The following is a 476,198-nucleotide window of genomic DNA, read 5'->3' on the forward strand; positions in this document are numbered from 1 at the left end:
TGGGGTCGGGGGGCGTCGTATTGGGGCCGCCTCAGCCGCGCTCCCGCTCCCCTCAGCCCTGGCACCTGCCAGGGCCCAGCCCCGCTCCTGATTGGCCGAGCACCCTCCTCAGGCCGGCCGCCATTTTGGCCTCCTGCCGCCTGAGGGCAGGGGGCGGCCATTTTCTCCTCGCACCCCGTCGACTCTCCCCGCTGCGGCGGACGAGGCGGCGAGGGACGGCGGCCGGGAAGGGCAGCTGTAAGCCGGGCCGGGGAGGCGTTTGTGCTGACGGGGCTGGGGGGGAAGGATTGGGGACGGGGACAGGTCTGGCCCTGAGGTGTAAAACCGCCGAGGGGGCGGCTGTGGTGGGGCTGTAGGTCAGAGGCTTGCTTTCTTCGCGTTAGGAGAACAGTGGGACTTCAGAAATGAAACTTCACGTGTCGAGTGCCGTCTGTGAGACTTTCAGACTCAGAAAACCAAGCACACGTGGGTAATAAACTGGCGTGACAAAAATACTCCTACCATATAATTTTGCTTGCTCTCTTGCCACATGTGTGTCTTGGCATGCTGGGACTTTGTACCAAGTAAGCTGATGACAAGACAGTGGCTTTAGTATTGCACGCTTATGCCTCTGGTGTTTCAAAACAGCAGTAGCAATTAGGGTCTCTTTATCTCCTTAGTTGATGTCCAAGAGTTCTCCATGATACTTCTTGTCGCTCGTTTCCTGTGAGTGAAGCCTCTGTACTATGGCCTTTTAGTGGAAGGCTTTTGAAGAGGAAAAAATACTTTGAACTCTCCTTCTGTAGAGATACAAAGCAAAAGGTTTAATTTCTTTAGCACTAGACTTAGTTGCTTTTAGGTCCAGTTTGCTGAGAAACTTTCATTTTTCTTTACGAATAATAAAATATCTCTAAATAGCAATTTTTCAAGCCACGCTGACTGACAAAAAAGCAGAAGGCAGTAGTTTGTCTTGTTTTGTTTTGTGTTTCTGCCCCCCTTTAAGGACCCTTTCTGTGTTACGGCTTGTATTTACATCGTACCTTTCCTTATTATAGGTGAAAGAGGCGGGCGGGTGAGAAGCATCAAAGGAAAACATTGGTCACAGAGTTCAGTTTTGGATTAACTTTAGTCTTAATTTTGTTGTAGTTTATACAAGCAAGGCTGAACGCTCAGGGGAGGGTTCATTACATTAAAAGCTAGTCATCCCTGGTTCTTTTAAAACAGAAAATTGCTTGCCATTTAAAAAAAAATGCATCTTTATCATAGCACCTGTGTTAAGTGAGGGAGCTGAGATACACATTAACCTCAGCTGCCTACCTGTCTCTGTGATTAGGCATCTCAGGTAGTGTGCTCCCATCCTAGTGATCAGAATGGCCTTTGGACTCTCAGTCTGTCAATTTCATTCAGTTCACAGAGTTCATGTGATGGCTCACTTGTCATTGAGCCTTGGCCTTGCCAAAACCAATGGCAAAACTCTCTCTCTCATTCTTCCTGCGTCCCTTGTGCCTTGAGGACCAGTCTGTCCATCCTGAGAGTGATGCAGAGGTTTCAAGAGGCTAACAAAAAAGCAAGCCAAAAGTCTCCCAGAATTAGGGGGACTTCTCTTAAGCAAAAGGTGTTTCTCCCTACAAAAAGGTCTCATCTAAAGTTTATACTTCTGGAGCTGTGCCAGGCTAGGAAAAAGAACCAAAAAACTTTATCTGAAGGTACTGACAAGGCATGTGGAAAATGTGGTAAGATGACAACAAAGTGTATCTTGTTCAGCCTCTGTGGTGTTAGGGAGCACTGTTCCTGAGACTCTAGACATAGTGTGCAGAAGGATGAAGGTCGTGTGGAGGCATGTTAATGTTTTATGGTCTTGTGCTGAAAACTGTGCTAATGTATTAAGTTAGGGTGTGTATTTGCAGCCATTTTCTCAAGAGGACATCAGAAGCTCATATTTTTTTAGGTTTGACTGCATGTGTCCTGGTTTTCATATTTTTAAGTTATTTTCTGTTAAAAGTTTCTCCATTCTGTTAGTTTATTTAATTGACTCAATTTTATCTTCACAGGACCCAGGAGATATGTAGAGAAAGGTCCTTGGAAAGCACAGTGACACCTCTTTGTTTCCATAGTATATCAAGGGTGATTCTAACTGTACTTCTGTTTACAGATCAGCGCTTCTTACATGTTCTGCTTTGCACGAAACTTGGCAGGGAAATTGTATCTCTTCTATTACCTATCCTCCCTTCTCTTTTTGCATAATACATGACTAGTGTTCAGCAAAAAGTAGCAGTTCCCTTTATGTTACAAAGCAGACTAAAAGAATAGTAAAGTCTTACGAGGAGCGGCTGAGGGAGCTGGGCTTGTTCAGCCTGGAGAAGAGGAGGCTCAGGGGCGACCTTATCGCTCTCTACAGTTACCTTAAAGGAGGCTGTAGAGAGGTGGGGGTTGGTCTGTTCTCCTACGTGCCTGGTGACAGGACGAGGGGGAATGGGCGAAAGTTGCGACAGGGGAGTTTTAGGTTGGTTGTTAGGAAGTACTTCTTTACCGAAAGGGTTATTAAGCATTGGAACGGGCTGCCCAGGGAGGTGGTGGAGTCACCATCCCTGGAGGTCTTTAAAAGACGTTTAGATGTAGAGCTTAGCGATATGGTTTAGTGGAGTACTTAGTGTTAGGTCGAAGGTTGGACTCGATGATCTTGAGGTCTCTTCCAACCTAGAAATCTGTGATACTGTGATACTGTCAACTTCCATTAAATGTTTTTTCACCCTCACTTGCATTACCTTGACACACACCCTGCAAGATGCATCGAATAAGTCTTCAAAAAGGGAAGAAGGCAGGAAAAGATCTAGGAAAGAATGTGTCTTCGTATTTCAGTACAAAACAGTCTCTTTGTCTAGTTTACTAGGGCACTCTACTCCACAGGTTTCATGGGTATATTGTATTGACAATACATTCAATTTCTCTGTGTTTTCTTTTGTGCTTGTCACAGGGAGGGCTCTCTTCAAGGTCAATTTCCTGTTGTGTTCGTATGCACTGCCTGTGCTGTCTGGCTATGGTTTTCTTTGAGGTTTAAAGATCATGTGAGTGAAACAGCAGCGTGGGGCTATAAGTAGCATTTTCCTTCCAAAAGGGCACCAGCACCTTGCATGATCCAAGCAGTTCTTCCCACAATAGGTTAATGTCAGGGTTGTGCTATGGAGAGTGAACTCCTCTAATTATCCCTTGTAGCTATGCTAATGTACAGATGTGGTTGGCAGCAGGCTCCTTGTTCCACAGTGGAAGTCATCAGGTTATCAACAGGAGTTTTGTGATAAGGAAATGATGCGGTGCTTCTAAGTGCTGTTCGGCCCTTTTTTTCTCTCTTTTTTTTTTTTCCCTCCTTTGAAGCCTCACTCAATGGGAAGACATGTCCCATTTAGAATGCTGCCATTTTTGTGTTTGTCATGGTGCCAGTCAGCTAAGTCATGTAGTCTGCCTGAATAAATAAAGGTATTTTCTCACAGGAGATCATCTGTTCAGATCGATGCAATGCCTTATATCCACTGCCAGCTTCCTGCTGCTTTCTTGGATGCTGCTGCCTATATCCCTTTGCTGAAGGGAAGAATATTCTGCTTGTGTCTCAGCCTCTAGCTGAGAACTAAGATACACTGCCCCATTCTTTACCTTCCCTTGAAAGCTGAGAGCTATGAGTCTCTTTTTGACACAGTCTGTATTTGCATTCCCTAGGTTGGCTGGGCAACAGCTAATCATAGAATTATATTTCAAATAAGGTTTAATATAAAAGCTTACATAAAACTAAAGGCAAGCTTGGTGTAACCTTGCTTCTCAGAAATAAAACTATCCAGAACTGTATATTCTGTGGAGTGTCATCAAAATAACTAAGGGCCATTTAGTATTTTTTCATGTTCTTAACATTTTTTTCCTTTTGCGATGCTCCTGTGTCTCTGTAGTACACCTGCCAAGCCAGTGTCCCCCTCTCCCACCCCTTTGCCCTTTGCCTCCCCCATGCTGGAGGGGAGCTGGAAGTACGATCTTCTTGCCCAGTGCCTTGACAAGGAGTTATTCATAGCTGAAGAGTTTCTAGTAGCAAAAGGCGGTTCTGCCGATGTTTAAAACATGATTTTTTTTTAATTTTTTTTATTTTTTTGGGAACAAGCAAGGTCCCAAATAGATAATTATGCATGCACTTGTAAACAATGACTACCCAGAAGCAAAAGAAGTTCTGAAATTTTCTCCTGTTCTCAAACCAAACACAGGACTGAGTGGGACCTTCTGGTTTGCTCTGTCTGGTCCCTGCCTGGGGTAAGCCTCATGCGTATAATTTTCTCTTTACAGATACACCACCCTCTTGTTTTAAAAGCAAGCAGTTACTTTTTTTTTTTTTTTACTTTTTTTTTTTTTTTTACATTCCACTGTGGTCATTTGGAAGCTGCTTTTGAACTTCACTGGTCTTGTGGTCAGAAACCTTCTAATTGTCAGCCTCTGGGAGTCCAGTCATGGACAAGGGCTTTTTATACTGGATAGGGGGCAATTGCCCAGCATTTCACCAGACTCAGCATTTGTTTCTGTCGGTGTATGATAAATGCTATGTTTACAGCTTCTAATTTGCTCTAACCCTGGAGCAAACAGCTGCAGAATGGTAACCCGAGGGTTCTGCCTTGAGGTGGAAGCACACGCAAGGTCAGCTGTGGGTAAGAGGGATCTCACCAGTGTAAGCACCAATAGTTTGTGTGTGCCACAGAGTTCCAAGAACACCAGTCTCATAATTAATGAAGTAGCTACAGCATGAAGTCCTTCTTATGTGCTTATTTTGAGATAAAAGACACAGTTTGTTAAAAGTCTGAGTTTGCGGCAGCTATAAATAGCTTTCTCAGCAAATGTGGAAAAGGGAAATTATATGTAACTAAGGAGAAACAGAAAATAGAGTTTAAATACCTGTTTCATAACAGCCCCTTAATTTGGGGCTGAGATAATGGACTAGGCTGCATACTGAGAATCAGTTTGTCTTGTGTGATACACCTTTCATTAGAAATATATTTAGCATAGTGCTTGGCACCGTACTAGGCCTAGGAACTCTTTCATTTCCCATCTTGCGGGACTTGCAACTGCCTGTTGTTCCTTGATAGCCTGCAGGTCCTTATTGAGCCAAACGTAACAGTAAATGTTGGCTTTGCAGTAGCTGACAACATTGCTATTGACTTCAGGATAAATTTTTAATTGTAGAGGAAGATCTAGCTGGATTTTGCTGGGTATTCAAAACTTGGGATTGGCATTTGAAAGGTATTGAAGAACCTGTTGCATGCAAAGACAAAGAATGTTATGGATTATACCTAGTTAGATTAGAAGGAGTGAGGATCCTACCCAAACTGCAGCAGGGCCAGAGTGTTCAAGCTAAGTCTTCTGCTAATTTAGAACCTCTTTGGTGAGAATAAGGGGACCTAATTACATTTGATGTTGAAAGACACCACCTTCCCCCTCTGCATGGCCATCTCTTCGCCCCCTCAGTGCAGTGGGACCCATTCAGAATATCCTGCCTTTGGGTGACTTCAGGCCACAAGCTCCCACATCTCTGCACTGGAAAGAAGCAGGGTTCTTTGGAGGCTGCCCACGCAGGTGCCGGAGCTGTCTCTTCTAGTGTGCAGTGCTGAAAATCCCTGCATTTTTTTTTACTGCATTTGCCCAAATCTTAAAATTGCAGCAGTATTATTGTGGAATAGGGCAGCTCTTAGCTTTATCCTGACCTCCACTGTGTGAGTTGTTCTGCCAGGCCTCTGTGAGAATCACAGCTCACAGGTAAATGGGCAGGGCCCCCTTCCCCTGCCCTTCAGTTTAAGATGTTACTGTCTGTTCTCCAAACAGCTCTGTTTCTCTGGCGTAACACCTCTGTGCCTTAGTAATCGTCCTGCGTTTTATATCATTAAGGCAGAAGACTTTATATCAATTACTGGCTAATACAGCGTTTCATGTGTGTATCTGTGAGGCAGATTCCATTTTAGCTGGGTGAAAAGTGGTCAGAGATCAATTTTCAGTCCACTCACAGCAGTGTTGCTGTGATTTGGAACATTGCAAACATTTGCAAATAGGAGTGGGGCTTAAAAGGCTTCTGGCTGCTTTTGATACACATTTCCATGGCTTGAGGAGCTTCGTCAGAGCTTTGCAAAAAATCTGGTGTACTCTAAGTGATGGTCACGCGGAGCTTTTATCAGATAATTGTGAAGTGCAGTAATGAAATCACTGCGATAGAATTCGGAGGGTTTTATGTTTGAATTCTTCTGGGTTTGGTCTGAGCTAGCTGGGTTTCTGTTGGCATTTCTGTTTGGGTTTTGTGGGTGATTCCTTCGGTTTAATATATATATATATATATATATAAAATCTGTCTGGGATAGGGGATGGATAGTAATGATTTTATTTTAAAGACTGGCCTAACTATGTACTTTCACATCTTTATGTTGGGTGGGGAACTTTACTATTGGAGGTGTGAACAGATTACTTTAAAAACACATTTTAAAAAATAAGAATTTGAGCAGTAGGGATCAGAGCTTCATAAATGATGACTTTTTTGTGTTATTTTTGCTCTTGAGATCCAATAATAGCACAGCCATGTATAATTGTATGTAAAGTATTAGAATCAGGAACTGCAGCAGGTGTCTTGTCTCCTAAATAAAGACAGTAAAAGAAATCATGTTTTAGTTTTGTGTAAGGTGACATTATGCCCAATGTGAGACTGAGATCTGTTCAAAGCTACCAAAGCCTCTGCCAGTGTTACTCTACCAATATATCTGTAACAATAAAGCAAGTGAAGTTAACTTTAACCTTTTTGATTTGTATGAAGTTGGAGAGGCTCAAAGTATTTTTAAAAATTTGACAAAGATGGAGATGCTCTTAAAAATATAGTGTAACAGTGGCAACTACTTGATCTGTGAAGCTGTAGGCTTTTATTGCAGTGTTTGTAAGGATAAAGGGTATTCTGACACACATGGCCTACTAAGTATGCCTCAGCACTTCAAGTGGTTGGAGTTGTTCTGCCAGGTTGGGCTTTGCAGACATCAAAGGTTTGCTTACAGAAGGGAGAGGGAGACCTTGGCAGTGGAGGAAAAACTGCAGATGTGTGTTGGTGACTGACGTTCTCGTGTGGGAATTGAGGGAAGGTGATGTGCCAGCTTGTTTATGAACATTGCCAGAGAAACAGACTAAGCAGGTGTTGTTCTCTAAGAATTATGCAATGTACAGTTGAGTATTTACAACCAGGAAGCTAAAAGCTAGTATGTTAATAGGAAGGTAGAGAGAAATGTCTGTGTATGGAATCATTTTCAACTAATACCATCATTTAAAGCACACAGGAAGGCTGAAACACTTCTACTACAGTTAATTCCATCTTTTGATTATTCTTTAATGTTTTGATGTTTCTTGGTGCACAGGAACCATTTTGCTTGACGAGATAATGCTGGGTGCTGTGTAAACGGACAGTGACGTGGTCTTCTGACCCAAAGGGTCTGTGAACGAGACAGAAAGAGGGGGCAGGACGTAACGAAAAGGGGAAGGCAGTTGAGTCCAAAGATGGGAAAAGTGTCATTGCGAGAGGTAATAGTATTGGCATAGGCACTGAGACGTGTAGGGCTGAGCACAACCTCAGGAGCTCAAACTATTTGCAATAGTATGACACGTTCCTCAGACATGTAAAGGGTTGGGGAGGGAAAGAAGGGGAATGAACTTTAGGCTCAGATTAAATGTTGACGGTGATTCCATGATGCAAAGTCTAACTGCCCTCACATACTTTTTTCTCTGCCCTCCTCCATCTAATCTTAGCTGCAGTTAAGGCGTATTTCTCCTTGTCCACATCTCATGGTTGTAAGGAACAGTTATTAAATCTGACATTATGTAGAAGATGAGAATCAGAATTGCTGTTTTCCTGCCAGTCATCCCCGCAAGCCCAGTTCACTGATTTCTCTAATGGCTGCCTGGAACCTTCCCTAAATGTCAGGGAAAGTATGGAAGGAAATTTGGAGGGCTTAGAAACATAGGAGGAGGTAGATCTGGGTTAGTCATAAACAACAGGAGAGGGTAAGAGCGTGTGTTTTGAAAGGCCATGAAAATGTAGATGAGCAACTTGAATTATTTGCAACGGGGAAGGAGGATTAGTACATCAAAGTATTAAATCATCAAAGAAAAGGGCTAGGAAAATAATGGTTTCAGCAGCACTCTGAGCAGAAATTTCAGTGGGATGGGGAGGTTTGTATTTTAATGGGTGCTCTGTCAAGATAATCTGTATGACAGCCAAAGAGGCAGATGGCATTGCAGTTACAGGGCTGACCAACAGGCAGCTGCAGGCAGCAGTCCATAATAAATTACACTAAAACTCACGGGGCAGGAGGAGCAGGGAGAAGGACCTCTGCCTTTCTGTACTTCTTGATCTTATTGAAACGTCTGGAAGGTGCAAACTCCCAGAAATGATTGTGTTCTGTAAGCCTCGTGGTTCTGTAGCACTTGGCACAGGGGAGCCAACTTGGAAGGCACTGACGTAATAATGCAAACTCATATGATGGAAAAATGGATTCGGTGTTGCAGGAGAGCCACACACTAGGAGTCTGCTGCTGCAAAATTGTAATGCAGTGGTGGCATTGGGTGCAGACACTCAACTGCACAGCAATAGAGAAAGCTGCAGAGATCCCTCTGTTACATCCTGTCTTGCAAGATGGAGTGGTTCCTTTTTGAGCTAGTGACAAGATGGGTGTGCACTGTCTCCTTCCTTAATCACTTGCATTCCGCTTATTTCCTCCTTTCTGCTTGTGGAGAGAATGATTTCTTTCGGGTGGGATTCTCTGCCAGCTTTATAAAAGACTTTGGGGACTGTTCAAAGACGGAATCACTAAAAAGGATTCTTTTCCCTTGACATTGTTCTGTGAAATCACTAGATTTCTTAAGAACATGTACGCATCTTGTTTTTGTTTTTTAATTAACTTTGTACAGTGTATAGATTTCAATATATGCTTCAGTTAGTTCAGGGACTAGATAACTGTTGAGATGCCGAGATGTACAACTGCATAATAAGCTGTTCTCATGAAGTGTTCCATGAAACGTGAGAGGAATGCAACATAGAATGGATGTCCTTGTACTTAAAGCTTGAACTTGTGAGGTGCAGGGTTCAGTTTTGCAGCCCGTGGCAGGTGCTGTGCATGCATGTTGAGCTGCACACGTTGAGCTGAGTGTCAAGGCTGCACGGCTTGAAAACAGAGTGGGGTATGTGCTGGGGATAGCTGAGCAGTAGAAGCCAGGGTGGCTGCTGAGTTAAAAGCACTTGGGTCTTTCACCTGTTATTTTCTGCAGCTTCTCTAGAACAGGCATACCACAGTGAGACCATACTCGATCCCCCCATGAGAAAGCAGGCAAATGTGTAATAATGCCACTGCATCTTAGAGTCACATTTCTGTTAGTGATATCAGACTCTACACCACAAAACCAGAAGAAGGGGACTGCAAAGAAACATTTGAGCCTTGAAATTTTATTATCTTGTTTGCATCAACCAGTTACTCCTTTCAGCACCAATAAAGAACAAAAAAACCTCTCCCTGTTGTTCAAAATACCTTGTTTTTATCAGGTCCAAGGTTGTGGTTTTCTTACAGGCAAAGAAACCAATGAAAATATTTAATTTTTTATTTTTTTAATACATTTATAACAAAATGTCAGAAGGTGTGTGCTTACCATATAAAAACATTAGGTCCCAGAAGGATACAATACCGAAAAATTATTGAAATAAAAAAGGTTATTCTTGTTAAAGGATTTCTAAACCTCAGCAATAATACAAGTTTTTAAAAGCATCAAGGTTATATTTAAAACAAGATGGCATGGAAAAATGAGACCTTCAGTAACAATTTGACCCTCATCATAATGAATGGTAAAATTGGGAGTTTTTCAAAGTGCTTGGATTGTAGTTATTTCTGTTCTCATCCTGTAGTGCCAGGAGGAGGTAAAAACACTTTGTTTTGGAGCTGATGATATGTGCTGACACTGATGTGCTGCTGTGATCTGAGGGTGGCTCAGAGACCAAACTGGAGACAGTCAGATCTGCTTAATCTGGACCACCAAACAAAGGCCATTTAAAAAAAAAAATCTGGAATTTTAAGTTTCTTACTGTCTTATCCAACAGATTAGGACTGAGGGTCTAGCCAGACTAGTTGAGAATGCCTCTGGGACAAAACCTTGTAATAATTCTAGCACAAGACAGGTAAACTCAATATACAAGACAGCTTCCTCAAGGGTTTCTTAAAGCAGGCCACACCTCCGAGGGCTGCAGGCTTCTCGGAGCCATTTTGTGGTACAGTTTATGTTTAGTTGCTTTAGATTGCTTCTATTAAGCATCCGGTTTGTGATGATGACAAAACTAGCTGGCCACCAGCTGAATTATTTGTAGTAAACACTTTTTCACGTAGCATGAAGCTGTACATAAACATTACTATCCTAGTCCTGAGTGGCTGAGCTGTGGTGCAAAGCAGGTGGATTGTGTATCCCTTTCAGGCCCTCAGACAAACAGTGCACAGTTAGCTGGATCTGAAAGCCTGAAAGGCTATGTACGGACTGTTTTCTGTTCTTTGGATTTTTGAAGTAATCTAAAGGTACCAACTTTGTAACGACCTGACATCCTTGAATCTTCTGAAAGTTCTTAGTTTTCAGCTGTCCTCGTTCATGTCTTTTGTTCACTTGTTCTAGAACTGCTGTTGTAAAATGCAAATTGAACATAAGATGTTATCTGGCTTTTATAAAAACAGATGACACATCATCTACAGTATCCATGTTGAGTGGCAGTTATTAAACCAATTATAGCATTATCACCCACTTCTTGAAGATACCTAAAACTCCTGTACAAAGTAGGGTAAGCAGCAGTAGAGTAAGCTTAACTCAAATTTCTTATAAATAACATCCTACTAATAAATTGGGTCATGCTGTCCTTCAGCAAGGTAGGATTGACATCTAAAAAAGCTATCCAGGCTTTAATTTCCTGGGCATGTTCTGCCTTTTTTTGTCTTTTTTCTTTTTTTGTATGCAAATACGCTGTTACATAATATCTGTCTAAGGCTTGTAATGATTGATATCCTGCCAGCACAGTCATTGTCTGAATGATTCTTTGTGAGATAGGATATGGAACTGTAGTAGTTGTGTAGACAAACTCATTTTTCTCCAGGATGTTACTCTTCTGGAAAAAAAGTCTGTTCTTTACAGTTTACTGGTACATATGCTCTCTAACTCCTGCAAGCGTATCAAGGCATCAGAAGGCACAGGATCAATGCAAAAAAGCAAGGAGCATCTGTACAGTGGTGCCACGAAGCTGTACCTCCCGCCATCAGTCTCTTGCAAAGTTAGATCTGTAAGACAGTAAATCGGTAAGAACTACCTAGACTGGCTAAATGTGTGTGCACAGTTTAAAGAGAACATTTTACAACTGTCCATTTCTTGATCGCTGAAAAACTTCAGAACATCAAAATCTAAAACAGTTTACCTCAAACTTGAAAAAATATTCCTCAACATATCTCAAAAAGTTGACAAAAGTGCCTTGTTTTTAGCCAGCACAAAGCCATAGAACTAATTTAGAAGTAATTTAGACAATGTTAGTGTTACTGTAAATAAGGTAACATTGTTTGGCAGTAGTTTTATGATTATACCCCACACAGTGTCAAATTCAGCTCCTGCAACTGATGCTTAGTGAAACTGATATCAAATTGTAATTTACATTGTTAGGAAAGCTATTAAAAATACTGTACCTTATATTTAATCTTCCTACTGAGAAATAGCTGCTGGACAGCACACAAATTGCTATTGATACTGTTTGCTTTTTCTTTTTTAAAAAGGTTAATAAAATACAAGCAAGGTAGAAAATAAGATTAAAAGCATTGTTTCAGGTACAAGTCTTTCTGAATTGGATGGAAAGATAAGAAACGAGAAAAACACATTGCACTTAACGTGCACCCTCTGTATAAAGAGAAACATACAAAGTGGGAAACTGATGGTGCACTGGGGTAGTACACTGAAGTCTCTGATGCTGTAAACTTGAATTCCTAATTTTATCAAAAAGGGGATTTGAGTCTGGTTCCATTTTTGAGTCCCCATGGGTTACGCTTTGCAGATTACTGCATGGTTTGGCACAGTACACTTGCAAGAGGCAGTCTCTGCTGAAGGAATGCCAGGACTGGGAGTGAGGCATAAAACGTGTCAACATCGGGTGCACTGGGAGCGTGAGCAGTGGCCTAATGCCTACTGGGAATTAGCCAATACTGTCAGTCCATTACTTTCATTGACTATGAAGTTTCTCCACTTGCAAAATCAGGCTGATCTAAGTATAAATTCTGTTGTTTGCTGTAGTAAAGCCAGTACAAGAGGCTGCGCAGACTAGGATTTCTAATGTAAGTCTAGTTTATTCTGATTTAGCTCAAGCTGATTCCTAGTAGGTAGAAACTAAACTATAACAAGATCTTCAGGAGTTTGTGGCCAGCAGAACTAAAAAAGCTTACTTAATGGAGTAAGTATAACTATTAGATTAATTCTTCTGAACACGGGGAATTTGCAATGTAGAGGAAACACCTCTAATACTGAAGAGGAATTAGGCAGAAGAAACTAAGTATTGGTTAAAATGCAAGGGGTCTCATTGTTCTTACAGCAATATAAACCCTTCTGAATTTAAAGCCCTAGAAAAGCCAAGAAACTGAGTTATAGACCTGATTCTCAGCTTTTCTTTCGTCCTTTTTTTTTTTTTCCCCATTAAGGTTGTAGGGGCTAAGTAAGTCAGGTCGTGGGGATAAGATGGCAAAGTGGGGGTAACCGCACATTTACAGAGTTGCAGTGGAAAGAACATACTAATTAGATGGCAAGACCACTATTAAAGTCTGTGAGCATGTAACAAATGAAGAGTTGTGTCTCACAGACGTACATCTACAGTCTGCTCAAATGAAGTAGTTACTGAACACTGAGAGTCATAGTTCTGTAGTTACTCTAGCTGCCTGTGCTGTGCTTTCCCTTTAAGTGTACTGATTCCTTTGGAAAATGAAGTGAATCCTGCCTTACCAGTCATAAGCTGTTCTACACTTTCTCCCCCAAATGTCACTTATGTTTATGTTAACCCTATATCTAGCATGCATTTTACAATCTATTTCCCATTTTACTCTTTCTAGCTAAGGCAGAACATTGGCTCTGGTGTTACCTCTGGTACTACAGAAATCTATTCACTCTACTGTAACACATACACCATCCCATACCATAATTCAGAACTGCCCCACGTGTGGGAGTTAAAGAAAAGACATTACAGGGGAACTATATTTCTTCTTAAGGGAATAGCTTGCAGTTAAAAAACTAAAGACCCAATTCTGGAGTTGTTATTTGGACAAAACACAATTTCAGTGGCATCACAGCTGGAAGAAGGGTGGTACAACTGTGTTCTTAATGCCTTAATTCAGATTTTTTTTTTAAATACCCTTAAATTGGAGAGGAGACTACTGTTCTGCAAATCAAACAGTTTTTGTTTGCTTTAAGATCTTTGTGTTATGACAGAAGGGTTTACCAGTCCCAGAATGCCTTGCTTTGGCTGGTATCTGATTTTTGAATTAACTTCTATTCTGATATTCCCCATGGTATCTTACTGATTAGTTTATCTCAGAGTGGCATGCAGTGCGGGCGCATGCTACTGATGCAAGCACGCTACTACAACTTCAACAGGCTAAAGAAAAGAAAAAAAGCTTTAGCTTCGTAGTTATACAAAGAAATTATGCAAAAAACCATTGAGCAGCACTAACTCACAGACTAATTACAAACTAAATTGTGCTATATATTAGTATAAAAACATGTTTTAGTAAGAATGGCACTGGTTCAGAAGGAATTAGGACTTCCATCTTGGTTCCGTTCAGTCCACAGTGAAAGCATTGTATTACAGGCCTGCCCTGTTGCCTGAGCAACCTGTGACAGTGGCTTTTGGCCACAACCCCTTCAATTTCTTCCCTTTTTGTATCCTCCATTGTTGGTACGTTCTGGGGAGTAGCCTGGGTCAGGTCTGGTCATCTTTCCTAACGTGGCACCAGAATAGTTCATTCTCAACTTGCGATATTTTCTTAATATCATTAACGTTTCCCTCTTCTAAGCTCTCAAAGCTGGTCAGTTTTAAGGGTCATCTTCTCCTGTAGACACCATGAGACGCATTGCTACTGGTAGGTGGTCTGTCAAGCCTGCTAGCTGGGTAATAAAGCTGAACTCTTCCACTTCCTGCAGAAGGAAACAAAAGTAAAAAGACATTTGGGGGACTGTACTGTACAAGGCATGGCATACAGCTAAAAAGGAAGTCTGCTTTCATTAGACTGAGATGCTAAAAAGTAATCAGGAGCCCTGCTCCTTGTGTCACAATTCCAGCCTTTGTCCTGGCAAGATTGTGTAGGACCAAATTAAACTTCCATACGAAATACTGCTTGCTTCCCAGCTTCCAAAAGCTGGATGTAGCGACCTTAACGTTCTCTTCACACAATTCGGTTGCCCCCTCCTGTGGGCCAGTTACTTACTTTGTCAGTACTTTGGGAATTGCTTGGAGGAAGCGTGGATGCTGTAGTTTGTAGGAGCTTTGTGGTGAGCATTAACTAGCATGGCCTGAGGGGAAAGAGTCTCTTCCTAGCCACTAATTTCTCTTTTTGCTGTCAGCATGAGACTTATCAAAGACCTAATCTCCGTCAAAACTATTCAGATACTGGTTTGACTTGCTGCTTGTGTTAATATAAGATGGGTTTACTATATGGATGCACCACAGGCATTTTTGCATCTGAAACAAGAAGCCTCAAAAGAACTTAGCTGCTCAGCAGCCATGTCCAGAGAGTGCACAGGGAGATCGAAGTATGATCTGCTAAGCTGCGCTGAATTGCTTGATTGCCTGCTCTTCTTTGGTAATTGCAATGGGTTATGGTGGACTACTTTCTCTTTTTCATCATGGAATTCCAGTTAAGGCAAGGTCCTGTGTGAAGCAGCAGACAGTGCAGGGCAGGTTCTCATTCTGGTTAGCCCGTGTCAAGTTCTGCCTTTGTACTGCAGACTTGCAACTTAGGTTGATTTTCATAGGCATAACAAAAGCACATCCAGACAGTTGAAAAGATTAAAAAGTATTCAGTCTGCTGGTATGGAAAATATCAGTGGAAACACTTACTCTGGCAAAAGATTAACAAAACAAAAAAAAAATTGTTCCTTATAGAGGGCAGCACATCTATAAGGATTGATACAACTCTATCTAAAATTTATCTAATAGGCTTTCACATTCAGTACTTGCATACAAACAGTAGAAGATAGCAAAGCACCAGGTTCTTCTTGGAATATAAACTGGAACCCACACAGAAGGGGCTGCAGAACTATCCAGACAAGTCTGTTCTGTGAGTTATGGTTCTTTTTGTTATCTGTAAAACTCACCACTTTCCATTCCAGGTAGAGACCTTCTTCTGTATAAAGCATATAATCAATCCTCCTCCCGTTTCCTTTCAATGAAGCCTTCCTCCCCTTTTGACTGGAATTGTGGTTCTTGCTGGTGGGATAGACTAAGTATCCTTTCCTTCCTTCTTCACTTTCCAGCACCCTATTACATAAAAAAAGGCATTAGATCTTGGCTTGTTCTGTCCCTTAGTGCATTATGCTAGCTCGCTGAATCCCCAGTAAGGGCAAGAACACCTGTCCAGAACTGCTGAATACACAATGTGAAGCACACCTTCTCCCAGGTGTCTCTGTCAATATGAGGTTGTACCTTTGCTAACAGTGCTCTTACAGCCTTGTGGTGGGTTTGGCATCACTGATGCCGTACAGTGGTCCTGCAGACCTACCCTTGTAGCCAGGAGAATAAAAATGTGAGAGCAGGCACCTGTCCTCCTGCTGTGTGTAGTATCCTGTAGTAGAGACTAGATAACCCCTGAAGGTCCCCATTTGTCTTGTACAATAATTCTGTGTTGCTATGCTGTATGTTTTCAGTATTGTTTTGCTGTTTTATTGGATGTAAAAGGAAACTTGTGTTACTGTCTCGTGTTCTATTTAAAAGATCTACCGAAGTAGCACTACAGACAACAGACACAGTTGTGCACGTGAAAGCGGAGCTGCATGCAGTAACTGCATGCACAGGGTAGCATGCCAACAGTTTATATCAAGTACAATCACATCTGTTTTGCATGATAACTGTGCCAGAAGAGAGGGCCAGATGAGGTCATGTTTCTTCTGTCTGGCTCAAAATACAGAAGCAAATGTTTTTCAAAGTCACTTCCCTGAAAATCATTTTCCTTTACTTACCTGCCAAACCCTGAGCTCAAGGTTCTGCGATTTCCTGTGTAAGAGTTGATGACACCATTAGGCTACATCAACTGTTGCAGGAGAACCACTGAGCCATGAACTTGGGTCCCAGCAGGTGTAAAGCCTTTAATTTCACCTTGGGGAAAAAAAATATTTTTGGTCACCCAGTTTCTGACTTTGGATGACTTTTTGATGATTGTTTTTGTGTGTTTGTTTTTTATGCATGTGAGTGTACAGAATGAAGGAAAAACAAGAGACAAATGTTAGACTGTCATGATGTGTCTTAAATGTTTTAGATTCACGTGGTTTCTTTGTCAAGTTTTGTCTCTTTGGAAAGCTTCGGATGGTGACAGGGGACACAGCACTTGCTACAGTTGATTAGGTCTCATTAACGTTATAATCAGTAAGATTGGGTCAATTGATGCCTGCTAGTACTTCATGTGCCTTCAGAAAATAAGTGACAAAATTATGGTTGTATAGCTAGTTATTTAATCACAGTGTTTCTAAGTCCCTTTGGACTTAGTGAAGTATTGAAGGTTCTTAGAGTTTATTGTAACCAATTTATAAAAGTAAGCTTCCTTTTATGTATTATTCAATTTTAGACTGTCATCTAATAACTCACGTTAAATTAGCTTACTCCCTGCACCCCATTTGCAAGCTGATTTTACAAAGAGCTACTGCAAATGATTGACTTCCTGAAATCCTTTTTCTAGATCCAAGAAAGCAAGCTCTTTGATGGAACTGACCTCTTTCAAAAATTGTATTTATATTTGGCAAAGCCAATTAAGAAACAAAGTAGAAGAAACTGATTACTGCTGCAGTACTGTGCACAAAAACTTGCACGCATTAATTTGAAAGATGAATTTGTTTTAGCTTCAGCTCCTTCCTTTTGAATGTCTGTGAACACTGGGTATTCACTTAACTTGCACAACTGCTCATGGAAGAGAAATGTTAATTTCAAATACCTGGGGAGAATTTATTATACTTGGGCATGCATGTGCTTCTGACTAAAACTGCTATCACTTACACATAATGGTTTACTCTTTCTCTCTGCCAAACATCCGGCTATGCCATACTAATTGTTAAATGCTAACAACTTAAGTGAACATTACTAATTATGACTGTCACACAACTAAATCTGATTTTTTTTTTTTTTTTTCAGAACAATTGTCTTAACTCCTAGGACACAAAGGCAAGCTAGAAAGGTAGTTGGAACTTCAGTTTTTCCTTTTTGGAGTTACTTGAGACTGAAGCTCTTCAGTTTAAATGTGAAAGTTGCATTTCTCTGGACACTGGTTTTGTACTACCGACTGCAGCTGCCATGAACAGAGGAACATGAAGAGCGGTGTATGTAAGGGAGCCATAAACTTACTCCGTAAGGGAGCGTCTCTCATCCAGGTGGGCAGCACCTGAGTTAAGGATGGCTAGTAGTGGTGGTTCTGCCTGTAGCCCAGAATTGAGAGCCACTACCTGACAGTGGAGACAGGCAATTTTGTGGAGTCTAGAAAAATCTGCTTTTAAATCATGTTTCTTAGCTGTCTTGTAAGGTGCTCCTCTGTGCCAGACTGTTCAGGGTTTAGAGACTACAAGTGGCTTATTCCAGTCCTTGCTTGACGGTGAGCGTTACCTTTGTGACACAAGATCAGTTGCGTGCATTTCACGAAGGCTCTCTGAATAGAAGCTTGTGCAGCTCCTAGCATTGCTAGAGGGCCCCAGATGGTTACGTCTAGCTTATTAATTGTTCTATAATTATAAATGACTTGCTCATTATTTGTACCAAGTAGGTTTGTCTATTCCAATGTTTTACGTATGCTGTACTTAACATTAAAGAGATACTTAAGAACTAGTTGTTCTACTGCTTTCATGGCCTAATTAGTTTGATAACGTGAACTACTTAATTTTATTTATAAACTACAGAAGAGTGCTGATGGAGAAATAATTCTCTGAAGAGCTTACGTTGCCAATTTCAATGTCTGTTTTAAGTATCTGTAAAGCTTGATCAAAGTTTTACTGAAAAATTTAAGAACGGTTCAATTTTAGGCTGTACTCTGTTCTGCTGCATATATGAACAACCCTTGTGAGCTGGAAAGTGCTCAATAGCCCTCCATAGTCCCTCAGTACTTCACTTACATATGTTAGGAGAAATGCTTTTTAAAAATGCTTCAAAAAATCTTTGAAGCCCAGATTCCATTAACGACTTTGAATTTTACTGAATTGATTGGTAATTTCTACAATTACGTTTACCAGTCCCTTGCAGAGGTGGCAGGACTGGCTCTCTTGGCCTTCTGTGGAAGTGATGGTTTCTCTAATATAAAAGCACCTTTACATAATTTATACGTTCAGCTCCTAGCTTCCCTGCAGATGTGTATAAAAAGCTAGTCGAAATTCCTGTTAAGTAATTTTTTTCATTGGTTTAAAAGAAATATATATTGGAGAAAATGTAAGCCACTTTTAGTAGGCAAAAATTCTTGTGTATATTCTGTTACCAAAATTTAAGAATATTTTTGAGCTACCTCATACTGAGGTGCTGTGCATATACATAGGTAGCATGAGTAATATTCTAAACCTGTATTGATCATTTAATGGCTATGTATCATTCATGTATTTGTCAGTGGAATTTAATTGCTAAATACAAGCAACTCTTCAGGGAATAAAACAAGATAGCCCCCAAATTAATTTGGTGACAGATTGTCTCAAAAGGCTGCTTGAAAACACAGATTCTATTTTTTAAAGAGCTCCAAGCCTGCTCTTGGAACCATAAAATAGAATGTTACACCCACATACAGATTTGCATTTGCAAACTTGATTGTAGAGGCCAAATTACCTTACTTTTGCTTCCCAAAAATCCTCTTCACATGTACTAAATTCATGTTTTTCAACACGTGAATAGAAATGCCTAGAAATGTTGCAGGCTTTTGAATGTGCAAAGCGTGACTTGCTGTAACAAATCCTTATCTTTTGAATATAAACTAAACCTAGACCTTAGAAATTAAGTAAGATCCTGGACATGTTCAAAACATACCAAGACCACCAGGGGTAGCCTCACCTAATGCATTCGTCTGAGTGTCCATGCATACCGTACTGTACTGCACTTTGTGAGTAAAAATGCTCTTGCAAATTAATAACAAATACAAAAATTATAAGTCCACTAGCTCAAAACAAAAATACTGTTTCTCAGTATCAAATCCTCTTTAAATCATTGCCATACTAGTATCACTGAACGATGACCAGCCATTCCTAGTTATGTGTGATGTGCTATTTTAATTAATTCCTCTATTTGTGAGTTTGCTTTTTTATATTCATCAAGTTTTGCAAGCTTTCTAGCATGGGTTGTTTGGTTGGGGGTGTGTTTTAAACCTCATTATTTTTTTCATTTGAAGAAAAGTATGTTTCCTTTTGTTTCTGTCCTTTGCAGAGCCATCACCGTGGAACTGGCTGCCTGGCGAGGGGTTTTCAGACTGCGTACCCTTTTCAGTCATGCTCAGAGTTCTTGTCCTGGGAGCCTGTCCAGGTAGGACCAACTCTAGAGACAAAAACACTGACTGCAGTTGCTCTCAACTTTTTACCCACCGAAGCCAACTCCAACCGACTTTTGAGAAGCAGACACTTTTCCTTCCCTTTTTTACCTCTGCCCCAAGACACCCTGAGTAAAAAATAATTTATTTTTTACAGTCCTTGAAACACCTCTCAATTTGTGAAATGTTAAATAGCAAGCAATTAACTGGCTTTTTAAGGAATCACTTAGAGCATGTGGGAGGATTAGGAGTTGCATACTTCTGTAGGTTATCTGGAGTGCACACTTCATCATCATATAATCCTTCAGGATCCAGCAAGGTACCTGTGAACAGAAAGGGAAATGTGACCGTCCCAGCATGCAGCCTGTTACTGGCCTCTCAGAGAACTTCTTGGGGCACAGGTATGTGAAGACAGCGTACGTGGCAGGGGTGGGACACAACGCTGTTCTGATTTGAAAGCACTTTATATTCACTTCTGTGAATTCACAGAAGTAATAACTATAGCAGTTCTTCTTACAGTGCCTGCATCTCACACCTGACTAAGTGAGGCTTTTAGTCTGAGGGATTCTTTATTTTCAGAACAAATGTAGTAACATAATAGTATAATGGTAACAGTGCGGATGAGGATACGTGGCCTTAGTACTTCAGCTTTTCCTTTGCTGTCTCCCTCCATATGACTTCTGTACCATTTTACCTAAGCACAGTCCCTACCCTAAGCCTCTTAGGTTTTCCCAGCAGATGTTCCAATCTAAACTTGAACTTCGTGTTTTCTGTTGCTTCTCCTTTCTATACTCTGAATGCTGTCTCTTGTTCCTTAATAATTCTTGACTTAACTGTTTCTTTCATTTTCAACCTATATGCACAAGAGATTAGCAAAAGGTAGTAGGTTCTAGTGGCAGGGAACTAGCCTGTTTGTTCCCTGCCAGTCTAGATGAGCAGCCTTGCTTTAGTCTTCACAAGCAACTCCTCTATCCCAGCCTCCCTAAAGCCACCTTTCAAAATGTTGTCTCTGCCCTTTGATTTTTCTCAGGAGCAGAGAAACTTTTTTGTTTTTGTTTTTTTTTCCCTGCTACGACAGAGTAAAGCCACATTCTTAAGTAGTACCGAATTCTTAAATTTAGCATCTTCACAGTTGTAACTGCTCCTCTGAAGAAAAACTAGTTCCTGATCTAAAACTTTACTGAGCTCAAATGAGTTTTACCAGGTCTGAGTTCTGTGAAATCTGATATAAGATGAACTCTGCAAGTTCATAATAATGTTAAAATACTGGTAAGTCCTCACTTACAGTATTTCTGTAATGCCAAATGGAACATTCTGATCAAAAGCTGTATGTTTTTGTTGCATGAAGAAAGTACAGAAACAATAACTTGGTTCTCTTTTTTGCAAAGTAATCTAGAGGTTATTTAAGAAGTACAGTAAGTGTGGGAAGGCATTCAATAGTTTAATGCATAAACTCTAGAATATGGACCTGGGTTTGAGATGTCTGTTTGCTTCTTGATTAAAATTCAACAAAACATTGTTAAGATTCACAAACAATATCGTTACTACCTTAGAGAAATACCCCTTGCAAATATTTGGTTTCCACAGATTGTCACTGCCAATTAACTGTGTGGCCTGCTGCTTTTGGGTGTTCTGTGAGTGACAGACAAGAACATATTCGTACAATGATGGCTAGAGAAGGTCTTACCGATTGCCCATGGTTTATCCTCTCCAGGACCAATTCGACATGGGTCTTTGTAGTGTGTAAACAGAGAATGCTGTTGCTCCAGCTTGTCGTCTGCAGGGAAAGAACAAGGCCAAGAAAAAGCACATCAGCCATACGTTGTTAAACCTGTGGATAACTGTTCGTTCTGCCACAAAAGAAAAGGCAAGTCTTCCTTCCTACTCAGTATTCGTGTATTTTTTAGAGGACTGATGCGAACTGGTTCAGTGGTTTTACTGCACAGCAGTACCTTGTCTTAACCAGAAATTCCAACTAATGCTTGCTAATAACAGTACTTTTTCCTACAAAGTCTTTCTATGAAAGACAGTTGGGGTAGTTTCTAGCTGTAAACTGAAGGTTTTCTAACATACTGACTTACCCTGCCATTCACGTTTGCATTGCTTATACTTATACAAAACTTTTGTTGAGATCACATGATGGAGATTTGGACTGACTTCAAAATGGCAACAGAAATGGCTGTTTGGGGGTGTATATACACATCTCAGTGAATTTGAAGATAAGAGCTAGTACTTCACTTGTTTCAGAAGAATTCACTGAATGCTTTTCAAGCTGTAATAGGTAAGACAAAGGACAGGCAATTGATAATTTGCTTGAGATATCTACAGCATTAGAGACCTTCTAAATATAATTGTCATGATCTCTCAGCGTTCAAATTAATTTCTTCCTAATTGCTACTGTGCTCCTTGCATTTAAAGCCTAACTCAAGCTCATCAAGCTCCTAGGATTACTTATTATAACAGATATCCTACAAAAACGTATACATCACAGTTTCAGATGCTGAACATACAAATAAGCAAGTTCTAGTTCTGTGCACGCTGTTTAACATAGTGATCATTTTACGTAGGAGCAAGTACAATTAGAACTTGAAAATACCAGCTGCTACAGTTCCATTTTTGTTAAATGGCAAAGAAACTGGCAATAGTTCCTGATAACTTTCTTTCTTGCAGCACTTGTACCTTTTACAAGGTTAAAATTTCTTAGCAACACTTGAAGTTTTCTCTTGGGATCAATGGAATATTCACCTGCATTTGGAGCTGCTGCTGTTATTTATCACTGTCTATTGTCAAGGCAACAGAATATGTAAGTATGCATGAAAATGGACTTCTCTAAAGTCAGAAGCCAAACTTCAAACTGTAAGCTGTATGCATGACAATGCAGCTCATGCACTGTAGTGATTGAACTGATTCTTCTTGCGCAAAATAGTATTCTTGCCAAGTAAAGTTGTTGTTAACTTCTCCCTGTTACAGAGGAAGCACAACACAAACGGTAATGTGGAGTACAGTAGTTATAAGAGACCATGGCACCTGGCCATTTTGTCACTAATAATGATTAATAAAGCCAATTTTCTTTCAGGTACTGCATCTGCACCAGCTGATCTGCCTCACTATGTGATTTCAGCTTTTTCCCCACTCTCTAACCAGCTCTTTACCTTGAGAATATCTTCATAAGAGCAAGGAGACTGAAGAATGAATTTGCCAGGGTATCCTGGAGCTGTGGCAGAGGACTGGAGGACTGAGCTCCCTAAAATTTGCCAGGTATGCAATGCAGAGAATTGCTCTTTCTGTCTGAACATCCAGCTGGATTCTTTAATGTCTATGGTAGAGTCTAAGATGTAATCTGTGCAGTTCTCCATTTCTTCAAGCTTTCCCTTGTTACGTCATACGGCTACAAAACTTACCTCAAAACCAAGACAGATTAAAATTTGTCATGATTAATTTGCCACTGTGGTGCTGGTAGTTTACAAGTCAGAGCTGATGAGGCAAACTTCAACCCATCTGATGGGAATGCTTTTTACGTTCTACTAAAAGGTTTAAAAATATAATCAAGTTTTACACAACTGAGTCCAAACCAACCTGACAGTAAGACAACTTTCTAATAATGTTGCCCATGGTGAGAATTTACTGTATTAATGTTGGGTTAATGTTCTCTAAAGCTGGGAGGGAGGGAGCTGAGTTTCAGAAAATCTGTCATAAGCGTAAGGTTACTCATGGACCAGGAGGTCTTTGAAAACTGTACTGTAAATACATCTAAGAATAGAAGCTTGGTATTTACTGCCACAATATTAATTATTTGCTGTATCAGTCTGTGGAATAGGAAAGAACACAAATGTACAAAGAATTACAGAAAGCTGATTATTGGGGGGGGGGGGGGGGGAACCAAACCAGTTAAATTGTTGCAATCCTAACAAACGTCCCTAAAACAGTGTGTAATGTAAAATGGACAAGACAACTTGACAACTTTAAAACAGTGCATTAATCTTGCTTAGTGCATAAGCAAACAAAGCAATCTACAAATAAAAAATGAAATAGCCAGCTTAATTGCAGTTCCTAGGCTGAGTGAATTTTAAAAGGGAGTGGAGTGTAAATAAGTTACAGAGATAGCAAGAATAAAATGGATTTTTATAACCTACTTTTTAATCATCTTTAGTATTAGTTGCAGCATTTACATCTATTACTCGCAAAAGCAAATAGTTGTGCTTGCTTTAAAAAGACAGGTCACAACAGCATTAATTATATTCTGTACTTTTTGTTCAAGATACTGGTTAGAGTGCCAGAACCTCCCAGATAGAGAATGCTGACCGGATGTGCTACCTCACAGCTTCACTCATGTCTGTTCATGCTGCGTAAACCCATTCAGTTGCACATTCTGTAGATTGCCACACCCTGATGGGGCAGTCTCCCCTTTGGTGTGTAGTGAATTACTTATTTCCTTGAAGGGCATACTTGCCTTCAGGCCACTCCATCCATCCAACAGTGCTGCACCCAGAACAGTCACATAGCAATGGATGTGTCCGTCTGGATCCCCCAGCTCCTGTCTCCTCCCTTCACTGGAACTGCTGGAATTGCCTCCTCTGCCTGTTTGCGTAGCAGCTCAAGACCTGTTATTAACTACACGTCCTTCTTTCCTTCCCTAAAAACTCACTACCACTACTACCCTTGTATTTTATCCTAAAACTCTTTTTTTTTCGCTACAGTATTCTGTAGTCATTACTGCTTACTGTTCATCTCCACAGTGCATAAGGGATTCTTCTACCAGTCAGAGCACTTGCCAACACCTTTTCTGGCCCTTCTGAGTTTACTTCAGATCGCATAGTTGTGATAGATTTTACTTTTTGTACAAATGAGCTAGAAATGAAGAGAAGGGCTGTTTTGGGTTGCTGGTCTTTTCTACTCAATTAAATGTTTCTCCAACTTTGCTATAATATTGCACTACAAGCATCTGATACAAACCGTGAGACTAGAGAATGCTAGTTGTTTTTGAGATCAGACAATGCTTGTTTTGCTTTGCTTTATTATTGGTGCAGTTTTTGCTGTCAGTCTCAATTATCTAGGCTTCTTATGAAGACTACAGCATTCACGTGATATTCTTCACACATTCACCTGTTAAATCCACAAACTCAGTGGTCTGAATTGCTGAATCCCAGTTTGAATGCTGCAGCTTGAGCTCACCTGCACTTCACACATTCTCTCTGGTAACACAGCAGAGGTGAAATCCCTGTAATTAAACTCGCCCCTCACTGTACCTGGCTTGCGCGCTTTATCCCAGTACTTCAGTTTTGGCCCAGTCACACAAAAGGCCTCTCAGCCATCAGCTTTGCGGGAGGTTGGCCGCTAGACCCTGCTGATCCATTTGCCAGCTCCAAACCAGCAGAGCTGATTGACATCATATAAAGCCAGCAAGGATCTCTGCTGGATGCGTGAACTGTACCAAGTGGGAAGGCAGAGATGATACAGAACACAGCCCTGCACTCCCGAGTTCGCAGTGTAACTCTTAACAGAGCAAAATGTCTATATTTGGAAAAGGCTACCATTTGCAAATATATCACTCAATAATTATGGTTCTGTGGAGTTCTTTCTTCTAGTGTCCACAGCATCCAAATACAGAAAAATAAATTTATTAACATTAAAAAAAACAAAAGTACACAGCATCAGTTATTTTTTTCCAAGATTGATTTAGCAATGTTGAGTTCTCTCTGTAGCATTAATCTCCCATACTTATGTATATGCACTATCAAATTACTTTTATAACTGCATGAATTTAGTACTTTTTCTCCACTATAATCCCATAGTATACACCTCTTAAATTAGTAAATAAAATTCTATGACAATAGGTATAGCACACTATAGTAAAATTAAGTAAATTCACTCAAGTAAAATTAAACCACTGGATTCATCGTCCTTGTTACTACTGCACATCACAAATTACTGCTCTTTGTGCCTTACAAAACCAGCATATTTACTTATGAGGCAGAGGTTGCGTATCCTTGGCTCATCACAAGGCTGGTACCTAGTTCAGAAGTTTCTTTATCAAGTCCTTCCTTGCACAAGTCAGTCACAACTTAGTATACTACGATAAACCCGCAAGATGAACAGATCAAGAACTTTCTTATTTCTTGTTCAAGTCGGTACACACTAGGAAAAGGCAAAGCTTGTCTTACCAGAGGAGCAGTTATCAAAATTGAGATCTCCACAGATAACATCAAAAGCCACCAGCTCCTCTGGATTGGCTGTGCTGGAGGAGGAGGTAGATTTTCTGAATTCAGACAGCCAATCTTGAAGCATATCCAGTTGCTCACACCGAACAGTAGTGTCTCCTGTAGCAAAGGAAAAAAGAAATACCAAGAAATAAGATCTTGGATGATGTTCAGATCACTGCATGCCTGCATGAGTCCAGCAAAATCACTAGTGCCAGTGCTGTTCCATTGGTGCGAGGTCTCTGTAGAGCTGGGTCTGCACCTCACTTGTTTCAGTCAGAGGATGTAGAGATTAAAGCAAACTAGAAATAAATAAGATCTATAAAAATAAAATAAAAATAACAGAGCTATTCCAATCTCATTTTCTTTCCCCTTACCCATCAAACATAATCCCTTCAATGGAGCACATGCAGGCAACAAAATTAAAGGCATACCTTTTCTTTAAAATAACAAGGAAAAAAACCCTTAGCACACGCAGTGCTAAGTCTGCACAAGGCCAAATTAAGCCTTGAAGCCAGATTTACAAGAGCTGTAAGTGGTACCTTAGCCTTATGCGGCCTTGACTGCACATGGAGAAATTTCATCTATATAATTAGCTATATTAAAAATTCATACATAGAATGACACTAGGTGAAAGTCCAGCTTTTCAGTTAAGAAGTACTGCATCTCAAGTTGTATATACAGAAGAAGGTGTCTTTAGTTGCATGGTTTTGATCATTTTTTTCTATGGCACACCTGATACAGAATGAGCAGATAAAAGTCATTAAAAGGCTTTGTAAATGCTCTGGCAAAAATGTCAAAATTCTGAAATTAATACTTAAGGGTGAACTTCTGTAGTTGTTTAAGTGTGGAATAATTACTGTCATAAATAAAATGTCATATTATTAGCTATGCTATTACTAGACAACTTGAAAAAAAGGGTGCAAAATTAAGAAATGGCACGGATAATAGTATGCTCAGTACATAATGATTAGCCCAAGAAAGCTCCAGCTAAATACAAACTGAATCAGAAACGTTCAACCAAGTGTGATTTGCTACAATCCTAAACAATTAAATGAAATATTGAAAAGAACATGACCAGGAAAAGAGACCTTTAAGTAGGTCCTGACACTGACTCATCTGTTCAGACTGTTAATTCAAATCGCAAGTAAACTGATTTTTTTTCTTCTACTCATCAGTTATTCCCCTGTAACAATCAGTAAACATCAGTTATTTCCCCTGTAAATCTGTAACAGTTGGGCTGTAATATACAAGCTTGTACAAGTGCTCTTTGGATCTCTTCCCTGATCTACAGTTTCTAGTGCTTGTACGTCACGTTTAGATAATACCCTAATCACACAGCTTGACACAAATCCAGTCCTGTATTCTTGGAAAAAACCCTCGCTACCACAGTGCACGTGAAGTGCAGAAGTGCACTTCACATATTTACTGATTATGTGTACTGATACACTACACAGCACAAGAAAGCCTTACAGTTAAGACGCAGTTAGAGAAAAGCACAAGAAATAGGTCACATGGAATAAATACAGCCTGGAGCAGGTGATACTGACTAACTACAAACGGTGTGTGACTAACATATACATTCTGCTTAACTAAAGACACAGATGAAATTACAGCGTCAGGGAAAGCACGTTCAAAGCATGTTCAAGGGGGCCTCTGGCAATCATCTGGTCTGTCTCCTTTGCTCAAGCAAGGTCACCTTAAGCAGGTGCTCTTGACCATGTCCAGTTGGGCTTTGATTGTCTCCATGGATGGAGATTCCACAGCCTCTGGGCAACCTGCTCCAGTGCTCGGTCACCTTTTCTATTAAAAACAAAACAAAACAAAAAAAACCCTCCTTTGTTAAAATACTATTTTTTGCATTTCAGTTCGTGCCCATTGCCTCTTGTTCTGTTACTGGGCACCACCAAGGAGAGTTTGCCTCTAACCTCCATACAGCCTCCCATCAGGTATTTATACACTTTGGTCAAAGATCCTTTCAGAGCCTCCTCCTTTTGCATTATCTGTATCTTTCTATCCTGGTTTATCACCTTAGGCCACCACATTCTTCTGGCCTGCCTTTGTTTCCTTGTAACTTTTAGCATGGTGCCTGTTGACAAGACTACAGTAATTCATCTTGCTTCCCACAAAGTCCTGATTATTGCTTAACTGTCTAAGACAGACTTATTTATCTTTGAAGTGTCGAGATACTGCATGCATTTTCTGGGAAGTATATATCTGGCGTGGTTTCAGTTAGGATGAGTGATAATATAATACAGCCATTACCTATGAGAACATAAAACTCTGACAGCAACCTGAAACAACACAGCAAACCCACTAACTAAACACACAGGTAAAATTCTCCAAAACAGAAAACTACTTATAAAAACATAAAAAAAGACAGGCAAAAGCTTTTAGGAGGATGTTTTGAAAAGTGATGGGTAACATGCATTGCCGTTATTAAAAAAACATTAACTACATAGTGATACATATCTCCCTCAGTGAGAATTGTGAGCCTTTGTAGCAGCACTGCACAGCAGAAAACCTCAGAAAAATAGGAGCCTTGGAGTTTGAGAAGCAGGCACCTGTCACTTCCTTTTAGAAAAGGTGCAGAACCTGTGGTAGTCTGGCATCTCTGGTTCTCCCCACTAGAGGTCATGGAAGCAATTGCACACTTAAGTAGAGTGTGTGCAATCAAGTCAGCTACATTTCCATGACAAAGAAATCCTCTAACGCAACCTAGATGTAACTGTTTTCTGAGGTTAATATTATTGTTATGCAGCTTCCTGTAGCTACACAGCAGGTACTGTATGTATCTGGATGCAAAAGTTCTTAGCAGTGCATAGTTTTAGCACCTCCCAGTGATCCATAGCATTGGAGGTGAAGGTAACTGAATTAATTAGACATCTGAGTAGAGGGGAACCCAAACCTGAATCCAGAACAACCAGTGAAGCAGACATTTCAGAAACTGCTGCTGAAACGAAATAACATCTGTTGATATTAACAGAAGGGAGCTAGGTAGTAACTCCCAACTATAACATTCAACTTCTCCTTCTTCCAGCCTGCAGCTCTAATTAAACGTTCAGATAGAATCACTGATCTGATTGACTGCCACCAGTGATGAACCAGAGAATACAGATTTGTGCTAATAGCTCTGCACTCTTTTCCTCAGTAACTGGGCTGGAAAACTGCAAGTAATCATGTTGTGACTGGTTCCTGCAGTCAACATTTCCAAGTTCTCTGCGGTTCCCTTCAGCTTCAAATTTCATACAAGGATGAAAAGGTATTATGGGAAGCCTCCGCCAGCATAAACAAATACTTCACCTTTGTTCATTCTAGGGTAGTCAGAGCCACCCTTTTCATTCACTTTTGAAACGCTTAAGTGAAATCCTGGCTTTAGTTAGAACTGCAGGTAGGTACGATAGGAGGACTGCTTTGTTCTCCCCGGAAAGCTGTTAAGAGAAGGAACGCTAGGTATCAAACACAGCAGCTCATAGGCCTAGTCAGGGGCTGGAAAGGAACAGTTGCAGTGGAAGTTCTTAAAGTCAGAGTTCTCAGCACTGATCTGTGCTAGGGGATATATTGGAAGGAACCTGGGGAAGATGAGCAAAAACTAAAGTGTAAGGGATAAAGCCTAGTCAAAAGGGAACATTGCTTCCAAGTCACAACCAAAGGATCCTGTTCAGCCATGAGTGTCATGCCTAAGAAAGGTGATGGATTAAGCAGACCTGTGTAATATATCTAAGCAAGGATAGGCTGGAGCAAAACAAAGAAAAAAAACTACCACACCAAACACCACCAACAAAAAAAACCTTTTGCTGGGTTCTGTGAGTTACCTTTCAGCTAGGTAAGGTCCCCAGTCAAGCGCAACACAGCTTACAACAACTGTGTTAGCGTAGCTGAGAGGAGGGGCCAAGGGCAGACTGCCACAGTGTGGATAAGCTAGCTTTGCTACTTTAGCAATTTTTGTAGAATTACTGCCTGGGGATGTTGAACGCCAAAGATACTCCTGATTTTACAGCTGAGATTTCAGACACTGAGGGATCTCTCTCAGTCCCAAGCTAAATTCTACTTAAGCTGTGTGGGGGTTGGTAGAGCTTGAAACTAGTGCTGGAGAAGTCAGAGTTGCTGGTACCTTGATTGTTGATGACCAGATTCACAATAAATGCAAAAAAAGGGGCATGACCGGGTTATGAGATAGCATCCAGCATGCTACATCATCTGGACCTGGGCTGGAATAGCTTGAGGCTTACTCTGTTTTGATGGCTTAGGGGGGTGTCTTAAGGTGGGTGGGGGGGGGCAGAACTTGGGAAGTAGGTGGATTCTACGAAGCAAAGCCTTCCCAGAACATCAATCACTGACTAACTGAAAGACATAAAAGACACACGTAAACTTAACAGCCCCCTGGAAAACAATTACATTCAGGTCTCATTAGAGGACCCCCTCATTTGTCGCAGAAAATGCAGCTATTTCCGGAATGGAAACGAAGAGCTCCTTCATAGCAGCGTTCCTTAACAGGTATTGAGATTCAGGAATACCTATTGAGAGAATAATCCGCATCTATTTCTAAAGTTATACTGAAAAAAGTGAAAGTTAGCCCTGGAAAAAAAAAAAAAAAAAAACCCAACCTCAGAACGGAGTTCAGCTAGCACATCTCCTGAAAAAAGTATTAGGAGTTCATTGACTGTAAACAGTTGGATCCCTTCATGTTATACTCATGTAAGTACTAGAACTATCAAGTGCAAGTTTGTGTATCCTAGAAGAGAAGCCAAATTGCACTTAGCCATGTATGACAAGATGATTTAAATGGTTAACCTTTTAAACAGTGCTTGTTTTTATAGATAACATCTTTACACAAACTGTTTTGGTTTTTTTGTCAGTTTTTTAGATGTGTGAAATGGTTTGAATCAGATGATGAAAATCAGAAAGCACAGCTCTGCCATACTGTTACGAAGTTTAGTTTTCTATTTCATTACGTAAACTAATATGATTTATCAAAGGACATTTAGACTCTTAGATCCTTGTCTGCTCTATTTGAATGTTGCTTGAACCAGATAAGCCTAAAAATATGAAGCAAGAACATAAATAGGAAAATGGAAGGTTGTGTTTTTACCCTTGGAGAATACATGACTAGGTGATTAAAAAGGAAAAGGACTAAAACCAGAGGTTTATAACCTGAACTGGAACAGCAAGAAATGTCAGCTCCACAGCAGCAATCACACAGTACATTACTATATAATTCCAGAGTTAGAAATAGAAAACTAAAGAATGTTACACTGTTAAAATGTATTTGAAAAATTCATGAAACTTCTTTAGAACTATCCAGTCTCTCTAATGTACTTTAGGGACTGGCAGTTTTGTTCCCAATTCTGTCTCTGCCAGTGTTTCAATTGTAAAGTAAAAGGAATGCTAGCTGTCTGACTGGGTTAACCTAGACATGCTGTACAGCATAGGTTCAGAGTTCTGCTGTTTACATTGCATTTCTGTCTTGCCTCAGCCTGCAGCACATGTGCTGTCTTCAACGAGTCTAGGGCAGCTGTGTGGTGCTCTCCAGCTCTCAGGAGCCCAGGAGTCACAGTCACATCAAGTAAAACAAACTAAGGATGTGTATCCCTCTGGCTAAACTAAATTTTGATCTTACACAAAGTAAATGTTTGTAGATTTGACTTTCACTTTATTACTATACCTATTTTAAGTCTAGAACTGGTAGTTTTGATGCAAAAGATAGGAGACAGACATTTCCATAGATATCTCCAAGTATTTCTAGCATTTGTCAGTTTTAATTGATGAGTGTTCAGGCTAGCAGCTAAAATGGAGAAGCTTCGTGATTACAAAACATATACATAAGAACACTAAAACAGAATGACTTGAAGTTACTAGCTTTTCCTCCCCTCCATTTCTGGAGTTGATTTGTAAAATGGAGATAAGGCCACCCAGTCTGGTTCTGAATACTGATATTAAAAGGAGAGCTGAATGTTGAGTTACTATCATAAAATAAAAAAAATAAAAAAAAAAAGTAGTAAAAGTTGTTATGATTGTTGAGGAGGAAGAAGCCCGGACACAACATGACAGACCTACCTGGAATTCCAGTCTAGTTACGGTGGACAGTGGAGTCCATGCATCTCACAGACACAGCATACACTGTTAGAGAACATCTCCTCATTCTTTTTTCGATAATTCAGAGAAAATTTAAAACAAATCCTTCTACACCCTGTTAAGAGTTTTTGTATTTCATTTATCTCTAACGGTCTTAGAAGGTACTGTTTCACGAGAAAAAGGACACATAGCATGCTGTTTCATGCTGTTGTAAACGTAGCAGTGGGACTTTTTAAAACGTGACCTAGGAAATGTTTAAACAGTAGTATTAATTTGCCAACTGTTTATGCATGAAGTTGGCAGGTAAAAGCAGAGAATTTAGGCTTGCTCCAGCCATTGACTTCCGATGGGAAAAACTGTCCTAATCTGTAAAATTTTAGTTTATAAGCTGATACAGTATGGGTCCACAAATGCAAATAATGATGATAGTAATGTATTTGCTATAATAACAGTATTTACTTAAGAGGGAGCAAAGGGAAGAAGAGTTCTCAAGGGATTTTTAATACTGCGTATCTTATAATGCTTAATTATTCTAAGACTGAAAATGGAAACATTTTGTGATGTATTTGTCTACCCTTTCTTCACTATTTCACTGCTATTTTCAATGCACACTGCAGTTTGTGAGAAACACTGGAGGAGCAATGCTGGCCAACTTTTGCACAAGAATTCCAACAAACACTTAGAAACAGTGAGAAATTAAGAGAAGCAAATATGGACAGTACCTGCAATAGCTTGCAAGTGAGTGCAGGAAATGTATCCCACAATTCTTTGGTCCTGAGGTGTACTTCCCACTTGCACCTGGAAAGGAAGGAAGAAATACTTTATTTCATTAATTGTCATTAGTAGAGGAGCTCACACAGCCCCGCTTCCAACCCCAGCTGTGCAGTCTTGGTGCGCCCCGTTAGCCTTTTTTTTTTTTTTTTTTACCATTCTTTCTATCTAGCTCCATTTTGAATACACACACACACCCATTGGAGACACCTGATCATCACATTCTGCCTTCGCAGGGTCCCACTTTGCTGCTAGCACACTCGCTTCTTCCTGCTCACCACTACATCAAAGATTCTGATGATTCTGACTTTCTTCAGCTCTTCACAGTCTCACTGATTCTCAGTGCCAGTTATTTTGCCACCATTTTGTATCCCAGCTCTTGTTCATATACAAATTAAATCCCACCACTCATGTGCCATCTGACACTAATATCATCAGCAGTCTGAATTCTACATCTCTATGTAAGGTTAGAATGGAGAAGGAAAAATGGCAAGAGACCCTGGGAAAAAGGATGAAACATGAAATAAATATTAGTTTTGACCACATTTCCTCCAGTCCCTAGCACATTTTGGATTTTGATTGGTTATTTTTTACATTCTTCTGCAAAGGTTTGGGGGATTTTTGCTGTGTCTCAGCAAAGGATTTACATTCTTCCATTGCATAATGTCACAGTGGCAGCCCCCATGTTTGTCAACCAGATTAAAATAATGACATGCACCCCTGCTTTTATGCACAGAAGAGGCAGGGCTTCCAGGGAAACTGGAATGTAATGTAAGTGCTCCTGTGTATCATATACTACAGTATTTAAAAAAAAATGTATTTGCTGGTGGACACACAAGCAAATTAAAATCAAGTTCTGGTTCGGGTTTTCAATTTTATTGAAGATTCTGGCAGTTCAGGCCTTCTGCAGTTGCTTAGCAATGGTGACAAAATTTAAAATAAAAAGTAAAAAATCAGGGAAGCAGAGCCTGTTTTTCGTTTGCTCTTGAGGAAGGATTCTCTCTTAGTACAGAATGAGGCCATTACTGCACACCGTATCCCATCATCAGCACCCCTCTTGCCAAAGTATCTGGAAATTTTCAGGCAGTGTGATGCTGTTTGCATACTACTGCAAGATCATTCTGCCCAAGCTCATTTAGGGAAGAATTAATTCAGGTTTCTGTCATAAGACACATGACTTGCATCAGTCATACCATCATTGAATGGAAAGGACATCTGGGGGTCCTTTAGCGTACCCCCTGCTCAAACAGGCCCAACTAGATGAGGTTGCATAGAGCTTTGTTAAGTTTTGCATTAGCTCCAAGGATGAAGATTTTACCACCTTTCCAAGCCCCTGTTCCAATAATTGACCATCTTGTATTTGCAGTATATGAATTTATGTCACTTGCACTCAACAATGCCTTGTTAACTTTCAGTTTTGTTCCAGCTAGAAGAGCATACAATAACCATCTTGCATTATTCTGCCCTCAGTCTCTTCAGTCCTCTTTTAGACAGATTTCAAGTGAATATTGATGGGGTTCTTACTGCTGTTCCCAAACAGTTACCTCCTTCAGGGAGCCTGAAGGCAGAGGAAGATGAGGAAAATATGCACATCACTGTTGATTTTACCCCTACACCAGAGGATTCTCCTAAACACAGGAGACTGTAGCAGGGTCTCAAAGGATATGGCAGTCTGGTGGATGGCTGCCGACTACTGCAGGAGCTTGAGTATGCAGACCTCTTTCTTCCTCCCTCAGGCTGCCTTGGTCTGAATGTATCCCAGGGTCACAGGTAAACTAAAAGGGGGTGTTCTCTCCAATTTCTTACATAACATAAGCAGTTCCTAAAGAAAATTGGGAAACCATTAGTTTAAATCCTGTACTATCTAGGGCAGGCGGGTGGATGAATAATATTTTCTGAACTTAGTAATTCAGAATCAGATTTTGACTTAAACACCAAAAACTATATATTGTAAAGTTTACAATATATATATTTTATATATTACAAATTTTCGGTGACTCCTGCTGCAGTGAAAAAGCATGCATGTGATCCATCTTCCAATGTAACCTACCATAATCATGCTGAAAATACTGCACATAAAGTTTTCTTTCTTACAGGAAGAATGTGCTTCTTACAATCCTCTTATTGCCTAAAACAGATGGAATCATTTTCTAAAAAAGCACAAAAGATTAAATCTAAAAGCTAAACATCCAAATATAAGTTATAGTCAGTTGAGAAAAAAAAAGTCAGCTCAAATTGGCTTTAGAATTTCCTGTGCAGCTTTAATGGAGTGCCTGACAAGACCTCATACTCATAAAGCAGTTTATACATAGGATCACACTCACACCCATTAATCAGAAATAAATATTTACCATACTGTCTCTGCATGCACGTATCCGTACTGTAATGGACTTGGGATCTCTAGCTCTCAAAGAATGACAAGAAACGGCCTAGAGGAAACACTGACTGCTGCTATGTGCAGCACAACAAATGCCACCCCAGGTTGCCACTACAGGGGGATAGTGCCCCCATAGCTCTGCACTTGATAGGGAAAAAAAAAGAAGCAGCAGCCCAAAGCAAGAGCTGAAGACATTAACATAATTGGAATTTCTTTGGAAAGTGCCAGCATGGTAGTACATCCAAAGCAGATCATCTCCCAGATGTCACATTTCCTCCAACTTTTTTGACTTCTGTCATATATGTGACAACTACTAGGAGAGAAAATAAGTACCAACTGTGACAACTACTAGGAGAGAAAATAAATATCCTTGCAGCCTCTTGGTGTATTTTCCAGCTACAGAAAAGCACTAGTATATTAAAAAAAATCTGATTATTCAGTCTAATTTGGTATTTCACAGATGGAAAAGAACTATGGGATGTACAGAGAGGAAAATACTTGACCTCCCAAATATTACAAGCCCTGTAATTCTGCACAGAAACGTTCCTTTGTGTGGTCAAATACTGTAGCTACTTTTAGACTGTTCCATTTTCAAGGCTATATTATATTGTGGTGACTGAGCCTGACCAGCTTCGTGGCACTCCTGCAAGAAGAGAACTCGGAGTGTTCATTTCAGCCTGCAACGTGGATCTTGGCAGAATGGTTCCACTTCCACCAAACCAAGTGAGCACTTCACAAGTAAAACGTACTTCTTGCTGCTTAGAACAGAAGAAACATTTAAATTCACATTTATACAGAAAATGTATGTAGGTAAATAAGCCAGGCTTCATCACAAGCCTGACTTATGTTCATTTCAGATGGTCTAGTAGCTCTGTGAATCAGTAACATTCATTGAATTACTTTTATAGGGAAGTCCTTCAGATACTGCATTCTAAAGCCTTCAACGTATCATGGACCACTTTACTAAAAATTTCTGTAGACGTAGAAAAGCAATATCTAAATATAAGTTCCCAATCTTGCAAAACAGGATAATCATGGCATGAGGAAGAAGTCATATGATGTTATCTAGAGGTAAAATTACAATTGAGAGAACGTACTTGTTGTTTCATAGTGTCCCTATTACATAATTCTAAGTTGATAGAAACAAAGTTACTTTTTTTCATTATTATGCTGAAATATGCAAAATGTATTCCAACTCTTAGTACATTTGCAAAGGTTAAGTAATCAAACTAGTCAAACATCTGGAAAAGTAAAAGCTAGGAGAGCAGTCTGATCCCTGCTACAACACTGAACATTACATTTTGTTAGCTGTTGGGGGAGAAGGGAAGCTCGTTGCAGATAAGAAAGGCTTTTTTATAAAGAGGAAAGTCTGCTCAGGTGATTTTTGCTTGGAAATCAAAATGGCAGTTGCTACCACTACGTATTTACATTCATCGCCTACCTGTGAATTTAGTAAGTGCAAAACTCACAGCTCCAAATTTTTATTTTCAGGCACAGGAGACTGACATCAGGTACTTTCTTCTAAAAGATTCCTTCTCACCTTATGTCACAGAACATTAGTAGAATATATTGGAGATACCATGCTGATACTAGGCTATACAGTGCAAAATTGTGTATCAAAAGCTTGTCCAATACAGACTAAGTACTACAGTTAGATGCATATCAGATAATAAACAATGCTCATGAAAGAAGTCAAGCCAACAAGGCTACAGCGGAAAGATTCCTGTTGACAAGTAAAAAAAATTCACAAGTAGCAACAGTTGAAATTCTACAGCTAGAGTGAAAGAAATAACTTTAAATTCAATCACATTACTTGCTATCGTGGGAATTTTCAGAGCTAACTGGAATATCTTGCACATCTCATGTTTATCATACTCCAGTACAGTAAGTATACAAAGCTGTAAACATGACAAATATATTATCTTTAACAGTTTATATTTACACACATTTGTCCCAGTAGTGCAAAACAGTTCTATTTTATCTGGATCTCAAGAAAAGCATCAATAGATACATAAATAAAAAAACAGAAATGCTGCCTAAATACCAGGGGTATTTCAATACCACCTCAACAAACATCTTCAAATCTGTCCTTGTTGTGTTAGAAAATCAACTACTTGGAAAGAAACGTTCTTTTATGTTTAAAAATTTGGGCCGTGCCATTCGTAACAAATGACACTCAGTTAAAGAATCAAACCAATTGAGCAATAATGTGTAGACAGAAACAAAAAGGTTGTTAAGAGGAAAATTTAACCTTTAGTGGTATTTTGTAGAAGCTGCCTATTGCCTGGAGGTAGCCGTTCTAAGAAAATCCTAAGCAAGGTAGACAATTTCTCAACTGGAATGTGCGCCCTCTAGTACGAAGTGTTTAAATACACACAAATTCAAAGGATATGCCATTGCCTTCTCTTTCGTGGGAAGGAAATCCAGGTGTGCAAACCAGAGAAAAGAGAAAAATTTGTCATACTCCTGAAGAAAGTGCTCCACAGAATTCGTCACCCCACAGTCTACGTGCAGGCAATAAACCCAAAGCTGGGGAAGGTAAATAATCTCAATGTAACATTAAGAATCCTTCAGGGAGATGGGATATTACACAGAACAGTTGTAACTTCCACCATTATGGCTTAATTACATCTTGGACTGTAAATGAGTCAAACCATTCATTTCATCAGATTAATTATCATTAAGGTGTCAATTTTGTCACTGGAATAAATATGAGTTGTAGTAGTGATGCCTGCGGCACTCTTTGAAGAAGGTATGTTTCCAAAGTACAACATAGCTCTATGGAAAACAAATTTATATTCATGACAAGAACCAAGCTAATGATCACACTATGAAGGAAAACTAGCCAAGCTGAAAAGCACACCTGCATGCTCTGTGGGGAAGAAAAACAACAACAAAAAAGCCCTCTCCTTAAAAGCATGAGGATTGCATTTGCAAAGAACATCGTCTCAGCAAAGGGCTGGAGTTACTGTTTGTCTTTGAAATAAAACATTCCAGACAGAAAATAGGAGCAGGGTACATAGACAGGGTGACAGTAGAAGTGGTAGCGTCTTGCTCCCACAGAAATACTCATCCTGCTTATATGTAGCCAATGAAGTTCAAGGGAAATGCCCTTAAAAATACGTGACCACAAGACAAAGAGCTGCATGACACCCCAGTAGCGGTATCTCCACATGCTCGGGGTTCACACCGTTTGATGCTCTCAGATCCTGGTAACAGCACACAGTTTGTACCTCCTCCCTATTTCAACCACTAGGAGAGTATTGTGTAGACATCCTATCTACCTTAGTACAATGAGCAGACTTAATAAGAGTGAAGGCAGAGAAAAGAAACAAACTTATGATACAGATTCTCTCTTTCAACTTTTCTGTAGTCTGAAATTTTATCAATTCCTCATGGACTTTTTTCCCCCTCCATTTCAGCTATTTTCCAAGGCTAGCGGGAGAGTCAGCACCAAGAAACTAATGGAAGAACCAATCAAACTGTGTGCCCAAGTGCTAATTACTGTTGCTGTTAAGAGATGATGCCAAAGAAAACTTGCTGTGACTCATACAGTTCAAACATTCCTGTCTCACACAGATGATTTAGAGTAGAGGTAACTTCCAAGAACGATTTATTTTATTCCTGTACTTTGTTTTCTTTGTAGTAGTTTTTTGGTTAGACCCATTGTAAAAACAGGCATTGTATACTAGTACTTCCACAACTCTGCCTTTTGCCTTCAGGGATATGTAGCAGCTGCTAAAGAAGAGGCATTAGTTAAATTACTAATTTATTATTATAAATATATTTATCTAAGCATATTAAATAAAATTTAAAAGTATTAAATGTTAGAGATCAGCACAAAATCCTTTTTGGTGCTTTGCAATTCCTTCTAGCCCCAGTAGCATTTGATTTTTTCAGAATTCTATTTCTTTGCACCTACCGTGTGACAACGGCTGCTGCTTCATGAGCTCAGAGAATTAGTTATTTGGCAAAGCTTCATTAAGTTTATATGCGAGGGAAAGCGTTTGGCTGTAAATTGGTGCTATGAATGAAGGGCTCTCTGTTTTCTGAAAAAGGATAAAGCCCACAATTTGATCTTAATCCTGTATTTCATCCTCCACAACAGTTGTAATGTGTCCCACTAATGAAGGAGAAAAAGGTTGGGATTAATAACTTCAGTTATATCAAGGTGAAGTAAACACGGTAAAGTTTCATGGGTAGGATTGTCCTTTTAAAAAAAAAAGCCTCAGCCAGTTTACTGGACTCTGTCCAATTCTTACATTAACATTTTAAAGGAGAAACTGAACATGTGGAAAATGTTTAGGTTACCCTCCTGAGTTAAACAGGACAGCTTTAGAGTTACCTAAACAAAATCATGAGCAGCACTAGACATTTCTTTTAACATCTTGGGATAACTTAGGTATGGGACAACTGATCAAGGAAAAGAGTCTGAAATCTCTTACTGGCCTCAGAAAGGAGCCATCCTGCTTTTCTCTGTAATCCTTAGGTAAAAAAGGTTCCCAATATGTTGTCCAACTGCATAGCGTAAGTTACCCCTTCATTCTCAGCCATAAAGACAGCTTAAATTACCCAAGCAAAATTTAACTGCATCTGTAATACAAAAAAGAATGAGAGATGGTAATTCAGGGAACCCTCATTTTATCATAAAAAGCAGACACTCAGAGAGTAGCAAATAAGTAGAAACTGCTTGGAAGCAGTTTTGCAATTGGAGCTAGTGCTCCTTCTACCATCTGTTACAACCACTCCAGCTCTTCTGAGAACAAGGCTAGGTTTGCACATAAAGCAAAGGTTGCTAGGTTTCCTTTAAAACAATGAATAATAACGTTCTCTGCACAATTACTGTACTTCCTGAGAACAGCATTAATTTTCAGAGAATTTGAAAAGTAAATCTGTTAATAAGCTTAGGAATTAATATTAATTAAACACAAGTTCTTTCAGAAATTTAGCAAAACCCACAAGACTTATAATTTTTCCTTTTTAATTCCTACAGTCTTTGTGTTAGAGTACTATTATCTGTTCAAACTACCCACGTCAGACTGTGGTTTTGTTTTTGCTTTATATTCATATACTGTGTTTTAAACAAGAATTCTTATTTTTGCTAAAAGTATCTCTCTTAGAAGATGCCAAAGAGTAGAAGCCTCCTACCAAGAACACTAGGAAGAATAACATCGATTTAATGTAATTCCACTTCTCCCAGTCTCAGTGGGAAGAAAACCACTCCAAAACCTCTGCTCAGTAAATAACTAGTTTGAGAGTACCCCTTTCATTGACCTCCCTACCCCAACTACGCATTTACATATCTTGTTGGCTTAGGTTCACATTACAGTTATAGCCATTACATTTTAAGGCTAGAAGGGCATAATTTGCCAGCAGAGCTGGACAAACTCTCCAACTCAGAAACTCATCAGGTCAAGTTAAGGGTGAGTTTTCTGATTTTAGTACACTAGAGTCCAAAACTTGAACAGAAAAATAAAAAAAGCAGTACAGCTAAGCATATTGATATATACTAATACTCCTATCTAAAGATGAATGATTTTTGAAGCCTTTTAGTAATTTACAAACTGGTGCCCTCACTGGTAACTTTTAAAATTGATTTGCCTGCAGTATCATAATCCAGTTTCTGCAAGGGACATGCATTTTTTAACTCCCTTTAAATTCATTAAAAATACTATGAATTAAAATTATGTATGTGTCAAACCAACAGCTGCAGAATACCTGAGAAAAGTGCAGTCTGCATCATGTTATATACAGGTTCATGCAAGCTAGCTTATTAGCTAGAATCACCAGCATAGGATAGCACCTGTGTCAGTCACACTTCCCTCCTCTATCTGGAGCAGAGCAGCAATAAGAGATAACAGAGATATAAAACCTACAAAGCAGACTCAAGGGTTCTTTTCTTAGGCATTTTGAATTAATGTGAAATGCAACACCAGAACACGGAGTCACGGCAGAGTCTCCCAAGGGCTCTGACTGTCAAAGTATGAAAATGGATTGGCTGATTTATGTGTTTGCTAACTTCTCCTCCGGGTCCTTACCAGCAGCTAAGAACAGTGGTTTAACACTTCAGACAAGAAATTGTCACTTAGATGCAGGTGACATTTCTCCCCTCCCTATGCACTGTGTTTTTCTGTGAGTGTATCTCACGTCGCAATGAGGGCCTCTTATACTGGACACAAGAACACTGCTAGAGTTTGAAGAGATCGAAGTGCTGAATGTAAATTAGTTCTCCACTAATGCAGAAAACGGACTTTACACAATAGCTTCTCACAACTCTGTCATCCTCATGCCTTCATCCTGAGCTGGAAAGCACCAGCCTATCCAGATGAGAACAACAGCCTGTGATCTTTGTCAGGAAAGTGCCAGCAGCAGCACCTTTTGTGACAGACAACTTCAGGAAGAGAACAGACCAAGACTAGCCAAATTCCTTTGCACAGGTCTCCGGATAGCTTAAGTAGCATGAGGCTGTGTTAAAAGTCCCTATAATTTACTTACATCTTCTTTCTTTGGCTGTGACACTCCAGGTGTTAAAACCACAATCAAATCCCATTACCTTCTTGTGCTCTAGTTTCTCCTTCTATTAAGCAGATGTTGACCTTTCTTTATTATGCACTTTGAGACATACAAATGAAAAGGTGTACGTAAGAGCTGATTATTGTTACAGCTACTAATAATAACCCTTGAGCTGTCTAAGTCTCTCAGGTAAAATAATTCTGTATAACTAAGCAAATCTTTCAAATCCTTCCAAATCTCCACCTGAACTTTACAATCTAGATGGTGAAGGCAGTGGAGGAAAGAGGCAATAGAAATCTTATTCACTTTAAACAAAAATGAAAAAATGCATGAAATGCTTCACCCTGGCAGCAGGGATCTGTCATGTGACACAACTCCCCCAGAACAGTTTTGCCTTTTCATTCCAAATAATTCAACTTGCATTGAAGGTTTAGTTCTGAGACCTTCAGTTTATCTCAATAGTTAAGTTTGTAGCAAGGAGACAAATAGTGCTCTTTAAATGAGAACCGATTTCCTTCTCTGAACATTCCTCTGCATTTGGATATTGGGTCTTTCCCGTGGATCTGAAAGATTTCAATAAAGGCTTCATCCTCCCAGTGAGTGAAACCACAGTGATTTTATCTGTATTGTCAGAATTTGCAAGTCTTCTCCCCTCGCTTTCTTTTCACGCTTTTTTTTTTAACGGCATGGAAAGCAATTGGCCCTTTACGCAGAGATGGAATCTATGCAAGGGGAACAAGCTTCTAAAGCATACCTCTAAAACAAAACTCAAGCGACATGTTTCCAACTCCAGAAGTAGGAGCACTGTGCTTTTCACAGGAGTCATAAACTTAAAAAAGAATTTGCACAGGACAGAGACACTTTCTAAGTCCACGGCAGCACTGAATGCGAGGCCGTTAGGAGGACATTTCTGCAAGGCTGTATTATTGCTGTCTTTGAAGTCATGCAGAGATAAACTCTAACGTAGGATCGGATTATGTCGTATGCACGGAAAGTAAAGCAAGAGCTGCCCTCAGCCAGTAAAAGGAATGACATAAAACCAGAGATATAAGTACTAAGTAACATGTAAGTAGTACTATGCCATTAAAATTGACTAGAATGACCCCTTCTAACCAGTTACTGTACGCTTTGTTAGCTTGCTGCTACCCCAGCATAAGACCTGAAGAATTCTGAAGTGAACGAATTGATTGTCAATGACTTCAAAACCACACCAGGCTTTTTACTTACTATAGCTTTTGTCACAGGACTCCACACACATGCAGTTACTAATTAAGCATTACATCAAGAAAATCAACCTTCATACCTATTTTGTTTCAATGCTCAAATTAAATAGATCATTCCCACACTTTTTTGGTCTAAGAAAGAAACGAGCATTGACCACCTAATGCACAAGCAAGACAAAGTCATTTCATTATCAAGGTAGACTTGGAATTAAAAATACTTTAGGTATAACATGCAGTATGTCAGAATGACACAGACATGAGGTAAAAGGGTCTTTTAGCTGGGCCAGAGTTCTGTAATATTTAAAAGAATGTAGTCATCTTTGAATCTTCATATTAACTGGTCCCTATTCCCTGTTCAACTGTAACATTATTTAACAACTTGAATCCATAATTAAGTTCATCATCCCAGGGGAATTTTGAAAGGAGGCTTAATTTTCTGCAAGAGAAATGGAGACATTGCTGTGTGCCTAGCAGGGTAACAAATCAATGACTCAGCAATAGGCAGTTGAAAGCAGATTGTTTTTAATCGCTTGGTCCCTGATATATACATATCCTGAAGGGCAGTCTTTGTGACCCTGGTAATTTTTATGTTGAACAACATGTATGTTCATTTTTTTTTTTTGCAAACAGCACTTTATGATGAAAGAATAAACTCCAGCTGTTTATAAACAGATAAGAGTATAGTATAGACAGATGTAATTTTTTGAAAAACCTGTATTCAAATACGGAATTTTTGTTTTTGCCAAATATATGTGAAATACTGGAGCATTATCAGACTGCAAGATCTAATATTTGCTTTTTATGCAATGCAGTACCAATTTTTTCTTTGTTTACAAACAACAGGTACAAAACACCACTGATCCTTATTAAGGGTTCATATTTTTAATGGCTAGTAATAGATTTTGCTGAGGACTAGTGAGCATATGCACTAGAAAATACCTAAAATTTCAGTTGATATATTTTGCTAGCATTAGGAAAAAAAATCCATTTGTAATGCATTTCAGTAACTAAAAGCTGTGACAGAATCCCAGAACCTGAAATCCAGTATCCTAGGAGATTTTCAGATCCATGTAGGTTTGGGTCCACAGATCTGGACCTCTGCACAAAGTTTTTGTTTGTAGTTAATTCCAAATTAAAAGGGCCCACATTCCAGTTTGTGAAGAGCACTGCCAGATTCTCCTGAGAATTCAGCATGAACAGCTATTAGTCTTGGAAAAGCAAATCATTGCATGTAGACTTGTATTTCTGCCATTTGTGATGTACAGAAGTGTAACCCCAGGCTTCCTGTTCCCACTACCATTAGTTAATTTTAGTAAACTGTGTTAATAAAGGGAAAAAACTCTGTGCTCCCCAGTGTCCCATGCATTTTTGTTTGCTCTTCTTCATATCTCTTCATAGCGATTATTTTGCAAATAAGAGAGAGGAATAGCCACACAGTTCATTGCAATACTTTCAGTTTTATTTTACTGTCATTTAGGCTTGATTGTCTTTCGATTCCATTATAAACATGTAGCATGAATAAGCTGGTGTCCAACTGTAATGCCCATAGTACTATACTTGTGTGAAGAAGTTTAGAATGTATGCCTTTTATTAATGAGATTTCTGTAAAAAGAAACTAAAATTCCATGTAAACTACTTCACATTTCAGCACTTAAAATTATACTTGTCTTACCTCCAAAAATTCCGTATTATTTCATGCACATCAAACACTTCAACACATTATCTAGGCCACAAAACCAATATATATATATAAGTTAGATCAGGTAATCTAGACTCAAAAATTGCTTCTCTGAATTCTTAACAGAAATGACTGAGAGAGAATAGCTTAATTTTATAACTTGTCAATATTTACAGCTTCAAAAAGAAAGGCTCTTACCTTGAGAAACAAGGCTCCCTTGGAAGCCAAGGAGTCCGTTCCTTTTCCATTGGGGTAACAGTGATAGGCAGCATCCATAACAGGATAGCGGCTGGCAAAAAGGAGACCACTGTTCACAAACTTAAAGCTACAGCAGGCATGGCAACTGTAGACCCCAACATCATAGACAATGTATTCAAAATAGTGATGAAGCTGCTCTTTCAATTTCTCTGCAGCTCTTTTGTCAAACACTTCCTGCAAACACAGAAAGTCCAAGTTGGCAGGGAAGAAAGCAGAGATCTCATGATCAAAGGTCTCATCCGTATGTTTCTTTTTCCGCACTGAAGTCTTCTTCATGACCGAAGCCTTGTAGAGGAGCTTGTTGTTAACAGTGCTTTGGTCCACTGTGCCGTCTCCAACACGAACCTTAACTAGTGACTCTCTTGAGGCCGAGTAGCTGTCTAAGCTCCCAGAATCTCCTTCCTTCTGTTTGTGGTTAGGTGTTTTTGAGATCTCTGCGTCACCTTCCAGCGAGTGCTCTGCAGGGCCACTAGCGTTAGCCTGCCCATTGACGGTATCTGTTTCTATGTCTGACATGTGGCCATTATCCTCTCCGTTTATGCGGACGATGCAGGTGTTTTCCTCTCCTTCATTTGGCTCTCCATTTCCACCCTTATCTTCTCTGCTATCCTCACTGTTGTTCGAGCCAGAGTTGTCTCCTTTATACTCCATTGATGTTGTCCTTTTGATGCCAACATTAACAGTACGATTAGTGCTATCTCCACCCTGGGGGGAAACCAAGCTGCTAAAACTTGCTGCACTGATGGACGTGTTGGTAGGAGAATCTATATATATTTTGATCTGTGGTCTGCTTGCCCCATTTCGGATCCTCCGGCCAATCTCCTTAGCCCTAGCCTGTGTATTGAAAACATTATTAAATCTTGCCAGAGAATCTGGCAGCAGGCAAACATTGGCACTGCCAAAGCAGAAGCTTTTCCCATTCCCTGCAGCCTTCCATTCAGTGAGCAGTGTGGCTCCATTGGCATGGCTCTTGTCTTCTAGTCTGGAGTAGATGTATGGCCTCCTGGCTGACTGGAGCGGGGACCACAACAAGAAGCCTATCAGAGCAAAAGGAAGAGAGGCTACCAACAGCGCCAAATAGATGGGAGTGGTAATAATGATGCAAAGTGCATGAAAATAGCACGGATCGTCTGCTCTTTGACGTTTTTCATAGGTGGTTGGAACAAAAGAGGCCACAAGCCTATCTGCAAACCAATAACATGGGAAAATTAGGCCCCAGGAAAAGGAATGCAGAACTGACAGAAAGCTGTTGGGAAATGGGGAAGTGTATAAAACCATTGCAACTTAATTATGACAACACTTCAGGGCCTACTACATGATGTCACTGTGTCAAGCATCCATAATAACACTGGTAGAGGGTTGGGGAAACAAGGTCCAGTCAGGAGTTTGTTTCTTCCAGTAAGAGTCAATAAGAAAACTGTAAGAGCACCATTTCACTGTGTTGTAGTAAAAAGAAAAGAAGGCCACTGTTTTTGTTTGGCTTTTTGGCATTTGTATTTGTCAAAGGATGTCATTGTTCACTGGAGGCTGCCATAACGAAACACTCCAGAGGCAAAGAGAAAATCTGTAAAAACAAAAGACACAAAACACATATAACAGTTACTAAAAGTTTGAAGCAGGTTTGCTCATGCTGATTTTGCCTTCATAATATTTCCCTGTTTTGTTTAATATTTTTGACAGTCTTTTACAGATCATGCATCTAGATCAACTCTAACTACAAGAGACTGGTATTTTGGCACATTAAATCAGAACATCAACCACTTAATGCACATGACAAATGTTGTCATGGAAGACATTTCTACTGCAAAGTTCAAGCCTTACATTCAGAAATATATGTTGGACAGTTTAATATTCATTTATTTATATTAGCTGCTTTCAAATCTTCACAAATGGCGTGAAGCAGCTATCTCTAGGCATCTAGCATTTTATCACTGAAGTTAAACTTACTTGAATTGCCAAGGCCATTAACAGAAGAAAAAAAAAACGATGCAATGAAGGTATAATGGCAAAGGCACCTCGTATTCAAGAGCAAAACCCATGCTTACTAAAAAATGGTTTGCTTTGCTGCACTTCAAAACAAAATGGGTTGACTTACATTAATAACAACACCCTTCTTATAGTTAAAAATGGCTTCAAATTTTTAATTTTCACTTTATTAAAAACAGTAAATCAAACTGCTTTGCTTTAATATTTAGGTATTTAATACTCATAATTTAATTCAAGTTGTAGATCAATTTCATTGCAACAGCCCACAAAAAAATCTTAAGAAGATTTCCTATAAAAGACTTCTTACATATTCTATAATTCTATATGGTGCATGCTTAAGCAAAATATGAAGTCATCATAGTTAATATTATTATTTATAAATTTCAATTTTCAGCTTTGAATAAAACAACACTAATTGAATATATAAAATAAATTTCCTCTGAAGACAGAGCATGTCTTTGAAAGGTTGTCTTACCAGTTGCGAAATTCACATCTGAAGAATTTATCAAATGCCATCATTAAAAAAGACACAAAATGGTAGAGACATGGTATGTACAGCTTACATATCTTTTTTAAGTCATTTAATCCTAACAGCTTATAGTAAGTTGAGGTTTTATCACAGGTTTTGATAATAGGAAATGTAAATGATTTTTTAATAAACACTCCTGTAAATCAGACTTTATCAGTCTTGACAGTGGTATCACCAATGAATGTGATATCACTCTCTTCGAACTGAAATTGTGATACTACCCAATAAGAAGAACAAGAAATGAAAAGAATGGAAATAAGTAAAGCAAAGCAATCAGGTCACTTATCAAGCACTCTGAAGAAGTATAAAAGAAAGTGAGAAGGTTAGAAAAGGAGTTTTACAATGAATTAATCTCTTCATCAGCAAAGCTATATAACTGATGAAGGCAGAATTCCCATTTATAATATTTCAAGTTTAAACCTAGAATGTAAATAATATTGAGCAATACTGAATAAAAAAATTCAAGAAGTTAGAGAGAGGATGTATATTGGACCATGCTTCAAAACTCTTCTTTAATTTTGACATCTTAGATAAAAATTACAGAAGAATATTTATTGGCATAAATTCAATTAGAATTTGGGACTCCTGGAAAGCCAAACTTAGGGAAATAGTAGGTTGATGCATATTTTAAATATTCTGCAGGGCACACACAGACAGGTGGACATTTCTATTTCTATTTAACAGCAAGTAAAACAATGATATGGAACACAGAAGAGAGTTCTACAAAGCAACAGTGCCTCAATATCAAAATAAAATGCAATTCTTCAGTTTTCTATCACCATTTAGATTTTTGCTTCTCCAAACCAAGCCCTTGCAACTGATTTACATTCCTCCTGGCAGCATGTTTTTAACTGTGGCACACATGCAATACCACACTGCCTACTCAGAGTATACTATACTGGTCAGAAGTGATAAATAAGGCATTAGAATACATAGCTTAGCTAGCTCTCTTTTTACCACACACATTCTTGTTTATTAATGATAAGAAAATTCTTTCTTCAACCTAAATTCCTGATCAGCAGGACTAAGTGTAGTCATAGCACATCAGATCTGCAGACATACATTTTTAGTAGGCACCTTGGATAAAAAGAGAATTTTATTAAAGAAACAGATGAGATAGCTCATAACAAAAATTAACTGGAGACAGGAATCAATCCTAAAATACAACGAGAAAAATCAGGTTGGGTGAGAACAAGATTATGAAAGCCTTTGAAAGTGAAACCAAGTAACTGGTACCCAAATACTACAGAGAAGCAAAATAACAGCTCACAGCCAATTGCAACTGCTAGCACTAGGGCAGTCAGCTATGTTTACTGCAATACATGGTCCTGTTTCTTTTTTTTTTTTTTTCCCCTGATGGTGCAATTTCCATGAAAATTGCAAAAGTTGAATTAAGGAAGATATTTTTTTCTTTTTAATTGTTAGCTTAGCAAAACTTTCACAATCTTATACATTATGTTTGAGTTTAAATAAATGAGTGACTAGTCAAGTGCCAAATAACAAACACTTGGCATTTACTACTTGCCAAAGGCATTTTGGGATGTTGATAATGGGGGGAAGCCTAGCAGATTTGTTTTCCTGAAGGATTTTTAGGACTCTTCAGTATGACTCGCTTAAAAGACACTCTGGCATCTATAAATCATATGTTAAAAGATAACTTTAACCCTGTCCAATTACGTTATTACTGTTAGACAAGAAAAACTGTGAAGAAGTTATTCTCTTCTTCTTGATGCTTAAAATGCTTTATAAAATCCACATTGATTTACATAATCACTCCACAGACTAGAAAGATTCTTCTTTACAGCAGTCCCAAGGATAAAGGGAACACTGTGGTTTAGGGTATGTGAAGTAAGGATGGACTGCAAACCTGGTACGTGATATTTCAACTTTCAGGCTAATGAACTTTATGGTAAAAAGTGACATTACACTCTGCAACCCCACTGCAATTTGACCTTTACTATTCTAAAATCACGTGCCAGAAGGAAATGCAGAAGTACAACAGATTCATAACAATTTGTCTAATTAGGTCTTCTACAGATAAATATTTTCTTAAGTGTATGATGACAGGGTGTTAAAGCTCCTACGAAGACATGATGCCAAGTGACAGTTTTGTAAATAGAGCAGTCAACACCTGTGCAGCGGTGTGGTGAAGTAGAGATCAAGCCCAGATAACTCATGCAGGTTCTGTTACGGACTGCAGTCTCAGTAAGTTACAAGATAAACAGCTGTCCAGCAACCCATAAAATGTTCAACTAAAATGGATTCACAAAAGCAATTATCCACATTATGGGAACATAGTAAATCTAAGGGACTCATGTTTCCTGCAGATAAAACATACTATCATATCTATTAGTTAAAAAGGAAGAAAAATGAATGTAATCAGAAATCCTTTCACTGGATAGAATCATGCAGCAAGTACCATAAAGCAAACTGGTTAAGAGTGAAGTTTCAAAAACATTTAGCAAGAATGTAATTACTTGTAAACAGTAAGGACTGAATGATGGCTCAAGACAGCATGGTGACTGCTACCCTTTCCGTGCCTTAAACAAGGACGGTACCTTTGAAAATCGTGGAAGAGTGGCTGTATGGTTTTGACCAGGTGCCAGCTCCATTCACTGCTGGCCCAGTTGAAGTGGGGAGGCAATAGGGAGCTGAGTGCACAGATGCATTCCATCGATTTTCTTCTCTGAATTCTAGTAGTATTCTCACAACTAATGGTACAGAACTATAAAAACTCTGGCACCACAGCAAATTTTAAAACATGATAGTTGGAGAAAAGGAAGGAGGGAATCGTGATCGGATGTCTTTTCATTTTTACATATTGCAGACAGAAGACATCGGCACATCAGGGCCCTAATTAAAAAACACTCTGCTTGGAAGTAAAATAGTATTCTAATTTGTTAATTTTATAGATGAAGGAAATCGCACAATTTGCCAAAGCTGTGTTACAGACTTACTGGCACACACGAACAGGAACTTAGTTTCCTACTCGTCTCTTAGCTGCAAAACCATATGTGTGCTAGTGCCCCAAAGCAACCCAAAAAGAGACAAGAAAGAGGCATAAGAGACACATTTTTCATTTCTGCAAGATCTTAAAGGCTGGGGGGAAGGCATCACGCGAGTCAGCTGCAACTTGGAAAACATGACGTCAGTAACATCTCTCCTAATGCAATGGTTTAGATGGAGCCCAGAGCTAAAGTGCCTAATTCCTTGTGATGATGGGTATTACTTGGTAATCCAATGCTTTATTCATAGGGGCTTGAGAGATTAAGGGAGAATTTAAGATACTGCAATGAAACAGATATTTTTATATGCTACAAAGAGGTAAAAAGCAGTCTTGCTTCGTTGTTTTTATTATTTTCTAAGTGTTTGAAGGCTAAAAAAAGACTTCATTTAATTATTTTTTTTTATGATGCCAATATAGAACATTTCAACTTTATTGATAAAGACAACAGGTGGAAAGGTTTCAAAGATTTTTATGATTATAATTATGCCCAGAAGTGCACTAGAGACATCGTAGATCAAGAGATGTTCCTAGCTCCAACGTAGCTTACAAACTAGATAAAGGACAATACAAGTCGTCAAATGATAGAGAACGAGAAGAAAAACAAAGGCTGCAATAATGAGGTTATGCGGACAGTCTAGAAATGGGCAGAAAGTTTTTAACTTCCTTTTTCTTAGAAAATTAACACTTTCAAATTCAGACAATTCAAATTTCTTCAAATTTGCTATTAATATCTCAAATAGTTTTAAAATACATGTGAATCACTGCAAGAACATAGGTTTAAAAAGATTAAATGGCTGAACTGTAACTGATTTAGAAAGTTGCTCTGTGGGTGCTGTTTTTATTCATGAAAAGTTTACATAAATTCATTAAAACTTGTTTTTCTGGAATCCTGACAATTGCTTGATCTTCAGTGAAAGCTGTACCAATACATTTCTAAAATTGGATTCTAGAAAAAGAGATTGTTTAGAACGTGTTAACTTTTTTTTTTTTTTTAGTTTTACTTCATTATTGTCAATTGGTTGTTATTTGAAGTAGAGAAATATAGCTTACAACAATGCTACCGCTACACCACGCAAAATTGCAAAATTCAGTGTTTGACAGTGAGAATAGGCAAGATAAAGACCTGTGCCTGTTTGCTTTTCCACGTCTCTTCAGCATCACAGCAAACACAGGTCATAGGGAAGTCAAAATCAAAACTCCCACACAGCTTGGAGGAAACAGACCAAAATAGAGAACTGAGTGATCCCCACTCAGGCTCTTGTCGTTCCTTACTAGACCCACCACAGCCTCATCTCTGCTTTCCTCCATGGTCTTGTCTGCTTTTGCTCTCCCCAGACTTCATAAATTCTCTCTCTCTTCATTTACATTCTCTTTCTAATTATTATGCATGCTTTTACATGGGGTCTAGTTTAACGACTAACTTCCTTTCTGGGAAAAAAAAAAAAAAAGGGCAAAATACACGTGAATTGTTGTCCGTGCTTGATTGCATAACTGTAATTAGAGATGCAGCTATCTCAAGGTGCTAATGGCTCTAATGGAGATGCTTTCTTTTTCCCTTGTGGTCACTTCACAGCCTGATGTTTTAACTAAAATCCTGTTGATTTAACAGGATTTTAACTGATTTTAACTAAAGTCCTCGCTTTCTGATGCAGTTCGAGATGTACATTAAAGGGAATTTTAGCAGCACTTACTGGCTCACCTTAACTTCCACTTAAATCAATGTAATGTTACAGCTTATGAAACTCTTAGTAAAAACTTAGAGAAAATGTGCATTTGCTTTGACATGAGAATCTGAACTCGGTCCACTGCTGATGCTGATGAATAAAGCAGTATCCATTCAACCCAAGGATTTGTCAGAAGGAGAAGGGAAGAAGGTATTTTAGCAGGCTTGCCATTGCAACGTTGATTTACTAGTTTTTGCCTAAACTGTCTTCCTTCTTTCTAAAGAAGGTAATCAAACATTTCCTGGCTACTCTGCACCTTGTCTCTTTTGTGTCTAAAAGCTGCCATCAGGCAAAAAGCCACTACAAACAAAGTGTCTAGCTTAATTGAAATAACCTGTAAAAAATGAAGTATTAAAAAGTGTGAATTTACATGTCTCATTGAATGCCAGCAGTGTCCGCAGTTAAGTATGTGTTTGCAAGAAAAAGAAACCAACAATCCCCAGCAGTTCACAGAACCTGCTAAAGCCTCTGGCATACTTAGTAACGAGCAGGGTACGATGCAAACTCTGTTCAAAAAAAAAAAAAAAAAAAAAAGTACCAAATACTGGGTCTGTGTTTTCAAATGGAACTTTTGGAACATTTACTGAAATTCAGTGAAAGACGTCGAAGCTGTGTATTTGAGCATCTAAGGAGCTGTTAATCACAGCCTTAGTAGTTTAAGGGACCCGAAAAAGGCTTGGGAAGCCAACTGACTTCTCAGAGCAAATCAGCTCTTGTGTAGCAGCCTACCTGATGGGCTGAACCAGCAGCAACAGAAGTAGCTCTTGTCAACTGTTACCTGCATACAACCAGTGGGAGAAAATAATCCTGCTCATTTGACAGAAGACTGACTGTGGCTGGCCACCTGCTCAGAGACCTCAGCAGAGAAACCAAGTTTCATACTGGGATGGTGTCCTGTGTACTGTCAGCCCAAACGGGAGTTTCTCTACCGCCGAGCTGAAAATCTGCTTGCGATCAGACTGTAAAACTTGCTCTGTAGTGCAGCATGGCAACACATTCTCATCTCCAAAAGCAAGTCATCTCAGTGTGGTAGTCCCAGATCACATTGCCAGGCCAAAAAGCATACCCACACACCTTCTGCTACCTAAATTAAATGGGATTAGGTTTTATACTTAAAATAGAAAGTCAACTACATCAGTGTATGGGAACACATTACATATCTAAACAAATATAGCTGATTAAGAAACATTACATTTTTGTCCCTTTTTTAATTCAAAATGGGTAGAAAACTGGAGCTGAATTGGATATTGTAGAAGACAACCAGGATTTATATTCCTGAGAGCATCCTGGATTCCCACCTACCCCATTAGATGTTACTTGCTTAAAACTTACTTTTGGAGTCATAAATGCAGACAGGACACATCGTATCTTATGAGCATATAAGAAGTGTTTGTTTTTTTGTTTTTTTTTTTTTTTTCTTTATGTGGATAAACTGCAATCCCAACAATGAACAGACAATCAGGGTATCTACACAAAGCTATACACCAGCTTTACTAACGAATCCCAGCAGGCCTGACCCAAAGCCAGAAAACCTCAGCAATCCAATTCCAAATTCTAAGTCACACCTCCAAACCTTTGTGCATTCTGTTACTTGAAGGTGGGTGCACCAATACCAGACTGAGCACAGGCTGACTCGTGAGGTGCTATGTGGGAACTTTGTCATAGGGCACTCAGTTCTGCTTCACCGAAGGCGTAAAGATTCTTCTTAAAATCTGGACTGCAGAAAATTTTGACAGTTATTTTGGTTTCAGTGGAAGTGGAAGCAGACACACCTTTTATGCAGCATTTTAGAAGGGCCAATGCCACCAACAGACCCAGTTGCCTAAGGCAGTAATTAGTGCCAGCTGCAACCAGCAAGGACATTACTTTGAAATGCAAATTTAAGTGTGTCATTTGAGTAACTCGGGACTTCACACACACACAAAATCATAACCAGCAAAACCGCCTCTTTTCATATAGGAGACAAACACCTGTTTCCAAATTACCAATTCGTATTTATGGCTTTAGGAGCCAGTAAGAAGTAGAATCAACACCATATCCACTGATGGTTGAAAAATAACAGTGAACACTTCCTACGGCTTGAAGTTTTCCGGAAAGCCTTGTTATCAGGCAAGAATTAGACAAATAAATTCATCTGACCACTTGGTGATCTCACTCAGTACCTGGAAAGCTAAACACTCTCTATTTTGAGCCCTTATTTGGTGTACTTTGGTAGTGAGACAACTGCAGCATACAAATGCATGAATCTGTGACACTAAGCTCTGTTTATACAATAGAAATGGAATGGGCTCTATTTACAAAATCACCTTTTGGTGTGCTTTAGCCTCGTATTTTATAGGAGCTGGCATAATTCAATAATGGCTAAATAAATCTGATCTTTGTAGATGGTTTGTTTAACAAATCTTAGTGAGATGAAACAATATTAGCTTTGGCTGCCCAAAAAAAAATTGGAGATAAAATTTTTCCTACTCATCTTTCACCATCTAAAACCTACAGAGGCCTAACTACAGCGGTGTCTAGTGTGCATAAATTGTCAGGGGTTATGTGCTGCCTCTAAAATGAAAAGCTGTTCTTTCTCAAGCAGCACTTTAAGCCTTCAGGCTTCTGGTTAGTCCAGTATGGCTCATCAGATAGAATTATAAAGTAATCAATTTTCCCCCGAGTGCATATTTTTATACTGTCGAAGTTGTTCTTACCAGCTGGCAAAGAAAAGTTACTTTAGCCTACAGTAAGTCCAACACAAATCCATGCTAATAAGTATCTGTTCTAAAAAAAGCTCACTTAGAATTCTCTGAATAGTTTATAAAGGAAATTAAAATACAATACAACTAAATTAAAACACAGACATCCCTATGAAGAAAAATTAAAGTCTCTTTGTTCATGTTCTACATATGGAAAATTGAAAAAACAGAGTATTTGTATCTTAAGCAAATTTTCACAGAAAGCCTGAGATTAGACTCCTTAACTAATGCTTTCCTGCTTTACTGACAAAGTCGCATTTCCTCAGGATTCACAGAGATCTAATTGTATGGTGGATAGTCATAAAAGAATCAGCATCAGTCAAAACTCAACAAATACTGAGTTGTCCTCCAAAAACCTGTTACTGTATCAGCCTTTCTGACAAAATGGAAGAATACTGCACAAGAATTCCAACTCAAGGGTTTTCTAAGCTTAAATAGTTTTGAGATACATAACAAAAAGCACCAACCATTCTCAAGCAATTAAATATAAATGTTAAATATAAATCTATTAAAATTCTGTTTCCAAACAAATTTAAAAGATAAAATGGACTCTACACCTGACTTTTTGAATATGGTCCAAATTCCAGCAAAAATATTTTTACTTATCTGTAAATCTACTTCACTGTAATATACTGTTAGACTGAGGTGCGCCAATCCTCTCATACTTTCATTTCATGTTACAGAGTAAGAAATCAAGATTGTTAGCAATTCATGATTGCTTTAAAATATCCCATCCAATAAGCTTGTACTTTGTCTAAGAGAACACATTCATTTCTTGTTGCCTTTACATGAAACACGGATAAATTTTGCTCAGATATTCCAAAGCTATTCATCTCTCAAGTTCTTATGAATAAAATATTTAAATCCACAAGATCTATTTGGTGATTTGTGTTAAAGCCATTCCTAAGCAGAGAGAGGATTTTTCACAAGTTTATTGGAGGAAGCTTCACTCCCTGTTATAGCTACAAAACACATCACGGAATAGTAGCACAGAGCTGGTTCAACTGTTCCCTGCCTACAGCAGAGTAATATGCCACTGTGCGTCACACTGGGTACTTCGGGAAGAGCAGGAAGTTGTACCTAGGTAGGACGCATGCCAAGAATCCACTTAGTGTCCACCTAGATAACTCTGCTTCTACACATTTGTAGAGACACTCCGCAGCAATTTTTAAATGTTATTTGTCATCACAATAGTATTTTTTGAGAAAAAAAAAATAATAATATTCTAGGCTCACAAGAAGGCAAAACAGAAGGACTCCGGTATGTTTCCCACTCAGCCTAAAACTTATTTGCTTTTTATTAAGCATTGGGTTATACAGGAGAGGCTGATCCTTCCTCTTTGCCTTCTGAGACATCCTGACAAATTGGGAAACACGCTCAGCACGTCCTGGACACCTTACTGGTACAGCACAGGAAGCCGTGTTCAGTCACAAAGCAGCCTTTAAAGTCTCCTAATGCTGACTGACAAGAAGTGGGCTCCTGGCACTCTCCACTGAATTGTCTAAAACTCTCCCGTATTTTCTGCTGGCAGAACACATACCAGCTCATGCCAGCATGCTTCCAACCTTCCAGGGTCCATGTTTCTGAGATCCCTACTCGCATGCTTCAATGTGCTTTTGTGCACTGGTTGGTGAGGATTTGGTAGAACAAATTGCAAGTAACATTTAAGGGGGTGGGGATCTTATTTTGGAGCAAAAATATTTTAAGAATAAAGGGAAAATAATTTTTGGAGCATAGGCAAAATGATGCTTAATCCATACCACACCCTAAAACATCAAAATTGTGTTGTTGTTACTCAAACAGGTCCATGTTTACACGTTTAGAATAGAAACAAGAATCTGTACTACGTATGAAATGTCCTATCACTTCTACCTCTAACTGGAGATTAGCATAAAAGAGTTAAAAACACAAACAAAACAAACAAACCATAAGATTTTACAAGCAAAGAGTAATGATCTAGTGAGACTGAACAGGTACTCTATTTGTTTATACATATCTGCATACAAAGCTTACATTACTTTCTATGGACTTTTACATTTTCTTGAAAAATAGGCTGTTTATGTTTTTTTCTGTTATTAAATGCAGTTGTAAAGACCAGGACAACCTACAGATATTTCATTTTACACCTCCCACTGCCATTTTTTTAAATTACTCTTGCAACGATGAAATCAACAATTTTTCTCCACCCAGAACAAGCAGGAGGGACAGGGTGCTTTATTTACATATTTGAGAGGAATCCCTGCAGTGTTCTTATATGATCACCAGCAGACGATGTGCACTAGATGCCTCTCTCAGCCATCAGCAGAAGAAAAAAAATTTAAATATTTAATAGGCTTTCTGAAATTTCTACTGAGTCAAACTATCACAAGGACTTTCATTGTTCCTGAAAATAAAATGTTTAATTGAAATAGCTGTTACTTAATAAATCGCCAGAGGCTGTGTGCACAAATGCACAATATTTCCAGTTTGTACATGTAATAAAACTTTTGAGAATCAGAAGTCTTGACTGCTAAGTAGGCCTGGGCCTATCGTCCTATAAACAACTTGAGCTCAGTAGTCCATTTCAGATGCAAAGCAAGCATCCTAGATCCTCCCTCCTGCCTTCACTCAGACAGGTGGGCGTTACTGTTCTCACTGCTTAGCAAGAGGGCAAGACACCACAAATAAATGCTGCTGTTCGGGGCCGGGGCGAGGGGCAGGGGGGATGGTTAACAAACAAACAACCTGAGTGTGTTAAAATTTGGTCAAAATATTTTTGTCCTCACCAGGTCTCTGAGGCATATTCAGAATGCAAGCAACTCATTTTAGCTTCCGAAAATTTGCTGTTAGCAGCCTCTATACAGCCAGCTCTACCACTGCAAGTTAAATGGAGTTTTGGTTTTATAAGACTTGCATCAATATATTTGTCAAGTTTGTTCCACTTCCCGGACCAACTGCGCAGTGTGTTATTTTTGAAGAGCACCCTCAGACATGTGCAATTCCTATATAAATTATTATGGTTATAATAGTGCAAAGTACATCATTTGAGGTCCTGCACCTGGGGAGGAATAACCCCAAGCACCAGTACAGGCAGGGGGCTGGAAAGCAGCTGTGTGGGGAAGGACCTGGGGGCCCTGATGCACAAGTTGACCGTGAGGCAGCATAGTGCCCTTGTGGCTGAGAAGGCCAATGGGATCCTGGGGTACATCATCAAGAGCACTGCCAGCAGGCTGAGGGAGGCGTCTGAACATGAGGAAAAACTTCTCTACCATGAGGGTGACAGAGCACTGGAACAGGTTGGCCAGAGAGGTTGTGGAGTCTCCTTCGCTAGAGGCATTCAAAATCTGTCTGGACACAATCCTGGGTAATGTGCTCTAGGGGATCCTGCTTGAGCAGGGACACTGGACTAGATGATCTCCAGAGGTCCCTTACAACCTCAACCGTTCTGTCATTTGCACAGCACAATCTCTGTAAAAATGGATGCCTACAGCTGAAAAGAATTTTGCTACATCTTCCAAACTGATGTGGAGTTTGAAAGTCTTGTCCTGCCATTAAATAAACTCAATTTTGAGCTGTGATTCACTTCAGGATCCAGTATTTTAAGATGCATTTTGTAGAAATACATTCCTAAAAATTTCAGTTGTCTTCCCTAGAAAAGCAGGCTTTTGTATGTTGAATGCTGTTATCTTGGAAGTGAAGCTCTTCAGCACTGAAATGAGATTCATAATCTAGCCTTAGTTTGTATTATCTCCTGCATGCAACAGGATGCTGCCAAAGAAAAAAAGTGGAAGTCCCGGGGTGCTACATTTATGATACTTTGCACCTCCTTGGCTCTGAGCTACCTCATCACCACTACGGACCTGAATTGTCCCATACTGATTGATATCTGACTGTTAGGAATGGTACAGCTTCAATGACCAAACAGCAATTGTCATAACTTGAAAGACAAAGTGATCTTTATTAGCTATGAGTTGCATTTCCACCTCTGCAAACTGCCCCTTGCCTATGCTACCTTCTGCAGGACATACGCTTACTCGAGTACCGCTGGTAGAGATGCCATGTATTTGTTGGCCATGCGTTGTAAGCCTATGTTGCCTTTAATATGGCTACCCCCCGAGATAAATTTGCATTAGTGGAGGGAAGAAAAACAAAAAGCATACTGGGGAAGTATCAGAACCCTGTTAGAAAGAATAATATTATTTATAAAATTCTGATTATTATGCATCCTGAATTTTATAAGATTTGAAGTGATGTAGAGGGAACATACTGTTAGTGTCTTACATAATTCATCCTGATAACTTAAATAGTTTCTTTAAACAGCATCCCCTGGATACCAGCTTTTGAAGTTTTATGAGGTATACATAAAGAGGGTAATAATTATAATGGGGGTGTAATGAGCTTCACTATCAACAGGAGTCAAAGTACAGTAGATTTTTATCTCAGGTAATTATTGCTATGTGCAGTAAATGCACCAGCAAAACCGGTGAAAGTCAGGATTACTCTAGAAAAGGAAATTCACAAAAGAGAACTTTCATTTTTATTCTCAATTTATTATATGAATCAGACAGGTGTTAGACTGATAAATCAGGAGTTGAGAGACTAAAGCCTCATATATTGACACAGAGCTATACAGCAGAGCACAGGAAGCAGAACTTCAAATTCCAGTGTGCCTTGGTTACAGATAACAAGGAACCACTTGTGTCTATGGAATTGTGTGTCAAACTCTCCACACTAAAAGGAGAACTTATTGTAATGTGATTAGAGAAATAACTACCTTAGCTATGAATAGCAGACTGCTGTCACAGAGATACCAATGGACCAGCATAATCCATGAGCTACACAGTTACCCTGACGTGGATGACCTTTTCCTAGGGAAGAGAAGGCATTTACCTACAAGCCGTGTTCATTCACTCTTAAGCCCTACGGCCAAAACCACCAGGAAATTCCTGATGCCTTACGGACAAATCAACCAGGAAGTACGCTGATGCATTCTGTACTAAGTGTTGTCAGATGGGTCAGGGCCGAGACCACTGAACTCGCACAGGGTACCTGTTGAAAGCAGGTACCAGCTGGTTACACTCTTCATCCTCATTAAAAGGATTATTAATGTGCTTCAATGGGAAGAACTACAGGGGAAAAGCCATAAGGCTGGTATACGGAAGATTAACACATTGCATCCTCCCAAAGACAAGAAACACTTGTACTGAAAAAAAAAGTCTTTGTGCTGTTTTTGTTATTGTTTTATATTGTTTTTCTTAATGACAATGTTTTTCTTTGTATCTTAGACTGTCTTATGCATTCAAACAAGTCATTTTGTGGCTGAGATAATACCAAAATTGCTATGATGTTATCCTGAATTAACTGATGATTGTGACTGATTCCAGCAAGACAGAGAGGCCCAAGTGGCAAGCAGCAAAGCACACAAGCCTGGGGTGCTCCACCCTTCTGGAATTACAACCCAACTTCCTGCATTAAGAGAAATGTGAACATTCACATTCCTACGGACCTCAGCATTAAGACCTACGTGAACAACTCACATAGGTCAGTTTTGACCTCCTGCCAAACCTAGTAAAGCTATCGTTGGTAAACCACAAACCTGTCAAGGTTCTTCAACAGACTTCTTGGCATATTAATTATGCCATCATTATACCACATTTTTAAATGTATAACTGATGCATATATCAATGAATTACAAAGAATTGTTAGAAGGAAGGTATGAATACAAGCTAGGTTAATTCAAAGCAAATTTGTCTAAATTCCAAAGCCACCTCTCCAGTACAAAAGATCATCTTTGAAGTCAAGTTAGATATTTAAATGCAGGTCTACTGATTTTTTTTTCCTACAACACAGGATTTTCTGTGCTGCAGCATTATCTAAAAACAAACAGAACAACAACAAACAAAAGCACTATTCCTATGTTTGTGAGTATTTCTCAGATGCCAAACAGGTAATTTTCTTTATCACATTCTTCCCTCTTCAGTTGCAAGAACTCTGACAAACAAGTTTTGGGGAAATAACTGCTTTTATTATCAACATTGATTTCTAAAGGCAAATGTGTATCGGCTGTTCACTATGTCTTAAGCCTCTGGTAAGCTATTTAGGTTCACCAGCTACATTTAGGCTACCTGCTGTAGTTTTGTAACACACACATTTTCAATGTTACACTTATACAACAAGTGCACACTGGAAACTATTAAATATTTGTTTTAACCTGGGATCCCAGTCTTTAAGTCCTTCAGTCAGCCCACCTACACTAGCGCACAGTTACGAATGCACACAATTACTTGAAGCAAATAATTCAGCCAGGTCTAAACCTTCTTCAAACTGTAGCTGTGTCTTTTTAAGCATGCCATTCCAAGCACTTACTTTCCAGTCAGTGTCTCGGACGTAATTCACACACTTGTGGCAAGAGCCGTGTGACAAAGTAAAACTGAAGTAAAACTTGACTTGGTAGAGGAAAAAAGATGAGGAACCTGAAACAGCACAGCCTCTGATTGTCTTATAGGACAGAGTTCAGCCCAAAATGTTTCTCTAATGTGTTGCTGCCAGTGGAATATTTGGAAAGCTGAAATATAACAGGTGGCTTGCTGGGCTTTCTAGGGGAAAGCTAAACAAAACAAAAACAAATTTCTGACCTTCTACCCATGTGAGAATCTAAGCAACTCTCCACTAGGGCTCAGAATGATACCTTCTTTTGTAATCTTGGGATAGATTATCATCTAGAAACATACTTCATCAGTACCAGTGCTATATTTTAAAATACATGTCAGAGTCAAGGACTTGAATAATGCTGAAAGCAAAACGCTCACTTTCCCTTTCATTACCAAACACAAAAGGTGTCACTACCTGCACACTATGTTAATACCACAGCAGCTGAATGCCAGCTTCTGTCACCGGGACACAAGGGACCTGGACACAGGTGTCAGATGCCACGAACTCCTCCAAGGGAGATCTCCTATTACTGACCTTTTTTTCCTTAATTTGATCACTTTTCAAAACAAACAAACAAAACCAAACAACAACAGAAACAAACGTAAAAAGCAACATTGAAAAGGCTAACAGAGTAGCATGCAGAGAACTTAAATAAGATTCAATTATGACAGCCTGCACATAGCACCTGCAGGCCCAAACCCAAGAAGCATTGGGGTGAATGATTCAATCCTTACTTCACTGGATTTTTGAAGTATAGGGACAACTGGGATGAATCTGAAGTATTCTCCTACAAAAAGCTAGGTTTTAACATGAAGTACTGCAAACAGAAAGAAATAAAGGTTGTCCTCATCAAGGCACTTGAAAGGCATTAAAGATAACTTTAGTGACTATATTCCATTGCATTGAATGACCCTTTCTTAGATCCCATCGCTGCGGCAATCATCTACATGGACATCCACTTGCTGACACTAACAAATCTCAGAGTTAGATTTCAAAAGAGACCAATCCAAAGACTGGTCATCTATTTTATACACTGTGTTTATCATTCTGGGCATACTCCTCAGTGGAAACAGGACATTTGAAAACAAATGACATCCGTATGCATACATTTGGCTCAAAGAACCACTTGTTACTACAAACATACAAAACCTCCGGTGTTATTTGGAGGGCTGAGTGATTGTACAGTTAAAATTGTGCAAGCTTAGAATGCCACTGACCATGCTCTGTGAGCTTGCTGTGTAAGCCGAAGATTTCAGTGACCAAAATTCTTTAAATAGTTACCAGAAAAAAATACATTTTTTCCAAAGAGAATAATCTCTAGAGCAAACAGAATAATCAATAAACCACGCATACTTTGGATACCAACTGTACTGACAGTTTGGTTGTTTGGCACTTTACTGGACTTTTTTTTTTTTTTCTTTTCTTTTTTTTTTTTTTTTAAATTCAGTCATCTGTTCACACTACAATGTAAAGAGAAGAGAGCTTCAGTGAGTTCTCTAACTACATCTTTGCTTTCTTTTACAAAACACACAACACCTCATGTTAAAATACCATCACAGCAGAAGGATCAAAAAGAACTCTATGACCGTTAAATAATTTTTACAATAAAGAAAAATCATATTCCCCTACAAGCTGATGCAAATTACAGACTATAGCAAATTTCCCAGACAGGCACTCAGCAGTCAAGCCTTCCCATATCAAAATACCACTGCCATCAGCATACACACTCATTGTCAAAAATGAAACATTTATTTGTATTCTGAATACCCTCGGTCTGAACTCTCCAGTTACCTATAAAAGAGCTGGTCTCTGTCTGAAGCAACACACTTGAGACTTCGCAGGAAGCACAACATACAAGAACAGTCATCAGCTGTAACTCTAGCAACCACAGGGAAAACAGCTGAGGATTATTTGATATTGTGCCTCATATAAGGAGGCTTGCAAGCTGATGAGGTTTAACTATTGTAATTTCAGTTGCACATGGTGAGGCTAGGACAGACTTAATTCAATAAAAAAAAAGTTATTTATGAACAGATAATCCAGGCAAAGTTCCTACTGAATATTCAAAATAAACATAATAGAAGATGTGTGACTTAACTTTCTGTTTTGCTTTACGATAAGAACCCGTTAGCCCTCATTTACTGATCTACTAGCTGCTATTGGACATATTTGTTCCCCTATCTTTTTCCCTGGGGTCTCTAACCGTATCTTTCTTCCCTTCAGAAAAATTAATAATCACTTCTATTTCTTCTTATTTTGGGAGTATAACTGTTATTATTATTACATCATGGAAATTCCCAAAATAGATTAGGTGCACCTACCCAGGAAGATAATCATCAACAAAAGATTTTGCCATTTACGCAGTAGGAAACATGAATTTTACAGTGTGCCTTGTTTTTTATTCCTCTCCCTAACTTTTTTTTTCAGTTTTCCTTTAATGCAGACAGACACGTAAGTACTGCTAATCCATCTTTTTGCCATCCGTTTGTAGTTATACAGCATACTAGAGCTTTCAAGGTAGTACTTTACCTACTTCTAGATTTTAAGCCCTACCTTCAAGACTTGCTAAAATAAAGAGAAAAATTACAGCAGTGAACCAGAGGGGTGTGTTGTCACCAGCTTTCATCTCAAAGAGATAGTGATAATGGCAGAATTAAAAATTAACTGAACTGTCAGGCGAGGACTGAAGGATGACCTCCACAACATCCTAATACTGAAATTCGAAATAACTTTCATTATATTTCTTTAGTGCATCAGTAGGAAAAAGTTGATGACCAGGGTAAGGACCAGGTTATGACCGATATAGGACAAAGCACTGACTCACAAACCTCTAGACATGCTTCACTGTTTCTGACTTCTCTGTAACATCCATGGTCCCAACGCAAATGCAGCCCTGCCTCTGCCTCCTTCCCAGTGCACAACATAAGCAGCTGAGCCAGGATGATCCAGAACCTGCTGAGCTGGGGCAGAAACACAAAACAAAGAGCACTCCTGCTCATATATGTCACCTGTCCCTAAGTGAGCTTTTAGGACCTCTGTGTGAACTTCCTCGTCTGCTGCCCAGCTTCCCAGTCCAAGCTGATTTACTTGCTTCAGTTCTGTGCTGTATTAATCCTTGAATTTAGGCTTGTTAGAGAGGCACCTCACTGATCAGAAGCTCCATTAGCTTGTAAACCCACAGCCAGTCAGCGTATCAGAAGACAAGTTGCCCTCTGAAAACAGACAAGAATGTTATTCTTTAAGGTAATAATCAATTGTGAAATACTATTCAGCAACTTTCTCCACTGAGATCACTTAATCTCTTGCCCTCTGTCTCACCCACTAGCACCATAAGCTTTTAGGAGGGCAGTAACCATCCATCTGGGTGTCTTTGATGAACAAACTATTATTCCTTATATAAGATTTGCCATCATATACATACAAAGTTATATTTCATACTGATCACATTAAAAACTGTCATATTTTCATCAACATAATTAATGTTTGTTGTATTATCACTCAAATAAGTATATACAGTTGTGATTTGAGAAAATACTCAGCTCTAAAATAGCCCTCTTCATCTGCAGATCAATGCAAATGCAGCTGGTAATTCAGCTTTTGTGAACAGGTCATCAGCCTGACTAGCATATTAACATCTCAGCCAAGGAGCAACACTTAAAGGCATTCTTTTAAAGGTTAATGAAATGGCTCAATATGTACTTCAGCAGTGATTATTTCCAAGAAACTGGTTAAAGGCAAATGGGCCTCACTTGAATTTTAATTCAAGTTACAATTTTAATCTGAACAGTTAATATAGGTGTTGCCTGATTGTTATGAATATATGCTTGCTCCTGGTCCTGTTGTATCCTGTTTAGATTTGCTCAAATTAATTGCATATGGTGTTACTGATTAAATTCACTGGGAAAGGACACAATACTCATACATAATGACTAATACACTCTCAGCTTATTGATTCCATGTTCAGAATCACTATGTCAGTACAAATGCAGAATACATGAAATATATATGCGCTATACTTGGCTCACAGAGAAAGCTCATACCAAAGGTAGCCCCAACTATTTAGCATTCAAGTCGTATGCTGATATCTACTTAATTTTACATTAAATTTTGCCACCCACCAAAACATTTTTCTGACAATACACCCACACACAGAGCCTCTACAAAGAAAATTAACTCTGTCCCAGCCAAAACTATGACATTCCCCAAATTCCCAAAAAAATTAATAAAGCTTTACCTGAGCTATATCTAAATAAGAGCTAGAGAAGACAGTAAGTTACCAGCCAGACATCCTTAACAATAAATAATAACTAAAAATAAATAAATACCATGTTCTTCTAATGCATATACATTTTTTTTCCCCCCAGGATCAACTAACTTCTCCTCTAGGCATCACTGAAAACCATTTGAAGGTAACACTTAGAATCATTTGAAGATGTACCAGTACTAGCTTAATAATCTATAGAGTAAGCAAGAACATAGCAAGAAATTTAAGCACTTAACACTCTTAAGCATATTCATTTTAAGATTATATTTATGATAAACAACCTAACTTGATTTCTAAATTTTCTATTACTCGAGCACAATCTGCTCACACCTCAGTAGATCTGGCATCCTCACTGGCAATTACAAAGTTCTAGCCAACTGCAGACCAACAACCACATTTTGAGTCTTTCCTTGTGCCGTTTAACTCTTGTAGACCAGCTTTTATCCAGACGTTTCCGTGAGCAGCTCACATTTGAGCAAGCAGCAGCTGTATAAATCCAAAGACAGAATCTGTCCACCAGTCCTAACCACATTTTCCACAGGGGCAGATCATGACACTTAGACCATATGCTAATGAAACCAAGAGGATCGAGGGCAGGAGCTGGGACACTTGTCACAGAACAGGCAGGAGCACAAGTTTTTGTCTTCAAGATAGAACTTATTCCGTTCCATGCTAACCATGCTCGTGACTTTCCTCACCTAAGACTTCATCTATATGAAGCAATAAGTGTGTAGGCGTGCATGAATTTTCGTTTATGTACTTGCATATATTAACGTTGACTAGAAAAAACTATTACAGTGTTTTATAATCGTGCAGATAATAGCTGTAGGAAAGAACTGGTGGCTTTATTTTTGCATAGTTGTGCATGTTAATACTGCGAGTCCATCCTTTTCCATGATATTAAATGTTCCAGTGAGTGACTTCTTCATTCAGACGCTAGCAAAGTATTTTTACTTAATGATATAAAATAATCCTGAAAACAACAGAAAGGTATTAAAAATAATCACAGATAATACACACACACAAAATCAGCAGGAATCTATCTACTGTGCGTAGAGATGCCAAGGGAGAAAGGGCCAGGGGAAGAGGAAATTCCCTCATGAGTAAATCTCTTCTGGTGCTGAATTCAATATAGTGTGCACCCCTGTGGATTAAGAAACTCCAAATACATTTAAGTATATGTTTGCCTGTTCATTTTCTCCCACATATGAAAAAAGACACACATACACTAAGACAGAAACAAAAATCTCACTCTTTTCAACACATGAAGGAAATAAACAACTGACTGCCCCCTTTAAGGCTCTGAAAAACCTTCTCCTACTAAAAATCAGCTTAAATGTAATGGGTGCTGATCTACATAATGTTATGGTAACACATGCAGTTTCTTTCTCTGAACAAAAGATGCTGTTTTTCCCAAATTAACTGAAATTTGCCCAGTGAATGTTGCTCACAATGTATATAGTTGCATTACTAGGCTATCTTTTCATAATTGTCAGTTTTTATCCATGTTAAAGATAATTTATAATGTGCAAAGAGACATTCCTTGTAGCTCACAACGATAAGGTGTGCTTTGGATAGCTGTTCTTCAACAGTATCAATCCCTTCCAAAAATTGGTAGGAGGTTTTTACGCAGTCTACGTGCTAACTCATGGCTCATTTTGCCTTCAGAAATGTAGTTGGTGATGAGTCTCAGTCTGCTGAATCCTGTTCTCAGTTAATTGCGAGCACTTTCTTTTTCTCAACATTTGTATAGAATTTATTACACTTCAGCTTTTCTTCTTGGCCATGAGAAAACCTCAAACAGTCACTTACTTCATTTTCTTCTCAATTAAAAGTATTTTTGACTTCGTTTTAAGGCTTTGGGAAGTGCTTTATCTTTATTGCCTTTGGTGAGCAAGGGTACTCTGGGGAACTTTTTGCACTGTTTCTCTATCTGTTGCTTGTAACCGCGAAGGCTTTGTATTTGATAACCCAGATGGTCCCTTCTAGTCTTACATTCCTTAAAAAGGACTCCAAGTACTGTAAACTGATGCCAAATGGCACAGAGAAATCACAATTTTCTTTAAAATGTCATGCAGTTATTGTGCAAGTTTTAGACCCATTAATGCAACACTAGATGAAAAACATTTCCGTATGAAGTTTGCATTAAGAAAGTAAGCTCTGAAATCAGAAAAAAAAAAAAAAAAATCAGAAAAGCTACCTCTAACTATTAAGCAACAAAGGTATGAATATAGCCTCTCTATTCCCCCAGATCTGCAACAGAAGTAATATGATTATTGAAAATAATGCAACCCTGACAATACAAGAAAACAAGGGTTTTTTTTTGACATGACAATACTAAAATACTCACTGAGATGTATTTTTCTATGGAGTATTTGACAAATACAGGAAACGCAACCTTCCATCACTGTTATTATGGCGTTATTATGACATTCTGACATCATAGGAACCCCTTGCAAAGTACGCAATATAAATGAACAACAGAACAGATTTTAAAAATTAGGAAGGAAAGGCGGTAGGCCCAAGAGTAGCATTTGTTCCTCTGCATGCTTTAATTGTTCATGGCTAGCTCAAGACTGCTAAGAACTTTCAGACAGATAACCCTGACCACTATGAACACCGTTCACATGAATGGTATCGACAAAACATAACTAACTTCCGTAGGACCCAAGCCAACAGGGTTGAGAAGCTAGGAATAAACTAGTAAGGAAGCATCATCAAATCCAGTTTGCAATAAAAACGGAGATGCAGATTGAAAAATGTAATACTCATTTACATAGTAGTCAACAAGGAACTAAAGCTCCACTGTCTGTTACACATCTCTTTCAGAATACACTGCTCACAACTCATCCTGTTCAGGTATCCAAATGTTCATTATGGCTTCTTTATTACTAAAAATGTGTTTCGTAGAGCATGATTTTGTTTGTAAGCAAGTAGATATTAGATTAAGAATGTTTGTCCTGAACATGTGAAACCAGTATGAAGTCTTATCAAAGACTTTCCTATTGAAAAGCCTTTCTAAACCACCTTTGTTTTTGCTTAAGGGATTTTTGAAAGCCACAAAGAACACTTGGGTGCTCAAATACCTTTACAAATGTCTTTGATGGAATGCCACCAGGGAAGTCATTCAGTGTTACAGCTCATTTTCCATCACTACAAATCAGTGCTTTGTTTCTCCTCTACAAAAACAGCAACACAGATTTACGCAGTTTCTCAGAATTAAGAATGAAACATAACCTTCCTCACACACAAAGCATCAAAGGGGGGATTTTCTGGCCTCCTTAGAATTCAGCATCTCAAATCACTAAGTCTCTATCTTACTTTGTAGTGTTCAGAGAACTCTACTCAATGACAGTTTGCAGCAAAAGTAACAACCTATCCCTCCTGTCCAGATGCAGACTGCTAGTTCAGCAAGACCAAGAGAAATAATCAAAAGGAAAATGAAAAAATCTTGAAAAGTATATGTAATAATTGGTAGTGGAAGGTGAAAACACGGGAATCAGCAAAAGAAAACTTTGCACCAGTAAGGGAATTCTTCGCAAGCTTATATAGCAAAGAAATTAACAGGCTGTCACACCCACTGGGAGCAGCTGCTGAAGAATAATAATTACGTATTGGCTGGGTCACTTTTTTTTCCCCAGATTTGCTCACTAGAATGCTGCCTGTTGTGAAATTCAGTGACTGGTCCAGGATGGCATTTACAAGAGAATAATTAGGTTGTCTGCTTATAAGTCAGTAAGTAACTTATGGTAAAATGATCAATATCATTTCAGACATCAAAATCCTATTGCTACACAAGCCACTGAAAATGATGACCAAAAAAAAGCATTTCAACTGCTTCTGCTAACTAAAGAAAGATCAAGATGAAGTATGCATCTTATACATGCCAAAATGCATTGAACAGTCTAGTGAATTACTTTCCTGGATGCAGTGAAATTCTTTTCCTGTCATCACCAGAACAAAAGCACAAATGCTGGAGAATTATGATTAAAAGCCACATAATTTTAAAAAGATATAGTGAAACAACTATTTATGAACATGACTCCTTTTTAATGGTCTTGAATCCACTGGCTGTGCACACTTAAGCGAGTAAACAGCAAGACAATGAGGAATTAAACTACCAACGTTTTATACAAACATGCTGGTTTGATTTTTGCAAGTTAGTACTATTGTCCATTTAGCTAAAAATCCGGAAATGAAAGTTCTCATGAAAAAACAAGTATTTCTGAAAAAAACCTGACGAAATATAAGCTTAAGAAATTCCCAAGCATTTCACTACCTTCAAGAAGTTTTCAGTAGAATCATTATTTTGCAAGAGAATATTCAATTTTAAAATAAGTGTTTCCAACTAGGGGGACAATAATATGCAAGCCTTAAGGATCTGAAGTATGGATCTTTCCACTAGAGGGGTGTGCGTATGTATGTAAGCATACATCAGAATTCATGTTTCTGCATGTCAGTTCTATCTTTGGGGAAATAGATTTTATATAAAATGGTAATGCAAGTTTTATATAATCTATATTAGTACTCAGGACTTTATTTTCAAGGTTTAATATCCCCTTTGTATTGAGACCAAATATAATTTGCAAGAGATATGGACAGTATCCCAAAATCCATTTTCAGTATCAGCCTTTGAAAACTGATCCACTTTATTCTTTGAGGTAACTACAGAGCTAGAAACATTTTACAGCAATCACCTCTGTCAAAAATCTGTTCCATTCTTACCAGTCATCACTTGCCAGCAGAGCTTTGTTAAGTAAAACCATTTTCACAATTATTTGCTGAAATCAGTTTCTGGAGGCCGACGTGGATCCTCACAGGGTGCTAGGAATATAGTTTCCACTAAATACCATGTGATACAAATATAAAGAAAAAGCATGACCAACACGTTTTTTTTGAATCTCAGGAGGCTTCAATAAAGAGACAGGAGAAGCACTTGCAGTTCAGTTTTCATGTGCGCAAATAAAAGTTATACATGTAGGTTTTCACCTTTTAAATGGATTTTATATAAACTTATATATAACATATATAATACAAACACACACATGTATATACATATACACATAGGAAGATACTTTTCCATTTTTGATTTTCTTCTGATTTAAGCCTGCTAATGCAACCCTTTTATATACACTGAGGTTATTCTATAGACTGACTCTATAGCAATAAGCAGTAGATTAATTTTCAAGTAGGATCCTGAAACAAAACAAAAGAAAAATTTTGCTTTACTGTTAAGGTAAAGTCTACCGGATCCTGTAGAGAACCATATCTACTGAAGGAGTATTTAATTTGCAACAATCAAAGACTACACATTCTGAATATATGAATGTTTTTTAAATGCGCATTCCAGCTGCATTAAAGATCAGCTTTCATTCAAATGAAAGTGTGAACTATTCCTCAACTTTATGCTTCATTAAAATGAAGTTTGCACAGAATAACAATTACACAAAAAGTACACAAGCTTGGGTGAAATCAGTTTTTTAAAAAGGTATGAAAAAAAAGAGGTAATGTGTTTGACACTACCTTTTTGTGACATTAATCTCCTTTACAATGGCAGTTCTTGCAGCATATCTGAGTACAAGATCATTATCATATTGTTGCCACATCTTCCCTTAAAAAAAAGAAAGAAAAAGGGGGGGAGGGGGGAGAAATCATCACGTTCACCAATCTTTCCGTGTTCTGAGACACACTGTGCTCTCTTATGCCTAATTATAGGAATGCAATGAGTTGTGATTCATTTTCATATCTTAGTCTCTTACATGTACTCTCAGAAGGGTATCTAATCTGAAAAGCTTTAAAGCTGTATTATTCTACCACCTAAAGCAATGCATGGGAAGGGACTATGGGGACAGGAAGAGAGATGAAAGGCTACTTTCTGAGGATGTCCTAGGACAAGTAAAGAAACTGACTGTGATCTAAGGGAAATATTTCATTCTGATAGACACCTAAAAGCCATCTCATTGAAGTCCAGCTGCCTGAATGTGAAGCAGAAAGGAAAGCTCTGAACTAGACACTTAGGTTTCCCAGGCAGTTCATACTGAGAGCTACCTTTAGAATTTAGAACTCAAAGTAACTGAGCAGGAAATGTGAGCAAGAAACTAGCTGGAAAGAGGCTTAAAGATATTCCATTACTTGGTTAAAACTCTGACAATCGCCTCACAAGTCTGCACAAACCTGGTCAGCCTGTTGGCCTCCACAGGCTTCTTTTTCCAATGCAAGCAGGCATTGATACTCCTACTTTCAATGGAACTGAGCAGAGCTCAGCCAAAGGCTTTTCAGAAACACTCACCTAGTGGGCTATTCTCAACTGTACAGTTTCTAGACTAAGTAATAAATAAAAAATAGTGCTGGAAGTAGAAACTGAAAGACAGACTAGAGTCCTGTTCTCTGTCTTCAAGACATTGCGTTGTTCCCACCTTAGGTCTTAAACAGTCTCTGAAGAATCAGTGGGAGAAAACAGAGCAGAAACACTACCCAAAAAGTAGTATTGGTCAGGACTATAATGCCAGTAAGATGTTCACGTACAGCATTTACTTTCTTCAAGCAACTTCATCTAGTTTCTACCACTGTATTTTCAAACAATCTTTTATGCATTTCGTGTTTTAATTTTCTAGTATCAGCCCATGACTGTCTAACTAACGGTTTATCCACTTTCCCCATTTCTTCTATAGATTTATCAGCACAGTCAGTGCTTGATAGAATCAATGGCTAACATGCCATTTAGACATGAACATAGGTGTTCATGCCACAGTCTGGGAAATACTAGGTCAAACTGCTCCAATATACAGCACAGTGTGTAGGCAATACTAGCACAAACTCCTCCAAGCTACAGCAGAAGACACTAAAATCCCTCTGAGAAATATGCAAAGGGAAAGCAAAATCCCTGGTTTTGGAAACAGTAGAGATTTTCCTAAAGCTGCTAGCAAGCTTTTGCTGTCATTTACCCAACCACACTTGCTCCAATAGCCTAGGATAAAGGTCAGAGGACCAACAAGTCACACAGTTCGCTTTCGAAGGATTACAAAATCATGACTTCAACTGCAAAGGGCCTTTCCTAATGCATATATAAACTAAGTAATATTTGAATTATTGGAATGTGTGTTACTGAAGTAAAAACTTTGCTCTGTCAGCCATACAGATAAGCACCAGCTGCTAAGTTTGCAACTGTCACATTCAACTATAGATACAAAGTTGGGTCTAACTGTCTTTACTATGAACCTATCACATGTTTAGTTCCAACTTTCTAATATTCACTATAATTTCCTGTCATATTTGTTCTCCTTTTTAATATTTTCTGCTAAGTTGATACTATAAATACAAAAGTGCAAATGGTTATATAGAAAGAAAGTGGTTATATAGAAAGTATGTTTGTGTTTTTACAGACACCTGTAAGATATAACCTATTAAAACGTAAAAACATGAAATAAAAGGTGATTCATGTAGTACAAGTCTGCTATTTACATGCATACTTGGAAAGAAAACACGTTTGTGAAGGGGTGAAGGAGCGTTGCAAAAAATACTAACTTCTAGAATTTTTCTCTGAGCAGTGTTGTTAAAAGGAGGGAAGACTTACAAGAGAAACGATGTAAAAGAATTCACAAAGAGCAGTCCCAAGAAGTCAAGGGCTTGTTCAGGTCCTACATGACATATGTTGGCATAGAACATACGCTGATGTGCGTAACAGCTAAAGACTCAAAACCTAGCTGGAAGTTACCAAGTTTCTCTCACCACAAAGCTTCTTATTTATTCTCTCAATGCTGTAGTTCATGACTTATCAAACATGCAGCAAAGCTTGAACTTCAGGTCATGTAATTATTCAAACACATTGACAAGTAAAGGAGAGATTAAAAAAAAAATAAAAGAAAACAATGAAGTCTGACATAGGTACTTATGGGACAATATACCACTGCAGAAACAATAATCTGGATTTGAATTTTTGAAAACAGCAGTAAAAAACAAATGTCTTTGTATGACACACTGTCCTGCTTACACACATCATTCTAGACAAGCCACAAACAGTCTAGTATCCTACAGTAATAATATTGCCCATCAGAATCCATTTAGACAGCTACAGTCATCACAGAATGGAGCAAAATGCTGTAAAATACACCAGGTAAAATGAAAAGTTAAAAAATTAGCTGGGTTAAGGGCATATGATAGAGGGAGTTTTCCAGAAAATAGAAAAAGATACCTTCATTCACTGACTGCAAGGAAAAACACGTAGTGTCCTATTGAGATTCTTGTATTTTTTACCTAGTTTTGAAAACAAATACTGCAGGAAGAGGAAATTTCTGTTTACATACAGGTTCTTGGTTCAACAAAAATTGTTAAACATTTATAGATTCCCCCATCTCTCTACTTCAGTGATTTACTGATAGAATAAAACTGTTAAAAATTTCCCCTGCTGATTGTGAGTCTGAAAGGCTTTAGGAAAAAGCTCAGCACGTTTCCAAGATCAATTGATCAAGTGCTTTCAGAATCCAGCAGCAAAAACCAGGAATCTTGACAAGAGCACTGCAATCAGAGCGCTAATGGAACACACGTTGCCATCAGCGTACAGACAAAGGAGGTGAACGCTATTATTATTTGTTATTACTAAACTCTGCATGCCTGGGTGCCTCTTTGTGCAAGCAAACACACGCACAGCGTAAGCTTTAAGAAAAATGTAACTACAAAAGTATAAGCATAAACTATAACATAAATGCATAAACAAACAAATGACAAAAAACTTCACAGCATCTGCTCTCCTTGGTAGCTTAGAATACAATAGACGAGGAAATAAGAATCTGGAATAGAGTTTCCAGTTCAAATTTTGTCTTTCATTTAAGAAGTCACCAGCATAGACTTCCTAGTTGCTATCTATTCATATTGAATTGTTTTGCAGTGGAGAATTCCTAAACAAAATGGCAAATGTTTAATAACATCTCACACATTTCTGTTAGTCTTTTTATGATAAAGACATTAAATGCACTTGAACTGCTCATCTCCTTATACTGACCACCTTCTACACTGTATCCTTTTATCTCATCAGCTCTCCCATTCAAATTTAATCTTAATTCTACTTCCACTAATCTTCATTATTTATATTGTTCCTTCTCTCTCTGTTATGACTCATATTTAATAATCCTGAATATTTTGATGGACTGTTACATAAGGCTCCAGTTTAATATGTCTATCATATAAACATTCAGTGAATAGCTAACATGCTAAAAATGAGATATATTAATAGCAACCCTGCCCAACGTGTCAATGGATTATGCTGATATTGATGTATATTCATTTTTCCCAAGATGAGCTGTATAAACATCCTGTATTCTAACTCCTGCGTGCTGTACACTCTTCATAGCTAAGTATGTTTAGCAGCATTACTGTAAAACAACACTGAAGAGTGACAAAAACATACAATTTTGAAGTATTCTGACAACTAATGTTGAAAAATGAAATTTTAAGTATTGGCATTAAGACAAAATCCCAAAAAGAAAAAATAGGTAATTCTTTTGAAGAATTTGGTGTGTTTGGTTGTTGTAGTTTGTTTGTTTTTAAGTAATCCTATCTTATTACCCTTATCAACATAAGATATTTAGGCAATTTAGTGTTTGTTTTTTTTTTTTTTTTAATCTTGTCAGTAGCTAGCAAGACCTGCTAGTAGGTGTGTAGTGGCCAGCTTTCCTAACAGCCAAAGAAAGGAATCAAACAGCACTGAGACCTGCCAGGCAGTGTCATAGAAAAACCTGGAACTACTTTCTTCTAATAACAGCAATTACAAGCACATTATAGAGGTCTTAATTATTTTCTCAGATATATAGTTCAACTCAAGCTATTTTGCTTGGGCAGTAATTAAGTGAGGTAAATTTTATTCTTAGATTTTAGAATTGCAGGGGGATACTCAACAGACTTTACTATCGTCCTGGGAAGTTCTAATCACAGAACTCTGCTGCACTGGCTTTAAACATTCAAAGAGATTCCTCTGAGAGCAACCCACTGCCAGTTTAATACGACTGCTAACATTTTTATTATAATTTCTATTGCCAGTACAGGATTAGAGTTAACTGTGTCGTGCTCCATTTTAGCCCATTTTTTGACTTTGGTTTTCTCCTTCACTCTTCCTTCACAAACCAAGGCTTATTTAGCAATGCACAATCTCCATTTTAAGTACATCTTTCAGGATTTAAGCTTGAAAGCAGCTCAGCACATAAAGATTAGCACATGAGCAAACCCTACGATCAAGCTGCTAGCTCCACAGCTCTGGTCTTTGACAAATGAATCCACTACAGGAAAAGTCAAGTGACAATCTTCTGAAAGCATTCCTGAAGAAAACAGGAGTGGATGAAGGGTAAGACACACTAAAAAGGAGTTTGTTTATTAACCAGATGTTGTAATACGCTTTCTACTTTTACAGTGCAGTTAGAGTTAATATTTATGAGACACACTTTCAATCAGGTGGTTAATTTCCGCATTCAGACAATCCGACGTGTTTTAATGCAGAGGCATGGCTTCGCTTATGCATCAGAATACCAAGTTCATTTCCTGCGTAGTGGAAGGTAGACAGATGCAGTGCATAGGGTTACCTCTTAAATCATGTTTTCAGGTGTTCTGGCTGATAATGCATGATGCAAAGATTAAAGCATTTTCTGTGAGCTGATTTCCCATGTTTGATAATTAGAGGTTTTGCACTAACCACTAGTTAGGGTGAAATATTTCTGATAAATTTCAGGAACACACAACTCATATAGCTGTCATGTCCTGCTATTACCTGGTTTTTCCCATTTAAGTAGCTGCAAGTGTAGATGCATTTCTTTTTGCAGTAAGTAAATTTACACAATCTGTTTTACAAAATTCTTACATTTGAGGCCTGCTCAGTTCATTAGCTAATATGACCAAGTGAATGTTTTCCAAAAAACAGTCTTCCTTTAAGCTGGATCACAAACATAATAGCAGAACCTTTTTTAATAGAGTAGCAGCAGGCATCCAAGAATAGTGTAATGTGGTCATTCCATTGGATAACAGAAGTTTAATTTGTGAATCAGCTGCAGAATTTGGCCTTAAAAGCAGCAGTTCAGCTCTTAAAAGGCCAACAGAAATCCAAAGTCGATGACATAATATTAGTGACAGTCTTCTTTACTTAAAAGAAAAACCCTGCAAAGTTGGGATGTGCTTATGGATGTTTTTAATCAAATGAAAAGTTCATTACATCCATACAGTTGGTCAGCACGCAAGCCCTACAGCCTACCACCTAAAAAATATAATCTGTCCAAGGGGATTCTATAAAAATATTAAAAAGGCAAGTTTTATTAAGTTATAGCTCCAGATCCTTCCCTTCAGCTTAATTAATTTATAGTTTTACAGGAAAGGACTGGGGCTATGAAAATCTTTGTTAAGCCAGAATTGCAACTTCTGTGTTTTCACAGTCAAGTTTTGTAGATTAATAAGGAGCCCGCCTCAACTGCTCAAGGATTCGTACATTGTACTGAGTCACAGGAATTTAGCTTACTGCACAAATGAGGCGATCCAAGACAGATGGTAGCTATCAGATATATATCCAAGACAGACAATTATGCATATCACATAAAATATATGTATATCATACAAAATTAGAGTCCATCATCTGTGTATCATCTCTGCGTGGACTATGTCTCAACGTAACTGCTGTTAGGCAGCAGCTCCTAATTAGATGTTCTGCACTCATCCCCCTTTCTATAGTTCAGGCCTCATTAACACGATGCTTATGGATGTCAAGAACAACCTTGTTGAGCCTGGTACAATATAAAGACTTAAATAATTGAAGTTCTGTCTGCATCCTCAGAAGAACACTCTCAGAAGAAATCACTGGTTGACAGGAAAGACTCAGATGTGTTAGCATCTTAGCTATCTTTAAACTTTAATTTGTAAGTCTCCAGTTTACACAGCTGCACCCAGTAGACCTAAACCATGTTCCACTTGCTTTGGTTTGGTAAGTTTCTGAATATCTACTAGCAGACCAACTTTTTGAACTCAGTTACATTATGCATTAATCCTTTTATAATTCCACATAACTAACAGTAATACATTTAGTTACCTCTTTGGTTGAGATTTTATGTTTTAGCTGCATTTTCAGTGTTTATTATTAAACACTAAGTACATTTGCTGCTGTGTTGAATATTCCTTAGTGCAACTGTGGTTCAGAAGGAAGGAAACCTCATTGGGACCGTATATAAGTGCAGTTAACATTAATTCCACTCTGTTGCTTTATTCCCTTACCAAAAGTAATATGTAGAAACATGGTAATTTAGATATTTAAATTAGCTGCAATTGAGCTGAAGACTGTTTTCTTTAACACGACCCATGAAAAACCTAAACAGACTACTGAATTTTGGAGCTGCACAAGCTTTATGATGCTTTCATTCCAAATCTCCCAGACTGGCATTTCTAGTGCACAAAGTTAACCTCTCAGGGAGTTGAAAAACTTAGTAAAATATCCCACAGAATTTCCACTTACATAACCAATCCATGGTTTCCAGGAAAGTTCAAGTAAGTAAACCTGGCAAGCTCACCATGTTATAAACAGCTCTGTCTGTACTTCACATGTATTTGTGAGTGGAGCATTTAGGGAAAAAATAAAGCAGAAGAAAATTGACGTGTTCAACTCATTAACAGGATTTGTTTCAAGAACTGAGTAAGCTGGTGAAGGTATTAACAGGTGCTTTCCAAAGCACAGTCACCATTTCAAAACATTCAAGGGGCCAACACTAAAATTTTAGCATATAATTCTAATCAAGCTCTGTGATGGCCTTAGAAATTTATGACCTGCTTAAAAATCTACTGAGAATGAGAAATCCTAATCTTGTCATCTCTCCCAACCCCAGGAAGCACGAACACAAGGTGGGGCAAAAGAATATGGAGCAGTGCCCCTTTTCCTGAACTTATGGAAGGTGTATTTGTGGTGTAAGGTGCTCTGACTCCAAAGGGGGATGAAGCATTAGGTAAGCACCTGTAGAATATTAAGAAAAAGGATGTCTGTCTTTGGTGTTTGTCAAATACCTAGGACCAGCTACTGGCAAATGTAGAAAAATCACATGCAACACAAAAATTTCTTAAAGAAAATTTTGTCTTGCACCAGTGTCTCATGCACGAGTTTTGCTAGTGGCCTCTTGTGAAACATTTTGCTTGTTCCTTGGTTGCTACCACAGACAGACTGCAAGTACAAAGTAAATGAAAGCACAGTACAACTCCAACAACTTTACAGGGGCAACTGGCAGGCAGAATTTGCGTTGGAACACCCTCGTTCTTCATAGTACTGCAACCATTTTGTAATCCCCTTTTCAGGGAAGGTACTATAGACATTTTGAAATGTCAGGTTCCTCCATGCTACATAAAAGAAAGAAACTGAAGTGTGCACAGAGGGAGAAGGGAACAACAGAAAGACCAGATTAACACAACATTGAACATACAAACCGTAGAAGATAACACATGCAAAAGCTTCAAATAGAGCACAGCCGCATGGAAAGGTACTTCCCTACCTATCACACAGAGCTTAATTTCACAGCGTTCATCTCTGTGTGGCTACACCCCAGGGAACAGTGTTGGCATGGTAACTGCAGGCTCTACGGCTGTCTTTCTTCTCCTATTAGCAGTCACACATGGATTTTGTTAGCTTCAAATTCACATAAATTCAGAATGATAGCACTGTTTATTTGGGGCAAAAAAGGAGAGGATAGGGTTTGTCTGGAAACAAAAGCAACTCTGCAGGAGGAAGATACATAACACAGCTTAGATTAAACTAAATAAATAAATAAATCATGAAAAGTTACATGTGGCCATACTCCTCAAAATAATGTCAAAAGAAAGTATCAAAAATTCTGTCAGTCTGACAACAGTCACATTAAGGACAGAATTTCAGTTTTACTTGGGTGACTTCACTATCCATTTTAGTAGAAAAGCAGAAGATCAGGCAAAATTACAAAAAGACTTTTAAAGATCTACAAGTACACTTAAAAAATTCTTTGTGTAAAATGAAGAGGCTTTTCAAATAAGTTTGACCCTTAAGTGACTTTAATAGCCATTGTATTTGTAGATGAAACATTATGTACAGGACAAAAATGTATGCCCATCAATTTTAATATTTTTAAAACAGAGTGCGTCAAACCATGCTCCCACTATTTTATCACAGAAGAGTTTGCAGACTAACGAAACATGACATATTAGAAGATTATCAGAAAGAAAGGCCTGGAAATCACAATGCATACAGCTTAACCTTATCCATAACAGTCTGAAGGGTTCCCCCAATGACTGACTGCCAGTGCTGTCCTTTTCTACTCTCCACTTGTACCACATGCACCAACTTGACCCAGTGGCCCATGCTGTGTAAGAAACAATGTAAGAATTCACGAGACAATGCCCGCAGAGAACACGCTGCAGGAATGGTAAGGGGCTGCAATACATCCTTGTGGCAAGCATCAAGTGAATCAGGTAATCTTGTCAATCCAAAGGTTTATATAACTGTAATTTATACATGCCAGGATTTATTCAGTAGTTCAAAAATATGCTGACTAAAATTACTCTCTAGGCGTTCCAGGCATCTATAAGACATGAAGCCTCTTTGCACCACCCTGTAGTAATACCCCCACCTCTTCTTGCAGAAGCAAATGGAGAACATGGCTCTGACACCTTCTGGAAATTTCTGTCACCGTGAGTTAGATGTGCTGTCACAGCAGTATCTCAACTACAGTTTGTTCTGCCAAAGTGTATCTCATTCTCCAAATGATGATGTAAGAAACAGAGCAATAACAGATTCTCTTTCTTTTTTAAAAGTCAAATCTATTTCAAAAGCATTTTATCCGTTTCTTTCATATTGCAGTCTAGGCGACCATTAATCACATCTCAGCTTCATTCTTTCCCAGCTCCTTACATCAAAAAAACAAAACAAAAAAACACGAACTATGGAAAGTAATATAATTAAAAGAAGTATCTTGGCCTTGGCTGCCTTTAAGATCTCTCCCAGTTCTCATTGCTTCCACTTTACCTCCCCCATTCTCTAAAATGTTATGCAGCAGTAAAATTGATCTCCCCCAGATCATTCTGGGTGCTTTGGCCAATACCACTGGGGACAAGTGGATGTGGATATACCTCCTTGTTTAGGTTCACCCAACATAACAATTGCTCTCTGACAAAGGAGAAGCCATAATGTCTGGTTATTCATACTGCTATGTGCCTAATATTTGCAGAAACAGTATTTATTGCAGGTGAGGGAGGGGGAGGGCTGGGTCTGGAGTTTTCATGCTATAATACTGTTACTTTACTGGTCAATTTTATAAAACTCAAAGAAAATGCAACCAATTGTAAACCAATGGTAAAGCAGTTGAAGTATTATACTTCCTGTCCACTAGAACAATGCATACTTTAAAACAAACAATTCTCCCCTGCCCAAAGAAAACCTGCTAAGACGGAGGGGGACACTATCTGCGTTTCAAAGCAGCATTTATGAGAGGAACAACTGAAGTGGCTCAGTGCAACAAATACACTTCTACTGGCAGGAAAAAAAAATGCAAACTTATTCTGATTAGTACCTACAATCCCCACTTTCCTCAAGAGCCCAATTCGCACTAGTGAAGGTTTTTGTCAACATACTGATTCAGCAGGTATGGCCAAAAGCCAGCTAGGAACCCAACCTACTATTTAAGAGCTTTTCTTCCTGATTGAACAATAAGGTCCTTCACCTCCACTTCAGCTCAGTTCAGCTTCACAAGCCTCGCTCTGCAGGACTCCACTGTTTCTCCTAGTGTAAAAGTCCAGGCTTGTTCAGTGTGGGTTAAGCAATACTTGTGACTCACTGGTACTGAGTTCTGCATGGCAGCTTTGGAACAAATTTAACTTCTAAAAAATGTAACCTCTTATACAGGCATTGGGAATGAAAAACAAATTAGAATTACTTTCCCACAAAGTTTAAGTGTTCACTCGCTTCCATAGCTACTGTAGTCACACATGAGGAGTAATAAGATAAATCTGAAAATCAGTGTTAATAAAAAATACACAATGGCAAGTGAGCATGAATCATAAATAAGATACAATTTCTTCAAATTCACTTTGGAACAGTCACTGAAACATCTGAACGACAGAATGTCAAGTAAGTACAGAATCCATGTTTCAATGCAATATGATCCATAAACTTCCAAAAACTACTATAAAAAAAAATCAAAACTTGTTCAGGCATATTCACCAGCTTTTTACCCATGCTAAGATTCTGACTAACAGCATACAACTGTCCTCTTGTTATATAGGAAGCCTGGGACCAGTCAAGTAATGAAGCTTGTACTACATAGCCACATACTTAAAGAATTCAAAACAAAGATCCTGTTCTGCATATCACTGGTTCTGTTACCTGCATTGCTTTTTTTTTTTTTTTTTTCATTCCTCTGAATCATTAGAAAATCCAGATATTTCTACCACATGTAGTGAACTGGACAGCATGTTCTCATCTTTCTCATATAAAACCATTTCTTTCTATAACTAATAAAAAAACTAATCTCTGAAACAGTAACTTTACCTCATTTTTAAGATGAAATACCCTTGTACCCTTCTCAAACTAAATCCTTACTGTTGATATTCAGGAAGTGCTCAAATTACATAAAAGTAGATATAGAGAAAATACCAAATAGAAGACCTAACTTCTCTGGAAGTTTCTTATCCAAATTACAGTTAGAGCAGTTTGATCATCACACTGAGATTTCACTGCAAATGACTGGATGTAATCATACAATGCCATGCGCTATTTATAAGCATTTCTGGTCTTTACATGAAAAGATTTTTTTTCATATAAATGCTTGTCTTTACTGTCTAAATTAATATGACCCAAATCATTCCATAGAGCCCTTTACAACATGTTATTTCATAGCATGACCTAATCATATGCTATATCAAAATAAGATTTAGTAAAGGCAGTACAGGAAATAAAGGAAATAGGATTACACTAATTCAAACACTGAATAAAGAATGGAATGACTGTCTTAATTCAGGCAATTTGAATTATTAATGAACTGTTTGCATCTGTAGAGATTTGCTCTATTAGAAAGATTTCCTCAACCATCTGGATCAGGAAATTGGAAACAACTTCAGAAAGGTCAAATGCAACAAGCTGGAAAGGGCTGCTCTTTTCCAGAACTTATTTCTGTGCCTCAAGCAAAGTTATCAGGAAGCCCATCCTCACAAGCGGGTAACAAAGGGCCAAAGCAAAAAGAGTGGGATACTGAGATAGGTAAACACACCGTTCCGAAATTATTCTCAAATACCTTGGTGATACGGCAATTCTGGCATTGAAACACCATTGCAGCAGAGTGACAGGCACAATGTCAGATGTGCAACTGGTTCAAAACTGTTCCTCTGTCTCTTCTTCCCCTCTTTACTAACAGTTACCTTCTGGTTTACCTTTTTACTTCTGTAGCAGAGACGGGAAGGAACTGGAAAGAGAGAACATTCCTATTCCCAGCCTCACGATTGGCAGTACTCTTCCTGTCCTCCCAGAAAATAACAGAACAGAGATGGCACGAATATGAAGTCACTGTGGGGAACCTTGCATTCAGCAAGGAAGTGGAAGAAGGAGGATACAGAATTGCAGAAAAAACTTGTTGAGAGGGGAGCTCTAGATTGGTTTAGTCTAACACCCACACACAACCACTGCTCAAAGCAAGGACAATTTTCAGCAGGTTGCTCAGGGCCTTCTTCAGTTGAAGCTTTGAATATCCCCCATGCATGGAGATGCCTGAACTTCTCTGGACTCCTGCTCCATGTATTTGATCACCCTCACGGTGGAAAGTAATTCCATTCTAATTTAATTCTCAGCAAACTACTTGGTTTTATTTTCAAATGTGAATGCACTGTATTTATCTATAGGAACTTCAAGTTTATCAAAATAAAATGTATTTTCCAACAAAGGAAATGGAGTATACTTATTTACTACATCAGCTCCATAAAGCATATCATGCAGTACCGTGTCTGTCTGTAATCACCCATAACTAAACTGTCAGAGCAAGAAAATAAGTCCTGTTTTCCCAGGCCGTCTTCCTTTCTACTTCAGAGGGGGGTGTTTGCTGTAAAAGTTGATAGGCCATAACAGTTTTAGTCAGCCTATTGACTGCTTCAAGAACAGAGAGAACGCTTTTCACTCATGAGCAAATGTTGAATTCACTTGTTTATTCTCAAACCAGAGAATTCTAAGATAGATCATCTTAGATGTGAAATCCCTCAGAATTAAAAATATCTCATTTACATATCTGTAGACCTTCAGGCTTACAATAATAATCTGATTTGTTCCTGTACCTAACAAATTCTACTTAAAGAACAGCAATGTCTATGTCTAAATTTGACTGAGACTTCCCATGAGAAATTTGTTGTTGTTATTACTGCTAACATGGCTAAAAGAAACCACCAGTCCCTCACATTAGGTATTTTATCCCTTTAATCTTGCTTAATTACATATTTTATTAAGTCTTTTAGTTATTTTTTGTCATCTCTGTACATGCCGCTCTTTGGTAATTTGCCAGTCTTTACAGATAGTTACTTTCACTTCGAGAAATGCTCTCCTGCCTTCTAATGTCGCACTTCCCTTTCAATTGGAACACAATATCCAAATTTTACTTTTTTTTTTTTTTTTTAATTACAATGGGGAACATAACCCCCTTCTACTAAGCCAATAACTGTTTCAGAGATTCAGGTAAAGAAATAGAGGAGATCTCTTCAGGATTCAAAATGCCGGTTTTGCAGCCTTAATATCAAGATGGCACTTAGGACCGGAGGTTATAACTCTTCCTGACAGTGTATCAGATGCTCTCAGAAAAAATATGGGTAACTGCCATAGACACAACAGAGTATACTGTAAATAAGAACAAACAGCGAATCTAGCACCATATTTAAAAGAAATCCAATAACAAGCTTCAGAATTTGACATAGAAAACTTATTAAATATCTTCTGCATACATGCTCCATCAGTAGTTCTAACATTTGATGCCTTTTCATCACACAGCCTCAGAAGGGATGCATATAATCAGAAAATGCTGCCACTGATACCAGTTGGTAAACATACATCAGATGCACTGTAAGAGACTTTTACTACCTTCTGTACTGGAAAAAAATAATCGTCAATTTTTATGATGTTTTAAAGTCAGCTGGCTAACTTTACACGGATAATTTTCCCATCCATACTGTAAAAGCCTATTATAGCTACAGAATCCTGCACATTGAAGCACTGCAGCTTCTAAAGCTACGTAAACAGAAATCTTGCAAATAAGACAATTCCAAGATAAAGAGGCAGATGGTATTAGCAGTCTAGCAGCACTGAGGCTCTCAGTAACCACTTCCCTAATAGAGTTCCCCCACTTCTCAACATAATCCAGTTCATCTTCTAAGTATCTATTAAATGGCATTGCAATGCTCAGCATGCTCTTAGCAAATCTTCTCTATCACATCAAGCACAGTATTCCCAGCAGTAATCAGAAGTTATGTTTCAGTTCTGGATTCGCCAGCACATTTGTCATACAAAATGCTGCCTTACATTTTGCTGATGAGTTACAACAGCTAAATAAATTGCATTACATTTCTTTTGTACTTTCATCACTGCCATTCATTGCTGTCATGACTGAGACATTTCACACTTCCCAGGTACAATATTCTTAAAACAAACAAACCTCACAAACTAAACCAACACCAAACAAAAACCACATTTTAACCAACAATACATTTCCCTTGCTATCATGACCTACTTACTACCCTTTCACAAATTCTAGCGATGCCTGCTGAAGAGGAAATATAAAAAAAACACAACAGATTTTTGCTGGTAAAGAACAATAAAACAAACATGGTATTTTCAGCATTGTTATTTATCTTTGCTAAACAAAACATCAGAGAGGTATGTGGTAAAGTAGAGTCATTAAATTAGTTTTCAGTAACCAGTTAATCATGGGTTTTACTTTATATTAATGCATCAGTCTTGATGTTTACCTCTATGGTTTTGTTCTTCCACCAAGTTCTACAAATCCTAGAAGGAATTACTAAGTACTGCATGCACATTCCTTAGTAATCATGGCTTTACAATGACTATTTCCAAAACAAAATTTGCTCTAATTACTTTAGTAACTCATTGTAAAAAAAGAAAAGGGGGGGGAGTGAGAGGGGGAAGGGATAAGCAAAATGGAATGAACAGCAAGTTAAACACTTAGCAGAAACTCCTGTCTAACACCCTCCACGTGGTTCCACAGCACCCTTTACTGAATACTGGATGCCTTACAGTCACCGCTTGAATTGTATAACTGAACATACAGTGAAGAAGTGATAAGACAAAACAATGACTGCTTTCTTGCGTCTCTGAACTACTTCATTCTGAAGCAGGCAGCCAGAAAGACAGACATACTGTTCTCTTATAATTTTTCAGAGACACTGATTCAACTTTTTGTATGAGCATATAGAAAAAAGTTAACTGCAGCTGCATCTGAAATCTGCAGGTATCAGTAGAACACACAAACTTCCCAGAGGCTTCCAAATATTAATTTATTTACAATATTAATACCCTTTGCTTCCAAAGTTTACATTATATGAATATCTGTAATAGATGTTTAATGTCCTACAACACATCAGAAGTTTCAGGCTTTTTTTTTTTTTTTTTTTAAATTAAAGAATATCCATTTTGTCCTCCTGCATTCAGTAGCCAGCTATGGCTATTTTCCAGCATTGGGCTCAGCACCCTCTTCTGTCAGCAGCTGTGTTCAGCACATGGTATAATCGTGACACTGGTGGAAAACCTGCAGATAATTACTGCAGTTTTGCAGAGAGATCTTGACTGTAACCAGTTCCTGCTGTACTGATGGAGTCAGAGTACATGCAACTCTCAATGAACACTGATTACATCAAAACCAGAATCTTCCTAGGGGTACCAAGGAACACCATATACCGGCTTCCCTGGACTGAAGAATGTGGCTCCTAATGAGCAACGTAAGAAGTTTCCTACATTATTCTATTAATGTCTATAGAAAACAAAGCTGAACTCTCACATCAAGTCCTGCATCCATACATTTATGATTGTAACATCTGATACCAACATGTCAAAGATAAGAACAGTTCTCTAGTCAAGGATCAGCGGGGAAGGAAAAATCATATATAATGATCTACTGCTAACACTGACTTTTATCTTACAAATACTCATCTCCACTTCAGTAGGTCATATGCACAAACCTTTGTAAACAGAGCTGTAAACAGCTTTCTTGAAAACAAAAACAAAACAGGAAAAAGTCTTCCTGGCAGCCTACTTTTATTTTGCAGCTACCATAAACATTCCAGAACACCTTCCGTTATCAAATGCTTGAGAAGATTTAAAAAACAAATCAAAATCAAATGACAATCTCAACCCTAATACTTCGGTATTTCCTGGAAAAAAAAAAACCAAGCAAACATAAATATGCTGTTGGTCCCCCAAAACAATAAATTTCAGACTCTAATTGGTACTGCATATTCAACCTAATGCTCTACAAACTATTTCAAATGAAAAACTTGTATAATTTAATACCAAACAACAAGAACTTTGTGTATTTTCCAATAAACATTGCTTTCCAATTTTAAAGATCTATCTGCAAATCATTATGCAGCAACTTTTTCTCCTCAGTGGGATTCAACAACAGATTAGCAGCAGTTGAAAACCTCAGATTTGTACCCTGTGGTTAGTAAAGGAAAAAGACCTGCTGGTTGCTAATATTTTGGTCAAACCTGACTTTAAAGAAAATAAGAAGCTTGGAACTACTAACTGTGATTTAAGTACCATTCTACATAAGACAAGTTCAATCTCTGTAATAGAAGGACAAATTTTTGATGACAGGTTCTAGAATCATTCTAAGGCTTTCTGCAGTGGAACAGTGGTACATACAGAAGTCATGCTGATAATCGCTGCGGCCGTTTGTGAACCTGGTTCACATACAAGCGAGTCTGATCTCCTGCTGCCTTCTCTAGCAATTACATTTGGCTTTGTATGAGCAATACCTGCAAGTACAATTTTACAGCATGACTGTGAGTATGGCTGAGCTGCTTATTTTTACTTGAACCCACAATGTCTGAGAGTTCTTGAGAGATTAAAACAAAAATCCCATACACTCAAATGTTATATTCCGCAAAACTATATTTTACAAACAAAAATTGTAAGCCTACTGTGAGGATCCCTGGAAAGCTCTCTGGAAAACTTCAACGCAAAGAAAAAGAAAGCAACCTAGTGGTAATCTACTCCAAGAATATAAAGGAAATTTACATGCTAAATTGATTACGTTGTTTACAGAAATGTCTAGAAATTGCTTTAATCTTTTTCCACATTTTCTGGAAACTAGCTTCAAACTTCTCTCCCTTTCATGCTAATAAAGGGAAAAATAGTAGCACTATGTTATTATAGTCCTAAAAGCATTATCACAGCCCTTCATTGAGAAGACTGGATTTCCTTTCCAGGTTTTATTTCAGAAGGGATCAGACTTGTCCAGAGACCGATCCCCATTACGTACCCTGTACTCTCTGGTGAAAGTGCCTCCAGGCCCCCCATAAGCACCCTATTCAGGACAAGGTGTGCCTCTAAGTCCAGTTTTTTCTTTTCTGTGTGCCTGGTTGTGTGCAGCTGCTGGGACTCAACACTGATGTAAGATCAGGTTTTGGCCTCCGAGTTTGCTGTTTGGACCATTTTGATCTCTGTCCCCTTGGAAAGCACCTCATCAAACTGTGAAGTCTTTGCGACATATCCTGTCTTTAGCACATCCATAAATGGCTTCATGAAAGTTATCAGGAATTATACTGGCCCAGCAGCAGCTAGAAAGTACCAGGTAAAGAACAGTATGAACTATAAGAGAAATGAAATGCAAAAAAAATCATTATAAAAAGACAGCATTTTCCAAAAGAAGTAGAACATGCATATCCCTTCCCCCCTCCAAAAAAAAAAAAAAAAACACACACCATACTGCACTACTAGATTCAAAAGACAGTCTGTACTAAATAAAGCACAAAAAAGTGATGCAAGAAAGATGAGAGAATTCTCCACATAAGTGACAGGAGAGCTAAAACATGCAGTGTAAAGCCTGTGGGTAAGAGATCTGCTTCCCCCTCCCCACTTTGTGTCTTGCTATTGCTCAGACAGAACTGCTTGCTGACATCCCTAGATTGATGTCTAGATTCTAGTTCTGTCTGTGCCTCTTGCTCACAGCCCTCTCTGAGATTTCGGCACGTCATTTTCCCCTCCCCTTCCCTCTGCTTTGCCATGTATTCTTACAAATCTGAACAGAAAAGAGAATTTTGGGGAGCAGGCACCACCTTCTTGTTTTTTTCTACAATACATGGCCAAAATTACTAGACTATAAAGATCTTAATGCTAACAGAATGTCCAGGATCAAGTATTTGGCACCGTTCAGTATTACTGTGGACACTGATCTCACTTTTGTCATGAATACAGTCATCTGGAAATACATCTGGGTTTACTTCTGCAAAAAGCTATGTATGAAATTGTTTTCCTAGGTCAATAATAAGCTCAAAATAGTGAAACATTTTCCTCAAAAGTGAAAAATCTTCAAGTGAACACCCTTCAAATCTTAATCTTGTTTCAAAATCATTTGCTTAGTTTTAAATAATTGTAGGTTGATTTTATGATACTTTCTCTTCTCCAGAAAATAATTTAAAAATTAATTTTCAATAAAAACATAAATGTTTCATTTTGAAAATACAAAAGTGCTAAGTTACATTCATTTTTGTTCAAAACTCTTTTTTCTTAAGTAGGTAGAGTAAGAGAAAACAATTCTATTCGGAAATATATTTTGTTTTCAATTACTCCATTTTTGACATACAAGAACTATGCAGAAAAATTCACCAGGAAGGCCTATTTTCTGTCTGCAGTATTGTTCAGTAGGAACTGATGATGATTCACCATTTGCATACTCAGATCTTTAATTTACAGAGATTTCAGACTCTTCAGGAAAAAAAATAAGAACTGGATTTAGGAAGAAATAGTAATTGTTACTTTTCTCAACTGACACTCAACTAAACAAAGGCTAGGAAGACAGCTATAAAGTACCTGGTCATTATCAGCAGGTGAACAGTCAAATATTTGGACCAATAGATCTAGTCGGGATTTATACTTCAAACATACAATTAGCCATACAATCACATTTTTATTCCACATGGATATTGACTACATTGTTTTAACTGTTATCACTGGTTTGTACAGCGTGGAAGTTCCTTGCATATTCAACTTACCTTAGTAAGCAATAATAAATTTAATTTCTTTAAAGATGTATAGGCTATGCAGTCCACTTATTACTTGGTATTATTACAGCTGCCAGCCCCTTGGATTAGTACTAAACAGTTATCGCATCATCATTTTTATGGATGGGAACTCCGGTTGTACTGTCCATGTGTCGAGCCACCTCCGTGAAACAGTGATTGTAGCATACTAATGAGCCACATTACTGCTGGCAGTTCTCAGAATTTGATTATTCAGAACCATTCACCTTCATTTAGGTTGAGCAAGAGGACTGTTCAGCACCAACTCTGTTCAGAAGATACTGCACCCCCCTGAATTGAGTAACCTAATTTACTTCACATATCCCACACTTGAATTATTCAGTTAAAAAAGCTTAACTCATTTTCAGATTAAGCAAAGAACTGACCCCCAAATAGGTTTCACCACACATTAACATGTCAAAGGCCTTATTCCCTTCTCTATACTCATAGGGTCACGGAGAATTCAGGTTGGAAGGGACCTCACATGCTCTGCAGTCCAATCTCCTGTACAATGTAGTGTCAGCCATGAGGTCAGACCAGGTTACCCAGGGCTTTATCTAGTCTCAAGTTCTTCTTTCATTAATGAAAACAAGGATAAACACAAGTGTATTTAGCCCATGTAGCCACTCTGAGCTAGCACAGTAGAAGCAAATCCCAGTACCAGGAGTGTTGTGCAGAGAAATCTGAGCTGGATCCACATGACCCAGGTTCATTCAGAAAGACTGCTGTGGGCTGAGCTGATTAGTTTCAATTCACAATGAAATGACTACATTCCTGCTGGAGCAGAAAACTAGGAAGCATGCACTGTCCTTTGGCATTTGCTCCCCGTCCTTTGAGCGAGGGCTGCCAAGAAAAGTACTTATCTTTTTTTTTTGTTGGTGGTGTTGCTGTTCTGTTTTTTGTTTTTTAATTACAAACAAGATGAAAGTACAATTTCTTTAAAAAAAAAAAAAAACAGTTAATCAAGCCTGCTTCCAAGGCCAGTTCTTAATGCACTGTTACATTGAAAAACCAGGAAAAGGAGCAAAAAAAAAAAAAAAAAAAAAAAGACCTAAATAAGATGTAGATTACTGACTGATGTTTCAAACTTTAACTTTCTTTCAGTCCTCCCTGTTTCTGCATAAATAAGATTACTATTTCCTAACCTGATTGATATCACTCAAAATGACTTAGGAATAAGTAATAACGTAGCAATTCCTTATTTTTTTTTGAATAAAAGTTATGAGTACTTGTGAGTTAAACTACTACACGGTGCGAATTTGCTAACTATAGTATACAGATTAACTTGGAATGAGCATCTTTTACAAGGACAATTACCAGGTAAATAAACTTGTTGTAACTGCTCATAATGGAGGCATCCAAATTGCCCATATCTATTTAAATATGCAACAATATTCAAATGTCTCACTCAATTTCATTTTTATACACTGTTCCAGCTACATAATTTTAAGTAACTCATCAAAAAGTTATCTTTATTAAATAAAAGGTGATAAAAGAATCATAAAAATTGAATCTGTTCTTTAAGCAGTCTATGTGTAAAACATCAAAGTATACAATCTTTTTCTCCCTATAGGTCAAAAGATATTAGATTTCCTTAAACAGATGTAGAAGCAAACTCTGATGTGTATAAGACAAATAATAGTGATGCTGATAGAGAACCAGCAAACATACAGGATTTTGCCAGTAGTGAATAAATTCAGTGGCTAAAGTTGCAGAAGATAGGGAAAGGTCTTTAAGCTTCTTGCTGCAGTTCACAAAATTAAAATCTAAGCAATCCAGAGAGAGAATAAGAGAAGTTTATATTCAAATCTTTCTGGCTGTTCAGATTTAGTCTCCTGTTAAAGCTCTATTCAGCACCTTTCAAAGGCAAACAATGGGCTTTATAAAATAAGACAGCAAGTCTCTGATAAAAATAGAGCTAACTTTGTGTTGAACCAATGAAGACTATTAAGTGTCTTTTTAATGAATGAAAGCATAAAAAAATTCTACTTAAAATGTAAGAATTCACAGTTATCAGTCAATAAATATTAATAGATATTTATAGAGAAAGCATTTCTTAGCTTTCTATTTTAAATTGGTTCATATGTCTGACTGAAATAATCCAACTGTATATTACATGTTAAAATAACAAAGTTCTCCTGTATATAATTTTTAGTTGACTGCCCATTTTACAGAGAAAAAATTATAAAAAGTTACATAATAAAGCACCCATGCTAAATAGTTCCCTCCTGTTTGTACCAAGTCTGAGCAACCAACTTCCACCTAACAGCAAAACAAGAGAATCCAACAACTCTGAACCATATAGTTCAGAAGCTACAGCTAAGGAATTGTTTCAGTGCAGCTACTACTTCAGCCTACTGTCTGAAGTAAAACTGGCCTCTGAACTTTCTCTGCAGCATTGTTTTAGCCAGAGGCAGAGGAAGGAAGAAACAGCAAAGAAGTAGTGCATCAGCTGCCTATCAAGGACTGAGCACTCACCTCTGTCTTTAATTTCAATTTCTGATTACTTTTTAAGACATCTACATGCATTCCATCACTTCAAATTAAAAAACTTATTACCATGTTATTAGTCAGTCTTTTTCCCATTTAAAGGAGCCTCACACGACTTCCATCAGTATTAATGAATGCAAGAACAATAGATGTTACTACTGTTATATCTCTTCAGTGGTCAGTTCTTGGTCCACTTCTGAGAAGAAACTCACGAAGAAAATTAGGCAGTTTCTGCTCAAGCTTACTATTACAGTGGCTTCCACCCAATTACCAACCACACAAACAGAAGTCAGACATTCAAGATTCTTGAACAGCTTCCTTATAGGATCACTGAACTTGATTAAAAACTCATATTCACACTGCAAAACACATATTCATAAATGTGATAAAGATGGGAGGGAAGAATTGAGATGTAACAAATGCTCAAACTTTAGTCCTATTTTTTCAGTAAAGGCAAACCTTTGTGATTACAATATGTGCACAATGAACATACATCCCATGTTCTTTCACTGAAGTAACACGACTCATGGGCTATATTTTACTTTTCTGTAACCAGTAAGATCACTTTAGAGAAAATGAAGAGACAATACACTAAAGAATGATGTCTGCAAGTATATAGCATGTACAAAAATGCGTATAGGTATATAACATGCTCATACAAACAAAGCAAGAAGCAGAAGAAACTTCAGCCTGAGAAACCAGACTTCTGACACTCCCCAGGTCCTTCAGCAGGATGCGTGCCAGACAATAACATTAAGCTTTGTATACTCTAAGAGAAATTGTTCCACCCCAACACAGAACTTCAAGTAAGATTGTATATTATACACATGAGGCTAAGTAGTGCAAGATGTACTATATTTTCCATGACCAAAACCTTAAATATTTTTACCTGCACCTTCAAGCATAGTTTTCTTTCTATATGAAATTCATTTGGGACTGTACATCTTTTTTCCTCCTCTTACAAGCAATGATACTAAAGTCACTTCCTTTAGCACACAGAAGTGCCCCAGATTTCACCATTCAGTGGCTTTGAATTCTAATATACACCATAAATTCATGCAAGGAAAACTATGACAAGAATCCAAAATTATGGAATTACGTAATTGTGAAAATAAATTTATTTGATTCCATTCTCCCAGACCTAAATCTACCAGCTGAAATCAGAATATAAGTAGAAAGGAACAGTCTGAGAACACAGTCTGGAATTACAGATTCCCTTCTTTCTCAGAAGCCTTTATTGATGCAACATGCATAAGGGTTGAGACTGCCTTGGAAGCACTGGGCAGAAGCAATACCATCTCTGTAAGGGAGGCACTCCTTTCCCTCTCATTACATTTTGTTATTCTAATTTTGTGAATCTTTTATGAGGCCATGCCACTCTCATAGTAAAACAGATGTAAGCACATTAGTCAAGGTATCAATTGAATATAAATTGAGAAACATGGGAAAGTGGTCCCCTTATTTTCCTTAAATTAGTTCCCCTTAGTTTAGAGACCAAGCTGCATAACTTATTATTCATATATTATTGCAATGACATGTATTAGTGCATAACATATAGATATGCTCTCCTTACATCGTTCAGGCACCAATTATACAATTTAATTCAGAGAGAGAGACTGTACAGAAGTCCAATCTAACATGCAGTTATTACTGTGCTATGCCTAAAAGATTTGAAATGCTTTATAGCTTTTGTAAAACGGTCAAAACCACTCAACTCACCAAACAACAACAAAAAGGCAATTTCTGCATTTTACTCGTAGAAACAGAAGGTAAAGAAGGAGCTCTCTAGCTCTCTCACAGTTTCTATGGATGCAATTAGTATCTCAAGGCAGCTACCAAATTTGCTCAGTCCCAAATAAGCCCGTTAAGTCTTAAAACCTAATACAATAATATTTAAATTCAGTATTTTATGCTCCTCAAAAGGCTAAATTAACATAAACTGGGACTGAAGTTTATTATTAACAGCCACAATAAACTTGAAAAGATAGATGCCTTGGCAATAAAAGAAGTATATTTTTGTTAAGTAACTCGCTAAGCTGTGGTAAAAAAATTTACAGCACTGAAAAGAGGAGTGCCTTTTGACTTCACAATAGACTTGGGAGGAGAGGCGGTACCCTCTTGCTGTATAGCACCCTAGGGTTTATACAAACCTAAAACAGAGTATAAAAATCCCTTCGAGGTCATGCATTTCAAACCCGTGATAATAAATAGATAAAGTTTAGCCAGATTGCTTATCATTTTAGTTCCAAACACCTCAAATTTTATAGATGAAAGCTTTAATTTAGACCTTAAGTAGTATTTAAAGGAAAACAGGTATACCTCCAATTCATGAGTGAATTGCTAATACTGAGAGGCAGTGATTCTTTCATTTTAAAATCAACTCCAGTCTTGATTATTCATACTCTAATAGTTGGATTACAGCAGTAGAATGAAAAACAGACACTACCAGACCAACACAACATGTAGACTAGATTTAAATAAAATCTGAAATGCCAGAAAAATCAAACTGAAGGGTTTAGAAGTCTCATGTACCACAAGCCAGTAACTGGAATGAAATGGTGATATTGCCTTCCAATTCAGAGAGAACTCAAAAAATCCTCTCTCTACAGCTTGGATGTCTGCAAATGACTCTTAAAACTTCAGCCAAAGAAAATATTCTGCCAAACACAGTCTCTCCTACAGACACACAAAAACCATCATAAAACCCAAATACTAACTTAAGGAGCTACTGCAGTAAAGCACATTTTTCTTAACATAGGATCATGCTGGAAATCAGAAGCTACAGAGTGTCTGATTACTAAGTGTCTAAGCAGCAGAATCATTCTTCTAGTGATGTAAAGGACTGAAAAAAAAAAAAATCTCCAGCTTTCTACTCCCCAGCTAATTCTACTAAAAAAATGCAAGACTGACTGATGTTACTTTGCAAACATTCTTTGTGCAGCATATTACTCAGCATTACTCCACATCAAACACCCTCAAGGTTTCCTGAAGACAACAATAACAAAAAAAAATCTACACACAAACACCACAAAAAAAAAAAAAAAAACACATTATGGCCAGCGTGAGCAATCACCTTCCTAATTGAAATGGCTCCAAGCTCAAACAGCATGTAGATACCTTTGAAATAAATTAACTCATGACCAAAAGTTTTCCCCTTAGAAGAAATGACCATGAAGAGAGCTTCACAAGAATGTAAGATACCAAATCTCAGAATGTCTTCAGCAATGCTTGTCGAAAAAAAAAAAAAAAATCTATTAAAGAAACTTTCTTTTCTATTCTGCTGCCTGGCATTGTGCCTAATTACTGTGGTAAAAAAGAAAACTGGATGAAAAATGATCATGCATGGCTTTAACTCTCTGTAAGCTCTTTCTGACTTGAGGATTATATTTACTCTCAACCAACGTCAATTTCTCTGCATAAAAATAGCTAGGATTGCTCAGATGTTACTGAGATATTTTAAGTAACATTTTAATATATTTTATGATGGTAAGACAATAATTAAATTTTATTAATAAAAAAGCAGCAAATCCACAGTTATGCTTTTTATGGAACTATTCCCCTAAGTATCTCCAGTTATTTTAAAATCATTACCTTAAAGTCTCTACCTAAGCAGAATTTCAAGTGGAAATTGAAATGCTTCATATCCAGCTCCCATAGAGTTTGATTCTGACTCAAGAAAACTGATTTAATGGTAAGACAATAACTAATGCTAGCTGGCTTAATTTTAAAATTACGTGTTTGAAATAAAAGACAGAAACTCAAGTCTCTAACCCATACATCCTTCAGTTCTTACTCCTTGGCCTGGAAATATTTTTTTGCCTCCATTCAAAAGACTATCTGCTAATTTGAACGTTTGTTCAGTCAGCTCTGTAACTTAACATTAAGCCCATTTAACAGATGGTTCAAGCTAGGCCCCTACGTACTTTACCTATCAGCATACAGCAAAACAGTGGAAGAAAATGGAAGAAAATAATGCTATAAATCCTACAAGTCCATCTCCAGAATTTAACACTTTAAAGCTTTGCAGATCTCAGTTAAGTCTAAGGGCAGGCAGGAAACCAAGTAACCAAATCTCTGAATTGAAACAGGTAACTTTGACACCACTCTGGCAATTCTTTTTCTTAAAGTGAGGTAACAGTTAACAAAAGATACTTATATTTTTGTTAGAACTTTTGATACAAACTTGAGATATAAGAACAAATTGACAGCTTTACTCAAAGGAATTCACCTTGAGGGTTGTTGCAGCATATCAGCTTGTACTTGTCTCTTGCGTTGCTGGTGAAGAACGATGCATAACAGCAGTTCTGAAATTATGATCGTTCTGTATCCTGTCAGCATTCTGTTTTATTAATTCTGCCAATGAGAAACATACACTAGGTTGTTTTTTTTCCTGACAAGCGGTTGAATGGAGGAAGACAACAAGCTTGAAGACAGCTAAAGAATGTTTTATTGCTTTACAAAACAGGACTCTTACCCTGAGTGCAAATTAGCAGATGGACAACATACCTATCAATTTCAGTAAGTTTAGGACTGTTCCCTAAATCATATTCCTATTACACTGCACAATACTTCACGAGAAGAGGTCAACACTTTTCCTGAACAAATTACACACAACAGACAGTAGCATTACTGCTGCTGTGCCCAGTTCCTAACAGTTAGATATAAAACCAGCAAGGTACCCATCCAGTTATCCAATAGATGTGGATTCTGTTTTCTAGCATGGAAAAGTCTACAGAAGGTACTGTTCTAGTAATGCTGCAAAGCAAGGCAGAAGGGAAGCATGTAAATAAAGACACTCAGAAAAACAAAACTTTGTTTTGCTGTCAGAAGGTAATCATTGTTTTCTCTTCGGCTTGGTAAATATTAGCTATGAGTATTAAAGGTCTTTCATGACAATATTTAACTCCTTATTTGTGGTCCAATCTGATGAGAACACATCATGCCTATTTTCTTTCCTTACTTATAATGACTTATGTATGGAGTATTTTTAGCAAGTATAGCATTTTTAGGATTTACTTTATTTTCTGTTTTGCCCCTCCCCCCCCCCATCCCCCCCCCATCCCAACCCTTAAAGGAAGTCAGCAGTAACTTAAGATTTGCCTTCAACCTGACTGAGGTGTGCACACATCCACAAGCACCATTCATAATGAATGCACTAGGTGGATTTCTCCTTACTCTCAGGTTTCAGGAGCATGACTTTTCCCCCCCGTTGCTAGTTGCTAGCTATAATAGGCTTACATGGATCAGCTGCATTAGTGTTGTGTCCTTGATAAGCTGGGATGCTAGGTAGCTCATCATCTTCTCCTTCCTATCACCCCTTTTCAATACAAGTTGTTCTTGTCTTTTTCAATTTCCTCACCCCTTGCCCTTACACACCTATTGATCTTTTAACATTTCAGGAGACAGCTATAGAATGGGTAGCAGGCTGTTAGTTTTCTTATTGCATCTCCAGAAATTGATGATTGCATTACTGTCTAAATCAAACATAATCAGATACATAATTCTATCTTGTAGCTTTACATAACCATTACCCCATTGTGAAGTATACACTGTTAAATCCATGGCTCCTTTTCTGAGCCATCACAACATGAGGAACTGATGCTGGATTAGAAGCACACAACAGAATAACCCCAGTCACTATGGGTACAGTTTCTTACCTTGCTCTTCTCCAATATTCAGACCAAAACTGTTTTTACTGTGACAAATTTGAGAGAATGAACAGGTAGATGACAATACATCTTTCCCACCAGTCTTAACTGCAAACTACAAAAGAAAACAGTAACACCCTTCGGAGTAATCATCTTCTATACCAGACCATGCTTGTGAAGCTGTACATTTCTCAAAGTAGATTTTGGAAAGGGCAAGAACAGGACAGAGAGTAAAGCCAAGGAGACCTAGTGCTATTCTTCACAACTTGCAAGTCATTTACCAAGAGTAGGTTGGCTCTTTGTATTTTAATATCTACTTAAAGCTGATGTCTCATTATTATAAGCCATAGTGTACACTACATACATTATATTTCACTGCAGAGATAAAATTGTCCCGTATGGTTGTTAGTATGGTTAAGTACCATCCAGGAGATAATGAGTACTCTCTGTTCTTGCTGAGTATCATTTTGTAGAAAATAGGAATGGGAAGGATTTTCCTCATTAACGAACCATGACAGGGGGAAGAATGAAACTTAAGACAGCTAATTTTTCCAGGATTATAATGTTCTTCATTTTTAGGTCATTTGAGTTCCATATTAATTACAGAAAGATGGAGGCTTTTCAATCAACCTGATCCCTCTCCCATTACATATGTAATTGTAAAAGCTACCTTGCTTTAATAATAAGTACAGATTAAATTTTTATTATGGGATGTGATCCCATAATAAAAGACAATAAAAGACAAGGCTCATAGTGATGGATGACCACATATCAGAGCACATTTCCATAGCACGCTGTAATTTCACTGAGTCATCATTTGGCATGTGACAGCAAAACTCTAGAGCTGTAGCTAGATCACACCTTTTTGTTTGTTTGTTTTAAACCAGCTTGCTGAAGTAGCTTTTAAGTCATGTCAGGTACAGAGGTACCTGACATTTTATATGGGCATAGTCAGACCTTACTGAATAATTCTGTACACATACACAGCACTGTAATCATCTTCAGCATCACATTAGTACCAGCAGGATGGTGTTGCTTTGGCAATCCAAGTGCTTCTCTGTAACTCAAATGCACATGTGCATGGCCCTTTACAGAATATTTTCCCTTCATTCTATCCAACACTAAATATTGAGTTTCACCTGTCCTTAGTGAGGACACATTTGTTTTTTAACTAATATTAATGTGGTACTACAACAGAAGTGCTTGAAGATCTAGCCATTTATCATTTTCAGTGTTTATGCAAACTGAGTTAAATATGAAGTTATTTTATTTCCCTAATACTTATCAGACAGAACACAGAGCAATTTCTATTTATTTTTATAAAAAGATCTTAACGTTATGCCAGCTGAAAAACAGAGGTAGGAAATTCATGTCTTTGAAGTTTCACCATCACTGGACATTACTCACATTAACGGGTTTAACAATGACTTGTGGAGGAGGAGAGACCAGAATAAAGGGCTCACACATTTATTTCCCTTCTGCAAAGTGAACATGCTTTGTTGTGGGACAAGAGCTATCTGAGGGTCCCACGTAGTGCTGCTTTTGGATTAGCAAAAAGCATTTAATGTTGATCATACAAACTGGACCCATGAATTGGAAATTATTCGTAACCACCATTCCAAATTTTCGGTATTCATAACCTGACAGGTACCTGTCTTTAAAGATTCAGAAACCATTTTCCATTGATAGGAAAGATATGAACTTTCCTATCAAAGTTCAACTCAGCAGAACAAGACAAGAGTAACCAACTGTTTGGAAACTGCAACTTTACTTATTTATATCAGAAATCATATGTCTGCTATAGCTTTTAAGTACTGCTATAAAGCCCTCTTTCCCTAGACATTTTGTTTCTTCATTTATTCTTAGTCCTGATTTACTTTAATTAATTGTTGCCTTTAGCACAAGCATTAGAATTAACAACACAACATATCAACATCCACCTGACAGCAAAGAAGAAAGGGTAAAAACAGCAAATCAGTAACCAAGTGCTTCACCTTTAATAATCAAAGAATTACGTTACATACTTGATAAAACAACCCTGTCCTGCCAGTACCACAAATCCTTGATTATGATAAATTGACAGCCATTTGTTTAGCTGTGCTATATGTTAGTTACTGCAGGCTGTTACAAACAACTCATTTTTGGACAGAACTTAGTCTAAGTGAACCTGTTCTATATTTAAGCATACTCAGGACACAAGTAGGTAGTTTCAACACTGACTGAAGTGATGTAAGCCACAGTCAAATGCATTGTGCTCTTTTTCCCCTACAAATATACCCAGGAAGTTTTATGAGCATAGTAGGGCAGACTGCTCTGATCTCATTAAAGTAGGATTTTTCACTCAGATTCACAAAGCTGAAATGAACTGCACACAGAAGTGCTTATGTCTTTCCATTCACCATAAAGATTGCTCAGATGATTAACTCAAGTGCTATGTAGACGATGTCTTTATACTGTAGTTGCATAAAGCTAGAGAAGTTGAATAATAACATCACTTCCACCCAAAATATAACCTCTGTGTTTTCCCTGGCCTTTGAAACTACTTTAAACTACTTTATTTTGAACCTTTTACCTTGCCAGAACACCTGTTTCTTTGTCCTTATCCTCTTGAAGATATTAGCAGAAAATGTCAGTTCTCCTAATTAATCCATGCTAGTTTTAACATTTTAACTGTAATTCAACTGTAGAAAAATACTATGATGGTATTTAAAGAACAACTTTATATTCACAGCAAGCAATAGTAGTTAAGAACACAAAGTTTTCATACAGAAGGACAGCACAAGGCCTCACACAACTCAGATATACTTGAAAATAAAGCTAAACAATAAATATGCTTTCTATTTATCCTCTATAAATTGGTACATTTTCCACAGATAATTCTTGAGCATTTCTAAAGGCAGCAGAGAACAAGCTTGCAAAATATCACACAAAGAAAACGTGTGGTAACATCAGGGAAAGAACCCAGATATCCCAACTCCTAAATCTTACATTCAGTCCATTAAGCCTCTTCTGTGTTTCCTGGAACCACATCTAAATATAAAGACAGTGTAAATTAGTTGAAATTCACATATCCCCATTAATTAAAATAAAATATCACCATTTTTTTACACCAAGGATTAAGTCTAAGAATTAAGACTCCAGACAGATATGAGAGGGAAAAAGCTGCAGAGATTAAAAATTTATTTTGCCTCAGTCTGAAAAACAACAGACTTTTTCAGAAGTCAGATTTATATAAAAGCAAAGCGAGGGACTGTGAAGTGAACAGTAGAGCAAAAATAATTTCTGAAACTAGCAAAATCTTTCAAATGGGATTTAATAAGGAAAAGAAAGCATAACACACAGAATGCTATCTGAAATAGGGATTAGAAATAGGAAGCTCTCATGTAAATTTCCCTTTTCTTCCCAGACAGAGGGAAGGAACAGTAACTAGAAGTCTGCTAGTTTCATGAGATGTCACCGTTGCAGTGAGAAAAGGTATACTATGTCTCACAGAAGAACACTCATCCGGTGATCTGACACTTGGAAATACCTGACTTCTCTAGTTGATAAACAGGACACTGAAGTCACTAAAACTGGTAAAGACAGTTTTAACTCTACCTCATTTGTTTCTCTTTTAATTTTCATCAGTGAAGAGTGAAGGATACAATGGCAAGTATCAGTGGCCAAAAACAAAATAATGTGAAATGGTGGTTATGCTTGAGACAAAGCCATAACTAAACTTCCTTATATGCCAAAAACAAACAAAAACCCACCCACAACACCAACAACTGTTTGTTTTACAAGCTTAACATGTATCTTGTTTCCCCATGTGTTCTCTCCACACCTCCGCATGAGTACTTTGTATCCTCCACCATTTTTTCTGACAAAAGCATGAAAGAGATTTATCATACAAAGGGGAGCTCCCAATTGTACAACAGCCATTTCAAAGAACACTTAAATCTTAGCAGCAACAAATAGAGCCTAATAGCAAACGTTTTTATGAGTATTTGTGACCTTTAACCTTTTGTAAATTCTTCTGGTTCTGAAAGCCAGAGTGCTATCCCAGCTTACACACAGGTTTTCTTTAGCTAACTATTTGCCATTGACAGTTTGAAAGAAAAAGGCAGATTTAGGTCAGATGTGACTATCATTTCCTTTATTTAGAACTTCATATAAAGGAGTCATCAAAACAGTCCAGGAGAAAAACCCAAAAGAAACTCTATTTTGGAATCCAGATCTCTGATAAACATGTTGCATATGGCAAAACAGATGACACCTGCACACTTCAGAAATTCAGGGCTACCTGCCCATCTTATCCATTTACCACTTCCTCCAGTTTCAGACTTGCATTAAACCTTGAAATCACAATCTTCTTAGTTTTAAAGCAACAATATCATCTCAAAGGATTCTACACTATTTTTAGCTAGTAACTAGGTACTATTTGCCACCAAATACTAGCAAAATAAGTGCTAACTAACGCAAGCTATGTCAGAATCTGTTCTGATTTCAGGCAAAAACATTTTCAGTCTCTGATGGAGCCCAGCTATCTGAGGAAAAAGGAAAAAAAAAGCCAACTACAGCATTTAGAAAATGCAGACATCACTACAGTACTCTCTAATAGCAAATGAAAATATGCTGCAGAAAGCAATTAGTGCTTTTCATTTGAGGTCCTCAGCCCTTTGCTGTTGCAACAAGTGCCATGGACTCCTGAGCGACTGACATTTCAACTGACAGTTGATTTCTAATGAAAAACTAACTGGAAAAAAATTGTTATGCAAAATGCATGATATACAGTTATGCCCAAGACGACGTGAAACTTTTTGTTGCCAATACTTTGCAGAGCCATAGAAAACAGCCTATAGACAATACATCCATTTATGAGAACGCAAATCCCACTGTATTTTGTCATAAGTTACTCAGGCAACATCACTGAAACATAAAGACAACATGCTGGGATGATGTTTCTATTTGCAAAATAGGTTGGATTGCTAATTCTACCAATGCTCTAATAGAAAACAACAGGCTCTTCCACAGTCAGTTCTTTTATTCTCAGTGGTCTTTCCCTGCAGCAGATAGCAATTCTTTTTTTGTATCACCAAGGCTGATTTTCCAGGCTGAGGGACAGGGTCACATGGACACAATGAACAAAACCGCCCAGGTACAAGTTATCATTTATTCCTGCTTTACTAAACCAAGTATTATAGTAGCTTTTTGTAATAGTAGAATTTGAAAAAAATATACATATATATAAACACTAAAAACATTTCCTTGATTTGAAAAATCTATGCACAAACTCAGCTCCTGAAATTTTCAATGAACATAAACGTTTTGTTTCGGTTTTATGTGGTCTTAGAATCTCAGCCCAGCTTTGACTTTGTAAGAGTAAACTTTGTGAGCGAAGTTTGGAGACTTACCATTAAAAACCCCTGAAACACTTTTATCTTCTAAAGCTCCAGCAATTATATGAATCGCAATTCTCTTCAAATAACAAATAGTTAACGAGTCTACTCCTGATGGCTGCAGAGATGACTTGGATTTATGTGTGGTATAGGACCAAACGATAGTGACAGATGATAAATTGGGAAAAAATAAGAGTAAATTAAAAACAAAACTGCCACACACGCACTTGGGGCTCTAAAGTATGATTTTGTTTTTGAAAATTTAATTAGTTTGACATTACTGCTAGAAGTATGTATTTCTTGCATTTTAATCTACTTAACATGTAGATGCTTCTGTGCAGGAAACCAGTAGGCATTGTTCTCCACTAATGACGGTTTCTGTGTCATCGATCAGCAACTTAAGCTTTTGAAGTTATAAAAACTATTTCTGTACAGCCTTAAAGACCTAACAGTACTTTTTGATGCCAAGGAATTATTTAATATTTTATAAGGAACATAATAAAAATTAAAATAAATAACACCTTTCACATCTTGAATCACTAAAAGCTACAGGGATTCACATGGTATTTTTCAAAGTAATACAGCAGAAGTCTGATGTTCATAGCTCCATTAGAAACATTTATATGCAAAACACTGCTTTTTCCAATCGTGAATTTCTTATGAGATTCATTATTGCCCTACAGTACTTCAGTCTGAAAAGAGACTCTAGGGAGATGACACTTTCCTTGGTTAGCATTGTTGTAGCTGACAGAATGCATAAAAGGCAAACCACTTTTTTCCTCTAGCTTTCAGCCTGAGCCAATCAAATGCAGAAATTCTTGGCCTCTTCTAATCTTGAATTCTGGATTTTGAATTTTACAGAATAATTGCAGCTTTTGAGCACAGAATCATTTTGTCACACAACCCATTCCACCTTAGGTAAATGCTACTGGTGCTCTAAATACCATTAACAACAACAAAAAAAACCCAACCACACTTGTACTTTGCAGTGTAGACACGTCAGCCTAATTAAAAATGATTGCATATTTTTAATGTTAATGCACATTTCATTATGAAGAAACGATCCCTGAAGGCACCTTACTCTTACCTTCCTATCAAAAATAATTTACAACTAATTTTCTTCTCTCTCACCCTCCTCTCCAACAGCTTTTCTTTTCAACAGTTCAATATCATTCCAATCAGGGTTGTACTTTCACATTCACTAAGCAGCATGTGATTTCCATACTACATACTTAGATGAGCTTATACTACATGCAAATTATTATTGGTTTTGCCTTGAACCTATTCGTACTTGACAGTCTATAAAAAGTCTACCTACTTTTTTTTTTTTTTTAAGTATGTTCCCTTTTTACAGTAAAATAACTGGAATATTGATGGGTGAAAAAATTCCAGATGCAGAAATACTGTTAGGACAATGAGCACAGGTCTCACACAGATACTTTTTGTGTAAGTGAATATGGACAAACAAATGCAGAAGACAATATGGAAATGAGATTGACATAAAAACGACTCTAAAATCTCATTCATTATTTAAAAGTGAGCTGATACTACAGGCCTCTGCCTTAATGCCTGGATGCTGCTTTTAGAAGGGAGCTTATAGAATCTATCATTTTATTTTTTAGAGAACAGCACAGACTGACTGGAAAGTACATGAAACAAGATAATTTTGAACATCATGACAAGCACTGTTTAATTGCTGTAAAAACTTTATAGATATCACAGCAAATAAAAGCTTCAAAAGATGGATTTGAAAGGAAGGAAGATGACTCAACGGATTTTTAGAGGCAGCTTCTCCTAACCACAAGGGAAAGTGAAACAGAAAAGGCTTGTTAGAAAGCTTGACAAATAAGCAATAAAGACACTTCGCTCATTTATTGTTCAGAATAAAAACTAACACCAAGTGAGGCAATAGATACGGCAGAGCAGACCACAACTAAGCAGCTTGGTTTTGGCAGGAAAGGTTCTGCCATAGCTGTACTTAAAGAGACATGTAGAGAAATCATGCAGGGTGGTTAACTCAATATCCAAGCTAATGACCTTCGTGACAGAGCTCTGCACTGATTTTATCTGCACAAAACAGGATTCAAGGTGTGTAGAGGAGGGGATTTCTCTCAGAGTGAAGGAGATTTTAAAGTCTGGGATTTGGAAAGCTTTTGGGGGTTCTGTTCCTGGTTTTGGTCCAGTTCAGTGTAAGATACCGTGGCAAGATATTAATGGCAACAATGTAGAATTTCCCATAGAATTCAATGCTTAAGATAAAACAGCCTTTCCCCCCCCCCCCCCCCCACCAAGAGTGGCACTTCAAGCCACCTCTATGTCTTCTCTTCACCCCCAGGCTCCTCAGGTGTCACAAAAGCCCCATGAGTTGAGGAGCCACCTAGAAAATAAAGATTTCTAAAGGTCAAGATAAGCAAAGCACCAGAAAGGTACTTCATCATATAGTAGGACAGAAGGAATGAGAGTTGAACAGGCAGTTTAATCTGGCCCAAGTCTGCAAATAATACAGACACCTGAGCTGGCACCAGTTCAAGCTAATGCAGCCATATGGTGCTGCTCAGCTCTCTGTGGACACAGCGCGACACCACGCAGCAGTTTCAGTGACACAGCACTGGGGTAAGCTAACAACCGCTGTCTCTCCACAAGCTCTACTACTTCCCAACAGTCTATCACATCCATCACTAGCTCAGCACTTCTGAACTGCAGTCCAATGCTCTACATTATGCACCAGCAGCCAACCACTGTAACTGCAGACATCTGTTTCCCTTTTCCAGGCCCCTTCTGCAAACATTTCTGACATCAGCACTGTCTCCATAGCACCTAGAACACTTAAGGGATTTTTTTTTCCGGTTTTAAAGCAAACCAGAGCAGAAAACTGGACAGATTGAAATGCAACATGACATTTAATAATTTAATAAACTACTCCAAACAGCAAGGAGTAACTACGTGCAAGTCCATTTTTCACATTTGCAGAAAGTTTAACTCAGCCAATGTGAATGTGCACAGCCACCAGAAATGATTGTCTTGCACTTCCTCCCTCATTTCATGCTTTTTCCCTGTATCCCTTGTACTGATACTTGTACCTCAAGCAGCCCTGCACTGGCAACTAAACCAAGGAATCAATCCTGCTAAAATCTGTGTAGCAGCACTGATTCACATCATCTTAAAACTGAGTATGATCTGCATCTCCCAAATACTATTTTGTGTCATGGCACATTACTACAGCTGACAACTTTAAAAGGTTTATGTGAATATTTGAAGATAAACTAGGAAAAAGCATAAAAACAGTATCTAAGATGAGACTGGCTATTACTTGCTATTCTGCAAGTCAACCGTTTTACTATTCACTTTGCACTGGATCCTTTCCTCTGTCAAAATAACTTACTCAGCATATCTCAAGTTTAATATGTGTTATCTGAAGAGAATGTGCAGTTTTTGCCTTGATTTCTGCCATTTTTCTTAGATTTCACTATTTACTCTACCAAAAGAGATACTTCCTTGCTTCTGAGGTTCGTTCCATTTTCTTGGGCCACCAGTCCACTGTGGGTCTGTTTTTTCCTTCAGATTAGAAATACTTGTACTTTTAAAGCAACTGATTAAAACATTTGATACTACACATGTAATTTATATGGACTCTGCCTCCTATTGACAGTTATTACCCCTCTGCTTCCTCTAATCCTTTTAGTTTACTGGGGCACATTCAGTAGTCTCACGGTGAAGTGATCCTAAAGCAGGCAGGAGCTTCTCTAAAAATGAATCCTATAAGGATCCTGTAACAATCAGTCTCACAAAATTCTACTCACACCAGAGAAAAATGTTTGGAAATGCACAAAGATAGTTTCTAATATCTTAAATCACAGAAGACAGTTACATTGATTTTATACTAATGCTAGTAAATATTTGAGATTTCTAGACCACAAATAAACCATTTAATAAGCAATATTTGATTTTCAAAACTGAAAGCACATCAAACACCAAAGCAGAAAATATGCTTCCATGGTGATTTTTTTGTAAAGTGTAACTTAGACATTATTCTGACAAATGAAATAAACATTGTAATATCAAACTGCTTTACATTACTTCAGTACAAATGTTATGTAGTACATCAAACTATATACATTGTACACACCTGCATTTGTGACAAGTTCCAGTCTGTAGCCTGGATGAACAGGTGATGGCACAGTATTTCTTGGGAACTTACTACTTCTTGGGAACGCTTTCAGAGTAGCCACTTACAAAAGCGGCCTTCTGATATCAGCATCATAAATATATATTTTTGTCCTTTTGCCTCATTTAAAATTCTTGTCACACTGCGCTGGGCATGTACCCTTCATTACTAGGTCACTTCTTACCTTCACGTCTATAACTGGAGACTAATAATGCCATAATAGGCTCACAATGTCAGTGAGGTGCAAGTTGAAGCAGATTCACTGTATTAGCCTCAGCAAATTAAATCTTCATCTGCAGAAAGACATTCAAGAAAATAAACTACAGATGTAGAATAAAGCTAAATTATCCCCCCTCCCAAAAGCGTGACAAAGGAAGCTGCGTCTCATCAGAAGTACATGAAGAATTCTTTGTCCAAAATGAGGCTTGTGACTGCTGTGAACTTATCTGTGCGAGAGTCTAGAGAGTTTAATGTTCAAGTTCTACATGAAAGAACAGTTTAATGTTCAAGTTTTACACAGAAAGAAAGGAAGAAAGAAAAAAAAAAAGAAAGAAAAGCATTAGCAGTAGCTACATGAAACTGATAATGAAAATTTGAGACTGTGCATTTCACTTTGACTCCATGGCACATTACTTTTGTTTATTAGGATGCAACACTAAAATTCCAGAACTTTGTGTCCATGCTAACAATGAACACGAGAATATTCCTCAAAGCCCTATCAAAAGCCGTTAATTAAACTTGTTTGTTCTTGACACTAACAAAACAGGATAACATTTTATCATCTCAGTTAAGAAGTTGCAAGTTGAATAGAGTCTCCATATGAGCAGTCTGGTCCAAAAGCAAAACAGAAGGACCTGCTCCTGGAGCTCACAGTGGTGACAGTTTTCATGGGCAGTTCTCTTCATGCTAGTTTTTTCAATCTGTACAGTCATCATACTATTCTAATTCACTAAGTTTTGTTAAAAGCCTACTATTTGTTCCAGCTAACATGGACAGGTTAGAAACAGAATGATATCCTAGGTTCCTAGTTCAATTTAATGAAAGGTTTGTAAAGCAGTTATCTCAACAATTCATTTCTTTACCCTTATCACCTTTATTTGTATGTTTCTGAATCTCTGACAGTTATTGACTAAAGTGTAGCCATTGTGTGTTCATTTTCATGTTTTTCTAAGGATTCTCCCAGCTACTCTATCAGCACAACAACAGCATACATGCAGGTATCCCATCCACAAGAATTATGGTATTATAGACTGCTTAATCTAGATTACTTAAGAGTCCATTTTTAAACTGTGCAAGCACAGCACAAAACAACTACAATATAGGTGAAAACCCAGTGGAACTTTGATTTGTTCTGTCTTTTATACTACCACACTATAACAAAGGAAAACATCTGAATTCATTGCAAGAAAATTTCTTTACCTCTCAAAAGTCCACAGAAAAAATGTTGGTTTGTTTCTAGCATTGCAACAAATAATAATTCATTTTCTCAGGGTTTATGCAAGCATCAAGTGATAGAGACTGTGTATAAAAAAAGTTCTGTCTAAAGGCACATTAAATTATTACAAAAAAGCCATGCTAAGTTCCTCTGCATTTAAAACACAGAGGATTTACTTTTTCCGTAACAAATCATTTTCTATCAAATAAAGTTGATCAGTATTTATTTTTATGCTTCTAAGCAAGCAGGACTAGAAAATTTTACAAGAAATTTCATATTACATTCCCACTTGGGAAATGAGCACATTGCACACAGCTTCTATTCACTAATTAGGCATTGCAAGGTGTGTGGGACCGCAAAGTGAAGAATAAAAATATACCTGAACTTAAAGGAACTATCTTTCTGTGGCTCAAATTGGCACAGAAATTACTTACAAAAAGCTTTGCAAATTCATAATTATCAGTCATGTCATAATATTAAGTAAAATATTAAATCCTTTCATGTAAATCACAATAACTGCAGACACTATTTCTCATAAATACAAACTAACCATCAAATGTAAAATTTATTTAACTATTCAATATATATATCAGACATAGTGATTTTTTAACAGACAAAGCCAAAAAAAATGTGTGAATGGACAACTAAATTAATTTTTAAATGAAAGGAATTATTCAAAAATGGAACTAGAAATCTTCTAAAGTGCCTGAATCTGCAATAAGTCAAACAAGTAGCCAGAAAGACCACACAATTCAATATTAAGACCCTGTAACTGCTCTGCCAGTAAAAATGTTGGACAACTGAAGCAAGTTTTTCCCAACATGAAACATGAATTTTACCAGTGATGCAACTATTTTTATACAGGGCTCAATACTGCTAAATCAAACAGTTGAAATCAAACTCAGAAGAAATTGCACTGTTGATTACAGAGAAAGAGAATCTAAGATAAAATATTTATAAAATATTTTTATAGGCCAGAAGGCAGTACGGCTCTAGAAACAGTGGTGGTATCTCAAAACTCTCAATATTAATGCTTACTTAAGTAAATTTTCATTAAAGCATTTCATTCCTGTACTATCCCAATAACATAAGACATTTTTGCACTCTTATAACCAGCAGCCTTCCTTTCACAAAAGCTTATACATCAGATAAACGCACAGCCAGAGTGGAGGTGGCAAAACAATAAAGATACATTCAGGATTAAATTTGGTCTCAACACAGAAAAATAATTGCCAGAGAGCAAAACCCTGTCCTATTCTGTGTAGGGTGGCAGCACTGAGCTACTGATATGGATGGCAGTTGTATATTTTTTTGTCTGTTTTTTTTTTGTTTGTTTGTTTTTTACCTGTTATTACTGCCCTCACAGCATTCTAAGAATGTCAGGCTTAGCTATAGGGAGCAGATTTTCAACAGATCAGCTCAGTTAGGCACAAAATCAAAATGGACAAATCTTCACTAGAGCTCAGCACAATTAGTGCTAGCCTCTTTTGAAAATCTGTCCCCAGTTATAGATGCAAAGTACTCAAAATCCTGGGTGCTTGCTTTTAAAAATCTGATGTCATACACTCAAAAACAACACTGCAGCCACTGAAGGTTTTGGGGACTTCTGGGAACACTGTTTCTACCAGGGATGGAGCAAAGCAAGAGGCAATCTTTAACAGAATAAGCCTATTTTAAATGACAAAGTTCACTACTGCTGCATTTACTGGCACTGTCCGTTGGACAGACTTGGTTTTAGACCATTTTATTTGCACGTTATTGTTTCTGAGCCAGAACTGAGCACCTTTTCTGTTTGCTAGTTCCTCACTGATGTCAGCCTAGCATGTTGCTAGACAGTGAGCTGAACAGTGAGAGAACAGTGAGCTGGCTTGAAAGAAAACGCAGCATTTCCTCACACCTTTCTCCTCTTGTAATCAAACCAGGTTGAATCAACGTAAAGGAGTTAAGTATACAAGAAAGACACTGGCAATAGGTACAACAATAGAATACTCATCCAACTGATAATTTATACAACGTCTTGCCAAAGAACACAGCCATTTGCAATTTAAGTGCACTAAGCTGGCATCACTTATCTTTAATGAACACTCCATGAGTCACTTCCTAAAATAAATTGTTATGCAAAATGAGATTGAATTGTACATGTTGAAGCTTTTACACTTTCGAAATTTCATATCAAATATGGAATACCAAGGCTCAAGTTCTGCCTTCAGCACAACTCTTGGTCCCAAAGACATCAATGAAAGTTGTTTCATTACTGGAGTTGCCTTCATTGTTACTTTGTTCCAGACGGAGGATACTTGAACGTATAGTGATGGCTTACCTTTGCGTTCAAGTGAAAAATTGAAATGACAGTTTTGTCTAACTCCTAGTGACTAAACTGGAAAGTTATATTTCCAGTAGTTCTCTGAACTACTCTACAGAAAAAGCAGAAACATCAGATGTCTTTGCATGTCATTATAAGAAGCCTACAAGCATTGGTTGAAGAAACTCTGGCCTTTAAAAGATATGTGTGAAAACCAACATACAGATGTTTGAATTTTTACTGCTACCCCTTGCCCCCCAAATTTAAACATGTTATTTTCTTAAGAAAACCTCTCTTTGCTCTGCTTAAAATATAGGCTTTTAAAGAAGAGATGTTAATTCTAGCTTATTTAAACAAAGGTGATTCTTATGAGACAACAAAAACATCAGGGACTTAATGTTAAATCTTTCTAACACCCTAGCGTATAATTAACTTATTCATTAGCAAGTAACTTCAAGTGGGTGTAATTTAACATTTCCTTCCTGCCCCTTGAGCAAACAAAACACAGAATAATTAATCAATTTGATCCCAAGCCCCTAAATTCAACTGTCTGGGCAAATCTCCAACAGAGACTCATGTGGGAGAGCTCCACCCCAGCCCTCCCTCAAGAATCAAGAGTACTTACTTGACTTACAGGTTGACCACTTACAGGGGGAGGACAGATAAGCTGTGCTTCTTTAATTTTTCAGTGAATTCTGCAGAAAGAAATCGCCCTGTAAGACTTACTCATGTTCTGTGAGATAGGCTGTTCATTCAAAAGGTGCACTGCAGGCAGGCACACCTGGCCTGCTTCTAGCCTCAGACCTCCCCTTGCAAGAATAGCAGTAACTGACCTCAGCTTTGTACAGCTGGGTGGGGAGCTGCTCGTGGATAAAAACAAAGCCTTCACATTTTACAGAACCTCTCACCTGAAACAAGACTTAGTTACTTAGTAAAGGAGCAAACATTTATATTTTTAATAATAATAATAAAGCACCTGCCACAGAAATACCTTTGCCACATACTGTCCAGCACAGTTAATTGCACAGATGACACTGGAGAAAAAGAACCAACAGAACTTTAGGAAGAGAAACCTGCCCCTCTGACAGGCAGGACACCCCATGAACCCCTGCAGCCGCAGCCCTCACCTTCCCAGCTCACCCAGCTTCTCACACCTCCCAGTCCTGTCAGCTGCCTCTCCCTCACCTGGGGCTGCTCCCACACTCGTTGAAGCTTTAGTTCTCCCTTCTTTTTTCCTCCTTCTACAAGACAAGCTTGAAAAAAGCCGGTAGAAATAAGAGAAGAAAGCTTTGGGTTGCTGCCTACGACCTCACACCTTCTGATGTGCTGACGACCACAACCCTCACACGAAGCTGTAATGGCGGCCGCCCTCCACCAGGTGAGGCGATGAGGGAGCAGTTTTCCCGCCACCCGCGCCCTGATTGGCTGCTCGGCAGCAGAGGCGCTTGCACGAGGGGAAAGCGCCCACAGCGGCGAGGGTAGCGCTGAAGGGGCTGCGAGGCTGAGGAGAGCACAAAACGGCGGTGGGGCGTCCTCTTCCTGGGAGGTAAGTGAGTTTGTGGCTGCTGGATTTCAGTTGTTATCCCCACATATTTTCTTCTCGGTAAAGTCACTTTAGTCTAGGTGGGTGTTGTAAAGTCAACCGGAGAATTGATGGGTATGTTCTGGTGGTAAAAGTGAGGTAGAGCAGGCCCTGGCCCCTTTCCTCAACAAGAAGGCACAGTTCTGGGGTTGGGGGTTAGACGAAGAGCTGTCTTGCATGTACGTTCCCACTTGTCTCACTTTAGTGAAGAGTTGTGTATCTGCTGTGCTCTCCAGATAAGGTATAAACCACATGTTGCTCTTCACTACGTTACATTTGTTTGCAGTTGTTTAATGTTAGTTTCTGAAGTAAAATATCAGTGCCCTCTGGAGGATTAGTCTTGTTTTACCTTATGTATCTCTCCAAAGTTATGTAGTGAGCCTGTTATTATCCTAGTCAGTTTTTAAATCAGGAAAAAAGCATATCAGCCTTGGTGTTTTAACTGATGATGATGATGAGTAAATCTTTCCATCTTTACTGCAGGCAAACTGCCTGACTGGCATGCTAACTGCTACCCTGCTTTTCCCATTTCTCAAAGCTGAAAGTGCCTGAGGTACAGAGTAAGAGAGTTGAGGGTAAGCCTGGCAGAACTTGATTGCATTAAGTGAGTAATCCTCTCTGGGATACAGAAGAGCTGCTCACGTTACCTGATTGAACTTCTGGCATTTTTATGTGGTGTCTCCTGGCATCTCCTTGCAACAGAGATGGTTTTCTTGCTGCTGATTCGTGTTAATGCTGCTTTCCTGCAGAAGTGGGATGCAACAAAAGTGTAGGGAAATGGAACTTAAGATGGACTGAAGAAGGGAGATTCAACAGAAGAGTGTTTTAACTTCTGATCAATCGTTAGATAGAAACTGTCTTTTTTGTTTGGATGTAGGTGTCTTTTGGGGAGGGGGTGTTGTGGTTGACCTCACTGTAGGCCTATTTCTACTCAGTGGAAGAGGCTTCCCTTGAATAGTCAAGTTCTCTATTTTTCAGAAAGAACAGTTTCATGTAAGGCTCATACTACCTGCCTCTTTAAAGATTTATGTAGTCTTACTGATGATGACTCTTGTACTGCAGTTTTTTTCTCTGAACTGTAAGCATATTAATTAGCTTTATCAGTTGCATTGACTTATTTTTGTCATTCAGATGTTGATTTTTATGCTCATAATTACATTAGTGGCTTGTTTAAATCTGTTTTATGTACCCAAAAGTCTGGGATGGGTAACTTGATAATTATGTTGGCTTTTTGCATTAACGTGTGATCTATAATGTTTTGGAGCCATCCCATACTGTTATTTAATTAGGTTGCCTGGCCTGTGTATTAAAAATCTTTCTGCATCTTGGAAAGTAATTTAATTTTCTGAATACCAGAAAGATAATCTTATTCTATAATAAATTTGACAGGATTTCTAATACTCTTTGTCCATGCCACAGCCATTCTGCAATTGTGGTTAAAATTTCAGCAAAACTTTAAGAATTTTGGAAGAGCTGTTTTTAACAGCAGACTTTCTTTAACTGTATGTCTTAAACAGTTGTAATGTTATGCAATACAAATGCATTTAATGAAAACAGCATGTACTGAAGTGTATATCTGTAGTAACACAATATGAAATTCATAAACACCTTCACGGAAATCAAAAGAAAGACACAGTTTTTCTTGTCATCAGTGATTGGCAGCTTGTAATGAGTTGGAAAAGTAATTAAAACGTAAATTGTCTAATCAGTAGAAATAATTGTTTTTATTAGATGCCCATTTGGTGTATTATTATACTTCTCCATTTTTCTCAGAACTCTCACTTCTGATTAGCAACAAGCATTCATGAAAATTGATATCAATTGATATCAATTGATATCAATTTTCATGAGATCTCAGGACACCTCCCTTTGTACTGCTAAACTGTAAAATTCTTGAGCTTCTTGTTCTTGCAACCCCCACCCCCTATACATCTTAGTTGCTCTATGGTCAAATATTCAGAAGTGTATTTTTCTGGTAATTATAAAGAAAAGAGAACTGTACTAAGTGTTTGAATGCCTGTGAGTAGCTGTGAGAAACTAAAGGTTTGTGGAAATTATTTTCTTCTTAGTAGCCAGGCTTTAAATCTGGTTTCTTCTTTCACACTTCTTAGCATCTGACATGGTTATTTCTATTGAATAATGAGCTGTCTCTTTGCAAATTAATTCTAGGTGATAGATTTATCTTTACAGTGTTTATGTTGACAGAGCATTTTCAGTACTTGCTTTTGAAATTGCTTATGCAATATGACTATTTGCAGCTGTTTTTCAAGTACTGCTTGACCTTTTAATCACTCCATTGTCTCTTTGCTTTCTGCATTGATGCTGGACTGCCCAGCTCTGGACCTTGTATGCTGCCTGCAATTCAGTGCATCGTCCACAGTTCTCCAGAACTGTTGAAATCGCATGATTCCTCTCACCTCAGTTACATGCTTGGCAGCAGTTCATTTATGGGTATAGCTGTTGTTTTTCCTCTCTACTGAATGTTCCAGCTCTTGCAATGTCAGTTCCTTCACCAGCCATCTGTCTTGCTGGCTCAGCTCCCTTTCTCAGGCTAGATTCAAGTCCTACTGAGTACAGCATCAGCTGTTAATTCTTTATTCAGAAGGTTTTAGAACTCCTGCTGCACATGCACATCCTATATTTCAATCTTCTATTTAATGTGTATCACTTACGGTTGCTTTCTTCAGCCTCCAGCCTTCATCCCGGTTCTTTTGCAACTTGCTTGTTGTCTACCGCTTCATTTATTTTCCTGAAGTTCTTATGTTAATTCTCTTCACTTTGACAGCCTAGCTTGTCTCTGAATTCAGTCTGGAAGGTGCATGTCAGAATGCAAGGACAGTCTAGTCTGCTTTGTTCATTGTTTTCCAGCAACTGCATTCTTTAAAAACCCAGAAAGAAGCATCTAAATAGTCTCAGATATTATAAAAGTCAAGTTATAGCTCCAGCAAACTTAAGATTGATGATGTCTTTATTGTCAAGAACTTAACAATTTCTCTGTAGTAGAATCTGTGTTATAGGTAGGATAGATTGTATTGTAGCTCGGGGACTGGCATATTGCTAAACAATCTAGCAGGTTTTTTATAATTTTTATTTGCTTGTAATCCAGTCAAGCCTGGATACAAAATTGCTTTATGAAACCCCAAGTGCATAGTACCCTTACTTATTATAGTAGCAGATCCTCTTTTTGTACACTACACTTGTTTCATAATCTGTCAATAGCTAAGGTTCATCTAGATGGTGTCTAGAGCATTATAAACCACTATTTGGTATCAATGCAATTTTCATAGGTAAAATGAACTGCACAGTAATTTCAATAAAGATGGAGGCTTTTCAGATTTTTAATGTATGTTGATAAGCCTTTCACAGATTCTCTGATCTTTTCCTGGACAAATTCAAATATTGTTTATTGCTAATGCCAATTAGTCAGCCAAGCATCCATAGCTGGCAGCTGTCTTCATGAAGAAGGCCCCAGAAGATTAAAACTCCTGGGATGCTGACTTGCATATTAGATGTTAGTTTGTCATCTTCTAAGGATTTTTCATACATGTTGTTTCTCTAATGGTAAGGAAAACTAAGTGTGCTTACAAGACTAATAATTAGTAAGCTTGGGTTTTATATCTCCACTGTACCTGTGATCTCCAGGATAAACTTAGGTCTGTCATGTACTACCTCTGCTGAGGGACTGGTTGTAATAAGAAGACTCGCTTCCAAACTAAACCATTGCAGCTACAACAGCTTACCTCTACCTGTATGACAACATGCAGGATATGTTTAATAGATTAGTCTTTTCTGGGCTGGGAAGTTAAAGCTGTAGCACTACATTGGTAAGGGAACTCAGTTTAATTCCGTAGGTATAGAAAAGCTCTTAGGCTATGTAAAAGATGCATAGTGTTGTATTTCTGGCACTGACCAGGTCTTTCCTGTGCAGTGTTATAGAAAGTAAAAAATAACCAAGTAAGACAGCAGCATGGCAGATAGTAAGGGTATATAATTAATTTCTTGTACGTCTTTCTCTCAGGCAATGTCCTGCCCCAGAGTCTGACTTTCAAATTGGAGGTGGCATTTGAGGCTGTAAAAGCTCTCTCCAGAACACCATTAAATAAGGTTCTCAAGACAAGCCTTATGTTTAAGTATGACCATGAGAGGCAGAGGAAAATTGAAGGTGCCCAGTGGTCTGCACCTGTGAGTTGGTAACTAATAAACTTTTCCTCTCCTTTAGTGAAGGTGCAGATATCTAATTCTAAAAAGAACAAGCAGTCAAACTAAAGAAAGCTGTAGACAGAAGCTAGTGAACTGTATTTCATCTTCCCTCCTTGTTACTGGGCAGGCTGTATTCTGTAGCCTGGGTTCAAACTGAACATAGTCTCATTGGTATTAAGAAACACTGTTAGGTAAACATCATGCCTATGTTTACTTATTGAACTGAAAATAACCAGTAAACTTGCTACAGAGAAATAAAACTGTTCAGTAGAATGTGGTTTTGAAGGGTATTTTTAGAGCAGACAAAATCCACTTACATGCTAGGCTATAAAGTGTTAGCTGTTACTTAGCACCCAATAAACTCAAAGGAATCTCCCGATACCCACTGGAAAAACAAAGTTAGACCTCAGAAGACTTACAAATTTAGGGCTTTAACCTCAGTTACCAAAGAAAATTCCTGTCAACAAACCAGTCAAAACTTGAATAATATAGTTAAAGAAATCGATAAAATGAAAGAAGTATGAACTAAACTTTTGCATTTGGTTGATAAAATCTTTCAATTGTGGAAGGTATAGAAGCTTTTGGTTCAGTTTTTAATCTAAATGTATTAGAATACAATGTTAAAAGTATCCAAATAAGTAATATTTCTATTTGCAAAAACAAAGTACTCATTTGCAACATCCTAAAGTAATAGGCTCTACGCAGTGATTTTTCTATTAATCTTTTTCACACTTACTAAAACAAGGCAGGCTGTTCTATTTACTTATAATGGGTTCAGTAAGAAGTTAGGTCAAGTAACTTTCCACATTCTGTTGAAATGAATTATATGATGGAACTTCTGTTGTGGCACAGGTGCAGAGACTGTATAGGTAAGGTCTGAATGGAGACACCTGGAGCTGGGCCCTATAGCATTGCCAGAAGTAGCTATTCAGAAGCAAATTATGGAATCTGAACTGTAATCTCTGCTTGACAGAGTTAATGTGTAGCCTTTCCAGGGATGAAGCTGTCTACTGGTTCTTCCATCTGTCAGGATTTTCTGGGCTCTGGGAAAGACGTGCATATGTTTGAAAACCTGACTGCACAGAGGAAACCTTTCTTTGTGGCTACATAATAGATCCCTTTTAGGAGTTGTAGGTACTCAGGAGCTGCTAGCAGACCACCAAATGAAGGAGTAAATGGATGTAATGGAAAGTTATTTACAGAAATTAAAAACTCCGTTTTGTTGTGATGCTTGAAACTTGCTTGTGTGAGAGAAAATAGTAGGGAAAATAACAGTGGAAAGCATTAAGACTTGAGGGAGGTGGTAGGGCTGAATGGAAGTCTAGATTTTTATTGCTGTTTTCTTTTAGGGCTGTTTTTTGCTTTTTCTTTGAGGGTGTTATTTGGTATGTAAAATCTGCATGGTCAATGTATAAACTGAACTTGAAGGACCACTGTGAAGTAATGAAATTGTGCATCATTACTGTGTGGGTGGTGACAAAAGCAAACAGGTGGTGTCTGTTGAAGTGATGGAGCACAGCTGGGAAGATTGCTTCCCAGCACTCCTCAGTGTGGGCTGGCTCTCCAGAAAGCACAGCATTTTGGGGACTTGTTGCCTTTAGCTGTTGGAGGAGGCAATAACGTGGAATGCTGACTTCAAGCTTTCATTAAGAACATAAATTCTACAGCAAGGAAGTAACAAATTAGGTGTGGGGACTGAAGCACATGAAGGGTTAATGATGGGACAAAAGCTGTGGGAAGAGTAAAGAGAAGTTATGTATGAGATAAGGAGGAGAAGGAGTAGTACTGGGAAACCTGCTGCAAGGACAAGCAGAAAATTACCGTCCTCTGTGCCTAGTGTACAGAAGAAGCATACTTGCCTAATAAACCTGGATTTTGATCCTGCACATCGGAGTCCGTGCCTCTCAATCTGCCACAAGTACAGCTGCCAGAAGAACTTTTAATAACTGTAGCACGCTACTTTTAGGAACTGTCTGGGAAAGCTAGTATGTATAAGCATAGGTTAATGTGGAGGAATACTTCATGCTGACTCAGTGATCTGGTAAGGTAGTGTCCTGTACCTATAGGACACATGAGTGCAGGAGCAAAATGCAGAGTAATGTATTAGGTGCTAGATTTGTGTGCGTTATCAGCTTGTGCGCTGTTGGAGGAACTTTCAGTAACAGTTTCAATGTACTTTTGTTCAATAAAGACTTAGCTATGCCTGTACCTTTTCACCTTATCTTGATTATGTTTCTGTTTTGTGGTGAACGGCTATAATAGGGCAGTAAAAGGCTGGAGGTTCTGAGGAGTGATGAGAAGACAGGCTTTTAAAAAAGTTCCAATTATTTCTGTTACTTGTGTTATCTGAAGATTGATAGTTTAACAAGAAGCTGAAATGACTAATTCAGTGCTCTTGTGGTGAATAAAAATCATTTCATACCTAAGATATTCCCTTCCATTTGCAGCAGTCTGGATTTGGAATTGTCTGCTGGTCTGTGGTAGCCAACTTCTCATGCTTCATTTCCATTGTACATCGTCCTTGCAAAGGAATGCTTATCATATAGCTGATACCCTGGCAGCAACTGAAGTAATCTGCATAATTGCACCTTATCAGGACAGGCCTCTTTTCAGTAATTTTTCCACCTTTGGTGCGGGCGTAAGAAAAGTTCCCCCAGATCTAGAAACAATGGAGTGCTATTTTTGGATTATATTGTCATCTTTAACTTCTGTGTTGAAAGGTTACAGGTAAAGCTCAGAGCTTTGTTTCACTACAAAAAAAGTGATGGGTGTGTGCATTCTTTGGCCAGTGAGAATGTTCATCTCCAGTGTGTATACAGCAAAACATATGTCTTTATGCTCAGGATTGAATTATGGGTGCTAATTGTCAGGGTTTCTCTCTTCTGTCTCAGGCCCTAAGGGAGGCACAGCATGACCTGTATCCTTCCTTCCTCTCACTCTCAGTGATAAGAGGGCGTAATACTCAACTATGGTGTTCCCATTAAATTTGTCTTTAACCTTAGACTAGGTTTGCTGACATATCCCAGCCCGCAGAGAAATTTTAAATGATCAAGATTCTTATCTTTCTTCACTGGTCTCTGCCAGTTCATTAACTTGGATAAGAGAATCCTACCTGTTGTTTAGAGTCTCCCTGCCTTGCCCTTCTGCTGATACAGTCATCTGTGGTAGAGTTCAGCTTTGTGTTGGATTAGACACTCCCGTAGTTGTTCAGAAGTTGTTCTGAAACTGTTCTCTCATCTGTGTGGCAAAGCAGTACAGATTTCACACAACTAACTGTGCAGAGGGGCTGGGAACTAAATTGTTTTTCTTCCAGCCTCTGAAATTTTGAAATGTTTTAGGGCACACTCATATTTTAATGTATCTTCTTTTCACTTATTTTTCATTGAGAATTTATTACCGCTTCCAATAGCAACAACAAACAGTTTTACTTAGCAATATGTGAACAGTGGAGTAGTCTGTATGGAAAACTATAACCACGCAACTGCTAGGTGCTAATTCTTTTGAACTAATAGATCTCTTCCCTGGTAGGGTTATACTGTCTCTTTTCCATCCAGAAAAGTAAAGAAAATACAAAGTTGTACTGTTTGCTGAGGAGTGGGATCAGGCATCTTTCTATTAGCTGCTTTTTGGTGACACTAAAGGATTTTATGGATTTTTTTAGCCCTCTTTCCAACACACCTTTCTGTATATTGGAATGAGTAATTGGAGTAAACTGACTGTTTTTGACAAAGATTAAAGCAAGTTACTCTGTTTAAAAGTGAATTCCTCTTACTGTACTGCAAGTGTAGTGTAGGTGGTAAAGAACAAAGTAACAGTTCTATTTCAACACAAGTTTTGGCTGTTTTACTACTTTGTTCTTTAATGAAAAGAGGAGTTGGTTTTCTAGGCAAACTCACTGAGCCGAGTTGGTTACAATGTTTGGAAGCAGACCTGTGACTGAAACTATTGCAAAGCTGTGGTCCATGTTTCCTTCAAAAGCATAAAGTAATTCAATAAAAGACTGGTTCAGATATGGAGTTCTTGAATAGTTTTAGAGCAAACAGTTTTATGTGACTTATTCTAATTCCATAGATCTGGAAAAAATGCTCTCAATCTAGGTGAACTTAATGCATGACCAAAACAAATCTTAACATCTTCGTGTATACAAGCCCTCCAAATTCAGACTTGAGCGTTTATAAACTGTGGCTTATTTTGATGTGAACCACAATTTCTTTAGTTAATAGTAATAATTAGTACATAACAACCAGAAAACTTTCATGTTGATTGGATAGTGATGATAAATGTGAACTGAATGCAGGCTTACTATCAAGCAGTTTTCTTGGAAAAGTCAAGAAAATGTTATCTGTAGAAACAATCAAAAATCTTACCCCCATAAATAATTGGAATTCTAGCCAATGTTGTGGGGAGGGAGGAAGAACCCTGTCTGCTTATCTTCAGCTTCAGTTTGCATGTAGATATGGAAAGGTACACATTAGGTTATTCAGATACACGATGTGATAGGAAGCTCTTCAAAATCTGTGATAAAGGACAACTGAGGTATGGAAGATGTGTAGATATAAACAGAGCAAGAGTGGTCTAGACACTGCAGACGTTCATGTCATCTCAAAAATTCTTTGCTATTTCATAAGGTGACTTTGTATGTGTCCAAATCTTCAGACTTTGGACATGGATGCAGTGCTCAGAGGTACATAAGACAGTGACTTGTGTAATAACCAAGTCTCCTACATTACATTACAGCATGTTATTATACTTAGGATACTTGTACTGCATAAATGTGGGAAAATGCAAATTGTAAAAGACAAGCAGTTAAAATTTGAAGGATAGCTTTTTGAGGGCAGTGTTCTCAAGTGCAAGAAACTGGAATCAGACTTCTGACTTTGGGTAGAGTACTCTACAAATACAAACGTGCAGATTCACTGTTTGCATATAGGCTGTACTAGTTAATTTAGGCACACTTGAAGCATACAGAAGTCTGTTTCATAGTGACACTGAATCTTATTCTCTGAGTAGTTGCTAAGTATTAAGCAATGAAGGTGAACAGTAGTGTCAAAAGCCATGACTCAGATATATATTGAGTCCTTGCATTTGCTCCCTTCTGCCATTGAAACTTTGTTAATTTCTAGCCAGGTGAAAGGCTGACTCTTACTAGCCTTTAGGGAAGAAAAGCAGAATAAGGGGAAGAAAATGGCTTCCTACGGTGAAACAGTATACTCCTTTCAAGAGGCATTTCAAAGAGGTAGAAGATCAGCAGGCACTAGTGATCATGCTGTTCAGACATCTTTCTGTTTTAGGAACAAGTGTTACAAGCTACCAGTACTTTTTCAGAAGGTGTATTCTAAAGATCAAATACTGAACACTCCATTAGTTTTTTTGTTTTAGTCTATAGAAATGGCTGAAGTGAGAATTTCAGACAATGAACAAAATGTAGATCCCAAACCCAGAGCAGGTGTGTCAATTAACTTAAGAACTTAGTATTCACTTGACTTCTGATGTATCGTGTCAAACATTTACCCTGCATTGGTGCAAACATGAAACTACATTGACACAACTGATGGCTAGCTGTTCTCCAGTGGTAGGCTACACTATGAATTTACTGTGACTTTAAAATGTGCACGTTGTGCTACTCTGGTAGTTGCATCTTGATAAGAAGCCTCTTCTACTGTCACCTCTGGGTTTCTGGTTCTGTGTGAAATTAGCTTCAAAGGAATAAGGAAACTTCTTTGTGAAATACAAGGTAATAGCAATAAAACTCTTAACCACTCTTGCTGGGAAGTTTCCTCAACAGATAAGTTCAATGAATCATACTTTGGCTTATTAGATAAGCTACTGAAGTCTACCCTAAAAACCTATATTTAAAAAACTTTTACATGTTGTAAAAGGTCACTTTATTAATGATCATCTGGGGTCAAAAAGTAGACAAAATATTGACCTAGTTAGAGCTGATGAAAGGAATTAATATGGTTAGTCTTGACAGTTTAATAAATAATGTACATTCCCTATAAAGGAGGTAACAGCAGGGAAGGAAATGGAGCAAGGGTCTAGCAATGCAGTGTGATTCATGACCCTCTCTCTGCCATTTCTTTATCTGAAGAGCAACATAAGGCTCTGTGGGGCTTAACTCGGCCAGCTGAGGACTTGTGCTGTTGACTGGAGTAGAATGACTTTGGCAATAGTGAGTAGTTAGAGCTTGAAGTATCTTTCCACAGGTGCATGGCAAGTTAGAAAAGGTACCTGGGCACTGAGTTGGGTGCCTGCTCGGTGAAACCACACTGTCTCTCTGGAATGATAGCATGGGCCGTTCTTATTTGTGATCAGATGGACAATTGAAGAGGTAAGGAAGGCTAGGGTAATTCATGGATTCAACTGTTATGTGAAAGTCTGATTTGAAAGGCTGAGGGTTAACTGTAATACTATTGTGATACATCTTGATTCTGGACCACGTAGGATCTTTAGTCCTTGCAAATTTAACTCCCTATTTACCCTGTGTTCTGTCTTGATTTGTCTCCTTTTGAGTCTTGCGTTCCCATTTTTCCTGTATTTTCTCCTTTATTTTGCTCTTAATTTCTAAGCTTTCCAAGTGTCATCCAGGCACCAAGCAGCTTTCCCCTTCATTCTTCTGTAGACTTCATTTGTTTTTTCTCCTCTACCACTGGATCTTACCACCTGTTCCACGATGTTTCCTTTTCTCTCAAGAAGCATTAAAGTAGGCCCTTTTCCCATTGACAGCTTAAAAACCAAAGAGACAAGTAGGACTTGGTTCTGAAACGTGAATTTTGGAAGCAAACTTCATCTTAAGGAATAGAAGAAATTGCACGTTTCTAATATTAGCAGCAAACTGTTCCTTTGTCAGCGTGTAGAAGGGGGAATCAAATGTTAACCTGTTTAGAAATAGTCAAGGGACAGATGGAATCCTGTGATGCTATCTCTTCACCCTGAGTCAGGTTTTAAATATATTAAAAGCTTGTATACTTTCAAGTGGCAGATATGGCTTGTCACTTTGGAGGTTATTTTTGCTATTGTTAATACCAAAATAGATTGTGCTTGAGTTACAGTAGTTGACAGAAGTCAAGTACCACAGAGAAAATACTTGTCTCGTACTTACTTGTCTTGCATTTATTATTTCAGATTTTCAGATTTAAGGAGCTGTGTATGTTTAAAATATGAAGTGATATAACAGTAATAGAATACTGTTCAAGCTGATGTCCTTTAGTAACAAAGGATTTGCGGAGTGGAGGGGAAGTGGTGTCACTGTATGCTAACCACCTGCTAAACCTTTTCCTAAGTGTGTTTTTCAAGACAGTGACTAGCTACCCAAAACAATGCCTAGGATGTACTCTGTGAAGCTTGTACTGAACTTGTTTGTAGTACTTCTTGTGGGTGGTATATTTCCTATGAGACAGTGGTATAAGTCTAAGCCTTGATGTTCTTCATATTTAAGTCAGAATCTCCTGGCTTATGTTGTCCAGCTATAACCTGTTCTCTGGCAATGTATCACTGGATTAAATATACTTTAAATTACTTGAAGTATATGCATTTTGGATGACCTCAAAACTGTATAGCCTTGTAAGACAAGTCTTGTTCTATGGTAGAGCTCTATCATAGGTCACATGCTAGTTTCTAAAGTGCAAGATAACATAGAAGTTGTGATGGTAGGGCACTTTTCAGTTTCCCCACGTTTTAAGAATGCCAGATAAATATTTGCCTGCTCTGTATCTGAGGTGCTGTAAATGAATGAAATGCTGTAAATAAAATGCACTTCCAAAGCAAAAATAACAAACCATGCCAACTGAGTTGCTGTCTTCCTGCAAATCTAAGTAAGAATAGTCCCTGTTTACAGGCAAAAAAATAAGCAGACAGGCTGAGGTTAAACTTCCAAGGGGTGGAAGATTCATGGATGGATCTTCTGGTTGTAATATGAGAGATCTCTTGGGTCCAAATCTGTAGAGGACTGTGTAACTATCCCAAACTGAAGCTAATGGGAACTCTGGCTGTTTCAAAAGCTTTAAAGATTTTGGTCCTGTATGTTTCATTGGGGTGCTTAAGATGGCTGTATTTGCAAACTTTGTCAAGTTGTATTGTTTAAGGAAAATTGGGGGGGGGGGAGGAAGGGGGGCAAATTTGCTTGAGGAGCAGGAGTTTAAAACAAAAATCTAACTCTTTGATATCAGTATCAGACAAGTCTCAAAGTGAAATAGCTTATTCTGTCATTCTTTGGGTTTCTATTTCATGCAGTTCTTATGAATTGACGCTCGTCCAGGCACATCTATGCTAGCTGTAGAATAGCAGGTGAGTGGAGAGCATAAACTATCAAGTGCCATTTGACCTGAAGCCCAGTAGGCCAGCAGCCAGAGGGAATAATCATACAGACAGGAGCAGCAGGCATGCTGCCCAGGCATCCATTCCCAGCGAGGAGACAGGGCTCAGTTCACACATGCGTGCTTCCTTTGAGTTCTTCAAATGTGCTACATGTCTGAGGTTTAGCAAGTATAGGAATCAAGACTGAAAAATTTCTCAGTCTCCTTCATCTTCACTGAGATTCTCTGTAATCACGAAGCTCTCTCTTCCTGCTTAAAGTGACCAGCAAACATTCTCTTATTAAGGTATGGCAGCATTCTGCCTGCTGCTGTGGTGACCATGACAGGACAGCCATCAAAGGGCAGCACTGTCATGACTAAGTCAGGAATTGCTGAAATCTGATGACTTGGATAAATACAACTGTAACATGCAGGGCTTGTCCTCTAACCCAGCTTCATTTCCTTACTCCCATCACAAGTACTAGAAAAAAAGTTCAGTAGAACTTAGTGAGTACAACATTTTCTTCTTGAATGCAATTCAGCATAGATACTTGTCCCCAGGCTAATGCTCTAACTTTTTGTCTAACTCAAAATAAAATGGAAATGAGCATTCGTGTGCAAAATCTTGCCAGCATTACGTAGTCAGCTTGGACTGTTCCTCTGCACAGTGTCACAGCTCAACTGTAGTCTGTTTTCACAGGTTTTTTACAGTGACTTTGAACTGCAGTACATAAAAGTACATGATTATAGCAGTCATGCTTGGAGAGCAGCTGTAATTTTCTTTACTGTTGAGTGTTGTGGAAAACTTACCTATGGATTCTAAATATTTGTAGTAAGTCTTCAAGTTAGGAGCTATACCTTCAAAAATTACTGAGACCATTACTTGCTATTTAAAAGGTGTAATCCCGGTGACTTGCTTAAAGCTTGCAGACCCTCTTTTAAGAGGAAGCAGTTCAGTGACTTTAATGCACTCTGTGTTTAAATAGCTTTCAAAGAGCAGAGTTGGGGGCAACATACTAACAATTTAATGTCATTCATGGGGATAAGTACTATTAGTTATAGGTAATGGCAAACATTGCTAGAATTCGAGCAGAAAACTGGCACTATATGGTACATTTTTTTTTCTTTAGGGTTCTATAAAGTACATAGACAATCTCGGCCACAATCCAGGGAACAAAACAGCATGTTAAAAGATTTTATCGTGATGCAGGGTACTTGGGCTCTCTTTCATAAAAGTATGTCTCTTTACTCCCACATATAGTTAGCAGGAAAAAATGTTACTGCTTTTCAATAACATGTTGATTTTTAACTTCAGCATTTTTATACCAATTATGCTTATAAGGATTTTGATCTTTAAAAAAGTCTAGCTTTATAGTCGGATCATAGCAGTGGCTCTCAAATACTTCCTTTTTTTTTTTTGCACAAGTCTTTCTGAAAAATAGACTTTTGCTTAAGTGTAATGGAAATATTTCCATGACTTCAGCAGTCTACTATAGAGGATAAACATTTCCATGAAGAGCTTGCAACTTGAGATTTATTGTACTGTGCTGAATGCATGATAACTGGACAGGGAAAGTTGCTGTGAATCTACATCAGAAAAATACTACTTTATTGTCCAAGCTGCCACGTAAGCAATTAAAAAATGTTCTAATTGCAATAGCCTTTAGTATAAGTAATGTTGGGGTAACAGAAGTGTCCTTTTAAAAATATCTTGAAGACTAAGATCATAAATCTTATTAAAGGCATGCTGTACAAGCTTCATCAGCACAAAAGAGCTTTGTCTTTGTCCTAACTGACCAGGTACAAATACCGATGTGGCAGCAAGCAGTCTCGGTTTATGAATTATGGCAATGTAGGGGTGTGGTCAGAGCATGCAGCTTAGCCCCTCTGAGATTTCAGTGGCTCCTCGAGGAGTATTGCAGGCAGCAACTGAAATGTCTACAGTGCCATTCTAGTATTAAGCCTCTTTCATTCCTACCCAAAAAGAGAACCTATTTTAAGGTTTGTGTCCTTTAATTTAAAAGCAAGCTGCTACAGTGAGGTGTGCAGAGTGGGTTAGGCTGTGTGCTATGGTTACCAGCACTGAACAGAGCTAGATCTGTTAACATCAAAATGGTTGACTTGTCACTCCATAGTAATCGTTCATTGTAAGAAAAAATCAATAGCATAGCTTAAGTCACATATAGCTGATCACATGCTCTGAGGCTTCTGTGGCACTGAGACTAAAAGCCAGAAGTAGGGAGGAGGCATGTCAGGAAACATTTTATTTCTGCTGGGGGGAAGCCTGCCTTGTATACAGTCATAAGCACAAATTGATTTTTAATTTTACAGTAATGTGCTGTTGTAATTGTTAACTTGAAAGGCTACCTTTAAGGGCCTGATGTTCTGCCCTGTGTATCCAGGGTTCTTACTGGGAGGAAAATTTTTCTGAATATGTGAGGACCGAGAGATAGTACCCACTCTGTTCAAATCTTCTTAGTAAGATAAAGCACAAAAATTGAAACTACAGCCTAGATAAGATGAATCAAATGCATTATCTCCTGAAAATTAATTGCACACCTGGACTTATTAAAATCATTAATTCAGGGAAAAGTAATGAAAAATGAGAAGTGTTAAGTTTCAATCCAGACTGAGAAAATATTTGATAACATGGGAATTGATGTCTCATCAACTTGCTTTTAAATGCCTGCCTTACTAAACCCAGCAATTCTTTTCTGGTTTAATACCTGATATGGTAACGTGGGGAGCGGGGGTTACCTTAAAGAAATTCTTGATACAGGACATAAGTAAAATGTGAAGAATATGCCAATTAGATTGCATTTGGTTCTCTAAAGGAAGTAGTTTTTTTTACCTTAGTTCGATTCCCTGGTTTCTTGCTGAAATCAGCACAACCTATGCAGGTTCCTGGTCTGGCTGCATGCGATCTCCTAGGTTAAACTTCTTTCTTACTATCTACACGCGAGAAGAGTGCCGAGTGTTCTTTTGCCAGCCTCTCCTTTCCCATGCCACTTAAAAATTTGAAGTTGGTCAGTTACCAGCACAAAAAATACAACAACAAATACAACTACAGCCTATTCTAGAGTAAAACACGCAGTCCTTGGGTAGTTAAGGAATACTCACCACTCCACTGACAAGGGAAGCTACTCCACATAGGCACAGCTGAGAACACTTGCTGCTTGATTGTGCATGTTTAATCTGCTTGCTCCAGTCCTTACTCATCACCCAGCACTAAGAGGAAGCCTGGAGCATCAGGCATAGTAGCACCATGCTTGGCTGTAACTGACTTCATTTAGGATGTAACTTGTCATTTGGCCTTAAATATAGAGGCATTTTTTCCTCCCACTTCTGCCACAGGACCCCTCTCCACGCTGCTCCGTCTCTAACCTTCAGCTGTGCGCCCCGGCTCTGCTGGGGCAGTAGTAATCCATACAGAAATGAGCAAGAAATTACTGCTGTGCAAAATCCATCTGAGCACCACAGCTAAGGAGGGTATTCAAGGAAACCATTTTGCAGTCTTGCCTATAGCACTACCTGTATGACAAACCCTGCACGTATTTCCCCACTGCTAAACCACGAGACCACGATTCCAGGGGCAGCATCACGCCACCCTTTTCTCCCCGAACAACGAGGCAGAGCTCTCTGCGATCAAACAGCCCTTTCCCTTCCCCACCTCCCGGCAATTAAAAACCCGAAACTCCTTCAGCAGCAGGCGCTCTGCCCCGCTTTGTTCCTCGTGCTTCCCCAGCTGGGGCTGGGCGGGGTGGAGGAGGACGGGAGCTTTACCTGCCGCGGAGCCGGGGCCGCCTGCAGCTGCAGCATCCACGGCGGGCGGGCGGGGAGCTCAAAGCCCCGGAGCCATGCGAGCGGCGGGCAGGGAGCGGCGCCGGAGGCTCCGGGAGCCGGCTCAGCACCGGGCGCTGAACAGCTCCGTCGGGCGCCGCGGGCGGGGCCGAGCCGCGCTCCCCGCCCCTGGGCGCGGGAGGGCCCCGCCGCCGCGCCCCGCCCCGCGGGGGACCGAGCGCCCTTCCCAGTCCTCCCCGCGGCAGGGGGAGGCGTGGCTCTGCTCCCGCTGCATGCCGGGAGTTGTAGGCGCGGGGTGCGGAGGGAGGCGGCTTGGCTGGGTGGTGCTGCCCCCTGGGGACCCGGCCCCGTTGTGGGGAGAGGCGCTGGCGGTCGCTGCCTCCTCCCGCCCCGCTGGGCGCCGTGCGCGGGTGACCCCCTCGCTGGGATGTTGTCAGGGGTTGGCTTGCGCCTTTTGCTTGGGATGGAGGGTTCAAAATTTTTTTTTTATTTTTTTTAACAAAAGACTAAGATCCTGCAGTTCTTCTGTAATTTTGCTGGCATAATTAGGGACAAAGAAGTGATATAGTTGTTAAAGTCTTGGAGAATGTCCTGAAAGATGTGTCCTGTCCCCATGCACCCTTCCTCCCTGTCACCGACATTTAGAAGCTAAAATATACATAAAAGCAACCAAATGAAGTCAGGATGCCACCTTCCTAATGAAAAGCAAAGCACTGCAAAAAAATGCTGTAGCCCGATTGCAGCTGCCTTTCAAAAAGGCATCGGACATAAATCAAAGACATACCAATGTCTCTGCGCTCTGCAGTGCTCTTCAGATAATTATGAAGCAGTGTCATTATTTACCTTACAAATGAACTGACACAGTATTTCCAAACGATTTCTATGTAGCTCCTTGTCAAAAGAAGTGATTTTTTTCAGTGTATAAGTAAACTTGGGTTTCTGGTAATGACCATTATAGGAAAGTTTCTCAAGAGTTGTTTAATACAAGGAGCTAAAGGCTTGCAACTTAATTCAGAAGTTTGAGCACTATGCCATCTCTCGCTGTGAGATATGTGGTATTCAGGATATTGAAAAGCTGTGTGTTTCAGCTCTCCAAGCTTTTTATTTTTCTTCTGGAATTTCGTATCGCTAGATGGTGAGCATTAAATGGTGTTTTAGCTTTCTCTTTGTAGAGAGGAACTTAGATTCTATGCTAGGATCCTATGCATGGCCCTGGTGTTGCTGCTTTTGAACCCCAATGCCCAGGAGATGTTTTCTAGCAATTGTACTGCAAGCTAGCAAGTAATATTACAGGGAAACTTGGACAACCAAATTAAACTAAGCAGAATATCTTATTTACACGAAGTTAGCAAATCTTTCATTTGGATTATCCTCATCCCTGCATGGCTTGTTCTATACTAACGATGCAGAAGAAATCAGGCTTACTGTTAGTTTTTCAACACGTTGATATTGCAATGGTTTCTCTTCCTCTTTCAGATGTTTTTTGGATAGTTCTTAAATGTCAGTGTAATAGGCTTCCTTGATAGCAGCTGGATCATGCAGCCACTCTCTACTGAGCAAGCTCACTTCTGCAGCTCTCCTGAAAAGGTGAGAAATTGACACAGATTCTGATATTACATGCTGCGTAGTGATTTTTGGATTTATCCACTATTGGATTTGTGTTGTTTCAATAGGTTCCTACTCTGATTCTTCATTATATGCCACCAGCACACTAACTTGATCACAGTGTAAGTGAAGTCTGTGGAATACATATAGCTGTCTTATCGTTATTCTAATCCTGGCTACATGACAACCATCAAATCACTTCCTAAAGTACCTTCCCCAGAGTATTTCACAGCTTACTTAAATCAGAATTCTGTATTCTTAGTGCCATACCTGAACTTTTCATCATTATACAGTTTGAGCAAAGTACAGTAGAGAAGCTTACAATAGTATTTACTACATTAGAATTTTTATTTGACAAATTGTAAGTGTAGGAAGTATTTGTGAGACTACAAGGCAAATGCTTTACTCTGAATAATGACTCAGAATTATTAAAAATGAGTTCTGGGTATAGTCAAAAACAAATCATGAAAAACAGAATTTCTTCCTTTTGTCATTTCCTACACATTCAAGTAACAATAGAATGTACGTCCTCAAAATTGGAGCTTTGGTGTGGTAGTTCGGGGCAGAGGGATGCTACATCTGAAATAGCAGGGAACTTGAAACGATAGAGAGACTAGCTGAGGTAAACGGTGTAGCTGAGGAAAACTTTCAGGATTATATATAGCTGTGGGGTATCCCAAATTACAAAACCAGAAATTAGCACAGGGTTTGCTTGTGTGGAAGAGAGTCACAACTCCCTTCTCTTTGCATTTTGTTTCCTCACCCCATAATCACGATGAGGCCAAGTTCTTTTTTTAGCTGAAAGCACACCAGTAGCTATTTTCTGCTTTGGAAAAAAAAAAAGATTGAGACACAACCAAAAGATAGTCAAAATACTTGTGAATAATCTAAATATGTTAATTCAAACACACAGGTTATTATTAACACACATTATCATTCAATTAAAGGACTTAGTGAGAACAACAATCCTTTATAAAATGCAGGTAACAATAATTCATGTCCCAAATCTCACATGTTTCTTACTCTCATTTTTTATTTCCTACACCTAGTCCTTATTCTAACTTTTTGGGCACTGAAATGGAAGAAGAATAAGCATCACTTTTCTCCCAAATTCACATAAAAATTCTTGAGCACTATTTTTGAAGCTGGAATTGGCTCTGCCTATATTAAGTAAGTTTATTAGATTTCCAAATAGTTTTGGACAGAAGTAAAAGTAGAATGACTTTATCAAATCAAGTATGAAAAGTTCTTTAAGGTCCTGCATAGGCAATCATCAGCCATTTGAGTACAGCTGAATAACTGGATTCATGGATCCTGCTTTCTGCTAACAGCAGCTGTAGTGTGCTGTTGTCAGCAGCAACCAGCCTGCTTACCCTGCAGACAGAGACTCCCATTTTCCTGCACAAGTAAAATGAATTCAGGGAAAGCCAGATAGGAGAACAAATTTCTTCCCAATTTCAGTGGCATCCCTGCATTTATTTCAGCAGAAGGAATACAAGAAGAAATCTTAGGAAAGAAAGGAAGAAAAAGATTACTAATTTTATTTTCTAAGGATACCTCAATGTGTTACTTGTTTTCAGTTTGTTGTACATCCAAATTCTTATTGATGGGCTTAGTAAACATTTAATCAGACATTACTGAAGGATCACTGATTGTTCTGTCTAAGGGTTTACCTAGCTATGCTTCCAAAGGTTTTCTCTTACTATGTTAAAGAACAGCAGATGTCATGATTCCTCCTCACTACCTCCATTTTCTCATCCTCATTAAATTAGAGCCATGTAGCATCAATGCTTCCTTTGCCTTGCAAAGAAATAGACTAAAAATTAAAATAGAGGAAGAAGTTCTGTTTCATTGATATTGGAATAGAAAAGCAGAGATTGTGCCAAATGGTGTAGCTAAAATACATGACACAGCCAGGTACAGTAAGTCTTGTATAATTGAAAGGATATATGAAATAAATATAAAGCATTTAAGTATTCGAAAATAAGTGCTTCTTAGAGACTGCCTTGATCTGCCCTTAAATAGTCACTATCTAAATACATTTTTGAAACTATTTTTAGACCTTCTAGTTCACATAGAGTACTGAAAATTGCTTTGAGGTGTCATGCATAACTTTTTCATGATTCTTCATTTGAAGGTAAATGATTTATCACTGAGCGATTCCATGGCATGGTACTCTGTATGTCATTGTAACGGTCTGTTTATCACTGTTCAAGGATAGATATTAAATGCACAGAAAAAGTAGGCTGAACTGAGAAAGCAGGTCATTTTAGAATATCTAGAGATGTTTTTTTATGAGAGACTGTTAACAAGTGAGCAAAAAAAAAAGTGCAAAATAGTTGTAGATGTGGGAGATTTCACAACTATAAAAGGGGTTATGTTAGACAATGCTTAGAGGTGTTAATTAGTTGGTCCACCCTTTTCTGGTAATCCTCAAAGCTGCAGGGAATCCAGGAAGATGATCGGGTTGGCGCTTCACAGAAAGGGACTTCAGCTGTTGTGTTACCAGAAATAAAATGGAGCGCAATGTGTTACCTCTAATTGTGCCATATTGTTGGAAAGCAGGCAGGTAAGGGAATTCAAGAAAACAGAAAATGAAAGAAGCGGGTAAAGCAGTGTATACTGAAGACTAAGGCCCTGGGGTAGGTATTGGAATTACTGCCTGCAGGTTCTGTCATCACTATAGAAATTTTTTTAGTAATAGTATGATTTAAATGTATCCTTTCATATATTAGTAACTAGTACCCACAGTGGGAAGCTAACATCCCTATTTAACTTTATGCCATGGCTTCTGACACCCTCATTGTGGAGCCTTGCATGAAGAATGCAAAACTCAAGTCAGAAATATTTTTGATAGTCAAGAAAAGCCTGTGCCTCGTTCATGATACAGGAGCTGTCCTGTGTGTAAAGAAAAGATAACTGATTACGCTAACTGTCCTGCTGGTAGTAAGGAAGGATAGGATGACTCATAATGACTAAACTATATTTGCAATTATTAGGAGGTAAAAGTTGATCAGGTGAATAAAGTTGTGTTACTTTTTCTATGCATAGTATTGCACTGATAAACGAATATTTTACTGTCAAGGTCCAAAAAAGTAAATTTACGTAGTCTTCTGTTTCATGTTTAGTTTAACTGTAGTGGAGCATCTCAGTCTGAAAGGCAAGCAAACATGGCCCTATAATTAAGTTTAGTAAAAAAAAAAAAAAAAAGTGCCAATTAAATGCCAAACTATTAAAAATAAAAATTTGATTTTAATATAGTTTAAGTATGCAGTCAAAATAATGCTAATAAACCTTGATTTTTCAATATAACTTAAATTTGAATGGCAACAGAATAGCAGTTGTCATCAAGAACTGAAGGCTTATAGTTTACGAAGGCACTATTGTAGCCTTATTACACTGATTCCAAATCACTTACTGGATCGTACAACCTGAAGGCAAATAACTGTAGATTAAGACATGAAGACTTGTAGAACTTAACAGTTAGTATTCTTATTTGGTGTTCCTTTTACATGAAGTTAGCTTGAGGCTACCTGTAATTTATGGGGAGATTTTTTTTTCTGTCTATGGATGAGTATTATTTTTCTTCGGCAGGAAAGAAAAAAGAAATAGTTATCTGAGATCGTTTTTGACATCCTGCTGCTCAGCAAACTGTCCGATGAACAGTTATGGTTGAATCTGTCTACAGTGTTTTTAAGCAGTGTAGTTATCCAGACTAGTAGATTATGCTTCAGATTTCTGAAAGAATGGATGTTCTTTTTCATGTCCAATTGGCCAGGATAATTGTAGCATCCAAGGGAGCAACAGAAGAGGTAGATAGCTTTTAGCTCTGTTCTGATAATCAGAAACAGCAGGCATCTCATGGCCTTTTCCCGTGAACAGTTTTAATGAATTGTAATAGGTACTACAAACCTGGTTTCACTGGCTAAATAAAAACGGCTTAAGTCAAAACCTTTTTACATACAAATTGTTTGACTAAATTCTATGCATAAGTGAATATTTCTTCTATGAATATTTTTTTAGGATGAGATGAATTAAGTTATTTGCATAAAGGTGGCAAGAATATTTCTTGGGGACAGCTAGAGAACAACTATAAGAATAAATGCTACCATGACCTTTTTATCATTTTCAGGTTTTTTGCCCTCCTATTCTGAACTGGATACACTCATCTGTATTCCTTCTTGTTCACTGTCCATTTTTGGGATACAGACAGGTTCTTCATTTTTGGATTTAAATAACAGTTCAGGCCTTCCTCTTTATTAAACAAATAAAAAGCAGAATCAGCACATGCCTGGTACCAGAAAGAGTTGCTTACAGCTCAGTTACAAAACCTAGGGATTTTTCTACTTCTAAATATTTATTAGTTTATGAAGATTCTTTTAAATTGCCTACCTGTTCTTGCATTTTGGGCTCAACATTTAATCAGGCTAATATTGGCCGGCTCCCTCAGCACCCGTGGGTGCATTCTTATCGGGGCCTGTGCATTTGTGGATGTCAAGTTTGCTTAGCTGATCTTTGACCCGATCTTCTTTGACCAAGGGAAAGCCGTCCTTTATCTGGACTTTCTCTCTTGTCTTCAGCATCCGAGATTCCCGAGGGCTGATCTTAGCAGTAAATACAGAAGCAAAAAAGGCATTCAGTAACTCTGCCTTCTCTATATCCTTTGCCACCAGGACAACCGCCCCATTCAGCAGTGGGTCAACATTTTCCCCAGTCTTCCTTTTTCTACTGATGTATTTGAAGAAACCCTTCTTGTTGTTCTTGGCATTCCTTCCCAGATCTAATTCCAGTTGGGCCTTGGCCTTCCTTGTTGCATCCCTGCATACTCTGTCAGTGTCTCTATATTTCTTCCACGTGGCCTGTCCCTTTTTCCACATGCTGTAAACTTCCTTCTTCTGTCTGAGCTTCTGCAGGAGCTCCCTGCTCATCCGTGCAGGTCTCCTGCCCACTTTGCTTGTGTTCTTGCTCCCAGGGATATGCTGATCTTGAGCTTGGAGGAAGTGATACTTGAATACTGACCAGCTGTCTTAGACCCCTCTTCCTTCTAGGGCCCTAACTCAGGGAATTCTTCTAAGTAAATTCCTGAAGAAGGCAAAGTCTGCTCTCCTGAAGTCCAGGGTTGCAATCCTACTTTCTGCCCTGCTTTCTCCTTGCAAGATCCTCCCCTCCACCATATCATGGTCACTGCAGCCCAGGCTGCCCCCTTCTCTCACATCTCCAACTAGTCCTCCCTCATTCATTGATACGAAGTCCAGTTAAGATATGTCAGTACTTGGTCCAGTTTAAAATACTTCTCTGGGTAGTCATGTAAATGATGGGTGTTCATTTTGAGATGATTTTTCTCAGGTGGTTCAGCCAAATCTCCATTAAAAACCTTCATGAAAGTTACTCACTTCCAAGAAGTTAGTGAGAAAGCATGATTGAATTAAAAATTTCCTTTTTTATTCAAGTCTGCCCAGATCTTTTATTTAAGATGACATCATAGAGAGGAAATATTTAAATTGTATCATAGTTCGATACAATTAATGTGCTGTAACATGAGTAACCGGATGGGAAGCTTTTCAAAGTTATACTGGGTGAATGACCAATTTCAGAAAGGTTTTTCCATGGTGTGGGTATCTGAACAGTATGAAAAACATGACCTCTAAAAGACTTCTGCTCAGAGAACTGAAAACTACAAAGATATAGTTTGTGACTTGTCATCAAAACCATATGAAAGAAGCGTCTCTTCCCTGTCATCTGATTGTGAAATAACTTTTACCTCCCTTCACATCTACCCAAAATTTCTATGGTGGTTTACCTTTTTCTTTGTGTTTGGAACTGTGTAGCAGATAGTGTTGAGCAGCAGGGCTGTTTCTGAGAGAAAGAGAAAAGGAGAGCAGACAGGCAGGCGGAGCACAGAAACGGTCCTACGTTTGTTGCACAGTGCTGTCCATGCTGGATAGACATAAGTTATGTTATGGAACACAGGAGGGAAAACCATTATTTAAACAGGTAAGAATAAATCGGGCAAAATGCCTGGAATGCAAAAACACTTTGAGAGGCAGAATAAAATCTAGGCAATGACTGTGTCCCAAGAGACTTGACGGTCAGAGAACAGAATGGGAGCATAGTAGGGAAATACTGTGTAAAAAAGAGATTCAAAGAGAATATCCGAAGATTTTCAGGCAACTTGTAAATGTACCAAGGAGATTTTTTAATCTGTTAGTAGCCTTAAGGGGGGCAAATATCTAATATGGACGAACTGAACTAATCCATAGAATAACAGGAAAATAATTATCACTAAAATGTAATTTATCCATCAGATACCAACGATGCTCTAACTGCATATGAAGGCCAAAATCATAGAATCACTTAAGTTGGAAAATGCCTCTGAGATCATCTAGTCCAAACTTTTTACCTCTGAAAACTGCTTTTATTTGGATGCCTAAACCAGTTGTGTTTGTGTACCTAAAATGGACTTAGAGCTAAACTTCCAGTTGTAATTTCAGGATTTTGGATGCTTTAATTGTTGGGGGTGCCTCATGTCTTAGAGCAAATTTTTTGGGGGGTAGGGCTGATTTTTTGCTAAAAGATCAGCCTTTTTTAAGGCTGGATCACTTCCAGAATAACTCTCTAAACTTGACTTGAACACAAACTGGAAAATACGGGCTGGACTCCGTAGTTAATATTTCACAGAGGTTAAGTTAAATTGATTGATTCATTGATGCTTGTCATGTCATCAAAGAACAGCACTAGTTAAAATGCGCAACATCTTGTATATATGAATCTTCATTTTTCAGGTTCTTGTTGTTCCTAGGAAGAATGTGTGTTCCTCCTATCAAGTGCCATCTTTTATTGGAATTCCACTTGCTAAAGCAACTAGATAATTTTTTTTACCACTTGGACAAAATGACTCATCCTTCTTTTGGGAGCAAAACATATTTAATAGTAATAAGAACTGATTATCCAAACTTGCCCTCTCTGTTGTGACAAGCACTTCATAAAACTTCATAAAAATAGTAAATTTTGTTGCTTCTTTTCCAAGTTGAAGTACTGCTAATAAGTTTCAGCCAGTCAAACTTGTCCGGTCAGACAAAGCTTCTGAAGATTAGAACATCATCCTTCAGCAGGAAGTCAGTAAGCTAAATAAGGGTTGCTGGGAATGTTTGTATTGCTTTCTCCATACCACCACCACCAAAAAAAAATGTATTTAATTTCTGGCTGACTACTTTTGCCAATGTCTGAGTCTTGAACTGAACTTCTAGGAAGATTATTGATTGTGTATGGTAGTAGCTTCCACATTAGCTCTAGGAGGAAATTAAATGACCAGTAAGTAAATATTGAAAGCATAAAAACTGTAGTCTTCCATTATTCATTTGAATTAGATATTTTGTTTTTTAGGAGAAAACTTCATTGTTATGGGTAGAGCAAAAGAGCTTCTGGTTTTTTTAATGTTTGTTTATTTTGGAGTACAAGGCCACTTACTGTATTACTACTTAACAGAAGAATATTAAAATACCGTTCTTCTTTTTGTGAACTGTTTGGGAAATGAAAACCTAGTATTTGCCACTCTTATAGCCTTCAAAAGTACTAAATATGTGCAGGCTGTAGTTAGTTAAGTCTTAGTAGGGAATAAAATAATTTTACTTAGCATATTTGAAAAACCAGACCATTAATTTAGGTACCCAAGTATAGATCACTCTGCCTACTTCTGGAAATCCAGGTTGGGAGGTTTCAGAATGCTTTGTAAGTCAAGCTGGTTTAAGACTGAATTATTGCCATAAACATTTTTCATACAAGTTCCTAGCCAAAATTTAACTTTAAAAATTTAACTTTAGATTCTGAAATTAATTTTGAATACTGGATTATTTCAAGAAAAAATGATGTGATCATAGATTAGTACAGAGTAGGAAAATGATCAAATTAATTTAAAAAGGATTCATTAAATATCACTCCATATTGAAGCCGTATGCTGCCTATGTGGTAAAAATAAATAAATATATTGCTGTAATAAAAAAAGTTAGGGAAAACTTTAAAAAGATTTGTGAAACGGACTTAATTATCTGCTCAAACATAAACCTTTAAAGTAGTACTAGAGACGTGAGATGTAACTAAAACTGTAATTAAGTGATAAAGACTAGACCAAAGTCTGTCATGTATAGTAAATAAGTAAAGGGGGGAGGAAGTAAAAAACAAAAAATGTCGGAGTGTGTTTACAGGCCGAGTGTCTCTGTAAGCATTCCAGTGTTACTGATTACTAGTATGTGGAAGATTGAGAGCATAAGGTTAATGAAAGACCCTTTGTCAGTAACTGTGACTTGTATTTTACAAGTAATGGATCTGCTATGTAGGGGGAAAAATATTTAGTGCCTAAAAAAAATGATCTCACCGTACCCTCCCCTAAAGAGTATGGCATGAAAAGCCGTGAATTTAGCTTCAGTACTTGATTGATTCATTCTAGCAGAAAACAAAGCAGGATGCTCAGAGTTAATTTATGCTGAAATCTGACTGCTTCCCAAGTAAAATTACTCAGAAGTGGAGATTTCAGTACTTTGCTGTTTTCTCCACAGACTGCTGCTGATTAACCACAGCTTTAAAATTTTCCTTCTGTGTCTGATGAAGCTATTTTTGCTTCTTCAAAGTAAAACCTGCTGTGATGGAGTGGCAAAGTCACTGATGATATAAATGGCACACTGGTCAGCTCTTACCTTGATCAGCTTTAAATAAACATTTGTTTCAAATGGTGAAACAATTAATGTAAACACAACAAATTCGGTTCTGGAAGGAGTCAGTGCCTATCTACTGACTCCAGGTGGTTTATATCAGCGTTGAAGATGAACAGGATTGTCTCCTGTAATCAGCAAGGTTTTCAAATGAACCTTCCTTCCACCAGACATTGATGGAAGATCCTCTAACAGTAAGAGAAGGGACAACATATCAGCCAGGGGAGCAAAACAAAAACCAAGAGCTCAGAGTTGGGCAGGAACCACTGCAAACAGGATTTTACTATGCTGTTTCTTAGGAAAAGTGATAAAGCTGGGGGAATGCTTCCGACATGCTGTTTTAGCCAATGTGCAGTCTTAAGACATTTTGAGTGAGGAATACTGCAAAGGCAGCTTAATATAAGAACTGGAGAATTATGCTCTGTGCTATATACTATAAAGCTATAAAGCACTGAAAGTTTCCATAAGTTTGAGAGTTAGTTTTTGTTTTGTTTTGTGTTGTTTGTTTGTTTGTTTGTTAGAAAAAGTATAACACATGATAATCACAGGCAGTTCGGGCCCTCTGTAATCAAATGGGCTTTGTATGCTTACTGTGCTCTTAACTCCTTAGATCCTCAGAAGTTACCCATCTCTCTTCTAAGCAGATCATTTAAAAGCTTACTTCAGTTCCTCTTTTGGTTGTGAACAGTTTCAAATTTTCAAGCAAGGGGAAAGAAAAAAAAGCAGTAGCCAGAATTAGAACCATGAGTTAAAAGTACTTTAAACACTGTGGTGCTAGTGACTTCAGCAGTAGATGTTAGTACTATTTAATGACTCTTACTTTACAATAATGAACATTGCACTTTAATAAGGAGTTTCAACCCGAACAGCCCTTTTTCATCAGCAAAAGGATGTTGAACTTGAATGGTTTTTTTTGCTTCTATGTAATATATAAACTGCATTATTTTTGGAGCAGAGCCCTTAAATTCTTTCAATTACCGCTAAATGGTGGCGTTGATTCTGTAGAAAATTCTAGCTAGAGCTTTGTCTGCTGGGAACTTTTCCAGTTTCCCAGTTGATCTGTGTTTCAGATGGCCATGCCATCTGAATAGCCATGCCATTTTGGGAAAAGAGCTATTTGTGTTTGTTTGTTTTTAAATCTCTTAAAAAAAAAAAAGTAGTTTTTTTATATATATATATATTTTTTTCCATATACAATACTTTTGTCATCCTTTTAGCTGTCTAGTTAGCACCTTGTCATTACTGATGTGTTGGATGTAAAAGCCATCGTTCTTTTTCTTTCTATAAGGGATGATTGATGTCTGTATTGCAGATGAATATGTGTAAAGGGTGCGGAGTCTCTATTTTCTTTTTTCTCTGCCCTTTGGTTTGAATTTGTGTCATTAATATATTCCAAAAAGTGATTTGGATTTATAAATGAAAGGAAGGTTCCAGATTAGCTCAGTAAATTTGGATTCTGGACTAATCAAACAAGCATTTTCACAGGGAAGGCTTGCTACTTCTATTGAGAGTGACATGAATGTTGTGACCCATTGCTTGGCAAAGCTTCATTTTCTTCGTTCCATCCTACATGCATTCTGCTCTGGACAGAAATGTTTGGCTGTATGAACCTTGATTTAAGTGGGAAAAGTTGAAGGTAGTCTTTTAAAACATAGGATTTTGTTTTTTTTTTTTCCTGCCTCCTGCTGAACTGTTCAGTGTGTAGTCTAACAAATTGCACTCTAGTCCTTCCTAGCAATCACTTATTCACTAAAGCAGAACAGTTTCATCTCACTTATTTCATGGCATATGACTACTTCCCAATGAAAGTTGCATTGTTAGCTTGATATGTAGTTCCATACTAAAGCCAAATGCACTGCTAAAAATACAAATCTTATCCGTAGCAAAGGAAGGCGTCATGAGGCCTCCATGAAAAGTCAAATAAACATATGTAAAATCGTAACAGGGAGACTCTTAATTTATTGATCATACCAATGCAGTGAAAACTGAAGTGAAACGTCAGCTTGTCATACTGCTTAGAATAATAACCTGTATTCAGAATCCTCTATCAAAATAGTATGATTTCATTTTGCAAGGCGACCAAAGGGAACCAAAGCTTTGCATATTTAGTGAAAATAACATTGAGTTCTCAAAATTAGGAGTATAAAAACTTCTAACTGAAAAATGTGTTAGGTATTCTCTATATCCCAAGACATGGCTATATAAATTTAAGTTGCTGGGCTTGAATCTCATTGTTTATAGAGGACTTTTACAAACAAGTCCTTGTAAAGTCAAGGATGGTTCATTAATGTAATTAGTATTATTCATTTATAAATGTATTCTTGTACTGAATTATCTATGCCAGAAATAGAGCCTTCATTTTTCTGCTTCATATGGTGAACATATACCTTAGCTTTCTCTGTACTGTATTATTTATAGCGCGTCATATACCTACATTGCTATACTTTTCTCTTACTCAGTGACTTTTTCCCTTCTTTCATTCAGTTTTATCTGTAGTCATAAAAGGTAATCTATATTTAATATGGCTGTATCCAGCCAGGGGATTAAAAATCTAAAAATATTTTTACTCCAGCACGTGCCTGGAGGCTTGTATTTCACTGCATTCTCTGTCAGAGCAGAGAAGGATGTGGTCAGGAGGAAATTGGCTAGTCTTTTGATCAGACAGAATATTACCTGAATCATTTTAAGAGCTGATGGGAGAGATTTTCTATTCCTCACACCAAATTTGCTTTGCTGAATGAGGCAGCCTACATTAAAATGTTGTTAATAAATAATACCCTGTCTCTCCAAACCATCTTTAATAGCAGCACATAAGTCCTAAGGGAGAGTGGCTTGGAAGTATTCCATATTAGTGTCTAAAATTTTCTATTAAATGTACTGTGAGCCCTAGAGGTTTACTTATAGAATGGAAAAGAGGAGTATATAGATTATTTTATCCCACATTGAACTGTATGTTGGGAATTTAATAATGATTACTGAGTGCCTGTACTCAGGGCTGGTGAGGCCCCACCTGGAGTACTATGTGCTGTTCAGGGCTGCCCAGTTGTCGGGGGCATTGGGGCTTGGGGGGTTCTCATCAGTTGGTGTAAATACATGTAGGGAAGGTGTAAAGAAGATGGAGCCAGGCTCCCTTCACTGGTGTCAAGTGACAGGAGGCAGAGGGCACAGACTGAAGCATGGGAGGCTTCCTCTGAAAATTAGGAAACAGTATTTTGTTTGGTTGTTTTTTACTGTGATGGTGACTGAGCACTGGCACAGGTTGGCCAGGGAGGCTGTGGAATCTTCATGCATGAAGAGACTCAAATCTTGTCTGGACGTGGTTCTGGGCAGCCTGCTCTAGGTCACCATGCTTGAGCAGGGGGTTGGACCAGGTGCCTCCAGAAGCCCTTTCCAACCTCAAACGTTCTGTGATTCTGTAAGAGAAAGGTTTCTCTCTGCACTCTGTTAGGATCGTTGCAGGTAATGGTGCATGCTCTGTTAAGCTGACAGCCTGTCAGCCTCAGTACATCAGGTATCCTTATTTCACTATCTGGTAAGACTTCTTTACATTGTCTGTGCTGCACCATGTCTCACTGAGCTTTATGATGCACGGAGAACAGAAATTTGGCATAGGAACTGTACAAAAGTACCTGATGCAGCAACACAGTAATCCTGATCAGTTCTTGTGTACAATTATATGAAAACTTTTATTGTAAAAAAAAAAAAAAAATTACTCGGGACTAAAATTCTGATTATCTATGTCTCCTACAACAAATGCGTGCTCAGTGTTCATCAGATTCTGCCTTTAGTGATTCCCAAATTTTATTTTTAATACCACATAGAGTATTTGTTAGTAGAACTATGAAAATATTGGCCATAATTTTGGTGTAGCCGTGGACAAATACAAAATTGTTTGACCTTGTTTAGAGATGTAAAATATCTTTGTGCAGTTACATTTGTGGTGTGGAAAGATGTACATTTGCATGTTGAAGAGCAGGCTGATCATATAAACAGGTGTACTTGTGGTCTTAATCTGTTTGTGCCAACTTAATGGAAAAAGATCTTATCCTAACGCTCTGCTTTTAGCTTTCCATTAGAAGCTCTATAACATTCCTGGTTCTGTTTTACTTATGTACAATAGTTTTTAATGTTTATTCACTAAAGTATTGATGACTAAAAATGTAGCAGAAAAGCTTGAAATAAATAATAATTATTTTTGATGGATCTTATTTAAATCTGTACCTTTATAGATTACTGTTCTCTCTCTCTTTTTTTTTTTTTTTTTTTTTTTTTTTAGAAATTTGTTGCATATAAAATACAGAGGAACTGCTCAGAAGAACCAGGTTGATTTAAACAATGAAACTTGAAACAGCCTGGCTGTTCTGTATTTTATCTTGCTGAGTGAAATATATGGTTATCTCCCTATCCTTCATACTCCCCCCTGCAACCCCCCAAATCCTTGGATATGCAGATGTTGCATTCTTATTTATTTCAGGAGCCCATGAAAATCGATCACTCTGGTCATAAGTGCAATTTTCCGGATCAATTTCCAGGTATTGGCAGATTAATGTAGTAACTGTACCGAAGTCACAGGCGATTGCTCATGGTTGCTCTTGCATGCTTAATTATAAAGTATAAATGTTCTAGTAACCAACGCTCATCTATTGCTAACATTGGTAGGAGGATGAGTGAAGAAAGAAAACAGCTTGAAATTAAGGTGGCAGAGATCTAAGGGCCAGAGCTGTGCCGTATAGCAGGTCCTAAATAAAAGGCTAGCAGTTTTTCCACATGGCTGGATGAATTTGATGCATGTGGGGCTCTTTCTGTTCATGGTTGTGGTTCCCTACCCTGCGAAGAACAGTGAAATTCAGTGAAAGCACAAAAGTTGTCAAGAAAACTAGCAGCTGTCAAGAAAAGGCACATGGAAGAAATCAAATTTTTTTTACATGCAAGACTTTTGTCTGGTTTTCTGGATTTCACAGAGAACTGACTTTCCTGATATCATCTGCATTGCTGTGTGAAGGGCTTACTCAGGAGTCTTAAAAAGGTTCAAGAAGGAATTCAAGTTGTCACTGTTCATAAAGTAATCTGTATGTAAATACCATAAATTTGTTGAATAGTTGTTTGACTTAACAAGAGTGATTTAGTTATTTTTAATTCTTTCCAAGTCAGGACTTTAAATCATTACTCTGTGCTGTTATGAACATAAAAGAGCATAACAATTCTTCCTACCTTTCAGACATGTTCTATGTAGCAGGAGGGAGCCAGTAACATATGTCTGGATAATCTCTCAAGTTACTTGATTAGCCCTGTTAAAGACCAAGACCCTCTTGCATTCTTTCTCTGGAATTAAGACATGCAGCCTCATGTAAGCAGTTCAGAAATGAGCTACAAAAGTATTTTCCAGGGACTCTTTTCCAAGTGGCTTGTGTTTGAGTTCATTCAGCCTTAAGTGATTGAAAAAAATATATATATTCATCAAAAAGTACCTTTAATTACATAGATTACTTGGGTTTTGGTGGTTTTTTTTTACATTTCAGTTCTGTCACTCTGGGGAGAAAGGTTGCTTTTCCTGCTGTTCTTGTATTGTTAGCTGTAAAATATGCATGCTTGGTTACAATTGTAGTGAAGCAGAGTCCCAGGGAAACATGAGGTACTGAACTCACTACTAAATGTTTGGAATGTAAAAAGAAAAAAAATACCACTTTTGATACCTATTGCTGTCCAAATTCTTATTGTACTACTGTGCTTCATATCACTGTATGTTGTCTGTTCTTACCAAGCTTTCGTATGTGTATTTACCACTCCATGCATGCTGATCAAGTTCAGTTTAGGAAACAGTATGCTGTGTCACACTACAGAATTATTACAGAAGGTGAAGTAGTTAAGAGCTATCCATAACAAAATATAATGGGAGTCAAGCTGACTGCTGAAATATGTCTAAATTACTCTTGTTATGGTCTATTTACTTGAGCTCAAAGCATACATGTAAAAATAAAACAAGCCAACACCACTTCACTGATCATATTTGGTTTCTGTTCCAAGTCACAGCTCGATGTTGGGCCCAAGCAAAAGGGCCAGGTTGTGGTCAAATGTGCCAAGGTCGGAAGAACAGGGATCGTAGTCACAGCACTTTCCAGCTTCATACAGCAACCCACATTTGCACAGAACTCTGTTTTCTTTCCACTGGGTTCTTTTCCAATGGGTGGGAATTAGAACCTTGTTTTTCCTCTCACATAGTTGTTATATATACTTGCGGGGAAGTAAGTTATTACCAAATATAGCTTAGAGGGCTGCAGCAGAATCTTTCCAGTCTGGCTGTCCGCCTGGAAAAGGTTCAGAAAATATAGGGCTGTCACTTTTGCCTGAGATTTACTAGGAAGTTGAATGCATATACGCACTACGGAGTGTACATGCAGTAAGCCTAATGTTTCCCCAAAACACTTTGTATTGTGTGTCGGATGTATCATTAAAGTTATAATTATGATTGCTGTATTTCTGAACATGTGTGTGCTCATTTGTGGTACATCAAATATGCTTCAGAATGTACATGTATAACAAACATATCTGGAATTATTGGACATATGGTGACCTGTTTGCTGTTGTGTGCATGGTTGATGTGACCTAAATACAAAATAAGTATGGTACGTATGTACAGAGTGAGGAATCCTGAAGGAGCTGGGAAAACCTCACTGGTTGGAAGCATGCAGGGATATGCTACGTAAAACTTTATGACTAAGAAAACATGCATTAGCACTCCTAGGATCTTAGGAGAAGCGATTAATGAAAGAACTGCGTTAACACAGTGACTGCTGTATATTATCTGTCCAGCAATGTCTAATGTCATTATTGGTATTCACAAATTATACCACCATCAACATTTTGTCTGTTATAATTTTCTGTGTTCACAGATGGGACCTCTAAGCAGACATTTCCAAGTATAATTCTAGCCCTAATTCAGTTTTCAGAATGCCTTGCATAAATGTCTATTTTTGATGAAGCTCTGCTCTAATTTATTACAGCATTTTGTCAGTTCTAAATTGGGAAAATTGACAGAAAAAACAGTTGCTTTTCATACAGTATAGTTGGATTCTAGGAGACTTTTCAGAACCAAGTTGCACAGGCATACATCGGAGGGAAATACAATCCTGTGTACAATTTATGCATTTCATGGTGTTGAGCAAGGAAAGCAAGTAAAGAAAACGGTGCTTTGTAGTTAACCTGTAAACCTATTGATTTGAAGCATCTTCACTTTAGGAAAAACAATGGTCTGCTTGGCTAATAATCTACATTAAGCTTTGCAGTTATCCTTTTAAAGAATAAGCTTATTAATATTTAAACTACGCATTAGCTGCATCTCTTACAAAGAGGAGATAATATTCCACACAACTATTATTAATTATAACCAAATTAACATGAACTGAGTATAACTGATTGGTAATAAATCTTCTGTAGTTCAAGCCAAATCTTAGTAAAAGTAATAAAGGTAGTTTTAAAATAAAACAACAGCTTTGATAGGTATTCCGTATTAACCGTACAGTCGGAAAGAGCACTCCATATGTTGCTCAGCTCAGCAAATTTTGTGGAACATAACTGAAGTAAAAGCAAATTGGTACAATGTCAAGACCTGCGTAATATCCGTTCACATGTGACTTCCTATTCTTCAAATAATCTTGAAAATTACAACAGCCAGTTTAGAGAATTAACTGGCATATATTATGAAAAACCTTTTTTCTTATAAAGCACAGATTACAATAGACTTTGTTTTGCTATTGTTTTACGTGATGCTTAGCTCGTGTTTGGGCGAAACACATGGTTGAGGTTGGAAGGGACAATTGGAGGTGGTCTTGTCCAACCACCCCTGCTCAAGCAGGGTCACCCAGAGCTTGTTGCCCAGGATCGCAGTCAGAAGAGTTTTGAAGAGCTTCACGTATGGAGATTGCCCAGCCTTTCTAGGCAACCTGTTCCAGTGTTCTGTCATATTCTCAGTAAAGTGTTCCTGTCCCCCACTGTTTGACCAGCTTTGTGGTGAAAGAAACTATTCTGATCTGCTTGAAACTTTCTGCGTACCGGGCTGGGCCCATTGCCCCTTGTCCACCTATCGTGTACACCTCCAAGAAGAGTCTGGTTTCGTTTTCCCTGTACCTTGCCACAGAGTAGCTGAAGTTTCCCTGAGCCTTCCTTTCTTAAAGCTGAACAGATCCTGTTCTCACATCTTTGCCTTGTATGTGTTACCAGTTGTAATGTTCAGTGGGGCCATTACCTGCTTATTTTAGATGCATCTGTTTCAGAACTGATTTACACCTGATTTTGAATAGGGTTTGGATGACCCTGGATTATCCCATATCCTATGTTATCCCTTTTCCTATATTGCTTTCATTTATGATTTTGTTGTATGTTAGTATCCACTTTTGTATTTTAAATGAGCATAAATTTGAGAATGCATCTAATAGCTTTAATCTGACAGAACTGCAATGTTTTCATTTAATACCTGTTGATCTGTTTATAATATCAAGGTTAAAATATGTGGTTTCATAGAGATCTGTGTTAATCTCAAGCTCATAATATTCTGCTGTACTTTCTAGAGAAAGCTTGTATTGAGGATAGGATGGCAGCTGAACCTCTTTTCAATACTATCCAAATTTTATAAGCTGCCACATAGAAACCAGATTTTCTGCAATGACCTGACAAGACAATGTGAAGAAGCACTCTGTGCTGTAGCTTGTTTATTTCTTTTTCATATGAAAACATAATTCCTGCAGGGAATTCTGTTTCAGCCACAGAACTAAGGCCTGTGAAAGGCTCTTCTTTCTGCCTGAAAGTTCCCCTGTGAATTGCTGATGGTTAGGGAAGCTCACAGTGACAGGAGACAGCAGCTTTGTGCTTAGATGACAAGAGCCCGTGTTTGTGCTAACTGCAGCTGGCACCATTAACTACCTATCCATGGACTAAAATAAAAACAATTATCACTGCATGCATTATAATGACGAAATCCACTCTGTTTCTATAGTAACATGAGTGGCAATTTATACTATGACTTTAAGAAAGTAGAATGTGACCATTTCTTTTTTTTTTATTTTTTGCAGTTTTACAAGGAGCAGCAATTCACAGAAAATAACGTTTGAGATGATGTCACATAAGTTACAAAGGTAAGATGTGCTTTATGAGAAACAAAAAAACGCACAACATACATTCAAGTTGGAGTGTTGCTTTTGACTTTTAAGTATTGTTACATAGAGGCATACCCAGTTTAGTGCTGTTTGAAGTAAATTCTTTTTCTGTTTATTACAGATAATCTTTTAAGTAGAAGCTTAACAAAAACAAACAAACAAAAAAAAACAGGAGTGAGAAAACGTGTGAGGGCTTAAGCAAGTCAAAATTTTAAAATTGTTTTTATAGTGCCATATGAAAAACAGTCTTACACTCTGAGCTTTTGTCTTCAGAAGCACATTGAGATATCCTCAGAACGCTCCAGCACTTACACTGATGAAACTGCAAAAGATTGCTCAGTGGATGTTTTTATTATACTGCAGCATTTTTAGGCCTATCCATACTAATATTAATCTAGTTAGTGTGTTTATTAGTAGCAGGAAAGCTGTGGCAAAATCTTGAGCAATCCCTGCTGGGATTTGGAGGATGTGTCTTTATGGATACTGATGAAGTAGACTATTACTTTATAGATTGATCAAGGGAATAGAGTTCCTGAGTTCTTCAGACTGATTTAGGCATTCTGTTTGAATGTTGCTTTATTTTCAAAGTACCTCCCTATACAAAAGGTATGGCACGTTTAATTGTGTAGTTATTCAGACCAGAATATCCAGAAGCATTTAATAATTCACAGCCTTTCTCCTCCCCACATATTTGTCTTGCCCAAAACTTTTTTCCTTCAATACATGCTGCATAAGGAGTGCTCCTATGAGCAATGCTGAAGCTAGGATCATCTCTGCTACAAGTAAAGGATTATAGAATCTCTCTTTAAGTTACCTGAAGCTTCGGTGTATGACAGTAATCCACTGCCTATTGGCCTTTCCTTGCATGTGGCAGACATAATTAGATAAAGAAGGAAGAACTTAACTCTGTGTTAAAAAATCCTGTTCAGTCGCATGATATTCTTTCTTTAGATGTAGTAATTAATGACTATCCTGAATTCATAGGAATTTTTTCTTAAAGTTAATGATCATCATTGATTGTAATTTTCGGGCATCTATATCCATGCCTTTTAGAAAAGTTTTTAACCTCCAGCTCTTTTTCAAAATGTATTTCACTGCTTTAGAGGACGAAACATGACATCAGACTATATCTTAACATCTCTTTCTAAGCCCAGGCTTAGTTTGCTGATTTAACTGTATTTTCTAAAATGTATGGATGATTTAAATTTTTTGATGTTATGCATGCCAATCTTAGAAATAGGTCTTCTGTACCTGCTGTTACAGTAATAAACACAGACATTCTACTTTAAAAAAAAAAAAGCAATAATTTAATTTTAGTCAACAAAGTAAATACTTCATTCAAAGTGTGAAATATGCAAGTAACATTATCTCCATTTCTAAGAGGATCCAACTGAGCTTATCAGAAAAGTTAAGTAAAAGTAAAAATGCTAAGTATTTCTTGTGTTTAGATTTACATATTAAATATATAGTCAGTTATATCAAAATAAATCTTGTAGCTTATGAACCAGATCATACACTATATGTGAAATGGGAGGTTATTTGACTTTCAGCAAAGTAAGAAAGGAAACTGCTTAAACAGAGGAAGAAAGGAGAAGGCTGCTTTTTTTCATGTAAAAATTTACGTGCCCAAAGACGAGCCGACACGGAACTAGACCGGCCTGGCTGAGCAGAGAGTTGTGGCTCGAGCTTAGGAGAAAAAGGAGGGTTTATAATCTTTGGAAAAGAGAGGGGGCTACTCAGGAGGACTATAAGGATGTCGCGAGGCTGTGCAGGGACAAAATTAGAAAGGCCAAAGCTCATCTGGAGCTCAATCTGGCTACTGCCGTTAAAGATAACAAAAAACGATTTTACAAATACATCAGCGCAAAAAGGAGGACTAAGGAGAATCTCCATCCTTTACTGGATGCGGGGGGAAACTTAGTCACAAAAGATGAGGAAAAGGCTGAGGTGCTCAATGCTTTCTTTGCCTCAGTCTTTAGCGGCAAGACCGGTTGTTCTCTGGATACCTGGTACCCTGAGCTGGCGGAAGGGGATGGGGAGCAGGATGTGGCCCTTGCTATCCATGAGGAAATGGTTGGCGACCTGCTACAACACTTGGATGTACGCAAGTCGATGGGGCTGGATGGGATCCACCCGAGGGTACTGAGCGAACTGGCGGAGGAGCTGGCCAAGCCGCTTTCCATCATTTATCGGCAGTCCTGGCTGTCAGGGGAGGTCCCAGTCGACTGACGGCTAGCAAACGTGACGCCCATCTACAAGAAGGGCCGGAGGGTAGACCCGGGGAACTATAGGCCTGTTAGCTTGACCTCAGTGCCAGGGAAGCTCATGGAGCAGATTATCTTGAATGTCATCACGCGGCACTTGCAGGGCAACCAGGCAATCAGGCCCAGTCAGCATGGGTTTATGAAAGGTAGGTCCTGCTTGACGAACCTGATCTCCTTCTATGACCAAGTGACGCGCTTGGTGGATGAGGGGAAGGCTGTGGATGTGGTCTACCTTGACTTCAGTAAGGCTTTTGACACCGTTTCCCACAACATTCTCCTCAAGAAACTGGCTGCTCGTGGCTTGGACTGGCGTACGCTTTGCTGTGTTAAAAACTGGCTGGATAGCCGAGCCCAAAGAGTCGTGGTGAATGGAGCCAAATCCAGTTGGAGGCCGGTTACTAGTGGAGTCCCCCAGGGCTCAGTGCTGGGGCCGGTCCTCTTTAATATCTTTATCAATGACCTGGATGAGGGGATCGAGTGCACCCTCAGTAAGTTTGCAGATGACACCAAGTTAGGTGCGTGTGTCGATCTGCTCGAGGGAAGGAAGGCTCTGCAGGAGGATCTGGATAAGCTGGACCGATGGGCTGAGGTCAACTGCATGAAGTTCAACAAGGCCAAGTGCCGGGTCCTGCATCTGGGGTGTAACAACCCCAAGCAGCGCTACAGGCTGGGAGATGAGTGGTTGGAAAGCTGCCTGGCAGAGAAGGACCTGGGAGTACTGGTTGATAGGCAGCTGAATATGAGCCAGCAGTGTGCTCAGGTGGCCAAGAAGGCCAACAGCATCCTGGCTTGCATAAGAAGCAGCGTGGCCAGCAGGTCTAAGGAGGTGATTGTCCCCCTGTACTCGGCTCTGGTGAGGCCGCACCTTGAGTACTGTGTTCAGTTTTGGGCCCCTCGCTACAAGAAGGACATGGAGGTGCTCGAGAGAGTCCAGAGAAGGGCAAGGAAGCTGGTGAGGGGTCTGGAGAACAAGTCTTACGAGGAGCGGCTGAGGGAGCTGGGGTTGTTCAGCCTGGAGAAGAGGAGGCTCAGGGGAGACCTCATCGCTCTCTACAGGTACCTTAAAGGAGGCTGTAGAGAGGTGGGGGTTGGTCTATTCTCCCACGTGACAGGACGAGGGGGAATGGGCTAAAGTTGCACCAGGGGAGGTTTAGGTTGGATGTTAGGAAGAACTTCTTTACTGAAAGGGTTGTTAGGCACTGAAACGGACTGCCCAGGGAGGTGGTTGAGTCACCATCCCTGGAGGTCTTTAAAAGACGTTTAGATGTAGCCCTTAGTGATATGGTTTAGTGTAGGACTTGTTAGTGTTAGGGCAGAGGTTGGACTAGATGATCTTGGAGGTCTCTTCCAACCTAGACGATTCTGTGATTCTGTTAAAAAGAGCAATAATTTAAATTCACTTAACACAGATCCTTTTCTGAAGCATAAATTGAAGAACCTTGTTTAAGGGACAGAATGACACTTCAGTTTGTAACTTGGTGAGATCTGTTGGTCAGAAAAATGGAGAAATCTCATTATGCTACCTGTATGTTCTTCATTCTGGTTTTGATGATTCCTATGCATGTGCTGTATTGCTGTGAGAATTCCTCTCAAGGTGGGAGGATCATGGAAGATTAGCAAGATGATCTGCGTGGAAGGGAGAAAAATAGAAATACTGGTAGCTTATGCTGTTCTCAGAATCCCAATGATGGGATTATGTTTTCATAGTTACTTATTATTTCAATTATATTAGCTTGCTTGTTTGTAGAAAACATGTAGAAATGTTCATTTGTACTTCTTTTTGTGATTACAAAGTCTGACATATCCTACTCAAACCATGTATTTCCCAGTGAGTTTGGTGTTTGACTTCTTGAATTGGCTGCCTAATGAAAAGGCAAGAGAGACCAAAAAAAGAACTTTTTGTAAGAAAAGTTAAGGTTACAGTTGGCATGCAAGCATGATATAAGTCTTCCAAATTCCAATTAAATTTAGAATTTAGCACATCATAATGCACCTCATAATAAGATCCTTAAAAGAATATATCAGATTAAATGCAATTAAGTTGTAAATACTCATGAGTATACTTTGCTTTTTAAGCCAGATATTTTCCTAACACTGAAGGGTCATACTGGTGGGTTAACCAGTAGATTCTGTTCCCACATACAGCCGTGCATCAATACAATATTGTAGAGAGATTTATTGCTTTGCGTTAACAAGCAGTGTGTAGTAAGGAGCAGTAAACTGAAGAAGAGGAGTCATGGTAAGGATAGGTAATTCCTGTGTTTTACGAATGCAAAATTAACAGCTAGTTATGTCTGATTGTAGCTCATACTTACATGCCAGGTTTGTTTTATATTTTAGTGTTTTCTATTTGTTGAGCATCTTTTTGTTCGTTTAGTGTTTAGACTATGTAAAGGCAACATTCTAATAAAGTGTATATTGTCACGTTAAGCACATTTTACAGAATTAAATTTATACGGGGAAACTTAATGTGATTTTAATTACAAATTTTGCAAGTTTGTTATTGCATCCATGCAGAATTGCATTTATCTTTGCAGGTTTGCGATCTAGTCTTTTCTTAATCTGGCCAGAGTACAAAGAAGGAGAGCTGTAACCTATGAATGCAGTTCACCACGGGAGCAGTTTTTGCTTGCTACTGAGCTATTCACCAAGTCAGTACTTCTGGTAAGTTTCTTGTCAGTGTATCCTATCTTTGGGCAAAACAAGGCTCTAACAGAAAACCTGGACCAAGCAGCTTCTCATAAGATACTAAACAACTCACAAATCTGCAATATACTGCTACCAAAATGTCTATTAAAAGTATATATTCAGAAAATATATCTATTACATATTTTATATATAAATATTATATGGAAATATTTATGACTAGGGGAAAAGACAGAGTTTGGGTACAGTACCTCAGATATAAAGCAAAGACAGCTAGAAGTTGCTCAGAGTTTACCTAAGTACGGGAATCAGTTAAATTTAAAGGTAAAGGTAGATTGCAAGTGGAACAGTGGGACTGCAGTCCTGTAAGGAAGGAGGCTAGAGTGGGACAGCATGTATGTCTAAGCAGACAACAGTGGATCTAGAGAAGTAGAAGGTCCACAATAGGAAAAATCATAACAGGCCAACAAATGCATGTCTGTGCTACATGAAATCTTAACTTGGTTGTGTTGTTTTTCTCTCCAACTATCAGGTCATCTAATTAAATAATTGTCACATAAAATCATTCTTCCTTAATCCCTATATCATCACAGCTACAATACCATCATAAATAGATATTCCAGAGGTTTCTTTCCATATTGGTAGATAAGCAAATACGTTATCTTTTACTTGCTGATCCTTCAAAAAGAAACAGGGAAAAATTAAGCTATGCTTTTCTTCTTGAAAATACCTCAAGCAGGTCTGTTAGTTGTGGAAAAATCATAAAGGGGATCAGGGAATGGGATCAGCTTTTAAACCAGATGTACATTTGGAAAAGAAAACAAAAAATTAGAGTGAATGAATCACAGCTTATTTTATTCTGCTGGATATGATCATGTAGGACTAACATACACAGTATGTTTACCAGCCTGTCTAATGAATTCTGCTTAAGATCATGAATTCTGAGACACCTTGAATTCCTGTTGGTATCCCTGTTTAACCTCTGCTTCTACCAAGGTTCATAAATAGTTCTGCCTTTTGGCATGGACCTGTGCAGGGAGAGTCTGTAACAACAGTCTTCAGTGATGAGTAAGTACAGTGAAAGTTCAGTAAATAAAGTGCAAAACTGTGGTTCCTGTTTCCCAAAGTGTAGGAGGGAAAGTCTATATGCAAGAGAGCTGTGCCAACTTCTTAAATGTACATGTAGGAGTAGAGATTTACAGCCTCCTTTGAGTCCCAGTAGCCGTTGGATATCATGGCTTTCAATATAACTGAAAGTTTCCATTCTGTGGTTTTAAACATATGAATTTCAAATGAAGGCTAGCTTAGCTTTGTTCTGGCAGGATTTTTTAAAATGGATTCCATTTATAAATCTCCCTGGTAACTTTATCTATAGTTTTGCCTTCTATTCTTTAAATTGTATCTAAAGACATATAAAAGAGGTAAAGATTTTTAAATGTAGGTAATGAGAATGCCAAAGACTAATTAATAATCTGAATTTTTAGCCTTACTCCACCGTTTCTGCAACATCCTTTGAAAATATTAATTTGATGTAAAAACAAAATGTCACACTACTTGCACATGCATATGAATGCAAGGCATGTCTTCATGGCATATGCTATGCAGTTAAGCCTGTCATATTCGACATATGTTTAAGTAAACTATCCTTCTGGTATTATATATTTAAATTTATTCATTTGCATTTTGCTGAGGATAAGATGATACTGGGCATTTATGGCACCTAGATATCTTTCTTCCTTAGCTAATGGCTTTTCTTTACTTGAACCTTACGAGAGAGTTACCAGAAAATTTTTGCTATGCAGAACAAAAATCCCAGATCTCTACTATTGCCAATGAACTCAATTTGCAATCAACTGAAATCCAATCTGACTTTCTTCAGTGTTCCCATCCTCTGCTGTTACTGCATGCTGTTATAATCTAAGGGAGTTCACTGACATTTGTTTTTAAAAAGGTATTGGCAGTTTGCTCATTGTGGTCTGAAGTGTTACCTTTGATTTTTCTTTTGTTTCTAGGCCAGTGTTCAGTCTGTGAACATCCACAGTGCCCAGCAGAGAGCCTTGCATAGTTCTTTTAATCCTTCTTGATTGTAATAAGCAACACCCTGTCTCAGAACTGAACTGAACTGCTAGCTTGTCATACTGCAGAAAGTCTGGATAACGGAAACTTTCCCAAAAAAATGGCTAAATTCTCTAATTTTGCCATAAAATTCTTGTTCAGCAAATTCCTGAGTGAAATTTTTTAACTTACTGTGAATAACCTAAATAGGAAAAGAGCACTTTAAAGTTCTAGATCTGCACGTTCCACTTTTCTAGACATTCATAATAACAATGTACTTTAGCTTGAATTTATTTTACGAAAAAGAAGGAGAACAAATTATTCTTTAGTGTGAGGGTATAATGTGTTTTAAATACATAGTCTGCAATGTGTGCAGAAATCAAGAACGCCATTTGTGAAGTTAAATTGAAGCACACTAAAAGCAAATAGTAATTTTATAGCTGCATGAATGATAGCAATTGAGTGATAGCAATTATCTGCTCCTGGCTTTATTTCTTTAGAAAACTACAATAAATTCATATAGGATAGAGGAGACCTGTTGAAATTAAAACTGCATTGTTCAGCATAGGATAGTAGAAGCTTCAGCATGGCTTGAACTAATGCCATGAGTTTGAGATATTTTGATCTAGACAAAATCTTCAGGGCAGCATCATCCCTAGGATGTGATATAGCAAAAGGCTTGTTAGGAGCTCATTTTCTCCATATTCCTGTACAATTCAAATACTGTTTGTTCATCTGTTCATGCATATACCTGCTGAAAATATTTTTTTTTTTGCAAAGAAGGATTATTTAATTATTAGAAAAGAAAAGATTTCAGGCATGTCAGTTTTGTGCAACTGGAGTTTATTCAATGAAAATCATTCTGCTACTGTGAACAGGTTCCTCACCAGTCAGGTACATTGACTTCTTTTATTTCCTCATTATTCAGCTTTGCGTTATGATTCAACTTTCTAGCTTTTGCTTTTTGCTGATTTATACACTTGGAATGTTAAAGAGAAATACACCCTTTACGTTGAAAATATAAGTCATAAAACCGCATTGTCAGAATAAATCCACCAGCTTTTTAGCTAACTAGTATTTTATTAAGGGTGCAATACTAATGATTGCATCTAATTTAATTATCACAAATCTCTACTTTTAAGTTGGGAAATCTGTAGGGCTTTTGTTGCTACAAATAACGTAGTGCAGTACAGGGATTTCAATACAGTGGTTGCAGTAAGAGACCAGGTGACTACTTGCTCAAACTAGTGCTGGTTTTTGTTTTTTTTTCAACTGTTTTAAAGAAAAATGTATTAAATTAGCTATTCTCCACACTGCATCAAGGAGCACATTTCATAATAGCTTAATTCATATTTAGACCCTGAACTTAAACAGTGGTTTTTTAAAAATACTTAAACTGATTCGTACTTGCTGGTTGATCAGCACTTTAGGAAACGTAGCTACTTCCTTTTCTGTCCTAAATGGAAACCGTTGACTTCTTCGAGAAATCTCACCGTATAATTGTATACTTTGCTAACAGAAGGCTGAAAATCTGGGCTTAAAATGATAAAGTACAAAGCACGCAATTTCGGTAATATTTGAAAGTCTGTTCTTCAGTTGGTCATGCTTAATTTCATGTTCTTTGTTCTTAGCTATTTAAAGTTTGCACATAGGGTTGCGCTATAGGATACTGTAGCAACCTTAGAACAGTTAACAGTAGTTATCCTCTAAATCTAGACTGCTGTCCTTATAGTAGAGGGGTGTGTCATTAACCCAGGACTATGGTTTTATCTCTGAATCTTTCTGTATCCTTAGATTTCCTGCTTCATGGTACTGTCACAGTGCTATACATTTAACGTGATCACTAACTAGAATAACACAAGGAAAATGAAGACGTCCCAAACTGACTGACTGACTGCTGTCAGCTTATGGAGCCATATGTATGGCTCCTTATGGATGCTGACTAAGATTAGAGGTAGATCTCCCTAATAGCTATTATTTATTCTTGATTTCTTGTAAGCAATCCTAGGGCATAAAGCTACAATTGAAACATAATTTATATATAAAATATGCTAAAAGCACTGTAACACTGTAATGACACAACAGTGAACGTTGCTTTTCCATTAATAACCTTTTAAGCATCAGATACTCATGAAGAACCTGACCAGTCCTCAAAAATTCCATTTTGCCTTTTATGTTACAGGGGGGAAATAGCATACACTAATCTGCCTGAACAAAGGTGTAATTATGTTGGAAATGGGTAGTACAAACCAAGCATCTTTCTTTAAAAATAGTGGAACTCAAGTGATTACACTGGCTATAGCCACAGAATTATGACAGGAGTAAGGTTGTCTTTAGATGACATTATCCCAGCTACTACTTTGTCATTTCAAAGTCTTGGTGCACTTTAATAAGGGATCGTTTTGTTTTAAATACATAGGAAACTCTTCTTCCAAAGCAACATAAATCAGCATGTGTGTATTGGAGGGGAAAAGCCTGTATTTTCTGTTTGCCACAAAGTTGTTTGCAATGCAAAACTACCTGTAATTTCAACATCAAATACAAGCCTGATTATTGTGTTTGAGGGTAAGTTATTCTTGACTGTCTGACCTCCTTGAGTGATACAATTTTAACCACATTATCTTTGCGGAGTTTACATCTTTGTAAGATGCTGCTGCTACCAAAATAGCTATGGGTTAGCATGTTGGTTGCCTAACTGTACTTTGAACACCATGGGCTTTTTTTTTTGACTATGTTAATGGAGAAAACTTATACAGCTAGAGCCTTGGCTGCATAACTACCCAGAGAGAAGAAAAAACAAGCTAAGAAAATCAATAGAGCTGTAATTGTTTAACCACAGTTATTTTTGCATAGCAAATGGAGGTGTTAAAGTACAGTTAAAAACCAGGCTGGAAAAGAGTAAAATGTTGAATTGAAATATTGATCAGTGAGATTTATTATAACAAGATGATCAGGTTTTACCAGTGTAGAAGATTAAGAAGTGGAGTAGACTTCTGAAGAAAAATGGCTGATATGGTAGTAACACAGATAAATTCAGAGTTAGTTCAGAGTTAAGATTAAGTATAAAGAAATGAAGGCATATAAAGGAATTGGAAGGCAGTCATGGCAACAATATAACTTCTCTGTCTTGCAATTACAATGTTACTTAAAACATTTTAGGCTTTGATCTCAGTTTATATGGAATTGAGCTCTCAAAACTTATTTTTCTTCTCCAGAAAAAAGTTACATTTTGTTGTATGTCCCGACTGTCATTTCCTTGCCTTTATATGAAGGCATCTGTAAGGATTGTTTTCTACTGACTGATCCCTACAGGATCTTGATCCTGTGCCCATTTTGAGAGTGTCTCTCTTTTATTCCTTGGGGTAGATTTGTAAAAGAAATACATGTAAATTCTTAGTCAGGATTATCCTGCATTTTATTGCAGGATTCATGCATCAGACACCAGTGTAGCTTAAAAATATTCGACCTGCTAGATTCTTACTTTAATGATTCCAAGCTGTTACAGAGCATATGAAATGCAGGTCTAATTTAAAGCTTTTTGTGATGCAAGCATGTATCACAAATACAATACGTAGGTGAATCATAGATATTTATTTAGAGATCTAAAAATACACTTAGTGGTTGCCTTGTGAATAAAATATACTGGTTGCCTAGAAAGCTCCAAATCTTGAGCAGTAATGCTTTCACCGTAGGAACCATTGTGATTTGAAAATGTTACTGTTAAAAGTTATGCTTGCAGGGCACAGCCACAACGTCTGGAGTACAACTGCACAAATAAATTTGCATTTTTAGGTGAAATCTCAGCTCTTTCATAGAGAAAGAAAGTTAGAAGAGACCAGTTAGTTAAGGAGTTTGCATCAGTTGATAATTTGGTAGGAGAAGCCACTGTGTGTGTCTCATGATACATCTGATGGATTTAATGGATACATCTGATCATAACATTTCTTTATGCAGATAGATGTTTGAATACCTAAATTGTATCCTGCACTGCAGATTCAATAGTATACTGAAATATGAACCACATGAAGGACAAAGTACAGTAAGGTATCAAAGTGTTTGAGTAGATCTTAGTGGGTTTGTAGTCCATGAATTCTGAACTTTGAAAGGATATGGACTGATGTTAAGGTTCTACGTAATGCTAGTTCAGTTGAACCCTTATCTCTCTTCCTTACCTACATTGTTCGGCATGGTAGTCTTGCCTGGAGCATAAGACAGGCTTGAGAATGGTTAAGGACTACTCATGGAAAAGTAAAAATAGTTATTAAGATATCCTTAAACCAGAGTTCATTATTATATTTTTTTGCTATATTCATGAAATCCAGCTGTTCTGCCAAGGACTGTGGGAGAAGCTTCTGAATGAAGGCCATGTGATAGGATGAAGGCTTATCTTTGTGTAAATTCTTCCTTTGATAACTGGCTATCTCACACAAAAAAAATATATAGGAATTTGACCAGCAGTTTTATTTTAAGGAAAAAGTTCTTGCAGAATCAAAAAATTAAGACCAAGCCATATGAGGTGTGAGGGAATTAGCTCCACTATAGTAAAATCTCTCTTAAATAATAAATATCTTTAGAAAGAATTCTATTGCTGTGAGGAAAAAAATATGTTTATTACAGGTTCATTAAATACAGATAGTTTCTGATGTGTTTTCTGTTCAATAAAGTGAAAAACTTACTTAGTGTGCCAAAATTAATGTGCTTATAATTTATATAATATTTTACTTGGTTTGCACGCCTTTACTGATAGTAAGTGTATGAAAACTTGTATTACATGACTTGATTGCGGAATCAGTTGAAAATAATGCATGCTTAGCTTCTGAGCTTTGTGGTTCATTTGGTCTGTAAGCAACCTTACAGTATTTATGAAAAAATAAGTCTGGAGAACTACAGCTTAACATTATGGTCTTATTTTTATTATGAAAAAAGCAGTGTATAGCTATCAGTTCTAAGTTCCCAACTTCATAGTTACATTCAATGTTATAAACTGAGTTAAAATAATGTTTTGTATACTTCAGCAGTGAAACTGAAGCACAGTGGCATTATTTTGGGAGAAGTTGTGAAGGCAAAGCATAACTTTATACGTATGACTCTCCTGTGGATATCGACCTATATTTTAGTATCAGCTTCTGTAGTAGATGTTTAATACATGATAAAACCTGCTAGAATTCATTCAGTAGTAATCTGAGGAGAAACGTGTGAATATTGTATGAAATTTATTCTTCAAGGGCCTTTTTCAGAAGTTGACCTAGTGTATTTAATATGGCTGTATTACCTCTGTGTCCTTCAGCCACAGGTGAAAAACACAATTGAAGCATACCCTATAAAAAATAAGAGAAGGAGCAGATATGGAAGTTTTACCCGGTTGGTATAAGGAGCTTTTAAATGACAAGTCTGGTCTAGTACATTTGCTTATACTTTGTTACACATTTTGTGGTGTGATACGCCATCTAGTGTTAAATCCCCCAAAAGCAGCAAAACACTGCAAAATTATTACACTAGCTTTCTCAACAGTACACTTGGATAGTTAGTACTGACTTTCTGAAATATTAGGTGCTCAGGACATTCTGTGTATTTACAGTGGAGTGGAGAGACAATATTTATTTCTGTTTCTACTGACTGTTTCCTTCAATATTTTCCATCTAGTACTCTGTTCAGTAACTCTTGTTGTCTGTGGTTACCTGTCTGTTCACAAACTGTCTTCCCATGTACAACAGTGCAGTTCGATGTCTATGCCTCAGGTAATGTTGATACCTGCACTGTCGTTTGTAAGAGTGCAAGCTTTATGTAATATTTACAAAAGTTAAATTGTAGAGAGAAGCAGTTTTCTAATTGATTCTAAATGCATCTAGTAGAGTAGGGAAGAAATTAAATAACCCCAGAGATTTTCTAGGGAGTGATCATAGAAAACGTTATGTAATGCAGAGGAATACCCTTGTAATAAGCTGAATATGACAACACTGACTTACTCTGACTCTGTCATACAGAGGTGAGACTTGTTTAGAAAGTGTGTTCTGAGGGAAAAGAGAAAAAAAAAAAAAAGCTCCTGTATTTGTTTTTTCAAAAATTTGAAAAACTAAGGCTAATAGTGCCATAGTGAGCAATTTTCTTTCCTTTCCTTGTTGAACATAATTTTCTTGAATGTCCAAAATATTATTCAAATGTTTGGAAATTAACATTTCATACTGGAGAGTAAATTGAGCAGATGAATTGATTTTCTCTGATTAAGGTAATAGAAAGTGGGGGACATGGTTCTATCCCCCAGTTGAGATTTAAGCAAAAGCAAAATTCATTCAAATACGATATTTCAGATGTCCTATTTCAGTAAAGGTTTTAAAAACATTTTATTTGCTGAATCAGAGTCATAAAGTATCTTTCCCATTATTGCATGCTATGCCATGTATCCTCTAAAGTGTTCAGTAAATGAGTACCGTACAGATTTTTGTCACCTACCCACATCATGAATTTATATTTTAAAAAATAGTAATTTGATAAGCATCCATTTCAAATTACATAGAATTTTCAGTTGTAACTAACAATGGCAACAGGTTCAGGAGATTACAGGTTGACATATTCAAAACAGATGGACTGAAATATACCCCCATGTTCTGCAGTAGTTTTGAAATTCTGAATAAACCTGGAAACACTCCCCAGTTACCTCCATCATAAAATCTTGTTTCCTTGAAAAGAAAAGAGAATCTTCTTTCTAAAACCCACCATTTTTATTCTAAGGGCAGCTCCAGTGTGCAAGTAATGTTAAGCTAGACTCATTAGGTTGAAAACTCCTTTTAATTCATATGAGCTTCTGAAACAACTCTTAAGATACATAAATTAAAAAGCTTTCAAAAAATCTTAAAAAAAAAAAAAAAAGTCTTGCTGCTTAGCAAATATATACTTCAAAAAAAAAACAGCACTTTTCAAAGAATCTGAATTCACAGCAGAAAAGGACATTCCCTATTTTCATAGGTAGACAGGTATGTCAGGCTGTTAGCATCCTGGAACATACTTAAAAGCTGTTTGATGCTTGAGTCCTTTAAATTGATTTTTCAATAATACCTGTTATTTTTTCCCCTCCTCACATGATAAATGACATGAGGATATGACATTTTATTTATCAAAACAAGCAGGAAGATATGAGGAAACTCCCTATGTCCGAGTTCTTTGCCTTTCTGATATTTTTTTTCCTGTGTTGCATCAGTTTTTCTAAATTAAACTATTTTTTTTTAACAGTTCCAGGAGAAGCAGTGTAGAAGCAGCTTGGTTTGTGGTCTGGCACTGATCTCAACGTGAAATGGGAACTATTTAAAGTACTTGTCAGACAAATATAACTTTCTCTTGAGTATAGTTGAAGAAAGGAAATGACTTTTATACTGAGAAATCTTACTATGATGGCAAACTTCAGCATCACTATATTTACAAGTTAGCAGCAGTTGAAGTACTACAGTATAAATGAAAAAAGATTAAATGGTATCTTACAAAAATGCAGTTCATTTCTCTATTTTATTTGAAAATGAATGTCACTTAAAATGCAGTAGAAAACTGCAGATCTTGCTTTTTCTGTTAATTGAACATGTTAAGCGTAAACAGTGTAACTCTTGTCACATGATCAATTTTGTAAAAAAAAAAAAAAAAAAAGTTGTCTTCTGGATTTCTGTAAACTCTGCTGGTGTTTGTGGAAAAGTTATACCCCTTAGCCCATTCGTGGACTTTTGACCACAGCTGAATATGGATATGTGGATATCAGTTGTGACTGATCCAGTTTAGATCCTTCATAATTATAGGCTGAAGGTAGTGCTGACCAGCCTTGTTGGGAGGCATCAACTTTACCTCCTTATAATAAAAGGAATTTGACACTGCCTCACAGTGGAAGGCTGTTTCACTTGTAAAGCACTCCAGTCCAGGTGTGGGCTCACTGCGTTATTTTCCGTAAGTCATAGAAAAGTGGATTTTGCAAATTGCAGGGACAATTTTCTAGAAGATATTGTTTGCTTCATAGTACAAAGCCAAAAAGTGAATCATAAATGCTGGTGGCTATCAGTCTACTGATACTCTTATGTGCCTGTTCAGTGAATATTCCTATAGACATGCCATTGTACTCAGAGTTATTAAATAATTATTGCGTATGCATTTGAATTTAGTAATCTCAGTGTAATTTTGATTCACTGAGACTTAAAAATGACCTTACAAAATTAGTTTTTATGAGATTTATAATTGGAATAATAGTAGAAGTGTGAAAGAGCAAATTGTCCAGTTCTGCCTGTACATTATTAGGAAATCTGTCTGTAGAATTCTAATTTCACAATATTTATTGGTAATGGTGGTGTAAGCATAGTGTGGAGCAGACGGAGCTCAGCTTGATTGTTCAGATCCCAGATGGAACTTGAGCTGCTGGCAATTTACAAATTCTATATTTGACTTAGAAATTCCTGCAAATGTTGATGCAGAGAAATAATCATGGAACAAGAAGTAATCAGAAAACTGGAAAAATAAAACTGAGCTGAATATATTACCTTCCAGTTCAGCTGAAGTTTTCTTGACACTGTCAATGTCTGACTAATGGTTTGGTATGTCCAATAGAGCACAGTAAGGCTTCTAGACTGAGGACAGAATGCTATTCCTGCAAGTTAGTAGTTTATAGACTTCTTCAATACATATTGAGTCTTCAAAAGGGAAAAAAAAAAAAAAAAAAAAAAAAAGGCATGAAATCTCTTATGTCAAGACCTACAAAAGTCTATAGTAAAATGTTAACGGACATAAAAAAAGAAGGAATTGAGCAAGCAGATTTCTCTTACGCTGTGCACTGGTGCTGTATTTTAGCTATTAACATCTTGTGTGTCTGTGTACCTTTCAGTTTAAAAGCCTATGGGGATGTAAGCTTTTGAAACACTATACTAGGATGTAAAGGTTAAGTCATATCAGTTTATGTAAAATATACCTGCTACCATATACAGTGGGGGAAAAAAACTGTGGAAAGAGTCTGTTGAGGATTTTTGAAAGAACGAATGAAAACGTACCTCATTTTACTATAGTTCATTTAGCGTATAGGACAAGAAGCAGTGGTGGTATCTATTTGGAAAAAAATATAGTGTTGAATATAGCTTTGTAATATGCTGCTAAGAAGGCTGAAGCCATGTTTAAAGCCTTCAGTAAATGCATGTTTTAAGGGTTTGGGATGATGTCCAGGGCATATTTTCACTTTTTTTTTTTGTTTGTTTTTTACTTGACACACAAATTGAGCTGACAGAACTAGTTGACAATAGATATAAATGTATCCCAAACCAATGTTGCATTAGGTTATCTTCTTCAAATACACAGTCTCACTTTGTCTGTAGATGCCCTTTTGAAGGGAGAAGTACATGAGGAGATGGGAGGAAGAGATCCGCATTCAGTTTTGTTGAATGAAAATACCTCTCCAGTGTTATTGCTGTGGCTCTGCATGTATGTAGGTCTCCCCGTTGGAGGATCCATGTGTAGTGCTGTGTTTTGTCAGGGGACAACACTAGGAGGAAAGGTAGGTTGCATGATGCACAAAGGGGGATTGATCCTGAAAAAATCTTACACATAGAGAGAAAGAGAAGGAAAGAAAAGGACGTATCCAGTGGACGGAAAGAATGTATGAGCATTATAAGTACATATATGGGAAAACAAAGCAAAAAGGGAGGATTTGGTAATAAGACAGGAGACTACGGATGAAAGGTAAATATAAAGATGAGGGAGAAGAGTTTGTACACACCTGGAAGGCTGTACTGGGAGCAAGTAGTGCTTTACAGAAGCCTTCAAGTGTAATGCAAAATGATCAATGGAATCTCATTGTAGGTCAGGTAGCCTTAAGCATTGACGTGTTTGCTATCCACCCTGGCACAACATACAGAAAGGATCCAGAAATGTGCTGCTTGTCATGTGTCATCACTTAGTGATCTACTCCCGTTGGGAACCTGTTCCCATAGCAACATTGCTATCCTATTATAGGCTAGGTACGGAAGTATAGCAAGTTACATTTACATTTGTGTGTGTGTACATACTTTCATAGTCTGAATAAACACACATGTTATGTGGGTATTTGGATTGCATACTGTAAGTAGCTTTTGGAGCCCAGGACACTTGGTTGGCATCTTTTCTCACCCCAAAATAAGTGTGTTCTATAGTTTAATGAAGAAATGCACTGAAGTAGTACCACAGACCTTAATGTTGGAAGATCTAAAACTATAGATTAATTTTATAATAAGCTATATATTTTGGAATATCTTTGAAACATATTTTTGAAAAGAAGTAGGATTCTGTAGAAGTAGATTATGTACTGAAAACCTGAAATTCTACCTGTTTTAAAGATTTACATATAACTTGTGTAGGTATAAGCTACATCTGAGAGTCAATGTTACGACACATTGTTCTACACATTGGATTGCTTTAATGGAGGACTAAGCTGTTCCGTGATCGTGCCTTGTAAACATTATAATTGTGTTTACTTCTAAATAATCTAATCATGGTTCTCTCTATGGTAGGTATAGAGACCTTTGTCATTGTACCTAGTTGAGAGAGTTAAATTGGGTATTTTAAGAGGTAATTACAGTGACTAGATTTTGGAAGCAGAATTCTAATGAGAGGGTCTGGTGTTACTGCAAATACAAAGTGTGTTTAACAATTCCTGGTCCAAATACTAGGGTGCAAAATCAGCAAATAAGAAGTAATAAAATAATATATACAGTGTGCTTAAAGTGTGTGGGGGGGGAGAATTATACCAGCTCTCTTTCCTTCATGTATTTATGGGAAATGTTGTATGCTGCAGCCATCTCATACTTGATCTCATACTTGAATTCACTTGAATACAGTGCAGCTGTAGTTCCACATCTTTTTCCAGCTCTTTCAAAAAGCTGAGTGTTTTCCTGCAAGTGTAGCAGCTGCCCAGAAACAGCTTGTTTCTGCTAATTCTGTTTTACCATACAAAACAGTTGTTTTTCAGCAGCTGCAGGGGAAAAAAAAAAAAAAGAAATAAAAAAAAGTGTTATTTTCTCCCAGGTGAATTAGTGGAGTAATCAACTAATCTTTAACATGGCTTTTCAATTTCTTGCCTTGTATGTGATCTTAAATAACAGTTTTGGATGTTTTTAAATGTTCCATACTCCTTACAGTACTTTGAAACGTACATGGTATTACATTTGTAGAAAGATAGGGTAAAATTACAAAATCACAGTATATATGAGTTTATTAGGGCTTTCTGTATCTAATCAGTGCTGACTGTTATGATTGATAGCAGTCATGCTAATACATATTTAGCAGATTAAGTGGCTTCGTGACTAGTACTGCTGTTATTCTTTTCCCTCCCGCTGTCATCAGTATCATTTAAGAAACTGCTGCACTCTCACAAAGAAAACTAGCAAGAATAGGAATCAATTGTTCTTTGCTTCAGGCTTCAGATGATGTGGTAACATTCTTTCGGTATGTACCAGGCAAGGGTGATAAATTGTTTTCATATATCTACTGAAGAGAAGACAGACTTCTGTGTACTTTTGTAGCAGTTAGCTATGGGTTGGGTATAAGGCTGCTTCTTTCTTTGTAACTGAGCATTAGGCTCTTGAAAGAACTGGAATCCCTATTGATAGAGACCTTTAAAAAATAAAAACCGTATAAGTAACTGCTGCAGATGCTTTAGGTGTATATGATCTAGCTTCGTTGCTGGGGGATGCAGTAGATGCATATTTCCTGTCATTTTCTTAGCCCTGATTTTCTGTCATTCTGACATATTTTCCAAAATGCAGCTTTAGACTGGTTCTAACCACCACTTTTTAATGCCAGCCACACTAGCTGTAGTACTTAATAATGCTGGTGCAATATTATTCTGTATCTGGGTGCTTTTCTTGAAGTAGTGAGTTGATAATTTTTTCATGAATTTCTATTTTCGAGGAAAAAAAATTACATGATTCAAGAGCATTATGTGGTGGTGGTTGTGTTCTTGCTTTTTGTTTTTGTTTTTTTAACTGTACATGTTCATTTTTTAGCCATTGACCAAGAAAAAGAAAACATGAGGTGGAGTGTATCAGAGTTATGAACACAGGAAGAAGTGGTGATTGGTGTGTTGCAAAACATTTTCAAGGTAACTTGACGTTTCAACGTAACTTAACATTTCTAAAAAAGCATGTTGACTATGGTATGAGATTCCTTTTATAAAAACTCATTTCCAAGTTGAAAGAATACAGTGAACATACTTTTAGATTCATAAATCCAACAGAATTTATTCATGGTTACAAACCTAATTGTGATTGGGTTACAAATTGAAATGTATGAGGAACTACTGTTCTAAATAACAGCTTAGATTTAAAAAAAAAAAAAAGTCAATTATGATTAAAGAGCATGGTTAGTTTGAATTCTTCTCCTGTCTAATGCCTCACTTAAAAAAAAAAATAAGATATGGCTGGCAGGTTTTATTGAAAAGAATCCAGAAAACGTTGGATGTGGGAAATTAGTCATCTCACTAGAATCTTTTTGCTTTCATATTGCCCCAAGCAACCAATACTCATCAGACTCTGCAAACTACCTGATACGAATAAACATTGTAAAATATTTTAAGTCATTCAAAATCCAAGCATATCATGAGCCTTTATATCAATAAGTAACATTAAAAGTGAGTTGTGCCACTTTATATAAAGTGAAAAGAGCCTACTACAACTTACTAAGTTCCCTGTTGTTTGACATTCTCTGTGGGACATGTGTCAGTGTATAAGTGTCTCTTAAGAAATGTGTATTGCTGGTGACTTAACCTGATAAGTCTTTCAGCAAAAATGCTACAGGGAGGCTTTTTTGAGCCCACCAAAGAAGTTTGAACATAGTAATAGGTATTTAACTGTATTTGTAAGAAGGATCTTTTTTTAAGAATGCTTTATTTCAAACAAACAACAGTGACTATTCATGTTTGAAGATAGGTAATAAATCAGCATAATTTTTTTAATCTTAATGCCATTGTAAACTAAATGCTGTATAGGATGAATTTAAAGAACTCTAACTGCATTAAGCTTTTATTCCATAAATTGTTAGTAATGACCCGGTCCTTTGAGTAATCTGCTCTACCAACAGATTATGCTACAAAATAAACAGGTGTATATAAGTTGATTCTAGCAATTTTTGAAGATACTGTTGTGTGTCTGAGCCATAGTTCTCTCTCTCTTTGTCCTGCAGTAAAGGAACGATCCAACTTTGGTAGGAAAAATTAAGTAAAATCTAAAATTATGAATAATGCAGTATTGAGTATAACGTACACTTAGACTTTCTAGAGCCATTAACATTTCAATCTGCGTACATTTTTGAGTGTAGCAACATGTGACTGATTAAAAATATGCAAAGGTTCCAAACCACAGCATCCTGCAGTGGAAAACCAGGCTTAGGAGCATGTGATGAATTCGTGGAACCAGGTAGTGTGCCACATTAACTGAGATTTTTGTATTGCCGTTTTTTTCTTTTAATCAAATAATAAGGAAAATGTAAATGATTGCATATATAGTAATAATAATGTATTAATAACTTAAAGCTGCAAAGCAATATTTCTCATGCCAATTTTTATGTAAACTTGCTCAGATCACTTAGCTCTGCACCCCTCCCTCACTTAATCCATCTGTATATTATCATAATGCTACTTCAGTGTCTTAAGACTGTGACTGTAGGTCAAAATTAAACAAACTTTTGTTCTTGCTGAAATAAAGGGGGGTGGATAAGGGGGTCTCTGTTGACCCCAGTGGAAACAGAATGATATCCAGTGTTTCTGTACTGTTGTATAAACACTAATTAGGTGTCCATATCTGATTATTTCACTTACAACTTCCCATATGAAAAACTTGTAGCCACGATCATCCTCTTCTATGTCTAGCTGCATTAAATGCCTCAGAACATTGCTTTAATAAAGAGCAAGATGCACAGATCCAGGTCAGAGAGCTCACCTTGAGCTGGATACTTTTTAGAAAGTTAATGTTATTACACAATACAAGAAAATAGATGAAAATCCTGTTGAATTCTGGAGATCTGTATTAAAGGGTTAGCACATTGTTTCTGCATGGGAGGTGTCTGCATGAAATCAGCTCTGATCTGACAAGCACATGTTGCTATAGTAATGGAGTCTATTGAATGTTAACGCACTGCTTCAGCTATGTGACAAGTATAAAGTCTAAGATCTGTGATATGCATTTTCATTTGTCAAAGCATGTATCTGCTATACTTTCCTGTAAATATTTGATGGTGAAGAACCAGTTTTTTTACTTCTATACTTTCAGGAGTTGCAAGCTCTCTTTAGCAAGCTTCAAACTTGCCTACAATGTGTTTAAGAATAAAAAAAAGAAAATCACTGTATCTTACAGGATGCTGTATTGATGTTCCTACTAAACACAGGAAGCTTAAATACTCTTATGAATGGTTTTAATAGAATCCTTTGCATAACTGATGTTAAGAGGCATCAAAGTTGGCTTTACAGCAATGATTTCTGGTGTTCAAAAAAAAAATATGTAACCTGTTTGCGTTAACTGTCGGTGTGGTTTTAACTTGCAGGAGAATGAAAGCTGGTTCAAGTTAGCTTATTCGCCTTTCACTTTTTGCGTGTCTTGATAAGTAATTCACTGCTGAATCAGAAAATACAATGAATATTCATAGTGAAAAACAAGAAAATTACCTTCATGTAAAGGAAACACATACTTTAGGTTTTTCCACTTCGCTTGTCTGGTATTGCTGCACATGTCTAGAAAGGCAGGAAGTTTTGGACACTAGTCTTCGTCAATATAATTTCCCTGAAACCTGATCCCTGTACAATAAACATCCACAAATAAAACATCTGCTCCTATGGCTACTATGCATGCCCCAGTGAGAGGATGTGCCTCAAAAGGCCCAAGAACATCTAGGCAGGTTTTCAGTTCTTGTCAGAGTTATATTTGTACATCAGTATTTATTTAAGTTTAACCTCACTGTGTGTCATAAATCTTTGACAGCTGGGTTAAAGATCAGTTTTTCATTTGTGTTCTCAGGAATTGCTTTGTAAACCATCAAGTGCAAAGGCCACAGTTACATTAGTTACCATGAGCTTACTGTCAGAGCTAATCTAGGGCAACTAAAGAAGTAAACAGGAGGGCTTTTTGGCCCAAAGAGGACATTAATTAAAAAGGACCATGCTTAGATGTATGGAATTTAGTGGTAATTTCTACAGGTTTTACACTGGCATAACATGAAGTATATGATATGGAGTAATTCTAATAAAAATTATTATTTTTTTTAACCTGGGTTTACACCTAATATACCCACTGGTTTCAGAAGGCATTCCATTCCCCCACCTGGACCCCAGATATAACTGTACTGCATGAGTACTTTACAAACTGATGATTTTCTAGTTTTCCTTTAGAGCATTTTTAAAATATTTTCACTGCAAAAATAATGTGTTCCTAAATCTCAAAGGGCTTTACCACGATAATGCCTAATACTGTTATGATGTCTCTCAGTGATAGAAGTTTACTTTCATACTAAAAAATTAATTGAATAATTTTATAAGATATGCATTAAAATATTTACATTTTCTACTTTCAGTGTTTAGACTACTGCTGAACTGGAAGTGGCTTTGTAAATGAAAGAAAATTTCCATCCTTGCTATTTAAAATTTTCATAAATATTTTTCTTTGCAGTGTTTTTAAGTGGATATACCAAAAAATATTTGCATAATAAACAATTAATTACATGGTATGCAGAACTGACATCTTCCAAATGCAAAACCTTTTTATAGAAATCTATTTTAAGTAACTAAATTAATTTCTTCACTTAAGTGGTATTTGTGTGATAATATTACTACTTAAGAATATAAGCTGTCTGAAGACAAGCCTCACCTGTGTCTGATTGAAGTCTATTTTATGTGATGTTTTGAATTTGGATGTGAGTACCAGGTGGCATTGTTTAGTCAATCTCAGATGCTTTATTAGTCATTTTTGTCTTTTGGGGTTTCGTGGTGGGGAGCAATTGTTAATTTTTCCAGTATGTAAATTATTTTTATCTAAAGATGAAGGGAAGAATCTGATCATCAGTCAGCCTTAGGAGTCCTATGTTAACTTCTAGAGTAAATAAGAATATTAAGAATTTTATAACTCTGCATTCTGTTCTGCAGCAAAAACAGTGAGCTTGTTTGCTTCATGAGCATGTTTTGCTATAACAGAAAAAATATATAATTGGTAGCTTTCCTATTTTAGTTTCCAACTGCAGAAGATGATAGTAGCACTTAAATATGGAAAATAATTTGTAAAGCAAACTAGCAAAATACATTCTTGTCTGCATACTCAGCCTGAGTCAATGCTTCAGCTATTCCAGATCATCTGGTAACTGGCAGTTAGACGAAGAAAAAAATGTCTCAGAAGGAATATCTTAGTTTCCATGGAGCTGCTCTGTTCTTCATGGATGTGTTGTAGGTTAGAACTGTACTATAGTTAGCAAAAGCATCACTGAAATAAATGGGGAGGAGAAAGGCTGTATGAAAAGATTTTAGCGAAGAAAAATTAAACAATAAAGAATACTTAGCATTTAGCTCTTCACAGGTAAATACAGGTAGATAAGAGTCAAGTTATCCCCACGTCAGCCTTGTCAGGTAGGTAGATGTTTCTCTGTTCTTCACCTCTTTGGGTTTTATCTGTGGAAAGTCAAAAACATTGCATGTTATTAGCAACATGGAAATAAAACACTGGGAATCAGGTGTAGGGTAAGAAAGTTTCTATCAGTTCATGGGCTCATACACTGGTTCCAGCAGCTCTGAATGAAGGAACAGGGATGGGAAGACCCCTGTCTTGTCTCATCCTTGCATGTCAGCAACTTGGTCAGCAGTTTTCCAAGTAAAGACAACACCTTTCCCCCAGAATCCCAACTAATCAAAAATACTCTTGAGCTGAGCAGCAACACAAATGAAAGACAGCTCGATTTAAAAAAAAAAAATAATAATAATAATAATAATTTTTCCTCTGGCAGGGATGAACTATTTTTGTGGTGGAATATGAAAAGCTGCGATAGTCTCATTAGCTTTGCAGACTGTAAGAAGCTGATTCTCAGTGGTCTTTGATAAAAGGCAGTTGCATCTGACTAGATGTTCAAATCAGTTGACTGCTTCAGCCAGCATCCATGCACCCAAATGTATTTGTAGTAATTGAGTCGCCCCTGTACATCTAATTATACGCTATCATCAAGGGCTCATTAAGAGGATAAGTACTAGTTTGGGAAACATCTATAACCAAACAGTGTCATTCTGGAACTGCAATTTAAAGACACAAGCTAATTTTAAAATGTTATCTAATAAGTCTCTGAGATAAATGTAATTTTCTAAGGCAGAATTTTGCAGATTACTAGAAACAGATAATTCAGTAACAAATTGTAAGATATGTTTTCTTCTATATTTGGGCTATTATTTCAGTGCAAGTCTAACACAGTGAGTAGAATTGACAGTAAAGCTAATGAGAGGACTTTTAAATGAGGTTTGAATTTTGTGTAAAATATGCATAAAAATGCATAACCGCTGAAGTTTGGAGTCAATTATGACTGCTCAAAATTACAGTCACCAGTCAGGGTATGAATATAGTCTGTCCAAAGAGCTAGCCCTGATGCTTTGTTGCTCTATGATCATGCAGCCACATAGCTGTTTTCCTCTTTTATAGCTGCCCTGTGTTAAAAAACACATCCTACTTTTTTAATAGGATGAGCTTTTAACCAATGAATAATTCACTTGCAAACTCTCAGGCAGTTCTAACACCTGTATGAACGAGGAAAAGTTGTGCCTCTTGCCTTATCCACTGAAAGTTTATATTACAGTATGTATTACACATGATCTATAGATTACATTATAAATTGATATGAATAGCAATTAGCAAAAATAATGCTGCTTGTATGAAGCGATCTTTTTTGTACATTAGTGAAAATGATAGGTTGCTGCTGCATTTCTAGGAGACAGACGTGTGATTTAAAAGCTCTGCATGGCATGTCTGCCTTTATGCATAGGTAAATCTCCCTGACAAAATGTAAGTCATTGTTATCGCCTCAAGACTCAATTCCTATGATGCTCTTTTCTACTCTCTTTATCAGAACCAAAGCTTTTCCAATTATAGTTATAAAACTTGCTTGCTATAAAACAGCTTGCTTTAAAATACAAAAGCCATACCCAATTTTTCCACCTTTAATTACATTTTCTATGCTGGCCCCTACCTTCTCATTTTTGCTTTTCTTTCAGATATATAAGCCCTTCATGCTCCTGATTATCTCTCCTGTTCTGTGATCTGTAGCACAACAGTACATGTTGGTGTACCATAAAATACAGGCGTCTTCCAATTCAGCTGTAGCAGAATAGTACATTTTTGTGAATCCTGGATCCCAACTGACAACTGCAGGCTTTGAGTTGCCTTGTTTTGGGAGTTGGTTCATCATTTTTCAGCACAATTTTGTTTGTTAAATTTAAAGTGAAGAGGAAGTGGGAGTAAAGACAGGTTTACATCAAGAATGTAGCACTTTTATTCAGCTTTGAAATAACCACCCTGTGAAGTATGAATGCTTGGGAGGTAAAAAAATGGAACAAGTAATTGAATACATAAATAAAGAGCAAGGAGAATTTTCAACTGATTCAGTACCCTCCTCTATTCTGAAGTTTGCCCACCCACCCCTACATACCACCTCCTGTGGTCCAGGACATTTTAGTGCAACGTGGGAGGTTAGCATACAAATTCCTACTGACTGCATTTGTGCATAGCTTCCCACATACATTTTGAAATAGGGTCCCTTATTTAGAAAAGTTAATGAGTATTATAGATCTGTCCTGAACCGTAAATGCAGTGGGTTGACAATTACCTGTTACAGCTATTTAAAATTACTTGGCATTTCATAATTACGTTTTTTAACTTTGTTACTGAGACAAGTTTCTGCACTGATTACAAGTAGTCAGCAACTTACAGAAAGGTGGTATTGTGCAGAGAGGACTGGAAAGATGGATGTTGTGTGTTGAAACAAGTACCTTGCAAAGGAGGCTGTCCAGTGAAGTTAAACATGTTCCTGTGCTGATTCACTGCCTGCATAGATTACACACAGCTTAGTAGAAAACAGCGATTTCTCTGTAAATGCTTGTCGAATAGCAAATGGCACTTTGGAATAGTTTTACAGCCCTGTAGCACAGCTACAAGTATCCAACTACTGATTTGTAAAGATTCTAATAGAGTATAATACTATGTCCATTAAAACATTTGTCATTTTGGTGACTTTTGAGAAGACAACAGGAACAGTGGTTTATGGTTGAGCTCTGTTCTCAAAAGTTAGGAGAAGCTCTTCTTGTGTCCAGAAAAAATAGTCTCAAAGATTAATTCTTTCAAAACACCATTACATAGTGAATTTAGTAAGCCATTGAGCTGGAAGAGTTTGATTTCCTGCACAGAGACTGTCAATAGCCTGGGCACTGCAGAGCTTGTGGACAGCAACTTGTTAGACTTTAGATCTTAAGGCAACTTTATTTAAAAAAAAAAGAGACAGTATTTTTGAAATTGCAAGCTCTGAAGGTAACCAAAATTCCAGAATGAAGTTTTAGCTTCATTTTGATTTATATCAAAGTATTTGATAACTCGAGGTTTCCCAAACAGCTGCAGTCCTTACTGTTCACCAATCCAACATCAGTCTGTGCTTTTGCCAGGGCTTTCTAGTTGAGAGTCCAAAGAGCTTTAAATTAGCACTTGCTAGGCAGATTTTGATGTAGTTTAGTCAAATTCCAGTAACTGCAGTCCAGCTAGCTACTAGTTTTTTCCTTATCTCACCCAGAGTCAGAATTCTTCTTCTGCTTTGATGAAGTACATTTTAAAAGCAAATGCAAATACATTATACCCTGACAGACATCGTTCTACCAGCCCAGAAGATATCCTCCCAGAAGAGGGAGGCCTCCTCCTGCCTTTCTGACATAAATAACATTTCATTTCTTTCTCTTCTGATTGCCTTACACCCTTCAGATCCAAGCTGAATTCTGTCTTTCCATATGCTTTTCTTTTGTATTTCGATCTTTCCCTGCTAAGAAAGAATAGGTTTCTTGAACTCCATTTGACATTATTGAAGCATTTGGTCTGTCTCCAAAAAGAAACTGTGCATAACATTTAATTACTATCAATTTGCTTCTGTCTGTATGGAAGATTTTCATGCAGTGTTTGGCTTTGGAAGGCTTATTTAAGCTTAAAGTGTTGAAATTTTATTAACCATTTAAGTAGGGGGAAAAAAAGCTAGGGCTTAATGACAGGAACCAGGTTGGAAAGGCTAGACTCAATGGCAGGGAGGAGAGTTTGGATGACTGGATTAGGGGAGTCAAAACTAGATTGAAGGATTTAAAAATCCTTCCAAGAAATCCTTAAAAATCCTTAAATTGAAGGATTTAAAAATGGAGGGTGTAGTTTTTTTAGCTTTGTCATTTATATTCCAGATGACATCATATTTTAGTTATATTTTTCTTCATTGTTTCTAGTCTGCAATAGAAGTACAAATGAAACACAAATACGTACTAGTAACATACAAAATGTGTGAACACCTGTTATGAAGAAGGTCTGAGAAAGCTGGGGGTGTTTAGCTTGGAGAAGTGAAAGCTCTGCGGATGTCTGATTGCAGCCTTTCAATTATTAAAGGCAGCTTATAAGAAAGCTGGGGAAAGATTTTTTTACCGATAGGGCAAGGGCTAATGGTTTTAAATTAAAAGAAGGTAGATGTAGATTAGATAGATATAAAGAAGAAATCCCTTACTCTGAGTGTGGTGAGGCACTGGAACAGGTTACCCAAAGAGATTGTGGATGCCCCATCCCTGAAAGTGGTTCAAGGCCAGGCTGGATGGGGCTTTGAGCAACCTGATCTAATGAAAATGTCCCTGCCTGTGGCAGAGTGGTTGGACTAGATGATCTTTAAGGTTCCTTCCAACCGAAACTAGTCTATGTTTCTGTGAAAATGTGAAGTGGCATATACTGCAATACCTACAAATAGATGAAAAATCAAAAATGCAGTATCTTTGACTAGGATAAGTTAGTTGAACAGGACAAAATTACTAACAAGGAATGTTATACAGAAAATGCATCTGTTCACACACTACATTTTTCTCAAGTATTCTTTCTTGTAAAAGAAATGGTATGCCAGCTTTGTCTTTTAGCAGGTGATTTGTTAAGGTGATCAATGACAAGACAGCAACTTTGGAGTTAAAGGTACACAACTAGATTCTGCCTAAAGGATTTTGAACAGTACTGTCCTGCATCTAGAGATGTTGCAAGAGCTCAAAACTTAAGCGGGTACAACAGAAGTGCGGATCTCACACATGTGGCAGAATAAGATGTTCTTTGCTTTATCATTTTGCCCTCACTCAAACTTCTTTAACATTTCACTACACAATTTCACCTTCTAAAGATCCTTACAAATACCTGAATTGTGTAAAGGGGGCGCCAATCCATGTCTTGGGACCTACAGGTGCGTGTTTTTGTTTTGTGCATATTTGGTCCATGAAACTGTGTCCTGGTCATGTGGATAGGCAGGGACCCTTTATCATTGCCCCTTGTCAGCATTGTCTCTCAAATCTGTTTTTAGATTCTGCTGTCATTTTTAGTCTGCTGGGTCATGATGTCAATGAAAAAGATAGCTACTAATACTTACTTAAATAAGAGACATAGGAGATACTAACAAGAAGAAGTCTCTGAAGAATGAAGGCACATGCTCAGTTCAGTGAGGATCATATTTCAGCTCTAAAGTACTTCTTGGCCTTCTGTTGGAATTCTAATTCTTCTAATTTCAATGTACTCTTAAAATACTCCCTACTGTTTCTTCAGTGGGGCACGAGGAAATAGATCAGGCACATAAAATCTGTTATAAGTATGGCTGTGAATCTTGCTGGTTCTTCTGTTTCAATGTCTTTACAGCCATTGAGCAGCCTTTCTTCCTCTTCAGGTACTATCCACATACATTCGCACACACAACACCTCAAAGCCAGCCTCAAATAGCAGTTAAAAAAACACACTAGCAACAGCAGCAGTGTTGCCACCTTCATTTTTGTTTGGAGGCGTTTCAGTGTCTTAAGTTGTAGGCAGGATGTGGATCAAGGAAACAGATAGTTAAAATGCACCAATATGCCATAATGTTAAAAGGCTCTGATGCTAGATTTCTAAGATCGCCAGAACTAAAACAAATGAGAATTCAATCTCCAATATTAATATAGGTTGAGGATGGGACTTACTAGCAGATACAGTAAAGATGTGGCTGAAATACAAAGCAGCATAGGAAAAATATCCATTGAGTTGGAATGAGTAGCTTTGATTCTTGTCCATCTGGCCAAGACAGAACAGCCAAAGCTTAAGAATGGCACCTGCAGAAGACAAGATCTGCTGCCACTGAATTATGAAAATTGCACTCAAAGGCCAAAGAACCACGGATTCAGAAAGTTCTACCATTCTCTGGGCCAAGAAAGGTGGGAGGAAAAAAACAAAACAAAACTTCATTTTCTTTAGAAAGGAGCCTTACTAAGTTATAATAAACATTGTTACATCCACAGTCAAATTAATAAACCTTCCAAAACATCATGTGGACACAGATTTGGATCTACATGTACATCCAGATGCTTTAAAAAACAAGAACAACCACTCACCTCAGTTTATTTGCCTCCTGCACTTTACAGCAGAAGAGCTGTTGGGACTCTTTTATCTAGGACGTAGGCTACCTGTTGAAACATATACACAATAAAAAGACTGGTTATTTTTTGGCTGCTATATCTCGACTCTATACAAGAAAAGAAAAGAGAAAAGAAAAATACCAAGTTACTCGCTAGAAGAAAAATGTCTTCCCATTTGGGCTAAGTATTTAACGAAACTTTCTATATTCCATCCTGTCTTTTTTTATACAGGTACAAAGAATCTGCTAGCAACTGAAGATATAATAGCAGTCTTCTTGGCTCAGCTTATTCAAACTGCTTAGACCTATACTAGAATGCTTGTTTGACCATCTCAGACAAAACAGGGTTTCAAAGATAATAATAGCAATGAAAATACCTAGCCTGTAGGCAGAGCATTTTCACGCAGCTCAGTTTGCCATCTGGCTTGATGACTTTGTGGATCCTTACACTTTACTCACATAAGGTGACATTTTTAGTTAGATACACAATTACAGTTTGGTCAATAATTTTGCCTTCCCAGAAATGTCACTAAGTATGAGTCAGTGGTAAAAAGTTAAGTGAAAACTTAGAGGTACTTGAGGTTTGTCCATTGTTCAGCTGCGCAGTAAGAAAACAGATCCAGCTGCATTCACAGGATTTTATTTTTTAACATTTTCCCTTATATTCGGTGTATAGTACTATGAAATACATTTATACAGACACTCACTCCATCTAGTTGTTGAAAAAAGAATGTATGTTGATAGAGAAGTATGTGCCCAATAGACAGATAACAAACCTTTAAAATTTAACAGATCAGATGTATGTTCTGTTGTTGGTGAACAGCTGCCACGCTTCTGCTTGGACTTCCAGCAGCAACATTCAATTTCAGATTTAATCCAAGCATGTAGAGGGGAGTGGACATATAATTCATGCCTCAGGTTCTTTCACTCAGAGTTTGAATCAAGCTGAAGTTTCTTGCCTTTTACATCTAGATAGAACAATCCTTGTCTATTTGAAGTTCTTCTAAAAGTAGAATCTGCATAGAAATGCTCAAAAACAGGACATATTTTGCACATCTCAGGTCTGCAGTGTAATCCTGCCTGGACTTCTCAGGTGAAATCAGCACACGTGCCCTTCAACATTACCCCCAACAAATCCTGTAACTGTTATATACTAGTGCCCTCTACTGCATTTTTAATATAAAACATAAAAGTCTGCATTACATCACCCTGAGAAATTTGCAGAGCTTTCACAGACAAAAATGTAAACCAGAAAGAGTCGATATTCATGCAGAAGAACTGGATAATTTGAACTTTTCCACATATAATGACATATTTCCCAAGCCAATTCATGGTTTCATTTCTAAGTAATTTGTCCACAGAGCTACCAGAAAGCCACCCAAATGCAAGTAAATTTAACCCATACTGTAAAAGTCCTAATTCTTCTCATGTTTATGAGGATCATTTATTTTATCTTTAAAACAGCCCATCTGTACAGCAAAACTATAAAACAAAAGGTATTCAAAAAATCTGTGGAAGAAGATCACAACATATCTGAACCAGAACACCAGAAAGCCAAGCATCTGTATACACGAATTCTCCCATCTTTTAGCTCCCAACTACTTCAAAAAACAGCATCACATCACACTCAGACTTAAAAGCACACTCCAGTCAGTTCTAGCTGCTCAAACTCAAGTCATTAAAAAAAAAAATAAAGCAACTAGCAGATGTGAAACAAACTAGTATTGCTGCCTTCTTATTACCAGTGTGGGGAACAAACTTCTAATGCTAATGACTGCCAAAGAGCAAGAAACATAAAGCTGTACACACAGTTCTTTCCCATGAACTGAGGGTGTCTTATTAGCGAACCTCACTTATATCTAGGGTAAGTCTTGAAAGAAATGTCATCAGAAGAAATTAAGCATTAATCCTCCTAATTCAGTTTCTTAGGAACTGATGGTTTTTTTCAGTATAGGAAAGATTTCTGCAGGACATAAGACACTTCAGCTCTGCTTACATCCCCCAATATTACAAAGTTTTCTGCATACTCCTACATCACCCCTTTCTAACAAAGAATAGGGAAATCGAAGTAGCAAGACAAAACGCCATAAATCTGTCATTAAAATAAAATAGATTCAGGTCAGGTGATAATTTCCTTGGTTCCATCATGCTTGGGAAGGGAATGTTTTACTTCTCCCTTCACTTTCACTGCCATGACCAAGTTTTGCCATCCATAGCCAGGACACCCCACATCCAATCTTTGAGATACTCCTCCCTCTAGTGGCTCCATTATTATCTGTACTGCGAAGCCATGGCCGAGGTTTGCATTCCAGACAGCATTCCATTCATCTTTAAATCCTATTGTTATTCCCCAGGAATGAAATACATACTGATTTTGATGGCCTAAGAGTCCCTGACAAACAGAATTTTAACCCAAGAAGCAGCATATCCCAGGAGGAAAGCTGTGATTCTAGATACTGTTGCCAGTGTTTGAATGCCAAATTTCCCAGGTATTTCCGTACAAAGTAGAACTGCTTTCTAAAAATTTCCATGAAACTTTGTTAAAGCAGTTACAGCCTCACAATCATGGTATCATCGAGTATTCTGTAAATCCCCCTCCTACTCCCCAATTAAAATCCATTGTGTTTCAATGTCCTTGTAGATAAAACAGATTTAAATGAACAAAAGGCTCAAAAGCTATTGTCCACTGAGAACATCCCATTTTCTTCTGTTAAAAATTCAGCCTTTGTAAGCAAGCTTCACAATTGCATGCAGTTAGAGGAAGAAATACGGAGTAATTTTTGAACATTTAGGAGTCAGCATACTAGCATATTCCATAGCATTGTATAAACATCACCTAAATTTAATGTAGACCTGAAACAAATACAAAGCAGAAAAAAAGTAAAACTGACAGTCAGGTTCTGCTCAAAGCACTGTAGCAAGTTACCAGCAAAGACAGAATTATGACTTGTGGAAATGACTAGAAGCAGCCACTCAGCCTTTTTCCCTGCAAGCTTTGATTACAGACAAAATAGATGATTGATTGTGATTTGGCTTTACTGTTCAGAATAGTTACTTTTTACTTGTTTGTTTCAAGTCTTAGTTAGCTATCAGATTCATAGCCTCAGAACATGCACCAAAACTTTTATATTTATCACTTTTTTTGAGAAGAGGTAATTTGCCTTGAAATCTGTCTGTTTGCCTTAAAAGTCTATGGACACTCACTGCATTAGTAAAATCCATGTTCATCTTTGACAAAGAGCATGTTACTGTTGAGGAATAAGTCAAAGCAGAATGAGAAATGGAAATAGCTGAGCATAAAGAAGAGGCACAATTAAACAGGCTCAACCATCTGTAGCTACACTGCAGGAATGGGCCATTTAACAGTGGTTGTGAAGACTGGGTAAGGATATGCATAACATGCAACTTCCTCAAATTCATTAACTCCATCAAAACTAATAGTCATTGCATAAAGTGGGCTGTTGGAATATTTAACCAGCAAGAGAAACAGCTAAATTTCTAGTTGGATTGCCTCAAAGGCAACAAATTGTATTTCGTTTGCGTTTTGAATTCATTTCAGTGGATAGATTTTATTTTTCAAGTTTCTTTAAGGACTTGGTTTTGTTAATGCTATTCATCATGTTATATCTTAGTGTACTTTTCCACTTATTCAGCTTCTGAGCCCTCATTAACACACACACACACTATTTCATGCTAAACATCCTTTCTCCACAAGGAGACTGCTTACTTTCTCTTCCAGTTGCTTTTCTTGACTTTTTTTTTTTTTTTTAACTGGGTCAAGTGTTTATGTATCCACATAACAAAGTGCAAAAATGCATTAGTTCAGTAAAATAACAATATCCACTAACATCTTACAAGGCCACAGGAATATTTTATTTATAGTTTAGATTTCTAGCACCCTTATGTTTAAAGGGACCTGCCTTTTTTTGTTGTTTCGTTTTTAGCAGTAGCTCTTCACAGCCCCTATAACTTATTATGCAGTCTTCTGTTAAAACCTAAATTTAAAAATTTGCTGCAGTACTCAGAGACTGTTCTAAAAATAACAAAGATTATATTCTATGATTGCTAGCTGGAGGTAAAACTGAGCTACATCGAGTACCTTTAAGTGGTCACAAAGTGTGAACAGTAGTGGAGGATCAGTATTAGAAGATTCTCCTCAGGAACTCAGGTGCTACACCTTGGCAAGTGACTTAAATGTAGACAAACCATTAAGACAAGCTTAACACCAATATTTTGAGTCAAACATTACTTACAAACTTCTCTGATTTCCTTGGCTCATACTGCATTGCACTTTTGCCTGAAGGATGCTGATTCAGGAGCTGAACATTCCAATTTAATTCTCATTGAACTAGTTCAAGCAAATGAGAAATTCAGCATAATTTTGAAAACTGTTTTTCCCTCAAAGCAAATATTTGAGATTGCACAGCAGAATAGCATCAGGCAATCTGTAAATACAACGTTTTGATTTAAAAGATGCATGACAACCTAGCACTGGTGTCACTGGTGTTGCATCAGTATTCTAACGTTACCACCCCCCTGTAGTTTCAGCCTCTGCTTCTACTTTCCAGCTTCTTCTAAGAATTGATGAAGTGCTGTAATACAGGATTTTCCACATTTTAATGGGGAGCTGGAAGAAGGCCACATTCCTCTTCCTCCTGCAGTCGTGTGACATCACTGTATCTTGAAGAAGATAACATAGGCATAAACAAGAACTGGAATGGGATGAGAAGTCCAGTTCCCAGGGATCTAGGGCACTGAGAGGAGCAGCACTTACTAATATTCATCTTGTACTAGGCTTTACCACGTGAAAAAAGCCCCAAGACGGCAAATTTTAAGACCATCTTTTTTTCCCCCCATCTCAAGAGTTGTAGGCTTATACCACAGGACACTGAGGCATCCTGGCAAGCCACCAGCAGACTTATGCTTGCCCAACAAACTTTTAGAACACTTCAACAATGTAGATAGATAACTTCATTTTTTTTTGCCTTGCCAAATCATTCCCTGTGCTTAAAACTTAACAATTGAGCCACAATGCACTTCTTTTAATTGCAAAAAAAGGTTTTATACAATAATGAAATTGTGTGGTCAATTTGCATGGATTTGCGCATCAGTTTGGAAGCCAACAGTATAAAGACAATTGCTAGCATCTAGGGCATTTCAAGTTTGAGGGACTAAGCTCAAAATGATGACGTGAAAAGAAGCATGAAGCATCCTGAGAACTTTTATTGCATACAAGATGAGCAAGAAAGAGGCAAGCAAAAAGGAATTGAGTAATTTTAGCCCCACATCTCAAGAACAATTAACAAGAGAGCTTTAAACATACTGGGGGGGAAGGCATAACATCAGAAGTCAGTAGCTGGATTTGGAAGATGAGCCAAGAAACAATTGTGACAAAGGGAGACACCTCGAGAATCTCTTGAATAGAAAAACTACAACAATTTAACCTTGCATCTGAGAGACAAGACATTCACAACAGGACACAGGCTGTCTTAGATCAACTTTATTATGTTATCAAAGTATGACAGTAAAATATTCAAAATCTATTGACCGCATTCATACACAAAAAGGGCATATAAAATGTTAGGTTTCAGAATATGTTCCATACAAAATACTGTTAAATGTAGAGCAGCAGAGTCATTGCCAAACATTCCCTGAATTTAAGAGGGCCTTGAACACACTGTGCTCCAAGAACTACCTTAATATCAAACATTCCTTCCTTTGGTCTGCAAGTCCATTGCAATTATTGCTAGTTATTGAAGCCTTCTGTGTTTTAAACAGAATCACATAGTGACTCTGAGCCACTTCAGAAGTATTACAACGACAGCTGAAAGCCCCTTCAGCATTTTCTATACATTTTGTCAAAAATAAACACATTTGGTCCTCAAGACTATTTTTGGTTTCTGAAAATATCCTGGAAGAATAAAACCTAGTAAAAGTTATGGAAAGAGAGAGACATGATCCATATGTGTTCATTATAACAAAGACATGTCAGTAAAATCAAAAAGTTTTCAACTGTGCAATGTGGCAAAGCACCAGAGTTACTCCTCTTAAGGAACTGTCACGTTCCCCTCTTCCCTTTAAGATGTAATTCTTCATACCCCTCTTTCCCCATAAAAATCTAGAATGCTCAAGTGCTACATGGAGGTAGCAAGCCTATAAAGAATGCTAAATACTCTTGCCTTGTAGAGGAATATGCCTGAGTAAGCACTTCTCAAAGGGCTGAGTGTAGTGGTTCAGTTTCAGTGATTAGAGTAATGTAGCTTGCTGCGTTCACTTCACAGCCACAAGTCTATCCCAATATGCAAGAAACAGAAAATGAAGGGGCTGAAGATAGTTTGGCAGAAAAAAAATCAGAGGTTCTGAACAGAAAACAGAGCTACAGTCTGTAGAACCATCAGATCAAACTCAGAAGCGCTGTGCTTGTGCTAACGGTCTCCACATTCTCAGACAATATTTCGTAGTAATAAATAGAAAGCCAAAACCAAGGCCTGAAGAACTTCCATATTCATCATTTTTACCAGAATAGCTAACAAGATTAAGCACAGACACTGTTGGGCTTGTCTACTAATGGAAAGCTAAGGATAAATATAGATAAATTGTTTACAAGTCTTCAGGTCAAGAGATGCAGTCAACTGATTTCAGAAACAATACTAGATCCCAAAAACTAGAAAAGAAATTTTTTGCACCCCAAAAGAGAAATATTAAAATTTAAAAAGCATGTTTTAGAACAACATATTTTGGAACTTCAAGCTAAACTCTTGGTATGAGACTGAGAATGTGATTAACTAAACAGGTAAGGAACTAAATGAAACTTAGATACATTCTCCAGATCAGGTTAAGAACTGTCTGCCTACGTCCTTTTTTCATTTTTCTGCCCTTGATGCTGTTGTTGGTAGCCTGCAATACAGCCTCCAGCTCTGCTCGTTCAAGTGCTTATTGACAGGCATTCTACTTCAGCAAGAAATAGATTGTGAAAAGCTGTTGTCTAATTTCTTTCTGTTGCAAAACAGTAACATATCAATTTATTCAAAAATTGAGTCAGACCAAAAGGAAGAGCTTTAACTTTGAGCAGTCTTGGAACACAAGCCTGAAGCTTATCCAGCTGACAGCCCTGCACAAAGTAGAACACTTGGCTGAAAGACTTGCGTGCTGCCTGCGTCCCACCCCTCCTCATTTCAGCAGTAACCAATTATAAGTGGCTTGGGACAGCACAGTAGTTTCTCTGGAGAGGTCTAGACAATATAGCTGCTGAACGATAGGTTCCCAGGCAACTGATGACAAGATACACATTCCATTTTTAACATCAGAAAAGTGTCTTCTCCCTCAACCAAAGTAATAGGGAAAAACGCAGGGGAAAAGTGAAGCTACATAAGCAAGTTAGAAACCTAGGAAGATATTTAGCTTATCCATGACCCTAGCTTGAGTTGTTCTGGATTTACAAATCATTTCTGAAATTAAATTTAAAGCTTTAAACCTACTTCCTGTGCCAAAAATATTTTTTTCAGTAATAAAGAGTTCAAACCTGTCATTTCAACATACCTTATTCTTATATTTGATGGTAGTAAGCATTTTATGCACGCTACAAAAATAGTTAAAGTTTACCCTTCAGAGAACTTCAGTTTCATAAGCAGTGAATCCCCAATGCTTCTCATGAGTTTCTAAAACTCATTTTTTCTGGAAGACCTAGCATTTTGAAAGCATTTAAAGATGTTTTCTGAGAACTAAGTAGAGTCTAACTGGGTGACTAATTTTAAAGCAAGCAAAAAGAATCTTCCAGTGACATTTTTCCAGTGGGACTTCTATAATCAAGGTTGTAAATACCATGGCCTTTACGCCATCATTTCTGTGTAGTTCAAAGCCGAAATATTTTTTCTAAACGCTGAATAAAACAGTACTGTAACGGAGTTGCATGTTTGGCAATTATCTAAACATTTAAGGAACAGAAATTGAGATCTCAACTTCTTAAAACAGCAATTATATAACTAAAATTCAGTTCCCATAGATTGTGTTTTGAAGTTTAAAGTTTCTTTTCAACTGAATGCAACATTTATCCAACCACTGCTTGGCCAGTAACTGAATAAGAGCTTAATTATTTGAGAACAAGTTTTGTATTTTATATCAGTGCTACGCTGGCTTCCACTCCCTGCCCTATCAGGAAATTCATTTCCCATTTTTAATGAATGCCCACCATCCGTTATCATTTCCATTACTGGAGATCTTTTGCAACCTGAAGTGCAATTCTGCACTGTATGTATTGTTTGCCTGCATTCAATTCTATTAGCTTTAATTTACATGCTAAAGAATTTACACAGCTAAAGAAGGGTATTGCAAGCCCCAGCCACAGCTGAACTTTTCTGTCATGGATAATAATGCACCAGGTGAGAACTCCTCAGATTCCTGATTAAGTCATTAGGCTCTAGAAGTCAATAAGCAAACAACTTTTTCCTCTTTCTTAAGAAAAAAGGTACTTAATAAGAACCTTCAAATAATTAACACATTATCTTTTTTCCCCAAAAAGCTGTAACAAAAGAATGGCTGGATGTGACAAAAGATCATCCAGTACCAGACAGACCTCTTGTCTATCTTACCTAGTAGATATGTATATTTACAAACTAAGGTAGTGGGAACTGTGGATATGCAAGAATATGCAAGACCCTTGAGAAGGAATTTGCTGTGCTTCTCAAATTGTTAATATCCTTCCCTTGTTTCATGGGAGTCAGATTGCAATCCTTTCCAGCCCTCCTACTCCTAACCCTAAAAAGGCCACACAAAGGAGAAATCACGTAGTACGTGCAAGGGGCCGCACAATCTCCAAACGAAAGTCTGTATGAATACTGGACACAATACTGGAGGCACCAAAGTGCATATTTGACCAGGTTTTCAGAATATGAAAACACCATGAAGCATCATGAACATACATCGGAGACAACCATTTAGGACACCAACCAATGTCTTGAACACAACCTTAAAAAAAACACAATAAATAATTCAAATAACTAAATTCCAAGGGATTAAAAGGCATTTCCCTTACTTAAGGGAAGGCATCACAGGTGAGGAAAATAATTGTCAACACAAGGTATCACAAATTGAAAAGCAGCTTTTTCACATAAGAGATAGTAGTATCGTTTGATAGCATTTGAATATGCTCATTTCCTGAAAGCTCAAATACCACCACTTCCTGTTTTTGCATGTCCACCCACTTTTGACATTGCAAGGCACTCTGTAAGTTTACTGTACCATCCCCATCACTGTAAATAATCTTGGGCTCTTTGTCAGGAAAACTTTCATAATGGAAGGAATCCGGTGTTTCTATGCCAGTACCATAAAGACAGTGTATGCGCACACCAGGTGGTGTCATCTGGTAGACCAAGGGTTCAGTGTCTTGTCTCATGAGCCAGCCATCTTCAAAATTGATGTCCCTGTAGAATTTTTGGTAATCCTGAAGGGTATAGTTGGCTGTAGGTGTGGTTACAAAGACCTTATCTGGAGGCCATGTGTAGTTGTAGGGGAGCATCCAATTTGTGGAAACCGCTGATCGCTGCTGGTCTCGAATCTTGAGTGAACTGATGACAGGTATTCTGTTGTTGTCACCTTAAAAAAAAAAAGGTAGAATTACATTATACATAAAACAGTGCATGATCTCACAACCAGAAGCAATTAGTACTGCTCAGTGATAAATCAAAAAATATTCCATTTGCTTACAGTGAAAATTGGAGAAGTTTTTCATTTTTGATTGTCTCAGTAATCGACTTCTGCAAACTAACTTCCAATAACTTACAAATTTACATACAAGTTAATAACTATGAATGACTGACAAACCAAGAGCACTGCTACCTTAAAGGTCTTAAATTATCGTATACCCAATAAACCTCAAAATTATTCCACTTTACCCCATTTAGGTTTAATACAGTACACTAATGCTTGACCAAAACATTTGAAGAACAAGATTTTTTAGTTGTTGACATCAAGTCTATACATTTTTCTTGGCAGTCTGTTCTAAAGATGGCTCAAATTAACATGGGATTAAGTTATAATTTATATGCTTTCTTCAGATTGTAACCACTGCTCATGTCTTTCTCCCCCAAATTAAAATCCACTTAATAAATAGCATACATAGCGATCACTGGAATTTATTTTTTATTTTTTTGAAACAGTTCTGAGATCAGAGTTCTTTTTTGTGGTGACTGATCTGACCTATTTTCCATCGCAGTGGCTAGCACTCCTCAATTCTCTTGACAACTGAAACTTGAATCCGATTTTTTGTTATTAGGTTCAGGTAGTTACAGCATGTCGTTATTCATGTCAACAAAACCTTAAAAATTGAAATACCAAAACTGCTGTTCCTGAAACAGCACCAAAGCATGTATTTATTTTTCAATTCCATAAGGTGGCACTGTTGGTTCAGCAAGACCAGCTAAAGCACAGTATTTACTGCCATTTTCAGGAGGATTGCATGGAGACATTACAAGCATAATCCTGAGAAACAGATAAAAAGGAAACTCAAGAGAGCACAGCAAGAATTACAGAAGTCCTTAAATGCATTTCACATTACTGTGTGGTATAAATACTTAGCTGTGCACACTCACCACTAAGCTACCAAATACTACTTGCAAGTTTTCAGCAATGAAATCCTGAATTCCAAACCTAAAAATTAGAGAAGTCTGTACCAAGTTTATTTCAAGCAGAATAAACAAGTACAGAACCTGACACTCTACTCCAGCCTTTTCTTTCAGAACTGCTTATCAAATCTTATACTTTTTTCCTGAAGTGCAGAAGTACTATAAGGTCAAGACCACACTTAGGCCAGCAGGCACCGACATTATAGAATATAAAATATTAGGTCTAAAGACAACGTTGTCAGCATTTCAAGCTGACAATCAGAAAAAAGAACAAGTCAACTTTGCGTCTGTGCTTGCCATATGTAAAACAGGAAGAGCATCCTCACTTTATTGGCAATAGAATTGTTGTAATAAAAATACCAATCCTGTGAAACACTTAAATATGTAGCAGTAAGCAGCACAGAAGATCTAGAGACAGTCTAGAGACAGTAATTTCCACTTGTGTGCTGCTTGCCACTTTGATAACAACCGTGGATTTAACATCAAGTCCTAGCCATTAACATACTATAAACAGGAAGGGGAACAGAAAGAATGCATTTCTGCTTGAAGAAAGCTTGCCTGATGTTTCCTCCAGGAACACAGTACTTTTGCTAAAGCAACGATTCTTCTGCATGCTAGTATCCTGATAATTTCAGAAACTAGCTAGACTAATGTAATCAAAACATTAACACCTGATGGTGGTGATTTTTTTACCTACAGATGTTTAGGAAACAGAACTAGCCTAAAAATGGGCATTCTGATACTATACTATGCCTCTTAAGTCTCCTGCATCTTGACTTTCTGCTCCAAACCATGAAGTTTAATACTACAGACATACAAATTAAGAGATGATTATGATTTAGTAGGAATCTAACTATTCATTAGACGTGTATAGCTAGCTGATTTGGATGAGATGTATTATAATGGATAAGCAAAATATGAAGCACTGAAATTTAATTCAAAGGAAATCCGAGACTGAAACTGTGTAGTCTTTTGGAGTTTTATGAAGGTATTTTTAACATTGCTCACTTCCTGCCCTTTCTATAGCATACAAACTTGTCAGACAAAGCCTGTGGAAAGAAGGAAGTCAATTTTTTTTTTTTTTTTTTTTTTATTTTATTTTACAGTGCCACTGCAATAGAGTTAACAATGTACAACTCAATACAAACATCTGATTTATTTTTTTTTAAATAACTGAGTTGTGCATTCCTGTTCAGAATCAAATTCCTTTGCTAAGCAAAGCATTCTTTTGATTTGTCCATGCATGGCTGGCAGTTGCTATGTGCTCTGCATTTTGATGAAGCCCATTTCTGATGTCAGCTTTGTTTGGGATGCAACTAATAACCAAAGCTAGCCAAACAAAAGCAAGGAAACAGCAGGACAGAAACATTGCAAATTAAATGCCAAAAGCACAAAATAATATTGTTTTGCTGTGAAATAGTTATGGTATAACATAATGTGGTAACTTAGCTTTCTCTCAGTTGTTTGCAGTTGCATAGTGAAAGACTTTTTTTTTTTTTTTTAAACCAAGCTATAACTTCAGCAGGCATCTGTGCTCTGGGCACCACACCACTTCTCCATTGCATCTACCAGTTCCCCTTTATGTTCATCTCAAGCAGCTGTATGATATTTAATCAAAGGCAACTACTGAATGCTCTAGAGTCCATGTTGGCTTAGCAATACTGAACAGAGAACAGTCAGGCTGCAGGCAGAAGCGACAGAAATAAGATGCAGCAGGTCAAACAGCAGCTGCTTGTGTCATCTGCTGAAAGGTTAAGAGGGGATGCAGCTCCTAGTTAAGGGATGTAAAAACTTGGTCCATTCCCATGAATGGAAAGACAGTCTGGCCACAGGACTTCAGACATCAAGTTGCCACCACTTACAAAAAAATATTTTTAACTTCGTAGTACTTCGTAGTTAACTGTAAGACCAGAGGATGAAAGTTGAAGGTACTATTTAGTATATTTCATACTACTTACAAAATACATTGCAAACCCTCAAATTACCTACCTGAAGCCAGCACACGGAGAGTTTTAGCTACTCCTCCCCACGGAGCACCTAGTGACACATAATCCTTTATGTACTTGTCTTTCCATTCCTGAGTCTGATGGTTGAGGAAGTACAGGGTATACATGTTACCCATACTGTGGGCAATTAAAACAACAGGACTTCCATACTGCTCATACATTAACTCTATCATCTTGCGAAGGGCCACAAAATAGTCTCCATTCTCATCTAAATGAGAAATACACAGGTCACACAGTTATAATCGCTAATTGTGGATGCCATCCTTCAACACAATTATTTAAAAGGTAATATTTTGAAGCAATCGAAACCAATGCATCTTTACATCAGTAATTTATGAAAGGCTGATGCTTTAAGACAGTTTCTTCCTACTTCTATGAAGCTTAAATATATTTTAAAACATTACTCCACTTTTTCCTACCTTTAAAATACATTTAAGATCAGATTTTCTGGGAAGTATCCCATGCTGATGGAATGCTAATTTTCCTCCCACAAAAATCAACAGTGGAATTCATTTGGAGTCTAGAATAATTGTGCTAATGCAGAGTTTTGAAAAAAAACAACTATCTGAACTTCCTATGAACTGCATTTTTTTCCCCCAAAAAATATAAGTTTTGTAAGTCCAGGAAGATTCATCATTTCATGAAAGTACAAATAAAGTTCAGATCAGTCTTTTAAAGTATGCATGAACCATTTAGCAGCACATCTTCTATAAGCAAAGTTATCCCTAAATAAGAGTTCTTGCAGATTTCTGCTGGCACAGTATACTTCATTTCTATTAGATGTAATTAAATGAGCTTTAAAATGAGGAGGGGAAAAAAAAAATCAATAATACCTTTCCATAACCCTGTAATAAGATACTAATTCTGTGTGTCAACTGCAACAGAAATTTAAAGCAGTCACATCAGAAACAAAAGTCATCATTATCGATTTTCCTTCAGGCAGTATTCCTGGATGCCAGGGCTACATGCTTCAGTTTTGTGGGCCAAAGCAAACTTGACACTAGAATATTAGTATTTATAAAACATATATACGATTTCTTCAATATGCTTCACAAGCTGTGAAGAATCTACAAACCACTTGTGCTCATGTGGAATAGAATAAGATGAAGAGTACTACGTTTTAACACTTACATAAAAACAAGCTTAGAAAAATGTAGGCAGCACCCCTCATTGCTCAGTTTTAAGGACATTAAATACAATTTATTCCTCAGGATACAGTCAAGGCAGTTCTGCTAGATTTGGTGTGACTCCAAAACCAGCAAAGTGATACCCTTAGCAAAGTTCTTTCTGAAGACTGATAATGTAGACTTTAGAAATTCCACTATTAATGCACCATAGGGAGGGGTGTTTTTGTGGAGTTTGGTGGGTTTTGGTTGTTTATTCTTTTAGGCAAATCTTAAGTAGCAAATCATTTAGAGGAAAAAAAAAAAAAAGACCATACCACAGAGCTTTCATCGGAGTCTAGGTGTACCCAGGCCCTAAGAACTAGTTCAAAATAAGGTTTTAAGTATAATAGTACAACTAGGATGGGGGGACAGGTGGGGGACAGGACCCAAAACTATTTACTTGCTTGGAGAGTCAAGAAAGTTTGTTCAAACAAGACATTTACTTGGTGCCTTTCGCCAGTCATAAGGTGCTCCTCTTACATCTTCATCACGTTTGTAGCCCCAGTCTACTAAACTCTGCACCAGCATATAGAAGTAGCTGCCTGTAGACATAAAATCAGAGAAATGTAACAGTGAAAAGATCAGCATTAGAAGCAGCCATCATACAATTACGATGCAAGTTCGGGATGCATTACCTATGATTCCGTATATTAGATGGACATTAAAACCCTAATCTTATCAATCTGACAATCTAAAAAGCTGCATATTAAGCAAAATGAGTTATGCTTACTGTCCCCGAAAAGAAAAACTACTATTCTTAAAAAATTCTTCCTAGTTGGCCGCAGCAAAACATGTCATACACAGCAGGGACTAGTTTTCCCTCAGCATAACTGACCATTGAACTGTTTAAAAGAGAAATTACTACATTACAGTCCTAGCTTATGTTCATTGCAGATTAACTTCAGTTATGGCATATAATACATTCATAAATGTTGGCAAATTCTGGATCAATTTTTATTCTTGGAAACAAAAAGCTTACAGCATACCCCAGGGCAAAACTGGAAGCTACCCAAAGTTATTTTCCTATCTATCAGTTAGCAGACTGAGACAGAACATAAAGCTTCAAAAGCAAAGAAGGGAAACACTCGCAGACTGACCGCAAGTATCTGTGTTAAGATGTTATGTATTACAGGCTTTGAAACATAGGATGCAAGTATTACCACAGTTAAGGGCACCTAGTAACACTTTAGGAAGTGAAACACTTTAGGAAGTCAAAACATCCTGTTGAATATCACAGCCATATTTACATTTTGATCAATGCCTCAATCCTTAGTCTTGAATGCTTGAATGTCCCTGAAACAAACAGAGGCGGTTTTAAATATGGCCCTATTCTACTTATCAGGTTTATGAAGCGAAGATCACCAAGCATAGTAGTGCCCTTTTGGAGACAGCTCACTATGGAAAAGAAAAAGAAGAAATACATGCAACTGAACAGGGACCATTCTACAGTGAAGCATTACTGGCTATTAAATTATTTAAGCCATTAGCCACAGCTAACAACTTCTCACATAAGGTTACCAGTATTTTCTGAAAGACTCCTGGGAAAAAAAAAAAAAGGAAACTGCAACCAAACACAGTAATGCAGCAATCTTTTGCAGCATGAATTCAATTATTCTGGCACTGACAAGAAACGGAGCTGCAAAGTGATCCCACCTCCCCCAAGTCCATTACCTCATTCTTGATACCAAAGAACGCCATGCTCAAAACTAAGCTGAAGAAATGTTTGTTTTGTATTTTGCTTGCTTGTCAAGGCTCACTAACACAATTTTCTAATCAATCCATCTCATTTTCTAAAGAGTCTTCAAGATGCCTACTCAAGTTTTATCCAGAGATCTTCAATCTGGCACAAGACTAAATAAGTTTTCTTGTCTCAACCCATCATGCCAAACAGTGGACAAAAAGATGTACAATCAAAACACTGAAAAGCCAAGTGAGCTATGTGCTACACTACTACAAAAAAGGTATTTCTACCTGTAAACAGAACTCAATTTGAAGTCAAATTTCAGTGGTTTGTTATATAAAGACATACTAGAAATCCTACAAGTGACAAAGCATTTCAAATATGCTTCTGCATACCAACGCTCCTTTTACTTGGGTCAAGAAATTCCAAAGAAAACGTCTGCCCAAAGCCTGGGACTCTGATATCCACTCCATCTGGTGGTTCTGTTATCTTACTCGTTCTATTATATACCAGTCTGGAAGAAAAAAAAAAACAGAAACATGAAGCATGTCATATTACCACATGACAGCTCTCAGCCACATTAGGTCTTTCACTGAGTGCAGTAACAAGAACTTTAAGTACTATTACCCAGAAGTAAAAAAAAAAAAAAAAAAAAACAGGCAAACATAAGAGTACTCTAATGGCTAAGTGGTTTTACAGTGCAAACAATTATTCTAATAAGTTTTTAGTTTTAGATTCAGCATATAAGGCATATCTTCTCTATTAATCTTAGAATACAGAATTATGCCTAGACTTCGACTTTAGAACAACATAAGCTTCTTAGTATAGTTCTACACCATTTCACCTTGCATCAAGCCACAAAACGGAGAAAACTTGTCAAGAATGTAAGAAAAAAGGTGCGGCAGTAGAAGATAAAATACCTTTAAAAATCAGATAACAAGAATTCCCCTAGTTAAAAATAATTTGTGTTTAATTACCAGCATAAGGAAGCATTTGCTATTTTTTGACTAATAACAATTGCTACCTCAGGTAACACATGTAGGCATGAAGTGTTTTTTAGATAATTCCCCCTCCCCAGGCTGCAGAATGTAAAGCATCAAATTTAAAACTTCACACTGATTTTCCAGCGGCCCACAAAAATTGAAATTCTGCAATTACTGTTCTTGTTTTTCCCATTGGTTGCTTTATGTTTTAGATCTGTTTAGTCTTTCAAAAGGAAGTGCTAAGCTGCTACTAATTAGCTATGCAGAATCAGTTTTCTATACACAAATAACGCAATGAAAGCTAGTTAGGAAAGATACAAAGTGTTATCTTTGACAGAAGGAACATTGAGTTTAGAAAGATTTTTAAATCTAAAAGTTTTCAGCTAAGAAACCAAGTGACTTATCCCTCTGGCATTCTACTTATATTATAAAATATATTTGTGTCCATATGTTTATAGTACTCACAAAGCTACAGGCAGAGATTTGCTGGAGACATAACATTACTTGGAAGAGGCTAAGATCAAAAATTACTTTGAAGCCACACAAAGTTGAAAATGGAAAATGATTAACAGATTATTTTAAGATGCCACAGCACAGTGGCAAGATGCCCTTCCTCCCATTCTTGCAAATGGATTTCAAAACAGAAGATAAGAAAAACTGAGCCTTTATGTCAATTCTGCTCTATATCTTTAAAAAATATACATCCTTTTATGTCAAAGTTAATACTGCAATGCACACAACCTGGGACCTCCAGCAAGTACTCTCGCTTATCAGTTCTAGCACACTCCAAACAAATGCAGTCATGCTTTGGCTCATGAATTCCTAATTGCAACTTAAAGTGCTGATACACATTCACATGGTGTTGCATTCTTGAATGCATTCATACACTACTCTTGGAAGCCTTTACATTTTTCATACTCCTCTTTCCTTGAATACTCAGTATTACAGCCCATAAAACCATAGAAAAGCCACAAGGGATTCTGCCTAACCAAGAGAAGCAAAAAATGTTTATTGAGGAGGCACTGCAAAGCTGTCTTTCCATACCATAAGAAGTTGTAGCAATTTTAGTTCATTAAGAGAAAGATTTATTTAATCACTACTTGCAATACTGTGATTTTCAACATCATCCCAAAAAGGATAAAGGGATTTTGGATTTCAATCCCATGTCAATGCCTTTCACGTGCTATGAGTTTCTGTCAAATCCATAACTTATTATTAAATAGTGGTCAATTTTTTAATTGCACAAACTAAATATTTTTTTCCTTAGAGATATTTATGATTTTTACATGAACATTAATGAAGCAATAAGTGATAAAATACCCCATAAACTTTAAATATTGACAATTTGTAGAGCTAAAATAATTCTGGTAAAACTTCCAGACTGCACTTAAAGGATCCCAGGTATCTCAGCTGCCCATGAAACTGCTCTCTGATGACATACTGCCAGGAAAAGTGCAAGCTCACATTCCTATCTTTCCTTTTCTCAGCTGCCCAATGAATCTCCTTCCCACTTACTCATCAAAACAGCAGCAAATGTTCTGCTTTAGATAAGCCTACAGAAGTCCGGTAAGTGCCCAAGCCAACACATGGTAACTGGTAGTACAGGGAGGTGGCAGAAACTAAGAGAATCTCATTTTCTTCAGGGGTGATGAACTACTACTGCACATGCAACAGAGCCACATCCTCCCAGTCAGCCTGTTACTCTGCCTAACAGAAATCCAAGTCATTTCTCTCATTGCTCTTGAATCAAAAAAAGAAACTTAAGGTGGCAGTTCTGTACAAAGCACGTCAGCTTAGGGGAAGGAGATAACTGCAAAGAGCAACGTATCTGGTCTTACCTGATATTATCAATCCAGCAGTCAATGATGACAGGCAGGAGCAATTCTAAATTCAGCCAGAGTGTAAAATAGCTGTCAGTTTTCTTAGAGCAGAGATAGTGCACTACTGATGGCTTATCTAATTTTGCCTCCAGCTGATTACCTAAGTCCCCCGGAACTGAAAGATATAAAAAGGAGACACTAAAATGAAAGGAGTATAACATTTTCGGTTATAACATTGTAATGCTGCAGTCCTCACATGCAGTATCACTGCATTCAGACGTAATAGTTAATTATTTTTATCCAGTTAAAGGGAGTATTGCATACGTATTTCCCACAGAAGAAATTTAATTTCTCAAAAAAAAAAAAAAAGAAAAAAACATGAGCCGGGGAGCCACCATGTAAGATAACTCCGGATGAATAGTTCCTAACTTCAAAGAACAGACAGTACAGGAACAGGTCAGCTTAAGCCATAGGTATGAAAAACACATTGTCTCAGACATTGCCAGAATTATTCGTGTTTTAAAATGCAAATTGAGTCAGAAGGATTTTTTTTTTCCTGCAGGTAATACAATTGAACGTCTTTGTTCTTTTTAATGAGTTGTCTGCAAACTGAATTTGACACAAAAGTGAAAGTAAAATTTAAATGGAATTATCACCTCCTACGGCACTTCTATTACACTAAATTTAGTTGGCTAGTGTGCTAATCCAAATGTGTAGTTTCATATTATTATGAGTCAGGTTTGGACGCCACAGTTTTGGTCTTTGTAAATGTTTTGATACACTACTGATGTAAGGGAGGAATACTTGGAGGGAAGGTTCTTATATTTGCACCTTCTCCAAAGTACACTGTTCTTAATTTAGCATATGCTAAATGCCCATACTCCTTTGTTTTCCTTTATTTTAAACACAAAATAAAAGACAGTTCTAATTTTGAAGTAAGAATTTCCTAAGCTTAAAAGTACCACTGAAAATTTCAGCAACAAATCCCCATATAAACTTATATTTTATATCTCCCCCCGACTGGGAAGGCAAAAATACTGCATTAACTGAAAAGCTGGGCACTTCTCATGATTTTTTCCACCTTTTCAGCTCCTTTCTCCCCCTCTCCCATCTGCCCACTGCTCCCTACCCCAACATGTACCTTTTGTGGGTTTCCACAGCTGTATCCTATTTACGTGTCAATATTTTATTTTGAAGATTTAGATGCAGGCCTATCCATACAGTTGCTCTCCCTCCTCTCTGCCCTTTAGTAAGGAATTTTATCAAAACAATTAAGGCTTACAGAACGCTGATATTTAGCCAGGGCTTTATATCTCTTAGGGGAACATTCAGCTAGAAAGCGAGATATGGTTTCAATGACATTTACTGCAGAACTGAAAAAGAATGGAACTTCAGGCCAAGTACAGACGGTGACAACCACACTCTTCCTACCTTCAGCCACCACAGATTGTGGCCCACCACGAGACATACCTCAGGATTTCTTTATTGCCTGCCCCTACTTACTCGTTAGGTGTTTAGTGTTTTTGTTTCTGTACTCTTAAGTGAAACGTTAAAAGATCCAGTAGCTGACCACAGTTAAATTTAGGTCATATTTCAAGGACACTGATTTACTGGAAAGCATAATAAGGAAGATTGTAGCATTGCATCACACCCTAGAAAAAGTTTACTGCAGTTCAGTCTTGTAACCTCACAAAATGCTGTATAGTTATTGCTTATAGAAGTATAAGGCAACAGCCTGTTCCACAATCTTGTGCCTGTTCTGGCCGCTGTATCAGTGCTCTCAATTACAAAAAGAACGGAATGTAGTTCTATTTATATCAATCATTCATGGCTGGCCAGTTTCAGCAGCAGACCTGCCAAGGACAAAACAGGTTGATTTTGTGTTCAGTTCCAAAGCAAAACAAAGTACACGAGTGACATTCTGTTCTATCCTGGAACCTCCTTTCCTTTGGTAAAAATCAAGTTCTTCCAGCAAAGATACCTTTGAAAGCTTAGGCAAACACCTGGAATGTTATTTAGAGTTTTAAGAACTTTTTCAAACAGCACTTAAATAGTCATAAGCACAGGAGTTTGGAGTAGGAAGACTCACAACTCTGAAGATTAAAATAAAGATACATTTACAAACAAGAATACTGAAAGCAGGAAACTGTATAAGGTCTCCCTTGGAGTTACTGGAGTGCTTTTAGATTAACTGCAAGTTTAATTTGGTTAGAATATTTTATCCTCAAGCTTCTTGATGAAACAGGCTGTGCTCTTATGTCCACCACAAAGATGAGAATCATTACATACTAGTTTTTGCTCACAAGATGACAGTGAACAGATTAGTTAAGACGTGGTAATTTTATGTAATCCTAAACAAAAGCTAAGGGACAAGTGCCAGGCTACAGTACCGCAGTTGAAGTATCACGCAAAGGTATGATGTCTGTTTGTTTATAAAGCAGATATTAACACAGAAGTCTCCTTTCAGGTTTATGCTTTCATATTGTCGATCTGCTAATCACTACATTCACAACTGGCGTTTTGTTTTCAAAAGTATATTCTGCAAGCTAAAAAGGGTTTGTGATAAAGCTATGGGGAACAAAAGGAAAATTCTGACTTTCCAAATTATGAAGATAAGTATATAATACCTTCAGTCTTCACCCACACAATTTAACAGTGTTTATGATTTACAGTTGGCTGGAGAACCACTTCATGACTTTTTGAAAAGCAACAGGTTAGAAAGCTCACACAAGATGAATTCTGTAGGATAAGGACATACCTTTCTGATTTTTCCGAAATGGAATTTGAAAGCAGTCAGAGGAAAAAAAATCCCCTTTGCTTTCAGACCATACACAGAAAATACCTGTGGGCAGAATAAGTACTTTTTGTCATCATCCTCATACCTACCAATAGGTAGCATTTCCAGGCCTTTTTGCTAGAATTATTGCTGATGGTTCTCACTTTTTAAAGCCCACAGACTGACTCCATAAATTTATAAAATAACTGGCAAATGAAGTTCTGCAAAATACATTGGCACTAGTTAAAACTGAACATCCAGAAAAAGATTTCAAGCAGTACCATTGCTTCCCTAACTTGCAGTTGTGTAATGCAGGTGTTAACTAATGAACTGCAACACTTGGAAACAAACAGGGATTTCACATTGGGCAGAAAAAAAGTTTCCATCAGATTTGATGATCTGTAAGTTTTAGCATTACTCTCAGTTTTCACAAAGACTGTAATCCCAACAGAACTCATTCTAATACATTTATGAACCTAATTAATTTCCAATATTATGATATCCTTCACTGATTTTTGCCTCAACTTCCTTGATAAAATTAGTAGATCTCCTTCCATGATGTGTATTTGTTTAAGTTTTATGGAAAGCACATTTACAAATACAAGAGCTTAAGAGGATACAACTTTTCCAAATCTGAGAATTCTAACAACCACCTTTAGGATACATTGATACTCCTGTCTATCACTCCGCTAAAGAATTAGTGACTGATTGACTTCCCAGTACAAGACAATAAGTAAACTGCACTCTGGAAAGTGACTTGCCTCAGTACCCCTCAGGAAACTGAACAGTCAACAAAACCATAAAGAAAAGGAATAATCCTTTACGATTTTAAGTTTCCTTGGTACTTCTTTTTCCCAAATTTTCCAATCTGGTAACTGGGGAAAAAATCAGCTTTGAATAAAGAGGCTATCAGCTGGTACTTTTTTTTTTTTACTGCATTTATCTAAGTGGATATGCCTTTGGATAAATATCAGAACTTTCTTACTAGCTAATATTTCCTCAAATAATTGTGAAGTTTTGGTTACAGAAATTACCCTTCCTTCAGATCAAACCAAATTATCTGGAAAATTCATTTGAAACTGACTACAGTTCTCTAGGGAGAACGTCTCAAAGTTGCTTATAGACTCAGTGATAGACTTCTACAAAAAAAGGCTTGTGTTTAAAATTAGGAACAAGAAAGCAAACAAGATCTCACATGATACTTCTAGATACCTCAGATCACATGAGGCATGAACAGTTAAATCACTCTTGACATTAGCCAGCTGACCATACAAACACACGCCCCTCAATTAGCAGTCAGCAGAAATTCAGACAAACCTCTTTTGCATGTAAATCAATTATTAACAAACTTCATTTAGGCATCTTTCTAGAAAACTTTAGCCAAGTACCTAACAAATTGTTTGCAGAAGGTATCAGAACATTGATATAGTAATTGTGTTGAGTCAGCTGTAAAAGGTAAAGAGTTCAGTGAATCCACTGCTGATCTTATAAGGACAGGTTATCGACCCCAAAATTGATAAGGCATAGTACATAGTGACTGTGGATGGACTATGTGAGAAAATGAGGTGGGAAGAACAGTAATAAAGGAAAAGAATAAAGGAACGTCTTACTAGAAGACAAGCAGGTTGAATACATAACCAAACTGATAAAAGAGTGCAAGATTATTATAATTGTGTGTAAACATGAAGCAGATATCTAGAAACATCAGCACATAATAAATTATTATTTTCAGAGATCGATATTGTCAATAGAGTAAAGGTATTAAGTAGGCTGTCCTGGTTGTTACAGGAGATTTTTGTGTATGAATATATTGGCCTGGCTGAATAGGAACACTTGGGGAAAAAAAAAAAAAAAGGAAAAATTCAGTAGCATAAGTAGTTCTCTCTTCCCCAAAAACACTTGAGGGAATAACTCCAAGACAGTCATCTTAGATTTTAGCAAACACTGTCTTCGATATCACACTTTCAGGCAGGGCTTGGGAAGTAAAGTTCTGAGTTTTGACTTTTACCTTATTCTTCCCTGGTTCCACTATAATATGAATACACTTTGGTGCCTTATTTTAAATCTCAGGGAAAGCTGAGCCAATTGCATTAGAGCTTTTTTGCTATCAATTACTACCAACATCAGTTTGGTTCCTAGTCTTGCTTCTTTCATATGTACAAACATGATCTTAAGACATATTTCGTGTTCAGACAATAACTCCTGCTACCAAGACACCACTTGATGATGCACAGACCAGCTTTAGAAAACATCTTAATCTAAACAGAGAATTGCCACTCTCCGCATTCCTTGCGCCAGCTCCTTCATTAAGCCAATTCAGCTACAAAAATTACTCACTTCTTCCTCAACAGGTTAGTTCTCTCCTGCTTTAGCAGACAAATGACTTTACAAAGTGGCCAATACATTGGCACAATAAAAGGAGAAAGAGCACTAATGATCTATTAGATTGGCTTGGCTGTTTCTCAGACCCAAACTTAGGCCAGTTAGGTAGCTCCACGAATCTGAGATCTGTCATCAATGCAGAAAGAAAATCTCAGCAGCCATCTGAGGGTATTGACAGGGTTGTATCCAAGCAGCTGATCTGTTTGCAGATTTGAGAGACTTCCTGAAGAGTTATTTGCTATTTTCTGGGGAGCAAAATGACATTATCCACATAAAAGCAACGTCCCATATTTGCAGACTACTGCTCTGCTTCCTTCTCCATCACCTGAATAAGCACAGGCTGCAGCTGCAAGTTCAGTCATTACAGGAAAGTTCTGAAAACAAGTTACACTGGGTCTTATGACCATCACTGGTCTAAAGACATTTATGAAACGATCATTATGTTGACAACATTCCTTTAGACAGCATTCCTTCCTTCTTTATTCCTTAAGATCAGATGGCCAACTTGCCATGAACAGAATAAGACAAAACTTCCAACTCCTTTTTCTGCTTAGATGACTTTAAAAAAATAAAAACAGACCAAGAGTGTATGTGCAGATCATGAGACCACACTTACTACAAAATAAAAATATGTTTAAAATTGAAGACATATGAAGAATTAAGGGTCTAGACGCCAGCCTGATAAATCAGGAGAATCAGCACTGTCCCCATCTTACAAGCCCAAGGTGGTTTTGGAGTCTCTGTACAACCCATATCATACAGCCTGCATACACCTTAGTCTCCTGCATGTGTGATTCCAAGTCAATGCATGTTTTTTTTTTCCACCCTTCTTTCTCCCAAACACCTCTGCTAAGCCAGCACTTAGAACACCTCCCTAAATGACTGTCCTAAATCTTCCTACCATCCTCATAGCAGTAATTCCTAAAAAGCTTATCTTAACATGTCACATATACAAGAAGGGTGAAGAAAAGGTCATGAAAAGTTAACTAGAATCAGTATGGCAACATTTCATACAGGGCCAGCGAGTGACCGACAGTCACTCCTTCCTCTCCTCCTTTATTTGCTTGACCTTCACTTGCCATGTCATGTCTAATTGAAGCTAAGCTCTTGGTGCAGGTGTTTTCACAAAGACGTTGATTTATACGCATCAAAAACCCCCTGGTATTTTGCAAACATAAGTTACAGCAAGTGACTGCCTAAGAGCACCTGCCTTCCCGAACATACCGACAAGCCTGAAAAATTACTCACGTTAAAACCAACTGAATCTTCACTTTCTGGATAGATCAGGACTGGACAGCAGAAAAATTTTAGAACAGACACTAGAATAGTAAAAGATACAAGTTCTATAATGTTTGATAAAAATTAACAGCAAGAAAATCTGTTTTGTAAACCACTCACTGATGAGTCCATGGTTAGCCACACATCGTTTACCCAGAGTTTCTCTTATGAAGAGAAAAATAGGTCAACCATTGTTTTTTTAAAACATTCTTAGGTAACGTATATGCGTATAATAGATCCATCAGTGAGAACTTGATGCTACTATATTCAGTATCCCTTATCCCAATTGCTTTTAAATCTTCCTTGATTCCTTTGTAGCTAGAGTTGAATATTAGGCAACTAAAATTGTCCTCTTCATCAGGAAGAAGCTTGCACTGAAGTGCCAAAGCTTATTGCTGAAACCCAGTGTTACAGAGTGGAGAGACAGCATAAAAGATTGCTTCTAGCCTTCAGAGACAGAACTCAGAGGACCTGTGTTCAGATTTTAATTCCAGCCTCTTATGAAATACTTTTGCTGCTTCTTCTTGTGGCAAATCTTCTTGCAAATCTGCATCCTCTCAGTTAGCTCAGCCGCCCGTGAAGAACTGTGAATTTGTACATGATGGGCTTGGCAGATAAACAATGCCTTCTGAAGAAGTTCTTGTTCAGCATTTACCCTTTTCCATCAGAAATTTGTAACAGTAGTAAAAAAAAAAAAAGTCAACAGAACCTAAGCTATTGTATGTAAATAGAGCTTAAACCAAACAGGATGCCTCTGATTGTCTCTCTCAATGTTTTCCCATTTTCTTCTCCCCCTTATCATTATCAGACCATCCGCTTACAAGACTGTCTACTGACATTAATATCACCACGTGCACCTGATCAGTGGGGATGTTTAGGAACTACAATTTCAGTAGGCAAATTACTCTAACATTTAACGTTTACTCACAACTCTTACCAATGGACACAGAGGGCAGCTAACGTAATTACTCCGGACTTACAAGAACGCTTTCTACATATCTGTTAGTAACGACTTGGCACTCCCAGGCCAGCACTCCACACCAGTCTCTATGCCACCAGATGCAACAAGGCTGTCCCCAGCCCAACCTCTTGCTCCTGTCAAACCCCAAGGAGAGCTAGGGGCACAACAGCAGCCCGCCAGGAGCCAGTGGCCGGGCGGGGAGCAGCGCAGGGCCGGGCCCCAGCCCCGGCTCACGGCGAGGACCCCAAAACCCCCCACCATCACCCCACAGGGGGCCCAGCCCGGCTCTTACCCAGCACCACGGGCGGCCCCACGGGCCGGCGGCGCGGCAGGCAGCCGCCACCGGGGCAGAGCAGCAGCAGGAGGAGGAGGATGCTGAGGAGAGAGCTCCCTCCCGGGCGCGGGAGGAGCCTAGCGCCGGCCGGCGGCACCATTACCCCAGCGCATAACCCCGCGGCCGGGAGCCGGCGGCACGCCGTCCCCTACCCGTCCCGTCCCGTCCCTCTCGCCCAGCGGGGCCGCCCGGGCTGAAAAGAGTTCGCTCCGCCCCGGCCCGGCCCCGGCCCGGTGCCCGCCCCCGCGAGGAGTCACCAGCCGAGCGCGGAGAGCCCGAGCGCGGATTGCCGAGCTCCTTCTTTCTCCCTCCCCGGCCTCCGGTGGCGGCTCCCGGTCGCCGCCTCAGCCGCGCCGTGAGGAGCGAAGCGCCTCACGCAGCTGCAGCCACGGTCGTGAGATCGTGACGGGGCCCGAAGCCGAAGTAAGGGGTGTTTGCATGTAAAATCAGGGCAGAAAGGCAGATAGCGCATGAGGGGTGAGGTCTGTGTGGGTTAGGGAGAAACACACCGTCCTACAGCTGTGAATTTTCATATTGCAAAGTCACAAACACATCCAGTATCAAAGGTTACAGGCGATGCAGTACTTCATGTTACTCAGGTGTACTGACTAGCGTGACAGCTAATTGGTACACAGTATCATTGAGGCTGGGTGTTTGCCAATATTCAAAAAAAAAATTTTTAGATCTTTATCCACGTAACAAGAACAGGTAGATGTGTAATGACACGATTTTAAATCCCAAAGGGACATGAGCCTTCATGCTTTGGCAATGCTGGTTACTAGAAGTTGTCTGCTCAGCCTGAAGTGTGGTGGGTAGTTGCAAAGGGGACAAGGAAAGGTATCCATAGAAGCACAAACTACAAGGGGGAAAATAAAATGGTACTTGGAACCAGTGTAATCCCATCTCGTGACTAGCCATGATCACGTCAATGGGCAAAGCAAGGCTTCCTTGGTTCACTCCTGCATCCAGCCCTACTGAGAACATACACTGAGCCAGGTGTTACCGCTTCATGCTCAGGGTAACAGTATTTCTGATGGGGTTACTTAGCAACAAGGGCACCTTTATATCTGCTTTAGAGCTTCCTACGTCCTTTGGTGTGCCTGCTAATTTGCAGAAATATGCCTGCCTTGAATGGGTTACACACCAGCACGAACAGTATCTCAACATTGGAGTGAGACGCTAAAAGTAGAAAACTACTTTTCATTGACCTACGTATTTCAACCAGCTATATATACACCGTAAGATATAAAAATGTAGCTGTTATTGCCTCACTGACTTCATTATTCAAGATTTGTAGTTCTGCAGAAAGACACATCAAAAATATTTACACATGAAAGCAGAATCTGGAAAAACAGGCACACAACCTGTTGACTGGAATTCAGAAAAATGTGAGGGGGTTGTTGTGGCATTAATGTGGAAGGAGGAGGATATATCCTTCTGAAATTAGAAGAACAAAATTCAACAAAGCACTCAAGGAAGGCAACACTAAGTCTAAATCTAGGATTGTCTTTCTCCAGGCAGCTGCCACACCTGTTATATTTACACTAAGTGGAAAGGTGACAACATCCAACAAAACCAAAGGCCTGCCTCCGTCCCAAAGACAGGTGCTTAGTCACCACACAAGTGTTGACTTGAAATGACCTCCTACTAAAGCAAACGACAGGGTGTGCAAGTATGACTGTCTGTAAAAGTGGTTGCAACACTGATCCTTGTGTAGGAATTAAATGTTACAAAATGCAGTGAAAGACCTTATGGAAGGGTAAAGCTGTGTTTAAAAAATAAAATAAAAACAGTCACTCAGTCATTCTCTCATACTGCTATATACTAAAAAGCACCAAAATGTTCATGCCCAAGTAGTCAGGCCAAGATCCCTTGTGTTGTGACATGAGGTTCAAGGAATACCAACTATCAAGTCCTTGCTATGCCTCTTGGATTCCCTTGGACAGCAGCAAAGCAGTTTTTGAACACATTTTCTGTGCCTTTTAGTAGTACTGTTATTATGATGTAGGTTTTTTGTTGAGCTTTTTCAGTTTGGGTTTGTTTTTTTGTCTTTTTTTTTTTTGTTTTAGTCTTTTATTTCACCCTCTAAATTTTAGGCAAGCTCACTGTTTGCTGTCTTTGTTTCTTTCTTTTAAAATGTCTTTATGAATTATCCTTTTCATTGCTGAGCTAACCGAAAGAGGAATGGCACATATGACTTACTTTTCTACTATCTTTCTACCATCTTCCTTTTACCGGGGGTAGCTTTTCTGCTGGTAAGTCATTTCTGCTGTAGGCCTCTGAGCACGTAGGCCTTTTGGTCTTTACAGATGTAAACACCACATTCCTCAGTGTTTGCCAGTTTGCTGTTATTTATGTCTTTGGTTATCAAATGTGTGTCATTTTTGTAACCTTTACTTTATTATTTCTTCTCATGATATCACACACACATTTCCATACTCAGTTCAGACCAATCTTAATATTTCTGTTATGAACCTCTGCACTGTTCTGACAGTTGGGAATATCTTCACTCTTCATAAACACCTTTTACTCTTATTCTTCTCCAAGTAAAGCCTGCTAAGCACATAATTCCTATTCCTTCTGCTGTGCAAGCCCTGGTTCTTTAGATAAGTCTTTCAGCTGATGAATCAAGTCATGTATGTTAGTTCTTTCTTTTGTTGCCTCCTTTTGGGAGATCAGGACTATTCATACTGGAAAACAAAGTAAACTAAGCTCTTTGCCTTTGTAAGGCTGTTTAAATATTAACAGCAAATTTCTGTTTTCTTATTGAGTGTCTGGTACCATTTGCACTGAGAAACAAGAGGAACCATGATACTGTGGAGCCCCTTGGCATTGCTTTCCAGTTGATGCTCTGCAAATAACCAACTCAATATGATGTATTTCCAAGTAGTGTGCTGTTAGGAAGGCAATCCAGCTCTGTCTCTACAAAGAATGACTTGACAGCAGGGCATTTACAGATTACCGTCAGTTCAGGACCATGATCATGTACATCCTCTTGACCGAATTCTACTTGTCATCATCCAGGGAAAATCCAAGAAATAGCAGAACCAACTACAAGTCTGAAACTGCCAGTAAAATGCCAGCATGCTTATTTCTATAAAAGGTACAATGCTATGTGCTACTTCCCTTCATGTGTTTCATATCAAAAACGATCTGGACAAGAAAAAGGAATTTGTTACAGTTGAAACTACTGATGAAAGCAGTACTGTGCCTTTTTCATGCTTATATATGAGAAGAAAAAAAAAACACTAAAAAGTCCACTTTGTTACCATTGTAGAGAATTTTTTTTCATGTGTATAATCAGTATCCTAGGTAAATATTCTTTACTTCTTTCCAAACAAGCATCAGAACTAAACTATATTGAACAGCAGAAATTAGAGTATCAGTAGCTTTATCTTTGTTTAAGACTCCTTGAGGGCTTGCACTGGCAACTTGACAAAAACCATGAATTAGACATGAGTACGCAGACTTGTTATTTAAAAGAAATGATCCTTTCCAGAAATCTAGTATTTGCTTAAACATCTTTTATTTGGTTGAACAGAATTCTCTGTTTGCCTCCGATCCTTGCCATTTAAGTAGTGTTTGTATTGGCTCAAATATCCCCAAACATGATTGTGCTGAGCTAGACACACCACTAGAAAAGCAGCTTTGTCCCAAAGATGTGCATTCTTAGCAAATAAGGATAATGCACAACAGGAGAAAAAGCAGTATGTGAAACAAACGTTTAATATAGTAAGCAACTGTATCATATACTGTCTACTGATTAAGCACTGCTGTTTGTAGTAGCGATACATGTTTCACAGCTGAGGCAAGTTTAAAAGAAAGATGTGATGACAACCAAAGTATTGGCACAGGTCTGCACTGTAGGCAGAGGCCCATGCAGTAATTGCCCCATTGTTACTGTTTTTCATTCGGGGATTTACCAAATTCAGAATATGTTAACACAATCTTCACCATTCATATCTTTCAGAAACTTGCTATTTTAATCTCTACTGCCTCACAAGATTTTCAACAATAAGAATTACCCCAAGATCCAGAATCTAACCTTGATGAAAATGAGAGTAGTGGAACATAGACACTTGCGGAAGCCTCTTAGACAAGAAAGAAGATAAAAGATGTAGTGAGTAAGATGCCTATTATCACATACATAAACAAACAATATTTTGATTTATAGCAATTATTTTAATCATATTCCTTGTTATTGAATGTACAAACAACATCTGTTCATTTTTTTCCTGCAGACATCACTGTGACATCTCTTCCTGAATTCCCAAAAATTTTCTTTGTCTTTGGAAAATATTGTAATATGATCTGTGACATTTCTTTTTCAGTGCCCCGCAAACATCACACACCTGACCAGGTATTCAGCTTTAAATTAGTTATATTCATATGCGCAATCTGAATTCATGCCTAAGGCCAGGAAGGAATCGAGATCACTATTGAGAAGTGAGGCCTGAAACCTACACAAGCCTATGCATTGATAAAACCTAACATTTACACCAGTGTAAGGAACATACGAAGATTAGGATGGTAAATTTTGCATTAGTTTGCCACAAGCAGTTATATTCCATAAAGTTCAATTTTGGAACAGCACACATGTTCAACTTTAAGTTTCATTAGAGAATACATATGCTGTGTGTTTTTTTCAAGAAGCTGCCAAGGATTTTTCCCCCAGTAATACTCTCTGTAGTACAAAGTTTTCCAGTGCTTCTTGGCACAAGATTTACCCTCCTAATTTTTTCAGCATTGGTAGGAATCCTCACCCTTGTTTAAATGTGACTTTATTTTGAAAAAGCAGCGCAAAAAATAGCATTACACAACACTGATATGCTCTTTCTTCACTGTCTGTGGAGCAAAATAATTGTCTTTTACTTTAGACAAATATCAGCCCTTAAAGCTCAGCTCAGGAGGTAAAAAAGCAAGCTTAATCCTTTCCTTCTCAAGAATACTTTGACGTCTAGTTGAAATCAGTCATACCTGTACAATGTATTCTGCTTTTAGCACAGGTGTGACTGACCTGTAATAATACATGTTGCAGCTGACCTGAATGGGGGACAGTCATAAACATATATTTTCCGAAGAGCTCAGTGTGCACTGGAAAGAGGCTGCCCCTGTGTTAATTTATTATTATTATTATTATTATTATTATTATTATTATTATTATTATTATAGTAACACAGGGTTTTTAAATAACATTTCTTCAGAATAGAACTTTACATCTACAAGATCCCATAAATATCTCAGACATTCAGTTCAATTCATAGCCCTTTTTTGTTAAATCTGCCAGAGGAGGGTTCCATTTCTCATCTGCCTGGAGAAGATACTGGTTTCTTACCTTTAACAAAGATTTTTTTTTTAATCCATTGTTAGGTTCATGCATTTTAGAAAGCCCCCTCCCAACTAAATACAACACTTTTTAAACTCAAGCTGTAAATATAAGCACAGACACATAGTCCCATAACAGTCTGACATGCATTTGAACCCAGGCTGCAAAGTTACTTTCCCTTCCTTCTCCTTTCTCCTGCTTCCTCAGCACTTCACATTCACTTCTGTATTGTTCCCCATGCTGCTTCTCGCTAGCATCAGGACAGAAAACAAGACCTGAGGTCAGTTCCTCAGTCTCCTTCAAGCTGAGTTTGTTTATGGTGCAGAACAGGGCCTGAAAGAAGGGCAGGGGGCAATTGGACAGTGCAGGTGCACAATGCAGGCTTACATGGATATCGATCTAGAACATGAGAGCCTAACCATCTGCCATGGTAGGATATCTGCAATTAATAGATCCTGTCACTGTCATCTCTCCTATCTTCAAGAATTTAATCTGTATAAAGGAGATCATATTGTTCTTTTGGCTCAAGTTTTGCTAAAGCGAATCATTTACTGCTTGTAAATGATCCACATAATCAAGCTTCACAGTAAGTTGTGAGCACCTAATGACTAATAAGCCTGCAATGATCTCAAGTTCTGAGCAGCCTGCAATATAGACAGTGTAAGGACATGCACAGACCAGGGAAAATAAGTTTGAGAAGTTGTATATAAAATAAGCCAACATTCCTCTTAAGCAGGGAAAAAAACAGCATGATCGTGTCAGTAGTAATTCCGTCATTATGTCTGTAACAACACAAATTATTTAGGACTGAATGGACTATATGTTACTGATCTGGAAAAGTTATAAACAATTTGAAGTTTTAAGTAGAAGGTGGTAGAGAACTTGATTAATACATTCTGTAATCTAGTCCTATTATACTCGTCTTCCACTTTTAAGGTTGATTTTTGGATTTCCCAATCTAACCCTAGTGTTTGGCCCAGTGTAGCAGGTACTCTTAAACAGTAGTTCTACTCAAAAAATAAATTTAAAATAGAAACATTTTAACTTGAAATACTCATTCTCCATATTTAGAATCACACAGTATGTTTTCTTTAGGAAGAAAAATAAATATTGTTGATTTGTGTACCAGTTATGGAGAGATCTGCAGATCTATGCCATCATATCAGGTGAAGTGCAAGAAACAGATCATTTTTTGGTGTTCTAATCAACAAGTTTCCTTACTAAATTTTAGCAGTAATGAAAATTAATATTTGCAGACTTGTATGTACCAGTGAAACCAAAGAACTTCAGAACTTCTACTTCTAGTAAACGCTTGGGGGAACACACACACACCAGTTTAAAAACAACAACAACACAAACAAAAACTAGGCTTGTATTCTAATCTGATTTCACTCGCCTTTGGGACCACCAAGAATTTACTGTCCTGGAAAACCATATCTATAAAATAGTTTTACAATACAGACGCATAATGCATGCCCACCTTCTTGGTCTTTGAATCTTTCAGTGCTACAGGCTATGAGATGTTAGTACTCTGACAGGACCTAGAGATTATACTTTCTACAAAAACACCCATTTAATGATTTAAATGATTTTTAAAATTTGCTAAGATCCAATAAATCCATAGAATACGTTCACTCCATCATAAAGTGTGGATGACTTTTACAATTCAGTCCTTCAGTTGCTAAGTTCTTCATTCCAGTCAAGACAGCAAAAGAAACCCAAAGATGCTGAATGGTAAAATACTTGCTGAGTCAAAGAGAATTTTGTTAGAATCAACAAGTGAGAAATTCTTAGCAAGAATGCTGGGACTTAAGATACTGGGAGTTTTACGTGAGATTTACTCAAAGTTGTTGCTTCAGATTGAACCACTGTAGAATTTTGAAATTGGAGGTACAGCTAAGTGTAGGAGGAATATATGAGAAAAAGTTTAAATATGATCTATGTTGTGATGAAAACTGAGTAGGTTGAACCCTCAGGGACAGCTTATGTCTTGCACAAGTTCTCATAAGTTTCAGCAACTTCCCAGCACATGTTGCATGAACGATACAGCCTGACATTTTTTGCTGTGCAGAGAAACTTTGTGCTCTGAGGTAAAAAGCTAAAAAGTTTAACAAGGTGGTTTTGATCTGCAGGCAAGATACTTTTCAGATGAAGTGAGGATTTGGAAAAAGACAAAGCAGAAGTTCAGCATGCTGCTATTTAAAGGCTAGCATGTCTTTTAAGACTGTAAGAATGGCTAGGGCATAGTGACATACCTGCCAAAGAAAGCAAAAGAAATCTTTTTTGTCACGTGGCATGAGTCAAACAGGAGCATTTAAGGTTCTAGCACACACATAATGAAAAGGCTTAGGGACCATTGTTCTTCTATTTAATAAGCAATCCCATCCAGTGTCACACATTGTTTAGTGTCCCAGTTCATCTGGGAGTCATGGAAGTTGCTAAGAAATACAGGGCATAGGAAATTTGCTAGCTTAAAGTTACTTCTAAGAAGAAAAAACACTGCTACTATTACATCCAACTGACTCCTGACAGAAGTGAATCCACTTCTGGAGCACAAGTGTATCCAGAAGAATTGAAACTGGTGTCCATTAGTCATTTAGTAACTTACTGAGGGACATGCTGGTTTTTATCTGATCTCATTAAGGTTTCATTTACTCATTTTCAGTGCTAAATTGTACAACCAGTGAAGGATGGAAAAACATCTGACTGATCACATTTGTTGAGACTTCAATTTTTCCTCTAGGAAACAGTTCGAGAGTTCCTCTTTAGTGGGTATTTTAAAAATGTACTGAAGAGGGTATTTTGTAACAGATTTTAAGAGCTGTTTTAAAGGTCTCTTTTCCTCTTTATTCTATATTACAGCTATTTGGGTCTGAAAGACATATACTACCACTAAAAGATGCATCTATAAAACAGTTTTAGATATGAGATGCATGGTGTATAGACTACCTACTTATTTCCTATTCTTTAAATCCAGATTATCACATTAAAATAAGATATGAGTAGGAAAAATGACTACAGTTAGGAACCAAATTAAAAAGATCCAGATTTTACCAAGGTTGTTTAAGTAATGTTAAAACAAACAAAACTAACAGGAATAACAAAATGAGCTGTTCAGATCTGAGTTTGGACTATCAGTGCCTGTAAAAATAAATGTCTGTTATGTTTGGCTGATGCCACTTTCCCAGGAGATAAACAACCTACAAATGCATCTAAATTATGCACAGACACTTGCTCTCCCATCCCTTGGGCATGCTAAGTTAAAAAGTATTGCCTGGTGATTCTTGTAAGAACATAGTTCCCTTCTGGACAGAGGGACAGAGGCAATTGGGAATGATTAATCATGGGAAACTGGTTTAATCAGCAGCATCGTGAGTAGCATTGTGTGACAGGCTTTGTCTGTGTCATTGCAAAAAATAAAATCATAGGAAAATTAAGGTTGGAGGGACTGGGGAAGGTTATTCTAATCCTTCTGCTCAGACCATAAGTAGCATCAAAATTAGATCAGGACAATTATCTTGATAGTTCTCTTAATGAAATGGTCAAGATCAATGATCGAAGAATAAAAAATGACCCAATCTTACAGTCTCCTGTTCCATGAAAACTTCACATCTCAGGATTTTTGGTCACAGGGGTTAGCATCAAACACAAACATAGGTTAAACTTCTATCATGGAATGCTCTATATGCATAAACCTTGGAAGCCAAAGTGCTGATACTTCACATCACAATGCTGGTCCATCCTCAGATTAACATCCTCTCTTCCCACCAATCCCCTCAATGTAGGAAAGATTATAGCCAATAATGCACGATTCCAATTTCAAGCTTGAGTTTTACAGGGCTGTTCAGCGTCTGAAACTTCAAATGACTGCAATAGCAGACAATTTTAATAAAATTCCACCATTACATTTAATCCCCCTTTTAGGGGGGATTAACAGTGAATGAAGTGCATTTTGAGCAGGGGTCAGTGAACTAACCTGTCATGTTTTAAGCTTCAAATTATATTTTAGAGCTATTTGTGGACATGTTAGAAAGAAAGGAGAAGCTTGCCAAAGACTGCCTTGTCATAGGACTTTGAGAAAATAGATGTGCTAGGACAACGTTTTAACGAATATGCTATAAACAGCTTGAGATGCTTTAAATGTTGCTACCATGCTAGGTTTTAAATATGTTACTAGAATAACAAACACTCCAAAGAGTTTCTTCATGGTATGGTGGAAGTCATTTGGCTATCAGTGTTTGGCAGCTGAAAGCGAAGAAGCCAGAGAATTCAAATTACAAGCTGAAGAAGTGGTAGAAAATGAATACTGCTATCACGTGACATAAAAACAATTTTTCTACTGAAAGCAAAAAGTATCTGAGCTTTCATGTGGCAGATAAGTTGGCCTCATGATTTCCTGTTAAAAGATATAGCATTATGAGGGAATGTGAACTCTTCTACTTGAGCCTCATCCTAGCATAGCTTGTGAAAAAAGCTTTGCTGTGTTTGCAGGCTGCAAAGATGCCTTGATTAGCTGGGGAAAACAATTCTCTCAAAGCTTCTACCTTCCTGTCTTAGATATTACCTCATTATGGCAAGCTGCTAAACAGTACTGATTTTTTTCTTCTGTGCTCACAGAAGATGACTGTTCTCAGATAACACGGGTTATCAATTTTCAAAATTTTAGTTCTGTTCAAATGTTTGTTTAACTTCTGTTTTTATTTTCTTTGGAGAGTCAATTTCTTGATGTCTGTGTAACCTTGTATAGAATATAGGATTACATTATTATCAGCGATAGCCTAGCCAATCTGCTAAACTAGGAATTCAGCCTAACATTGTTCAAAACTTGAATCTGAGGACTAGAACTTGGATGTTTCTGACTGGATCTGTGATCTGCAATTTAAATTGCAAATGGGAGCCGATGGGGGACAACTCCCCTGAGCCAGAGCTTTGAGTCTAGCAAGAGCCGTAGCCGTGGTTTCCCTATAATGTGCTCTGTTGTTCACTCAGTAACAGACCTCAAAACATGCCAAGGACCAGAACTCTGTATGGGGATATTTCGCTATACCAGTATGAAGTACATCCAGCTAATACAGAGGGGAACCAATGCAGCAGAGCTGTAGCAATAGTTTGAGCAATGATGCGGTCAGATACCACAAAATGTGGTAAATACGTAGCTACTCAAAAGACAGGAAAACAGCAATCATGATAAAAGTAGTCACATGTAAGTTGCTGTGGGGGGAAAAAAAAGCAGATTTTAAAGAGGTACTGTTCAATACCATTGAGGACTAAATGAATCCTACACAGGCATGACTCAAAACACAAAGCTGACAAGAAAACTAGCATACAAAATTAAAAGCATCTTTCATGCAGTGCAGAATAACGGCATATTCAAACAATATTTGACCTTTACTGGTTTAAGTACAGACTAGGACACACAGCAAAGCAAGGTACAAAGATCTACTAGACAGGGGACAGTCAATGGTTTACAGATGACAAGGTAATTGTATCGCACCAGGACCTCTATGACCATGGAGCATCTGGAGTAATTGAAGAAAGAATGACAGTGACCTTTGGAATGAAGTCTTCTAAATGCTGGAGTACAGACTGGCACTGAGGGGAAAAACAAAAAGACAGTGATCATGTCTGAGATTCCCATGAACTAAACTAAATGCAAATTAAAAAAAAAAAAAGGAAAAAAAAGAAAAAAAAATGTTGACAGTTTAAGTATAGACAGCCAAACTAGATTCCTTTTTACACAGTAACGGTGAAATCAGCAGGGTTGAGAAGAGGGATCTGGGACTCCTGCATAGCTTGGTTTCTCTCATTCTCCTTCTACACACTGCAGTTCAGTCTGCTAAACTCTTACATTTCAGAACTAGTCTGTTCACCTGTTTCAAAGGGAATATAAAACACCTGGATTAAGGGAGGAAAGCAACAGAGACAATGAAAAGTATGGAATGGTTTCTATATAGGACTTCATTGTGTATGAAAGAATGCTTCAGTCTGGAAGTAAGAAATGGTAGATTTGGGGGTTCAATCAAATAAGGGCTATAGAGAGGATGAATGGGATCAGCTATTGGCTATTTCTTCTGACATACAGATGTGGGAAACCAGATGAAGCTAACAGGAGACTAGCAAATAAAAGGAGGTTATTCTTCACACAGTGTATAAAAGCTGCAGAACTTCTTGCTGCTGTGTGTTGTTGATGCTAAAAGTACACGAGTTCAAGCATAGACTTTGCAAGTCTACAGAGGAGTTGACCACAAAGCTTTTAAATGCACAAAAACCATATGTGGTTCAGGAAATTTCTCAGCTCTAATCAGCTAAAAGCAAGAGAGTGTGGGACAAGTATAGTCAAATTTGGCTTGTTCTTAGAGGCTTCCCTGCGTACCTCCTTTTTGCTGCTGTCCGAGAAAAAGCACTGGGCTAAAAGGACTTTTTGATCTAACTCAACACTAGAACATAATACGCATGCCTAAATCCAGATCATGTTATTAGGCTAAAGTCAAATATGAGGTCAGATGACTTTGGAGTCTAATAGAGCCTTACATTCTATTAAAATCTATGAATAATTAGATTTTTAACCAAGAAAATCCCCTTTGTTCTACTGATCATAACTCTAAGTGAATAGTTTTATTATAAGTGCCAGCACGCCAGCACTTTCTGCCAGTGAAAACACTGGAAAAGCCATCGTTATTCACAGACATTTCTAATATTAAATGAAAGTCCTATAGGGGCAACAGATAACATTGCAGAATGATAGCAAGTTGCCAGTGCCTAAACATGGCATATTTTACATGTTTTCCATTCAATATATGATGTGTAAGCTTAGTAAATAGCTGTAACTGTAGCTGTGTGTAGCATCTCAGAATCAATCCTTGCTGCTTTTTATTTCAGAATAAGAATTCTTGGACAAGATCATTCTGAACAGTAGCACAGTACAATGCGCTAGCTTCTCTCTGGCCGTGCAGAACAACATGCCAGGTATGTTAATTACTAAGTGACTTAGGGCTTACGTATTGCTCTACAAGTGTCTAACACACCTATGGCAGCTGCTACAGGGCAGGAGAAAATTATTGTGTTTCTCATAAAATGAGTACAGTCTTTATACTTTCAGCACAGTTGACCAGATTCCTGACAAAAGGCCACAAAACCAGGGCTTTGTATCACACTAGAGGTAATGGCTCAACGCTTAATGTATTAAAGGAGTTAAAGCTCTTAAGCTGTTCAGATCTGCTGAGCAGGGTTGTTTCACAACATGAGAGAACACAGTTTGGACTGCTTTTCAAAAAGACAAGGAACATGCTAATGTAAATTACACTAAAGACAGTATTGTTTGAATCATTGCTAAACTTTCCAAGGTTGTTGCTTCAGAGACATAGAAAATTAAATAAGATGCCAAGTTATTTTCATGGCAGGACTGACCTTGTGTTAGTTACATATTACACAATTGGAAATGGTCATGTAGTTCAAAACAGCACTAAGAGCTAGAATTTTAAGAATATATAGAAAAAACATCTGCAAGATAGAAACAACTAGGAAGCTTATCTAGAAAATGTTATCTACAGTATTGAAATTTAAGTTGCAATCATCTAACCTTTTCATGCCAGTTAGTTTTACAGGTCTCAGGCTTGAACTTGTACATTGTCTGCCCTGTTTACAGACACTGGCTACACCCCCCGCATCTGCAGTAGTAGGCAATGAAACAATAAATGGTTCTTCAGTGCCACCCTCTGTTGAAAATACGTAACTACATGGACAGATCCCTTTACAAAAAAGTATGCTGTAGGAAATAATATATACCTAGCCTGCATGCAGAACAACAGCTACCGTCTGTTGCTGCAGCACATGTACGGCACAAAATACAGCATTTTTTTTAATCAACTAAGATGATCTGAGGACTTTAATTGCATTGCTGAATTTCAGAGACACGAATGTTACAGTAATACAACATTTACACGAAACCCCAAACAAGGTAGAAATTACAGTACATTTAGATAGAGAAAAATCAAGTAACTTTTGGTAGCAAGTCATCTAAGCAGTATTTGTTATCGGTAATTTATTACTCATAAAAGGAGGAGTGTGTAAACAATGCATTTGCATTTGATTTACTCAGTAGCAATTGTGGTGCTATATACGCTGAGATAGATAAGGATTTTGGATAGCAACATTGTACGTACATAGCAGCTTAGTGACTGCTGATGTAAACACAGACCAAAGTCTTACCTTTGAGTACAGCAAAACCATACTTTTACTGTCTGAGAGCTTGTACTCTGAAAAATAGAAAATTAAAGAATATACATTCATAATATTGAGAAAAGATACTCTAAGTTTTTCCAAAATCTCTACATAATTGTTACTCATATTTCTGCTTGTATTCAGACTTATAAATATAGACCCTCACTACCTCCTTAATTAGGGCCTCTACTCTCATGAGCCTAGTATGTCTGGTTGCACAAGGATAATATTTCAGCATTTAATCTGATAGTTTCACAATCGCTGGCAACATATTCAGATTGTTCATGATTGTTCTGTTATAGTAAGAAAGGTACTAATATGTAAGCATGTAAGCATGTGTAAGTACTAATATGTAAGAATGCACGTACAGTGTGCCTCTATAACCACTCCTCTTATCATGAGCTCTACAACAGTTTTCCTGAATGCAATGCACAGGAATTCTTTTCTCTGGCCAGTTGTATTAAACCATTGTTATTTGCTACTGAGCTGGGTAGGAGTTATTTTGTAATATCATTATTAGAAGACCAGTTAACAACACAGCACAGAATGTTACAAATTCTCTATTTATAGTGCAAGGTACACATCTTTCATTACATTCTGGAGCTGATCCCAAGGTAGCTCTTCATTAAGGTATTTTGCCTGGTGATGAAGAAGCACTGAGAGTGTTCTCATTTGTACTTGCTGCATCATGGGCTGCTATTGCAAACACTGTTTGCAAGAGCCTAGAAATGTTTAATAAGTGTCTTTTCCTGCATTACACTTTCCTTTATAGTAATTACAGAGTGGAGACATGCTGCGCACCATAGGATCCCATTTATATAGGAGACCCTCCTGTAATCAGGAAAGCAACATGTAAATCAACTTTACACTGGCAAACCACATCAATTTACCCTAGCTTAGAGAATGGAGTAGCCCATAATTTTCTGATCAAGGTGTCATGTGACTTTCACACTGTCATTTATAACACCATTGAACTGCATTTGCTGTAGGACAGCTGTATCTATCCTGCAAATGCTATCTTCTTTCAGTGGCTGAAGAACAAAGGGGTTTAGACTAGGAACTTCCTTCAGAATCATCAGGCAAACAAGGTTGCTGACATTGGTTTCCATCCTCTCAGCAGAAACGTGATACTTGCTATTCTTTCACCAGCAATTGCTTTATAGCCAAACATCCAGTGGATCTTTCTGAAGACGACACTTGGAAAGAATTTTAAAAGCATTTTTGGGACTGTTCTTCATACAAGTTATGCATAATATGTATTTCCCATGCATCAGCTATTCTGTAAATTGTTACAGACATGATCTTAATGCATGGAAGGGTGGATGTGCTTAGAGCAGAGGATGTTAACCCAAAGACTCAGCATCTTGGAGTGAAATTCTGATTCTTAGTATAAGTATGCAAAAGCTGGAAGTATCAATTATCATTTCAGTGTAGCAGCTCAAACACATTAGCTGTCTAAAAATGCCCAGTGGTAGTGCAAACTACAGACTATCCACCAGAGGGAAGCTCATGTGTATGAAGAAACATAACGTGGGCAAATGAAACACCTCCCTTGTACTTAAACCACAGCAAATTAAATTCAGAATGTTTCTTAGCAATAGCACAGACTTTCTCAATTTTTGAATGTTTTCAGAAATTATATGCCAATCTAAGGGTAACACACTTAACAGAAAGTTTCTCATGTTCATGACTGCACTATTGCATTACATATGGAAAGCATATATAATATGCATGTACACAAAACTTACATATTTAGACTTTTATCTTTTAAACACAGAAATGCAGCCTAACTTCATTACTGTTAATACAATTAGACCAGTGTTTATGAGGGCAGAAGTCCAGGGGCATGTTTATACATTAAAAACTCTACCACACTTGGTCACTAGGATGACTGAGATACTGACTTGTTTAATCACTGTTGTGTTCAGCATGTTATTGAACATACTACATTGCTAATGGAAATACCTGTTAAATTTCCTATAAAGTTTGTGTCCTACTAAGGTAAATTCAACAAATAGCAGTCACTTTTAGAGATCATTAAAGATGTCCTAAAATGAGTCTGAACTTTTTGTAGTGACCCAACAACCACATAGAGCGCTTCAAAAACACGGTCCTTAGCTAATGCTAATGTTATCTCCAATACCTTTATTATTAAATCTATAAGCCTGTCTTCAGAATGTTACTCAGGCAATCTCAGCATTTCAACACCTGTCTGGGATCTGTTTGGAAAGAGAAATCCCACGCTATTCCTGCAATGCTGAGATTCATCTGGTTTCTTTTTTAAATGAAAGATACAGCCTGAGGCAGAGACCATCTGGCAAGCAAGCTTCAACTGAAGTGGGGGAAATATGTTTCTGAAAAATATAAGGACAGGTGCTTCAAAGTACAACCAGATCCATATGTCACTGGATTAGAACTATACCGATTCTGATACAACCTATTTTTATAGACAATTGCTTTTTGCCACCAAAAGTAAAGTTTTGAAGAAGAAAATCTTACAGAGGTACTGAGCAACTCTCCTTGATTTTTTTTTTTTTAAGTATCTGCAATGTATTTCAATCTGGATATACCACTGGCAATAAGTAAATAAAAAGCCCCCCCAAAGAATGTGTACGAAGGTGATTTCATTAGAAGAAGAGACACTGCCCACCACTTCCTTTTATTAGTGGATTTTCAGAAATTCCCTTTAGAATATACACAATTGATTTGGGTTTTCCCCTACCCAATTGGTACTACATGCAGTAAAAAAATTAAAGGAACTGGAATCATATGATGAAACCCAAATTAAAATATCAATTACACAAAGAGCGTTTTGAAAAAAATATTCTTGACTTCAGTGGAGTTATTCTGGATTTGCAGTTGATCTCATTATACTCTTACGAGATCAAAAACAGCTAAGCCGATTTGGGGTTGGGAGGAGGTGTTGCAATCCTTTTCCCATTTTGGAAGATACTTCTTAATGTTATGCACTACATTTGCCAGGTTTGTAAAAATCTACCTCAACATTTAATGAAATAATCTGTATCACAATTTAAAATTTAATAGATTGTGCTATGCATACTTCATTTTTTCTGTGCTTATTTTACATAAAATACTCTTCTAGTTTCACTTCTGTGACTCTTGCCCATTTTTGTTGGTGCTGCTGTTTTGGTTCCTCCTTTAATTATTTGGAACCAGACTTAAAAATAAGATGTTCTGACACTCGAGTAAGACAGTATTTCCATAATCTGTGGCCAGACAAAGATTTATTTATTTATTTATTTATTTTTAAGAACTTTTGATTCACACAGGATTTGAATACTGCACTAACTACCGAGTTTCCTAGGAGATAAAGTCATAGCCCATTGCTGGCGCAGTAGGACAACCTAATCATATATTTTCTGAGACACAGACCATTTCCTCCTAACATTACACCCAGACTATTCTGGTGGTGGTTGTTTAGCTAAAGAACTGCATTTTCCCAGAGCACTGAGTGACATTGGTAGTAGGGTGATGGTTGGACCAGATGATCATGAAGGTCTTTTCCAACCTTAATGATTCTATGATTAGAATTACAGCTCCGTCCCACTTCATTGTACATGTACAATCTCACTACAAAAGCTGATTTCCTCTATGTCAGCGTACTTCCAAAGCATGATCAAGATCAACTGTTTTCTGCTGAATTAAAAAAAAAAAATGATTACATGAAGGTAGACGGTATAATAATGTTTCATGCTCTAAAATGCTATTTCATGTCAAACATTTAATGCACATTTTTGGTTTATCTGCCACCCTTCAGTCTTTTTGTCTTAAAATAGAATGTTGACATATTCACAGAAACAAAAGTAAAGTAGCAAAAGGACAATTTTTTCCTCCTCATAGCTGTTGGTTAGACCAGTAGCTTTAACCAAGTAGCAGGCTTCTTAAAATAGGGAGACTTTTGAAAGACCACCTCCATGCTTTAAAATCTGCTGTGATGCATGTATAATTAAGAGCAAAGTCAGGGACAACACTATTTTTATTTGTGCTCTGCATGCAAAAAGACATACTGTTTTCCTAAACAGGAGGAACACATGCGGTCAGACGTTTGTGAGCATTAGGATGTGAGGTCACATGCCATACAAGTCTACAGAATATCAGTTAGGGAAGTTTCTCTCAAGTTGTTTGCTGACAGTTTCAGAATCAAAACTTTCAGAGTGCAAAGCGCCAAGGATATTAGCACCTGAAAAGAACTGAAAAATTTCTGGAATGAGTGAAGCTGAGGAAGTCAGCACCGACTTGACATGGAATGCTGTGAAGTTGGTAGTCTGCATGATACTGAGCTTGTCATTTATTATTGGGACCCCTGGAAATTGCATTGTCATCTGGACTGTTTGTACAAAAATGAAGCAAGTAACTCCTTCAGTCCTGCTGATCTTGAACCTGGCCATTGCAGATATCCTCATACTGATCACTTTGCCAATCTGGATTTACTCCTTTGCTGACTCATGGGTTTTTGGAATCGTGTTCTGCAAAATACTGGTCTTCATGATTTACTGCAGCATGTATGCTAGTATATTTCTAATTACAGCACTGAGCTTGGAGAGACTAATGGCTGTGTTTTACCCTTTCACAATGCAAAGGTACAAAACAAAAGAAAATATTTTTGTAATCATGTTCCTCATTTGGTTCCTGTCCATTGCTTTTGGCGTTACTATTATTCCATTCCAAGAGACAGATGAAATCAACGGTGGACTACAGTGCACATGTCGCAACTACTCTACTACTGGACAGAAAGTGTCATATCTTTTGCTGGAGACTCTTGCAGGTTTTGTAGTTCCTTTTTTAATTATATGCACTTGCTATGTGTGTGTTGCAAAAAGAATAAGACAAATGACTTACCAATCAAAGCAGCGATCAGAAAGGCTCATTACCAGCATAGTGGTGGCATTCTTTTTATGCTGGTTCCCACATCATCTCTTTAACATCCTAGATATTATTTCAGTTCAGATAGAAGACTCTAATGAAATATATTCGGCACTGGAAAAAATTATAGACAAAGGAGAGTACGTCTCCGGAGCACTTGTATTTATCAGTAGCTGTATTAACCCTCTACTTTATGCTTTTGCTGCACGAAAATTCCAGAATCACCTGAGATTTGCCAAGATATCAAAGCTGTTTGAACAGTTGAGTCAGACTGTAACAGAGGAAGACAAGAAAAAGATTTCTTCTGTAACCAAGCAAGAAACTATTACAGCAGGCACAGAGAATCTCTAACAAAGAGCATAGACTTCGTGAGCAATGGGTTTCTGGGGCATTCATTCAGTAGTCCTTTCACCTAGTAGTCAGTTTTGTTTTCCAGGTAGTCCAGGGGATGCTAGAGACAATTCAGGTTGTGTGTGTTACAAAAGAATTGGCAGTGACAACCTTGTTTGGTTCCTAACCTGGTATCCACGTCTCAAAATCAGTTTCACCGGTGCTGAGAAGCAAGATGGATAGAAGCTTAAAGTATAAGGAATACAAAATTTTTATTTTCCATTACAACTATTTGTGATTTCTAGAAAAGGCATTTATGTGGAAAACAAGATTTGGAAATTTAAAACTTAAAAAGTTTGTCTGGAAGAAGATTTGAAATGCTCAAAAAATCCATAAATATAATCCAAAGTTCTAAATGAGCATGCTTAGATTCTTAATATGGATATGAATGGATTTTAAGAATATTTACAATACATAAAAACTTTTTTGTAGATGGAAAACAAAACTTTTTATTCAGGACTTTGTTTAGATTTGAGAATAACAAGGGTTGTTTACACAAACTCATTTACTGAAGTATCTTATGCTAATGCATCTTAAGTAAAATATGAAATGTGACATGCCTTTTCAGAAAAAGGTACAAGAATTCTGTGGTTTATGACAAATAGAGACCTCATGCTATATTTGATTTCAAATATATTGCATATGTTAGTGGAAACTACTGATATATCAAATATACATACTGTGAGTAACCTCAAAAAGTCTGATTTAGTTAAGCTCCCAAGATGTCTATTAAATTATGGATGAATTGGATCAGATCCCAGGGGAAGGGAAGTAGAGATCCTTGATATTTTTGTAACCTGTGAGAAAGTTATGGGAGCAGTACAAAGTGCCTAATATCTTAAGAATTTCATCTTGCGCATAAAAGCATTATTTTGTCTTCTCTTCTAGAATAGTGTATTTCGCTTTTAAGAAACAAAAAACTTAGGGCTTGCAAGGAACTTGTTTTAGTTTTGTGAATGCATGCAAACTCCCTGTGAAAAAAATGCATGGCACCAAGTGTTTGCTTTTGAAGCTTTATTGGTTTTTTGTGTGTGCTTTTTTTTTTAAAAAATTTCAATCATGCTTGACATTTTTATACTTACTTTTGCTTATTTTTAAATCAATGATTTGTAATAAGATGAATATAACTACTGATTACTAAGACTTACTATATTATTATTGTAACATCCTGTACATTGTGTTTTGAACAGTTGCTGATAGCTATTGTAACTCATATTTACAAAGAAAATACAAGAGACTAACTAGAACTTCATTTTCAAGAACTGATTACATAACAACCAAGGATATTTGAGTTGTATTACTTCAGTTTGTAAACTAGAATAAAGACAGGGAAGTAAAAATCCTTACCTGGTAATATTAGAATATTTCTTGAAATTTTGCATAAGTATTTGTTATTCCTGCTTGTTATGAAACCACACCACAGAGGACTTCTCATCAATAGGGCTCCTTTACTGAGGTAAAAGGAAAGAAAACCTTAGCAAGACCTTGTTTACAGCAGAGTAAGAAGCAGATGAAATCCCTTAGAACTATACCCCACCCACTCACTACTTTTTCACCCTAATAATGACTCCTTAATTGCTATATTTAATATGCTAACAGCAAAGTAACAGTATCTCACAATAAAAACAATAACTTTAGTTAACTACTGTATAAAAAAAGCAAAGCTGTATTTCCCAATATGTTCTTGAAATAACAGTCACTCGTTATTCCATAATAGCACCGAACCGATAGAGAGGTAATAAGCACACAAATAATGTAACTGAGCTAGAGTCCTAGGCCACGAGAAACCAAGCACTTTGCAACTTAGAGATGGGAAAAGGCCCAGACAAGCTTCAGTACAAGCTACTTGACTGGAATTTTCTGTCACTCTGTCCTACATCTAGCTATCATCAGTCTTAGGAAACAGGCTAAACCCTTTAGTCATTTGTGTGTGTGCATCGTCTATCTCATGAATGAAGTCATTTCTTTTGGTGCCATTTCCTCTTAAATAAGCCTTCCAGGAGCATTCACTGCATGTTAAATGCCTTATGCCAACTATGCCTTACCCAGGACAAACTAAAAGGAGATCACAACACTATCTACTGCTGTGGGCTTGTTTTTTTAATCATAGGGTATGGAATAATGGGTTAGGGTGGTTGTTTTTTTGTTTGTTTGTTCTTTTTTTTTTTACTTGTCACTCACACAAGTGAACTTTATTGCTCAAGTTGCATCCTCCACAGCATCTGTAAATCTTAAAAAGGGAACAAATAACATCCCCAGATCAGTAAATGCATTCTAGGGAGATGATTAGGTAAGACAGTTCTAAATAGAATGCTGTAACTAGATCCACGAGTCGATGTAGATGTATAAGGTGATGACCTGGCTGACTGCTTCTTTCTTTAACAGATACACAACAGGCCTGTCAATGCAGCAACATTTATCACTCCATCTATACTAACACGCGCTATCACAGAACTACAGGGATTCCAACAGGCCCATTCGGTCAGCAGACATTGGATATTCTTGTCTCCTAAAACACTGAATCCCAGCCAAACCCTAAGACCTGGCATAGATTTGGTCTGAAACACTGCATCTTATGATAGTGATACCTCATGACTCCTGTCAACTACATTACATATCAATGCTGAGGATTATATTGGAAGCTTGATAGAAAATGCTTTCCTTGATTGCTTAAGATAGTTCAAAGCAGTGACTTGGAGTAGTCTCCAAGTATAGCTGGAGTACTGGTAAAATCTTGCAATACTCAGACAGTTCTGGTTCCATCTGTGAAAAATGAGGTTTCATCTCACTTGAGTTCCTCATTGTTTTCTTACTTCCCAATTCTGTGTTTATGAAGTCTGTCTCTGTGGTTTCAGCGTCCAGCTATTTCTCATGACACAGCAAGGGGGAAGGCTGTGCTAAGAGAGGGCCACTTCAGTCACCTGAGTCAAATCACCTCAAATTACCCTGAGGTACAGGGAACATTATGTGGAATCAATGCAACACTGCTCAGAACATTGTGTGCTGGGAGGCACAAAAAGATTCCAGATGCTTTGAGTTTCTCATTTGTTTGTCAAAATTAATAATCTTTTAACATTAATCTCTAACTTGAAAGTCTTACCCAGCCTGAAAATTGGTGTAAACATTCCATGGGTATGCAGCAGGAATTTATTACTTATACTGCAGTAGGATTGTGCTGCATAAAGGGAATTCATTATGTATTAGCAGAATTGAAGGAGACAGTGAAGCATTTTTAATTCATGCATAGCCAATATACAATAAGGGTAAAAAAAATAGCAAAGGAAAATATCAGTCTAACAGGTCTTACTTTTATTGCCTGCTGACATCAAAAGTCTTTTTCTAAGCATTATGGTAAAATAGTTATAGAGGCCTGCATTAAAACAGTGGAGCTTTGTGGATATTCAGAGGCAACTCAATTTAAGAGGTGACACAAGAAATCAAAGATCCTTGTATTCAGGTAGAAATCAGGCAACTGCATTGTACTAAAGAAACAAAATTGTTTCTTTAATGAAATCGGCAGAACACTGACTGGGAAGAAAGAAGTAGAGCAAAAGTTAAGAGACATCTGAAAGACAGATGAGAGTGCAGTTATGGATCTCTGTTAGGATTACTATTAACAGGACTAAAAGAGAAGGAAGTGTATACAGGTCTGGAGTGAAAGGAATTAAGGAACCTGGAAGCTAACAGATGGCATGGAGACTACATAGGTGTGCAAATGTTCTCACATTCAAGAAACTGTCTGATCAATAGTAAATACTTTAGAAGATACAGAATTAGAGAATATTAACAGTGGTGAAGTTTTTCTCTGGCTTTATATCCTACAGCTCTTGTAGGACTACTTTTCCTGCATGTATGAGGAAGGGGGAAAGAATAAGTGAAGGTTTATAATTGATTGGAGTAGGAGAACAAGAGAAATAAGTCAATTTGGATTATAAAAAAGCATATGGTCTTAGAATGAAATTGAGAAGTTCAAGAGTGCACAGCAAGAATAGAGAAGGAATTGAAATAAACATTGTAAGGCAGTTTCAGGTTTTCGTAAATGTTTGTCAGTTCAATTAATCACCAAAATTGTGCATTATCAGAAAATTCCTGTTTGAGCTCCACTGTTTGTTAATAGGTTAAAGAAAAATATCCCAATAAAATACAGTTTGAAGTCATAACCCTGTCTTCTGAGGGAATGAGTAGCTTATGCTGCTCCTGTTAGCATGAAGATTTGGGTGTGACCAGGGCTGCAATGATGGCCTCTAAGATTTCAGAAACTTTACAACACTATTGCTAAGAAAAGTACTAAGAATTCTTGTACTGATAGGTTTAGAGATAATAGACTCCATATCCTGTTTGATTACTTCATGTCTTTTTTTGCCTTAAATCAGTTATTTTAAAAGTCGTGCTGTGGTTTTTAGTAAGAATTCAATATTTTTAACTCTATTCATTTAGGTTAAAATAAATTAAAGATTCAGACTAAAAGAAAGTTATTTTTATGGAATATGCAAAGTTTAAGTGATTTAAGTGATAGAATTAATGCAAAGGATACTCTAAGGTCTTCCAGTATAGATTAAACAGTCACGACTCTCTAAGAATTAGTAAGATTATACTCTTCCAGAACTGCAAAATTTACAATATTCTTAATTTAATAGAAGTCAGCTGCCTGAACTGCATCTTGATTGGAAAAGTGACTGGTCACACCCCAGTTTGGGCTGCAGTTATGTAAATACTAACAAAGCTTACAACTAAATACATCACTGTTACCATTGGCAATTAGCTAGATAATTGTGTTAACTTCATTGAGATATCCAGAAACGTTAAGGTATTTTAATTATGGATGTCCATGAAGTAATATGCCTAGATGGTCTTAAACCAGAGGATTAGTAGTTTGGACTGTCCTTAGTAGAACTTAAAGTGAAAGTTCTAGATTTTTATTTATTTGAATAGCAGACATGTTCACAACATAACATTACATGAAAAATTGAAGGGCTAAATATTTCTTTCAGAGAATTATGAATTTGAACTACCATTTCTGGCCAGTTGTATCACTCAGTAACATGCTAGGTATGCCACCAGAAGAGTAGCAATAGGAAAAGAGCTATCAGAAAATCACTTCTAGTCTTAGACACCTCATATTATGATAAGGGGATGCAATACAGACAATCTACAAACATCTTGCAGGTTTCATATCCTAACTGTACTATATAACTTAAGCTGTTATTGCAATATTAACATTCACTGTAGAATTCCCTATTGAGTTCAGTGAGTAATATTGGAAAATTCAAAGCTGTGGCCATTTTTAAAACATTGTAACTAATGAATTACGTTTATGTCCATTTGATTTTAAAATATAGCCATGAACCTTCAGTGGTGCTGTAGAACAGAGAAGTATTACGTAGTTGAAACTGAAGGAAGCATTTGTCACAGTAATCTTCTTACAACCCTTGTTCTCTCCTGCCACCATGTGGCTCTCGTTTTGAAAGTTGGGGCTAATTTCAATACTCATAAAGTCACTGAAAGAACTAGTTAGGTACTTTGCCCATTGTTTCAGTTATGAACCATATTTTGCAACTCAAGTCTTTGAGGCAGAAAGGCTCACAGAAAGCACAACAGTATATTAAACATCCAAGTCCCATTCATTTCTGAGTGATCGAGTTGTTTCTTCTCTTACTCTTTCAGGAACCCAAGCCTACATTTATTTATGTTAAGCATCGAACAAATTAAGTTGCCTGAGAATTTTTGACAGAATACAATTTCCTCAAAAAATACTATTTTGAAAAAAAATATTGAAAACAACTTATTTTCAACAAAACCATTATTAGGCATGTTGAGCTAGATGCTGACACTTGAACTTGAGTAGCTCACATTTCATCCCAAGTGAGTGTATTGACTTATAGTGTTTTTTGTTATTTTGAGATGCTCCCAATAAGTTTCAGAAGGTCTTGAGTTCATTGTGATAAACATAGGAACAGTTTTTGCACTCTTGAAGATACCCACAATAAGAAAACCACAAAAATTTCACCTTTAAGAAGAAAGAAGAAGCACTAAGAATGAAGTGGAAAACAAAGATTTGGTTCCAAATTCCTTTTTTTCTTTGTTGCAATGTTTAGTTTCTGTATGTAATGCTTTTAGAATCTCTATGAACAAGGCTCAGCTTAATCCTCTTACACTTGTCACATTGAATAGCATTGCACTAATTGACTGATCCTTCTCTTAAAAAGATCAGAATCAGAAGAAACAGGTTTTGCTAAAGAACTTCTAAGCACTTTGAGGAAGAAGAAGTCATAAACTGAAGGGTTCTACTCATGTCTTTCCTTAAATATTTAGATCACCCCAAAACTTGCACTGTACATTACACTAAAGAAATAGCATTACCACTATTTTATATTAGGCAACTTAGTTCACCTGTACTGTGAAAGCCAAAGTAAGATATAAAATCGAGATTTTCTCTCTGTAGATTCAGTCAATGCTCCTGTAGTTCGCTGTTACATAAACAGGGTCAGTCCGAGGGCCAAGCTGGAAAGTCAGCTTGCACATAAGGTTCAGGGTGGGGTCTACCAAGAGTAACCAGGGTCAAATACAGCCCAACAATCATGCAGCAGGATTGTGGTGATTAGTCAGGGCCAAGGTAAAACCACGTAGTCAGGCCCCAAGTCAGAGCCTAGATCAACAAGTTACATGGCCAAGCACAAACAAACCTGGAAAGAAGCAACCCAATGACAGAGCTCAAGCTCTGAGAATTAATGCCCAAGCCTGAGTTTATATGGACCTCTGGGCCTGTGGGCTTGAGCTCTCAGGTTGGGCTAATTAAGGTCATTAAGGGCTGTAAGTGCACTCCTGATTGATTCTCAGCAATAGTTAAAACACCAAAGAACAAACACAGAATAATTCAAATTATTCATTGATTAATACTTGTTTATCCTCAATTGCTTTTTATGCAAAGGTTTAAGTTGGGTAAGTGTATTTCCATACTCGTAGGCTAAATGTAAAAATAGGCTTACTTTTCACCTTTGCTGCTTTAGCCCAAACTACTACTTTTTCTTTTAACTTCTCCCCTTTTCCACATGCAAAATAGCTCACCATCATTCTTGTTTGAGGATAAGTACAATGGTGTCTCTGATCCCTGGCTATAGGCTCCAACTGTGGTGTAGAAACATGCCTGAATTCATCATTTTCTTGTAAAGTGGGCCACAAAAAAAAAGGGGGGGGAGAGGAAACCAATTTGATTTGTCTGAATCAGAACATAAAAGATTAGCCTCTTAAGCAGCAACTTCCCATATTTTGATTAACATTATAGTTTACTCAGTTCTTCAAAGAGATCTGTTAAAGGAATAGTAATTACTAAAGAATTCAATGACAGGAAAACCTAAAGATTTATCTCTTTTCTATAATACCATAACTGCTTCAAACAGTTAATTATCTCTGTCTAAAATATGTGGTTTAAACACTAACTCAGGATGTGTAATTAATGCTTACGTGATACCAAATAATCCCTTACAACCATAATATTTTTTGCTATAAGGAAGAAGGATTTTAACCTGTATAAAAAGAGGCTTGGGAAATGGAAAATTTCCATCTTTACAGCTGTAAGAATTAGAACTCAGGACAATCCATTCTATCAAAAAGAAAATAGGGGGATATCATACTAAAAAAGGCAGTGAAAGTAAAGAAATACCTCTCTACTCAATTTATAACTGGCCAATGGAAACCAGGGGTGCAGGTGGTCATAGAAACAACTGGTGTGGCAGGAGTTTTAAGATGCTATAATTTTATGACCAGTTTTAAAAGATGATTTCCTGATGATTCTGGACAAAGAGTTCTGTTTTGTATTTAATGTAGGATGTGTCTGCAGAAATTTCATCATGCCTCAAAACACAAGCCAAAAGTAAGAAGAGGTGCTGCCTTGATAACCTGAATGCAGGCAAAAATCGTCCATACAACTGACAGAAGCTGTGCTATTTGTGATACTAGTCTGTGCTATTATTACTCCCACTTTAAAGACAGGAAAATGGAAGGTAAGTGGAGGTACCTAAGGCTACAGAAGTAGCAGGGTAAGAGTTAGAAAAGTGTAATAATATATTACCATGTGTTAAGTATAGGTCAAGCAAAAGTATCAACAGCACAGGTAGGCAAAATATTTCAAAACTTTTACTGTTAACAGACTGCTGGCTTTTTATGGAGTTGGTATGTCAAGAAGGTAGACTGCTTAAGCTAACATGGAATTAAACTTAATAAGGTTCTGTATGCGGCTTCCTGGATCAAGAATAAGGGAAAAATAATAATGGCGAAAGTTACATTAAAGTGATACATTAAAAATTGAAAATTAAAATTTTCTCAGGGTATAGTTAGGATGAAAAAAGTATATAAAGTATCTATTAAGTCTATAAAAAATTGCCCTTACAGACAAAGTTTTCCACATCTAAAACTATGATTCCTAATTAATGCAAAAATTTTAACTTTTTATTGCACAAGTCTCTAATGAAGTTTTAACAATAGCAGGGAATACATAGTCACAAAGCAATCTCAAACAGCAACTAAAAAGAACTCTTCAGAGTGAACGGCTACTCTTTAGACATTTGATTTCATTATGTCTCAGAGCATAGGGTGAAATCCTAGGTTATTACTTCTTGCATTTACAGAGAAGATTATACATAAATAGATGTTTATGTCCATCATGTATAATCCCTCCTTTTAGAAATGAACCCAGAGGCTACATGAAGATGCCTTAGAAGCCTGTAGAACAAAAGGGATGGTTTTTGTTCTTTTCTCCAAATACTGTAGACTCAGACATGTAACAAATTAGAAAAGCACTTTAAAGCCTAATGATTTTCAGTAAAAATACAAGCTTTGTTTTTTAAAGTTAAGAATATATCAATGACCTTTTTTGTATCATCCCTGACTGTTACTCTCTGAAATCATCTTTTCTGGTATGCTGTAAGGTGATGTGTTGTTTTAGTATCAAACCTCTGAAATTCTATTTCAAGTTAGGTATGTATTTTCTGTTTAGACCTAATAATCTCTGTAGTACAGGTCAGATTTTTTGTAGATTAGTTTAATTTGGGGCAATTTACACTTCAGAAAAGCCAGAGAACACGAAGGCTGCATCTCTTTATACATCTGTCTATAATGGATTTCCTTCTCAGCTTAGATTACAAGGTATTTGTTTTAGGTATTACCTTAGTCTCAGGTATTTATCACAGACAGCTTTCTTCAGGATTGTAAGCATTGTCTCCAAGTTGAATTTCCTAGTATGAATCATTACATTTAGAAAAAAAAATAAGTAAATGGTGGGAAGCTAATTTAGCTGACGTATTATTCATGCCTTTATAGCTCTCCATTTTTCACCCTATTGCTCAGTATGTTGAACTGGGTGGATACTGCAGATGACACACAGCCCTCAGCTTTGAGTTTTATGTAACACACCTATCTCATTGCCTCTGGCTCTTAGTTCTTTTATAACCTGCATTATTCACGTATTCACTAGAATACAGGGAAGATGATAAATATTTAGCAAAGATTTAATGAGTTAATGAATTGTCATTTTACCCTTTGCTCACAAGGAACACAATAGGTAGCACAAAGAACCAGTAAGTAACAATCAATAACAGTAACAATCAATAAATTTGTGTTTGTATGTACACATCTGTATGTGTACACATACACTTCTCTGTATACAGAGTGTGCATATGCAGAGCCATGTTTTTTCACTGGATAAATAAATTCTTCTTAGCAAAGTTGTAAGTCTATAAAATACATATGTAGCCTACCAACTATATATATGTTACAAAAGCAAGGAAAATCCCTAATTGTGCAATGAGTTTGTTCCTGCATAACTGTTGCATGCACTATTTACTCTTATTGGCTTTCATATGACCATTCCAAAGCTTAAAACTAAGTATGTGTTCAATGTTTAGGTTTTCAGAGGAACCAGAATGTAAAAGTGTTTTTAAACAGAAAACTAGTTCCAAGTTTCGTTTTCTTTTGTTTTTGTTGTTTTGGAAGAATATTCCTAGGATGTATTTACTTTGCCTGATGTTTTTTTTTGATATCTACTACAGTTCCATCACCTGTAGTCTATTGCCATGTGCATGTGTGTTTGAAATTAGATCCTTTGTCAAGGACTAGTTTTGACTACCATACCAGTAGGAATATGTTGACAGTCAAAAGCAATGTGGAAGATAACTCCTTTTCCTTGAAAAGATTCAATTTTTGAGATGAGGATTTGGCAATTTTAACAAAAGATTAAAATAAATGAAATATTCATATATTTACAAAGCGAAGTTAAAAAAAATCCATTTATTATCTAAAGATGCTTAAAAGTTGTAAAGTGTGTATTGGCTAACAAACTATCATAAAGTCAGCTTTTGTGTAGTAATAGCACATAATAAACTAAAGAAAGAACAGGTTGCAGACAGTTTCTGTAGAACATGTGATGTGCTGTGTGTTCACACCCTAGCTCACCCTGTAGTGGCTTGTTTGTACGTCTACCTACAGGCAGTAGAAGCCTTGTTTCACCTTTTGCTCAAACTTAATTTAGTAGGTGCAAGCAGCCAGGATAGTAGAAAGAGAAATAATTAAGAATGAAATTAGGCTAAATTTAGTCTGAATACTATACAAAGCCTTACTGACTTACATATACCGAGTATATAGAGAGTATATGGTGAACATCAGTGAGAAATAAAAATTTGAAAACTGAGATTCTGATTGATTTACATAATGTAAGTCTTTAAGGGTAAAAATGAAACCCAACAGGCATAATGAGATTTGCAATAAAAACCGCAGGTACGCAAATCTAATGCTGCCTTCCTCTTCAAAGCATATAGTACTTTGGGTACTATCATAAAACAGCAGTGCTGTGGAGCAAAATAGGAAAGGAGAGGTTGGAAATTGAAGACATTACAAATGTTACTTTCCTCGAACGTTTGGGGGATGAATTGGTTAACATAGGTACAAAAGACATGAGAATCTGAAGCTACCTTTTTGAAAAGTGTGCAAGACTCCTCATAGTCCCTCTTCTCTGTACATAAGTGTACAGAAGGGCAGTGGCACCGTTCTCATCATCTAACTTAGGGTATTTAACTGAGGTGGTTATGTCATGAAACTGTGGCTTCAGGAGATGCTTTGGGTTAAAATTAAAGTTTAATACTGACAAAAGGCCTTCTCTGTTCCCTCCCTGTCCTTCCATAACTCTGTGTGCTCTTGTGTGTGATCTCACTACTTACCTTGTGCCACCCCTGGAACTCATTTGACTGCAGAACAGCAGAATAAAACAGCAGAAACTGTTTTACCCAAAAGTGTATGTTTTTGCAATGTTACTGAGTTTAGTTGCCTGACCTTGAGAACAATCAGATAAGCTCCAGATGCAATACAGAAGAATGTGGGAGAAAAGTAAAAGAAGCTGGAAAGAGGGGATGGAACTGGATGCCCTCCCTCCAAGAGCTGTCAGTGTGGCTCAGCCACTTGTCAACCTCTGGATTCCCTGTTTACCTTGTAGAAAGAAGTAAGTACCTCCTGAAGCAGCTTAGAGAAAGATTGTATTCTACTATTAACTATTTATTAAAAAAACAAAAAAGAGGGGGGGAGATAAACATTCCAAATTATCTTCTTAAATGAGAGGTTCAACTTTATGTGGTATAAATACCCCACCTTCATCTTCCCTGTTCCAAATTCAACCTCCAGAGCAAGCTGGAAAATAGTCTCTGGATCCCAATGACTTTCTTTTCCGTTGTTAATCTTTTCTACTTGACATCCCTCTCATCTTTCTGGTGATATTTTCTCCTCTCAATACTCCTTGTCTATGTTTCCAGATTTGGGGCTTTTCTTTTCTGTTTTGTTTTCTTTTCTTTTCTTTTTTCATATTGAACTCATTCACTGTGTACTCATTTTAATGTTTTCTTTCATTATGTGACTTTGTTTACAGTTCTTCCTACTCCGTCATTTGTATCTTTTATTCTCATTATTATTCCACTTCTGGCTATGTAATTGCTCAGTGTTTGCATTCTTCTGCAGTTGCTCCGGCTACATCTATTTGAATTTTCTGCTGTGAATACTGTTTACTATTTGATAACATAGTTGTCTTTACATTTGCTTATGTTCTGTATAATGTTTAATTTGTATTTTTCTTTCAATTGTTTTTTTTTTTACTTTTTCAGTCTTATTTTTCCATAAAAATGCAGTAAGTTGTAACAGAGCAAGACATCAATAGCAAATAGGAAAAAAGCCTAAGGAAAAGTAAGAGATAACTCTTTCTAATATGCCAAACTTGTTCTCTCATTTGTGTAACCTCTGTCAAAAAGGATGAGTCAGAGATTTTACTTTTTCCTGACGTTACCAGTCTAGTCAAATATCTGATTCAAAAGCTACTTCCATCAACCTAAGGATTTTAATTTCTCCAGATCTGTAGCATCTTACAGATCAGACTTCTCAGCTCTTTTCCATAAACAGGAGACCCCTTCCAACAAACAGTGGCATGTCCTGAAGCCATCGATCAGGTAGCACAGGTGTTCTAGCTCAGATGTTGTGGGAAAGTGATGGAACTGTAGGCTGGAGGGTTTCAGGGTAGGACTGTGACAGAGGCATCTCTCTTCCAGTGCTAGAAGGGAAGAGAAGCAGGAGCACAGCACAGCAAATACATGGTGGCCTGGCTTTAGGAGAAAATGCTTTTGGTAGCAATTGTGTAAATTTCATTTTCATTGCATGAAACTTAATAGGTCTGGAAGTTACTTATAGATTTTTATATTCCTGTGTTTCCTATCAGATAAGTACTCTTTCTGATTTTACTGGCAGAGAACCTAGTGGATCGCATACCCTCTTTAGGATTTCTTAGAACCATAATAGGAACCTAGAAATGGAGTGAAGACTTTCTGATTCTATAACAGCTGCTTTTCCTTTTAGATTATCTTTCTTACATACATCATGCTACTCTGCTGATACTCTCATTATACTTGTTCTTTGTATCCACATGTTCTCTTTAAATCTCTCTCCTGTCAGTTATAACATGATTTTTTTACCTTGATTCTCCTGCATCCATTCTCATTTCCTCTCTCCTTTGTTTCTTTAGTTGCATCTTTCAGTCCTTCAAGTCCATTCTACCAAATGTTTTACACTACCTTCGTCATGTTGGTGCTAAAAGAAGGATGCTCACGATATAAAATATTGGAAGAGGGATAAAAAGGATCAGTTTGAACTGTTGAGTCAGTGGCGCAATAATGTAAGTACTGTTAAGCCTGTGTCTTGTAAAGCTATACCATAATTTTTCCTTCTGTCAGAACTTGAACTTGTAAATGAAAGCAGATTCACACAGTATTTGAAAACAGAGGCTACCCTATGACACAGAGCTGATTAATTCTGCTCAGTATTTTGTATGTCTATTTTCTTGCCTTTTGTCCTCATAAATGCATGACATCATGCGCAGATGGAAAAGACTTCCTAACTACAAAATGAATCGGCTTTGTGACTGACTGTGAATCACCCTTTAACACTGTGTGAGCTACTGCTGTAATAATGAAGTTTTTAGTCTCTCTCCCTATTGCTGAGTAGACCATAACAAAACTGCTTTTGGAAAAGTTCTTTTGTTGTTGTTTTATGGAAGCTTTCATATCTATTGACTTTTTAAATGTATACCCTTTATATCCCTGACATAGCAAGACTGGAATTCCAACAGATCTCATAATGAGCTATGTATTCACATAACAAAGCATAAAGAGTTAGCTTTTTTTTTTGTGCCAGTATTTTCTAGGCCAGTGTACATAGGTAAAGCTTCCATTGTTAATCATTGCCAAGATAGTACTAAATAAATTGTTTTGATCTGTTGACATTTAGAAGAGTTTTAATGCATTAACATGCTATACTCTGCAGATCTGTAGATTCCCCTGAAAACAGTAAAAACTGCATGCATTCACAAGATAAGGAGCAGGCCTTTTCCAGTGCTTGTGTGTATGTGTACACACACAAAATATGTCAGAAGTTAGGAATAAACTGAATTTCTGCTTTCAGGGATTCAGGGATTGGTAATTGCTTTATCTATTTTTTTCATTCTTGAACAGTATAATAGAGAATTAGATTAGTTTATTGTGGTGAATCTTAGTTGATCTGATCCAGTTTAGTCTATTACATTCCTTTTCCTGTTTTACAGATGACTGAATTTTTCCCTTGGGATATGGGGAAAGGATTGAAGTAAGAGAGCTGACTTTGGTCCCTCAACTCCTTCTCCAAAGTAAGGCAGATAAAAGTAAAATTTATTATATCTCAGTAACAGCTTTAAAGAAAGAAACATTTTGCTTCTAAATTTAATTAAATTTAATTAAAAATCAGTATGGATCTTGGAAAAAAAAATAGGGAGTTACTAGTGCACAGTGCTACCATGCATATAAATGTAAATTAAGCAACTTTGCTCTTGACACACTGATATTACTTAATACAACCACAGTATCAGACAGAAGACATATAGCAATAGTCAGCTTTCTGATGCTATTAATACAGCACACAGAGGTTTCATTTAGTATCTTTTAATAGCTGTAGCAAAGTGACTTAATGGAAAAAAATATGAAAGAAGAGAAAACAGTAAGACTAGTTATTTGCGTACCTAGTAGACTTCCTGAAGCTGGAAGTAAACAGTGTTTACAGTATCAAAATTCCCTGTCTGCAGTCTTCCTATCCACTGTTAATTGGCAGTTTACTGTAAGCATCAAAGTAAAAACATGTCTTGAAGGTGAGTTTTAAGTTGAATGCTAATTAATTTGGGCAGGGTTTTCTACGTTTAAGGGATAATGTCAAAGACAGTTTTGATGTAAATAAACAAGGACCAAAAAGTGGCATCTGGCTGGAAATATTGGGATAACAGATGAAAACCATTGTGAAGGACCAACCTGATTGAGGCCTGTAAATACAATGATGAGTTGGGGACAAAAAAAAAAACAAACACTGGCTGATTTTAACAGCATTTTGGTAAGATGCAATGTAAAACATAACCCGTATGACTAATGTATATACTATTTTGCATAAGTTCTAATTAGTTTTAGTAGCAGTCTGTTTATTTCCAAAGTAAGAGCTGATTGTGCAGTCAGTCCACAGAAATGTTTTGAAAATCAGGAATTTGGAGCATGGAGGCACTTTTTTTCTCTCAGCGGCAAAGGCAGTTTTACAGCACTTCCTCACTTTGCACCTCTATCCTCATGAATGCTCCTTGGTCTTGAGAGTACTACTGTCTGTGGGATTATGTTTGAGGAAATGATCAGTGTTAAAAATAACCCTTTCTCTCAGGGTTATTTATTTTCTCTCAGATCAGTTCCTTGATTCATTTTATCATGCAACCTGTATAAACCATTGTACCAAACCCCAGAAGAGGGACTCTTTAAACAGACTTAGATACAGAAAACACAGAATGTCAAGACCGTCCCTTCCTTCAAGCACTTGAAAAGTAAGTTTTCATTTTCACTTTTTTTTTTTTTTTTTTACAGAATACAAACGTACCTTATTGTTTCTATGGGAGCCACTAGAGAACCTCTAGAGTGGTCAGTCGTAAATGTAACTGGAGAATTGACATCAAGATAATCAGTCAGGTAATTATACTAAAAGAAGCAGAATGGGACACCACTGGCCTGATTTTCCTACAGATACATGCTGTTTGTTTTCTTAGTGTAATTGCAAATAGACAGTACACATTTTCAGGTATAGTTCTTTAGCTTGTTTCTTTTCTGTGACCACCAGAATTATAGCTAGCTCATTCACAAATTTAAGTAATGCTTAAGTGTCATCACAAATAACGTGTCACTGGTTTAAAAGGCAGGAGGTGTAAGAACAAATCATTGCTAGTGCAAAAGTTTCTGTAATTGGAAATTTGCCAGTCCATCTTAAAACAGGAAGTAGATTGCAATCTGTTTTGTGTCTCTATGATTTTTCATAGATATTGCTTATCCTTAAGTGCTCTCGTTGAAAAACATACTTCTGTTTGAACCATCCCCCTGATTTACAGCACCAGCAGAGAAATAGAGCTTCAATGATGTGGAAGTTAAATCTAGTCTAGACTATTATAGATTATTTCATTTCCTCTGTAGACAGATTCAGCCTATAAGGCTGTAATTTTACACCTTTTAAAATAACTGTATTATTTAGGTGTCCAGGATAGGATGGAAAATATATGTTATAAAGCTAAATTACATTGTATTCTTTTGATAGTGATGGTTATGTGTACACACTCACAAAACTTTGCAGTATCTGGGAGGCAGAATAACTGTATTAAAGTATGAAAAACACTAATGGTTGCAGGCACAGTATGAATTATCTTACCCCACTGCTGTACCCAGTCATCTTTACTGGGGAAAATAGGGAGAAGAATGGAAACCAATATGCACTTTTACTGGGGATAAATCCCAAAAATATTTATTAAAAAAAAAAAAGGACACGAGCTTATTGTTTGGTATGCCAGGTCACACAGTTCTGGTGGGTAAACTCTTGCATTGCCCAAACTAGAAAGATACAACACCTTGGTAACACAGCTTTGTTGAAAAAACTATTAAACAGTTTTCTTCCATGGTTACATTTGCATCCCACAATTTTATATGAGTGCAGATATTTAAGACTTTGGTTTCACAGACCTGGTACAGCAGACTTTCTTAGCACTTCCTGCCTTGCTAGAGTATCCCAGCCTACCAGCCTGGGATATCAGGAAATTTGAAGCACACAGCAATAATGACAAAATAAATATTCTTTAATGTAGCACAAGTAATGTTTTCAAATGGTTTAATGATTCTGGATTTATGAGAAATTATCTCAGAACATTATGAAGTGATCTAAAAATAATGAAGCTTGTGTCACCCGAAAGCAATTTTGCAGTTTGGATGAGGGAGAGTTAACAGCCTGAGGCTGCACTGAGATTGCACCAGAGCTCACAAAAGTTTTCTTGGGTGTTCCTAGTATCTTTTATAGAAGTGTAAAACCTTGCACATTTTGTTTCCCAGTATTAAAGTATCTTTTTAGCCAACTGTTTTGATCTCTTGAAAACACATGCCTCTCAATGTAATGAGAAACCTTCATCTTCTTGTAAGTGGGTTCACAGGTTTTCCATTGAATGTGACCAAACATACCAAACATACTTGCATGCTGACAGGTGGGGTAGCTATTCTCCCCTTGGGGCAGGGTTGGTAGATCTTCAGTTGTAGGTAAAAACATGTCTGTTGCGCTGAGTAATTGCTGCTGGGAAGAGCTTGCTTCAATAGTCTTTTTTAGCCAGGCTGACAGCAAAGCTGGCTCTTCTGTTTGTATTTGTTTCTGATGAAAATTGAAAGAATCAACTGAAAAAAAAAAATAAGGATTCTAAACAGACTGAGCAGAATGTTTAGAACTTTGAGAGTTTAAAATTTCAGGTCACCAGAGAAATGATTAAGTAGGTACTTTAAATGCAGCATCCCTTTTTCACTGTCATGATCACTAGTTTTTAAATGTGAACTAGTGCATATGGGCATAAAATGAAGAGAAAATAACTTGGTTCTATTCTTAGTTTTGCCTCAGGATTTGGATTAATGATCTGGTCCAAGCTTGGGCTGGCTCCTGACATCTCTAGACTTGTGTACCTGCTACTGTCTGTTCAGACATCCTATATGAGGATGTCCAAGGGCTCAGATTCACAAGCAGGGACACTTTACTTTGAATAACTGCAGTGGTTCACACCCATACTGTCCCACTTGCTGCTCTTTGGGGATGCTGCAGCTGTTCATGCTGCAGTTGCTGGGTGTTCTGTTTGTTGTTGTTGTTTGGTGTATTTTTCCATTTACAGCCTGCAATGTTGACATCAAAATCTGTGATATTTATCTTCAGAGTGTTGGATTCTGAACTGCAGCATTACAGGTACTGCTCCACCAGCAGCTGTGCTGAACTTCTGCAAAGAACACAGGAACAGGATATACATCAAGTTTAGCTTTATTAGTCAGGACTGCAAAGCCACTCTCAGAAAGTCTTCTAAATCACAGGTTATAGCAAGGTGTCCTGAAACTATGGTAAATCAGGGGTTGACCCATAGACATCTGAGCCTCTATGCAGCAGAAATGAGGTGTATAGCTAGGAACAATATTTTCATCATCATCCTAAGCTCATGCATCCCTCTGACTATCCAATTGCCTTCTGGTAATTCATTTAACTTCAGGCTCTGGCATGGGCATAGGAAAGACGCACACCTAAAGTATTTTGATTAGAAAATAGCCTGAGTTCTGCACACTCACATTAAGAGGTGTGTGGCTCCCAGTAGTTTAATAGCAGTTTTAAAGATAGCAACATGAAGACACTTATGTGGTCAAAGTTTATAAGAGATTTTATTTTATCCCTGTTTAGGAGAGAAAAAATAGATAACCCTGATTCTTCGATGGTGCTGAGTTTCATTCTCTCATTGTCACACTAATGCAGTATTGTAGTAAGAGCAGTATTAGTGGGATGTTCAAGGCAAAGAAATTTCCCAAATAAAAATGCTCTCTACTTTCATAACTGATTTTTTTTTGTAAACAAATAATGACATTTTATATATTGCAAAGTAACTAGTAAGTAAACAGATTAGTTGATTTTGTTCACTAAAGGACAAGATCCTTATTCTTTCAGCGATATGTGGGGGTCAACACATCCTCAAGCAGTGCAGAACAAAATGTAAAGGCTGTCCTTGAACCCGAAGCCCTGCTGTCCATGACTCTTGTTTTCTTGCTCTTCAGTGGAAAAACCTAATGTGAAAAATTGAGTCATATTAATGTATATCTGTCTATCTGTCACAAAATAAATAAGTGTCATGGTTTTGTGAGTTTCAGAACCCCTAATTTCTTTGTAAACTTGAACTCCTTATATTAGATTACCAACTTAATATAACAAAAAGATCACCGGGTTTACATAAGGAAACGTAACAAAGGCAACAACTAAAAGGTCATTATAATTAATTTTGTGATTATAAACAATGGCAACGATTAAAAGGTCCTTATAATTAAATTTATAATTATATTTTTACATGATTCATATATATTAATATCTTTCATGTGTTTAATGTATTTTGTAAATGATTAACTGTGTTTTATAAAGTGTGTGACTTTTATATAAGGCACTAATTGAAATCCCTGTCTCTCTGAAGTGATTATTTATCTAGTTACAGTCGAAGCCTTTCTTTGTAGTTAAAGTAACATAGATAGACTTGGCACCTTGACTGTAAACACATTTGAAGCTTTTCCTCCACTCCAGTCATTGATGAAGGTCCAGTTCACTTCATTAACTAATTATTTTCATGCACCAAAATTTGTTCTTTTGAAGTACGAAGTTTTATTTCAATTATTGATTTCTTATAATGATTTTTCATTGCCAGAAGAAATTCTCTGTTGAATTGGAGAAGGCTAAAAAAAGTCTTTCCAGTCTTTTCAATATTCCAGGCAAGATGCCTCTTTCAGAGCATTTCTGTGATGTCTTGCTCTCTTAAGCTATGTGATGACAAAGGTAAAAAGGCAGACATTGTTAAATGGATCAGCTCCTTCAGACCCCAAGTTAGCTCTCACAATGAGGCCAGCAAAATTCTTATATTGTCTCTGTATGTCAAATATGTCATGAACCATCAATTGCTGTGTTTACTAGAGTGTTGTTGAAAGTTTACAAATTGTAGACATTATTTGCAGTTGTGGATGTCATCTCCTAGTATCCTAGTTGTGACAATCTTCTCCTAGAAGACTGTCATTAGAATGTGAGATATCTTGGAAATCTTACACCTATTTAGCGTGTGAAATTTGTAGCATCTTTCAAGAACAGCTACATAAAATTCAAGATAAATCACTGTAAGAAACATCCCCTAACATAGTGCACTTGGGACAAATCAGGCATCCGGTGGCTATTGCTTCTCTTTCTTTGCTTTGATTGTATGCAGTTCCTTTAAGTCACTACCCCAGTGTAAATATTTCAGGGTCAAATCAACTTGTGTGGCACAGAGCTGAATAATATTGTCTTGTCTTTCTACAGTATTTTTTTCATCCATGTTCATAGGCCAGCATGTAACTACATCATCCTGGAAAGAGCATCCTGGAAAGCTCTATGCAAGGTATGAGCAGGTACGTGCTGCAGCTACAGCACACGAAGATACTGCCTTTGGTAACAGCTGTGGCGAACCACTAGAGGTTGCTAAATAAACGCGGCCCACAGCCTCAGCCCTTAAGGAGGATGGATGAGATCATGGGTACAACTGAGGAAAAAAATATTACTAGAGCAATTGCCTGAAATGCAATGCATTCTTCCCGTTTGGGACAGTAAGGAGTTACAGGAATAGAAGGAAAAAAAAAGTGGAGATTTCCTTTTCTGATTTCTGGGTTATTTTATTTGCTGACTATAAGCTTTAAAAGCTGAAGACAAGATCTTGCTGACGAATGCTATTTCTATTACTCATAGGCTACTCTGCTTGATTAAATTGGGAAAAAAAAAAGCCTGAACCCCTGAACTTCAAAAAAAAAAAAAAATCAAGGAACTTTCATGCTAAGAAAACATCTAAAACAATGTAGACATCATGAGTTCTGTTAGCCAAAATTGATCAGACAATAGGAGCAAGTTGCATTTACCAGAATCTAGAGACAGATTCAAAGGAAGAGCAAAGAAAGTTTCAGAGGCAAATGTGGGCTCTAAAATGGCCTCCCAAAACGGTGGTAATCTGGATTTCCCGAAATACACATCAGCAAATTTAGTATTGTGGAGTCGAAAGAACGGTGAAGTCAGAAGCTTACTAGTAGCACAGTGCTGATTCATCTGGGGTGTTAAATGTTGCATCAGTTAAGCAACAACAATTGAGAAAGAAGCTGTTTCCTGGAGATTAACGGGTGATGGGGAAGGCTTAATGGCCTGAGGCTGCTTTTGTTATTAAAAGGTGGGATGGGGAAGAAAAAACCTGGCTGCATGGTATTTATTCATGAGCAAAGCTGGCTAGCAAATAGGGACAGGATGTTCCTAAAATGACTATAGCAGTCGTCAGATTGGAGCCCCTTCTCAAAAACCTGAATTTCTTTATAGCAGACTAAAATTACGCTTACAGCAACTGTTTAAAGGGTTTGTCTATGCACTCTGCTATAAATAAATCCGTTTGGAAGTACCTAAGGAGGATAAGCAGAATGCATGTGCTTGTGCATCTGATGTGTTGAAAAGATCTGTCTCCATACCATCAAGCTTTTGTGATATTCTGGGAAACAAACTCTGACAGTCTTGTCCAAGATCAGTTTCTTTCTCATATTTTGATTTTTATAGAAAGTTTAAGGACAGTGCTGTTCTGTTCTACTTCTCCAGCTGTTACATCTGTGTTTTCTCACTCTAAAAATACTTTAAAATGTAAGATTCAAAAAGTAAATTAAAGACTACCCAGAGGCTAAATTGGTTGCTATGGATATTTAAAATAATACTGCTAAGTAGCTATGAATGCATGACCCATTAATGAAGAGTTGGCTTCTTACTGCTTAATCTCACTTTATTGCTTTACCTCCTTCCCTACATGCACCTATAAAGTAACTCTTACGTCTTTAGACCAGTATGGAGGCATAGTCTGTAGGAGGCACTGATTAGGATGTGTGCCATAATTTTCTAGTTAGGAAATTTTAAGGAAGTCTGTTCTTTATGTCACCTCTCATACTAACATATTTGTTTGAAGGACCCTATAAGGGCACAATTCCATGATCATTCTTCTGGGCAGCAGTACTTGCAAAAGCAGCAGCATTTCTAAACCCAGCTTTCCCCCAGAAAAGAAAAAGGATGTGAAACTGCAACTTAATTTAGCTAAAAGATAGTTTGGGAGTCAACGTCTTAATAAAACAGTTTTATACTCGTGGTTACAAAGACAAAATCATCTTTCTTTTTTTTTTTTTTTTTTAAACAGGTAATTAAAGGGATGTTGCATCACTGTAGAACAAAGTCAAGTTGGTGACCAAAAGGTTGTTTTACTGGTGATTTAACAAGTTGCACTGGCTAAGCTTGAGTCTGACCACAGCAGGTATAAAGAAATGGGATATGTGAAGCTGGGAAAGAAAAGAGTGGGGAAACAAGAAGGACTTCCCACTTTTGCTGGTGGTAACTTCAAAAATTGCTTAGAAAAGTTTTGCTTGAAAAGGTAAATACCAAACTAAAATTTCCTGATCAGAGTTTAAGTTCAGGATTCAATTCAAGCTTGCAGATGGTCATGTGAGCCTGTTCAAACCATTAGTTTCAGATTTAGGTATGATATCTATCTTAAAGTTTCCCTTGCTAATATCATGCAATGAAACAACACATACAAAATGCAAATGCCCTCAGTCAAGTTTGCAGTAATCTTACCATGTACACTAAGATGAAAAGTCACAGAGCAGTGTATCAGTTTAAGGAACTGCTAAGATCATAGTAAACTGTAGCCCAGCATTCTCTTTGCAATGCTGCTGAGACTTTTAAATGTGCTATCACCTATAACCTGTTTGTGTCCCGTCATCTGGAGTACTTCTGAACAGCAGGAAAGATCATGTGAATGCTCCCTAGCGCTGTGTGGGCAAAATCATCCCAAATGTCTTAAAACACCTTTGTTGGCTGTTGAAAGTAAAGCAGATGACTGTGAAGGAAATTAGATGGGATGTACCTGCCATGGTCTTATGACCCCATAGGACTGTACTTTCTTCTGTGGAAGCTCAGATAAGCAAATGGGATTTATTGGTTTTGGCTGACAAAACTGTTCTAAGTAATCTGTAGCAGGTCAGGAAACCTATTCCTTACTCTAAGGCTGAATAGATCTTTGAAATGCTTTTGGCAGGCCAAATATTAGTACATACTTCTATATTAACTAGTAACAGTTCGCACTATGAAAAAGTGATTGGCTGTAATCACAGATCACAGAATCACAGAATTGTCTAGGTTGGAAGAGACCTCCAAGATCATCTAGTCCAACCTCTGCCCTAACACTAACAAGTCCTCCACTAAACCATATCACTAAGGGCTACATCTAAAAGTCTTTTAAAGACCTCCAAGGATGGTGACTCAACCACCTCCCTGGGCAGCCTATTCCAATGCCTAACAACCCTTTCAGTAAAGAAGTTCTTCCTAATATCCAACCTAAACCTCCCCTGGCGCAACTTTAGCCCATTCCCCCTCGTCCTGTCTCCAGGCACGTGGGAGAACAGACCAACCCCCACCTCTCTACAGCCTCCTTTAAGGTACCTATAGAGAGCGATGAGGTCTCCCCTGAGCCTCCTCTTCTCGAGGCTAAACAACCCCAGCTCCCTCAGCCGCTCCTCGTAAGACTGTAGTTCCCACGAGAACTGAATTGAGTTGTGGATTGTGTTCACTTTCTGGATCATAGCTTGACTACCCTGATCTACATTAGTAGAACACATTCAAGCAGAGGATGCCACGTTATTCAGCTGTGAGGGTTAATGTACTAATGATGAAAATTAAACTGAGCAAACAAATGGACATTTGCCATTTACCATATGTGATGCAGTGTTTCTATTAACAAACACTGCTACTACTGATTGTTCCTGTAGACTATAAATTCTTTCCAGAACTACAACTCAAGATAAAAGACTCAGTTTTTTTCTAAGAAGTTGAAATTCTCATTTTTGCCTCCTTCCTCCTTGAGACAAGCTATTCTGCAATGCAACTGCAGCAGAAGTACATTTGTCCTCTTGGCTTGGGTGTATTGGGTATTCACTGCCTAAGAACACTTTCAAAGGTGACCTAATTCTGGGTGGGCTATAAACAAAAACACTTGTTTAAAACAGGAAAGAGAATATCCATGGCCTCTTCAAAGTTTGTGTCTATCACCCCTATATTATGAAAGTCTCATACCTGATTCCCACATGTCATTTTATATGTATATAAACATACCTATTTTATATTTAAAATTGGGTATGTCTATTATCCTGTTGTTTTCTTTGTAGTGCATATGAAGTGTGAGACTTATTACTGTTTGAACATGCCTCCTATATTTTTTTAGATACAGCTACATGTTTTGATACACTTCTTCAGGTAAAAAATTTAAAAAAAAAATCAAAGCCAGAGACCATATAAACCTGGGGGGAAAAGTCTGATCATTGGGAGGTATTCAATTGTCATCTTCCCAAGACGTTAAGGAGAATTGCTAGAATTAAGATGAGGGAAGCATGAGAAACAGAAGGCTAAACTGTGCACACAACTGTTGAGCAGAGTTTTCTTCCAAATAAAAACAAGAATGTTTTTATGTCAAGTGAGTCATTTAAGGTTGACTTTGCTAATCTGAAGGCGTTAGTCAGTAGAGTGGTCCAAAAACAGAAGTAGTCCTCACAGATGGAATTCTGCTAGTCACTCCTTTTGTTATAGCAAGGATACCAAAGTGAGGCATACTATGACTGTGGCAGTGTTGGGCATGTACACACACACAGGGAGGAGTAACAGGAGAAAAAGAAAAACAATGAGAGTATATACCCATTCTACATAGAATTTTATAGGTCATAACATGTCAAAAAAAAAAAAAAAGTTTTACTTAATTCTAAAATTCACTAATGTAAATTAAGTAGTTCTGATTTTATTTTTTTATTTATTTATTTTTAGGATTTAAGGTTGAGTTGAACACAACAGCTTTGTGTTGAGTACATGACAATAGCCCAACCTAAAAGCAAAGCAATTATTAAGGGCTACATGAGGAGCAACTGTTGCATAGGAATAACAACTTCAGAGTGATACTGCTTAAAGATGAAGGTATTGCTGGAAGGAAAGGAGGAAATGTACCCTGAAGAAGCATTTTGCGTGGAAGGAGTATTTCTCTTCTAGGCAATCATTCTAAATAAATAAATAAGGTTCTATGCACTGCTGGTAGAAAAGCCATGTTCAAATCAAATGTAAAAATATTAAGTATATAATAGCATTGTAGCAGGTGTGAATTTCACCCCATTAAAACAGTTTTTCTTTGAAGTGTCATTTCCCTTCATTGGAGGGGAGGGACAGGCAGTACTGACTATATGTCCTAAACAATGTATTAAATATGTGTTCAATTTATACTTGTAATTATACTTGTATTACTAGTGTGGGAAAGTTGTGCTCTGTACATTTAATCTTCGTGTTTCCTTATGCTTAGCTTATATTTAGCATTTTCAGATGCTTGAGAGGAAGTATAGAGAAATATAAACTAAAGGAAGATCTTAGGAAGCCAGAAAGGCTAAAAGGAGACAGATCAAGTGTCTGCCTCTCCCTCAGACTCTGAGGGAGCACAAAGGTGAGGAATGTAGACAAATATATAACAAAGACTCCATGTATATGCGCACGTAGATATACATACATATTTGTATATAATACAGGACTGTGTATTTTGGTAAGCTTGTTATCCAAATGTTAACATTACATTGCTTGAAATAATGTTTTTTGATCTAGGAAATAGGTTAGAAAACTGAACTGTTGCTATATTTTGTCTTTCTGAAATTCAGTGTTGAAGCTATTGAAGTGTTTGAAACAAAAATTAGCTAGCTTTGTATGTCTTTTTTTATCCTTTTAGCTCTATAGAAGATACACATCCCCAAGTTCTGATTTTTTTTCCTGCATATATGAAACATGCTCTTAAAATTACTGTTTTTTTGTCTCAATAAACTGCTCAATATTTCATCCCCATACTACTTTTTCTTGATACCTTCTAAGAGTTGTTTCACCTTAAATAAATGGGGGCACCAACTGAGGCTTTATAAGTTTGAGAACTTTTCACTACATATCCTTTGCCTCAGTATTTCTCATACATTGTGTAAACCACCACACCCAATGCTAAGCAAAGGTCACTGTTTAAATGTGACAAGTTTGTAATCTAGCCTTGATTGCATTGTGGAAAGACAAGAAGACTGAAAAGCAAATCTGATATTCAATAACAGCACTTGGCAATGAATATTTGTTGCCCAAGAACTAGGAACCTGTGGGCCTGACTTCCAGAACTGTTGACTCTATTATCCCTTTTCCTGAAACACACTTAACTTTTTTGTTAGTGATCATATGATTTAACTGAGACTGTTTAATCTTGCCTGCTTAATCTGTGTGTTACCAGTCCCATAGAATTCTTCTAAGAAAGGGATGTTTTATATTCTACCTGAGAGAAAAAAAACAAAACAAGTACAACAACAAAAAACTTTCTACCTTACGCAGCACATTGTCCATACAACAATGAAGAATTTGCTCTATGACTGTGTGTATATAGTGGTTTTATAAATCCCTTTGAGCCTAGTCTCGAGAAAGGCAACTAATCCCAGTAAAAGGGTATTGCTTCATATGAAGTCTTTGCAGAGTACGTACCTCCACCCCCAATTGCCAAGGCTGTTTGCATACAGGGCTTTGGTTGTGCTGCTACAGATAAACTGCGCAAATAAATGAAACTGGCTGATATTTTACACCTACTAGTCTCATTCCAGTATGTATATGCTCACAATCCCTTCCCTTGCCACTTCTCAGTAGTATATTGTGACTATATGTGCTGTTGCTTTGAGGCAATGAAGATGCATCCCAAGATGCATTGTATGCTTTTAGGCCTGCACAACATAATTGTAACTGTTAAAGTATGAATCTTTTCCCATTACATTTTATCCTGTATCATGGTAACGTATACTGCAAGTTTCATCCTTAAAATAGCAAAGCAACTGATCCCCAACTCTTAATTTTCTGTAGTTGTCCACCTGTAAATATTTTAAGTTTTAAGAAATCCTGAAGGAATCTTGCATTAAAATACTGTTGATTTTCTGTCAGTTCTTTTAGCTGTTGTGATTACGAAATAATTTCATGCCCATGAGCTGGAGGATGTTGATCAAGTTCCCACAGAATACAATTACTCACACCTATTCCACCTTACTGCTGTGCTAGTAACTATCTTATTAATCATCATGCTATCCACCCAAGCATTAGAAGCTACTGTAATTTGTAGCATGTCACAAGAACTCTAAGAAAAGCATAATGGTAACCTGACATCCCGGTCTTTTATATGGTGTTATTTTTTTCTTTACTGTCACACAAACTCTACTGCTAGCCCATTTGCAGTACAGAGTGGAAATAAAAATAAATAAATATAAATATATACATATAATAATAAGAAAAAGAAGATAGTTTTATATTCTGAATCAGAAGGAGGGGGAAAGGAAGAATCAGTGAAACTGATTCGTCAGTAAGAAGAGGTTTCTAGTACGAATGTTCAGTGTGCTTTAGGCAACTTTTAGGCAGCATAAGTTTCAGCAGCAAGTTCAGTGCTTTGATTTTTATCATACTGAACAAGTGTTTAAAAATTGTTTCTCTAGTATTCTATGTAATAAACAATCCTGAGATTCATGTAAATACTAAGCATCAGTCAGGACTGACAAATATTTTGATATTTAAATTATAGGTGAACCAGAAAAAGGAGGATGTAAGCGATCTAGCAATTACAGCATGCTGCCTCAAAGGACAGAGAAGGAGGGTTGTTTACATATAATGAACCCTCATCCTGTTGTTTGGAACTGCCAGTCAGTCTACCATTACTCTAATACAGAATATATATCAGCCCAGAGGGATTTGAGAGGAACCCACCATTCATTTTTTTCTAGTCACAAAGCAGCCACCGATGGAAGAGCTGGATTCGAACTGATGAAAGGGTAGGATACATATTATCAATGACATATTATCAATGAGCATGGATTCCTTTTGAAAAATAGGCATGGATTCCTTTTGAAAAATACATCTCTTGGTAAACACTTCCCCAAAACCTTATGTGAACTATTTAACAAGAGCACACAGGCGACATGCAGTGGCTTAGCCAGCCAGCCAAGATCTTAAGATCTAGCTGTTTATGCTCTCTTGCTTCCAATTATCTCTTTGGTGTATAGGAGACTGCTCTTAACGCTGCCCTGTGCAGGAAGTGCTGAGTATGTTCATAAAGGTGTGGCTTAGCTCCCTAGCAATTCCATGGTAACAGGGGCGTAGTAAACTAGCCTTAAGTAAAACAAACAGGCTTTGTGGAAATCAAAAGCTGAGAATGCAAGCTGTCTCTTTGATTAAAGCAGCTAATCTTTGATTGTAGGCGGTGGGCTCCACCTTGTTTTCCTGCACCCAGAAGGTTCACAGGGGTTAGATGCATCGAGTCTTGCACTTTCAATACTAATGCAAAGGAATGTTTTTTAAAGTCATTTTTGTAAGATATGTTGTGAGGAAAAAGAGGTTAAATTTATAAATCACAAAAATACAGTTAAATGAAGGGAAAAGCCCTATATCATTTACTAAAAATCTCATCCTGTACAGAATGGCTCATCTGACAGAGGTACGGAGCAGAACCCTGCGTACTAAACAAGATCTACACCATTTTTATTGAGTCTTTTTGCCTTGCTCCCCAGGAGAAAAGGTGTGTTCTTACCAGGAGCTGACCAGCATAAGCTTAAATCTTAAAGGTGAGGCATGTTGCTGGCAAAAATTTTCTTTGCCATGTTCCCTTCTACAGAAATCTACACAGCAAAAATACACTTTTGCCTACTGTAGATACATTCTCAGGCTTGGATTCCTGCATAGATAGAAAGTAATTCAGAGATCTGAAGAGACAAGAAGATCTGATCTTCAGAGCCTTCCAATTTATGTCTGTGCAAAGTAGGTGTAAAATGCTACCCAACCTGTGACTCATCTGTAACAGTGATAGCCAGTCTGGCCACCTTTAGTGACAGCTGCAGGTGTTCAGTAGCAACTGGCCACAAAAACGCTTGATGTGCCTTAAGGCTATGGATTCATGATACTATAAGACATCAGTATCCGTGTTGTTTTCCTATTCCCATGAGTCACTGTTTTTGCCAGGATAACTGTATGTGGGATCAATCTCTGAACAAAACGAAGGAATGGATTAATCTTAAGGAATATACTGCAAAACTGAGGTTTTGTGGCATTCTGTTTGGTTTTAACTGAATCAGATCCGACTTTCTAAATCAGGATCAATATTTCAAAGCTGATTCAGAGTGTAGCCTCACAAATTGTAGTGCTGAAGGGTCAGAGAGGACAACAAGCCAAAGGCAGCCTGAGAATGAAGAGCTGAGACTGGATGAGTAAAGTCTGCCTGAAATTGGTATTTATATCAAACATCTTTTATTATAAAACCCACAGCTTAAGAGTACAGTTTGTCATATATTATGGCAGACCAACCAGCTCCTAACTATTCCCACTTCTTCAGTGAGGGCATGTTTGTTTATAGTGCATATTAGGATTTACTCTATCTGAAAAAATAGTGAAGGAGGAGGTCAGTCTCCTCTGCCTCCCTGTTCACACAAAGCAAAGCAATAGACCACAGAAAACAGAAGTTGAATGATGGTAAGTAAATGTTACTACTTCACCCAGAGCATTATCAGCACATTGACTCTACTCACTGCGTAGCCACTCCCAGGTTGTGCCAGGCAACTTTCTCTTGTGTGTGTCCTAGGGCTCTTTCCCTTTTCCTCACCGCAGTATAGTTCTGTGTAAAAAGGACAAAATCTTAATGTATGGTAACTATGTCACACTGATTGAAATAGTTACTCGAGAAAACCAAAGAACAACTGAACATAAGGTGATATTTCCTGTCAAACAAGGGTGTGCCACATTAACAGACATTGGAAAGGAGGTGTGGTAGTATTGGCACTTATAAAACAGCTCTGTCATAGTACTTTATCACAACTCCAACGTATTGGGAAGAGAAAGGGCAGAACTCATAGCACCTGCTTGTCCTGTACTTACATATTATCTATGTTTATAAAGCAATTCTGTGGTTATTAAGTGATAAAATGGACTGAATTGCATCAGATGTCATCTTAAATTTAAAATTTCTGCAGTGTGCCGAAGGGAAGAGTCTATTTAGAGCTATCCTTCATATATGTGTGTCTATATACATACATACTCTTTTGTTACTGTTGCTTTTTGCTTGAATACACTTACTGACTGTGCAATATGTTTCACTCACAATGTTTTTTCTCAGAAATTCACATTACTGTAATATCAACCAGATGTATCAATAAGGACACTACTATCTTACTTCCACTGTATATTCTACAGGATATAAAATCCATGATCAAGCCAAAGGAGCAAAGGTATCTGCTCACCCATGCTCAACACAAAGGCAGTCAAAACCAAAATGCAAAAGTTGTTTCAGAGACCTATTTCTCTGGGGAAATTTTTCTATCCTTGTAGTTGGGTATAATAAGGCATGGAGCATGTCTGAAATCCCAATGTCACTTCCTGAATATGTAATAATTGGTGGTGCAGTCGAATGAAATAAAGTAAACATAATGAGGATGAAAGATCAAGAAATTATTGAATGATAGGTCTCCTATCATGTTTACTTTGGATGCACATAATTGCATTCATCATTTTATTATACAGAATTCATTGATGAAATGTTTTTAAAGCTTAAGTGCTTCAACATCTGGTTAAGCTTTGCCTAAGTTTTGCATTTATATTTTACTTCTATTTATACTATGGTGAGAAAAAGGTGTGTATTAGCATATCTTTTTGTGGAATAAGTTTAATTAAATTATAATGAAGAAACAAGTATCAGAGCAGCTAAATCAAATGGGAATGAAACATTATAGGGACACACCCTCGTTTTTATCAGGGTTCTTAAGTCAACTGAGTTCTTGTGGTATAATCTGAATAAAAAGCCAAAGCTATACACCTTACTAATCTCTGCCAAGATACTTTCGTAAGGCTGGTATCAGTCAGTAAAGCTTCAGAAAGTGTAACTTGCATAAAGTCATTGTTAGTTGTGTAATTCGGTCAGTTTTTCATTAAGCAATTTGGACTTCCAGTATACAGTCTTTTGTATTCAGTTGATGATCAATTCTTTCATCACTGCTATCTTGCAGAATTGATAAGCAGCTCCCAGTATGTGAGAGTAGTGTACAGCATGCAGAAGTTTTGATGTAGGTAGTAACATTTACATTTCATATGTTGTCTAAATATTTTTTTATGTACCTTTGCATGCAAGGTACTTAGAGTTGGATATACAAAGTTCCAGATGGCTTTAGCTGTCTCACTTTGAAATATCAGTGATTTCATTTTTCAATGAACTTCTGAGAACTTTCTAGACCTACAGTGTGAATGTATTTACATAAGGCATATGGTGGGTGGAACATCAATTCATTGAAGGAGTGACTATGAAAAATTTCTTGTAAAAGTTAGAGGGCTACTGGATTTCCTGTCTTGCTTTTCCTATGGCTGGAAGTCTCTGAGCTGATCCATGAAAAATAAAGCATAAAATACCCCCATGCTAAATGTTTAATGGAGACATCTGGTCATTCTCATTTTCTGTTAAGAGGAGCTAACCACTTGATCTTTTTGCAACAGGATATAAAGTTTGTCCTGTTTAACTTCATACACGTGAAGTTGTTAAATATTTTATTGTTTATAAAGATAATAGGATGATTCTGTTGCATTGTATTTACACAGTAGCGAATGAAAACAAATTTTATGGCTTTTAGCCATTACAATGAGTTATCAGTGTATGTACTTACTCTTTTCACTAAAATGTGGTGGTAGCAAAGAAGGTAGTAGTGTATTTCTTGGCATTATAGCTGAAGTAACAAATGACTCATTATACTAAATTTAATCATTATAAAGCAGGTTTTTTTTTTACTGTTAGTTACGTTGTCACACTGACAGGCTTGTAAAATGCTATATACTTTCAGTGGACAAAGAGAGAACGGATTATCAGTATGTTTTAATCTAAGACCAACCATCAATTTGCTAAAGAACTGCCACAGAAATATTTCCTGTTGAATTTCCATTTGCATATTGTACCTGAGACTATCAAAAATGTTACCAATTGCAATGGGAATTTATTTGGCAGATTTTAGGGGCAATAAAGCTCTACAGAAAGTGAATTTTCAGTCACAGGCAAGGTAGATTGAAAGGTTCAGGAAGTACTTGCATATTCATCTCATTAGGTAACAGAAATCATATCACATGGCTTGTCTAGTTTACCACAGCTTAAAGATCCTGTCTCAACTAGTTTCAGTGAATTATTTGAAAGCTTAGCAGAGAGATCAGATTGGCCACTAGGAAAAAGTTTCCTAGGAAAAAGTTTCTCATCAGCAATGTAGTGCATCATTTGGGGCAGGTTATCCAGAGAGGTTCGGAATCGCTGTCCTTGGAGGTTTTAAAGTCTCACCAAGACAAAGCATTGGCAGGCTCAGTCTGGTGTTGGCAGTAGTCCATCTCTGACCACGGTGTTGGACAAGAGAACTTACAGAGCTGCCCACCAGCTAGCATTTCAACGATTCTAATTCCAAAAAACTGTTTAGAGATTTATTTGAAGAAGAGCATGATATCCAAAAATCTAAATTCACAGCATATTTGCTTAAATTGCTAACCTTAGTGTAAATCTAGAATATTAATGAAGGACACTACTGTGCATACACATTTGATCTGTCCATACATTTCATGGAAAAATAAAGTCTTATCTTCAGAAGCCTGATACCTGTTATCTGGAAAACTTCTACTAAACAACATGCATCTATTCATTGGGATTCAGGGGGAGCTGAGCATGTATAAAACTTTTGTAGGATTAAAGCACCAGATTGATTGCCATCCCATAAAGGAGAGAAGCTATGTAATGTAATAGTGAAAGCAATTTCATTTTTATTTATTTAGCCTAGTCACCAGTTTTATGTTTTAGTTTACCTTTGAGTCAGTAGAATTGGAATTCCAGCTGGTGCAGGATTCTGAGTGAATGCTTTCCGTAGGGCTTGGTGGGACTAGTATCTGCAGGGCAACAATCCATCGGAAACCACCTTTCTGAAGCAACTTTGCATATTGCCAAGCTTTTGTGAATATCCCAATGGAAATTATTTTGAGGCCTCTACACTGCATTGTAATCATGACAAGACCTACCTTGGAGACCGAAAAATCAGATCTCTGAAAACATCTGGACAGCAATCAAAGAACACTGCTAAGCAGTTGTTCCCATGCCCTTTCCCACTCATTTGCTGTTAAAGAAAGGATGCCAGAAAATTCTTTACATATGGATTTATGTTTCAGTAGTTACAGTAAGCTCCTCCTTCAGAAGGCATTGCCACAGTTGCTTATAGTCCCATCCAGGAGCCAAGGACTGAATGGGTATGAAACCTAAGTGTCTTTTCACATGTACTTATAGATCACATTGTTTCCTGTGCCAATTCATTTTGGAGAGGCTGAGGCATACAGAAAAAATGCTTCTATCCGTATTGTGCAGGTAAACAACAAGGCTCTGTACTTATTTAATTTAGCATCTCTGTTTCTCAGAAACAGAATGATTTTGGCTAGAAGAGACTGCTGGAGGTCATTTTGTCCTTTCCACACACCAGCATGGCCAATTTTGAAGTTAGACCCAACTTCAAAGTTAGTTCACGTTGCTCAGGGTATTTCGAACTGTTTTACAAGATCATTGTCTTCCCTCTAACTGATGATTAAAGTACCAATAAGGAAGACAAACAAATTTTTGGTATCCTACAAGTTTGGAACAGCGAATAATCTTTTAGTTTCTCTGAAAGATAATCAAAGTTTTGCTGTAGCTCTGAATGTGGCAAGGACATCACTCTGGATCTTGTGTCCCCATGTTTCACACTCCTTTTATTGGCTATTTCAAAAGGACTTCTGTGATCAGGACATTCAGTCAATGGTGTTTTTAATAATACTGTAGTAAAAGGGAGTTTTGTTTTTGTTTTATCTTAGGGTGTCTTGATTTATTGGTCTGTGGAGTATGTATAGTAAAAATTAAATTGGCACCACAGATTTATCCATTTCAAGCACAATGCATGTAATGAGCTTCTTCAGCATTCTCATGTGATCTAACTACAAGACAGTTTTATTTTCCAGTTTTGTTTGATTAAAAAAAGAAGCGAACAAGATAATCACAATACTAAACTTGGATAACAATTAATGTTCGTCTTTAGAACTTCTACTCTCCATCCAGTTAAATTTGCAAGACATTATTATTGTATGGAGCCTACAAACAAACAAGAACCTCTATAAACATGACTGCCAGGATTAAAGCTAAAGGTGAGCAATAAAGTCTTTATTTCAGCAAGATCTTGGTTACAAATTAACTTTGCTAGTGCTCAGTGTACAAGGGCTTATCCCACACAGTGTTTCAGGAAGTGGATCCTGTTGCTGTTCTCTGGAGACATGCGATGTCATTCCTTTGCATTTTTTAAATCCATAACATTGCAGGGACTGGTGTAATTAAGGATTGCATGCAGAGAGATGAACGTTTGTGGGTAGAAGGGGAATAGGAAAACAATTACAAAACCTGAAAATGTGTCAAGGGTCTTTGGCATTGACATGAGTAGGATTTCATTAACTTGGCATGTTGTTATAAGTAAATTGTAATACTTCATTCTTTCATATTAGATCCTAAGAGACAGGTGCAGGGGTATTGGCATTCTTTGTGACAGTTCACAAAGGCCTGTGAGCATATCTGTCAAGCTGGCCAAGAATATATCAAGTGTACGGTCCCTTATACAAATCTGATAATTATAATCAGAATTTTATATGTAATAGGTACATATTAGGTCTATGAAATGGCACCCTCATGAAGGCAGCTATATTGTGGCAGAAGGGTCCTTTTTTTCTGTGAATGTAGCTACAGAAAAAAATTGTGTTTGCATTCATCTGTTCAGATACTACCTCCCCCCAGCCCCTGTGATATACATGGATTTGGGAGGGGAGGAATAGGTTGGGATAAGAGAAACATTTTTTCTCACACTTGAAGTCCATATATTTTTATAATTCGTATTACTATAAGTGGTAAGAATCATCCCATACACAATTAAGAGGCTGTGAAGCCACTTCGTTACCTCTCCATCCAACCAAAAGAAATATAAATGGGCTCTTATTCTACCAAGGCCTTCTAAATATGTATTGATAGAGGAAAATATAGCTGTCATGTAAATTCAGCAGTGCCAGAAAATATACTGCTGAAAACATTTTGAATATGTAAATATATATGTGTTACAGATTAAAGCTGTCATCTCCAAGTGTTTGGGAATTTGCCCTTTCTATAACAATGATGTATCTTCAGGACTACTTCTCGGGCAGCTGCACACGTGAGCAGCAGAGATGACAGCTGAAAGGCATGTAACAGCTATCTTGTAACGTTCAGTGAGCTACACACCTGTGTAGTGTGACTTCTCTGCAGTCCCTGCCCGGTAAATACTTGCAATCTGTGAACTCTAAGATTATTCCTATGAGATAGCATCCTTGAACTGTAGGTTACTTTCATTGAAATAAACAGAAATAGTTTTGGTGATGCTGTTAGCATGTGAATTGGTGTTTGCTGAACTAGGTCCTTAATAACTTCATAAGACTTTTAAAAGAGCATAAAAAAATTAACCAATTAAAAAAATTAGCATGTTAAAAGAAGAAAAGAAAATGGGATGTTAATGTTTAAACCCTTCAGATATTCACAGTTAAATGTCCACCTCTACAGTTTCCCCAAGGTAGGCATCAGCAGCTAAATAGCAGCACCCTTTTTCGGTCAGTGAAAACTGTATTTTAACTCAGCACTGATATTGAATTACAAGTTTAAGATCTAATAAAATAAATATATGTATGATCGATCTACTTTGCAACATTTGCCCTTTAAAAATCAGGAGTAACTTATTAATTGTGATAACAGGAAAAAATAGTACGGTGTTCAAAGCATGTTTTTAGCTTTTTTATTGTTACTTCTGCTTGAAAACAGATTTGAGTTTGACAGCGCCTCTAAAGATGTCTGGAGCCACAATGTTACAGATTTCCCTACTGCTGCCATCCAGCAGAAACACTTAGAGGAGGGTTTTTATAAACCAGACGGCATTTTACCAGTGCGGTCTCACCTGTGAGACAGAAAAGGGAGGAGGTACAGAGAAAAACTGCTCATCTGCACGGTAGTTAATGCCGGGGCGACAGTTCCTTACTGAGTACGTACAGGACAGAAAATGCAGGGCTTCACGTCTGCTTTGGAAAACGTCCTAGATACACTCTTTCTCAAAACCGAAAGTCATTTCACAAGTTATTTCACCTTTGAAACCTCGTGGAGAACAGGGCCTAAAACTACAAGCTATCCCGCAGGTTACACCGCCCTCCTCTTACAGGTGAGCTCTGGCACCGCCGGCTCGGTCCGTGCACGGCGACCTCGGCAGATGCCATTAATTCGGAGCAGGTGAAGGCTTTCGTTTTGTACCTTTCAGAGCCAAGGCTCTGTTTTCCTAACCGCACGTGCACACTCTTCAGATTTAAAAAGCAAAAAAAAAACCCAAACCCAAAAAGCCGGTGCGGGCAGGGGACCGGTTAAAGCCCCCAGCACCCCCGCCGAACCGAAAGCAGGTAGAGGGACACTTCCTGCGGGTTGGAGAAAGGGAGAGAAAGGGAGTTTGCCTCTCATCTCCCTCAAAAACCAATCAGGCCGGATCAGCCAGGCGTTGAGGCTCCCTCCGTCCCTCCTACACCTTTCCCAGAGACCCAATGGCCTCGTCCCTCCGGGAGATTGACTAGAGTCACATGAGCTGCACCAAGGGCAGGTAACTCAGGAGAGAAGGGGAAGGGGAGGAAAAAAAAAAAAAAAGAAAAAAAAAAAAAAAGGCCAAGCTCAGGCTGGGCTTCTGCCATGATGTCAGAGGGAAAGAACCCCACAGCTTGCTAATTTTACCTCCCAATCAGCCCCGGGAAGAAGGAGATCACCGGGAACAGGTAGAGATGCAAGTTTTCTCCATTTTATTTTATTTTTTTTTGTCTCAGAAACCCTACCTCCTAAGTTGCTCTTTCTTCTCCTTTTAATATTTTGACTCCTCGTTCTCTCCTTTCCCCTTTGATCACTTGGAGGTAGGGGGTGAACCTTTGCGGGATTTTTTTTGTTCCTTTTTTTTTTTTTTGTCTGTTTGTGTGTCTTTTTTTCTTTTTTTTTCCTCTTTTTTTTTGACCTCTGCTTTTGATTGTAGTTGTTTCCCCCCTGTGGTCATGACGGCTTCGCGCAGTGACTCTTTGGTGGTGTTGTTTGGGGCAACAGCTGGTGCATATGGGGCTAAACTGGGTTCGGATGAGAGGGAACTAATTCTCTTGGTGTGGCAAGTTGTGGATCTCCCCGGCAAGAAGGTATGGCTTCGACACCCGGTCCGAGGGCGCGTTCCCCGGGCGCAGCCTTTTTTTTTTTTTTTTTTTTTAAGTTATTTTCCTTCCGTTTGAAGGGAAGAATCAACTTTGAAAGAAAGCCAGGCCTCTTCCCACCCCCTTCACCTCCCCGGCCCCCTTGGACCATCGGTGGCCCCAAACCTGAGGGCTCCTCGGGGCTCCTGGAGGTGCCCGGGGCAGACTGGGGCTGGGCACCCCTCCTCAGCCGCGTCACGGCACCCGCTGGGCACTTTCATTCTTCTTTTATACAGAAAAATAGCCCCCTGTTTGGATAACTTTTCAGAGAATCTTAAATTCCTCCGACTTTGAGGCTAATCTGAAAAAAGTGTTTTTCTTTTTTTTTTTAACCTCCCTCCCAAAGCCCTCTTGTGAATAATAATCCCTCAAAGATGAAGGGCTGTAATAAAACAAATGTGGCTATCAATTTCGTGAACAGATTAGGGAAAGCGCCTTAACTTTTGGTGGTCTTCCCTTTACAACGAAAAATTCCCCCAAAACTCAGCTCCAAGCCCAAGCGGCGAGGCCTGAAGCTGCTCCTGTGGCCCTCAGCAGAGAGCACGGCTCTCCTGGGTGGGAGGGAAGGAAACCTAGGCCAAGGGTCTCCATTTCTGAAACCTTTACCAAAAAATGCCTTTTCTTGCTCATCGTGATAGTCATTGGGGCAGTGATACTGCACCTTTCTGATTTTTCTGCATTGTAAACGTGTTGTTAAACAGAGCTTGTTTGATTGCTCCTCACTTCTGTCCATCGTCTCTTCAATGTTTTTAGGTAGGGACACTGCACAAATCCCTGGTGAAAGCAGACAATTTGGAGTTAAGTGATCAATGTCGTGAAGTGAGTGGTTTAACACCAGAGGGACTGGGCAAAGCAGAGCCTCTGGACCGGGTTCTTCAACAGGTGAGGCACTGCTCTTTGCAACAGGGGCAATGCAGGGGGAATCTGGGGGCAAGATTCAACTGTCCTGTAAAAGAAATATACTTTCGTTTTGTCTTTCACTGTGAAATCACTAGCAAGTTTTGTGTTTAAAGCTAACCAAAAAGAGACCTGAAGCATTTGAATTGGGAGCCCTGTGATTCTGAAAGTTACGCACAGCACCAGATTATTTGAGCTCATGCTCTGGTTCTTGGAAGTTTTGGCTTCTGATTATGTTGGTAGGCCTCCTTTTATCCCGAGTGTCTCTTACGCAAGACTTAAATATATATAAATAAATAGTAAGATAAACATGATAAATGCAGTACTGATCAAACTTTCAAAATGTAGGTGTCATGTTTTTATCTACAGGTTCTCTGCTAAGATGTGAATTAAAATATTAACCTTTTCTTGGTTGTTTTTCTCGAAATTAGTTGAATTCTTCAAAACTATGCTTACATAAAACATCAGCTGTATTTGTCATGTCATTCTTCCAAATGAGCTTAATTAGTTGTTTAGTGGATAATGAAGTGATTGATTGTTTCTACAACTTCTGTATTCTACTCTTCGACTAATTTAGTATTACACTAACAGTAAACCTGTAAATTTATATGATCCTTGCACTTCAATATGCCATAAATTACTTTAAAACTTCTAATGCTAGTACTTTGTATGTACTCAGTTCATGAAATTTTGCTTTCTTTCCCTTTTATGCATGCAAAATGTGCTTGAGTGGAAAAATACAATAGTGCGTTTTTGTGGAACATATAAAACTGGCTTTCCACACCTTGTCTGAATCACTTGTAGGTGTGTTTCAGCAAGAAACTTGCTTAGGCAGTAGAACAGGTTCATGTTGCTGTAACTTCTGGTGACACAGAGATAACTTGGCAGGCTAGGTCCTAACCCTCTTTGATACTGAATGGTTAACATTTTACTCTGGAGTGGGTACCTTTAAAAACAGAAATATGTAACTTGCGTTTTGAAATCTCTCAACATCAGCTGTGCATGGCATTTATTCTACTTGCACAAGTTTTGCTAGACTCTAAGACCAAGAGGTTTTTGTTTTTTTTTAATGCTTCAGAATAACCCCTGAGAAAATGTGCAGCTGCAGGTTTGATCTTGTCCCAGATCTTGCACTAAAGACATCTGGAACAGCTTAGCCTAGTACACTCTGTTTACCTTTATAACAGACACACTTTAATTACACTCAATACTTTATGAGAGATTGTATCTTATTGCTGTAAATTGCACTGTAGGTGGGTCTGATTTAGCAAATAAAAGGAAATACTACCTTTGTGTGTAGGTGTGGTAGACTCTTGAAAAACAACAATTTTACCCTTTTTGTTTGGCATATCTATGCAACCAAATAATGATTTTGCTGTTAAATGTTGGATGCCAGATGTGATGTGGCCAATTCTGTCATAGATGTGCTGGAACACCCTTTACCTAAGCTTGTCTCCCTGCCCCTCCATACTTCCTGATTCCATGGGAGTTGGGGAGAATTAATTCATCCTCTCGCTTGCAATGTCAGCAAAAGGTAGAATTCTGTATTCTTTTACAGTAGACTCTCTTTCTGCATTTTTAAAGATAAATCCATTAAATGATTTAACTACATCGTATATTTTAAGGATGTCAGGTACTTATTGACACATACAGATTTTTTTCCCTCAGTAAAGTATTTTGATTAGCAAAAGTACTGGTGGGTGAAGTGGTTATTTGAAAAGGAAGTAGACATGTACCTTGATTTGAGATAATGTTGTAGAGTATGTGAAATTAGTTTTCCACACCCTGCTTGGATTGTGGTAGAGAATCTGATGATGCAGCTTAAAATTGCTCACTTTAGCACTCATCTTAATCTTATAAATGAAAGTTTCAGTACCCGCTTCTGGCTTTTGCCTTGGGTTCTCAGTCTCTACACGTAGAGGAAAGTGAGAATCCCCAGCCATAAAGCCATTGTAACTTTTACCTGTGCTTCAGAGGTCTCTTCCGACCTCAACCGTTCTTTGATTTTCAATTTGGCAATTCATAACTGATAAATGGTAGATCAGCTTCTGTGGGCCTGGAGTTTTTCCACTGACAGCAGAAAACCTCCTGTTACTTTTTAGTTCACTTTCCAGGAATGATAGTCTACCAAAAACCTATAGTCTGTGGTTAAATCTTTACTGTGTTTGTAACAAAGCACTTAACCAACGTTGCATCATTTCAATTGTACTTCATATTCTCACAGCATTGCACCTCAGACAACTCATTGCTTGGGTTTGTCTCAAGTATTCTAAAACACTTTTGTTTTCCCCGATGTATTTTTGCTGTGTAATTTTACAAAGAGAGGTTCTGAAGCACAGTGTCCCCTAAATAATCAAGCTTATTTTGTTGTAGTGTATGTTCTGTACATTTTTCTACAAGGTTTTTCATACTGTATTTGTCTAGGCTAACAAGCATTTGATTCCACATGCGCTAGTTCATTTATGGGATCCGGCTGTATTTTCTTGTAGCTGATGTGCAGTGTTCTGGTAGCTATGTTTTGGGTGGGGAGGAAAGATCCTGTACATGTACAAATATTAGGGAAATAACTGCCACAAGTCATAAAGTGTATGCCTTTTGGAAGCAGTTTGCTTGATGTATTTAGTTCAAAATGGCAGTAATAACTTGTCTCTGTTGTAATGATGAACATAAAACTGCTGACTGAGATGTGGTGTTGTAATTGAAGAACGCTACTGAGTAGAAAACATGTGAGGGCTTTTTTTTTTTTTAAACAAAACAAGCAGGAAATCTCAAGTTCAAGTGTATGTTTGGAACTGTTTTGAACCTGTGATGTAAGCCTCTAAGCATGCATTACCTGTAATACTTACTAAAGGGAACAGCGTCCTGCATTTCTTCCTGCAGCACTAGAACATCCTTGCTAGGTTTCTTTGGTCAGATCCTCAAATCATGGGACTGCCTTATTTAGCATGTGAATTAGAGTTTTCTTTTCTAGAGTTTCTCTTTCTTTTTAGAGCTTTATGGTTTCCCAGTTTCCAAACTTTTAAGGGAAAAAATGTTTTCAAGTTGCTATCTGAAACCTTGCAGGAATGGAAGCTTGTTTTAAAAGAGCAAAACCAGAATGAACTTCACCTTTCTTTCTTCCCCATTACACTGTCATTAAAAAGCTGACATCTTCATGTGCTTCTTTGATTATAGCCATAGGGATTCTTAAGCTAAAGACCCAATGCTAAGTTGAAAGTGTTGTGGATTTCTTAATCCTTCCCATACAGAAAACCTGGCTAAAGCAGTATGATTTGCCTTAAGACATGTTGCTTTCCTTTTGCAAGGCAATATTTGCATGTCTCCCTGACAAAGGATGGAGTCTAAGAAGAGCTAATAATTTTGGAGAGGTGTCTGCAGTGTTTAGCTGTAATTACCATCCTTCTTTGAACGATATACATGAAAAGGGAGAGGTTCTCATGAGAGCTGGGTCCGCTTTTGGACCTATTGAAAGCACCCAAATTTTGTCTGTGGAGTGACATATAAGTGTGAAAAACTTGTTTGTAAGACTGTCCTAGTCTTGCTGGTCTTTCATCAAATTTTAAATTTATCACTAATGTATTGCATCCAATGTAATTCATATTCTTCATCACAGAAAGGCTAACCTGGGCATGTTTTCCCTTCTCAGCTAAACCATGCTCAAATTGAAAATACTGAGAGGTTGCCACTTCTTCAGGTGATAGCAAATTACCACTTCTCTAAAGCATGTTCGAATGCCTATTGATTGTTTATGTGAGCTGCAAGAGCAGTTTATTTTCTCAGGTATCAACAAATTCAGCAAGAAACAAGCTGATTAGATGAGCATTTGGAAAGAAAGGGGGGCGGGCAGGGAAGAGGTGGAAGAACCAGTGAATTCCTCTAACCTGATAAACCGGTTGCAACCTTTTTTTTTTTTTAAAGAGAAACTTGTTCTGCAGCCTCCTCTTCACAAAGTGCTAGCAGAAAGTTTTCTTGGCTCTCTCTTTCCAGCTCTCTCTTTCCAGCTGTTACACCTTCATTTTGGGTAAATGACTTCTGAAATATTTTTTTAAATGTACTTCTGAATCTTCAGACTGGAGGAAAAAAGCCTAAAAATGCACGCTGACTTTTTTGTCTTCAGTTGTTAATCAAAAGACAAATGCACCCCCCCCAAAATGTAGAATAGGAAAAAGGATGTTCAAATGTATATTAGTGGTAATACTGGGCTGTTTTCCTGGAGCAGAAAGCTAATTCTTACTGTTCTGTTACTGGCTTAAGTTTAGCTAACTCAAGGGAACTAAACAGCATGTAAATTATCTTTGGTCAAAGACATTTCTTGAAACTGATCACAACCTGAATTTTATGTATTTATTGGGACTGTGGTGGGTCTTCCAATTTGAGATTGTTTGGTGACTATATTAGCCCAATATAACTCTTGGCAGAGTCTGCTTGGAGTTTTGGAGTGTTTGCTGGGTCTGAGTTCTGAAGTTTTGGAGCAGGTGTTTGGCAAACCTTTGGCAAGTGTTACTGAGCAGGCTGTTCTTTCCACAGCAAATATTTAGGGTGTAGTTTCACAAGATTTGGCTTCAGCAGCAAAGCCAGCTTCTTGCTCCTGCACCATGCTTTGCCATCCTTTCTGTTGTGTCAGTAAAGCTCTTTGTGAGGCCGTGCTGTAAACAGGATCGCTGAAATGAGCAGGTAGGGTGGGAACTTGTAAGCTGCTTCGCTGTCCAAGCTCACATCCCATGAAACTACACCCTTTGGTTGTGTTTTCATGATCCAACATGTTTGGTGATACCAGCTTAAAGTATTTCTGCCCCCACATCATGCTCTCAAGCTGCAGTTGCACAAAAATTTTTCAGTAGCACCTTTCACTAAGGTGGTGCTTACATGGACCTCCCTCCCCTGCTTTGTGCCAATACAAAGGTCTTGGGGGCTGCGCATTAAACTGGAGCAAGGCCCATTGCTGAGTTCAAAAACAGCTCTGGTCTGGAGCAGTTCTGTTTGATGTGCAGCGAGGCAGATTAGGTGGTTAGCTGCTGAGGGCAGCTGTGGCACCAAGGTGTGGACATACACTGCGTTTGAAATGAGAGGAATGTTTTAAGGCAGCCTGGCTACCAAACAGCTTGTACTGTGAAACTGTGGCCTTGGTTTGGCACCAGCAGTAAGTGATGAGGATGCCCCGGCACACACAAGGTGGCCTTCAGGTTGTCAGGGCAGGTGAGACACAAACACCTCTTACAAAAGGGCTGAGAGGGCTGTGAGCAGTTTTATGCAGGGTTCTTATTATAAGCTTCTAATAACTTCCCATTTCCATTAATAAACCTAGCTTAACATTAGTTAAAATGTTTGATACCTAATATTGGATAATTGTCAGTCTTTATGGTAGGGAAGCAAAGGTGTGGTAATGCCTCCTGTAACTGCAGGCTGTTGCAATATGGAATTTTTCTGTTTAGCAATGAAAATGGATGGCAAACTCTCATTAAAGAGCCCTAGTTGTAATTCTGTTGGTGATAGTGCAGGATTTTTTTTGTCATTACAAATCCTCTGTGCTACTCAGCTCCCCTGTATTATGATTATAACACACACCTGTTCTCTCAAAAACTATAGAGTTAATACCAGAAACAGTCCCTCTGTTATATACATACTTACGTATAATATATGTATATAATGAATGCATTTTTTATTGGCAGCATTTATGTTCTGTTAGCTTTTATGGAAAAACAATATAACTGTAGTTTCTCTGAAGGCTGCAATGCTTTCATCAGAACTCCTTGAGTATGTGTTTAAACCTTGCTTTGTTCCTGTATTTAGGTACATTTCACTTTAGAATCACCAGAGAATTAAAGGCATTTGTGTAAAGCTGCATATTACTTTCTCTGAAAGCATAAAAATTGGTATTTCCAGTTAGCTGTGCTACTTCTTTCTCCTCTTAATTTTAAGGGAAGTACCATATTCATTAGAAGTGAATAATTTGGCCCATTGGTTTGAGGGTTAGCTGGAGTAGACTTTTTATGGTAGTGGATGCTGCTGCTTCTTCTGGTGAAGTTAAAACATTAGCATTAAGTCTCTTACTATGTCCGGATGGACTAGCATATATAGAAAAATAAACACTCCTATGACATATTCAGAATAGCTTGAAAGCTTGAAATACCTGTCTTCACACAATGTGAGGTTGTGCAATGTTTAAAGCTGTGTCACTGGCACACTGCAGTGTTCTCACTACTATGATATTATACCTGAATACTTTAATTTCTCTTGAAATTGTACTTGCAACTTTTTTATATAAGTCACTGGAAGATGGTAGAAGCCTTTTAATACAAAGATTGCTGCTGGTGAATACATGATCCTCAAAGTTTTTGAACTTCTTTCTTATGACTTGCTGTAAATAGCTACTGGAAAAAGTCCCTGGAAACGTGTTAATGAACTGTTTTTGGGGTTTCAAAAGTGGCTGAGCAATAATGAGGAATTATAATAATTATGAGGAATAAAGGATTTGGATTCTACTATTTTAATAATAAAAATGCATGCGATGTCTCCACCAGTTCTTACATGTTAGCAGGGAAGCAGTTTACAAAATTTGGTGTGGACGCTGTGTTGTCTGCAAACCTTCACTGTTTCTCTCTTCCTTGGGTAAGAATTAATCTGATTCTAGTCACAGCTTTTGAGAGGGCTGCACAGTTCTTGCATCAGTGTGTTGGTTTGCTCAGAGCTTTAAAAAAAAAAAAGTGTTTTGTTTTTTTTCTTTTTTTTTTTTTAAGTTATATGCAGAAGGTCTTGCATAGGTAAGTGCTGCCCAACGAGGACAACACCTCTGTCAACATGTTGCAGCACTTCTTTGCTGAACAGCCAGGTTTAAGAGTGACACACGGATGCTGACAGGAACTGATGCTGCCAGCAAAGCAGTGTTGTGGCCAAAGCTATAAAAATGCTGATTGGAATTTGATTTATTTGTAAGTAACAACTTAAATAATGTCAGCCCTGTTTCATTTTATGCTTCTTGTGGTTAAAATTGGAACTTCTATATCTTTCAGTTAGAAATATAATAATGTCTCTCTTCCCTACATTGGTATCTGTGGCATCTAAAGCTTATGAACATGAGTGGTTTTTCCATCCTTCAGTCTTTCTGGGGTACTCAACCAGCAGGCTACAGTGGAAACATTGCATATAGATGGAACTATTTTATCCTCTTTTTTAAAGAACTAGGCTCCTGTGGTGATGTTGGACACCCTTTAGCTTAAAAGAAAAAGGTTATGTCACTACAGCTCTAGGGCAGCCTATGGACTGTCTGTATTATCATTCTTACTGAGTTGAAACCAAAGCTAATTAGTGGTGTTTTCGTTCTGTTTCTAGTTCTAGAGAAATTTAAGCATGTTCTTTATCATTTAAATGAATTGTATAGATGTTTGCAGTGTGTGAAATCAAATGTGTTTACATAAATTAAGACACAATTATGTCCCTGATAAGTAATTCTGTTGCAGTGAATTCCACTAAAAGTAAAGTAGAGCTAAATTATGCAACCAGGAAAATAAAAGTACAAAAACCATTGTGGAGGTCTTCCTTTGTAAGTAGATGTTATTGTAACTGTGTTCCCGAATACCTAAAAGTTAGTTTAGGAGTCATGTGAGGTGAAGAGAGTCACAAAACAGTGTATAATACATCAAATATCTTGAATCAAGTAACTGTCAGACCGCGGGAAGATGCACAAGTTTGAGAACTGGAAAATATGTTACAGTTGCAAGAATGACTGCAACAATGAAAGAGTTTAGGAGTTTCCTTGCTTTTAGTGTACTAGCCACTGTCATTCTGTACAGCACAAGCTGTGACAGGATGAACTTTTGCTTATTCTAAAGCTTGTGAAAAGACACCAGGTAAATGGTGCAAGGCAGAAGAGAACTGCTGCTCCTGTGGTATACTTAAAGAAACAAGAAACTATAAATCACCTCCCACTCCTCCCTTCAAATCTCAGACACAAAGAATTGATCACAAGGAGCTGTGTGACTTGCTTCACTTCATATTCTATGCAGCTCACATGATGCTTTGTCAGTCATAATGCTTTGAAAACAAGACACTACGTGGAAAAGAGAACACAGTTCTTTAAGAGGAAGCAACATCTAAATAATGCCCCTGTTAGTGTTCTAGTTCTTTATTGTGTGGGTCTGAATCCCTTGGAAGGCCAAATGGAAGTTCTGATCTTACTCAGTAGTAGACTACTACAATTATTAGAGATAATCATTTCACTTATTTTCATTTTCCCTTTTCTCAAAAATAATCAGTTCCTGATGTGTGGGGTTGCTGCTCTAGTCCATGACTTCAAAATTTCAGAGTTTAAAGGCAAGTTGGCCTAGGGATCTACTTCTTTTTATTTTCATGAAAGCACGTTGAACAAGAAAGGGAAAACTCAGAGCAGTTTTACGAAAGCTTGACTTTTCTGCTGATATTTATAAGGGTATGAGCAAGGATCACTTGGATTCCATTACAAGATAAGATACTTACTGGATCTCAAGTCCATTTAGGGCAGTCCATGCTTATGGTATTCTACTGTATTTGGTTAAAGGAATGAGAGAGAATCTCATTCAAAGGAAACAAAAATGTGGATAATATGTATACCGTCTTCTTATAATTCCCATTTCCTTGGACATTACTGCAAAAACAACCTGAAAAACAAAACCAAACAAAAAAAAGGGGGGGGGGGGGGGGAGAAGTTTTAATTTTTAAGGCATTGGCAATTCTCCTACAACTGGTTAAGCTTACACTACAAACAATGAGGTAGTGTTGAGTAAATAGAGCGGTACCATGCATTACAGTCAATAGAGCCGGTGCTAAAGATCACATTGCTAATGAAAGTTTGTCCTTGAAACAGAGGTAAGAGGGAGTGGGGGAGGTATAGAACGCAGAGAGAACTCATGCTTAAACTAAGATTTTAGGAAATATTACAGTCACAGTATATGAATTAAAACCTAGAGTTTGGAAAGTCTGTTCAACCTTTTCTTTCAGGCTGCAATGACTTGCTCTGTGAGTTGAACTGATAGCAAACAGCCAATGAGGAGTGTGAGGCACCATTGTAGTCCTACTTGAAATATAGGTAAAAGGTTGACAGAATATGGATTTTTTTGCAAATATTCAAAGTTTCCTGTAAGAGTTGTCTTTTGTTTAAAGACAGACTTGTGAATAACCTACACAAACAAATGCCTAGGTGATCTGTAAGATATGCATCTTTTTTGCATGTTGTTTGTTTTTGCTGCCTAATGGCCTCTTTCTTATAGGTTAATTTAAACTTGAAAACTGCTTACTTTTTCTCAGTGTTTCCTTGTTGTTCAGTTCCCTGACACATAATGCAGTAGTAATGTAAGTGTAGAAACTGTGCAGTTCCTACACTGCAGGAATGGGCTTCTTTTGTCTCAAACAAGGCTAACTTCTAGTAGCTTGTTTGTGGAGTTCCGTGCACATTTCAGCACTCTCTTATTAAAACAGATTGTGCTTTTGAAGATAAAAGCTGTGACCTGATTGCTGTGACATTTAGGTAGCCTGAACCATGGTCTTACTTTTTATGCTTAATGCATTACCTGAATGAGATTCTGTAGATATGATAGCTGGAAAGCATGCAAATAATCTGGTATTGCAAACTTCTATGTCAGAAATAATTAATCAAAAATGGTCATAAAATGCTCAAGTGGCGTGGCTTGGACAGATCTTTGTCTTGACAGAAGGTTACGTTTTTGCATTCTTTCCAAGGAAAAACTAAAACTTTTAAGCAGCTGTTGTTTCTGTTGTAGCAGGGAGACCCGCACCCAATTAAAATGACCCAAAGAAATAATGTAGCAACTTCACACACTTTATTATAGTTTTGAGTAACAACAGTATTTTCTATGCTCTACAGGCTGGCAATGGACAAAGCATGACAACCATTGCTTCATTTATGTTTTTCATATTCTACCTGTTGCCGAACCATCCTTAGAGGAAAAAAAAAAAGCCTTCATGTAGAAGGTTAATGGTAGGTTAGCCTCATCTAAGCTGAACTTACAGCCCCTTCATGTATCTGTGGAAAAAAATATGGCCTATTTTAAAGTACTTGTTGAATGGGAAGGATATAATAAACTTGAATACCTTCTGGTTTTCTCCCCCAAACCTTAACTGTCATTATAAGAACTATATATGGGCTGTGCATCTCCCTCACCACTCTGTGGTGACCAGTGTGATGGCAATGAGGAGTACAGTTATTTCCTGAAATTTCAACTTCCCAGCACCAAAGCAAAAGATAAAAAATGGATATTTTCAAATAGCTTTTAAAATATATATCCTGTCTTTTTCTCTTCTGGTTGTTTTGAAGATTTGTAATGTTTGAAATTTTATGGCAGAACTCCACAGTCAGATGATGTTTGAGACTGACTCGGCTATCTTTGTTGCTACCAAGCTTGTGTCATTTGTGATTAACTAGTTTCTTTGTAGGATAAGAGTTTGTGTCTATGCAGCCACCTAATGTAGATGAAGCTGTTTTGAAAGAACATCAGAAGCAGCAGGATATGTGGTGCCTGGCTTGCTCTTGAAGCTTTCTGCAGGAAAGGATATAAAATGACAAGATAGTAGGTAGTGAGAAGTGTCGTATCCTGCAGTTCCTTGAGATCAAGGTGAACAAATCTGTTCTTACACTTTCAAATTCCAAAGGTGGATGGAAACTGTGCTGGATTGGTCACATGTAAATATACTGGACTATCTCAGGTACACTTATTGTGGCCATTCTGATTGATTACTCCATTATTAAATGCAGTTTGAGTACCTTTATACTGTCGGTGATGGGTGACTTGACTGATCATACTGAGCACTGTTATGCCGTCTTTGGCATGATGTAAATGAAACCCATGCCTTTGTCCAGGGTAGTTTTCACTCACTACGTAATCTCAGGCATTAGTGTTCAGCAGAGCAAAAAATTGCTTTTCTTTTAATAGAAGAAATCAAACTGGCAATATAGTTTTCTAGAATTTTTAGTGAGTGGGCCTGAGCTGCCTGTGTCACTTGTGCTAGTTTCCTCTGCAGAGAAATAAAGACAAGGGGCAACTTCTTTTTCGTGAATAGTACCTAAATACAGTACCTTTTCCTATGCTGCTAGGGGAGGAGGAAAAAAAAAAAAAGAAAACACTTGCCTGGAGCTTGTTGGCTTACGCTTCTTTTTTTCTTCAGCAGTTTCAGTACAAGGTCACCATGTATCCATTATCAGCCATGTGGAATAGCAGCTAACAGGTCAACAAAGGCAAGGGCTTACTATAGGATTCTCTGTTTAAAAAGTTACCTAGAACAATAAAGGGTTATCATACTTGTAAATACTGCTGAAATGCAGTCTACACACTTCCCCAGTAGTATTGACATGCTTTAAATTCCACCATTGCATGCGTAAGGCTGGCATTATCACCAGGGCTTGAAGAGGGAAGGAGCAGAAAACTGCCCATGGAGAGTATTGTAAATAAATGTGAAACCCTTGAAGGTGTAGGATCTGAGGCACAATGTCGAGGTGAAATTATTTTCCAAAGTTGCCATTGTCGGGGTAAGTTGTGTGTGTGTCCAAGCTTTGTATGCCAAACCAATGATTAATTACTCTTGAGATTTCTCATGCCTGTGAGTTTAAGGGAGGCTTCAGGGCTGCTGGATATTTGTTTTTCAGTGGTGCTCCAATCTTGCTTTTGTTTGGTGGCAGAAAATTTCTTTTCATCAAATTTGGTTGCATCTCACCCCTGCCCTCAAGGCACACACAAACCTCCATGTATACTACACTATGGTAGCCTTAGTGTAGCTGTGGAATGGGCAATACAAAGAGTGCAAAGAGATGCGAGAATCACAGAATGGCTGCAGTTGGAAGGTACCTATGGATGGTTTCCAGTGCAACCCCTTAAAGCAGAGGCAGCTAGAGCAGGTTGCATAGGGCCAAGTCCAGTTGGGTCTTGTATATCTCCAGAGATGGAGACTCTGCAACTTCTCTGGGCAGCCTGTTTCAGTTTTCAGACACTTTCAATCCCTTTTTTCAGGAACAGCACCCCTGCAACTATATGCTTGGTTTTAGCTGTTCTCTAGCAATAAATTGTAGAGGGCTCTCTGTATAATCAGGCTCTGAGGCAAGGCTTGGAATATCTTTGCCTGTTGAAGCAGAAGGTGTAGTAGAGCATCTTCAGAGAGGTGGTGTTTTGGGTTGCCATTGGTGTTTTATGCTTCTCTTACCAGCAGGAAGACAGTTCATTATTACATGGTCTGTGCTGCAAGCAAAGAACAATCCATGCCAAAGGCCTAAAAGACAGTCTAAAGCTCTAATGTAGTGACTTACAGTAATGTGTAATAAGTAATGATTTTTTTTGGACATAAATGAATTTGGATATCAAACATGGTGGTAAATAGTATGGCTTTAGTTGAGGCATTTGGGATGCTTATTGCAAAGTGCTGGTATGTAGTCTTAATATGCAAAGCATGTGGTTTCTTTGCTAGGAGAGCTACAATTAGGAAGCAACTTGAATACCTTCTTCAATTGACAATTCATCTATGGCAAAGTAAGGAGGGTATGCATGGAAGTGAACTCGTGCTTCTGGATTGAGAAAAATGCTTTGTGTTGTCGCTACTGAAGTTGTTTCTACAAAAATGCTATATGTGTGTGAGTCTGTGGATTTTAGTGTTAATGGCATGTTTTGGTAGATAAATTCTATTTGAGAATCCGTCTGATAGACTGAACTGTAGTTCTCAAACTTCATTATACTAATAAAATGAAAATGCAACAATTTTCAGGACCTAAAGCGAAGCCTTGAGAGATATTGTGAACTAAAATTTAGAAACATTATAACTTCATAAATTTAGACTGCCTGAATTATTAGACATGCAAACACAACAGTTGAGCTGATTTTTTTATATTGTAATTTGTGTCACTCTGCATAATTCCATACATTACCACATGCAGGTGCATACATCTGTATATAGGAGTCACCTGTCTGTAATGGAGTCCTTGCTGTCCTACACTTTCTAGTAATTCATTGCTGGAGAAGGTCTCTTATGTAGGTAAAATAATTTCTTTTTGAAAGAGATCTAAAGTAGTTCTCCAGCTTAAGCTTTGCATAGAGATGCATGCTTATCAGAGTGGAAACTTAATCTTCGTTTCTTCAAATAAATGGGGGGGTATAACATGCTTAGCAAACTTTCCAGGTTTTAGCAAAAGGGAACAGCTCAAATGTGTGTACCTAAGATAGAACTTTTTATTTCAAACTGTGTATTTTAAAAATATGTGGATTATATCTTTGCTGTTTCTCTAGGACCATTATATTAGTCATGTGAATTTCTTAAGCTCAAGGGAGTACGTTGGAATATATGAACTTAGGTGAGCCAAAATAACTTTTCTTCTAAGTAATTTCTGAAAGTGTTCCTTTTAATAATCACCAAAAGATGTCACTCCTGCATAAGTTTTTTTTATTAGACATTTTTTCTAGCAAAGCAGCAGTTAATCTCCTCTACAAATAGAAAGCCCTGACAGTAGGATGTATGTGTGTATGCGTGCATGTGTGTATAAAAACGGGGCTCCACACCTGTTTTGCAAAGGACCGATCTAGAAGACACGGTTACAGTTTTTTTGACAGGCTTTATACAGAATCACAAATGACCTGTTGGTCAATCAGTCTTAATTTTTGCCTAGACCAGGCGTGACTTGTCTTCTCACAGCCAAAAGATGTCAAAATGAGTACTTTTTAAGAAGTCAGTTTGGCAGAAACTTGATCGTGTATCCATGTGTAATCAAAATGTAACCTCTGGGTAATTCACTAGCATGCCTGTTGATATCACTGATCTGAAACCATGTCCTCACACACTGAGCGCCATGTAATATCTACATGGGGATATAGAGGCATGTCTAGCCTGAGCATGGCACAAAAGCTAAGCTACTTTCTGGAAGCTGATTCTGTCCAGAGTTAAATTGCAAAGACGCCTTTAATTCTGAGGCTTTGTGAACGATTTTGTGTCTAGTCTGGTGCTGTTAGCTGTGACGGGTTAGCAGGGCTAACAGAAGCAAACAGAGAAACTTTTGTGCCTTATTAACAGAAAGGATCCAGTTCTGAAGAAGCACTAGGAGCAGGTCAGATGAGTAAGAAGCAGCCAAATTTTCTGTTATTTCTCAGAGGTGAACGAAGGAGAGAACCCCCCAGGGTATCTTGGGTTCAGATACAGCTTAGCTGACAGCATGGCTGGGTTCTGCAGCTGCCTGCTCCCTGCTTCATTGCCGTGCCAGCCACAGTGCAGAGGCAGCGGCCTTTCTCAAGGATGAGAGCTATTTTTAGTTAGGGAAATGGGAATATCCAAATAGCCAGCAGATTATTTTAGTGCTTCGTGCATCATAGCTATTGAAAGAGCTTACTGAGGAATCTTAAAGTTTCCCTGCGATCCCTAGCTTTGTTCAGTTAAGGCTACATGGAGAAGGGGGCTGTGTCGTTTCAGCCACTGGGGATTCATTTGCAGAAAACACAGTGGCTTGTGCTGGCTTTCGTCCAGCTTTGCTGCTGGCGAAACATGTCTCTTTGCTCTCTTTGTACTCTCAGCTACAAGCACCAGATCCTGTAGAGCCAGTTTTTCAGACGGGTGCTCCGACTCTCTCCTTCCCTCTCACCACCTTTTCCCTAAGAACTGTTTTAGGTTTCAGGGAGGTAAACGTATAGAGCAGCCTGCTTGTTTCTTTCTTCTTTGTTCAGTTTTTAATCTGTGTGGTGAACTATTGAATGTGTTCCTTTAAATGTGGAATGATTCATCAGAGCCCTAGCAGAGGCTGACCTGGTGGAATAAGCAGCACAGGGTGATGCCTCTGCACTGTGGCTCTTGCAGGCTAAATGAGGGCTGGCTGCAAGATGCAAAGAGTGGTAATTAACGCTGTATAACTCAGTTCATATGAAATGACTAGATTAACAGGAGCCATAGGGTGTGTGAGCTTGGTGGAGGAAGCCTTAAGGTGGGGCAGCTTTGCATGCTAAAGTGGGGCAGCTCTATGGAGAGCAGCGTGAGGGTGAATGACGGGAGGTAAATAGCTGAGGTGGGTTTTATTAGTGGAGTTAAGGAGACGTGAATGGAATTTATAAAATGACAGACTTGTGGACAGGTTGCTGAATATGTGAGACAGAAAACTCTAATGTAAATCTGGCACTGGTCTTAACTTGTCCTGAGCTTGCTATATGTTGGTGTATGACTGTTCTGGGTTGCCTTTTGAGGTGCTGCTTTGTATTTATGGTGCAAAAAAAAAAAAAAAAGGCTGAAGATGGCTTTTCAGCAGGAACTTGTAATCACTGAAGTTACATTTTAACACAGCTTTATGAATGCATGTGCACTGGTTGCTTTAACTCCTTCTGAACATATGTGATAGGCTGTATCTGCTGCCTGAATGCCTTACAAGTCTGATGTAACCTACAGGAACAATAGCTGGTCTCCAGCTATGCTTTTATACTTAACCTTTTCAGAATTTAAGACATCTCATGTAGATGAAAGAAGCCAGTTCAGACTAATCTGAAAAATCTGATGTTCCTCTGTGGCAGAGTTATGCCTGTTGTTTTGCCTCATGCTTTTTTTCTAGGTGAATCTTCCCTTTCACAATCCTTTGCCTCGTTCCTCTACGTGGTTAACCCATGTGATAGCGAGGCTGGTTTGGACGGGAAGGGTTGTTCGTGACTCTTAACTATTCTTCCCACACTCCTTTTGACCTATTTTGAGGAGCACACCCCAAAGTTTGGAAAAGATTGTTTTCAAAATAGAAATTTCTAAATAAGCATTCAGCAAGGCCTGCCAGTCCTACGGCATTTTATCTGGGGCACTCTAAAATGTTAACATCTACTAATAAGAGTAGATGATTGCAAACTCCTAATATGGGACAATCTACTTGTGAAAACAACGTTGAAATTTATCACTAACAATTATTACATATGCAGTGCAAATTATCTGTCTCAGTTAAAAATAAAAACAAATGCTGCCAGATCTGAATGAATGATCTGAAGAAAATAATGTGAATATTTCAGTGCAGCAGTCTTGATTTTTTTTTTGCCAGTTTATCTGATGCCATTTGGCCTGAGCACTCCCTCTCTTGTCCAAACTTTTTTTCTACTTTTGTTTTCTAATTTGAAGGCTTTTCGAACTACAGTTGTTATGCTTTTTACAAACCAAATGAGGCTGCATGCATTTCCTGCTTCTCTCAAAATGTGTATGGGGGATTTCTTCTTGCATCTTATTAAAACAGCTCTCTAATTGCACTTTTGTTATGTGGGCTCTTGCACATCTTCAGAAGCACAGGGTACAAAGTCGAAGGTTTGGGGAGTGTTTTATTATTGCTCATCAGTAAGGCTCTGCTTCCTTTTGGCAAGAATCCCTATACACCTTTGGGAGGCTAATTAATGCCTATTCCCATTTCCAATCCCTTCTTACAAATACTTGCTTTTTATTGTGCCCAGAAGTTAAAGCATGAAGGTGTTGCATTTAGTAAAAAGACAGTTCTCCTCCTGTCTGTTATGGTGAGAATATTTGTTGCTGGCCTGTGACTGTGGCAGGCCCTGTAACTGCTTTTCTGAAGTGGTTCATGTGGAATTTTGTTCTTTTTGTGGTGTTTACACATCAGCTGAGGTATTTGGAGCACTCTCAGATCTCAATTTTCTGATTTTTAAATTATTCCTAAATAGTGACTTGCTTTATAGCCTCAGGTTCTCCAAGTCTTCAGCTTGTGGTAGGAACCTGAAGTAGCAACTGGGAGGAAACTGGCTTTCTGAATCTGCAAGAATGAGAAAATATAAATATATGTATATAATTATTTATTTTGGTGGGTTTGTATGTTTTTTGATAGTGTGCTGTGATAGAACTGCATTAAAAAGGATCAGGGGGAATATTTCGCCCCTTTAAAAGTATCACATACCTTCTGTTTCTATATAAAATGAATTTTAATATAATGTCATATGTATGCAAATGAAGCAACTCACACAAGATGCTGATGAAGTGCCTCTCCTCTCTACAAGGGCCAGAATTGGATTTGAGCTGTTACTTTGAATTAAACCCCAGGTAGTCTTGTCTCTGCTAATCCGTGTCCAATACAAGATTGCTCCCTTGTGAGCCTTACCTTTGGGACATAAATGCTACAACATTCGTTCAGGGTTAACACTGTGTATCTGTGGGAGCAGGTCATTAGGGTGCTGTCTCTCTAAGCAGAGAACGTAACATGTTGCATGTGTTGATAATGAAACAAACCAACTCTATTTTTCCTCATACACAGGTTAAAAGATATATTTCTATCTTTGGAATTGCAGATTTGTTCTAATTTGTTAGGGGGAGATGAGGGGAGGTTATTTTTCAGTGGATGTCTACTGCATCATGTTGTTAATTGTTGCTTTGTCTGTGATCAGATGCTTTCCTGGGAGGGAGTAGCATCAAGAGAGAAGCTTAGAATAATTATATTTGTCCCCTTGAAAGTTAGCTAACAAGTAGCTATTTATTGATTTGATAAGTGTAGCTACTATACTGCATTAGTGTTAAATTCCCTGCTTATAATAGTCAACTGCTATGAGCTAATAGAAGACTAGAAACTATTGTCCAAGGATGGAAAACAACTTTGAGCAAGACACAGATGGAGCCCTTTTCTCTTGAGAATTAACCTGTTGGGGATTATCTATCCTACGGGCAGGGAATAACTTTGTTTTAGCTAATGTTAGTAATGCTGTATCTCTGGAAAAATTTTCGTTGTCCTAGATCCGACTTCACTATAATTTCACTGTTGAAGGTATCAGACCACAATTTGTTTGGCTTTTCTTGACATACAACTTCCAAAACATTAGTAAATCCAAATGGGTAGGTGTTTTTTCTCTTTTAGAAGTACAAATCAAAATGAAATATTAAGGATGAAACTGAAGTCAAATGTGGCATAGGTGAAGAAAGCCTATTGCACAATCAGTACTGTGGTTTATCTTGAAACGTTATGTGGTTTTTATTTAAAATATTTCACAGCATTTTTTAGTAATTACTTCAGATTTTGAACCTTACCATTACAATACCATTGCCTTTCATATGAACTCATAATTCTGCCATTCTTTCCTAGTTCTTTTTGCCGTACTGCTAGTCATCTTATTTTATTCTGCAAAAGCATACTGTTTCTGTGCCTGCCTTTTATCAGAAGCCCAAATCTGTTATGAAGTGTCAATTTTTTTCTCTTAAAAAAAAAAAAAAGGTTTTAGTAATGGTAAATGTTCATTTTATGGCGTATGTGTATTAGTCAGTAAAATGTTTTTTTTCTTCTCCAGTTTATTCAGCTGGTATCCAGTGATCTGAAAGTACTTGGAAGGAGTTCTTACACGCTCTGCAGTGATGGCCAGTTACTCATTCGACAAGTCCTCCACCCAGAAACATCTAAGAAGGTATGAGATCAGAACTGATGCAGAAGGAAAATGGTTTACCGGAGTTTGAGATGAGCAACACAATTCAACCTTGGCAACTGTAGTGCTCCAAGAATACCTCTGTTTCTCAGGGTTGTGAAAGGGAAGGCATCATCAGAAATAGTCCCTGGCGGTTGCTCTTGGAAGTCAGCTACAGTACTTGAGGACCCCCAGATAAGCATAATGAGGAAAATAAGGAAAGGCAGGATAGAGAACAATATAAGTTGTTTGAATTCAGTGTCATAGCGAAAAGGTCTAACCTCAGCAGAGGTGGTAGAGAAGTGCTGCTTTGTTTAGGCTTAATTTAAATCATTGGGTCTGTGCAGAGCTATGGGTTTGTGCCAAAACCTAAAATTGGTAGGAGCCACGTGTCAATGTCCTGTAGAGAGTAAACATGCAGTGACTTGCCCTGGAGAATGGCAGTTGCTTCCCATCTGCATTTATTCAACAGGAAGCAGTACTACAGCTTGTTTGCTACTCCCATATGAAGCAGCAATTTCCTTTCAAGCCTGACTTGCACAGGGAGAAGAATCTTGCCTTTGTGCAGGGTGGTGGCTCCCGAGTTAGCCTGCTTGGCAGGGTCTGGAGGAACCCTGCAGGAATGGGAGCTGCTGACATTTAAGGAGTTGACTGATCAACTGTATTTTTTTTCTTCTCTATATAAGGGTAGTAGTCATGCTGAGTTTCTACAAATACTCATCTGGCATTTGGGTTGTGTTAAAACTTAGCACTGTGAGTTTTCATAAAAGCACATACTTATGTAGGGGTGAAGCAAGAAAGGAAACAATGGTGTTTAGCGTTCAAATGTGATAGTACTATTTTTTATTTTGTTTTGTTTTTAAATCATGCCACATGCCATCCTGCAATATGGATTGTGGGTAACTCTTTGTCCTTCCCACTTGAAAAAATGGACTGAAACAAACAAAATAGAGCAACCCTATAATACCATGAAAGCAGTAACTTAGGAAGACTATGGAATTTGAGCTGTTAAAAAGGAGCAAAACTGGTCTATCGTAGACAGATGATGACGACATGCAGCTATGTAGTTCTTGAGATTGCCTCATTCAGTCCAAACATATTAGAATTTTAAAGGAATGTATACAAAACCTTTTTGCCTTCCTTGTAGAACTTCCTCCTGTCAGACTGCTTCTATTCCTTTTATGATCTGCGCAAAGAATTTCACACATGCTACCCTAGTTCAGCCGCCGTGAAGGATCAGACTATCAAGACCATGGCAGAATGTATCCTTTTGCTGCAGCTTTTGCAACTTAAGCAATTATGCTTATTTAGGTTTTACCCCTGTGATTGTTAGGGGTTTTATTCTACTGAACTATGATGTGAATTTTAAAAATCTCCTAGGTGAAATCGAACAAATGTTTGCTGAAGTGACTGTGTGTGTGTAGGGGGGTCTGCTTGTAATATTTTTCAATTTTGACTCTAATAATGAGACCTAAACCATATGTAATAAATCCATTACAAAACAAGCGACAAAAAAAAAAACCCAAAAAAACCAGCATTTTTATTTATATTTGATCCTTAAAGGGAAGGCTTGGCTATCAGTGAGCTTCTTCAGGACCAAGTAGCCTGCAAGCTTCCACTGTCTGCAGACAATTGTTCTCTGATCTAAACAAAACCCACCTCTACATCTAAACTTTAGGAGTATTGCTGTGGCCCGGAAGAATGTGGTTAAAGTTCAGTTATGTTTGAAGTGATAGGAACGGACTTATTCTTTTTTTTTTTGAACTGTTAGAGCTGAAATGATGTAAGCTATCAATAGTTTTCAGAATGTTGACTGTTAAAGTGAATATTAACCAGTTTATGAGCAGAATTGCAAATGCCTAATGGTCACGTGTCCCTGCTAAGACCAGTGTGATTTGATTACCAATTCCATGTTAATAACAGGGAAGCCTTATGGCTTGTTTACAAATGATTGTGCAAGTCTGTTATTTTCTATAATCACCTATTTAGATCTAGGCTTAGGGACAGATGAAACGGAGGAGGACTTCGGTGTGTGGCAAGTGAAAACAATGGTGGCTATCATTTTCAGCATGCTCTCTGAAAGTTGTAGTAAGTGACCTGTTTATACAGAATGTTGAAATTATCCTTTCTGTATGAATTGACAGTGGTACTGTCATTCTTAAGTAATCTCTGACCCTGGTTATATTTCAGTGTCCTGTTTTTTGCAGATCACATATTTACTGAGCCTGAAACTGTGAAATACAAATACGAAACAGGTCCATGGTAAGTGCTGTTGTTACAGTTCATTACAACCAAAGCTGAGCCTTGTCTACAGCAAGGAAGGATTGCAAATACTTCCTCCTATCTTTGTGAAACTAGGTTGATTCCTGAGAACAATTACAGCATATTTGGTAGTCTAGTGCAGACAGACCATAGCTGGTATATTGAACGCTGTACGTTATTCTGTCTTAAAAGTCACTGCAAGTAAAACGCTCTTTGTTCACTAGCTATTGTTTTGAATGGCAGTGAGGCTGACTTATCTTACCCAATGGTGAAGAAATATTTGTGAACTTTCCCTAAGTCAACAGGGGTAATGGCTGGCACACCCTATATGGAGCTGAACTACATTACATGGTGCTTTTGAAGAGTTGTCTAATATGCTGTATTGCAGACTGTCTTACAAGGCTGTGGTTGAAGCAAATGAATTTTTTTTTAAATTGTTTCGAGATCCCACTTAAAGGGTATTTTTGTATTACAGAAGTGGATCCCTTGTGCTTCTGTGAAAGCCTTGATGTTAATTACTTGCTGTCTAGATAAAGTGTACATGGACATCTTTTTAAACAGATTCCTAGGATTCTGTTCAAGTGACAAAATGGAAGCTGTTGATTAGCAGACATGTTCCTTACCCAACTGCAGGTGTTTCGTCTTTTTAGTGTGCTCATTAAAATGGGCGTGTCTCTACCCTATCTTGATCTGCATTACAATTTAGGAGACACTTTGATTTTATACAGATTTCTTGCTGAGAACTTGGTTTTTAGACAGATGGAAACTATTCCTTACATGAAGTAAATTTCTCATATTTTACAGAGATAAGCTCAACACTTCCATGTGTTATTTTCTTCTAATCTAAATTGACTTTGGATTTTGGGAGACAAGAAACAGAATAGTTCTTTCTTTTCGAATACGTTTCAGGAACTGGAGAATTACACATCTTAAGCATAAGTAATGTATATTCATATTTAAGACTTCCTTGTAATCATCTACATTAGATTAGATAAAATTTGGAAGTTCCTTATTACTTCACTTTGAAACAACCTTCTTTTTTTTCTTAAGGAACTGCTATGTGATGACAATACACTTCATCTTAGGCATTGTGTATATAAAGGAATTACCCCAGTTATCTATCTTTTCTTTACTGAAATGAGTAGCAGAATTAGAAGAGTCCCAACTACAAATATGCTCTGTTTTTTTAAGTTAAATGAGTTGTAAATGGAAACTTGGAAAGATAATGGAAAACCTAGATTAAAGCTTAATTTTGCTTCTTTTTTTCTTTCTGTGCAGTAGTAAATCTGAAACAGTGGACAATGAGACGGTAATACGTGCCAGAGGTTTGCCATGGCAGTCTTCAGACCAAGATATTGCCCGATTTTTCAAAGGACTCAATATTGCTAAGTAAGAGAATAAGAATTTGTCTTGCCTTTATCACTTGGTTTTTAACATCAAGTGTGTTTAATATTTAGCGTGTGCATTCTCTCTCGCATGCATGCACAAAAGTGCTTTCTTATATCTTTCCCACCTCCAGCACCTTCCCACCCCATGTTCATGATAACTGAATAGGTTTACCAGCTTAACTGTGCAAGAAAGAATTGAGAACAAAGGCTCTCAGGCTCTTAGCTGTGCAAATCACAGTTCCTGGGTAAACTAAGGCAGGAGATGTGATAGCCTTAGCTTATTTAAAAAATAAATAAATTCATGTTAGAACCAATCAGTCAGATATTAACATGTTAAAAGATGATTCAGGCTTTTAGACTGTTATCTGTCCCATGTTACTTTTAGAAAGATGTGCATGCAAAATATCTTACTATTTAGACAATGCTCTATCATACGTACAATGACAACTGTACAAAAAGACGTCTATTATGCACCCCCACCCCACCCCCCAATGCAAACCTGCCAGTTGAGGAAAAAGATGTTCCTGTGTTTCTATTGTATGTTATTTCTAGCTTGCTAGCATTGCATTTTAGGATGATATCAGCTCTTTTGATTCTTAGAACCTCAGAAAAAAATTGATTTCTCTGTGAAATTTCTACGTCAGAGAGGGTAGAAGATGATTTTTTTGATTTACAAATGAGTACACCAAGGCCTGGAGGGGTTTCAGAAACCTGTTCTAAGTTTTTTTTTATATGAATATTTTCTAGAGTAATCTTGTTGCCTACTTGCGAGACTTAAAAGCCAGATAAATGTTTTTGAAGTGTGTGAAAAAGAAAGGAGACATTGTTTGAAAACCAGGATACATTCATTTATTGCTAGTAGCTACAGGGAGAAACTCCTACTGCATCAATCAAGGAAGAGTCCAAGGCATAACAGAAGCTTTAGTTATGCGCTAACATATCAGTGTTCTAGTATTACTCCGAAGCAGGCCAGATTCAGAAACTTCCAAGTGCTCTTTGGAAGAAATTTTCATATGATTGTTTTGTGTGGGTGTGTACATGTGGAGTGATTCTAATGTAACATGCCTGTCAATATATATTCCAGGTATTCAATGCAGAGTAAATATGATTGATTTATTCTTGTAGGTGTATGAGGAAATTCAAACCTGAATCTGAGACCATAGGAAGGGGTTACAGAAATACACCTGCACAGAGGTTGAGAAAGTGACAAACAGCATGAGATCCAACATCTCACTTTTTATTTTATTGGCTTTACATTCCAGAGGTGGTGTGGCCCTTTGTCTGAATGCTCAAGGAAGAAGAAATGGTGAAGCATTAGTTCGGTTTGTCAACTCAGAACAGAGAGATTTGGCACTGGAAAGACATAAGCATCACATGGGTAGCAGATACATTGAGGTAAAAAGTAATGACTTGAAGCAAATCTTTGGAGAGCAAAGAGTACGGTTTTAAATGAGAACTATGCGTGCTTCTATGTTCCTCTAAATAAGAAAAATACACTCTCATACATGAAATAGTTGAATGTTGTAATTTTCATGTATGGATTTTTTTTCTTTAAGGTTTACAAAGCAACTGGGGAAGAATTCTTAAAAATTGCAGGAGGTAAGTGATGCTGGAGTTCAGTATAATTATTCAAGTTCATAGGCACGTTCTAGTTCTGATACCTCTCTTGGCTGAGGACACAATTAATGAAGTAGCTTTTCCTGTTTTGCTTTCTAAGAATCCTTGACCCTGTGAAGTTTTGGTTTCATGTGGTTGCATTTGAGCTGTGATGTTTGTAGGCTGGGCTTGGTGTTTGTGAGGAAGGGGAACCTTTGCAGCAGAAATATCTGTGTACCTCACTAATCTCTTCTTTGTTCCAATTTCATTAAAATATGTAAGACTTTAAGCGTAAGGGGGTCTCACTTCAAAATAAATTACTGCGAGTTAATATCGTCTCCAGGTCTTGTGTGTGTATGTTGCTAGCTACTTACCTCCTGTGTTGCTCCTTAATGATTTTCTGTTCCTCTGTCCTATGGAATTGGCTGACCGTATGTTAATATCTTCCTACCAGGTACCTCCAATGAAGTTGCCCAGTTTTTATCTAAAGAGAATCAAGTTATCATCCGGATGAGAGGCCTTCCATTCACTGCTACTCAGGAGGATGTCTTGGGGTTCCTGGGGCCAGAGTGCCCGGTCACAGGAGGGAAAGAGGGACTTCTCTTTGTCAAGTACCCAGATGGCAGGCCCACGGGAGATGCATTTGTGTTGTTTTCCTGTGAAGAATATGCACAGAATGCACTTAAAAAGCACAAAGAAATCCTTGGAAAACGTTACATTGAACTCTTCCGGAGCACAGCAGCAGAAGTCCAGCAGGTTGTAACTATTGGCTGTGAAACTCAAAACTTAACAGCTAAATATTTATTTAAGTGATCACACACACACATTGTAGACAGCCATGGAAGTTGTCTATATTATAGATGTCAAGCTTGAGATAGGGCAACATGTGCTTACTGATTGGCATGGAAAAGGGTACAACGTTGTTTTGGTTTTCTTTTTTGCATTTACTACCACTTTTTTTTAACATCCCCCAGGTCATGAAGTAAAAACCATTGGATAATTTTCTTCCACTTAAAGATTGACTGAAATCTTGAAAATAATTCTAAAAATGTACTAGATTAATAGTATTGTAGTAATACTGATTCTAAGTCTGCAGTATTGTCTTTAAAGTCTGTTTCCCATGCGCAGAATTTATCATGAAATTCAAATCTGGCTACATCAAAAGAGCTTTCCCTACAGTTCTTTTGTTAGACACTAAGAATTACCAGGATGTATCTGATTTTTGGTGAATTGAAGTGAGATATTTCTCTCTTCCTAAAATAACATATTTCACTTTTTTTCTCCTTTTCTTCACCAGTTCTTAATCATGATCATCTTCTTAAACGGGTAAACCACTGTTTTGTTTTGGCACCTGCAACTCAAACCCTTGTAAAACATCACATACTAAATTTTTCTTCCTGACAGAGTATTTCTATGCTGTTAATGCCGAAATGGGGGGAACCATCATGAGATTTCATCTGGCCTTTGCGTAAATGCTGTCTATAAAGCTTGCATACAGTTACTGTTCGTTACTATGTGAAATGAGAAGCTTTTTCCATAAAAGTGATGGGGCACGGTAAAAAATATCCACACTTGCAGACCTGCCATTTACCTGTGGTACTGTTGCATGGAGATTACAACAGTCAAGAATCTGATAATGAATATTATGAAGACTAAGCAAAATGCCATGGTGAAACTTATTTTCTCCTCAATTCTGCTTTGCTGAGAAAATGAGGCAAAGTCCTCAAAGGAACAAAGCCACTGTGTTCACAGTGACCAGATCTTTGTTCTTGTTTTTGTTAGGGAGACCTGGATAAAACCCATGCTCCTCCAATATGTCATTAATTCTTCCTCTAGGTCAGTTTTCTAAGGTGACACCCTAGTTTTTTACTGCTTGAGCAAGAGATGATTCTTAGGGAATTAAAGGCAACTTTTTTTGTGTAATTACAAGATGTAAAGACAGCTTTCATCTACTTAAATTAACACAAAATGATTGCAATATTCTATACACAATGAGGGGAGATTTCTGGCCTGAAATGTGCTACAAGAACAGATTCTTGCAAAAAAGCTTCTATCGAGACAAACTCGATAGGCTCAATCGTTATTGACAATACTAAAGCTTTATTATCTTTGCATTGGTGCCTCTTTCAGTGGAATGTGTTTATTTCTGATAGTCACTGCTAAATATGTCTTTCAGCAATAAACCCCAACAGCAAGTTATGTTCCCTTTGTCACAAGGGGATGAGTCAAGAGAAAATAAAATGTTGAGACCAAGGTCTCCTGTAGCTTTTAGTTTTTTTTTTTTTTTTTTCAGAAGCCCTGTACTTCAGCATGGTTGTTTTCATTAAATGAAGATGTTTGTTTTTTAACCTATCAGGTCTATGAAAGAATTAGTTAGTCTTTTTACTTATTACTTATTTCAGATCTCAGTTCTTTTAAACTAGATGTTTTTAATTTACCCTAATTTAAGTAAGAAGTGTAAGTGACAAGACTGGTGTATTAGTGTGAACGTTGTTTTCAGATGTTCCTTTTTGGGATGTGCTAAAATGAACTATAACCTGCTTTTAACTTTATTGTAATAAGTTTAGAAAGGTCTGCTATTAATGTCTACCGAATTAAATTTATCAGACTTTTTTCCTTCAGAGTTTGAAACTTTCAAATGCCCAACAGGAAACTGTCCATAGTAATTTGGTTCAAGAAGGCATTTTCTCTGATGTTGGAAATTGATTTATTTAAACGTATGAAATAGTATTGTGAGAACTGATTTTTGCTCAACCAGATGATGTGTAAATCTCTATCAGTGTCTTTTTTATTGCCTACAGGTACTCAATCGATATATGTCAACGCCTCTTATTCCCACCCTCCCAGCTCCCATCATTCCTGTCATACCCCCGCCATATACAATTGCCACAGGTAGCATACGTGACTGTGTCCGGCTCAGAGGCCTTCCTTACACTGCTGGCATTGATGACATCCTGGAATTTATGGGAGATGCCACAGCTGATATCAAGCCCCATGGAGTTCACATGGTCCTTAACCAACAGGTAACAGCACTTTGCACGGGAGAGCTAACTTTCCAGTTATTGAACGAAATTAGAAGTCATGGTAACTTATTTGCTATGCTTTAGGTCTTCCATAACCTTGACAAAATACTGTCTTCTGCTTGTCTTTTTCCTTTCTTCCCCAACAGTTCTACCTACCTTCCCCATAAATGCTTGCTTTTCTTTCTATATCATCTGTCTGCCTAAAATGGAGGACAATGAAGCTTGTGGCATGTTTTCTTTTAATAATAGCTTTGTCCTTGAGGCTGCCTTAAATATTCCCTTGTGTTTCAGTCAAATTCTGGAAATACACAAGATAGAAATGGCTCATGTAAGATGGCGTATCTGCTCTGTTCAGGGTTTGTGCTCAATCACAGCTGTGTTCTATAAGCCCATTTGTGGAAAAATCATTTTTTCTAACTTGATTAGAGACTTCCCAGGGTTTAAAGGAAGCTGATAATTAAAGTTATGTTTTGGATATATTTTAATGATGCAATCATGAAGATTTCTTTTGTTCTTGTCATCTTGAGTTAAAAATATCGGTCACAGAAATATTGAGGTATTATCCTTAAAGGAAACAAGTGAGGGAGATCTACTACATCTCTACCCTCTGGAGACGCTCAGAATTCAAATGGAGAAGACCATGAGTGGCCTGATGTAACCTGAATGTGTTAGCTAGCTCTGCTTTGGTTTGGATTAGAGGCCTCCAGATTCTGTTTCCATACCAAATTATTCTACATTTCCTTCTGAAAAAAGGAAGTAGTATTAAGTTAAATGGGAGCTCGTTACGTGAGTCTTGCCTTTCTGCTTCTAAAAATAATTGTTGACTTATGAGGAAGAACAATAGTTTTCTTCTCTAAGAACAAAATCTTAATACTTTCTGCTTTCCTTGTGCTCTGGTTGTTCTAATAACACTTTTGATTTAAGATTTTTCTTTTTCATAGGGACGACCATCAGGTGATGCTTTTATCCAAATGAAATCTGCTGACAAAGCCTTTATGGTGGCTCAAAAATGTCACAAAAAAATGATGAAGGACCGTTATGTGGAAGTATTCCAGTGTTCGGGAGAGGAGATGAACTTTGTTTTAATGGGTGGCACTTTAAATCGTAGTGGCTTATCCCCACCGCCATGTAAGTTACCATGTAAGTCTGCAATTCTTCTGCTCTCTGCTGCTAAAGGCTGATATGTGGTAGGTGCTGAAGCTTTGTGGCCTTTCGCCTTTTGACTTGGGTTTTGCCATGATCAATAATCATTCATCTGTATATGTGCTGAGATTGGAATTGTTCCCTTTGGGCAATAATGGGACTGATTGGAGCCATTTTTATTGTATTTTCGGTGGTGAATAGAGGGCAGCAAGGCCTTGCCAGTGAAATTGTTGCACACTTTGCTTTTTATGGGTGTACTGTTCTTCTGAGCTCTGCAGTAGACTCACTTGTAGCAAAACCTATTTGGAATTAGAGGCATTTTTAAAAGGGGGAGGAATTTTATATTCTAGCTGCCAATGAGTGCTCCTGCTATCTTGCCTTAGAGCATTGAGAAGGTACTCTTTGGGTTTATGTTTGAAGGAAAACGCCCACAGGAATGATATGATAGTTGGAAGGATTTTTAGTTTTTCTATTTTTCTTTTCATTAAATTGCAGTGAACTTTATTGTGGAACTATAATGGAACTTCACCGTACCATTCTAATTAGTCTCACTACCAAATCACAAAGCAGATAGCAATGTGTATTTGCAAAATGGTAAAAAGCAGCCAAATATACTGTTTAAAAACAATTTGACTGCACGCTAAGCTTCGTTTTCTTATGCAAGTCAGGTATTTGTGTATCAGAATGCATCAGACTAGTGATTTAGAGTTTTTTTTCCCTGTTGTGTGTTTTAAAAACTTTTGCTATATCCTAAAAATACTTTTTGAAGCTGCAGGAGGCTTACAATAAACACTTGCGGTCAGCAGTAGTAGATGCCCATATGTACCTAACGTTATGGTTCTTTTGTCCCACAGAGTACAACTTCTGTTAGAAAGAAAAAAAGGGGTGTGTTGGTGTGCACGCCTGCTTTCTCTATGCATATGGCTTTATGCTTTCTTTGAATAACTCTGAAGTTCCCTGCTTTCCATGTACATATGGACACGGCTGCTCAGCTCTAGGAGTTGTGAACTCTTAGGAACTGCTCATTTCAAATGCACCAGTTGTCATTCATGGTAACGCGCAGGGGTCTCCTGGAGAGGGGCTAGAGAGCAGTCAGTCACATTGGGATGAACAGTTCCTTTTCTACTGCAGAGATCTCCATTCTGATTGTTTTTATGTTGTTGTTCTTGTGTCCTTGTTTGTTTTTAGGTCTTTCTCCACCAGCTTATGCTGCTTTCCAAACAGCAGCTGTGATCCCAGCAGAAGCAGCGCTCTACCAGCCACAAGCCCTCTTGCCAGCTGCCAGGACTCCCCAGGCATCAGCTGCTGCTCCTCCAACTGTTACCTACTACCCAGCTCAGGCAGCTCAGCTTTATATGAATTACACAGCTTACTATCCCAGGTACCCTCTAGACTTAACTGCTTCTCTTGCCATTTCATCTCAGTGGAGTAAGCAGCTGTGCATTTGCTCTTAAATTTATACTTAAGGTGTAGACAATCTTAGGAATTTGTTGATGTTAATAAGCAGGGATAGGAACCATTTTGACTACTTTTCTGTGGCCTTATAATGAAGTTCAGCTTTTCCATAGGATTTGGTTGCATCTTGTGATAATGTTGGTCTATTGTTTAAAAGCATTTTTGGCATCGGGGTGATATCATCAAGGCAATTCTATTTCTTGGCCAAGTGAGAAGCTGTGTAAATACATGCCTCTGTCCTCCTCTTGGCTTGATCTTGTACTTACAGTACTGTTTCTATACTAATACTACACTTAGTATCTCTGGTAAGTCTGTTAGATTTCTTGTATCAGTGAGACCAAAGAACTCTTAAACATGTATAAGCAAAGCAGGTTTCTCCACCTTTTCCCTTCCGACTGATATTATCAGCGTGGCTCACTGAAGTCTGGTGCTCAAGTCTGTGGAGAAAGAGTTTGTTCATTGATGTTTCCTAGGCTTGTGACACTAACCTGACTACGTAGTAAATTGCTAGACAGGTCTTGACTGGCGATATTACTTTACCAACTTCTTTTGTGGCCTAAAAGCACCAGATTTGGGCCCTTGCCTGCTTCTCTTACTATGATTTCCTCCTGCCTCCTGTCTGTATGGTTTTATTAATGATCTTAGAACAAGTCATCTGTAGCTTCTAGTTTTCTCCTCCACAATGAAATAACAAGTACCACTCTTAACCTCTTTGACTGCAAATGCTAGCTATTTTCCTCTATATCTCTTCTCCAAAAATTGTCAAATGCTGAAGAGAAATAAGGGAAGTCAGCAGAGCAGTCCATATCAGGGCTGTTTTCTTGCATGTGTGTTTTTTGTGCGTGTGCCCCTTTTTTTTCTTATTCTCAAATTTTTCAGTTTCATCTTTGCCTGTTCCAGCTACTAAAGTCAGTTACTGGTTTTCATAACAATTTTGCCCCTTTTTCTCTTTCAGTCCTCCAGTATCCCCTACCACAGTGGGGTATATTGCAGCTCCTCCAGGAGCTGTAGCTGCTGCTGCCACTGCCACCCACACTCCAATTCTGCCCCAGCCTGGAGCATTAGTCCGTATGCAGGGCTTGCCATATAACACAGGAATGAAGGAGATTCTCAGTTTCTTCCAGGGATACCAGGTTAGTATGCAGTCTCTCTCCCTGATATTTTATTTGAATTTCCCGTAATGGTCAGCAGGGATCAAACTGAACAAGCCTGTACTCTTGGAAATTGATAAACAAGTATGCAATCTCAATGTTCTTTATTTTCACTGCAGTCTTTATATTCACAGCAGACTGCAGTATAGAATTAAAATTTGCCTTATTACTTATATAATAAGCATGTCTAAATTTGAAAGCAGTGATCTAATGCTCGGATGTAAGACGTGTTAAAGACTGCTGAGAGCAAAGTTCTAGTACAATAGGTTGCAGTGCAACTCACCACACCTATGTTACAAAAGGGGAGAGAGACGCTGGTGTCAGACACACTTGCATGGACTATTTATTTTGGTTACAGGCAGGAACATTTTGCATTACAACTGCATTACACTGTAACCTAAAAAAAAATGTATTCTCCAATCCATGGGATACTGATAGCAAGTATGTTAAGTGCTTATAGATAATGTTGGTCAGTATCTACTGATTTGATACTCTATCAGTGGGCAAACACATAGAAACTTATCTTCTAGAGGAACATTTAAAGAAAGAAAAGCACCATGTGCAAACTTTTTTTCAGCAGCACATGTTTGAATTCATGGAATGGGTCTTTCCATGTCTTCTTCCTTTCATCTCAGAGGATATTGTATTTATATCCATGTTTTGCTACCACATATTTGCTAAAAGGAAAGATAATTGTGTATGGTGTGTTCTGGTGAGTATTTAACCTCTTTGGATAACAGCATTTACATGAATACCAAATCTGTCCTTCTAGTACTACTCAGAAGCCCTTATTTAGAATTTCTTGGTGGGTCTCAAACCACTCTTCAAGTGGTATGCATGAAAAAGAAGGCAATTTTTACATGAGTTTGTCCTTCAAACTTCTTTAAGTTGGTTAATAGTGGTATTGCTGAAGGCTGAGATGTGGATTTTTTTTTTTAATGCAAAGAAGAAATTTTTTTTTCCCCCAAACGTTGCAGCAGTAATAATCTGTTTTTTAACCATTCATAGTTTACTTTTTTTCAACTGACTTTTTTTTGGTGGATGGATGTATGGATGGTGGTTGTATTAAAACCTTAAGTGTGGGGATAGCTTACTTCCTAAACTGAAATTCAGCTATAAGTTTGTGTGCTGTTGAAAAATGACAGGAGCCTGTCTATGCATGGAACAGGTCAGTGACTTCCAACTTCTAGCAGCCCTGTCATCCACTAGATCTTCAATTTAGCGAAGCGGGACTCTGGGTCTGGCAATGTATTTGAGCTTTTACTTACTTCTGAATTTAGAGAATAGTTTCTAGCCTTTGTGTTATGCAATGAAATGTTTCAAATTAATGGAAATTTTGCCAGTGTGAAAGCTATTCATATTCTTCTGCTGCAACCTCTTGACATCATTAGTTACAGTTATTAAATTGGTCACCTCTTTGATTTCTTTAGAAGATGTTGTCCAAATGAGATCGGGTTCAATATCTTATAAAGGAGCCAAGGAATTATTTTGAATTGTTCTTGGAATCCCGCATGTGGTAATACTAGTTTTATACTCCCTCATTCCTTTAGGGGAAAACAGAGGTGGTGACTTACTGTGCTGGGACAATATTATGTCTCTGGAGGAATAACTAATCTTTTTTTCTTTTTTTTCCCCCCCTTCCCTCTCTCCTCATTATTTTTTCATTTTCTGCTGCTGCCCAAGGATACATTGCACGATGCTTCTGGTCATTTATAAAGTGAGCCCTTAATAATCGTTAGTGGTTTTGGGCATGGTTTTAATCTCTGCATAACTAATTGATGTTCATATTCAATGGGCTTGGGAAACAGATCGGAAAAGCTGAGATTGAAGGGTGATTTTTTTTGTCTTTGTATGTCCTTGTCTGAAAGGAGCAAGTTTTAAGTTTTAGTTCCTGCTTTATGCTCTTCTGTTTTCTTCCTTCAGTCTTCATGGGCTCCATATATTGCATGTATTCACATGTTGTTATTTAAGTGAAAACACCTTTCATACCAGACCTGCCTCTTAAGAGATAGACTTTGCTTATTATGGGCTTCAGCAAGCTGGTCTCAATATCAGTACATGCTTCTAATAATAAATTATGTAAGAATCTGCAGATCAGCATTTTACCTCTCATTTTAATTTTCATTTATTTTTGTCAGCACTAGGCTCTTGTTTAGTGATCCAGCAGCTTGTTTTCTTCTTGAAGTTATGCTTTCTTATATTTATTGTTAAAAATTCCTTCTAGTTTGTATGTGTTTAATGTATGTAGCATTAAACAATCTTGAAAAACCTGTGAAGAATTTTAATAGTAAATCTCGGAGATGGTTATTTTCCCCATCACCTTTCATAATGTTGTAGTGCACTGTAACATTCAAAATTGCTAATATTAATACTTTCTCATTTAGTAATTTTTCCATGTTAAACTGCTTTTTAGTTATATTGTAATGTAACTGGGTCAATTATTTGGCTGATTGCATAGCTAAAAATACTCAGGGGTGGAGTGGGGGACAAAAAAAAAACACCACACAACCCTTAGAATTGAAATAGGACATGACAGTAGCTGTTGCCCTGACAAGTCCTAAAACACCAGCTTCTCAGCAGGTTTGCAGGTCTTTGGTCATTATTTTGAAATAAGGGATTTGTGATGTTTACCAGAAACTTCCTTTATGGTTCAAAGACTTCAATTGTGTAGAGACTCTTTTAAAGTTGAGAAAAAATAATCTGTCTTTCAGACCCTATTGGGAAAAGCTTGAGGAAAGTGTGGGGCAGAATAGTAATAACAAGCAACAGACTTGTCAGTGTTATTTTTGGCCATCACTCTGCACATCAGTAAGTGCAGCGAGAGAAATCAAGCACCTAAGGAAGGAACTAAGTGTTGGGTGATGGTTTTATGTGTAGTTATGTATCAGAACAAAGCTGATCACCATCTGAACGTTATTTAAAGCCTTCTGAATTTGCTGAAAAACAGGCTAGGCTGGAAACGTAGGGACTCCTTTGTGAAAGTGTTTTTGTGTAGAACAGGCTTAAAGTCAATATTCTTTAAACCTGTAGTGGACCTAAGTGCCTTTTATCTTCAGCTAAAAAAAAATATTTTGCAGTATATTAATCCTCCAAGTCTTTGGAGACCCCAAATTCAAGGCTTGCTGGGGTGGGGAGTTGTGCTTAAAACAGGAATAAGGAGGTGTAGGGGAATGGATAGATGGCTAAATTCCAAGAGCATTAACCTTTCTCCCTTGTATTAGGATAGCAGGCTTCATTGTTATGGACTTTTTTAAGGATTAGTTTTTTTTTCCCCCCTATGAAATGCATGCTTGAACTAAGAGGTGTTCTCTTTCCAGTGGGTTCCTTTTGAAATCTGGCACTTCACAGTCTGAGAGGGATACCCCTTCGTCTGTGTGCCAATTCTTGTTGTAGCACCTTCTGCCTAGGGAAGGGAAAAGAAAGAGGATGTGATAAAATAATAGTAAGTGGGAATTCTTTAAGTCAACTGACAACACAGATGTGTTATGCTCACTCCAATGCAGCTGGAATATAGAGTGTTATTTGTTTTACTTTGTTCCTAAAATTGTCCTCCATCTGGAAATACTGTCTGTATGAAGAAAGCATTTGTGAGAACAGGACTAGTAAATTAGCAGTTACAGTTTTTCTGCCTTGTATTTCTTGCTATTTCTGCCAACTCTTTTGCCAAAGGTTGCAAACACCTAGTCATCAGATTGGATTCTTTATGTTCCAGACTTACTGTATCTAGATTTATTTTTTTTTTTCCAAAGCCTTGAGAGCAATAAAATGGCTGGAATCAAAAAAAAAAAAAAAGTGTAAAAGTGTATGCAAGGAGAAAGCGTAATATTCTATGTCTTTGTTAGCCAATATATCTTTGGTTCTTACCTGAATAAGCTTTGCAGCACAGAAAGTATAGCAGATAGTCTTTCTGGGAGGTGCTACCATACTGGAGATACTGGTTGGTCATCTCTTCTAGGAAAAGAGGAGTTAGTGTTTTTTAATATACATCTGTCATTTAGTATTATTTTAGTCTGTTGTAATATATACTATTTAATATTAAAATAATGGTGTTATTTAATATACATGAGTTGAAAAGTCTCTGCCATTTCAAATGTTAATACCTAGAAGGGTAGATATAGAATCAGAGAATGGCTCAGGTTGGGAGGGACCTTAAAGATCATCTATTTCCAACCCTCCTGCCATGGCTAGGGATGTCACCCACTAGATAAGGTTGCCCAGGACCCCATCCAACCCGGTCTCGAATGCCTCCAGGGATGGGGCATTCACAACCTTTTTGTCAACCTGTTCTAGTGCCTTACCACCTTGCGAGTGAAGACTTAAATATATAGACTTGTAAAGTAAACCACTGGCTCTATGAAGAAGCACCATGTCCTTCAGGAAAAATTATTTTGCTTTAGTCATGACACTGCATGTCTGTCAATAATGGTCTTGTAACTGTATGTCTTAAGCTATGAAAGTCCCTACTGCCACAGGGGAACTGACAAGGGAAAAATGTAGGAAATGGGGAAACACCAGTCTTCACTATTCAGCAGCATCTCTCTCTCCTAGTCTGCTGCACTTTTTTTGGTTGTTATGTATGCATATTCCTTCTGCCATCTTGCATCTTGCTGCATCTTGCTGTAGAACTAATTATTGACCCCAGGACCTTAATAGGTAACTGCTTACAAAGGTTCTGTTTTGTTTCCTTCTAGGTTAGTTTCCCACATCTGGTTTCCATATGTAGTTTTCATCTTTATCTTAGCACGCATCTCTAAAACCACTGGAAGGGGTCAGTATAGCACCAGGGCACAGTCTTGTAACTCAGTGTTGATGTCGTTAGCATCTGAAGCTGACCTTTGTAATGGAGCTCTTTGTTTAACAGTGGTATTCTGTGTATTCTTCCTTACTAGACTAAGCAAAAAAATAGGGGGGTGTGGGGGGTGGGGAAGAAAATTGATTTGTCTCAATTTGTTTCTGCATTTTCCTTACCTAATTCTAGGAAATAGGTCACTCCTGTTTGTCTTCCGTGAACATGTGAGAATATCCAGTTTATTAGGGTATGATGAAGAAAAACTTTGGTAGACATGTATTTCATAGATAAAGTAATGGCTTAACAACCTAGATTTGCTACTGCATCATTCCAGTAGACCACTAGATTTAACACTGCATTTGACATAGAATCACAGAACAGTTTGAGTTGGAAGGGACCTTAAAGCCCATCCAGTTCCAACCCTGTGCCACGGGCAGGGACACCTCCCACCAGCCCAGGCTGCTCCAAGCCCCATCCAGCCTGGCCCTGAACACCTCCAGGGATGGGGCATCCACAGCTTCTCTAGGCAGCCTGTGCCAGTGCCTCACCACCCTTAGAGTAAAGAATTTTTCTAATATCTGATCTAAATCTACTCTCTTCTAGCTTAAAGCCATTTTCCTTGTCCTATCACTGCCCTCCCTGACAGAGTCCCTCCCCAGCTTTTCTGCAGGTCCCCTTTAGGTACAGGCCTCTATAAGTTCTTCCCAGGGCCTTCTCTTCTCCAGGCTGAACAAACCCAACTCCCTCAGCCCGTCCTCATAGGAGAGGTGCCCCAGCCCCTTGATCATCTCTGTGGCTTCCTCTGGATTCATTCCAGTAGGTCCCTGTCCTTCTGGTGCTGGGGGCCTCAGAGCTCATAGCAGGGCTCCAGGTGAGGACTCACAAGAGCAGAGCAGAGGGGGACAATCCCCTGCCTCACCCTGCTGCCCACACTGCTGTTGGTATAGCCCAGAGTACGGGTGGCTTTCTGGGCTGCAGGTGTACCTGGCTGGCTCATGTTGAGCTTCTCATCAGCCAACACCCCCAGGACCTTCTCCTCAGGGCTGCTCTCAATCCATTTTCTGCCCACCCTGTATTTATGCTTGGGATTGCCCCAACCCAGGTGAAGGACTTGGCCTTGTTGAGCTTCATGAGGTTTCACACAGGCCCACCTCTGAGGCCTGTCCAGGCCTGTCCAGATGTCAGGGTGGCATCCCTTCCCTCTGCTGTGTCGATGGCACCACACAGCTCGGTGTCACTGACAAACTTGCTGAGGGTGCACTCAATCCCACTGTCCTTGTCACTGACAAAGACAATAAACAGATGTATGAGTGGAAGCTTCTGAATCACAGAATCTTTTAGGCTCAAAGGGACCTCTTTGGATCATCTAGTCCAGCCCTCCAAGAGCTGTGAGCTCAGAAGGAGGGGAGGTGAGAAAGCAGCAGGTCTGAGGAAAGAGGCTGTGTCTCAGCTCAGAGAAGCAAGGAAGATAGGAATAAGGTGATGATGAGGGTAGTGGAGGTAGGAACAGTGAGATCTACTTTTAATTTTATTTGAATTAAATTAAAGGGGGAACTATTGCAGTGGATGGTAACTTCTTACCAGGTACTTGTCTGTTAAGGGTGGAATTCTGAAGTACAGTATGAAGCTGTGTGTTGTCTCAGGTCTCAGTAACATTTATACCAGAAACAGCCAGAATCTAGCTCAGTGAACTTGTAACTAGTCATATGGGGGGTTAAATCACTAGGTGGCGTTTTTCATATCTAAATGGAAATATAATTGGGCCCACGAGCAGAACAGGATCTCCATTCTGAGCAATGGGATTGTAGAATCACCCTTGACTTTACACTGTTTATCCTGGGTCATTTGATTTGGTTTTGTTTATATGGATTTCTAAAAAGCAGACAACTGGAAGTATTCATGATGGTGTACTTCCTCAGGCATGGTAGGGTAGTTCCTATTTCATTCACAGGGAATAAGAATTCCCCCACTTTTATTTCCTGTCTCGGTATGCAGTACTACTCTTCGTAATCCGTAAGCTTGAAGAATTTACTATCCTGCAACTTCTGTTTTAATTACATTTTGTCTCTTATCTTTTTTTTTCTTGTGATTGGAACTTAGTTCTAGTTTTTATTATTATTATTCCTTTTTCTGTTTCTTTTTTAGGCCTAGGCCTAAGGTCCGACAACTTTGACATTTCTGTGCAGGGTAATTTTCCCACTTTCATGTTTTCCTCATTGCTTATGTGTTTGAACACTCTCCCTCACTAGAGACTATAGACCTTTACATACTGTACATCTATTGATAATCTAAAGTATGTACTATCTTGAGACATTCCTTCCAATGAGTAAACTTACGTTTTGTAGACTTGTTTCAAGGGCAGGTCTGGGAACTGATAAATCTAATATTTGCACGGTCTGGTTGCCCTGGCAGAGGCTATCTAGAAAATACTTCTTATATTTGTCTTTTACTTAATGGCATGGGTCTAGATGTGAAGGTGGCTAAGGTGGCTAGAATCCAGTAGTAAAAATTCTGGGAGGTTCTTTTCTTTTATGTTCTCTGGGCTCTTGGTTGTTCTCTGTGGAAGGTGTGTATACTGTGATGGTGGTTTTGTTGTGGTTTTTCTTTTTTTCTCCTTTTCAACTTCACTTTGGATGGATACAATGTGTCCTGTACACCCAAATATAATATAATTTCTTCCCCAAGCTGGCAGGAGACTTTTTGTACTATAGGAATATCAAAGAAGCCAGCATAGTATGTGTACATTGTATGCTTCTGGCAACCCTCTAAAATGTTAATGCAAAACAGCCATTTTGGGGAGATGGGAGAACTGAAAGGATATTCTATAGCTTGAGTCATACCAGACATTTTGTCTTCTGGATTATAGGAACTGCTGCAGTAGTGTTTGTAGCATGTGTGAACATGCTCAGCCCTTTTCTGGGATATGTCATTTTGGAGAGATGAGATATAGACACAAAACAATGTTTTGTATTCCTCACGATCTATTTTCTGACTATAGCTTTCATATTTGTACCAGGCCCTCCAATAGTATACATAATTACTGTTCAGATTCAGGATCTCAAATTTTTGTTAGATCTGACCCACAAGTGAGGGGGGTTTTGTTTTATTGGTGCAACTGTACTGTACGGTCACTTTTTATTTGAAATGTTTACTACAAACCTGTCATGATGCAGTTATACTGTATAGTTTATTCCTTTTTCTTTTTGGTATGGAAATAAGCTATATTAGTATAAATGCTTTTAAAAAAATCTTCAAGTGCATTCATGCTGGGACATTGTTTTTCTTTAACTATACTGGTAAAGTCTATATAGTGCAAGTATTGTATGCAGCTGAAATGCAAATCACTCTGCGCTAGAGAAGATGCAGTTTATTTCCATGACTGCAAAAAAAAAAAAATCTGAATGAGATCTGTACACTTCTTCTAATCCCCCACTTCAGTATGCATGCTGGAAGATGGTCAGCTGTCCCAGTGAGTCATTACTGGAAGCATGATTATGCAAACTTAAGAGTTTTGTTAGCTGATACTTAAGTCTCATAAGTACAAGAAAAAAAGGAATACTTCATGGTCTAAACTGTTTCCCTCCTTAATTAGGAGCTGCTCAAATATGCAGTTCAGAATATTCCCCACGTGCCTTTACTGTAAATCTATTTCTACAACCAGTAATTCAGTTGATGTATTTTTTTCATCTTGCTTAAAAATGGTGTCTGTCAAATTCACTGTCTCCTGCCAGTTGTTGTAGCTGATGCTCTTAATTATGGTTGCAAATGATAGTCTGTGTGGCTTGCTGTACCAGAACTATTCCTTCTCTTGTTGATTTATCATGTATCACACTTGTACTGTAGTATGCACCCGATGACTACAATGGCCTTATTCAGCTGAGCGATCAAGCAAGGAGTGTGTTACAAGCACCGAAAGAGTGGGTCTGTTTGTAACTCTTTGTAACTTCCAAAGAAGGTAAGATGTGACTGGCAGAAACTGGACCTCTAGTGGTGAATGGGAAGGGAAAGAAGGGCTTGTTGATGCAGAGCTTTCTTGTGTTTTTTTTCCCCCTTCTTAGCTTGCATTGGGATCCTTGCTTAAATCTTTCTGCTTTTGTCCTATTAAAAAATCAACTAACCTAAGTAAATAGGTCAATTGTGATTTGTAGTTGTTGGGATAGTGGTGGTGGATGTAGTGCGATTGCCTGGTTTTGCTCAGATGGTGTGCTAGACTTCCAGAAGAGCTGATTAGTGTTTATTTTCATGTGAAGCTTTCATTTCAGCATTTTATTTTTAACATGTCAGTATAAGATGTGTTTTGCTTGCTATGGCTACAAAATGTGTGCACAGAACAACAGAATTCTGGCTTTTTTTTCTATACTGTATAGCTGTCTAGAGGTTAATTTTTTTCTGTTTCTTGATCTCACTAATAAAAAGTGAACTACATACTTTCTTTTTTAGGAGAGGTTTCTTTGGTATAGTGGCTTTCTAATATAACTAACTAAAACTGCTGATGGTAAAGTTCCCCAAGCATTTTTAGCACTACCATGTACTTCTTAAAGGCATATCATTGTGACCTAGGTGGAGTTCATCACTTCCAGATACTATTGTATTCCATTCAAAATGCGACTGATTAATTACTGTGTTTTTTACCTTTTTTTGTATTGAAACTTTTTTTTTAAAAAAAGATAATCAAATAATACATGTTAATAGCAGTATCTGCATAGATAGCATAGACTACTTTCACAAAATCACCATCTAATCAGTTGTTTTCAAATTAGTTGGGTTCTCATGTCACTATTAGATCTGCTAAGGAGAATATAGTGTAGAGGCTGCATGGCCTGGTGATGCACAGAATAATACCTGGCATTACTCTGAGCATTTTTGTGTTTATGTGGCATTGGACAATCTGTTTGTCTCTCTTGTTTTACTCAGATTATCTGGAAACCCAGGTCAGCTACAGGGTTCTACAATGTATTAGTTGGAAACAGGCTTTGGCTAGAAAATAATTCATGGAGTAGCTCAATTCTATGCAGTCCAAAGTAGCATTATAGATACCACTCTTCTGATAGCAAACCATTCAGGAAAAAAAAAAAAAAAAGGATTTGTACAGATTTGAATCTATTTTTTTAATATAGGTACATAAAGAAATCATGTTTCTCTCCATGTAAATCAGAATGTAAAGCTGTTACATAGGTCTTAAAGAACATGAAGTTTTTTTGTTTGTTTAACGCTTATGTTGCTTGTGGAATATGTAGTCTTCTCTGTTAACTTTCTATACAACTCTAATTTACTAAAATAAAATTAATTTCTGGGTCCTAGCACTAGTGTTATACTAATGCTGCTTTTTAAACTACTTTTTAAAGCGGTCATATGTGCTCAGCAGGCTGACTGTGCTTTGTGTGTTTTCAACTTTGAACTTCAATATTGAACTTACATTCATGACTGATGCTAAATGACTGATATAAAGATTAACATTAAAGAGCTATTTTAGAGCAGGCTGTCTTTTAGCTCAGATTGTGGCCCAAACCAAACTGCATACAACTTTCTCTTTGAGCATAATGTTTTTCTGAAATAAATTTATAAATTTATTTCTAAACCTGAACTGGGCTTCAGATGTGATGTATTATTTGTCTTTGAATTTCTTTCTGCATGTTATTTCTTGATTAACTTTAATTCTGTGTGAAGCCAGTGCTAAATGTCTCTATACATTCTTTTAGTTTCTAAAGTGTACTGTTGCTTATATCTTAAGAATACCTCTACTGCATGCTAAGTGTTTGGGTGGGTAAAGCTGTGTCATGTATTGCTTTATTTTTGTATATTTGAATGCAAAACTGATCAGAAACTACTACTGATAATAACAGAGAAGTCTATTGTGGTATACTAGGCATGCACAAATTCTATTAAAAAAAAAAATCCTAAATATTTTAACTCCTCATAAACACATGAGGACATATGTCACACGAACTTAACTTGAATCAGGCTGCTACTCATAAAATGGTTGGTTTTCCAGCACAGATTTTATGTTTTGTCTGGCACTGATCTCTGTGACAGACTGATCTTGTATGTTGAGCTTTTTTGATCCTTCAACCTTTTGATTTTGAAATTTCATGCAGATTCATTTCTATCCAACATACAAATGGGACTTCTAAACTTAGCCTGGAAGGACTTCCAGTGTGTTGTAAGAAATGGCTGAGGCACCATAGGGAATACAGACGCATCTGCTTTAAACTCAGTATTTTGAAACTGTCTTTTAAGAATTTAGGAGGGCAAATGCACTTCACAGTAAATCAACTCCAATGACTAAATAATCTCATTTTCTATCTTGTCTTTCTTATTCTCCTTGAAATTATAATAAACATTTCTTTGATTCAGTAAGACCTGGTGCAGTGCTTCGACTTTCACTGAGCAATCTTTCTTGCTCTGTATATCTGTGTTTAAGTTCAGCTAATCCTCCCGACACAGAACTCTAATACATCTCTATCCATCTTTTTTTTTTTTTTAAACTTTACATGCGAATATCCGCATGCATTCATAGCCTTTGTCACTTGCCTGTAGTCCCCATAGTACAAGAATTATTCACTGAATGCCTGGTCTTTCTTGCTCAATTTACCCTCCATTAACAACTAAGTTCTTTCTGGTCAACCTCTAAGCTCAGTTACTTGTCTAGCAAAATCTCTGCATGGAATTATGTCTACATCATTCTGTTCCAGCAGAATAAGAGCTGCTGATTCTGTTGATCTTTGGTCCATCTTCTTTTTCTGTTCTTGCATCTGGAATCTCTTTCCACAAACACAGGAGCGGAGTGAACCTGATGCACAGCATTTAAAAACTGCATTTCTAGGTGTCATCTTCGGTCTTAATAGTTTATTTCCTTTTGTCTTCTTGTACCCTTGCAGCTCCATGCAGATTCCATCCTCGTGCTTTACAACTTCAGTGGCCAGCCCAGCGGAGAGGCATTGGTGACTTTTCCAAGCCTGGATCTAGCTAAGAAAGCAGTGGCTGAGAAAAACGGACAGCTCCTGGGAGGCCAATGTGTAGAACTGTACCTGGTCTAACCAAACACTCTCTGGGGGATGGGGAAAGAATGTCGCACTGAACACTGTGCCCTTTACAAAATAAGGAGTCTTCCCTTGCCACCCACGCAGCAGCAAATGTGCCTTTTCAGCATGATATGTTGGAATGTAGAGTGGTACATGTCCTGTATTTAATTAGAAAAATGGTGTATTGTATGCCAAAGAAAAAGTGAAAAGAAAAATTATGCAGTTAATTTACTTAATCTCTAATGTACTTGTTTGAAAATAGGCAACCCCCCTCTTGGCATCTAGTTAATTCTGAAGACAATCTAATAGCACTTCAGCTATCACAGCCATGGGAGAAACCTATTGCCTGTTTAGTAGCATTTGAAGTGGAAAATGAAGCTTGAGTCATTCAGATTCTTGTGTTTAGTTTTTAAGAGTTTACACTTGGCAAAGTGTCTGGTTTTTGTAGAGTTTAAATGTCTTTAGAGAGGGCTTTTGGAATGTGTAGCATTCCCAATTCAAAGCATAGATCCAATTGATTTTTTTGTTGTTGTTCTGGACTGGAAAATACCAGGATACTGGACCCCAAATGCAATTGTGCTTTCTCATGTTTTCATTATATGTTGTTTTGCAAAAGCCATATTTGTCTTTCTTACCAGTGTACTGCTGCCAATGTGTAAAGCAAAAAAAATAAAAACAAAGACAAAACCAGAAAAATGCTCTCTTCCCAACCATAACTCCCTGACCCCACCCCAGATTTTTAATCTCTACAGGACAAAAATGGCACATAAACCGGAGTACTAATAAGTTATATTTTTTTATTTAAGCATAATAGCTTTCAGATACTGTATTAAAGATTTTGCTCTAGTTTATGTGCATGCAATTTGTTTACATCTTTAAACTACTTTATTTGTATATTATGAAACAACAAGATATGTTGAAATCTAAATCCTCTAGTGCATGCTTCTTTCTTTTTCCCTGTGTGTATATACATAAGCTAGAAGTACTTTTACGTCATGTAGCATGTGTTTAAAAAAAAGACATCTGCTGTAGAAGCACTAAATGACTTTGTTTTTACTGTGCCTTACTTCAAAACTATTCCAAGTGCAATACCAGCAGAGCAAAATGTAATGAATCCTGTTTTGACATGTTCATGGATGTCTGGATTGATCTTTTTTGTTAGTGCACAATTTGAGTTGTACTTAAAAGAACTGAATGATGTATGCTTCTTTATATTACAACAAATAAAAGAGATGCTTACGATGTGTATTGGCTTTTGAGAGCAACTTATACTTTGTTTTAATGTAATTTCATGGGCCATTATTTTCTGCGAAGTAACATTTTACCTATTTTTTTCCTCCCCATAGACTTAGATGGGCATATATGTTTTGTGAGATGGTATGCTTTTTCTTTTTTTGTACGTTCTGGCAAGAAAGAGATGTACATGATAAATATTTCCCTTGCAGTGGAACACTTTTCAGGCAAAGCAATGCAGCTGTTACATGCTTAGCTCTCATTCTGGTGCCAGAGGAAAATGAGTATTGAACTTGAAATTGTGTTCACTTTAGAATTTCATTGACTAAATGGGCCATTCTCTTTTCTGTGCACAACCCAAAATGCTACATTTCTGTCATGGCAGAGCCAGAAACCTTTCTGTAGCAAAAATGAAGGGGGATATCTGACTAAGATAATTGGGTTTGTTTCTAGTCAGAACCATCCCATGTCAGATACCACTTCATCACTAAAATCTCCTGCTTAAAGTGTTACTGCAGTTGGCTGGGACTACGATATTTTATTTTGGTATTTTAAAGCGGGAATGCATTAATCTGTTTCCAAGATTTGTCTTAAGTCTACAAAAATCTTACTGTTAAAGTAACATGCACACTAGACAGGAGAATGTTAATTATAATGGTGCAGTCCTTGTGCCTTTGTGGAGAATAGTTCTCAGTTCCCCCTTCTAAAAATTTTGGGAGGCCCTTTTCAAGAAATACAAATGGACCTACCAGTCCATTTTTTTACACCATTACGTTCTGCCACCAACCAGTTGATGATATCTTGCTTATGGCTTTGTGTTGAGTTGAAAAGTCTTATTTTTCTTATAACAGCCTGTATAGGACTTGTGGTTGTCTGTTAGCTAAAATGATGTTTAATCTACTTAAAAAAATCACTTTTTTTTAATAGCTCCTTCCACTGTTGTTTGTACGTGCTCTCCTCCTTCCTTGGCAGGCTGCATAATCTGCAAGTCTGCAGTCCTACCCTTACCTGAACAGAGGTTACAGCCCTAAAGGCTGTATGGAGCTTTCTTTTAATAATAAAAATTATTAATAATAATAATTAGAAGTAATAAAAAAGGAGGCTTAGTTAATGCTGTTGTTTTAATCCCTGTTCAGAAGGAGATGCTGGAAACTGGTTATCAAAACTGAACTCAGCTGTTTCATGCTTTGTGGCTGTGTGTATGCATAAAATCTAACATGGGGATGGAAGTGGTGTAAGTTTAAGAAAATATTTTATACATTTTTTTATTTCTATAAGCTACAATGAGGGCCGGGCAGTGCCAGTAGACACCCTCATGAGGGGCCTGACAGCAGCCCCACCCTGGAGTTATTCTGAGCTTTGTTGGTCCTGTAGCAGAAAGCAACAAAAGAATTAACAAAAGCACATTTGAGTAAAATGTATCTTTATCCAGCGTTTAAAATAAAAATGCTAACAAACTTTGTATCCCCTCTGCGGCCTCAGGCTCCTTCACCCCTCAGGAGCAGCGCTGCTGTGCCCGGGGCCTTGCTGGGGCCTGCCCCGGCCGTGCTCCCCTCGTCCTCTGCTCAGGGCGGGCCCTGTGACCGTTGGTCTCCTCAGGCCCCTGTGGCGCCCCACAGTGCCCAGCCCCTTCTCGACGGCCATCGAAATGAAATTAAAAGAGAAGGCGGCTTTTGCCGGGGGGGATGTTGGCTGTAGGGCTGGGGGAGGCAGAGGAGTGGTGGGAGAGTGCAGGGAGCCTTCCTCAGCCATGTCAGTCTCCTTCAGCCGTGTCCCCATCTGGTCGTCGTCGTGTGCCTGTCCCCCCCCCCCCCCCCCCCGCCATTTGCCCAACAAGACTGCACATTTGCCTCTAGCATTTGAAGTTTTCTTGAGACATGCTTAGGAATAAAGCGCCATGTGACTAAGGCCTCCCTTCCTGGCCTGGTGGATGCGACCCAGCAGGCTGCCCCTGAGGGTTTACGTGCCTCACCTGTGGAAGGGGATGGAGCCTGCTCTGAACACTGGGGAGGGAGGGAGGGGTCGTATAATTTGGGTGCTGGAGACAAGTACACCAGGTAACTGCTAGAAGCTGAGGTGTGTTTACGGTTTGGCTTTGTGTCTGGAAGCAGCATGCACCAGAAGTAGTGTCAGGACTGTATGAGAAAGGTCTTTATCTTCTCAGCTCAGACTTGATCCCCAAGCACTTTCATTGTGCCTTCATATGGCTGCCTACATCGCTGGAGAAGGCCAGGAACTTAGGGTAAGTCCTAAATCTATTTTCTTCTATTTGATACATGTGTTATTTCTTGCAATTGAATTTTTAGACCTGCTGTGTTGTGGAGGACTTCTGAAGGAGATTACTGTTTTTATGTGTATGTAGTTTAATGTAATAAGAAAAATAAATACAGAAAACGCTAAACGTGCGTTCTTTCACCAAAGAGAACGATGTGAAGCTTGGGAAAGAACTGTGATTTGAGTGTTACTGTTGTTTGAGAAAGAGTTCTTACCCTCTGTGTTCAGCCACAAAAAGTGTTTCTCAAAAATTATTATATAACTAAAGTACAGAATTAACATTGTTTGCATTTCTTTGTCTCTTGGTTTAATACTTCTGATAGTGCTGGCTTTGAGACAACCCCTTAACTGGTGCATCCCTCTTCCCATTCTCTTGACACCGATAATTTTACTCAGGAATTATTTCTGTGTTGTTTATTTTATGTTGTGTTCCTCCCCAGTTCTAAGAGAAGGCAGTTTATTCTTGTTACTTGAGATTGGGGTGAGATGAGACTGAAAAGCTTGCAAAAGCCGCTTTTTCCCTGTTTTAATGGTTGCAGCTGTGCTTCTGGATCAGGTGTTTTGTGTTGGAATTGCTTCATCAGCAGAGTTAACTCTCACCCTAGACAGGCTGATAAGTTTTGCTTGTTTACGTGAAGTAAAATTTTTTTTTGAACAAACTTCTGCCAGTGATTATCAATTCCTCATTTTTTTTTTTAAGAAAAAAAACTTCAACATCTTAACTTTTGAAATAGTATTTGTATCTTTTTGGTCCATTAAAATAAGTTACAAGTGTTATTGTTTAATCAGTTGCATTCTGTTTTGTATAGACATATATTTGCCAGAGTCCATGGTGATAGGTTTTGAGGCTCACACTTAGTGTCATCTAAAAAATGATTGCATCTAAAGTTGGCTTGAGATAGTATAAAGCAGAAATCTCTCCTCATGTGTGCCAAGGTTTGTCTGAGGCCAATCTAAAACTCTGACTATTTAGATCTACTTGTTATATAAATACATATATTAAAAAAGAAAGAAAAAAATGCAAAACTAAAATGAACCAGGGACATAATTTTCTTCTTCCTGTAGAATTAGGTGATGGCCACTGTATTATTTAGATGGATATCCAGTTGGACAATGTAACTATTCAGATAAAAATGATGACAGGTTCATCTAGGCTTGTTTTGAATAGCCCAGTCAATTGTCGTTTCTTATATTGGTGTGTATTGTTGCGATCCTATTTCATTTTATCTACGTGAGTCTAAAAAAAAGCTATTTGTTTCTGTTAATCATAAAAACTACGGTTTAATTAAAATGCCTTCTTTTCTACAAACACTACTAAAGTGTAGTTATAATTTGTCTTTAATGTCGTCTGTGCCTTTGACAATTTTTTAAAGACCTTTGCTTAAGTGATAGGAGCAGAAGCTTCTAGATTTCTCAAGTGCGTCAGTGGATTCTAGGTTGGTACTGTAATTTAATAATGCAGTTTGGTGTTTCCTGCCTGCGCTAATCCTTGCTACCAGTAGATGTCCCCTTTCGACCGGGCGTTGCAAATAGCAAACGAAGTACAAATACTTCGGGACTGAGGGCTTCAGTGTTAGCAACTGCAGTAGAAGAGGCGTGCAAATCTTGTTAAATAATTTAGTGTCTTAAAATCGGAGGTAATTAAATCTCAAAAAAAGCAGTTAACTTTTAAAATTATTATTATTTTGTCCCTGATTTTCAATTTTAAATGCTTTCTGCATACAATGATTTGTTTATTGGTATTTGTCAGAGCTGCTTTGAAATGTACAAATATATCTCCAGTTGTTTCCTTTGGTTGAGCACCATGAACTGACGGTCTTCAGAAATTGTCTTTGTAGAGGACCCTGTGCACAGTAATCACTCAGTGCAGTGTGTACATAGCGTAGAAAGAGGGTTCATAAACCTTCATAACCTCCCATGGGGAGGGGTTTTATTGTTGCATATCCTTGCTCCAGCACTTCCTGCATTTTGGGACTGCCTCAGTTGTTCAAGAGAGAATTTTGTGAAAATAGGAATAACGGGGAAGGGGGAGAAAGGGCAGTTGTATAACAATAGTTCTGCTAAAAATAAAAAAGGCAAACTCCCTCTCCCACATCCCTTAACCTTCTAACACCTGAGTTGTCTTTATAGACACTTTTTTGTTGTTTTGAAACATTTCATGTATTCAGGAATATCCTTGTCATGATGGAAAGACTGTTTCCTGCAGAGCCTCAGAATAAATGAGGTATTTTAAACGCTTTTTAGTTGTGAATATAACAATAAAACTAGAAAGAAAACATTAGCTCTTGGAGTGGGAGGTTTATAAAGAACCTTGTGTTTAATTTTTAAGAAAACTACAGTAAACTCATTTGCTAGGTGTGTTTTTAAGTGAAAGCATATAAAGCCATAATCTTTGTCATTAGAAATGGTAGTTTTAAAGTGCTGAGGTGTCCAGTTCTGTCATCTTCCCCAAGCCCCTCTGTAAATGTAATTAGTATGTACTTTACTCAAATTTCTGATTGTGAGCTAAGAATGCTGAGGCAGCAGAAAATACAAAGGAATTGTTAGTAACAGAATTTAGAGACAACTTAGCCAGATTGAGTCTGTACCACTAGAACACAAATTTAGACTTAGGAGAATGCAACTTGCCTTTTGTCCAAAGCCTGGGAATGTTCAGCAGGGCATTTTACTGCTTCTACAATATTTTTTTTATGATAATTTTGCAATAAGCAGCAATGGCAACAACAACATGTATTGTTTTTATTTTGGGAGAGCATCTTTTATAATAGACTTGCTTAATGTGCAAATGTTCCAGTTTATATCAATTTCTTGTACTTGTCCCTTCCTTCTGCCTCAACTGTTAAAGCAGTGTAACTTTTGAAAGTTTTGTTGCTGTTTGTTTGCTTTAATGATCATCTATTATCAACACTTAATTTTCTGCTTGCTGGGAGTGGGTGAAGCCAATTTGGTATTGCCATGAGTCACTTGTTAGTGTATATTCCCTTTTAAAATGATTTAGGATACTTGCAACTATAGCTTTTGGAATATGTCTTTATGTGCAAAAAGCTTCAAAATCTTTAGTCTGGATGCTTTTAAAAGAAAAATATTAAAAAGTATGCCAGGGTAAAATGAAGGAAAACTATTTCCATGCCACAGAGTAGCATTAAAATTTGACTTTCTTTGATGCATTGAAAGCTAGCACTAGCATGCGTGTCAGGAAGAGTAAAAGCTGTTCCTAACGTTTTTTATAGTATGTCACTGTTAGGGATGTGTCTTCCTAGGCCCAGGTGTGTACTGCCTTCAATGTGGAGGGCAGATAAACACAAAGACCAGCTGTGGGGAGGTAAAGGTGTGGTGTAACTGAACAGAAGCAAGAGGCAGGCTGCAGAAGGTGCTTCCTGTCTGTCGGCAGGGCAGGACAGACTCAGCCTCAACTCAAGTGTACCACTTGTTGCTACAGCTTAACCCACAGAGATCTTTAAATGTGCTCTGAAAGCATGGGCCTTGTTCCTGTTGGATTAAGTGTGTCTTTCTTCTGTTTGATGCAATGCAGTCCTTCAGCAATCAAAATTTTACTGTGAAAATCCACACACATTACATTTAATATTAATTCTAGCAAAAGCATTAAAATGACCTTGATGATTTTGCTCAGTTTTTACTTAGAGTGAAATAATCTATGTCTGATGAGTATAAAGTTGCAGGATCACTTAATGCTGCATGTTTTATGAGTGTTATTTACCTCTTAAATCCTTCTAAAATGACTCATCAAGTCAAGTACATCGTACCGGTGATGCAGTCTGGAGAGGAGGTTAAATGATGATCTGCAGGACGTAAGCGGACATGTCCTGAACAAGCAGTAAAAAGGTAGAATTATGCCTGTCTGTGCTCCTGTGAATAATAGACCATTTCTCTTGCTTGTAAGGAGGAGAAGTCTTGCAGCGATGGCAGCTTCCAGGTGTTCAGTGAAATGCAACTTCTGCATATCTTTAAGTTTAATCTCTTTTTGTTCAGTTAAAAGATATTGGCAACTGAGAGATTACAGTATGGTGATGTTTTCCTTAGAGTATTAACCTGATCTTACTGGGTAAGAAGTAAATCCCTGGAAAATAAGGGTTTCTGAATTTTCATATTATGGGAACAGTTTTGAGGCTGGTTTGGAAAAGAAAGTTGTATCACAGTGCCATGGGCCTAGACGCTGCTCTTGGCATCCTAGAGTCAGTTTGCTAACAAATGGAAATTCAGAATACAGTAAAGGCAAGATAGAGGGTTTCTCCCTATTCTGTTCATTGCACCAGGAGAGGATCCAATTGTTCTTTCTTAAATATAACAAGTTTGAGAAACAAGAATGCTGACTTGCAGCTGAAGTGGACCTCAAGACCTTTCAGTTACAGGGGAAGTTCAGTTTTGGCTCTTGTGGCTTTCAGAAGGTTTGCAATGACTAGACCAGTTTGGCTAGTGGTATAGAGATTAATATCACTCTTCTAAGGATTGAGAAGGTGGTATGATTTTCTGACCTGTTTTGAACAGGAAAGGCAGGTTGGAAATATGCTGAGGAGGCAGTCGGCGGTGTTAGCCGATGCTCTGGGTAGGATGGGCTGAGGTGGAGGCAAAGTGCATTACTGCTAAGAGGCTGTTCTTGGGATAATTCTGGACAGGCCAGAAATGGAGCAGGAAGGTGAGGAGACAAATTCATCAAAGCACTTGATAGGTGTAACTAATGTAGCTTTGAGCCAGGTACCTCTGGAACTGCTAGCTCTGGGTCTCAGCAGCACTGTTTATGTCAAAAAGCTGGACAGACAGGGAGGCAGTTACAGGACAGCAGCCATTCTGCTCGTGTTGGTGGTCTCATGACCTGTAGTCACAACAGACTATAAAATGGTGGACTCCGGGTGTTCGGAGACGATCTGAGACAAAGTGGGTGTAGATTGCTGGATACAATTACAGTTTGTTGGTTGCATGTCTGTTATTGAGCATAAAAGAAGGTTTAGCCTTTAGATATGGGATAGGAAACTAGATTTGGGATCTGAAGAAAGGGCCAGGGAATCACTTTGCTTGTGCCAACACCTGTTCTCATCCCTGTCAGACAAGGTTTACCTAGCAAGAGGGAGCGTTTAATATTTATATTGATGCCACTGTGAAAGCACATAGTTTTGCTCGAGGTATAATTACGGAGTTGGTAAAAAAAAAAAAAAAAAAAAAAAGACACCCTTGGATCTAAGCACCCCTGAATTTCTAATGCTGGCATTTGAGTCGGAAATTCCTTGGAAATACTACTACAATTAACGAGTAAGTTTTGAATTCTATTTAGCAAGCACAGCATGTCTCTTCAGAAATTCTTCTTGTTCCTGCCTATTGTTACTGATTTCAGAAATATTCAGCCTCATATTAGGTATAGGTATCAACTTTGTGAAGCACACAGGACAAACTTGACTGCTGTATAACAGACTATACCACTAAAAATCAAACTCTGTAAACTCTTTGTGTAAGAGGACTTACATTTTTTCCTGAATGCTCAAAACCACTGCCCTCCCCCACACACTTGAATGTTTTTCTCTATTGTTCAGTGTACCCAGGAAAAATAAGACTCTGTGGTTTATCATTCGTTTTTATTTTTTACACACAATAAACCATAGGGTGTTTTTGAATGTTCTTATTAGAAACACTCTGTCCTTAGTCCCCCAAATCAACTGGTGAGCACTGATACCAAAAAGATCAGCTTTTCAGTAATTTTGTGATGTAAGTAACAAATAGTGCTTTTCAGATGCATGTTGTTTAGTTGTTATTGTGAGTGAGTAGCTGTGCTATGTGGAAGGGTGACCAGTATGAGAATCTGCTTCGCTGGAAGGTGCAGTGTTAGAATACCAGTTATTCACTCTTCTCTCTTAAATGGGTTCTGCTGATATGCTGTAGAAATTATAGAAATTGGTTGCTGCCCTTCAATCACTTCAAGTCTGATTATGTTTACGACAAGGTGTTTTTCACAAATGATAAATGAAATCTTAGGACCTGGAACTTGACCTCTCTTCTTCCTCACCAGTGGTGAGGTTTGCAAGTAGTTGACATGAATGATTTGGATGACAGTCCAAACTACTCCCTGTCACTGGGGTAGCTTTTCAGTGCTGAAAGGAGTAAAGATGGTGGGTGTTTGTTTTGAAAAGAAAATGGAAGTGGCAGTTTATACCAAGGATAATATAATACAGTGCAAAAGGAAAGCTTTTGTTCTACCTTTGATGCTCGTGAGAAGCTCCTCAAATTGTGTTTGCAGAACTTCCTTGTGGCACAGCCTAGACTACATTTCAGATCTAAGGGTCTCATGTTTCTCTGACCTGTTCTTTGTATATTCCCTCTTTAGAATACGTCCCACTTCTGTGTGGTGGATGCTTGGTAACCTCTGCACAGCAAGCAGTTTTATATCAGGTTATCTGCTGCGTGATTTTCTTGAACCTTTCTCGGAAGGGATTGCGCAAGCAGTCTGGGCCAGCTTTCTGCCCAAAGCAAGAGACATCATGGCCCTGGTTTCTTCTGATATTCCCCACATCTGAGCTTCATTTGTAAAAGGAGCTCATCTAGTTTTCACTTTAGCAGTCTGGTATGCTTGAAGAATCACACTAACGTTTAGGTTAGTTACCTTTGTTTACATGCACATCAAGAGTTTGTTCACACAGTATATCAACACTGCATGAGATCGGTAACTTGTGATTTTTCTCAATTTCTTGAATTTTTCCCCCTGCATAAATTGACTTTCGTTTACAGGCACAAAGAAATAATTCTTAAAAAATGTTTTCTACATGAATACAGTAAATGCAGTCCATTTCAGACCAAATAGTCAAACCACACATGTAGCCTTTTGACTCAAATGTATTAAAGTATTGAAGATAATGTTCTCTTGATAATATTTCATGATGGGAAAACATTCCTCCCTTTCAAAAAGTGCCTTTGCATTTATCTTGCTGTAGCATTCACTAAAGGATTGCTAATGTGGAGCTTTATAAATAATCCTTTCTGCACTGCAGTAAGAGTAATTTAACGGGCATTTCTGGGAGGACATGCTGATGGGAAGATATTTATAAGAAGTATCAAGGGATGCCTGACAAACTGAGGTGCGTGGTTTGGCTTTTAAGTATTTCTTACCAGCTCCAAGCAGAGAGTGGGGTGTTGATGTTGGTGAGTACACAGTTTGCTGCTGTGCAGTGTGAGCACACTTTGTGCCCACTGTTCCCAGCCCACCCACCATGTTCTGAGAAGAGCTCAGCTCTTCAGCTCTTGTAAACACTGCTCCAGCTGTGTGAAACCAGCAGAGTGGCTACAGTAGTTGCTGGAAGGCCAACTGAGGCCAGGCTTAATTATGCAGATTTTTTTAGAGAAAATAATTTAAACGTTCCCAACGCTGAGCAAACAAGGATTTCCTCTTAACCCTATGAAAGCAGGAAACCCTATTCCTGAAGGACAAGTTTATTTTTTTTCCTTTCAGAATGGCTTCTCTTGCTGAAAGTCCTCACTGAATCACCAGTTGTACCTGGTGTCCAGCCCCTTTTGTCTCCTTTCTTAAAAAGGGAGGTTTCTCTATGCAAAATTCTGTACTAAGATGCTGTTGAGGTTCCTTTGGGCTCACTTTATTTTTTTTTTTTATTAGACCTGTATTGTGGCAAATCTTGGGATGCCAGGAATCCATTCTGAAAGATTTAATGTTGTCTTTCTTAAATGCACCTTCATGTGGTCTTTCCTCTAGTTGTGTACTTGTTTTTGTTCAAACAGCCAGTTGTGCAATACGGCCTTTCAGGTAGGGCCTCTTCTGGCAGGGCGAGACTGAGGACTTTCTCAGAAGTTATTTAGCAGGCCCCATGTTTGAGGCAGTTCTTTCGTGTGGTTTGGATGGTTCTGTAATGTTGCAGGAACAGCAGCAGGAACACTGAATTAATTGTTTATATATAAATTATTGATTTGTTTTAAATTAATGAAACTGACGAGAAGCACATGTTAAAAATTTCTAGGGTTCATCAACCACCATCTGTTACTTCAGTGAATTTGATGGTGGGACATAAATAAGGCATTAGATGAACCTGAGTATCTTTCGGTAACAGCAAAAAAAAAAAAAAAAGCTGAAAAAGATGACTGTAAACATGAAATAACAACAGCAACAGAATGGAGTGAGATAACACAAACAGCTCTAACTGCAGACATTACTGTCATTGTAGATTTATGCTGCAGATAATAGAAGTACTTGAATAGCCCTATCCTGCCCCCAGCTTAGTCATCCCCACGCTTTTGCTGCTTAGCAGCTTACTTCCCTTGTGAGTACAGGGAGGGCTGGGGACTTGTGGCCAGTGCCTCATCCTAACCTGTCTAATGCTGTCTCTTGGGTTAGGGTTCCTAACTGGCAGGATCTGCGTGTCACCAGTCGTTTTCTTCGTCTCCTGAGGGGAATCTGGTATGAATTCTCTATGTGGCATGGAAAGTGATTATCCTTTCATTAATACCTTAAATTTCCTCTAATTTTAGACTGACTTTAAATGGTGAATCTATCTAGGATGGGGAGGGACACCCTTGATAAAGCCGTGAGTGGTTTAAAAGTTTGAGTTACGGGAAAGGTTCATGATGAAACAGCTCATGATCAATATGCGGTATGCTGACAACTACTGAGACTGTAAAAGGTGTTCGTCATAACTGATAAGGCTCCAAAATGCTTTATATACATGACCTGAACTGTCAACCAAATATTGAGTTCTTGGAACTGGGGATCAGTACTTAAGAGATTTTATGTTATCTCAGTGGGACACAGAGGAAAATAACTTGATGGAATTCAAATGGTGATTGCTTGATGCTACTTAAGAATGCATTTACCTTAGTGGTCTGCACAAACTCAGATAATTATGTAGCACCTACCTGAGACTCATCGGTATTTCAGCTAGCTATGATATTTCTTCATGTGTTGACTTCCTGTGGTTACTATTAAACACTTGCTGCAATCTACCTTAGTGGTGGTTGTCTCCTTGGTGACTTAGATGCATTTTTTGCATGTATTTGAAATAACTGATAATGCAAAGTGTTTTAAAAACAAGCTAAGATACAGTGTTACTGAAAAATTAGCAAATCCTAAGACATCTTTGTCCATTTTACCAAAGCTTATTCAACACTGTGATGCTCTGTATCCTGTGAGCTTTGGGGTTCAAGTATGCTCCCAGCACAGAGCCTCCAGTATGGCCAGTAGTTACTGGAAGTTATTTCTGTGCCTGTGGCCCTTGTGCTGTCAGCTCTTCTCTGGGTAGTGCCGCTTGAATGGGAACGCACTTTGTTACTGTTAAGTAAGTGGGTGAAGTACTGGGGAACCAGGCCACTTGCTGAAGTCCTGAAGTCCCAGTTCATAGATTCACCGCATGTTAGGACAAGAGATGCCTTGCGAGAGACGCCTTGTTATCCAGATTACTTTATCTAGCCAGAGTTAAGTGTGATTTAGATTGTGAATACAGTGTTTAACCATAATGCTCAGAGCAAGCAGTTTGCTTTCTTTAAAAAGTCATAGGTGTAGAAATAAATAACAAACTAACCCCCATGTTTAGTCTAGTTGCATTTACACTAGGGGAGAAAGCTCTCAATTTGTGCATTAAGCATCTTGGCTCTTTCCCCATCTGAGAAGAGCTACTTAAGGACTTAGCCTTTGTTTTCCTCCTTTTTGGTGGGGTATCTTTATCTTTTACAGCCAATATTCTCTCTCAAGTCTTCTAGAGAGTTCATATCAGTTTAATCTCTCTTGCTGTCCCCCTGCTTCCACACCCTATTCTTGAGTAGGAGAGAGTTTGGCCTTCCTGTTAGTTAAAATAAAGACTCTTTCCCTTTCACAAGTATGTAAAATGTTGCTGTATCTTAAGCATCAGTTCTTTTATTAGACTGCTAGGTTTTCTATCTAATTCTCTCCTCTCTTTGATGGATAATGCTGCTTGCTGCAGAGCACTTTCACTGAGGCAGTATTCTGCCTCTGTCTGTACAGAGGAAACAGCACGCTGCAGTCATACAGCTTATTACTGTCTCTTGAGAGAGACCAGACGCTCACTACCACTCAGCAGTAGCACATTGCCAACCTTTTCCTAATTGTAGCTTCCTAACATTTTCTCTTTTTAAAAGCAAATCTCCACTGAACTGTTTTTTCTGTCCTGCTCAGCCCTGTAACTAAGCGTATGTGAGTGACTGCTGTGTTAGCAGTGGCACCAGAAATTCAGACTTCGCTCGCTTTCAGCTGGAGATCTGTCAGTTCATCTTCTGGGAAAGGTTATTTCCTACCACGGTGGGTTTTTTCAGGAAAAGGTGCAAGGCAGTCTGGTCCTTAGTTAAGGTTTATTAGAAGTAGCAGTAGCAATGGCTTTACTGGCAGAAGGGCATTAAAGAAGTTGCGAAGCTCCTGATCAGTCTTGCTTGACTCAGTGCAGGCAGGCCAAGGCTGTCTCCCTTGGTGACTTGTCTACACGTGATTTCATCTTCTATTGCTGCTTGCTTATGTTCATCTTGTGGGGGGTCATACTGTAAATAAAGTGACTCAAAATACACAAAAGGGGGGAAATCATTCAAACTGCATGTGATCCTAGCTTTATCTCTTGGGTGCAAACAGGAAGCTAAAGCTAGTGTGTGCTGTAAACTTCTCGCTTTGTGCCCAACGTCTGTGTCTTCATAAAGCTCATGAAGTATGACTTCGGCATGCGCTTCGTGACGACTCACACCTCATTTGCCAGGCAAAAGGGCTGCTGAAAATTCCTTGGAAGAAAAAAAAAGTTGTCTAATTGTTCATAAACTTTTTTCTTACCCCTGACTTTTCTTGTAGGGAATGAGAACAGCAGGTGTAAAGGTGAGATCTCTAAGTCGATTAAACATTATACCATCCCTTCCTCACCATCTGTGTTTTGTCTTTTTTTTTTTTAATAAAGGCAAAACCAAACAAAAAATCCTAAGTCCATATGCTGCTGACAGTAGAAAACTAGATTGTATCCATCCAAGTGGCAGCAATACCAAAGATTTGCTTGGTTATTTTAAACAAATGTGGAGCTTGAGAACAGCTCAAAAAGCATCTCAACAATGTGATTTTTTTTTTTTTAACATCATCCCTGAGCATTTTCTTAATGCACAATATCCAGTTCTGATCTGCTTCCTTGGGCCCATCTGCAGCAGGTCTTTACTGCCTGCAAAATGGCCTTCTGTGCTGCATCAGCTACTCAGTTGGATTTGGGGTGAAAGAAACACAATGCTGCTTAAGAACTACCTTACAGAGTGGAAAGATAGAAGTGTAATGTCCTTTCTCATTTTCACTACTTTGTTTATGAAAGACTTAGTCACTGTTTAAATATTTAATGTCACCCGCTATTGTACTGTATTTAGACTGGGTCCCTCCAACCAAATGGATTTTTTGTTACAATTCATAGGATTCCATTTTATCCATCCAGCCTGAATGTTGTTGGAACTGCTAGGGGTTCACGGATTGCTGGAAAAAATCTTGAGCATAGTGTAATGCATGTGCAAGTGACACATAGCGAGGAAGGCATGGTCCCTGCACGGGGATCCAGGAGGGAGGGCAAAAATGGCACAGAAAAACAACAGTAAACATTAGAACTCGCCCTGCTTGGCCAGTGATATGTTTAACTCTTGCTTATCTAAGGGCTGTTTTATACAGCTTACATGCTATCTAAAAAGAATTGCTGAGACCTTTGTGAGAGGTTTTTCTGTCCTCTGTTGTAAAGCAGAAGTTGACATTAACCTTCTGTAGCAGTGGAAGACTGCAATTGGAAACAGACCTGTTCAGTAACCAAAATCCTGCCCCCCCCCCTTTTTTGGGGGGTGGTGTGTGTGTGTGTGTTTTGTGTTCTTCTTTCTAGCTTAGGAAACCTCATTGATCCCCAGTGTCATTTCAGCAGCTGGATTAGTTCCACAGGGTTTCAGCTCAGTCAATCGGCATTTTAGACTCTCAGTGAAACTCTGCTGACAGCCACAAAATGTATGTCTCTGTCTCTGCAAACCACGATGTCATTCAGCCCAGTACTTGGCCAGTGTTGGATTGGTTGTTTCCTTCATTGTTTGCGCAACTTTTCCATTATAACTTCTGTCAGTGGTGAGGTCAGATGGCAGTGATGACTTTCTTGGGATAACTTCTTTTTTCCCTCATATCCTTAGAAAAAATAATCCCATAGTAGCACTTAATTCAGTTTCAGAATTGCCTTATTTGTCCTATTGGCTTGATGACTTGCACTCCTCATCCAGCTACTGTGACCACAGCCCTGCGAATGCCACAGGGTAAGCAATATGAGCACTCAGACACTGACAATAAAGTATGCTGAGTACATGTTGAATTAATGCCAATTTGGAAATCTGCAAAAATGACGTGAACTGAAATTGTTTCAGATTTGTAAATAGTTGCACCTTAGTTATAATGCATTTTTAAAAATGCCAGACCTTAATACAAAAACGTAATTCATGAAATCATAGAAAACTAGGGCTTTGGAGCAGGCTGTGCAGCAGCTTTGAAGGCACTTGTTCAAATGTCAAAAGACTGGAAAAATCTGTTCTTACATCATACTCACAGAATTTTCCTACTTGAAAACAGTGACATACTTCTAGAAGTTTGTCTTGTCTTTTTCCAACACACTGTGAGAGAGACTTGGCTGGCAAAACCACCGAGGAGCTCATGAAATATTTACAAACAGATCCCTTTATTGCAGCAAGGAAAAACTTTTGATGCATGTAAGAAAACTGGAATAACACTCAGCTGTAATGTTGTATATGTTTCTTACAGTATTGCTGCCAGCTTGGCAGAGAGAATCAATCGTGTTTTGTATGAAGCTATATTAAATTTAGGAAGGGTACCCTCACCCTTCATGTCTTGTCCTGAAGAATGCTCAATACCAGATTAAATCCTCAAAGAAGCAGATCGTGGTGTTGATGCCAGTGCCATGGCAGCTTCACTCTTGCTGCTTGCACAAGAACCAGAATGTGGAGGAACTTTCCAAGTCACCACTCACTTTTCATTCCACTGACACAAGAACTTCTAAAAGTATATTGCCCCCATTCCCTCCTGCTTATTTCATGTGATACCACCGATTATCCAGTGCTGTGTGCCCAAACAATATTTTCTTGAATGTCCGAGTCCCCTTTAGGTGCAGAAGACCGTAGTCTATCACTTTTCTTTGAAAATGTTGACATGTTGATCAAAAATCACAGAAAAGAACAAGCTGACAGTAGCTTTTTTCTTCTGTTAGAGGTGAGATTAGGAAGGAGTTTGAGTGGGTGGGAGGATGGAACTGGAACTGCATTGATAATGCAACAAAACTCCAGTCTGACTGGGGGGGGGAGGGGGAACAACGGACAGACAGACACCCACCATCCCACAGCAAACAGCATCTAGGGTACAAATACTCATTGCCAATTAGTTTTACTATGAAGTACTGCCAGAAAGTTATCTGTTGGCACTGAACTTCTTCATGCAAGGGGCAAGGACCACTCTGACCAGAATCGCTCTTGATTTTCAGACTGTCTTGCCTGTACCTTTTTCAGGCCCTTTAGCCCATGCCCCCCACCCTATTACCCAGAGAATCAAATCAGTCTGTCTAATCTTCAGACATGCTCCATGCTGTTGGGTCTGGAAGAAATCAAAAAGATGTACTTTGTATCTTGTCATTGATTCCCTTTTACCTTTATGGATAATGCAGCTCCTGCATACAGAAATGGTTATCACCAATATACTTGTCTTTTTGATCTGCTCTGTCACAATGAATCTTTCTGTAAGACAATGGCAAGAATGGCTTTTGAAATAAATCTGCAAGGGCTGAAGCCTTGGGCTTCAAATCACAGATCTGAGAAAGATCTATGTGTGTTTTCCAGCTGTTACTAAAACAACTTTTAACAAGATTGGACTGGATAACTGATGGTCTTGCACCAAAATACGGCCTTGTGAAAAACAAATGGCAACTCTAAGATTTTTTTTATGCTCTTTGCTTATTTGTACACCCAGAGTTTGATCATTTTCTTCTTCAATGCTTGTGTTTTATGATTGCCATATATATGTAGTTGGGTTTCTGAGAGATGTTCAAAGTGTTTGTTTATCAAAGGTTTAACACTTTCTGCAATGTATTAAAGGGTCAGGACTAAATTAACCTAAGGCAGCCAAAAAAAAAAAAAAAGAAAAAAGGTCTACTTCAATAGGATTTTGCTTGGTCTGGTTGTTGTTTTGTTTCTGTATGTGTTTTTGCTTCAGTTGCATTGCATCTTCAGGAGATGCTTCAGTGAGAGCTGAAAAGACGGGAGGTGCACATGCTTAGCATTTAGCATGGCTTCCTAACAGGCACAGACAGCTAGAAGGGGCTTCTGTTTGAGGTGTGAGCTATTTAAGTTTTCTTGTAACAACTTATGCATTTCTTTCTGAGAGGAAAAATTCTGGATGAGTATGCATCAATTGCACCAACATCTAATTTTTTTTTTAAATGAATGAAAATGTCAAGTGAGGTATCAGAGCCCATTTTTGTAGGGGAAGCGTCTTTGCAATGGGAGCAAGCAGAGACCACAAACACTCTTCCAGCTGTTACCAGCAGATGACATAACAATGACAGTAGGGAAGAGATAAGCGCTTTTGTTTTGAGTTTCCAAATAGTATTTCAAGATAGTAAACAAATTTTAAAAAATAAATACAAAACAAAAAAAAGAGCAACTTTCCCTCATCCCTAAATCTGTGGAAACATCAGGGAGAACTTTGCCCTAGCTGTAACGTGACTGTGTAAAGCTTGACTTTTCTACATCCATCTTTTGTATAATAAAATTCATGGTACATACAACTCTTCACAAAGCAGCTATCCTGTTTTTCTTGCTCCTGCGTCATTTATGATTGTATGTTACAGGCTGGTTGATTACAAAACACACACACACCCCTTTATGTGTAGCAGATGTTACTGATATCAAGAAGTTATTATAAAGTAATTCTTTTTCTTAGATGCTCCCAGCAAATGACGATGCTTTTTGTGTAAAGGACTGATAAAACTTGCTCTTCTTAACAGGCAGAATGAGGTTCAATGTCAATTTTAATTACCATAGATTCATGCAAATCTATATATGAATTTAAATCCTTTTTCTTTTCCATGGTGAACTAAATGCACTTCTAGGGGCCTTTCAAGTATCTTAATACTTTAATCACTACAGCAGTGGCTACTTCCTGATTATTTTTGTCAATTAATAAAAGCCAAGGGGGGGGGGGGAGGGGGGGAGATGGCAAGGGAGAATATGTGGAAAATGATCTCAACCCTCACCTAACTCATTACAGCGGGGTAAGTGCTGGATTCAGAGTACACTTGTATTTGAATTGGGCTGGGAGAGATGGCATGGACAGGGCCAGAAGCTGGGAAACAGCAGCAGATAGCAGAAGTATTGCTGTGGAGTATTGAAAGGAAATTAAGAGAACTGAGACTTTTGCCAGCACTTCATCTCTTCTAAAGGCACTGACTTTAACAGGATATTTTCTTCTTTGCTTGCCTGAAATCACAAAGCGGTGTTTTACGAGTTAGAAGTGATGTTTTCACAAGGCCTAGAGTAAGGTCCAACTACCTCTGCTCTGCACCACAACAGATGGGGGTGTCAGCATGGGTGCTTGGGGTCAGCCATGCTCGGCTTTAAATGCCTTGGCTGGAACGCAAAGCCTATCAGCTTTCAGATCCTATCAATCTTCGTGAATCAGCCTTCAGCTTACTTGCATCTGAAAGGCTTGAATTGGCAGTAAAGCATATACAATTATACAATCAATCCATGGATTATTACTAGTGTTGTTGGCATATGCTAATTATATCCTGGGTAATCATACTAAAAAACTTGTGGAGCAGTTTTGAAAAACCATGTATATATTTAGTAAAACTCAGGTATAATGACTTTGCATTCAGTTCCTGGCACTGTAGCCACCCCTTTCTGTTATATTTATAGATTAAAAACCATCGGTGAAGGTAATTGCTCAGGACAAGCACTGTAAATAAGAGGCTAATCCTAAACTGGTCTATGTTCTCACTGTGCAATGTGAGCATGAGATCACGGTGATCTCCGCTCCGTTTCACTCTGGGGCAGGTGTGCATTGCTAGGCAAAGGCCAGACCTTTGCTTCAGCATTGAAACTGGAACGCTTGCATGCCTCAGTACACCTAAGTATGCAAGCGGGATCCCACGGATGAACAAAAGACCCTGTGGCCAAACTGAAAGGGAGATAAATAAATAAATCTTTTCAGTAGCACTAGTACCACTGAGATGGGATGTAGTTTTTAGGGCCTGAATCTGCCGTTGCCAAAGGCATTTCCCTCAGTACTGCCTGATTAGCCGATCTTGGGTTAAAAAAAATAATTCAGACTGTAGGAATTTTAAATCTGTTTTTGAAACAGTTTAACTCACCTGTGATAATATCCTTTCAGGGATGGAGATTACTGTTTATAATGCTGTTCCTGAATATTTTCTGGAATAATTTCTGAAAATACTCCTATGACAGCCTAACTGAAACAATCAGCTTTGCAAGCAAGAAATCACCAGTTATTGTGCCAAGTGAAACTGTCAGAGCTGCCCATCGCCCACCCACTATGTACAGGCTCACTGTTCCTGCGGCTAGGCTGAGCCCCACGTGCTTACTGCGTTGGTTCAAACCCATCGCTCTTCTAAGGAGGAATATTAAATGTCCCTCGTGTTATATGTCATGATGGAGTGCAGCTGTCACCGCTGCATCACAACTAGGGATTTTCTTCCCACCCTGCAGTCAGAAATGCATTTTAAATGAATGACAACGCATTTGCGTTCTTTTTATTTATTTCAACACTATGATTTAAGAGCCTAAATGCAAGTTCTTCCCTTTTATTTCTGCAAGTAGCACTGCAATCATAACTTACAAAAATGTTTAAAATACAAAATGTACATGAAATTACAATACAAGGCTCTGTAAACATCTAGAACTTAATCTTTATTGTCCCATATTTTTAAATATAAAACTTCAATTTGAATGATTTCCGAACCTCAAGGAATGACATCCATTCTGAGTATCAAAAATAGAGTTTCAAAGCTTTGTATCAGAACAAAACAGTCATGTTCTTTTCATTCTTTGGTTAAAAAGGATGGCAGTTCCACTGACAACATGAAAGTTTCACTACAGAAATTGAGATTGCTAGTTTATGTTAATTTCAGTAATAAAACTCCCTCCCTCCCTCATGGATTAATTTATTGTCCCATAAGCTTTTGTTTTCAACGTTGATCTTTTCTGACCTTCCTTATAGAAAAGCTACCTCATCATTAAGGCTTTCCTTCAGGACAATCTAAATTAGTAAAAGTTTTGGAAGAGGTCTCAGGAAGAAGAAAGGACTTAAGGGCCAGAAAGTGGATGCCAACAAAATATCAACAGTTGCCGGGTTCTGCTGTTTAATTAAATTTGCATAGTCCAATAGAGATTGTGTGCTTTTTATATCACTAAAATTATACAAGATTAACAGTCTTTACCTACATTATCACACAAGCTAAAATAAAATTAAGACCCTTGTATTGAAGCTTTTACAAGGCAAATACAAAACTGCTTTAGTATCCAAAGCTATATATTTTTTTAATTTCATTTTTAAATAGGAAAGCATCTCTATGTCTACAGGCATCAAGGTATTCAAAGGCATCAGAAAATTTAGTGCATAGCAACTCTGGATTGTTTGGGCTCCTATATTTTAGGTACAGTATGAATTCCAGCTACTTACTTGGAGAACTTGCAAGGAGAGTCTGTACCAGTAGGATAAAGGAGCATAAATCCCATACAGTATGAAAAGCTTTTAAGTTAGAATTTTCCTACAAATGATGCTTAATGCAAAAGACCCAATAAATGGATGAAAACTGGAACATGCCTTGCCACCAGCACGCAGTCTGAAGACAATTACATAGCTTACAGTGTTGTTTTTTTTTTTTTTTTTTTTTAAATGTTGAAAACATAAGTAGATGCATTTCTGAGCATGTCAACCCTTTTCTAGGATTTTTAATGTAAATGAGTAGAGGACAGAGTAAAGCACCATTGCTGAGGGACAGTTGTAATACCACACTTTTCAGATTACAGCCATGCCGATCTTTTACTTTAAATCTAAAGATTTGCACCATTGAACAATACATTCACAAAAAGGATGCTTAGATTCCCAGCATGTACGCAGCGTCCTTGCGTTGTTTGAAATAACTATGGAGTGTTGAGATAGTAGCTTCAGGCTGCACTCTTAAAAGGAAGCAATTGATAAAGAGTTTAATTTCACCTGCTTAACGTATGGACTTTGAAAAAGTACATGATTCAGCTGTTACAAAGATGCAGTTGTAACTACTTTAATGCTAGAGCTGGGGTGCTGACTTAAATTTAGGAGTACTGGTTTGCCTGCAAAAGGCTGAATGTAAAGTCTTCCCCTGTGATTGTCTGCCAAAATGCAACATCAGGAATCTGAATTTACTCTTAGAGGTATTATAATTCAGTAATGAAGTCCACTTTAAGACTTACGTTTTACTGTAATTTTAAGAGCCTAGAATAATTTTCTACAGGACAGAGGCACGTCCTCCATGTGTGTTTAGCTGTTAACATGTCCATAATTGTCTGAACGCTTCAGTGCAACTACGCTTTCAGTATTTCAAAATTTTTGAGTGTGTTCTCTTTTCATGGCTTACCCAAATAAGGAACTAAAACTAACATCTTAAATATACTGAACCTCAGATGCTTCTCATCTTATTTGGCTGTGATTGTTGTACCCTGTATTTTCCATATCAGAAAGCTATGTAAACTACCATTTCTTGTGGGGGAGGGAAACATTTGTGACCTAAGCAGGCAGTTTCAGATCCTCTCCTAGGTTTCTAATCATAGAGGCCTGAGACTTTTAATAACCATGTAAACAGATTGCTTCAGATGTATCAGGTTATGTGGGCAAGGGAAATGCATCCTTTGAGCACAGCAGTTTACTGCTGCCATGAATCTTGTGCATTTCTTTGGTAGCTTCTGCTTTACACATTTACAACTAAATGTGGGCAAATTATACTACCTAATCGCTAATTCACATGAAATTGCTTTTTAGCAGGCTGAAGTTTATAAACAAAGGAACTGTAATTGTCATCTCCTTAGGACTTCAAAGTGGCATGGTCAGGCATACAGCACATAAAAGATACAGATGTGATCAAATGATTTATTGCATGGAAAACTTGAATGCCACTGAATTGGTGACTTCAAAACCATATTCTGCAGGGTTAATAGGAACACCTGGATCCTCAGCAAATACTAAAATTTCTCCTGTATCTAACATGGCTTTGATGTTGCTGTTCTTTAATCTAAAACCCTACTTCTCAAATTTGATTACAAATGTAACTTTCTAAGAAAAAGCTATTTCAAGAAGGAGCCTGTGCTAATAAAGTACAGGAAGATTATCCACAAAGTTATAAAAGTTAAATTTTTGGAATGTCATTTCTATCCCAACACTTTCATGATGGAATGGTCTTTTTGCAGCCTATCAAGTAACATTTTAAGTTTATAAACAAGTGCAGATCTATATTTGGCTTTGCTTCCTATGAATCTAAGAAAGAAAACACTACAGTATTTGTATACACAATGGCTTCCATGGCATTGGCTTCAGATGACAGGTATGATCTGCCACTGGAAGATCATATTAAAAAATAATAATAATAAAATTAAACAATATAAGCTTAAAGGCTTTCCAAAATGACCAAAAGGTGTTAACAAATCATCAATTACAAACTATACTATCTCTAAGGGAAAGCAGCACACTGAAGATGTGTATTAAATCTTTTTCCACATTCAGTACTGTGAATATTATAAGAGCAAACTAACATCTCCACACATTTGAAGCACTTACAATATAAAAGTATTCTATTTAAATGCAAAAAGCAAAGCTTGTTTGTAACGTTAAAACAGTTTAAGTATCTGGTGTAGATTCCACATGTCCATTTTAAGAAGTCTCTTTACAGCATCTGAGGAACTATAAATGCTCTGTCTCTACATCAAAAACGTAACCCACTAACAGGGCTTTGCAAGGATCCACTGTTCCAGTTCATAAAGGCCACAGAGTTGGAAGCACAGTAAGTCTAAAGAGGAAGAGGGTGAAGAAGTATTCAGAGAGACTGTGAAGTTTTCATGGATGTTGAGTTGTAAGCTTATCTGTTACTGGATTCCGTCAGATATTCTCGTCTCCAGAGATCCAGGGCATGTACGTGGAGACTGGGTGGCCACTGTTGTTCCATGTGACACTGAGATCTGTGACATATCTCTTCCTATGATCTCATTTACTACAAAAAAAAAAGAACAGAGAAGTGGCTGTTTTTATGCTTTCCAAAATGCTGAACTCATCAATCAATCTCTTTTAAATCAAAATATTGCAGTGCTAAGCCTTGGTGCAGTAAAGTAGCAGAGGATGAATGAGAGAACTTCAGTAACAGTTAAACAAGAAGAAAAAGCCCTAGCTTCTCGTATTACACTCTGTACTTACCATAAACATGTCAGGAAATCTCTAAAACTTCTGAAGAAAATAAGCAAATGCATATTCATGAAAACAAGGTCACCATCAGCCACAGCATAGGTCAGTTCAGTACAAATTCCCCCACAGAAGTCTGAGATCAAAAGTGTTACAGGCAAAATAAATAACTCCAGGCTCTCTCAAGCTACTTACAGAACTTCCTCAGAACTTGGATTTGGGTTAATAGAATGTGTTTTGTTTTGTTTTTAAATACTACAAACCTATTTAATTGGCCAGTCTTCTTAATCGTATTCAATATTCTTATTCAGTATTCTTATGTTTCTAACATTTCAGTAACAAAATCTTCCTTAGTCATCAGTCAGCTTTTCTACAGTCAAGAATTAAGATCGACTAATATGCAGCTCAATTCTGTGTGTGTGTGTCACAGTATGTGTGGAGTATCTCTTATTCAGCAAGATTTTGAATATGCCAAATGACAGTAGTAGAAGAAAAGCCCCTGTTGTGAATTTGTTTGGATGTTCTATAAGCATGCACAGAATGGGATCCTTTTGTTGAATAAGGACCACTCCTCGTGTAACTAAGAGACTGTTCTTTTGCTAGTAAATTGCTTTCATTAAAAAGCTTAACATATTGTGAATGCTCTGCAGTATGTGGAATGTGTACGGAATCCAGCTCCTGTAGACAGGCCCTGTCTGTGTGCTTTACGCAGGAAAGCTTTAAGAACACCTTATGTCATGTACCCATATGTAATCACGGAGGAGGTGTTTGTTATCTAACAGTCGATCAATGACAATGGTATTCTCTTGCATGAGTGCAAGGACAGTTTGTTTAAAAATACACACTATGGTAGCCCAAAGGTTAAAATAGTCCAGATGACCTATGTACTAACAAAATCCCTTGAGCACTGCAAGACTGCAATTTGCTAAGCTTAAAAAAAAATTTTGTTCAAAGAACTTTAACTGGCTCTATGCCACTGAAAATTGTGTGACTGCAGGTAGGATGCTTTTCCAAATATTTTTTATTTTATCAAAATAATGCATAAGTAAACAGCTGTTAAAAAACAAGATTTTTTTTTTTCCTTTTTTTTTTTTCTAAGCAGAATTCAGATTTTTGAATAAGTACTGTGCTCCCTCAGTTTCTGTCAGGGTACTCACTAGCTTGCTCTGTGGGACCGCTAACAATTATCTGCTGCATGCTGCTGAACAGGTTGCTTTGTGCAAATCCAGCACTGCAGCTATTCAGTACTATTAAAACTTTGATGAGTGGTGCAATAAAAAGCAACATAGCTACATCCCGTTTTTGTTTTGAAAGTATTAGACTCTTACTTCCTTTACGTTTTGATAGATTTTAGATATATATATCTGTAGTAGGCAACAGCACATCAAACTGGTCTATACTGTTCAACATTTTGCAGTTCCCATATGCAAAGGTGTTTACTAAATGAATAGCACATTGCCATGTGGCATTACGTTTTCCTTAAATCCCACTGTATCATGAAAACAATAGCTGGTCATGTGATGTTTTATTTGCCAAGGTTCTGCATAATTCATTAGGTAGAGTATTAAAGTTACAGGTTAGTTTGTAGTGTTTTTTTGTTTTGTTTTTAATCTCAGTGTGGTATCTCTGTTACACTTGGTATTTTGGTGTTACAGAACTTTTTTTTGGCAACATTTTTAGCCTGTGACCAATAGAGATTTATCTGCAGGCAACAAATGGCCAGGGGAAGCACACTCCAGAAGTCTGTAGGTTGCTTTACGTTATGTACAGATGATGGCAGAAATGCTTCAAAGAAAGTGCAGACTGCAGAAGTCAGCAGCCAAGATCAAAGTGCGCTAACCCACAGCACGGCAGCCTGGCTGCTGAGTTGGAGACACGGGGACAAGGCTGTTCCATGAGTCCTCTGATAATGTGCTTGTAAGGGGACAGTGGGGAGCCCCGATCCAGTGTAGGAAAACCCTACCATTGCAAAGAAGTCATGTTGAACCAAGCAGCCTTGAAGCCCTTTGGAGTAGCTCAGGAAGAGATGTACCACCCAGCTTTAAGGCAGCGGTTAATGAGATGCCTGGATATATCAAAATTGGTAAACACTTGGCTTTCTATGAAGGACAGCCTGTATTTACCAGCATTATCAAAATTAACTTCTCTTTCTGACAGTGCGATGGTAGAAATTGAGAAAGTTTAAAACGTAAATTGTGTAATTGGTAAGAAGAGTAAAAGACTGCAGAGAAATATGAGACTGAATGTAAAAATCATATGGTGCTTTCCCCTTTGTATTTATTTGTGATTGAGAAAATTAATATTAAAGACTAAATTAGAAATCCACAAGTTAGGATTTGAATGTGTGACCTTCCTCCATACAGGGTCAATATTACCATAGAACATTTACTGCTCTGTGATTAAAACTGAAGACTTAATTCAGGAACATAAACACAGATTTTCTGTAATGTTGGCTCGTTCTTACATGACAAATTGGGAGAGGAAGTCTAGTTCAACAGTCTGAGACTGGCCAGAGCTCAGGGTATACTGACAGTGCTTTATAACAGAAAGAAAACTTCTTTCTATACTTGTGGCAAAATGCTTTATCCCACCTTTTCTATTTTCAACTATGGGCTGTAGGGGTCATGCTGTTCTTGAAATATGGCTAGAAAGATTTCATATACCTTTTACTTAACTGCAAAAGCTATTCAATCAGCAAACAGAAACCGGGAAACCAAGATATATTATTCTTTTTAAATACATGCACACATTTTTTTCATAAAACTTCCTTCCTTCCTTCAACATAAGTTTACTGGGGAAGTCTGCAAAGCCTACTCAGGATCGAGCAATACTGATCTTGGGTATGCTGTTAAGGTTCTATGGTATGGCAGGTTTATTCCTGTAGTGTAGCTTATAGCTCTGCTCCTGTTTTGAGGTGAGCCAATTTCATGAGTCCTAAGATGGAAGGGAATAGGACCGTGACTCTTTCAACTTACTACTTTTTTTTTTTAAATTTCCATAGTAAAACTCTTGCCAGTTTGGTATGTTCATGCCAGGTGATTTGACTACTAATCCCACACCCCAGACCTCTACTTCCAAAAGAATCAGAGATATTTTACATGCAAATAATTAGAGATCTAGCCAGTATTTAGTACTCAGTATGTACTGATGACCTAAACTTGTTTTTACATGATCAATGTCAATTGCATGGGTAACATCAAAAGTGTTATCAGATGATTTATGTGCTAACAATTGAGGTTGCTTATCTTTTAATAATGACTAGATCAGATCAAAAATGAGAGCAGTGGCACACACTACAATCTGTGTAGAAATATGGCAAGTTCTTCCACTACAAAAGCAGTAACTGCATTCTGAAAGCTTGACTGTCAAATATGGCGAGGCTCAAAATGCAAAACAGGTATTTTAAATCAAGCTGTTAAATGGAAATTATTTTAATAACTTTCCAGGGTCTATTTCATTCACTTCTTTGGCAGTTATCCCAGACTTCAGAATTCTAGCTGTTACTTTATTTGCAATAATTTTATCCTTTTCTTTCCCACTATCTATACATAGTTTAAACTGGCTGGCAGATTTATACTGATAGTTAAAAATAGATGGTGCAGAACCGAATTTAGCATGGTGAGAAAAAACCTTCTGCTACAGACCGATTAGATTGGACCTGTAAATACCGGTAAGATTGTAATGTATTGCAAAGGTTCCCCACTTCCGGCTCCCTGTGCTGCATCTAAAAAGTCTGAAAGTCATCTGGAGGCTCAGCCCCTATAACCTTTCAAAAAAAATAAGCAGCATACTAACACTCATACCAGTGGAACAGAGTAGAAGATAACCAGCTCTGACTTTGGGGTTTGCTGTCAAGCTTGTAAAATAAGAGCAACCACACATTCTGTTTTCCTGGTTTGTTCCCACTGTTTTGATTTCACAGTGTTCTGTTTGCTTTTTTAAGTCCCTGCTGACTACACGCATGAAAGACAGCTGAGCCACTGAGCTTGATATAAAAACCGGACCACAACTCTTTGGAAGCTCTTTCCCTGCTCCCCGCTTGCCATCCCCTTAACTTTTAGTCAGAGGACTTCGCCTCTCGCTCCCTGAAGACTTACACTGGGACAGCTGATAAAGCTATTGCTCCAGCTGCTAGCTGCATGAACAGCCAGACTGTTCGTGAAGATTCCTTAAACTGTTGCAATTTGCAATCCAGAGTTTTAAAATAAACTAGAATTGGGTCGAACAGCTCAGCCATTTGTGCCGTGAGTGACACACACAGCTATGAGTTGTAATCTTGTCAGCTGTTCCAATGGAGACGTGTCCTGTGTACCGTATGGACCAACTTCCTGGGAGAAATTCTCACCTACGAAGAGTTATCTGCAGTAGCTGCTTTGAACAGAACAGGGTTCTTGTGTTATGAAACATCACATCATAAGAGCTGGTGACTTCTAAAATTAGGTTGTGTTTTTTGATAAATAAATAACAACAACAACAAAAAAAAAACAGCTTTAAGAATTTGCAGTAACAAGTTCTAAAAAGGAACTGATGCTTTGATATATTTGTATAGTCTGTTTTTTCCTCCTGTTTTATTTGTTTCATCAATTCTACAATGTCACCTTTTCAGTGTGAGACTGAGCCATAATTTGTGAGTCATCTTGCATACGTCTACCATCTTACTACATATTTCATATTGGAATAAAAGCACACTTAAATGTAGTGTAAACTCTGAGATAGGTGTTTGAAGTTCTAACATCAGAAGTGAAGGTGTTTTCTTTTTAAATGAAATGTCAATCCAGAACTAGCATCCTCCTAATTTGGTCTATACCTCATTCCCCCAGTTTCTGTGAATGCTAAGAACCACATATTTTGTACAGGAACACAGAAAAACATAAGTCATTCCTGAACCCTAAAGGCCATTCCAGTAATAACGAAGTGACCTCCTTTACCTTGCAGGAAGCTGGTAATCTATAATCAGCATGGTAATCTACTATCAGTCCTTTCTACAGGTCTCTGTAATAAGCAGTTGCCAAGCATTTTAGGTTTTCATAGGTCAAAAATACTACCTGAAAACCTCTAAGGAGGACTATCAGGAAACCAGTTCACATCACAAACTAGGTATGTAATGGGCAATAGCAGAGACAGAGAGAAAAGTAGGGAAAAAAACATCATGACGCTTCTACCAGGCTTCAAAACGTGCTTGGCTGAGGGAATTCTTAAGACAGTATCTTTTGTGCTGAACAGTCCAATCTGGATTTTTCTCACAGGGGTCTTTTGGGTCTGTGCAAAATTCTGGCATCCGCAACACTGTGAGGCAGTAAATTCCAAAGGTTAACTACATGTAGCCATATCAGTGGTTTTTATTTGTATCGGTCCATTATTTCACTTGCTGGACACTTTCTTTTCATTTGCTTTCCCAGTAAGTTTTTTTTGTTTGTTAGCTTTTCCAAGCTACCCATTCATTTTTAACATCTTCCCAACATTCATTTTCCTGGCTGGAGAGAGCTTCTGATTCAACGGAACTTCTGTTCCAAATCTTTGAGCTTGCTGGTTGACCTTAACCAAAACAGCACCTAATTCTTTTGTGAGCTCAGGGAGGAGAGAAGGTGACCATAATTGAGATGTGGGCACATACCCTATCTATGTAGTAGTATTTGTTCTCTGCTGGTTTCATACTCATTCTTGGCATTTACTCACCCCTTTAAAACAACCAAATTTTCATAGAATTGTCCATTTTAAATTTAAGACTGCTTTAAATAAAAATAGTCCAGAGAGCTTGTCACTGTGTGTATGGAAATAGGGCAGTGTTTTTTTTCTTTTTCCTCCTCCCCTTACCATAATTTCCACTCCTTTAAGTAACATTGATTTTCTTTAATCACGAGGTTTTCCTGTAGATATTTTCAGCCAGTTTTTGTTTTTCATTATTCTGAATAGCTCAGCAGCAGCAGTGTGACATTTTTCAGCTTCCAGTCCTCTGGCTCCAAATCAGGTTAAGTGAGAGGTTATACATTGTGGTTAATAGTTCAACTGGTGCTTACTCTTCCAGAACTGTTGTACAGCGTTTCATCTGGTTGCAGTGAATTGTCACTGTCTGTTTTATCTATTTGTTGCGAAACCCTTGTTCTGATACTTCAACTTGAGGCTGATCCTGCATTAAGTCCCTCTTTCAAAGGACTTTCGCATAAGAATCACAAGTTTCTTGGCTGTGAACATCAACACGAAATATTTTCTAAGGTTGTTGATGGTTATCTACTTTAAACTGAATTCCTGATTTGTCATCCGTTGGTCAGGTTTCAGGTTTAACCTACCAATTTTCATTTTCTTTTCTGTTTTTGGTATTTGGAAACAGCTTCTAGACTCTCTAACCGGTAATTGTACACTTAGTCTGAACCTTTGCAAGTAGTTTGCAGACCACTTGCAACTATTTTACCCTTTTGACTATCTGTTTTTTAAAGTTTTACTGTTTTCCTGCAGTTCCCCTTTCAAAGGACTACTGAAGTTTGTTGCAGCCTGTAATGCTGAAACTGTGACAAAATGAAGAAATACATTTTTTTAACTAGTTCCTGTACACTACTTGGGACCAAATAAAGAGATGTTTCCCCTTGTGAGTTCCTCTCATGACTTAGCGCTCCATGAAGCACTTGTCACACTTACCCATTCTATAAAGGATGACTCAGGTATTCCATTCGTGTGTTTCCTGCCTTTGCACATTGTCTGATCTCCTGCAGCACACTACAGTTACGGTTGCTGTCCTGTTCAGTGGAGTAATTCAGAAGCTATACTCTTAATTTAAGCCTGGCATCCATCCTAGTGATTGATACAGTTCTTTTGTCTGATTTGACACTAAGCATTCTTTAAGATACAGAACCATTCTTCTGGCTTTCCTGTGTAAATATTAGTTTACATTACAGGATTAGCATCTCACTGATTAGCTTTCTTAGATGAAATACCTATTACTTTCATTTAAAAAATGTCATGTTTCCCGATTGTGTTTCTCAGATGCTAGCATTTGTGAATAAGTGTGTTCCTCTCTGGGTCTGGTTTTCCGTTTGTGTGCCCTTTTAGAAGCATACATCTTGTAATTCTACTTTTGGGTTTTGCCAACCTCTGTCTCACCATTTACTTGACAAGACTGATACATACTTTTCTTTTAATTATTATTATTATTATTCCATTGAGTCCATCATTCAAGAACTTCAACAATCATTTTGTACCTACTAGATCCTGAATTGCACAGGGAGTAGTCTAGAACACAGAAATAATCTAAGCCAGAGCTGGTATTTTACCAATCAGTTTGCCATTTCAAGATGTTGAAATGTCAACTCAGTGTAGGGAGTCCTTTCGCAAGTTTTGCCATTCTGAAGCGTAGCTACTTACCTTACTGATCACATTCTGATGATTTAAGTAAAGCAGGACTAAGTCAGTTTTTGAAAGATGGTAAAAGACCAGTGGTGTGATTTATTTTAAATTAGTTATGTGAGCAAATCTAAGGTAAGTCTACACACTTATCGTCTAAGAGCTTTATTAAGGCTATAACAGAGCTAGGTTACTTTAGTGTTAACAACCCTAAATTGAATGTACACTTACAGGTATTCCCCTTTAAAAATCTACAGGGAAAGTAAAACATGTTACATATATATGGGTGTATGTACATGACTGTGTGTCCATTTATTTATATATATGGAATATATATGTAAAGGAACAGGACAGTTCTTTGGCATTTTAGGCATGTTTGTAAGTAAAGTGAAAAACACTTAAGAAAAATGACTACAAATACAAACATGTCCAATATACCACTTGTCAATTTCTAACATTACTACTTAAAAGAGTCACGGTGCATAATTACCTTGCTTTTACGTAAGACAAAGAAGCTGAAAGCACCTTAAAGCAAATCCAGATGAACTTTCCCAATTATATAGTAGACATTCAACTAGAACTCTATTTATGAAACCCATATTTCTGATACTTAGACTGGTAGTGCATGCCACTGTGTTCCATCTATTTAAATTGACATTGCTGTATCTTTTTTTAAAAAAGGAGAAACATCCTAAGTTTCTCAGAATTAACTGATCTGGCCACTCTACAACCTTGGCTGTATTTGAGTTAAGATTGTCATATCCCCTTCTGTTATTGTACTAGATTCTACAGCACTCAGGAAGTTCTGTGGCAGCTATATATACTTCTGGTGGAGGCTTTTACTGAGTGAGTGTACACCTGGTTCACAACTTCTGAAGTTTCCAACTATTTCAGAATACACAGGTGTCCAATTATAGCAATACTTAAGTACTATATAGTGCTTTTCACTTATGTATGTTAGGACTATTAAAATACCTTCCCCTCTCCTTTGTGCTCCAATTTTAAACATTGAAGCATTTCCGTAAGCAGACTCACCCTCTAGATTTTCCACATAGGAGTTGGACATGAGTGCTGAATGTTGAGTCCATTTCTCTGTTGAACCTGATGGCTGGTATTCCAGGTCAGAGATAAAACTGTCTGTGTCAGAGAAGAAGACAGACATAACTACTGACTGGACTAAACCAAGAAGTTACAGTTCACTCAACCAGGAAGTGACTTTCAGTTTTCTTTTAATAGCACTAACTTTAAATACCCAGTTTCATTCACAACTACTACATACGTCGACATAACTATTTATAAATTGTCAGAGTGCCTATTAGAAACAGTATCACTTATCTCGTATATTTAATTAGTTTTCAATTTGTAGCCAGAGCCATAAAGGTAATGGTTAATATTTCTGGATGTCTACCTACTTGTAAAATTGTGAACTTTATGCTACATAAATTTCATTTAGAATTTGTGTTGGTTTAGAACATTCCTCTTTCAGTTTTCTCAACCTGCTTTACTTAATGCAGTCAAATTAAAAGTGCTTATACCTGCTGACATCACCTCCACTGAACATGGTAGGCATGGTAGTGCTAGTAAATAAGACCTTTATTTTTATTATTCTTATCCTTTAAACAATGGAAACAGTTCCTGTAAACAGCTGTTAGCTTCCCCTTACTTGTCAGACTATCTGAATATTTTGTCCAAGGCACCGCTCTTCAGTCAGTAAGGCCACACAGTTTGCAATGTGGGAAAACAAAGCATTATCTTGGTGTAGGTGGCTCTGTCAGAGGCACTGTGAGAAATCAAGGAGGAAGAGGAGAACTGTACTTCACTGAACTGTTCCTGGGGGAAAAATGAATGTAGAATGGTGTATTTATTAATTTAACCAACAAGAGTGTATTTATGCAGCTGTGATTAGTGAACTTACACTAATCAGCAGAACTTACACCTGGATACCTTTTTTTTCTTTTCTAAGATGGAGCAACACATTTTTGTAAACGGGCCTTTAATACAATTAATGAAACTGCTATGAAAACTGGCTAAACTGTGCCTTCTGGATAGAGCCACGCATCTGTTCTGCCAGCATGATTTCTAAGCAGTGCTCAGGGAGGACTCCAGGGAGAATGAAGAAGTTTATTCTCACTCCCTCCTGAAATTCAAGCAGTTCGAATTACTTCTTTGGATGACTTCTCAAGCTTAATTGTTTAAAGCATAAAGTTACATGTATTTAAACAGGAAGTGGAAGGCATTAGTTGTGTTTCAAAGAAATATCCACTGCCATTTTGAAGGAAAGGAGCAGATGAAGGACAAACTCTTGAGAAAAGCTCACTCTTCATTAGTTCATCTCAAATAATGGGAGATTATGAAAAGAGCATTTTCTCATCAGCTGGTAGAACCAGCAGGAAAGTGACATTTAAATACACATCGAATCCAGGGAGACAGGCAGAAAACTACCTGGGGATGAAACAAATTAACTTTTTCACGGTGTTCTTTAAAGTTCAGGCTTTCAAAGAGGCAGACAATCACAGTGAGAGCCTCCAAAGTGAACAGTGGAATTAATTGCCCCTTTTAAGCAACAGTGTCTGCATCATGTCAGCATCGTTTATACAGTAAGGATTATCTGTCACTCTAGCAGAGAAATATGATTAAATTTTTCCCAATTAATTTCATACATAGAGGGACTCTGAGTTATTTGAGTTACAAAGCTGGTGACAGTATTGAATTTTCACTCTTACAAATTCCTGATGCTGTATGTTGTATGTAGTATGTGTAACAGGTCTCCTGCCAGCACCTGCTAGAATGAAGCATGTGCGTGCCTTGTGCACAATATTTGTTGTTTGTGAAACGTGGTAAATAAAGTAACAGCCTTTATAAGTGTGTAATACAGCGTAAGGGTTTTGTGCCATGAGCAGTGAAGTAAGATAGAACTTGAGGTACCAAATAACCATACCTTGAAAATACCTTTCTACCTTATCATTTCATAAACAGCTGAGAAAAGTTTTTTCCCGTTTCCATTAGCTGCACCAGACTTGGGTCAGAGTTGTAAGGCAATGAAAAATTGTAGTTCTGTTATGGCTCCAGGCAGACCAAAAAGCTAATGGAGTTATACCATTTGGTTTTCAGGATCTCTTCAAGTAACTTAGGTTTTTTCTTTTGTTTTAGCACTATCTGATTAAAAGCCTGTATATCCTTTACTGCTATGAGCTGAGTAAGACATGTGGGCAGCTAGACTTAAACTGGAAGATTTGCTGTTTCTAGAACAGTGGATCCCCCAAACTATACTAGAATGCACATTGTTTGTGGTGCTGTTAGAGCCAGAGTGGGTTTTTCATGTTCTTTGCAAAAGGCAGTTTGATGTAAGTGTCTGGCAGGTTATACTAACAGTTGAGGCTTGGCGGTATTGCTGCATCCAGCTAGAAACTTGTGTTTTGGATGATAGTAGACTGAATTATTGTATTTACAGATGTAACGAGGAACACTAAACCTCAAAGAACATTAAGGACAGACTGCAGCACATGCTTCCTTGGATATAGGCCTTCTTTTGTCAACTCTGGATTGAGTTCTATCAGCTGCATTTATGTTAAGAAGCCCTGCAGCTACGTCACAGTTAGCACCGCATACTTAGCCTGGTTTTGACTCCACAGAACCAGCAAGTAGTACAGTGTCAACTTTCCTGTTTAAAAAAAAAAGGGGGGGCAGCAGCTGCCAGGCTATAATTAACCCTCAGTCTTCTCTGCTGTGGAGCAGCCAGCTGTGACTCTAGGGGTTGATGATCAAAAATAGGCAAATGGAAGGCCATGTTTGCAATGGCAAACTCTCAAGGACACGATGAGTGACCTTGCAACTTACTACTTCAAGCCATAAGACGTACTCACTTTAGAAGTTTCGGGTTTTACACCAACTTTACTAAAAATTACTTTTTATTTTTTAAAAAAACAAACTAATAAGGATGTATTAAATGTTAGGAGTAGTATAGCTTTCATGGGCACATGATGTTTATAGCTAATATAGACAGTGTGTGGGTGCTGCAGAGTCATGGCGCAAGCTGTAAGTTATTCTGTACAGTAACAAAAACCCGTCCATGTCATGGTTATGATGTCACACTCTGCATTTATATATTGTAGTGAAGCCAACTCATGAAGTCACATTGCTACCCTTTCTTTCAAGCAAGAAAATACATGAATTTAAACATAGTTTATCATAGTAAGCATTATGCGTGAATCCTGGAGCTGGAGGCCACATGCTGGGCTGTGGAAAGCAGTGCACTAGTGTCTAAGCGTATTTTTGCCAGTGTTGCAATGACATGCCTAACTCCTTTCAGCTCTGCTCCTAGTGGTAGTATCTGCACCATGATGTAGACATAACAGTTACATTTCCAAAATAAGTTTCTAACCTGTCCTAATTCTTAAATAGGAATCTTTTTGTGGTGGTACAACTAGGTGTATTTAATTGGAAATAGATATGAGGTGTTCTGCAGCTCTCAGAGACAAACAGGAGGATTCATACATTAGCTGGTCACGGAGATCTGAGGATTTATGCAAAGTTCTTAACGCATCAGCAGTCTATAACTGATCTTCTCAAAAGATGCCTTCCTGGCCTCAATTTTATGAACGACTCCACTAGAAGATATAGGTCATAACATCCTTTAACTGCTGACAACCCTGGATGATAAGATCCTTTTCACTTTTATATTACTATTCCAACCTCATCCCTTGAATCTACTGTCTAGCGTCTGGACTGTTCTCTATTTTATTCATAACAACCAATCCTAAAAGCAGAGTGCCATTATTGTCCAATACATGTCAGGTTCTGCCTTATCACCTTACTCAACCTCAAGATGTCACTGCAGGAGCCCATAAAGCTTATGAGAAGAGTAAGAATTGTATACTGCTTTTTATTGCAAAGCCTGTATACTTAATATATACTTAATATAGAGAATACTAAGAAAGATGGGAGTTTAAACACAACCTTACTAAACAATCCACAGCAGTGCCATTTTCTGAATGCCTTTTAGAATCAGGAATATTCTGAATTCAGTGTACAATGCAGGCTGGAGTTCTTGCTACAGAAATCCATGCCAGGTATGTTGCAAGATGCACCATTTTGTTCTGGCATATAATATTAGTGTCTGTTGACCTTCAATGCTTTGCTTGGCAGGAAGCTGTCTTAATTAAGAACAACCTATTAATTGTAAATTTTAAATACATAGAAATAGAAAATACAGTCATTCTCCAAAAACTTTCTTATTAGTTACTGCTAATAGGATACGAGTAGTGATGCTAAGTTAAGATGAAGCTTAAGTAAAAAGATGCCTGTAAAGATCCACAGATTTTCTAGTAAAGATCTGAATAATTTCTGAGCTTCCAAGCAAAAGAACTTATCCTCTGAAGAGTTATCACAGAACTATTAAAATGAATGAATGCACGTGGCTTAGAATTCTACGTGGCATATGCCTGACAAAGCAGACTTATTGCTTTATGTACACAGAACTGTTAGAGGATTTCTAGTTATGATTTATAATAAATCCACATACTGAATTTTCTAATCTCTGGCTTTATGTAATGGAGATGCAATGAGTAACAAAATGTAAGAGGATTAGCAGAAGGTCATCCTGATTTGCTGAATATAGCCTAATATAATACCTTGAAAATGGCTAAATACAGAAACCTCATCACTTTAGAAAGTCGTGAAGTCCAAGGTAAGCTCACACCTAAACTGCAAAAAACCACAAGAGCTTAAGTTTTAGATCAATACTATTAGAATAGCTTTAAATTTAACACTTGACAGTGGGATAGGCAAACCGCCACACTAGGAGCACTTCTTAAAAACAGTGAAAAAAATTAACAGGGCCTCATCATACAGCGAGACAGAGCCTAACTGACTTACTTTTTTCAAGTCGGGAAGGAATGGGACCTTCGTTAGATGAGTACACAACATAGCATGGTATGGATGATGGATACAGGAAGCGACCGGCTGCCTGGTTGTCATGTTAGCCTTCTTATTTATACCTGCGTGCGGCCCTAAATATTCTGCTATCTGTATGGGGAACAGTTAGCCTGGGGAGATGTGCAGAAGACAGACTTGGTGAAAGCAGTTAAGGGAAAAAGGAGGTCCAACATGGGAGAGACTGGGGGAGGAGGAAGAGAAAGGGATGGGACAAATAAAGAGTAGGAACCTGCTTTTATGCAGTTCCAGTCCAAAAGTTTCTCCACCTGTGCAGATTGACTATTGGAAAGTCCTATGCAGAAAAAGTACTAGTTTTCAGAACGTCTTTTAAGTGGTAGCATACACTACAAATTACTTTGAATTTGTGTTACATTTCAAACATTTTCCGTAATGTAATTCTAATTTCGTATCTAGATGCCCTTATGCACGTTGATTTTTTGTTTCTTTAAGTGGGGGGAGGAAGGATTGTGGGGAAGAGGAGTGATGCTATACACACAAGCAAATGCAAGGAAGTGATCAGAAAAGGCTAAAACATCAATTAGGTCCTGTTCAAAAATGAGGAAAAAAACTACCCAAGTTTCAGTAGAAGAAAAAATGAAATTGTGTAATTTCTGCATATGTACAAGTAAAGGATCTACCTTTAAATTCTGCAATCTTTTGTCACTCATAATCCAAACAGAGCCCAACTTGCACTACTACATATTGGGCAAGGGAATAAAACAAGACTTTAAAAGCCACTCCATTCTGGTCTTTGCAAGCATATCTGACTTTGCAGAAACTGTAAATGGTGAATCCAAATAGGTTACACCTTCCAGTAGATGCTGGATCAAGACTAATCCAGATGCTCTTGGTTTGAGTGCTGATGAAGCAGCATTGTAGTTCTACATTAAGTTTCAGATTTGAGGGGAGCAGAGTCAGGATTTGAAGAAAAAGCCTGAATGTTGGCAGAAGAGGCACTGAAATCCGCTTTTGGGAGTCTTGTTTAACGGAACTGATATAACTACTAGCTACGTTTTTATTATTATTTTTTAAATAATCATACTCTGTCTAGCTAAGCTTAGTAATTAGAAGTAGCACTTCTGTACTGCACTTGAATTTTTGTTCAAACTTTATTTGCCAAGAAAATATATCTACTATGCTGATTTTGAAATCCTGCACACTACTAAAAGAAAGAAGATTATTTACGCTATCAGGGTGTTGTTTTCTGTTTTAACCTCCTGACTTAAATATTATTCAACATTTAACAACTCTAATCCAGATGTGATTTAAAAAAATTTTAATTGGCTTTCCCTTACTATTATTTTGAGAGCAGTTTATTTGCCTTAAATTGGTCACCTTTAAAAACCTGTTTTCCAGCTAAATATAGCCTTCAGGTTTGATAAATTACTTGGGAGAACATACCATATCAATATTTATCTACGTATGCATTTGGGTTTGGATTTTTTTTCATAGTTCTTATAACATTAGAGTAATTCATTCGCAATTTGTGTCTAGTTCTATCTGCATGGAAACTAAAATTCAATTATAAACAAAAGCAAATTTTTCAAATTATTTTATAAACCGCAGTAATATATTAGATACATTACAAAAAGAGTGTTCCTGTCTAAACATGTTTTCTAGTTTAAAACTGATTAAGCGGGGGAAGTATTTATTCATGTTGAGAGTATTGAGCAGCTTGTTTCTTTGCACTATGCACTTCAAGATTTTTCAGACAGCAGGTTTCAGGCTAGACATCTAATTTAAATTTGGAGGTTGGAAATGAAAAAAAAAAAAGTTTTTCTGTTTCTTTGAATCCTAACACTGAATGAATCAATCACTGTATGGCAGTAACATTAAACTGAAATGAATGTAAGCTCAGTGCCTGTAAATGTATAGCTTCTGCTAAGTACTTGTTTAGTATCAAAACCAAGTTCTGTTTCCATATAGGAAGTGTATCATTTAATCACCAGTTATCAGAGCTTTAAAATTCTCCAACCAGCACTATTTAAGAAGTAATAATTATTAAAGCTGTGGTAACTTGAATCATCTGAAGTATTAGCAAGTGGTCACCCTTTTATAGTGTATCTCTTTCAGCTTTTCCTGTGATTTAAAGTATAAAATATGTTTGTCAGCACAGAAACTATCCAGTAATTTCATTATATATATAAATAGATTATATTATTATATGCTTCATTATAGATATTTATATTTCTAAAAGCAGCTAGTATTTATGCTATAGGAAAAAAGAAAAAATCTGTCTCTCTTCTTTGCTGTGCATTCCTTCTAACTCCCAAACAGGTACAGACAAACTGCTGAATCGCTCATGAATGCGAAACACTTCTGCTTAGGTTGTGTTAAATTTAACTACAGTATTTAGTTTTTAGGGTTTAATTTTTTATTCCCGTATCTTTTTGGTGGGTGTGAAGGGAAGCAGGATGAGAAAAAGACAAGTTCTACCATGACACTTTTTTTGAAACTTTAAGATTTCTTTCTCACTCCTAAAGCATGGAAGTAGATACGTATTTCTTTTTTTAGGCATTCTGTTTCATAAAGCCTTCCTCTTCTCCCCTCAGCAAGTCCTTGAAAGGATCAGTCTCTTCCTTCTTTTCTAGATCAAGGAAAGCTGGTTGATTGTGCAGCGTTTCTAAAATCAGAATATTATTTACCTAGGGTGGCCATTTAACTGAAAGCCCAACTACATTATCACTTTCTCTCATTTTCTTTCTAGTATGCTGTGTCTTAATGGCATTTCTTACTAAACTTTCTTACTACCGACTGGAGGTTACAATACCAAAGTTCCATTTAGGCAAGGAACTGGGACTGATAAGGATATTTAACAGATGGCCTATGCTTAAGTCTTTATGGTATCGGTACTGCTGATGCAATTAAATAATTACAAAGGATGATAACAAGAATTTCAGTTACGGCTGTTGTAGAAAAAAGATACTAGGAAGATTCCCATCATCAATATCAAACACCTCTGAAGTGCAGGCCTTCTGTTCCTTCAGTTATTTTAGTCTGACATGTTCTTTAAATGGCTTCTCATCTATGCCTAAAATAGTCCGATGCTTAGGAGCTGATCTCTCTTACTTTCCACTTGGTTGGACAAGTTTTGTAACTTAACATTGTGCAAGTATTTAAAGTAGAAGACTTTGTAGTCTGGCCTCAAGCATTGGAATGTCTTCCACCATGGTCCTTGTTTATGGTAAGCAAGTGAATTTCTCAAAAAATGTAGCCAAAGTGGTAAGGAAAAAGCAAACAGCTACTGTGAGCAGAGGTGCTGAATGACAACAGCATTTCTACAGAATGCCTACGAAGAGAGTAAGACAGTGCCAAAATGCATGTGCTATATTTTCAGTGAAGTAGGTTGTCCATCAAAACTGGGACAACCCCATGAAACGACTTCAAACTACATTTATGCAACTCAGACTTTGTTAGGACTTTCACTGAAACATACCAGTAAGACAATCAGAAGAGGCTTCAAATTAATTCCTTGTATATAAGGTGTCAGTATGTATGAGTTAATCCTCTGGCCCTGTTTTATGACTAAAACCAAAGTTTAGCAAACTAAAGTTCTTGAACTGTATAACTACAGCTGATATAATTAGTTTTAAATAAGTCATTGCTTTAGGCACAAAAATGACTCCATTTTGATAGTACAAATTCACTCTTGTAAAGAGTGTTCTAAATTAAACAGCCCTCCCCCACACCTGTTGGTTTAATGTAATTATATCCCAGTATTAAAATATTAGATCCGCTTACCATCATCCAGTGTGATGTCCTGTAGTCCTATCGTTTGAAAATTCAATTCTCGATCTTCAGGTTCTGGTTTAATGTTAATAGCTGCCCCATCTGGTGAAAATGGAGATGAATCGCATACGGTATGGTGTACTAGGGATGAAGCTGCATTAAGACCTCCCAGTGCAGGACTGTGTGCTTGAGGGGAGTGCTGTCCCGAGTGACTTACAGTGGTTGGCGGGGGAGATGAGGCAGGTCCTGAGCTAGGAGATTGATAAGGCATAGGTTGTAGCTGGGGTGAAGAAGGTCCAGACAGTGGTGAATGGACCATAGGGTGGGAAGCTGTTGGGGATGGGGATGAAGCAGATGCTGGGTTTGTAGGATGGTACGGGACTTGCTGCAGCTGGGGAGAAGACTGCCCAAGAGAGCGACTCATTGCAGAAGGGATGGAGCCTTGCCCAGCACTTGGGCAGTGGTATCCCATCGATGGTAGGTGCGAAGATGACTGTCCCGTATGGGCTGAGTGTGCTAGCGGGTGCCCTGCGGTACTCGATGTTGACACAGAACCTGGATTTGAAGAGTGGAACGGCATTGGTGGTAGAGCTTGGCAGCTAAGATTTATCAAATGAGGTACAGCTGTGTCCTGCTGAAATGAAATAGCATCATATCCTTGGCTGGAGGCAGAGTTCATGGGAAGACCAGACTGTCCATTGTATACATCGTTAGACTGCATAGGCTGGTAGGAAGGCCTCACAGGAGGTGCTGTTGTTACCTGAAAAGACTGAACCACAGCAGGGGGCAAAACGTGACACTCCTCGCTCGGACTAAGGTTTCTACCTTGCATATGCGACAGGTGGGACACTGCTGAGGTCACCATTGCTGTGTACGGTGGCTGAACTGGACACACAAGGCTCCTCGGTGATGTAGACAGTAAATTGTCATGAGGATGCCCTTGCTCTGGTGAAGGCAACTGAGTTCGGATAGAATGTAGGCCCTGGACGTTGCTTGTGTGAGGCAGGGCCAAAGAGGGAACGGCAGACAAATCCACCTCATCTCTGTGCTCTTGCTTCATTATAACTAGAAAAAGTAAAACGGCGCGTTACAATTCCATCTCATTTGTATCCTGTGATAAATGCACACTAATTGCTGTTCAACAGCCACAATAGCATCATTACTGCCCTTGTTCTAATTTCCCTTTTCCTCTTGCTCTGCTTTCATTTTCTTGGACTTTAAAGGGTCAGTGTTACAGGTATATAAAGGGAGAAGAATCCTTCTAGCATTTATTTAAAGGCAGGTCTCTTCCCTTCTAAACTATCCTCCTATGCAGTGTATGGTTCTTAAAGACATCTGCAACTCAGAAAAAGTTGCAAAAAAGAGAAAGTCCAGTACATCTAAAGGATCCGCTCATCAAAGGTATGTGTTGTCGGGACTGTTGCTGGGCTCCACTGAAAACAGGCAGATGAGTGCAGTATCAGGCACTAGGAAAAGGTGAATGAAAATTTTTTTTATCCACGTATCAAACTTTCATTAGCCTCTGATCAAGATGACTGCTGACCTTTGTCAGCAACTCAGTTCCATTAGTCTGAGTAGTATGTGTTGTTTTTCTTAGGGCAGCTCTTTAAGTATATTCCCTAATTTCAGTGATGGCAACTGTTCTAAATAGGTACACTTTCTTACAGGACTTTTTTTTTTTGAAGCCACAGGTAGGTTCATGAAAATACTGATTTTAAGTGTAAATAGGAGAAAAATGCTAACATTCTTAATGGCTTGATTTCTATTTTAAACAGTACATGTTAAAAGCACTATTTTTTAAAAAATAAAATGGATTTTTAAAGGGTTTGTACAGTAACAGCTGCAGTTGTAAGTAAAATAGTTTCTTATTTAAGAGATAAGTTTCACTACTTCATTCCACCATTTAAATATGGATTTTTCATACAAATGTATCGCTTACGATTCTTCTTGTAATTGTATGAGGAGCTGGTATTTGTAAGAATAACTGTTGAAAAACATCACAAATTTGGTAACACATAAATGAATACTTAGTGTACCACAAACCTAGGTAACATTGCTCAAATTATGCATGAAGTATTTTAGAGCACAACAAGCAAAACTTATTTTAAACTGTGGAAACTAATAGAAGCTTTCTTTGCCACCATACAAATTAGCTTCAAGAAGTTTGTCTTAATATTTATATCTGACTTTAAAGATGCCTTCAGCTATCTGTTCTCAAGTACTCCAAATAGTCCTATAAGATCTAGCTCCATCATTAGCACCAAGAGAACTGACTACTCTAAGTGGGCATGAATTTCTTAATAGAAAGAAAGCAGCAGGCAAAGTAGTAGGTATTTTGTATCTAGATAGTAGTGACCACCTTCTTGTGCTAAAAGGAAGGGATTAAGACTTTTTAACTGAAATAGGCACAATTTTCAGTCCTGGCTATGTTCCAAGCTATTTCCTCTGAATATGCTGCAACATGTCCAGAGGACTTTTTTTTTCTTCCTTCCTTGCATATAAAGCAGTTTTTTGGAATATCTAAGGAGGAAAAAAATGCATAAAACATGCATAAAAATGCATATTGTTATCTCACTACCATCACTGTGGGTATTGAGAAGAGCAAATTCCAAGATTCACTATCATTCTCAAAGACTGGTAAAATGCAAATTATTCTGTAAAAAGCATAACAAAGAAATGCCTGGCTGTACACGTAGCACTGTAGCTTAATATTCTAAACTTCAGTTTTTTAATGAGATGAGTTTAAGGTGCTTTACAAACTTTTCAAAGCTAGTCTTATCTATCTATAAGAAGTACGAGACTGTCTGATATACTTTCAAATGTCTATTTTACATGGCAAAATAGAATGCAGCTTTTTTTTTTTTAATACCTGGTGTATAAGTAAAACGTTGAGATTGGCTTTTTTTCCTCTTGCCATTGCAGAGATAAAACTGCACCTGAACTGCAGCTGTAATAGTTTTGTTATGGTATGGAGGAACTTCAAGTATGATGTTTGCCTATATGAAAGTTGAAATGAAAAAGCTTTACATATTAAATGCAAATGAAACTACTATTAATTACAGAAGAACTAAAACAGTTTTATTACAAAACTAAAGCAAATTGATATTCCAGAATGGATAAAGTTTATGCATATATTACATAACAAAATAGTACTATAAGCGAACTGTTATTTGGAGACCTTTTTCTTTCTTAAACCCAAGTGTTCTGAAGGTAACACCTGAAATTAGGAAGACACATCTAATGGATGCTTTGTTTATCTGCCAGAGCATAAAATACTCTAGGAGTCAAAGAACTGCAATTCAGATCATTAAGCTTGCAAGAAAAATTCGAATGTGCTGGAAATTGTTATTTTAGAAAAATCATCTTTGATTTCTTTTAGTTAAATCTGAATTTATTTTTTCAATGCTTTCACAGCAAGCATGCTACTTCCAATTCCTTCAACGTATCATCTTAATAGCTACTTTATAGTATTAAGCCAATTTAGAAGTCTCCAGTTGTCTGTCTGAATCAGCCAGTGATCTACTTTACTAAATGAATTCTGAATTTCAGAACAACAATGAAAACTGAGTATTCTCATTTGAAAACAAAGATTTCTAAAGAAAGAAAAAGAAAGTTTCTTACCCCTTGACACTTTTCCCTGATTATTTTCCCTTCTACCTCCCACTGAGGTCTTCCATCTGTTGAGAGAAATTTACAAATAATTCAAGCAAAAAACATTTTCTAAAATCCTTAAATACTTGATCTAAAACTGCATTTATTTTCAGTCATAAAGAGGCAATTCAGGGAGAGATACAGCTGACAGGCATACTGTAAACAGACTGCAAGTACAGGGGTGCTTTCAGAGTTTCAACACTACAGACATTGTGAAGCTGGCTGTTGTGCAGGATTTTGTTCAGGATTCTGCATTTTAATAGAACTCCTGCTGATTACATACAGTTAAATCTAGTTCCAGAGTAGGCAGTGTATACTGTAAGTGGCTGGGGGTGTTTTTTCCCTATTTTTCCAAAACATTTTAAAAAGAAAGTTAAATAACTTCTACCTTGATTGATTATTCAAACAAGCATGCTGAAGACTTACAGGTTAAGTCACCATGTGAAAGAGAATATATACTGTACCTTCATGTACATATCCAAAGGTTATATATTTAAGACAAATACCAGCCCCTGAACTAAAAGACTCTACAATTCAACTACAGGGCAAGTTGCCTGTGTTGTGAGGGAGGTAAGTTCACCTTGGTGAACCTCTCCCTGCTCACACCTAGCATAACCTAAGGCTTGATTCTCTCTGTTATTGGGTTTAGTGCAGTTATCAAGAAACCTACTGTCTAGCAGCAGTACTTCTTTAAAGGGGCTTAAAAATACAGCTTGAAAAGTTGGGTGTCAAAATATAAGGTAGGAAAAAACACTTTATATTGTATTTGCTAATTAAAACTAAATCAATACCACATTTTTACTTAAATATTTAAGGAAAAGATAAAATGTAGAGGAATTGGACTTAGCTGCAAACTTTTCCTTTTAATGATTTACTTTTGCTACTCTTTCCTGAAAAGTTGAAATCAGGTATTCAAGTTCCAGTAGCGATAATTTAAGTTGCTCAAATGTTAAGCTCTACATATTAAAGGAAAATTCAGAGAAGAAAAGGAAGTCCCTGTATCAGGAAAGCTAATCCTAAACTTTCAACTATTTTTCATGGATACTAGTTTAAGGAAGAAGGATTAAGATCACAGCATGTATCCAGAACTGCTACAGAACCAGGAAGGAATCCTGGATAACAGAACATATTTAGGTAAGTTGCATATACGTACACCTGTGTACATCACAAAACAAAAATATTTTTGTAGGGCTTTGGGGTGTTAAAATCTATAGTTTATGTAGTTGCATACCAATTTAATTTTGCATAATGACGAAAATGGCATCTGTTTTTGGAAAAACAAAACTATGAAGAAAAGGGTTTAGCTAGATAAAAAGCAATGCTTTTCTACTAATTATTCACTTTGATATAGTGCTATTCCTGTGATACAGGTATTGTTTGTAACTTTGCATTTACTAAGCTTTCTATCTATTTGAGATTACAAAGAACTGAATTTGTATGCTTGTGATGCAACCACCAAAACTTAATCACCCCTTAAAATACATCTCTAAGGGTCATAAATTTTGAATTTGCGTAAGAAATTAGATTTTACTAACAGGCTGTGTGAAGTTTTTAACTGGAACAGCAATTATCCACTGCTTCTATTCTATAGGAATGGATATAAGTTTTAAACTTTTCAACTTGAAGTAACAGGAGGGCCAAGCAAATGCCTTTGAAAAAGCTTTGATTGCAACCAAAGCCTCAAAGCAAAATAGTTCAGGTTTGTCACAGGTATTACATTATTCTCACTGAAATACGTCACTCACTCTCCATGCCCACCAGCATTAAACTTTCACAGAATTCAACACGAAGTACTGTGCGCTCCAAAGGCTGTCTATTCTAAAACACCATTTCCTTTGACATCCCATAGTCTGTTTCTTCCCCAAGTCTAGCACTGCTCTTTTCTGACTTATGCTATGCCCCCCCGGATATTACTTAGAGCTTTCAAAAGATTTTTTTTTTTTAGCTGCGAAGGAGTGTCATGGTTAAAATGATAACCCAAAGCAAAACAAAATCACAAGGGAAGTTGTGTGTTATGTTGCAGTTCAGGGAAAACAATGAAAACAGATAAATGTTTGTGTTTTGACAGTCTTACTAGGCTATCCAAGTTTTAGAGCCTTTCATTTTCATTAAGAGCTTTTAATAACGTGAACAGTAACTTTACTGCCAGGCATACTTCCATAACTGCCTGGTCAATACTTTGTACCTGAAGAACAGACGTTTTTAGTATTTTAAACAAAACTAGTTCTCCAGAGAAAAATACAAACTATGCTCTTTTCTGGAGTCCTTTGATGTTTGACATTAATCCAGAACAATTTCAAAAGAGATAAAAGAGATGAAGAACACATATAAAGTCAAGCTCAGGTAGTGGTTTTGGTTTTGTTCTTAAGAAGAAAAAAAAAAGGAAAAAAAAGAGATTTACCTTGTCCTTTTTCAAAAAATATAATTTTTGATTCTGGAAGAAAATTGGATCCTGTCACTACCATTTCATGGCCTCCATTTACTGAGCAACTACTGATGCTGTATTTCTCAATCTGAGGAAGTTCTTGAGCAGATCGCTGAGCTTTAAAAATAAAAAAGAAGAAAATAAGCCATCATTTTAGCCATAGTAATATTTCTTTTATGATCCTAAATTGAAGAATCAGAGGTGAGAGTAAAACAACCATATATATCATAGTTGTGTATTTATCTTTGTTTTCAGAATTATGTTGAAATTATGTAATTATAGAAAAGAAAACACAAAGAAGTCACAAAACCTAACAGTCTCTACTGTTACAGCAAATTAAATTTTTAATTTGGGAACACTGGTTTAAAAACTACTTTAGTATTTAATAGATAAAATGAGTTCTAGGAATAATTAAGATTAAGGTCATGTTTTGATTCCTTACTGCCAGCATTTAAAAAAAAAAATCCCCAGAAGTTCAGCTGTTCATTGGGTAAGTAATGGTACAGACTCCTGTAAATGAAATGGTATTATTTGTTCCTAAAATGAGTATTTATTTTCACTGAGATACATGGGCTGCCTCCCTTCATATACAGGAACTTCTGAAGCTGCTAGCTGCATGACTGCAGTATTAGGATTAATACCTAAAACACTGCTGTTCCCCCAAACAGCAAATGGGGTTGCCCATTGGCAAGTACCATCTTTAAATAAAATTATTACTATTTTTACATAATTTAGCTCTTTACACAAAATGCTTGTCACACAATTGTTACATATATTCTGACACTAAATACTGTCAGAATGACATTACTACTGACACATGCAGAAAACATGGCTATAAATTATGTACAGTTACATAAAACAGTTGTAAAACAATCTTACAGCATTCAACAGGTATGGAAGCAGTCTGCAGAGATAAGACTTTTCCACTAGGCTGTGGGATGTGAACACGGAACACAAGCCGCACTCTGGTATTCTTTCTTCCAATATCTGTCTCTCCTTTACGGAGCTCTATATCTGAATTGCGAAGTTTCAAAATACCCGCACAATCGATACTGGAGACAGGTGAGAAAGGATGGATTAGAAGAGAAATGGAAGAAAATGAATCAAACTGTTGCTAAAGTATACTCTGTAAGCCCTTCTGTTAAGGAATAGAGAACGTTCCACTTTTTCCCCACGTTATGCTATTTTTAATGTTATTTTAATGCCTCCATTAACATGTCTGTTAGCGTCAGAAATGGCAGCAAGTATTTTCTTTAAACATTGTTCTGTCTTGCAAACATCTAGTTGCTGCTTTCTCAAACCTTTAAAAGATTGTTATTCCACTTAACTGCACATTGTTTAACCTTCACAGTAAGTTGTTTAACAAAGTAAATATCATTTACAAGGATGATATTTAGCGCTGCTTAGGAAGGACTAGAGAATGATCACATCCCAGCTATCATTCAGTGTGCTTGTTGATTATTCATATAAGTCACGCATACTTTAATCAAATAACACACATAGAAGCTTCTGAAGACTTTTTATGGGTTCATAGCATTCAGTGGTTACTAGCGTGTAACTTCAGGAAAATCTAAGCTGGCTTCAGAAGTATATGTTAGAAATAAATATGCTACATTAATAAAAAATTACGCTTCGCTCAGTTCACTGACTCTCCAGGTAGAAAAAAGCAGTGTAATTGTTTCTAAAACTAACTGGTATTAAACTATTATTCAGTACACTCCATCTGGCAGGACGTAAAACATGAGAATAATTTAACTGCTAAAAATAAAAACTATATAAAAAAATCAAAATAAGGAAAATGCCAAGGACATGGTAGGTTAGATGACCACATTCAACAAAGAAACAGGCAGTTGAACTGCATGGCTATACTTTCACAGAAAAAAGTCACCTGTTATGTAAAAACAAAAACAAAAAAACAAAAAACAAACCCACCAGCCAATTATAACCCCCATGCAATTCTACAGCTGTGGGATCATACATACATACAGACTGTACAGGAAAACAGAACCCCAGAATCATTCACCCATCTTCCCATCAATCATATGAGCTTCCTTGTCTCTCTACTTCATTACTTCTAATGTTACCTGAGGACTTATTTCTAAATACTGGCACATTTAAAGAGTTGTGTCTAGCTTAATCCTGAGTCATACTTGTGGAAAATTTCCTGTTTTACAAGACGTTTCTTTCACATTTGTACAAATGGGGAAAAAAGCCACATATCAACTACACAGTTGCAATGTACCTGGCTGACATGTTATTTTCAGGAAGAAGTGGTATTTCCAAAACTTTTGTGCTGGCAATTATTATCTCTTGACTAGCTGTAGCAACTGTTTTTCCAGTGATTCGGTGCACCTGGTAAAATGCATGAGGTCTTAAGTAGCGATCATCTGCCGTGCCGATGAACATTTGCAGGTTTACAGGCTTCTCGCTATAGCCCAGGAGCTGATAAAAAATAAAAGATGTATTAAAATATTAGTTAGCTTTTCTGTATTTGCATAAAAGAGTAATAATAAATAACAAACTTCTTCAGTCTCTTGTGTTTTCTTCAATGCTAAAGAAAACTGAGTACAGACACCAGTCCTCCAGCAACATTTACCAGAATAAATGGATATCAATGTGTCTGTATTCCTTTTGAGTCTTGGACAGAGGAAACAATCATTTCATCTGTGGAACTTCTATGTTAAAACCGAGTTATGCTATACGTGCATTTCTGATACTGCCTTTAAACAATGAAGAATTATCAATATTATTAAGATACACCTACAGTTTCTAGAATTATTGAAAATATTTTCAAGTTTACATTTTTTATTATGAAATGCAATTTAGTAAGCTTATTAAGGGGTTTTATGAATGTAAATGTATTATATTAGGGTAAAGAAAAGTTGATTCATAGCTAGAAAATCAAGTATGATTATTTTTTCATAAAGAAAATAAATATTATCAAGTTTTGCTTTTTTTTTTTAAAAAAGTTAACTCGTGCATCTTTCCCTTTCTAAAATATGACTAACCACCAATGCACTCCGCTATCACAAAACCACCTCTTGTTTGAGCTAACAGTAATTAAACAGCATGAAAAACACTGATGCCTCAATAAATAAATTAAACTAGCTATAAAAAAAAAAATGCTAGCTTTATGATTATACACTGGTAACATAGTTGTCCAGAAGATTTAAGGAAACAAAATTTAACTGACAGTAACACACAAGTTTCCTTTACCCACTGCAATTTTAAATGAGACCTACAAAACAGGTCTTACAAATCCACAATGCTCACTTGATCTTCAGTATTCCTGCAGTTTGTGTAGACTGATGCACGTTGCAAGTTACATGACTTCTAAATAGCAATGTAACACGTTTATATTTCACTGACTTCAATGTCAACTTATGTTACAAATCGAGGGAGGGGAGACAGTTATTCTTTAAATGTGGTTTTGTCACATCAGTATTTTTGTCTTTAAAGTTACTTGGTTGCACAGCAATATTATCCAAGCTCTTTGCAGAACTAGCACAGAAAAACAAACAAACTAACAAACAAAACACAAAAAAAAACACACAAAAATGCAAAAACCCATGTCAATTTAACCTACTTAAAAGAACAACAACACCAGTAGTCAGCAGTACAAAAAAAAAAGCACACCCACACACAGACATCTGAAGCACCACTGCAGACTGCTTGCATCTCAATGTGCTACAACTGGTGCTAAATTTTACGTACACCCAATGACTGCCTCTTTCCTACATTAAAACTACGCCCATGACAACACCTACCTGTCCTATCACTTGTGTTAGAACTTTTGTCTCAATCAATGACAGGAGTGTTGTTTCTCAGAGTCCGTAATGTTAAAGAGCCATTCTCAAAGCTTTCAGCTATTGGTCTACATGAATGCTTTTGTCCAAGATGTAATGCTCCACCTAGATTTAATTAATCCATCCAGATACAACCATGTGGGTCAATATTTCCTGTCCATTAATTTTTGGTTCAATGTGATTGAGAAGCATAACAGCAAACATCTAGACCATGCAAGACAGACAAAACTGAGATTAATCAAAAGCAAAACAAAAAAAAAAAAAAAACCTGACGCTTGTTCTTCCCCTTTTCCCCCAGCACACACACAATCTAAAAATTCCTACAGACATACTGCAGATAAAAATCTCCAGATAAGCTACAGCACATAGCTGCTGTTAAGCAAGAACATACGTATCTTGAAGAGCTGACAGAAACGCTTGATAGATCTAATGTATTACGTATGTTACACTTACAGCATTATTAAGTAATTCTGTTTGTTTTTTTTTTTTCTCCCATTTTTCCATTTGTTTTTAGAAGAGTAAGAAGGTCCTAAAAGCTACACTAGTAAGACCATACCATCTTGAAGTTCTTCACAGTGGGAGACTGATGGGAAAGAAAGGAAGCAGTTCAGCATTTCTATCACTTTCCTGGGCTGGGTGATTTCAAGACCGTTCCTACAGTAAGGAGACCTCCCTGCTTTTCATAGTTGAAGGGAAAGAATTCTGGGTTCTGTTGTCTTCAATTCTCCCTATACCTTTCCTAGCTGTTGTGCCTTTTAAAAGTCAGTCCAGTTCAGTTTTACCATAAAATGCAGACTAAAAGTAGGGTTACACTAAAGCAGACTGTCCTGAAACTTGAACTCTCTTCATCTCCCCCAAGTCCAACTACCTTCAGGAATTGACCTGTGCATAGTCAAGCAGAGAAAACAGACATAATAATGTTCAGTCAGTAAGTCACATCTCCTCCTGGCTTTAACACTCGTTACCCCCTTCAGACCCTTGGTATAATGAAATAAAAATATCTGCCACAAAAAGCCAGGCAATCTTTACAAGTCACAGCAGCTTTTATCAAACACAATATCCTGTCCTATAATTGACAAATTTCCAACTAATTTCTTACATGATTTCATTTATTTATGTATTTCTACATTTCACAGGCTTATGTTCTGTCAAATATGTCAATGGTTTTGTTCTCATTGGAGTTCGCAGCACAAAGAGCTAAATCTAGGAAAAAAACAAACCATACCAAGGCCTCAGCCTTCACTGAGTGGAGGCAGTCTAGACTGTGTTGATACCCATGTAAATAAATGCAATATTCAGGCATTTACCGATGTTACAGTAGAGACAATGAACTTCTCGTAACCACCACCAGTGTTCAGGTTTTTCTCCATCTGCCAGGAGTCACCTGTAAACTACAGCAGCACAACCAGATCACAACTTTTACCCTTAATTATTATTCCACTGAAAGTAGAACATGGGGACTCTTTCATCAGTTATGGCTACATCCATTATACTTGATGCAGGCCTCCAATATCTTTCTAAAATATTTTTTTCCTAATAACAAATTAGTATTTCCAGAAGCTATGAATTTCAATAATTTAAAGTATCTAAAGAAAAATTAAGACCTTACATTCATTTAGCATTTACAGCAGTCACTTTTTGCAAAACTCTCAACACTGTGACCCCCACCATCCATTTTCCTCCGTTACAATTCACTCTTAACATGATGAAACGCAGCCTGAATGTGAACTTTGTTAAACGCACTCACTCTTATACTGGGAATTATATATATTACAAGCCAGAGCTATTAAAAAAAAGTTGAGTAACAAATAGGGTCACTGGGACAAAGCTGCTTTCCACTTAACGCTATCTCCCCCATCCCTAGCAATGGATATGTACACAACAGTTCTAGAGATAACAGCAATGAGAGACCGAGACTGACTCATAGAACTGCACCAGTCTGTCAACAGTCAGTGGAGGCCCTGTCCTCTACAGCGGCCCAGAGGCAGTGGGAGCTTACTGCAGTGAAGCAAAGCCCACCCAGTGCCAGTGGTTGCAGTGGTGTTGCCTACGAGGCTCTATGGCTGCACACTACACTTGAATTGCTCAGAGCTGTTTCTAACAATGGTTTTGCTTCCATTACACTAGAGCAAACATTCACCCTCTATGCTTTCCCAGATACACTATGGAAGACATACAGAGCCTGGTTTCCAAACATTATTCTGCAAAAGATGTTGGAGGAGTAGAAAGTGGCAGACAAAAAAAGACAAAAACTCCCTACCCCACCAACAGATTAGCTATATATCAGCACGGTATCAGGTGCATTTTCTGAGTGATGGTCTTGAAATGCAGTCTGACTGTTTTACATCACACCAATACGCAAGCCTTACCTCTATGGAAATCTGAAATTGTGTTACTACAGCTTGAAAATAAACATAATAATAAATAATAATAATATTTTTTTTTTTTTTAAAAAAAGAGCCACCACATAGTAGCACTACTTTTGGCATTTAGCTATACTTTTCTATATAGCAAATTAAACAAAAACAAACAAGAAATCCAATGCCCCAGCGAAACTGCAAGTTAAAAAAACATGCTAATTTTTCTTCAATGAAAATACCTACATAATTACCTTGAAAGAATACATACTGTTTAGTTCAAATACCTAGTGAAGCTGTGGTGTCTGTACCTTTAGTTTACCTTGGTAGAGAATTCATGATATATACAAATAAGAACATAGTGTCACTACACAGCTCATGGGCATTTAAGTTAACAAACTATTTTACAACCTACAACCTGCTGCAGCATCACCACGCTGAAGATGCACACCGTAAATTGCTACAATATCAGCCCGTCCAAGATTCAGTCACAGGTCACACACAGAAAGACGGTAACTTAAACTACTGGTTGAGCACTGGGGCTTTTTTCCATGCATGCCTTCCAGTATTTATGCCATTAATATGCAATTTTAGAGCTGCATGCTAACAAAAATATAGATATTAATTTTACTTTTTTTTTTTAAAAGACAAAAGCAACACTTTCCCAGGAGTAGCAAGCACTGTGCTGCAGACAACTAATAAGTTACTGCATGCTGTCACTGCTGACCTCTAGAAACCCTCCTCTGTAATAGAATACTGATACACCACCCACTGCTTTGCAGAGGAAACTCTGCCAAGTTGTTTTTGTGTTTCTGTATCGTTTCCATAGCAAAGGTCAGTGCATGCGTAAGTTAAACTAAAGCTGGAAGGCTAAAGACTGAAGGTCACAACAGGATAAGCCAGAACAGCTTCAGCCAAAGCAGTTCCAGCCGTGTTACTACATGCATTCAGTAAACTCCTGCATGTCAATACTTAGTTTGCAATTTTTATGATGCAAGTATGAAGAGAGTAAGGTAATGAGAAAAATTCAGTCATCAGGATGCTGTGTTTTTATATTAGAAAAACATTCCTACGTTCTTAATGCACATATAGAAAATCCTTTAGAAAAAAACAACTGTAACACTAGAGATCAATGTGATCACTGAAGTCAGCAGCATTTACACTTGAAAGTTAGTGGTAAGGGTGAGAATCTTTTCCTTTCTGAGGAAATCTAGCAGGTCACATTAAGTAAAAGGTATCAACCTAACAAAGGTAGCAGTTTTCCAGATTACATGCAGATCGTATTGGGCCATTATGTTGCTCATATGCCATCAGTTCCATGCTCTGAGCTAAGGGAGAGCTTGCAATACTCGGCAAGCTCATCAGAGGGCTTTAAAATCTCAAGTATTTAGAAGTTCTGCCTCCCTCCACTGTCTATTTTTTTAAACTAAGAAGGTTCTCTCTCTGTTTTCCATCTATTGTTTCAGGCCAAGTATTACCGATCTCTATTCAAATATAAATGTTATTTACCCACAAGATGTGATTTCTCAAGAGCTGCAAGAAGACTTGAGAAGAATATCCAACAGAAAACACACACTTCACAGAAAACAGGTACTATCAGACCACAATAGCATACTTCGAAATAGTCTGTTTTTCTTAAAATAACCCAAACTCTCTTTGTTTACTTACAATAAACCAACCCCTTATATTGTCACTAAATCCAGAAGTGATGTCAGGCTTTCACATGGCTATTCTGTTAGACTAAAAACGCAGACAAAAAAAAAAGGGAACTATAGCTTAGGGAAAAAAAAAAGTGAAATCATTTCTTTAGCTACATTTTACACTCAGCAATCAACCAATCCTAGATACTAATGACATTTCAGACAGTGCCAAAACCCATTTGATTGTATTTTTAAAGCAATTTTCCTGTAAAACTTTCCAGCATTCATTAGGAATTTGCATGTTTAACCAAACTTTCACTTGTGTTTAATATTCATGTTTTATCCTTTGTGCGCCTTGCTCAATTAGCGAGCAAAAAATAAGATCCTATCGCCACTCCAGTGCTCCCTCCCCTTGGACAATTAATTTACTGCTTATGGCATTACTGGATTGGTAAAGTAGGCTGATTAGAAGGAAGTCTTTTACATAAAAACAGATGTCCCTAAAAATAGAGCATAGTCTTGAAATACAAGACATGTCAGGGGAAAAAATCTGTGATAATCAAGGCTTTTCTTCATGCAGGTTAACAACTCCAGCTTCATCAAATGCACCAGTATTCCTGTAAAAATCCTCAGCTCAAACATGAAGGGGGAAGGAAATCCACAGCAGTGTGAAGAAGTGTAGGCACTCCCTACCCCTTTACTTCCAATAGTGAGGTCCTAGGCTTTTCAACACGGTGACACGAAGCGCACAACTAACTAGTTATCTCCTCCTTGGTAGTCTCCCTGCAGCTAGAAGCATTTCAGCGTGTCTCTATTCGTCAGAACACCTCCCACAGTTACACCACCGTAAGGAAGACAAAAGAGGACAAGAAAGGCCCAGATAGATGAAGGCGAAGGCAAAGATAAAGGGAAGGTAAAGCTGTTCTCTCCAATTAGGTATTTTTCCTTTTACTTTGGAAGACTGCAGTATTGAAGATACGGTATAATTTACCCTGGAATCTAAACAATCCTAAAAGAAAAGAACTTTCACTACTTATGGTTTAGTCCACTTTTAAACAGTTGTTTACAAAACAAAACTGCCAAACCTCACCATAGTAATATAATAAAAGTTTAAAAAAAGAAAAAAAAAAGGCTTTGAGATGTTTTGTCCTCTGAGACAATGGAGACGTGACCCATAACCTTGGACTATTTCTGACAACAGTATTCAAGAGGCACTGGAGCATGGCTTTGAGGAACCAAAATTTTTTTCTTCAGACATTTCTTCACAAGAATTTCACTTTTGAGTGGTTTGCAGCTACTTTCTTACAGAACCGTGAAGACTGACGTTTTAAAAGCTGAAGGGTGACTCTTCCAAACTGAGCAGCACACCTAGTAACAGCTAGAAATAAAAGCAAGGGATAAAAGAGATCTAAAGGCATGAAGATGCTCAATAAATTGAAACAAAAGCCACAGAATGACTAACACTAGTGGTGCAATTTGCCATAAATTTATTGTCAGTGGCATTTTGAAAAGCTTGAACCACGCTATAGATATAAAAACAAGTTCAGGGAAGTTATTGAAAGTCAGACTGACCACAGCCATCTCCTTGTGGGGGATGCAGAGGGGCAATGAGTGCTGACCTTTGATCTGCTGTGGACTGTTCACAAGAAAGTGAATTCATGGAAGATAACTCCATTCAGATCTCTTAGACAATACCCCAACCACTGACTTAAAAGCTTAGCAGTAGATGCAAGTGTGTTTTTTTTTTTTTTTTAATTTCATTCCCATTCCACAAAGGTTTTAATGTTAGAGAAAGTTAAACGTATAATTTTAAAATTAAATATGTTGTATCAACCTACTTCCCCTTCCTGAAGTGCAGTACTATTTTCAATCATTTGATTATCTGATGTAGGAAAGAAAAGCATGCACACCAGAGAAGCATCCTCCTTCCTCTTTTGCTAATAGCTCATTGAGTAGACTGACTTAAAACCTTAAAATAGTATAGATCTCTGCAATTCTGAAAAATAAAAATAGTGAGGTATGAAAGCAACAAGTGTTAACAAACTACTAGACATAGTGGCACAAGTCCAGGTTTAACAGCATTTTAAAGGTCATCACAAAGACAAATGGGTCCTGAAGAGAACCAAAGCAAAAATAGCAGTGCATTACTGGCCATGATACCATCTGGTCATACAACGTACGGAACATCCTTCAAGGTTTAAGAACCTGGATTTTTCTATTTCTGAAATCTCACACTTCCATGCTTACTGCTTGCAGAGAAGACTGACTATTTAAATGCTAATTTCAGGCATATTTTGAAGAGTGTTTCAGCTCAGAGTCCTGTCCCATTCTATGCTACCAACAGAAGACCAAATCATAGCTAAAATAGTGTTAGACTAACATTACAACTTCACGCTGTGCAGAATTACTGGCTACATCTAACTAGCCATCACCATACACAATCCATCTTCAGTTTGCTCTGCACTATCAAGAAATTGTGCTATTTCTGAACCTCCAATTCCCAGTGCCAAATTACGCTATGGACAACTTTTCAGATGAGCATTTCCAGGAAAACCCATATAACTTGCAAAAAAAACCCCTAATTCTACTTGGAAAAAAATTTCAATAGTACTCTTCCTCATCTTAGTAACCACAACACAAGAAGCAGACAACCGTGTCATTACCAATCCAGTATGCCATTTTAATTTTTTCCATGTTAATTAGAGCATTGTATTGATTAAGTGTTCAAACATATATTAGATGCATGTGGATGGGTTTTACTATCTATTTTGGGGGTTCTAGAGCAGAAGATGCCTATATAGTCAATCTACTCTTAAAAAGATATTTATTTTTACAACCCCATCCAAAAGCCAATGTTTTGTCCCTAACAGCCGATCACACGGCTCACACAGGCTGAGACTTACCTTCTGCATTTATTTGCAGGTTGTCACCAACAGTTAGAACTGGGATAAGAACCCGCCTTCTGGTGATGTATGAATAAAGGGAAGGACTCGAGACAAAGAAAAAAACCAACACAGAAGAATTGAAAAAATGGAAGGTGGGAAGAAGGGAAGGGTCATAAGACACAGAAAAACCATTCTGTATACCATTCTCTATACCCTTCCTCAAACATAGGACTGCTGACCAGTCCATAGATTGCATGATGCTTCCTCTCTCCTGTTGCAGCAGGATCAACTCCTGTGCAAATCTGGCTTATGGCAGAGATGAACGGCTCCTACCCTTGAGCCCATTAAAGCATGGCAAGAAGACTTATGGTACAGGCAAATTCCTGATAGCTACCCCTGCCCCAAATTTCTCTGGTACACATGGGGTACTTCATCCCCAAATAGAACTTACACAGTGTCTGTCGTAGATACACCATCACTTCAAAACGAGTTACCCTTATCACTGTGTTCACATCTAGAACCGATTCCCACTGTGGTAACTCACCACAGGACAGATATCCTCCTCGCATGCAGAACAAGGAGCTGTTAGCTCCACTGCCACTCAGTAAATCTCACTGCAAGTTTATCAAGAAGACTATACGGGAGATCACCTCCCTCAACAGCAACAGGACATAAGGTTAAAATATTTGTTGTGCACAACAGCTTGTGGAATTTCCTACTAGAAGATAGCATCAAATTTAAAATACTTAAGAGAACTCGGCAAATTGCAAAAGCTGATGTGAATTGCAGGAACACAACATACAATTATTTTTTAAATGAAAAATGTCATTTTAGGTCAGGAAGCTAGAATATAAAAGCAAGAAACTATTCGTGAGAGATCCTTATTGTGTTCCTGCCTGCTCTAAAATGCTTAAAAACCATTATCCGAGTGAAGTCTCATGAAAAACCTTAACCATTTTAGAAAACAGTTAAATCTCACTCCAGCAAATTGTAAATGTAAACATTATTTTATTATGTACAATTTGACCTGGGGCAAGGGTGAGAAATTCAAGGAATTGTGATCTTTCATTTAAGAGTTAGATGAAACATAGCAGCTATTTATTTAAAAGGCTTCTTAGATGGGTAGAATACGTACTTCAACCTACTGAATTAGGTAGACAGTTCTCAGAGGCCTTCTCTGTCTCCTGACTATGGAACACAAGATTTCCACACTGTTTGAATGAGAGAATTTCAAAACGTCACCCTTCCCATTGCTTACCATGCTGCCAAGTTATTTATTCCTTCCCTGTGAATAATGTCAGCCTTATCTTGTAGATTTTTCTAAACAGGTAAAATAAGTAGTGACAGATGACATGGATTAGCTGGAACACACTCCTAAGCAAGCAGAGATAAAAATGACAGTTACCTAATATTTTGAATGTTTTGCCATTGAAAGACTGAAAACAGTAGAATTTCAGCACAGAATTTGCTTCTTTGAAATCAATGGACTTAGAAAACAAAACATGATGCTCAACTCATTTCATTTCCTCACATTTGGAAATAAGCTGATTAAATGTACTCACAGCAGATGATGCCAAATTTGTCAGAAGCTTAGTCTCCTAGCAACAGGTACAGTACAGTATTAGTAATAGATTAATGGCATATGCTAATAGATTAATGGCTTGAAGCCATGTACTATCTTAAAATCTTTATTCTAAATAACACATCAACTGCACATGCAGAACTACAGAGGTTTCCGCATTTTGGAAATTAAATGTTCTTTCTATAAAATACTGTGCAAAAGTAACAAAAACTCTGTAGCAAGAAAAAGCACATAGGCCTTGAGGCACCCACATCCTTTCTTGTCTCTGACACTGGTTAACTTACAGGCACAAGGAAACACCAAGTACTTTTTTGCAATAATCACCCACATAGACAGAACTGAATGTTGTAAAGCCAAGAGCACCAAACAGAAAGAAGATAAGTCAGATACAAATAGCAATGCATATCGTGAAATGCATTTGTGTAATAACCCTCTGGAAGTGCTGGAAAAGCTTGCATCTTTATATTTAAATTGAGTAATTTATGTCTACTCACAGCTATTTAATGTTTACTTTTCACCAAACTTGGCCCTTAGCACACTGTTTTTACCAGTAGCGAATAAAAAGTTAATTCAAATCCTTGTTTTGTTTCATAACAACTTCCTCTCCCATCAAGCACAATAATTAATTTCTAATCCAGCTGGAAGAGACGAAATTGCAAAATAGAATATTGATTTGCATTCGTATTCATTTTAATTTAGAGAGGCATAGCACCATGCATGTGTTTAAGCACGAGACTGTGAAACAAACAAATACTACGGCCATTTTTAAAACAGGATTCTTGTAATAGCGAGGTATTTCACAATTCTAATTAGAATAAAGAGCTTTGAAAATAATAAGTCACATAGATTACAGATCTGTGTTTTTTTTTTTCTAATTTACATCTACCACTACAATTTAAAAGCATCTAGTTTTGCAAGCAAAAGGAAGCCTACATATATTTGTCAAGTCTTATAACCATCAGCAAAATAATTTCCTTTAAAACAAATATTAGTGCAAGATGCAAAAACCCGGGGGGGGGGGGGGGGGGTGGTGGTGGAAAATAGTTCCCAAATGCTCAGCAGAGACTTAGTTTGGCAGCTAAAATCTCCCAAGATTCTGTCCTCATTAATGATGTGTTAAATTCCAGTACCAGCACCTTGGCATGTGAAAATTGTATCTACTTGTTCTCCAGCAACTAAACACAATGAAGAAATTTGCCCTGGCAACTACTTTCAGATTCCAGCCTAGCTCAGGCATCCTCACTTTTCTCTCGTATGCAGCACAGACTTACTTCCCTGCTGTGTATTCGATCGTTGCCTCTACTGTGCTAAGGAATCTAGCAGGTCTGACAATAGGAGAAGGTTTGAGCTGGTTGCGCCATGGTATTGTCACCAGGAGAACACTGAGAAACTCTGTAGGTAGCATGAAAGCTGGACGATGAGCTTAGATTAAGAATGAAAATGGAAGGATGATGAAAGATATTCAAGGAAGAAGAGATGTGATGAAGAGATCCAGCCTTCTTTTGGAGGAAGGGAAAGGAAAGATACAGACAAAAAAAGTCCTAAGAAGAAAACAGAAGGAATGAAAAAAATCACGGTAAGGTATCAGAGAAGAATCAGAGTTGGGTAAATAGCTTGAAGAATGCGACTAGGTGTCAGGTTAGGAGAAGAAATTCTTTAGATGAAGAGTTTAGAAAGAGGAGATTGCTTAGGCAAGGAGAAAGGAACAGACAGTCCAATACATCTAAATTCTGCTGGTACATCTTTACTTATGCACGTGTAACTTCAGAGCTGTTCCAAAACTGATGTAATTACAACGCATGACAGAATTTGCTTGCCAGTGAGGAATAAAAAAGTATAAGGAGAAAAAGTGATAATATGTTTATTCTACAGTATGAGTAGGAGAAACAATAGGGACTGATTATGCCAACTCTATTACCACTTTGAGTCTGGTTTTAAATACTAACACGTTACTTAAACTATTGAAATGGGACAAATATAACAAATACATTTTTAATTTCTCGATTGCTCTTGTAAAACACTAAGGACTGAAACCGTGACTGCCATTTTGCTGTAAAAGAACAGGAAGTATCCTGGGTTTGGGGGAAGAAACAGACCTGTGGTAACCTTAAGGTAATTAGATTAATTTTCTTTTTGTCCCCCCTATTTATCCTAAGCAGCTATTTATCCTTTATAGCTGTTGTTTCTTTTGACATATAAATGAACACTTGATTTTTATCTTAATATATTTTGGGATTAAGATAAAAATCATTAAGCAAGATTGAGATGAATAAGTAAAGAGACATTGCTTTCACCCAAGGATGCAGCAAACTTACAAATCAAGGAATCTTAACAAGCCCCATAATTCCCCAGCGCAATCTTCCCTGTGTCCAGCGAGTAAGAGGGCCAGTTCTGTTGCCAGCTGGCACCACAGGTACTAAAGGAGACATAAGTGACTACCAGTAAAGTAATCCAGAAGCCTGCCCAGCATAGGGTAGGAGATGTGTGCACACCTCGGCTCAGAGGGGAGCACATCACAGCTTGTGTACGCAGTTATTTATATCCACGACACCAAAACCACGCTTCTTTCCCTTCAAAGGAGATTATGATGGCAAAGCTTTCACATGAAAGCCAAACCTAATTTACCAGGACCTTACATCCATCCCTGAGCTCAACAACAATTGGATGGTGTTTGCAAAGTGTTTATATACTATGCTTTAGATGTCTTTAGCACTTTAAATGTTTAGCATGAACAAAGGAACCCAGCCAAAGCAACTGTTAATGACCAGTACCAGGTATCAACACAGTTTGTGTACCACCACCCTCTGTTAGTCAGAGGAGAACCGTTGCCTGAATTACTACTGCATTTAGATCAGTTTCAGTACTGAACAAAACTGTTCTAAAAGACAATAAAGCTTGCTTGATTCTGTTAAAGCAGTGGAAACAGTGACAAGACACAGGGCAGGGTAGGAAGGGGAACAAGTCTTGCTTGCCCTTACAGAGTAACAGTTTAAATCTGAACTAATTTTTGTATTGCACAAGGTACATTTAGGGGAAAATCTTACCCAGGAAGGAATATAAGCTTCAAAGAAGGTAAGGACTCACGCCATTATAAATACCAGTAACTGTATCTAAGAGAAAGTTATCTTTGATTCAAGAAAGCCAGACTTCCTACCTTCACTACAGGGTGTCCTCCAGTAGATGCTTTTACTGCTCCTCTGCTTCCTTCTGTTTCATAGTGAGCTCTGTGATGAGTTTTAGGCTGGACATCTATTTTCAGTTCACATTGCCCGTAATGACTTGGTAAAGGCCAGTCGAGAGGTGGCAACGAAGATGTGCTGCAATCAAGATGTGCACACTATGGTTAAATGAAATATGCCATTTGGCCAGGGTACAATCACAGGAACTTCTCCATAAATACAGACAATGATGTCATTTTCCTAACACATGATTACGAAATAAGAATAGCTATTAGCCTAGCACTATTTCTTGAAAATTCCCAAAGTCTGCTGGTGCATTAAAATCTTCAATTAAACATTTATTTGGGGGGTATTTTTGGAGCGTACTAATGTAGTGCTGTATTTCTTCCTTCCAGTCCCTGGCTGAAAGAAAGGTACTGCAGGCCCTGCATTACCAGCGTTATTCCATAATGCTTTTATTTTATGTTTTTATTCTCAAGTTTATCAACAAGCAAGTTCAAATGGTTCTAAAGGGAACAGTTTAAATTCATTTATCATTATCATAACTAAACCATTAAGTTTCAAAAAATACTTGAAGATAATAAAGCAGACAGTTACTTTGTTAAGATTGGTAAGCACTGCACTTTGTTAACTATCATTCCGATGAACACTACCTGATGATTCAAACTTTTAAGACTAGTAGTCCTGTCTAAGCATAAAGACTTACTGCAACAAACACACCTGAAGTGTGTGCTTAGCTTATCCATGGATTATACCCTTACACCCAGTAGCAAAATTGCTCCAGGGGAGGAGGAAAAAAATGCAGCAATAGAAGTAACATGAAAAACTCAAAGGGAAATAAGCCACATGGTATCACCATTTTTTTTCCATACCTATCCTTTTACCTGCTTAGATTCACAGACTTATTATTCTAATATGAAGAACAGTAGGATTCAAGTCAGTAATTACCTGTTGGAGCAAATTAATTTCTAAACATTTAAAAGTGAATGTTTATAGCACTGTGTAACACACAAGAACATATACAATAAAAATAAGCTTCTATTGAAATAGTTTTTACTGCCATACACTGACCAACAGGGCAAGCAAAGTAGGTTTTAAAGAGATGGACAAACGCTGGTTTGTATTCTTGCCTGAGAAAGTGCAACTCCATCCCTTTCTCCTTTACAGGAAGTCAGGTAAAACCCCACTGCCAGTCCAAAACCATGCACACTTTCACAAACACAAACAGCTACAGATCCACAAAAGACAAGCTGTACCTTCTGGAGAGCTGCAACCTATGAAAACATATCCACAGTTGGGAAAGAAGGTGATGTTTGAACTGAAGGGGAAAAAAAAGGCTGTCTTTAGTAAGTATCTGGATGGACTTGGGCTCAGGCTGCAGCACCATATATCTACCTTTTACTACAAACATCATTGTCACTAAGCACAGAAAAGGGGGAGAAGCAAAGGCCCCACTTGCTGGCATCCTCCTACAGGAGGGCCACCTATAAACCTGCTGGCCTGCTGCTTTGTGGAGTACCTCCAACTGTGCACTTCAGCAGAGAGCTAACCCTGAGATAAACTCATCTCCTGAAGCGCCTTTCAGGGAATGAATGGGAACCAGAGTTTTTCCCTTTCTTCTTACTGAAAGTAAGAAATGAGAGCAATAAATCATGTCCACAAGCATTCAGTGTGTAGCCAAGACTCTTCTTCCCCCAGTAAGCAGGTCTTAGGACCAGTCCTTCCACAGCAATAGTATTTACTGGGTAGGAGAAGTGATGTCAAGAATAAAAGAGGAAACAGGAAAACAAGAGGAATGCAGCATAAGCCCAGTCCTGCCAGTTACTTACCACAGGCCAAGGTGTACTGCCTAAATGCTACTATTGGTTATCAACTAGACCTTGCCATTCACTTTTATAGTTACTGAACAAGACTCAAGTCTTCAGTCTGAAAACGGAAAGAAAACATCAGGATTAGACGATACTAAAAATAGTTTTAAAAGGAATATAGCATGCAAGAATTCGTTCTTTATTATTTCTGAAAAAGTTTTTTCTCCCCTATAACCAAGTAGTTGATGTTAAAATAGTTGGTATGCATAGTGAACAGATATGGTCCCGCAGAGAGCTTGGTGTAACATGCACACCACAGACTACATACCAATTACTGGGAGATATTACTCAAAGTTACATATTAAACTCACTCTAGAAAAAGTATTTGTTGCTAATGATGGCCCTCTATACCTCTAAGAGGTTTAATCCTGCAATTAACTAATAAAAATGTAGCACAAGCCATATCAGAGTCCCATTATCTGCTGAAACAATATTTGGAATACTAGAACAAACATGGAGACAGGAAAATAACGAGGTCTCAAGATTTTGTCATTCTTTGAAAACAAATAAAAAAAAATCAGCATGAGGGAGTGAGCAAGCACACATGCATGTGCAGATGCCTAAACGAGAGGGAGAGAGGGAGGGAGGGAGAAGCTTCCAAAAGTTTTCCAAATAAATTGCATAGCATTAGACTTTTAGGTCTTGCTGCTTCAAACTGCTATTTTCTAGATGAAACAGACCAGAGTTGTAGCTGCTTCCCTTTAAGGAACAGACTGTGATGTGGGATACCCAAAGTGTTAAGTGTTTATCTTTGAATATTTTTCTTGCTGTCTCCATCACCCTCAACTTCTTAGCAGCAATGGAATCCTAAAAAGTTTCGGGGTACAGTGTCATGCACCTTTCTGCCCTGTGATGATATCATTTAAATCCATTTCTGCTTCCACACCACTCTTTCACTTGTTTTGAAGCAAATGCTGTAGAGCAACACATTACAGTGAATTGGTGATCTAACTTTATTTCATTTTGAAAGGTAAGCTTTTTTATTCTGTTAGTTTACCAGAGCCTCCACTATCTAAATGGTTTGTTCAAACTGAAATAACGGGAGAGAGGCTGAACAAGAACTTTCCTTGCCTGTCACCTTCTGAACGTCACATGGACCTTCAAGCTCGGACACTAAATAAATACATCAAATATCAGAATACAGTCCATAAACTTTTTTTTTCCCCACTAGGTAGAAATCAACATCAAAACAGAAGAATCATGTCAGAACTGGGGTGTGAAGAAACACAATCTCTGTACTAGACACTGTATATGGGAAATAAATTCTGAAGCTGCTAGCTGGAGTAATTAGAGTAAATAAAGTTGATAGTGAACTCTACTGATCTCTGATGATTTGAAACTTAACTAAGACACCTATAACATGTTTAAAAAAACACAGCTTTTTGAGAAATGTGCAAAGATTTGGTACCGTTACAAAAAGATTTGTCTCCCCCAGTTTGCACACAGCATGATGACATTTCTATTGCTTTCAAAGCCATCTCTACCTTTGCATTCAGAACACAGGATCTAGATCAGGTGCTGACTGTTTTTTTTTTTTTACAAGTTATTTTAGACTAAAAGATTAAAAGAAATAAGAACTTTTGTTTTTCAAACCTCTCACTTGTCAAACTTGAGGGAGGAGGAATGTACTAGTAGACACTTCCACACACTTTGTTACAGAAGTTCATCACAAAATTACTGTTACAACAGCTTGCAACTTAGTGTTTTTTTTATACATGGTTCTGTAATTTTTGCTTTTCTTTGCCGAGTAAACCCCTTATTAACAGTACAGTAACCTACTAGTAAAGCACCAAATCACATACCAGCAAACAATGACTGATGGTCATCCTAAATGTTTCATGAAATCAAATCTTAGCATGCTGTTGAGACAGCACCAATCTGTAAAGCTACAGATGTTCTTCCAGTAATACCAAGAGAATTTCATAATCTGATTAATGCAAGTCTCCAAAAGCTCAAACTTCTATCACCTCAAGATTAAAGGCTTTAGAGAACAGCTGCTATTAAAGGAAACTTAGAAGTAGAGAAAGAACCCTTCAGTAGCATCCTCAGCAGAAGCCATCACTTTTAAAACAATCACTTCAGTGTTCACACTATTAATTCAATGGATACCTTCTTCACCTGCAACTATGATCTCCAAAACAACAGCGCTTCTGGCTGCTCACATTGATGAACAGACATCTAACGCTCATCAGAATGACAATCTCATGGATTCCTCTGGATTTCAGTGTTCGGACCTGCGGAAGCAACGGCCCCCTCCATGGGCTGTATCTCCCTTGCACAGGAAGAAACAAAGCCTAGAAACAAGATTGCTTGCTTACATTTGACTTATGTTTTATTCTTCCTTCTATCCCACATGCAGCGTTGTGGGGCCAATGGCAGCTGTGGAAAATAATCCTGTTAAAAACTGAAAACGGTTATCTTCCATTTGGAGCACTCCCCCTAGGCAATTCACTGGACAGACAGCTGGGGCTCCGTGCAGAGAGCAATTGCTAATCCTGGTACCTCAGCTGAAGCACCTGTGATTAACTCAGTTTTAGTCTAATGCTCTGTTGGACTCCTTGCTTAAAAAGTTTTTGAATACAAGTGGAATGAGAGCTCATTTTAGCTACTCAGTATGAACATGTTCCTGCCTCTCAGTAGTCACAAATTCTAGTTATAACCTTTCAAAGATACCCACTAGGATCTCAAAAAGTTTGTGACAATTCCTCTTTTTCAGTTTCTTTCTTTCATTGGTTAACTTTCACAGATCTGCTATTAGAGTGATTTTTTAATTATTATTTCTTAGTTACAGCAAAAGTAACACTTTCCACTTGCAGCTCTCCTGAAACATCAAAATCTGTGACTGAGAAAGAGCTTGCTGACCAATGGATATTCCAGAGCTTTTTCACATCCTGAGCTTTTGCAAAGAATAACCAACAGCGTTGGTTATGATAAGTCAATGCCGCGACACAGCAAACCCTTCAGAATCTCAAATCTTACTGTTCTGCAATATTACAGTCCTTCTTTGAGAGTTCTTGTAGAGTGAAAACACAGCTGTGATTGCTCTTCACTACACAGAACAAAGTAACGTGTTTTGGAGTTAAGAATTTGGGGGCCATTCCAGTTGCCACAGCAGATTATCAATAAATATTTTTTTTTAAATACTGCTTACATTCAAAATGTCACTGTTCTGCTACTAGCAGACCTACAGTTAAATATGCTTTACTGATACAGTATACTGCCGAGTAAAATCTATATTCTATCTTTCAGAACAAAGGAGAGAGCTGAATCATATGTACAGCACAGAGGTCGCGTATTAAACAGTCTGAATTTCTCTGGATTCATTAATGGTGTGTAAACATTACAGCAATAGCCTAGCTTATTAAAAATCTAAGAGGTTCAAAGTTCTCTTGCCTGTCTCACTAAGTGGGTACTTATCTTCAAAGTCAGCGACTTGCAAATATTTTCACTTTAAAGTTTTGCTAACACAGCATAACTGGTGTTATTTCTATGTAACAAAAAACAGATGGATAACTACGTACCAGAGTAAGTTTGTCTATAGTCCAATCGCATTAAAAGGCTTATACTTCTTAAAATTAAAGACTGAGATCCCAATTGTTATGCTAAAAATAGAACAATTCTGTTCCTCTCTGCTCCACAGACTTTCAAGAGAAAGACAAGAGAACTAACTATTTCAAGCGTTCTACCACCTGCCACTATATTTACACTACTTTTTTCCCAAAAAAGAAGGTTAACATAGTCAGCAATCTTAGCTTTCAGTGGAAACTGCCATATAACTGCAGGTAAAGTACTCTCAAGTTGCCGTTAAGCATCCACCACTAAAGAGATTCCTGAACTGTACATGCATGTGTCACAGCCCACTTGTTCACCACCACTGCAACCAAGATACTGCCTGGTACCCCATCACTTCATGGTGCTCCAGACTGAACCTGTGGCACAGCATTCTGAAGGAAACCGTCAGTTTATAAAGTAGTTCTTAATCAGAACTAATTAACTACAGAGCACCATATCTGTGGATTTTAACACTAAATGTTGCTCAGCTCTTATGAATTGTACTTTTAGTGAAAAATCCCCATCCTGAGTATTAAATTACATTATAATCTTTTCTCATTACTAGTTTCTGGGTTGTCCATACAATGTTTTCATTCTCCTAGATCAACCTGAAAAAAAAATGCCTTATAAAACAGTTTGTTTCCCCCCCCCGGTTTCTGGAGATCTAAGATGTCTAACTGTAGGCATTGTAATGGAGAACATTAGTTTCTGTGAAACAATTTATTTATGTATCACTTCAAAACACTACTTGCTACTTGTCTTTCTAAAACAGCAGCTTTGTACTTGAGGCAGCTGGCTGGAATCTACACAAGAAAACTTTAGAAGGGATCAGTCTTGATGAACTTCCCAATATTACATGATTTCATAAATATTTACTAAATACCTACTAAATGGGAATTCCACAGAGTTTTAATGACTTAAGGATGCACTTAAGATAACTCACGTGAGCATACTAACCCTTTTCAGATGGTACCTCACCATGAGCAACTGGATCACATTTAGATATTTGCATACGAATAGGCTCTAGGAAGAAACACTTTCTCCGGCATTCTCCTGGACTACTACCTAGCCTATACTGACATAGGCTATCCTGAAGCGCCTATGTTGCTCTTCAAACAGGTAATACAGAATTTGAGAAGGAATGAAAGAAAAAAATAATCAAATTCATAAAAGAAATCTGAAACTACTTTATACAAGAACCTAGAAATAGGTCTTTGAAAGATTTACTGGGGAAAAGAGTATTTTCAGCGGATGAAATTCAAGCTCTAACAGTAGACATGAAAAAAAGAATAAAACTCAGCATCTTCATGAAACAATGGGGCAACAATCAAATGGCAAGGTCAGATCTGCCATCTCTACCACAAGATCCCAATAAGAAAGGGATTTTCTAAGTGGAAGGGATGGAAACATGAAATACACAAAGTCAGTTCTTATCCTTCTTCCTAAGGGAACTAAAAGCAAACAAAAAAAGGTGTCTTAAACAAGAGTAAGAATGTAATAAATAAAATGACCAAATAACTTCATTGCTGAATATACTGAAAAATGACCAATTTAATCTACAATTGAAAGAGTGCTAATCTGCCAAGGTATTGGTCAAATAAATATTACGTACTGACATATCCTGTAATTTATGATATATTTTATAATTTATATTATGATATAATGCTATATATAGTGCATATATAATATGTGATGAATATATACATTGCAATTAGTATCCAACTTTATGACAACTGAGGTGCTTGCTTTTGGTCACTGCTATAAACTACTTCAACAGTGGATCTCCCTACATTTAATTTTTATTCCTAAAGGGTAAGAGTGAACTTAGCTTCCCTGCTTTGTAAGTAGCAAAATCAAAATACTATACAACAGAATTAAATATTGGAGTATACTAAAGACGCCTGGTCTCACGGTACCTCTGGAACAAGCTACAAATGCTAAGTAGTTTGACTTTTCATACAGATAATAGCTGCTAATGCAACCATTTCCACTAGTTCAATAGTCAGGCTAAATTTTGGGCAGCCAATGTATCATTTTATTCAGCTTACTTGTGAATAGGTGTAGTCTTTGCCGCTTTCTGCATGTGTACCTGTTTTATATTTTTGAGAAATGTCAGCATTTAACTAACTTCTGACATTCTGTATCAAGTCAAGTCATCAGCTCTTGATTTTGCTCCCCGACTAAAAGAGAGAAATTGCTTCATCCACCACACTGATTCCTTCATCCACAACGCCCTTGAAGAGCAAATCTTAAGCACTGCCTCTGTAGAATGACACTACTTTAATTAGTTATTTTAAAATCAAGGCAGACTAGTATGGGAACACCAAGATTCACACACACAGTGTGCTTTTATACAGATATTTGCTTTACATAACATAACTTTCTTAGAAAACATCTACACAGAACCGGTCAAGCAAAGGGTAGCTTCACCCTCCAGTCAGTTCCTATGTTACAGCGCATCTACTGTATTTTTAAAAGGAGAAGCAGATGGGTATTTGGAGTCTCAACTTGCTTTTGTTCCAATTATATTGTTTACCTGTCCACAAGAAGTTTTCTTTAAGAAGTCTTAACGCATCACAGAAATATTAGCGCATTAGTATGTGTATACAGGATGCATGGGAGGGAAGCCTTCTGAAGGACTCAGAGATTTTCTTACCACTTACCGAAATATAGGAGTATGACCAGGCTTTGGTTTGTTCCAAGTAAAGTGCGAAGGAACAGAAAGAAATTGGTCTCCGGGCAAGTCTTTTTTCAAGGTGTGTTGAGATCCAGAGCAGTCATCTACTGCAGTTTCCAGGGATGATGATAAGTTACCCTGTTCTTCAGGACAGATATCGATTTTTCCAGATAAAGTGGCAGTCTGATCCTCTGAGGTCTTTCTTGTTTTAAGAGGAATATCAGTCTCTGTACAACACTGAAATGGTGAAAGGCCAGAGTTAAGACCTTGTACATTATGGATGGACGTGTTCAGCCATGTGTCTTCCGTTATGCTTCCTCTGGGAGAATGACCAGGCGATGGAGTTGGAGAATGGTGAGGAGAGAGAGAACCAGCATAGCAAATCTCAGCACTGGAGTGTCGTCGTTTCCCACAGGGAGATGTAGGTCTTGATGAGGGCCTTGATGTTGGTCTAGGGCTTAGCCAATTTTCATCTGTAATGCTAGTTCTAGGAGAATGACAGGGAGACTGTCGAGGTGACAAGGCATGCCCAAATCCATATGGCTGTTGCCAAGATTCATCACTGGGACCTCTTGGAGAACCACCAGGAGATGCCAAAGGAGAGCCAAGGGTAAATCGAGCAGCTGCTTCATTTAACTCCGAGTCTACATCGTCATAAACGTGGGAAATGGATTCACAAGAGGAAGCATCTGAAAACCAACTTCTGGAGGAAATGCTGCTGGCAGGGCTTGGGCTAAGGGATGATTCCCTGTATGATGGCTCAAGAGGAAGATAGAGATGGTCCCTTGAAGGCCTTTCCATATATTCATTTTCTGTGCCATTTGTGTGCAATTCATCTTCATTGGCTTCAATCCCCTGATGACAGTTAGGTGAAATTGATGTAATTTGAATACTAGGGCACTCAAAGGGTTTGGGTCCACCTAGTGGACTATATTTGGATTCTGGTACCTCACAAGTTCCTTCATAGTTCTTGTGACTCTGAAGTCTTGTAGGGGGTGACAGAGGAGAGGAGTGAGACTGCAGTCCATGGCGAGGAATACAAATTGGCTGATTTACAGACGATGATGGTTGGTCTACATTGAAGATGTATATGGATGCACAGTCATCTGACTCAAGATCTGAAAACAAAATAAATAAAGGAAGAAGAAAAAAGAGGAACAGAGTCAGAATGCAATACTTGAAAAACGTCACAAGATCTTTTGTTGAAAACAGGACGTGTCCGGGAAACATCCTAGACATTTCTTACTATACTAGGCACACAAAATAAAGTTCATTATTTCAGATCCCCTTTATTTATTTATAGATAGATATGACTACAGCTTAAGTTTTCTTTCATAAATCTAGTTTTCAACCACATTCCAGTTTATCCACATCTTTAGTGGTCTAAAATGTAATACACATAGAATACGGGTTTAAAATATTGAAAGAATCTAAGATTAAATGCTCAACTCAAACTTCTTCTTTCATAAATTAATTATGAATTGAATGTAGTTATAATAATCCATTAAATATTTAATCTTTTTGTATTAATATGAACAAACACTACACTTTCTGCAATCCCACTAGTCAATACTTATAAGCACAGGAATATCATATGCACAGTATTTATCTCCTTTAACGTTGGAAAGCATCTTACAATGTCTCAAACTCCAATGAAGATGACAAACAACCCAAAGCATTTAACCAAAAGAGGCCTAAAAAGGAACATTATTAAAGATATTAGGAAGAATCTTATTCCAAAGGCCTTTTTGGTTGCTTAGAAAACTCTCAAGTGCCCATCCTACAGAACAGCATTTTTTCAAGTTGAGTCTCGCAAAGTTTGAGCGCAAGCTGTTCAGCATAAAAAAGGCAAAGTATTCCCAGATCTCACAAACTTATCCCAAACACAGGAAATATTCCAAAGAAAAACAAGCAACCGCGAGGGAGTGCAAGTCCAGTTAACAAAATCAGCAGCTTTGTCCCACAGAACCAATGCAGATATTCTTGCCCTGCTTCTCAATATTGGATTAAGTGCCCCTACAAAACATTTGTCCTGGAAATAAGTAGGAAACACACCTTTTTCCTTATTTTGTAATCGCTACGCTTCCACTCATTTCCCTTGTAAAAGGGATCCTTCCCTCTAAAATCATACAAAGCATGAAGGAGACCTCAGGTTGTTCACCACTCCATCATCTCCTGGAAGATGAATTCAACGTACTTAGATTATTACCACTCGATACTGAAACTACTCTGAAAAATCTGTTAACAATGTTGTCTCTATAGCATGAATAATTTGTTTTAATGCTGAATCACTTGGAGAGCTTTTTACCCATTAAAATTAAAATTGTGCAGTTTCTAGCATTGTTTGTTTTTAATATTTTTTTCCAGAAGTAGGGGACCATTAGGCAGAAACCTATATATTTCCACAAAAAAGAAATGTTTCATTATCAAATGTAATGATAAGACACCATGTTCATCTGATGATTTTCCATAAATGCAAATCGGATGGCATTAATTGTATCTCAGGATATTAGCTCTTTTTTATTTTATTTTATTTTTTTTTAGTGCTGGATAGGATATTAACACTTTACCAACCTTTTCAGATTTCAAGATTCATTAAAAGTTATTAGGCAAAAGACCTTTTTAGCAGACTCTTTTTACACCACTCAGCAAAGTCACTGCTCATTCAAAAATATATATTTACTCTAGCAGATGTTTCAGTACTGTCCCTCAATTTGCTGCCTTTGCTGCCCTAAAATGAAGATGGTTTTAAAATAAATTTATTCTGTCTCACAATCAAATAAAAATACCCAGACAGGAAGCGATGTATTTTAGGCCCTTCCACGATGGAAAAAAAAAAAAAAGGATGTTAATCAAGTCATTCAGCTTCATTAATAGCAATCATCTTAATATTAACTAAAAGCCATTATTCGGAAACAAAACAGAACAGAACAGCATCTCCTCAGAGACGAGAAGGAAGCATCTTCAAGTGGAGACAAAGTATACTGTTACCAAGGAATAGACTACACAGACAATGATCCTCACATTAAGAGGCACAAAAAGGAATTTAAGACTAATACTAGATAGTTCTATATGCACTGTGTGATTTTATATGTAACATTACATGTATATATGGGCATTCGCCTGCTATCCCTCCCCAGCAGCGTGCACTTAAAACACAGGCAGCTGGAAACCTGCAGTCAGAACATGTTAGCCTCTAATGAATGCCAAATCCCACAAGCACACTTAAGACTGTGGAAACAATATATTTTGAAGTCTAAGTCACGCAAGCCATTTTCAGACACAATCAATAAACCAAACTAAGATTTATCTTAGTTTGTGCCTGTTCTCCACCCCTCCCCTTATAATCATGTGTTAAAATAATCTGCTAGTTACTCATACAAAGGACAACATTAAATATTAAGACTGTCTCACTAATTCTACTACATTAGTTACCACTAATTTTGTCATATTAAGAACTATATAAAGAATTTGATCTGGAAGAGCCCCCTAACTAAATGGAAGGAACTAGTAAACATACAAAGATGAATACAACTTCAGTGAAAGAAAGGAGGGGGAAAAAGAAGCCTGACAATCCTTAAGACGGAAAGGAGTGAGAATAGCTGAAAGAAATCCAACAGAGGGCTTCAAGAGAGCAGAGAGTAAACAAGCTCATGAGTGTTTCACAAAAGACAAGTACAAGGCAAAAAGGAGTTATGCAAAAATCCATGGCAAGGGATGGAGTTATGGAAATCAGGTAACTGAATGGGAGAGCTATTACATCCAAGTAATCCTTGTAAAGGAGCAAAAGATGTTGTAATAAAGGAGTAAAGCTGGCCTAGGCCTTCACTGACCTTAAAATATGTGCTGGAACCATTGAAGAAACAGAAACTAGGTCAGATTACCGAGGTAGAGCAGAAAAGCCACCACAAGCACATGGAGGCAAGATGCTCAGTAGGACATAGCAAAACACAAGGACAGAGAAAAGTACTGCCATCCACATCCAAAACCTGCCACAATCCTGACATGGCAGACTGTAAATGCTTCTTCTTCAGTAAAGGCAAGCAAGGAAATTAACAAAATTAATAACAATGCAGAGTAAAGAAAACTGGCCTGAATAAAAGGTTAAAAAGCAGTGAAGAATTACAGATCAATCAGTTTAACTTCAGTTATGGGAAGTAATTTGCTCCTGTAAGCATTTAAAGACCAAGAAACAAAACAAGAAGTCAACGTTTGTTAAGAACAAAACCGCATCAGACACGTTTTGTACGACTGACGAAGGCCTTTTGACTGGTAGCACAGACAGAAGCTCAGCTTTGCTTCAGCTTACTACAGCACTGCAGACTACCATGCATGGCGAAGGCAGCGAGTCTCTAGAAATAAGCAAAGCCCTCTTCCCCTCCCTGCTGAGATGGTGTTTACTAGCGGGCTCACAAAAGGCAGCGTACGCCCTGTATTCCCAACATGTCCGTCAGCTACACGGAGGTGCAGCCTGCCACTGGTGTCCCCCTCAGGTGTCCGTGCCTCAACAAGAGCCAGACGGTCTGGCACTTGGAGCACATCTTTGCTACTGCCTGGAAGTGCAGGAGCCCACAGCAGCTCATGGGCAGCATCGAAACAACACTGGTTCATCTCTGACTGGACTGCTAGCTACACTTCAATGTAACGATGTTCTCCAGTTAGCTTAAAGAAAACCCAGAACAACCTTTTCTAAAGCACATTTTGCTCACTGCCTGGCATATCACACTGCTATTGTGGACCAGCAATGCTTCTCACCAGTTGTTCTCAGCGATGAACTGGCACAGGCGTATGTGCAGCTGTGCGGCGAGCCCCATTTCTCCACAGAAGGAAGGTCAATTACTATCAAATGTCTGAACACAAGCCCTGTGCCAAATATATCCAAACTGCGGTATTATTCTAGGTTTGTAAGCCCATAAACAAACAGGTTCAGACAATAAGAGTTGTTATAAGGTACTAAGAAAGTGCAACACGACCTAGGTCTTACAAAAATACTGCTGTGAAAACAGGATCAGTAATAAAGTCCTTTAAATAGCATGAGGAAGGACTCAAGCATTGCCACAGACATCATGTGTGCTCTAACGCGAGTCATACAATCTGTCTCCATTCCCAAACTCTGAGAAGGACACCCTCTGTTTTTCAGGTCTGTCACAACTCACCATTATCTCTTTCCAAATTTGATGGTATTAAAAGAATGCCACAGAAGTATCTGTTAACATGAACAAAAAAACATAGGCAGCTCCACTTTTTAATTTCATTATCCTACTCAGTTGCAGCAATTCATATACTTCTTGAGGAGAAAAATGAGTCCTAATCTTCACAAGCCAAACCCACTCAATAGCCCCAGTTTGCTTTTTGTGCACTTAAAGACAACCCATCAGCGTTCGTGGTGGCACACTACCCCACTAAAGCTCTATAATTGGACATTTAACTCCAGTTTTCCATTGCAACCTGCACGTTCTCCAGAGACAATTCATGTCTTCCAACAAGCTTAAATGTCAGATCTAGCAGAGAACTTCAAAACAAACAACCCAAAAAAGCCCTGAAGAGCAGCCACGTATTAGTTTATGAGGAGTCTAACTGACTAGCAGGCCACCAAAAATGGTAATAAAAAGGGTAAATTGTGAAAGCAATTAGGGCAGCAATGGGGAACAGGGGAAAAACACCTCCTTGTAGTCCAAGTTTACAAACACACAAAACAGTAGTGCAAGTTCAAGCTTCCAGGAAAGGATAATTTACACCACCACCATTTGATGGAGGAGTTCCCCACATTCAATGATGTTGTGCTCTCTTTCACAGTCATATCTGATTACCCAAAAGGGAGAAAAATAAATTTTACTTGTCATGTATGCTGCTAGATAGAGGCAGCTCTGTCATGCCCATCAGAATTTCACTCATCTTCTTGTGTTAAGCAAGGATCCTGGAAATGTGCAAGAAAAACAATCTCTTCCACAGTGGCAGCTTGTCAATGAATCTTTTCCGAGTCCTAGTCTAGATGAGAATTAATTATCCTCAGTAGAACCGCAGAGCAGTAATGAAGCTGCACTAACTTAAGCAAGAGAATAATACAGCCTATCAAGTGTTTACAACTGACATTTCACAGAAAAAGACCAGACTGGCTTGCAGGGTGTAACTACATGTTATGTTTTTTTCAGCAGTAAGTACCCTCCCACACACACTCACACGTATACAAAGCAGGAGGGGAAACGAGAAGAGTCGTATTTTTAACCCAGATGATTTTAGTAATCTGATTTACAGTGCAGCTACGTAAACTTTAGGATGTGGGAAGAAGCAAGCAGCCAGGACTGGAAGTGCAGGTGGTGGCACTCTCAAATAAAAACGTAACATGCAACTGAAGCCTTCGGCCGTCGCCTGGTACACATTTCAAGTAGAAGGGCTGTCCGTGGAGCAATCACGCTTCACCATGAAGTAACAGAATTCAGTTCCAAATAGGGAAGTAACAGTCATGAAATTTTATTGGGCATGTAAGAAAAACAGACTAAATAAACATGAAAATCAAGTGTATCTACTTAAGCCTTAAGCACGTTTCAAAAAATTATGTACTTCAGTTGTGGCAAATGGAGTTAATCTCAGCTGAGAAAACCTCTTCCTTGTTTTTAAAATCCAAGTTCTCATAATCTTTCATTGCAGAATGCTTTGAGAGATGCTGACTAGACTGATGCACAAAGCAGGCAAAAAAATCCAGCTTGTAACAGTAAGTTTCAACAAGAATTAGTCACTCTACATTTGGTTACGAGAACAGCAAAGAGCAACCGGAAGCACTAGGCAGTGTTTATACCTGGGCCTTCTCAAGCTCTCCTGGTATTTCGGGTTGATTGTGAAGCAGGCTTTCAAATGAGAACTTTTTGGAGTTTATGGTTCAGTATTTGTTCTCTTGTGGGGACAATGGACTCCATGAAGGGTTCTCCAGCTACTTGAAGTTCTGGTTAGTGCTTGACCTACCCAGTGAAATTGTCACCCCACTGCCACATGGCTGTACCGTGACCAGCTCCCACCACCCCCAAGCATACCGACAACACTCTGCTGTCCCAGGGACACATCCAGGAGCAGTCTGCCTCCGTCCTGAAATAAGCACTGCACAGAAGCCGAGTTCCCAAGACTAGAGTGCTTAAGTAGGGCCAAAGCAAAACAAGCCAAAAGAGAAAACAGGCACGTGCAAGAAAATGGGTATCTTAGATTGTAGGACAGCACGGTGACCCGGGCTGTGGTCTTTGTGGAAGTGTGTAGACAAAAATGCAATAAGCAAAGACAAAAAGGTTGCGTGGGGAGAGGTTAAGTCCTACAGCAAGAGGAGGGCAGACAAACAGGGGCCTGCCTCTTTCTGGTTATCAAACAGAACACAGCGCTGGCTGAGACCTGGTGCTGATAGCATCTGAACAAACCAGTCTGGGAACCCCTCACACCTCAGCAAAGCTACACCTCACTTCAGCAGCTGTCCTGCAACACAACAGAGGGTAAAGCCTGCCGTGCCGCAGCAGGCGGTCCTACCACATAGGTACTTCAAATCTTTAATATTATAGCTTTTCATCAATATGTTTTGTAATACAGCTTGAGTGTAGACTTCACATGTACAGAACTCAAAGGCTCTGTATGTTATGGGACTGAAATGAGCCAGAATGAGAAGTGCTCGCATCAATGAAGAGTTATCAACCCCCCCTCGAGTTCACTTTGCTAACCGACTGACACAGTAAGTGTCACAGGCAGAGACGGGCATGGAACCCGAAAGGAGACACCAAAGCACAGCTAGAAAGCCAGTTTTTCACCGATTTCCAGAATGATCCCCCAAAATACAAGCAAGAAAATACTAGCATGCCTCACGACTGTGTCACGCGCAAACCCTGAAACTTCCCATCTCTTCGTAGAGTCCTCAGTCACTTGTATTTATTCCAGCAGGCACCTAATCAGCTTAAAAATCAAATCTTCCCCCAGCCAGCAGAAATGCTAACCCCTTTGAAAGGTACTGCTGTCTGCTGCTCTGAAGCCTAAACCTGACCATTCACACTGATGAAATACACAAACTCTGACCTAAATTAAAGTAGCTACATGCAAAATACAGAACGTTGACAGATTTTCTTAGTGGTTCCTTGCATTAAACCACACGTTCTCTCGTGGCCTTGTCACTTGAGTATGCTTATCCCAAGTGACACCACTAAAACCTTTTGTAATCAGGCTGTTACTCCAGCTCCTTTGTGTCCTTGATTTAGGGAACAGCTACTAGACAGCATTTTATATAAGGTATGGATGAATCCTTATAAATTATTGTAGACATTATCACCACCCTTTATCCAGTCACCAAAAGCAGTAAACCACTGGCACTCCCAGTTAATAAAAGCACCCTGGCTTCATTACCAGCTTGAGATCCTGGTTATGTAGTGGGTTTTTAGTTTGGATATGAAGACACAAAAAGTTTGTAAAACAAATTTAGTTACAAGGTAACACTTTATTCCCTCTCTAGCATGGTACAAATGCTGCTTATCAGTGAATTTCTGTTTACGTGGCCTTCCAATTTGTCTGTTCACCCAAACCAATGTAAAACAATTTAGAAAAAAAAATTTCACAGCATTGGCTCCTAAAAAAGAAAGGTAGCAACCACTGAAACACAAAGACTCTTGCTAAGCGGTGAATTGAGAGATATTCGCCTCTTGCAATCCTGAATAAGCTCATCTATAAAAAAAAAATAGGTTTGAAAGAACCTAAAAGCAAGTCCAGAGATGAACACTTATAAGATTTTGAATATAACTTCCTCCACCAACCCATTAAAAAACAAACAGAAAGCCCTACTCCATCTAGCAATATCTTGCTATATTAAAAATATATATCATTTTCAGACGTGATGAATAACCTCCAAAAAGCAGCCTAAGAAGCCATTTTTAAACAAACAATTGCTGTCAATCTAAATATTAATACGAATAATTTCACTCTGTAGTTCTGAGGGTGATGTATTAGCCATAGGTACCTGCTCATGTTTCTACCTATGAACATCTTTCTGCATGCTCAAATGAAGTATTTGTTTCTGCTTTTAAGAAACACAACACAACAAAAAAGCGCACACACCAAACCAAACCAAAATGAGATTCCCATTTTTATGACCATGATGTTGGAAGATCACTGGTTGTGTTCCCATCATTGCACTCATGTTCCCAGAAAGCTGATTCTTCTCCCATTCCCCCAGGTACACAGAAACAAAGCCCGGCCCTCTCAACAAAAACTACCAAAAATAACTCATATCACACCTATTGCCCTTTGTCTGACGAGCAGCCATAAGCATTCAGTGTCAGGGAGACATTTAATCAGAAGAGCCATGTAAATGATTAAGTTCAGCTGTTCAGTCAGCTTGAGAGACGTGCAGCCGGCAGCACAGACAGAAAGCTTTCTTACCGATCAGCTCTGCTGTTCTTCAGCTTTGAACTCATCTTCCCTGAAAGACTTTGAACAGCTCGGCACATTTTTGCACGACCTCACTGCCAGCGTTTCACAGCCGTACTTAGAGATGGCAGTGCTAGAGGCAGAACCGAACAGCGGCTCATTGATGGGCTTGCTCCCGCTTTGCGATTTTACTTCGCCTTGCTGATCACTTCACTCCTCTTGAATTCCACTGTCATCTGAACCCCCACAGCATGCCTGGACAAATGCAAGGACGAGGATGTCGTTTTACAGGCTGGGCTGCCTGCCAGCTCTGCTCCACGCACTTCCCTGGCCCACTAGGGCAGCTTTAGGCAACAACTCCCATAGTTACGTTATTGCTGTGAACGGCCAAATTGCTGCTTGCGATTGACCCAGGCCCAATCTGCTCTTATTTCTCACTCATTCGACAGCAACAATACTAAATTTGCAATTGTAGGGTACAAGCAAAAGGAAGATGTCATGTTTTCAGCAGAGGGCTACTTTTTGCTTTCAAGAAAGAAAAGGTTTATTTCCAATTTTCATAAATCTGTAAGATAAAAGGATCAGCACAAACATTTTCTGTACCCAGCCCACCTCCCACACCCCGTCTCTCAGCACGTGTTCAGATTTACACCATCAGACTGGAGGGAGGGGAACAGAAAGTGGCACGTCAGGATGAATGCACACATGAAATAAGTGACATTTGGTCAAACGGGGGATGTTTTTCAAATGGCTGCATGAGCACCTCTTGATACCCTACACAGTGAGCCAAGAACCAGACACCAAATCGTGAAAGTTACAAGATTAGATCAGGTGCAACTACCACAGCACATAGGAGAACTTTTTTTTTGGCTTTTGCCAAATGGCCTCCTCCTGGTCAAGCTTTACCCAAAGAGGCAAGACTCCATTTTGCCAGCATAATATGAAAAACCACAACACATTTGAACATTACCATCTTAATCAGCGTTACTCTTAATGGCCAGGCAACGCTGCATTTGGTGACACCAGCTTTGACTTTAATACCTATCTCCCTCTGGTTCTTCCTCAGGCTCTCAACATTATCTTCAAGCCATGCGGCTCTTGTCACAGACCCTCTATTTTTGGTCAGATGCAGCTGTTTGGTTTTCCCCCTGCCCTCCACCAGCAGATTATATAACCACAGCCTCTGCCTGATTTGCATCGTGTCCCTGCGCATCAACCTTTTGCATGCACACAACAGCACTCACCAGCTTGTGAAATAAAATAGTGGCAGCAATTAAACTTCCCCGCAAGCGGCAGTTCCTACTGCAATACATTTGGTGCTCTACCTATCATAAATAAATAAATATTTTTTGTTTAAAAGTTTCATTTATTTCTAGTGGAGAAAAAAAAAAAGAAACAGACTTGAACAACTTGTTCATTCATCCCTTTCTTGCACCAGCTGAACCTGGCCTTCCTCTACAGAAGTTCTCTCTCACAGAGCAGACACCTACAGAGCAGCACGGACAGCTGTATTTATACGGGTGGCTCAAACTATTCACATAAACCTCAGAGATACCATCTTGTGCAACGACTCGCTCTCCTACCCATTTATACAGACAAATCAACCTAAACAGAGTAAGATGACTTCAGGCAAGCAATACAGGTGTGCTAGCCGATCTCTTAAAAAGCCTTCAGAAGGCTACGTCCCACAAACTGCCCCTTCCCAGCTAAGGTGAGGGATCTGTAGCAGTTTGGGATCAGAAGCAAGAGGCCACAGGCAGGATTTCCACCTTCAGCAGCCCTCCCTCAGCTCGCACCTCCAGTGCACAATGACTTGCCAGCATTCAGCCCTGCATCTTCCACCCAGCCCAGTTTTGAGACTTTCTTTCCTACCACAATGTGACTTTCTTAGCACTACCCACCCTAACCATTACCTTAGGGAAAAGAACAAGAAGTTCAATTGCACTGCAGGCTTCTATAAACATTTTAGCCTGGTTTTTACTCTCTAACAGCAGCCCCTGACAGCAAAAATGTCACAAATACACATTTAAGAAGTGAAAAATATTTTAGATATTAATGATCAAAGCAAAGCTATGAAGACTCGTATTACAGTGCCGTTTCAGTACAAGTCATCAGCTGTAAGATTTTTCAGTACATAACTGAATTAAATGACAGACAGAGTACCAACTTCTGCTGCACAGACCTCTGCCTAGCTGCTGAGGAAAGTTCAGAGCCAGACATCACTCCCAAGCACTCAGCACACCAGCAGCGGGCACCTGCTGAGCGGCCCAAGGAGCTCCGGGATGCTCGTAGGGAAAGAAGGGCAAACAGGGAAGCCTTTGAAAGGAAGTAGCAGGTATTACTTTGCCAGTCACAATGGCCAAATGAGTATTTCATTCTTGGTATTCAGAAACAGCTTTGAACCAGTACACTAATGGCTCTAAGCTACAGAGAAAAAAACAAACAAACAAACAAGACAAACAAAAAAAACCAAACAAGTAGAACAAAAGTATACAAGTTTCCAAATAAACTAAAAAGCCAAATCTAGGTACACTGTTCTAAACCAGAGCAGGGCTCCAGCTCACAAAGACATTCTGAACTGTCACTAAATCCATCACCAAACTGGGATATCAAAACCAAACAAACCCAAACAAGCAAAACCAATAACCCACAACTATTTTTTCTTTCAGGATGTAAGAGAGATTGTGGGAAATAATGCACCAGTAACAAGATAACTGCACAGCATTACCTAACCAAATATTAAGTCAAAGAAAATACGGAGAACCCTTTCTCAGCTTGTTTTGTAGTTTCCAAAAAACAGCTATTATGGACAAAAACTCCAAGGAACATAGCTTTCGTTTTCATAGTAAAAATGTATCAGTACTTTTAAAATATTTGTATTTTGGGAAGGCAAACAAAAAAACAACCAAGGACAAGTACATATATTGAAAGCTAAAAGATATTATGAAATTGTCTTCCTCCACTTCATAATTCAACAGCAAGAAGTTGGGGGTTAGGGCAGGCATATTGCCCTGCTCTACTGGGTAACAAACCCTTTCGCTCTCAGGAGACTTCTGCAGAAATAACAGGCACATTTTTGACAGGATTCAGAACAGAAGCATCAACAACTCAACTGTCACAATTTCCTAAGCAATTAAATAATTCATCTGCTGTATATCGACAGCCTCTGATTTTAAGTCAGCCCTCATTTCACATATTGAATAGAAATAATTTGGGATGTTACAGAACTTCACCAGATCTGGAATTCCCAGCTCAGTACCACATACTCTAAGTTCTTTAAAGGTCCTTCCCTTGTAAAAACACCTTTTTTGATAACAGAAGATAAACCTTGAAAATAAAAAATCAGCTGAGGAAACAAATCATAGCTACTTGTATTTGCTCCCTTCTGCACACTTTGGCATTTTTCAATGCCAGATCGCAACTTTTACTATACCTCAACCTCTACAGGGTTTGTAACAGTAGCACCAAGCCCATAATGCAGTTTACTTGATTAATGCCTTATCAATTCTAAATTCAAACTTCACAAGATTATACTTAATAGTATAAGTACATATAGTATATATTATATAGTATAATAGGGGTAGAAGGGGTGGGGGCATCAGAAAAAATAGTATTCAAATTCTGCTAGTCAAGTGTCACATATTCAAATCTCAAAAATCTCTAATTAAAAAGACCAAGCGTGGTGGCACCTCAAATACATTGACCGACAAAGGCAGTTAGTTACATGGCAACCTCTTTTACTGGACTGCACAGGATCAACAATACCATAATTCAAATGCCTACTTCAGCATCCCAAAGGCAACTGATACTGGGTGGCGAGATGCAGTCAGATGCTGCCCCAACTAACAAAACAGTTTTGCAAGGAAGACTATGGCGAAGGGTCTTGGTTCACCTTAGGGCACTCGAGGCCTGCAGTGTTTTGTCAGAAGATGAAGCTGACCCGCACCTAGAGCCCAGAACCACCTGCTCCAAGCGCTGAACGCTGCAAGATAAAAGCGATCTTGGGGACAAGGACACTGAAACACCAGGGGAGATTTGGCAGGAGGTGCTCAGTGCCTAACCTCCACTTACAAGTATCTGAAGTGCTTCTGAACCTAAGCAAATGCTTATGTCAAGACACGAGGTATATGAAGTGGGCAATCCCCCTGATTTTAACCGAAGAACACAGCAGACTGTAGTACTAGGCTGTGGACTCTCGAGTGTCTTTGAGCCATCTTTCACGCATTCCCCTCAGCAGCAGGAACTACAATTTTCAAATCTAGCACACAAGCTCCACTGCAGAACGGTGGTCTCAATCTCTGCCACTGAGCGCAAAGCTAAGCCCTTCAGTTCTACCATCCTGCAACCCCCTGAGATTGTTTTATGCAGTAGCTCAGAATATAGCCTGGTTTAATTTCTCATATTGACCTTTTAATGTCACAAAAAACGGCAACTACAGCCTGGGTCTAGCATTTTCTTAATCACTCAGAAATCAAAAAAACATTAAATGAATGAATAGCTCACATTTTTTTGATTTTGGTTAAAAAGTCACAAATTAAGATATATAAATATTTATGTACCTATATAGAAGAATTAAATCCTCACAATACTGCAGTAGTCTCAGCATAAAAGAAAGCATTAACTTAGATTTCCGTGCTATTTACACTAGAACTTATTACCAGGCACTTCTTTCACAAGGATGCTGATCCCAAACACCTCGGGAGATAAGCATGAGGCACAAGAATTTTTCAAGTGTTCATGATCACAGCAGACTTGGCAATTTAAATATTATTTATTTCAAATTAAGTACCTTCCCCTGTTACCTACACACTTTATTATCACCACATATTAGGAAAAAAACACCCTTACACTTACTTCGCTACACAACTGACAACATCATTGAAGCCAGTGACATGGGATTACGAAACACGTGCTTTAAGGAGATGCAACAACTTCTGTTCAACTAATATACTTGGACGAGGGGGAAAGGGAAAATATATGACTTCCAACTAGGGTCCTCTCTGGCAAGGAATCTAGCTCTGGATCCACAGGCAGAACTGACAGCTAAGCTGTGGCAATGCCAAGAGGCAGAGGCCTTTTTGTAAACCCTCCGCCTCAGGACCACGTCTGGGGCACAGGCCAGCCACCCCCAGCACTTCACCACGCTGTCGAGTTCCTGAGTTGGGGATGCAGATCACAGAATCCCAGAATGGCTGAGGCTGGAAGGGACCTCTGGAGATCATCTGGTCCAACCCCCCCGATAAGCATTTCTCACTGAAAGCCACAGCAAATGAATCTGTTCATCATCTGAATATCACATTTTCAAATTTGCCTTAAAAACAGTTGTAAATTATCAAGCATGGAAGTTTCTCTCTCTTTGTAAAGTAATATCTGAGCCATTTGTTAAGGAATGCTACCAAAATACAAGTACTATAAAAGCATCCAGTTTTCTGAGCTTGTTTTCTCATTCTCATCTACCATTGACTGAGTAACATAGTTTAGATTATTAGTTTAATGTGAAAAGAAAAGCAAACAGAAATTGGGACGTCACCATTATTTTTGTTGTAATTTATTAACACTCCCCATTGTTTCCCGTTTGACTTGCATGCATCCTGTTCATCGGGTACTACAACGCGTTTGTTTTGGCTAGCAGAACTCAGGCCCCCTTCCCAAAAGCACCATCTGCTTTTTACTATTCCTGTCTACTCCACCAAGCTGGAAAATACGGGAGCAAAATCCCCCCTTTGTTGAAGGAATCTGTAAGCTAAAACTCTGCATCAAAAAAGTTGGAGGCTTGGGTTTTTTTTTTTAGCAACTATTCCCAAGCGTTCTTACTGGACTATATACAGAGCGTTATCGACGAATTTTTTTCCTGATCAACTTATGCAGACCAGCAAGTGAGCGAACAAAACAACATGGCTGCACCATTTAGCCCGGCTCCAGCTGCGTTTCAGACCTATCTTGCCATCTCACCGGGCAGGCTCAGGACGGCGCGTCACCAGCTAACACTTATTTCAAGTAGGTCACAAAAGCAGCGCACAGCCGTCCAAGTCCAGCGCAGCCACACGCCGCACACCTGGCTCTTGTTCATCCCATGCACGACAACTTACAGGGAATACGCGTGTTGGGCGCTGCTTGAGGAAACGAGAGGGGTTTTTAAAGGGGTTTCCAGGCTGCAGGGGTGCCCCCACAGGCAGGCACCAAAGTCACGAAACCCTGCAGAAGGGTCCCTCGGCCCCAAACCCTGTACCTCAGGACGCCCCCACCCCGCGATCTGGGCCCCCGGGCGGCGCAGGGCGAAGTTTTGGGATTTATTTGTGTGGGTTTTTTAAAACTTTTTTTTTTTGCTTTTCCCCGAAGAAACCGGCGGCGGCGCCCCCTCGGCCTCCCGCCGGCGAGGGGCGGGGAGCGGCGCCGTGAGGCGGCTGCGGCCCTCAGGGCGGGCGGGACGGCGCCGCTCCCCCCAGACCCCGCGGTACCCTCCAAAAATCCCCCCAAAGCCCCGGTACCCCCCCAGATCCCCCCGATACCCCCTTAAGTACCCCCACAACCCCTCCGATGCCCCCCCCGGTGCTCCCCCAGCCTCGCTGTGAGGAGAACACGACCCCCCCCTCCCCGGCCCCTCACGGTCCCCTCACGGTCTCCCCTCACGGCCCTGCGGAGCGCACCTGCAGGCCCCAGCGGCGGCCCGGGGCCGGGCTGCCCGTCCTCGCCGAAGATGAGCCTGAAGTCGAACTCGTCGCTGGCGCCGCAGTTTGCCGTAGTCATGGGGTTGGCCGGCGGGGCGAAGCGAAGCGAGACCCCCCCGGCAACCCCGGGCCGGGCTGCGCTGGGCCGCCGCCGCCGCTCAGGGCCGCCTCATAGCAGCGGGCGGCGCCGCGGGCTGAGGGAGGGCGGTGAGCGGGGGGGGGCAGCGGGGGCTCCGGCTGTCAGTCAGCGCAGGCAGCATCAGCTATTGGCCTCTCCTGGGAAAGCCCCGCCTCCCTCCGGCTAGGACACGCCCCTCTGTTAGGACTCGCCCCCCCCCCCTCAGTGCTCGGATTCTCTCTCACGCGGGGTTTGGGCCCGTGACGCCACGCGGCCCCACCCGGCCGCGGGGGCTGCTGGGGGTTGTAGTTCTCCGGGAGGCACCGCCCAAGGAGAGCGCGTAAAGGGGCGGGGCACGGCGCGCCACGTGGCGGCGCGGGAGCGCGCCGGGCGGGCACGTGGCTGGGGCGCGCCGCGAGGGAGGGGGCGAGGGGAGCCGGGGCTGGGGGGGTCTTGGGGGCAGTCCCAGGCGTGGGTGTTAGTGACAAGTTCAGCTCGTCTCTGTGCACAGGGTTAGGCTTGTTGCTGTTCGGATGGATGCAGATGCACAAACGTGCAGCCCCACGTGTGTCTGCAGCCAGCTGCTATTGTAGGCGAGCAAAGGTGATGCGAACAGAGCTTGGTGCGTGCGTAGGGTTCTGGGTGCAGACGAATTGTAAGAGCCCAGTTAATGCCATGTGCCTGCACACTCATAAAGAAGCTCAGTAATCTGTGCTGAAGAAACCCTGCCTAAACAAAAAGCTACTTTCTGGTCTTCCAGATTTAGTGGAAGCAGAAAGCATCGTACTTAAAAAATAAAACTGGAAAAACTATGCAGGCCTTGGCATGGGAGGAGTCTGTCTAACTGAGGATGGTGTAGTGCCCAGCGTACAAAGCAGCTGTGCGTTTGTCTTACCCTTAATCTTCAGTGCACCATCCCTTCTGCTCCCACTTCCCATGCACCACGAGCTGTTTCTTTATGTAAAACCCATGAGCAACTGCAGCTACTGCTCCTGTGGTGCTTAAACTGAAGGCTGATGCCTCTGCTAGGGGAGCCCCCTCCCTCTCCTGAAGGAAACCCAAACCTTCTTTATGAGCCCTTGGTCTGGTGCTTCTTTTTTTACCTCTAAATCCAAGGTCACGGAGCAAGACAGGCTGGAAAAGAATGTGTAATTGGATTAACCATGGCTTAAAAAAAGCCCTCGCGCCTTCATTCTTGAATGAAAACAGGTCTTTGAGAAATGTTTCAGGATAACAGATAATTTTTGACTTAAAACTTTGGGGCAATCTTTCTGATTTTCAAAGCAGATAAATTAGAATTCATCTTATTGTTAAATAATGGTTGTGTCAGGTTACAGCAGGTGGAGTAACTGTAGTACTTTCCTGTTCTGCTACACCAGCACGTTATTCATTATGCATGTCCCTGGAGTAAAATACAACTAAATTTGTTCTTGCATAAGGGGGTACGTGAGCACAACAAGCATTTGATCCCGGTTATTTGATAAGATGCTCAGAGTATAATTCTAATCAGCAGGCTAAATTAAAAATGTACACTATTGTTCCTTTCCTCTGATTGTAAAACAAATCTTTTCTCCCCTGTTTGAGACAGATACTCACTCAGAAAGCTATGATACCTGTGGGTCACTGGGGAGTGGTTTCAGTCCTACTTAGAGCTGTTGGTAAAAAGGAGAAAAGACCACGTACCCTGAAATAAAATACACCAGTCGGTTATCTCATGGCCATCTAGCTAAGAGAAAGGATTTACAGAATTTGTAGAAAGTAAGGCAGTAACCTTTATAAGGCTTTTTCCTTCAAAATCAGGTGTATCCAACTCTTTGAATTCAGAACTCGTGTTTCTTGCCAGTGATATCCTTCGTCTTCACCATATTTTTTCACTCCACTTTCTCTGTCCTCCTGCATTGAAATGCACGTCCTTTCTGCACTAAATTTGTAAAAAGAAAAACCCCTTCAACCCCCTTCCATGAAGCTGAGGAGTAATTGGGGCGTGACAGAGAGCGAGTTGGCAGAAGCTCTCAAAAGAGTGACGTGGGTTTACATCAATTTCCAGGGACTTAGGTCGACCTCTGTGCTTGAGGTCCACAGCGTGGATGGCTGATTTGGCATTTGCTTGCTACCACTGAATGCTGAAACAGCGGTGGTAATGAGGGCAGCTTTATTTCGCTTGTGTTTTTGTGAGCGGGTGCTTTTGTTTATTCATCTAATATCTGTAGGTGGTTTCTGTCCTTGCTGCTTTTAGGCTGTGTTATTGCATCCAGATGGGGATACACCTTGATCTGGTCAGAAGCTGGAGTTACTGCGTGTGCCTCGAGAAGGAAGGAACACGCTTCCTGTGGTATTTGAATGCTTTCCAAACTGGGGCTATTTTGTAGGCGTGTTGTGACTCTCGGCTCCAAAAACCTGAGGGCTGCGTTGTGCCGTGTTTTATTTTCCACACATCATCCTATGCTGGATAGCAAGGAATTCTGGAGCTGCAGCCACATCCCAAGATCTGTATTTGTCTTGGAGAAACGGGGATTCCTCCCCCCCTTCCTACGGGCAGCAAATCAAACCCAGCTGTGCAATTGTAGCCAGAATAGGCTTTGGAAGAAGCATGGTCAGGCATTCGTTCTGCATGATTCAATAAACCATACAGACTCAAATTAAGAATATAATGCATAAGGTTGTATTTCAGATGCTTGATCTTGTTCCCTTTCGTGGTTGAATCTGGACCTGTTTAGAAGCCACACACACCAGCGTGGCATGGAAAGCGCAGATGAGAAAGCACAGAGAAAGACTTCTGGAATCAGCAGATAGTGTTCTTTGGCTGCATCGATGGTTATGCTTTTTACAGCTACTATTGAAAAAAAGCATGAGTACAGAAAGATTTTTTTTTTTTTTGCTGTTGCAAATATAGCCTTAGACACTTGCACTCATTTGCAAATGGCATAAAAACAAAATATCACAGCTTTTATTTCTCTCACAGCTAACGAGTCAAATCAATTTTGTAAGCATGCAGAACCGTGTTACGTAGGAGAAGGATACTATTCCAACATAGAGGCAGTGTCTGGGGAAGTTAAATTCAGCAGTCATATAGAAAAAGGGGCTTGCATTCTGCACACAAGGTCATAGGTTATTTATATTTAATATGTGACATCTGGCATTTAAATAATTTCCTTGGCTAATTACCAGTGCCTGGGTGAAATGTGAAACTTCTGCCATTGGGGAATTAAAAGGAAAACAAAAGTAGATTGCAGAGCGTTGGAAAGTTTTGTAGGAAAATTAGTTGTCCTAATTCAGGCATCAGAATACATGGTAAGAGAAAATGGAGTAAAAGGGAGTAATTTGACTGAACTTGGATAAATTTTAAGATTTCAGGGAAAATTTGCAGGCATCCTTTTCAGACTCACTATGCCACAACTGTTCAGTTGCAACACTCCTATCTAGATCTCATGCTCAGCATTTGATCAATGGGGCATTTGTAATAACAAGATCACAAAGTGAAAAAAAAAAAAAAAAAGGTTGCCTACAAGGTGTGTGTTGACAAAAACACACATACATAAAAATTTAATGAGGTCATAGAGTCTCATTTAACCATGTTACAGGTTTCCCCGGGAAGTTTCATCGCTCCCCTAAACTTCCTGCAGCCTCATTAGTACATTTCAGTAGATTTTTCTTCAATATATATTTTACATTAAACAATCAATGCTTTGCTTTATTGTTTGTTTAACACTGCCACGTAAAGCAGACATTACTTCATAAAGTTTGTTGCTGCTTTATGTTTCCATAGTTTTGCACAGCAGGGTGGAATCCCCCCATTTGGAGGTTACCATCACACGTTAAACAGAGCCGAGGGTCTGGAAACCTGGCACCTAGTTGCATAGCTCTCTCCGCAGAACTTCTATTCGTAGCATTTTGCTCTCAGATCATCAAGTGAAAGCCAAATAAAATTATCACCTGCGTTATTACTTACTGGTATCAATATATAAGGACACTCCAGGCACAGGTATTTGCTTCTGAAGAGATTGCTTTTATAGTTACCTTAGAGTCTTATTACAAAGCCTGCAGTGGTTTGTTGGTGAAATCAGATGACAACTGAGATTGCTACCGGAACAAGAACAAACTCCTTTAATGCACAGTGATGTTTGCATAAGATAAATATTTGTGGAAACTCGAATGAGGTTTCATAAAAGCTCTTAGGCTTGATACAAAGTCTAAGGGGGCATTTTAGTTACTTTTGCATATTTTAACTTTCATTTTTGAAGGTTTTCTAGCCAGCAGAATGTCCTCTTGCTAAGGTAAGGACTGGGACACAAAAAACAAGTGTTCTGTTCCAAGCTTCCAGTTTCTTAGAGACTAACTTTTAGACTTTCCCAAAGGGCATAATTAATTTGCTTGTTATGTAGTCATCTAAAACACTGCCGTTGCTTCCCTCTAAGGTGATGATAATACAGATTTTGTTGTCTCTTTTTTTACTTAGATAGCACATGCCTCTTCATAAGGACTACAAAGTTTGGAATATTAAACGTTGCTTGAACAACCAAGCAGCCTAACTGGGTGATTTGGGCTGATATTTCTCTTTGTGCTGTAAAAGGAGAAGCATCACACAACTATCACAGGAAAGTGGAACCCCAGTCTCTGAGCCTCTTGCTAGTTCTCTAGGATCTCTACAGAATATGATAATCCTATGATATGGCTCTGTTTTTGTTCAAGGATACTGCCTGTATGAATCCTGATGGGCTCATTCTTCAGTGAGAGACTGTCAGCCTTGTGCAAATCACTTTTGTCCTTGACTCAGGTCAGCCTAAGCCAACATAAAACAATAGGCTCTAATGCCGCGGAACGCTTGAAAGGCTCCCTGGTAGTTTGGATTTTGGACTGCTACCTTTTCTCTTTGTGGAACTGGATCCATTTTGCAGTCGTCAGATCACATATGCTCACACCACTTGCTTGGTGTGTGCCTAACAGGCTTTCTGACCCAGTGTCTTAATTTGGATACAACAGCTTTCAGCTGAGAGGCAACAGGTGTTGAACACCACTGCCATGTCCCAGCTGTGGCAGGTGCTTGTGTGTCTTTTGTACTGCGATCCATTCCAGTATGAAGTCGAGCAGGCCACCCAGGTGGTTTACATTTAGTTTTTGCTTTGCATTGGAATAAAAGTAGCACTGGCATCATCATCAAGAGTTTTCATTAACTGCTCCTGCCCCTCAGTTTTGAGTTGATTGAGTTTCTGCCTGGCTTGCTGTCCAGATTGCATAGAAGAGGGTTGATGCTGCTTTGACTGAGCAAGGGCTGGAAGGTTTAACGATTTGATTTGGTCACAGAATCAATCCTCGCTACAGCAAGTTATCTGACACCGTTCTGCTGGCCCTGGACCTTATCTTTCTACCCTAACCCCTTCCCAGGAGTAGGCTTTGCTGGGTCCTCTGGCTCCTTTTATGCAAGACTGGACTGTGAGATAAAGGTACTGCTGTCTACTAAAAATGTATGAGAAGCAGAAAAGTGAAAACTCAGAACTGATTAAATACTACTTTAGTATTCTTCCAAGCTGGAGAATGAGCTGTTCAATTAACAATGTGATCGCAGTCAGCTCTGGAAGAATATTACTTAATAGATGTTCACACTTCTAATACTGATTTATTTTTGCTGTATTTGCAGGTCCTATGTATTTGTTTCTCAGATATGCATAAGCAATGGCCTAGCTGTTAATTTGTATTGAACAAAACAACTGAGTTTCAATGAATGCTCAAATAAAATGGATTTCTAACACGTATTCAAACTAGAAATCTCATCCCAAGGATTTATGTCATCTAGTCAGCAAGCAAAAACAAATTATATAATCAGTCTTTTTGCTTTTATCAAAAAGGCCATAAACGTGTGAATATGCAGTCTGAGTTCACTGTGCATGTCACAGATCATCTGTCTGCAAATGCAAAATGTTTGACCTACTGCATGCTCCGTCGTTGGCCAGGGCCTGGTGCTCCTATACATTAAGAAGGAATAATACCAATAAGCCACAAGGAGGTAACTAGTAATAAACTACAGAACAAATATTTTCCGATTAGGAAAACTGGTAAGAGAACATGTTAAACTTGTTAAATTTGATATTATGATAGTAATAGAATGGGTAAATAATTCTATGAGGTCCTTACCAAACTTGATTATCTGCCAATTAAATATAAAATTTGGTGCAAAATTGAATTAATTTTGGTTCTTTTTCAATTTTTGTCTATAAAGCATTTGCTGATAACAAGGGTTATAATCTGTAGATTGATCGGAAAGTAGCCAATTGCATGCTCAGCATGCAGGCTACTCTCTATTCTTCTATGTTACCTCTAGGTCCTGCTGTTTTTAGCTAGAAACGTCATAGTAGTTGCATCTAGAATGGTAGTAACAATGGGAAACAAAGAAGGTAAACCCATGGGAAAGTCATCTCCATGAAAAAAACAAAACAAAACAAAAAATAAGTAATTGGTAATAAGTAGTTTAAGATCCATAAATGAAAGGCACTATATCAAAATTAAAAGCTACCTCAGGAGAAAGTAGATGGAAGTCAAAAAAAAGAATACTAGAAAACCTCTACATAGTATTTATGTTACATCCATGAGGGAGCAGCGGCACAGCAAAATGTTTTGGCCTTCACAAATAATGTTTCCTAAAACCAAGAGGGAGATGGAGTTTGTGAAGAATGCTGGGTTGACAACACCAAAGAAAAGCACAAAGCCCACTGTTCAGGCAGCAAATTATAAATGAACCTGGGCCCTGCATTGGGACCTCCAGTGATGTTTGCTCCATACCAGGAAGACCAGCATTTGCAATAGTGGTACCAGATATGGAGATGTCTCTGTTATATTGATAGCTGCTGACTAACACTGCTAAACTAGTGGTTGGAAACAGATTCTGGTCCGAGTGGATTTGATACAGCTTCAGCCAATAACCTGGAGATGAAAAGATGCCATGTACTTCTGCAAACCATCTTCAAAGGCTTTTCTACAGATGGAAGATTAACACAAACCAGAGTTGAAGCAATGTCTGCTATGAAACATATATCTGGAGGAAAAAGAATGCAAAACCCGTGAAGATCAAAAAAAAAGCTCAGAACTATTGCATGGCAGAGTAGAGTGGTCTTTGATAAGGACATAATGAGGTTAAAAATAATTTAGCTTTTGCTAAACTAAAGACAATGGGGGAAAAATCAGGAAAAGAACATTTAAGATTACCATTCGAGGAAAAATGTCAAGAAAACAGCAAGAAAGATACTCCAACAGGGAATTCATCTAATTACAAGGAAAAAAAAAAAGCTTGAAAATCATTGTTTTGCCACTTTTGTCTCTCCTTTTACTCTTTGTATTTTTATAGAATAAAAGCCAAGCAAAACATCAAAAAGATGGATAATTTTTCCATCCCAAATATCTACTGCTAATATGCAATCTACCTTTTATCCCATTGTAAACAAAGAAAATAGGCAGACAGTAGATACAAGGGTTTTAAGGCAATGTTAGAAAGCTGTGGATAAAGATTCTGGAAAAGGAAGATGTTGGAAGAGGAGAGTAATGTAAAGAGATGAGTAAATACACGTGTGTGTGTGGGTACCACCGAGTGCCCACCGCAGAACCACAGCAAATAAATGAATCAAAATAGGTGCCATTTATACAGACTTTTATCTGGTCAGCCATTGAGACAGCAAGAACAGAGGTAAAATCTGAAATTCAGCCTAAAATCTAAGGTTGGACAACAAAGCACATGCTTTCAAAAGATTACAGTAGTATGACTGCAAGCCTGTCCCTGTAAATAGATGTTTTTGGCACATCAGCTGGCCATAATAAATATTGGGACAGTGTCAGCCTATTTCCTGTTGAAATAAAACAACACATGTCCATTCTCAAGCCTTTTTCTGAACAGCCCAAAATGGTTTCTGAAACATGCAGAGAAAAAGATTTTAATCAAGGGGAGGATCCTGAGGAATAATGTGTGTTTTAGCAGCACTGTGCAGAGTAACAGTATGCTTTTGGTTAAGTTCTTCTTAGAGTAGGAGGCTATGAGTTGAAGCAGTTAAAGAAAATATCCCATAAATCCAGTTAAAAATAGAAACTAATTAACCCATAAAACCACCCAAAATGACAGGTTTCCAAACAAAAGGATGGGACCGAGTTATTTTTGGAAAACATACTTCAGTATTTATAAACTAACATATAAAAGTATAAAATACAGGGAGGTGCTAGTCCCTCCTGCAAATCTCTTCATTAACTTACTAAACCCTTTTGCTGAGCTAAATGTACTCACAGACAAGAAAAGGCGAAGCCTCTGGAATCTGCTAGTTAGTTTTCCATTTGAATTAAAACATATACATCTTCTCCAGTTTTGCTCAATTAAAAAACAAGAAGCAATCAATCAGCCATGAAGTGGTTTCTGCTGGGCAGGGATTCAGCAGGAAGTAGTCAGCAGGACTGTATGTACCCACAATCGCTGTAATGCATGACTTTTTTAGCATGTAGTAGCATTAAGCTGTCCTGATGGCTTTGAGATGCTTTTGCTCAGCAGAAAAATGCTGAAGAGAGCAACAGCTGCCCTTCTTGGTGCTCTCCTGCAGGCAGCCTCTAATCCTCTGGGTTTATACAGTTGCTTGAGAACCATTAAAAGGAAAAGCCTTCTAAAACACCAGAGGCACCAAGTGGGAAACTGCTTGCACCGAGTTTTACCTGTATTAGGAAACTGTGTGTTTTGTGCTTATGAAATTTCTACAGTGGCACCTTCCAAAAACAGTCAATATATTAAAGATCTGTATCACAGAATACTGTCTCTCATTTATTATCACAAAGGGAGGGGTGTGTCTGCCACAGTATGACCATAAACTGGAAATGAATCTTTTTCCAGTCAAGACAGCACATGAAAGTTATTCGTCTAGCAGCTTCCAAAGTTGTAAACCCAGTTCAACTGGCTACCAGGCTCTGACTGTGCTTGGTACAAAACAATTGGTATGTACCAGTGAATCAGACAAAAGATCAAACTAAAAATAGTCTCAAAGTTGATATTTATATACATTTAGAGTCTTTAAAACAGTCTTACTGGATTTCTTTCTTTTTTTTTTTTTTGTCATTGGGAATGCCCTAATAAATTATACCGAGATTGTTATAAAATTGATTGTAAAAGTTTAAAATTAAGCTTTAAAATGATTTAGAGTAGAAAACAATTGCAAGCCAAGAAATGTTACTGTTGGAGTAAAACTTGAAAGAAATCCAAGCTTGTTAAGGCATAGAACCTCATACAGTATATGCAGGGAATGTTAACTCTTTCTTATAGCAGTCCTTTGGTTGGAAAATAAATTTGATGAATCCTTGAAAAAATTAATCTGGGATTACAAAATCTATTACAGTAAATCACATCAACCATTTAGTATTAACGTACAGTGTTCCTGGTTTCAGTAACTTTGTGAGATACCTAAAATTCTTCTGTTAATTAAATGTAACATCAATTCACTGTTTGAGGCTTCATGGTAGGAAACAGTAGCTACATGTGGTTTATACTGCTAAGAGAATCACAAATAAGAAAGATCCTAAAAGGAAAGGAATGATTGCCAGTAAACTGTACAAGACCAAAGGTTAAGTAACTCTCAGAACATGGGGTTATGGGTCAAAGTAGTTAAAGGGAAAATATCCCAGAAATACATTTAAGAAAATGAACTAATTAACCCATTAAATCACCAGAATGACAGGTCTTTAAACAAAAGAGTGGGAAGAATTTCTTTTTGGGAAATCTATTTCAATCTATTTCAATATAACTGGCCCAAATATAACTCAAAAGTTATATTAAAATTGCGTAGGATTTAAATTTCTTTGTACCTAATCTCTCTGCACTTCTCAATAGTGTCTCAAACACTCAAGGAAAACATTATTTTTAAAGAGAAGTTTTTATATTGTTTCTGCCTCAATGTGGGACGTATTTCTACACCACCTTAAGCCAATCTAATGCACAGCTGCCACAGCCTGCCTCTCCAGCAGCCCTTAGCTGCTCAGAGATTTGTGCTGATGTGAGCACTGCGCAGTAAGTCAGCTCAGGGATCTGAGCCAGTTAAAAACAGCTCTCCAAAGAAAGCAACTTTTTGTCTCAGTTCCCTGAATAGCTCATTATTTGGTAGCACGGCTGGCACAGGGGAGGGACCTCACCTCACTCGGTTTCATGCAAGTTTGATATAAGGGGCTACAGAGCCCCTGGGACCATCAGCTGTCCAACACTCAGTGGCTAACCATCTGTGTACGAGCATTGTAGCTCACAAAATAGTGACTTAAACTATAATTAGCTTTAGGGTCCACGAATATGGCAGCTAGTATATTAAATGGATAAAACTTCACTAAATCTGATACCTCTGACAAGGGAATGGTAACATCTTTCAGCTGGTAAGTCACAAATCACCCAGTATGACTTGTTTTAAGTTGTAAGTTAGAACCAAAGGCACAGTGAGTTAGCTGCACTGGTCTAACACCTCCCTGCTATGGGAAAGAGGGTTTAGTGCTTGCTCTCCTTCATATGGCCATCAGAGAATGGACTTAACTTGCTAAACCAGATGAAAAAGTCTCACTTACTTTTGCTGTGTTAATTTTCTGCCCGAGGCAGTACAAGATGGGAACAGGATCACTTTCTTGTGGAAGCAGCAGTTTTTTCTCAGCTCAGCTCAGCCTACCGCCTTTGCCTGCGGGGCTGTGGATGCATGTCCTGGTCTGATTGCTTCTGGGTTGGTGAAGTGGCTGCCTCTCACAGCCACCTACACAGCTTACAGAAGCAAAGGAGTGAACACTCCTTCTGCAGCTGCAGTGAAAATCAGCCACGTTAGCCCCAGCAGCTTAAAGAGTAGCTCTTCCTTAGCTCCCTCTGAACACAGACCTGAAAACTGGAAAAAAACTGAAAAATCGCATGGATCCTATACCTTGGTTATGCCTTTGTCACCTCCGGTTTCCTCACCAACAACCCACCTGCCACAACACACATGTGAAAGGCTCTGCACATAGCCCCTTTCTGTTCCTCCACTGTTGTGCCTTCTGCACACCCTCTCCATAAAGAGTAATTTGTACCAAATGAACATGCCCACTTCCAAAAAAAGTCAGTAAGGTACTGATAACGATGAACCTGCTGCTTCAATGTGTATTTTCAATTGCTTGCCTTGCTCCTCAGCATAGAGAGAGAAAAGCAAAAAGCTTTGAAAATGTTGGGGTATCTGCAGGTTGGATCAAAGAACAAACCGTGGAGAATGAATGGGGGGCAGCAAATGCACAATCACAGGTTTCTGACCTGCAAGACTTACAGGAAAAGCCAGCACAAGTCAGACACAGTGCAGAAATCACTGGAATCAGTTCAATTTGACTGCATGCCAGAGCATACTCTAATCTAGGGAACAGAGCCAGACCTGACCCCATTTGCAGGACCTTTGTTGCCGTTTTAAACATGTTTCTTCTACCAGAAAACAAACCCAAGATGATATTAACTTAGTAATTAAGGAATAATTAGCAGAAGAGTCAGTGCTTTGATCTGCAGCAGTTAGTCAGGCTGCCATCAATGCCAACTGGATATATTAAGTATAGATCTTTCTCTAACGACATTTTAATCAATTGGAATGAATAAATGAATGTAGGCTACAAGATAAATTACAGCACCTATGTCTCAAAACCTTGTCCGTTCATTCTTTTATACTTAAAATCAGCAACCTAGCCATTAAGGTCAGTTGCAGTTACAACAAGTACTAGGAAATAAATTTAATATTAACATCTGTTTGTACTTTGAGACTAATAATATGGTGATATGGTGTTAGGCAATACCAGCTAAAGGGTTTCTTCCTTCTCACTGCACCTTAGGAGCACACCATCTGCTCACCTGTTTTGGCACAACCATTTGTCAGGCCAGCCTGTGAGACAGATCAAGGAACCAACCCAGCTTTATTCTTTATCTGAGGGGAGAGAGATTGGTACGGTCAGATAAGTTCCCTGATCCAATCCAAAGCGTGGCCCCATGAAAAGCTGTGTCAGCACAACCATTCAGGGTTGGTGTAGTGACTGCAATAAGCAATGCACACCAAGGACATCTTCAGTCAGTGCTGATGCCAAACTCTGTGTCATGAAACGCAAGTGCATGAGTGGTACTAGTAACTGTGCCTGCCTGCATGGGGCAATAGCTCAAGAGAAAGGCTCCCATACACTGCCAAGGCAACCATTCCTCACGAATGCCTGTAAAAGGGACCCAGAACAAATTAATAAGTGAACAGATGTTATCTCAGGGGTAAATGCTGCGAATGCATTCCTGTAGAGTGACTTTAGAAGAAAACCTGTGATGAGGCAGATCAACAGGGAGGGAAAGTAGGAGAAAGTAAGTCTGAAAAGTAACTACTGAGGTCTATTGTAAGCGATAAAACCAGGGCAATTGAACTATTTGCTATTGGATTTTCTCTTGTTAACCTTACTTAGTTTCAGAGATACGACTTGCATTCAATAAAGAGAAAGATAATCATTTCAAAGGACCGTTGTTAGAAATAAGAGATAAGCAATAGTAAATCATCAGGAAAAACAGACTGAAACCTGCTTGAAGTTCGTATTCCCTTTGAGAGAATCTTTAAACACTTGGACAACAATTCATCAAGTTATGCCCCTCCCCACAATTCATACCAGTAACTCTGAAAACAACCTGTCCTCCAGGGATGATTGTTGTTCAAAGCCATGGCTCTGATAGATGTTTTTTTTTTTTTGTCTCAGATATAAGCAAGAGCTACAAAAGGTTAAAAATGTGGGTATAGTTCAGATAAACATCTAAAAGTTTGGATATTCATCTGAACACTTTCTGTCAGAAAAAAAAAAAAGTGCTGTAAGTCTTATGAGAAAAAGGCTTATTTGTGATGTTGCTGGCACTTTTATTTCTGTTCTCAGCTGGAATATGATGAAAGTAGTCAACTTCTCACATAGTGTTTTGTCTTCAGAAGTTGTGGGGAAAAAGTTCAGTTCTAAAAAAAGATTATGGTGAGACTCTTATCCTATGTAAACTGACTTTGTTTCTTGTTACTGAAAAAGACAAAGTTGGTAAACTAAAATTTTGGTGAAAACAGATGTTGCACATGGTTCAGAACCTTTACCAGGAGTCAACCTTAGTTAAAACAGCAAAAGGAAATTAAAAACAATATGGGTTCAATTGCAGCTGAGTCACTAATTCTATAATGTTTCCACTTCAGAGATGGCAAAATTGGCAGGCAGCAGCTCAAGAAGAAATCACTGTATCCATTTTATACTCAACATGAAAGACAACTTCTGATTTTTAGGTACAACACACTAATCCAAAATGCTTCTCCTAATTAACCTGTAAAATAACTCTGACAACCACCAAGTTCATTCAACTTTGCCTTGAAATGAAGCTTGACCATTTGCAGTTCATTGTAGGAGTAAGATATTAGCTATTGCCAGAGTAAAATTGTCTACGGTATATAAATTTCTTCCAAAAACTAAATTTTATTTCCAAAATGCCTTAGGAATGTATCAGTCTTTCATTACAAGTCAGTGGGATGTAGTCTCCAATAACAGATCTGAAAATGGAACTTAAACTTTTAAATTATTTAGACTTGTTGATTTTTTTGTGCTTTTTAAACCAACAACTTTATGCAACAAGTATACACATTCATCTGGACAGGCCACATTGTACACACGTGCACAAATCTTCACGCTGTATCCAGCAGGCTGCCCTGCCTCACCAGCGGCAGCTAGAGAAACACCGCATCGCTTCCATAATGGCAGCTCTCCCCTTTGACAGCTCACGTATTTTTTTGTTGGAACATATGGGTATGGTTAATGCTTCTTTGGGCTTGCTGTCCTGGGAAGTCTAATGTCAAGGACATCCAAATCAACCAGGTAGTAAATATCTATAGGACACAGTCTGACAAATACTTCTCTTGTCAGCAGTGCTGACTTAAACCACCCTTGCTATAGGTTCCTTGTTCCCCCAGATCAACTGTTCAGAAGGTTGCTGGAAGGGGAATGGAGGGGAGCATGTTTTTAACCTGCATCAATTCCCTAATCTGTTTTACCCCAAAATCTCATGAAAGATTGTACTGCTGCAACTATGACAGGGATACAGATCTGGGGAATGAATAGCTGGGGATTGAGGAACACTGACACCAGAAAAGGTGTTTGTCAAACTACAGCAGCCAAGCTGATGGAGCATAAAATGTTTCTGCTACTTATCTAGGCAGCCAATTAAAGGAGAATTCTTGGGAAGTAAAAATGAATTAGTGAAAGATGGCAACAAAACTTGTCCTTTAAATAATAAAACTATTTCAAAATGAAACTGGGGATTCCATTTAAACAGCTTGAGTAGAATTCAGTGCCTTGCTTGCAAATATGCAGAATCACAGAATGGTTTGGGTTGGAAGGGACCTCAAAGCCCATCCAGTTCCAATCCCCTGCCATGGGCAGGGACACCTCCCACCAGACCCGGCTGCCCAAAGCCCCATCCGGCCTGGCCCTGAACACCTCCAGGGATGGGGCATCCACAGCTTCTCTGTGCAGCCTGGGCCAGTGCGTCGCCACCCTCAGAGTAAGCAATTTCTTCCTTTTATCTAATCTAAATCTACCCTCCTAGTTCAAAACCATCACCCTTATTCCTATCAGCTGTATACTTTGGCTTCCCATTTACAAATTCACAGTATAGGCCATTTACTAAAAGTACAAAACTGGGCTTGTTTACACACAGTTTGTGTAGTACAGTTCTTACTGAAGTTTCAAAAATTGTAAAGGGTCAGATCTCTTCATGCTGCATATTCAGAATTCCTAGGGAAATCTGATGCAGTTTTGTCTGTGTACTAACTACATGATGTTGTCCTTTTCTTCAAAACCAAAACCAACCAAACAAAAAAACTACCTATCTATAACTCAGGCTCTTTTTATAAGGACTAAGGAGATACCCTCTCAAAAAGGATCACACACAGCTGAAGTCACACTGTAATAAGCTCACTCTGCTTAGTCTTCAAGGGGGTCTCTCCTTCTCCCTCCCACCCCAGACACTGTTGCAGTTGTGTACAACATTTTTATGAACAAGCTTGTTGTTACTGACTCTTGCAGTTTATTGGAAAATTAGAAATTGAAATATGCAGACTGTTTTATAACCACACATAAATTTACAGACTTCCAAGATCCAGTGTGTTTGCCTATTCCCAAACCAGATTACACAATACAGGCATTTGTAGGGGAAAATTCACAGACAGATTTTTAAAGGCTCTAAAACACGCAGAAAAGAACTGTTAAGCAGCTGCTCATTCCCCACTTTTATGAATACTGGGCTGAGTTATTACTCCATATAATACAGTACTTGTTTTGGCGTAAGGCAGGAGGTAATCCCTAAGTCTTAGTCTGTTTACGGATCATATTTGTCTCCCCAGTGATACTGACAGAGCCTGGTAAATTTTCTGAAGGGCAGGGGGACTAGACTGAGTACCTTTCACATACTGACCAACCTATATGCTGTCAAAGACATTCCGAAGAATATGCTTTTGTTTTACGAAACAAGGGCATTTTTGTTTTGCTCCACCCCTCTCAAATCGTTCCCTTTACCTTTAGAAATGACTCTTGGCAACTCTGCAAGCTTTTTTTTTTTATTCTATAGACTAAAATATGGAGACAGGAGTCAGACGAAAACTAAAATACATAAATCCTTTTAAAGGAACTTCTATCTTATCTAGGCTTATTTTGATGTGGTACGAATATGGAGACTGGAACCAACTGTACTTTTTTTTTGCCAATCTGCCCTAGAGCTTATGAGAGAATAATGTCATAAAGTTGATTTGCTTTCCCAAATATATGTTAAATGATCCACAGATAACATCTAGTTTGTCTGTCACCTATCCCAGCAGCTCGGAGAAGTACCTGGATTCATCAGGAAGACATGAAGATGTCTTGCGTGGAAGATGTCATCACCTTTTGAGTTCAGAAAATGGTAGGTCCTCTGGAGGAGCATCAGAGATAATTGAAAAATGGTTAGCGTGGATCCTGGAACAAGTTTTCTTTCAATTCTTTCCGCTGAACCTTTGCCTCTCCTTACATTTTTCCATCCCTCATGCTCTTTGGGACCAGTCCAGTGCAGAGGATCTCTCTGCAAACCTTGGCTTCACTCACAGCCAAGTAAAGCAAAGGATCAAACTCGTTTGCCTGTCTAGAGCAATCAGAACTTCAAGTTTATCATTGAGAAATCATATGGACCATAAACTGAGTATTTAATTGGCCTCTTTTTTTGAAAAAACTGGTCTCGCAAGTCACCTTGGGAACAGAGCATCTGTCTTCCCTGCCTGGATCTGAGAGGGAACAGAGAAGGAGCATTGCTGAACTTGTGGACACAGTCAGACTTGTGCAGCTGATCTGTATTAAGAGGTGAACTCCCTCACACCGCCTGTAGTTGCCAGTCCTCTCAGATCTGCCCATCTGACTACACATGGAGCCACTCCCTAACCTGGTTCTGTCAGAATAATCTGCTTTTCATGGCAAACGATCAGAGAGACATCGGAAAGGAATAAAAGAAAAGTGTTCCTTTTTGTTGGCTCCTGTTACTCTGGGGACTGGACAAGGTTCTCACTGATAGTTGGTTACCATGGCTATTAATACCCTGAAACAAAGTGAATGAATGCCATGATTTAGCTAAAGAAGAAAAGAGCAAAATCTCACTTAGCAAACCCTAGAAATATCATAGAGGTAGGTGACTGTATAGCAGTTTATTTAAAGTGAGAAACTGATGACCATTTGGAAAAAAGTCTTTACATTTTAATGATCTGTAAAGTTCAGCCTCTGGCAGTTCTATTTTAAAAAATAATCTTTTACAATTAAAACCAGTTAACTCAGAAACTGCTGCAGGAAGAAAACCATGATTGCTTGTCCACATCGTGAATTGCCACAGCTTTTGTTTATTGCAGACTGACCCCCCAAAATATTAAATGCTGATATCTTATGTGTATACGGAATAGGCATAGCATCTGTTACACAGTCAAGAAACAACTCCAACTGCCTTACTGCCAGGAAAGACAACTCACTTTGTACAAGAATGCTATTTGTCTGTTAGCCATGCGAGTATCCACTTAGCTCCCATTACAGCTCATTTGTAGTTGCCAATATCTACCCCTTAAATACTTACAGCTGCCATTTCTGTGTTGAAAAAGTATCTATTTTCATCTTTTCATTTAGGAGTGAGACACTGGCCAAAGCATCTGGTAATGTGAACTGTGGAGCCCTGGAGAGCCCGGGAACTGTACAGCCCAGTTCAAAGTCATCCCGGATGAGACTGAGAGTGCTTCTGTGGCCCTTGGTTATCAAAAATAATCCACCCAGTTAAGTGCACTATTTGTCTGGCTTGTTTCTAACCCGCAGCAGTTCCCCAGTCTAGTTAGCCAAACAGCTGTGCAAGTTGCACTTGCAGAACCGAGAGGGCGACGTGGGAGCAGGAAGAGGTGTCCGGGGTTACCTCTCTAGAATTGACTCCACCAGCCTGGGTAAAGCTGACTTGAGTGCACTGTACTGAGCCACAGGCAGGGGACTTCAGCTTACAGAGGCACTAATCCAAACCTTTCCCAAAGCGCTAATTCCCTAAACAAACATTTACAAATGTGCTGTGGATTCAGTAGCTATTTCAAGACATTCCTTCTCAAGAAATCATAGGGGGAGGAAACAAAGAGAAAAACACGGTGTTCGATTTTAGATTCTACACTTGACTGAATTGTTTGTCGGCTGCCATGATCTGTACAGCGGACTAGAAAGAAGCAATAAAACATCTAGGGTTTAAATGACATGGTCTTGCCTAAAATCTCTTCCCTAGAATCACAATCTATCCTCAGAAATGGAGATAGCCATCACTCAGACTGCTGCCATGTGCATCACAGTGGATGTGTACCCCACCAGAACTACAGCTATTTCACCATAACAGAAAGCAGATACTGAGCCACCAAGTCCTCCCACTGCAACTGAGCGTGTATGCACGCTGTAGGCATTTTCAGAGTTCCAGCTCAGGCAGAGGCAGCCTCGCTATAAAGCAGCCACATTAGCTGTAGCTGGCAAAACCCTTGCAGTGCATATTTCATTGCAGGGATGCATGACGCCCTACAAAACTGAATAAATACTTGAGAAGTTAGTCCGGCTCTGAAATCTGTTCTGGCCTAGCTGTTCTGCCAGTAGCCAGTCATCTTAACTGGTATTTTAACAATACGACTTCAATTACATGGAAATAACATTCGTCAGAGCTATTCTCAGGAATCACAGAACTTGCAGAGCAAACTTTCCCAATGGGCAGTGCTCTTACTCAGCAAGACTTCGTCACCGTGAGTTACGCTACCTGTAACAACAATTTGATGCAAAAAAATACAACTCTGATTTGATTAATCAGAACCCTGCACATAAATAAGATCTACAAATGCAAAGGTTAACCTGCCAAGAGATATTCTCTGGGCCTGAAACTAATGAGGCTGTACTGACCTTTCCTGGGTGACGAATATTGATTTCAGCAGTCCCCATTTCCCCTCCTTAGGGACTTTCCTTTCTTGGGCACCCGTGCCATCCTTGCTATTGTGCCACTACAGTTACTTGTGGGGTCCCAGAGTGAATCAGACCAGGGAACTGATTCACCTGAGAAATCAAAGCAACCATAAGCAAGCATCTCTGCTGGCACAGCGGAGGTGGCAAAGAGCAATGGAGGTTGTACCGAGAAGCAGGAGGCAAGAATTTGGTAAGGTAATTTGACATGAACCACAGCCTTTTATGTGAGCCTTGAAAGCATATTATGCCTATGGTACCAAAGCAAATATAAGAGGATGAAAGCACCGGTGAGTCTGAATAGCTCAATGAAAGAGCTCGGAATGGGTGTCAAGTCAGCTTTCACAGTCCCTTGCATTAGTTTTAACTTTTTAAGAAAGAAAGTGTTTACATGTTTGAATTAAATGCTACAGCGGCTTATTTAGTAGCTTCGAGTGTCTCTGAGAAGCGTGTGTTGTTTCTGGAATAATTAGTCCCAGGAATACACTGGCAGCGTAGTTCAGACACAGTGCCATGCCAGTACACCTGTGAGATTCAAGGACAGATGCCAACTCCCCTAACTGATGTTCCTTCAATACCCCTTTTTGGCATCCCTCAGTTCATCTCCAATCTCCGTAAAGTCTAATACATTTCAGGAGCAATCTCATGCAGTCCCCCTGAAGTACTGGATGCTAGTTCCTTCCTTTTAAGCACATAATTTTAAAACTTCAAACAGAAAAAGGCCTGAAGCAAAATTCCAAGCCTAAATAGCTCTTAAGTTTGTGAGAACTTAGATCCAAAATATGTTACTTTAATCCAGCTAATTTACCCAGCACTTCATGCTTTCTAAGTAATTCAGTCTAAAGCTTTACAGTCAGCTAGCAAAAACCTGGAACAACGCTGATCTCCATTTTAAAGAATCTGCTGTCAGGAATCATGCAAGGAAGTATGTCCCTGTTCCCCTATCTATAGTGTGTAAATCTGAATTCAGGATGTTACCAGCAGCTCAGAATCATATTTAAATCACCAATATAAGCACTCAGGGAGACAGTAAATCATCTTACTCCATTACATTGATATGGTTTCACGTAACCCCATTTCCAGGCCCCCGTTTTAACTTTCTTCTCACTGGTTTGTCCAACAATACATTCTTTAAGCTGCTTTATACAAAAGTTTTTCTTTCTTCCATGTTATGATTATGAAATTCAATCCACTCTTGAGTCCCTCAGCTTCTTCTTCCTTTACAACATCCATCCTCTAGTATCACAGGGAGCACAAAAAGCACAAAAATGATGCACTTCATCTTCTCCTCTACTCTTGTGAAAAATGGGTCAGTCAGCTTTGTGCTCCTCCCCACCTTCTACCCTTTGTTTATGGTATATCCTGTCTACCCTATCTTTCATGTTTGTTCTCTTAGTAAATTCTTCATAGCGGATGTTCCATATACTTACAACACTTGGCCTATTTTGGATGTTGCTATATTATAGAAAATATGTGTATTTCACATAGACCTAAACTTCATCTTACAACAAAACCCCAAACTTTGTGCATAATTGCTAATGTTTTTAAGCCAGAAAAGGGAGGTTGGAATCTATTTTTAGACATTGCTAAGTTTCACTCACTTTTGATAATCTGCATTTTCCTTTTGTGGAGTGATGTTTTGTTTATAGTTTAGAAATTGTGTGTTAGATCTCACATGATGACCTTTAAAATAAACCGAGCTTAGTATCTCAATATCCACAGTGGCGTGGGAGTTTAAAGATGTGGTTGAAGATAGTTGTTTCTCGTTAGGAGGAAACTAATGACAGATCATGCAACTTCCTCACTTATCAAGGAAGATCCTCTTGGTGCTAGTTTTATGTAAAACTACAGCAGTTCATGATGTACTGTGGGTGTGTTTGTAATACACAGACTAGTTGCTGACAGAGCTCAATACTACATATTGCTTTTTAATGGACTAACCTATACAAATAATTAGCAGAATACATTTGATAGCTTTTACCAGCTGTGCAGAGGTTATGAACTTGACTACAAAATAGTAGGCAGTCTGTAGAAGTGTAGTGGATAGAAATACACTAGACATTTCCCAGTTCCATTTCTAGAATCGCAAGGAAGCTTATCAAACAACTGCACATCCAGTTGGTCTGTACCTTCTCATCTCACTAACGTCTGTGCTAAGTTGCAAAGAAGTGTCAAAAAATGAAAATGATTAAATTCTTTTAGGAGATCAGCTGCATCTTAGACAGTACCAGGACAAAGTCCACAGAACCCCAATATCACTTACTTTGAGCCCTGACCTGCAGATACAGTACTTCAAGGGACTACAAAAATATTTTAATTGCTTTTTTTGTCTTCTGCCACTGATCTTTGTGCTAACATTGTCAACAGGATGTTTCATGCTAAGAACTGGACTGTAACCAGCAGCTCATTCCACTTCACTTGAAACATCCCTACTGTCTGCGTATGTATTATCATACGTGCAGGTGTTAGAGCAAAAGGCTCCCTATCTGTCTGCATCTTCCACTTTCATAATTCATCTTCAGTATTCTCGCTACATTGCTGTCCTAGCCAGTCTCTACCTGTCAAGAGGCACTTCAGGTGTTGAGTAACAATTGGTGGCAGATTTTGCTGGAGCTAAAAAGGTGGTGACCACTCTCGGCTGCCTGCTCTGATCTGCTAGCTGCACCTGCTGAAGGGTTACACTCCCCAGACACAGCGTGAGGAAGCAGCATCATGACAATTAGCACTGACACTAATCAAACGCTACAGGCAGTACACAGCAGAAGTCAAGGAAGAGATATCTGTACTCCTTAGGGATCTGTACTACAGAAGCAATCATTGCCAAGCAAAGATAGGAAGACAACAGATGTACAGGTTCATCATCCCAGCTAAATGCCTTCTTGAATGGAAGTCAACACCTGTGCAGTACTGTACTGGTAACTCGAATGTAGCAGTTGAATATAGAATACATTTTCACCCAAGGATGCAAGAAAGGCTTGTCATGGAAGAATGGGGATTAACAAGGTAACTATGTTCAGATAAAAAGAGTGCTGAGCTTGACATGCTGATTTTAAACACTGAGGTGGAAGAAAGAAATGTATTTACAGATGCTAACTTCACCTTAGTGAGGCTGAAAAAATAACTGAGACCAGCAAATGTTCTGAGCTACCACTGGAGTACCTCCCTCTTCCCACCTCCACACTGACCTGAGTAAGGAGTAACTTCAATGAGCCCAGAGTAGCTTTTTGTCAGTATCCCAAAGTCTGTTAGAAGGGTACAGAAGACTGCTCTAAAGGTCAAGCTTTACTTAGTCAAAATGAGTTTAAGTCACAGCTACAAAAAAGCCAATCAAACTAATGCAAGATGGAATACAGCCAGCTGCTTTCTACATGTCTGTTTGGAAAAGGGTCCTAAAACTGTGCAAAACCAGGTACCATTGCATACTAAACTAAGGCATATCCCTCCAATTTGCTCACAGGCACTTTTATCAAGGACTTGCTTGGGGAAACTTATTAGAGAGAGCAGAATAACAGTAGGCCACATACACATGGCAAAAAAACATTGCAAGCACCAGTAATAAACTACAGACCTGGGTGTGGGCTCTGGCCTTAGAACAGAATTATTTTCCACTGGCCCCAGGTATCTATTTTGTAAGGATATAATTAGAGGATTAGAACGTCCTAAAACAGGACAGATCCTGTGTTTGTTACCTCTGTCATTTTGCCAGAGGGGAAGATTTCATGGCTTAAGGATAAGGTGTGGCTTAAAAAAAACCTGTAAAATGCATAAAGGAGTGTGTTCACTTGTTGTGCCTGAACTCACACACAAATATCATTATTTATTGTCTGTCTTGTCGGGCCATATAGGATGTCAGTGTGATGACAGTCTGCTGTAGGGTTCTAAAGCACAGGGGAAGTGAGAAGAGTGTGAACTGTGTGGGCGAAATGTTCTCTCCGACCAGGTGATCCGCTGAATTCACAGGCTAGGCTGAGAGGGAAATGGTAAGCATAATGGCAATCTAGCAGTGATAGGTGAAAATACAAGTTGTTTTTTAACAGGATGAGGTTAGCTCTTCCTTTCATGGAAATTCATCAACCCTTTCTGGAAAATCTCCTTTTCATCTAAATTAACTTCTTGTTGTTGTTGTTTAATTAAGATGTATGAAAAAAATAACCAAGTGGGGGTGGAACAAATCTGTTTGTCTTCATTGTGGTTCTCTGCAAGAAGACATGAAATGGAAACTGTCCTCCATCATACTTCGAGTTGCATTTGCTTCTACAGAACAGTGACATAGGGCATCACTTCAAATAAATCATGTTTTACACAGCATGTTTCTAACAAAGAACGGAGAATCCTTGCACTGTGCCCTCAAAAGAACTTAAATACTGAATATGAATATGAGGAAAGCAGTTTTGAAGACAGAAACTATGGGTAAATAATGAAGCAGTAGTACTGTGCAGTAAGATGTCAGTGAGTAAGGTTTTTGTTTGGTTTGGTTTCAGGGGGGTTGGTGGGCTGGGTGGGGTGGGCTGGGTTGTTTGCTCCACTCATCCCTTCACCCCTAGCAGCATCACTGCCATTATAGGATGTGCACACATCTAAGATCACACTGTAGTCTTTGTATGTTACCTGTACAAGTCAGCAAACTACACCTGATTTTTAGAGTCTACATTGTAATATTTGGCCTACTGATGAAAGTTAATGGGAGAGAAGATAACTTATTACATCTGTTATTAATTTAGTATTCATAATGCAGTATCTTTATAGCCTAAGTACTATAAACACTATAGGCAGTGCAAAATATTAAAGCTGGTAATAGCTGTAATTAGCGAAATGTCACAGGGCAGTAGGACAGCAAGTCAGAACTACATGTCACAGATGTGACAGGCAAGCATCACGGTCTAACTGTACAGTGATTTACCTGCTTAATCCTGACGTTTCAATATCCCAGCTTCTGAAGTCCTGTCATTGTTATGCACCTATCGAACACTTGATCTGCTGGTCCCTCTCACCTAATGGCCAGAATGCTTAATGTTCAATTAGCTTCTGAAAAAAAATGCAAAAAAAAAAAAAAGCACTGTATGCCATACAGGGGAAATAAATGCATGCTACTGCTGAAGTGAAACTGTCCCACATTGTTTTTAACATACTCAAGATCTCATGGGTTTTGTGGTTCGTATAGGTACATCTACCCAGACATGTTTACTTGTATTCTGTCTGGTGTCCACGATTTGCTTTATTTCAGCACAGTGAGCAGAAAACAATGGTTTTAACTTTTGTTTGCTGCCTGGGACGTGTATTGAGTATGCAACTAGAGCAGATACACTGATGGCCATGAAATTTACTTTACATTTCTGTAACTATTCAGACAGGTCGAGAGACAGTAAAATACTAGATGGTATACATATCTTTGCTACCTGAGAAACTTAGAGAAAATTGCAGTAGTTAATTTCTAGATAAACATGCATTGAATCAAATCCATGGAGCCATGGAAGCTTGATCGGAGCCTTTTTTTTCCCCTAAGTCAAAAGGAGAACGTTTTCCAACACTAAAAAAAAGGTTAAAAGGTATTAGCTTTGAGTTTAATATCTTTGTAACCCTGGCTTTTCTCAGGTGCCAGTGGGGGAAACCATTTTATCAGTTTAAGAAGTTTCAGATACAGACCTATGGCAGCATTCTAACAGTCTCTGCTAACACCTGTGCACAGCAAGCACACAGCCATGCGTGGCATGTGCAGCCTCCTAGCACAGCATAGGTAACTTCACAATCAACAAAAAACCTTCACAGGAGAGGTAAAATTTTAAGCTGTTTTAAAACTGTATAAAAAGTACAGATTGAGGATCAGTTCTCAAATTCAGTTCCTTCAGCTCTACCCCACAGAACACTAATCAAAAATCCATTTTCACAGTTACAACTAGTTTAGTTGCAAGAACCAAGCAAGCAATATTTTTTAAAGGCACTTAAACAGGAAGCCCATTTTTCTTATTACACACATGTACAAACTGAAGTATTCAATATATAGCGACCACTGAGGAAAAATTAAGTCAAAATGGGTAAAATGTCAGCTTTGCACTGCAGCGCTTTGTAAACTCTCACAAGAGGTTATCTGTCAGACAAGAACTTTCTAAAAAAGGAAATCAGAGCCTCTCCCACCATGCCGGGGCAAGGGAAAAGTATTTATTTATTTATCTAATAGCTATTTAACAAGCAGATTCCCATTAACTCCTGCAACAGAATTTCATTTGGGAGCTACGTGAACGCCACAAACATGTCGATTTTTTCAAGCCTCCCCTCATAAAAACACTGAGGTTAATACTTCGAGTGGGGATACTGGACTAGGCTCCCTCTGGAGCTCATCAGTTCTTCTCCTCAACTGACCTAGACAACTGCTGTTTAACAATGCACAAGGCACTCCCTCCTCACCAAAGGCCTTGCATGTCTCTTTTAATGTTTTTCATCAGCTTTGTCATCAGACTCAGATTAAAAGTCTGCAACGCCAGCCTCCTGCACTCTGGACAGACGGAAACTTAAGCCTCGTGGGCCATCGCATCGAGAGCTTCTTGACTCTGAGTCCAAGAATCAGCAGACTCCTGTTTAATAAGGCAACAGCTCCCATGTATGTTGAGCTCGTAGGTTTGGTTAAAGAAGCGGCGATAAAGCACTTGTGTGAATGAAGGCTTTTTTTCAAGCTAGCACCTGTTTGGGACCTCCTGCGATCTTGCCAGTTAATGTCTTTGAAAAGCATGCCCTTCTGCAGGTCATAACGGGTAAGTAAAAAACAAAACAAAACAAAAAACATCCTCCCTCCCTCCTCTCCCAGCAACCCAAAGCATGCCTACTCTTTGAATCAGAGAGCAGCTGAGCTGACATGTGGTTCACTTGCCAGCTTTCTGAAATTGCAGCACTAGGGAACTCTAGGATTTTGATATTCAAACTCTAGATTTGTACCGCCAGCATTTAACCTCACATTCCAGGGCGGGGTTGGGCTCAGAGCCTGGGACATTCCAAAAAGCATTCCAACCAGCAAGGCCCCAGAGGTAGCCCACACTGAGCGCATCCGTGCTAAAAGGCCAGTAAACGTATCTTCGCGTTCCCATTCATACTTTAATAAGTAGAATACATGTAGGCTATCAGGGGGTGTCAAAGTGCTCCCTATGCACATGGGTCACCTTCGGCTGGTATTAAGAACAGTTCCTGCAGCACCAATACTTGTAAAAAAGGCTTTTTAGATAGAAAAGAAAGGTTGCTTCACTGAATTCCATAGGATTAATAGGATTTTTTTCCCACTAAATACTTAAAGCACAGCTTCGGTTCATATTGACCGAGTATCACATCCACACCATATTAAAAGTGGCAAAATAAAAGTATTTCTGACGAGTGAGGCTAAACATCCTCCAACCCAACTGTGGTCTCAATTGCCACCCTATGCAAGAATGCAGAAGTGCAATGGCTGCACTGCCAAATCTTGCCGAAGTCAGCAGATTTTCCTGGAGAAGAGCAATAAAATCTGCCACCTTCTGTTTATGAGAGGTACAGCAGAAAAGAGAAGCGCAGGATAAACTGTCCAACAAAGTCTTTAAAACTAATGCGAACAGAACAGTCTCTAGAAGGAAAGCACAGTGCTGAATTACTTTAAAACCAGTACTTGGGAGGGAATACACACGTTAAATACAAATTCTACTTACTGTAGAACTAATGAGGTTGGATTGAGCAATGGCACAAAGTCACACATTAGTTGCAATAGAGTTAAGAATGAAGGCATGTAACAGAAAACAAACCTTAAGCAAAATTATTTTCACTCTCCCATGTGCAGGTACACACAATTGCAAGTTTCCCTTTTGACATGGGTCAAGGATGTCAAACATACGCTATGCTTTCGAGCCAATTGCCAGAATTTACAGCGCTTCTATATTTAGCGTAGAGCGCTCATTCCGATAGAGTGACTCTCACTCCCATTTTCACGTGCTGTTTGGCCTAGTTGTGGTCATCCAGAACTACAACACAGACCACCTCATCAACATCTACAAGTATTACAACAAATTATGAGGAATAAATGTAAGCATTTCTGACCATGTAATAATTTAAATTAGGATTTGAAGACATGCTCTTACTAGGAAACAGAAACAACCTCCAGAAACTTTTAGCTTCCATTTGTTTTTGGAAAAATACAATACATACACTTTGCAGTCCTAAATTAATGTAACATTTTTTCCAGCTTACAGAGGAATATATACTCAGTATTATTCAATTCTCTCCATCAGCCAAAACAAGGCACATATTCTGGAATATAAGATAATTAGTAAAACCTTTATGAGCTACAGTATTTTCATACAACCTCTATTTAGACATCTCTCTCCAACTATAGTTCTTCCAGATATAGTTACATGTGATTTTTTGACAGCTGGACTGCAGAAATCTGCTTAGCTGTTCAATGTAAAATCAAACCTTACACATTCATAACTGCCACTGGAGTTGACCAATTTCTTGCCATAAACATGTGCTCTCACTAGCATTTTAAGTCAAAATTAAATATACACGGGAAGAACAAAAGGTGAAAGCAAGATTGGGTGTCCAGGAAGAAAGAGAGATGCTGTCTGAGCACAGTGATGTGGTTGGGAAAGCTAAAGCCTGCATGGAGTCGAATGGGACATGATCTCCAGATGTCCATTCCAAGCTCAAACATCCAATGGTTCTATATTATGAGAATTTGCAGGCCACACCACTAGCAGGACTTTTTCCTCTGTGATGGCCCGCAACAACATGAACAGGAACAAGATACAAGATAGCACTTCCAACAGGAAAAAGGCTACTTCTAAAATTTCTGCTTAATGCTGCAAATTCTTTTCCAGGTTCAGAGTAAAATTCTAACGCTAAAGCTGTATCAAATTTAAGTATACTGAACTGCATTTATTGCAGCATACAAAATGAGTAAGAAAAACTTTTCTTCTTAGACTGTATAGATTTACTAGAAATTACTCTATGATCTGAACAGCAGTCATTTAAAATTAAGTAGTTTAAGTAATTAATTAAGTATATTTATATTAAAATAGTCTGAACATCATCTGATGAGATACTGTTCTGCCATTATAAAAGAATGGTTTAATGCTGATGCCATCATCTGAGAAAAAGATTCAAAGTTTTAAATACGAAGACTATCGATGAACTACATCCAAATAAATTATACTTTTTAAGTTACTTATGCACAATACTCCAGAGATCATGGCATGGTGTCCCTGTAATTTTGCTTTCAGACCAGTACTGATAATCTGAAGATTACAATAAATTAAAAAAAAAAACAAATGTACTTTTGATTAAGACCAACAGTATCATCAACAGTTAAATAATGAGGCAAAGTAGGTCACATTTCAAGAACACACAAGGCCATATTTGAATGCCCATATTGTAAATAATATACATGTAGATGCTTACTAGGACTTCCAAGTTCAAAAGAACAAAACAGCTCAAAGTGCCTTCAATCAAATAATTCACAGCTACTAGGCTCCAATTTCTTATTGAAAAGACAGGTGTAATACCTAAGACCAGGAAAGCACAATTAATTTTGTTGTTATCATATTTCTGGAGGGTAAAATGTAGTAGAAGTTATTAAAGAAAAAATCTTATCACGCTTAGTGTTATAATTTCCAAGTTCTCCTTTCTGCAAAATCCTTTTTGACAGAACGATGGGTGTAAGTAAAGCCTCAAGTCATGCATGAAACTCATTTGACAAAACCATGTCTACCTAGCTACTACTATTTCCAACATGAGTTTTTCTTTTTAAATACATAGTTCCATAATGAACCTAGGTTCTTATGGCCAATACATTCAGAAATCTCTTACCAGCACACCACAGACTTCTTAAAATAAACAAGCAAATAATAAAACCAACTACAACACAGCCTTGAAAGCATCTGATATTAAAAGAATTTATTGTTTGGGATCATATTCTCAATGTTCTCTAAAATCAAACTGCTAATTTATCCAGTCTGAAAGGCACCACAGGGACAGGGAGTGGTGAATAGTAAACATCTTATTGGCATCTTTCACACCTGGGGAATTTATCCGTCTCAGAGAATCCAAACGAAATGTGTACAGCAAGATATACAAACAGGAGCTTATTTGTAGCTTCTGTGAAGCTGCCTGAAACCTCTGATCTCCGTGCTACCGTGGCATCTGAGGCACATTCATGTCAGAAGTTTCTTCAGTAAAATTAGCTTTTTTATGGGAAGGCTCAGCAATATCTTTTCCATGGTCTCTGTTATTCAAGTGCTCCAGGTCTTCCCTCTTGCGTTTGTTTATCAGGTGGTTTTCTCCCTCACACAGCTTTCCCTCTGGGACACCCAGCGTTCTCAGACAGACAATAGCAGCAGCCTGTTCTGCTAGTTTCTTTGACTTGTCCCTGAAGAGCAAGCAGACAGAGCACAGGTAAAAGTAGAAGCTGAAGTCTCTACACTCCCAAAACACAATTAATTTCCTGTCTCTGATGCAAGATCATGAAATAAACAGCATTTGTAGTCATCTCACAGCAGAAGAAAAAATAGATCAGCTCCAGAAGAAGAATTTGAATCTTGCTAGGTGTCAGTGTTGATTTCTCACTGCTGATAGTAACAGGTTTTCTAGGAATACTACATCAGGTCTTGTGTCTCGAATACTCTTCATTTCAAAGATATGAAGTCAACACGTGTTTGGCCCAAGCGGTTGCAATCCTCAGATAAGTTGACTTTTTGCAAATATGATCACTAAACAAAACTGAGTACTGAAGGATCACTTTCTGAAAAGACACTCAGGCCCAGATATCTCTGGTAGGCATACAAGTTCACTCACTGATGCTGACATAAGCAGGAACTGTTCCATAATAAAAAAAACATCTGTCAATTCCACAAGGGACTGACTGCACATTACACATTTGTGAAATTCAAATTCAATATTTGAAAATGTTTTCTTCTCAACATTTCACATCATCCGAGCTTAGCTTCCTAAAGTCTCTGAACAGGAATCCTCGAAACACCAGTAATTGTTGTGTGCATTTATCCTCCTTAATCTGTCCAATGTTGGAGCTCTAACTTTGCATTTAAATCCAGTTCAACTTAGGTGCAAATGCCTGAAGTCAACTCCAGTATTAATAGACGACAGCATAAAATACTGTCATGAAACTTTAGATCAGCACTGGATGTTACTGTTGATCAACTGTGATCTCTGAGATGCCACTGAACTTTCTTCTACTTTGCTGTATATAGACACCTAATCCTGACTTATTACTGAAAATGGATCTGCTGTAGTGGCTGAAGACATTGCCTCCTCCAAATGTCCCCTCTGCCACCCTTGGTTTGTGACTGCACTCTTCATAGGCACAATTAAATTGGGTCACCTATGTGCTCCCCTTCCACTAGAACTGTGGACTAACGTAATAGGTGAATTAAAATCAGTAACGGTTTATTTAAGCTTACTCCCTTGTCACATTCAATTTTCAGATTTTTTTTCCCACAGGTAGCTTTAGAAGGTATTGTTTAGCTGACTTTTATTGATGTCACAGCTGTGAACTAGAGTACACTTTCATTGCAAAGTTTAAGCAGTATTTCAGAAACAGCCACAAAAAACATTAAGGATGACTTACCACAGAGTTGATCTGTATTTTTGGTCAGCTACTGTCACAACTGAACAGAACAGTCTATCCAGTGGTCTTTGAACCTGGAGATAAAGAATTAAAAGGGAGGGATGTGTCAAAAACAGTCATGTCATTTATACAACAAAGGTTGTCAAGGTTCTTTGTTACTCTTAAGACCACATTAAGTAACGCCTTTAAAATTACTGTAATTCAGACTAAAAATTCAATCTTGTATATTTAGAATATATATAAAAAAAAAAGTTGTTCAAACTGCAAACACTTTTGCTTTACAAGAAAAACAAAAAAAAAAACAAGCAAACCAACCAACCAAGCAACTATACAGTCTAGTTCCTACCTATAACAGCATCCAACGACAGAAGAAAACATTTCTGAAACCAAATTCTTTACTTCACAGAAGTAAAAGAAACTTGGACATGGACTCCTGTGTAACAAGCTGTAATTACAGCAACTTCTTTCACAACTCAGTAGAAACTGGACTGAAGGTCTGGCTTTCACTTTTTTACAATAAAATAAGCTACTTTCATGTGTGTGTGTGTGTATATGTATTACCGTTTCTGAAACAGCTTACTCAAGAGTTACGTCACATTGGAAAGCTAATTTCTTACTACCCTGAGTCTTAAAATAACAATTTTATAGACAGGGAAGAGGGCTGAAAAGGTTCTTTTGATTGACTCACAGTTTCATAAACAGGCTGAGGATGCTTTTCTTTCCTACACCATTCCAGAAGATACATTTTTGGAGTAATCTGCGGTGGATATTCTCGCCTAGACAGAAAAAAATTTGCAGTCAACAACTGTGCCTACAGTTTACTTACTAAACAGATCTATTTTAAAACAGACAGCTCAATAATTCAACAAAATAAGGGCTACTCATTATATTGCTTCTGCATGTTGTTCTTTGTGGTTTACTTTTACAGCTCAAATTATGAGAAAAATACCACTTCCTTATTAGATAGTTAAAGTAACATGTCTGACCTAGCACCTAAAATAAACTCTAAACTCTTCTATTAACTATTCTTCTTAAACATTCACATCCTGTAAAAATACAGGAGAAAAAACAGTGACCAGAAAGGAAATTCTACTTAAATCTATGATACAGAATAGAAATACAGTTTGACACTGTTTCTTACAAGCAACAACACAATATGAAACATTAAAATAAAGAACAGAAGCTGCTTCTGTTATGAGACGGTAGAGTCATCAAATAAATAATTGTAGCAAAGGTAGGTAGGCATCGATTCAGTTACTGATATCAAAGTACTTGCTCCTCGTACTTGGCAGAAAAAATACAGTAAAACACTGTATTCTGTCCTAAGGGAGCCATGTAATATACCCTGTGACTATTAATGCATTATGACTGGATTTGAGGAGCACTTTTTATAGTACTCTCCTTGAGCTGCTTGATGGATTTAATAGCAGGGTGGGTATAACATGTAAAGTAACAGCAATTCTATATGCCTCAGATTATAGTCAAAACTTACTTAAAACAATGTTCTACATAACCCCATGAATTAGTTTCTCAAGGAATACCTGATGATGGGAACATGTTTAGAAGGCTGCGGATAAGTTATCTGCTTGGAATAGACTTCTGAAATTTATGCTGGACTTTTTCTATTAAAAAAGCGTTTTTTAATCAAATTTCCACAAAACAATTAATGAACTCTATACTTTGTATATTCACAATTCTTTATATACAGATGCTTATTTTTTTTTAAAGCCACTCATACTTTTACTAAATTTACTGAATCTCGGGAAGCCTGGAACTAAAGAACATGAGCATCTCATAGCATCCAAGTAGCACAGGAAGAATGGTGATGCTACTGATTACGTAATGATGCACACTAATTGCTTCATAAAAATGCACTCAGTACATGCTGTTATGCAAACTGTTATTTTCTAGAAACTAGAAAACATTGCTAAATTCTTAGTTTTTATTTACAGATGCAAAACAGTTGAATAAAATAAATTTGCATACTTACTTGTCAAATCTAACAGCCATTTTTATTACATCTGGATCTTCTATCTGGTCATCTTCATCTTGTATCTTAGTTTCTAGGGATGTTTTCTTTGCTTCTAAAACAGCTGTTGTTTCTTCATAGAAATCAGCCATTTCAAAGGCTTCGCTATTGAAACAAAATTATTTTGTATTGGAGATCAGCTTACTTTTTGTACCCCATTATGACAGAGAAAATTAAGTATAGAAACCAGTTGTATTTAAATCAAGTATATATGTACAGAGAATTGTATGGAAGTACAGCTATATTCTGTACAGTGACATTATATTGTTTCTCCTTCATGTCTCATAAGAAATACTTGAGCTACAAGTAGAACATTGTCATTTCCAGCATTATATATTTAATTTGCAATCTGAAAGTTCAGGCAGAATCATAAGAAATACAAGTCCTGCAATGTCCATTCAAGTTATTAGCTCAATTTGAGTATTATTTGCAAGTCCCAATGCAAGGGAGGAAACTAGGATTTGGGTCAATGGCAAGTGCCTCAAATCATTTTCAATTTTACATCCGTGGCAGGCTCCACCTACACTGAAAAACCTGATACTCCTCGTTTTCCAAAGAGAACAATATAGCCTGCAGCACTGGCAATCTTACTTGCTGAAAGTTATGAGAGTACTCATTGGCATGAGCCTGTTCAACAATAAATGAATTCTGGACACGACCATTGTCAGTGCTCTAAATGGAAAAGTTTTGAAGCTGAATAATGCTGAATGATGCTTCTAAGAGAAGGCAGCTCGTCATCTATTGTTACGCAAACACTTATCTGAAATGCAGCAGCCTCTCTCTTGAGTTCAGTACTGAGATTAAAATCTCAAATGGCTGTAACATACTATCCCCACCATGAGGCAGCAGTGTTAAGTAACATTTTTGTCTGGTGACCTATAGGCTAATCTTAAATAACTGAAAGTTATTCTTTTATCTGGAGGTTAAACAGGCTATTTAAAATAGTGGTTAGAAGGCTTTGAGTCTGCAGATGAAAACTGATAAAACTGATTTCTAAGAGGCACTCTCTTCTGCCCCTCTCTTATGCAGTCGGTGCTACTTAAGCCAATTTTGAACATGGTAATGCATCCCATGTACAAAAATGCTTGTGTTCAACTTTGGAAGCCCCTAAAACATCGCTAGGCATAGCACATAAAACCAAAAACTTTACCCCAGACTTCCATCAAGTATTTATGTTCATAAACTGTACCTCTTCTAATTACCTGTTTAAAGGCTCAATTTTACTTTATAATTTATTTTCTTTACATAATATGCATTACTGTTAATGCAGTAGAGAACACAACCACCCTTTTGACTATGATTTATCTGAAATTGTAGAAGATAGTTTCAATCTATACTACATTTCTTCTAACCGAATTAGAAAACTATATGCAAAAAGACAGCAAGTAACTACTTAATTGCAAAAGTGAAAAGTATCTTGCAAAATTTAAGTGTTGTTTACACGTTCCACTGCTCCTTTATGATTAACAGAGGTTAGCTCCTTTTATACGTAACAGTTGTGGACAGCAGTGTTTACAGAGTTGGTAGATCACAGTAAACAGACAGGACTGAAAACATTTACATTCATTTTAAATGTGAACAGAATGTTGATTAGGTCTCACTAGACAACAATAATTCAATTTGCAAAATATTTCAAGCTTTCAACATTTCTTTCCAGTTTCATACATGGAAGATAAACAGTCTCAGACTGCATTTTATAAAAACCAAAAGACTTTCCCTCCTTCAATCAGCAGAATAATTGTGGCATGCAACGTGGATATGACATAGGCAAGCTCAGACCTCTACTTTGTTCAGTTTGAGTGGGTCCAAATTTGAATTCCCCTCCATTCTGTGTGAATTTAACATCTATTTTATTGTTTCTCACAATTTTTTCCTTCTTCCTTTTTTGCCTCCCCATTCCAGAAATTTCATTCATATCATTTCAGAGGTCTAGGATGAAGAACTTCAACAAAGCTACTGTATTTCCTCAAAAAGGTTGTCATATTCGGTTCTGGTGTTTCAGGTATGAGAAGCAGCACAAAAAAATATATGCAAGTGTCATACAGGCTACCTTCATATATCGCTTTGAGATCATCTCTAAGTGGTCCTTTAAAATATACATCTTGCCATAAAAATCCCATCAATATTAAAAACCCCACTCACACAGGAAAAGTTTATAAAAATCTCAGAAGTTCCAACCTATTAACCTCCAAACTACCTCTAGAAAATAGCGAAACATTTTTTTTTTTTAGAATTAATTAGTTCATGCAAATATTGGATAAATACCTATCACTCAGTGATGTACCTCTCACATTAGTATGTCAAATATATAGACAGTTTTAGGGTTAAAGTTTTAACACCTGAGCATGGAGGAAACTTGGAAAGGGCTACTGTAGTACTCCACATTTTAGCAACTGCTTTTTATTTTCCCAACTTTTTCTGAGGATCTAAATGTCAGACAGTGCTACAGACAGAACTGGTTTGCAAGTCTGACAGAGACAATTCCTATTTCAGAAGTACATGCTTACCAGATTTCCTGTGTGGACTGTGCAGCATGCAGCTTCTTGCCCTGAGTAGTTTCTAATTGTTCTCTTAACATCTGACACAAACAGTATTTCGTGTTGGTATAGTGATTATCATATCTCACTGCCTGAAGGAGAAAGACAAAATATATCAAAATACACCATACAAATTTCTTGTGTAATCCTCATTACTCTTGATGAATTTCAAAACTATTTCTGAAATGCAAAGCACAGCGTAGAGTTTTCTCAATTCAAGATAACTTAATTAACATGAGTATAACTTGATTATTTTGGCACGTTCTCACAAAATGAAATTCAACTTATTTATATACTTATGATGAAACAAGTGACAAGTTAACAGATTTGACTAATAAAGTAATATTTTTAATAAGTAACTGGTTAATGACAGTCCAAATCTTCAGAAAAAAATTAATTGATGACACAATCAAATCTGCAGATTTTCAATTTATTTCCTGCTTTGCTATTAAAAGCACTCTATTTTGAATGATCCAGCAACTTTGCATGATAGGTGACTCAATTAGTGGAACTGTAATACCACAATACAGCATTACTTTGACAAATCATTACTTTTGCTTCCCAGCTGCTAAACATTCTTGACAGTATTTGTGATAGGCAATTAACTTCTAAAAATGAATCTAACAGCAATGGAGTATTTAATACTCCTTCACTTTTCTGTTCATATAATTGTACTAACAGCATCAAGAGAGTTGCCCTACCTATCATCGGCTTTTCAAAGTTCTAGACATTTTCAGATGTGAACCTCCCAACTGTTCCCAAAAAAACTAGGATAAAAGGCATGGTATGTAAGAAAATAACCATTAGGAAAAATTGTTTTCTGAGTGATTTCTGGATTTTTTTTTTTACTGAACACAACAAAACAGAAGAAGCAGCAGTTCACTTGCAAGACTCACATCATATGCAGTATGTTAAGATATCACCAGAGACTATGTCTGAAAATAAGAGTAGTTAAGATACCGTGGTAAGATTTAGAATAAATTCTAAACAATGTTAATTACAAGTAAAATATTAAAAAAAAAAAAGAACACCATACATATTTGATGTAATCTTGCATGACTTCCTTCAAGGGGAAAGGACCTTCTTTTCTGAAAATGGATGGGTTCCACATGGCAGCACGAGCTATCATTACAGATGAGGCATCTGTTGCTTTCCGGAAGGTCTCAATGTCCATGTATTCTTTGATGAAGTCATGAGATCCTCCACTACAAACAAACATCAGTGTTATACTCCACAAAGTTTTATTTGCTATTATATGTACTTTAACACACCCCATATTTTCAAATGGGATATTACACTCTTTTTGAATTCCATATTTTAAAAAAATATATTCTGAAAACTCAAAAGGGGGTGACCTACTGAAAAGAGGAATAGCAAAAACCATCAACATGAGTTATTTCCTTTGTCGAGTACAGAAACAGACTTTCCAACAGCAAAAACTTGGATTTTCAATTTATTTTCTACACAGAAATGTGAACAAGGAAACTAACTACTCTTAAATTCCTGATCCAAGTGTATGGTTTGCAGAGTCATAGCTTTTCCAGGCAAACTTGACATCAAAAGAACTTCATTTAAAAGACACAGCTTCTCTGGCCAAGGAGATTCTACTGCCACTAACAAACAGCTGAAATGTATAAAGATGTCAATCAGACAATTCAGGGCAGTCAGCTGCTTTTCATTACCTTTAAGAGCAATTTTGGAAGCAGGAGATACCTGTTTGTGGCCATACTTTTATAAGAATGAGTTCCTTATTTTATCATCAGAGTAACCAAAGGATCTATCAATAAAAGCAGAGATTCAGTGCCAACATTTTTGCAGGCCTGTAGGCTAAGCAGGTGCTAGGGAAAACTATGACACCACAGTATGTAACACTTTTTGAGCAGTGGGACGGATGATGTCTACTGTGCAAGTGTTCAAGACACACAGTGGTATGGTTATAACCAGTCACTGCACATGGCTTAAAATCACAAAAAATTCAGCTGTTGGATGCAGTTAGAAACAACTTGCATAGGATAGGCTGTGACACAGAAAAGAAGTAATTTTTTGAAGCATACAAGGACTTTTAAAACTAAACCTGACATACAGTGGTAATTCCCAAGGCCAAGTTCCATCACTGATAACTGCGTTTAGATTTAGAGACAATATCTCTGCTTGCCTCCACATGAAGAATCTTCTTTTTCCTGCACTAGCACATCTTAAATTAGGCACAGGCATCTTGCAATAACCAGCTGATTAGTACAACCTACTTTGCTATTACTGGAATGGAGACTGCTTCAGATATGGCTTTGATCACATCACAGTGGACAGGGTGCTGAGGCCTCTCCTCCTTCTTCCTTTCCAACAAAGAAAAAAGACAAGACCAAAGATTTCCTATGGAATTTGTACACACTTAGATCACAGCAGAAATAACTCAAAGATTAGTTGGACATACTTATTTGTACTCATTTACTTTATATAATTATTATAAATTATATATAAAAAATATAAGTTTATATAATTATATATAATTATTTTAAATCAAATGCATTTTAAAATGTTCCTACTCTAACTCCATATGCAGATAAGCAGGGCTTTTAGACACAATGTGCAAGATAATTTTATTTTTATTTGGTCTTGACTGAGTCTAAAATTTTAGGAAAATAGCTGCAAATAGTTCAATAGCACCAAATAGATCCATTCCCTAATTGCTGTATTGGTTTTCTAAAAGATTGATTTATCTAGCAGTTGAAATCAGCACTACATATTAAATGTAGAGTTTACTTGAGTCATACCTTACTGTGCAACATTGGCTAGAAAACTGTAGTAAAAATGTAACACACTTTCCTGAAACATATTTACCTTCCATGGACTGCAATGGCAGCGATACCAGTTTTTTCTATTCTCTTCACCAGATTCACAGTGTCCTCAACCTGAGGGTAAGAGGAATGACATGATCTTAGCTTAAAGAGAAGAAACAATTATCACGTGATAACCATCATGTCATTGCACAAACAAATGCTGAAATTCTATTCTTTCATTAAGAAAGATATGATGTACTTCGACAGCATCTCCCAATATGCATACCTATTCAATATATACTTCAATGAAAGAACTAGATATTATGGAAAAAAAATAATATATTTTCAACACTTCCTTGAAACCATGAATTGCAAAACTTTCTTGAGACAGATAACTCAATACTTTGTATTAGAGGAGCATTTTCCAACAGGCTTTTAGACTGTCATTTGAAAGTGATACAAAGCACTTGGTTAGCAAGTCCTCTTTAATGACTACTCTGTAAATTTTAATGAAAATGCATCTTAGATGGATGATTAGGAGAATGCTTTCTAAAACGAACCTAAAATGCAATCATGCGTCTATATATATTCTTCTCAGGCGTATCTTAAAGTTAACCAGTATCTGAAAAGTACAAATGGTGTTCATACACGACCAGTGAACCAAAAGATGCAGGGGAGAAGGGGAAGCTCTTAGCACATCTTTAAAGAGAAAAGGTTGGCACGCTGCTGAAATAGCCTGCCTTGTATAGCTCTGCAGCTCTGGAGACATGGGGGGAAAAAAAGAGGCCAATTTTCTTTTCTAAAGCTGGAGAGCAATCTGTGGCCCATCACAAAACAGCAGTCTTCGAAAAATACAACACCTACCAGGTGGCATGGATATAGAGACAGAAGCCCACCTGCTGTTCTGACTGGAGACACGTTATGCAAAGGCAGCTGGAAACAAAGACTATGATGGCTGTAGAAATGTAAAGGAGAGGTGCCAGCTTTTTGGCTTAATACTATTAGGCAGTACTTCAAAAATAATGATCTTACACAGAGTTAGTGATTCTTTTCACACAGGGTTCATTTGTTCACATAATTAAGTGCATATGCAAATTACTTTTGAACAGTAGCTAGCTCAGTTACAGCTCATCCATCTAAAAAATTATCTTTCCAGTTCATATGCAAAGTAAATAAATAGGTAGTCAGATACAGATTTTTAAAATAATCAGTCATTTAAAGAGAAGCTAAATCTCCCGGAGCTTTACAAAATTTGAAAGGGACACAACAAAAAAATAATAATAAGGGAACTATACCAGCTATTAAAAAAAAGAACTAGGTATTTTTGCTCTATTCTTAATTGTTAAATTTTAGAAAAACACTGACAATACAAAATGCAACAGCTTTAACAAAGTAAGTCCCACCACAATTTTCTTGAAATGAAGGATTGTACCCAAGAATCTATCTAGAAAATGTCATTCTAAAATTGTGATGGAGATGGTGCTTCCGGGTAAGATTATAAATCTCTTCATATAAACTAGCAATTCCAGTGCTCAATCTATCAAACAGCTTCTAAAAAGGCTGCAGAAATTGTTTTTTATTTGGGTATCATTTGTAGTACTTATTGCTGTCTTTGCATGTGGAGTAAATCAGGAATCAAGACATTAAAATTCTCCTTGCAGCATAAAATACAAATAGTTTCTAGAGTACAGGCAGTTACTGTTGCAAACAATTTCATTAGTGAAATCTTTGTTAAGGTGGATTTTGGAAGTTGGAGAAGTAACAGTAGGGCTTTGTCTTCCCCTTCAGTTTAAACCTCACGCAGACTGTCAGGAAATTCAAAGGTCGCCACATTGTGCTTATGTACACGATATTACTCTCAGTCAATTCCATATTTGGCAATCTTCTACAATAAGAGTACATTTTTCCTTTTTATTTTTCTTTTAGTGCTTATCCATCAGCAAAAGCTTTGGGATTAACTCAGTGGGTTACAATAAACAGGACTAAGATACATTATATAGAAGTACCCACGCTTGGAATCCAACAGAATAAGACTGTGTGTAGACATCTAATGTTGTCTCGAGGTTTTTAATTAGAAGAGAAAATAACTTTGGCATCCCAAACAAATTATAATTCCAAAAGCTGTTTCACAATAATGGGGCTAAAATTTCGATATATTAAATTTCCATATATTTTAACTGACTTTTCATCATAGTATTAAACAAAAATACAAAACTTCATGATGATTTATGTTCTTACTGAGGGCAAAATGCGGATTTTGCAGGTTACTGGCTTACAAATTCCTTTAACAAGAGTAGTCAGTATCTGGAGAGGGAGAAAAAAAGACAAATGTGATTACAAAAGTGAAATGAATAAAACTCTTCCTTCTCTCTTGAATATGCAATGAAATTAGAACAATATAACACTAGTTATTGTACCTCTATAAATAATCTTAAGTGCTTAAAGAACACATACAATCTCTAATTGAGTATAACATTTTAGCTGCTAAATATGAATGCTGCTTTTAATAGGAGGTGAACTGTAAACACCAATCACTTCAAAATAAAGTGCAAAATCTCATTTTCATGAGACTGTTTTCATATTCTTTTCATATTTGAGTTGTAAGTTTATGAAAACTGCATGCGAGTATTCATTAAAAAGAGCTTTTTTGAGAGAAGAAAGCCTTCAAGATGGAAAAAAACGAGGGGAAAAAAATTAAGCAATGTCATTGAATCTTCTAATAGAAACAAAAATTGTAAACTGAATTCCATGCTTAACACAAAGCACATTTTACTCATTAAAACAAACTTGGTATAAGTGAACAGTTGGGTAGTTGTTAGTTTAACCATTAAAAAACTAAGCTATGGAAAGAATATTATTTTCAGAGGCTGAATTCAAGTCCAACAGCCCATATTTAAACAAAAGGGCCACGTAATGGCCTGTACATGTCTAAAATCACTATATGACTATAAAGGAATGCTTTGATTTATGCAAGCATATTCTATAGGAAAATGGCACCAGAAATTCAATAGCTCCCTAGACAGGAGAGTGGAAAGCAGCTGATCCTGACTGTTACTAGAAAAATACTGTGGTTTTTTACTGTTTTATGAGATATCATCATACACGTGATTTTACTGAGTGCAATTCCCCTGTATAATACAGCTGGAACTTCAGGTAAATGATCTCTTTCAGAGCTGTGCATACAAATGAAACTTGAATTTTATTTAATGCTACAGTACTTATTAGGTTCCCAATACAGAATTGAGCTTTTATAGTTAACACATGCAAATTCTTATGCTTAAAACAGCTGGGAAGTAATTAGTGTTTCCCAAACTTTCCTCTGTATCATTTTCTTGATTAAAAAAAAATAAGAAAGCTCTCAAAACATACTCTTCAGTATTTTTAATTTTTCTTTATTTTTTTACACATAAATGAAACTGAGATGACCTCATTTTCCAAACATTATCACTATATTATTTTCACAATCTTATCTTAAATATAATAAGCTTTCGGTGTCAGCCTCATTAAGGATTCTGATGCAAGAACAAACATCCTATGCTTTTTAATCATATAGATTAATGATTTGGAGCTGCAATTTCAAACGTCTTCTAAGTTTAGTTATCCCTTTGCAGTTGGCTAAGAGTAATTTCATTACTACGATTTTGCTGCTTATTAACAGCTTACATTTAAAAAAAAAAATCCAACTTTTTGAAGTTCAAGTTTCCTGTTCTACTGAAGAATACCAGAACAAAATATAATGGCTAAGGAGTGGAAGGGAAGCTGTTAGCAATCATCTTTCCAACTGCCTCTCACTCCTATGAAAAGTATTTTTGCCAGATTTACTTCCAGCTTGCCATATACTTTCCTCTCAAGTCCCACTCCTAAAAATTTCATTCAGACTTCATCACCTCGTACATCAATTCCAATTTAACTCCAGGTAGTATCATCCACGTTACCTACTTCATGGAATACCATATAGGTCTCAAAAATTTAGGTTCTGGTTCCAGTTCTGTTGCCTGCACTGTTAACTGACTTTCCACAGATAACAACACTTACCCGATTCTGCTTTGACTTTTGGAAGAAAGAGATGGGGAACTGTAAACTACAACTGCCCTCAGGAGCTCTGAAGGTGGATACAATGAGCAGCTATAAGCTATAGGGAAGCAGGACAAAGTGAGCCATCTACTCATCGAACTAGGAAGTACCACGTCTTTAAAGAGAAAGGAAAATAAAACATACTTGCTGGGAATGACCCTGGAAACCCAGAGCAGTGTGCAGACTGCTCAATATCAGGAAGCCCAGAAGTCCTTAGGAATATACATACACACATCTATTTTAATATTTTTTTTAATTTTAATATTCAAAACTGATCATTCTACTCTAGCTTTTACAATTTTGTCTTCTACGCATTCATTCTTGCTTCCAGTAGAGCACTACATGTAGTACTTTTCAAGGCAGTTTAAAACCCACAAGGTGATACTTACAGACTCAATTTTGTCAGGATCAGATAGCAGTGCTGCCCCCATGCCACCCTGGGAAAACACACAAGAACTGTTACACACTAGGAACATGAAAAATGCAAACGTTTTTCAACTCAATTATTTCACCTAATAGCAGACCACAGCAAAAATCCACTGCTTATTAACCAAAGAAAGTAGAAAATGGCAAAATACGGAATGGAGGAGCATTAGTGAACAATTTGGTGAATCGCTTCCTAGAAATGTATCAGAATAATTAAGTAGTAATTCAGGATGCCAACTTGCTCCCATTACTTTATGGAGCAGACAGGATTTCAAAAAGACGTTTTTAGCAACTGTAATGATCTGTTTTCTACTCATTAAGTCACAGCAGAACAGAGGTGTTGTTTTAGCTTTACATTTCATGTTTGAGAGGTCTTGGTGTCAGTAGTTTCTGCCTACACACTCTGAACTTAGAAAGCAGGTTAACAAAAACTAAGTGGCTGGATTAAATATATTAGGAACACTTTAATAATTTAATATTTGGGCTGTTCTTTCTGCACCATCTCATCTGCATGCATAGATCTAGAGGCCAATAGGCAGTCATACGAAATAAGTTAAAAACTGCATGTAATTTTTTTTGACCCAATATTACTGGCAGAATTTTTGATCGTTCACCCTAATACGGGACAGCTGTTTTGGTGTTTTGTTCTTAATTATGACTCTGCAGAAAGATAAAATCATCTTTCATGTATTTAGTTATAATATAAAAGAAAGTAAAAAAGGCTAAATAAATCAGTACTGAAAATACCAGCAGACCATTATGAATTTAACATGTCCTTATGACTACAGTGCTCTGGTAATACCATTTTATATCAAAAGCCATCTGGCAAAATGCATGGAAAGTTCAGAAGCAACAGAATCTAAATATATAAATAAAAAGGCTCCAGAACAAGGGGAAATTCAAATTTCAGTTTAAAAAGAATGTAATATTTATTTTCAGCATAACTCACTTACCATGTCATTTTCAGACATTATCATTGAAACAAAAAAAGTTAATGGGATTCAAATGGAAAAACCCTAGAAATCTACATGGGCAAAGTTACTCGAGAGTTAAACTAAATATTAGAAGCATAAAAGTAATTCTTCAGAATGCAAGCCAATCTACAAAGCTGAAAGTAATGAAAGAGAAAATCCCTCTGTGAATTGATTCATCTTATGACTTACTTGTACCATTTCCTGGTACATTCAACATCGACCACTGTCAGATCCAGGCTGGAACATTATGAACTATTCAAGTGAAGATACAAGATACCTGAAAGGTGTCTTACACTGTTCTTACACTCATTACAAGCTCCAAATGAAAAGCAATCTTTGTGATGGAAAAAAACTTCAGCCATCTCTTATACACTCTACCTACAACTGTTAGGCCTCTTTGGTTCTTCTGTTCCAAAATTTCATGATGTAATCTGTCCTTCTATCTCTTTAAGATAGATAAGTATCTGCATGAAAATTTTACTGCTTTAATTTGTTCAACTCAGAAAACCGGGACATGTATTTCACAACCCACACAAGGAAGAAGAGGAATTAAGAATAATCAAAAGCCACTTACCTTAGTAGAATACTCTTTCGGGCAGCCCATGTTGATATCAATGCCAGCTACATCACTCTCTCTGGAAGAGCAGAAACAAAAATGTATTTCAACATATGAGAACAAGAATCAGGAAATATATATCTTGCTGGGAAGCTTGTTTTCATCATTATAAGGCTTAAATGTGCATTTAAGGTTTTTATTTGATCTTCTGAATTTTCAGCTTCTCATTTATGTAAATTATCTACGTTATCAGTGGTCTGAACAACCGTCTGCCCACAGGTTTCAATGACCAGGGTTGTGCAGAAGCTGCAAATACTCATCTTAAATGCATTTATATAGAATTAATTGATACTCACCATTATCAACCACCAAATTCACCAGTGTCAACAAAGTAAGTCTTAAGAAAGTTTCATCTATTTGAAACACAGGCTTAAAAACACATTTCAAATAGGTTGGAGATGTATTTTTCATTTCTGCACAGTACTGTGTGCTTCAAAACATAAAAAACAGGAGCCATTTACAGGCATATTAGTTTTGTTAGCAGGTGTGTAAAACCCAGCAAATTTCACACTGGAAAGATCAAGGACACAGCTACTGCACTAGAAAAAAGCCTTCAATCCCAGTATAGAAATTATGCAGCTGCTATTTTGAGTACAAATTATTTCAAATAGAAGTTGCAGTCTTACAGAACTTTCCTTAAACATATTAAGGGTCCTATCAAGACCTACCCTGATCCTCTCAATCATTACCATTTGTCTTCCAGAATAATTCCTCTCTACAAAACAACAACAACAAAACACACCACAACCACCATCAACAACAAAAAAATGCAAACCCAGAGTAGGAAAGGGCTGAGAGAAGATGACTTACACAAGCTTAGCTACCGCCAAGGCTCTTTCAGCATCTGCTGAACCCTGTTGGTAAAACAAGAGTGTATAATTATAAAATAGCATCAAATTAATAAAAAATAAGTTCACTTCCATGTGTGTAAAACTATTATTTGCTCTAAGCATTTAGTCCAAAGTAACATAGACTCATTCACAGCACAACAGATAGCAAAAACATTTAGCTAAAGCATGTCAGCCACTGAACAACAAAAAGTGACGCAAAAAGAGATCTTGAGTGGTCAGTCCATTCTTGACCTAAAACAGTATCAAACATTCTTAGCTGACAACCAATTAGATATTTATTTTTCCTGTCCTTAAAAATTTCCACTAGTAAGGATTTAATAGCCTTTACAGGCAGCTTATTCCAGAGCTATCATTACCATTGAGAAAAGTCGTTTATTGTCTAATGCAGCTTCCTTCCTCCAACATGTCTTATATGCAGTGCATTCAAAGAAATTATTTTTTCCCTCTAGCAGCCTTTAATCCATTTGTGCAACATTAATGCAGATACTAATACTCTCTTATCTAGACTAAACAATGTCATTTATTTTAGTCTTTCCAGTGAAACTCTTCACAGTGTAAGATTTAAGCATGGATCGTGCATCAATGTAATTTATTTTTGGAACATATATGTTTGGAAATATAACAAAGATACTGATTACAAAACCAAGATGCCTTCACAGAGCACAGAATTCATCTTAATCATGTCTTCTGAAAACAGCTGTATAGAGAACTTACACTGCAGCACGTTGACTGCGTGTGTACCAACAGATTAGGAATCTGCAACATATTTGGTGTGAAATTTTATCTCCAGCTGAAGCATCAAGGTACAAACAGGTGCATTACAGACAGCTCTTTCAGACTTACAGTTACTAGCACTAAGTCGTTTAACTGTTATTAGAAGAGTACCTGCTGGTGGTTTCTTACCATTTGAAAGACAACACAGTGCCTCTCCCTTTCACAAGTTCTGAAAACAACTCTTTCATTTGGTGCAACAAAGTCCACTGTTTCAAGTACTTCTACATGAAATGAGAAACACAAAACAGACAAAATATAATACACAGATGTAATCATAAAGGAAGCTGTACGACAATACAACATCTATATAAATGAAATGCTATCAAATAAAACTTCCATGAACAGTCCAACTAATGGCACCCTATCTCCCGGAAGTCCTTAGAACACATTTCTTGTACACTGCAGTCCCCCTCCCATAGTGCTCCCTAATCATCCCTGCAGCCTGTCTGTTGGGAAGCAACAGCACCAGAACATATCTGAAGATGAATCAGCCAGGATGAATGAACATAATGTTACCATTTTTGGGAAGGGGCTGGAATGGAAAGTAGATTTATGGTTGGCTTCTGTTCCCTGTCAGGGACACAACAACTGTTTCTCATCCCACTCAGCTGTTGTAAAATTTATGGAGGGCTCAAAAGATATCCATTTAAGAACTTGCCTGTGAAAATCGTGTTAGGCCAAACCTAGTCCACAGACTTCAATTTAAGGGTAGAAGAGCAAACAATGAGATCCTGTATGTCTTGTTTCCTTACTGCAGTAGCCTAAAAAAGTGTGTATATATATATATATATATATACACAAACACTACGATGTCCCAGCTAATACTTATAAAGACTTATGACTGGAACTTGCCTCTACTGCAGTCTAAATTAATGTGTTTCTCGGCCACAATATTGGGCTTACATAGCAAGATTTGGCAGCAAACAGGGCTGCAGGGAGAGCCTCTGCGAGGAGTGCAGCAGCTGCCCCACATCCAGCTGTCTCCAAAAGGGACCTGGCACAGGCCAAACCTGAGCCAACAAGTGACGTTAGTTGCGCCTCTGTGTGAGCAGATTTAAGAAAGGGAAAGAAAAAACTGCTGCCAAACAGCAGCTGGGAGAAAGTGAGAAAACAGTAGAGAAACGATCCTTGACTGGCTTGCAGAGGTTCCCCTTCAGCCCGGGGAAGGGACCATGGTGAAAGAGGCTGTTGCCCTGCATCCATGGTTAGCCATGGAACATGAACCATATGGCACAGCCCCCCATGGAGCAAGTGGATGTGACCCATGGAGAGGCCCAACAGAAGTAGACTCAGGGCCAGATCAGCAGCCCATGGAGAGGGGCCCCAGTGGAGCAGGTCTGGTAGCAGCTGCCACCCATGAGGGACCTGTGCTGTACACGGTATGGACCTGTATGGGGGGGAAGGTGTTTTTTATTTTGGTTTTAGTTTTTCACTGCTCTAGTCTGTTAGTAATAGGCAATAAATCGTATTAAACTCCCTATGCTGACTCTATTTTCCCCATGACAGTAATTGGTGAGAGATCTCCCTGTCCTTATCTCAACCCTTGAGCCCTTCTTCATTGTATTTTCTCCCCCTGTTCCTTTGTGGGGAGGGAGTGAGAGAGCAGTGTGGTGGAGTTTCACTAGCCATCACTGTGAAACCACCACAGCCACTGACAAACTTCACTGGAAAAATTAAAGTGCTTTGTAACTAATGAGTAGTTTTGCTCCAGAAATTAGATTTTACTTCAGCACATACAAATGTTGAACTTGGGGGGGGGGGGGGGGGGGAGACAAACACAAAAGCACACAAGCATTTTTGGCTTGTTTATTTCTTATTATGATGGCATAAGTAACCACCAGAAAATGAGATACTAGAACCAGTATATAGACACAGAAATGAGGAAAGTCATCTGCTTATTAAAATTTTATTATTTGCCTTTTTGACACACAAAGATAAAACCTTCAGCACTTCATCCAATGCACTGGACTTTTATTGTCCTCCCTACTCCAGCTACTTCTCTCACCTGCTGTCAGCAAGCATGATGCTGAAACATTACTAAGATTTCCAACAAAGATCTCACTTTCTTAGTAAAGAGAGACAGGCAATTCTAGGAGGTAGAATTATAACATCCTTCACTTTCCAAGGCCTGTACCTGCACACCCACTGACCTGACCTCAGCCAAAAACTTTACAAGAAACTCACCAAATCCCTGTAATAGCTTAAGTCAATGGTGGATATTTGCTGTTCTGTATAAGGTAGGGAAGAACCTTCTGTTAGGGTCCCAGAAAGAACACCAAACTACTAGCTACTAACAGGTTAACCCTATTCTCAGAAGAAAGTTTGTGGTTTTCCTGAGGGATATTAGCTGAACTACTGAAAATTTCTTAAGAAGGAAAACAAAGTCTGAAACTGTACAGCAGCAGCCAGGCATAAGAACAGAGCTTCAAAAACTTATTTTACATCTGTACTGATACCTCATTGTAAACCCTACACAATTACTTCAGCAAAGTAATTTTCTGAATTCGAAAAAGAAAGTTTACAGATATTAACAAAACAAATGCTACGCTTACCATTTATAACCCTCTTACACTGCAGCATCTTTATGTCAATCAGCTCCTGAGAACAAAGAGGGGAATAAAATGATTACAAGTAAAAGCATATAACCCATCCAGCTCTATATAGTTGTCCTATTTTATTAAGTAAAGATAGCTATCTAGAGATACCAAATACAGAAAAAGAAACAACTAAATACTTGTTTATATTTGTTATGAAGTGCTCAACCAAAGTTGCAAAATATAAAAGGTGCGATGTTGATACAGTTCTAGAAGATCCATTTTGTTCAAATATCTCTCTACCAAGCTAGACATAAAAGCAGAATGAATTGTCCAGAGAACAAAGGGAAAACAATACTATAGGAAGACATCTCAAAGACTGAAGTGGGTTTCCACCGGGCTAAACCCACAGGTAAACAAAATACCTACATAAGGTTTATAGGACTTTGTTACCTTAATTCAAAAGATTTAAAAATTTGCTATATTTATTAAAAGATAAAATGAAACTTTGTGTTGAAGCTTACTGAAGAACTTAATATACAGTCATCATTCTTCTAGAATTTGTGACCTTCCTTTAGAAGAAACCCAAAACACCAACCTGCATATATAAGCTTAACTGCAGACTTACGCATTTTGGTTTATTAAGACCAATATTTGTGTCATTTTTGCAGCTGTATCTCATCAATTTGATTATACATGAGCTTTAAAACAAACTGACTACCTTTAATTAGCAAAGGGCTACAGCTTGAGCTGATAAAACTTTTTAGCTGCTGAAATAAAATGCAGCTGTTAACCCAACTGTTCTATAAATTAAGAAAAAAAAGTGCCCTACTATAAGTTATCTGAAAAACATTTGCTTACTACAGGTTGTTTGTTTTGTCAAATAAAAAAATTAAGACCTATTGATTAACAGCAAAGAAACAACAAACAATACATTAGATTATTTTTAATTTACTTACATTTTACTTTAAGTCTTGCTAGTACCACTTTTAACTTAAATTTTTACACAATACCTCTCAACAGGTACTGTTCACTTTAAGATCTGAAGTAGCTTTGAGTTCCAAAATAAGAAAGGGATTGCAGGGAAAGGATAGAAGAAAAAATTGGAAAACTCTGTTTTACCGTATTAAAACAAAGCTTTACAATACTGTTCTGTTGCTACACAACTGCCATACAATTGCCTAAAATAACTTCAATATTATCTAGTAAATTCTTAAAAAATAAAAATCCATAGAACTGTTTTCTTGAATCTATTAAGACAGAGCTCTAACAGCAAATACTAATACATGTCAAAGGCATCGTAACTAGATTCTGTAAATTTGTGATTCCTGTATATACAATCTATAGTTGACATCCTAGAAAATTAAAAATACATAAAATAAATGTATAGTCTCATTTAACCCACTGTAAAACAGACAAGTGGAAAACTACTACTGCCTGTCAAAAAAGAAAAACACACTATTATTCCCAATTTTGACGTAGTGGTAACTATACTACTGGATTTTGAGATTTCTTCTGCATCATCCAGCAATAACTATTCTTTCAAATGGAGCAGAGTCAACTAATTAAATATCATACCCAGCATATTGTCTCTCTGAGAAGAGATCAAAGATCCTCTCAGACTGATTCTGACAGTTCCTTTCAGTCCATTCTATTAGCACAGATATCTCATTTTCTTGGGGTAGAGTTGTAACCTTAGAATAACCTGCCCTCTCACCCAGTTTTGCTCCGCTGTCCCAGCACATCCATACTTACACAGTACTGCCAGTCTTGCTGCTTGGTCACTTTTGAAGCTACCTGAAGCTGAGCACCCTGTTTGTTGTGGGAGTTACAGTAGTCTTAAGTAGTAACAGGAGTAGAATGTGAAGAAATTGTTCTGACATCTAAATTAATTGAAATAATTAAACAGTCCTAAAGGATGGGCCTACCGTAAACTTAACTGCTCAAAAGGCTCTCTCAAGCCACTTTTTTTCCATTTTTTAAATGAAAAGTATATGGAAAAAGTCCCACAGGAAGCCAAGCCTACTCCTTTGCTTCCATTTTTCAGTAACCCTGTCCTCAGATTGCCTCATCTGCTCCTCTTCCATACCTCACAGTACACGATGTCAGCACCGTAGTCCAGGGCCAGAAGACGCATCGGTAAGGTTCCCACTCGCACCATGGGTGCCAGGATGTTCTTCCCTCTAAAACACAGCGGTGTGTTCACCGTCATTCCTGTTGCGGCACTGTCTGAAACAGAACATATGGGGTAGGGGGGATTATGAAATATTGTTTCCTTCCAGGAAACTCCCAGAACTTTTCCTCGGGGGGGCCAAGGCTGTGGAGCCTCATTTGGCGGCTCGCAGGCTGGGTGCTTAGTCCCCACAGGGTGAGAGGAGCCCTGAGTCCACCACAGTGGGGGGCTCCCCTTATGGCGGCACCACCCTGTCGGGCGGTGAAAGCAGGACGCGAGGCACCAGTCGGGCTCCCCCCAAACCGTTCCTCACCCTCCTCGCTTGGAGCCGACTGAGGAGGGGTAGGGACGGAGGCAGGGAAGGAGGAAGGCCGACGGGGGGCATGAGGAAGGCGGGTGGGCCGGCCGTCGCCTCACGGCGTCATCGAGCGGCGCCGCCGCCATGGCGCTGAGGCGCGGCGGGGCAGCGGCCGCCCGGGCGGCGGTGGGCTCGCAGCCGCCGGAGCATGTGGTGCGCATCCCCTGGGCCCTGCGGCAGCGCCTGGAGAAGCGGCGGAAGGAAAGGCGGCCCGGGGAGGCGGCGGTGCCCTCTGGCAAGCTGCTGCTGCGGAGCCGGCGGCCGGAGCTGAGCCAGCCCCGCTGGCAGATAGTGGGGCGCTGGGAGCGGCCGCGGCTGGTTTCGGCGGGCTGGAAGCACAGGGAGGCGTGCGGGGATTACTTCCAGCTGGAGCCTTCTCAGAAGGCTGCCCCCGCTTTGAAGGCTCCGCCGGCTCCTCAGGGCCAGTCCTTCGCCGAGATGGGGCTGCAGCCGGCGCTGCTGACCGCCCTGCAGAGCCTGGAGGTCGGCCGCCCCACGGCGGTGCAGCGCCTCGCCATCCCCACCCTGCTCCGCGGCCGCAGCGCCCTGTGCGCCGCCGAGACGGGCAGCGGCAAAACGCTGGCTTACCTGCTGCCGCTGCTCGACCGCCTGCTCGCCCGGCCCGAGAAGGAGGAGGAGGAGGAGGAGAAAAAGGCGGCGGCGCCCCGCGGGCTGGTGGTGGTGCCGTCGCGGGAGCTGGCAGCGCAGGTGGGCGCGGTGGCGGCGGCGCTGTGCCGGCCGGCGGGGCTGCGGGTGCGGGGGCTGACGGGCGGCGGCGCCGCGGGCGGGCTGAGGCGGCAGCTGAGGGCGCCGGGGGTCGCCGTGCTGCTGGGCACCCCCGGGGCGCTGCGGGATGCGCTGCGGAGGAGGTTTCTGACCCTCGGGAGGCTGCGGTGGATGGTGCTGGACGAGGCGGACACGCTGATGGACGAGTCCTTCGCGGCGCCCATCGAGGAGATCCTGGCGCACGCCCCGCTCACTGCTGGGGCCCCTGGGCCGGCTGGGCCCCGGGAGGAGAGGACGCAGGTGGTGGTGGTGGGAGCCACCTTCCCCGCTGGGCTGAGCCAGGTGCTGGGAAGGTTCGTCGACATGGGCTGCTTCACCAGCCTGGCCACCCAGGGCCTGCATCGCCTGCCGCCCCACGTCCAGCAGAAGTTCATCCGGCTGAAGGGCCAGGACAAGCTGCCGGAACTGCTGCAGCTCCTCAAGGACCACCCGGCAGCCGGTGGGGCCGTCATCATCTTCTGCAACAGCGCCAGCACCGTCAACTGGCTGGGCTACATCCTGGATGACCACAAAATCAAGCACCTGAGGTTGCAGGGGCAGATGTCAGCCGTTGCTAGAGCTGGCATCTTTGCCTCCTTTCAGAAGGGTGACGTCTCCGTCCTTGTCTGCACTGACCTGGCCTCCCGGGGGCTGGACACCAGCAGTGTGCAGCTAGTGGTCAACTATGACTTCCCAGACACGCTGCAGGACTACCTGCACCGCGTGGGGCGGGTTGGACGTGTCGGAAGCAAGACGCCTGGAGCTGTGGTTAGTTTTGTCACCCATCGGTGGGATGTGGACCTGGTACGGAAAATCGAGACTGCAGCCCGGAAAAGGACAGGTCTCCCGGGTATGGACTGCTCTGTTAACGAGCATCCGCCTAAAGCTGATTGATTTGAGTTGCCAAGCAGTAATAAATGGCCTGGCAGGGCCTAAGTTTGAAGCCATTAAGGCAGAGCATATGAGCTCAAGTGTGTGAGCTACACTGAAACAGTACAGAATTGAGGTTCATAACCAGGTGATGGGGTTAATTTTGTGCACTGTTCTGGAAGCTGCGATAATCACTTCCAAAGGCGTCACAACTCACAGCTTCTCAAAAGGAGGTTAATAAGTGAATAATAAAATACCTTTGGAGAAGACCCAAGAATTCTGTCATCTGTAGCATTTGCTTAATTTTGTTGAGACTTTTAACTTAAATTCAAATCAGAGTGAACATATGCCTATATGATGTATAGCTCTGTTGCATTTCAGTGCCTCCCACCAACAGCAGTTAAACAATATTATTCAATCTTAAGAATGTCTACTGGCAGAAGAAAAAAAAAAGAGAATGTTTTCCTAACTTTGTTGTAACTTTGACCCAATTTTAGCTATGTGTGGAAAGACTAAATGGTAAATTACATTAAATTTTCTTGTAGCATTTGATTCAGAGAATTCTAGACCAAATATCTATAAAGATGGGTGGGAGTGAGAAGGTATGATAAAACTCAAGGCTTTTTCAAGCTTTTATTTATCATCTTACAGTTGTCTTTGACTGGGAGCAGACATCTGTGCTGCTTTACTGTATTAAAAAAATGCATCATGTTTTCTGCTTGTTTTTCATGCGGGCTCTAGTGACATCTGCTCTCTATACTGAGTTTAAAAAAAAAAAAAGGTAAACGTCTCCTGTGACAAGGAAAGGAAGTGTTTTGACGCACAAGTTCTATCATAACAGAATAGGTGCATAAGGTTTCTTTTGAGTATCATGTCATTGTTCTCTTCTGCTTTAAAGCAACAGGATTAAAACGAGGCTGAGGTTATTTCATATCTAGCTGCTAGCTGGTATCCATGGTAAATAATCACACAGTATTTTAGCTCTGATTTATGTTGCGGTGACTTACCACAGCTTTTTCTTTTAGTGGCTGTTTTTTCCTCACACTGTCCACTTTTTCAGCCTGTGCTAAAACTCAGTATGCAGGAATAGAAAGCTGTTAGAAGATTGCAGCAGAGTATCTCTAAATCGTTGGTTTCAAAGCAAATAAGGCACTGGAGCTACTTGCATTCTGAGTATGAGAGTAAAAAGCATAGAAACAAAACTTGCATGGATAACCACTTAAGCATAAGGCTATTAACCTTATCCTAGAAATTGTGTGCATGTATTCTGTTCAATTTCACAGCTAAAGGGCTCTTAGGGGAAGTTACAAGCTGTAGTAAAGTTACTTTATTTGGTGGAAAGCTTTCAACTTTCTAAATTAGGTGTAAAAACATCCATATTTTTGACCCATTCATTGCATAGACTACTTGCCTAATATCTGAAGTTCATTCAATTGCAAATTATGCATTTCATGCATCCACAAGCAGGAGTATACTTAGTATGAGCAGTAAGGTAAATACTTAAGCAGAAATTTGGGGGTAGTCTGTAGTATAATTTACAGAAAATCCTATTTCCATTTGATGCATCTTACGCTTTATGAGATTTTCTGAACTGCTGAGAAATAGCTTCCTTCAGCTGTGGACACACCAGTTATCTTAAATGAAGTAAACTGTATTAAACTCCAAGAAAAAAAAGAGTAATATTTGCTTGCCCGCTTTCAGGCTGACTCCATTTCAAGTGTCATATAATTTGAATCTGATGTAAGACAAGGCGGTTTTCAAATCCATAGTACTTCACCGTTTTAGCATAAATACTGAGTTACTATCTGTTCCATTAAGCGTCTTCTTATCAAGCAGCTGGTGATGCCGACTGTGTTTCTCTGTTCAATATACGGAGTTGCCCTTTTAAGTTGGAGTGAAGTTTTTTGCTTAGGAGTTTGGGTGTCAGACTCCCTGGATCCATCTTCTCATAAATATACAAGGCTAAATCAAACAGTTAGGGCTAAACTTTCGTAACTATTGTAGATATGTGCTCTAATTCTTTAGCTGGAAACCGTTAGTAGCAGAGCAAATAGTGTGACTGATTTTAAATCACGCAGCCTTTTTGGAGTTTATGTTTGGTTCCTGCAGGAAAACAGTTCCAAAGAAGTTAAATGATGTCATATAAACATTACCTCTGACTCAGGATCCACAGTCAAAACTATCTGGCAATGCTCATTCATAATTAGTGCATCCACTTATTTTTTATTGGTAACTAAGTGGCACTGGTGATAAGAGAGTATGTTTTTTCCTGAGTTAAAATGCAGGAAAGGAAGATGGGAGGAAGGTTGATTTCTGATCAATTCACCATAAAATTAGCTTATAAAAGCTAATGGCAGGCTTACTTGACACCGAGGTATTATATATACATGTTAAAAAATGAATGATTGGTGTACTATGTATATGTTACAAAAAATGAATTATATATCCTCTGATGGCCATAACAAAAGACATTGAAGATGTTCTACAAGGTTACATTTGGATATTCTTGTTATAGTTTTTAGATGTATAATTTTAGGTTAACTTCTATAACTCACTTTTAAAAACTCTGCAACAGTCTGTGAATCTGGAATAATATTACAGTGAGTCCCATGCCTGGTCAGTCTGGATTGAAGTACACAATAGAAAATCAAATTAAATAACACAGTGAAATTATAAAGGTCTTTCAGCCATATGCTTCTTAAATTTGAAGTAACATGCACTTTATATATTTACAAGCAGTAACTTTTAACTCAGTGCAAATGCTCTGAACTGATTGTTGCTAGGGCACTGTTGATCAAAACAGTTTATCAAAAAAAAAAAGACATTTTGACATTTGTATACTAAAGTGGCCAATAAAAAGCTTTGGGTAGATATGCTAAGAGAACATAACATTTACCAATAAAGTCTTTTGTAAACATTACTTTCAAACAAAATTGCAGTTCTTTTAAGCATATATTGAGAAATCTCACTTTCCTACTGTTGTTCACAGAGAGATGGTTATTACAGCCAGTCATTAGCAGCAGCAATTACATTCAGGAATACACAAACATTCAAATCCTGCTATATGCAAACTTATACAGAGCCACCAAACATAGACATCCGCATCAGTGAGATGTCCTGTTTTACTACAGAGTAAGTACATACTATAGCGAAGCCTTCAGAGAGGTTTAGAGACCCCATCATAGCTAGTGAGCTAAAAATATATGTAGCTCACATATGGTAAAACTCTTAAGAAACAGAGACATATTTGATGTCGTTTTAGCTAGACTTTAACCAAACTGCTTCTTAGCGCTGTCTCTAAATGTCATATCACTCACTGTTCACATCCTAATGACAGTCTACACACACAATTGTTTATTTGTTCTTTTTATGTCTATCCTTATTGAACCTTCTGTGTAAACTCATATATTAGCCTTTATGGGCATAACAACAACAGCGTATGAGTTTTACCTTAGAGGTACTGCAAGGACATCCAGACACTTCTGATGTACATAGCCCAGTGCCTAGTAGCAAGGTACCTAAAATGCCTCTGTATAACTGGTCTCCCCAGACATCACCTTTCCCCTCCTTCCTGAAACATATTTATGAGCCACGTTTACACATTAGTGGTCGAGTGCGTGGTGGAGAAGTTCTCCATGCGTATTCTGACCAGCTTCTCAGGAGGGACTGGCCTCAGGAAGAACTTGCAGTTGAAGGCCTGCCGACAGGCCTTGCGGAAGTTTTCCGAGAGGAAAGCATAAATGATGGGGTTGATGCAGGAGTTCCCATAGGCCAAGCAATGGGAGATGATACGGAAGGTGAAGGAGATGTTGTTCAAGGGAAAGTGGCCAAACTCTGCCCACATTGTGATGATGTGGTGCGGCAGCCAGGACAGCAGGAACACAGCGACCACGAGAAGCACTGTCTGCGCTGTCTGGAAAGACAAGATCAAGTATTAAATCGTTGCCGTGCTCAAGTGAGTCAGTGGTATGAGTTCATCTTCCTGTCAGTAGTGAAGGCAGCATGACATGCAATGGTGACCACTGCCAGGTGGGCAAACTATGACAGTATGAAAAAGGATGCTAAAAAGCAGCCTTCCTCCCTGTAGAAACAGAATTTTGGCTCTCAGGTTTTCACTTGGGCGACTAGAGACAGCGGAGATAGTGCTCATAAAACCTCAAACAATCCAGAAGTTTTAACTAATGCTAACCATGGTACATGGAAAAGTTGAAATAATATTCTCTAACGTTTGAAGGCTAAGGAACATTAAGAGTATTGAAAATAACCACAGGGGAAAATTGTCTGCATGGAAATAGGCCACTGAGGGGGGCAACAAGGACACCTCTGCATTTCTGAGGAGAAAAATTTCTCCAGCAGCTTCTCTCTTATGGGGGAAACAAACAGAACAAAAAACACCAACCGATGTAGAGGGGCTTTTTTAAAAATATACAGTCCTCTTCTGTTATTAATATTCCTAGGATATACTCCTAGCTAGACAATATGCCTCTAGGATCCCAGCTTGCCCATGGGCTGTGTGCTGGTGATGTGACCCTGCAGTGCCAGCTCTCCAGCTAGGCCATCACCCTCACAAGCCATTGTTTGTCAGCACCATATCAATAAACTGAGGTAAAATTTTCCAGAAAAATATTCCTGAAAGTCATAATCCAAAAGGAAGGTTAAAGAGAAGTGAGCTGTTGACTGCAACTGTGGTGGCCCCTCACAGCTGTGGCTGGGGAAGCGGAAAGAGAGCTGAGGCAGTGCCTCAGAAGGGCTGCACAAAATGGCAGAGCAGTGTGAGGGCTTGGCTACCTGAGTGGAAGAGGTAGGGGGAAAGGCAGCCAGGAACCAAGGTAAGTAATGGGAGCTGCTTGAGTTATTTTAGTGTGAAATTTAGCTGGCTCTTTCTTGGGGTTTTGTTCTTGTTGATGGGAAATGGTAGTCTGGGGAGAAGGGCTTGGGCTGTGAGGAGCCCAGATGGTGAGAGGGTTGAAGGTAAAGACTAGGGTGTCTGTATTTTGGGGCAGTGAGCTAAGGCTGTCTGCTGTTCCAGAAGAGGAGATCCACACCAACGCAGGCAAAGTCCTTTTCCCTATAAATGTTGTAAAGCTAAAGTTGAGGGGACCTGCCAGATGCATGCTAAGAAGTAACTCAGCCTTTATTGAAAGGGCGTATCCCCTTTTGAACAAAGCCTCCTCAACCTGGTATGGTTAGGGGTCTGTCTGACAATAAAAGTACCTACTTTTTTTTATATTATTTTTTTCCTTTCAGAAGTCGTTGAAGAAGATGAAGTATGACTTTCATTGACTGTAAGTTACAATGAATTGAATCAAACTATAACTTGCCTTCCTGCAAGTCCCTGAGGCCTGTGTGAACAGTACCCAAGTACTCAAGTTTAAGTATCATGAAGGGGTTGCTTTTCTCTCACTTTCTACTTGTAGCACATAAAGGGAACACTGAGCAAGGCCCAGAGAGCCATTAATGCTGTTTTTGTTTGTTTCTTTGTTTCCTTTTTTTTTTTTTTTACCCATTTAATTCCTTCTTCTTGGAGCATTGTAGCAGATGCGTAGCAGGTGACTTCCCTCGCCTAATTCTCAGCAAAATGTGTGATTTTCAACTTTAGTGTTTATCATTTGTATTTTGTCACTTAAATAAATACAACATTTTGGGAATATGCAGATATTATCCTTCTTCTAAGAAGAATGTGAGTTGTTGTACAAGGAACAGAAAAGTGTTGAAGAAAACTGAAAAGTTAGTCTTCATTTCAAATTAGGGTTTACAGCCCTACAGGTCTAAGCTCATTTTTCAGTCAGTAACTCCCTTCCATGATTTCAAGTGAACAGGATGCGATTACTTCTGTACAAGAGAGATAATTTACTAGTGAACAAAAACTTATTTAATTGCTGTGTTAAAACTTATAAATAGAAGCTATAAAGAGTCAGGGTTACATATATAAAACACCTAAGCTGGAACCTCTTCTAGGAGAAGGGAAATCTCTCCCTGCCCCACAATACAGCAAACAAAATAGCTGCTGCAAAATCTCCATATGCTCTCTGACTTTTCTGTAGCACTACAACGGTTGGCATGATTTGCCAAGTTAAGTACATCCCCTTGGCAATATTTCAGTGGTGACTAAGGTGGCAGGATAGAGATGGGCTGAGGAAGATAATTTTTTGGACTTTCATTTAAATGGGAAAACATTTCGTGACTTGCACTTCTCTCGATACTCTCTGTGTTCTTTGGGTGAGATGGAAACTGCAACTTGTTTTAGTAACTATCTAAGGCACATGCTTGACCCTGTGTGAAGAGTAATATGAGGAAAACAAGGAAATTATTCAAAGAGCCACAGAACTAATGAAGCTGAATTTCTTAAGGGATTATGTTGATTTCTCTGGTGCCCTAACAGACAGTGGTGGTACAAATTAAATATTTCTCCTCAGAGTATTTGCAGTATTTCCCTTGTCAGTGGCACTTCAATAAAAATGTAATAAAATTTCTCTCCTCTGGAGTCTACTTCAGAGAGTTTTTTTTTCTAGTTTCCTATATCAATGAGTTAGGTATACTGTTCATGAATGTTTATTGGCTAACAGGAGACTCCTCTGTTGCAGACTAACTACAAAGACCATGTTCTGGAGTTGATGGCAGTATGCTCCAGGGAAGAGCGGAGTGGTGATACTTCATAGAAGAAAAAAGGTAAGGTGATTAGATCTTGGTGTGTAAAGTCTGGGCTCATAACCACTGACTGCAATCCTATACATAAGAACCTATGGGAGGCAGTGCTAAAATATTTATAAACAAGTATTAAATGTTTATAAACTGGCTTGTTGGAAGGGGTTGGAGGTATGGGGCAAAATTACAGGAAGTTCACTTGTCTTCCAGATTCTTGTTTCACTTTAGTAACAGCCCTATGATGTTCTTGAAATTTCATAAGATTGTTAGGAACTTTAAAATCCTTTTTATTTTTTTTTTAAAACATTAAAATACTTCAAAACCAACTTGCAGTTCTAAGAAAATGTTAAGCTTATGTGTTCAGATATAGGTCTTTATTAAATCTATGGCTAGGGCTTATGTCATCTAGTCAAATGGAGTTAGATCAGGACTTTCATATTGTTCGGACCTTCCTAAATAGTAGCATTAAAACCTGCAGAACATGAGAGGACACTAGAATTATAATTACTGTTTATAACATCCATTTAATCATGTTTTATACTTGAATGAATCGCACTAAAATGTTTCAAGTATATTCTGCTTGCTCTGACAGTAATAAAGTGGGTGAAGGCTAAAGTTGCTTTCTTGGGAACTGTTTTTTTTTTTTCTTTTTTCTCCTATTTGTTTAACCCTGCAGAAAAGTCAACTGCAGGATAAGGAGGTTTTTTTCCTATGTTGGATAGGCAACATCTTTTCTCTGTTTACATAGGGCCTGCAGCAATGATCTCCTGCAATAAAAACAGACAATCATTGAAGTCGAAAAATGCGTTTGGATGAGGGCCAACAGTGTCACCTTTGCTTGCCTTAACTGCATTAACAAGCCAGTTAAAATCTGTTAAACTCTAGGAGGATGTTGTATCAGATCAAGATTTCTGTGCAGATAAGAGAAAACAGTTGCTTATGATACAAGTTTAAAAAAAATATGGGGAGCAGGGCGTTTTCTGCCAAATAGATATATCAAGTAAGTTTGTATTAATTTTGAAAGGCCTGTAGGTTCATCCTGTACTTGGTATATTTTGGATGCTTCCTTGTTTTGCATACCAAAATGCTCTGTCTAACATATTAGGTGACAAAGCGTGTTCCCACATGAGTGTACAACCTTTGCTCCCGAACTCCTAAAAGTGACCAACCACACTGGGAACCAGATGCTGTCCGTGGTAACGTGCTGGTACGATTGGAACTGAAAGACACAGAATTGGTGGCCTTGTGGGGTCTAGCTTGCCTACTGTGGTAAGATGGGTGCTAAAGAAATGATGAATAGCAAGTGCCATTCTTAACTCTCACCAGCATTAATGGTGCTACTTTTTTACCCTCTAACAATGTTAAATAGCTTAGGCATGTTACCAAGGCAACCTTTCATAGCATCCTTCTGCTTAAATTAGGGGGCTACAAGCATTGAAAGATTCTTTTGAATAGGGGATATAGACCTAGATTATTTTTTCTTTTTACTGTGAAATGGCAAACCACGCATTCAGCATAGGGATGGATATTAGAAACAGATTTGCAGTCACTATGTGTTAGCACAAAGCTGTTTCTGAGATCCAGCTATTTGGGATTTTGCAAATGAGAATATAGACAATACTATATCAATAACCTACATAATTCAGGACTCAAAGAACATGTTTTGGAAATGGAAATTTGTCTATTTTTTCCCTTCAAATTAAGGGATATGTGGCCAAGAGAGGAAACTGAAAAAAAAACATTGTTTTACTTTTAAGATGGTAACAGTCTAAAACTAGTGCTAATATAGACTGTGAACAGCTGCAGAGGATGGATCCAAATTGCCTGTGTACAGTTTGAGTTTGTTCAGTGAGCTGTGATAATTTGCACCATTAATGGGTTACTGTTGGTCTAGCTGTGCCCAGTTAATGCTAACCTTATGGTTTGTTTCTGAAGTCTCAGTGGGTCTATAGTAGGCATGTACAACGGCCACCACTGGATTATTTAACTGACTCTTATTAATATTTTGCACTCCTAGAAGTCTTTTGAGAAGCTCCATGAAACAGCTTAGTGCATTATTTGTTGTACAAAGTGAGTGTTGAAGCTATACAGTGAATCAATGGCAGAATGGGAAATAGAGACTGGGGGAAATCATAAATGTTTGTTTGTCAAACTGATAAACTTCTTGTTTCCCCCCTTAATGTTTCTGCCATGCAGGATTGCCTAGAATTTACTCACTTATTCTTCTGTTATATTCATGTGTGATCTGACCCTCATTTATAGATTTCCCAGTTTTCTTTTTCCTTTGATTTTCTTCAGCCCTGAACAAGCCATATCTTGCTTTTAGTCTTCCCCGTCCTTCAGAAAGCAATGTTGAAACATGTTTAAAGACCCTTTTTTAGGGAAGTACCTACTTTTTGCAGGATAATGAAGTCTTTAGCATTTAATTTTGATTTTGGAGTTGTCATTCTTGATAAGCTTCTAATGAAGCTGTCTCAACTTGTCAAAGGCAAAATTAAGATTGAAACATTTGGTTCATTACACGGCAAGTATTCCATGAGCTTATCTATTTTTTGTGAAGAACTACCTGATGCATTAGGTTAATAAACAGTCTTGAGATAAAATATACAATGGATGGAACAGTCTAAAGGTAGAGAGCCTGTCACTTCCCTCATCTAGTCTAGACACAGATTTTTATTTTTTTTCAGAGCTGATCAGACTATCCATTTGTACCTCAGCCAAACAGGAAAGGGAAAGAACATTCAATGAGGCTTTTATTGAACAGTATGTTCTCACTAGCTTGCAGAAAAACTGGGCTTCATTAGTGGGACAGTTACTGTTTTCTGAATATGGTGGAGGTTTTTCCTCCTTTTCCACGATTTTGAAGGAAGAAGCATAAAACCTATGCCCCTTTTTCTGTGCTGTCTCATTAACAAATAACAACTCTTTCTTTATTACTGCTTTGCAGGAGGACTGGGCGTATAATGAACTTGTTCTGGACTCTGTGTCTTGCTTCCCTTCACTCCTCCAAACTAGTTTAAATTAATAATATACTGCTGTGACGCCAAAGGCAGCCTTACTCTAGCTAGCGCTGCTTCTTCACACCATACCATACTTCCTCAGCCATTGTATGGGGGCCAATACTTTTCTCCTGACTTGTAATACAAAGTCTGATTGTGTTTTCTCTGAATTATTTTATTTTGTTATGCTTATCTCTAGCTTGCATCTTCTTTTTCCCTGATATTTGAGAGACAGTTGGTACATGTTTTTATTGCCCAATATTTGATTTGGGTTAGCTACTGGGTGTCAGCCATGGCTATTTATTTTATATGTGTATATATATTATACTTGTAGTGTGGTGAAGGCTTGGCCAAAATGTAGTGACCCATGGTGCTCTAAGCTTTTACTTTTAGATACTACACTGTGTCAGTACCCAGGAAGGATGCATGGCTCAGCACAATCTCCTGCTGTACTGCTGGAGGTACTTACCAACTTCTCCCAAGGAGAACAATTTTTGCAGCCCTAGACGCTGTTATCCCCTATTTTCAGAAGACAGAAATAATTGAACGTTTCTTTGCTCAGTCTCTCTAAGCCAATGTGCAGAAGTGACAGCTGTCAGTTTTTTCTCTCCTGATGTCAGGTTCTTCTCTACTGTGTTCACAAATCTGACACCCACCGATGATGCATTTGTAAGCATCCTTTTCTGCCTGTCAAGTTGTAAAACTAGAAAGGTACCAAAGCACAATTTGAACTCCAGAAATATGCTTATAGCTTCGTGATAAAAACACAAGGTTTCAAACGGGTGTTTCAGAAAAATCCATATCTAGTCTTAACCAGCTTAAATTTTGGGCAGCAGCTTCCTCTGCTTCAGAGCAAACTCATCTGCTACATGCTTATGAAGCGCTTCTCACTGCCCTCTGGTCTTTCTTTTATTACTCCTGATAATAGATAGTTGGTCTAAAAACTGCACTGAAAGTGTTCTTGTTTTTTTCTCCCCATTGTTCTTTTTTTTTTCTTGTGGTCAGAAATGGCAGTTGGCTGTAATGAAGAAGAGGAGGGATTGAAACATAAACTTTCAGTTGTAATCAGCCCATTTTGGCTGCTTGCTAAGTGGTGAACTTTTCATTTTCCTAGTAGCTTGTTTGCACTGGTCTGACTACTCCCCTGCACGTCTCTGATTCTGTGATAATGCCGCTAATCCCCTCTGTTGATGCTCTTAATACTGACTCACTTTGTATTCAGAAATGCTTATAAGCATTATGATATTCTTATTATCTACTAATTGGTAATGAAGCTCTCTATTCTTGCTGCCCTAGGTTCTTGTTAGCAAAACAGCTTGCAGGATTTCACTTTTGGTTAATATTTTTTTGTTAATATTTTTTTGTTAGATGGAGCCCAAGATCTCCCATGCTACTTTGCTGTCCTTAGTGTTGGTCACGGTTAAGCATTGAACATCACATTCATTAAGTCTATATGAAAACCCTCTGGCTGTGTGAATACAAGTCAAATAAATAGTTCAGCATACAGGAAAGCAGTTGCAGTGCAACTTTTGTCTGCCTCTCTTGACCAAAATGCTCAGGAATAGCCATCTACCTTGACGGAATTCTGTACGTTGGGCCTCAAGCTGTGGTACAACCTTCAAAAAACAATGAACTTGTGTATAGGTAAATATAGAGTTGTGAATATATGAGCTGAGGAAGAAAATAATCTTAGCTTCATAGAAGGAGATGTGTTTTAAATTGACTAATACAGTTTTGGAGCAAGATCTTGGGTTTATGTGTTTTATGAACACATTGGCTCAGTTGTCAAGTAGTGGCTATAAGAGGGAGAAATAAAAAAAATAAAATTTTAGGAGTTACTATGAGAAGAATAGAGAACAAAAGAGTGTGGTAAGATTGGTTCGCCTTTCTATTGTACCTAAAAATAAAATAGTACTAATTTGTTAGATTTAGATGTTTCAATGGGCCTGTTAATTGGAGCTTTTGACTTTTATTTCCTCTAAAGATTCCACAGCTTCTACCTTCCTTTCAAGGGAGCCTGCAAAATAGCTGTGAAATTCACAGCCTCAGAACCATTTTAAAACTTGAGGAAGCATTTCAGATTGTTCTTTAGAGATGTCATAGGACAAAACTAAGTAAACATTGAGGAACCCTGGGGTGCTGCAAAAGCCAGTAAGACACCACAGGGCCATTTCATGATCAGAGTAGACCTTGGTTTGCATTCATTTCCATTATTAAAATGTTATTTACTAAAAATGTATATTTGGAGTTCCTAGGGCTGGGCTGTCATGAAACACTTTTTCAACATTATCAGATAAAGAATTGTTAACTTTCCTCGGAGCCAAAGACTTACTGTGCTCTGCATTATGCACAATGGAAGTAACAGGACTGAAATATATTTTATTTTTGATTGAGAGGTGCACAGGATTTCCGAGCAAATAGTCTTGCTGTCCGGCCTCAACAAAACATTATCTAAAATTACAAAGGGGACTCCTGCAATATCACACCATGTCAATTGTAATGTTGGCAAGCTTGTGCAGCTAGCAAGAAGTTAAATGGGGAAACTGGCACGTGTGCCTTTTTTGCATGCACAATCTAGCTGAGACAAATGGAGTGGCAGTGCCACCCTACTTCAGGTGTACGTGTCAGAGCTTCTCTTAATTGGGCAGGTAGCTAAAAACTGTAACGATCATTTTAACTTTTGAGGGGGTTTTGTTTCTTTCCTCAGCTGACTGACAGCAGGCATGTGTGTCTGCATGTGCAGCTCTGCTCTGTCCCTGCGCAGCTGGTGATCCTCTGCTGGGTGCGGGCACCACGCACCAAACAAGCCTGTAGGGAAGGCTGAGAGCGCTGCTGCAGCGGCAGGCACAGGAAAGCCATGCTGTGCTTGAAAAGTGCAGAACAAAGCAGTGGAGGAAATAAGCAAGAGAGTTCTTAAAACATCAAATTTCTAGTAACGTAGTTCATTGTTTGATTTCTGTATCCTTATTTAGGAAAAAAAAAAAACTTTAAAGGGAGAGGTTGAACTACAGTACTAAGTATGTGTTCTGTTAATGTACTCTGTATGCTTGGATAGAATTAAATTGAGTTTTATGTTGCCTTCTTTGCTGCAGCATTACAACTAGGAAAGTCAGGTATATGCAGTCACAACGCTGGAACTGTCCAACCCGTGTGATGATCATCTTTTTGGAAGCTACCCTAGGTTTGCATCTAGCAGGCTCTCTCACCTGTTCTCTAAATGTTAGCCTTATCTAGATTCACAAGTTGATTTGGCACTCACTCTGTGGCATTTGTGTTGTTTCTAAATTTGTTTATCTTTGAAGTGTTTTATCTTGAAGAGTCTGTATAGCCCAAAGAAAAGGTAATACAGTTTCTGGAGCTCATGGCAAAGCAATTTGTTTGCAGTGTCAATGCCAGCATACATTTCAGTGGCAACTCTTCTTCAACGTGGATTTGAGGTCTGCAATTTGATTCTCTGAACGTTTTTAGTCACCTATATAGCCTAGATGAAGGTAGTGAGGTCAGTACAAATAGCTGTTTGCAAAATTTACTGCTTATCTCTTTAAAAAAGAAAAAATAGACCACACTCCAAAGCCATTCCCTTAGGGGTGGAAGGAGGATAAGAACTGCTGTGTTTTTTTGTCCTGTTTTCTTGAAATTAAAGGAATGAAGTAAGTGCTGAGTGGTCATAGTTCCAGACTGATTTCTTTTGTGTACCCATATGACACTTTGTTTTCCATATCAGTGTAGTCAAGATGCACACTGAAAATTACCTGATTCACATCTGATTATTATCATCTCCTGTTGAAAGATCTTGTTTTCATGTTATACTTTGTTTTGATGGATCCAAGGTGATAAGGGTTTGGCCGTTGAAATTGCACGTGTTTCATAAAGCTGAATGTTTTGTATTTGCTAAATTAAGTTTTGAAACATGGAGCAAGATTCACTTGTCAAACATCTGAGTGAAACAAGCAAAAGCTGGTTGCTTTATCGTTAAAGATTATGAACTAAGACCAAACAAAAGTACTTGTCCCTAATAGACCAATTAAGTACATATGAAGGAAGCTAATTTAACGGAACTGCCATGCACATATGAATTTTCTATTAGGCTCTAATATGAAGTGTTCTTAAGAAAATCTGCTTTAAATGATTGACACGCAGTGTGTTTCGAGGATACTGCGAAAGTACATCTGGGAATGGAGCGAGTCTGCAGGTTGCACAAGAAAGATTCCTTATAAAGAAGAGAAGTAGGTGAAACAAAAAGTAATTGCAGTAGAGATGTCAAAGATGCTGTTTAGCCTGCAAAAAAAAATAAATGAGAAATTTCTCAACAGAAAGTGCTGGCAGGAGACAAACTGTGGAAGATGTGTGTATGTGGAGGGATGTATTTGATTCTTTTTTTTTTCCCTTTATCTTGGGATCACCTATTTAACTAGGTCTAACTGCCATGAGGAACAACAATTGCTACCAGGTGTTCCAGAATTATGGCCATAGAAATACTTAAGGGGAGGGAGGAAAAAATGCTCTGCCATTAACTTGTCTGAACAGGCAAAGTCAAAGGTATTTTTTATGATCAGTCCTCTCAGTTGTATCTAGTCAGGAAACTGAAAGTTGAAGAAACTGTAGATCTGTTTTTAATCTAACTCTACAGGTCAAATCTGGAAACAATGCAAGCAAATAAATTTGAAGAAATGAGTATGGAAAAAAAACCTATCTGTAACTTTAGGGCTTCACATGAAGATGAGACCAATTTTTGACTGTTGGTAGCATTCTCTTCAAATATAGGAAAGAAATAGGTATTGGGCCATTTTTATATAGGTATGGAAAAGACAGAAGTGGAATTTACACCATCCAAAGTGTTTCATAGAATCATAGAAAGGTTTGGATTGGAAGGGACCTTAAAGATCATCTAGTTCCAATCCCCTGCCATGGGCAGGGACACCTCCCACCAGCCCAGGCTGCTCAAAGCCCCATCCAGCCTGGCCCTGAACACCTCCAGGGATGGGACGTCTGCAGCTTCTCTGGGCAGCCTGTTCCAGTTCCTCACCACCCTCAGAGTAAAGAATTTCTTTCTACTATCTAATCTAAATCTATCATTTTTCAGTTTCCAGCCATTCCCCCTTGTCCTTTTACCACACTACCTGACAGAGTCCCTCTCCAGCTTTCCTGTAAGCCACCTTTAGGTACTGGAGGGCTGCAAGGAGGTGTCCCTGGAGCCTTCTCTTCTCCAGATTTAGGGACTAGGGATTTGTTGGTAATTTTCCTGAGTTATGAGATTATTCTATGCAAAGAACAGTGCTTTTTAACACTTTATTTGCTATAGCTGAAGTAAACATAACCATCAACATGATCTTGCTTGCCTTTTGTCATGGTAACTGCTGGGCAGGCTTTATTCATATCTTTGTTAAGCACACAAGACTCAGTATGGATAACAAGCAGAAAGCAGTCTATCTGCCCAGAAATGACACTCCTGGTCCTCAAGTTTTAATTCACGGTATATCTGTAGCAGTGGCAGCACTCAACAGAAATTCAGTAGGCAGAATAAGGCATGGTGTTCCTCAGTGTAGCCTGCCTCATGTAGGTTTGGTGGTTTGCTGTAACAGGCAATACACAGCAGCTGATTATTGCACGATTTATTGCCTTAGAAAATGTGATTGAAAGAATGTTTGTCAGAACCTGCTTGAAATTAGATGAGCTAGACTAATAAAATTAATCTCAGTAAAGCAGAAACACTCAGAAACAAGTGAAACAAGCAGATGAGCAAAGTATTTGTAGGGCTTTGTATGTTTACTATGTGAACTCAGCATCTGAACACAGAAAACAGGATCAAAAACACCCTAAGGGAGAGCAGAAAATATCAGTGAAATGTTGTGTGTGTTGTGTATTATAACTTCTGTGGTCTTTGCAATATTGTTTCACAGCATAGGAATATCAGCTGAGCTGTAACCTTACAGGCAGTGGGGGTGCAAGACTGATTATGGATTGATACTTGTATGTGTGGTACCAACAAAACTGAGTGTATGTAATGAAGTCATAGAAACTAAATATAATCTACAGTTAAATCTATTTAGGATTCATAGTCATAAAAGACTGGCAAAATCTCTGTAACAGCTCAAAATCAACTAAAAACAGCACAGAGCAGACCAGAAAAACTAGCATAATATTACAGAGGATACAGCTGAAGTATATTTTTCTTTTGAAAACCCTCAACTTCTGTTTGAGATGCTACCACAGCATCCAGATTGCGCAGTTAGCATCCTCAAGTACATCTGCTTTTTCCTAAATAGGATGTTCATGAAGATATCTATGTTGATCAGCACTGTACATTCTTGTGACACCTTGGCTGCATGCAAATATTATCTTACTCAGATTAGTTTCTCTGATGTAGGCAACAGGTGGTTCTGTTATGTTTAGAGAGAGACCTTTTGGTTTCCAATATAATAAGTCCCTTTGGTGGAAAAAGAAATCAATAGAGGTACAGGATCTTGTTATGTTGTTGTATAACAGCAGTATGCTGGCAAATCTGGTACCTTGAATTCCTCATCTTGTGAGTGATCTAACTCTACAGGGGTGAGGTGGGGGGGGTCCAGTAACACCAGTGAAGAACCCACTGGATGCAGTTTGTTATGCCCAGAAGCGGGTTTGGGTTTTAACACTTCTGTAGCTTCGTGCAGCTGTGGTACCGGTGTCTGTGCTCCAGCCACCCCTCACCTGGAGTCTTGTGAAAGCTTTGATTTCTGTGTCTTGCACCCTTTCCAATCATATGTCCATGTTTGCTGTAATAACCCTCATTTTGGTCATACACAGGGTCATGGCAAAATCTTGTAAGGCCCTCCAGAGTGGCAGGTAGCAGCTGAAACTGTCCAGTACATTGGCTGAGAGCAAATCAAAGTGCTACCTCATCATTTCCACTGGCTGTCACATCAGCTTGGTGGCATGCACGCTGCTCATCTGGGTTGTACGGTTGCTGTGCCACTGGCACGGACTGTGACTGTCCTATCAGCAGGTAATGTTAACAGGGCCCTGTTACCTCCTGCCTTTGACCAGCCGGATAACCTGTAGTTTCGCTCATAACTGCACACACAACAACTATAACTCTTCTGACTGAAATAGTGTTTTTTCTTTTCATGACAGGTAAATTTTATGTTGCATCACTGCTCTTGATGAGTTTTGTTACCTAAAAACGTCTATTAGTTATGGCTTATTCACTCTAAGATTCTTACATTGAGGAAAAAAAATCTATCCTTAGTATTTTCCTCAGTTAATTCTTGCAATTCTGCTTATTTCATACAGCTTGAGCAAGGATAAGCTGATATTTGACTTGCAGAGAGGTCAAAGTGCCAACCAAGGTCTAAATCAACCACATACTAGATGCAAACCTTAGAGATCTTAAATGCAAACTGCAGCAAAACTGAGGTACTGCAGTTTCAGGGTTCTTCACATGTTTTCCTTTTAGCTTGCTGAAGTGTACTCAAATTCCTAGATCTTCTAATAGTCTGAATATCTTTCTGCCTGTCAATGTAAAAATAGTGTACTTGTGGGACTTCTGTTACAGCACAATAAGTCAAAAGGCAGTCCAGCAGGCATGTGTGTAGAGATCAATAGAGCAATTCAATAATGGCCTCACTTTGTACTGTGTCTATAAAGATATAACAACTTGTCAACATGAATTTGAACTCGAGCTGAAAGACACGAATGACACTTGTATGTGAATGGAGCTTGAAAAGACTACTAGTTATCTTATAAATCTGACATATCAGTGTACAAATTAAAGATGCTTACCTTCTTCTTAGATCTTTCTGACTTCTTAGAAATATTCTTTACTTTCGTATGGAGGTGATATAAAACCTTGAAAAAAAGGAGCAATACATTGAATACGAAATTGAATTGTATATATTAGTATTGAACCTCTTGAATGAGCACCAGACGTTAAAGAATTGCTCTGGCATGACTTCAGAGGTGAATGTGATGCACTGAGATTTTTAATTCTAAGCCCTCCCCAGTTTTCTTCTCAAAGCTTGTTTCTTGAAGGAGAAAATGCCAAGCTTTAAGAAGACTTAGTTCAGCATTATTTAAGAGCTCAGCTGACACTATGCTGAAATTGACAGGAGACTTTCCATGGATTTTTGATTTTTAGATTGTGTTTAAATTATCCACATTTACTCTCTGGGCTGATTACATAGAAAGACAGAGAACAGGCTGCCAACACTGTACCCCTGTGTGACTGCTTTGCCACTTCTGACTGCAGCGCTAACAGCTGGGGCAGTTGGAGTGGGTTCCCCTTTCACAGGGAGAGTCATAAGAAATGTTAGAGCCCTGTCAGGAAATTCTCAGTTAACAACATTTAGATTAACCTTTAGGAACCTGATTATAGCACAGCTGTAACCTGGCAATATTTATACTTTGGCCTTTGCAGGTAAAAGGTAAGTTTTCTAAAGCAGTTAATGAACAAAATAAAACCTCTATTAAATGCAGCTCCCCTTCCATTTGTTGCTGTGCTCACCAAGGGCAGCGAGGGGAAAAACAACAGGAGACAAAGGGACAGGATTTGTGAAGTCTAGTGGGTTTTTCCTCTTGTGACAAGCAAGGCCTGAGATGTAAAGATTTTTAGCTTAAATCTAAGTGCCTTGTCCTGTCCTTAGCACTGACAATACTGAAATAAATCAGTGTTGAAAGTATCACAACTTTTGATTAAACAGACATGAGCTTAAATTTCAGGAAAATATATTTTTGTTCAGAAGAGTTGACATGCAACTGACTAGTGACAAGGAAGTTTACTCCCTAGCAGTCACCAGGCAATACTCAATAGGAGATTAATTCAAAAGTCACAGAAACTTGATTCTGGAAGTCCATCACAACTGATAGACTTACTGTCTGTCTCAAACATGCTGAAGATCAGTAAGAGGAGACAAAAAACTTGAACAATGGCAATTCCCAAGAAGAAAGGAAGAGATTCACTGCTGAAGAAAACTCAAATCCTAAGATATCTTTCTAGAAATCTTTGCAAGACACAAAGTCTGAGATTTGTGTCAAAAAAAAAAAAAAAAGGCAGCAATGTTTCTGATACTAATTCTGTACACTCTCTGCACAGCTTCATCCTCCATGGTGTTTTTCTCTTGCATGGAGCAAACATTTGTTATCAAGAGAGGACAAACTGAAAACTACAAAAATCAGCAGGAATCTTTAGTAGATTTGGGTGTCAGGCTGGGATTGAACTTTCATGTATTTGCTTTGTCCCTGAATAGAAATGTTTTTCATTCCTCTTTATGAGATGGTGTAATTTCATTCTTGTTTCCCTCCCCCTGTCCCAGAGAAGCATCCTATCCTAGGAGGAATATAGGAAGCACTGTGAATGCGTTATTTCTTGGCTGGGTAGCTTGCATGTGTGAATCTAAGCCACCAAGAGGCTGGGATTGATCCTTTCCTCTATCTGAATATTACTCACATCCCTCTTACTCACCTTGGCATAGCAGCAGGTGATGAGCACCAGGGGCAGGAGGTATCCCACCAGCAGGATGGTAACCTTGTACGTCTGCTTGGCCATTGATCCGTCCGCCCAGTTCTCCCAGCAGAAGGAGCTGTTGGGTGCTTGCTGGTGACCACTCACAAGAGCCTGGTGCTGGGCCACAGGGATGGCAATGAGTAGAGACAGCAGCCAAATTATACCCACGCCGAGGGCAGCGTTGCGTTTGCTGCGGATGCCAGATGAACGCTTGGCGTGGACCACAGCGATGTACCTGTCCACAGACATGGCCACCAGGGTAAAGATGCTGACCAGCATTGTCGCCATGGCCAAGTAGTGAACCCACTTGCAAAAGAAGGCACCGAAGATCCACTCTGGCAGGGAGTAGATGGTGGCCTGGAAGGGGACACAGAAAAGCAAGAAGGAGAAGTCTGCGATGCTCAAGTTCAGGATGAAGATGTTGGTGGCACTGCGCGATGGGCGTCCCCCAGGACGGAGACGCCCCAGGACAACCAGCACCAGGGTGTTCCCCACCATTCCCAGGAGAAAAATCAAGCCAAAAAGCACCGGTACGATCACCACCTCAGGGCCACCTCTGGTTGCTCCTGACCAGCATGGTGGGGCCCCTGTCTGGTTAGTCTCAAGGCTGCACTTGCTGGTGTTGGCTCCAAAGGAAAGCACAAGGTTGTCTTCCTGCTCCTCCATGGATCCAGGCTGGTTGGAAACCAGGGAGCAGTCGCTGCAGCCCTGACTGCTGTGGGGCAGCTGCCCTGTGTTTGTTGATGGTGGCCAGAAGCTGAATGCTTGGGTTTTCCAATGCTCTGTGCCTTTGCTTTGGGGAGCAATTTTCTTCGGATGATTCTTCCAAGTCTTGTCTGTCTCTTCCAGGAACTGGCAAAAAGAGGTCTCGGAAGTTGCTCTCATCCAAGGGGTTTGGTAGCTGCTGTTGGAGGAGCTCTTGTGGTACAGGAAAAGTCTGTGCCAGAAGGGCTGAGGATGAAGCAGAGGCAAAGAAGCTGCAGCCTGGCTTCCTCATGCCCCTCCTCTTCAGCTTCCCTCCCACACCAGTCCCCGGAGCTGCAGCTGCTGTACCTGCTCTCCAGCTCTGCTCGGAGCTGTGACAGCAAGAACTAGTGCTGTCCATGACCAGAGCCATTCAGAGAGTAACCCTGGTCGGCTTTGTCTCCATACGTTACCTGTCTCCATACATTACTACTCGCGAGGAGGGGAAGAACAAAGAGAACAAAGTGAAAGCGAGTTTTAACCCAAAGGGATGGATTGAGCAGCAGATGCTGAATGATATCCTGTGCAATGTTATAAGGAGCATCATTGAAGCTGGCCACAGAAACAGGAGAAAATATAAATGCGGCTTTTTTTTTTTTTATATAAACAGAACAGTATTTTGTTGTTGTCGTTTTGTTTCAGTCTCTAATATGCTCATGCTAGAGCACAAAACAATCTGGAAAGTAGTGTTTTCAGCACAAAAGCCTGGAGAAGCCTTAGTCTCAGAAGCTGGCTACTGCCACTTCTTTTGTATCTTTCCAAATTCCTTAGTGCCTGAATATTCGTGGTTCTTGTTGATCTAGCTGTAAAGAAGTTCTGGGTTCAGCCCAGAAGTGCCAAGAGCATCTGTACTGGAAAAGGAAAGGCTCAGTCCTGGTAGCTGTGAGCAGCTGTAGTATTCCCTGCCAGGGAAGAGAGATGGCTTTTTTTTTTTTTCTTTTAAGAAATTTTATTAAGGATTAATGGATTAGTTATGTTCTTGATGCTTACTTCTAAAAACAGCATGCATGTTCTAGAAGGCACTAAGCAACTTGGTTTTGATGGTCTGTTTCCTCATGTTTCTGAAGATATTCTGTGAACTGTACAGGCAGTAGGGAAGAAAAAAGTTTTTAGGCAAAGATGAACGGTACTAACACAGAGTGATTTGTGCCTGCAGGACAGCTTCTTGCATGGAAGAGTGCACACACACACGCACGATACAGTTCTGAGGCTGTTTATGGGGTGAGATGGAAAGCAGACAGCGTGAAGGATGTCTGAGCTTCAAAGGAAAACGCATCTACCTTTGTTGTGTACCAGTGAGCAGATCACCTCCGGACATCGTCCCCTCTCTGCAGCCCGCTCTGGATGCCACCTGTGCCTCTCTTGGTCTTCCGCAACCCGGCTGTTTTGCGTCCTGTGGCAGAGCATCTCAGACACCGTTAAACCTTCCAATTCCCCAAATCTTCTGTCTGCCTGCTGGGATTTGTGCCCGCAGCTCGCAGACAGCTGCTTTCAGTGCACAGGTTTCAGGGACCCCGCGAAGCATGGCGTTATAATGAAGACTTGAGTGCCATCTACTGGTGATTCATCTCCTTAACTGCTTGCAGACAGCTCTGTCGGTTCTTGTCCTTCCTCCCCCTCGAACATACAGTCCCATCATTCAGTAACTAGTTTTAACTGCTGGTATTTTCCCCTCATCCTTGAGTATGCATACATCCTTAAATCAGGAAACTTAAACATGTTTGCTTTTCCTTTTGTTGATATGTTGCTAGTAAGGTCCCTTCTGTAATACTATTCATATAACTTCATAAAACTTTTCAGAGAAAGCTATTGGTGGTTGTTTCAATAGTTATCTCTGTATTTTAGATCTGTGTTTTTTTTTGTTTTTAAGTGGACAGTCATGCCAGAAAGTATTATTTAAGAAGAACCCACAGCAATCATAGTAAATGAGTGTACTTTTTTTTTTTTTTTTTCCTCATACTGGATTTGAGCAGAATAATAAATGACTACAACAGGAGTGGTTTCTCCTGCAGGGGATTTGAGACAATGCATGCAGGAATTTGAGAACTGCTTGTCTGTCACCTGCAGAACAAACACAGCTTTGCAGATCTGAAAGCTTACATGGTTCACTACACAGAAAATAGGCAGAAGAAAGCACAGTTCTGCTAGTGAGGAGGGAGGGATTTTAGGATTGTTCAGATCTGAATGCATTTTTTTTCAAAGATCTCCTGAATTCTTGCAGCATGGATGTTCCTAGCTTTTCTATCTTCAGAATACAATTAAAATTAAAAATCAAAACCAACCAAACAAACCACCCTAGCCTGCTAGAATTTGTATATTCCAGTGAGAGTGTCGTGACCAGGGGATTGGGAAGGAGAGTGAATATTCTGGGTGGAAAGTGTTACTGACACGCTGGATTAGACATCCAGTAAATTAGGTGCAAAAACTCAGCTTGCTTTCAGCTGGGAACCGAGATGCTGCAAATTTGACTTCAGAAGCTGGCTGCTATGGGAGTATTCCTGGCTGGTCTTACTTGGGAGGAAACAATTTTCAGTGGTAATTTACAGGCTTTGTCAAAAACTTATCCTGAAACTGTGCTTACTGTGACATTCGAAAGTTCCAGAAAAGGTAAAGGCTCTTTCTTCTGATTCCCTCTTTCTGCCATTTCCTAACTGCTTTAAATAGTCTGTTTCTGACAGTGAGAAATCCTCTGTCCTTGAGAACTCACAGCCCAAATGCTGTGGGTTGGGCACTGACCCTGCTCAGACAAAGGAGTTACCATAAGCCATATCCTTTAGTCCAGGTAGGTGGAGGAAATCAAGTCGCTTTACTGAGTGCAGGAGCACAAATAGCTTGGGAGCTGTCACATCTGACTTGCTGGCAGCGTCCACGTGCTGTGTGGTATAGTAAAATCTGAGGTGGTTCGCCTGAAATCCAGAACAAAGAATTCAGTGTGGATTGAGCCATGTGAACTACAACTTCTGCAGTTCTTTAGAAACAGTGTGTTGCTTCCTGAACAGAGACAACAAACATTTAAACACAACTAAGTGGAAAATGAATATTCTCTGTAGGAGTAAGGAAAAAATAGAAGTCTGGCAGACATCACCGAGATCAAGACAAATGGAAGCCAGATGCTGTTGCCATTTGTCTGAGTTGATGCTGGGGTAAATGAAAGCGTTGGGCTCACGTGCTGAGTCCCTGGTTAGCAGGCATCAGAGGTGTTGTAGATGGAGGACAGCACTGGATCTCTGTGGATAGATTGGCACAGCCACAGTAAGGAGAATAGAGGGAGAAGTTAGCTCTGGAAACAAGGGTAAAGGATGGGGGGGAACAAAACATCAGATGCTAATATTTAAATGGTAACATTTTTAGCCTGTGTAGGTACAAACCAATTTGTCTATTTTCTGATTCCTAATGGGTGCTTCAGCTCCTAATTATACTGAATACCAGGCATGTTGCAAAAATCACTTACTGTTTTGATAATCATGGCTCAGCTTTTTGATACCTCTGCATTAGCTCTCTACGGCTCTTGACTTTTGAGTGGAAGGAGGCCACTCAAGCCTCACAGCGAGCAGTCTTACTGTCACACTTCTCTTTCTCTGGAGAAAGTGGATTACATCTCACACCCGGATCCATTTAAGGCAAAACAAGTAGGCATCTAGCCCCAAAAGTCCACTCTATAGCCCTGGGTTCAGCATCTGTCTTTATGTACTGTGCTCTTCAGAAGGCCAACTGGGGCCAAAAGGCCCTTTAGGCTGATGAGCTACCTAGACGCAGCTCCTAGGAAACGAGCGATAGTAGGTCTGAAGTGTCTGCACTTGGAGATTGCAACAGCCCACTCTCCACTTGTGGTCCCAAGCCTGGCTGTACCCTGGGGTGAGAAGGTGCAGTGCCCTTATCTCCTGAAGTACAACCCCAGGAGGGGCAGGAGGTTCAGCTGCCTGCTCTGTATATATTGGCCCAGATTCAATTCCTTTCCAACCCTGCATAATCCCTTTCATAAAGGAACTGAAGCTTAGATCCCTTAGATGCAAAGTTACTTTTTTTACTAGACCGTCGGCCAAGCTGTATGGGGTAGTTGGGCTCATGTGGGAGCTATGCTGAAGTAATGCAGCGAGTACAAACATCACAGAACTAGAAGAGAAATTAACTGACTGTTCAAGCTAGGGCACTTAGTGGAGAGAAGAGGGGTTTCTGGAGTGTGACTTCTCTGCTTCGTGAATTCTATGGTTAAAAAGTCAATTTAACTAATAACTGAATCCTTTCACCTTTTCTGAGTGGTAAGGTTTAAGTCTTGCAGGTGGAAGATTGGAATTGAACCTGTGTGTCTCAACAATGAAAACAATGAAAATGATGAAAATTGTATTACAGGAGAAGATATAAACATCTTTTACGAGGTCTTTGAAACTGTTAACGCCCTATGTACAAGTGCGTGAACTAAACTGGAGCCTCAGAGGTAACAAAGAGCCTTTTTCTCTCACTTTTCTATCTTAGAGGGCTCGACAGGAGTTTGGTAAATAGCTGCCTGGTTGGCACAAGCCTGAATGTGTGCATGAAAGAGAACCCTCGCACACAGAAGGGATGCAGTCAGAAAGCTGACCAAAAGGGTACTCTGCTGTACACAGACAAGTAGAGTTACAGGTACTGAATATAAATCACTTGGTCCGTTTTGAAGAGTTTTAAGTTGATCTGAACATGTTATTAGGATGAAAAAATTATTTTCTGGTGATAACTCTTTTCCTTAGGACAGGAAGTATTTCTAAAAAAATCTTAGGAGGCGCCTTAGGAGATTCACAGGACTGAATGTGTAATCTGCGTGCTGACTGCCCAACTTGCTTAGACACAGTAACTGAATACAGGTTGGTGTTCAAAAACTTATGGAACGGGTTAAAACTAAAACCTTCTAAATAATTACTACCTCTGCATGTACAAAATTCAGTCACCTAAACTGTAGACATATATGGCTGTGTTCAAACAGCTGTCTTTAAGACTGTCTGTAGAAAGCTTCAAAACAAATCAGAGCTTTGCCTTTCTCATCCTTGAAGAGCTGTTTTATAATGACTTATAGTCAGTCTCCAAGGTAGAAAATGATGATTGTAATAAACAGATCATACTCAACCTGATGCAGATAAAGGGAGCAGAAATATTTTGTCCAATCTTCCTCTGAGTAGTCTGACATATAGTTATTAAAACAACTTCTCTTCTGCCAAGTTCTCTTATCTCTTGAGGTGTTTTTTCATGTTGTACACTAAGGAGACAACTTTCTGTCTAAATGCTAGAGCCTACAGTTTGCTAAAGAGGGAAAATTAAATACACGTTGTGGTAAAAGGCTTAAGAGTCTCAGTAACACTTGCACACTGCATATGCTATGTTAATATACATTATCTGCTATTTTTTTCTAAATCTCTTCTGTACATTGGGCAGACATTTTGTTTTTTGAAAACAAAAAAAACAACATAGAATATCTTTGTCTTTTGTTCTTTGTCTTTTGTGATTTGAATGTTCAGTGTTCAAAACATCGTGTTTGTTTTGTTTTGTTTTTACAGTTGTGCTGTATAGTTTCATGCTATGTCCTACTTCAAGTTCTTCAGTAACAGGAGAAAGGCAAAACTTATACTGATTTATTATATAGGTTTTTCGATTCAGTGGGCAGTATATGCTTATGTCAGGGAAGGTTGAGTAATAATAGTAATATGTCTAAGCTGATTCAGTCTTGTGTAATTAGATTTGTGTGAGCATGTTTTTGTTTAAGCTCCATGTTGTTCCATACAGACAATCATGTAATTCAAAGCTGCTGGGGAATAACATAATCTGCATCCTTTTCTCTCCATTGCAGGAGATCTAGCTAATATGACGATTAATTTCTCAAAACTCAGTTTTACCTTTACCTGTTTGAAATCTTCCAACTCTTACTGTGTATGATCCAGTAATCCAAGATCTCATTTTTACATTTAATTTAGAGATTATCTACATTGACTATAGCCCTGTGACATGAACTCTGAGTTAATTTTTCTGTGAATCTTGGGCAGAGTCTTTTCAGTGTGGGATCTAACTCAGCCCTGTTGGCAGAAATATGTCCAAGCTGAATGACTGACGAGTGAGATGCAGTTGAACTGTTTGGCTGTCTTTGATTTATTGACTGAAACTTTTAGTAATTCTTTCCTTTTGGTAAAGAATCGGTAACAGTAATTGTCAATTACTTGGGAATACGCTGAGGCTCAAAATATTTGTGAAAAACATTTACTGTGCTGATGAATTAGATTAGAAATGAAATTAGTGCTTCAGTGAACATTTTTCAACTTTAGCTGGTACTCAGTGAACAGTCTAAGCCCCATCAGCTCCTCTCTTAAGGCAATGGCAACTTGAAAACTGCAACAAATCAGAATTCAGACAGTGACTTTTCTCCTTGTAGTAGGCGTCATGGCTGCGCACGACTATAAGCAACAGCATAGAGACATTTGGCCCTCTGTGTAAATTGAAGCATGTGATGCCATTGGTTTTGCTCTAGGCACTTTGGTGACCCCTTTGTAAGCAGTTATCTGGAGTAAGAACCAGTGAGTTCCCTCTCTCCTAAACTGGCTCCATCAGGAGCATGAAAAGGTAGGTCTGGTTTAACACCCAGCCATGTAGGTACTCCTTGGTAAATCCTTCACGTGACTGTTTCATGTCTTCCTTGCTGGTCAGATGGACACATGGAAGCTTTTGCTGATTGCAAATGCAAGTTACTTTTGCCTCTCTTAGAGTTTACAATAAAAATAAGACAACTGCATTTAAACAGTCAAAAGCTGTCCATGCTTTGTTTGCAGCCTTCCTTCTGCAGTTTAATTTTGATGGGGCAGGTAGATTTGTTTAACTAAGCTTGTTATTTGTTTTTGACTGAGCAACTGAGTATTGAATTATGATTTTGGCTTTAACAGAACTCATATTGGAATAAAGCTATGAAAACAGATTATGGGGCCTACAGTGTTGGCAAATGTACGTTAAACTAGAACAGAAGATGTCAAAACCATATTAAACTTCAAAACAGGATGCATGCTGATACTTTTTGCTTATTCAGTAGAGAATAAGGAACGTGTCTTGACTTGTGTCATCAGATTCAAGACATGTTTCTTCCTGTGTGTTCCTGTGGTTTTGTACACAGCCCTTTAGTCAACTGAGTGTGGTCAAAGTGACGTGAGCGATCTCTCACAGAAGAAAAAGATGTCTTGATACGGGTCCTCATATGTGAACTATTTGTAAATGCATATGTGGCTCAATGCAAAGTGTAGTCGAATCCCAGTGCAAGGTCTGAGGAGCTGTTCTGGTGCAGTGGAAGCTAGAAGGAGAGCATCCTCAGGGAGAAGCGATGCTCTCCTTGTTAAATAGCAGACTTACTGGTGTTTTGATGACAAAAGGTGAGAAGCTAAGATGACTTCAGTGGAGTTTATGAGCTTGGTCCATCCTGATTTAAAAAGTAGATCCTTTTATGAATACCTTCAAGTAGCTTCCCAAGTTGATAGCCTAGGCTAAGGCCAGTTCACAAACCTGCTTGTTGTGTGTGTCTATTAACTTGTCTTACCTAGTTGGCTGGTTAAGGTAACTTGCTTGGGTCATCTTCCAGTAATCCCATTTCTGTAACAAGATACGCTGTCAACTGGGCAGCTCTGGAGCACGACAAAATTCTGCAATAATTGTCCTGAATAAGTCCTGGTCTCCTGCTGTGCGAATAGCCCTTTTACTCAGTCACTCCAGGCCGCACCACAAAATGCAGCTTATTAAAAAGGAGAGATGTAAGTGTCCATGCTGTGTTTTAATGTCATCTTAGCAAAAACGTTTCCATGGTGATTTTATCTCATTGCTACAAGAAAGCTTTCTTTCCAATAGAACCAAGGCAGTTTTCTATCTACAGCCTTATTCATACTAGTGAAAAACTCCTTAATTAAAGAAACTTGCTCTTATGCATCACAATATGTTGTATGGGTGATAAAGTATTTCAGAAACAGTAGATCTTCAGTTGGCAAGTTTTCCGATCTAACAAAGGCACCCTAAGACAATTGTGCTTTGAAGTTTTTTAAAAATATTTTGAATATATATATATACACAGGTTGTATATAGGATTTCTTTTTTTTGCACATAGCTACGAATGTTTAAGAGCACGTTTATGCTTCATGTCAGATTCTAAAGCAGCTGACTTCAAATGCTTGCAGCCAATTTTAGATTTTTTTTTAGATTTGATTTAATCATGATTTCTCTGAAAACCTTTGACAGAGACCAAATGAGGAAATTTATTTAGATTCCAGTTTGTTCAACAAAATGGCATAACTAGTCAATTTATTTCCATGCTGCATTTAGCTTCCTAATACTTCTAATATAGAAAAGTATCTACCACTTATGAGTGCACCCAATACAGGTGGTTGCAGACACCCAGCAAAGAAAAGTCATTGCACAAGCCTTTAGGAATTGCTAATGAATTGACAAGGATGTGATTATTTAGAGACCTGGTATCAGAACATGAATATATTTCAGTGTACACAAGGTAGAAACCTACCATCTAACAGACGTTTGCGGTATTTGTAGCTATGTTGTGGTACAGTGATGTATAGCAATCAGTATTAGGCCCTGCTTGTATTTAGCTTACTGTTCTTCTCCTTTGTCCTGCAACTTTTAGGCTTAGGCAAGTGTCAGGGTAGATATGTTGTTACTGCAGAATCCAAATGTCTAATTTTGGATTGGGGCCACTTCAGAAAGCATAGAGAAAAGAGATGAAAGTGAGACCTCTGTAATGGCTCTCAAGTATTTGAGCTCTTTCTGGTAGATGAGCCTCTCAAGTTGTTTGAGGGCAGTTCTTGCTTGTCCCATGCCCACGTGGGAACACTGATTGGGAAATAGTTTGAGGGACCTCCTGGGAGGAAGAGGAGGGCAGGAAGGCTGGTTTCCGAGCTGATGTGTTCTTGCTGTCTTCCAAAAAATCAAGCTGGAGCTGACTTGAAGTGGTTTGGTGTGGGTGGGGTGGACAGAAGGAGTGGATGAGGATTCACTTAGTGAGAATTTTTCTCCAAATAATTAGTTTGTCTTTACTCTGTGTGTGTATATGTGTGTATAAATACAAAAGCTATTTTTTTTTGTTGGGAATGCTAATTTCAGGGAACTAAAATTGGAAAGATTTTTAGAAAATCTTGACTGTCTCAATACATTGGGTTTAAATGGAAGAAAACCAAACCAAACCAAAACCAGCACCACCTCTCCCAGGGAAAAAAAAAAAAAAGGAACCAAGTTTCTTGACTTACTGTCATGCTCACCAGCATCTTACAGAATAACTGGCTTGGCTTTCTCCATGGAATCGATTTTTGCACTGAGTTAATGAAACACACACACAAAGTGTTAAGTGTTAAGCAGAGGAAAGAACACTAAAATTAAAATCAATAAATCAGTACTACCTAGACTCTTCCAATATCCTCGAGTATGCTGACAAGCTTACAGTTAAAGCTTGCTGGGAGCTTTTGCTCAATGATTTTTTTTTGGTGGAAATGCCGGTTTCCCAAAACTGAATTGTTTTGCTGAAGGTAGCTGGCTAGCTGTTAAGGACACAAGGGGAGTGAGAAGGGCAATAGCCCCAGTTCTAACTTAATATGGAATTTGCCAGGAACTAAATATAATTTTTCTTGTTAATAAAATAACAATCTACAATTTTTACTATGTCCAACTTTAGTGATGTTTATGCAGAAATATCTTTTGGATTTTGTTCTGGCTTGGGAGCACAATTTATAATAAAAATTTAGCAGAACAAGTAGCAAACAATATGAGCTTAAAAACAGTGATATGAAAGGAAAAATGTTAGTGGAAAACAGAATGCTTGAAATGTTTCTCTTACTATTCTACCATATTTTTTAAAAAAGAAAACCAAACAAAAACAGGGTGTGCCACGCCCTCTACCACTGTAGTCTATCTGTGGTTATGTGACAATAGATTTGAAGTACTCTGTGGAGACAGTCGTGAGCAGCAGCGAGCACTTTGACACGAAGGTCACATCCAGGAACTTCCTTGCTGCTGATGGCACGATGTGAGCTGCTCCAGCAGACAAAACACTTGTGCCCTTCCTGAGCTGCATAATCTTCCATTTCCCCAGAATCATCCTGAAAGTAAGCAAAAGTAAATATATATATATATGCACCACTAAAATGTAACTATTGCATGGGCCAAGGCACAGAAATATAATTTTCAGTGCTGCTTTCATGAATATAGGTCAATTTGCAACTCTGAAAGCTTTAGGCTAGGTCTATACTTCAGAATCATATATATATATAACTATTATATACTTCATGAGGTTCAATAATTCCAAGTGCAAGATGCTGCACCTGGGTGGGGGCAATCCCAGACATGAGCACAGACTGGGGGAAGAACTCATTGCGGGCAGCCCTGCAGAGAAGGACTTGGGGGTTCTGCTGGATGAAAAGTTCGACATGAGCCAGCAGTGTGTGCTTGCATACCAGAAGGCCAACTGCATCCTGGGCTGCATCAAGAGGAGTGGGAAGCAGGGATGGGAAGGGATTGTGTCCCTCTGCTCTGCCCTTGTGACCTCTCCTATGAAGAAAGGCTGAGAGAGCTGTGGCTGTTCAGCCTGGAAAACAGAAGGCTCCACGGAGACCTCATTGCAGCCTTTCAATACTTAAAGGGGTCTTATAAAAAAGACAGAAGGACTCATTACTCGGGTAGATAACGATAGGACAAGGGGGAATGGTCTCAAACTAAAAGAGGATAGATTCAGACTAGACATTAGGAGGAAATTCTTTACTGTAAGGGTGGTGAGGCACTAGAACAGGTTGCCCAGAGAAGCTGTGGATGCCCCATCCCTGAAGGTGCTCAAGGGCAGGATGGATGGGGCCTTGGCCAACCTGATCTGGAGGGTGGCATCCCTGCTTATGGCAGGGTGTTGGAGTTGGATGATCTTCAAGGTCCCTTCCAACCCAAATCATTCTATGAATTACAGCAGCACAGGTGTCAGCGGGAACTGCAGGGGGAAAACACCTCCAAGAACAGTGTAGCTGCTGTATTTCAGGGCATATGCTTCCAGTCAAGGAAGGAATAAGGAAGACTTCGGCTTGGATCAAGGGTGACCTTGACATCTTTTGCAGATCAGAGAAAACAGCAATGACTTCTAGGCACCCTCCCAAAATGCAAAACCAAGTCTTTGATACTCAGAGCAAAAACCACCCCCTATTAGGTGGCAGAAATGAATCTAAGTAGACTCACCCTATGTTGGGTTTTCTTATAGATACCAGGAGGATTGGCTTTTCTCAGAAATCTGTGCCAAGCTGGAAGCGCAGTGCTCAGCGGAGCTTGCTGCCCTGCATGGCTGCAGGTGCCTAATGTCAGGAGGGGCAGCTGCTACTTTAAATAGATGTGGATGGCTTTGTTCCTGGTGGAAAATTGGACTGGGAAGTGACAATAATAGAGCTTTCAGGATTCTGCTTTTGAACAGGAAGAGCGTTTATATCGGAATCAATCCAGAACTGAAAACAAATTTTCCAAGTACTTTTTTGTTTTGTTTTGTTTTAAAGTGTTTCAGGATGCCTCTCTAGTTATAGTTCCCAGAACAAGGAGACAACAATAACTGTTGTCCACAAGCCTTCTGAGACCTTCATGGAAATGGCCTTTAGTCTTGATAACCAGCAATCTGTCACTAGAGCACAGATTAGATTAGACTTTAATTGGAAAGCTCCTGCCACCTTGTGGCAAGAACATTCACTTTTCTTCAACCAAGAGAAGAAAAATGGATAATTATTACCTTTGTAGCACAAACACATAGCAAACAAACAGAAAGCAGGGAGACCAGAGGCTCTGGTTGCTTTGCTTCAGCATTTGGGCGTTATGTTTTATAAATCTGAGTAGTATTTTAAAACAAGGAAAATTTATATGGGTAGACTATGACTTATTAAACGAGTTCCATGGCTTTTTTTTTTTTTTTCCTGCAGCTGCTTGCTCCATCTTTCTTTCCAACACACTATAAATTCTGCTGAAGTACAGTGTTTATCCAGGAGAACCTCCAACAACTTTGGTATTTGTATAAAAAGTTGTTGATGAAAGTCTTTGATGGGCGTCAGTGTAATTGCACATCTGTGTCCATCCTATAACATACCTGGTCTCATTGCACTATTTACTTCCAACTGCAGGAAACGTACAGCTGTAAATTCCTCTCCAGTGACTACCAAACTTCTGTGATACCTTAGCGTGCTTCACAAGGCCTTTTTTTCTGTTCAGAACATGAGAAAATAAAACCAGTATCTGTGGTAAGAAACGTTCATCTTTCTACTCCTTCCTGTTTCTTTTGTATTTGGTATTAGTGGCAGCTACGGGGGTTCCGCATGTACAGATCCTGAGAATAAATGCCATCATTTGATATGTTTTCACTGATGATGATCAAACTAGGGTCGTGAAACTCTAGCAACTTCAACCGACCACAAAACCAAGACAGAGTAAAATGGGGGAAAAATAAACTTTTTACTGACAAGGTTCATAACCCATTTGATTCCTAACCTTAGATTAATATTTCTTGTTAGGTTTTATCTGTGAAATATGTTGCAACTATGCTGATTAAATAGATTATATCAGATAATGAACCTCCCCCGCTCCGAGTATGAACTCACTCCATTTTAGGACCTGAAAACAATCCTGAGATCAGTAGAAGAAACAGAATTTCATTGTAGTAGTTAAGACTGCCAATATTGCTATTTTTATGCAAAGAAAATTTTCCATACCTAGGACTTCCTAACACATTATAACGATTTCTAAGTAACATACTGATGGCTGTGCCCAAGAGATGCCAAAGGGACAGTCTTTGAGATTGCAGTCTTTAGTTGGAAGACAGGCACCAAGTTCAAATACTTGGTAAGCAGCACCTATAGTACTATGTCAGTGTGGCTCGTCATCATAAAATCATAGAGTGGTTTGAGTTGGAAGGGACCTCAAAGGTCATCCAGTTCCACCCCCCTGCCAGGGGCAGGGACACCTCCCTATCCCATCAGGTTGCTCAAAGCCCCATCCAGCCTGGCCTGGAAATGTCCTTAGCCATTTTGCAGTGGTGAGGTTTCAAAGCTGATTCATTCACAGAAATACATCCATGCCAAATTAGTTTGGGATGCTAGTTGGGATAGCTAGTATGCAGGGAAGATGGTGCCATGAGCTTGTGGAGTCTAAGGATTTTAGAGAAACCACATCTCCCTTAAAAATGGCTGCCACAATAGGTGTCTGCATTTGCACATCCTTACCTTCTGAGCAGCGGTAGTCTGTATTTTAGCTGTGCTGGCAGTGAAAACCCTAGCGCTTTGGACTTGTGAGCACTGAAATCAGCGAAGCTGCCCTGTGCCTGCAACAGGCCTTTCTACTGTGAAAAATAGTTCCCCCACATAATGTTCTCCCTTTGTGTCCTGACAGCAGCTGGTATGAGTGTAAGTGCTGTAGTTCATAGCTGCTCAGCTTGCTCCAAAATACGTCTGAGATGAATATAATATGATATAAACATAGTGATAGCTATTATCAGGGACAGCTGTGTAACTCCGTTCTGGACAATCAAGAAAGCTCGCAGGATATTTATTAAGAGAACAGTCCTGCCAGATGGACTCTGCAGGAAAGGCATACATCCCAAATGCCACGTTATAAGAATTATTAAACACAAACAGCCGCTAAGGCTCATCCAGGGCTATTGAAATAAAATGATAGAAGAAAGCTGACTGTGAGCCAAAGGAAGAAGTTGGCTTGTAGCAGCTTTAAAAATCAGTTTGCATTCAGAACCTACAGGGCTGAACTGTTAAAAGTCAGAGCAGGAGCTTAGTCACTCAGCAAAAATTGTTCTTCAACAAGAAGTTGGTGAGCTTAATTTTCCAGAGGCATGTGGAAACAGTTTTAGGTAGAAATCAGTTTGGAGATGAAAAAGTTGGCTTTGCTAGGAGAGAAAACTGAGAAAATAGGGTGACAAAGTACAAGCAGTGATGGTTATTAATTACTTTGGAAGAAGGAGATGAGAATTTGAAAGGCTGAGAATTAACAAGGAAACATGAGCTAGAAGTAGAGCGTGTGTGGAGAAATGAACCTGAGCCTGTTACTTACTGGTCTAAACTAAATTTGGGAGATAGTTTCCTGCCATAGGCATAAAAGTGGACCTGGCCTAGATTAGGCTTCAGATGAAGAAGCAGCTATTTTGTAAAGAAAATATTTGTTTCATGTAGTGTGCTTTAGTCCACTTGAGCTGATGGTAAATGTTTGTACGTGAAGTTCGTCAGATTATTGATGTGCAGCAGAATTTCAAGTGATGTTTAAATTTTCCTATACTGAGAGCTAGTGGATTGAGGAAAGATGCATATTCCAGTTAAGATGTGCCTTGTGCAACAGCCCTATGAGTGTTTGGATTGGGAGGCTTGTTTTTTTTCTCTGCAAGTGGAATCGTGACCAAAAGCATGAAGGCCTTTTGCTTTTTTCAAAGCATGGAGTAAAATTAAATTTGAAGTGAAGTAAAATTAAATTTGCGTTTTTCAAAGCATGAAGTAGAATCAGAATGATGATAAGCAAAGTTTATTTCCTGCAAAACTCCAGGATCATGTTTTTGCATGTATTTCTTTGTCTATATCTGGATTGTCAGCTACCAGAAAGGGAACGGAAGGCCCCTGTAGGTTCAGAAAGATAAGTATAATTGAAAAGG

The 476,198-nt window shown here is 38.4% G+C and overlaps 8 protein-coding genes and 3 long non-coding RNA genes across 35 annotated transcripts; 6 read left to right on the forward strand and 5 right to left on the reverse strand.

Annotated features, from left to right (window-relative positions):
• Positions 1-9,463: 9,463 nt before the first annotated feature.
• Positions 9,464-129,232, reverse strand: SMPD3 (sphingomyelin phosphodiesterase 3). Of its 7 annotated transcripts, XM_067004677.1 has the most exons (10): positions 112,370-112,517; positions 111,810-111,879; positions 107,632-107,740; positions 44,790-46,413; positions 32,752-32,827; positions 25,919-26,074; positions 21,445-21,534; positions 20,017-20,080; positions 15,382-15,544; positions 9,464-14,202 (listed from the first exon to the last, which is right to left on the reverse strand). In XM_067004677.1, the coding sequence occupies exons 4-10, from the start codon at positions 46,125-46,127 to the stop codon at positions 14,101-14,103; spliced, it is 1,989 nt and encodes a 662-aa protein (XP_066860778.1). In that variant the 5' UTR covers positions 46,128-46,413; positions 107,632-107,740; positions 111,810-111,879; positions 112,370-112,517; the 3' UTR covers positions 9,464-14,100. The 7 variants fall into 7 exon arrangements, with proteins under 7 accessions (XP_066860778.1, XP_066860779.1, XP_066860780.1 ...); XM_067004678.1 differs by lacking the exons at positions 107,632-107,740; positions 112,370-112,517 and adding an exon at positions 129,044-129,232; XM_067004679.1 differs by lacking the exon at positions 111,810-111,879 and having other exon boundaries at positions 112,370-112,529.
• On the forward strand, positions 19,760-30,659 carry LOC106043094 (uncharacterized). Its single transcript, XR_007168938.2, has 6 exons — positions 19,760-20,158; positions 21,472-21,624; positions 22,428-22,560; positions 22,834-23,015; positions 27,823-27,903; positions 28,995-30,659. It is a non-coding gene; the product is annotated as an uncharacterized lncRNA (long non-coding RNA).
• LOC106043098 (uncharacterized) lies at positions 112,620-252,248 on the forward strand. 4 transcript variants are annotated; one of them, XR_010834636.1, is made up of 14 exons: positions 112,620-112,730; positions 148,437-148,499; positions 153,322-153,448; positions 154,427-154,498; positions 167,479-167,573; positions 208,097-208,250; positions 216,332-216,418; positions 230,771-230,946; positions 235,992-236,141; positions 237,066-237,146; positions 238,390-238,491; positions 242,900-242,988; positions 244,788-245,018; positions 247,460-252,248. It is a non-coding gene; the product is annotated as an uncharacterized lncRNA (long non-coding RNA). The 4 variants fall into 4 exon arrangements; XR_010834635.1 differs by having other exon boundaries at positions 208,097-208,246; XR_010834638.1 differs by having other exon boundaries at positions 208,097-208,246; positions 242,924-242,988.
• Positions 183,606-204,317, reverse strand: PLA2G15 (phospholipase A2 group XV). Its single transcript, XM_013192358.3, has 6 exons — positions 204,085-204,317; positions 196,414-196,570; positions 193,988-194,106; positions 192,355-192,453; positions 190,729-190,953; positions 183,606-187,711 (listed from the first exon to the last, which is right to left on the reverse strand). Exons 1-6 carry the CDS (start codon positions 204,224-204,226, stop codon positions 187,200-187,202), a joined length of 1,254 nt encoding a protein of 417 aa, XP_013047812.2. The 5' UTR covers positions 204,227-204,317; the 3' UTR covers positions 183,606-187,199.
• Positions 221,700-225,118, forward strand: LOC106043093 (leukotriene B4 receptor 1-like). The gene has a single exon (XM_013192389.3). The coding sequence runs from the start codon at positions 221,900-221,902 to the stop codon at positions 222,905-222,907; it is 1,008 nt and encodes a 335-aa protein (XP_013047843.1). The 5' UTR covers positions 221,700-221,899; the 3' UTR covers positions 222,908-225,118.
• A 6,891-nt stretch (positions 252,249-259,139) lies between the features above and the next one.
• ESRP2 (epithelial splicing regulatory protein 2) lies at positions 259,140-304,336 on the forward strand. 6 transcript variants are annotated; one of them, XM_048078635.2, is made up of 18 exons: positions 259,142-259,386; positions 259,526-259,555; positions 259,804-259,957; positions 260,762-260,890; positions 279,151-279,264; positions 280,409-280,523; positions 281,251-281,349; positions 281,469-281,523; positions 282,802-282,912; positions 284,174-284,306; positions 284,468-284,510; positions 284,962-285,263; positions 287,309-287,530; positions 288,472-288,658; positions 289,862-290,054; positions 291,084-291,261; positions 299,912-300,023; positions 302,947-303,117. In XM_048078635.2, the coding sequence occupies exons 1-17, from the start codon at positions 259,367-259,369 to the stop codon at positions 299,999-300,001; spliced, it is 2,175 nt and encodes a 724-aa protein (XP_047934592.1). In that variant the 5' UTR covers positions 259,142-259,366; the 3' UTR covers positions 300,002-300,023; positions 302,947-303,117. The 6 variants fall into 6 exon arrangements, with proteins under 6 accessions (XP_047934589.1, XP_047934592.1, XP_013047888.2 ...); XM_048078634.2 differs by having other exon boundaries at positions 259,147-259,386; positions 288,472-288,670; XM_048078632.2 differs by lacking the exon at positions 299,912-300,023 and having other exon boundaries at positions 259,140-259,386; positions 302,947-304,336.
• A 1,673-nt stretch (positions 304,337-306,009) lies between these two features.
• LOC106043101 (uncharacterized) lies at positions 306,010-361,392 on the forward strand. Of its 5 annotated transcripts, none has more exons than XR_010834418.1 (6): positions 306,010-306,565; positions 348,735-348,820; positions 354,432-354,576; positions 357,741-357,864; positions 358,495-358,827; positions 360,837-361,392. It is a non-coding gene; the product is annotated as an uncharacterized lncRNA (long non-coding RNA). The 5 variants fall into 5 exon arrangements; XR_010834419.1 differs by lacking the exon at positions 360,837-361,392 and having other exon boundaries at positions 358,495-358,592; positions 358,693-359,598; XR_007168939.2 differs by lacking the exon at positions 360,837-361,392 and having other exon boundaries at positions 358,495-359,598.
• On the reverse strand, positions 323,352-398,213 carry NFATC3 (nuclear factor of activated T cells 3). 4 transcript variants are annotated; one of them, XM_067004368.1, is made up of 11 exons: positions 398,088-398,213; positions 373,644-374,775; positions 365,536-365,698; positions 352,354-352,553; positions 350,991-351,163; positions 350,088-350,228; positions 347,657-347,712; positions 346,905-347,031; positions 344,048-345,100; positions 335,408-335,509; positions 323,352-326,852 (listed from the first exon to the last, which is right to left on the reverse strand). In XM_067004368.1, the coding sequence occupies exons 2-11, from the start codon at positions 374,456-374,458 to the stop codon at positions 326,728-326,730; spliced, it is 2,955 nt and encodes a 984-aa protein (XP_066860469.1). In that variant the 5' UTR covers positions 374,459-374,775; positions 398,088-398,213; the 3' UTR covers positions 323,352-326,727. The 4 variants fall into 4 exon arrangements, with proteins under 4 accessions (XP_066860469.1, XP_047934586.2, XP_047934588.2 ...); XM_048078629.2 differs by lacking the exon at positions 398,088-398,213 and adding an exon at positions 389,689-389,913; XM_048078631.2 differs by lacking the exon at positions 398,088-398,213 and adding an exon at positions 383,054-383,205.
• A 6,609-nt stretch (positions 398,214-404,822) lies between these two features.
• DUS2 (dihydrouridine synthase 2) lies at positions 404,823-440,778 on the reverse strand. Of its 4 annotated transcripts, XR_007168931.2 has the most exons (17): positions 440,000-440,137; positions 439,603-439,742; positions 437,532-437,577; positions 435,109-435,200; positions 434,165-434,208; positions 433,313-433,373; positions 431,728-431,775; positions 429,503-429,568; positions 427,326-427,396; positions 426,734-426,820; positions 425,524-425,692; positions 424,458-424,579; positions 421,912-422,055; positions 420,610-420,697; positions 419,922-419,995; positions 413,232-413,356; positions 404,823-405,767 (listed from the first exon to the last, which is right to left on the reverse strand). XR_007168931.2 is itself a non-coding variant. In XM_048078649.2 (16 exons), the coding sequence occupies exons 2-16, from the start codon at positions 439,723-439,725 to the stop codon at positions 418,469-418,471; spliced, it is 1,473 nt and encodes a 490-aa protein (XP_047934606.1). In that variant the 5' UTR covers positions 439,726-439,742; positions 440,633-440,778; the 3' UTR covers positions 418,220-418,468. The 4 variants fall into 4 exon arrangements, 3 of the variants coding, with proteins under 3 accessions (XP_047934606.1, XP_047934604.1, XP_047934607.1); XM_048078649.2 differs by lacking the exons at positions 404,823-405,767; positions 413,232-413,356; positions 440,000-440,137 and adding exons at positions 418,220-418,706; positions 440,633-440,778; XM_048078647.2 differs by lacking the exons at positions 404,823-405,767; positions 413,232-413,356 and adding an exon at positions 418,220-418,706.
• DDX28 (DEAD-box helicase 28) lies at positions 440,129-441,948 on the forward strand. The gene has a single exon (XM_013192361.3). The coding sequence runs from the start codon at positions 440,129-440,131 to the stop codon at positions 441,701-441,703; it is 1,575 nt and encodes a 524-aa protein (XP_013047815.3). The 3' UTR covers positions 441,704-441,948.
• Positions 441,949-443,558: 1,610 nt separating this feature from the next.
• LOC106043120 (galanin receptor type 1-like) lies at positions 443,559-462,966 on the reverse strand. Its single transcript, XM_048078651.2, has 3 exons — positions 460,763-462,966; positions 459,085-459,150; positions 443,559-445,592 (listed from the first exon to the last, which is right to left on the reverse strand). The coding sequence occupies exons 1-3, from the start codon at positions 461,687-461,689 to the stop codon at positions 445,275-445,277; spliced, it is 1,311 nt and encodes a 436-aa protein (XP_047934608.1). The 5' UTR covers positions 461,690-462,966; the 3' UTR covers positions 443,559-445,274.
• Positions 462,967-476,198: the final 13,232 nt, after the last annotated feature.

This window comes from Anser cygnoides, chromosome 12, assembly GCF_040182565.1.
Source record: "Anser cygnoides isolate HZ-2024a breed goose chromosome 12, Taihu_goose_T2T_genome, whole genome shotgun sequence".
In the NCBI taxonomy this organism is placed as follows: Eukaryota; Metazoa; Chordata; class Aves; order Anseriformes; family Anatidae; genus Anser; species Anser cygnoides.

Coding starts and splice junctions, on each gene's coding strand:
- ESRP2 (XM_013192434.3), top strand. CDS start 259,367: ATGAGCTGCACCAAGGGCAG. Junction 259,958..260,761: donor TGGATCTCCCCGGCAAGAAG/GTATGGCTTCGA, acceptor CAATGTTTTTAG/GTAGGGACACTGCACAAATC. Junction 288,671..289,861: donor ACCGCCATGTAAGTTACCAT/GTAAGTCTGCAA, acceptor GTTTGTTTTTAG/GTCTTTCTCCACCAGCTTAT.
- SMPD3 (XM_013192386.3), bottom strand. CDS start 46,127: ATGGTTTTATACACTTCCCCATTTCCCAACAGCTTTCTGTCAGTTCTG. Junction 32,828..44,789: donor AGGGAGCCTTGTTTCTCAAG/GTAAGAGCCTTT, acceptor CTTCCTTTCCAG/GTGCAAGTGGGAAGTACACC. Junction 14,203..15,381: donor TCTACCTGGAATGGAAAGTG/GTGAGTTTTACA, acceptor TTCCTTCTGCAG/GAAGTGGAAGAGTTCAGCTT.
- DDX28 (XM_013192361.3), top strand. CDS start 440,129: ATGGCGCTGAGGCGCGGCGGGGCAGCGGCCGCCCGGGCGGCGGTGGGC.
- PLA2G15 (XM_013192358.3), bottom strand. CDS start 204,226: ATGGTGCCGCCGGCCGGCGCTAGGCTCCTCCCGCGCCCGGGAGGGAGC. Junction 196,571..204,084: donor GGGGCCGCCCGTGGTGCTGG/GTAAGAGCCGGG, acceptor TATATCTTTCAG/TTCCGGGGGACTTAGGTAAT. Junction 190,954..192,354: donor TGACTGGCGAAAGGCACCAA/GTAAATGTCTTG, acceptor TTTCTCATTTAG/ATGAGAATGGAGACTATTTT.
- NFATC3 (XM_048078629.2), bottom strand. CDS start 389,788: ATGACTACGGCAAACTGCGGCGCCAGCGACGAGTTCGACTTCAGGCTC. Junction 365,699..373,643: donor GGTCATACTCCTATATTTCG/GTAAGTGGTAAG, acceptor TCTTGATTGCAG/CACATCTTCGTTGCCACCTC. Junction 335,510..344,047: donor GGACATCACACTGGATGATG/GTAAGCGGATCT, acceptor TCTCTGACACAG/ACAGTTTTATCTCTGACCTG.
- DUS2 (XM_048078649.2), bottom strand. CDS start 439,725: ATGACGGTGAACACACCGCTGTGTTTTAGAGGGAAGAACATCCTGGCA. Junction 435,201..437,531: donor GTGTAAGAGGGTTATAAATG/GTAAGCGTAGCA, acceptor CATTTCATGTAG/AAGTACTTGAAACAGTGGAC. Junction 419,996..420,609: donor CTCAGCCTGTTTATGAAACT/GTGAGTCAATCA, acceptor CTTTATCTCCAG/GTTCAAAGACCACTGGATAG.
- LOC106043120 (XM_048078651.2), bottom strand. CDS start 461,689: ATGAGAGCAACTTCCGAGACCTCTTTTTGCCAGTTCCTGGAAGAGACA. Junction 459,151..460,762: donor TCACCTGCTGCTATGCCAAG/GTGAGTAAGAGG, acceptor CTTTTTTTCAAG/GTTTTATATCACCTCCATAC. Junction 445,593..459,084: donor CAGAAAGATCTAAGAAGAAG/GTAAGCATCTTT, acceptor TTGTCTTTCCAG/ACAGCGCAGACAGTGCTTCT.
- LOC106043093 (XM_013192389.3), top strand. CDS start 221,900: ATGAGTGAAGCTGAGGAAGTCAGCACCGACTTGACATGGAATGCTGTG.